Here is a 508305-nt window from a genome sequence, read left to right as displayed (position 1 = left end):
TTTTAAAAGTCGGCTAAGAGTTCCACCTGCAGTTGTCCCACCTCCTTTTGCCCACCACGGAAACCCAGAAGGTTGTCCATAAGGAAACATGGCCCTCTCTGGCTAATAAAGGTTCCCCGCTTCTGCTATAGGGCAATTCTCATGGCAACCACTCAGACGGATTAAACCCATTCCGTAAGCTGCCTTCTTTCGTCGGGTTGCATGTTTACGAAGCAGGATGCCATCACAATGTAGGGAAATTGTATGACCTGGGCAGAATCGCTGCAGTAAAATGTCTGCAGCTTGCCATGAATGGGGAACAGAAGGTGACCGAGTGTGTGTGTTGGGGGTCGGGGTGGGAATGGGTAGCCGAAATAAAACCTAGGATGGGGGCATTGCTCCTGCTCAGGGTCCTTTTCCCACCCTGTGCTGCCAACCACAGTCACATGTTAAATTCATTAAGATATTGTACATCTGTATCGATTTCTGGCTTAGGTTATAAGCATATTTTGGGGGGTGGCAAGTTTGTCACATGAGCGGTGATGTTTTGCTGGGTGGTCCGCGCATCAGCACACATTGACTTCCATTTGCTCCTCACTTGAGCGCAACCTATTTTTGTTCCTGGAAGCCCAAATGACAGGAGTGTGCCTTTTTCCAGTTGCACATCGGAATTTCAACAAACAACAGTTTGGAGGACAAGTCGTTCTCTCGATGTCTCGCGCCATGCAGAGGATTTCTTAATTGCAGTACATATACGGGGACTTTGAAGAGCTTTTGCAAGACCTCTTTTTCAGGATTTTGGTAGAGCTAAATGCTAGTCTTGTGCAACACCACCCTATATGTACTCCCCCCCCCAAGAAACAACAAATGGAGATAGATGTTGCTCCCGTCCGAAAAGCACAAGACTCCCTTTAGCCCACAGTGAACAGAAACAAACGTTATTTCAACAACCTCTTTGCAACATAAAGACCCCATCTGGAACCACCCTTATACAAAACTATAAAGTATTGTGTTCAATGGTACCATCTCCCTGGTAAGCGTGTCCAGAATTGTGGGCACTTCTGACTGTGTGGCTATAGCTTAATATCTGACCCACTTCCCAAACACCTACAAATGATGTGTGCAATCCAATCCAGTGAAGATGGCTTATAAAAACCCACAGTATTAAAGCATGGTTTGCTTGGATTGATCACTTTATGCCACATAATATAAAGAGGCAGGGGGAGAGAATCTCAGGCCTGGGGGTTGAAGGCAGTTCTCTCCAAGCTCTAGAATTTTGGGTGACAACACTCTCTAAAGCTCACACCATCCCCTGGCCCGACTCCACAACCTCCTCAAGCTTCTGGCCTGGCTGAAATGTACCCTTTAACTGCGGCAAAGGCTCTCGCTTGCCTGGATTGAGAATGGAGACGTGAATGGGTGTCTGCAGAATCCTCTGACTTTTGCATGGCTGAAGTGCAGCCACATCCGAAGGGAAGAGTCACCTCCATATTGTCCCACCTGCTTTTGCAACCGGTCCTGCCCATCAATGGAACATGGCCCTCAGAGCCAGTGTGGTGTAGTGGTTAAGAGCGGTACACTCCTAATCTGGGGAACCGGGTTCGCGTCTCCGCTCCTCCACATGCGGCTGCTGGGTGACCTTGGGCTAGTCACACTTCTCTGAAGTCTCTCAGCCTCACTCACCTCACAGAGTGTTTGTTGTGGGGGAGGAAGGGAAAGGAGATTGTTAGCCGCTTTGAGACTCCTTCGGGTAGCGATAAAGCGGGATATCAAACCCAAACTCTTCTTCTTCTTCTTCAGAAGGAAATATGACCCTCTCTGGCTAATAAAGGTTCTCCACTCCTGCTATAGGGCAACTTTGACGGAAGCCACCCAGACGGATAAAACCCATTCCATAAGCTGCCCCCTTTCGTCGGGTTGCACGTTTATGAAGCAGGATGCCATCACAATGTGGGGGAATTGTATGACCTTGGGCAGAATTGCTGCAGTAAAATGCCTGCAGCTTGCCATGAATAGGGAACAGAAGCTGGCTGAGTGTGTCTGGGGTGGGTGGGGAATGGATAGCCAAAACAAGACCTAGGAAGGGATGCATTTATCCTGCTCGAGGTCCTTTTCCCACCCTGCACTGGCAACCACAGTCACATCCCTCAACACTGCCCAACACAGGAAGGTCGTTACTGTGGTTTCTGTGGCTCCTCCTGTCTCTTTCTGCCATATGGACAACTTTAAAAAAAAAGAAAGAAAAAAAGCTCCCCAGGGGCTGGATCTATTTCTGGATATTCCCTGTAGGCGTCTTTGCATGCAACACAGGAATTTGGGCAGAGAGAGAGAGAGAGAGAGATGGATGTCACTGTCACGAGAGCTGTGCGTATTGCAATCCTGTTGCACTTCATAGGGAAATTCCAGAGGTGATATTATTTTGGCTGCCCATTGATTTTGAGGGCAGCAAGAAGTTGGCATTTGAAAGGATATTGTAGGCATGGCTATCAAGTGGATGCCACCTATGTAGGCTTGCTTGCAATCCTTTCCCTGTAAGATTCAATCCAGTGCCTTAAAGCAGCTGAATGAAGGGAGAGACTTGGCTTTCTGGTGTGGACATTCCGGGTACGTTCGCATTAACACTCCCACTGTTAGTTTTTGACGTCATCATCATGTGACGTTAGCCACAATCTCTATTGATCTCTGTCTCTATTGATCCTGCAGCTTCTTTACAAATACTGCTGTTGGATGCACCCCCCTCAAAGCAGCTTCAGCCCAAGCAAACTTAAGCAACATTCACTTTGTTGTAAAAATTTTGCAGAGCTACACGGCCCTAGAATTAAGTGGATCCTTGACCCAGGAAGAGTCCAGGTATCCTGGCAAGCAGACAAAGTTTAAGCGTCTCCTGCCCACCAAATAACAGAGACCAAACCAGGACGTGCGAAGCAAGGCATTTTTATTTTTGCTGTTGCAACAGGGTCCTTCCTCTCACACAGGAGAACAAGGAAGGAACCCCAAACAAAGATGTCTTGCCCTTAAAAAGAGATTTGAAATTGGTTTCAGCCCACCCCCCAGAAGCATCATCCATATGTCACAGAAGGGGTGTAGCCCAAGACCCCCCCTCCCTAGATTCATCATAGGTACATCATGAAAGGGGAGGTCTGGTGGCAGTAATCTGAGCACCCTGGACCCTGCCCCCTGCCCCCAGAACCTAATCAACAAAATTGAGAGATATTTACATTTCCCTGTTTCCCAGCCAAGTTAATCACACCCTTTTGTCTGGCAGTCAGGTATCAGGATGCCAGGGATTATCACTTTAATTCCTGAGACAATGAGAAGGTTCCCCCCACCCCCCTTCTTCCTTGCAGAGGAACACCTGGTCAGAGAGAGTCAAAATGGTGTCAGTCAGGCCTGTTTTCCTGTGCTGCTTCAGACATGTTTCTGTACATTCATGTACATGTTTTATGAACAATTATTATATATATATATATGACCTCAAAATTCTTATAACAATATCCCCCATTTGGGGCTATAATTTTTCTTAAAAATTGTTGCCCCACAAAAGAATAACCAGATGTGTTGTTTTAGTACTTTGGGAGAAGCATTTCTCAAAAATGGTCTACGTATTTCATTTAACAGGATGGTCCACCAATATTGACTGGAAAGTGCAGTTTGCTTGTTTACCCTTTTGTGTGTTCTCAGGTGTCAAAAGCTAGCTCTCCTCTGGTTGCACACCTCCTTCGTGGCACAACAGCAACAATCCCTGGTGAATCCCCTTAGGGCTTTCATATTGACCATGTCGCCTGGCACCCCCCATAGCTGCCACAGGTTTGGACATGTCATGAGAGAGATGCCTTTGCCTTGGGCTTCCTATGGGCCTTTATTATAGGCTCTGGCCTTGCACTGTAGGGAGTTGCCCAGTTGCTCTTAAAGGAAGAAAGCTACTTGCACCTTGGATACACTTGCCCAATTAGAACTGAAGCCAAATTAAAATTTATACAGCCCCATAAAACATGTCCAAATTAGTCAAATTTAACTCTAAAAGGGATCATTCCTGTTAAATCAAGACATAAATACCTTCATTTATCTGGTGTTTCATGGATCTTGGAGCTTATTCTTGGTAAAATGAGTAAAAACAAATTTAAAAAATGTGTAGAGAAGGTTGGCACACTGCAGAGTGCCAGGTGGGACAAGAAAATGTGGTCATAAGTTGATCTAATCTAAATACTGAACTATGCAATATCCTGATCCTTTAAAAGGCATACAATGCATGGCAATAATACAAAAAAAAACATTGGGACACTATACATTTTTTTTTTAAAAAAAAAACCCAACAATTAAACACAAAATTGGTTCACCTCCCCCTCCTTGTGGAAATAACATACTGTCAGACATAGTTCAATGTTTCTGTCGAATATCACGCAACATAAGACCTAATAATTATATATCAGTTGTATGTCTTGAGGCCATCATGATCTTGAGACAATTCCGGCTGCTTTTAAATCCTAGGGCACAGAGTCTTGAGGTCAAGGAGAGAGAATGTCCTTGCAATTCACTTTCCCCCTTTGTCCCAAAGTCATTTGACACATTTCAGTGTTCCTATATAACACATAATGCACAAAACCTTCAAATTATTAATTATACGCCACTTGTATATCTTGAGGCAATCAGGTGAACTTGAGATAATTCTTGCTGCTTTTGCATGTATCTCCAACAAGGGGGTTTTCTTGTCTGCCTTCGAGTCACTGGGAGGAAGTTAACAGTACTTCTATGCCAGCACTTCTAAACCTTGCTGAAACGTTATAGCTTTCTAGGTCCTCCTTCTTAGGTTGTGATCAAAGAGATAAAATGTCAATTTGGTTTCCTGTAAAACATCCTTTTGAAAATAGGCCTGCAGGGGGTTGGGGTCTGAAGATATAATTAGTTAAAAAATAATAATAATAAATAGTATAATAATGATAAAGTCAAGAAAGGGGAGAATATTCTAGAAATTTCTTCTTGGGAAGCTGCAAAGAATATAAGATCATAGTTAAGCATTTTATTCATCTAAATATTATTATTATCATTCATATTTAATTACTGCTGTTATTGTCTGCTCAGTCAGTTTAATTTACTTCACCTAGTTTGGCTGTGGAGGAAACAAAGGACAAAAATTTTGTTAATTAGGACACAATCGATAAGTTATTAACATTTTCCTTATGTGGTTCTGAATTCTCTTTGAGGTTCACGTATCTTGTTTGAAAGGGATTAATATTATTATTATTATTTACAGGAAAGAATGAGTTAGATGCTACATTTGTATGTACAGAAAGAAAAAGTAGAAATACCAAAAAAAAGATACAAAAATAAAACAATAAAATTTAGATTACCACTCACACAACAATTTTTCAAATGAAATTGGACTTGACACAAAGATATCAGATTTTTTTTAAAAAAGAATTATCATTAAATAATACAAAGACATTATAAATTGGAGAGGAACCTTAAAGATCTGAAGGTGAAATATCCAATTAAGATGGAAAAATGGTAAAATAACGGAAAAAGCTTTGAAATTCATCATAATAAGAAATACTCAGGCAAGACTACCTGACAAAATACAGTCACAAAACAATACCTGGTTATTGTTAGAATAATTTCATAGACATAATGGAAAAACTGATTTAATAAATGGAAGCAGATTATTTATAAGCTAAAGAGAAGCGCCAAAGAGAAATGAAATTACTGTTTGTATCTCCTCACTCCTCACTTTTTTTTTTTTTTTTTTTTTTGCTGTGGAAGAAAAGAATTGGCAAAACACTCAATCATTGCTACATTAGAAAAGGGAGGGTTATATTAACATAGGGTAATGCTTCGGGGTGAAATGCAAATGGGAGATAAGTATCCATCCTGAGTACCTGCTAGGAAAGAAATGGAGCCTTTTGTTTGCATAGTCTGTCAACTGGTAGACAGCAATTTTCTATGAATTTCCAAGTGTGGAGGGGCTTGTTTAGGTGGCGTCCCCCCCCCCCATTGGGAGATAATTTTGCATTAAGGTTCTGAAAGAATTTCTCCACACCCTGAATCTCAGTATTCTGCTGGAAAGGGAAAATTATTTCATGTGAAAATCAGTCAGGAAATGTTCCTAAAATGTACAGAGTTTTGCATGTTGAACTGGAATTGGCAGCTTCTAAACAGTTGATGGTTCTCAATGGTTCTTTATCTATTTATTTTTACATAAGGAAATTTAAATTTAAGTTTCATGTGCAAAGCATAACCTTGAACCTCTTAATTAATTTATAAACTACTCAAGAGACAGACTTATAGTAGTACTCTGCTATTTATACCTGTGGAAAGAATCTGGCATGTTAAGATTTTTGGAACTTGGCAACCACTTAACCTTGATGGACCAGTAACACACATGAGGTTGTTGTCCCTCAGTGGTTCAAAGCTTTACATTAAGAAATTTGAATAATATTTCATGAGCAGATTATAACCTTTTCGCCCCTTAGTTAAAACCTCATTTTTCTCCTCTATTTTCCTCTTCAAGCTGACATAGCCTCTGTGCATGTACAGAGTTCATGATTCGGCAGTCTATTGTACCATTTTTTAAAGTGCTGCACCTCTTGACAAAATTACCATCTGAATAAAGGAAGGGAAGGGGAAAGAGTAGATTTTAAAATAGGGTTAGATTTTACACAGAAACTCACTTTTCAGTGCTTACAAACACATTTTCTCTCCCTCCTTTTTGCAAGTTTGGAAAGGGTTGGAAGGGATCTTGAGTAATCTAGTCCACCCCTTCTGAAATATGGGGATCTCAACACTATCACTGCCCTTAGGATACACATACATTTGAGTACAGACGCCTGACTGGGAAGGAAACACAGGCTATGCCCTATCACGGAAGCACATGTGTGTACTAAGGGAAAAATAAGGAAGGGGAAGATTAAAAGTACCAACGTTATATAGAAGCCTTTAGCAAACCTTAAGATTGGATAAACAGTTTAAGAGGGAATTTACTTCCTTACTAAAACCATTCTGTCCATTTGAATCAAGGTTAAAGTGACTCAGATAGACATTTGCTGGCTATGGATCCTCTACTTTTAATAACATTTCCCTAGAAGGAACACCATATTCCATAGTCACATGGTGAAACATTACATACAGAGCACATGGCTCCCTTGTGACACAGACCTTAAATATTGTGAGTTCACAAACAAACATTTTCAAGGTTACAATCTCCCTTTTCCCTTCCCGCTCCCCCTTTCTGTACAGAAAGGGGTAGGTATGCACATACACCCCACTTTTACTCTCTAGAGAAAGATTGGGAAATGTTCAAGACTTTCATATGTGCTTAAACTTTAACCCTTAATAGAGAAAGTGATAAAAACTTATATAATCACTCCACAAAAACAACAATTACACTCTTGTTCCAACTCTGAAAACCAATAATCTTTCCTTGCCAGAAAGCAGAGCTGGGCTGAATTTCAACCCATCACCACATCAGACACATTGCCTTTCACATAGCTCTAAAATGGGGGTTAGAAGGGACCCTGAGGTCATTTAGTCTAACCCTCTAAGATACAGGATTCACAAGATTTGAATGAAAATACCAACTTTATATAGAACCCTTTAGCAGATGAGTTTTTTTCCTTAAGAGGTGATATCAGGAGCCCAACACAATTGAAGTTAAAACTAGACTCAGATAGACAATTCCTGGCTAAGGAAGCTCTACTTTTGACAAACAATTCACCTTTATAGGAATAGCTGTTCAATTTTCCTTTAGTCAATATTCCTCTAGTCACTTGGAGGAAGACTCCCTTTTAGAGCCTCTCTCAATAACAAACATTTGCACACCTCATGAAGTGAACATTTTCAAGTTTCAAAATATTTTCAAAGCATTGAGCAAGCATTTTCAAACTTACTACTCTTATTTTCCTTCATCCTGCCCCCTCTTTTTACTTTTGGAGAGGAAAAAATGGCCTTCTACAGCCTCTTTAAAACAAACCTTTACACACTACCTCCACTCTTTTAAATATTTGCCATTGTTTTTGGGTTGATCAAGCCCTTACATAAGATTATTTAAGCAAGCTTGCCTTATTATTATATTATTTTAAACTATGCATGCTTTAAAAAAGGCAGTCTGTGGGTGTCATGGCCAAATTTTACACAAACCCCTAATTTCCTAAACCTGGATTATATCTCTCATTTACTTTAAGGGGAACAATGAACTATAGCAGACACAAGGATCAGACGCACATACACTTCACAGACAACACAGACAACATGTAACATGCAAACATATATAATTTTATACCATAACATACTTTGCAGGATTCCTCACAAAACTTTTCCCATTCAGAGTTCACCAGGGTTAATTTTAAAGCGGAGATTCACTGTATGTTAAAGGAACCTCCTGGTAGCCATTTCCCCTCATCTGGGTGGTCCATAGTAAAGCGGACCCAGTGTTTTTTTCTTACAAAGTTTTTGCAATTGGTTCCCTTCAAGCTTGTCCGCCCCGGGGATTTCGTGCCAATTTAAGAGAACGAATTGGAGTGGACTTTCATCCTCAAAGTCCTTACCGGAGCCAAGCCTCAGTTGTGCTTTGCCTCGGTTGGGAGTCTGGGAAAGGAATTCCTTAGAGTGGGTTGCACCCATTTTACTTAAGCCTTTTTATACTGCAGTTCGGGTCCCCGACCCTGTTCCTGGACACTCTTAACTTCCCGAGTCTATGACTCACCCCCACGTCCTAGTGGTGTTCCTGCCTGCCGTTCGCGTGCACTAACTACTAGGCGGCCTGGTGCAGCTAAAACCCTATTGGAACCCTCCCACTGGTCATCAATTGCCTGAGGGTTCCACAGCAACTTCCCTGCCTCTTACACACTAGACTCATATCCTACTGAACGCTTGCCTACGCAATGTCAGGTCGGAACTGAGGAATACAGAGATACAGAGTAGTAGGAAAGGAACGGGCGCACTTGCAATCTCTGGTCATGGGTCATACCTAACAAAGGTCGCCATGGCAGGGGGGCGTCTTCACCCGAAGATTAAGAGCAGAGGAATAGGAAACAGAGCTGGGATAGCCAGATTCCCAGATTGGTAGAAAAGCGACAGTTTGCTCAGACTTCTGCTCAGTTTGGCAGAAGGGAGCTGGGACAGTCTTTCTGAGCTCTGCGTTTAACGTAAAGACTGTTGCCCTGGACCTCAGTTCTACCTTGTAACTGTGCCTGGCAGCCTTGCTGCAACTAAGGTCCAAAGAGGAGAGTAGAAAAGGATAGTCCAAGTGGAGAAATAGATTTTTAGTTGCTGTGGTTCTTAGCTCACCCAAGGTGTCCCCTTTTAATACTCACGACCGATCCTTTCAGTCGAATCCCGTTGTCTCCAGCTTCCAACTGGTTCCTGAAAAAAAAACAGCCTTGTCCCTTTAAACGTTGCTTCGTCCTGGGGGTCCCGCTTGGACTCTCAATTACTACCAAGTGCCTCGGGTCCTGAGGTTGGTTTACCCCCCTGCAAAAGAGGCAAGGGCGCGCTGGGCTCCCCTTCCTCAGTGAACCCGGAGCTCAAGGCAAAACTGGGTCCCTTCGTGGTCGCCAAATTGTTGTAAAATTTAAGCTGGTTCCTATGAACCCAGAGAAATGGATCTTGACCCAGGGAGAGCTCAAGGATCCAGGCAAGCAGACGAATTTAAGCGTCTCCTGCCCACCAAATAACAGAGACCAAACCAGGACGTACGAAGCAAGGCACTTTTATTTTTGCTGTTGCAACAGGGTCCTTCCTCTCACACAGGAGAACAAGGAAGGAACCCCAAACAAAGATGTCTTGCCCTTAAAAAGAAATTTGAAATTGGTTTCAGCCCACCCCCCAGAAGCATCATCCATATGTCACAGAAGGGGTGTAGCCCAAGACCCCCCTCCCTAGATTCATCATAGGTACATCATGAAAGGGGAGGTCTGGTGGCAGTAATCTGAGCAGTCTGGACCCTGCCCCCTGCCCCCCAAAACCTAATCAACAAAATTGAGAGATATTTACATTTCCCTGTTTCCCAGCCAAGTTAATCACACCCTTTTGTCTGGCAGTCAGGTATCAGGATGCCAGGGATTATCACTTTAATTCCTGAGACAATGAGAAGGTTCCCCCCACCCCACTTCTTCCTTGCAGAGGAACACCTGGTCAGAGAGAGAGTCAAAATGGTGTCAGAAAGGCCTGTCTTCCTGTGCTGCTTCAGACATGTGCCTGTACATTCATGTACATGTTTTATGAACAATTATTATATATATATAGATATGACCTCAAAATTCTTATAACAACTTCATACTTCAGAATGGAGTGAACATTTGAGACAGCCGTTGCACATGTGCAGATAAGTGCGTATGCGAAGAGAGCTTCGTGAACAGGAGTTCTGGGCGGCTTGTAAGGGGCAGGGGACCCGAAAAGGCCATGTGAGTTGGGTGACGAGATCTCTGCCCCCTCCTCTGGTGTGAACAACGTTGTGCAACAGTGGCTTGAAACACAGTGGGGACTGTATCCCTCAAAATTAGACGCTGCATGTTATGTGTGTTGAGCAGCACACATGTTGAATGTAATGTGCGAACAGCCTTAAGTGAACAGGGCCTTAAGGGGGACACAGAAGTCCAGAATGGCAATTGGAAGGGCCCCCAATCTAACCCTCTCTGAAGCCTCTATCTGCTGAGGCCACTGCCCACAGCCTGTGGGATATTATGAAACCAGGAGGGGAGGAGGGGAGGAGGCAGCAGCTGGCAGGGCCAGGAAGGAGCCTTGTGTTGAGTTATCAGCTCCTCACAAGGCATCCGCCTTCCTAACTTCCTGTGCAACTGGTAGACAGGCTTCTGCGGCAGTTATTCCTAAGCCAGACGCTTCCCCCCACCAACAGTCAGGATCCCCCAGAGACCCAGCTGAATATCCTCACCGCATCATGATGCTCGGGGGGGGGGGAGCAGAGGTGCCAGGAGGTGCTGGGGATAGAGACCCTTACCCATCATCATGTATACATGTCCTTGCAGCAAAAACAGAAAGAAATCCTTAGGGCTACATACTTAACTTGGGAGCAATTCCACAAAACAATGAATAAATGAGACTAACCTCTGAGTAGATATGGTTATGAGTGGCCAGCTCCTAATTCTTTCCTAGGATTGGCAGCTCTGGTCCTGAAATATGGCCATTGTCGCTTTCCGAACCACACGGAAAGGAGGACAGATGGGGTAGCTTCTGCCACCACTGCATTAAGCACGATAGCAGAAGCCATACTAAAACGACAAGAAGAAATCCCTTCTGTTCAACTTGCAAAGTTGTACAAACCCACTTAGGATCTGGAGCTGACAATCCTGCTCCTTGGTTTTTTGCTAAGTGCTAGAATTCATTGGCTTTTTCTGCTACCTTTGGCTCAGAATCCAACAGAGCAGAGTCCATGAGAAAATACGCAAATCCCTCCCCCTGCATTCAGTTCCTCACCCTTGCCCTAAGACCCCAGACACCTACACAATCCTTTAAAGACTTTTCGTCTAGCACCGCCAACTTTGTTGTCGGTCTCTGCCCCTGTGCTTTTAACAGCAGTGGGTTCTGCAGATATATTGGCAGAGGCTGGTGCTTTATTCACACCATGTGGTGCTCTCAAGTGCCCCATCTCAGCAGGGCAACCAGGAGGGAGCCCCTCTAAACACAGCAGAGTTGGCACACCACATTTTGATGCACCGTAATTGAAGCACTGCATCTTGCCAGCCAAAGAATGGCCCCTCTGTAAGACTGTCGTCTCCCTCGTCTAAAATTACCAAACTTTCCTTGTCGTTTAAAAAGTTACTTGGGCTGATTACTGCAGAGAACGCCGTTGTTGAAAGATCAAGAGCACACTAGGCTCTTATATGTTTTTCCTCCTCCTCCCTGGGAGGTTCCCAGGCTGGAATGCTGTGACCTGGCAATCTTATCAGCAAACCCAAAGCAAAATGAGCCAGGATGAGTGGGTGCGCAGAGCTCAGACTGTCCCCCAAGACCTACTAGACATTTACAAGGCTAAAATACTACCTATTCCTTGCTGGTTACACCAGTTACCAGGGTGATTCTGTGCCATATTTAAAGAATTGGTGATCATCTTTAAAGCCTAAACATTAGCAGGTTAGCTGAAGAACAACCTACATCAGGTGTGGAGAAGCTTTGGCACTCCAAATGTTGCTGAACTAGAATTCCCATCATCCCTGGCCAATACGCTTGCTGGGAGTTGTAGTATCTGGAGCAGTGGCAGAGCTTGTGCTCCCCTTAATCTGCCTCTGATCTGGAGAGTCAAAGGTTCTCCACACCTAGTTTAAACCTATACAAAAGTGCCCAGGCTCCGACATTGGCCACAGAAGCCTTGCTTGCAGGCCCATCGATAAGCTCCACCAGACAGGCTAGTCTAAGAAACAGGGTCTTTTCAATGGTGGCCCCATCACTGTGGAACTCTCTCCAACAAGACATGCATCTAGCTCCCTTGCTGGTCCTGTTCCAACAGGTCTTAAAGACTTTGCCACTTCAATTTGCTTTAACTGGATGGAGTTGGTGGTCTGTAATTGGCACTCCTGGTATCTATGGTGTGCGGGTATTTTTGGATGGTTTAATTGCTTTATGTCTTACATTTTATTTTTTATGATTTTAACTGTGAACTAACCTGAGGGGGCCCTGGCCCTGAAAGGAAGTATTATGATACCTAAATAAATATAGAATACTAAGGAACTTGCAACTTAGAACGGGGGGGGGCGGGGGCAGGGAAGGTGCCTCCTGACTGTCACAGTTTTGTAGGATGGTTTCAAATGCATACCAGGAACTTGAGGCTTGCACAGTTAAAGTGGATTAAAGGCTCTCTTGACCTAATGCAACAAATCCATTTTTTTCAAAGATAACTGACTTTTTGCTGTTAGGAAAGTGAAAGGTAAACGCACTAAAAAGTGTGGAATTAGTGGATTATTAATAGAAAGACATTAATAGAAAGAATGAATGCTCATTGTTGTATAATCTCTCTGCAAAGAAAATAAATAAAAAAATAAAAAAATCAGTCCCACTGCTTAACAAAGAAGGGATATAATCTAACCTCCTGTGTAAGCTTTGTTCATGCAAATCAGGATGGATGCTGAATAAACAGGTTGTGTGGAGGAGCCTGAGAGGACATCAATAGCAGCAGGGAGATTTAGGGAAGTGGGCTGGTGGTAGTGCGATAAAAAGATAATACTGATCAATACATGATTTGTGTCTGTATTTTCAAGATACAAAAATATAAACATTGGACAAATTCCACATTTAAAACATTGGCATCTTTGGCTCATTTCAAGTTATCTTTGGTACAAAAAACTTGAATGACATTGGAAAAAAAGGCACAAGAGAAGATACAAATATATCAGTGTTCAAATTCCACATTTTACACATTGGCATCTCGGGCTCGCCTCAAGTCCAAACGGAGTGAATGGGCCATAAAATGGCAAATGCAATTCAGTTTAAACAAGTGTAAAGTGCATCAGATTGCTGGGACAAATAATAATAAAAATAAAAATAATTATTAAAAAAGTGCTTTAAGAAAAAGTTGTGCTGGCACTCACCATGATGTGACACTCACAGGTGTCGGCACTGCGTACTCTTGAGTACCCCCAGAAAAAAAAAAAGTACTGATAATAACAACAATAATTTTACATTAAGGCTCATGGGGTCTGAACAGGCAATGCCTAGCAGAGTCATCAGTCATTTAGATACGATCAGTCCTTCAAACACAATTTCCCTAATGGTGAAGGAAAGAAGAAGAAGAAGAAAACCCGGCATGGAGTTGGCTGTGCAAACTCAAGCAAGGTCTTACTGTGAGCCTCCTGATGTTGTTGGGACTCCAGCTCCCATCAACCCTGACCATTAGCCATGCTGCCTGAGGCTGATGGGACTTGAAGTCCAGGAACACCTGCGAGGCCACTTGTTCCCCAACCCAGTTTTTTTGTATCCTCTCCAAGAGCTAAGGCACATGTTATGGTCAGTCACATCATGCGTTACCACCTGCTGGGGAGGCATGCCTGATCAAAGATACACTGGAGGTCAAGGGTTTAAAGCAGGGGTCCCCAAACTAAGGCCTGGGGGCCGAATGCTGCCCAATCACCTTCTAAATCCGGCCCGTGGATGGCCCAGGAATCAGCATGTTTTTATATGAGTAGAATGTGTCCTTTTATTTAAAATGCATCTCTGGGCTATTAGTGGGGCTGCCTGGTGTTTTCACATGAGAAGAATGTGTCCTTTTATTTAAAATGCATCACTGGGTTATTTGTGGGGCATAGGAATTCGTTCATTTTTTCCCCTCCAAAATATAGTCCGGCCCTCCATAAGGTCTGAGGGACAGTGGACCGGCCCCCTGCTGAAAAAGGTTTGCTGACCCCTGGTTTAAAGACTCCCTCACCCACCCACCCACCGAGCTGCACATTGTAAATAAAGAAAAAACTAGTCTTACTGAGTCATGTACTTTGGACCCCAAGTACAGACTGTCACAGCAGAAGAGATGTAGAGGAGGAGAGAGGCTCTTCTCACATATCCACAGCTACAGGTGTCCTCACTTCCTTGTAGCGAATCAGGAAGTAGGGGTAGCACTGGCAGCTTCTGAAGATAACAAAGATGTGTGGGTCACGGATACAATCTGTGCAGGAATCAAACCTGGGGGGAGTTCGCCTTAACCTTGAGCTGCCTTTCCACCAGCGACCAGTCAGCACTTTGGCCAGGAACATGTGACGCACATTGTTCTTGGCTGCTACGGCGTAGTGGTTTGAGTAGGAGGCATCCCTAGCAAAGTAAACGCCCTGGCCAAAAACTGCGCCGTTAACTGATCCTGCCAGGCCGGGGTTAAAGTTGCCTGTGCAAATAGGCTTTATCCGAGATGCCGCTGTGCCATGAAAGAGGTGTCTTTCCACGGAGGGATGGTCCTCTTCTGAGCGTACCTGGAACATGAGCCTCTTCTGTCTGATGGGAAAGAGAGAGAAGAAGAAAAGTGGATCATTTTATTTTATTTTAATTATTTATTAATAAAAATGATCTATACATCACGGTGTCATAAAAATACATCACAGTGGAATGGATGCCAGGCCAAGACCAGTCAGCCTCCATGGAAGGAAAAAGCCTCGTCCAAAGAAGATAAAGAAGAAGATTTGCAAAAAAAAAAAATTTGAACTATGCAGGACAAATTATTACAAAAAGGGCAACTGTTTAATGCATATTTTTAAAGCTTCGTGTATAGGTTTTTTTTACATTAGTATAACTTTTAAAAGTCACTTGTAATAAGATGAAGGTTTTAAAATTGGATTGTTAAGTATATAAGGTTTCATGGACGTGCATGAATATCGGTAAGTATATTATAATGGAACCAAGAGGGGGAGTGGAGGGAAGTTGACCAAAAAATTATGATTTAAAAAGTTGCTTATGATTTTTTTCTTTTTTTCTTGTTCTGTTATTTTTGGAAAATCAATAAAATGGTATATATCGATCGATATATCTCTCCATATATATATATATATATATATATATATATATATATATATATATATATCACAGTGGTTCAGAACAATATAAAAACATAAATTCATACTATAACATCATAAATAGCTAAAAACAATTTAAAAACAAAAAGAAATGTGCTCTTAATTGCCTGCTTTGGCCTGGCAGAAGAGAACATTTTTCAGCAGGTGTTTAAAAGTTGGTACAGAAGGCACCTGCTGAGCCTCTATTGGCAGGGAGTTCCACAGGACTGGGCCAATGACTTTCTCAACACCAGTCCTAAAGGATCTACACTGGCTCCCAGTACAGTGGACGCTCGGGTTGTGAATGTAATCCGTGGGGGAGGCACGTTCTCAACCTGCAGCGTTCGCAACCCGCAGTGCCGCGTCTGCGCACACGCGGGTCACGATTCGGTGTTTCTGTGCATGTGCAAAGCGCCGAAACCCGAAAGCAACCCATTCCAGTACTTCCGGGTTCGGCGTGGTGTGCAACCTGAAAACGCGCAACCTGAAGCGTCTGTAACCTGAGGTATGACTGTACATGTCTGAGCACAATTCAAAGTGTTGGTGCTGATCTTTGAAGCCCTAAATGGCCTTCGTCCTGTATAAATGAAAGAGCATCTCCACCCTCATTGTTCAGCCCAGACACTGAGGTCCACCTTCAAGGGCCTTCTGGTGATTCCCTCAAGTTACAAGGAACCAGACAGAGGGCCTTCTCAGCAGTGGTGCCCGTTCTGTGGAATACCCTCCCAACAGATGTTAAGGAGATAAAGAACTGCACATCTTTTAGAAGACACCTGAAGGCAGCCCTGTATCGGGAAATCTTTGATGTTTGATTATGTTTTTTTATGTGTTGGAAGCCGCCTAGTTTGGCTGGGGCAACCCAGCCAGATAGGTGGGGTATAAACAAAAAAATTGTAGGGTTGGAAGGGATCCCGAGGGTCATCTAATGCAATCCCCTGCAATGCAGGGACATGCAGGTGGCCCATAAGGGGCTCAAACATGAGACCTTGGTGTTACCAACACCACGTTCTAACCAACTGAGCTGAGAGAAGCTGCAGATGATCTCAGCGACTGAGCTGGAATATAAGGCTTCAGGCGATCCCCGAGATATCTTGGACTCAAGATGTTTAGGGTTTTGCAAATCACAACAAGAGCCTTAAACCTGGCTGGGTAGCAGATGGGCAGCCAATGCAGCTGTTTTGACCATTTCCAGGAGGTCAAGTGGAAGATGGCCTCCTAACTGAATGTGTGAATCACAGTACCCCAACAAATACGTGGCTGAATGGACATGGAAATCTTACACTGCATAGCTGAGGCAGAGCGATGAGAGTGTATAGGGCAGGCATCCCCAAACTGCGGCCCTCCAGATGTTTTGGCCTACAACTCCCATGATCCCTAGCTAACAGGACCAGTGGTCGGGGAAGATGGGAATTGTAGTCCAAAACATCTGGAGGGCCGCAGTTTGGGGATGCCTGGTATAGGGTGTTGGGCTTAAGAGAAGCAGGTCTGAGCTCATAACACTGGGCTTTGTGGATGGATTCAGGATGCATCTCTCAGCATCATACCATCCATATATGGTCAACCTAAGCTTCACGGCGTAACACCTGGGTGTGGAACCTGAGGTCTGGGGGCCAAATGCAGGCCTCTGGGCTTCTCTATCTGGCCCTAGAAATTTTTCTAGGCCCCCTTCCCTTCTTCTTGACCAAGGGGTGAGGGAGGGGGCTCAGAGGCTTTGTGGGTTCTAAGGGAAGACTTCAAGGGGACCATTGTACCATATTAGCAACTCCTGCTATATGAGGCAAACCAAACCCGCTGGCTAGCACTAGGAAAGCGTTACTGTATGTCGTGTGTATACTAGGCTCCTCACCTCATATACTTTTTCCAGAGTTGGTCATTGCGTATGCGGTAGATAGCCAGCACCAGCGCCTCGTCCTCGGGCAACTTGGCATGGAACAGCTTCTTCACCATCTGATAGGCTACTTCCGACAGAGTCACTTCTGCCATTGTGAAAGAAGAGCCTCTTTGAGGTGGCGGGACGCAGGCTGCAGGATAAGGCCCACAGAACAAATCTAGAGGATCTTCTCCTGCGAAAGCCGCAGTGGTCAGGGGTGAAGCAAGTGACCTGGAAGGGAAAAAGGACACAGGAACAGGATCAACTGGCTGTGGTTCTGCCTTGTCTGCAGGCAGACCCCTATATTTTAATGGGGGGGGGGGAGAGAGAGAGAGAGAGAGAGAGAGAGACTGTGCAAACCTATTATTGACCAGCTGATCTCACTCACACAAACACTCTCTCATTCAATGTCATGAATTGCACTAACTCAGTGGTTCCCAATTGGGGGTCCTTGTAACCCACACAAGAGGGCCTGTGGCAGCATTCATGTAACAAAAACTACCATAGAGATATCATGGCTTGGCTTTTGAAAAACAATGGGGTCCATAGTATTTAGCTAACTGGGAACCTCTGCACCGATTAAGTCACCCCAAACATTTGATTGGTTTTTAAGCAATGAACTGGGGAACTTCCTCAAAGGTCAAGAAATCTTGGCCGTGTGCATTTCTCTCATCTCTGCCCATTCTCTCTCCCAGTTTGCCACTCGCTTAGCGTTTTCCTGAACCAACTCCCTGTTCCAACCGCTTACACATCGGCAACATCGTTACACAAAAATATACAGTACAGTGTTCTGCAATTCATGGGTTGAAGGATTAGACATGTGCTCTCTGGTCCAGAAACTCTGAGGAGGAGGATGTGGGTCCAAACTCACCGCAAGCAGCGCATGGTAATGTAAGCTGAGCGCCAGATGGGTCGAATCGTGATCTCACGAGTGAAGCCTGTCTTTACGTTGCGCTGGATAAACTGTTTGAGGTCTACATTGTAAATTCGATCTTGCAGACAGAAGGCATGGTTCCACATGCCCCGCTCGTAAGCAGCAACGAGTTCCTGTGCGATAGGCTATGGAGAGAAAACACCAGAATTCCTCCCATCCTCTAGAACAGGTGTTGTTGTTTTTTCAAACTTTCTACGCTCGGGGCCCACCTGAGGTGGCTGAAAATAACCGAGGCCCACCAGACACAAAATCGTGGCACAGAGGAAAAGCCACAGAGGCAGAGTTTTGCATAATCAGCTGGCACTTACTAACTTCACTTTCTACTGAAGCCCTACACAAATCTGGAGCGCAGTTCCTAAGACCTTGTACGCCTTCTTTCCGGCAACTCCTGCAGTCAAACTGGTGCCAAACGTCTTGCTCAGCTTTCCTTTGGACTGCATCAGCGAGGCCAAGAGAGGGGGCTTGTCATCAAGGCAGCCCAGGACCTCCACACACACACTTTCCAGTCTTGAGCCTTGAGGATGTCTTTTCTGTGCTGCTAACCTAGTGGTTTGACTTCACTCTCCATTGTCTCTTGAGACAGACGGATGAGAACAACAACAACAAAATTGGAAATTGCTAAGTTCTTTTGCCACAGCATTTTCCTTGCAGCAAGGAGTTCCATCGCTTAGTTTTCCCCAGGCCAAGTACAGACATTTGCTCCGGAGGCAAATGTGAATCAGCCTCCCTTTCACAGGTGGAATTTGCTGATCCAGAGCAGCTCTAATTGGAGAAGACTTTTTTCTTTTATATTTCCCTCCTTCCCATGCCTCTTAACGTATTTTCGCCCATCTCCTGTAACGTCTTCTCCCGTTCTCCTCTCACAAACAACTTGTATCCTGTCCACAGACCTTCCCACTGGTTTCTTTCATCCCTCCTCCCTGATCCTTTCAGGCATCTCTTCCTCCTAGACAACATTCCTCTCTTATTCCTTTCTCTTTCCAATTAATGTAATGGTAATAAATATTAACCTTTTATCTCGCTTTGCAATTTCTTTCGATACCTCCTCTGGCTCTTTTCCCCTCAGGAGAGGGAACTCTCCAGAACTGCTCTGTCTCCTGGCCACTTTTACTCAGCATGCAAGGATCTGCCGGTGCTGACGTTGGCCCAACCAAAATGTTATGACACGGCTAGGGGACAAGGCGGGTTGTAGCACTGAGGCTCACCTGAGGTCCTCCTGCTCTGACCCACCATTTGAGAAACACTATCCAGGGACACCAGAGCACATTCAAAGGTTCTTATTAGCATGACTATGCTAGACCCTGAGGTCAACTCTTGGGGTTTTCTCAAAACACATTAATGTAATGCACACGATTCTAAGAAAAATCATAGGAAACCCCTTTATGAAACACACCTGCGCAACTTGTTGACTTTCCTCCCAGCTAGGCACAATACAGTGGAGCTTGCATAGCCCCATTTGAAGCCATCGTTTTGAAAACGATTTTTCTAGGTATGTCATGAAATTGCACAGCATTCCATTACTGGACACAGACACCCTCTAAGTGGCTAAAGGGCCTGCCAGTAAATGGTCGGACATTTGTACGCAATGGATGCAATAATTGAAGTACCCCAAGTCTGACGGATTTCATAAGTGTGCCTGTTTCCCTCCCAGTCAATTTTAGAAGGCGATAGAAGGAAACTGTCAGAGGGTCGTCGTGGCTACACTAGAGTAACTCCGCCTGAGTCCAGTTTGTCTTCAAAGACGTTTATTGTGCCATTTATTTACAGTGTAGAGACAGCTTAAAACATGACCTCTCATCCCGAATCAGAATCCGGCAATGGCGTACGTCTGTTCCTACGCCAGCAAAGTAGTCTGGGCACCCCAAAACGCCGCCCCCTTGACCTGTGTTGCGCCGCTCTCCTTACTTCTTGCGCCGGAAGGAGTGATGCCCTTTCAGCTTCCTCCCTGAGCAGTCGGTGCCCTGGCTCTGCAACATACCTGAGCATCTGCCTGCATCCCTCTGCCCCCCCCCCGAGCTTTCCCATTGTTCGTCCCTCTGATTTCTCTCCTCCTCCGAGTCTCTCCCTCCCCCTCTGGCTGCTTCAGAACCACTGGTGGTCTCTGTACGTAACAAGGTGGACGTCAGGATGATGGGGGCTGGAACCAAACAATGAGATGGCTCCATAATCAATTTTTTTTGGTAGCTCTGTGTCCTCTTACCTCATCATATTCCTTCCAATCACCGCTTTCATTCCAGTAAGCCTTCCACTCTGTAAAGAGGTAGGGACTGCAATCAGGGCTGCTGCTGTTGGACAGTCGCCTTACTTGGTCATACAGCCGCATCGGTGAGAGAACCATGGTGTTAAAGTTTAAGAAATACACGTTGCCCATCCTGCAAGGCAAGGAAGATAACCATCACCAGAGGGCGAGGATCTACGGAATACCTGTGTCCAGTTCTGGGCACCACAGTTCAAGAAGGATACTGACAAGCTGGAACGTGTCCAGAGGAGGGCAACCAAAATGGTCAAAGGCCTGGAAAAGATGCCTTATGAGGAACGGCTTAGGGAGCTGGGTATGTTTAGCCTGGAGAAGAGAAGGTTAAGGGGTGATATGATAGCCATGTTCAAATATATAAAAGGATGTCATATAGAAGAGGGTGAAAGGTTGTTTTCTGCTGCTCCAGACACGGAGCAATGGATTCAAGCTACAAGAAAGAAGATTCCACCTAAACATTAGGAAGAACTTCCTGACAGTAAGAGCTGTTCGACAGTGGAATTTGCTGCCAAGGAGTGTGGTGGAGTCTCCTTCTTTGGAGGTCTTTAAGCAGAGGCTTGACGGCCATCTGTCAGGAATGCTTTGATGGTGTTTCCTGCTTGGCAGGGGGTTGGACTGGATGGCCCTTGCAGTCTCTTCCAACTCTATGATTCTATGAATGCCTGGCTTTGCTTTCTCGCCTTTAACTTGATTTACTGAAAACAGCTGGAGAAGTTTTTCACCGCATGGGTAATGGTATTTTTTTTTATACAAGTATCTTCATCTAGTTTTAAAAAATAACACCTTCATACCAAACTGCTGTAAAAGCTAGAAGAGTTGCTAAAAAGTTATTAACCCTTACCTACAAGCTCAGTCAGAGCACCACTTCTAACTTGGAAAATACTCACCTAAATATACATTCCTGTTGGTGATTCTTAGCAAGAGTGAATTCTGTGGTGTGAGATAATGCCACGGTACTGTGCTCTACGCATTGTCTTCAGTCGCCCTGACGGATGCCCAAAAGTCTGCACTATAGTACATGTGCAACATGTACCTTGCCTTGGCGTAGCTTCACCTCTTTGCTGAAAGCCATTCTGTACCACATACTCAGTGAGAGCAAAGTTGTCTATTAGGATCTTTCCTACCCTGTTTCTCCGAAAATAAGACGTAGCCATAAAATAAGACGTAGCAGGATTTTTAAGCATTCAAGGAATATAAGCCATACCCCGAAAATAAGGCATAGTGATAGGCACAGCAGCAATGCCGCCCGCGGCAGGAGGAGGAGGAAAAAAAATAGGACACCCCCTGAAAATAAGCCATAGTGGGTTTTTTTGAGGAAAAATAAATATAAGACGGTTATTTTTGGAGAAACACGGTATTTCTTCTATGATCTGTCCATGCAAGACTCATACAGTGCAGATGTCCCTACCTTTTCGATGCATATTATAAAGTCAACAGCTTTGGGGGCTATAAATAGTTATCTGGCTCTGACCTCTACCAAAAAAGAAAAGAAAAGAAGTTCCTCTTATCTAGTCCAGTTGTCTATATTTCCACAGGAGATGCATTTCTCACGCCAGTCTGTTTGGAAGCTGTCCCAAACTTAATGCCATGTGCTGCCTCTTGAACCTTTATGACTGATTCACACTGGCACTGCTAACACAGCAGATGAGATTAAACAAGGTTATTAAAACAAAATACAAATTAAAAAGCAGCAGTTAAAGGGAGAATCAAAACACACAAATTCAATTGAGAGCTAACTGTTCTGTAAAGGGCCTGGAGAAACTGTAAATCAGGGGTTCCCAACAAAATTTTCTCGAGGACCCCTCATCGAGCCTCTATTGTGACAAGGACCCTCATTAATTCCTAATCCTAAAATTAAAAAGTGAGAGCCAAATTAAGAGTCTTTTTATATTTTATATTTATACGTTTTTTACAGTTACAACAGAGTACTCCATCAGTATACAGTTAGTTTTAATTTTCAGTTCTTAATGAGATAAACCACTTTTTAACCAACGGTCCATTTTTAACTACGCGAACTGTAGCTTCCGCGAAAAACAACGCTTTGTTTACAAACACTACTGTTTTGCAAAGAGGCAGCACGCGCCAGGGAGGAGGGAGGGGAATGGAGAAGACAGGGTACCTGCGCAGTAGCGCACAAATGAAGCCGACGCGCGCAAAGCATCTTGGGGAGGTGAGCGTTAGTAGAATGTGCGCGCTGCCTCTTTGCAAAACAGTAGTGTTTGTAAAGCGCCACCTAACGGCATACAGCAGAACTACTGCCTCTATCTAATTCTAGTTTTGCGCTAGAATCTGCTCATGCAGGAAGCGGCCAAAACAAAAAATCTGTTATCATACGAAATATATTTAATATATTTTTTAGCATCTTGCGGACCCCTCTGGCATAGGGGTCCGCGGACCACCTGTTGGGAACCACTGCTGTAAATGGTCTTTGGCTTACAGGAAAAAATCTAGAAACTTCAGCATCAGGTGAACCTCCCTAGGGAGAGGATGTCACTATTAGTGTCACTAGGGAAGCGTAGACATTATATCTTTGAAGCACATTCAAAGCTCAATCTTTTCTGCAAGGAATTCTGGGCACTGTAGTTTACCACTCACTGTAGTTTACCACTCAGAGTTACAATTCCCAACAGCCTTTAAAAAACTACAGCACCCAGAGTTCTTTGAGAGGGAAGGTGTGCTTCAAAGGTGTAGGGGCCCCCTCTCTACCTACCATATCTAGGTGCACTCGAAGAACAGACTCTGATGTAATGGCAGGCTGATATGGAGGTAAGCGATCCTTTCAGGGATTCTGGACGGCTAAATTGTCTAAATCAGGCACCCCCAAACTGCGGCCCTCCAGATGTTTTGGCCTACAACTCCCATGATCCCTAGCTAACAGGACCAGTGGCCAGGGAAGATGGGAATTGTAGTCCAAAACATCTGGAGGGCCAAAGTTTGGGGATGCTTGGTCTAAATTGTGTCCAGAAGGCACAATAATGGTAGTGATAGGCAACTTTCCTTTTTCAAGAAACCACTGAAAAGAGTTTGAAGTGCTGGAACACACTTTGAAAACCACCGAGACACCTCAATTTTACAAGTATGGATGTCAGGATTTCAACCATAATCCCTGTCCCATAATGACGGATGTGAAGGAAGCAAAGCTAATTTCTTAGCAAACACTGAAGGACAGGCATTCTCTTTTATCAACTGCTTCACAAGTTCTGGGGCAGAACCCAGGGATCGCAAGTACGTTCCAGAGTTGAACCTGGCTCTGGGGCTCTTTCCTCCCGAAAGCTGAAAGGAGAAAGATGTATGGTCCTTACCTGTCCTTCAGCTGCGCCGTGGGGACTTCCTGTTCACAGTAGAGCTTCTCCAGATGCTGCTGAGCTGAGAAACTGAAACTGAGCCACACTTTGTCTTTCTGGCGGCGCCACTGCCAGTGGTAGGGAAACGGGGTATGATGATAAGGGCACTGCTGCCGAAAGGAACAGCATCCTAGCAGAAAGTTGTCGCAGATCGGCACGCTGCTCTTCTGATGGACGTGGTATAGCGGGACGTCGTCTGTGCCAGGTAGCTTCAGGATTGTAATGCCCAGCAACTCATCCTGCAAGGAGGTGTGGCCCAGCTCAGACACAGAGGACTCTGCATTTTCTGCCATCTGGGTGCAATTGAAATGCAGGATCCAAACTGCACACAGGCTAACGCCAGGCAGGCCCCCAGGAGAAGGGTCTTGCTTCTATCTCTAATATAAAATATAAAATATCTCATCACCGCTCATTGTACATACCAATCCCGTTTTTAAAAACCAGGCAAATCCAGTGACTTAACGAAACATGCCTGCACTCTAGAAGTAAGTTTTACTTTCACTTTCTCATTCAGCTATTTGAAAGCAGCTTGTATCTTTCCAAGCAAGGCACTTAGAGAGGCTACCGGGTTACTCGCTCTGCTGTTCCTGTGCCCGGCGCACAGAAACTTAGCAGGTGAGGCTTAAAAATAGAGAGAAAGAGATGGAGATGATAATAATATAATCACCATTGTCATCAGTTCCCTCATTCACGTCACTGTAAATTGTATGGGGGTGGGAATCCAATGTAGGATTTGGATTTTATGGGTTTGTCCATTTTTGAGCATTATTTAGCTGTTAATCCACTCCCCAACCCTATATTCAAATTAGACCAGAGTAATCCACTCCAACACATATTTGAATTTGGATATGAGGAGCAAGCCAGGTCTTTCCTGTTCCTATCAGTAGGTGTTTCCACTTTTTTGTCTCTGCCTCATTTGTTGATTTTATTATATCAATAAAGTCCTGTATGCAGATAGCTTTGCGGGTATGTTGATTTTTTTTCCTCTGCCCAAGAAGTGTGCCAAAGCACACTTTGGGCAACTGTAAATATGCTTGTACAGTTTTACCTTGCAAGTCGAATGGAATCTGTTCCGGAAGTCCGTTTCAACTTCCAAAACATTTGGAAACCAAAGTACAGCTTCTGATTGGCTGCAGGAAGTTCCAACCGGAAGCTGCGGAAGCCCCATCGGCCGTTTGGGTTCCAAAGAATGTTCGCAAACTAGAACACTCACTTCCAGGTTTGCGGCATTCGGGAGCCAAAACGTCCGAGTACCAAGGCGTTTGGGATTCAAGGTACAATGGTATGTTTTCTTTGGGTGAGTGCAAACCAGAGGGATCAAAAGAAAACATTTTATAAAAGGCTAAGCTCCTGAGTAGCATGTTGGGCGGGGGGGGGGGGGGGATGAAAGCAATCGTAAATTCTCAGTACATATTTGGTGTATGAAGTTTTAGGTGTTTTCCAGGAGGAGCCCGTTGTGTGTTCACTGAGCATCTTCAGTCCTCAATGAGCTCTCTCTCTCTCTCTCTCTGTGTGTGTGTGTGAAGTGCACAGAAGCAAGAGCCCATCCACTCCCCCCATGTGCTATGGAAGAATGACTCCACAGCAGAGAAGGTATGAGATCATCATTCCCCCAATTTCATGCTGGGCCCCTTTAGTACCAAGAGATTAAAGGTAAAGGTAAAGGGGCCCCTGACCATCAGGTCCAGTCGTGTCCGACTCTGGGGTTGCGGCGCTCATCTCGCTCTATAGGCCGAGGGAGCCAGCGTTTGTCCGCAGACAGCTTCCGGGTCATGTGGCCAGCATGACAAAGCTGCTTCTGGCGAACCAGAGCAGCGCACGGAAATGCCGTTTACCTTCCCGCCGGAGCAGTCCCTATTTATCTACTTGCACTTTGATGTGCTTTCGAACTGCTAGGTTGGCAGGAGCTGGGACCGAGCAACGGGAGCTCACCCCATTGCAGGGATTCGAACCGCCGACCTTCTGATCAGCAAGCCCTACCCTGTTTCTCATATTTTAAGACATACCCATAAAATAAGCCATAGCAGGATTTTTAAGCATTCAAGGAATATAAGCCATACCCCGAAAATAAGACATAGTGATAGGCACAGCAGCAATGCCGGCCGCGGCAGGAGGAGGAGGAAAAAAATAAGACATCCCTTGAAAATAAGCCATAGTGTGTTTTTTTGAGGAAAAAATAAATATAAGACGTGTCTTATAATATGAGAAACACGGTAGACTCTGTGGTTTAACCCACAGCGCCACCTGGGTCCCTACCAAGAGATTTGTTGTTTAGTCATTTAGTCGTGTCCGACTCTTCGTGACACCAAGAGGTTAATTCCCCATAATCAGCTGGCATTTTGAGAGTTGCTCCACACGGCAGTATAATACAGTGCTAACTTATTTATTTATTTATTTATTTATTTATTTATTTATTTATTTATTTATTTATTATAGTTATGTACCACCTTTATCTTCCAATGATCTCAAGGCAGTGTGCATGGTTCTCCTCCCCATTTGATCCTCACAACAACCCTGTGAGATAGGTTAGGTTAAGAGATGGTGGCTGGCCCAAGGTCATCCAGTGAGCTTCATGGCTGAGTGGGGAAAAAGAAAGGGAAATCAGTAATAAAACTGGGGAATTTATTCACCATAGTATCAGCTATGCAGACAACTGAGTTATTTTCAATGGGACCACTGTGTAGGTAGGGAAAGGGTTAAGTACATTGCATGATTCCTCCCACCACTGCAATTTAACCAGGGCGGGAGAAACTGATATAATGCTATTTGGAAAGGGAAGATTTAGGAATTATTGCTAGACATGAACCAGAGAGAAGAATATCTAGAACAATCTGTACAGGCCAGAATTAGTGAGAATAGCAACAAGAAAAGCTATCTACACCTGACAAAATTGCACAACTATTCTATTGACCGTAACAGATTAGAGAACTGGGCCAAAGCAAACAAGATGAATTTTAACAGGGAGAAATGTACTACACTTGGGCAAAAAAAAAAAAAAATGAAAGGCACAAATACAGGATGGGTGACACCTGGCTTGAGAGCAGTACACGTGAAAAGGATTTAGGAGTCTTGGTAGGCCACAAACTTGACATGAGTCAACAGAGTGATGTAGCAGCTAAAAAGCCTATGCAATTCTGGGCTGCATCAATAGGAGTATAGCATCTACCCTGTTTCTCATATTTTAAGGCATCCCCATAAAATAAGCCATAGCAGGATTTTTAAGCATTCAAGGAATATAAGCCATACCCCGAAAATAAGACATAGTGATAGGAGCAGCAGCAATGCCGGCCGCGGCAGGAGGAGGAGGAAAAAAATAAGACACCCCTTGAAAATAAGCCATAGTGTGTTTTTTTGAGGAAAAAATAAATATAAGACGTGTCTTATAATATGAGAAACACGGTAGATCAAGGGAAGTAATAGTACCACTGCTCTGGTCAGACCTCACCTGGAGTACTGTGTCCAGTTCTGGGCACCACAGTTCAAGAAGGATACTGACAAGCTGGAACGTGTCCAGAGGAGGGCAACCAAAATGGTCAAAGGCCTGGAAACGATGCCTTATGAGGAACGGCTTAGGGAGCTGGGCATGTTTAGCCTGGAGAAAAGAAGGTTAAGGGGTGATATGATAGCCATGTTCAAATATATTAAAGGATGCCATATAGAGGAGGGAGAAAGGTTGTTTTCTGCTTATCCAGAGATGCGGAAACGGAGCAATGGATTCAAACTACAAGAAAGAAGATTCCACCTAAACATTAGGAAGAACTTCCTGACAGTAAGAGCTGTTCGACAGTGGAATTTGCTGCCAAGGAGTGTGATGGAGTCTCCTTCTTTGGAGGTCTTTAAGCGGAGGCTTGACGGCCATATGTCAGGAATGCTTTGATGGTTTTTCCTGCTTGGCAGGGGGGTGGACTGGATGGCCCTTGAGGTCTCTTCCAACTCTATGATCCTATGATTCTATTCTATTGAGCTTAAAAACAAAAGGTTGGATCTGTTGATATCTTGGGGTGGAGGAGGGGCTGGAAGCTGAAGAAGGAAAACATGAGAAGGGGATGTTTCGTTCGTGGTATCATGCAGATATCCTATAAAAAGTCAGAGAATAAAATGCAGCTATTCCACAGTAAATGACCAGAGTGGAAGCAGCCCTTTCATGGATATTCAAGGAGGAAAAGTCATTCCCGCCCCCCCCCACAATAGATTGCAACCCCCCAGCTTCCCAGCTTTCATTTTTTTAAAAAAGAATAAGGGTTCATTCATACTGTTGTTTCACATAGCTAGTCTTGCATCTCCATTGATTCTCAGTTGACCATATGATGTTCACGTCCAAATCACTGCTTTCCCACACTTTTCCTTTCCTCGGTCTGGATTTTCTTATACCAGAGATACTCTGAAAATGAGAGTTTTTGAGAAAATCAGGATTGAGTGTGGAGAAAGTGAGGGAAGGCAGCGATTTGGAGCAGAATGCCATATGGACAATGGAGAATTAATGCACAGGAAGCTCACTACCCGCAATAAACAAGTATGGATGAGTCCCAAGTTTCTAGGATTTGTAGAACTAAAGATATGTGGCAAAATGTACAGAGACTATTCTCTGTGCGATAAACTAGCCTGCTCCCCACCTTTGTTGTTTTACTTTGCAATTTCCCCTGGAAAAGTTCTTCCAGACATCCATGCTCCCTTTGTTAATGTTTTTTTTTGTATACTTGGAATTACCCTGGGATCTTCCAGTTGAGGTTATGTTTTTTGAGTGTGTGCTAAAATCTAAGCATGGCCAGATGCTAGAGCAACACTTTCCAGAAGCGTGGGTATTTCCTCTCTGTAAAAAGCATGGGAAACACCAGCAGCCACATCATTCTTGGTTGTTAAGTGGGAGCAACAGCCTTATTTTTCTAACTCATTGTGCAATCGACCCCACCGAACTTCTTCCATTTTGCAATCTAGTGGCACTATTGGCAAAGCTGCTTGTCCTGGCTTGCACTTGGCCCAGTGGCTCCTCCCCTCCCCACAACATCCTCTTTCAGTGAAGATGAAACCAATTCCGCAGGTGCCTCGACCATATGCAGTACATTTTTTTGTCAAGTATTATCCTCATTTGCAAACTCAATTATTTCTAAAAAGCTCGACTAAGTTTCTCCCAAACCATAGCACTAGTCCTGTTCTTTTTCAGATGGCTGCACTGTGTGAGGTTTCTAAATGCTGGTTTGTAGAAATCTCGAGAGTTTCCATTGTACACATGCAAGCTAACGTAGTGCTACTGTCTCACCAAACAATATCCTGAAGATTGACTGATTGGGGAAAATCTTCTGAGGAGTAGAGCACAATGAATGACATGGGCTTTCATCCATGGAGGTTTATGCCATAGTAAATCTGCTGACTTTTAAGTTAACATGCAAGTCTGTTATTGCTTTTCCTGCAACTGCTTGGCTAGGTAAAGGTAAAGGGACCCTTGACCATTAGGTCCAATCGTGACCGACTCTGGGGTTGCGGCGCTCATCTCGCATTATTGGCCGAGGGAGCCGGCGTACAGCTTCCAGGTCATGTGGCCAGCATGACTAAGCTGCTTCTGGTGAACCAGAGCAGCACACAGAAATGCTGTTTACCTTCCCGCTGTAGCGGTTCCTATTTATCTACTTGCACTTTGAGGTGCTTTCGAACTGCTAGGTTGGCAGGAGCTGGGACCGAGCAACAGGAGCTCACCCCATCACAGGGATTCGAACCGCCGACCTTCTGATCAGCAAGCCCTAGGCTCAGTGGTTTAACCCACAGCGCCACTTGGGTACACACCATTAATTTAAAGTACATTTCCCACATCTCAAAGAATCCTGAGAATTATAGTTTACTCCTCACAGAGCCACAATTCCTAGCACTCTCAACAAACCACAGTTCCCAATATGCTTTGGGAGAAGTCATATACTTTAAATGTAGAGTGTGTGTGCATCCCGTGTCATGCCTATCTCAATGGAACTCATTGGAAAGCTGCTTTGCATTGAGTCGGACTACCGTTACTTTCAGCCTGGGACTGTCCACAAGGGCTGGCAACAAGTTCCCAGGGTTTCAGGCAGGAGACATTCCAAACACTACCTGCAGATTGACTCTGGGACCTTCTGAATCCAAAGCAGATGCTCTTATGCTCAGTTATGGCCCATCTGCAACTTGAATTAAAGCTTATGATGCTCTTGTTGTTGTTGTTGTTTAGTCGTTTAGTCATGCCTGACTCTTCGTGACCCTGTTGTAAGAATTTTAAGGTTATATATATATATATATAAAATAACTAGTGTCATTCAGCCCTTTAAGTAAACGGGCGCTAGCCGGGCGGGAATGGAGGGGAAGCCCTGGGACCGCGCAGGCGTCACCTCCGTCGCCGCCTCCACCGGCGGGGATGTGCATCGAGGGCCCCAGGCTCCCCCTTGGGTGGTTTGCTGTGGTGGCGGGCGGGCAGTTTGTGTGTGTATGTGTGCGAGAGAGAGAGAGAGGGGGGGGGAAGCAAGCGGGGCTTCTCCGGGACACGCTGCCTGCGCGAGCTAAGGGAAAAAGAAGCAGCCATGAGAGGGGAAAGTTGCGGCTGCGCTTCCCTCCAGTCGAGCGGGGAGTGGCGGCCGCCAGAGCTTGAAGGGCGGGAGGGCGAGGGAGGGAAGGAGGCAGGCAGGAGGTCCGACATGCGGCAACTTCCCCTTCCCCTCAGAGTCGGACTCTCCCCCCCCTCCCCAAACCGTCCCTCACAATTTTGTCTCCTTTCCTCTTCGGACACTACCCCCCCTTCTCATAACTCCACCTTTCTTTACTTTTTCTTGAGGGGGGAATCCCCAATGGTGCCTTCCATTATGTCCTCTCAACACCATTCAGGGGGGTGGGGAGAGCGTGTGTGTGTCCAGTCTCTGCGTCCAATCCCTGTGTCCGTGGGGCACATGTGCAGTAGTGCAAACCCAGGGACACAGGGACTGGACACAGAGACACTTGCACTTTATTATATAGGATTGTTCATAAACATGTACATGAATGTACAGGCACATGTCTGAAGCAGCACAGGAAGACAGGCCTGACTGACACCATTTTGACTCTCTCTGACCAGAATCACACACACACACACACACATTTCCACATGACTATCAACTTGGGAGCCATAATCCTGTAAGCCGGAGGCTCTGCCAACTGGACATTTCCCCATCAATGGTGCCAAACTGCTAGCTATCTCATTCACAATGGAAGACTCCTCCGAACAAAAGATAGTGATCAACTTTTAGGAAACTGTTAATTTCTCTTTGTGTTTAGGAATTCACACCTGGGAGGGGTGAGAGGAGGACTAGGAGAGGTGTCAAAGCTGCTCAGATTTCTACCTTGAACCCTCCCTTTTTGTGAGGTATTGATTATGTAGCTGTGATGTAGGAATGATGTATTCTGGGGGTGTTGCTGGGTGATGGGAAAACTGATAAAAGTGGAGGTTCTCTCTTGTTCTGGGTTCCTTCCTTGTTCTCCTGCGTGAGGGGAAGGACCCTGTTGCAACAGCAAAAATAAAGGCTTTGCTTCTCAAAATTCTCTGGTTGGCCTCTGTTATATTCTCCGACCGATGGAGAACCCAATAAGGGCTCTTGTGTACCCCATAAGGGAATAAGGGCAGATTTTTGCTTATAACAACCCCATGGACCAGAGCACGCCAGGCACTTAGTGCTGGTATATAATCTCACCTCCCTCCATTACCTGGCTGCCACTCTCACCATTAGCTCTTTAAAAAGGGAGCTCCTAGCACAGAAATGGTAGTGAGCTCTTAAGGCTCCAATCCTAACCTCACCCCAGTTACCTGGGACTAAATTTCATTTAATTCAAAAATACTTCTGAGTAGACCTGGTTAGAATTTTGCTGTTAAAATGTAAAGGCAGAAATTAAATCAGAATTTAGTAAAATTGACATGCAATCTCTCATTGCTCCTGACCTTTGGTTTGCCTTCAAACTGTAGCAGGACTTCAGAGGTGAGGGGAAGAAAAGCCATCAATGTAACCAAAATAAGAAATTGGTAAGTATTTCCTTCCCACATCCCTGTAATAGCTTTACAGTTTTTGTGCAAAACTGGGGTAAAATTGCTGAGCCTTTCACAAGTTTTTATTGCCTTCTCTTTCTATGAGCAGTGACAACAATGGGATGCAGGTCTTATAGGAAAAGGGAGAAGTCAGTCAGAATGGCCTCAACACTGGTGTTTTGTTTTGTTTTGTTTTTACAGGGAAAGGGTTGCCCGATTGAAGTGCCCATAAACAGCAGCAGGGGTGAAAGGAGGGGTTGAGTTTCTCCAGCTTATTTCTCTCTTCTGAAGAATTCTGGTGAGTGCATGGAGACTAAAATTAAGCTCTGAATCAGGCTAGCGCTAAAAATCCCTTTTTATTGCTGTTGTTGCAATAGCATTTCCAGGAATCCAGGGATAGCTCACGGGGCTTTCTCTCTGAAGTTAAAGCCGCCTGCCCTCTGGTGGTTGATTTCCAGGTGAACTCTTGCAGTGGCTCCTGTGGAGACATCTGCTAAGCTTTGGAGTTGCGGGGTAAGAAAGGTTTAGCCTGTTTGGTATTTGGACTAAAGTCCTTTAAAAAGTGGCAGGAGGTGGCGGTGGCAGCAGGGAGCAGAATGCCCAGCTCAGGTTTTAGGGTATTTTCACACATGGCAGGAGATGTACAGTACGTCCAAGCCCATCTCTTACTATTTCCATGTGTGAATGAATGCTGTCAGTGCTGTTCAGAAGACAAAATGGATAATGCACATTTTAGCCAATGAACATTTTACAGAAAGCAGAAATGTGACATGCTTTGGTATCGTGTGTACGGTAAGCATTGGTGGTTGGTGCCCACTGGACTGGCAGGGCTGCTGGGAAGTCACAGGATGTGGCTAGTGAGGTCCCAGGGGCATGGCAAGTTCTGATTTTCTCTCCATGCTCTTCCCTTGTGAAGGACCCAACTCAACTGAAATATGTCTTACTTTGGTTTAGAAGGGGTCCCTGCTGTCATAGCTGCTTCTCTGCTGCTTCTCTCCTTATCCTCCTCCTCTGCAAAGAAACAGTGGCTTTATTATTATTATTATTATTAATTATAATAAAAATTAATAATAATAATAATAATAAAATTTTATTTATACCCCGCCCTCCCCAGTCAAAACCGGGCTCAGGGCGGCTCACACCCATAAAATTACAATAAAACATAAAAAGCAATTAATTAAAATACAGATTAAAATACAATATTAAAATTTAAAATGCAGCCTCATTTTAAGTAGTCCATAAATCCAAGGCATGAGGGAGGAAAACACAGGGGTCAGACTAAGTCTAACCCAAAGGCCAGGTGGAACAGCTCTGTCTTGCAGGGCCCTGGTCTCCTGTGAAAGAGCGTTCCACCAAGTTGGGGCCAATACTGAAAAGGCTCTGGCCCTAGCAGAGGCCAATCTAGCCACCTTATGGCTCGGGATCTCCAGAATATTGTTGTTTGTGGACCTTAAGGTCCTCCACAGGGCATACCAGGAGAGGCGGTCCCGTAGGTACGAGGGTCCCAAGCCGCATAGGGCTTTAAAGGTCAAAACCAGCACCTTAAACCTGATCCTGTACTCCACCGGGAGCCAGTGCAGCTGGTAAAGCACTAAATGAATGTGATTTCGCAGCCGGGACCCCGTAAGGAGCCTCGCCGCGGCATTCTGCACCCGCTGGAGTTTCTGGGTCAGCTTCAAGGGCAGCCCCGCGTAGAGCGAGTTACAATAATCAAGCCTGGAGGTGACCCTCGCATGGATCACTGTGGCCAGATCAGGGCGAGAGATGTAAGGGACCAACTGCTTGATACGGCGGAGATGGAAAAATGCCACCTTTGCTGGGGATGCAACCTGCGCCTCCATGGAAAGGGAGGTATCAAAGGTTACACCCAAACTCTTGACAGAAGGCGCTGGCACTAATTGAGCCCCTGCAAGAGATGGGAGTTGGCCCCCCATCTCCATGTCGTCCCGACCCAGCCAGAGGACCTCTGTCTTCGAAGGATTTAGCTTCAACCGGCTCCCACGTAGCCATCCAGCCACAGCTTCCAAGCACTTGGTCAGTGTGTCTGGGGCCGAGGCAGGGCGGCCGCCCATCAACAGATAGATCTGGGTGTCATCAGCATATTGATGACAACCCAGCCCCAAACTCCGGACATTCTGGGCAAGGGGGCACATAAACATATTAAAAAGCATCAGGGAAAGGATTGCGCCTTGCGGGACTCCACACACCAAGGAGTGCCACGGCGACAACTCCCTCCCTAGCGCCACCCTCTGTCCCCGACCTGAGATAAAGGAACACACCCACTGTTGGACTGTGCCCTGAATCCCCACATCGGCATGGCGGTGGTCTAAAAGTTCGTGATTGACCACATTGAAGGCTGCTGACAAATCTAAAAGAATCAGCAGTCCCGACCCACCTCGATCCAGCTGTCTACGGAGATCATCTGTTAAGGCGACCAGAGCCGTCTTGGTCCCATGACCAGGGCGAAAGCCGGACTGAAATGGATCTAGAGCCAATGTTTCATCCAGAAACCTACCAAGCTGTTTGGCAACCGCTCTCTCAATTATCTTACCCAGGTATGGAAGATTCGAAACCGGGCAATAATTGGATAGCGCACCACCGCTTCCTTGAACTCCTCTGGGAAAGTCCCTGTGCCAAGGGACAATTGATGATCCCACAAGTTGATGATTAACACTTTGCAGTTTTATTACTGCTTAACACCCAAGTCAGTTACCTTGGTTCAGAAGGGATTCCTGCTGTCACCATTTCTAGTGTGGATTCATTGCACAATAACTGTTCGTTGCTCACGGGTAAGCCCCTGTTCGCATCAACTTGAGAAGTGTTTCCTAGCAAGAGAACAGTTATGCAACATGGTGGGTGTTTGCGTAGAAGTAAGTCACACTGTGTTAAATGGGGCTTATTCCTATGCGAATGCACACAAAATTGCAGTCTTTACCCCATACCCACTTTTACTAATTTGGACATTCAAACAACAGGGAGGATTCTGCAGCCCTAAAAATCATTTGCTCACTATTAAAAATGTGGGGAAGCGCAACATGTGGATGTATTAATATTGGTGAGAGGTGGTGATTTTGTTCTTGGAGAAAACACAGGGTGCCTAACACATCACTTCATGCACAGCAACAACATTTCTTTCTCTGGGTTCTTTTTGCTTAACTCCCTGCCAGCCAGATCTTCCAAATGTGCCTATTTTCCAGGGACAGTCCCAGATTTACAGAAGCCATCCAAGTTTCTGATTCCTGAATCTCCCACTTTTCCTTAGGGCATCCCTATATTAATGACTGGGAGCAGCTGCTGAGACCATATAACACCGGTCCTGAAAGACCTACATTGGCTCCCAGTACGTTTCCGAGCACAATTCAAAGTGTTGGTGCTGACCTTTAAAGCCCTAAACAGCCTCAGCCCAGTATACCTGAAGGAGCATCTCCACCCCCATCATTCAGCCCGGACACTGAGGTCCAGCTCCGAGGGCCTTCTGGTGGTTCCCTCACTGCAAGGTTACAGGGAACCAGGTACAGGGCCTTCTTGGTAGTGGTTCCTGCCCTGTGGAACGTCCTCCCATCAGATGTCAAGGCAATAAACAACTATCTGACTTTTAGAAGACATCTGAAGGCAGCCCTTTTTAGGGAATGTTTTAATGTTTGATGCTTTCTTGTGTTTTTAATATTCTGTTGGGAGCAGCCCAGAGTGGGCAGGGTATAAATTAACTAATTATTATTTTTATTATCTGAAGGCAGCCCTGTATAGGGAAGTTATTTAATGTTCTATTATGTTTTTATATATACTGGAAGCCATTCAGGGTGGCTGGAACAACCCAGTCAGATGGGTGGGGTATAATAATAAGCCGTCCCTATTTTCATTGGAGAAATGTTGGAGGGTATGCCCTGAAGAAGCCTGATTGCTTGATCACTGTTTTTGACCTCCCCACACCACCCCCAGATAAATATCATGGATGCCACAGTTAGGATGTCAGGGACTCCCACAGCCTGCAGTCACCATGGCAACAAATGTCCCATCAATCACTCACGCTCCGCGTTAGCCAATACCCGGAAAGAACCGTAATCGAATCTAATTTTCAGGAAACAATCGTATTTTATCCGGTCACGTGATGATTGCTGGAAACAACCGTACTTTATCCGGTCACGTGATGATGGCTGCTCAGCAACGGAGCACTCCAGCCGCTTCCTTGTTCACCATGGGAACTGTCCCATTCTTCCGGTCCTCCCCTTCCTCGAAAGCAGGCTTCGGCAAGTGACCGACAGCCCCTTTATCGAATCACGGGAAGAGGGGGGGTTTCAAGGTGAGCCACGCCCTCTCCCTGGAAACTCGCCGACTCGCTGAACATGAAAAAGGTAGGGAGGCGGGACGGGCAGGTTAGCCGAGGAAAGCGAGCACAAGCCAATGAGCAGCCGAGTTGGAGGGAGGGGGCGGGTTCTTGGTAAAAGATTGGCGCGGGGCCAGCCAATGCCGTTGCAGCCGCGGCTGATGCTCCACGTCGGCACCGGGGCGACCAAGATGGAGGCGCTGATCCTGGTAGGAGCCGGAGGGGCGAGGGGGAATTGCTGGGGTGCGCGCCCGTTACCATGGAGACGGGCAGGTGGACGAGACGCAGCTGGCAGGTTTCTGCTGGGGCCTCCTGAGGCTCGGGCTCGATCCTCCGGGCGGGGCCCAGGCCCAGCTACCTGGCGGGGGCCTCTGAGAGCCTAGGACGGCCCATATGGCAGACAGCAGAGTTGCCCCTGCGGGAAGAGGGGCTCTAGGGGCCGCTCGAGAGGTGCCCGGGCGAGCTGCTCCTCGTGGGAAATCCAGGAGAGCCCCCACCCCCGCCCTCTCTAGCCTGCCCAAGCGGGGGCTCTCCGTCTCCTGAAGCGTGTAGGAGGGATGTAAAACAAACGGATTTAACTGCAGGCAAATGAATATTTAGTCCATTTTATTGTCAAATCCTACTTATGGGGATTGATAGGAAAGGCGGGGGTAAAACGCTCATTCCCATTCTGTGCCCTAGTAAAAGAAAAAAGAACTTACTTCCTGTGTGTGTGTGTGTAGGAAACGAAATGATGCAAAGTTTAATTTTGTAAACCATTAGAAGGGAAGGAGGGAAGTCGCTAGGCTCAGTTGAGCCAAAGAGATAAAATAAGAGGATATGATGTTACGTAATGTATGTAATGTGATTATATGTAAAACCAATAAAAAATATTTATAAATGTGTGTGTGCGCGCACACACTGGGCTGCTTTCCTATTCCTGCAGGGGTTCCTCATTGATCTGTAATGGTGGATGCATTTCCCTATAAGACAGGTTGCTGACCACTCCTGAACTTGACATGCAATGTGCAGCTGAAGAGTTCTGTATTTTCCGATGCACTTTTAAGTTTCCGCAGGGCTGCCGTGAGGCCCATCAGGATGGTTGGTGCCCTCTGTGAATCAAGTCCATGATTAACCCTTTTCCAAATGCCTCAGGGAGCAGAGGAAGGAGCCATCTAATGAGTCAGACAGAGTGTTGATCCATCTAACTTATAATGATGATGATGATGGTTATAACTGAGCACTCTATACTGACTGGCAGCAGGTCTTCATGGTTTAAGGCAAGGGAGATGCCAGAGATTGAATCTAGGATTTCTGCAGGAATGCAGATACTCCTCCACAGAGCTGCGGCACGGGCTGCTTGGCAGGGAAGTCAGTTGTGGAGAAGGTAGGTAGAAATTTTGAGAATCCCTGGGGGACGTGGTTGTAGATAGGGTACTGTGCCCTGCAGCTATACAGTCTTTGTGCTATTCTGAAGAAGCACATGTATGTTCTATTATGTTTGTCAATAAAGCAAGCTTTAAATACATGCCAAGCTACCATCATAAATGCCCATTTTTTCTGCAGGATCGGCAAATAATAATAATAATAATAATAATAATACCCTGATACTTTTTGATGCTTTGGTGAATTCAGGGAAGGGTTTCTAATGTCTGCTGCAGGGCTATCCTCAGATGTTTTGGAATCTACGTGATGCATGGTAAAATAAATAACATCACTTATAATTTGCAGCACTTCAATGGTAACCTGGCCACCCCTAGCCTATTGTACTTAGTTTAAACTTTCATTTTAATATTCTAGACAGGGGTGAGGAACCTCAGACCTTGAGGCAAAATGCAGCCCTCCTAACTTTTCTGACTTGCCCTTTGGAGTCTCACTAGGCCACAGCCCCTCTCCTCAAGCCACACCCCTCACCCGCACTGCTTCACATCCTCCTTGAGAGTTTTTGCCTGGCTGGAATGTGCCCTTGAACTCTGATAATGCCTCTTCCTTGCCTGGATGGAAAATAGAGAGGTTGTGTGGTGTGTGTCTCTGTGTGTGTCTGTGTGAACTAGCCTACTGTACCCAGATAAAATTAACATTTATTGCTCTACCTACTTTTGCTTCTGACCCCACTGATCAGTGGCTTGTGGCCCTTGGAAGGGTGCCCACAAGGAAATGCATCCCTCTGGCCATAACATGGTTCTGCACTTCTAACTTACAGGAATGGGGGCCTTAGCAGGTGCTGGCCCTGCTTTTCGGAAAATGTGGCACCCAAATGGGCACATATTGTCAGTAATTTGTAAATGCAGTTTTTTCTCCAGGTTGCCTTATTTACTGACTTGTCTTAGCTCTAAATAGAGGTTGTGTGGTATAGTGAATAGAGTCCTGAATTTGGACTCGGGAAACTTGGGTTCAACTGTTTGCTTAACTGTGAATCCACTATGTGTCTTGATGATTGTTTTATTAGATTTATGTTTTGCCTTTTCAATGAATAGCTGTAGACTGTGAACAAAACAAAATGGTAAGAATTAAGAGTACTGAAGCAATGCAAAATAAGAAGAAAGAAAAATACCTTTATTGTATCGGGTCATAACAGTGATACAAGTAAACAGAGGTCAAATGTGCTACTGGCAGTTGTTGAGTTTCCTTAGCAGGGACCTTGGGTGAGCCACTCACAGCCTAACCTATCTTGCTGGGAGGAAAAAATGGGGAAAACTTCATGTATTGTTAATTAAGCTCCTTGGAGGAAAGGCAAAGCACCTAGTGCAGTCTTCCCCAACTGTACCCTCCAGAGGTTCTTGAACTCCAATTTCCAAAATCCCTAGTCAGTGTGGCCCAATGGTCAGGGGGGATGGGAGTTGTAGTCCTGAATGTTGGATGACTGAGCTGAATTAATGCAACAAACAGAAATGAAGCACAAATAAACAACATTTGCCCCCGTGAGAATCTGTTTCCTACTGCTGTTTAGCTGAGGGCCGCCATCCAAATTTATCATTTTTATTAATTTCTGTTTCTGCTCATCCTTGCCTGCCACAATCCTTAAGAGCATAATTCAAAGTGTTGGTGCTGACCTTTAAAGCCCTAAACGGCCTCGGTCCAGTATACCTGAAGGAGCGTCTCCACCCCCATCGTTCTGCCCGCACACTGAGATCCAGCGCCGAGGGCCTTCTGGCGGTTCCCTCACTACAAGAAGCCAAGTTACAGGGAGAGGGCCTTCTCGGTAGTGGCACCCACCCTGTGGAATGCCCTCTCACCAGAGGTCAAAGAGAACAACAATTACCAGACCTTTAGAAGGCATCTTAAGGCAGCCCTGTTTAGGGAAGCTTTTAATGTTTGATGGATTTCTGTATTTTAATATTTTGTTGGAAGCCGCCCAGAGTGGCTGGGGGAACCCGGCCAGAAGCGTGGGGTATAAATAATAAATAATAATAATAATTATTATTATTCTGGTTCATCCTCACAAAAATCTGTGAAGAGGATTGAGGATCGTTATAGCTGATTCCAGTTTAACAGGGCTGTGGAATCTCAGACATAATGCTGAGACATTGTTGTAGAGTGGTCCGAGAGCTAGTTGTATTTATACTGAAGTTTAGATTGGACCTGCAAAAAGCCTTGGCCTAGTTCTCACTGAGGTAGTTAGTGAGTGGAGTGTTCCACTTCAGACTGCACACAAAAGCTTCCTCATGAAAGAAAGGTCCTTGCCAATAGGAAATTAGTATGGTGGAAAACCAGAACTAGCATTGTTCAGGTGCCACATAGTACTTGTTCTGCAGTGGTGAGAAATTGGCCAATATAGGCAGCACCTACACTTTGGAACTCCCTGCCTATTGACCTCCCCTGCACTTTTTTCAGCACCTAGAACATTTTTCTTTAGAACAAAATAATAAAGTCCTTCCAGTAGCACACGAAAGCTCATACCTATTACAAACTTAGTTGGTCTCTAAGGTGCTACTGGAAGGATTTTTTTTATCTTGTTTTGACTGCGTCAGACCAACATGCCTACCTACCTGTAACTATTTTTCTTTAGGTCAGCCTATCCAGACATGTAGCTGTTGACATGCTTTAAACTTTTGCTGCTATAGATTGTTTTTATTGATCATTTTAATTTTTTTGGTAAATTGCTTCGAGGTTTTATTACAATCAAGTGATATATACATTTTGTTAAATAAAATCATAATAATAATAATAATAATAATAATAATAATAATAATAATAGATGTTGGGGGTAAAGGCTTTGTTATACAACTATTCACCTGGTCATCTCGGCTTTATTAGGAGGAAGGAACTTTTGTGTGGCTGTAGGAATATTTAGTCAGGTGGGGTCTGGACCTTTGGTATGAAACTACAGCACAGACAAAGGTTTGACACTTTAGTGAAAATAGGCCAGAATCTGAAGAACGTGGCCCATTTTAAAAGGACTGCCCATAGAGTTTTGTGTTGCACATGAGGAAACTTGACTAACTTTACATGGGCTTTTAAATTTTTTTAAAGTGCAGTAGAGGAGGCTTTAATAGCAGGCTCATACGGTGTCTCTGTGTTGCTAGTTGGGGCCATTGTGAATCTATGTGATGATAGCTGTCCACTTATAGGAAGCGCTGCATTTTGTAGCATGTGCAATGCACACTTACTGTATTTTGAAGAAAGCCTTTTGAACTCAATGGGGCTGACGTCTGAGTAAATCAGTGTTTCTCAACCTTTTTTGGGCCAAGGCACACTTGTTCCATGAAAAAAATCACGAGGCACACCACCATTAAAAATGTTAAAAAATTAACTGTGCCGCCCTATATTGACTATATAATTATGACTGTAAGAAACACTTGCCAATTGCTGTGTTGGTTGCAATCTCCTGTAATAAGGCTTCACAAGCCGCTGATTTCTCTGCCAGCACAATCCTTTGCTCAGCAAGTTTCAGGTTGAGCTCATCCAGCCAGCTTCTTTAAGTTTGTCTAAAACCACCCTCCCGTGGTGGTGGCTGTTGAGAGCTGCGCTCGCCCCGCGTCGTGACCCGGCCGGCTTCCTTTCCGGCGGGTCAGTGATGTATATTGGCGGCCGCCAGGCACGTGACAATGCAAATCGCCCTTCTCGTCGTCGCACATCGCGGCACACCAGCCAGCGTCTCGCGGCACACTAGTGTGCCACGGAACAGCGGTTGAGAAACGCTGGAGTAAATACATGGGACTGAGCTGCAAGGCACAGTACATCAAATTGCCTTTTGAACATTGGCTTAAATAGTTTTCTTCCCTGCCCAGCCCGCTCTTCCCTTCAGATAAAAACTACACAGAAGACCAGAGTCAATTGGGAGAAAACTCCTCATTCCTGATCGATTAGATCCTGAATGTGACGCAAACTCCATCCTCAGTCTTTTGGGGGACGGGACGGGTGGAGGAGTCATTTATTTGTGATGCTCTTGGAGGAGTGGGAGATATGCTGACGCTGGGTTGAGGAACCTCTGGCCCTATCTTGTTAGACTCCAATTCCCATCAGAGTGTGGTCAGGGGTGATGGGAGTTGGGAGTTCCACAGCTTCTGGAAGGTGAAAAGCAAAACCTTTTCTGACTCCAGTGAACTGCAACTGGGATATCCAGTTTTTAAAAAACTGCCAGTGCCAGCGCCTGCTAAGGAGAGGATTTGGGATTTGTATTTCTTTTTAAGTTCAGCAGCACAACTGCATTGGCAAAGACACCGGATGCCATTTTGCTGCGCAGCACGTGACTATTGCTAGGTTTGGTGTGGTGTGATTTGGGGTAGCAGGACCCTTGCAATATGCTCTCTCTCTTTGGAGGAAATGCCTTGGCTTGGCTTGAGAGCTGTGCATTCCCTAGGCCGCCCGATAGGAATAGCCCTGTCTCCTCCGCGTGGCTCTCCCAATTGCCTCTTGCAGATAAAACCCAGCACGGTCGGACATATTTCTTGCCGTCTCCTCTCCCTCGCCAAATGCTCCCCTTCCGCGAGGTCCTGGCAGCTGTAAAATCTTTATGGCAATGCTGCTGCTATCGTGCTGACCATCTGGGCCGTTGCACACCTAGTTTAATTGATTGAAGTTTAATTTATTGAAACTTCAGAATTAAATGATCAGAATAAACTGTGCCGTAACTCTTAACGTCTTGTTTTAATGGTTGATTGCTCGAGGCAGCCCTTGGCTTGAACTGGAAGCCTCCAGAGAGGAATTTATGCCGCTTCTGGCCTTCCAGTCAGCGCTCATTATAGATTTAAAATGTGTGTTTATTAGCTGCCTCTCCAGTAGAAGCTTGTCTCTCTGGCAGAGAGATGTATAAATTCTCCTCCGATGCTTGTATGGTAAGCATCTATTCTTACTCTTCGGAAGCAAGGCAGGAAGGAGATGTGTGGCTTTTGCCCGTCTCATTCAATCTAGGTCAGGGATGGGGTATTCCTCTGACAGTATTTGTATAGCAAATTGTCTGCTTAGCTTTGGGGCATTGACATGTTGCACTTACAATTTTCACAGGCCTTCATTTGGGGGGGGGAGAGTTTTGACCCCCTATTCTTACTGCAAAGCAAGGATTTGTGCTGTAAAACGCATTGCCCAGGGGACTGGTGAAATATGATAGGAAATTTCCCTCTGCACATCTGCCTGCCTGCAAAGTTTGCCAGGCAAATTTATGTATGTGTGTATGCGGATAAGGACGAAGGCAACAGAAGGAGATTCTAAATTTGTCTACATTATCGTCCACATGATAATGGATGAGTCATTCTCTGTCAGAGACAGAGGAAGACCTGGTCTGTTTTCTTCTCTTCCTTTGTACGGTGTGAAGCATGCAATTTCTGTTGGAACAGTGAGACCCCCTTTGTAAAATGGAGACCTTGAGAGCAGTGGTTTTCATGCTGTGTAGCTTCACAGATCCCTCTTCGAATGGACTCACCTGGTGGGCAACGTGCTTCAGTATTGGTCACCAAAGAGCTCTTGCTTCTTGCAAATGATTCTGGGAAGAGTTTCAAGGTGTGCACTCAATTCCGTGCAGAGTGCTGGCCAGTCCTGTTGGGCCTCACCATTGCATGAACTGAGAGTGCACCCTAGAGCAGGTCTGAATGGCAGGAGATAATTTAGGTAGTGGTGGGTGAGCTGTCATTCAGGGATGCTTGGCTGCCATTGCTGATCTCTGAGGAATTCCTGGATCCTTCAGACCAGGCATCCCCAAACTTCGGCCCTCCAGATGTTTTGGACTACAATTCCGATCTTCCCCGACCACTGGCCCTGCTAGCTAGGGATCATGGGAGTTGTAGGCCAAAACATCTGGAGGGCCGCAGTTTGGGGATGCCTGCTTCAGACTGTTGTATGAAAAGCTCTGCATTAGACCCAGGCTGTTCTCCAGTAGAATGATGGCTGGCTGCTCTTACGATGGGTCCTGTCTATGTGATCCAGAGATAAGAGTACCTTCTGTTCCTATGGCTGTTAAACACACCCGTCTCAAAATTTGAGAAAAGTCATGTGTAGTGCTGTCTCACTGGGTCAGTAGTTTGGAAGGGGGTGGCCAGATGTAGAGTTTCTGTGGAGTGGTGGATCCGCCTGCCAGAGTCTACTCCATAGATGAGCCTGCAGCTCCTGTTGCAGCACTTGAGGTGAAGTTCTGTTATACACTCCGACTGTGGCTATGTGGAAGTCAGTGCATCACAGAACTTTGTCTCGAGAGCTTTCAAGCATCCAGCACAGAGGAGCCGCATATCTTTCTGCTCCTTTCTCTTGCCCCAAGGGGCTATTGAAGCATGCCCTCTATGTAAGCACTAAGCCGCAGAATCTCATTCAGCCTCAGACATGGCAGCGAGGTGGCCCCCATTTTCTCCTGCAGTGTGGCCCTTTTACACACAACACATTCTTAATCACTCCTTTACCTTGGGGTAGGGATGCGACATTTGCTCTGCATTTTGGGCCATCTACCTCCTAGACCTAGACTATGGTCCTAGTTCTGACAAGCTGATACCTGATCTGGAGCTCATTGTGGGCTGCTGTTGGGTGTAGTGGGGTTGCCTTCAGTATTTTCAGACATGGGAACCACTGAGTGTGGCACAAGCTCTGCAGTGTTAGAAATTCCGGTATATAAGCTAGGCGCCAAATGGCACCTTGAATCTAGGTTGCGGACGCCACAATAGAACATCTGTTCACCAAGGGGTTGGACTTAATGGCCCTTGGGATCTCGTCCAACACTACAGTTCTATGATCTCAATTAAATTGCTTGACTGTAGCTTGCTCTTACAACAATTCACTTGTTTCAGTATGCAAGAAGGAAGAACACACACAGTGGAAATGAAAATGGTATTAACTATGGAGCAAAGCAGAAGTTTTTAAGCTGCAGTCGCCAGCTTGGCACACAGAAATCTCCACGTAGTCGCAATTGGACCTGCACCAGTAGCAAAACAAGCCTGGCGCCTGCCTAATTTCAAACACTGCTACCAGCCTGGAGTAATTGGTATGGAGGAGCATAGTATATGCACAGCCCTCCTTCTTGTAACAGCTCTTAGGGCCACCCATCAGAAGCTGTGGCCCTACCCCTGGGTAGGTCAGCAGTCAGGCTGCGGTTGGAGGAAGCAGCACATGGTGTTGTTTAAATGGACCTGTGACGTTGTGCTTTCCTTTGCAGGAGCCATCTCTCTACACTGTGAAAGCCATCCTGATCTTGGACAACGATGGAGACCGTCTGTTTGCCAAGGTAAGTTTTCAGGGGATCTGGAAGGAGCGGGAAGGTACAAGGCTCTAAGAGGCCCAAGCAAAGCAGCCTGGCAGAGTTGTCATTGAGAGCTGGGGAGCTCTAATGGACCGTTAACTGAGCCCCTGCTTTCCGAGCAAGAAGGACATTAGTCCAGTCACCTGTGCTCATTGAGACAGCATGTGATCTATTTTAACTCTTGCTGGTAGATGCCTATCCGGTGAGTTCTGATACCTGGCACTCCTTTACGTGAGAGTGTGGAGAACCTGTGACCCTCCGGAGGTCCAGCTTCATCTCTTCTTGTCCATTGGCCCTGCTGGCTGATGGGAGTAGTCCAACAACATCTGGAGGCCCCATTTATTTGGGCAAAATCTTCCTTGCAGGAAGGCAGCCCTGTTTAGGGAAGGTTTTAATGTTTAATAGACTATTGTATTTTAATATTTTGTTCGAAGCTGCCCAGAGTGGCTGGGGAAACCCAGCCAGGTGGGTGGGGTATAAACAATATATTATTATTATTATTATTATTATTAATTATTATTTCTCTATGCCATCCTTGAAGTAGCTTTGTAAGTGCAGGATCATTTGCTTGCAATATTGCCCTACTTGCAAAATGAGTGTCTACAGAAAAAGTCCGATTGTTAAATATTATTTATTTAATGCCATTTAGATGCCACCTAATTGTTTTTTTAAAAACCAGTTTACAAAAAAGTGTAGAAGTTTTACTTTTTTTCTTCACTATGGTGCCACCTGCTGTCTTGGCAGAGGATGGATTTGTGTTTCCTTTGCCAGCCTGGTGCCCCTCCCCCAGGTGCTTTGGACTACAACTCCCATCAGCTCCAGACAGCACATCTGTGTTACGTTGTGCTGACAGAGGCTGCAGTCTAAAGCAACTGGATGGATCTAGGTTGGCGAAGGCTGTTCTAACCCACAGCCCACACTAAAGTAGTAGTAGTAGTAATAATAATAATAATAATAATAATTTATTCCCGACCCATCTGCCTGGGTTTCCCCAGCCACTGTGGGCGGCTTCCAACAAAATATTAAAATACAGTAGTCCGTCAAACATTAAAAGCTTCCCTAAACAGGGCTGCCTTCAGATGTCTTCTAAAAGTCTGGTAATTGTCGTTCTCCTTGACATCTGGTAGGAGGGCATTCCAGAGGGCAGGCGCCACTACCGAGAAGGCCCTCTGCCTAGTTCCCTGTAGCTTGGCTTCTCGCAGTGAGGGAACTGCCAGAAGGCCCTCAGTGCTGGACCTCAGTGTCCGGGCAGAACGGTGGGGGTGGAGACACTCCTTCAGGTGACATAATTAACTTTTTTTGGAGGGGGAGGCTGTGGGACCTGGGTTACAATCCCCGCTGAGCCACACACACACTTTGCTTCTGCCTCTGCCGCTGTGTATAATAGGAAGGTGTCCTGCATTTTAGCCTTTTCTGTGAGAGTTGTTATGATGGAAAACAAACACTATTACCTGTTCTAAAAGTTGTGTGTGTGTGGCAGACTAGCAGCCTTGTGCTCAGTGCTGCTCAGGAATTCTAAGAAGCGCCCAGAACCCAGTGCAATTTTGAAAGGTTCATTATGCCATTTTTATTCGAAACAGTGTCCAGTTGTATCCAAACATAGACAAAAACCTGCTCCTTGATCTCAAGAACCATCATGCAAAATTTGGTTACTATAAGAGTCGGACACGACTAAACGACTAAACAACAACAACATGTATTTTTTATATTTTATATAGCTAAGACAGAGCCTCTGGTTTGTCACTTATGTAGTCACATTGGATTGCCTCATGATAGCATTTTCCTGTGCTTGAAGAGCTTAAGTTAAGTGGAAGGATAAAGAATTAGATTTTTGAATCCTTTCACAAAAATGAGGTGATAAGAGCAAAAGATCATATTGGTGAAAAAGAATTGTATAGTGCTATCTGGTCATTATTTTATTCCCTCTAAAGGGAGATAAAATTTATATAAATATGGCCCTTTTGTTGCTTATTGCTCTTCTTTCATAGGTTAGTTTTGTCACGAAAAAGATTTCCCAAATTTTCCTTAGCCGTTCTTGTATTGTAGGAGATCTCTTAGGAGTTGTTCAAAGGCACAGACAACTTTACAAAATACAAAGCTTAATAAATAAATGTTTGAGTGTTGTGTGTGTGCAGCTCACATGAGCAGCATTTGACCCTGACAAGTGGTTTGGATCGCGTGCTACTCATGTAACAATCTTATTTTCTTTCCCCCTGCAGTACTATGATGACACCTACCCCACTGTCAAGGAGCAGAAGGCCTTTGAGAAGAATATTTTCAACAAAACTCACCGGACAGATAGTAGGTTCTGCTGGGGAGCGTGATGGAAGAAGGCATCTGGGACTGAAATATATACATGTACTGTATATACAGTATATGGATATTTAAAACAGGGCTCCCCCTGGAATCCTTCACCCAGAAGAGTCAGACACATCTACAGGACTTTCTTTGTCTATCTCATTTTTTAAAAAAACTCCCCACTCTACCCAGAGGTTCAGCATCAGTGGGTGGGTATGGATGCGAGTCCTCCTCCAGGGGTGGTCCAGCAGTTCTCCTCTCTTGCAAAGACAGCAGCAGCAAATGCAGAGCAGGGAGGTGGCAAAAGTTTTACCTGTTCTGCTCAAGTTTTACCTGCTCCTTGAGTGTATCACCATGAGTATAGTGGCTTTGCTTCAATTGGAGGGCAGTATCTACACTAGTATGTGATGAGATGTCAAAATGACAGGTGCAAGAACGATTGATAAAGAAGCAGATCTTTGACATACCCCAATGCATTTTGAATATAAATGTTCTTCATCGGGGGAAAGCTGACTCTATTCTAAATTAAGAAACGACATTCCATTTGAATTCAGTCTCCTCCAGCCTATTCCAGAGTGCATGGAGGACATAAGGAGCAGCGATAACACTTGAAAGAAGGCATTTCATTCAGTTTTCCTTCTCATAAAGAAGCTGTTCTATTTGTGCTTGTGCAGCTGAGCTAGCGCAATTCAGTCAGTGGATTCTGCACTTGGATGTTTGGCAGAGTGCACCTAACTTGTGTAAATGTGTGCTGCATGTGGGCATGATTGCTGGCAGTGTCTGCACTATGTGGCAAGTGGTGCTAGTTCAAGATTGTAGTCCAATTTAAACAGCAACTCCCCCCCCCCCGAATCAGATAGATCTTCCTGCAGCAGTGCAAACTCGCCCAAAGATTTTGTGATGATTCTGGATGTTGCTTTCTTTATTATTTTATTTTATTTTATCCCTTTTCTCTCTCCCTCCACCCAGGTGAGATTGCTCTCCTAGAGGGACTGACAGTTGTTTACAAGAGCAGCATTGACCTGTATTTCTACGTCATCGGCAGTTCCTATGAAAATGAGGTGTGCATATCCTTAGGTGGCAAAGAGGCTTTTCTGCAGAAATGATGCATGCAAGGTTTCGACTACCCTGGCTTCCCGGCTGAAGGTTATGTTGGTCATGATCTTTGTGCTGCAGGAGATCCTTGGCTTTTTCCTCTGGCACAAAGTATGCTTGCAACACTGATTGCCACTGTGGTGCTGAGGTGAGGGAGATTTGTTGAACTCCTCCACCCTCCCTGAAAATAGTTGACCAGTCCCACAGGATTCTTTAAGGCAGAGGTGGTCCGGTGGTCCTTCAGTTGTTGTGTGACTCCACCTAACATCAGCATGGCCAATAGCGAGAGGTTGATGGGAGTTGTAGTCTAAGGGAATCTTGAGGGCATGGAATTTATAGCCCTGCTTTAAGAGGGATGACTTCAACAGAGCAAGAAGAGCCTGGATTTCTATGTCCTTGGGGTGGGTGGGGGTGCTGGCAATCAATGCCATGCTATTGCCCTCTAGGAATTACCCCCCAAATTGCTCCAAAGCCAGCTTTGCCTTGAGCCACTTGTGTATGCGATCGCATGGATTGTGTGCATGTGTGTGTGTGGTTCCTTTGCTCTGAAACTTTTGTCTTCTCCTTTGCAGCTAATGCTAATGGCCGTGCTGAACTGTCTCTTCGACTCGCTCAGTCAGATGCTGCGGTAAGAATCTGCTTTCTGGTCGTGGCTGAGCTGGTTGCACAGGGTGAAATGCAGGAATTGTTTTTGTGCCTCAAATGCATGCATTTTGGGGTTGGGTACACCACTGAGAACAAAAACACTTTTTAATTTTTTAATGTGTTGGAAGTGCAAAAATAAAATAAAAAATGTATGCCATTGTTTGGATTCCACCCCCAACCCCCTGGATGTTTTAAGTCACAATAAAATCAATTGAAAGACTGCTTTCAGCCTCCTATCTCAAAAATGGACCCCTAGTGCTATCCTGTGCATGTTTACCCAGAAATAAAGGCTGGCACCAGCACTTAAAGATCAAGACATTTTCCCTGGGCAATTTAATTTGGGCAACACATTTAACTGCTGCCTCATAGTATCATCTCATCATGTTTTATGATGTAAATATTTTTTTTATAATTGGACTCAGAATAATAAAGACTTGTCTTCAACAGATTAAAAAGGCCCATTGAAGTTCGGTGGGATTTACTCCCACATATAAGTGAGTTTAGGATTGCAACTTCAGTTATAGGGAATTCAGGAAGGTGTGTAAGCCGGGATAAGGAGCAGATAAAAGGGTCCAGCTGGCAGCCACATGTGAGTAGAGAGAGAAGGTGTCCTTGGCAGAGGCAGACGTGCAGGATATGGGTCCTGTCGTGCCTTTTCCCTTTTTCAGCTGTCCGTGTGACTCCTGGACCAATAAAGCATAAATAAAGATGATGTGTTTGGCGTGCCCGTTGTGGCACAGCAAAAGCACAGAATCAAGACTCTCCAAATTGTGGCTTTTGTTCCTTAGAAGGGAAATATTGGGATGGTTAGAAGCTGCTAGAGGCTAACTAAAGCCTTATATACACATCACATCTTCTGGCTTCCTAACCCACGTCTAGCAGAAGCGGAATATATTCTTGGCAACGAATAGATGATTGCGCTGCTTGCCTTAACTATATTATATATTTATTTGTTGAGGTATTTAATTGACGACGTCTCGTAAGTGGTGTACATAAAAATTACTAAAAGCATACGATGGATAAAATCAATTACAATTACAGCAGTGCCTCGACTTACGAATTTAATCCGTTCCGAAGGCACCTTCGTAGGTCGAAAAATTCGTAAGTCGAAAAACGCCATTGGAAACGTGATTTCCCATAGGAATGCATTGGAAACAGAAAAATTCGTAAGTCGAAGCACCCCCATCTAAAAATTTGTAAGTCGAAAAACCCCTATCTAAAACCGCTGTGGTTTCCATTCGGATGTCGAGAAATTAGTAAGCGTGCGGCCATTTGCCCCATTCGTAAGTCGAAAAATTCGGTTGTCGAGTCGTTCGTAAGTCGAGGTACCACTGTAGTCTTAAAAACAGAAAAATTTCTTAAAATGTCTGCTGAAAAGGAAAGGTCTTGGTCAGGTGCCTGAAGCTCAAGAGGGGAGAGGGCCATTCTAATCTGAGCTGGAAGGGAGCTCCAACCCCCATGCTTCTGTATTAAATACATATTTGTCCATATTTATTTAGGTTATGGAATATGGCTTTTATTAATGTAGAATGCCAATTTCTTTGTGTGGGTAGTGGTGCATACTACATGTGTATGCTTATGCCCCATTTAAAGGAAGCCCTTTGTGTATGGTTTTGTGTGTCCCATGGTTCAGGGTACAAGCCCTGGTATCCAGGGCAAAATTAAAGAATCCTGAGATTCTCATCAAGTTGCTAGTCATTAGAGTCCAAAATCCCATCTAGTTCAGCATCCTGTTCTCACAGCCAGGTGTGCAACCAGGGGGAACCTGGGGGGCACCTTCAAGCAACACATGAGTGTAACGGCAATCTCCCCACTTGTGGTTCCTTATCCTCCAGGAATTTGCCCAAATCCCTTTTAAAGCCTCACTGCATCTCACCCAGCCCCTTCATCATCCTTGTGATTGCACAGTAAAGCTTTTAAATGTGGGGCACATCTGAGTACGGTCTGTGCTTAAGGCTCTGACAATGAACTAGGTTGTGAGATGCCCCGGGTGGTAAGATGAGACCTAGATCCTCAGCTTCTCAACTGAGCAGAATCTGGTTTTTCCTTCTGTAGGAAGAATGTGGAGAAGCGAGCACTTATGGAAAACATGGAGGGCCTTTTCCTGGCAGTGGATGAAATTGTGGATGGCGGGTAAGTCCAGCCACTACCCTAAACTTCTAGACTTCTCGCAGCTGTATGCAGCATCTGTTACCGTGTTTCCCACATTTTAAGACACCGTCTTATATTTATTGGTGTCTTGGCTGGATCATAACAGGGAAATGATTTTTGATATGAATTTTACAGATGCTGTACAATTGGCTGTGTTTATTTCTCTATTTAGAAATCACGTTTCTCTCTCTCTGCTGCATTAGCCAGATGCTGCCTGAGATCACAATTGGCTTTACCAAATAGCTGTTAAGTACTTTCCTTTGATGCCCAGATCTCATGGCTACCATAAGGTTTCTACTTTTCAGGACTAAGGCAAGGTGATAATAGGAAGTTGTGTTTATCTATCTCCTTAATCTCCTCTTTCATATGCATAACCTTTGAAGCCTAGGAATGCAAGTGGTCTGCAAACGAGACGGGAGGGGATGTCAGTTTTCTGCGAGAGCTCTGCACTTAGCTCTTTCCTCGCTGCAGTTTTAATTTCAGTTTGCCTGCCTCACTCTCTGTCTTGGCCATCAAGAGGAAATCAACAGGCAACTCATGGCTGGGCACATAGAATGGAAGGGGGAAAAGGTGGGGGGAAGTGAGAGGTGGGCTGTGTGTGTGTGTGTGTGTGTGAGAGAGAGAGAGGCGCACACGGAGGTCTCTCCCTAAAAGGGAAAACAGCCTTTGCATTCACGAGGCAGCGTCTTCAATCGCCCCTCTTTTCTTCCTCGTGCCTTCATCTCCTCCCCACCGGTCCGCAAATGTCACTTTTGTCCTCTTCACCAAGTAGAGCTCACATAGCTTGGCTAAAAAATATATTTTTGAATCCTTTTATTTTTTTAAAAAAAATGCTCTTGGAGCGTAGCCCAGCTGAGTGAGTGATTGCTTCTTCATCTCTTACAGGGTGATTCTTGAGAGTGACCCCCAGCAGGTACTACATAGAGTTGCTGTGCGGGTAAGTGAAAACCATCTCTCTCATTCTTCCTTGAATGCCTCTTCAGTAGGCATGACCTCTCTGCTGACCTCTGTCCCAGCTGAAGGACACAGGAACCTGACAGAAGAAATCAACCAATTGCAGTGTTGGGGAGAGGGGTATAGGGTTTTTTTGTATATGTTGTTTTCTCCCCTCCCCCCTTAACATATTTGAAATCTATTTAAAATATATTTTTAAAGCCAAATTGCATAGGTTGATGGGGGGGGGAGGGAGAGGAGGCTGCTGGTGGTAATCTGATTAGTGGTTAGACTAAATGGCATTGGGTGGTCGTCTGAGCAATCCATAACTCCTGGGTAGGAGCTGGGAACTCAAGAGTAGGGAGGAGTGTGTGTGTGTGTGTGGGGGGGGGTCTTTTAGGAATCAGAAGAAGAGCCTTGCTGTATTAGACTAAAGGTCTAAATAGTCCAGCATCCTGTTCTCGCAGTGGCCAGTCAGGCCTGTTTTCAATTGCTTTATTTTTTCTGAGCACCATTGAATTTGTGGTTCCCCCCCTTTGTATTTCAGGGAGAGGATGTCCCTCTTACAGAGCAGACAGTGTCACAGGTATGTCTTCTGCCTAGATCTAGCTGGGTACCTTTCATTAAATGCTGCTTGGTGCCACTTTTTCTGCATGTCTCCTCCCTCTCCCCTTTCCCCTGAAGCTTCCGGGATATTGCACCAACTTTGTTTAACTTGATGTGCCAGCCAAAAACATTTCTGTTTACCCATGCATTTAGATCTTGATTTGATCATAATGTAGTATGATTCTGGCCTATTTTGGTGTTCATCTTTTTATCCTTGTTGCCAGGTGAACACTAATAATCACCTTGAGGTTTTTATAATCAAACGGTATATAAATTTTATGAAGTAAAATAAATAATAATCGAGGAGGCATGCTAGGAGTATACGTCTGCCTATCGCATCCCACAAATATGTTTTTGGCGTCTGATGTAGAATTTAATATGCTGATATTCTTGACTGCCAAAAAAAAAAAAGAAAGAACAGCAACCCAATCTTCTTAGTCCTTATGGCTATAGAAATAAGTATGGAAACCTGTTGATTAAATCTCATAAGCCAAAGGGAGCCTAAGCAGAATCTTGGTTGGTGAAAGGGCTGAGCTTAAGTGCAGTGCATAGGAAATTCCCCTAGTGCTTTTAGATACCGGGCATTGCATTTTTGGGTAAGTAAGCCACTCAGCCCCTTTCCATTGGTTTCACAGGGGAATATGCATTTTTAGGGATGTACGGCTGTGGCTGGTGGTGGCAATGCCAGGGGAGCACTGCTTGGAGGCCATAGGCTTCAGCTGTTGCCCCAAGTTTGTACAGTGGTACCTCTACTTACGAATAACTCTACTTACGAATGGAGCTCCGTCCGCCATCTTGGATGCGGTTTAGATAGGATTTTTTCTACTTACGAATTCTTTCTCCCAATGCATTCCTATGGGAATTTTTTTTCGACTTATGAATGTGCATTCGGAACGCATTAAATTCGTAAGTAGAGGTACCACTGTATGTGTGCATGCAGTATGAATCCTTTTCCAGATAGCATTTAAGGCGTTTTCCACCAAGGTGTTTCCTGTTATCCACAAAAGGGTTGGGTTCGTGGAGAGTGTGTTTCAACTGAATCCTGCAGGCTGAAAAAAAATCTGAATCCTCCAACTTCCGTCTGCAGGTGCTGCAGTCAGCAAAGGAACAGATCAAGTGGTCACTACTGCGATGAGGAGCCACGTGGGATCTCCCCCATTAACCTACTGTGTCCCCAGCTGTCCCCTCTTCCTGTCTGTTTCGCACTGACCAAAATGCAACATGACCACAGTTTTTGATGTAGCCGGTATCCAGCTCTTACTGAGTCTCGTCACTGTTTCAATGGTGGTGGGGGCTAGTGAGTGGGAAACCAGGGAGCAGGGATATCTTTGGAAGAAAAAAGCCTCTTTTTCCTGGCATCCTCCCTCCACCCTAGACACCCCTTGTTGGCCGGAGATGCAGATGCTTCACCCTGTTCTAAGAGCTTTCTGGTCCTCTTCAGATTCTTTTGTTTTGTCGCTAGGTCAGATCATGGTTGGTGGCTGCTTCCAAAGAGTTGTCGTCTTAATAATAGTCCCTTTAATGGACATGGTGAATGGGAATTCTCCTTCCTGACACCCAGCTGTCTAAACCCATGTTATGGGTGGCATTTCCTACCAAAGTACACAGCCTAAGCCAAGCTTAGTGCTGGTGCATTTTTATTGTCTTATTTTGCATGGCTACTTGCAGCCATACGGGATGCGGGTGGCGCTGTGGTGTAAACCACTGAGCCTTGGGCTTGCCAATCGGAAGGTCGGCGGTTTAAATCCCCATGATGGGGTGAGCTCCCGTTGTCCGGTCCCAGCTCCTGCCCACCTAGCAGTTCAAAAGCATGTCAAAGTGCAAGTAGATAAATAGGTTCCACTCCAGCGGGAAGGTAAACGGCGTTTCCGTGCGCTGCTCTGGTTCGCCAGAAGTGGCTTAGTTATGCTGTCCACATGACCTGGAAAAAACTGTCTGCGGACAAATGTCGGCTCCCGTGGTCAGTAAAGCGAGATGAGCACCGCAACCCCAGAGTCGTTTGTGACTGGACTTAACTGTCAGGGGTCCTTTACCTTTAATTGCAGCCATTATCTCTATCTCTTACTGCACTGTTTTCTGCTACTTGAACAGGAGTGTTCAGGACCCAAAACAGTTGCTAGTGCCCCCCCCCTTTTAAATGATTTATTAACTGCTTTCCTAGCATAGTACCAACAGATCAGCTGCTGCAATAACCGAAGACAAGCGCCAAAGCAAAACTTCTTTTTGGGTGCCTTGATAATGACATCTTAGGCAGGGCTTGGTGTTGGTTGTGATTGAAGTGCCTTTTTTAGCCCAAGGTCACATCCCCTCCTGCATAATTGGCTGGGGGGTGCACACCAGTTTTGGGAAGGCCAGAGGCAAAAGGGGGCAGGAAAATGGGTGTGACTCTCTTAATCTTTCATAGGCTACATTCCGCCCATGCAAAAGTTAGAGATTTACACACACACACACACACACACCATCCAGCAAGCAAGAGGCATTGAGGAGAGTAGGCTGATGAAGAACCCCAAGGGCTATGCAGAGATACCTGGACAGACAACCACATTTCACTTCTTGGGCAGAAGTTCCCTACCCCAGTTCTAGAGGAAAAGTACATAATTGTGTTCAGAATTCAGATTCGGGGGAACAGGGGACGGGACGGGACACAACAGCTGTCCATCCCATGGAGCTGGGAGCTATGTATGAAATACCTGCAGAAATCAGAGAAGAGGTAGAATGACAGTTCCAGGACTTGGGGCATTTGGGTTCTATGCCTTTTGCGCAAGTACCAAAACCAGAAATAGGCTTCCTTACCTACTTAACCTGGGAGTAAAGTCTGTTGAACTTTATGGAACTCACTTCTGAGTACACAGACATAGGCTTGCTGTTATAATTACGCCAAGGGAACCATTCCACTTTGCTTGGTGCAGCAGAATTTGAATTTTGTGGACCCAGAACTGACAGCACAAAAACAGGATTACCAGGAGATGCTAAACTGTTGGTTTCTAACACTGTCACATTTTGTCCAGGTCATTTAAACAAACCACATTCCTAGGTAGGGCTGCAAAAAGTGGAGGGGTTGTTTTTAATGGGTGAGTAAAATAAGAAACTCAGAAGTAGGAATTCTCTGGAACCTTTGACAACCTATTCTGTGTGTGACTTGCAATTTGTTTCTCCCTTCTGGTTCAGAGATGACACAATCAAATAGATCAACTTACCTGTTTAAGGCATCTGCCATTCCGTTAATGGCATCTGCCTGGTCAGGGATCACTCCTCCCATCTGAGTGGCATACACTTTGATTTCCTTCCCGGTTCTGGAAGCCTCCCTTCGGTTTTTCTTGTCTCTCAAGTCCACGTGGTCTTGGAGGAACTGCTGAAATTCTTCCAGATTTCTATTACGGCGTGGGAATACTTTAGAAAGTTGTTTAATTAATCAATACATTCCGACTCTTCCACTGGAACGTGGGGTTCACAGAACTCTTCTCGCTGTAGGAATAAAGAAGACTATATCCCATGTGCGTCATGTTTTAGGGTTAGAACTTGCACAATCCTGTTCAGTTGGATCTGTGGCTGGTTATCTGCCACAGTCACCGGGCACCTCCACACTGCAGTTAGTTGCAAACTCTGGATAATATCTGATCAAACTGCTGCATGCCTATACTATTACTACAGGTGGCAACCCTTTCATGCATGTTCAATTGACACGGGGCCGCTGATGTGCGGGTCATTTTAGACCTTGAAGAGAGAGTAATGGGGGCCAGAGTGGAGTGGGCTTATGCGCGCACATGGGACAAACGCAATCCCAGCGCAAATCGGGGGTTGCCTATACAACAGCACCACAACCAGACATCTTCATTCTGCCCCAGCTGCAACAAAACATGTCTCTCCCATGTCAGTCTCTGCAGCCACCGCAGGCACTGTAACTCTCCAACGGTTTGACTTCACCCGCAAAGGCGCACTCCTCCACGGTCTTCCAAGACAAACAGAGGCCAACAACTAAATACATTTATATCCTACCTTTCCACAAAGGAGCGAGGCTGGGGTGTACATGGATGGGACTACCCTCCTTTATTCTTGCAACAACCCTGTGAGATTGGTTAGGCTGAGAGAGCATGATTGACTCAAATTCGCCAATTGCGCTGTTCTAGAAAAAAACAGCTCCTTTTCCCTCATAGGATACCCAAGAGTCCTAAAGTGGGTTCCCTATCGGTAGGAGAAAACAACAGAGGCCAACCAAAAAATACTGAGAAGCAAAGCAGCTAGTAAGCCTGATCTTTATTAAACTGTTGCAACAGGGTGCTCACTCACCACACGCAGGAGGCAGGAGCACAAGCCCTTATATAGACTTTCGAAGTTGCCCACCCTGTAGCTCAAGACCACTCCTTAAAGCATCATACATACATCACAGAAGGAGGTGGGTCTACAGCAGAAATACATCACAGGAGGCTGTCTACAGCAGAAATCCTGTTTGGCAGGGTATCTGTTAATGGTCACTGATTGCTTTACCTGGCCATTCTTTTGTGATAGTAAATCCTTTAACACAGGCTCACCCTATCCATACACAAATACGTCCTTAAGACAGGTAAGCAAAATACAATGGAGAGGCTTTCGCATTTTCTTCCTCCTTGCAGAGAAATATTTGAGGTCACTGGGGGAGTCAAAATGGTTCCAGGATTGCTCTCCTGTACTACGGTATTTCAGACACGTGGTTTATATACTTATCTATGTGTTTGCCTCGTACATTTATGAACGCTTATTTTCTATTTGGGACCTTAGAATTCTTATAACAGCGCTTTATGGCTGAAGCTGGAATTTGAATCCAGGTAGGTAAACGGGAATTTTTGCTTTTCTTCTTTTTCTTGGTCAAGAAAGGAGCGAGGCTCTCTCTCCAAGAGAGACCACTGCCCTAAACAAGTTCACAATGCTTACCATTCTGCTCAGTCCTGGAGCATTCAAAGATTATTTCTCATCATATGTAAGGTTTCTCATCCTTGAGGAAACAGAGCTTAACACCCAAAAACCTTTGTCTGGGCTGAGGCAAGACTTCTCTATCAGATAACCTGATTTCCAGGATATCTGATTTTCTTTAATTTCTTTTTTATTAAAAACTGGTACTTAAGGCAAAACTAAATAAGCATGTGAAGTCTAAGGCCTAGTTAGTTCTCAGACTGCCTGGGGCCAAGACTGTACCCCTTCAGACTGCAAGAAGTGGCTGACCTGACTGAATTCTGTGTTTTAGGAAAAACCCACGTAAGAAAATGTCAGGTAGGATGGAACTCCAGTGCTCTGTGTTAAGGGCTTTTAACAAATGTTTGTAAGAAGAAACATTCTTTCTTCTTTATGTGAAACCACATTTATGTGGTTATGTGAAACCACACCTGCCTTCTGAATTAATATAGCCCAGTCAAGGGTTGACCACCTCAGTGAACACTAGGCCATATCATTCCCCCCCCCCACTGTTTGCAATCTCTATTTAGCTTGTTCAGTTATTTATCCAAAATATTTATTAGCCACCTTTAAGGGTTGTCATGGATATGGCATGGGAGTTATAGTATGCACAACTCTGAATCCTTGGTCAAGAGCAATGGATGCTGGGAGAGACAGCAAGAGCAGGCTGGGCCTTTAACAAAACTTGCTAAGTCCCTCTCTGCTAGCCCCAATTAGCTGCCTGCAAAGGAATGTGGTAATTGCCTTTGGCTGGAGAAGAAACACCAGTGTTCCCTATTTCCTTATGGTACGGATGGGAGGGGGTTTAATCACTCTATCCTGTCCACCTGGGGTCGGCTTGACCCTGATGAGTTGGGAGGGAATGAGAGAACTGCCTTACTATCTGCTAGTATTAGATCAGAGTGTGAAGTAAGACAGGTGAAGACAAATGGGCAACACCTGAAATCATTGGTAAACTGCTAATTGGAGCCTCATTTCCATTGGTGGGAAAACGGAACCCCACCTGACCCTTTCCCCATAACTTGGGAGTTCTAGCATTAGAACTTTGCATTTTGCCACTTGCAATTTTGCCAGAGCTTCTGCGAGTATGAAGCTGTGAAAGGAGAAGGGGGGCCTGCGGGCTGCGCCTTCTGAAAGCTTTGCAACAAGTTATATCTTCATAACCGTATGTATCCTTTAGTTAGAGCAATTTGAATGCTTATGTTTATTATTTGCGATCTCTGTAACCTCACAAGAAATGTGCACTGCTATTTTTAAGTTGTATGTTTTACACTTTTTAATAAAGCCTTGAAAAGGTATATTTTGGTTTGGACCTTGAGTATTGTTCAGGGTGGGGCAACTAGTCCGGTCCCTTGACCCTTTGGTCGCATACTGAGTATTGGGTTGCACAAGTGAGTGTGCCTGGGTTTGAGTAAAGAAACCAAACCAGTTGAATTTCTGCCTGCTTTATTAAGAGTAGTCAGAGACTTGCAACCTTGAACAAGGCGGAGAAGCTTTCCCTTTTGGGCTCTCTGGCCAGGTGCAAGTGAGAAAGGGTGGTGGCAGCGAACTACCGGGAAATTGTTTTGACTACGGCTCACAAGAGAAGTGCCGAGTTGTGTGTTTCCCACACGTTGCAAAAGCCAGGAGATTGGCTGGGACAGGCAAGTGAGAGCCACCGACCATTACAAGGGTTTTTTTTATAAAAAAAATCCCACCCTCCCATGGCAGCTTCTATATTAAAAGAATGAAACACATTACCAGAAATCATCCAGACGCTGATTAAAAACAGCCCCCAAATTAAAATACAAAAACCATTATTTTTAGTTTATTAAAATGCTGCACGTTACGCTTGGCATTCTCCAAAACAAAAACAAGCAAAACGGCAATCCCTGCCCACGGCTGGCAATCTTAACAATATTTTAAATATGTATATCACACATCCCACCGCACTGCTTGCAAACAAGCTCTCGGCTGCAAGCGGAGCCATGCCTTCCCTATGGGTCTTTAATTTTTCTTCCCCTGACTGAAGTGTATCTGGCATTCTCTCCCTTTGGCAGGGGCTGTTTATTTGTCACACATTGTTAAGGCAGAGCATATTATTTCAGTTGACGAGTGACTCCCTCCAGTCTAGACGGGTTTGTTTCCCCAGGCGTCAAGGCTGTCTGTGGCCAGTTGCCGGAGAAGGACAAACGAACAGACAGACAAGGAACCATTTGCGAAAGCCTCTGGGAGACCGAGGCGCAAATTTTCACCTTGGGATGTTCTCACTAGCCAACATATGAATTCAGTTAGCTCTGTTTCCTGGAGCTCTTGACTGCGTAGTTGTGATGCTATTATTATTATTATTATTATTATTATTATTATTAATTACTATTTATTAAATGTATGCACTGCCCTTCATGCGAAGTTCTCTGGGCAGTTCTTAACACGATAGGTTGGTGGGATGGTGGGGCAAAGAGGTGACGGCTTGGTCATTGATCAATGATGCCACCTGCGCACTGGCCTGCTCCAGTGCACCCCTTTGCCTGAACTGAAATAAACAGGGCAACCAATGGGGATTCCTTTGCATCCTTGCAATGCAGTGCTGGGGCTGTCAAGGCACCCCAATGGATCCTTAGCTACTTCCCTCACTGTGATGTCATTGTCACTGTGATGTCATTGTCATGGTTGCAGGAGGCTGGGGCGATGAAAGGAGAAAGAGATCGTTGCTACTGCATGGGATGGTTGTGCATCTAATGGGGGGACTTAATTTTGTCCAAAGCACACTTAAAATGTGTGTGTGTGTGTGTCTAACTGGAGTTTGAGTATTAGTGGACTAGATGGAGGGGACTTATTTCTGTCCTAAAAACAAACAAACCACCTTCCTACTTTCAGCTCTGAGCTCACCCACCACTAGCAAGCAGCTTCCAGAAGAGTATCCCCATGGAATGTGACGGCGGGTGGGGTGGGGGGAAGGTTCCCTACCCCTCCATAAGGGAAATGCCGCCTGACCCCAGGGAAAATGGGGCACTCAGCTGCAGCTCAGTTCTATCCATGTGGTCAGTAGGGCTCACTCACTAGTAATTGCGTACACACATGCTAAATTCTGTCTGTGGTGCCTACCCGCTTCCCCAATAAAGAGGCAAGAGTCAAGAGTATGGATTAAAATTGGCCACACAACTTTATTGACCTTCAGAAGTGGGAAACTTGGCCCAGGCCTTGGCAGGTAACCCTCTCAGCCCGTCTGGCTGAGGATATGGAGGCTGATAAGGCCAGTGAGAGGGGACTGTAAAGCGCAAACTTGCACAGCATGCCCTTCCACTAACCCCATCTGGGAGTTTGACGTATGAGCCGTCGCTCCGGGGCCAGGGACTCCCAATTTTTGCCCTTTTAAATGGGCCCCTGCAACGCCTCCGCATGGGAAGGGAGCCTGATTGCACCCATCCCAACTTGAAGATAGACAAAAGGAAACCTTGCCAAGGCTGAAGAAAGAAGAGGCTTGTCCACCATGCTCAGCCTCCTTTCTTCAGCCTTACTCCGCCCCCTCCGGCCAGGCATTCTTTGTCCTACCTGGCTGGGTGACGGGTCATAGGCCAACTCACACAGGTGGGTGGCACCGGCCAGGTAAGCCCGGCGCAGTGTCACAAACCCCGCCCACCTGAGGGGAGGGGTGAGGGCGGATATTGCAGTCATAATGTAAAACCAGCAAGCCCTGTGTGTGTGTGTGTGTGTGTGTGTGTGTGTGTGTGTGGTTTGTAATACAAAGTGTGCTGGAACACAAGCTCTTAATGTAGAAACCCCTTGCTCCCAGTTCAGACAGAACATTCCCACCACACACCCCCTTTGTGCAGCTAAAGGAAGGAAAGAGGGATCACACCAGTAAACCTTTGACCCTGACCTCCCCACCCCCCCACAATAGGTTTCCAGAAAATTCTATCCTTCCCTTTGGGGCTGGCAAATAATTTTTTAAAAAATGAAACTCAACTAATTAGAATGGCTGTCATCAATCAAGATAACCCCAACCCTGAGTTGCTTATCCTGTATTAGGGATCAGAGGAGGAGGCAAGTTTCTTAAACTTTCCATTGAAAAATCACCAAGATCCCACATCGTTTCTTCATTAGCTCTTTTCTAATCCTCCCATTTCTCCACCCCCTTGTCTTCTTCTCCAAGTGCCCATCTAGCGCTTTTTAAAGCTCTATTACTCAGCATTTCAACAACTAGTTAAGTGAATAGATTGGATTCTAATGGTTACAAAGAAAAAGACCATTAGATTCAAAGGATTGAAAAAAAGGCAAAGAAATCTGAGAAAGTCTGCATGTTTTGTTAAGCAGCTGCATCGCCTCCTCCTTCAGATCCCTCCTCACATTTCATCTTTTCCATTGAACCTTTGATTTTAGCCCTAATCCTCATCTCCAGCTGCAGCCAAGTTTCAGTGCATCATATGCAGTAATGGCATCTGCTCACTTTCATAAATTGCTTGCCTTATCTTTCCCCTTCGATTCTCACCCACTGCCAACATTTGTATTGTAAGCTCCTTGAGGGCAGGGACTCTTCTTTTTGTACTGAACACATTAAGGCAGGGGGCAACAAACTTTTTCAGCAGAGGGCCGGTTCACTGTCCCTCAGACCTTGTGGGGGGGCTGGACTAAATTTTGAAAATAAAATAAAATGAATGAGTTCCTATGCCCCACAAATAACCCAGAGATGCATTTTAAATAAAAGGACACATTCTACTCATGTAAAAACACACTGATTCCCGGACCGTCCGCGGGTCAGATTTAGAAGGTGATTGGGCCGGATCTGGCTCCCAAGCCTTAGTTTGCCTACCCATGCAATAAGGCATGGTGCCCATTGATTTTGCTGTCTGTACAAATTAGTGAAGCTTTTTGCAGCATGGAGAGGTAATGTGTGTGTGTGGGGGGGAGATGAGCTTTATCTGCTGAATATCTGCCTGTCACACAGCTGTATTTGTCATGTATTTGTACTCAATAAGCTGCATAATGCAGCAAAGCCCACAGAATAGGGTGGACAATCATAAATAACTTTAACACATAAGAGGGTTATTATGGAGTAAAAGACCACCTCAGACTGCAGCTTGCAATGCAGAACTGAAAGCACAGTACCCAAGACCTAACATTCTGATATGGCAAGCCAGAAGGGCCAATACACCACACAATCCAAGCTGCTTGGAATTTCTCCTGTCCTTTATGGCTGAAAAGAGATTTTAATTTGTTTTTGTGGCTGGGAGGCTAAAGTAGAAATTGTTCTGGCTTAATTAATTCCAAAGATAAGGATGCTTTCTGCTCCTATGCTATGCTTCTATACCAGGGGTCCCCAAACTACGGCCCCCGGGCCGGATGCGGCCCAATCGGCCTTCCAATCCGGCCCGCGACGACTCCCGCCGCCCGCTGCCGCCGCCCGCTCTCACGGCGCGCGGCGCAGCGACGATCTAAAAAATCGGCAAAAAATCGCCGAAAATCCTTTGTGCGCATGCGTATGGCTGTTCTGCCAGGGAGTGTTTGGGAGGACTGCTCCCCCTGAAGCCCACTTCCACCTGGGGCTTGGGGCGGGTCCCCCACTCCACCACAGTTTTTGAGGCTCCTGGGAGGCCTGGAACATCACTGCTGCTGTGAGTACTGGAAGGACTGCTCCCCCTGAAGCCCACTTCCACCTTGGGCTTGGGGCGGGTCCCCCACTCCACCACAGCTTTTAAGGCTCCTGGGAGGCCTGGAACATTGCTGCTGCTGCTGCTCTGCCAGGGAGTGTTTGGGAGGACTGCTCCCCCTGAAGCCCACTTCCACCTGGGGCTTGGGGCGGGTCCCCCACTCCACCACAGCTTTTGAGGCTCCTGGGAGGCCTGGAACATTGCTGCTGCTGCTGCTCTGCCAGGGAGTGTTTGGGAGGACTGCTCCCCCTGAAGCCCACTTCCACCTGGGGCTTGGGGCGGGTCCCCCACTCCACCACAGCTTTTAAGGCTCCTGGGAGGCCTGGAACATCAGTGCTGCTGCTCTGCCAGGGAGTGTTTGGGAGGACTGCTCCCCCTGAAGCCCACTTCCACCTTGGGCCCGGGGGCGGGACCCATACTCTACCACAGCTTTAAGGCTCCTAGGAGGCCTGAAACAGTGCCGCTGCTGCTTTTCTTGTAATTCTGATGTGTTTGTAACTTTTATTGTTTTTGGTTTTTGTTTATCGTTTAGTCTGTTTTCTGTATTGGTTTTAAATTCGATTTTAAGGGGAGGGGTTAATTTTAGTTTGTAATTTTCTGTCTTTGTTTGTATTGTTTTATTGCATTAGTTTGTTTTCTGTATTGGTTTTAAATTTGATTTTAAGGGGAGGGGTCAATTTTAGTTTGTAATTTTCTGTCTTTGTATTGTTTTACTGTATTTTGATTTACATAGGTTTTAGGGAGGGATTTTTAGTCGGGTGTGGGAATCTGTTAAATTTTAGTGTATTTGTAATTTTTATTGTTTTTGGTTTTATTGTTTTATTGTGTTTTTTGTGTTTTTCTTTTGTTCTGTTCTTTGCTGTTTTTACAGAGGTTTTATTTTGTTTTTAAGGGGAGGGGTCAGGGCTGCCCGGGAGGGGGTCCCAGCAAGCAAAATGGCTGGGGCAGATTCCACAGGGGGTGATGCACTGGGACAACCGATCTCAGTGGTCACGGGTAGGAGGAGGAGTTACGCTAAGACCAGACCATGTCATTACCGAGGAGGCAGACTTAGTCGTTGTCTGAGGACTATCCCTGCCTCCGGGTCTGGTCCTGACCGGACGGATATTGGAATCAGCAAGGGATACCCACATGACCTGAAGGTGCTGCTGTGCAATGCCAGGTCGATGATGAATAAGACCACTGCCATTCACGACCTGATTGTGGATGGAAGATTTGACCTGGCATGTGTGACAGAGACCTGGTTGGATGAAGCCGATGGGCCCGTTCTTGGCGCTGCTTGTCCACCAGGTTTCTCTTATGCACAGCAACCCAGGCCATCTGGGCGGGGAGGGGGGGTTGCAGTGATTTTTAGGAAGTCATTAGTTTGCACCAGGCGTCCTATTGGTAAGACGGAGTTTTCTGAGTGCATGTTCTGGAAGTTGGGCAATAGGGGCAGTACAGGATTCCTTTTGGTGTACCGACCTCCCCGCTGCACCAAGGATTCCCTGCCCGAGCTGCTTCAGGTCGTGTCGGATGTGCTCCTGGAGACACCTAGCTTGGTTGTCTTAGGGGATTTTAACATCCATGCCGACACGACCTTACAAGGAGCCGCTCGGGACTTCGTGGAAAGCATGGCCACCATGGGGCTGTCCCTGAATAAGTCTGGCCCAACTCATAGCCGCGGACATGCCTTGGACTTGGTGTTCACCTCTATGGATGTTGGTGATCTGACATTAAGTAAAAGCGAAACAAAAGAAGTGCCATGGTCAGATCACTTTCTGGTGCAACTGGACTTCTCCGCAACCCTTCCCCTCTGCAGGGAGGTGGGACCGATTCGGATGGTCCGCCCCCGCTACTTAATGGATCCAATTGGCTTCCAGAGAGTGGTAGGGGATGTTTTATCCCATGTCGATGGCCTTTCAGCTGATTCCCTGGTGGCCCGCTGGAATGCGGAGTTAACCAGCGCTATTGACTGTCTGGCTCCGAAGCGCCCTCTCAGATTGCATGGAGCCCGGACAGCCCCGTGGTTTTCCCCGGCGCTGAGGGCGATGAAACAGTCGTTGAGACGGCTAGAGCGCCGGTGGCGGAAAACTCATTTTGAATCAGACCGGACACGGGCTAGAGCTCAACTTCGAGCCTACCAAGTGGCAATGGCGACGGCGAAGAGGACCTTCTTCACCGTCTCCATCGCATCTGCAGAAAACAGCAGCAGGAGACTCTTCCAGGTGGTTCGCAATTTAGCGGAACCACCTGCTCCATCCGGGCCCAGTACGGGCCACATGATCTCCTGCAATGATTTTGCAAAGTTTTTTGCAGATAAAGTCGCTCAGATTCGGGAAGAGGTAGACTCCACCGTGGGGGCAGGGCCGGGGCAGGGGAGTGCTAGAGTCCTGTCTAGTCAAGTTTTGTGGGATCAATTTCAATCTGTTACCTCCGAGGATGTGGACAGGCTGCTTCGACGAGTGAAACCAACCACCTGTCTCCTTGATCCTTGCCCATCCTGGCTTATAAAAGCTAGCCAGGAAGGGCTGGGCGATGGGCTTCGCGGGTTGGTAAATGCTTCTCTCCATGAAGGAGCCTTCCCAGACCCGCTGAAAGAGGCGGTTATTAAACCGCTTCTTAAAAAACCATCTTTAGATCCGGCCAATATGGCCAACTATCGCCCAGTCTCAAATCTTCCATTCTTGGGCAAGGTGGTTGAGCGAGTGGTTGCTGAACAACTTCAGGCACGCCTGGAAGAAGCGGACCATTTGGATCCCTTCCAGTCAGGATTCAGGCCTCATCATGGGACTGAAACTGCCTTGGTCGCACTGGTCGATGATCTCCGGCGGGCTAGGGACAAAGGTAAGAGCTGTTTCCTTGTTCTGCTGGATCTCTCAGCGGCTTTTGACACCATCGACCATAACATCCTTCTGGATCGTCTAGAGGGTTTGGGAGCTGGGGGCACTGTCATGCAGTGGTTCCGCTCCTTCCTCCTGGGCCGTGTTCAGAAAGTGGTGGTGGGGGATGAGTGTTCAGACCCCTGGGCTCTCACTTGTGGGGTGCCTCAGGGTTCTGTCCTCTCCCCCATGCTTTTTAACATCTACATGCAGCCGCTGGGAGAGATCATCAGGGGGTTTGGGCTGGGTGTCCATCAGTATGCTGATGATACCCAGCTCTACCTCTCTTTTAAATCAGAACCAGTGAAGGCAGTGAAGGTCCTGTGTGAGTGCTTGGAGGCGGTTGGAGGATGGATGGCGGCTAACAGATTGAGATTGAATCCTGACAAGACAGAAGTACTGTTTGTGGGGGACAGGAGGCGGGCGGGTGTGGAGGACTCCCTGGTCCTGAATGGGGTAACTGTGCCCCTGAAAGACCAGGTGCGCAGCCTGGGAGTCATCTTAGACTCACAGCTGTCCATGGAGGCACAGGTCAACTCTGTGTCCAAGACAGCTGTTTATCAGCTCCATCTGGTACGCAGGCTGAGTCCCTACCTGCCCACTGACTGTCTCTCCAGAGTGGTGCATGCTCTAGTTATCTCTCGCTTGGACTACTGCAATGCGCTCTACGTGGGGCTACCTTTGCAGGTGACCCGGAAACTACAACTAATCCAGAATGCGGCAGCTAGACTGGTGACTGGGAGCGGCCGCCGAGACCACATAACACCGGTCCTGAAAGACCTACATTGGCTCCCAGTACGTTTCCGAGCACAATTCAAAGTGTTGGTGTTGACCTTTAAAGCCCTAAACGGCCTCGGTCCGGTATACCTGAAGGAGCGTCTCCACCCCCATCGTTCTGCCCGGACACTGAGGTCCAGCTCCGAGGGCCTTCTGGCGGTTCCCTCACTACGAGAAGCCAAGTTACAGGGAACCAGGCAGAGGGCCTTCTCGGTAGTGGCACCCACCCTGTGGAATGCCCTCCCACTAGAGGTCAAAGAGAACAACAATTACCAGACCTTTAGAAGGCATCTCAAGGCAGCCCTGTTTAGGGAAGCTTTTAATGTTTGATGGATTTCTGAATTTTAATGTTTGATGGATCTCTGTATTTTAGAATTTCTGTTTTGTTGGAAGCCGCCCAGAGTGGCTGGGGGAACCCGGCCAGATGGGCGGGGTATAAATAATAAATTATTATTATTATTATTATTATTATTATTATTATGGGCCTCTCCCGACCCGGAAGAGGTCATTTCTGGTGCACTTCCGGGTCGGGGGAGGCCCATACGCATGCGCACAAGCGATTTTTGGCGATTTTCCCCCCGCCCGTGTGCGTGTGCGCATGCGCACGGGCGCGCACTCCCCCGCCCTCCGGCCCGCTGCGCGCGCACTCCCCTGCCCTCCGGCCCACCGCGCGGTCGGCGCGGCGGGCACCGGCCCGCCGCGCAGAAAGTCTGGGGACCCCTGTTCTATACACATAAAAGCATTCACTCATTTGCATAAAAATAGCATCCTAGTATAGTTGTCACTTAGAATCATTGCCCACCTCTACTCTTGATGATGGGAGGTGGGGAGGTTTGTTCTTTCAAGTAGCTCTTTAGCTACTCTTCCCCAACTTGGTGCTCTTGGATTGTTGTTGTTTAGTCGTGTCTGACTCTTCATGACCCCATGGACCAGAGCACGCCAGGCACTCCTGTCTTCCACTGCCTCCCGCAGTTTGGTCAGACTCATGTTTGTAGCTTCGAGAACACTGTCCAACCATCTCGTCCTCTGTCGTCCTCTTCTCCTTGTGCCCTCAATCCTTCCCAGCATCAGGGTCTTTTCCAGGGAGTCTTCTCTTCTCATGAGGTGGCCAAAGTATTGGAGCCTCAGCTTCACGATCTGTCCTTCCAGTGAGCACTCAGGGCTGATTTCCTTCAGAATGGATAGGTTTGATCTTCTTGCAGTCCATGGGACTCTCAAGAGTCTCCTCCAGCATCAAAAGCATCAATTCTTCAGCAATCAGCCTTCTTTATGGTCCAGCTCTCACTTCCATACATCACTGAGAGCCAGTGTGGTGTAATGGTTAAGAGTGGTAGACTCATAATCTGGTGAACCGGGTTCACGTCTCTGCTCCTCCACATGCAGTTGCTGGTTGACCTTGGGCTAGTCTCACTTCTTTGAAGTCTCTCAGCCCCACTCACCTCACAGAGTGTTTGTTGTGGGAGAGGAAGGGAAAGGAGAATGTTAGCCGCTTTCAGACACCTTCGGGTAGTGATAAAGCAGGATATCAAATCCAAACTCTTCTTCTTCTACTACTACTACTGGGAAAACCATAGCTTTAACTATACGGACCTTTGTCAGCAAGGTGATGTCTCTGCTTTTTAAGATGCTGTCTAGATTTGACATTGCTTTTCTCTCAAGAAGCAGGCGTCTTTTAATTCTGTGGCTGCTGTCACCATCTGCAGTGATGATGGAGCCTAAGAAAGTAAAATCTATCACTGCCTCCATTTCTTCCCCTTCTATTTGCCAGGAGGTGATGGGACCAGTGGGCATGATCTTGGTTTTTTTGATGTTGAGCTTCCGATGTTGGGGTGTTGCTGGACTACAATTCTCATCAGCCCCACAGTCAGGGATGATGACAGCTGTAGTCCAAAACCTCCAGAGGGTGCCAGGTTAGCACAACTATAGTAGAGTTTCCAAACAACCGGGGGGGGGGCAAGCCTGTCTGGCACATGATACTTCTTTTTTGCATCCATGAATATAATATTTAGCCACATGCTAAAGATAACCTTTCATGTTTCCAATAACACAGGCTCTTGTCTGCAAAAGCTTACGCCATAAATAAATTTGTTAATCTTTAAGATACCACATGACCAGCTGTTGTTTAAGCTTGATCTCCAGAAATCAATAGGGCATCGCTTTTTGCAGCATGCAAATAAGCATTGTCATCTACTTATGCCTACACTCAGGAGGCACAGAAGCAGGGTGTTGTTAAAAAAATGAAAGGTTGGCTAATCTGGGGGGGGGGGAGGTTGCTCAATTTCCAGCTCTTCTCTTTAGCTGGACTTTTAACAAGCAGCTTGATCTGTAGGAATTCATGCCATGAAAAGCTTCTCCATCTGCTGATTCCTGCACATTAAGCCACTGTTAAAAGCAGAGCGGCAGAATTCAGTTGAAAAGCTGGCAACCCCATCTTCCAACTCTACAGTTCTATGACTCTGTTTGGTTCTATGACTCTGTTTGGTTCCCAGCTTCTCTATTCTGAACCACTTCCACCATGATGTTAGGTGCTGAGATTCAAGCCTGTTAAGCTTCACCAACTCCCCACCCCCACTGCCCTCCATCGCCTTTATTTTTTTATTTTTTTATTTTAACAAAATGTATATTTAATGTAGAAGATCAGTCTACATCCCAATCCCAAAGAAGGGCAGTGCCAAAGAATGCCCCAACTACCGCACAACTGCACTCATTTCATACACTAGCAAGCATGGGCGTACCCAGGATCAAAACTAGGGGGGGGCAAGGGGAGGGGCCAAGGCACGGAAGGGGAGGGGCCACAAAGTGGGCGGGAACGGCGAACTCGCGCTCCGCCGGGCTGTGCCCCTCCCTAGCAGCAGGGCTGGTAGGCGGAGGCGGAGCCCAGCCCAGCGGAGCGCGAGTTCAGCGTTCCCACCCGCCGCGCTCTCTGGTTCCCCGCCGCGCTTGGCCTTGCCAGAGGGCGCGACGGGGAGCTGGAGGGAGGGCGCAGCGCGGCGGGCGGGAACGGCGAACTCGCGCTCCGCCGGGCTGTGCCCCTCCCTAGCAGCAGGGCTGGTGGGCAGAGGCGGAGCCCAGCCCAGCAGAGCGCGAGTTCGGCGTTCCCGCCCACTGCGCCGCGCTCCCTGGTTCCCCGCCGCGCTTGGCCTTGCCTGAGGGCGTGCCGGGGAGCTGGAGGGAGGGTGCGGCGCGGTGCGGCGGGAATGGCGAACTCGCGCTCCGCCGGGCTGTGCTCCGCCTCTGCCCACCAGCCCTGCTTCTAGAGTAGGGCAGCTGCCCTAACTTGCCGCATGGTGGGTACGCCCTTGCTAGCAAGGTTATGCTTAAAATTCTACAAAGCAGGCTTAGGCAGTATGTGGACCGAGAACTCCCAGAAGTGCAAGCTGGATTTTGAAGGGGCAGAGGAACTAGACTGTGGGGAGCACGGGATAAAGAACACAGCGGGAGACAGAATGTGGATCCGGAAGGTCGCCCAGAATGAAAGCAGGCGCCCCCTTTTATTGAAAATTTTAGGAACTGTCAATGTTTAACCAGAGGTGCATCCTTCATCCAATGGCAATTGGTCAAGCCCCAAAGAGGTGGTGTTCTTGCATAGGTCACATCCTGCCCACACCCCAAAAACCCACCATAAGGGAAGTCCCTGTTTCTCACGTTCACCATGATCATGCCTCTGTCACCTGCCCACTCCTCAAACATCCCCCTCCTCTCTAACTTGTGACTCTTGGGGTTTTTCCACCACTCTGCCATTTTCCCATTGTCTTCCTCCTTACCTGGGTCTGACCCTTCAGGCTTGGACTAGCCTCCCCTGTTCTAACCTGCTCTAACTGGTTCCATCAGGATCCTCCCAACTCTGGCCAGTCCAGTAGTGACCTGCTGCCCTCTAATGTCCCCCTGACCCAACTTGTGGATGCATGTTTGTGCATACTGACGTACAGGAAGGTTTGCCAGCACTGTACGTTGTGTTTGATAGCTGAGGGTTTTGATAGCTAGCTTTTATCTGATGCGGTTTGCCAGCATCAATCTAAAATCACTGCTACAAGAGACCAAATTGCAAACATGCGCTGGATTATGGAGAAAGCTAGAGAGTTCCAGAAAAACATCTACTTCTGCTTCATTGACTACGCAAATCATTTGACTGTGTCGACCACTGCAAACTATGGCAAGTTCTTAAAGAAATGGGAGTCACCTCATCTGTCTCCTGAGAAATCTATGTGGGACAAGAAGCTACAGTTAGAACTGGATATGGAATAACTGACTGGTTCAAAATTGGGAAAGGAGTACGACAAGACTGCATATTGTCTCCCTGCTTATTTAACTTATATGCAGAATTCATCATGTGAAAGGCTGGACTGGATGAATCCCAAGCCGGAATTATAAAAGCCACTTAACAGGTGGGAAGAGTAGCAAGTAGAGCTTTTCCAGTCATCACGCCAAGAAAAGCATCGCCTGATGAATTTCTGCTTTTTAAAAGACACAGGAGCTTTGCCAGAGCTGAGGAGTAGAAGGAGGGGATGGGAATGCTTAGCCCTGTACTCCTTCCATGTCCTTGATGTAAGAGAGAGAACCGGCTAAGCAGTGGGGGTGTGTGTGCACTCTGCATGCTCTCAGCTGCATGCTTTATTGCACTTATTCAAGGGCTCAGTCTTAGTATTCCAAAACCACAAACCTGGCACTTCACAGGGTGCCTCCCCTTGCTCCATCATAGTCAGCATGTAAGGAGCAATCCCAAGGCTTCTGTGACACCCACATCCCTTTTCCCCTCACCCACCCAGAATGCTCTGAAGCATCCCAACCAGAGCATGTTGGTCCACATTGGTGGAGCAGCAGTGCCACCTTCTGTTCACTGGTATAACTGCAGATCATCTTTTGGCATGTTCACCATATAGCACGTTCACTGTGCCTGCCCTTGAGGTTGAAACATGTATTCTTTGTCCATCCTGAAAAGCAGTGCGCTATATCTCTCTCTGTCTCTCTCTGTCTCTCTGTCTCTCTCTCTCCCTCTCAAAATCTGGCATGTTGAACCAGAAGTAAATTGCATTTTGTTCTGTGGGGTTAACTCTCAACTAAACATGCACAGGACTGTAACAATGGGAACAAGTTGGCGGTTGTTTTTTTTTTTTTACAAACTGGAGGGAGAAGATGAGTGAATCTTAGCATCCTAGTGAGTGAGAAAGCATATTTTGCTTTGTTCTACAAATTATAGGACAGATTGAAGGAATAGTCTGTCCCCTGCCTTCTTAAATACCCCCAGACGCCATGCCATGCTCAGCTTATTGGATACCTGTAGTTACCTGGGTTTTCATAATCTTTCTCAACTCCTGGATAACAACAGCTTTTAGGGAGGATTTTTCTTCAATGCACTAACTGGACAGTTGTTGCAGCAGAGGATCTAAATGTATTTCCTCTTGACATCACTTCTGATAAGGAGATACAGTGGTACCTCGCAAGACGAATGCCCTGCAAGACGAATTTTTCGCAAGACGAATGCATCTTGCGATCTGATGGTGACTCGCAAGACAAATTCGTTTTGCGAAAAATTCATCTTGCGAATCGTGGTTTCCCATAGGAATGCATTGAAATTTAATTAATGCGTTCCTATGGGCAAAAAGGGGACCCAGGTGGCGCTGTGGTTAAACCACTGAGCCTAGGGCTTGCTGATCAGAAGGTCGGCGGTTCGAATCCCTGTGACGGGGTGAGCTCCCGTTGCTTGGTCCCAGCTCCTGCCAACCTAGCAGTTCGAAAGCACGTCAAAATGCAAGTAGATAAATAGGAACCGCTACAGCGGGAAGGTAAACGGCGTTTCCATGTGCTGCTCTGGTTTGCCAGAAGCGGCTTTGTCATGCTGGCCACATCACCTGGAAGCTATACACCAGCTCCCTCGGCCAATAATGCGAGATGAGCGTGCAACCCCAGAGTCGGTCACGACTGGACCTAATGGTCAGGGGTCCCTTTACCTTTACCTTTATGGGCAAAAAAAGAAATTTCAATGCATTCCTATGGGAAACCGTGATTCGCAAGATGAATTTTTCACAAAACGAATTGACTTGTGGAACGAATTAAATTCGTCTTGCGAGGCACCACTGTAATGGAATTTCTCCAACACTCAATATGGGCAATATTTTTGGGGTGATGCAGATGGGTAGGTTGGGAAAAGAAATGATCTCCCAGCTAGCATGTTGGTTACTGTGAGCATATGCCAGGATGCATATTTGGAAACTGTTGTGTGTACCAAAAAATACCCATTTCACAGAAGTGTGCAAAGCCCTTGCGCACTCCTCCCAAAATAAAAATAAAACACAGACCCTCCCACCACAAACAGACAAACCTTCCAACCAGAAAAAGTGTTTAAAATATTTTAAAATATGAGGGAACTGAGGGCACCATGGTGCCACACTGGGTCCCCATTATTATATCTGATGTATGTACCCATTCTCTGAGTGCTTGTCCTTTCCTTATGAAATTACAATGGCATCATTTACTCAGAAGAGGAAGGTATCAGCAGACTATTTTGCTGGTGGGACCATCCAGTTGCTTACTGGCAAATTCAGCATGCGTAATTAAAGTGGATTTGATATACTTTTGCAGCAACACCCCAATAGAGAACTTTGTGATAGGGAAAGTGATAAGAAAATGCACTGGAAGTCAAACAATATGCAGCCAGAAAGTTGTAAAATGGGATGGAGAACCTGTTGGCCATCCTGGTATGGTTGAACTCCACCTCCTGACATCTCTAACCACTGGTCATGCTGGCTGAGGCTGATGAGAGTTGGAGTCCAATAACAACTGGAGGTCACATATCCCCCCCCATTCCACCCCTGTTGTTTAATCTTCCTGCAAACTTTGTGCAAACAAATCAAGATGACTGTTCTTTAAAGAGCTTGCCTTGAATCAACTTTTGCAGCTACAACATTGTTAATGTCTCCCCACTCCCCACCCCATAACACATTTGTTTAATATCTAGCCTGAAGAAGAGTTCTGGAGAACTCAAAATATTGCTCACTGTTTTGTAAGGGGGAGGGGAGAAGGAGAGTTGAAACCCCACATATGTGTAAAAATAATACTTTAATGTGCTAACGCTTTTGGAAGACATTCTTCTTTAAGGGCACTTAGCTGGGGAATGTCTTATTACAATGTCTTCTGTTACGAAATGAATCAGAGCATGACACAACCCAAGTTTGCAGTCCAAAGCACAATTACTAGAGAGTAAGCCCCATTGAACTCAGTGGGACTAACATCTGTGAATATACAAGTCTAGTAGGGTTGCACTGTAAGTGCCTAACTTTGCAAGATTATCTGGTCCATTAACGGTGCAATCCTATACCCGCCCATTGAGATTATCTGATATAGGACAGCACTCTGAATGCTTATTTTTATGTACCTTTGAGATTCCATCTCTCCTCTTTCTCTATTCTATGACCTTTGGATTGGTACTAATAAAAGTATTGACTAACTGTCATTTTTTTCTAATGGAGCAATGTAAGTTCTAGCGTTTCTTCTTCTTCTTCTTTTTACAGATGCTCCAACAGTCCTTATTTACTAGGTTTGTTCCCTAATTCTAGGTCTTAAATCTCCAGTAAGCCACTGCACATACCCCATTTCTTTTTGTCCACTGGCTATGTCTTGTTAAAATGTTGTTAGTGTGAACTCCGAAAGTTGTCACTCCTCAACATTTTTCTCCCCAGCGGTCTGTAGAAGTTAACATATGCCTGAATGGATAGCAGATGTCTCTTTCTGGCATGCATAGCCATATAAATGCATGCACATTAACAGTAAGGTGCAATGTGGACACTTACACATGATCAAAGAGCTGTGGCTCAATGACAGAGCATGCTGCACAAGGTCCCTGGCATCTCCAAGGTTTCAGGAAGGTGTTTCTTCCAGCCATATCTGGAAATGCTGTTGATTGAACCTGGAGCCTTCTGCATGCTAAGCTCAAGCACAGATTTATGGCCCTCTCCCTAAACAAGTGGGATCAGGATTGCCACACAGGAGATGAGAAGGAATTAGACAATGGGTGGGGAGCAGGCTGCAAAAGCCAGGAGCTTTCCTGCCTTGTATCCCACCAGTCCAGCAGCAGATTTAAAAAGAAAGCAGGGTAGGGTGGGAGTTTTATTTTATTGCATTTCTATTCCACCTTTCATCCTAGGCAGAGCCGTCTTTCCCATAGGGCTTAGTGGTTCATTGCGCCAGGGCGCCGGCCTATATGGCTGGCGGGTGCGCAGCTTCCCTCCCAAGCCTCTGCGGGGATCGCTCTCCTCCCGAGGAGGTTTGGGAGGGAAGCTGTATGGTTGGTGGGGCGCAGCTTCCCTTCCAAACCTCTGCGGGGATTGCTCTCTCACAGTGGCATGAGAGAGAGTTGCAAAACCCCCCCCCCCACTATCTGTGGTAATTTGGGGGTGCTGGGCAGACATTTGCACCCCGGCGCTGCATCTGCTAAAGACGGCCCTGATCCTAGGAGCTTGAAGCAATTAAAACTGCAGAGTGGATCCCCATTCTCCCACTTGATCCCCTTTCTCCCACCTGATCCTCACAAGGTGAGACCAGGCAGTGCTAATGCATTAGACTTGCTCTCTCATCCATAGGGTCTGGGACCATCATCTGGGACAAGGGTGACAGCTCAGAAACCACACAACTCCTAAGGAGTTCAGTTTTCAGGACTGATCAGTTGCTCAAGATATCATGGATGCTTTAGCCGAGATTCCTGCATTGCAGGGGGTTGGACTACATGACCCTTTGGGTCCCTTCCAACCAGTGTTTGAAACTCCCATTGTTCTAAGTGCATTTTGCTACAGGGGATTTCATGAGCGTGAGCAGTTTCTGAGCTCTGGGAGCAGTAGTGCGCCTAAGATTTGAGATTAAAACTACAGAGTGGAAGGAAAGGAAGACCGTTTTCTGCCTCCCCACTTCCAGCTACTCTCTGAAGACTGGAGAAGAGACCCTCTTAAGAATATTAGGGGGGTGGGCAGGGGAAGGACTAGACCATGTGAATAATGAACATAATATTTTTGCTGCAGTTCATTCATTTTCAGCTTTGTATTATTGTTATAAAAAGGGGCGCCTAGACATTCTGTTGTTGCGCCCATAACCTAGGTTTTAAGGTGACATTTAGCTCCTACGGTAGCTTTCATATCTCAGTTTCTAACCCTGCTTCCAACTTTACAGTTCTACGATTCTAGATCGCAAATGTACGCCATCCAGCTGCCTCCTTTTTCCCAGGTCCATATTTCTGACTTTCTCCTATCCTATCAGTCTAAAGCTTTCAAATTCTCCCTACCTTACCCTGAAGGTCAAGTTTGCTTTTCCTTTAACATCATCCTGACAAGGAGAAATCTGTTAGATGAAGCTTCTGTTGACATTGGGGAACCGTGCTTCCTTTGTGAACATCAGGCTGCTTTTAAAGGCACAGGGGCAGGGGCAGTGACAAAAAAGAAGTTGGCAAGCGTGCTTAAGAAATAGAAATTTGGTTGGTAAGTTTCTCCCCAACTTTACTGCCAATTTCCCTCCACATCTTGTTTTAAAGGCACAGGAACCCTAACAGAGGTCGGGGGGGGGGGGAGAGAGCTCAGGCAGCAACTACAGTCCAGCAGGATATCTCACGACTGCCCCAGGAAATTTAGACCCTGTGCACATTACTGACTTCGTGGATTTTTATTGCTGCTTTTGCTGCTGCATTCCCCCCCCCCCCGGCGAAGTGAATTGGTTTATGTACAAAATGTTTGCATTTTGTAAATATCAATAAATAAAACATCAACAGGGTAATACCTTAATTAGGACCAAAACAAGTTGTCAACAAGCTTTGTGGACCTCTTATTCTGGCTGGATGTTATGGTTTTTTATTTTTGTTTTAAAAAAATATTTTTTATTAAAGATTTCTTGGTTTGCAAAAGTATGTGCAACGGCCTCGGTCCTATATACCTGAAGGATCGTCTCCACCCTCATTGTTCAGCCCGGACACTGAGATCCAGCGCCGAGGGCCTTCTGGCAGTTCCCTCACTGCAGAAGCAAAGCTACAGGGAACCAGGCAGAGGGCCTTCTCGGTAGTGGCGCCCACCCTGTGGCACGCCCTTCGATCGGAGGTCAAGGAGATAAACAAATACCTGACATTTAGAAAACACCTAACGGCAGCCCTGTTTAGGGAACTTTTTAATTGAGATTTTTTTAATTTTGGTATTTGTTGGAAGCCGCCCAGAGTGTGCAGAGATGCAACAGGGAAGACTCTTCTGTAGGTGGCTAGTTTGGGGCACACAAGAGCCTTTCATAATGCAATTAATTTGACTCTGGTGGCCTACCTTTTGGGAATCACTGGGCTAGAGTGCCTTGGTTGTCATGGGTCCAAAGGCTTCCCTCTGCCACTAAATATGTGCAAGGCATTATCTACCCCCCCCCGGGGGGACCAGGACCCAGTGCATAGTTTTAGCTGGACTCAAGAATTGATGCTTCTAAATCATGTGCTGGAGGAGACTCTTGAGAGTCCCATGGACTGCAAGAAGATCAAACCTATCCATTCTGAAGGAAATCAGCCCTGAGTGCTCACTGGAAGGACAGATCCTGAAGCTGAGGCTCCAATACTTTGGCCACCTCATGAGAAGAGAAGAATCCTTGGAAAAGACCTTGATGTTGGGAAAGATGGAGGGCACTAGGAGAAGGGGACGACAGAGGATGAGATGGTTGGACAGTGTTCTCGAAGCCACCAACATGAGTCTGACCAAACTGCGGGAGGCAGTGCAAGACAGGAGTGCCTGGTGTGCTATGGTCCATGGGGTCACGAAGAGTCGGACACGACTAAACGACTTAACAACAACAAAGGGATGGGCCTGTTGCTGCAGCAGCATGACTGCCATAAAATTAGCCTGGAAAGGAGGAGACTGAGAGGAGATACGATAGCCATCTTCAAATATCTCAAGGATCACTGTATGGAAGAGGGAACAAGCTTGTTTTCTTCTGCTCTGGAGGCTAGGGCTCGAACCCATGGCTTCAAGTACAAGAAAGGAGATTCAGACTAAACGTACAGAAAAACTTTCTGACATTAAGAGCTGTTTGGCAGTGGAACAGTCTTCCTTGGGAGGCTGTGGACTCCTCTTCCTTGGATGTATTTAAGCAGAGGTTGGATGGCCATCTGTCCATGGATGCCTTAGCTGAGATTTCTGCATTGCAGGAGGTTGGACTAGATGACCCTTGATGTCCCTTCCAACTCTACAGTTCTGTAATGAAATAGTCATAGGGTGGTCACACAAAAGAAGGAAAAATCTTCTTTGCCCCACAGAACAGGATTAAATCTTGAGTGTTTCTAGATGGGTGTCAGTTGTGGGATAGATATTCCTTATGCTGCTATTATTATTATTGAAAAGAAACAGCACCCACACATTGCTACTGGCATCTAAATGCCAGCCTGTACTCCCCTAATTTAATCTAATCCAATAAATCAAAACATGCACACACCATTGCCAAATTAAGCCCCCATCAGGAAGCACCATCCATGGTCTTTAAGTGATAGGAGGGCAGACTTCAGCTGCACATTAGGAGCAAAAACTTCATGGTATATGCAGTTAAATAAGGGAAGCAGTTACTTTGAGGGACTGTGGGTCAATGCTGAATAGAACGTCATTACATGCCACACCAGGTTACAACAATCCACAGGGGAGATCCTTGACAGGTGCCATAAGAAAAGCTCTATGGAATCAGTCCAAGGGATGCGTGTAGCGCTTGGGTCTAAACCACAGAGCCTCTTGGGCTTGCCGATCAGAAGGTTGGTGGTTTGAATCCCCACGATGGGGTGAGCTCCTGTTGTTCTGTACCGGCTCCTGCCAACCTAGCAGTTTGAAAGCACACCAGTGCAAGTAGATAAATAGGTACCGCCGTGGCAGGAAGATAAACAGTGTTTCTGTGCGCTCTGGCTTCCGTCACAGTTGCCCCATTGCACCAAAAGCGGTTTAGTCATGTTGGCCACATGACCCAGAAAGCTGTCTGTGGACAAATGCCAGCTCCCTCGGCATGAAAGTGAGATGAGTGCCGTAACCCCATAGTCACCTTTGACTGGACTTAACCGTCCAGGGGTCCTTTACCTTTTACCTATGGGGGGGTCCATCTAGTCCAGCATTCTGTTCTCATAGTGGCCAGTCAGATGTTTCTATGGGAAACCCAAAATTAGGACCAGAGCAAAGCAACACTCCCCCCCCCACTTTTGATTCCCAGCAAGTGCTACTCAGAGGTGTACTATTGCTCCCATGTGTTTCTGCCTCTCCAAAGGTGAATCCTTACAGGTATAGAGAAATGTGTCCCGGACCAAAGGTCTGACTCAGTCTGTCTGCCACTGACTGATGGCCGTACTCCAGAGTTTCAAATGGGGACATCCCCAGTCGTACCTGAAGATTCCAGGGACTGAACTTGGGAACTCCTGCAGTAAGGCCAACTTAATTCATGGAGACTCATTTTCCAAGGAGGTTTGCATGGGGCTACAGCACCAGCCATCACTGTGTGGTCCACAGCTGTATAATGTTAACAAACTAAACACGCCGGGGTGCCCTTCTTTTTACAAGCTGGTTGCTACTCTTCCTTTCACCAGGAGATGGCAGCCTAATATGCCAAAACAGGTACAGTACTGGCCAGCCTTAATTTATCATAAGGCAGAGATCCCCCTTTCCTGCTGAAATCCCCAGCCCTTTGATACTATAAATGCTTCCTGGGACTCCCTGTATTGTCCAGTTTCTCTCCTCCTTTCAGACTTAGTCCCAAAAGCACATCAGAGCCATAAGGTATCAACAGGCTACCCAGAGATAAGTGGAGTACGGTCATACCTCTGTTTAAGTACGCTTCGGTTTGAGTACTTTCAGTTTAAGTACTCTGCGGACCCGTCTGGAACGGATTAATCCACTTTCCATTACGTTCAATGGGAAAGTTTGCTTCAGGTTAAGTACGCTTCAGGTTAAGTACAGAGGTCCGGAACCAATTGTGTACTTAAACCGAGGTACCACTGTACTAGTTTCTATTAGCAGAGAGCAAGCAAAAAAATAATGTAGTAGCTTTCTCTACTCCCGAAAACAGGTAGAAAGGAAAGAGGCAGGTCAGTTTTCATGGATTACCAGCTCACTATGGCAGCAGGGCTCCTGTACAACAGGCAGAAATTCAACAGGAACAGCTTCCTGATCACTGCTTCCCCTCGTTGCCTCGTTGGAAAATATTTGCCTGCAAATTTCAGTGGTAGAGCATCTACCCTCTGAACGCCCTTGATTCTGGGTGCAAAAATGGCATTGGGGTGTGGAGTTTGTTTCCCCAAAAAAGCTCAACAACTTTGCGGGTGTCAGAAATACAGTATGGCAACCCTAATCACTCTGTGATAAAGGGGCAAAGGTAGAAGAGAGGGGGGGAGGGAGAGAGAAAGAGAGAGAGAGAGAGAGAGAGAGAGAGAGAGAGAGAGAGAGAGAGAGAGAACCTTTCTCACTTTCTTGTGCATTCCCTAGAAGGATCAAGCAGTGAATGTGATCAGGCAGAAATTCAACAGGAAGCTTCATTGGTGAATTCCTGCCTGGCAGCGTATGAGCACTGCAGGAAAATGAAAGAAAGTGCCTGTTTATAACAAGGCACAATTAACTTGCGGACTTCTCTGCCACGGATTGTGCTGGAGGGTTTTTAAAAGGGATTCAATGCATCCAGTAGCTGGAGGAGAGGTGTGCGCAGCGGAGGGGGTTGCTGCCTCTGTACTATGTTCATTAGTTTTCCAGGAGCATCTGGAAGCTGCTGCTGGAAACAGTCTATATGGGCCCATCTACCCAGCAGGGCTGGTCATTCGTTTGTTCTTCCATGCCAGCCTGCTCATCTTTATCCTTCACCCCCACTTACCACCCGGATTCCGTGGTAACTTGCCCGCACCTCATTGGGTAGAGATGCTGCCAGTGGCATGCTTGCAACCTTTACTGCCTTGCAGCTGTGGCTGCCTGCAGGGCTGTGACAGGTACCAGGTGGGTTCACGGAGAAAGCAGGGATCCAGTGCTTTGTTCCTTGCCGCACGGCAACCATTCAGAGCAGTCGGAAGTGCTTTATTGCGGCTGAGCACAGGAAGATGAGCCAATACCTGGACAGGAAACAGGGAAAGATGCCTGCCTTTGCCATACAGCAGCTGTTTTGCCAGAGGCCAGGGAGGTTATGGGGCCCATCAGATAGCAGCAGGGGCTGTGGAAGGTGGGCAAGAAAGACACGTCCCACTGCCAGGCTCCCACAGCCGGCAGCTCGCTTCCAGAAAAGAGAAGTAGTGTTGATAATGCCAGACTGGAGGTTGGAAGAGGGTCAAAAGGAAGCACTTCTTTGCATAGCAGCAAATAGTTAAAATGATGGTATGCCCCCCAACATTTCTCTGATGAAAATAGGGAAATTCTATAATAATAATAATAATAATAATAATAATAATAATAATAATAATAATACCCCACCCATCTGACTGGGTTGCCACAGCCACTCTGAGCAGCTTCCAACAAATATAAAAACACAATAAAACATTAAAAAGCTTCCCTATACAGGGCTGCCTTCAGATTTCTTTTAAACATGGCAATATTCCTGGCTGCAATATTCCTACAGCCTTACACACTCCAGCTGCAATTTTCTTATAACCCTATGATTTTTTTGATTCGTAAAAGCATTTTCCTCTTCTGCAGGAGCAAACTGAAAATACAACATATACATTTCTCACACTATCTTACCCGGAAGTCTTCCTCCCCAGTCTTGGGTGAATCTGGGTGGGTTGTGATGAGGGGGCACTCTGCACATTCTCAGAAGCAGTACCCTCCCTAAACTAACCACCTTTTCTTTAATGGCACAATGAATCTGCAGTTACAGAACAGGGCAGGAGAGGGTGGAGCTCTGATGACCAGGCAAGGGCTTTTCCCACCTGCCTTGCCTCACCCTCCAGAGCTTGAAGCCCTCAGAGCTTTCAGAAGGAAGTTGCTTCCACGACCATTATGTGAATGATTTCTTTTTTTTTAACAAAAATGAAATGAGTGGAAGACTATGAGTCGTGGGGTCGGGGAGAGTGTGTGTGAATTCAGCAGTTTGCTTTTGGTTGTTAGTTTGTTAGTGTTGTTAAAGCTGTTTTGTGGATTGCTGTAAGGCACGGGTCCTCAAACTAAGGCCCGGGGGCCAGATCTGGCCCAATTGTTTTCTCAATCTGGCCCGTGGATGGTCCGGGAATCAGCATGTTTTTACATGAGTAGAATGTGTCCTTTAATTTAAAATGCATCTCTGGGTTATTTGTGGGGCATAGGAATTCGTTTTTATTTTTTTCCAAAATATAGTCCGGCCCCCCACAAGGTCTGAGGGACAGGGGACCGGCCCCCTGCTGAAAAAGTTTGCTGACCCCTGCTGTAAGGGTTTCTGAATTTTATAAGATGACTTTTCGTGTGGTTGTTGTGCTGTTTAATCTATTTTTAAGTTGTTTTGTTAATAGCGCTTTATAGGAGGTGGTTGTTTTAATGATGATTTATTAATTGTTTGCCGACAAAGGTCCGTATAGTTAAAGCTATGGTTTTCCCAGTAGTGATGTATGGAAGTGAGAGCTGGACCATAAAGAAGGCTGATCGCCGAAGAATTGATGCTTTTGAATTATGGTGCTGGAGGAGACTCTTCAGAGTCCCATGGACTGCAAGAAGATCAAACCTATCCATTCTTAAGGAAATCAGCCCTGAGTGCTCCCTGGAAGGACAGATCGTGAAGCTCAGGCTCCAATACTTTGGCCACCTCATGAGAAGAGAAGAATCCTTGGAAAAGACCCTGATGTTGGGAAAGATTGAGGGCACTAGGAGAAGGGGACGACAGAGGACGAGATGGTTGGACAGTGTTCTCGAAGCTACGAACATGAGTTTGACCAAATTGCGGGAGGCAGTGCAAGACAGGAGTGCCTGGCGTTCTATGGTCCATGGGGTCACGAAGAGTCGGACACGACTAAACGACTAAACAACAACAATTAATTGTTTTATATCATTGATGTCGCAACTGTGATGTTCTAGACAATGGTATCATTTATTGCATGTAAGCCGCTTTGAGTGAAAAGCGGCATAAAAACACAAGACGTTGTGACTGAGCTACTAATGGGCAACCAGCTTCATATTACCTACATGACAGGGGCATTCTTTGCCCCAGCAGCCCAGAAATGGTGTGCGCATTTAAAAGCAACAACGGCAAACAAATTCTGCTATTGATTGAGCTGAATAAGATTCATGCACGCAGCAATTATGACCTGATAACGGACGTTTAATTATGAGGTTCTAACTTTGGTTTTAATCACGGTCGATTTTATGAATATCGTTAACGTACGCTGTAATGCTTGATAGCTTATTTATGTAGCGTATCTACAGAGAGGCTGCTAAGGCCTTTGGCTACGTGCAATAAAGCCATGTCCGTGCTCTTGTAGTAATGATTCATCAAATAAGCCACAGGAAGGTCAGCTAGGAGGAACTTCTGGGTTGCCCAGAACCTGGGTCGGCCCTTGACATGTTGAAGAACAGGCTCCTACGGCACACCTGAGGGCAGGAGGCCATTTTAGGGGTCACATGGCCAGGGCCGTCTTAAGCATGCCCGCGCCCTGGCGCCGGGGTGCGGTGTATCCCTCCGCCCCCCCGCCCCGTTTCCCAGCGTGGCGGGTGGGCGCAGCTGCACTGCGCCACCCAGCCTGTTGTAGGGCCAGCCCTGGGCCAGGGGGCGCTGCCCGCCCCCTGTTGCGACACCCCTGCGTGGCCTGAAGCCGCTGAACAGTGGAGGCGCGCCTGGGGCAGCCTCAGCCGCACCTCTCAGCGGGTGCAGCGACGCCCCTGGCACCCTGGCGCCCTGCGCCACTGGGGGCGGGCCTAGAGCCGGCCCTGCACATGGCACACAACAGCTCCGTCTTCCCACCCCTTAGCATTTGCCACCTAAGGTGCCTGCTTCCTTCTGCCTAATAGTGGGGCCAGCTCTCTCTAGAACAGGCATCCCCAAACTCGGCCCTCCAGATGTTTTGGGACTACAACTCCCATCATCCCTGACCACTGGTCCTGCTAGCTGGGGATCATGGGAGTTGTAGTCCCAAAACATCTGGAGGGCCGAGTTTGGGGATGCCTGATCTCGAACAATAAGCCCTTTGAGCTTCTTCAGTTCATCATTCCCCAAGAGTGGCAAGGCTGTTCCGAAGCTGAGACTCACTATGACTATGAAACCACACAGGAAGCTGCCTTATACTGAGTCAAACCATTGGCGCATCTAGCTCAGTAATGTCTCCTCTGAATGGCAGCAGCCCTGCAGGCATGGGTGCAGCCAAGTGGGGACAGCTGCCCCCCCCCCGGATCAATCACGTCAGTTCTGCCCCCTCCTAACAAAGTCCTGCCCACCTCAACAAAAATCCTGGTTACGCCCATGCCTGCAGGGTTTGAGGCAGAGTATTGTTATAAGAAACAAACTGTTCCTTTCCCCTTATGGGGTATCCAAGACCCCCTATAGATTCCTTAAGTGGGTTCCTTATCAGTAAGAGAAAATAACAGAGAATATTGAGAAGCAAAGCAGCTAGTAAACCTGATCTTTATTACAGTCATACCTCGGGTTGCAAACGCTGCCGGTTATGTGTTTTCGGGTTGCGCTCTGCGCCGAACCCAGAAGTACTGGAACGGCTTACTTCCAGGTTTGGGCGCATGCACAGAAGCGCAAAATGACACCGCATGCATGCGCAGAAGTGCCGAATTGCGTCACGCGCGTGCTCAGATGCGGCACTGCGGGTTGCGAACGTGCCTCCTGCACGGATCACATTTGCGACCCGAGGTATGACTGTAAACTGTTGCAACAGGGTCCTCACTCCCCACATGCAGGAGGGAGGAGGTACCCAGAACAATGGTGCACAAGACCTTATATAGACTTTTGAATTTGCCCACCCTGTAGCTCAAGACCACTCCCTAAAGCATCATACATACATCACAGAAGGAGGTGGGGCTACAGCAGAAATGCATCACAGGAGGCGGTCTACAGCAGAAATCCTGTTTGCCAGGATATCTGTTGATGGTCACTGATTGCTTTACCTGGATAGCCTGGCCATTCTTATGTGATGGTAAATACTTTAATTCCTGAATCCAGGTCACAGGCTCACCCTATTCAGACACAAATACACCCTTAAGACAGGTAAGCAAAATACAATGGAGAGGCCTTCCCATTTTCTTCCTCCTTGCAGAGAATTATTTGAGGTCAATTTGGGAGAGTCAAAATGGTTTGGGAGAGTCAAAATGACTTCCGGCTTGCTCTCCTGTACTATTTCAGACACGTGGTTTACACTATATACTTATGTATGTGTTTGCCTTGTACATTTATGAACGTTCATTTTATATTTGGGACCTTAGAATTCTTATAACAGCATCTTCGCAGCTCTACCTGGAAATGCCAGGAATTGAACCTCCTAGAATTATCATGACTTCCCCCTCTGGTGGCACTGCGGCTCCTTATCATTAGAAGTGCTTGTGCTAGTACACCCTTTCCCAACTTATGCCCTCCAGGTGTACCTGGCTTTCCTTTGATTTTTTTTCTGACTTTTTTTTTTAATAGCCCTTCTTGCCATACATCTGGGTTTTCGCCTGGACGTTATTTTGCTTAGCAATTCCTGGACATGGTTCTGCTCTTTGCCCTTGTTATGGAAATTACAGGGGGGTGGGGGCGGCACATCTTTAAAGTTGTTAAATGTTACAAATATTATGCCTGAATGTATCCTTTCGACTTGACAACCCAGGGAAGATACCTAGCTTTATGAATCATATAAAAATCAACCCCTTTGCCAAGTTCCTCCATTCCAACGCCGTTTTGCCTCCCCAAGCTTGAAGACATGTATACACACCTCCTACCCCAGGAAATGCCCAGAGGTGACAATTGCTGGGCTCGTTGTTCTCCAAGGAAAGCCAAGTCTCTTCACCAGACTTGTCTCAAGCTCCAGACATGCAAAGGCAGTTCTATTTAGGGAAGCTTTTAATGTTTAATAGATTATTTTATTTTAATATTCTGTTGGAAGCCGTCCAGAGTGGCTGGGAAAACCCAGCCAGATGGGCAGGGTATAAATAATATACCCTGTGGTTTGCTTGGAAATTAAACAAAGGGTCTGCTGGTTTCTCTTTAAGGTTTCCAGACTCAAAAGAGAGCAGGGCAATTAAAGGCACAGAAGTCCTGTCCTCTATTGAGTTTGGCAACCCTACGTCCGGGTGTGAAGTCAAACCGCTGTGTTAGCAGTACTGGAGTGACCTCCCTGGGGCACAAGCCTGGGCGGTATCTGTTATAAGAATTTTAAGGTCATATATATATAAAATTAAATGTTCTTAAGTTCATAACTGTATATATAAGACACCCCCATGTATAAGATGCCCCCTATTTTGGGGGACTCAGATTTAAGAAAATGGGGGGCGTGCATCACTATCTGTGTATAAAGGTAAAGGTAAAGGGACCCCTGACCATTAGGTCCAGTCGTGACCGACTCTGGGGTTGCGCGCTCATCTCGCATTATTGGCCAAGGGAGCCGGCGTATAGCTTCCAGGTCATGTGGCCAGCATGACAAAGCCGCTTCTGGCAAACCAGAGCAGCACATGGAAACGCCGTTTACCTTCCCGCTGTAGTGGTTCCTATTTATCTACTTGCATTTTGACGTGCTTTCGAGCTGCTAGGTTGGCAGGAGCTGGGACCGAGCAACGGGAGCTCACCCCATTGCAGGGATTCGAACCACCGACCTTCTGATCAGCAAGCCCTAGGCTCAGTGGTTTAACCACAGCGCCACCTGGGTCCCCTATCTGTGTATAAGAGGCCCCATAATTTTTGACATTATTTTAAGGGGAAAAACCTAGTCTTATACACAGAAAAATACATATTTCGGGGGGTGGGTGAGTGAGAGCGGGGTATTTAAATGGTGGCAAGGAGAACTATGGTTGGTATCTTGAGTTACTTGCAGGTAAGTTGAATTCACCACTCCACTGTTGTATAACTACTGTAAGAAAATGCTTATCTAGATTTTTTTTCTGCTTCTCAGTAGTGAACACTACTATGGACTCTGCCTCTGCCTCCTCCTAATCTTCTTTTGTGAACCTTTGTTCCCCTCCAATGTCAATACTTGGAAGGCTGCGTGCTCCTTCTTTCCTATGTAAGATTGTCAGCTTCAGAACTGGCCACTGTTACGGTAGATGGACGTTTTAACAAAGGCTTGATCTGCAGCAATTAGCCGGTGATAAAGTTTATCTCCCGTGCAGTTAAAAAGCCTCGCCTGTTACTTTCGGCAAATCAAGCTGCTATTCAAGGCACAGCGACAGTGAAAGTTGGCAGCCCCATTCTAGTGCCGGAGCACATATTTAATCAATTCAAGCTTGTGGAGAGGGACAAATCACAGTGCTCGTGTCCCTTGCAGCAAGGCTACCTCTCCACCGCCACTGCCCCGTCCACCAATCTTTACATGGGAATGGGATATTGCCTTATTGTGATTGAAAGAGACTTGTGGGAGTTTCTTGTGCAGAAAAAAAAATGCAGTTGTGGCTTGCTTTGATGGATTTATTATTTATTAAACATTTTACGCTGCCCTTCAACAACCGCACTTAGGACAGTTTACAAATTAAAGCAGTGCAGTAAAACAATCATAAAATCTCTGCAATAAAAACCACAAAGGGGAAAAATGTATACAAAGGAAATGGATTGTGCAAACAGTCCTTATTGTATACAGCTCGCAGTCTGGTGTAGCCCATTGAAGCTGCCAGCTTTCCCCTTCTAGTATGGCTTCTCTGAATAATGAGCAGAAATTCTCCAGGAGAGGTTTTCCCCAGGTGTGATAGAAAAGCTTTTTTGCTGGTTGGCTGTCACTCTGCAGATAAAAGGCAGAGGAGCTCTGACAGGGGGGAAAGTTGGCAGCCTTTTGATGTAGCCAAGTTGAAAGAACCTCATCCAGAACAGCTCACTATTAAATCCTCACTCCAAACATCCTCACCACCACCACATGGGGTTCTTAGGGTGCTTTCAAATGACCTGGTTATTAGCCCTTATACAGGGCTGCTTTCAGGCATCTTCTAAAAGTCAGATAGGTAAAGGGACCCCTGACCATTAGGTCCAGTCATGACCTACTCTGGGGTTGCGGTGCTCATCTCGCGTTATTGGCCGAGGGAGCCGGCGTACAGCTTCCAGGTCATATGACCAGCATGACAAAGCCGCTTCTGCCGAACCAGAGCAGCACACGGAAACACCGTTTATCTTCCCACTGTAGTGGTACCTATTTATCTACTTGCATTTTGACGTGCTTTCGAACTGCTAGGTTGGCAGGAGCTGGGACCGAGCGACGGGAGCTCACCCCGTCGCGGGGATTCGAACCACCGACCTTCTGATCGGCAAGCCCTAGGCTCTGTGGTTTAACCCACAGCGCCACCTGCATCCCATAAAAGTCAGATAGTTGTCTCTTTAAGAGAAGCTTGATTTGCAGAAGTGGCCAAGACCATCCAGCTACATTTGATAATCTGCTAATTGCCAATTACTGCTGGAGGCTGCAATCAGGAGCAGTGGATGATGGGCAGGTGCCAACTTGCTGAAGCTGTCTGGCCAGTGCTTGCATGGGAACCCTGTGTGTGTTGGCCTTGAGTTCCATGATGGGAGAATGGTGGGATATAAAATGCAGATAAGTAAGTAATTGCATGCAACTCCATGTTAATGCCTAGATCCATAAATGACTGCAGACTCACAAGCCGCTGGGTTGTTGCTGGTTTTGTATTTCCAGAGGGATCACATATTGTTCTTTTACTGCTTCGCTCCTTGTAACTGAATGCCTTATCATTGTGGTCTATTTGGTAATCTAATTATCCAGCCTTGCTCATTTATCTTTCTGCTGAAAATCCATAGACCTGACCGGAACGGCAGAAACAACATGACCTGTCTCCTTTTCTTTCTGCCTGTCTTCCTTTCTTAAAAAAATATTATTATTTGTTCGCTGTCCTCTCCCCTCCCAGAACAAAGTCTGCTTGGAATCATGCATAAAGTCAAAGTGAAATTCCAGTTGTGAGGCAAATAGGTCAAGGGCGCTGGAACCCTTTCTGCCCATTGCTTATATGTCTATCTCTGCAACCTACACCGTGAGCTTTTTCTCAGCTGGGCTTATTGGTGTTGTTGCAGCCCTTTTGAGGGGCTTGCTGAGTAAAAGCAAGCCATAGATGAATGTTGGCGTCATCTTTATATCCCACTGTACCTCAAGAAACTCAAGGTTATGTACATGGTTCCCCCTTCTTCATTTTATCCCCACAATACCCCAATGAGGTATGTTAGGCTGAGAGACTGGCCCAAGGTCTCCGACTGAGCTTCATGGCTGAGTCAGAATTCGAACCCAAGTCTCCCAGGCCCGACACTCTTAATCACTAAACACAATACTACCCACATGTTTCTTTTGGTTTTAAAATCAGACCACTCCCCCCCCCCCCATTTCCTTAATGCATGATTTGAGGAAGATTTGGATGAAACATATACCGTAGGACTGACATGGTCACCTGTTTTTTTTTGAGCCAAAATGATCAAGATTGAAAAGCTTGCATCCAACATTTTTGATGTGACTAGGAGGTATATACTTAGAAGGTAAATGTGGCACAGCCACTCTGCAGATTTAAATGGATGATGGTGATGAGTTATTGTATTCCCCAATTGCTTTACTATTATCAATAACAGAACAACAGAACTAATTGGGATGGGGGAAGCATCAAGTGAAGTCAAGGTGCCAACTTATGGGAGCTGCCTTCTTCTCTAATCAGCTTTTTGTGACAACTTGAACAAACATTTATTCTGGGGACTTCCAGACTCTCACTATTTTCAGGTGGGATTCAATCAAATACTGGCAAATTCAGGCTGCACAGTTATAGCAGATTTAGAGCTCTTGCACAACAAACCAGTGTACACCCCCCCCAATCATATTTTTTGTGGCAAGGGAAGTAACAGGAAAATGCACTGGAAAGTATGGGGTAACATTTGCTTAACAAAACATTGTCTAACCTCCCTGCAAACAAATCGGAATAAATGCTTGGTAAATAGCTGACCAATAGCTTTGCAAACTTTGTGCAAACAAATCAGGATGAATGCTCAATAAACAGGTCGTCTGGAAGCGACCTCAATCAATGAGAGGGTTGTGTTGAAGTAATCTGTTATTTTAATAGTTTATTCTTGGGCTGCCTCATTGATTTCTTCCTCCAGCTCACATTTGTCATCAGTGTTTTGATCAGGTGACAAATACCATATTACCTTTTTGGGCTTGGATATTTTCAGCCACAGTGGTTCTTCTTGAACTCCCTCTGATCTCTGGCAGCCAGGGCAATGCCATCTCATTACATCCTTTTGCCTGCAGATTTCATTTCCAGGTATAACTGTACCACATAGATTTTCACTCTTCCTCTGGGCATCTAATACGGCTGCAATATCTAAGCTCTCTTTTAGTAAGAAGCACTTCCAATACCCCCATCTGGCATTCACCTTCTTATTAGCTTCTTGGACCAAATGTCATCTTCATGCCCAGCTTCATTTGTTACTCTCAATAAAACAGCTGCCATCGCTTGCTTCATTCTGCCACTTGCCAAGTTCTACCACCTGATCTGCACTGTGAGGGTCTGAAAGATTGACACCATCTGTCCCTAAGGGATGAGTCTTCCTGAACTGTATGCTCCTCAGCTTTCTACCAGGACTCATCTTAAATGCTGCTCTGTGTGCTTTTGCAAGTTATGTGCCAGCAAATAGTTCAGAAGGAACCCATCTGGTTTTGTACAGGCTCAGGTTGTCCCGAAATACCCTCTAGTGTTTAGCCAAGGTCTGGTCTGTGCATGCAACAGAATGAGGTTGTACAGTGGACTGTGCTATATCAGACTGCAGATGGGGAGGGGGGGTGCCTTTAGGAATGCTCCCCCCTGTTAAAAACCTTCCAGAAACAGAAAACCACAAGCAGATTAGCAGTAAATTTAGACATGGGACTGGTCTTCTGCCTCTGCCCGTAAGGGATGGGGGACCTGTGGCTTCCACAAGTCCCTCTCATTGTCCTGAACCACTGGTCATACTAGCCAGCCAGGGGCTGATGGGATCTGGGGTCCAAGAAGATCTAGAGCAGTGTTGGCCAAACTTGGCCCTCCAGCTGTTTTGGGACAACAATTCTCATCACCCCTGACCACTGGTTCCATTAGCTAGGGATGATGGGAGTTGAAGTCCAAAAACAGCTGGAGGGCCAAGTTTGGCCAGCACTGATCTAGAGCAGGCACCCCCAAACTGCGGCCCTCCAGATGTTTTGGCCTACAACTCCCATGATCCCTAGCTAACAGGACCAGTGGTTGGGGAAGATGGAAATTGTAGTCCAAAACATCTGGAGGGCCAAAGTTTGGGGATGCCTGATCTAGAGGGTCAGAGTCCCTCCCACCCCTTTAGATAGTTTGAACTAAGGCAAACAATGTTCATTACTAAGATGGTCAGATGAGATGCAAAAGTTGAAAGAGCTCCTGTGCCTTTAGCAGCTGAGCAGAAGAGGGCCTTTCATCATCCAATGAGAAGCTTCAGCTGTTGCTGTTTTTGCACCAGACCACCATCCTTCAAAACAGGGTGAGCTATCCCTGTTGTGTTTATTAGTCCTCCTGCTCACTCTGCTGAGTGGGGCCCCTGGAACTACTGCCCCAAAGTCCTGTCCTAAGTGCAGCGCTGCAGAGTAGCAGACAAACTTTCTCTCCATTGTAGGTGCCCATTTATCTTTGCAGGTAATGTGTGTGTGTGGCGGGGGTATTAAGGTATGTGATTTCTCACCCACCCCACACAGCCTGATGTGGCACTGGCTACTTTTAACACCTTTGCATTCTGAACATCTATGCCAGGGGTCAGCAAGCTTTTTCAGCAGGGGGCTGGTCCACTGTCCCTCAGACCTTGTAGGGGGCCGGACTGTATTTTTTTTGGGGGGGGGAATGAACGAATTCCTATGCCCCACAAATAACTCAGAGATGCATTTTAAATAAAAACACACATTCTACTCATGTAAAAAAACGCTGATTCCTGGACCGTTCGCGGGCTGGATTTAGAAGGCGATTGGGCCGGATCCGGCCCCTGAATTTCAGTTTGCCTACCCATGATCTAGAGACCCAGCCTGTTAAATGTGAATCCACTCAGCACACATACAACTGGCCCTTTTCTGCCCAGTCTCTTTCCCTCTTCTTGGAAGCTGGTCAATTGCTGTCAGCATAACCTAGTAGGGGTGGGGAGCACGGAAGGAAAAAGATTGCAGTTAATGCAATGAGTTTCTGCATTGCCCTCTCTCCTTAGGCTCACACTGATGCTGCTGGGTCTGAGTCTGTCCTTTGGATTAGCAGGGATCAGCTGAACAAGCATACCTGACATCCTTCTCCCAACCCCCACATGCCTCTGGAATTAAGTTAAATCTTCCCTTGCCAGACTAGTTTAGCGTTTTGCTTAAGGTAGCCAAACGCCTAAGCCTGCCTTTGTGTGAACCCACAGCCAAGTAGCTTAAAGCCAGGTCATCCAGACTTCAAGCCCTCCCTGCCACTCAATCCCATGACTTCAACTGATTTTTTTATTTAATTTACCTTATGTTTTCCAGATGTCCCTTGTTTCCAAGAGCTCACCACAATAAAGCAGTGAATCTCTGAAGGCCCATCCAGACAGCAGCTTCCTGTGCTGAGTGTAGGATATGGGCAGTTTCCTGTGCTGAGTGTGGGATGCGCCCAACAAAAGCAAGGTATCTTTCTTCACTTTCCTCCTCCCACCCCCACCCGCCCATCCCCACATAGTACAATCTTTGTAGTGCAACCCATAGTGTCCTGTGCTGACAACTTATGAATTGTGCGGACTGAAACCCCTGGACCTGGGGTATTGGGTGTGCTGGTGTGCTAAATCACCCCTGTTTAAGATGATAGTTCTGAAAAATCGAAAGCATTTTGGAAAAAGGATTGCTTCCTATTGTTGGTATATGATGACCACTTGTATGCAGTACGCTGTTTATTGTGTTGTTGCAAAAACTGCTTGATAGACGGCTGCAGCAGGTCACAGAAAATGTGGGTGCTGCATGGAAAACATGCTTCTCTCAAATCACCTTCTGCTCTCTTGGAAAGACTATTGTTTGTCTCTGGTAGTAGCCTTAAAAACCATAACACTTCTTATATTTTTTTCCAGAGATTTTTTTATCTGTGCTTCTTGCATCTATGCAATTTTCTCAGGGCCATCTTAAGCACCTCTGGTGCCCTGGCGCTGTGGTGCGACGGATCCCTCCGGCTCCCCCCGCTGCCCCGTTTTCCAGCGTGGCGGGCGGGCGGGTTCAGCACGCAGCGCGGCTGCCAAGGGTGCTGCTGCGCGGCGGGCGGGCTCAGCTGCGCGGCGCCCCCCCTGGCGGGGCGCCGTCGTAGCACCCTGTGACACCCAGCCTGGCCATAGGGCCAGCCCTGAATTCTTTCTTTCTTTCTTTTTCCCATAATAGGTTAACACTGTAGGGTAGGGAACATAGTGTCCTCTGGACATTGTTGGACTCTTAACTCAGACCCAGCTAGCATAGCCAATGGTTAGGGATGATGGGAGTTGGAGTCCAGCAATGGCTAGAGCACCATTTCCCACCCCTGCTCTAGACCACCATTGAATGAGTTAATCTTTAGGCTGAACACAGATGACCATTTGGCCAAGTGATAACTTAGCCCTGAGGGGTGGGGGATACAGCAGTCCAGAGATCCTAGGGCATGAACTGAAAGCACTTGGTAAAGCTAAGCAGGTCTAGATCTGGTCAGTGCCTGGATGGGAGGCTGCTTGTGTACACTGCCTTCAGTTCAAAGAAAAAAAAAAGGATGGGACATAAATGAAGCAAAATGAACAATATCTACGTTCCACTCACACATTTAGGAGAATTTTATCTTACCACTGGCTGGGTGCAGCTGTGTAGTAAAATGAAATTCTCCACAGCACATACCCTGTTTCTCCGAAAATAAGACATAGCCATAAAATAAGCCGTAGCAGGATTTTTAAGCATTCAAGGAATATAAGCCATACCCCGAAAATAAGACATGGTGATAGGTGCAGCAGCAATGCCTGCCGCGGCAGGAGGAGGAGGAGGGAAAAAATAAGACAACCCCTGAAAATAAGCCATAGTGTGGTTTTTTTGAGGAAAAATAAATATAAGACGGTGTCTTATTTTTGGAGAAACATGGTATTAGCTCCACATGTCGCTGTATGTCCTTCAAGGTATGTTTTCACTTGGTAAATATTTAGTTACAGGTAGGTAGCCACATACACCGGTAGTACTTGTTCTGCAGTGGTGAGAAATTGGCCAATATAGGCAGCACCTAAACTTTGGAACTCCCTGCCCATTGACCTCCCCTGCACTTTTTTCAGCACCTAGAACATTTTTCTTTAGAACAAAATAAAAAAGTCCTTCCAGTAGCACCTTAGAGACCAACTAAGTTTGTCATTGGTATGAGCTTTCGTGTGCATGCACACTTCTTCAGATGGTAAATATTTGTTTTTATTCATTCTTAGCAACCCGTCTATGGAGCTAGGATATTCATTAGTCCAGAATTTTCCTGCACCTTTGAAATGATTGACCTGGTTAAGTCATCAGTTATTTGCCCCTTCTCAACTTCGATCAAAACCAGTCACCCTCTTGCTTGGGGTAGAGGAGGAGGTGATAGATTGTGGTCCAGCACTGGATCACAGGCCAGTTTCTAGTGACCCACGTAGTATGGTCAGGTGAAAAGAGGATGAGGCTCCTGTATCTTAAACACTTGTCTAAAAGTAAGAATTTTAGCAGGTGCCCTTCACAGAGTTGTGAGGGAAAAAAGATGTGCACATTTTATTGGAGGGGAGAAATTGTTTATGTTGCCTTGAGGTCTTTGGAGGAACAGTGGGACACAAACTTGGCAACAATATAATAAAAGACAGAATCATTTTTTAAAAAATTAAGCTTAAAGGCTAGATGGCTATTATCTGCAATGTGCCTATGGCATGCCCATGTTCAGTTTGCTGTCATTTTGGTGGCAACTGTGAAGATGTGCCTGTTTGCTCAGCCTTTTAATGTTTTCAATGTGTGGCCCTGCACTTTTGAGCTGTTGTTCCTTTGCCTGCTGCTGGTGTTTTAAAGAATTGTGGCTACAACCCTGATGGTTGTGCACAACCTGTCGGAGGCAGTTTACTTCTGAATAACAGTTGCTGGAAACCACATGAGAGGAGGGTGCTGTTGCACCCAGGTCCTGTGCTTCCAACAGACCTCTGGTTGGCCAAATTATAATGATGTAAATAACTATGGACTGAGGGGAGAGAAAATAACTACAGATTCAGACCCTGATTTTTGTTTGTGCGTCTGTGTTGCTGATACCAGAGGCACACTTTCAGCAACCACTATTAAGCTAATGAGGGTGCTGCGTCGGGGGACTCTTAAGCTCGCGCTGCATGTGCATGATGATGTAACAGGATTTGCAAGGAGAGCCTAGAGATGACTTAATGGGTGCTGGGTAATTATTAGGTTCATTACTAGGAACGCTATTTCCATTTGCCACTTAATGGGACAGGTGCATAATCTACCTCCTCTTTTGATCCTCCCGGTCAAAACCATTTATTTTCAAATGGTATGAAGGGAACTGCATTATTTTCAGTAACTGCCCACCCCTACCCCCCAGCCACAAAAAAACCTAGGTAGAGCTGGGAAAGGCTCCCCATCTGAAATCCTGGAGTCAATCATAGCCAACTCCTAGGGGCAGAGGTCCCTTGCCCCCCCCCCTCAATAAAATATTTGAGGCGGTCAGCCCCCCCTAAGGTTGATGGGTATTGCCATTCAAATGGTGTGTGTGTGTGTGTGTGTGTGTGTGTGTGTGTGTGTGTGTGTGTGTGTGTGCGCCACGTCATGCAATCGATTATGCAGGGCAGGGCTTATATGACCCCCCCCCAAATATTTTATTCAAGTTGGCACCCCTGCACTCAATATAGACCGGACTTCGCCACATGGGCACTAAGCTGGTACTGCAATTCCCATCAGGCTCACGCAGCATTGGGGCGGTGTGTGCAGGGGAAGCTGTGCCGGCTGGGACTGATGGGAGTTGTAGCGCCAAGCACCTGGAGGCCGCACCCAGCCTGGCGAAGGGTGGCATAGACCACAGAGCATTAAGTAGACCTCTAGGACCGTCGGATGCGGCACATTGCGCAAGGTACAGCGCCGGCCCAAATCATTTTAGCACCGGGATTTGCAGTCCCTGAGCATCTCGCTGCCTGAGGTCCTCTTATCAGGCCAGCCCTGATAAGGTATGCCGTGCACCCCTAGTAGCACCCTCTCCCGGTATATTGGGAGAATGGGGGTGTCCTTTCCCCCACCTCATTCTCATAGCTGCCAAGTTTTCCCTTTTCTCGCGAGGAAGCCTATTCAGCATAAGGGAAAATCCCTGTAAAAAAGGGATAACTTGGCAGCTATGCATTCTTTGCTTAAAGCCCGCTCGCTCGCTCCTTCCTCCTTTTTTCGCACACTTCCCCCCCCCCTCAAAAAAAAATTCCAGAGGTCTTAGCGCAAATCGATTCTTGGCTCTCTCTCTCCCCCCGCCTTCCCCGTCTCTTTCCCTTCTTTTAACAGATTTACGGCTCGGCTGCTCCTATTGGCTGGCTAGGCTGACAGCTCTGATTTAGGGCCCCCGCTCATTGGCTGGCTCTTGACAGGGTTATTGATGGACGCCGCGCTATTGGCCGGTTCCTGCGTTTCGCAGGGAGGACGGGCGGGGGAGGGGGAAAGTAATTTATGGCCCGGGCTGGGCGGAGGGAGCGCCGGGCTGCAGCTGCAGCGTGGAATGTCTCCCCAGGGGCTCAGGCGGTGGCTCCTCCTCGCATCGGCTTTCTCTTTCTTTCACTTTCCCTCGCTGCTGCACTTTTCCTTTCTGTTGCCCCGTTCTGGAGAAAGTGGTGTCATTCTGGGGTGGGGGAGTCTACTTCCCCCCCTGCCCCCCACGTTCCGAAGCCCCCAAACCTGCCCACTGCCCCCAGCAGCGCTGCTTTAACAAAAGAAAAGACCTGCCGCCTCCTCGCTTTCCCTCCCACCCACCCACCCACCCACCCAGAAGGGTTGCTGGCCGCCGAACCGGTGGAGTCAAGCAGTGGATTCCTCCACAGTGGATTCCATTTCAGCACGATGTCAAAATCCGCTGCGTAGTTTAAGGTGTTGGTAATTAGAATCATATAGAGTTGGAAGAGACCACAAGGGCCATCCAGTCCAACCCCCTGCCAAGCAGGAAACACCATCAAAGCATTCTTGACATATGCCTGTCAAGCCTCTGCTTAAAGACCTCCAAAGAAGGAGACTCCACCACACTCCTTGGTAGCAAATTCCACTGCCGAACAGCTCTTACTGTCAGGAAGTTCTTCCTAATGTTTAGGTGGAATCTTCTTTCTTGAAGTTTGAATCCATTGCTCCGTGTCCGCTTCTCTGGAGCAGTAGAAAACAATCTTTCTGCCTCCTCCATATGACATGCTTTCATATATTTGAACATGGCTATCATATCACCCCTTAACCTTCTCTTCTCCAGGCTAAACAATTGTATTGTAGCTCCTCGAGGGGTAAACTACAGTTCCCAGGATTCTGGGCGGAGGCAGTGAGTAAGGTATACTTTTAAATGTCTGGTGTGTGAACAGACGAAGAAGGCACTCGCCTTCTGTGGGTTCTCTTCCTCTCACACATTCGAAGATTTGATCCGTGACATTTTGACATCACTCATTGCCAGCAGGGTGCTAGGCAGCCACCCAGGGCGCAGGCCTCAAGGGGGGGCTGCGTTATTGACCTTTGAGGGGCACGGTTTTATACTGATTAAGTTTTTGTTGTATCCTATACATTTCTGATAATATGTTCATTTTATATTTTGAAGAATTTTAGCATTTCTACAAACCCTTGTTTTTTGAGAATTGAAGTTAGCAATTGGGGGTGGGGGGCTGAAGCAAGTACAGTAGTTACTTCTGCCTAGGGCACTAAATAGCCTGGCACCGGTTCTGGTACAGTGGTGCAGCAATAGCCCAAGCCATGCTGTCTGGTGAAGGCTGCACCCCTGTGTAGCTGTGAATTGCCCAATGAGATACATATGTGTGGGAATCAGTTCTTGATTCTGGGAGTAGTTTTCAGAGCATTTCCTTGTGCTCCTGCTTGAACAAGGAAGCTGGAAATGTTGCAAGCAGCTGGGCCCCTTCATTACCCATCCATATAAAGAACACCATCTATGGGGTGACCCCCCCCCCCATGCGACAGGTCAGGAATGGTCCAGGGTTAAGGCAAACATATGAGCTTTTCTTATGCAATCCATGCAGTGGCAGACCTTGGGGCCTCACATTTTAGCGCTGCCCTGTGTGTGACGCCAAAATCTGGCGCCCCTCATGCCTATTGTTTTCCATTCTGCATCATAGCTGTGTCGCCCTATCGGCTCAGCACCCAGTGCCTCTGATCTGTGGCACAGGTGAATGCCTTAAGAGTGGAATCCTATTCCCTTTGAACACCGTGGGGTGGGAGTTACTTCTAAACAGTTGCTTCTGTGTAGCCCTTATAGGATTGTTTTACTACAGAATATTCCCCATTTAGATTAGTGGATGTTCCTTCTGAGTAAACAAGGCTCAGATTGCACTATTAATGTGAGAGGGGTCCCTTCCAGACGGCCTGTTTACCATGTATTCATTCTGATTTGCTTGCACAAAGCTTTTGCAGAGGTTAGATAAAGTCCAGTCCTTATTGAGCATTTGTTCTTATTTGTTTCTTGAGGGTTATACAACAATCAGCATTCATCCTGATTTGCTTGAAGGGTGTTATTCGGCTTCCTGTTAATCATTTGTTCATTCCATACTTTAAAATGCATTTCCCTGTCACTTTCCTAACCACAACAAGTCAATTTCTTTTTAAAAAGTGGATATATTTTCTACGGCAACAGAATAGTTCAATCCACTTCAGTTAGGCAAACCTAAAGACCATCTGGAGGGGCCTGGACAGCTCATTGGGAATTCATTTATATATGTTCTCCAATGTATTCAATTTGGATTATAAGTTTGGGTAAGCCAAAAACCCTGAGTCTGTTTCCATATTTAAATTAGCTTTAGAGTTTAATACCCATCTTGCCCAGATAATCAGGCTGGGAAAGGTGGTATAATATCTGAAACTGTATAAGGCATGTTGTTGTTTAGTCGTTTAGTTGTGTCCGACTCTTTGTGACCCCATGGACCAGAGCACGCCAGGCACTCCTGTCTTGCACTGCCTCCCGCAGTTTGGTCAAACTCATGTTCGTAGCTTCGAGAACACTGTCCAACCATCTCGTCCTCTGTCGTCCCCTTCTCCTTGTGCCCTCCATCTTTCCCAACAGCAGGGTCTTTTCCAGGGAGTCTTCTCTTCTCATGAGGTGGCCAAAGTATTGGAGCCTCAGCTTCACAATTTGTCCTTCCAGTGAGCACTCAGGGCTGATTTCCTTCAGAATGGATAGGTTTGATCTTCTTGCAGTATAAGGCATAGCCACTATGTATTCATCACCCATCTCTGAAATGGGCATGAAAAATTTGCATTGGCTACAGTGCATGTTCCATTTTGCAACGACTCCTTTCCACTTCTGCTCTGCATCAGCAAAGCTCATGTGATGCAATCCAGACCAATGGTGCACATGGCAATTTTGAAGCACATCCCTCTTTGAGTTCAATATGGCTTACTCCCACCCAGGTAAATATGAAGGAAGCCCCATTGATTTCATTGGACTCAGGTTGTGTTCACAATTCCCACACGTTATCCGAAACCAGCTTCACACCCAGTGGGGTCCTTAAGCCGTTTCTAATTTGTGTCTAGCTGAGGCGTGAACACCTGTTAGGGCAAAGGAATGGGAGCCCTGCTGACGTGAACAGCTTGCTAGCAGATAAAGAGCTGTGCGGCCTCCCTCCCCGCAATCTCCCAACTTCACTGTGCAGCAACGATGTTAACACACCCTTACTTCCATGTGGGTGGGCTTCAGATTGCAGCTTTAAGCTACAACGCTTGACACCCAAGTGGAGAACTTCTCTATGCCTGAGAACTGCATCTGCTTATGAACAGCCTTCTAGGGTGTGGCCAGCAGCAAAAGAGGGTGGAGTTCCAGTGCTGGATTACCCAGCAAGCAGATGAAGCACATGATTAGGGCACCAGCAAAGCAGGGGCACCAAAAAGGGTGAGATTTCTTTTTTAAAAATTGGCCTTTGATTATTCTTTTTCTACAGGCCCTGGTGGAGCAATAGACTGGACTCTTACCTTTGTATGGTAGGCTAGGGGTGTAGCGTGGGTTGCCTGAGCCCGGGACAGGGCAAGTGTTGTGTTTCCCTGGTGGACTGGGCAAGAGTCATTCCCTTTGCCGGCAAGTGTCTAATCAAGGGAGCCTCTCCTTGCAAACTAGCCCCAACCTGAGAGCAGAGAAAAGGCAGAGAAACACAAAGCCAGGGGCACTGCTGTGTTGCCTTTTCCTCCTCTTCTTGCAGCGAGGTGCTCTGGGTAATGCAAGTGGCTCCAGCAGTGCTTTCCTGCCTTTGTCTTCCTCCCTCCTTGGTGGGCAATGCCGCCATTGCTGCAGCCCTGAATGTCCACCCAGGTGTGGATTGCCTCCCCACGGCTCTGCCCTCGATGAGGGTACCTGTCATGGGGGCACCTAGTTGTGCCCTCTCAGAAATTTGCACCCGAGGTCACGGTCCTCTTGTTCCCCCACGCTATGCCACTATGGTAGACTACATTCCAGCCAGTCGTTAAGTTTCTAAACACACACAGGGACACATTCTAGCTGGGCAAAGCAACTCAAGGAGAGCTGGGAGCCAGGTATGGCCTGGGCAGAGACCTGAGGGCCAGAAATAGATGCCCAGAAGGCCACACACAGCTCCAGGGCCTGAGGTTTCCTGGCTCTGCTTTTCACAGCTATTGGTAGAGTTGCAAGCTTCAGTCAACGTAATTGGTAGGTTAAGCAACTAGAGCTTTAGTTGACTAATTGCTGGGGGCTAACATTAATCATGAGTGCAGATTTCTAATCATGATGATGCTGAGAGTTAAGGGCACGGCTGCTTATTCTGAGAGGCCATTTTAGCGCGCTGGTGTATGTATTACTTTAACAGAGAATGACAACTAAAATTATAAATGATGGTTCCGTCTCTGATAATGAGTAGCAACTTCTGTACATTAAATCTTACCCTTCCTTCAGTATTCTCGAAAAAGCACCAGTAGGGAGGTTTCGGTAATATGCAAGTTTATTTAATCAGGTACAAGGCAGATGATTAATCAACAAAAAATTACTTACCAATCAGCTTCCAACCCTAGTTATTTTAGGCAATTACTGCTAACTGATCGTTCTTGGATTTGTAATTCATTAAACATGCTCAGTGTTTATAAATTACATTTCATGTGTTGCAAACGCTTCTCATATGTTACTTGACTGACACTTAACAATAGCTATGTATGGTAGGCCAGTTTTAATATCCCTGTATTGCAGGTGTGGGGTGGAGGCTGGAATAAAGGCTACCTGTAGGGTATCTTTATGTTTCTTCCACAGGGCAAGTAGCAGCTTTGGGGGATGAGTGGGTTTGGATTTTCACTTGGGGGGGGGGGTAGGACTGACACAAGGGCTGAAGTATTACCCCTCTCCCAACTGCTATTGAGCTGTTGCCCTAAACCAGGCATAGGCAAAGTCCGGCCCTCTAGATGTTTGGGGCTACAATTCCCATCATCCCTGACCACTGGTCCTGTTAGCTAGGGATGATGGGAATTGTAGTCCCAAACATCTGGAGGGCCAGAGTTTGCCTATGCCTGCCCTACGCAGCCTTGGCCCTGTATACCTGAAGGAGTGTCTCCACCCCCATCGTTCAGACCAGACATGGAGGTCCAGCTCTGAGGACCTTCTGGTGGTTCCCTCACTGTGAAAAGTGAAGCTACAGGAAACCAGGCAGAGGGTCTTTTTGGTAGTGGCACCCACTGTGGGAATGTTGTGGGTAACAGGAGAGGATATATTGATTAATGTAATCCTTCCTAATCCTTTCTTTATACAGCAGAGTACATTTACACAGCAGAAAGCTGGTTGCAGACTCGTGTGAGTCTCTTAAGATAATAAGCAATGGAATCTGGCTTGCCCAGATTGAGGTGCTCCTGGTAAGACCTCTTGAATCCCTCCTAAAAGAATAAAGACACATCAGTCTTATTCATAAGTAACAAAAATAGTTTTACTCACGATCAGGCAGAGAAGTGTCATTCCTGAAGGCAGACTTTAGGCTTAAAGTTTCAAATATGTACAAAACAGGTTTACGCCATATGGGAGATAATCTGGGGACTGCTAGCTGTGCAGTCCAGGTGAAGCAGGAAGCAGTCAGGACGAAAAAGAAGGGAGGTGGCTACGTGACTTGGTCTTTTACCAGGTCTGGAAAGGTCATACCTGCCTACTAGACACATGCCAAAGAAGGATGCTCCAGCCAGGTGTAACAGGAAGTTCAACTGGCTGGTCCAACATTCCCTGCATGACCACTCTAGCAAAACAGGTAATGTTATACTTGACTGCTCCAGTGGTTTATATCCCACACCCACCCTGTGGAACACCCTCCCATCAGATGTCAAGGAGATGAATAACTATATAACCTTTAGGAGACATCTGCAGGCAGCCCTGTGCAGGGAAGCCTTTTAATGTGTAATGTTTTATTGTGCTTTTATATATGTTGTAAGCCACCCACTGTGGCTGCGGCAACCCAGTCAGAATGATGGGGTGCAAATAATAAAATTATTATTATTAGTAGTAGTATGGGCACTTTTTACACCAGCTCTCTGGGTCAACAGATAGCAGTTGCCATTTCAGATTATGGAATCACGCCAAGGAGTATACAATTGCAAACTGCTATGTATAAAAGAGGGACGCGGGTGGCGCTGTGGGTTAAACCACAGAGCCTAGAGCTTGCCGATCAGAAGGTCGGCGGTTTGAATCCCTGCGATGGGGTGAGCTCCCGTTGCTCGGTCCCTGCTCCTGCCAACCTAGTAGTTCGAAAGCATGTCAAAATGCAAGTAGATAAATAGGTACCGCTCTGGCGGGAAGGTAAACGGCGTTTACGTGTGCTGCTCTGGTTCTCCAGAAGCGGCTTTGTCATGCTGGCCACATGACCTGGAAGCTGTACGCCGGCTCCCTCGGCCAATAATGCGAGATGAGCGCGCAACCCCAGAGTCGGTCATGACTGGACCTAATGGACAGGGGTCCTTTATGTATAAAAGTGCACTGGGTGGGTGGGGGGAAAAACCCCTGTTTGTTTCAAAGGTTGCACATGTACACACCCTTCATGTTTAATTGCACCCCTCGAAAAAGAAAGGATTGCTCCAAAGTTGCCTGGCTGAGATGCGGTTCGAACAGCATTTACATGGCTTGCAGCTCTCACATCCTTCGCTGCTCCCCTATGCCAGCAATTTCAAAATTCATTCAATATTTAGATGAAACTGGACTCCAGAAATCTGGGGCTTTATTTGTTCATTTTTAGTATCCTGTATATACAGGCACAATTTTATTGGCTTTTGAAAAGCCTCATGGTAACGTTTCCAAACCATTCTGTTATGTTCTGATACCAGATTGAATCTTGATGCCTGAATTTCAGTTCTGTCTTGAAGTAAGATACCTGAATGGGTCTTTCACTGGGTGTGTGTGAGTGAATAAAAAACAATATTCTAGCTAGATGGAATCTATCTATCCTGTAGCCTTTTTGCATCCAAGGGGAAGCGTAAGAAGCTTCTGCAGTTAAGCTGATGTGGCCAGATCAATTTCATCTGGGCAATGCCAAGAAGACACACCTCCAGCCATCCTCCAGCTTCAATGCTTATTGAATCCAGCATGGTTTTCTTGCCCTCAACTGGACATTATTTTGTTTTGTGTACCGTGCAGAAGCTGTGATTGTCACGTTGTGAACACATTTTCTCCCCCATCCGTCTCTAGTACTAAGTGAATTTCCACCACACCCCTGCATAGCATGCCCAGATGCCACACATCTGTTTGTAAGGCTTCTGAATCACTAGCTGTTCTCCCCAGATGTGCTTAAGCCACAGTCCTCCTATTACAAAATAACTCACGGCTTAGCCCCGGAGTGCCCTTTTAAGAAGGGCAGAATCCAGCTCCTCAGAGGCACTCCCTATATGTGAATGGATTGGCAATACTTTTTTGGTTGGGGGTGGCGGCATTGTGAGTCCTATAATTCTAAAGGTAAAGGTAAAGGACCCCTGGTCCAGTCGTGAATGACTCTGGGGTTGCGGCGCTCATCTCGCTTTACAGGCCAAGGGAGCCGGCGTACAGCTTCCAGGTCATGTGGCTGCTTCTGGCGAACCAGAGCAGTGCACGGAAACACTGTTTACCTTCCCGCTTTGAGCGGTACCTATTTATCTACTTGCACTTTGACGTGCTTTCAAACTGCTAGGTTGGCAGGAGCTGGGACCGAGCAATGGGAGCTCACCCCGTCGCGGGGATTCAAACCACCAACCTTCCGATTGGCAAGCCCTAGGCTCTGTGGTTTAGACCACAGCACCACCCCCGTCCCTATGATTCTAGTTAGCTGAGATTCCTGAGTTCCAGGGGGCTGGAATAATGACCCTTGGGGTCCTTTCCAGCTCCATGATTCTATGAAAGCATGTGACAAAACGTTGCTTGCCATTTCTAAAGAAAAGCAGCTGCTGAAATGGTTAAAAAATTGTCCTGTAGCACCTTAGAGACCAACTAAGTTTGTTCTGGGCATAAGCTTTTGTGTGCATGCACACTTCTTCAGATACACTGAAACAAAAGAAGTGTGCATGCACATAAAAGCTTATATCCAGAACAAACTTAGTTGGTCTCTGAGGTGCTACTGGACACATTTTTTTAAAAAAATTATTTATTTCATCTGCATCAGACCAACACAGCTACCTACCTAAATCTAAATTCTGAAACGGTGGGACTCTTGCCAGGCTGCATACACTGCATATAGCTAAAGCTTTTCTCACAGTTCTGGGAGCTGTAGCTTAAGGATGCTGGGAATTGTAGCTCTGTGAGAGGCTAAACACTGTTTCCAAGATTGTTGGGCGGGGGGAAGTCATGTGCTTTAAATTTATGACATGTATTGCTGGCCTGGCACTTTTAGTCACACATACCACCTGATCTTTGCTATACAGTACATTGGCAATACTTTGGTGTTTGTGTGTGTGTGGAGGGTCCCATTGTGGTTTGGACTGAATGCAGCTTCTCCACTCTGCATGGGTCGGAGCCCCACCAGAGGCACTGAGTTGCCCCCAACATGGGGGGGGGGGAACCTTTCATACGTGCATGATGTGACTTAGTTGCCCTGGTTGATGACATTTGCTAGGAGCGAGACAGTAGGACTGTGTTTATTCTCCTTGACCTCTTGTTGACTTTCAATACCCCTGGCCATGATATCCTTTGGGAATGGCTCAGGAGGTTGGGGGCACTGTACTTCAGTGCTTTTGCTCCTCCTTCCATGGTAGGGTAGTTATGCGGTAGAGCATGGCTTGGTGCCGTGGTAGTTATCCTGTAGCATCCCATGCTGTTTAACATCTGGTCATCAGGAGAGTGGAGTGCAGTGCCACCAATAAGCAGATGATTCCCTGTTCTTGCATCTCTGTTCCATCTCAATTGGGGAGCAGCGTGTTGAAGGGCTAGATCGGTGCTTGGAGGTTGTGATGTGTTGGATGTGGTCCAATAAATTGAAGCTGAATCTTAAAAAGACAGTTATGTGTTCTGAGCTCTTGAGATGGTCAGATGGCCTACACATTCCTAGAAGGAGCAGGTCTGGATCCAGGGTACTAGGAGAATTGTCACTGCAGGTTCTGGTGGCTAGAAGTATTTCCCCCCGGCTATGGCTGGTTAGCCATAACCCTTTGGGGCAGAGATGACTTGACCACTTTACTCCACACTTCGGTAACTTTCAGGCTGGATTACGGCAATGTGCCTTACATGGGGCTGCCCTTGAAGACTATTTGGAAATGTCAACTGGTCCAAAATGCAGCAGCAAAATTAGTGGCTGGGCTTCCATTCAGAACTCGAAGCAACCCGTTTTAAACAGCTCAGTTGGTTAGAGTGTGGTGCTGATAACACGCCAAGGTTGCAGGTTTGATCCCTGTATTGGCTGGCTGCATATTCCTGCATTGCAGGGGGTTGGACTTAGATGATCCTCAGGACCCCTTCGAACTTCTATGGTTCTGTGATTTCTGGGCCCAATTCAAGGTGCTCTAAATGGCCTGGGAGCCAAATACGTAGAATATTGCCTTCTTCTCCGCAGACCCTCTCAGGTGTTAAGAAGACCTGTAGAGAGGACCCTCTTTCTAGTTCTGTCATCCTTAGCTGTGGGATTCAGATTGTTTCCATCTTCCAGGAAGGAAACGGCGAGCAAATCCATTGTGGTATGCAATGAATGAGTGTGCAGACTACAGGCTCTTCCTTATGCACTGCACCTGTTTCTGCTTCCTCCGCCAGCCATATGAGAGAGCTGAGCCTGGGTTTAGGTGTAGGGAGATGAGTCCTGATCTAATGGGGAGGCTGGTTCCTTGCAGCTGGGCGGAGTGGGTGATTTACGAACAGGATGGCAAGGCTGTTATGATGACGGATTCACCATGTCATTGCCCTCTGGGCTGCGCTGAGCGCCAGCCACTTAGTGAAACACTTCCATTAACATCCATCCCCATCAGGGTGACTCTTTAATCTTCTTACATCAGCACCTCCATACCAGGGGCTGCTCTTAAAGAGACAGGGACCTCGAGGACCTCTGCACTATGCGGAACTGAATTGTCCTGAGCCCAGTTTCCCAATCCCCACTCAAGACAGGCCGAGACAAGCATGGAACGCACTAGATTTTAGAAGGACATTTAGTTGTCCCAGCAATTGGGACACACGTTGTACCACGGATACGATAAGGACAAGATAAGTAAGGGAGATACCAAAGGATGGGGAATGGGGTCGCCCCACCCAGGAGACAGCTCAGAGGCGGTCAGAGGCTGACTTGTCTGTGATTGATCGTGTGGAGCATAGACACAATCCTGCTGAAGCTGAGCACATTAATAAAAACCCATTAATTTCACTGTAAGAATCTTAAGCATTTATTGCAGAACCCAAGGTGCACACACATAGATTATTATTGGTGCTATGCGTGTTTCTTTCCAACAAGCACTGTCACAATTTGCAGGCCTCTTTGACATCAGTCAGCTGAAACACGTGTTAAGAAGGGGATCACAAATGCTGCACTAGTCAAGGCCTCGGAGATAACAAGGTTTTGTTTGCTTAATATATATGCAATGTTTGCTCAACTGCTTTAGAAACTCAAAAATGTATCTTCCCCAAACAGCACTTTTCCTGACATTACTATATATTGTTGACAGGACCATTTCTCCTTGCCTCTCACTGCTCCTTTTGCCCAGTCAGTGCACCACAGAGTAATATGTCTCCAAAAGTATCTTCATCACCTACTAGTTTGTTCCCTGTCAAAACAATGGTTAGAGCTATGCCAAAGTGCAGTTGACATTTTATTCGTAAGAATACACACACACACATCCATCTATCTTTCTATAAATCAAACTAAGGGACAGATTCAACTAAGTTGTTCTGCTAGCCAAAGCCAGTGTAAGGAGTCACGCTAGTGCAGGCATCCCCAAACTTCGGCCCTCCAGATGTTTTGGACTACAATTCCCATCATCCCCGACCACTGGTCCTGTTAGCTAGGGATCATGGGAGTTGTAGGCCAAAACATCTGGAAGGCCGCAGTTTGGGGATGCCTGCCTTAGTGCAACTTGAAATTCCATCCTAACTCCACTTACCTGGGAATAAGCCTCATAGAATTCGACTTAATTCTGAGTAGGCATAGGGGAACTTCTGAACAGTCAATATTTTCGGGATTCAATTCAGTCACACCCTGGCAAATTCAAGTTGGATGGTTAGAGCTGATTGGAAGGTATTGCACAAAAGATTGGATTGTTTTGTGTGTGTGTTAATCGGAAAGTGATAAGTATGGGATGATGCTCACCTTTCCTTCAAGGACTTGAAAGTGGCGTGGGATGGTCATGATTATGCCTCTTAAATGAGTTTCTTAGAATTCATCCAGGACCCTACTGTGCAGTGCAGCACAGTAAGGTCAAGAACAAGCCAAGGGGTAGCATTCAACTAAACAATTGTGCTAGCGCAATGGGACTTCCAACCTCTCATTGCCCTGTGCATGCCCCACACTGTTCCCAAATCTCCAGAGGGTGAGAGGAACCCCCAGAACAGATTTTTTGTGTGGTGGGGGCAGGGGACACAGGGAACCATTTGCTTTAGCACTCAGTTGAATTACAACCCAAGCTGTCGTTTGCCTTACACCAATTAATACCATTGGTACATCTAACTCAGTATCACTGGCGGGCAGTGACTCTCCAGAATTTCAGGAAGGGATTCTTTCGCAGCCCTACCTGGGGATGCCAGGGATTGAACCTGGCACTTTCTGGATGCAAGGCACTCACTCTACCACTAAGCTATGGACCTTCCCTACAGCCCTTCCCCTTCTTATGCATATGTGATGCTTAAAACAAACAATGCACGTATGGAACAGAAAGATAGAAGCAGGGGTCCTCAAACTTTTTAAACGGGGGCGCGGTTCACTGTCCCTCTAACACTGTCGGGGGCCAGACCATAGTTTTTTAAAAATGCGTATTTATGCGGAAGTCGCTCCCCTGTTTTTTTACTCAAGAGTAGATCCGTTGACATGAGTGGCCATGCCTAACCTGGGTCCATTCATTCCAGCAGACCTGCCCTCTGCATAAAAGTTAAGTTGACATCACATCACACCAGAGCACAACAACTCCTGGGTAAGTGTGCACCATGCAACGGTCACAACAATATTGTGGCAAGGCCTCTGTGTGCGTGCGTAATCGCCGGCTCCGTGCAAGCGCCACACAAATCTTGCAACGATCATCCCCTCTGCTTTGTGTGCAAAGGGAGACAGAGAGCAGCCCCCCACCTGAGGCCCAAGCCCGGTTACCTGCAACGGCTGCGGTGCCTCATTCTTCCTCATATCCTGCCTGCCTGGAAAGGGGCCGCGGCTTGTGCAGCGGTGTTGGGGAGGAGGAGAAGCAGCAGTAGCAGCAATGGCAGAGGAGGAGGAAGAGGCGTCGGAGGAGGAGGCCAAGGGGAAACTAGGGTCCCTTGCCAAGCGCACACCGTTGCAGGGGGAAAGCCCCATTCAGGTGCTAGGGGCAGCAGCACCGCCTCCGCTCTGCTCTGCGCTGTTGCCTCCACTGTGTGCAAGTCCAAACGTCGCGGCTTCGGATTGGCTGCAGGAGCTTCCTGCAACCAATCCGAAGCTGCGCCAGCATCGCTGTCTGCCCAGAAGCCATGCCAGCATCGTGGAAGTCAGTCCCCGCATGGCGAGGTATTACTACAGCGTGTGGGGACTGACTGAGCAGGCAGCAGGGTCCGCAGGCTGGATTTGTGAGCCTGGGGGGCCGCATCTGGCCCCCAGGCCATAGTTTGCTGACCCCTGGGTAGAAGGATAACACTAGCTATCCTAGGGTTGCAAAATGCATACATGCCAAAGGCAGGTTACAAAGCTGAGGTTGCAATGTACATGAAGAACCCATTATGATCTGTTAGGAATGTTGAGTTTGTCCATCTGCTCTTTAGTTTTGGCATGTGAATTGGTCTGACCACACATGCCTGCCTTTTTCAGTGTTTGAGATGAAAATGGAGAAATCCATTCCCTCCCTCCTTTAGACAATCTATGAGAATTCTTAACCACCCTCCTCGTTAGAAACGTGAGTTTGTCCAGCTCTGAATCCGAGGTGCCGGGAGGTATGGAGCTGTGTTTGTGCTCCATTATAAAAGACTTTGGCATCTATTGCATTCTCCCCGTAAAGATAAATTACACACTGCAATCATGTCATCCCTTTGACAAGTTGAAAGGATTGCAGTCCTGAGGTCCAATCGCAGCCTGGCTTCTCTAAAGCCTCAAATCATCTTTCCAACACCTCCCTCCATGTACTTCAGTTTCCCCCGACATCCATTTCTGTGGGAATGTTCAGGAATGTGGATGAGGAGATATTGTTTAATATGTCCTATCCCCGCTTGCGCTAGCAAGCACAAAACTTTAGCAGAGTAAAACATTCCCCTTTTGCAAAATACACAGCAGAAGAACGTTTGCGCAGGCTTGATTTAAGCCACTAAAATAAAGTGTATTTTCCTGGTATTTCCCCTTTTTCCCTCTTAAAAGAAAAGACACAACACAATGCTCTTAAAAGTATAAAAGATGTTTACTTACAAGCATCTCGAGGTACAGCACACTCAAGAGGTAGACTTGCTTAGTTAAAAGGTAATATATACATTGTGAAGTTCACTTATAAGAAGTGAGACTCCATCTCATCTCTCTCTCTAGGCTGGAGGCCTTGAGGGAGAGACTCACTAAGATGTGTGTAGTCCAAGAGGTCTGGTCCAAGAGAGGGAAAATGGCTGTTTCCTTCAGGATTTATCTGCCACTTCCTCAACTCATTTGCATGTGAAGGAAGAGGAAACTACGCTTAGTCATATCCTCCTCCTCAGTCCTCCAAGTGGACTATCTAGGGATTGTTGTGACTTGACTGCACTTAACCCTTTGCATCCCACAAACCCCTTCTCAGGCAATTCACAACATACACAAAAACATACATAAATAACTTTAATCAACCACCCAAGAGTCCCAGCTTGCCACGAAGATCCTGGAACTTCTCTCTTGGCAGGGGCTTTGTTAGGACATCTGCAGTCATCTGGTCAGTGTTGCAGTAACACATTTCAACAAGTCCATCCTCGATCACCTGGCGTATGTAGTGGTACCTGACCCCAATGTGTTTGGTGCGTGCAAGGAACTTTTCACTTTGTGTCAGCTTCATACTGCTCTGATTGTCCTCCATCAAGCTGACAGGTCCCGTTCTTGGCACGCCAAAGTCCTTCAGGAGCTGATCCAGCCAGGGGATCTCTCTGCAAGCTTCCGAAGCCGCAATGTACTCAGATTCTGTGGACGATAAAGCTACACATTTCTGTTTATAGCTGCCCCATGCAATAGCTCCGTCCCCATACATAAAAACATAGCCACTTGTGGATTTATAATCCTTATTGTCCCCAGCCCAATCCGCATCAGTGTACCCAAGCAGTTTAGGGTCTCTGACAGCTGGCAGTTTTAATTTACAGTCCATGGTTCCCTTTAGATAACGAACAACCCTCTTAACTCCAGCCCAATCATGCTCAGTGGGACAACTTACTTTCCTACTTAGGATCCCCACTGCACTTGCCAGGTCAGGTCTGCATGTGGTAACCAAATACAAAAGTTTGCCGACCGCTGACCTGTATTGCGTGTTGTTTGGCAGCAACTTCGAACCTTGTTGATTCTTCAAGAAGTCTGTGGCCATCGGTGTCGCAACTGGGTGTGCGTCCTGCATCTGCATGCTTTCAATCAGTTCAGTTATCTTTTGCCTTTGGCTGAGTAAGAACGATCCATCCTCTTCTCTCTCAACTTGAATTCCCAAGTAGTATTTCACTTTTCCAAGTTCCTTGACCTCTACTTCCCTGTTGAGGTGTTTGACTATGTCTTTATAGTCTTTCTCATTTGACGTAGAAATTAAAAGGTCGTCAACAAAGGCTAAAATGTACGAAAACTGTCCATTCCTTTGTTTGGTGTACAAGCACTTATCAGCAGTCCCTTGCTTGTACCCAAGCTGCACCAGCATCTCATGGAGTTTCTGGTTCCAAGCCCTCGCTGCTTGCTTCAAACCATAAAGTCCTTTCTGCAGCTTGCACACTAGATGTGCCTCATTTGGTTTAATGAAACCTTTGGGCTGCTTCATATAAATCTGCTCAGAAATTTCGCCGTGAAGAAAGGCTGTCGCAATGTCAATATGGTAAACTGACATTTGCTTAGATGCTGCAATACTTAAAAGTAGTCTGACACTGCTGTATCGAACTGTCGGTGCAAACACTTGATCGTAATCCTCTCCATACTTCTGGGAAAAACCTTGTGCCACAAGCCTAGCTTTGTAGCGTTGCACCTCCCCTTCTGAACCCTTTTTAACCTTGAACACCCATTTACTTCCAATTGCTTCCTTACCAGGAGGTAGTTCTGTGAGTGTCCAGGTCCTGTTCCGATGAAGTGCATCTATCTCCTCCTGAGCAGCTTTCCTCCAGAGACTGGCTTCATCTGGTGGCATCCTCTCTATCTCTTCCCATTTGGAAGGTTCCTGTGGAGACGCCGACCTTGTAAGGTAGGACAGCCGTAATGGTGGAACACCTCTGTTGGTTCTGGATGAGCGTCTGACCTCTGGTCTTTCGACCGCATCAGCTTCCTCATCCTCCTCCAGCAGTGGCATATCCCCATACAGCTGCTCGTCATCATCTTCGTCTCTGGTGCTGCCAGGGGCCTGGACCTCCACGTCTTCTCGGGTGTCACCTATAGGGGGTGCTACGACACTAGAAGTTGGATTAGTACTTTGTATTGGTTCAAAAGGAAAAATCACAAATTCCTCATCCTGTGGCTCCTTGGAACAATCAATGGCAGTGTCCTTTGTATCAACTTTGCCTTGCTCATCGAAGTAAATTACATGCTGCGAACTTGTCTTGCCAGTTTGCGGATCCAAGACTCTATATCCTTTTCCTCCAGAAGCGTACCCAACTAGGATCCCTGCCTTCGCTCTGGAATCAAGTTTGTGTCTGTGCTCCTTGGGCACATGATAGTAGCACAAACTTCCAAATACACGTATATGTGACAAATTTGGGGCTTTTCCATGCCAAAGTTCAAATGGTGTGCGCTCTGCGCCTTTTGTGGGCAGTCTGTTCTGAAGATAGACTGAGCAACGAGCCGCTTCACCCCACAGCCTGTGTGACAAGTTAGCTTCCTTTAGCATGCACCTTGTCATTTCCAAAATGGATCTAAATTTCCTCTCTGCAATTGAGTTTTGTTGGGGTGTGTAGGCAACTGTGGTCACGTGTGATATGCCTTCTCTAGCCATGACGGCCTGCATCTCATGTGAACAAAATTCCCCACCATTATCGGACATTAAAATGGAAGGGGCTCGCTGGAACTTGTTCTTGACCATGTTAAGATAGTCCCTGAACAATTCCACTGTCTCACTCTTCTCCTTGATAAAGTAGGCTACGCAGAATCTCGAGAAATCGTCCAAAAATATCAAAATATATTTATTACCTCCTAGAGAAGACACATTCATTGGTCCACATAGATCTGTATGGACAATGTCCAATACTTTAGTGCTTCTCTTCTCTGCACAACGTGGGAAAGAAGGTTTAGTTGCTTTCTCACTAACACAAGTTATACATTTTGATGTTGGTGTATTTGTGTTGCTTTGCTTTACCTGCAGACCTCTCACAAGATCACCTTTCTGTAGTTCCAGAATAACGTTGGTGTCTCTGTGTCCAAGTCTCTTGTGCCAGAGTTCCAGACTTCCTTCGTCCTTTTGACTTGGTTGCGCCACCTTTGCAGACTGGTTCTGCTGGTTCTCTGAAACATTAAGCTCATATACACCATCCTTTAGTGTGCCTTGAACATAAACTTCATCATGCTTAGTCACAATACATTGTCCTTTTTCAAATGTAATTTTAAAACCTTTCCTGTCCAAACTGGACACGCTGAGTAAGTTGCAATTAAGCTTTGGTGCAAACTTAACTTCAGTTATCTTAGTATTAATTGTTTCATGATCTACGTTGAATTTCAAATTCACAGTTCCTGAACCAATTGCCTTTACAATGTTGCCATCAGCAATCTCAATTTCAGAGGTTTCATCCCCATTAATCTCATTAAAATACTCCTTTTCATAACAGAAATGAGAACTCGCTCCACTGTCAAGAATCCACTTATTGCGCTTATTTTCACAATCCTGGACAGCTAAACTCCTCTCCTGCATCAACATGGTTTGCTCATGACTCCCCTTCTTAACACCTTGTGGTTTTGAGGGGTGGGATTCAACTTTATCCCCATTTTGACTCTTGCAGTTCCTTGCTATGTGGTTTTTCCCATTGCATTTAAAACAAATTATTTCTCTAGATGTCTGTCTGGACTTTCCAAAATGCTTGGATGCATAGCTGCTATCCTTCCTCCTTGGATTCCTTTCTTGAGAATCAAGACTATCTCTGCATTCCTCTCTTAAATGGTTGATAAGCTCATTAAAAGTTAAATCCTTTGTGTGATCCATTATACTTTTAAATGGAGCAAACGTAGGTCCCAATGATGCAAGCATAAACGTTACTTTAGTCACATCATCAAAGGCTCTGGGAGTAAGGGCAATTCTTTGAACAATCTCAGAAAAATTCTTAAAATGCTCTGTAAACTCTTCTCTAGAATTCATCTTCAACTTGAGTAACTTATCCAACAAGTATCTATAGGAACTCTCTGTAGATTGTGCATAAATGCGTTCAATGTCCTCTAGGATCTTAGATGCATCATCTTCAAAATTTATCATTGATAGATGCTCATTCCTCAAACTGCTCAAAATTATGTGCTTGGCTTCATCATTTTTAATACTCCAAGCTTCTATCTTAGCTAAAGCTTCTGCATCGGTTCCTGTAGGCTTTTCTTCCTTAATGGCCTGCAGAACACGCCTAGCAGCAAGATAAACTAAAACGCGCTGCTTCCACTGCACAAAATTATTGTCATCCAGCAGCATAAAACTTGGTCTTGCCTCACTATCAAAACTGCAGCTTGCCATCTTAAAACTTCAAAAATTTCCAAAATTCAAAAATCTTTCAAAAATCAAATTCAAAATCTCAAAAATATCTTCACTACCTCTGAGCTTTCTCAGTGCTGTAAACTCTGAGGGAGGGGAGGGGTAGTTAATCCCCCAAGCACACTGCAGAACAAAGAGACCATGTGCTCAACCAGGAAATCCTAACTGGAAAAATCCTACAGAGTTCAAAATCACAATCCAAATCAATCCTTCAAAAATACACAAAATACGCAACTCTGGGCCCATAACCCTATGTGGGAATGTTCAGGAATGTGGATGAGGAGATATTGTTTAATATGTCCTATCCCCGCTTGCGCTAGCAAGCACAAAACTTTAGCAGAGTAAAACATTCCCCTTTTGCAAAATACACAGCAGAAGAACGTTTGCGCAGGCTTGATTTAAGCCACTAAAATAAAGTGTATTTTCCTGGTATTTCCCCTTTTTCCCTCTTAAAAGAAAAGACACAACACAATGCTCTTAAAAGTATAAAAGATGTTTACTTACAAGCATCTCGAGGTACAGCACACTCAAGAGGTAGACTTGCTTAGTTAAAAGGTAATATATACATTGTGAAGTTCACTTATAAGAAGTGAGACTCCATCTCATCTCTCTCTCTAGGCTGGAGGCCTTGAGGGAGAGACTCACTAAGATGTGTGTAGTCCAAGAGGTCTGGTCCAAGAGAGGGAAAATGGCTGTTTCCTTCAGGATTTATCTGCCACTTCCTCAACTCATTTGCATGTGAAGGAAGAGGAAACTACGCTTAGTCATATCCTCCTCCTCAGTCCTCCAAGTGGACTATCTAGGGATTGTTGTGACTTGACTGCACTTAACCCTTTGCATCCCACAATTTCAAAGAAAGCATGGGTGCCAGAGTGTTCACACAGTGGCCAACAATGTTTCACCAATGCTATAATATTTCCCTGTGCTTTTCTCACCACCTTCCTGTAAATCCATCCAAGATTCACATATTAAGCACCACAAATGCAGTGGGATCTCTTTAAGTGCTTAAAACTTTAAGCCTGCTATTCTCAGATTGCTTGCTGTTTCCAAACAAATGAGGCGACTTCCCAGTTAAGGGAGAACCTACAGTTTCTTTCTAAATGCTATTTTATACCCACTAGCCCCAAACTGGTGGGTAGTGGGACAGTATCCCCAAGTAATGCATGGAAGCATCAGGGCAAATGGGGCACTGTTCCACCAAGCTTAGTCTGCCTTTGGCCAGCCCCTACCTTAGACTCAGTCTCCTTAGGCTCAATGTTGTAGAAGTCAGCTATGAGCAGAATGAGGACAAAAACAGTAGACTCTGCCTGTAATTGACTCTCTGGCTCTACCTACTGTTGGTCTCCCTGCCTTCTGCTCTATCAGTTCAAACGGGCACTAGCAGCCACCTACTGCATGGAAGTAGGGACCCAGGTGGCGCTGTGGGTTAAACCACAGAGTCTAGGGCTTGCTGATCAGAAGGTCGGCAGTTCGAATCCCTGCAATGGGGTGAGCTCCTGTTGCTCGGTCCCAGCTCCTGCCCACCTAGCAGTTCGAAAGCACATCAAAGTGCAAGTAGATAAATAGGAACCGCTCCGGCGGGAAGGTAAACGGTGTTTCCGTGTGCTGCTCTGGTTCGCCAGAAGCAGCTTTGTCATGCTGGCCACATGAGCCGGAAGCTGTCTGCGGACAAACGCCGGCTCCCTCGGCCTATAGAGCGAGATGAGCGCCGCAACCCCAGAGTCGGACACGACTGGACATGATGGTCAGGGGCCCCTTTACCTTTACTGCATGGAAGGGGAGTTTTCCTGGGTCATGGAGAGGTTTAAAGGAGGAGGAGCTCGTGAGAGTTGTCAACTTTTTACTGGCCCTGCTTTTGTGTCTTTAATAGCAGCTTGACACACAGAAGCTAACAAGGCATCTTTTTCTTGTAATGGGGACAAGCAAGGGCTTAATACTGCAAATAAACACATATCTGGCAACATCCAAAGTGAGAGAGAAAGCTCCCAACTATTTATATTTGGCATCTGGTTGACCCAGCCTCATTTGTGGGGTTAAACCACTGAGCCTAGGGCTTGTTGATCAGAAGGTCGGCAGTTCGAATCCCCGCGACGGGGTGAGCTCCTGTTGCTCGGTCCCTGCTCCTGCCAACCTAGCAGTTCGAAAGCATGTTGAAGTGCAAGTAGATAAATAGGTACCGCTCCGGTGGGAAGGTAAACAGCATTTCTGTGCGCTGCTCTGGTTTGCCAGAAAGCAGCTTAGTCATGCTGGCCAAATGACCCGGAAGCTGTATGCCTGGCTCCCTTGCAGGGCCGACCCTAAGGCAAGGCTGGGTGGCGCAATGCGCCAGGGCGTCGGGCCACCAGGGGGCGCTGCGCTGCTGCGCCCGCCAGACAGCCACACTGGGAAACGGGGGGGCCCCACCGGAGGGATCTTCGCACCACAGCGCCAGGGCGCCAGATATGCTTAAGACGGCCCTGCTCCCTCGGCCAGTAAAGTGAGATGAGTGTCACAACCCCAGAGTCATTCGCAACTGGACCTAACAGTCAGGGGTCCCTTTACCTTTACCTTATATGTATCACATATGGTAGGAGCTGGGCCAGGACAAATGCTGGTGACCCTAACTGTGCAGCAGCACTATATGTGTGTTTGGGGGGGGGGGCATCCCTTCTTCTTTCTCAATAGTATTTTCAAAGGGGTCAAGGGCAACAATGTTCCAAACATTGAGGAACGAGCAATTTCATTGTAGTACAATACTGTACTGTATAATGAAACGACGACACAATAGCAATTTGCAAACAATAACATTCTGACACCATAAATATAAGAAGGTTGTGCTCCACCTCCTAGCAATAGCAAAAACAACAAGGGAGCTTAGCAGTTTCACCTTGGTCCTAGAAACAACAAGATGTTGCTGGCTCCTGCAGCAGTTTTTTGTACGGTTTCCAAATCCAAGGGGTGGGGGTGCTGGAATGGAAAGGCAAGAAGGCCTGTGATGATGATTTCTTTCCAGGGTGTGAAAATTTCCCCTTGCTGACAAAGGAAAGAGACAGGCAAACAGTTAGGACAGAGAACAGCACTCCTGAACCTTTAATACTTATGCAGGTGAACTTTGCATGCCAAGCTCCCATCTGCTGAAATCCTTTCTTCCATACAGCTGTTAAAGGTACAGAAGCCCTGTTCTCTTCTTTTGTTGGTGGTGAGGCATCTAGAGCAGGGGTAGGCAACCTAAGGGCCAGGGGCCGGATGCGGCCCAACTGCCTTCTCAATCCGGCCCGCGGATGGTCCAGGAATCAGCGTGTTTTTACATGAGTGGAATGTGTCCTTTTATTTAAAATGCACCTCTGGGTTATTTGTGGGGCATAGGAATTCGTTCACCCCCCCCTCAAAATATAGCCTGACCCACCACATGGTCTGAGGGATTGTGGAGCGGCCTACAGCTAAAAAAGGTTGCTGACCCCTGATCTAGAGCATGCTGTACACATCCTTCCAAACAGAATAATCCTTTTTTATTTTAATTTTATTGATTAAAAATACAAACAATACATTACATTAACATGTGTGTCATACATTCTCCTTTTATTCCTCCACTAAAACCCACCACCCACCTGACTTCCCTCCGTCACTATTTCGACTTCTGTCATAAGATATTACTTCAATATTGTGTATCTGTTACTCTATATATTTCTAGAAATATCTTTAATCCTTCGCATAATTATCATCTTAAATTCTTTCATATCTCTTAATCAAAATTCCTGAATCCAGGTAACAGGTTCACAGGCTCACACCCTATTCATATCTTAAATGTGCCATTAAGACAGGATTTGTGAAAGAGACACTGGGGAGATTTCCCATTTCCTTGGACCATGCAGAAAAATATTTGAGGTCGTTTTGGTGGAGAGAAAATGGTTTCAGGACTTTTCTGTGGGTTTCAGACATGTGGTTTACGCATTTGTATGTGTTTGCTTGATACATTTATGAACATCTATTTTATATATATGTAAGACCTTAAAATTCTTATAACAGAAGCATCACAGAACAAACCGATAAAGCAGAATGATGTGTGGAAAGTCCAGTATAAACCCACAATTGTTGCATCATTGACAGGCTGCAGAATACGCCAGCAAAAGCCCCCCCCGACACCACCAGTCTCAGGGTGTGGTGGGGGCTAGCCTAAGTTTGAGCGTGAGCCCCGCTTCTCCCAGTCACCCCCTCCCATTAAGCCTGGTTCCAGCTTTCACACATGGGCTCTATGCTTGGGCAGAGCCGAGTTGAGCTGCTGCCGCCGCCCAGGGCTGTGATCTCCGAATTAGTTTTATATATATAGATATTTTCCCTTTCCCCCGACATCCAATGTGCGGCTGGTTTATGGGCACATGGAGGAAAATCAATACTCTATCAAAGTAATCCTGCTTTTATGGTGGGCTTTCTGGCCGCAGCCGCTATTCATTTGAGACTCTAAACACTAACTAAATCTAGTGGGCACCGTTCGCCAGCCCTTTCGGGGGGTCACTTTGCTCCAGCAGAATTGATTGGGCTCTCAAGCATGTTGCTTTTTTTTATTATTGCATTGTATTTTGTTTTATTGCAATTATTTATTTATTTTCCTTTGCGGGCTGCCATTGTGGGGGTGGGGTGGGTTTCGGTGGGGGGTGGGGAGCCAGAAATACACACACAGCTTATTTATCATCCACTTACCATATTCTTTATGTACGGCTGCTGCTGATAGCAGCAGAGTGTCAATACTGGAACTATTGAGGCTATAGTCGTACATAGCACCTAGTAAAGGTAAAGGGTAAAGGAGACCACTGAGCATTAGGTCCAGTCGTGATCGACTCTGGGGTTGCGTGCTCATCTCGCATTATTGGCCGAGGGAGCCGGCGTATAGCTTCCAGGTCATGTGGCCAGCATGACAAAGCCACTTCTGGTGAACCAGAGCAGCACTCGGAAACGCCGTTTACCTTCCCGCTGTAGCGGTTCCTATTTATCTACTTGCATTTTTGACGTGCTTTCGAACTGCTAGATTGGCAGGAGCTGGGACCGAGCAACGGGAGCTCACCCCGTCACAGGGATTCGAACCGCTGACCTTCTGATCAGCAAGCCCTAGGCTCAGTGGTTTAACCCACAGCGCCACCTGGGTCCCTTATAGCACCTAGTAGTATAATAATATTATTACAATATAGAGGGAGATTTTGAAACTGTGTTCCAGGAAGCTTGGGTGTTCCTTGGAAGAAGGTTATCAGGAGTTCCTCAGTGACCAAGGCAGTGGATGCTTCCAGACAGTCACTGTTTTCAAGTGGGATTCAACCACATACCGGCAAAGTCAAGCTCCACAATTACAGCTGGTTGGGAGATCTTGCCTAGGCAGCCCAGTTCCCCCAAACATTGGACCTTTTGTACTATAAAGGAAGTGGCAGGAGAATGTACCAGAAGCCATGGGATAGCCCTGGCTTTCATTCAACATCATCTAACCTCACGGCAAACAAATGGGGGGGGGGGAAATAAATGCTCATTATATATTGCCAATGTTGGACACTTTCAGATGAACTGCTCATTGAGCATTCATCCTGATTTGTTTGCAGAGAGAGAAAACAACCTTGGTTTTTTTTAATAAAAAAACTTATTAATTTTTCACAAAGAAAAATAAACTTTACAAATGTTAACATAAACCATGAGTTACTTTATCCATTGACTTTCTGTCCTCCCCTTCCATGGTTTCCATATTTACCCTTAAAAGCTGCATATTTCGCCTATGCTGTACTATTAAATACCATATTTTTCAGTGTATAGCACGCCCCTGTGTATAAGATGACACCTATTTTGGGGGACTCCAAATTAAGAAAATGGGGGGAGATTGCCCAGAGTTGTTGAGCTTTTTTGGGGGAAGATTGCCCAGAGTAGTTGAGTTTTTATGGGGGGGGGGACTGCACAGAAGATAGCTCACCCGCCTCATCAACGCGACGCCAAAGCCACCAATTGTCAGAGCACTCGCCAACAGCCACTGCCAATTGCCCGCGGCAGCCAATCAAAAACAAGCCTTGCCATAGCCACCAGTCACCCGGCCAATTGCCACAGCAGCAGCCCTTGCCGTAGCCACCAATCGGCACTGTCAATCTCCTGCTCGCGACAGCAACCAATCGCAAGTCACCACTCTGCACTATCCATGTTTTAGACGACCCCCAATTTTTTACATTATTTTATAATAAAAAAGCTTCGGCTTCTACACGAAAAAATACGGTACATTACATTTAACCTATTTATCTTGATAATTAATGCTGTTGCTTATATTTCAAATTCTGCTCGCGATTTCATCTCGCTATAATAGTTCGGTAAATACTCAATAAAAAAGTTTCCAGTCCTCAATGAATTTTTGTTGGTCATTTTGGTCTCTAATCTTTGCTGTTAATCTTGCCAGTTCGGCATACTTCATCATTTGCAAAAGCCAATCTTCCTTTTGTTGGAACCTCTCCTTCTTTCCATCTTTGGGCATACAGTATTCGTGCTGCTGTCTTTGTGTACCTAAATAAGTTAACCAAATAATCAACTATTGTTTTCTCAGCCTGGATTTACTGGGATGTCACCCAACCAAAAAAAGAGGGGCAGTTTTTTTTTGTCTAACCTCTGTGCAAACAAATCAGGATGAATGCTCAATAAACATGTTATCTGGAAGCACGCAGTCATGACAGACAAACTTCTCTGGAAGGCAGCGTGACTGCCAGCATCATGCTTCTTCTGTGAGGCCTGCCCAAAACATTTTTCTATCAGAGACAAGATAGAGCACATCCGCCCACTCGAGCCATTCAACATCCAGAAGTCAACTGTCCTGGCAGCTGAATCTGCCTTCATCACTTGGTGACAGATCAGCAGGCTAGCATAGGGGACCTCTAGACTGCCAGGGATTCGCTAGCTTTCCACAATTAAAGTGGATTAAGGTGCCCTGTCGCCCTGGCACAACAAACCCACTTTTTTTAAAAAAAGGAAACTTGATTTCTTGTGGGTAGGAAAGTGACAGGGAAATGCCCTGGAAAAGTATGGGATGAACAAATGATTAGCGGGAAGGCATGTGTACAACCCACAAGCAAATCAGGATGAATGGAGAATGAATGCTCATTGCCATATATCTGTCCCACAAACAGATCGGAACAAATGCTTGATAAAGACCGGACACAGAGCACTCATTAAATGGTCAGTGTCCTCTCATCTCTTCATGAACAAATCAGGCTGAATGCTCATTAAGCAGGTCATCTGGAAGTGACCACAGCCTAATCTCCTTGTAAAATATGTGTGAACAAATGAGGATGAATGCAGAAGAAACCATTGTCTGGATGAGCCATTAGAGGACAAATATCACTGCCCCCCCCCCCCGCCCCGCAGCTGCTGCCTGAAGCAGCTGCCTCACTCTGCCAGATAGTAGGGCCTGCCCAAGAACCCTGATTATTCTGTAGTTCACTTCCCCCATGCCTGAGCTACAACTCCCAGCACCCTTAACAAAGTACAGTTTCCTGAATTCTTGGGTGTGTGTGATTTAAATGCATGGTGTGTATGTACTGCAGCCACTATGAAGTATGGAAGTGCCTTCCCCATTGTGAAACCCCACGCGGCTGGGGAGTGTTTAGGAATGTGATCCCTCATCAGACTCTTGTTTTGTCTGGGCCAGATACAAGGAGTGAAGCTGGGGACCTAAGGTGTGCACCATGTGCTCAGCCACTCAGCTATGGTTGCTTCCTGTAGCCACATGAGTGGTGCCTATCAGATGAGAAAACCCCACCTGATTGGCCCCACACACAAGCTTGGGCCCCATGCACATCCTTGTCCTAGACATATACATATACATTCCCCAGCAGTTTGGAATTTTACCATGTGGAAGTGGCTTCCAGTCCCATGGACACGTACAAGAGGGAATCTCTGTGGATTCCATGCATCTAGGATTTTACTGCCCTTGTGAAGAACTTACTCAGCATCTTGGAACTCATCCAGGCATTCCATTGAAAGAATCACATTTTACCCTTTGTGGGATAATCCTGCATCCCCCCTAGGTCTCTGTAGATAATATATCCAGCCCACGTACAGTGGATGGAAGGCAGCCAAGCTGCAGGCGAAATAGCCCTGCTAAGTATAGTGTGGGTTGCTGCGATGGCTGCTATACTGTGCCTCCCCTAGTCATCGCTTAAGGAGCGCTCCACTGCGGGAGAGGAGGGGAGAGCTCAGCTTGCAAAGGGGGACATGGACTGGGGGGGCCAAACTGACCAGGCTCAGAGCAGAGTTTGGAGAAGCCTTTTTGTCAGCCTTCCCTTGACAAGGGATCCAGCTAAATTGCTAGTTAGCCAGTCCCACTAGGGTCGCATTCCCACCATATATTCCCCAAAAAGAATAACGACAACTGTAGTTTACACCTCACCGAGCTACAGTTCCCAGCACCCTCAGCAGAGTACAGTTCTCAGGATTCTTAGGGGAAAGCTACATCCTTTTAATGTACACAATGGATGTGACCAAGGGCTGCAATCTTAATATACAACTTTACCTGAAAGTAAGTCCCATTGAAGTCAATGAACTTTATTACCGAGTACACAGCCATAGGATTGTACTGTAATGCATACCTGGGGATGTATACTGAAATGAACAAGACTCATTAGGTCAGTAAGTTTGACTCCTACACTTAAGTCATTCCTTCCCTCTTATAGGCCTAGGTCTCTTTCACTCCCCACCTCCGTAACAATCCGAACAGCAGCAGAAGCTCTGTCAAGAGTTCCCCACTTGTGCGGCTTACCTTCTCCACACTGTTTGCCTGTTGGATCCCACAGGGGAAATACACACCCGAACCCCATTGCTGTTGAGGAGGTTAAGGTGGCATGCTGTTATCTGAGTGATGAGACTGCTTTGTGCATAGTACTGATTGGCTGGCATCTGTGACATCACAATCCCATTTGTTTCCCTCCCTTAGAAAACCCAGAGCAGTTTTATAACTCTTGCTAGATTTTGCCATTTAAAAATTTAATTGATCTAAAAATTTTTTTAAATGAATGTTTAAATTAGTAGATGGATTTTATTAAATGAAACTAAAAGGTAGACAGCCTACCTGAAGCATGGGGGGAAGGGAAAGGCTGATGACTGAACCAGCCTTCTCTGGTATATACATCTGCTGTTTACATTGTGAAGCCGGAAGGAAGCCGAGCTCATGTGATGGAAGAAAAATTGGCTGCAAGTAGTACTTTAATGTCACATCTGTGCACACCCTTAGAGTGCCCTTCGCTTCAGTGTCAAGTGGGAGTACAAGCTGAAGTACATAATGTGGATAGGGGGAATCCTTAGAATTAGGATCTCTGCTGACAACCAGATGTGAAGTTCCAGTTGCCAATTACTAAGCTAAAATCTCCAGGCAGAGGGAATCAAAGCAGACAGAGGTACATCTCTAGACTCCAGTGAAGACATCAAAATGCAAAATGAATTGGTTTGAATTTAATAGTTTCGTAAGTCACATTTAATACTTCCTTAATTCTTTAGTTCATTATGAGCCTGGATTTGGATCCAATTACCAAAGTAAACATTTTCATAATTCAAACCAAGATCAATTAGAAGGCAATTTTCTGTCGCCTTTGCAATCTGCATGGTTTGCAGGACCATGCAGCCAAACTCGTGTCATTTGTTTGTGGGCATAACCCTTTATTTTCCAAAGAAAATGAAGAAGTCATGTTTGCAATGTACAAACATACGGAATCAACACCTAGTCAGAGAAGGAGGCATGAAGTGTTGATGCAAAGTTGCATAAAGGACACCGTATTATGGGTGCCTTTTGCACTGGTGGTGCACAAGTATTTTCCTTTAAAAAAAATCCATTTGGTACCATTGCTTTCATGCTGCTTGCAGTTTTAGGGTTGCCCTTCTGCACCCGCTAGTCCATTGGGTTGCTGTGCCTTTTCTTCCTCCTCGGATTAATCACATGGGTCCCAATCAAGAACCACATGGCGACAGAGGTAGAACTGCAAGCAATGCTATGTAGTCCAAGTCCATACATTTTGTTCTGCCTGACATTGCCAAGAGTTAGGTGGAGTGAGGACAATTTCAAATAAACAAGTGGACATTTTCACAAGAAAAAAAGGGGGATCAGTAGGAAAGGGCAGTGTTATTTTGAACCTCTCAAAATGTTCACCAAAGAAGGGAGAGCGAGAATGAGGGAGGGAGCTGTTTGGAATAAAGTATATAACATTTATATATATTGTTATAGGTTAGAGGGCTAGGTCTCTTTGATACCCTGGGACCCTTACAAACCTGTGATCCTGTGCATGTGGGATCTGTAAGTGGAAGCCAGCTAAACAAGTTCCTTTGTTAATGGGTTTGGCTGGGCTGTTAAGTACTTCCACTTGCATGTCTAAAGTGATTGCCATGGAGACAAATGGGTTTGGCCTCTCCCCACCTCACCTGGTTGGAAGAATAATAGCAGGTCTCGCTAGTGGTGGAAGCTGTGTATATGAGAGTTTTGTGAGTGAGTGGGGCTGATGCTGCAAGCTGGAGACGCAGAAACATGTATGCTGTATGCTGGATTTTGGGACTCCCCTGGAAACCCAACGGGCAAGCAAGAACTGCTGGAGTGTTAATGCTGTGAGCCCTTCCATCCTATCCTATATGTCCTAAAAACATCACAGTCTCCATTGACCTTCATTCCAAGTAAACCGAACCCTGGGTCAGCGCTGGAACTCCTGTCGCTGCTTGGAGATTAGGGTTGTGCAAACAGGTGGCGCTGTGGGTTAAACCACAGAGCCTAGGGCTTGCTGATCAGAAGGTCGGCAGTTTGAATCCCCGCAACGGGGTGAGCTCCCATTGCTCGGTCCCAGCTCCTGCCAACCTAGCAGTTCGAAAGCACATCAAAGTGCAAGTAGATAAATAGCTACCGCTCCAGCGGGAAGGTAAACGGCGTTTCCGTGCGCTGCTCTGGTTTGCCAGAAGTGGCTTTGTCATGCTGGCCACATGACCTGGAAGCTGTACGGCAGCTCCCTCGGCCAATAACGCGAGATGAGCGCCGCAACCCCAGAGTCAGACATGACTGGACCTAATGGTCAGGGGTCCCTTTACCTTTACCTTTTTGCCCAATGAGCAGTGGCAGCAGGAGCAGGTGCCTGTGTGGTAGGGCAATGCAGCAGAGTTGCCCTCCAGACAGTGGCACTCCTCCCATGTTATTGGAGGGGCAGGGCAGGGCAATCGAGATGCTGGGGTAGGTGCCTGGCAGAGCACTTTTTCAGTGTGAGAGTGAGGTGCAGGTCACATGACTCACCCGGGAGCGCATCCCAGAAGATGTGTGTGCTGGTTTTGGGTTGGAAAAAGTTGGATGGAATGCATTTACTAGTCATTTCTCTTTCTTAAGAAATAAACCACAGGCCTTTAACACCAGTCATTTGAAGCAATAGTCTACGATTCCAGTTTTTAGTTTCTCTCTGTGATTTTGTTTTGGATTTGTATGGCAGCTGTTCTAAAAAAAAGAGTTAGTTGGTTTTAAAAATGCTATCAGGTCCGGTATAAGGAAACCAGCCCAGCACACCTCAGAAGAAGAGATTCCTTCCCACAAACCCGTATTTAGACCCAGCCTTGCAAGAATGAACACATTCTTTCCTATGCTCCCAGCAGCTCCTCCCGCAACCTAATCCAAGCAGCCTATAAATTAAGCTGGACAAAGGCACATTCCTGGCCTGCTTGCCCCCCATCCCCGCCACCACCACAGTTGCATGCCCCCCTGGCTCCGCAGAGTCGCCTGCGCCAACCGTAGCAGGAGAGAAGGGATGTTTTTCTCCCTAGCGCTGGCATCCTGAGAGATTCCCCCCCCCCCGCCTCTCGCCCGCCCCCATAAATCTCCCTCGCTTTGTTGTATCCCTCTCACACAAGCTGTTTCCATTCATCTTAACCTGGTAATTTCATCTTCATGCGCAGTGTTGGGAAGAGGGTGAAGTGGGGGGTGGGGAGGGAAGCCCAGGAGAGGGAGAAAAATGAAAAATCTGGAGGAGATAAAGCTGAGTTGGCTTCTTCTTCCCCTCTCCTCTCCTGGCCCCATCTCTCTCTCTCTCTCTCTCTCTCTCTCTCTCTCTCTCTCTCTCTCTCTCTCTCTCTCTCTCTCTCTCTCTCTCTCTCTCTCTGGAGCTGCTTTCAGAATAATAATCAAGAGCCTGGATCACACTGCGGCTTCAAGGACATGCCCTGCCATGCTCTGACTCTCAGCTGAACCTTCTTTTTCATCCTCTACCAAGAACTGCATTCACCATTTCAACCAGGGAAAAGGATGCCAGCTTAGCCTAGTGGTTCCTTGGCGTCCCAGTCAAATGTACAGTTACTTGGCCCTCTTGGTTTGAGTCCCATGGGTGCAGCCTGGCCTTTATTTAAAAAAAGAAAAGAAGGGGGACTGGATAAGATGGAAAAGAGAAGGCAACAGATGAAGACCTGAAGATCTGGAAGCAAACAAAATAAGATCCATACCCTCCAACAGGCACGTCCAACAGGTAGATTGTGATCTACTAGTGGATCACTGGACGTCTGTGGTAGATCACTGGCTCCCTCCAAAGAAGCTCAACAACTTTGGCTCCCCTAAAAATGCTCACCATTTTAGCCCTTCACCCCCCCAAAAAAACAGGGCTTTCTTCCCACCTCAGAAAAGCTCAACAACTCTGACCTGAACCCCTAAAAAATGGGCCTTCCTCCTTCCTAAAAAATCTCAACAACTTTGACCTGAACCCCTACAAAACAGGGCTTTCCTCCTCCCTAAACAACTTTGACCTGAACACCCCAAAAGGGGGTAGATCACTGCCAGTTTTTAACTCTGTGAGTAGATCGCAGTCTCTTCGGAGTTGGCCACCCCTGCGGTGCCTCCAACATTTCTCCAATAAAAACAGGGACATCCTGAGGAAAAGCGGGACATTTGAGGACCAAATCAGAGACCGGCCCTGCTTCTGTCAATCCAGGACTGTCCCTGGAAAATAGAGACACTTGGAAGGGTCAAACTTAATGTTACCATAGGAACAGAGGACACTGCCTCAGGGTGCCTCCAGTCAGAGGCTTAGTATTGCAAACAGGTCATTCAGACGATGCAAATGAGGCATTGGCAACAGGTTAAAAATCAAGAAAGGTTAGGGTATTGGTTTTTTTCTCCCCAGAAAGGGCAAATTGGGATAAAAGGGGAGGGGGAATGCAGGCTGGCATGTTAATGCCAAGAGCATTGTGTGGCTTCTATGGGCTTCACGTTTCAACCTCAGCACAGGACTTGATTTGCTGGTTCGGCCTGCGAAAGAGAGGCTATCTTTGCTTATCGGTTCCTTTGCACAGAGTCACAATTAGGTGTCCCAGAGAGTCCTGCAGTGGCTGCCTGGCTCCATTTAAAAAAGGGGGAGGGGGAAGGAAACTAGACAACATAAAGTAGCCTTGGTGAGCTATGTGATCTGACTCAAGAGGACCAAACTAGCTGAGATGACAAGAGCTTGTTGGTTGGATCCCCCGTTGCTATATTGGCCAACAGCAGTCATGGCGCAAGGTGGGACAGGAGGCGGAGATGCATGGTTTGGATCAGGCCCATAACCACCACATTGCACCCACATCCCATGTAGCTCAGGCTATAGGGGCAGCTATTAACTGTTATTCCTGCCAACCTAGCAGTTTGAAAGCATGTCAAGGTGCAAGCAGATAAATAGGTTCTGCTCCGGCGGGAAGGTAAACAGCGCTTCCGTGCGCTGCTCTGCTTTGCCAGAAGCGGTTTAGTCATGCTGGCCACATGACCCAGAAGCTGTCTGCTGGCTCCCTCGGCCAGTAAAGTGAGATGAGCGCCGCAACCCCAGAGTCGTCCGCGACTGGACTTAATGGTCAGGGGTCCCTTTAGCTTTAGTAACTGTTCTGGCCGATCAATTATTGAAATCCATTGCCGCAGATGTGTTGAGGTAGTTATTAGCCATTGCGTGCCAAGGCCCCATGACCCCACAGTTCCCTAGGGAGATGAATAACCGCATAGGACAACAGCATATTGGGTTGGGGCTTGAATGTGGCCACAACTTTATTGGTTACAGTGGAGAATGGTTTGGCGTAGGCATTGGGTAAAGCTGTTGCTATACCACTCCAGCCCGTCTGCTGGGAGTGCATCTAAGGGTAAACCACAACTTGGTGTGTGTGTGCCCTATGACATACATCAAATTGGGGTACCCCCCCCCACGGGGTCCCTATTGGAGGAGTGGTATGGCCCTAGCCCCTACCTGGGCATTGGACAGAAACCACTTCCCCCAGGTCCTTTTTACAGGATACTCTTTGCCCAGGAGGGGCTAGCGGAGGCTACAACCTCTCCTTAAGACAAGATCTAGGCCAGGGGTCCCCAAACTAAGGCCCGGGGGCCAGATGTGGCCCAATCACCTTCTAAATCTGGCCCGCGGACAGTCTAGGAATCAGCGTGTTTTTACATGAGCAGAATGTGTCATTTTATTTAAAATGCATCTCTGGGTTGTTTGTGGGGCCTGCCTGGTGTTTTTACATGAGTAGAATGTGTCCTTTTCTTTAAAATGCATCTCTAGGTTATTTGTGGGGCATAATAATAATAATAATAATAATAATAATAATAATAATAATAATAATAATTTATTATTTATACCCCGTCCATCTGGCCGGGTTCCCCCAGCCACTCTGGGCGGCTTCCAACAAAACAGAAATTCTAAAATACAGAAATCCATCAAACATTAAAATACAGAAATCCATCACACATTAAAAGCTTCCCCAAAATATAGTCCGCCCCCCCCCCACAAGGTTCAGGGACAGTGGATCGGCCCCCTGCTGAAAAAGTTTGCTGACCCCTGATCTAGGCTTACCCAATGCCTAACCACCTTACAAAGTTATGACGATTGTTACGAGTTAGGCGAAAACTAGATGGCTGGTGCCATTTTGCCAAATGAAAAACGGCAGCTGGGCTTGGTCCATAGCAAGGTCAAAGCACCAGTAAAAGCAATCACATTAAGGAAGGCTAGGTGGGAGATCCGACAAAAGAGCACAGGGACGACTGCTGGGCAGGCTGCAATTTAACAACCCCTGGGAGTGGGCCCGACTGTCTCCATAAGTTGGTTGGACCTGCCACCAGGGGAATGCCCATCCTAGGTCGGCCAACATTGTCCAATAGCCAGCAGCCGGGCAATCCAGCCTGCCATTCGCTGGATCACTTGGATGAGCAGACTTACTGCACTCCTAAGCATCTATGCCATTAACACATTCACAGAGAATAAGGTCTATGGGTGAAAGTTAGAAATACAGCATATTCAGAGCATAATATTCCCGATATCTGGATTCTGAGGACAAATGGAATGGGATTGCTATCACTCTTCATTATTTGTTCATTAGACCATGACTTAGCTGCTCAAGGGCTCAGATTTACATAGCCTGCCAGAGAAGAGAGATAAGTAGTGAATGAAAGATATGCAGCATTTGATTCAGAAGAGAGAGAAAGGCATCTCCCCGTCTCATGGAACCCACTGAGTTTATTGGGGCTTACACCCCAGTAAGTGAGTATAGGATTTCACCCATGGTTTTTCAAAATGTACATGAACATTTACTGAAATCTGCATTACTTGACTCAGAACTGTTTGTTCATCTAAGAAGTGCTCACTTCCTGGGAAGACAAGAAAACCATGATGCAGTGCGACCTACCTAGCGTGGGCTATACATTCGTGAGCATGCCATTGCCAGTGGTGGCTACCACTATCTACAGGATAGAGGGTTGTATTATTGTGAACCTAAGGCACATGTATGTAAAACAAACTGCTGATGTAGCATAAGCAGACCACAAAGCCGGTCATGCAGTGTGCTCAGTATAAAAGGACAAGTACGTTTTAAGAAATGACCAGGGCATGTCATTCAAGCAAGCAGTTGGCAACATGGAACATTTATGGCACCAGCCAAAATTCACAAGAAACACTGGATTTTCCAAAGTGAGGATTAAGGGCTCATCCACACTTACGCTTCTTCTGTGCCTAAAAAGCCTGTGTGCTAGTGGTTTTCTGCTTGACCTCCACTTTCTAGGCACACAGGTCCAAGCCGTTTCCAGGGAAACCCAGTTGCTGTTTGCTCCAATTGAGTGCTAAAGAGCAGTTTTCTCTGGGAAAGGGGCAGGCCAAGGGAGAGTGTGGATAAGCCCTTAGTGAAAAAGGTTCAATCCCCCCCCCAGGTTCTATGTACCGCCACTCAACACTATACAGAATATGATCTCGTACAGAGAGCTTTAAGCCAGTCCTGAAAGCATGGGATTCATAGTCACAGATGGATTGCATTGTAGTGTTGCGACTGATGAAAATTAGGAAGCTTGTACAAATGCAGAGAAGGGGACAGAATCCTGGGTTCATATTACCAGTGAGGCTGCACTAGAGCTCAAGTTAATTTGGAGGAAAGCTTTCTCTAGCAAATCAGGATAGCTCAGTCGGTAGAACATGAGACTCTTAATTTCAGGGTTGTGGGTTTGAGCCCCACATTGGGCAAAATGCATTACAGAGGGTAGACTAGATGACCCTCATGGACCCTCGTGGTTTACAATTCTATGCTTCGCCTAACTTGAATTTCCTTGATGGTAACCAAATTCTCAACCAGCCCCATATATCTCTTTACAGTGGAACCTCGGTTTTCGAACGTAATCCGTTCCAGAAGACCGTTCGATTTCTGAAGATGTTCAAAAACCAAAAACTGAAAGTGGAAGCCTCAGTACAATAGGGCAGGCATAGGCAAACTCAGCCCTCCAGATGTTTTGGGACTACAACTCCCATCATCCCTAGCTAACAGGACCAGTGGTCAGGGATGATGGGAGTTGTAGTCACAAAACATCTGGAGAGCCAAGTTTGCCTATGCCTGCAATAGGGAAACTAAAAACAGAAGCGGCGTAGCATGTTCGGCTTCCAAAAATCTTTTGAAAACCAAAGCAGTTACTTCCGGGTTTTTGGCATCTGGGAGCTGAAACATACGACAACAGAGGCGTTCAGGAACCAAGGTTTGACTGTACTGAGTGCACTTAGTGGGCTGCACTCATGGAAATGGATAAAAATGAGCATCAGAACACATTCTATTCTGGACATGCATAGAGTGCTTCTTTGGTCTGGTCAGCATAAGGTGAAATCCCACATGGTGGCAACAGCTTCGCAGTGACCCACATGGCGTGGTCTCAGGATCCCAATCCACTGGTGGAAGACCTATGCCCAATGTCTCTCACTGCTCAGAGACTGGAGGGGGCATGCAATAATCTAATTTCCATGCAAATACCGTGCAAACAAATCAGGATGAACACTCAATAAACAGGTCACTCTAAGAACCCAGAGATTATAAAGACAGGTCCTACCACGAGGCAGGGTGAAACAGTTTGCGTCAGGTAGGAAATTCTGGGGTCTTATTAAAGGGCCGTAAATAGCAATTTTTCAATGAGAGACACATTTTTCTGGCCAATCACATGCTTGTGCTGTTTTCTTGCCATATTGCAAAGTAGTACAGTAATGCTAAAGTAGCTCCTATGTATATTGCTCTGTGAATTGCCATTTTAGGATTTATGGCATGCATGATCAGCGCTATTAAGTATAAATGAAAAGCAGAAATGTGAAAGTGGGTCCCATGTTGCAGATTGGGAGTCAGAGGTGGGTCTTCTTCGGTCTGGACTGGCTGAAGACCACTGCTCTGTGGTTTCAGTGCTTACCCAGGGTGTGTGTGTGTGTGCCTGTTTGTTGCTTGAGCATCAAATACATTTAACTGCACAGCCTACCCATGGAATAGTGGCAGTTTTGGAAGTAGCCTTTGTGCCTTTTGTTCATTGGTTTGTTTAAAATAATGCTAGTGTGTCCCCAAGAAGGGAAAAGTATAAGCTGGTGGCCCCTTCTCACTTATAGGACTGGGCTGGAGGTTTTCGTTGACCTTCCGGCCCACTGGGGAGTGAAGGATAAACAATGGAATCCATTCTGAGATTCTTTCTTTCCTGTTCCTTTCAACTGAGATGGAGCGAGTCTCGTTCAAGGCAAGCCTGGGTTTGCATCCTAATGTGAATTCTGCAAGGCAGGCTGTGCTCACCTTGATATTGAAAACCGAGAAATTTTGCATCATTCATCCCCCGTTACAGCCGGCCCAAGGTTAACGACAGCAAAGATCGCTGGAAGGAAGCCATCAAGTGCAGCTCCCCGTTCCAAGGCAGGGTTATCCATACATCACCCCCTTTCTCCCACCTCCCAGCCAACAAACACACAATGCAAAGCCACAGAACACTACAAATCAAGGCAGGTGGGAAAACGACACGGTGTGTATGCAAAACTGACCCCAATGGCAAAAACTCATCCATACGAAGTAGGCAAATTCGTTTCAAAATTTAACAGCCAAACTGTCCTGGGGCATGGCTGGCTCAAGCTATTTAGCTGTCCCATCTCCTTTTCATTGTATGTGAGAAGGGCACAAGATGAATTGTAACACAGCCCATTGGGAGGAAGGCAGGGAGACCACTAGTAGGTGGACCCAGAGAACCAATGGCAGAGCCCACAGTTTTTGTCTCTGTCCACCTCCTTACTGAGTTCTACAGGGAGCAACACTGAGACTAAGGAGGAGGAAGATGATAGGCCTTGCTGTCACCTGGGTTGGCTGTAAGTAAGGAGGCAGGCAGGTGGAGGCTAGCTGAGGGCAGAGTGAGGTTGATGGGGAAGTACCCCATTTGTCCTAATGAAGCAGCCTCTGCTGCCATTCCCTTAAAATATATTCAATCCCATTTTGAATTTTGGTGCCCCAAACAGCCTGTTGGTTTGGCTTTGGCGAGGGAAGAACAACCTAATGGTAATCAAAATTTTAAAAAATCCTTCAGTAGCACCTTGAAGACCAACTAAGTTTTTATTTTGGTATGAGCTTTCGTGTGCATGTACACTTCAATGAACAAAGACATAGGATTCTTATATCTCATTATACATGATCAAGCTTTCCTTAGCACCTCAGCCCTTGCTTTCCCCCTCCCCCCCCGCAAGACCAATTGCAGTCATTAACAGTCATTAACAGTCATCAACAGGTTTACCACTCCTATCAGCCCATCACCCATTCCCATCACCCCCACCCCCCACCCTCTGAATATACATAAGGGTCTGGTGGATTCTGTTTCAGTGTATCTGACGAAGTGTGCATGCACACGAAAGCTCATACCAAAAATAAAAACTTAGTTGGTCTTTAAGGTGCTACTGAAGGAATTTTTTTATTTTGTTTCGACTCAGACCAACACGGCTAACTACCTGTAACTAGAATCATGGTAATCAGTTAGGCCAGGCATGGATAACCTAAGTCCCTCCAGATATTGTTGGACAGCAGCTCTTATCATCATAGCTGCCAAGTTCTCCCTTTTTTAAAGGGAAATTCCCTTATGCTGAATAGGCTTCCTCGCGAGAAAAGGGAAGACTTGGCAGCTATGCTTATCATCCCACACTGACCATGGTCCATACTGGCTGGGGCAGATAGGAATTGAAGTCCAGCAGCATCTCAAGGTCACCAGGTCAGCCACCTCTGGGTTAGGCCATAAGGTCATATTGACACAGTCTTCCATATGTGGTTATTGTATGGGGTAAGGATAATGAAAAAAATAATAATAAATTTTATTTATACCCTGCCCTCTCCAGCCAAGACCGGGCTCAGGGCGGTTAACACCAGATATAAAACAATTAATTAAAATAGAGCTTAGAAACAAGATTGAATACATTAAAAGGCAGCCTTATTTCAATAGAAGCTCAAATTAAAAACTGTTTTTAGGGGGGAAATGTCAGATCTTCACCAGGCCAACTATCCAGACTGGTCCTACATGGGCCAGGGAAGTCCCCAAATATAGGTTCCATCACAGAAGGAAAGAGGGGGAGGGGGGTCAAGTTGGTTCCAGGCCAAAGGCCAGGCGGAACATCTCTGTCTTACAGGCCCTGCAGAAAGAAATTAGATCTCGCAGGGCTGTCTCATGAGACAGAGAGTTCCACCAGGTCGGAGCCGGTGTTGAGAGGCCCTGGCTCTGACCGAGGCCAATCTGACTTCCTTGGAGCCCGGGACCACTGGCAGCTATGACTGTGTGTGTGGCTGGACTCCCCCCCCCCACCCAGTAACCACAACCACAGAGTTGGCTGTCACAACCCTGCACAAACAGCCAAGCCAGACTTTTGCCATGTCAACCTGTTTCTCCGAAAATAAGCCGTAGCCATAAAATAAGCCGTAGCAGGATTTTTAAGCATTCAAGCAATATAAGCCATACCCCGAAAATAAGACATAGTGATAGGCGCAGCAGCAATGCCAGCCGCGGCAGGAGGAGGGTAAAAAAATAAGACATCCCCTGAAAAGAAGCCATAGTGTTTTGTTTTGTTTTGTTTTGTTTTGTTTTGGAGAAACATGGTAGCTATATACCTGTACATCCCAGCCCTAATCATAAAGCAAAACATCCCTAATGAATCATCCCACTGAGGTATGTTTCACTCTCATCACCAAGTTCTTGCCCCTCATAAGCAAGAGGGCAACCTCCGAGGTCTTCAATGGGGACCCTCCAAGAGTGCAATGGACTGTTGACTGAGATAGAATCATTGAATTGTAGAGTTGGAAAGGACCATGAGGGTCATCTAGTCAAAATCTTTTGCCCAATGAAGAGTCTCATGCTCTATCAGGACCATTTGCTCCCAAAGTGGTTTCAGGAGGATGATTACAAAACAGCACACTTTTAATCAGGGCCGGCCCTTCTGTTAGGCAAAGTGGGGCAGCCTCCTCAGGCAACAGATGCTGGGGCGGGCAGGCGGGCAGAGTAGGCATGGTGTTGAGGTACTTTGAGAGTAGAGCTGCACGTGGTGGGCCACATGGGATTTCCCTGCACTCCGTAAGCTAGCCTGCCACTCATTTCTTTTGTCCAGCTGCCAGCTCTGCTCGAACAGGTCTCTGAAGCACTCTAAATGCCTGCAAACCTTTTGAACAGAGATGAGAGTGAGATGAATGTCTGTAGCGTGAGCAACACTGTGTCCATCATACCACTTTCAACACTCTGAAAAAAATCCATTGTCTGTCTCCGTCCTGCTTTTGCTCCTGAACTGTAATGAGCGATGCCTTCCTGGATCTCCCCGGTTCTCTAGCAAGCTTGCTTGTGCTTTAATTATTAAGGAATAACTGTTGATCATCTATAGGCAGATTGCTGAGAATCACAAGTTGGGAGAGTGTTGTTATCCTCGTGTCTTACTTGCAGGCTTCCCATAAGCTACTGGGAGAGAATGGATGCAGCACGAGATGGGGAAAGGCTGTAGCTCAGTGGCAGAGCCTCTGCTTTGAATGCAGAAGCTCCCAGGTTCACTTCCCAGCATCTCCAAGTAAGGGCTGAGAGAGAAATCCCATTCTGAAACCTAGGAGGACCACTGCCAGCCACTGTAGGCAGTGCTGAGCTAGGTGGACCACAGGATCTAACTCAGCAGAATACAGCTTCCTATTGTTGCATGCCACCCCAGTCTCTGAGCGATCGAGATTCTAGGGCAGGCATCCCCAAACTTTGGCCCTCCAGGTGTTTTGGACTACAATTCCCATCTTCCCCAACCACTGGTCCTGTTAGCTAGGGATCATGGGAGTTGTAGGCCAGAACATCTGGAGGGCTGCAGTTTGGGGATGCCTGTTCTAGGGGCTTCTGGTGCTTACCTAGGGTTCATGTTTCATTTGGGAATGAGGCACAATGGAGACTGTGGTATCTTTATGATATATGGTTTCAGGGCTGTCTTAAGCATATTCAGCGCCAGAATGCAAAGATCTGCCCGGCGCGCCCCCCCAGGTTGCCCAGTCCCAGGTGCGCAGGAGGGCGGAGCTGGCTCGGTTACTCCCAAACTCGTGGCCCGCAGCAGAAGAGCCTGTCTCGGTGCTCCGACCGACAGGCGGGCTCTTCCCCGGACTCAACTCTTGGGCCCCAGACTCTCGTCCTGGCGCCCCTGAGAGCCTGGCACCCAGGTGCCCCACACTTCTAGCACCAATGGGTAAGACAGCCCTGTATGGTTTATTTACACAGATGTATTGGACTCCTTCTTTCATTTGCCTCAGCCAGGATGGCCAAAGGTCAAGGATAGTCCAGCAACATTTAGACTAGCCACAGGTTCCCTAGTCTTGCTGCAGATGTACTGCTCTGCTGCTTGTCTAACCTATTACAGGGCAGACCTATGAAGGTTTACTCAAGCCCCATTAAATTCAATGGAACTTACTCCCAGGTGTGTATACAATTCAATCAAGCAAAGCAATCAAACCAAGAGAATTGTTCCCTCATAGCAATGTTCCAATCATATTGCCTTTCTCCTTTCAATTTCTCTTTCCTGGGGCCTAAGGGAGCCAGATCATTCATGACAACTTACCATTCCTTCTTGGAAAAAATAAAAGGATGTGCTTACGTGCAAATATGCATGGGAAAATTGCACCGTAATTTAATCTAGCAAACCCTCAGCCTACTTCCTCCTGTTGTTCTCCTCAAAGCAAGCGTAACAGTGAGGGTAAGGTAGGTAAAGGGATACCTGACCATTAGGTCCAGTCGCAGACGACTCTGCAGTTGCGGTGCTCATCTCGCTTTACTGGTCGAGGGAGCTGGCGTACAGTTTCCGGGTCATGTGACCAGCCAGCATGACTAAGCTGCTTTCTGGCGAACCAGAGCAGCGCAAGGAAACGCCATTTACCTTCCTGCCGGAGCGGTGCCTGTTTATCTACTTGCACTGCGTGCTTTTGAACTGCTAGGTTGGCAAGAGCAGGGACTGAGCAACGGGAGTTCACCCCGTCCCAGGGATTCGAACCGCCGACCTTCTGATCGGCAAGTGGTTTAACCCACAGTGGTTTAACCCACAGTGCCACCCGTGTCCCGAGGGTAAGGTAGGAGTGTGAATAACTTTATAAAGAGTAATGTAATGCCAACTCACGAGCTGTTTGGCCATCCGAACTTTAACTAAAAAACTAAAGAAAACCCTGTATGCATTTGGCTGGTAGAATACCAGCCGTTTGTGGGGGGTGGAGAGGGGAGAGATTGATATTGGATCTAACTTTAGTAATACATACTTTGTTTTAGCCAGATGGAGCGCCCCAAACTACAAAGACTGCTCACTTCTCCCCTCTGACCAGTGCAGCTTCTTAAGCCCCCCTCCCACCTTGGCCCCTGAGCTTTATCGGGCCATCCCCCCTCCCGCCCCACTGGCTGTCCAGTCACATCCCAGGGGAGTATGAACTCCAGTCCCTGGCAGCCTGGCCAGACAGAGGCCCATAAACTGGATGGATTTATGGCGGGAATGAAGGACAGAGGGTTGGAAGGGTCATGGCCCTGGCTGGGGAAGCAGCTTGCAGAGGCTTTTGGTTAAATGAGTTGGAAGCTCCCCAGCCCTCCCCCCCACTGGCCTTTTGTAAAGTGCCCTTTCCTTAGTATTGATGGTGAAAGCAGATCCTTCTGCAAGAGGGACTCACTCTGCTTTGAGCGGGCCACAAAGAGGAGCTGAGCGCCCAAGTTTCCTGGTCTAAAGTAAGTCATGGCCACTACAATTTTTTTATTCCCAGAAAAGGTGTGTGTGTGTGTGTGTGTGTGTGTGTGTGTGTGTGTGTGTGTAGTGCACAAACATACACCCTGTCCAGATCTGTAAGACCAAACCTACACACATTAATGCAGAATTTAAGTGAGATGTACAGTGGTACCTTGGGTTCAGTACACCTGAAGGAGCGTCTCCACCTCCATCGCTCTGCCCGGACATTGAGGTCCAGTGCCGAGGGCCTTCTGGTGGTTCCCTCGCTGCAAGAAGCCAAGTTACAGGGAACCAGGCAGAGGGCCTTCTCGGTAGTGGCACCCGCCCTGTGGAACGCCCTCCCACCAGATGTCAAAAAGAAAAATAACTACCAGACTTTTAGAGGACATCTGAAGGCAGCCCTGTTTAGGGAGGCTTTTAATGTTTAATTGACTATTTTATTTTATTTTTCTGTTGGAAGCCGCCCAGAGTGGCTGGGGTATAAATAAATTATCATCATTATTATGATTAAGAACTTTGCTTCAGGATGAGAATAGAAATTGTGCTCCAGCGGCATGGCAGCAGCAGGAGGCCCCATTAGCTAAAGTGGTGCTTCAGGTTAAGAAGAGTTTCAGGTTAAGAATGGACCTCCGGAACGAATTAAGTTCTTTACCAGAGGTACCACCGTACTCCCCAGTTGTTGCTCACCTATCAGGCTACTGCGTGACAGAGTCACTTGAAATCACACAATGCAGTCCAAGGCACTGCAGTGCAGTATCATCAATAACCAGATGGCACATGCAACATAGTGCAGTTCCATTAAATGATGCAACCTGATGCAGTTTTGGCCTATCAAAGAATGTCGTCCTATTAAAATATGCGGTCCTGGTTTCAAAGGCCAGGTAATGCCACCCAAGGAATGGAGTAGAGGAGAAGATGCTAACTTGTGGTGGACCAGTTTATGGGTGGAAAAATCCCACAAGGGTATCATTTCTGAATTGTGAAAAAGAACAGAAGGTATGTTACCGAACCATGTTTTGGGGGCGATGGACTCACTGCTAGGACTGCCATCTGAGCAGGAGACATGAGAGATCGGTCACGACCTAGAACAGCCTTTGCTAGGAAGGTACCCTCCAGATGTTGTTGGACCACAACTCCCATCAGTCCCAGCCAACAACATCTGGATTTGTCATCATGTTGGCTGTGGCTGGCCTACATAGGGAAGAGCAGTTTGCTGAGGACCAAGTGCAACCGCAGCCCCTGGAAATATGGAAGGATTGCCCAATGTTGTTGTTGTTGTTGTTTAGTCGTTTAGTCGTGTCCGACTCTTCGTGACCCCATGGACCATAGCACGCCAGGCACTCCTGTCTTCCACTGCCTCCCGCAGTTTGGTCAAACTCATGTTCGTAGCTTCGAGAACACTGTCCAACCATCTCGTCCTCTGTCGTCCCCTTCTCCTTGTGCCCTCCATCTTTCCCAACATCAAGGTCTTTTCCAAGGATTCTTCTCTTCTCATGAGGTGGCCAAAGTACTGGAGCCTCAGCTTCACGATCTGTCCTTCCAGTGAGCACTCAGGGCTGATTTCCTTAAGAATGGATAGGTTTGATCTTCTTGCAGTCCATGGGACTCTCAAGAGTCTCCTCCAGCACCATAATTCAAAAGCATCAATTCTTCGGCGATCAGCCTTCTTTATGGTCCAGCTCTCACTTCCATACATCACTACTGGGAAAACCATAGCTTTAACTATACGGACCTTTGTAGGCAAGGTGATGTCTCTGCTTTTTAAGATGCTGTCTAGGTTTGTCATTGCTTTTCTCCCAAGAAGCAGGCGTCTTTTAATTTCGTGACTGCTGTCACCATCTGCAGTGATCAAGGAGCCCAAGAAAGTAAAATCTCTCACTGCCTCCATTTCTTCCCCTTCTATTTGCCAGGAGGTGATGGGACCAGTGGCCATGATCTTGGTTTTTTTTATGTTGAGCTTCAGACCATATTTTGCGCTCTCCTCTTTCACCCTTGTTAAAAGGTTCTTTAATTCCTCCTCACTTTCTGCCATCAAGGTTGTGTCATCTGCATATCTGAGGTTGTTGATATTTCTTCCGGCGGATTGCCCAATAGGCAGGCTAATCGTGTGCTTAGAGTGCCAGCAAATCAAGGGCACCAAAAAAGAGTGAGGGGAGAGGATTTTGAAAGAATTTGACCTTTGCTATTTTAAAAAAGCATTGAAGTAGCCCTCATGGGAAAAATCAGAAGTTGGTTACCGGTAGATAGATTTCCTTATGCTCCACCACACACTCTTCCCCCATTTTTCTGTTTTCTTTTTATTATTTATCCCCACCGAAATCAGAGGGCATCCTACTAATGTAGATTAATAATGTTGTTGTTGTTGTTGTTTGTTCCTACAAGGAAATCTAGAAAGAAGCTATTTTAATTTCAGAATACATAAAGATGTTGTGTTGTTTCAAAAATATATATTTTTTTATTTACTGTTGAGTACACACACACACAGTTATTAACACCCGCGTCCCTGTGTGTGTGTGTACTCAACAGTAAATAAAAAAATATATTTTGAAACAACACAACAGAAGTCTTTTTCTTCAGCTGCATTTTCTTCTAGACTACTTTCCATTGGCACCATTTCATGCACCATTGCAGTTGCCGGTCCTTGAAATTACCAAGACACAGTTACCAGGTCCATGTCCTCTGAAGGATTGCAGCTGGTACCTGATAAACAGCATCCCTCACCTAGTGTTGCTCCCTGCACACCTAGGAGCAAAGTCAGGTAGGAATACTTGCAAAATGTTGAGTTCAATAAATACCTAAAAAGGGGGTAGTCAATGAGGTGCCCTCCAGAAGCTGCTGAACTCCAACCCCCATCAGCCCCAGCCAGCATGGCCAATGGTTAAGGATAATGGGAGCTGTAGCCCCATAACACCTGGAGGTTCTCCATCACTGTCTTAATTCTATGGACTTTATTGCTGAGCCACATTCTTGGCTACTTGTGGCTATGCTAGAGAGACAAGTTGTTCAGTGCTACCCACAACAACAAGGCAACCTCCCAATAGTCTAGGACTAGTCTAGAGATGCATTTTAAACAAAAGCACACATTCTACACTGATTCCTGGACCGTCCGCGGGCCGGATTTAGCAGGAGATTGGGCCAGATCCGACCCCCCCCCCGGGCCTTAGTTTGCCTACCCATGTCCTAGACTATTGGGGGGTTGCCTTGTTGTTGCTTAGGGACTAGGTTTGCATTTTTGCATCTCATCTGCTCATAAAAAGAAACTTTTTATGACAAAAGGCATATTGAGTCTAGTAGGAAAATGGACTCTATATAAAATGCTGTCTTCCTGTTTGGGGTGGCTGTGGTGGAAGCATCAGTAAGGCATTTGAATGCCTGCCTCGCTGTGACTAGAAGGGCAACTCAGATTGCTTTGGTCAATTTGCTGCATAGTAAAAAAAAAAAAACCCCAAAAACCTCTCTCTGTTCTCCCACTCCCTTGTGGGCAATGCAAGTCAGAGGCATGTCAGTGTGATATTTAAAAAACAACCTTGCCAAGTCCTCTGGCTGCTCCCATGGCTTAGACCTCCAGCTCTCCAGGCTTGTGATAAGGAGAGTTCTTTGCAGCAGCATTGCCACAGAAGAGAAAAATGATTCAGGAAGAAGAGAGCTTTGAAGTGCACACAGCAAATATGATGTGGTTTTACAATAGACTCTGGGGTGTTTCCTTTACTGCCATTTTTATGTGGTGGCAAGGCCCTGGAGCTTGTATTCCATATTGTACAAATTAATGGTACATTGCTAAAATGCCTGGGGGAGGCTGGTGATGAAGTTTATGCTCTCGCCTGTGGGCAAGTTGGCAGGCTTTGAAGTCAGCTGGCTACCCTGGTTATAAAAATGTACAATTGGCGGGCCTTGCCAAGAAAAGGAGAAAATGGAGAGTCTTACAAAGGCAAAGCCAGGGCTGTGAATACAGTGTACACAGGGACACATCTGTATGCATCTGCATGCACACAGAGCCTGCAGTGTTTTATATTCAGTCGGGGGTCAGCTAATACTATTGTATTCTAATATTCTGTTGGAAGCCTCCCAGAGTGGCTGGGGAAACCCAGCCAGATGGGTGGGGTCTAAATAATAAATTATTATTATTATATTATTATTATAAAGAACTTTTTTTCCATTCCACGACCCACCTCTGGAAACACAAGGTGCAGTAATTTAAAAAGAGAGTGCTCTAAGCATGTGCAGAGACCATTTCCCTCACTCTTGAATATTGCTAATATTCGGAAGCACAATGTGTAGGTCAAGGAAGATATGGTTTACAGGAAATTTTTTGCTGAAAACGTATGTATGTATACACACACACACACACACACACACACACACACACACACTGGGGTAAAGTGTGCATATGATTGCATGAGTTACTGAAAATGCATTACTGTATTTTTCTGTGTATAACACGCCCCCGTGTATAAGACGCCCCCTATTTTGGGGGGGACTCAAAGTTAAGAAAATGGGGGTAGATTACCCAAAGTTGTTTTTTGGGGGGATGCAGAAAACTGCTCACCTGCCAGTCCAAAGCTGACAATCACACGCAACGCAGAAGCCACCAATCGTCTGGTCACAAGCAGCCGCCAAACGCCTGCCCACACGCCACAGCAGCAGCCAATTGGCAGCAGCACTTGCCGCAGCAACCAATCACCATAACTATCACATCTAAACATCTCCTGATCACCCACCCCCCCTCCACACTATCTGTGTATAAGATGAGCCCAATTTTTGAAGATCATGGAAAGCTATGATCTATTGGGGGAAATTGCTTTGCTTTAATGTGCACATAAGGAGAGATCCGCACCACAATGCTGAGGAATTTTCATGAGGAGTTTTTTATTTATTTATTAAAAAATGGCAAACTGATATGGAAAAATGGGAAAAATGAGAAACCAAGAAAAACAGAAAAAGACTGATTCACCCATCTCTGACTATGGACAAAAATTGTCTGAGCTTCCAAAATTAGGAGTCTCTTCGGGTATTATATTTTTATAGGAGCATGAGTGTATACCTAAAAACAAATTAAACATGTTTGCAAAGAATACACACCCATGGGATATGCAAACGCACTTCAGGGCACTGTGCTTGGTTACACTTCTTTTGAGGATATTCTTGGCGGCAGAACTAGGTCTGCCCATGTTCAACCTGCAAAAGAGTTGGCAGACTTTGTTTATGAGAACTGGGATGGGAAATAGAGTGAAGGGATGTGAACTGAGGCAGAGCAGGGAACATAGATTAAGGGCAGTGGTAGTGGAGACTGGTCCATTAGGGCCACTTGCCAGTTTTTCTGCTTACAACCAGCCCAGGCTGTCCTGTTGTTACTAGATCTGTTTGCAGTCCTACCATGATGCTGCAGCTGGCGAAAAGTCTGTTCTGCATTACCTACCCATTCACCTCGCTGCCATTTTCTTCCCCACCCCTCCTCTGGTCTTCGGTGAAAGGTTTAGTAGAGCGTGGGTTGGCAAACTAAGGCCCAGGCGCCAGATCCGGCCCAATTGCCTTTGGATCCGGCCTGCGGACGGTCCGGGAATCGCCACGTGGATCGGCGTAGATCTGATTCTGATCGTTCGGGCTGTGCCATTCCCCCACACACACACACCGCGGCGTGCCCTCCTGGCTTCTCCTTGCCCTGCGGAGGAAGGGGTCTGGGCTTTGATTGGTGCCAGCAGCAGCAGCAGCGTGATTGCTCGAGTGGCCACCATTTAAAGCAGCCCCTCTCCGGAGCCCTTTCGCTCGCTGCTCATCATCCCTCCACCGCCACCGCCCTCCAGCCCCCCACAAGGTCTGAGATAGAGTGGACCGGCCCCCTGCTGAAATTTTTTGCCGACCCCTGGTTTAGAGAATCGCATCACAGGAAGGGGGGGCAGTTCAGCTGTGAAATTGACAAGAATTACCCCCAACCATGTCATTTGTAACCAGAGGCGCCACCTCGCTCCAAAGATTGAGGGGGGCTGACGTCGCACACGTGACGTCATGCTCAGGTGACGTTTCGGGAGATGCCAGGGGAAGGAGCCAAACACGGTGGCCTGGCTGGAAGCTCCTCCTCTCTCGGCCTCCTTCCACAGCAGGAGGGGAAAGAGCAGGCCACCTCCGCCCCCTGATGGCAAGGATGGCAAAAGCTCAGTCCCTTGGAGTTGGCTCCCCTGTTTGTAACATGTAGTGTAGGGTGAGTCTCTAAGACTTTCTCCTAGATGCCAAACAGATTTCAAGTATCAAGGGTTGGTGGGGCATGACAAAACAAAATGCAACAATTGATGATTCCCTGGTTGTTGTTGGTGGGTTGTTGTTTCTTTGGGGGGGGAGAATATATTATTAGCAGTTACTTGGATCCATCTCCAAATGTGGTACATACAGTTCTTTGTAAGCCAGGGAGTAGAAGCAGAATGAAATGTTTAAGTCTTTAAAGCTAGAGATTTGGGGTTGATTTCAATGAAAGAGTTGAACCCATGTTTAACTCTCTTCCATTTGAAGCAATGGGCTTTGAAAGTGCTCCGGCTGGATCATGCCGTAACTTTACCGCGCTGTCCATATTTTTTCTTTAACTGGGTGGGAAGTGTCATTATTGGAGATCAATAAGGATCAAGTAAAAGATCAAGGGTGCCATTTGCGGATTCAAGAGGGCAGGCCAAGAGATTTTGGGAGGGGGGGTAAGATGTATTAAATCATTCAGCCTCAAGAAAGCAGGGTACCCTCAGAGCATTTGTTGTGATTACTTTTTGTACCTCATAAGAAGTCCAAGACATAGGCACTCCTGAGGAATAATCAGATGTGGACTGAATTATGAGGTGGTGAGGAGGGAGGCAGAAGAACGGCTTCCCTTAAAAATGTCTCCTTTTATGTGTTGGTTGGCTGAGAATTATGAAAAAGCAAGGGGTATGCGTTCAGACAACAGCTGACTAAAGGCTAAACCACTTACCAAGATTACTGCAGTGGTTCCAGCTATGGGGTGAGCCTGGCACAGACACAATTTTGCTGCCATTTGAAATCCTCAGAGCAACGAGCTCTGTAAATAAGACTGCATGCACACTATACATTCCAAGGACTTGTTTTCTTCCTCAAAAGAATCCCGGGAACCATAGCATACCTCTCTCTGAACTACAATTCCCGGCACCCTTAACAAAATAGGAGACTCCCGAGATCCTCAGGTGGCGTGTGCTTTAAATGTAGGGTGTGTGTGTGCAGCTGAGTCCACAAAAGTTTTTAGCCTGCACATTTTTAAGTAGCCACTCTGTCTTCTCCGCAGTCAGAATGGAAATGAGGGCTAGGTTTAGTTTCGTTTTTTTAAATTGCCTTTGACCAAATAGGTGGTGCAGGAGGAACTTAAGAGCATATGGAGAACTCTGCTGACTCAGGCCAAAGCTGCTTAGGAAAAGGTTTAACAGCAGCACAGGGCCAGCCTCATGGGAATCACAGCTCAGGAAGGGGTAACTCATGAGGGAAGAAACTGGGACAAAAAGTGTGTGAAGTGTGGGAATGTTAGGGATGTGGATTAGGATATATTATTAGATAGATCCTATCCAAGCTTGTGTTAGCAAGCTTCCAATATCAGCAGAGTGACATTCCCCTTTTGTGCGCAGCAAAGCGAGTGCGTTCAGGTTTGCTAAAACCTGTACAATAATATTATACTTTATACTTCAATATTATACTTCCTGGCAAAGTCCCCTTTGTCCCTCTTAAAAGAAATACACAACACAGTGTTTATAAAATAAGATAGAGTTTACTTACAGTTTCATCCTGAGTTAACAGCATAATCCCCAAACAGGCTTGCTTAGAAAAGTTACAAGTATATATACATCTGGAGACTACTTAGTAAAGTGAGGCTCCATCTGGTCTCCTCTTGGCAGCAGTCCAAGAGGGAGAACCATCCTAACTGGGGTTCCCCAGGTGAGGTCCTGTTAGTGGACACTCTAGGAACTGTTGTGACTTGTCTGCCCCAGTGTTCCATTCCACATGAAGTACCGTACATCTTCTCCTACCTGCTTCTGCCATTTCTGGACCAAGCTGAGGCATTGCCATAGTGATGGTAAAATCACTTTCTGCTCTTAGAATCGTTGTCTGGTCAAGTTCCCTTTCTGCAAACCACGTTTAAAAACTCGGGTCTCACATGCTAATTTTTAAAAGTTTGCTTACCAGCTACAGGCACTTCTTCTCCTTCCCCCCTCCCATTTTTGCACGGAACAGGAGGGTACATGTAGATTGTGCCTAACATTGTGTGCACAATGCTTCCTGAACCAGGGGTGGGGAGACACTGGATGCAGAGCAAATGGGAATATGTACACAACCTTAATATCACACCCAGGAGCAGGTGTGGGGCTGGTAAATGCATGACTGCAACAGAGCAATTGGGAGTCTTGGTGGTTCATCTACAAGTGGAGCTTGCACTTACTATCTTTTAAATTTGGAGGTAGATGCAAGTCCGCTGGGATTAGCTTCATTTGAGAACTCCCAGTTGGAGCTCCCGAGTAGAACAAAGCACTGAGCTTAATTTAAAGTCGGAGCAGAATGCGAGTCTTGGCTCTTTGCAGATGCAGCTCGATTGAAGCCACGGCTGCAAAGGAAAACATCTTCCTGTGCAGGCACAACTCGGAACCATACCACACCTACAAAAGGAAGAAAGGAAAGTACTGGGAATGTACTACCGAGTCTTTAATCTGCAGCTAAGTCATTGCCCACCTGTCAGAGTGGCCTGTGGGGAGCTGGGGAAGTTAGGATCCAGTCTGCTTAGCCAAATCCTGTTATCCAGCCTTGGTGTAGCAATTAGCATGTTGGACTTTGGCTGGGGAGAGTTGGGTTCACATCTCTGATGAGCCATGAAGTTTACTGAGTGACCTTGTGCCAGTCTGAGCTTAGCCAATTTAACAGGCTTGCCTCCAATCCTCCAAGTTTACAAAGCTGGAAAATATCCCTCCACGACATTGGTCTTGCTGGGAAAATAGTAGTGGAACTGTTATTCCTCCTGCCACCCCACGTTACTGCCCCTTTACACCCCTCACTCTTAACAAACTACAATCCCTACATTTCTATCACTTCAACAGTCATGGAGAATCCTAGGGATTGTAGTTTGTTAAGAGTGTTGGGAATTGTAGGTCTGCGTTGCACTCTTAACAAACTATAGTTCCCTGTATTCTTTGGGGCAGAGAACCACAATGGTTTAAAGTGGTATAAGAATGCTTTTATAAAGTGGCAAAGGCCTGTTTGAAGGCATGCTGCATAGGGTGGACCTCATCAGACACTGTACTTTAATTTCCTTTATCTTTTGGGGGACCTTAGAAGGACAGCAAAATTGACTTGCTGTTGAGGGACGCAGGTGGTGCTGTGGGTTAAACCACAGAGCCTAGGGCTTGCCGATCAGAAGGTTGGCTGCTTGAATCCCTGCGACGGGGTGAGCGCCTGTTGCTCGGTCCCAGCTCCTGCCCACCTAGCAGTTCGAAAGCACATCAAAGTGCAAGTAGATAAATAGGTACCGCTCCAGTGGGAAGGTAAACAACGTTTCCGTGTGCTGCTCTGGTTCGCCAGAAGCGGCTTTGTCATGCTGGCCACATGACCTGGAAGCTGTACGCCAGCTCCCTCGGCCAATAACGCGAGATGAGCGCCGCAACCCCAGTCGGTCACGACTGGACCTAATGGTCAAGGATACCTCAGTTTAAGTACGCCTCGGTTTGAGTATTTTCAGTTTAAGTACTTTGCGGACCTGTCTGGAACGGGTTAATCCACTTTCCATTACTTTCAATGGGAAAGTTCGCTTCAGGATAAGTACGCTTCAGGTTAAGTACAGAGTTCCAGAACCAATTGTGTTTGTAAACCGAGGTACCACTGTACCTTTAGGGGACCTGAACTGGAAATTAACCAGCCCTGTCATAAAGTCATAGATCTAGTGGAGTTCCCCTGTTCCTTCCATCAGACGCGACCTTTCTTCTCAAACATGAGCGAGCTTCTCTTGGTTTGCATATTGGAGTAATTTGGAATTCCGAATATTTACATGTTGCACAAAGCAGCAGGAGAGAGAGACTCAGAGATGGGAATTTGCCACACTTGTCCTCCTCTTTGCATTTGGCTCCAGATTATTCTAGCAAATATTTATCCGTTAAGTCCAACTGACTGTTTTTAGGAAGTCTTGGAGTATCAGCGCACACAGGCTATCCCATCACCATAGTGTCTACTCTACCAATAAAGAATCCTGCTTACATTTGTAAGTTGAAGTTGACAAAGGCTTGCTACGGAGGGCAGCTAGGGTCAAGTGTGCTGATTCAGTGGGGCTCCCCTCTCTGTCCTTTTGTACACAAAGGCAGCTGAGGAATTTGCCTCCAGCAAAGGCACGACTTGGGGGGCAAGGGGGGTGTATTTCATGACAGCGATTTGGCTGAGCCTGGGAGCCTTTGCCTGATTCACTAGGCATCTTCTAACCCAGGCCTTGAATATATTGGGCTTTTATTCTTGAGAGAGAGAGATATACCATGGTTTGGTGGTGGCAACGATGGTGGCGGCAGGGTGGGTGTCTGGGCGGGAAGAGGATAGAACAAGAAGCTAGCAACATCACCCCCACCCCAGCCCACCCAGCCTGCCGCCTCCTTCCTCCATTTCTGGAGAAGGGAAAGGTCTGCTCCCAAATGAATCACACTCTTCATTAAAAGACGGCATAGAGCCTCTGGACCCTGCTGGGCTAGAGGAGGGGGCAGCAGGGGGAGAGAAGGCTTGGCTGCTGCATCAGGATTTATGGGGCAGCCTTTAATTAAGCCATAAAATGGGAGAGGGGCTGGTGGGAGCGGGAAATGGTGCATCGCTGGTTCTGTCCTCGGGGCGCACGTTTTCCCCGAGCCCCATAAACCACCTTATTTATATGCCACCCTCTCCCAGCCCCAGGAGTCAACAAGTTCCTCTCTTCCACAGCGGCATTAACAAGTATCCTTTGCTGGGGTGACCAGGACTGATACCCTCTTGAGCGAGCTGGAGCGAATGAAAAATGATGATCAGAAATGTCTTCCCCCCACCTTTAAAACTGGGCTGTAGGTTATATTGGGACCCAGTGGGTTCAGCTGTGAGGTCCAGCGGGTGTTCTATCATTCCATCAACAAATGTGAGACTGGTCCAGCCAGGATAAGGTTGATGGAGAAACCATCTTCCATATCCTCCAAGGAGAAGCGATGACTGACTATATTTGGTCCTGTAGGACACAAATTTAGCAGGTAACTTACTTTTGAAAAAAATGAGAGGCGGGGAGAGGCCAGACTCATACCTGATGAGATGCTGGTGATTTGAAAGTCCTGCCCCTTTGTTTCCATGCCCAGAGGTGTGCTGCTGGGGCGCACTCTGCTCATGCTCAGAGCACACATGTTGTTGCTGTTGTTATCTCACATATTCCAGGATTTGAGCCATGGGAAACTAGCTAAAATTAGAGACCTGGACGCATGGACTGTGAGGACTTGTCTGATGAGGTGCAGGGGCTAATGATAATCTGTTCTCAGCAGGGGTATAAAAGGTAAAAGTAAAGGACCTCTGGATGGCTAAGTCCAGTCAAAGGCAACTAGGGGGTGCGGCGCTCATCTCAGTTTCAGGCTTAGGGAGCTAGCGTTTGTCCGCAGACAGCTTTCCCGGGTCACATGGCCAGCATGATTAAACCGCTTCTGGCGCAACAGAACATTGAGACAGAAGCCAGAGCACATGGAAACACTGTTTACCTTCCCGCCACAGCAGTACCTATTTATCTACTTGCACTGGCATGCTTTTGAACTGCTAGGTTGGAGGAAGCTGGGACAGAGCAATGGGAGCTCGCCCTGTCTAACAGATTCGAACTGCCAACCTTCTGATTGGCAAGCCCAGGAGGCTCAGCGGTTTAGACCACAGAGCCGTGTGTGACATCACTGCAGCCTTTTCATAAGCTGCAATGGGTGGAGTGAGGAGGAGGAGGAGGAGGCTGTGCCAAGGCTCCTGGTAGTCTCACTGCAAAGGGAATGTGAGAAAGGAGAAGTGGCAAAAGGTTTTGTGACTGCACATTCTGTCCACCCCCAGAGGACCAAGACATTTGCCCCCCTGCTCCTCCTCAGGTTCCCCCATCCCCCCACACCCAGCCCCTTAACCAGTCACCTCCTGACCCCGTTGTTCCTCTCCTCTCAGACATAAGGAGAGAGGACCAAATTGGTTTGCGGAGGGGGAAGTGCTCTGAGATGGTAAGTCATTTACTGGACCTCAGTGTAGTCCAATGACTGCTCATAAGGCTGGTCCTGTATGTGTCTGTCACACACTCACAATGGAGGCAACACATGTGGGCCCCTGTGTTTACATTTCTGGCTTTAAATACAGTTCAGTTGGATGTCGGTTTGGGGAAGACACATCATCGTAGCATTTCATAAGAAACTACAGGGTAGATGCAGATTGTGGCGAACGCCATGCATGTACCGCTTCTCAAACCAGTGGTGGGAGCACTCTGGATGCAGAGCAAAGGGGAGTTTGTACACTGGGCTCTGAAATAATTTGGTCTTCATCCGCCTTTCTTGCAGAAGGCAAGCCAGTCTTGTCTCTCCATCTCATGTGCCAGTAAAAATGCATTTGCAAACATGCGCCGGCCAATTGCACACAGGGTGTTTTTAAGGTGCATGGATGCTTTTTGTCTTTTGAAAGGTAAAAGAGAACTTGGATGCATAGAACTGGTATGATCTATGAAAATGAATTAAGAAAGATAAAGCATCAGCTCTCAGTTCCAAAATGTTTACACCCACCCATGTGGGTGCAACTAGTAATTGTGCATTGAGTCTGCTGCCCATTCTCCATTACATTATTTTTAAGACACACCCCAGAGGAGCTGCTTGTGGAGACGCTGGGACAGAAAAATAGTTTATGGGTGAGAAAAGGGTTCAGTGACCAGCCCCTCTCTTCCTCAGCACTTTCCCACTCTAAATTCCCTCCTCCTGAAGTTGCTTTGGGGACACTGTTTCCCATCTGCTTGTGTAGCATATAGATAGCCCCTGAGTTTCACAGACAACCAGGCATTTGAACCCAGGTCTCCATAACTGAAGTTCAACACTCTAACCACTATGTTGACTCTTGAAAGTGTCTTGCTAGTATGCAGGATTCTTTAACCTTGGGTCTCCAGATGTTGCAAATCCCATTATCTCCAGCCATAATAATAATAATAATAATAATAATAGTAATAATAATAATAATAATACACTGCCGTTCATCTAAAAATCCCAGGGCCGTTCACAAGAGAAAAATACAAAATGGAAACACAAAATACATAATAAAACAAAAGCAGAAGCAGAAACAGTCAATGCTTAGGGATGATGGGAGTTGTAGTCCAACAACATCTGGGGGCCCAAGCTTGAAGAGCACTGGTACTACAGAGTGCTTCATGTTTCCTTCCAGGAAAGCATTGTACAGGGGGTGGGTCTCCACCAACCCATACACCTAGCTGGTCCCTTCAGTTCGCACCCCCTTACTTAGTACTACCAACATTGATCCTGAAATATTGTAATAATGTAAAAACATAGCAGGAGAGAAGCCTTAGTGCAGTGGGTTTCATACATTCCAACTACACCTTTTCGCCATCCCTACTTTCTTGTTCTGACTGTCCTTGGAAGACTCAGAGATGGATTTAGGGGAGTGTGACTGGTTTGGTTGCCCCTGGGCACAGAGCTTCAGGGCTGCCCCAAGGGGTGCCACAACTATTATGTAGAATGGAAGGCGAAAGGTGGGGGGGGCACTGAATGTCAACATTGCACAGGGCGTCACTGAAATTTGAGACGCTGCTGTCCCTAATCCCCTCACCACTTTTGGTGATGCCTTATTAAAGTGTTGGTAGTGTGAGTTAGTGGCTAGAGTTGTGTGTCTTCAAGTTTCCAGTCCCCCACCTTCCAGGTGCCCATCGGGGCGGAATCAGGAGGCAGCAGCAGCATTGCTCAGTGGTAGAGCATTGCCTTCGCATTCTGAAGGCATCAGCATCTCCAAGAAGTGCTGGCAAAGACTCCTGTCTAAAAACCTGGAAAGCTGCTCCCCATCAGGATAGACAGCAGGGGGTTTGAAGGGCCAGTGATCAGACTGACTGATTGATTGATTGATGCCTGTGTTCTCTTGTGGAACACAGAAATGCTTCTATTTGGACATTACATATATAAGAACTGATCTATTTGTATTTCCTGTTCAATATGTCGGTTTTTAATTGCTTCTACCTAATTTGGTAATGTGAATAGAGGTATGTTTATATGATGTATAAATAATTAATATAGTTAAACACAGCCAGTTACGTTGTGGGTGTTATTGGTAATTGAATTTACGTAACTGTAGGTTTGATAGTGTTGTGTATGTTCTCTTGTGCGCACGCATTTCAATGCATGAACACAGACACTTGTGTCATGCGCCATTTCATATGTTACAGCTGCTTAAGATGACTTGTTGATAAACCAGCTGAATTGTTGATAAAAGATTTTATGACAACTATGAGAGGTTTCGTTTTGTTTTTGATTTAGTAGTCGCAGCCGTGTACTTTTAAACCAATGAACAAACACCCTCCTGGCCTTTAAAATAAACGGAGGACAGACTACCAAGAAGCTCATGAAAAGTCCAGTTGGAGTAAATCTTTTTGCAGTGTGTAACTGGGGGAGGGAGCACCTTGGGTAGTAATCCTTGGTATAAGAGTACACCAAGTGGCTTGCTGTTTATTTCGAGAGAGAATCTGGAAAGTTGCACAAAAACAACGACAGTGGTTGCCAGCAACCCGTTTCTGATAACTCAGAAACCTATTTGGAGTGTTGAAGCACCCTGAGAATAAGAGGGGTACTAGTGTGTCCCTGTTTTTATCTATGGCAGGGGTGGGGAACATCCTGAGCCCTCCAGATGTTAGAATCATAGAATCGTTGAATTGTAGAGATGCAAGGGACCCCCAAGGGTCATCTAGTCCAACCCCCTGCAATGCAGGAATCTCAGCAAAGCATCCATGTTGTCAGACTACAAGACCCAGTCAGCCCAAGCCAGCATGGCCAGGGTCTGGTAGGATGGGAGAGTTCCACAACATCTGGAGGACCAGAGGTGCCAAAAATTCCTGATCTGGGAAATGTTAGTGGGGAGAGGAGGGGTCTAGTTTTGCCATATGGAAACAGCCTTTTGTCTTTGCATTGTCTTTGCTTCATTATGTTGTTGTTGTTTAGTCATGTCCGACTCTTCGTGACCCCATGGACCATAGCACGCCAGGCACTCCTGTCTTGCACTGCCTCCCGCAGTTTGGTCAAACTCATGTTGGTAGCTTTGAGAACACTGTCCAACCATCTTGTCCTCTGTCGTCCCCTTCTCCTAGTGCCCTCAATCTTTCCCAACATCAGGGTCTTTTGCAGGGAGTCTTCTCTTCTCATGAGGTGGCCAAAGTACTGGAGCCTCAGCTTCACGATCTGTCCTTCCAGTGAGCACTCAGGGCTGATTTCCTTCAGAATGGATAGATTTGATCTTCTTGCAGTCCATGGGACTCTCAAGAGTCTCCTCCAGCACCATAATTCAAAAGCATCAATTCTTCGGCGATCAGCCTTCTTTATGGTCCAGCTCTCACTTCCATACATCACTACTGGGAAAACCATAGCTTTAACTATACGGACCTTTGTAGGCAAGGTGATGTCTCTGCTTTTTTTTTAGTGCTTCATTATACCCTGTCACTAAAACGACTGTATTGCATATGTCATAAACACTATTCCAAGGTTAAGAGTCACACACAATGCACATAAGCAAACACACGCGTACTCACGTAGTACTACTGATTGTGTTTCATGGCGGCGGAGAATACTTTGTGAAGCACTCACAAAACTGGTTTGCCAAAGACAGAAGTGGCACAGGAAAGAAATGATAGCTTGCCTAACAAGGGACTGACAGGAGCTTTTTCTATATGTCTCTTCTGTAAAAATAATAATCCTCAGTTCTGTTCCTTTGGTAAAAACAAACAAACAAACAAACCAGCATCATCGTCCATATTCTTTGAATTTTGCAAACACACTTATAATGTTTTCAGCATCCAAGCTCTTTTTATAGTCTGCTTGATTTTGGTATGAAAGTTTACTGGTACTTGCAGCGTACATAAAACATTTATTAGTGAAATAAGTCATCCTGCAGTAATGGCTTTGCATTTGCAAAATATGTAATGCAGAGATTTCCTATTTGGCTTGAGGACACGACTGGTTGTTAAAACCATGGATAAATTGGGTTTGGACAAAAGCGCTGCTGGTTTATTTACACCACAGCCTTATGTATGCCTGCTCAGAAGTAAGCCCTGGCATCAATTGAACTTACTGCCGGAATAAATGTGTAGAAGACGGCAGACTTAGGTTGTTTACTCCCCATGCTTTCAAAGCACGCAACTTTCCCCAAAGATTCCTGAGAGTTCTAGTGTGTTGAGGGTGCAGAGAGCTGTAGGTCTGTAAACTGTTATTCAATAGGACGTCCCTATTTTCATTGGAGAACTGTTGGAGGCGATGTGCCAAAGATTCCTGGCATTGCATGAGAAGCAGCCAGGCCAGAAGAAAGCAGTGGCCAAGCCGCTCAGGAAAAGTAAGAACTGCTGGTGTTTAGAGGATAGAAAGAAAATCTAGAACTGCTGGTGTTTAGAGGGTAGAAAGGGCACCCCCAGCCCGCATGCATGCATGGATGAAATCAGTTTCCAGAGACAATTAGATGCTGCTTCAGCAAACGGATGGTCCCAGCCTAGTGTTTGCTGACAGAATGGGAATATTAGGAGGGGGAGAGACTCTTGCAGTAGTTGGTTGGTGGGTGGGTGGGAGGGGTGCTTAATCCTAAATAGAGGGGTTGGGGGCCAGATAGAGCAGCTTGGAGGGCCACATTTGGCCTCTGGACCTGAGGTCCCCCCCGATATACAGTGGTACCTCGGGTTACAAACGCTTTGGGTTACAAACTCCGCTAACTCAGAAGCATAGCTGCCAAGTCTCCCGTATTCCCCGGGAAATCCCCGTTTTTCCAGCCGTTCCCAGCTGGAAAAACAGATTTTTTTGTTTTTCCCTGGTTTACTTACCGGCCGGGGGAGGCTCCTTCTGTGCATGTCTGGAGTCTCTGGACATGTGCAGAAGCGATTTCTGGCGCGGCGGCCATTTTGGAACGGGGCGGAGCATGCTCAGAAGCGACTTCCGATGCTGCTCTGCCCAGTTCCAAAATGGCCGCAGCACGACTTCTGGCACGGCGGCCATTTTGGAACTGGGCAGAGCATGCTCAGAAGCGACTTTCGTTGCTGCTCTACCCTTATTTTTCCGGCAGGGACTTGGCAGGTATGCTCAGAAGTAGTACCTCGGGTTGAGAACTTTGCCCCAGGATGAGAATGGAAATTGCGTGGTGGCGGCACGGCAGCATAGCAAAAATGCACCCCAGGTTAAGAAGGGTTTCGGGTTAAGAACGGGCCTCCAGAACGAATTAAGTTCATAACCCGAGGTACCACTGTAGATGTTTAATGTACAGTAGTTGGACTCCAGGAAATTCTTATCATATCCTCCAACATTCTTTAGATGGAAATAGGGAAATTTCTCACTCCCTACCCCCCAAATGACCATCCTCGACCTCTCATTTTTTTGTCATGGTCATCCCCCGAGCATTGCCCCTCAGAACCAGTGGATCACACGGGGTTGGGCCTCCACTGTGGCAGCATCTCCTTCTCTTTGCCTGCTCTCCAGCAGCTGCTACAAGTTGCCCAAGAGAGGAGGCCGGCAGCAGTGGCCATGGAGACATTTTATGGAGAGGCAACAGAATGTTCCCTTGCCACCACCGCTTGGGACAAACGCCGGCTCATCCTTCTCCCTGAGCTTGGTGGCGGCAGCACTGGCAGGGGAAATGGGGACATTTGGTGATCAAATAAAAAGCTGTGGTAAGGTAAAGGTAAAGGGACCCCTGACCATTACGTCCAGTAGTGACCAACTCTGGGGTTGCGCGCTCATCTCGCATTATTGGCCGAGGGAGCCGGCATATAGCTTCCAGGTCATGTGGCCAACATGGCAAAGCCGCTTCTGGCGAACCAGAGCAGCACATGGAAACGCTGTTTACCTTCCCGCTGTAGCGGTTCCTATTTATCTACTTGCATTTTGACGTGCTTTCGAACTGCTAGGTTGGCAGGAGCTGGGACCAAGCAACGGGAGCTCACCCCGTCACAGGGATTTGAACCGCCGACCTTCTGATCAGCAAGCCCTAGGCTCAGTGGTTTAACCACAGCGCCATCTGGGTCCCCATACGGCTTTCATAATTCCGGGACTGTCCCTAGAAAATCAGGACACTTGGAGGGTATGTCTTATAAGATCTTTGTCAATATGGGTCATTTATGATGCCCATCCATGGCTGGCTCCTGGTTTGAGGGGGGTCTGGGCAAAGTGTCCTCTGTAGAGCCACCTCCTCTGCTGGTGGGCCCTGGTGGGCTTACCTGGTAATGGTGGCAGGCAGGTGGCAGCAGCCCTCCAAGCAGCACCAGTTGGCTGGCAGCTGCCATGGTCCTTTCCCACAGTGCCCCAGAGCAATGCTATGCTGGGGGCATTGTGGAAAGCTAAAATAGCAGCTAGGCACAGCCACTCAGAGTACCGGGTCCGGTTTTCTTTCTCTTAATTGTCCGTCCAGAATAGGCATTGGCAGGGCCGGCTCTAGGGGTAGGCTGGGTGGCGCGGGGCTGGTAGGTGGGGCACTGCGTGGCGAAGCCACACGGAAGCCGTGCTGTGCGCCGCGCCCACCAGGGCGGGGGCGCCAGAGTGATCTCCGCACCACGGCGCCAGGGCGCCCGACATGCTTGAGACGGCCCTGGGCATTGGTGGTAGGCCCTGCCAGAGTACTGGGGCTACAGCTCCTGTGTTGAAAAACAGGCTTCGGGCCCAACAACTGGCTCTAGAAAAAGAGGTTGAGGGAGGCACTGAAGGACCAACACCACTTCACCCTTCTCTCTGTGGAAGCACAAATCATGTCAATTATTGACTTTGGGAACTCTGTGATATGATAAGGGCACCCTGCACGTGCTCATATGTCCTCCGTTCCCCAACAATTTCACATGCATGGAGAAAACCCTAGAAAGTATGCAGTGTGAGTGATTCCCAGTGGCTTCTGGAAGAAGAAGAGGAAAGCATCAGCAAACCCTGGTTCAAATTCAGGCTGCGTTTCCCCCGAAGCCCACGTTTAACTTGTGCCGCATGACAAGATCTGATAGATCTTCTTCTTGGCCCCACCCAGTTGTGCTCCGCAGCAGTAACACGCCTGGTAATTGCTCCGCTGGCTGTAAATCAGGCCTCCAATTCAATGTAAATATGACTCATGTGAAAATCCATTTCTGCTCTTAGCGAGTGATTTAATGCAGCACCTGCCTGTCTGCTCACGTCACAGCCCGAGAGCCCGGCAACTTCCAAGGGACAACAGGCAGCTGTGCTGATGCAGCAGAGCAGATAACGGCAAGACGATGGGATGCCGAAACAAAACCCTGCCACTCTGTGGGAGAAGTGGGTAAATTCAATTGCTCCTGCAGGAAAAGAAATCCTCAGTTGAGAGAGGGAGAAGGGAAGGGACAGCGAGACCATCTGGTCAATTTATCAGGGATAATATTCCTAGCTCCATTATGGGCTTGTGTAGGCTGCTGCTTGCAGTTTAAAGTGGGTTCAGTGCACCCTTTGCCTGCATTCTTTTTGCACTGTCCACATGATGCTGTGGACTCCCAACAAAAAATTGCACGTTGCCCAGCTGCAAAAGTATTGAAGTGCATTTTGTGGCTGCTTTTTTAAAAAGTGTGTGGTGATGTTTTGCCTCACTTGGAGGCAGCAATGCTTCTGAATACCAGTTGCTGGAACACGCAGGAGAGGAGAGTGCTATTGTGCTCAAATCCTGCTTGCTGGTTTCCCACAGGCATCTGGGTAGCCACTGTGAGAATGGGATGCTGGACTAGATGGGCCTTTGGTCTGACGCATCAGGCCTCTCCTTACGTTCTTATGGGTGCCATCTGCCAACAGCCCTCCTCTACTTCTGTGGGTGAGGCATTTCTTAGAATCATAGAATCGTAGAGTTGGAAGAGACCAGAAGGGTCATCCAGTCCAACCCCCTGCCAAGCAGGAAACACCATCAAAGCATTCTTGACATATGCCTATCAAGCCTCTGCTTAAAGACCTCCAAAGAAGGAGACTCCACCACACTCCTTGGTAGCAAATTCCACTGCCGAACATCTCTTGCTGTCAGGAAGTTCTTTCTAATGTTTAGGTGGAATCTTCTTTCTTGTAGTTTGAATCCATTGCTCCGTGTCCGCTTCTCTGGAGCAGCAGAAAACAACCTTTCTCCCTCCTCTATATGACATCCTTTTATATATTTGAACATGGTTATCATATCACCCCTTAACCTTCTCTTCTCCAGGCTAAACATACCCAGCTCCCTAAGCCGTTCCTCATAAGGCATCGTTTCCAGGCCTTTGACCATTTTGGTTGCCCTCTTCTGGACACGTTCCAGCTTGTCAGTATCCTTCTGGAACTGTGGTGCCCAGAACTGGACACAGTACTCCAGGTGAGGTCTGACCAGAGTGGAATACAGTGGTACTATTACTTCCCTTGATCTAGATGCTATACTCCTATTGATGCAGCCCAGAATTGCATAGGCTTTTTAGCTGCTGCGTCACACTGCTGACTCATGTCAAGTTTGTGGTCTACCAAGACTCCTAGATCCTTTTCACATGTACTGCTCTCAAGCCATACCCTGCAACATTTCTCCGATGAAAAGAGGGACATCTATCTTGGCAGGCACGTTGTTTTAAAACCTGCTCTTTTGTGCAAAAAAAAGAGTAGCTGTGTAAGTGTCCACGATGGCTCTCTGGTTTCTGGAACTCAGGGTGTTGGCTGAAGGGCTCATTGAGGAGAAGGACAACAACACGGTGCAAATGCATCCCTTCAGTGCAAATGCAACACCCATCAGTGAGGATGGGAAACGATGAGGCGGTTTTTCGTGTGCTGGTGAAATTTCTCATGTGTGGGCGTGGGCACATGTGGAAAATCAGATTTGTGTGGCCCATTAACACTCTGGTGTGTACACAGTCTCCGTCTATTGTCCCGGCTGTGGGGGTTTAGTTAACAAATGGGCTTAATGGTCTTGGAGTGTGCGCTCTTTATTTTTTGTATGGTATCTTACAAACGATTGTAGTTAAGCAGTATATAATTCGTTTGAATCAATGGAAGTAAATGAAACAAATCAGAGTCTGCCCTGTGATGTCTTTAAAGTTAAAAAGTGTGATATATATATATATATATATATATATATATATATATATATACACACACAGTGGTGCCTCGCTAGACGAATTTAATTCGTTCCACGGGTCTTTTCTTATAACGAAAAATTCGTCTAGCGAATCCCATAGGAATGCATTGAATTTTTTGTGAATTTTTTTTTGCCCATAGGAACGCATTAATTGAATTTCAATGCATTCCTATGGGAAACCGCGATTCGCTAGACGAATTTTTCATAAAACACATTCGTCTAGCAAGGCAACCTCCACTTGAAAAATCCTTTCGTTAAGCGCAAATTTCGTTAAGCAGGGCATTCGTTAAGCGAGGCACCACTATATATATGTGAGTGACTTGTTTTTTATATGATTGTGACTGTGAGTGACTTGTTTTTTATATGATGTTTGTCTATAAATATGCTATTTTCCTTGATGGTGCAGAATGAATGAATGAATGAATAAATAGAATTGTAAAATAAAATACAGAATATCCTTGGCAAGTTAGCGGGCCCCTACCAGACACCCTTTTTATTGCACATTCATAATGCTACTGGGGTGATCATATGTGCTTTCAGTACTATTTGCACCTGCAGAGGTTTTGGGGGCAGCTGTACTACTTCACTTCCAATTGGTGCACATCCTGTCACTCCCTGCTGAAATCCCATATCTTCTTATACCGTTACTGTAAACATTCTGGTTTGTTTTTGGTCTGTTTTTGCTGTGCCACGGTCTCTCCGAAGAGCAATAATGTGGTAGTGTTGCAGAGCAGCTAATAAAGCAGAATAAATCCACCCCTAACGCAGTCCTGTTGTGTCAAGAACATGTTGCAGGACACAGCCGCAGTAAAACACCAGTCTGGAGGGGCCCAGAGGGCTCTTGATGCGCCTCTTTTTTTAAAAAAAAAATATTCCAGGTTATATGATTATGTGTGACCAAGAACAGGGACATTATCTTTGGTGGGCGGATTTCACAATTCCGTGGAGAAGCAAAGTGACCTGTGAATGACCCAAGTTGGTGAATTGTGAAACTGAAACGCCCTGGGATTCCTTGGCTGCGTAGGCGACTCACAGGCTTGCCAATGTTTCCTTCCCCTCTTTTTGAGCAAGGCTCCTGTGCGGGCCCAAGTCATTTTTAAACAACCAATTTTATTTTATTTTAGTTTCATCAACAGTGATTTTTCTCTGATAAAAACCTCAACTCAGTCCACACGGATTTTGTTATGCGTATTTGTGGGCTCTGTTTAGTTTCTGGCAATACTTGTGTAGAAGTGAGGATTTAGGTAGGTGCCACTTTTCTTGATGCGGTGAGACAAGTTCCTACATAGTTTTTGAGGCACGGGGGAGCCTTGCGTTCCTTTGTCTTGTGCACTTGTGTACTTCCGCCCCAGCTTTCAGGCAGCTGTGTAAAAAAGCCCATCTGCTTAGGAGATCCTTGAGCACGGATAACTGCTATCAATCCTCCATGGTTCCTTACGGTTGAGATTATGGATGGCTGGGAATCTTTTATGCTGCTCCTGGATTAATATATCTCTTGATTTCAGTTTTGTAGCCTGCACATCACCCCTAGCCCAGTCACAGCGATTTCCCAGTGTAAGCTACCTTGAGCATTTAGAAAATGTGGCATAGAATGTTTTAAATTTTCTTTTAAAAGGCTTTAGGAATAAAAACCAGTACTTCATTTCAGTGCAGAGCCCTGAAACCTCGATTTAAATCACACGAATGTGCTGTTTCTCTCTCTCTCTTCCCGTCCTCCCCACCTGGCAGCCATGCCTTCTGAGCTGTGCAAAGCAGAGACCAATGTTAAACACAAACCACCTGAACAACTCTGTGAGGTAAGAAGGATTACTAGGAAGTAGGGCCCTGTAAGCAGCTTTGAGCTTTAGTATTTTCTTATTTTCCAAATTGTAGCACAGGATAAAAATAGGATTTTTAAAAATAGGCAACTGCACCTCTGTTTTCTGGGGTCTCATGGCTTGGGCTTTCTCTCCAACACAGCCTTCCTCCATTGCTTTCTAACCTTCCACTCATCTCCATTGCAACTTTTTATTTCGACTACTCAAGTCAATACCTGCAATAGTCAGCTGTGTGGACTGCTTTGAATGGACCAGCACACAAGCTCAGCATCTGGTACATCTGGACTTTGGGAGCAGGGAATCCATTAAATGAAAGATGTCCTAATAGTGTTCATCTCCTAAGGCAGATATAGCCAACATGGTGCGCTCTGGATGCGGTTGGACTACAACTCCCACCTCCCATGGCCTTTGGAGCTACTGGCTGGGACTGATGGGAGTTGAAGTCCAGCAACAACTGGAGGGCACCAGGTGGACTAACCCTGTCCTAAATGTATATGTACACTACAGATCCATTTAACAGTTGCCATAAGAACAGGGATTTATTTTTGCAGCCAGAACTCACCGGAACTCAGTTCTGGCACTTCTCAAGTGGGCGCCATTGCCATTATAAGAGAACAAGGGAGGAGTTCATGGTGAATTCTGGCACTTTTTCTAGAAAAATAGCACTGCATAAGAACATAAGAAGAATCCTGTTGGTTCAGGCCAATGACCCATCTAGCTCAGCATCCTGTTCTCACAGTGGCCAACCAGAAGCCTGAAGGCAGGACCCAAGAAAAACAAAACAAAAATCGGGATGGTAGGCTAGAGACAAGTGAATGGACTCTGGCACCCCCCACTCTGGCACAAAAAAGAGGAAGGCCTAATGGTTAATCCAGCCCTGGCAAAGGACACATTCCTGCCATGATGCTCCTCCTCCTGTACATGCATCTAACTCCCTTTACACCTCTTAAAAGGGCTATGCTATACAGTGGTACCTTGGGTTACAAACACCTCGAGTTACAAACACTTCAAGTTACAGACTCCACTAACCTGGAAGTAGTACCTCGGGTTAAGAACTTTGCTTCAGGATGAGAACAGAAATTGCACGGCTGCGTGGCCACGGGAGGCCCCATTAGCTAAAGTAGTACCTCAGGTTAAGAACAGTTTCAGGTTAAGAACGGACCTCCGGAACGAATTAAGTTCATAACCCAAGGTACCACTGTATTGTACATAAAGGGGAGCCAACCAGGTGTCCTTCGGATGTTATTAGACTGCAACTCCACCATCCCTGACCATTGGTCATACTGGCTGGGGCCAATGGGTGTTGGGAGTCCAACATTTGGAGGCCACCGTACGTGGATGCATCCCAAGAGTCTCAGAACCCTGTGAATAGACACTTGAGTTTTCATTTTCGGTGCCAATGTGTGTGAGAGAGACAAAGAGAGAGAATCTCCATACATGTTCAAGCAAAGCTCAAGGGATGATGTGAAGAGTTACTGGGCTAGATCTGGTGCATTGGAGAGGGGCATGGCGCTTAAATATTTTGCTAAGGGACTCCGAGTCCTTGTTCACCTCCAGATCTTGGAGGTCAGGCTGTCTCCTTGGCCTACATCCACGGGAGTGTGTGGAGACCCCCCTTTGTTGGGCCTCAAGAGCTGTGAGCTCATCCCTGGCTGGAAACACGGGTGCTTAGAGGGATGTTTGCCTCCCCCCTTTCAATCGTATTTCTTGCAGCACACACAAAATGAGCAGAGGAACACTCCCAGCAGCAGGCAGGAGGTTAGAGAGAGAGAGAGAGAGAGAGAGAGAGAGAGAGAGAGAGAGAGAGAGAGAGAGAGAGAGAGAGAGAGAGAGAGGTTGTCTCTCAACAGTTTGCCTTTCAGAAAGGAACAGAAAGACGGCCAAACCTGGGAGAGGGCTACTGGCAGAAAGGAGTGATATGAGGCCACAGTAAATTTTAAGAGCTCGGTTGCTTCCAGATTATCTGTTTATTGAGCATTTTGTCTTGATTTGCTTGCGCAAAGCTTGCACAGAAGTTATACAATGTCTGCTCTTTATTGAGCTATACCCGTAGCTCCAATGTCTTTGTGCAGAGGTTATACGACTTCTCATCAATCATTATCCCATACTTTCTAATGCATTTCCCTATCTGTTTTCTTACTGCAAAACCGTTTAAAAAAAAATAGACCCAGGCAGTGCTTTTTTTCTTAAAAAATGTTTAGGGGTACTCTCATTTTGTCTCAAGAAAACCACCATTTTATATAGTTCAAATTGTGGAAAATAAATACAGTAAATGGACAAAAGTATAAAGATTCACAAAAATGTTTAGGGGTATGCATACCTCTGCGTCCCTCCAGAAAAAAAGCACTGGAGCCAGGTTTGTTATTCCAGAGTATCCACTTTAATTGTGCAAACCTGGACTTTCTGGTATGCAGTTGAATCCCTCTTACAAGATAGCGACAGCCTGGAAGTCAGCACATTCAATACAGAAGGCATAGCAAGATCTGCAATTGTCATTTATAGGGGCCAAGAGGACATGATTGGCCAAAGGGAGCCTTCTGGTGGTGTGACCAGCTGAAAAAGAGAATGTGGGTGCCGGACTCTGAGGGTTTTCTTTTTTAAGAAAGTGAGTCTCTAGCCATTCTAGAAATAAGTTTATGAAACAGAATGTGCAGGTGACATCCTAAACAATTTCTGTTAAATGAGCCAGCCCAGCTTCTCCCAGCTGTCAGTGTTTTTAGTCAATGAGTGATGTCAGAGCTGTGAGTTGTTTGGTCCCTAGGCAATAGGACTCCCTGGATTCCCAACAGGGTCAGATTTATAATGCTGCAATTGAAGTAATTGCACCAAGCCCGTGCCAGCAGGGGCGCCAGACTCTTTAAGTTTTTATTTAAGAATAAGAAGGTGTCTAGCCCTTCTAGAAAGAAAGTTGTGAAGTATAATGTGCGGGCAACCTTCTAAGCCAAGGCATCACCAACCTGACCCTAATAGGGGAACGAATATTGTGGTAGGAGAATTGTCATGCCTTTTGGTTTTTGGAAGATGTTGGGGTTGGGGGAAGTGCTGAGGCCATTCCATCTGCTCCACCTTTGGCTACCTATGGAAGGACTTTTTGAAGATGCTGTGCCCATTTGTCTGCTCTTTGCTGCTTGCTGGCCTGGTGGAGCAACTAGCGGGCAGCTGTTGTGACCATGGAGGAGTGTATGCTTGTAGTGGTGGAGGAAGAAGCACAAGGTCCATAATTTTGCTGCTTTGTTGTTGTTGTTGTTGTTGTTGTTGTTTAATGCTTGCCAGCCACATGGAGCAGTAAGCAGGCAGCTACTTTTTTTAAAAAAAAATAGTGTGTTTTAGTGGAGTGCATGGGAATTACTTGTGGCTCATTTTGCCACCTGCGAGCCACGTGTTGAAAAGCGCCGGTATTGGAGGAAGAAAGGTTGGAACCATCTCTTTATTGTTGGGCTTATTTTGCTGCCTGCCAGCATGTGGAGCAGGCAACTACACGAGAGGGATCTCAGTTGAATATGTGTATGAGGGGAGAATTATAGCAACCCTTTCTTATTTCTGTTACATGCCACACAGTGGAGATTTCTCCAAAGCTAGTGGAGGGGCATCATCATCATCATCTCCTTTTCCTGATTGTTTCTAAGGTGGTTTTTTTTGGGGGGGGGGAGCACAGAACTAAGGCCCGGGGGCCGGATGCTGCCCAATCGCCTTCTAAATCCGGCCCGCTGACGGTCCGGGAATCAGCATGTTTTTACATGAGTAGAATGTGTCCTTTTATTTAAAATGTATCTCTGGGTTATTTGTGAGGCCTGCCTGGTGTTTTTACATGAGTAGAATATGTGCTTTAAAATGCATCTCTGGGTTATTTGTGGGGTATAAGAATCCGTTCATATTTTTTTTCAAAATATAGTCCAGCCCCCCACAAGGTCTGAGGGACAGTGGAGCGGCCCCCTGCTGAAAAAGTTTGCTGACCCCTGGTTTACAAGGTGTTTTTTTGGGGGGGGGGTGTAGTGCTGAGGCATCATCATTACCACCACCACATTTTTCCTGGTTTCTCCCCCCCCCGGGGGGGCACCCATTTCAAAGTATCATTCTTATCATCACCTTTTCTTCCTGCCTGATCCACAGCAGGCCCTGTTCCCAAATTGTTTGAGGGCAGGAAGCATTCTTATTACCATCTCTTTATGCACCTCTGATTTTGTCACAGTCACGTTTATTTAGGATCCCCCAAAGGGAGCCCCACGGACCATAAATCTGCCACTAAGGGAATTGCAACAGGTGCAGCTGGAACCATTCGGTTGTTTAAGTGAGAGAGGTATGAAGAACCTCAATCCCTTGCAAGCTGTGGTCAGATGCAAAGGGGGCACTTGCACCTTTAATAGTTGCAGCCTTGGATTCGAACAGAAATCAAACATTGCTCTTAAACATTGCTCTGGCTCCCTCTCCAGCTTGCTGCTTTGCTTCTAGATCACTTCACTGCAAGTTCTCGGCTCCAAACTCTGGCTTTGTCTGTTGAAGGAGAGGGGCCCCACCCATTTGCTGCCTTGCACTGAGCCCCTTAATCCCCCTTAATGGCTCATCACCCAGGCTATCACTTCACCAGGAGGCTATTCTGGCTATTCCAAGAATTAAGGCTGGATTAAATTCTAACACTTGCTGGATGCAGGGATTAGAGAGGTCTGGCACATAGCATAACATCCAAACTCATAACAATATATAGCTGCCATTTGCTTTGCAGCCACGTTCTTCTTGGCTCAGGGTTCCCAGCAGGGCTGATCCTGCTTTGATAGAGCTCATCCTATTCCCCATCCCTTTTGATTGTAAGGCTTTAGTTCCCTCATATTTGGTGAAAATTCCATTCAGGTTTGCCAGGAAAAAAATCCAGCGCCTGTTACACTTTATAGCTTCCAACACGTCCTATGCCTTTTACCGATGTGGCAACTTTGATTTGTGGCTCCACGAGGAATTATGGCCTGGTCTGTAAGAGGTAATCTTGGGTGGGGTGAGGGGGGCCCCCATGTTGTGTGTTTTTAAAAACAGAACAAAATCCACACCTATATAAAAAAAACCCTGCTTCTTAGTGATGGGCCTGATTTAAAAAAGAGAGAGAGAAATGCAGAGTTGGAAAGAACTCTAAGAAATCTAACTGCCCCTTTTTATAAGCCCTGCACCCTTCCTAGCAGCTGATATGAACATTAAATGGGCAAAGATTTCCCCAGCTGCTAGATTTCCACGTGGCAGACTGCAATTAAAGTTTCAGGAGCAAGGCTGGCTCTAAGCATTTGTATAGTGCTTGAGAGTGTTCGCAGAAGCATAAAATTGGAAGGGACCCTGAGGATCATCTAGGCCAGGCATCCCCAAACTTCAGCCCTCCAGATGTTTTGGACTACAATTCCCATCATCCCTGACCACTGGTCCTCTTAGGTAGGGATCATGGGAATTGTAGGTCAAAACATCTGGAGGGCTGCAGTTTGGGGGTGCCTGATCCAGGCCAACCTATGCAGTTGAGTCGGACACGACTAAACGACTAAACAACAACTCTCAGCACCCATAACAAACTACAATTCCCAGGATTCTTGGGGGGGGGAGCAACAACTGTTTAGAACAGGGGTCAGGTCCAGACATACGCAGAAGCGACTTCCGGTGCCGAGTTGCCCGTGTCTGCATCTCTGGGCACCGGAAATCGCTTCCGGCAGCACTCGGCAAGTGAGCGAGCAGCCAGCCGCCGAGCGAGGTGTTTTACCGGGTGGCGGCTGGCTGCTAACTCAAGTGGAACCCCCAGTAAAGACAGGATCCAGGGCTGAAGAAGCCCTCCTTTATGCACCCAAGTGTTGCACCAGCTCACCCTCATGTACTCCCCCCCCCACCGGAAATGCCAGAATTACAATAAGAAAGTAGCATAACCGTGGCTGCAACCCGGAGGCGAGTCCGAGAAGCCACCGTTCCGCCTGCGTCGGGCTCTGCTGTCATCAGCGCGCCGAAAAAGAGACATCTCTCTGCTACCAGACCCACGTAGCCTTTGCCTTTTGAGGACCCCAATGAACGCCCCCCTCCTCTCTCCCCCCCCCCAAGCAAGTCGCATGTCACATGCTGCGCGCAGAAGCGGACAGTGGAGCTTGCCTTGCTGAGGAAGCCGGCGCCAAAGCCCGACATCTTGGTCATGACCCAAGTTTGTAGCCAGGGCTCCTGGGGCTCTGGAGTGTGCGGGGCTCCGCTCTCCCTACCTGTCTCTTTTCCTCTCGCCTGGGTGGCGCTTGCCCTTTGCCCCCGTCGCCCGCTGGCGTCTTGCCCATAGCTGCCAAGTTTTCCCTTTTCTCGCGAGGAAGCCTATTCAGCATAAGGGAAAATCCCTTTAAAAAAGGGATAACTTGGCAGCTATGGTCTCGCCCCAAGCTGCCTGGCCAACAGGGAGGGAGAGGAGCTGCTTCCTTTCATATCCGGGACATTTACGGGGTATTTTACAATCTGGGGGTGCAGCGGGAAACAGATTTAAATTCAGGGGTTTCCCGCCAAAAACTGGAGGGTTGACAGCTATGGGCTGGACTATATTTTGAAAAAAAAAAACATTGAACGAATTCCTATGTCCCACAAATAACCCAGAGATGCATTTTAAATAAAAGCACACATTCTACTCATGTACAAACCCGCTGATTCCCGGACCATCCGCGGGCTGGATTAAGAAGGCAATTGGGCCACATCTGCCCCACCCCCGGCCTTAGATTGCCTACCCCGGTTTAGAGTGCTGTCCAAATGCTATAAATGTATGGTGTGAAAGTGGCTAGTCTTTGTTTCTGGGGCGGTTATATGACGAGCATTCATCCTGATTAGCTTGTGGGATGTTTACATGTCTTCCCATTAGTTGTTTATCCATCCAACACTTTCCAATGAACTTCCCATTACTTTCCAGAAAGTCTGGTTGCGTTTTTCTAAGTTGGGTAAGTTGCGCTAGGGATGACAGAGTGCTGTAATCCGCTTTAATTGTGCAAACCTAAATTTCTGGTGTGCCCTTGAATCCCTCCTGCAAATTACTGACAGTCCGGAGGCATCCAAATCCACTTTTAAAAAGCATCAGGCTTTTTGTGGTTTGGAAAGTGACAGAGAGATGCTTTGAAAAGCGTGGAATGAGCACATGATTAATGGCAAGATGTATAAACACCCTGTAAGAAAATCAGGATGGATGCCGTAAAAATGGTCCTTGTTGGCTCACAAACAAATCAGAATGAATGGTCAATAAAGACCAGGTAAAATCTAAACTCTGTGTAAACTTTACATGGGAAAATTAGGATGAATTTTCCCCTATCCACTCATGGGAGGAGTGTGCTTCTCCAGAGATGGCTGGTGATTCCTGCAAGATGAGAAGGCAGACTTCTTGGCACTCAATGTTTATTTATATTTTTGATGGAGCCTACAAGAGCCATGGTTGAGTCACAACTCATCTCCCTATTTGGAATATTCATGCCTCCCAAAAAATCAACTCTGGGGCTTCAGAGGAGTGCTTTCATTGCCCCCCCCAACCCCCTCTGATAAACTGTCAGACTCAGCATCCCCTCCTCCCTTCTCAAATTACTTTTTGACCCAGAGTAACTGTTTTTATAGAGCTTTTGGCTGTCACGCACAAAGCCTTCCCTTCCTGCCCAGGAAGCTGGGGAGTTATGGAATTTGTCTGCTTTGAAAGCCTCGGTTTCAGCTCGTCTGGTCTTCTTTGGCTGTAAACTGTCTTTCTCAGCCTGAAATGTGTGGAAAGTTTAGCTGCTGCCCTCCCTAGCAAAGTAAGATGAGTCTAATGTGAGTTAGGAATTATAAGGGCCGGCCTCAGATCCTTTGTTGCCTGAGGCAGAATATAAGATAGCACCTCCTTTGCCCCGATGTTCCACGTTCAAAAGCTGACCAGACTGGCAGCTCAAATCTTACTTTGACTCTGGCCATGGGGCAGGGTCCCCCACTGTACCTTAGGGCAGCATAGGGGGCACAGGGCAGGTCGTGTGGCACACACAGTAATGTCTGCTCTCCACGCCTCAGTATTTGCTGCCTGAGGCAACTGCTTCATTCTGCCTCATGGTAGGAGTGGCTCTGGAATGGAGGGAGGATGGACACTTGGAGCAGGCATAGGCAATCTCGGCCCTCCAGATGTTTTGGGACTACAACTCCCATCATCCCTAGCTAACAGGACCAGTGGTCAGGGATGATGGGAATTGTAGTCTCAAAAACATCTGGAGGGCCGAGTTTGCCTATGCCTGACTTGGAGGAAGGGCCGTAGCTCTGCAGTGGAGCATTTGCCTTGCATGTGGAAGATTCCAGGTTCAATCCTCAGCATCTCCAGGTAGGGCTAGTGTAGATAGTACTTGACCTAGACAATTAGTTCCTAAGATGTTCCTAAGATGTTGCAGAAAGTGCTCTTGATAAATAAGAAACCGAGGCGAAGGCATCTGCGTTAAACACCTTCTCAACTTGTAACCCGCTTTTCAATAAAATAATTCTTCCCAAAGTGGTTTTACAAAATAAAAAAATACTGTATGACCAATAAAAATATTCCCTAAATTCCAGCTCCATTACAGTCAAGGCTCCAAACAGGTGTTTTTCCTCTGTGGCTTGCTACGAGAGGAAATCGGATCTAAGGAGCCCAGATCTAAACGAATGCTGCAAAAGATATTCACACGCTTCCATGTGTGCATTCTTTCTGTGGTCTTCTTATCCCATCTCACTTCCTTTCTCTGATCGCTGTGAACATGCTTTTGTGACTGGAGCAGCTGGGGCATATCAGAGAAAATTCCTGGGAAGCGAGTTGCAATCACGGAAGTGTTGTGTCCTATAAATCATTATCCCACCAGAGAAAAGAAAAACTATACCGGCACAGCTAGCAAATCTAGAAGCAGCAGCAAGGTAGCATATGTACCAAATAACTGGCAGCCCATGGGCAAGTGATAAGCAATCGACCAATCATCAAAGAGTTTGTTGATGGCTCTCTGCTTTACAACCATCTGGAAGCCTTTGCAACATGGGCGGATATTCATCTCTATTGCGCATCTGTAACAGTACACTCAGGAACATTCCGTTGCAATTGTTTATAATGATGCACACCCACCTGAAGAGACGTGGGTGGCGCTGTGGTCTAAACCACAGAGCCTAGGGCTTGCCGATCAGAAGGTTGGTGGTTCGAATCCCCGCAGCGGGGTGAGCTCCCATTGCTCGGTCCCTGCTCCTGCCAACCTAGCAGTTCGAAAGCATGTCAAAGTGCAAGTAGATAAATAGGTACCGCTCCGGTGGGAAGGTAAACGGTGTTTCCTTGCGCTGCTCTGATTTCGCCAGAGGCGGCTTAGTCATGCTGGCCACATGACCCGGAAGCTCTCTGCTGACAAATGCCGGCTCCCTTGGCCAGTAAAGCAAGATGAGCGCTGCAACCCCAGAGTCGTTCATGACTGGACTTAACTGTCAGAGGTCCCTTTACCGTTACACCCACCTGAAGGGGGGGGACCCCCAAACTAAGACAGCACCTTCTTGCTGGTGTGATGAACTGCAACTGCAATGCAAAGGGATAGTTGGACCAGAGCAGGGGTCAGCAAACTTTTTCAGCAGGGGGCCGGTCCACTGTCCCTCAGACCTTGTGGGGGGCCAGACTATATTTTGAAAAAAAATATGAATGAATTCCTATGCCCCACAAATAACCCAGAGATGCATTTTAAATAAAAGGACACATTCTACTCATGTAAAAACATGCGGATTCCCAGACCATCCGCGGGCCGGATTTAGAAGGCGATTGGGCCGCATCCGGCCCCCGGGCCTTAGTTTGGGGACCCCTGGACCAGAGGTTTCTCACAAGTAGTGTAATGTGAAGGGTGGATTCCCACAGAACTGTGCAGCAGATTGGCTTCAGAGAGCAAGCAGGCATTCCCTGATTTGGGGAGAACTTTCCTTTAAACTCACCCAAACAAGCATATCAGAGAGGCTGCTCTACCATTAGGCAAAGGGAGACAACTGCTTCAGGCAGCACTTTTGGGTACATTGGAAGGGCAGTTAGTATGATTTTTTTTTTAAAAAAAGATTACTTTTACTTCCAGGGTGGGAGAGAGAGATGCTTGGGAGGTTTTTCTGCCAGATACCAAGAGAGGAGGAGGGAGTATACAGCTCTGGCTCAGGCAGCAAAATGATTTGGGCCAGCTCTCCGTATCAGTCACAGATAATTCCTGAACTGACTCTTCGCCCACCCCAAACGCTCAAAGTGTGCTAAATGCATTTTGAGTTCTCCAACAGAGGAGCAAAATGCCCCCTCTTCCCAAATGCACCACCTCATTCACAGGCACGAAATAGAAGGAATTTGTGTCATTTCCCTGAGGGTGTGCATGCCATAGACTTTATTAGGAGTATATTACCAGGGCAGCAAATTGTGTGTGCTTCTCTCTTTCTTCTTTAATATTTCCCCCCCCTATGTATTGCTTTCTTTTTTTGCTTGTGGACTCTTGCAGAATGATGCTGCGTCCAGAGCCATGGGGTGGGCTTGGGGAGACTTGTGGCCTCCACGCCGTCACCGCCAGGAAGAGATCCTTTGCTACAGCTACTGCTGCAGGGGAAATTAAGACTGCTTTCAGATGAGGAACTTAGGGTGTGATCACCAGACCTCATTCATGCACGTTCTGTTGGGATGATGCTGACATCCAGGTGACATAATAACGCACCCACATTTCCCCAGCGCTGCTTCTGCCCTTTTTTTCTTACTGCGGGAAAACCCTCCTTCGGCTGCCATGGGTGAGATGCTTCTCGTGAGATGCCTTGCTCACAGATAGTCCATTGGACTGTCCAAATGATGTAATCCAGTTGTAACCTCTTCTGTGCAAAAGGAAGCCCTAGCACTTATTTTAAAACAAAAGAAGGCTATTTTAAACTGCTTACAGCAGGATTGCAATGTCTGAGCAGCTCTTGGAGCCTCTTGCCTGAAGCATTGATAGAGATGCGGCAGGGGGTGGGTGGGAGGAACAGAACTATTTCTCCACTATCAATGGCAAGTCCACCTCGGAGGAATGCATGGGAAATGATGTGGCTTCTTCTCTTCCAAGGTTTGAGCTGAAAGCACACACCTGCAGCTGGCTGCTCTATGACTGCTGCCTTATCTTCCTCCTTTTCTTGGGGGGGGGGAAGTGCCCTCCCTGTTTGTTGCTCCACTAGGCTGCAGGGAACATCCTTTCTCAGCAGGTGGAGTGAGCTGCAGAGGTAGCGATGGGACAAGGGGAGCAGGGAGATTGTGGGGAGGGAATGAAAAAGTGTGCGCACACAAAAGTCCCTACCCACAACTTTGTTGTTCCTCTAGTAATGGAAACTGGGAATCTAGCAGTGTCAGTGAATTTCCTGCATGTGGGGTGGAGGGAATGGGGCTGGGGGCTGGGGGCTGGGCAATGCAAGCGGGACGTTTGTTTGTGTGTGTGTGTGTGTGTGTGTGTGTGTGTGTGTGTGTGTGTAGGGCGGTGTCATTTCCACCCAGCTTTGCAATGATGGAGAGCATCGCATCTGCACAATTCATGGCCTGCGGGGTGCTCGGCGCAACCATTCCGACACTGCCGGTGAAATATGTGCTTGCCGTGCATCGCTAATGCGGGCCAAGCAGATGGCACCGCAGCCATTAAAGGAATAAATAACGGGCACCGCAGCCTGCCTGGCATGGGGAGTAGGTGCTCTCTGCCACCTGGACAGAACCCTGCTAGCAGGGAAAGGGAGACACCTAATGGTCACCCCTGGACTACACAGCTAGGCAAGGTGTCCTGAACACAAGTTTATCCAGGGATTCTCCCCCCCCCATCCGCTTTGAAGTGGGTGTAAGAATATAGGAAAATCTCAACAGCTTCTAATAATTCTTTATGTGTCTTTGAATGCATATAGCACCTTGTTTTGCTCCAAGGAATCCCAAGGCAGTTTTACCTTTCAGGAGGCTGTTTCAAGGAGCTTTGGCATGTGTGCGTGTTGCATTTTAATTCAGCGATCATCTCCCCCAAGTTCCCATCAGTGTGCCAGGTGGTGAGTAGACAAGGTAACTTCGGGGTCAGCCAGAGTGGTGTCATGATCAGAGTGTTGGGTAAGACCAGGGCGGAACCTGGATTCAAATCCCCAAGCAGCCACAAAATGTACTGGGCGATCTTGGGCCAGCTAGTTGCCATTGCTTAGCCTCCGCTTCCTCGTGGTGATGTTGTGGGAGCATGAAGTGGCAGGACAGCACACACCATGTACACGGCCCTCAGCTACTTGGAGAAATTGTGGAATAAGCAATATGTAATAATACATATTTTTATGTGCTTTATTGAATATAAAGTACATAATTTACTTCATTGAAAAGTAGCGCACAGAGTAAGAAGAGGCACAAAAAGAAGAAAAAGAAATAGCACCCACGTGGAAAATAAATCAGAACAAACAAAAACTTGTAAAGGTTACAAAAAATGTTATTATGGTTAACCGGACCTAATATGGTTTTTATGAAAATGAATTCCAAATATAATTTAATTTGTCCGTGGCAAGTCTGTGCTGCTCTGGTTCGCCAGAGGCAGCTTAGTCATGCTGCCCACATGACCCGGAAGTTGACAGGGGTACCTTTACCTTTTTAATGGAGTCCAATAAATTTTAAATACTATTTTTTGTACAACAAAAGCAACATGTAATAACATGCCCATGGTGAAAGAGAAAAGTGGCCACAATCAGAAAATCATAGGGTCTAAATCAGAGCTGGGAAACGGTGGCCCCAGAGATATTGCTGGACTCCATCTCTCAGTGTGGTGAGAGTGGTCAAGAGCGGTAGACTTGTAATCTGGGGAACCGGGTTCGCGTCCCCGCTCCTCCACATGCAGCTGCTGGGTGACCTTGGGCTAGTCACACTTCTCTGAAGTCTCTCAGCCCCACCCACCTCACAGGGTGTCTGTTGTGGGGGAGGAGGGGAAAGGAGATTGTTAGCCGCTTTGAGACTCCTTCAGGTACTGATAAAGCGGGATATCAAATCCAGACTCTTCTCTTCTTCTCTTCCTCCCTGACCCTTAGCCATGTTGGCTTGGGCAGATGGGAATTGTAGTCCAGAAACATATGGAGGGTCACAGGTTCCCCATCCCTGGTGTATTGAGTCTCATGTCATAGATAAAAAGCAGTCCCAAGCCTGAAAAATACAGGTGTCCAAGTCTGAACACAGGAGGCTGTCAGGTCATTGGTCCAGGAGGTCAGTACATTGGCCCATCTAGCTCAGAGCTGTCTACTCCGACTGGCAGCATCCCAGGCAGAGAATATTGAGCATCACCTGCTGACTGTTCCTTCTAACCAGAGATGCATGGGATTGAACTAGGGACCTTCTGCATTCAAAGCATTTGTTTGATCATGGAACTCCAGCCACAGCCTGCCTCTCCTAAATTCCCTCCAACCTCTGTCCCTTCTGCTCAGCTTCCTCCTCTTCGGTAGTCAAACTGATCTCTCTCCTCTTCATGCTGTCCTTCCAATTCCATCCCTTCGAAATCTACCCATGGTTTGTTTGTTTGTTGTTTTGTTGCAAAGCCTTTCTGGATCAGTTGTAAGTAAGGCAGGCAGGTGGTGGTTGAGGGCAGATGAAGATTGGTTGGTGGTGGGGCCTAACTGACCAGCCTCCACTGTACTTGTGATACAGAAATTGCAGAAATTAGGCTCTCCACACCGCAAAGCCACAAACTTCCAACAATAGCTGTTGTTGGAAGCTTGTGGCTTTGCGGTGTGGAGAGAATAAAGTTTGAGAAAGAACTTCTTTGAAAAGTCCTTTGAGGTCAGAGCTAAATGGCAAAGAGGGAAACAACCACTCAGAGGTTCTCTGTGGCGAATCAACATACAGACAGTAGCAGCAAATGGTTGCGTGAATCAGTCCAAACTCTCTCCTGATCCTGCTGCTGATCGGCTTAACTGAGTAACTGGTGCTATTGAAGGGAGCGGGGAGAGATTCCTTTTTGTCTCCATCTTCACTTAAAGGTAAAGTTAAAGGGGCCCCTGACCATCAGGTCCAGTCGTGTCCGACTCTGGGGTTGCGGCGCTCATCTCGCTCTATAGGCCGAGGGAGCCGGCATTTGTCTGCAGACTCATGTGGCCAGCATGACAAAGCTGCTTCTGTCGGCGGTTCAAATCCCTGCAACGGGGTGAGCTCCCGTTGCTCGGTCCCAGCTCCTGCCCATCTTCACTTAGTTCAAAATATTATAATTGTCTATCACACTCTCCTTTAGGATGCTTCTAGGGGGGGTGTTTATTGTGGGACTGACGCTCCTCATGCATACATATATTTATATTTTTGCCATGACTGCATGATGTTATCATCATCAAAACACCAGCCTAGATCTCCCCACCCCACCCCATTAATTTAGGGCTACCCTTTTTAAGGATAATTTGATAAATGAGGTGGGATGGGGTGCTCTTGCCAACAACCCATTTGCAGTATCTCAAAGAGCTGTTTAGAATCTGAAGTCCCCTTCTGGAATTTCTTTCCAAGCTATAAAGTCTCCATCCATTTGGCCTTTCCTTGTAGGGCAGGCAACCCAAACCTCTCCAGTATTTTAGCTGTTCTTCCTGGGTCCATATTATACCCTATTTGAGATGGGTTTCCTTTGTCCCCCATGTCAATTACACCCTTTACGGAAAACAACGGCTAGCCTTTGATTTCCCCCCATCCAGCTTGGACTCTTGGCTCCCATCTCTCAAATGAGAGAAGCATCCAAGATTTTGAGAAGAGCTGCTGGTATTTCCTGGGTTATGTCTTCAGCTCCGGTTGGGGCATACAAGCATTGAGTCTGTACTCCCCAAGGAGTCTGGACTTCTGGGTCTAACCTCTCTAATTGGTAGCTCTCCTGGAAAGGTGGAGGGGGGATGGATGTAAGGGCATTTCGTGTCACAGTCAAGCCAAAGAACGCTGCTCTTTCCCATGAGTCTCTCTGCTCGGGACTTAGGTTCATGCTGTTACCACGGCAGCAGCGTTACCTCAGCTGCTGCCTGGGCATAATTAGGTGGGGCATAAATCACAGATGCCTGGCACAGATGCTGGGACTGGCGTTGTCCTGCCGGCTCGACGTCTCTGAGCCCAGCCAGGTCATGGGCTGAGTTCTCAGGGCCCACAGTATGGTGCCTCCCATGAGCTCAGGGCACAAAATATTGTCGCCATTGGCGGCCTTCGCTTCTGACAAGGCCAGAAGGGAGTATTCCCCCTGGGATAGGAGTCATCTTGTGGCATCTATCCAGTGCTGAATTAAAATTCATGTCCTAAGCCTGGTGGATTTCTCTCTCTCTCTCTCTCTCTCTCTCTCTCTCTCTCTCTCTCTCTCTCTCTCTCTCTCTCTCTCTCTCTCTCTCTCTCTCTCCCTCTACAGTTTCCAATTTTTGGCAGATCTTTCTGAAATCTGGGTGCCACCTGCATAGGGAAAAAGTAGCTTTGTGCTAGCAGAACTGGACGCCCCTATGGTGGTGTGACTCTGTGGCCCTCAGGTGTTGTTGGACGTAAGATCCCATCAGCCCCAGCAAGTATGGCCAGTGGCCAGAGGTTATGGGAGCTGTTCGTCCAAAAACATTTGGTGGGTCACAGGTTTCCTATTCCTGTGAATCTAAAGTAAGTAGGAAATCTTTGAACCCTGGTGCTCATTGGCCATGCTGGCTGGGCCTGGTTGGGTGGTGGGTTGGACAAGAACATCTGGGAAGCCACAGATTCCCCACCCTCGATCTAGAACAGAGTTTCCCAAACTTGGGTCTCCAGCTGTTTTTGGACTACAACTCCCATTACCCCTAGCTAGAGGACCAGTGGTCAGGGGTGATGGGAATTGTAGTCCAAAACCTGCTGGAGGCCCATGTTTGGGAAACCCAGATCTAGAAGGCCTAAGAGGCCCAATCCCTCTTCTTAATAGGAAAAGCTGTGGCTTGCTAGAATGCAGGCAATCACAGAGACTGTATCTCCTGTGCTACAAAAAGGGAAAGCTCTGGCTATAGGGGAAATGGCATGTCTGCTGCATCAACAAGGCAAATATGTAGAATCATAGAGTTGGAAGAGACCACAAGGGCCATCCAGTCCATCCAGTGTTAGATTCCCCTTTATTCAGGAATAGGGAACCTGTGGCCCTTGGTTCCTCTTGCATGCAAGGCTGAGTTATACCCCTTCCTGTTGTGTGTCTCTATACAGTGGTACCTCGGGTTACAAATGCTTCAGGTTACAAACTCTGCTAACCCAGAAATAGTACCTCAGGTTAAGAACTTTGCCTCAGGATGAGAACAGAAATTGTGTGTCGGCAGCGCGGCGGCAGCAGGAGGCCCCATTAGCTAAAGTGGTGCTTCAGGTTAAGAACAGTTTCAGGTTAAGAACGGACCTCCAGAACGAATTAAGTTCTTAACCAGAGGTACCACTGTACTGAACCCCGTCGAAACGAAGGGTAGCAACTGAAAGAATGCTCTTCTTGGAGGCAATATTCTTACCAAAGCCAGACGAGTCATCACATATTTTGCACCCTTGTCCCGGGCATTGAAAGTTGATTACAACAGCCAGCTCTCTGCATATGCCCAGAGACACTCTCCTCTCCAAACAGGTTCAGAGATCAGGAGGAGGGAGAGGTAAAATAAAGCACCACTAGTCTGCCTAAGAAGTTGTGGAACATTGCAAGTACAGTCGTACCTTGGAAGTTGAACAGAATTTGTTCCAAAAATTCTCGACTTCCAAAACGGTCAAAAACCAAATTGCGGCTTCTGATTGGCTGCAGCCAATCTGATTGGCCTGCAGCCAATCAGAAGCCGCAGAAGCCCATCAGACGTTCGGGTTCCAAAAGAATGTTCACAAACTGGAACAATCACTTCCAGGTTTGCAGTGTTTGGGAGCCAAAACAGACGAGTTCCAGGGTGTTCAGGATCCAGGTACGACTGTACACTATTAGCAGGAGGGGGATTTTTTTTTCCTGCTTGCTTGCCTCCTTGTATACCTGTTTCTGTGAATGCAGTGAAAGGAGAGAGTGCAATAAAAGGACCAGTGAATTATAGAGCCAAGTATAAAAGTTCCTTATAGAACTTAAATAGACTTTAAGCCACCAGCCCTGGAGCAGGGCACATTCCAACCACTTCACCTTCTCTTAATTTTCAACAACTTCCATCTCCAATCAGTGGAGAGGCTGCCATCTAGTGACACTTTTGAGCAAAGTCATTAAAAAAAAAACCCTAGGGCTGAAGCAGAACCAAACGGAGGAGGCTGCCTTGAACATAGCTCCATCTATCTCAATAATGTCTACACGACTGGCAACAGGGTTTTTCAGACAGGGGCTTTTCTCAGTGTTACCTGGAAATGCAAGGGATTGATCTGGGACTTTCTGCCTGCAACAGCTTGTGTTCTGCCACTGAATTCTGTTCTTGAAAGAATTGTCCTTCTTTGCTTTTAAGGTTCAGCTTTGAGCAATTTATTAAACAAACATAAATAAACAATCTGAGCAAATTAAAGTACATTTTACTGGGTTCAAAGGGTGAGTTCAGCGTGGGCCTCTCCCAGATATCAGGGCTTCAGTTTGGCAGGGCTGCACAATCTTGTTGCTAATGATGAATATTAAGGCAAGTCTGTTAGAACCGACTGTCTCAATACAGTATTGTGAGGGACAAGGGATACAGGGAAGTCCCTCCCATCTTAAGTTCCAGCCCATCCCCAAGCGCTGGAGAGAGTAAGGAGAGCTCTGCCTCCAGCGGAGAGTCAGGAAGTGGTGTCCGAGGCTCAGGCAAGGTTGTGGAGCCCAGGCCGCAGGTGGGACAGGAAGTTGGACGCACGGGGGGGAGGCCAATCCCCCCAACTCCCGAATTGCGACGCAAACGTAGGGGGAAGAGGTTGGGTCTGCCAAAGCTGTGGTGCTGGAAGAAAACGCGCCAATCGCCATTCGGGAGTTCTGACACCTCACCTTAAGGATGCATTTTTACCGCTCTGAACACTGTAAATAATCAGCACTTAATAAAAGCCTTAAAAGACCATCCTGGAGTCGTTACTCTAGAGTAGCCATACCAGGCCCTCTGACAGCAACTCCCGAATCTTTTTTTGGCTACTTTGGAGTGCAGCGATGAGCGCTCAAGAGGCTGAGCATTGGAGGCTGGAGGCCGAAGCAGCGAAGCAGGAGCTGCAGAACCTCACAGCGCACGCACAGCAGCAATTGCATGCCGCTCAGGAGGAAGCGCGAGGGGCGCAGGAGGAGCTGAACAAGCTGGTGGACCAGGTGAGGACAAAAGAGGAGACTGAGAAACAGCTAAGGGTGATGGTATTGGACCTGCAGAAAAAGTTGGAAGAGGAGAAAGCCGCTAGAGGTGGGGGGGCGCCCCAGCCGCAGCTAGTCCAAGTGAGAAGGGGACAGAGCCTAGTCACCAAGTTCAGCGGCGACCCGAGGGAGTACCTAGGATTCGAGACAGAAATAAATTATGCGCTGGAATTGCATGCAGCAGAATTCCCAGATGACGCGCACAGAGTCTCCTTTATCATAGAGCATTTGACGGGGGCCGCCCGGGAATGGGTAAGACCGCTCATCGCGCAAAAAAATCCTTGCATGAAGAACGCAAAATTATTTCTAGAAGCCTTAAAAATAATGTACGCTAGCGACAGTGAAATGGAGGCCACTAAACAGGAGCTTCATAACTTAACACAAGGAAAATCAACAGTTAGGGACTACTGGGCGAGATTCACCATGCTGGTGCACAAACTGGGGTGGGATCTGCAAAGTGAGCCAGTGAAATCAGCCTTCTACCTGGGTTTGCACGCAGACGTTAAGGATGAGCTGGCAAGAGGTCCTAGACCGCAGACTATGGATCAGTTAAGCAAAGCGGCGCTAGCGGTGGGGGTGAGACAGGAATCCAGATGGTATGACAAACAAGCGACGCGCGCAGCAAAACCTTGGTTCCCACGCTCCCAGGACAGACCACATCACCAAACCCCACCCCAGGGACCGCCCCCAGACCCGCCCAGACCAAGCCCAGAGCCGGAACCGATGGAGATCGGGGGAGCGCGCGCGCGGGCTTTTCAAACCCCGGCGGCGCCAAGACGCAAGGAGGGAAGAGGCGGGAATTGCTTTCTCTGCAACTCCCCCCGGCATCGCGTCAGAGACTGCCCTCATCGCAGAGAGTGGCAAGGAAAGGCGGGAACGGTTGTACCTTCCCCCACTGACGCAGCACCACAGCAGGGAAACGAGACAGCCTGGCTGCAGGAGACAAGGGGCAGCAGCCAGGCACAGTCAGCAGACAACAGCCCCAGCCCGCCCACCCGCACAGAGAGGAGCAGAGCCAGCCCACCCCTCCCAGAGCAGGAGTGGTTCTAGAAGTCACGCTAACGCTCCCAAATGGCTATCCCCTGACAGTCCTCGCCTTAATTGACAGTGGTGCCTCAGCCAACTTCTTCTCGAGAAACTTTGCAGAAGAGCACCAGATCCAACTTCTGCAGCTGGATTTTCCCCTGCACGTGGCCACCATTGACGGCAGAGAGTTGCTGGGAGGGGCCATCACTCATCAAACCCCCCCCCATGAGAATGACGGTGGGAAGGCACTCAGAGACACTGGCTTTCAACGTCACAACCATCTCAGACCCCCCCATCGTTTTGGGAATGAGCTGGCTGGCGCGCCACGACCCCTCCATAAGTTGGCACCAGAGATGCATCACGTTTGGGTCGGACTTTTGTCTGGAACATTGCATGCAGCACCAACCAGGGGAGGGGCCTCCGATAGCCACGGTGGCCACCATGCATGTCAAAGGGGGTGAGGCGATACCCAAGCCGTACTGGGACCTGCAGGAGGTCTTCAGCGAAGCGGAGTCCGACCACCTACCCCCACACAGGCCTTTTGACTGCCAGATCAACCTGGTGCCAGGGGCAACGATACCCCCAGCCAAGCTGTACGCCATGTCAGATCAGGAACTGGAGGATCTGCGCGCTTTCATCGACAAGAACCTCAAGCGGGGGTTCATCAGAGAAAGCAAGGCAGCAGGGGGCAGCCCGGTCTTCTGGGTGGACAAGAAAGACACGCAACAGCGCCGTCTTGTGGTGGATTTTAGACGACTGAATTCAGTGACAGAGCCAGTGGCTTTCCCCATGCCCAGAGTGGATGATCTCCTGACAGCGGCACGCAGGGGCAAGATTTTCACCAAGCTAGACCTAAGAGGGGCGTACAACTTGATCAGGATCCGGGAGGGCGATGAATGGAAAACCACGATGTTCACGCCTCTGGGCTCTTTTGAATATCTGGTGATGCCCTTCGGGTTGCAAGGGGGCTCAGCATGCTTCCAGGCCTTCATGCACCACGTCCTGGGGTCCCTCCTCTTCAAGAACTGCTTGGTCTTCCTAGATGACATCCTTATCTATTCCAATGACCCAGTGCAGCATGTGAAGGATGTCAGGGAGGTGTTGCAGCGCCTGAAGGACAACCACCTGTATGTGAAGCTGGAGAAGTGCAAGTTTCACACCAAAGAGGTGGACTTCCTGGGCTACAAGCTGTCAGAAAAGGGGCTGGCGATGGACAAGGACAAGGTGCAGGCCATCCTGGACTGGCACAGCCCCAGGACGCGCAAAGATGCCCAACGCCTACTAGGCTTCGCTAACTTCTACAGGAAGTTCATCAAGAACTTCTCTCGTGTCACGGCTCCTATCACCGACTGCCTGAGAGGCAAGCAGAAGTTCCGGTGGACACCAGAGGCGCAAGCAGCGTTCGAAAGCCTCAAGAGGGTATTCGCTTCAGACCAGCACCTGTTCCACGTGGTGCAGGATGCGCCCCTACGCCTGGAGACAGATGTTTCGGACAAGGCTCTGGGAGCGATTCTGTTGCAACTGGACGCCAACAGAGAGTGGAGACCCTGTGCCTTCTTCTCCAGGAAGCTGACCCAGCCAGAACGCAACTACACAGTGTTTGATAGGGAACTTCTCGCGATCCACGCTGCGTTCCAGCACTGGCGACACTTCCGGGTGGGCGCCAAGCACCCCATCCAGGTGTGCACAGACCACAAGAACCTGGAGTTCTGGAGAACTGCCAGGGTGCTCAACCAGCGGCAGATACGGTGGGCAGAGTTCTTCTCGAACTTCAACTTCTCCATCCACTACATCCCGGGGGAGCAGAATGTCAGGGCGGATGCCCTCTCCCGCAAGCCAGAGTACATGGAGGAGGAGTTGCCACCAGCACCCAGGCACATTTTCCCCCCATCAGCATGGTCATGCGGAGCAGCAGTGGTGAGCGAGGCAGAACTCACAGCACTGACAGCAGCTGATGAATTTGCCACCCGCATCTTCAGAGAACTGAGAGGGGGGAGGGAGCAGGCCAAAGACTTTGAGGAAAGGAGGGGTTTGCTTTTTTACAGGGGAGCCCTGTACCTGCCAACCAAACAGCTGAGAGGTAAGGCCCTCAAGCAGATGCACGACAACCCAACGGCGGGTCATTTCGGAAGGGACAAAACCACTCACCTAGTCATGAGACACTTCTGGTGGCCAGGGGTGCGGGAGGATGTTCGGGATTATGTAAGGGGATGTGACACCTGCCAGCGAGCAAAGGTGGTCAGAGCGCCACCAGCAGGTTTGCTGGAGCCATTAGCCACACCGCACAGGCCGTGGGAAGTAGTGTCCATGGACTTCATCACAGACCTGCCGTCGTCCAGGGGCAAGACCGCAGTGTTGGTGGTGGTGGACCTCATGTCCAAAATGTGCCACTTTATACCGTGTGCCAGGGCGGTCTCGGCAGAAGAGACGGCCAAACTGTTTGTTGACCACGTATTCAGACTGCATGGATTGCCTTTAAGAGTTATTTCGGATCGTGGCCGCCAATTTGTTTCCAGTTTCTGGCGGCGGCTAATGAACCTCCTGCAGGTGGAGGTCAGTTTGTCTACGGCTCGGCACCCGCAGACCAATGGACAGGCGGAGCGGGTCAACGCCATTCTGCAGCAGTACCTGAGATGTTACGTCAGCCAGAGGCAAACGGACTGGGTGGATCGCCTGCCACTGGCAGAATTTGCCTACAACAATGCGGTGCACGTCTCCACAGGGGTGTCGCCCTTTAAGGCCAACTACGGGCGCAACCTCAGATCTTTCCCGGAGAGGGAGGGGGAGGAGGAGGAAGAGGGCCCACAGGCAGAGGATTGGGCAGAGGACCTGGAGACGGTGCACCAGCAGCTCAGAGAACACTTGGAGAGGGCCAAGGAAGCGTACAAGAAGGGGGCAGATCGCCACAGGCAACCGGGAGAGGTCATCAGGGTGGGGGACAAGGTTTGGTTATCCTCGGAAGGTCTTCCCACCAGGGGGCGATGCAAAAAGTTAGCACCCAGGAGGCTGGGCCCCTTCACGGTCACGCAACAGGTCAACCCGGTAGCCTTCAGGCTAGCACTGCCGGAGGACATGAGAGTGCACCCAGTGTTTCATAGATCACTGCTGTCGCCGTACAGGGAAAGTACCAGGTTCACGGACAGCGATCAGCCTCCAGAGGGAGGGGGGGAGACGGGAGACGCCCGACAGCTCAATGAGGCAACTGAGATTTTAGACTCAAGGAGAGGGGTGAGAGGGGTGAGAGGGCTGGAGTACCTGATAGCATGGGAGGACACTCCGCCGTCTCACAATGAGTGGATACCGGCCACGGAAGTACCTGAGGAATTTTTAGTGGAAGAGTTCCACGCCCTGTTCCCCCACAGGCCCAAGCCCTGGCACATGGAAAGGGAGGGAGAGGGGGAGGGGCAGGAGGAAGGGATAGCAGGCAGCAGCTCTCCATGGAGATGGGAAGCGGAATTTGAGGACACGGAAGAAGAGGTGTGGGTTTCACCGAGGTCGACGACGTCAGAGGCAGGAGAGGACTGGCAGAACATTTTTACTCCCACCAGCTCTGACGCCACTGACTTCTTGGGATTCCCGTCTTCTCAGGGGGAAGGAGAAAGATCGCAGGATTGGGGGGAAATTTTTACACCCACAGGCTCGGATGCCACAGACTTCTTGGGGTTTCACTCGTCCCCAGCAAGCAGAGAGCCACTAGGGAGGGGGGGAGAGGAGCCTGGGAGGGGGGTGGATGTGAGGGACAAGGGATACAGGGAAGTCCCTCCCATCTTAAGTTCCAGCCCATCCCCAAGCGCTGGAGAGAGTAAGGAGAGCTCTGCCTCCAGCGGAGAGTCAGGAAGTGGTGTCCGAGGCTCAGGCAAGGTTGTGGAGCCCAGGCCGCAGGTGGGACAGGAAGTTGGACGCACGGGGGGGGGGAGGCCAATCCCCCCAACTCCCGAATTGCGACGCAAACGTAGGGGGAAGAGGTTGGGTCTGCCAAAGCTGTGGTGCTGGAAGAAAACGCGCCAATCGCCATTCGGGAGTTCTGACACCTCACCTTAAGGATGCATTTTTACCGCTCTGAACACTGTAAATAATCAGCACTTAATAAAAGCCTTAAAAGACCATCCTGGAGTCGTTACTCTAGAGTAGCCATACCAGGCCCTCTGACAAGTATGTTTACACTTTGGGTGGGGGTTGTTTTTCCCCTAACACCAGCATTATTTTACAAATGGGAGTGTTGCACAGCGAAAGGATCAAATAGAGAATTTAAAAATTTCCACCCCTTTTTGCAGTTCGGTTATTTTATCACTGCCTCTTTGTTACGTTCCACTCCAGAAGATAGAGGGGGGAAACCCCTTTCATCACCATTTCCAACTCACCCTTTCCTGCCAATATCCAACCAAGGAGATCCACGTGGAGGGAAGGAGGTTTCCGAGACCTTGTCACTTCCTGTATCAGGAACATGAGAAGCTGCCTTATACTGAGTTGGATCACTGATCCACCTAGCTCAGTATTGTCTACACTGACCGGCAGCAGTTCTGCAAGGTTCCAGGCAGGGTCATTTCCACCCCTTCCTGGAGATACTGGGCCTTCAACCCTGGGACCTTTTGAATGCAAAGCAGATGCTCTACCTTGCACAGGTAGGCTTTAAATTGGCTGAGTGTCGAGGTAGATGCTACCTGTGAATACTGCATCGCTGTCAATGAGTATCCTGATGGGAAGACGTGTTTGGATGCACTTCTGAGAGTGTGTGGATTCAAGGCATTCTATTTAACCCTTTGCGCCCACCAACCTTTGGCCCTCCAGATGTTGCTGCACTACAACTCCCATATGCGACGAAATCCTTTTCTTTCGTCTTTTCCACTTCAACCTCTACATTACTTAAAGGGCTACTAGGGAATCCTGAGGTCAAACTAACCTCCCTCTCTCCCTTTCGCCTTGCTGTAAACCCTTCTACCCCGTGGGGCTTGATAGTAATGAGGTTTTTCTTCCAGCACACGCGACCAGGTATCATTTGCACCTTTGGGACTATTTACGAGACTTTCCCTTTTGTCCACAGTAAAGGGGTTCACTCTCCATGAACTTCCCCCACTGCAAAAATTGCCTCTCCACTGAGGCAACACTGCGACACTTTAGGTTTGTCCTCCTATTCAGCCCCCTCAGTGAGACTCCAAAGACACAAACTATCCATTCTTCTCTTGTAGGAAGTTTTGTCCTTTGCGGTGTCTCCACCTAAACAAGTGTTGATACCTTGCTGGAAAATAATAGACGACTCTTTACTTGGCACTTAAATGATGAATATTTATTTGCTTCTAGTCATAACAAATACTTTATGGTTTCATGTGTACAAGCTTGGTTTTTGTTATTTCACCTTTGTCAAACATTCAATGTATATATCTTTTCCAACCTTTATCTAAACCTATCCTAACTATAAAAGGACCCAGATGGCGCTGTGGTTAAACCACTGAGCCTAGGGCTTGCTGATCAGAAGGTCGGCGGTTCGAATCCCTGTGACGGGGTGAGCTCCCGTTGCTTGGTCCCAGCTCCTGCCAACCTAGCAGTTCGAAAGCACGTCAAAATGCAAGTAGATAAATAGGAACCGCTACAGTGGGAAGGTAAACGGCGTTTCCATGTGCTGCTCTGGTTTGCCAGAAGCGGCTTTGTCATGCTGGCCACATGACCTGGAAGCTATACGCCGGCTCCCTCGGCCAATAATGCGAGATGAGCGCGCAACCCCAGAGTCGGTCACGACTGGACCTAATGGTCCCTTTACCTTTACCTTTATCCTAACTATAAGACCTTCTTCTTTTTTTTATTAACCACACACGCTCCCACTCCCCAAAACCCTCTACCAACTCACAAACTGCTGCCTCCTCCCTTTTAAACATGCGCATTCCTCCCCTAATAGAATGTTCCGTCAGCCAGCCTTGAGTGTGGGTTAACCCTTGACAGGTCAGGTAAAACAAAACAAAAAACACCACAAATAGTGTTAACCCATTACACCATAATCCCCGACCACTGGCTATTCTTGCTGGGGCTGATGGGAGTCGCTGTTCAGGTATATATATATACCCAAGACTGTATACATAAGGTTTCTGTGTGTGTTTGTGACAGGCCTGCTTCCTGATGAGGCCTTACCCTCCATGAATTTGTCTAATATTCATTTGCAGCCATCCAAGTTGGTGATCGTCCTTGTCTCCTGCGGCAGTGAGTTCCATAGTTTAACTGTGCACTGTGTGACATCCGTCCCAAATCTTTCAACGTTCAGCTTCAAGATAGTCCTCAGCCTGCCTCTGTGAGTCATGGGGGCTTGAGTCCTGGGTCTTTTGGGCCTCAGATCTCCTGCCCTGCATCACACACACACACACACACACACACACACACACACACACACCCTTGCTTACAGGGTGCTGAACGTGCTTTAACGCACAATTCCTGGGAGGCCTCTAACACACCCCATCTTAATTTGCTCAGAGGCCTAAACTTGCATCACTGCATATGGAAATCATATGCAAATTACAGCCATATTCGGGGGGGGGGCATGCCCTGAAGCACCTAGCAACACCCCTGTGCTGATCAGAAGAAAAAGATTCTTCTGAATTCTGCAGCCCCAGAGGCCTCTCTTGGAAGCGTCTCTGCTAGGGGAGCTGTTCCTGGAGAGCTTGAAGAGGGAAAGGGAGATTTATGGCCCTTAAGTGTGAACTGCCTGGTGATATATCCAATCTGCTGCTGATGGGATGGATCACTCAAGATGCATCACTGGGCAGAACAATGAAGAGGAAATCCAAGGCCCCTGCTGGAGAGAGGCTGTGGTGCTTTGCTGGAGAGTAAACGTAATTGGAAAAAAAGAGACTTTCCTCCCTGTAGACAAGCAAAGAATGGAGCTGTCCCTGTGATGTCTTCTGTTAGAACTGGCATATGTTTGGATCGAGAGAGAAAATGTGACAGGCTCACCTAAAGTGGGTGGTGGGGATGGGCTGTAGCTCAATGGTAGAGCCTCTGTTTTGCATGGAGGAGACCCCAGGTTCAATCCCCAGCATCTTCAGGTAGGGCTGGGAGTGTCCCCTGCCTGCAGGGTCTCTGTCAGTCACTGTGGACAATACAGAGCTAGAACAGCTTCCCATGTTCCTATGCTAAGTGAATAGAGGGAGTTGAAGGGTGGGTTTGAGAGTAGCAACATCAAATGCTTGAGTGGTCAGCGTGGGAGGAGACCAGGGTTCAAATCCTCACTCAGCCATGGGCATCCTTGGACCAGTCACTTTCTCTCAGCCTAACCCACCTCACAGCCATGGTCTGAGGATCAGTTGGCGATCTCCCTGGACTATAAAGTGGCTGCAGGTGAAATAAAAATACTTGGGGTTTTGTGGAATAGTAAAAATATACAGTCGTACCTTGGAAGTCGAACGGAATCTGTTCTGGAAGTCCATTCGACTTCCAAAACATTCAAAAACTAAATTGTGGCTTCTGATTGGAAGCAGGAAGCTCCTGCAGCCAATCGGAAGCCGCGGAAGACCCGTTGAGCGTTCGGGTTCCAAAAGAACGTTCGCAAACTGGAACAATCACTTCCGGGTTCGTGGCATTCGTTTGGGAGCCAAAACAGACAAGTTCCAGGGCGTTCAGGTTCCGAGGTATGACTGTACAGTCATACCTCATGTTGCGTCCACTGCAAGTTGTGTTTTTTCGTGATACAAATACGGTGGACACGGAAGTGTTTACTTCCGGGTTTTGCCGTGCATGCATGCACAGAAGTGTTCTGCGTGAAAGTGCTGCTTGGGTTGTGGACTTTTTTCGGGCTGTGAACAGCACCCCGGAACGGATCAGGTCCGCAACCCGAGGTACCACTGTACTTTAAAAAAAGACCCAGGTATCCACACACAGATGTGGGAAAGCCACAGGGTGTTAAACGCTATCAATTCAGCTGCTGTGAGGGAAAGCAGGAAATTCATTTGGCTGAGGGCAGCTGAGAGGGGAAATTGAGACTGAGGGAAACTCTTGGGTGCTTCCAGACAGACAATTATTATGGGATCACCATGGCACATGCTGGCAAGTTTTTTGATGTCTTCCAGCTGACCTCATTGGCATCAAAATACTAGCCTCCATTTAATCCAGATTTACCCTTTCCACAGAAAACAACAACTGTTGCCTACAACCCATTTGTGATGTCTTAACACCCTTAACACATACAATAACTTTTTTGAAATCGTTTTTATTTGATTTTACAAATACAAAATTATAACAAACCAAAGGCCTACCCCTATATAGGGATTACTTTGAATCACACGACTTCCCCCCACCTCTTCCGTGAGTCTTCTTCTCAACATTTATAACTGCATATTATTCCATTATCTATATTTTATATCAATCCATATTATCCATGGTATATGTTACATTACAAGTGGGATTAAAATCCTTGCTGTTGAAGTCACTTGGGCCTCCAATGACAGAGTTGGATCCAGGAACACCCTGGATTACATACAGTACCAATCTCTTGGGTGTGATTTGTGGAAAGGTGAGCCATTTTCTAATTCTACAGAAAACACTTCTCTCTCAAAGGTAGCTTAAGAGTGAAAGATCTTGCGGATGCTTTTATATGTTGTTTACCCCACACTGATGTGCAAAGCAATCGGTTTATAGAGATTTCAATGGTTTATGATAGGGTCAACATTGTTCCATGGTGTACACAGATTGGCACACATTCATTTATTTTGTAATGCTACAATCTCAGACCAAACACGTTCAGCAGGTTTTGAAGCACCAAAACCTATTTTGCCCAAAATTGTAGTGGGCCAGAACACACACACACACACACACACACACACACACACACACACACACACACCACGAGCTCCCTCTTACTACCTGCAGTTGTTGTTGTTGTTGTTGTTGTTGTTGTTGTTGTTGTTACACACACCCACACACCATGAGCTCCCTCTTACTACCTGCAGTTGTTGTTGTTGTTGCTGCTGCTGTTGTGTATGGATTGCTTATATCTTGCGATAATCTTGTCAAGTGTGAAGTATGGCAATTGTGTTCATTCTGCTATGGATACACAGAATAGGCAGCCAACACAGTTTAAACCAGGCACCCCCAAACTTGGGCCCTCCAGATGTTTTGGACTACAATTCCCATCTTCCCCGACCACTGGTCCTGTTAGCTAGGGACCATGGGAGTTGTAGGCCAAAACATCTGGAGGGCCGCAGTTTGGGGATGCCTGGTTTAAACCTTGCAGAATGCTACACTCTCTGCATAAAAACCTTTTTACGTGAAGATTCATGTAGGGGGCGGGTATCATCTCTGGAGTAACTTTGCTGTAGCTGGAAGATGATGTGCTAGACCAGTGATGGCGAGCCTATGACACGCGTGTCAGACGTGACACACAGAGCCCTTACTGCTGGCACAAGCCCCATCGGCCCATTCACGCTGTTGTTGTTGTCCCCCCCCCCCATTTGTTCTTCCGCTCCTGCTCATGCTACAGCTTGCTGTTAAAACCTGGATCCTTTGTTGTTGTTGTTGTTGTTGTTGTTGTTGCTGCTGCTGGTAGCCAGAGATTAGTTTTTAAACCCTTTCTGTGCTGTTTTTATGGTGCTTTGGCAGACGATGATTGGGTGTAACAGCGTTCATTTTTTAACCCGTTCTGTGCTGGGTTTTTTGGCGCTTTGGCAGACTATGTCGGTGCTGTGTGTTAGTTCCAGTGAATGTATTATTCATCATTTATTTTTGTTCTCTTTCCCCCCCTCAAAAAGCAAAGCAACTTTTGCACCCCCCAAAAAACCTCCAAAACTTTGGTCAGCAGCTCCCCCCCAAAAAGGCTCAACAACTCTGGGCACTTTGTGATAAATAAGGGCTTTTTGGTCTGGTTTGGTTAAATAATTAGTTTTTGCTTTATTAAATACAGCTATATATTACAATTATATATTTTTGTTATTTAAACTATAAATATCACGAAATTATGGTGTTTTTTTCTCGAAGTGACACACCACCCGAGTTATGCTTGGTTTTTTGGTGAATTTTGACACACCGAGCTCAAAAGGTTGCCCATCACTGGGCTAGACTCTGACTTACAGGCAAATGATGCCCTCTAATGTACACTTGTGGTATTCAATCATATCTAGAATTGAAATCTAAAACAAAAACAAGATGTTGTGCTTTCCCACTCAGCGTTGATCCCCACCCCACCCCACCCAGAATATGACCAAAGAGCAAAACGGGAGCCAAGTCTCAGCTCCAAACTCAGTTTTCTAAGCCAGACAGAAGTCTCATTCAATGAGAGTTCCACCACAAACTTGAATCTTTTAAAACAAACATGCCCCCCAACTTCCCCAAGTGGCAAGAACTTCCAGGGTCAGTGTCAGTCCATGTTTCCTTCCCTTTTGGCAAGAGAACACTGACAATGGGTGACATTTATTTGTAATATTTGCTTTTATATGCAAATAAAATGGGACCGTCAACAGACTGTAGGGTGTTGCTGTTTAGGCTTCTAGCCACCCCAGCCTACCCACCACTCACATGATGTGGCCCCTGGAAGGTTGCCCAAATGAGAATGTGGCCCTTGGCTGGATAATGGGTTCACCACCAGAGGAATTCACCACCCTCTTTGTTTCTGTTTGTGACTAACTGCTCTGAGCGTGCCTCTGGAATGGAAAGAGGCAAGACCAAGGAAGTGACTCATGCAAAGATGCCAAAAGGCCGAATTTCACTTATGAATCACATATGTGAATCATACATCTAGAAGCAACTCTCAAGGTTCCCATTTGGGTCAAACCAGGGGCTCTCAAACTTTCTATCTCCTACTTGAGAGGGGTAAACTTTCCTAAGAGTCACAAAACGGCAGGGTGGGAACGGAGACCATCACAAAACAATGACAGGTGGCAGCAGAGTTTGGCATAGTGAATTGCCCATCATTGACTTTGTTGATCAGGTATGGGGTGGAGAAAGAAGGCAGGAAGAAGTTTTCCTCTCTTTCTCCTAATGCTAGAAATCAGGGCCATCCAGTGAAGCTGAACTTTGGATGATTCAGGACAGACAAAAGAAAGTACTTCCTTCACGCACATAGTTAAACTGTGGAACTCACTCCTGCAGGAAGCAGTGATTACCACTAACCTGGGTGGCCTTTAAAAAGGATTAGACAGATCCATGGAGGTAAAGGCTGTCAAGGGCTATGTTACTGCCAGAGGCAGCATTCACCTCAATATCAGTTGTAGGAGTCAAATGTTTGAGAAGTACAAGTCTCTGGGCTGGCTTCTGAGAACAGATGGCCTAGACCAGGCATCCCCAAACTGCGGCCCTCCAGATGTTTTGGCCTACAACTCCCATGATCCCTAGCTAACAGGACCAGTGGTCGGGGAAGATGGGAATTGTAGTCCAAAACATCTGGAGGGCCGAAGTTTGGGGATGCCTGGCCTAGACAGACCTTTGGCCTAATCCAACAGGACTTTTTAAAATTGTCTTACTATTTTCCGTTGATATCTATTTCCCTTTGGAAATACTTCATTCTTTACTGCAGTGACCAACTTCTTTCTTCTCCCCTTTCCTTTCCTTCCTTTCCTCCCCTCCAATTTTGCCTGGGACAGACAGACTCCTGCCTTGCTCTCTAGCCAGCACCTACTTTCATGAACCTATGTGTTGTGCATGCAAAGAAATATTGGTAATGGTGATGGTTCAACTGGAAGGCAATGTCATCTCAGTGAAGCCCACCAGAAAGAGGGCGGACACCCACTAGTGGTCCTCAGCCTCCAGCTTTGAGAAACACTGGGTTAAATAGCTCCATGAGTCCATTCCGATGTTCAGTGTCCCTCTATTGGGAAAGAAACTGCTTTGGATCCACACAGTTCATTGCACTGCAGTGCCTGCCACTGAGTCAGCCAGTGGTATTTATGCCCTACGCTGGAAATAACCCACTTTTGAACAGTGGAAGTCTGTCTTCAGCACCAAGGACAGTACCTACCAATTTATGCCAAGATCAATCTAGACCAGGCATGTCAAACCTGCGGCCCTCCAGATGTTTTGGCCTACAACTCCCATGATCCCTAGCTGGCAGGACCAGTGGTTGGGGAAGATGGGAATTGTAGTCCAAAACATCTGGAGGGCCGCAGGTTTGACATGCCTGATCTAGACAGTGACCCAAAGGATAGCAACATTTCAGTTCTGCACACCTAAAGGACATTTGGACTCTGGTTATGAAAATATCAGGTCCCTGTGATCCATGGCAAACCAATGCTTGAAAAAATGTGAGATGCATTTTGTGCTGTTCAAAAAGGAACCTTTTTTTTTTAAGGCAATCACTGAGCATCTACAAACCCAATGGGTACGCAGTGCATATTACGTAGCTGTTTGGATCCTAGCCCAAATCTTCTGTACAAGGTGGATAATTTTAACTAAGCCAATAAAACTGTCCATAATAGCATCAAGTAAACAGAGAAAGCTAAAGCTAAGGAATATATTTCATATCTATATAAAAGGTAAAGGGACCCCTGACCGTTAGGTCCAGTCGCAAACGACTCTGGGGTTGCAGCGCTCATCTCGCTTTACTGGCCGAGGGAGCTGACGTTTGTCTGCAGTTTTTCGGGTCATGTGGCCAGCATGACTGAGCCACTTCTGCCGAACCAGAGCAGCGCACGGAAACACCGTTTACCTTCCCACCAGAGCGGTATCTATTTATCTACTTGCACTTTTGACGTGCTTTCAAACTGCTTGGTTGGCAGGAGCAGGGACCGAGCAACAGGAGCTCACCCCGTCACAGGGATTCGAACCACCGACTTTCTGATCAGCAAGCCCTAGGCTCTATGGTTTAGACCACAGCGCCACCCGCATCACTCAGTCATATCTAGATATGTGACACCAAAAAATGCTGGAGATTCTCTCTATATATGGATATTTATGAAATCATTCTTATTCAAGTCTATGATTCTTCCAGTATACAATAAAATTCACCAAGGTGGTGGTGGTGTTTTAATGACTGTCTGAGCTTTCTCATATTTGAATAGTAAATTAGAAATAATGGCAAACTTGACGGCTACTCATCCTGGGACCTTATGGTGAAGAATGAGAAATAAATATATTGTCACCATAATTTGTGAAGGTAGGGCAGGAAAACAGGGGCAAGGGACTTGTGGCCCTTCAGATGTTAGACTGTCAACAATTCCCATCAGTCCCACTCAGGATGGCCGATGGTGGTGGGATTTTCACTCCAGAAACTGAAGAGACACAGGTTCCTTATTCGTGAGTCTAAAGTTAAGGGCTTCTGCATACTCAAGGGGCATCTGAAGAATCAGGTGGAGGGGGAAGAGAGACAAAAAATCAAAAGCCCATTCTGATATAGTGCCTTCCTTCTGTGGTCCATTGTGGGGTAATCGGGGAAGGGGGTTTAACTTAAAGCCCTGTCCATCACAGCTTCCTTCTCCCTTGAAAGCTGCCTGAATCTGACCACACAGGTCAAATGTTTCCCAGTGCAGTGTGTCATCATGACTAAGAGCTAGCATGCTCACAGGCTGCGAGTGTCACCAGACATGAAACAGTTAATCTGTCCTGATGTCACAATGCTCCATGACAGGAAGAGGTGTCAAGCCCACCCACCCCTCCTCTGGCTGCCATTGTCTGTGCAAGGCAGCTTGTGGCTTTCTAGGTGGGAGATACTGGGGTTGGGGGGGTTGGGAGAACTCTTCTGCCCAGCTTAACCAACTGTGTAAGCCTCGCCTACAGACTGGAGCTAGTGCGCCGGAATGGTTAAGGGCACAAGCTATGAGCTGGAAGCCTGCTGTTCATATGTCAGAGGTGTGAACTCAAATAGTCTTCTCTCTGTCGCAGTGGGATTAACAATACCAGCCTACCTTCTAGGTTTCTTGTACAGATAGCTGAGATAACGTATGAGTATGATACAAAGTGCTGTTGAGTATGATATAAACATTGGTTTTATTGGTTTGTTTCAGACTGATCTGCTGGAAGACCTTTGGCCACGATTGAGTCAGTCAGTGGAAGCCTCTGATGGTAAGCGATGATTGGCTGTGCCAAAATCAAGAAATCAAGGTCTTTGATGTGCATCTTTGGGATCTGCCCACTCCTCCCCTCACTGTGATTATTTCCTTTGAAGCTTAATAGCTCTGCTATCTTAAAAAAAATAAAAATGGGGGCAAACATAAGAGCATTAAGCCCAGAGTCCAAAATGACCTAATTGTGCCACTGCAGCTTAAAGGATGGGAGGTGTTGAGGCTGAGAAGAATAGCTCTGCAGGGTTATGCATTCTCCAAGTCTAATTAAACACACACACACACACACACACACACACACACACACACGACCCATTCTGAATGGAACTGCTCCAGCGCTTAGGCTTTGAACATGTATTCACTGTGCTAATATAGGGAATAGTTGGATTGTCAGAGTTAGATATATAACAAACCTATATTGTGGAGGCAGTGAGAGATTTTACTTTCTTGGGCTCCATGATCACTGCAGATGGTGACAGCAGTCACAAAATTAAAAGACACCTGCTTCTTGGGAGAAAAGTGATGGCAAACCTAGACAGCATGTTAAAAAGCAGAGACATCACCTTGCCGACAAAAGTCTGTATAGTTAAATCTATGGTTTTCCCAGTAGTAATGTATGGAAGTGAGAGCTGGACCATAAAGAAGGCTGATCGCCGGAGAATGGATGCTTTTGAAGGAGGAGACTTGAGAGTCCCATGGACTGCAAGAAGATCAAACCTATCCATTCTGAAGGAAATCAGCCCTGAGTGCTCACTGGAAGGACAGATCGTGAAGCTGAGGCTCCAATACTTTGGCCACCTCATGAGAAGAGAAGACTCCCTGGAAAAGACCCTGATGTTGGGAAAGATGGGGGGCACTAGGAGAAGGGGACGGCAGAGGACGAGATGGTTGGACAGTGTTCTCGAAGCTACTAACAGGAGTCTGACCAAACTGAGGGAGGCAGAGGAAGACAGGAGTGCCTGGCGTGCTCTGGTCCATGGGGTCACGAAGAGTCGGACACAACTAAACAACAAATACTGTATTGAGTCTGCTCATGCCAATATGCTGCTATTAGGAAAGTGGCCAGCAGGTGGCACCACCTAACTCCCCCCCCCCCGCCCCCTACAACCCACATGGTAGGAAATCATCCCAAATTCTGTGGCAGACTTTTAGAATTCAGAACATAGGAATAATCCTGTTGGATCAGGCCAATGGCCCATTTACTCCAGCATCCTCTTCTTTCAGTGGTCAATCACATGCTCCTATGGGAAGCCAGTAAGCAAGACCGCAAACACACTTGTCTCCTGCAATTGTATTCAGAACCATACTTCAGAGTACAAATTCAGGGTTTATGTCAGAAAACTAGTACAAAACTTTGGCTGGGGAAGTTTTGAGAGGATATCAGACTTTAGGGTTGAAACATGTAAACATACGGAAAAACTTTTTGACAGTAAGAGCTGTGCAGCAGTGGGACAGTCTCCCTCGGGAGGCTGTGGACTCTCCTTCCTTGAAGTTTTTAAAGCAGAGGTTGGATGGCCATCTGTCATGGGTGCTTTAGCTGAGATTCCTGCATTGCAGGGGGTTGGACTAGATGACCCCGGGGGGTACCTCCCAACTCTATTATTCTGTAAACAGCAAATGCTTCTCTATGCCAGTTTAGAAACACCCCCCCCCAACTTTATACTCTCTCTCTCTCTCTTTTTTCATGCTAATATACATTGGTTTGTTTTGATCTGGAGTGCTTCCAATAGATTTATGCCACTTCACATTAAAACCTTTGTCCTTTCAAAGGGTCACAATTTTGGGCCACCCTCTTTGGTGGAATCACATGCATGGTGGTGACCCCTACAATGGGTCACCCTTACAATATAAGACTGAAGCTGTACTGTACCAAGCTGCATATCCCTACTCTGAAGCAAATCCCATTGAGTTCAATGGGGCTGATTCCCAAGGACCTGCTCATGGTGCTAGTCCCTGACCTCTCGCTGCACCTCCAGAGGAGGCCAGGAACAATCTCCTGCTGCTCTTCTCTCCAGCTCCAAATATTCAGTGGAGGGGAGGGGTGGCACACCTGCAGACCACGAACCAGATCAGCTGACCAAGCCACTTGGAAGGGCCCACCCCCTAAAATTGGTGGGTGCTTCCTTTCCCTCTTGCAATGTACCTCTCCTTCCTTTTGCACCCAACACATGTTAGGAGGTTGAGGTGCTCAGGAAACAGGGAGTACCATTCCTTATTATTTTCTGAGCACCCCAACCTGTTATCAGTGGTGGTGGTGAAAGAGGGGTGAGATTGCATTTGCCTGGTAAGCACAGTCAGACTTTAAGCACCTCTGCCACAAGGTGGCGCCATCTGCTCATTAGTCACCAGTTGACGCATATCTCGCTTATCGGAGCTTTTCTTAAAAGCTATTTTAAAGTCCTCAATAGCCTATAAGCATCTAACTGTTTATAATATGGACGTGTAATCATTCTTAATGGAGAATGAATGCAATTTGAATGTGTTAGTTAATGTTGGTTTTGCATCTGCATTGCAGGCATAAGAATATAAGATGAGCGTGCTGGATCAGGCCAAAGTCCAGCATCCTGTTCTCATAGCAGCATGCTCTGGGGACTCTGCATTTGCTCAGAGGCATTCTCTGCTCCAGTAGTGAGCTTTGGCATTCAGATCAGAACAGGTCCTGGGTCTGTGCTCCAAGCAAGTTTGGTTATACATACATTCATTCATATATTCCAGGCATGTCCAACTCCCAAGAGACTGCGATCTACTCCTGCCTTAAAAAAACTGACAGTGACCTACCCATTGGATTGACTAAAGTTGCTGAGCTTCTTTGGGGGAGGAAGTCACAAAGTTGTTGGGCCTTTCTTGGGGAGCATTCAGCAAAGTTGTTGAGCTTTTTTTGAGGAAGAAAACCCAAAGTTGTTGAGGTTTTCTTGGGCATCGATCAGGATCACGTGATCGACCAAGGATGCCCCGCGATCGACCGGCAGATCGTGATGGGCATGCCTGATATATTCCATTTCTCTCTTGTTCCTCATCAGTTTATGATCCCATGGCAGGTTAAAACATTAAATACAACAACAACAAGAAGAAGAACAACAACAAGAACAACAACAACAATTTTATTTTTATTCTTCTCTCTGCCCATCCGGCTGTGTTGCCAAAAAATAAATTAATGAAAATTGAAGACTCCCTTGTCTAACAGAGCAGGCATGCTATCTACTGAACTCTTTCAGATTAGAGCCCTGATATTTAGGAGATTGTGTTGCAGCAGAGCATCACCACAATGGAGTCATGTCAGGGCATCCATAGGCCAAGTCATCCACAGAGCAGAATCTGGTTATTTTGACTCAGGCTGGTCCTGAGACCTCCCCCCTCTCTCACACACACAGTATACTATGCCCAACTTCAGGAAATCCCTTGACCTCTGATAAAGGGGAAAGTCTGACTGACCTCCAGAGCAAACCCTGATGCTAAAATCTGGGGAATTCCCCCCCTCCCTCTGCCCATATCCCCACCCCTGGTGAGGCCCCCTCACGAGAATTGCATAGTCTGCAGTTACCCAAGCCCTGAGCTTCTCCTTCCTGTCGGTTATTTTGGAGAAACTGGCAGTGACTGGTTTGCTTAGAATCACCATTAGACCTTTAGAAGGGAAGGGAAAACTGCGTAACAAGACAGAAATTACAGAAATCTCTGACAGGCAGGAATAGCAAATGCGGGGTTGGGGAGTTTATCAACCAAACTGGAAGGGAGAGCAAAGAGCCATTGTGTGAAAGCAAGGGAGCTGGGTATGTTTAGCCTGGAGAAGAGAAGGTTAAGGGGTGATATGATAGCCATGTTCAAATATATAAAAGGATGTCATATAGAGGAGGGTGAAAGGTTGTTTTCTGCTGCTCCAGAGAAGCGGACACGGAGCAATGGATTCAAACTACAAGAAAGAAGCTTCCACCTAAACATTAGGAAGAACTTCCTGACAGTAAGAGCTGTTCGACAGTGGAATTTGCTGCCAAGAAGTGTGGTGGAGTCTCCTTCTTTGGAGGTCTTTAAGCAGAGGCTTGACATCCATCTGTCAGGAATGCTTTGATGGTGTTTCCTGCTTGGCAGGGGGTTGGACTAGATGGCCCTTGTGGTATCTTCCAACTCTATGATTCTATGATTCTAAGTTTGGTGACTCCAACAGTGTCCCTGTGATTATTTCTCGGAAACACCTATATATCTGGTCAATATCTTGGTTGTGGTAGCAGTCTTGTGTAATATGTAATATGTATGCCGGTTGTACAAGACCCTTTGTGAAGGAAGGAAGGAAGGAAGGAAAGAAGGAAGGAAGGAAGGAAAGATACTTTTCAACCTATGTTGGAAATACAGTGCTACCTTGGTTCTCAAACGTTATCCATTCCGGAAGTCCGCCCAACCTCTGAAATGTTTGAAAAACATGGCGTGGCTTCTGATTAGCTGCACGAGCTTCCTGCACTCAAGCGGAAGCTGCGTCAGACGTTCAGCTTCCGAAAATGTTTGAAAACCAGAACATTTACTTCTGGGTTTTTGGCATTCGGGAGCTGATTTGTTCATCAACTAAGATGTTCAAGAACCAAGGTTCACTGTATTGTAATCATTCTTATGAGACATATTAGAGGCTGCACCCCTGCTGTCTTTGCATGCAAACCCCTCCCTTTGCACCTCACCCAAGCCAGCCATCCCACTCCTTACTCCTTGCCAAAGCCACCCCCTTCCTTCTTGCCCAAACTACTCCTGTTACTTCAAATAAAAGCCCTCCCCGTCCTCCTCACCAAAGCTACCCCCTCAGTTTACAACTCTCCCAAACAACCCTTCCTTTCTCCCCTTAGATCATGGGTAGGCAAACTAAGACCCAGGGGCTGGATCCGGCGCAGTCGCCTCCTAAATCCAGCCCACGGACGGTCCGGGAATCAGCGTGTTTTTACATGAGTAGAATGTGTCCTTTTATTTAAAATGCATCTCTGGGTTATTTGTGGGGCATAGGAATTCGTTCATTTTTTCCCCTAAATATAGTCACCACCCCCAAGGTCTGAGGGACAGTGGACTGGCCCCCTGCTGAAAAAGTTTCCTGACCCCTGCCTTAAATCTTGCCAAACCTGACCCAATTGCCACAGCCTGACCCTCTAACCCAGGCATCCCCAAACTTCGGCCCTCCAGATGTTTTGGACTACAATTCCCATCTTCCCCGACCACTGGTCTTGTTAGCTAGGGATCATGGGAGCTGTAGGCCAAAACATCTGGAGGGCCGCAGTTTGGGGATGCCTGCCCCAGGGGTGGAAATGACCAAGAACTGGAGAGCCTTAGGTTCCCCATCCCTACTGTAATTTCTATTCCACAGTGGCTCTCGCGGCTTTTTTTTTGCACTTTCATTTTGATCACATCTCAGTCAAAATTATGTTTGAACATTGCTGTGAAGCTTTTCCCTCTCATGTCGTGTTTGCTTCCTGCTGATGAAGCCACAGATGACACCCCTGTTTGAGAGGCCGCCTTTGGGGGTGTGATGTGGGGTTACTTCTGCTACAAACGATCTAGTTTTCTCTGCTTTTGTATTTTTGCTATTGGCATTGCATCAAGACTTTCAGAAGCACAAATGAGGCATATGCACAGCTTAACGTTGTAACCTTGCCTCTTAAAGTTTATTTATTTATTGCATGCATATCCCACCCTTTTCTCCAAGGAGCTCAAGGTGGCATAAACGGTTCTCCTCCTCCTTGAATCTTCACAACAACCCTGTAAGGTTGGTTCAGACTGACAGGCAGTCTGGACCAAAGTCGCCCAGTGAGTTTCATGGCCAAGTGGGGTTTATGAGAGCTCATTTATGAGAGCGATTTCTAGGAGCGCTTGACTAGATATACATAGGATATGCGCAGGATCCCCTTCATGGATCAATGCCTTGTCGTGGCGAAGGGGCTTGAATAACTCAGAGAAGCTATGAGCTATGCCATGCAGGGCCACCCAAGATGGACAGGTCATAGTGGAGAGTTTTGACTAAACGTGATCCACCTGGAGAAGGAACTGGCAAGCCACTCCAGTAACCCTGCCAAGAAAACTCCATGGACAAAGACAACAGGCATATAAAAGTTATGACGCTGGAAGATGAGCCCCTCAGGTCAGAAGGCGTCCAACATGCTACTGAGGAAGAGCGGAGGACAAGTACAAGTAGATTCAGAGCTGATGAAGCGGCTGGGCCAAAGCCGAAAGGACGCTCAGTTGCGGATATGCCTGGAAGCGAAAGGAAAGTCCGATGCTGTAAAGAAAAATATTGCATAGGAACCTGGAATGTAAGAACCATGAATGGAGGTAAGCTGGATGTGGTCAAAAATGAGATGACAAGAATAAATATCGACATCCTGGGCATCAGTGAACTAAAATGGAAGGGAATGGGCGAATTCAGTTCGGATGACTATCATATCTACTACTGTGGGCAAGAATCCCGTAGTAGAAATGGAGTGGCCCTCATAGTCAACAAAAGAGTGGCAAAAGCTGTAATGGGATGCAATCTCAAAAATGACAGAATGATCTCGATATGAATCCAAGGGAGACCTTTTAACATCACAGTAATCCAAGTTTATGCACCAACTACCGGTGCTGAAGAAAGTGAAATTGACCAATTCTATGAAGACCTACAACACCTTCTAGAAATGACACCAAAGAAGGATGTTCTTCTCATTACAGGGGATTGGAATGCTAAAGTAGGGAATCAAGAGATAAAAGGAACAACTGGCAAATTTGGCCTTGGAGTTCAAAATGAAGCAGGGCAAAGGCTAATAGAGTTCTGTCAAGAGAACAAGCTGGTCATCACAAACACTCTCTTCCAACAACACAAGAGACGACTCTACACATGGATATCACCAAATGGACAGCATCGAAATCAGATTGATTATATTCTCTGCAGCCAAAGATGGAGAAGCTGTATACAGTCAGCAAAAACAAGACCTGGAGCTGACTGTAACTCAGATCATCAGCTTCTTATAGCAAAATTCCAGCTTAAACTGAAGAAAGTAGGAAAAACCACTGGGCCAGTAAGATACAATCTGAATCAAATCCCTTATGAATACACAGTGGAAGTGAGGAACAGGTTTAAGGATTTAGATTTGGTGGACAGAGTGCCTGAAGAACTATGGATGGAGGCTCGTAACATTATACAGGAGGCAGCAACGAAAACCATCCCAAGGAAAAGGAAATGCAAGAAAGCAAAATGGCTGTCCAACGAGGCCTTACAAATAGCGGAGGAGAGGAGGCAAGCAAAATGCAAGGGAGATAGGGAAAGATACAGGAAACTGAATGCAGATTTCCAAAAAACAGCAAGGAGAGACAAGAGGGTCTTCTTAAATGAGCAATGCAAAGAAATAGAGGAAAACAATAGAATGGGGAAAACCAGAGATCTGTTCAAGAAAATTGGAGATATGAAAGGAACATTTCGTACAAAGATTACCATAATCAAGGACAAAAGTGGTAAGGACCTAACAGAAGCAGAAGACATCAAGAAGAGGTGGCAAGAATACACAGAGGAATTATACCAGAAAGATATGGAGGTCTCGTACACCCCAGGTAGTGTGGTTGCTGACCTTGAGCCAGACATCTTGGAGAGTGAAGTCAAATGGGCCTTAGAAAGCATTGCTAATAACAAGGCCAGTGGAAGTGATGATATTCCAGCTGAACTATTTAAAATTTTAAAAGATGATGCTGTTAAGGTGCTACACCCAATATGCCAGCAAGTTTGGAAAACTCAGCAATGGCCAGAGGATTGGAGAAGATCAGTCTACATCCCAATTCCAAAGAAGGGCAGTGCCAAAGAATGCTCCAACTACCGCACAATTGCGCTCATTTCACACGCTAGCAAGGTTATGCTTAAAATTCTACAAGGCAGGCTTAGGCAGTATGTGGACCGAGAACTCCCAGAAGTGCAAGCTGGATTTCGAAAGGGCAGAGGAACCAGAGACCAAATAGCAAACATGCGCTGGATTATGGAGAAAGCTAGAGAGTTCCAGAAAAACGTCTACTTCTGCTTCATTGACTATGCAAAAGCCTTTGACTGTGTCGACCACAGCAAACTATGGCAAGTTCTTAAAGAAATGGGAGTGCCTGATCACCTCATCTGTCTCCTGAGAAATCTCTATGTGGGACAAGAAGCTACAGTTAGAACTGGATATGGAACAACTGATTGGTTCAAAATTGGGAAAGGAGTACGACAAGGTTGTATATTGTCTCCCTGCTTATTTAACTTATATGCAGAATTCATCATGCGAAAGGCTGGACTAGATGAATCCCAAGCCGGAATTAAGATTGCCGGAAGAAATATCAACAACCTCAGATATGCAGATGACACAACCTTGATGGCAGAAAGCGAGGAGGAATTAAAGAACCTTTTAATGAGGGTGAAAGAGGAGAGCGCAAAATATGGTCTGAAGCTCAACATCAAAAAAACCAAGATCATGGCCACTGGTCCCATCACCTCCTGGCAAATAGAAGGGGAAGAAATGGAGGCAGTGAGAGATTTTACTTTCTTGGGCTCCTTGATCACTGCAGATGGTGACAGCAGTCACGAAATTAAAAGACGCCTGCTTCTTGGGAGAAAAGCAATGAGAAACCTAGACAGCATCTTAAAAAGCAGAGACATCACCTTGCCTACAAAGGTCCGTATAGTTAAAGCTATGGTTTTCCCAGTAGTGATGTATGGAAGTGAGAGCTGGACCATAAAGAAGGCTGATCGCCGAAGAATTGATGCTTTTGAATTATGGTGCTGGAGGAGACTCTTGAGAGTCCCATGGACTGCAAGAAGATCAAACCTATCCATTCTTAAGGAAATCAGCCCTGAGTGCTCCCTGGAAGGACAGATCGTGAAGCTGAGGCTCCAATACTTTGGCCACCTCATGAGAAGAGAAGAATCCTTGGAAAAGACCCTGATGTTGGGAAAGATTGAGGGCACTAGGAGAAGGGGACGACAGAGGACAAGATGGTTGGACAGTGTTCTCGAAGCTACGAACATGAGTTTGACCAAATTGCGGGAGGCAGTGCAAGACAGGAGTGCCTGGCGTGCTATGGTCCATGGGGTCACGAAGAGTCGGACACGACTAAACGACTAAACAACAACAACAACATGCGCAGGATGGTGCTGCAATATTTTTTCTTTTTCTTTTAAAAGACATACTGAGACTGGCAACCCAACCCTATCCATATTTATTGAGGACACCTCCAGACTCTCCCTATTTTGTATACCAGACCTTTAGGCTTCCTCAATTGAAGGGGAATAAAGTGTTGTGCCGCCCTGGTGCAACAAATCAGCATAGTCGTACGTTTCCGAGCACAATTCAAAGTGTTGGTGCTGACCTTTAAAGCCCTAAACGGCCTCGGTCCTAAAGGAGCGTCTCCACCTCCATCGCTCTGCCCGGACACTGAGGTCCAGTGCTAAGGGCCTTCTGGCGGTTCCCTCACTGTGAGAAGCAAAGCTACAGGGAACCAGGCAGAAGGCCTTCTTGGTAGTGGCGCCTGCCCTGTGGAACGCCCTCCCACCAGATGTCAAAAAGAAAAACAACTACCACTTTTAGAGGACATCTGAAGGCAGCCCTGTTTAGGGAAGCTTTTAACCTTTCAGAAATTAGTGTATTTTAATATTTCTGTTGGAAGCCGTCCAGAGTGGCTGGGGAAACCCAGCCAGATGGGCGGGGTATAAATAATAAATTATTGTTATTGTTATTATTATTTTTAAATGGACCTTTTGCATTTAGGAAAGTGATATGAAAATGCACTGAAAAGTGTGGGGTGAAGGAATGATTGATGGAGACAAATATAAACACCACACAAGCAAATCATGATAAATGCTCATTGTTGTACAACTGCCCTCCAAACAAATAAGAACAAATGCATCTACACCATCCATTTAAAGCACATTCAAGGCCCACTCACCCCACCAAGAATCCTGGGAACTGTAGTTTGTTGTGGGTGCTAGGGAGTATAGCTCTGTGAGGGATAAACTACAGTCCCCATGATTCTTTTTTTTGGGGGGGGGAGGCTTTGAATGTGCCTAACATGGATGGTGTGGATAATACACTTTGTACAGCACAATAAAATCAGGATGAATGCTCAATAAACCAGCCATCTGGGGGAAGCCCCACAGATTTCAGTCCTGTAAATCTGACACCATGCAGTCCTGTATGTGGGCTGGTTGGAAAGCCGGCAACCCTGGGTCCCCCCACTGCCATTCGTAGTTAGCTGCCAGCTGCAAACTTTTCCACAAACCCCAGAAAGTCTCTTTCACTTCCTCTCCATGCCCTGCCACTGCCATTCTCTACACACCGCATCCTGTCTTAATCGAGGAAAGTGCAGTAATTGCTGAAGGAGCTTCAGATTGCATCAGAAGACCAGCCTGTTGCCTTTTACTGACAACAGGATATCCCTAAGTTGGGTGCTTTTTTCTTCTTCAGATGAGAACAGGGTGTTCCAGCAGCACAGAACACTGTGTTCAAAGCAGGACCTCAGATTGTCATTGTCATCCCTTATTTTTGTTTTTTTGCTCATAAAGCATAAACGACTGAAGGACATTCAGTAGCACCCATTCCCAGTGAGCCAGAAAAGGACACACTGGTTGTAGGCCTATTTTTGCTAATATGGAACTTTCAATGACACGGCATGAGAGCCTTAAAGAATGTTGTGCACTGGGATGGGCAAATCCATCAAATTCAGTTTCTTATTTTTTCCAGCCTTTCTGTTCTGCTCTCCAGATTTCCACATCAGCTTGCAGTTTTCTATATACTGTATATATATAAAAAGCAGAGTCCATGTGAAAATTCTTCAGCATTTTTAGTGTGAATTTCTCCTAAAATACACATCATTGCATGCCCTTTTGTCTAATGTACACGTTTCGGCAGCCATTGCCCCAAATTCCCCCAAATTTTCAATGTGCTATTTGCACCCACATTGTTGTTGTTTAGTCGTTTAGTCGTGTCCGACTCTTCGTGACCCCATGGACCAGAGCACGCCAGGCACTCATGTCTTCTACTGCCTCCTGCAGTTTGGTCAAACTCATGTTGGTAGCTTCGAGAACACTGTCCAACCATCTCGTCCTCTGTCGTCCCCTTCTCCTAGTGCCCTCAATCTTTCCCAACATCAGGGTCTTTTCCAAGGATTCTTCTCTTCTCATGAGGTGGCCAAAGTATTGGAGCCTCAGCTTCACGATCTGTCCTTCCAGTGAACACACAGGGCTGATTTCCTTCAGAATGGAGAGGTTTGATCTTCTTGCAGTCCATGGGACTCTCAAGAGTCTCCTCCAGCACCATAATTCAAAAGCTTCAATTCTTCGGCACCCACATATGCTTTTATAAAGCACACTTTACTCCAGTATATGTATCTTGTGCACATCACTTGGCTGGAGAAAGGCACTGCAAATTTCTGAGAAGCACGAATTTCAAAGGATAGCTGTGTTTGGGTTCAGATATTGCTTCAGAAAGTCCAGATTCACCTGTAAATGTGAATGGAATGGAATTTCTCCCCCATCCCTACTTTCTCTCCCCCCCCAAAAAAATCTGTTCTAGGGGTTCCCCCAACTCTCTAAAGCACATTTGATTAGGACACAGGGGGAGAAGGGGGGGGATGTTCCATTGTGATGCAATATTTGAATGACATCCTATGTTTAGAACATGCACCCTGCTGCACACATACAAGAAATGGTTGGGTAAGATGAGGAAGTGATGCAGAAAGACCCTCCAGTTATTGCAGCCTCTTGGTAATCCCTATAAGACGCTTCCTCCATTCTGAAGAAATCATACGATACCATATGGAGAAACAGGGGGATGATGATTAATGGCAGCCTTTAATGTAATCAAGACCGGCCCTATCATTAGACAGGGTGAAACGGCCAACCTCAGGTAGCAGACTTTGGGCTACCCATTTCCATGCACCGTATTGGTTTTGAATGCAGTGCTATGGCAGCTTGCTTTCCTGAGTGCAAGCTCCACAGAACCCCAACACTTTGTAACCATGCACAATTAATTTTTTTAAAAAAAGTGTTCCGCCATCTTTCTGGTGCTTTCAAACAGGGCTGTGATTCCTGCATTGCACGGGGTTGGGCTAGATGACCTTTGGGTCCCTTCCAACTCTAGAATTCTGTGATTGTATAGATCATTTGCCTATGCCATTGCTACCATTTTGTGGAATATATTGGATGTCTTTAAGAGCTGTGCGGACGAGTCATTCATTTCTGTATTAGCATGTGGAGGGAAATGGTTTCTTTGTCTGAAGAATGCAGAGTGGTGGATTCTACCCATCCGCTTAACGTCTCCACAACAACCCTCTGAGGTAGGGTTAGGCTGAGAGTGACAGGTCCAAAGTACCCAGTGAACCTCATGACTGAATGGGAACTTGACTTCCAACCCCCTTAAACACTACATTTTTAAAAAATATATCTTTATTGAAAGTTCAAAAAGTACATACAGTAATTATATGGGCACTAAACATTGTGAGATGTAAATATGAGAGAGGGAGAGAGAGAGAGAGAGAGAGAGAGAGAGAGAGAGAGAGAGAGAGAGAGAGAGAGAGAGAGAGAGAGAGAAACAGAACCCATGTAGAAGGGAAAATAAAGGGGGGAGGGGAAACCCCTTAAAACTGTATAGTTTACAAGGTTGTTATTGTACTTCACCTATTACAATATTTGTAACAATGAATTCTAAATACAGTATCATCGAATTTGCCCATGGCAAGTCTGTGTTTATATGCAAGTTGTTAATATGTTGTGAGTTTATATAAGTCTTCAATGCAATCGTAGGAGGGAACCGCATTTTTATTTTTCCAATTCATCAGTATCAGTCTTTTTGCTGCGGTAAGGGCACGGAGAGTCCGCTCGTATTGTCCTTTTGTAAGGTTCCATGTGCTGGGTATATAATTCAAGAGGATACTGTATTTTGCTCTGTAAATGTAAGGTTGTTCTGTACAGTTCTGTTGAAGGTTTCAGTTACCTTCTGCCAAAAATCTTTCAATATAGGACAATGAAAAAACATAAGTTTTAGAGAAGCATTATCATTTGCCTATGCCATTGCCAGCATTTTGTGGAATATGCTGGATGCTTTTAAGAGCTGTGCGGACAAGTCATTCATTTCTGTATTAACATGTGGAAGGAAATTGTTTCCTTGTCTGAAGAACACAGAGTGGTGGATTCTACCCCTCCACTTAACATCTCCACAACAATCCTGTGAGATAGGGTTAGGCTGAGAGTGACAGGTCCAAAGTACCCAGTGAGCCTCGTGATTGAATGGGAATTTGAACTTCCAACCCCCTTAAACACTACATAAATATTTTTTTACATCTGTGCTAGGAAAAACTTCATCAGTCAGTCTCTGGCTGTTATAGAATCATATAATTGTGGAGTTGGAAGGGACCCAATGGTCATCTAGCCCAACCCCCTGCAATGCAGGAATCTCAACACATGGTCTCCCATCCAATTTGAAACCATACTGGACCCTGCTTAGCTTTGCAAATGTGCTAGCAGTTTTATTGCTGCTGTTAAAAGTACAAAACTGCCCCCCCCCAAAGTGACAATCCTTACCCATCTGTTGGGCGGGTAGGAAAAAAAGCCTATCCTTTAATATTATCGCAAGAACTGTGCATTTCTCTCCACTCCCAGACAATAATATGAATTGCTTTGAACTTTGAATCACTGCAGGCTCAATTGCAAATACACCTTGCGGTTTAAAAAGAAGAGGAAGAAATGAGGTTATAATCGCTTTTTATTGGCTTTTAAAATGTAGGAGCTGCTACAGAGCATCAGACTAGATCCACAGTCTAGCCAATGGGACTTCACTTAGCATGACTCATGTGTCACAGTGATTTCAACAAGACCTGATTTTAACTAATTAAATATGGATCCAACTCATACAGCGTGTCTAAGGTTGACGGGTTCAGGGAGAAAGTTCCTGTAGGTTTATGGGCAGTGGAGATAGGACAATTTCACGAGGTGTGAAATTTTCCCCTCTTTATGGCAGCAGGATGGTGGGAAAACACATCACTGGTGAACTGCACACGTTCTCAGGGCAAGTGCACTTCTGTGTAAGCACTCTTCCTTTGGAGCCCAAGTCTTTCCCTCAAAGAATTCTGGGCATTGTAGTTTGCTGTTCACAAAGTTACAGTTCCCAGCAACCCTTAACAAGCTACAGTGCCCATAATTCTTTGGGAGAAAGAGTGGGCTTCAAATAGGCTTCAAATGTACAGTGCAGATTCAAGATTTCTCCAATGAAAATAGGGATGTCCTAAATCATCATCATCATCGGAGCTTCCAACATATATAAAAACATAATTAAACATTAAGAACACTTCCCCATACAGGGCTGCCTTCAGATGTTTTATAAAGGTCTTATAGTTATTTATCTCCTTGGCTTGGGGTTTTTCAGAATCTTCTGAGCCTTTGGCAACACGTAATTTATGTTTTCCAGCTAATGCTAAACTCCACATATTTTTTACAACAAAGCAAAAGTCGCAAGTCCTGTAAGTTTTCCATCTTGGGGCAGTTGAGATTCTGGCAGCCGCTAATGTTCATGTCAAGAGTTCCTGAGAGCTTCTACCTTTCAGTCAATCGTCCCAAAGATTTAATAAACAAACTTCAGTGAAGTTGAAATTGGATGCATGTCATATGTAAGTTGGGCACTGATGATCGGTGTACTGCTTATTTAAAGTATTTCTATATTGTCCTGTACTGCAGGGAATTTAAAGCAGCTCAGGGCAAGAAACAGGATGGGCCCATTGTGCATGTTAGGAAAATTATCATATTGTCGTATTGCTGTTGAGCTAGGATCCTTCCCAGTAAGGTACTCAGCATGATGGTAAACCCTAACCTGTGCTAGTTCAGCACCTCTGAGTTTCTTATAGATATCCACACCAGGAAGGGATCCAAACTGGGTACAAACTGATGGAAAAACTTAGGAACAAGCTGAACAAAATGAAAAAGTACAATTGGAGCAAAAAGGAGGAGGACAATAGCTTTCTGTTCCTTCACCACATCCTGACCCTTGGTCATATGCCCAATTTTGGACTACGATGTTGCACACAGCCATGTCAACATTTATGCAGAGACGTGTGACACATTTCCACATGAACTGACGCCAAGCAAACACCCGGTGATTACCTGCCAAGGGGTTCTGTACCAGCAACACCAAGGAATTGTCGCTGATTGATTTTCACTGAATCCCCCCCCCCTTGTTGGTTTTGTTTTAGTTTACCTTGTAAACTTGCCCCGGGACGAACGTGACGAAATATTATAAACGCCTTAAATAAATAGTAAAGAGCATTGCAATGAAAGTTAATTGTATAGGCTGCTATAGTCAAGAAGGGGAGCTTTAAAAAAGTGGAGGCAATAGATTGGAGGCGCAGTTTTGTGGCACTGAGCTCCTGGTTCATGTACACAAAGAATATGAGGCTTGGTAGCTCTCATGTTTTCTATTATTGTGGACTTCTGTTTTGTCGTCACACACCCCTTTTGGCCTTGCTCCTCTCCCTTTTTGCAGCAAGCAATTATGCAGGGGAAGCTTTTTGTGGCATAGAGAAAAGCAGCATATACAGTAGATCCCATCTAGAACAAACCAAACGAAAGCAAGGTGAAATTGTGGAGATAGGACAGGAAAGTATCATAGCACGTCTTTATGGAGTGGGCTCCAGGAAAGGCACCTGTGCCATTAGCAGCCAGAAAATGAATGAGCAAATGTAATGGCACAGGTGACAAAAAGTAGCACCCTGATCTCCAGAATTCTGTGTGCCAGACTGCTGTCAAGACCATGCGAGTCTTGTTTGGGGGCACGGGAGAGAAGAGAGCATTTTTAAAGCTGTGCTGTTCAGCAGCTCGGATCTGCAACTCCATCCTGTTCAAAGTGCAATGAGAATCTCAAATAAGCGCATGCAAAGGCTTGCACTCTTTGTTAAACCTGATGTGCCGCCACAACTGTGTCACTAAGCAAAGCTCTTGAGCAATCTTAACAGACAGCATTGGCCAGCAAACCAAAGGGAAGGTGGAACTGATCAAAAGAAACACAAGGTCTGTTTCTTACCATTTGTCACATTTTAGCAACTTAGCTCAGGTCTAGAGATCAGGGTCTAAACGACTTGGGTCCCAAATACCTGAAAAAGTGCTGTTTTGCCTAGGTGTTTAGATCTGCAGTTCCACTGCCCTGTAAAATCCATGAAGTGTCTGTGCAGGAGAGGGCCTTCTCTGTGGTGGCCCCCAGGCTCAGGAATGCCCCTCTGAGGTGCTTCTGGACTCATCAATGCTACATGTTGATGCCAGCCAACCCACATTTCCCCCCACAGGCCTCTGGGTATGGAGAATGAGATCAGGACACCCCTACTATTTCCAAGTTAACGTTTACGTGCACTATGACTGATTAGTATCATGCTATACATAACCTGCTCTGGGACAGCGTGCAGATGCATGGTCTATAAATACCAAATAAATAAGCCATTATTATAGATCGTTTTATTTCAGGTTTACAACGACAACAACACATTTATGCAAATGCCATAATCCAACAGTGAAACATTTTCTAAACAGGCCAGCAACCAATATATGATATAGTGCAGGTATTGGGTTTTGAAATGGTCTCAATTATGAGGTCCAAATGTGGGGACTCGGAGCATGAAAGGGGACCAGATGTACAGGAGGGAAATGAAGGGAATCAAGCTTTTATAGAAAAAGGAATCCCAGCAGAACTCAATTTTCTCACCCTTGATGCAAACCACCATGTAAGGTTCTGGTTGTTACATTTTTCTTTCTGCTTTGCATGCAGAATGTCCCAAGTTCAATCCCTGGAATCTCCAGGCACTGCTGGGATTTTCCCGTCAGAAACCCAGAAAGCTGCTGCCAGTCAGTGCCAGTTATGTTGAGACCAAATGATCTGACTGAGCTCAAGCCAGCTTCCTGTGTACATAGCATGTGCAGGTTTTCAGGGAACAGATGGGAGTTTGAAGGAGAGATTTGAAGGAGAGAAAGAGGCGCCATCATGGAGGTGATTGGGGAGGCAGTTCCAGGCACGAGGGGCAGCCAGGGAGAACAGGTAGAGCCATTTGTGGGGCGAGAAGATTATTGGATAGCTGGGAATGGTGGTGCTGGATCACCAAAGGCTACAGACAAAAGGTGGGTCTCTGTGTCCCTCTAGGTGTTGTTGGACAAAAACTCCCATCTCACCTGACCATTGACTGGGCTGGCTCTGGCTGGGTGTACAAGCAGAGAGATAAGGAAAGGAAAGGCCATGGAGGGCTTTGAAGGCAAAGGCAAAGTTATTTTGCAAGACCCGAGAGCCAGTGGGAAGCCAGTGAAAGCATTTATGGAGGGAGCTGCCATGATGTGGTCAGATGCATGAGAAGGTGAATGCTCTTGTCAACAGATTGGTGCTGTGATAAATATAAATACGTATTTACAAAACAGATTGGTTAAAAATATAGAGAGAGGGTTGTATCCAAGGCTAGTCCTACTGAAATCAATGGAGCTACGTTGGGCATTGGATACAACGCATCAGCAGCCTCTTAGCTCCTACTAAAACTGGATGATTGTCCAGGCAAGAGAGACTTTGTGGAGGTACAACATTTGCTTTCGTATCTGAAGCTTGTCAAGTCCAAACAGTTTTTCTGCAATCCAGAAGGGAGACCTCCCCGTCAGCTTCAACAATATGCCAAAGGCAGGGCCCATTGAACCAGTTCAGTCTGATTTCCCTTTTGCCCATGAGGGCCTCAACAGAATATGGAATACAATTTACAATAATATACAGTAGCAAAAGAACAGGGCCCGCATCATGTGAAGGCCTGGATTAAAGAACTGGGAATCTAGTCCAGTGTGGAAAACCCAGTTAGCTTTTTTGCTTTCTGGTGACATTCCAGCCCTGAGGGCAAACCAGGGTCATTGGGAAGAGCGTATCCCTTCTCTGGCGACGGAGAGTGGCCCGGTTTTTAGTTAGCGGCGGCAGCAGAACCTCTTTGCGAAGTTGTAGACCACATCTCTGTAAGCCTCGCGGAACTGGCGGTTCATAGCAGCATAAAGCACTGGGTTGATGCAGCTGTTGAGCCAAGTGAGGTTGGCGGCAATCATGTGCAAGACGGTCGGAGCCCGGTTCTTGGCATCAAATATGTTGATTAGCAGGAAGGGTATGTAGCAGATGACAAAGAAAAGGAAGACCACAAAGCACATGCGGGTCACCCGGCGGAAATCCGAGTTGCTGTCCTTGGCCTGGCACGGGGTAACTTTCTTAGAAGGTGTTTCGCCATTCTGGGAAGCTGGTGGGATACTGGTGCTGGCAGTCGACTCAGAGGACTGAGCCTCACAGGAGTGCTGGGAAGGGCCTGGACTGTCCACCCCACTGTCAAGCTCTTGGTATCGTCCCGGTGTGGCTAAACTGGCACCAGCCACGTGGCCCCTCTTCAAGCTGGCTTTCTTCAACTTGTATTGGTCCATGGCTTGGGCGGCACTCTTGACTTTGCGGTGGATGAGGAAGTAGAAGACCCCGACGCAGCTGAGACCCACCACAAAGTAGAATCCCAAGAGGATGGTGGTGTAGGGCCGCCCGCGGAGGCGGTGGAAGCTGCAGGTGCACACCTTGGGCACTAAGACATAGACGGGCCACAGCGGCGCGAAACTGGCCAGGCCGACAACCCAGGTGGCCAGGATGATGAGCATCGTCCCGAGGCGGGAGAAGATGCGGTCAAAGAGAGCGGTGTTGGCAATGATCAAGTAGCGGCTGACGGCGATTAGGCAGAGCGTCAAGATGGAGACGGAGTTGGAGACGAAGAGCAGCATCCCAAAGACACGGCAGAAGTCAGCCCCCGACCGCCAGTGGAGATGGAGGTAGGAGTCAACCGAGAAGGGCTGGAGGAAGGTGCAGTACAGAATGTCCGCCACCGTCAGGTTGACAATGAGAAGGTTGAAGCGCGTTTGCAGCTTGGCATCTGCCGCATAGGCCAGCAGGGTCAGCACGTTGCCCACTGTGCCCACGATGGCCACCACGATGCCCCAAGTCACTGCCACATAGCGGTATCCAACAATGGACGGGTCGTAGCAGGAGAAGTTGTCAGCAAGATCCGCCATTTTGGGAGGAAGTGTTTTTGGCTATGCTGCCCTCTGGTGGAAAAGCCGGGACCTAGCAGGCCAATACTCCACCTCTACAAGGACATGGGAGAGAAAAAGAATCCAGTTTAGTCGTGTCAAGCTTCCAAGCACACAAATTAGCACTGTCTCCAAGGCTGGCACAGGGAAATATTTCAAACAACACCTAATTAACCTGACAGATGTTTTGGCACAGAATGTTGTCATGGCAACAAACTTTCCCAGCAGCCACTTCTGATCTCCTTGACCCGCCCCCCCCAAAGCCACTACTGAGCTGTCCGAGCTTGGGCTGGGTAGTGGTCGTGGTCACTGCTACATTGCCAAATGCTGAGGAAGCTGTGGCATTTATCCCCATCTCTGCCTCATCTCCCTGCCCCCTTTAAAGGCTTCTTCTTGCCTGTGGGCTTCTGAGGCTGTGTACACACGATACCTTTAAGGCACCTTTGAAGCACATTCATTCCCTCAGAGAATTCTGGGCACTCTAGTTTTCCTCTCACCGAGTTACGCTTCCCAGCAAAAACCCTCAACCAAACCACAGAATACCTTGATGGAAAGGTTGTGCTTCGAATGTGCCTTAGAGTTATAGTGCATATGCAGCTTGAGGCTAAGGGGCATATGCCATTGTGAAAGGACTCCCATCCCAGCCAAGTGGTTGCCACCATCGTGCAGCACATAAGAAAGCTGGAAAGACCTGGAAACCAATGAGAAGTGTATGAAGAACGAGAAAAGATTTCCTTGCCAGCCAGCCGGAAGCCGGAGGCCTCTGCTGCATGCGAGTTTCAACATGCGCAAGACTCTCTCTCTTTCTCTCTCTCATTTGCATCCTGGCTTTCTCCAGGGAAGAGAGTGAGAGAGATCAAAGCGCAACCCCATTCCTTCCTTCTAAAGGCCTAATTGGGACGTTGCCACGGAAACAGACGTCTCCAAATGGTTCCTGACAGGCACCATCCTCTACCTGGATGGCTCCACTTTCAAGTTTGAGACAGAATGCCTGGGAGGTAGAGACAGAAAGGCAGGCGTATATGCCCCCCCACAAAAGAGCCCTAGATAGGTAGTCCTCCTTAGCTGCTGGGAATGCCCAAACAGGTGCAAACAGCCCAAATGGAACTATTATTGTAGGATGTGGACACACACGCATGCCCCACTCTTCATGGTGAAAAGTAGCCACCATTCTGCTTAGCTCTTTAACTTCTTTGGGTTGCCAACTGACCGGGCAGCGGGGGGGGGGGCAGGGGGCACACAAGGGTATGAAACCTCAAGTGATCTTCCAGGCCTCCCTATCTGGCTCCTCCTGGCTCTCCCTGCTAGTGTTAAATAAATGATTTCTGTGCTAGGGATTCTGTTGCTAGGAAGGGAGGTGTCGGTGTCTGAACTTTTATTTTTTTCTCTACTGGCTAGCGTGTAAGAATGCAGTTTACTTTTTTATTACTTTGCTACCAGGGGGCGGGCTGTTTAAAAAAAAATGCTGTACAGAATGGTCATGATTATATGTTTTCTTTTCTCTCATATTCTCATTTATATTTCATTTATTATTTCTGCTTTCTTCAATGTAAGTCACCTGGGTGCATGCTAAGTGGCAAGTGGCTAATAAGTTTGATAAATAACAGGGAGGGCAGACCCCCCCCCCAAGTGTTTATATCAGGGATCAGCAAACTTTTTCAGTCGTAGGCCAGTCCACTGTCCCTCAGACCTTGTGGGGGGCCGGACTATATTTTGAAAAAAAATAATAATGAACGAATTCCTATGCCCCACAAATAACCCAGAGATGCTTTTTAAATAAAAGGACACATTCCACTCATGCAAAAACACCAGGCAGGCCCCACAAATAACCCAGAGATGCATTTTAAATAAAAGGACACAGTCTACTCATGTAAAAACACGCTGATTCCCGAACCATCCGTGGGCTGGATTTAGAAAGCGATTGGGCCGCATCCGGCCCCCGGGCCTTAGTTTGGGGACCCCTGGTTTATATTTTCCAGGGACAGCCCTGGATTTCTGATTTGATCCTGGAATGTCCCACTTTTCCTTAGGACATCCCTATTTTCATTGGAGAAATGTTGGAGGGTATGGAGTTAATGTGACTCCAAATATCCAAGGATATAAGTAACTAGACAACCTTTATAAGACATCTGAAGGCAGCCCTATATAGGAAAGTCATTTAATGTTTTATTATTATTATTATTATTATTATTATTATTATTATTATTATTATTATATGTTGGAAGCTGCCCAGAGTGGCTGGGGCAACCCAGTCAGATGGGCAGGGTATAAATCATGTTATTATTATTATTGAATAGGACACCCCTATTTTCATCAGATAAATGTTGGAGGGAATGCGGAGGAATGTGTGAGCATGTCCAGAAGCTAGCCTAGTGTACAGAGGCGAAGTTTAAATTCACTGCTCAATGTGTTTTCCCTATCACTGGCATGTGGCAAACCGGAAGGCTGCCCAGAGAGCATGTGGCCCTCGAGGTTAAGAAAGAAAATGTTTCCCCACCCCTGGCTTAATATATTGGCTCAGTTTGCAGAAATCAACAGGAAAAGCTTACTTCCTGTGTGGAGGGGCATGTAGGTAATTATTACTACATATTAAGGTCTGCAAATCAACCCCCTGTTAAAGGCACAACTGCAGGTCACAGTTCAGATTCTGATAACCTTAGAGCCTCTAGAACAGGCATCCCCAAACTTCGGCCCTCCAGATGTTTTGGACTACAATTCCCATCTTCCCCAACCACTGGTCCTGTTAGCTAGGGATCATGGGAGTTGCAGGCCAAAACATCTGGAGGGCCGCAGTTTGGGGATGCCTGCTCTAGAATGATCACAGGTAGCTGGCCAACATAGTGCCGTCCATATACTGTGGACTACAACTCCCATCAGTCCTAGCAATCATGGTTAGGGGTGATGGGAGCTGTGGGTCCAACAGCATCTATAGGGCACTATGTTGTTCACCCCTGCTCTAGTTCAAGTGACCTCCCCACAAACTTTGCGCAAACAAATCAGGACGGAGGCTCAAAAAAATGTGCAATAAACAAGCCATCTTGGAACTGACCTTAAATTATTCTGGAGATTAGACAGCGCCAGGTGTTCAACCCATAAATGAGCAACATAATAAGGAAAGCATGCCGTCTGGGCATGTTCAAGCAGTAGTCTCAGGGCTAAGAGATCAGTTCTGTGTTATGCTTCCTCCCCTCGCCCCATCCTCACTGCACCGCTGTGGCTTTTAACACCAGCCTCACACTCAGGAATACAGTCCACAAAGCTTTTACTCTCTTGTTTTAGCTCCGTGCCTGGAAAGGCTCCATTGCGGACAACTTTATAAGCCAGGGGCAGCCAATGTCATGACCTCTGGGTGCTTTGAACTACAATTCCCACCAGTCCTCCTGGCCATGCCGGTCTGTGATCAGCGACGATGTAGTTAAAAACACATGAACAACATCACCACATTGCCTGACCATGTTCTAAGCAGCCATGGCACTAAATCAGACTTGAAAGTGAATACCAACTCTACACACCTCTGAGAGACCTAAAGAAAAATAACAGCAAAGCCACCCAAATATTTCAACTTAAAAACTTTAGATTCTCTTGTATGGACACTTTAAGAATGTTAAGCAACTTACCAGGGAACGATGAGCGTTTGGATCCAGAGGTTATGCCTGATGTCCATAGGGTGCCTCTACTTTTTGGACGGCTATTTATAAAGGTTCCTCATTGCCTCTGCTGAGAGGAGGAAAACTCCCAAGTGTCTAAACTCCCTGAAGCAACTTCCTCTTTCCCCGCAGGCTTGTAAATGTCTGATGCCCAGACCTGTGTGTACTCACAGTGTTTGAAATATGCTTGCATGTACGTGTTTATGCAGGCTCGCCCACAAATGTTTAGAGCAGAGATTTAAACAAATGTAAAAAAAAGAGAAAGGAATAAGAAAAATTAAAGATTAACCCCAACTGGAGTGGGGTGAAAAAGGAGTGGGGCAAAACAAGGTGCTTTTCCCAGACTGCCACCAGGTTAGCAGTACTGTATTTGTTGGAATATATATAATAAGAATAATATTGGAGAAAACTGGGTATTGAAACTTGCTTAACCTAAATCATATATCCCAGTTTTCAGTGGCCCTTTAAAGTACGCTTCACGGAGAGTATACACAGTCAGAAGACGACCTGGCTAAGAAAACACCACCAAGAGCGTAGGGTATTATCTCCCTTATATGAAACCCCTTACTAGCTGCACACTTGTAAAAGTATGCAGATGAAAATACAAACGGTTGGGTTTCTTTAACTGAAAAACAAACTGACTCTAAAAAAATTCCTTCAGTAGCACCTTAAAGAAGTGTGCATGCACACAAAAGCTCATACCAGAATAAAAACTTAGTTGGTCTTTAAGGTGCTACTGAAGGAATTTTTTTATTTTTCTTCGACTCAGACCAACACGGCTACCTACCTGTAACTGACTCTAAAGAGACTTTAAACTAAATATAAATGCTTTCTCCCACATTCCAAACCTCCCACAAAACTTCCATTAAACTACCCAAGAATTAACAGCAAACTAGCATTATAACTAAGCAACTCTCATACTAAGATTCAACTGAGGAATCTCTTAAACTGAGAACAACTGAGAGAGTGATCTACTTAGAGATGAATCAAACTGAAAGATCTAACTAAGAGATACAGAAGGCTTTCTGGCAGAGCCTTATATACAAGAAGCAGAGCCCACGCCTGTGAACAAATAACAGAAACACCGGCACCTGTTTCTCTTAAATAGACAGTATTTACATTAGACCGGCTCTAAAGTAACTTGACTATTCAAAAAATCCAACAGTATTTTACAGGAGTGATTCAAGTACATACTAAAACTTTAGGTGCAATAATTCTACATTTTAAAAAAAACACTTTTTGAGATTTGAAAAGTGATGGGTGTTGGGAGTGAAGCTACAATATTTGCAATTAGTTAGCTGAGCACTAGACATGAGGCGACACTTGACAGAAAGGCAAGCTTCCTTCTCAACTGATCTCTCTTAGTAACTACTTGTTGGTAAACTGGATTACTTCCTTTCAGGCTTTAACTGCGATCCCGTTTCTTCTCCAAGCTTTGTTAGTTCCAGCCATAGCTGCCAAGTTTTCCCTTTTTTTAAGGGATTTCCCCTTATGCTGAATAGGCTTCCTCGCGAGAAAAGGGAAAACTTGGCAGCTATGGTTCCAGCCAGTTGCAGTAGGAGTGAGCATGTGTTAACTTCTTGAATCCATCTTGGCCACATGGAAACCCTATACTTAGAATGGTTTTGTTTCCCATGAGTGACAAACCATAAGTTCACTCTCTATGCAACGATCAATTATGTTAGCAAAGATTCTGAGCAGAAATTAAATAAATGGGAAGCTGAGACTGGTTTACAGCTAGTGGAGATACTTGTCTATTAATTACGACCTTCTAAACACACCTTTATTGAGTAGAGCTCCTCCCCCCCGTTCTCCCCTCCTCTCCATCCTGTGCTATAATTTAAGTGCAGCAAAGATTAAGGTCATTTTTACCAGCCAGTTCCATCTCTTTCAGAACCACAAACAGCTCTCACAATAGCAATTTCCTCAGCTTTGTTCAAGGAGCTTTAGATCAAGTTGAATAGCAGCAAAGTGTGCTGAAATCATTGCTTCGTCATTTAATTCATTGCCAGCAGGTGGTGCTATTGCTTCACCTACCTGTGCTGTAAGTCAGATACTGTGGCTAAAGGGAATTGCAAAGAAAAGCAACGAAAGGCCGTAGTCCTGTGCACACTTAACTTGGAAGTGAGCAGCATTGAACACTGTGGGATTTACTGCTGAGTAGACTGGACTGCAACCTTAGGCTATGTAGAGCCCATAAGTAGCATACAGCTCATCTAGGATTTCCTCCACCCCCAAAATAGCAGATCAGCAAATGAATCCCATGAAGCAAATGACCTTAGCACCTACAATTCAATGAACCACGAACCATTCTCAGACTGATTGATTAATTAATGCATTGAATCTGATTACAGGCATGGTGTTTCTTTTGAAAGCACACACTGCAGTGGACTAATATTCCCAATCATAAAGTTGATCAGGTCTAAATTCCATTTGACAGTGACAGATGATCACTTACATTGTAAGGTTTAAGAGTAAACACTGGTAAGATGAATACAGACTAGCAAGAACGATGCAACCCATTGCATCAAGTAAGGGGAAGTGGGGTCACTCTCAATGTTGATGAATTCTTGACTTCAAGCCTGTTGCACAAGTCTATATTTTTTTAATCTCCAGTGATAAATTACTCAGACAAAGGCTTAGAGCTCAACCCAAATGAGAGAGGCCACCAGAAGAAATGTTAAACACTTTAACAAGAATAAAACCATGCAGTTGTAAACCACAGTTGTGGTATGTGTGTGTTGGGGGGGGGCAATGTAGAAGACAAACTTGAACACCGTTGAATGAATTCTCTATGTCCAAAATAGAAGTATTATTTCAGACAGAGGTGAGGTGGGAAGGGGGAGAAAGAAAGAAAGAAAGAAAGTATGGAAGGTGAAATATACTCAGAGTCGAGAGTGAATTTCATGCTCTTTATTCAGCTCGTAGTCATCAAGGAGAAGAAGAATGCCCTGTCCCCCAAACCATCTGCTTATATACATTATTTACACAATGGGCTGTGCGTGATTGGCTACTTCAGGGCTACACCTGTGGGCCAATCAGTTTGTGGATAGACTTCTGCCAGCAGCCTGATTGGCTGCTCCTGCAGGCCAATCAGGTTGCGGATTCACTTCCTCCTGGAGTTGGATTGGGTGGCTCCTGCGGACCAATCAGACTGCTGATTCTGGATCCCATTGTTCTATGATTCAGCTCAGTACATAACACCAGGAGAGCAGCTGGAGCATTTCCAGATGGTGGAATAGCCAGCCTCATAGAACCAACATGGTTAAGTCTAATTAATGCATGAAGGGGTTAATACCATAGAGTAAGCTGTCCTGCCAAGCTTAGTGAGGTCACTTCCCCTTACCTTGGGAGGAAATGGGTAATCAGGCCTGTTGTTCAGTTTACCTGAGAAGCTCGAGTGTGAGGAGGCTCTCAGAAGCTGCTCTTGAGTTCCTATACCAACGATTTAGGGCCTTTCACCACTAAGCCAAGTTTTACTGCCTGTGCAAATTTCTGGAGGAAAGGAAAGTGACCTTTGAAGAGTTTGTAAGTAAAGCATTTTTAATTTACCAAACGTGGGTTTTCCCCCTCTGCTAGGGGAAGGGGGAAGTTTTGGATCTCATATGGGGCATATTTTAAAGGTCTAACAGCCTAAATTCCTATACTTCACTTGGTTGCATGTTTTGCGATTTAAAATCTCTGCTGGGGTTCTCTCACCAGAGTACATAGCCCGTACAGTCATAATTTGTGTTGCGTCCGCTGCGGGTTGCTGTTTTTTCGTGTTGCGATTGTGGCGGACTTGGAAGTGTTTACTTCCGGGTTCCGCCGCATGCGCAGAAGCGTTCTGCACGCTTCGCGTGTGCACAGAAGCGCTTTCGCGGATGCGCGAACGCTCCGCTCGGGTTGCGCACTTTTCGGGTGCAAATGGCACCCCAGAACAGATTGGGTCCGCAACCCGAGGTACCACTGTACTTGGGTCTTGGCATCCAGGAATTCTCCTTTTATATACCTATTCCCCGCCCCCCTTTGCACCAACATAGATGACAGCAGAAAATGTTACTTCTTGTTCTTTGTAGTTTATCCATTGACTTATTTGGGGTTTTACTAGTGCAACTGCAATTCTACATAATGGAATCCTCATGAACTGACAACCACAAAAGGTTGTTTTTTGTCATTGTTATGTGAATAGAAAGTAATCCCCAGCCCAGGGAGGACACAGTAGTAGTAATAGCGGTAGTAGTAATAGTAGTAATAATAGTAGTAGTAGTAGGTGGGGGGGTGTTAAGGCTTCATCTGTTAGATTTCAGACCGCCATGTCCCCAAGCTACTAACAGGACAGGAGCTTGGCCTGAGCAAAATGGGACACTAAAATAGGCCTGTTACATTGGCCCTAGTGAAGAGGCTCTGTGCCTTTAAATGCTGTGTGACAGGCACCAATTCAACAGGTGTAGCCTTTCCCTTCATTATGCCAGGAGAAGCCTCAGCTGCTAACTTTGTACTTGTGATGAGGCTTGTAAGCTCTACAAGCCCCTGTGGTCTAGATAGAAGCTTCAGAAATCCTTTGGACCTATCCAGTACCTTTTCAGGCAGAAATCCTACGAAAACACTCCTGCGTTCGTCCCCCTCCCCATCTCGTAAAAAAACAAGAGCTGGCCCCAGCTGCTTGTTTGTGGTTTGGTCTGGGATGGGTGGAGGCCTGTTGGCTAGGAGAGCTATTTATCTAGCACATCTTGGGATGTTTCCACGATTATTCTTCCTCTTTTTTTTAGCATGCCAAAGCTGTGGCTGTCAAGTGAGGGAAGAAAAAAAGACTTTTCTTGGTGTAAACAGCATGCCACAGCACACCGCCACAGCCACAAGCTTAGCACGAGAGGAGGAAAAAGCTGGGAGTGGTGGAATTGGCTCTTAGGGTTTCTTTCTCAAAAATATTCTTCAAGGGCTTCATATAACCCGGCCTCACTCACCTCCAGGGCTTCTTATTGAAGGCTTCAGCCCTGGAACATGTGCTGCAACGATAGAGCAGTGATGGACATGGGGAAAGTACTTTTCCATTTAACATTGAGTAGCTGGTAGGTCCACTCATAATTTTCTGGGATTAAAAGGAGAAATTTATGGTTGGCATGTCTGCACACACCACTCCAGGGCCCTGTTCCTGCACCTTTAAGAGCGACCACATAACTGGGACATTAGCAGGTGAAACAGTTTCTAACAAGGAGGCATGAAGCAGATGGGGAAAGCTTCACCTGGTTAACTTTTATTTGGCAGGATGCTGTTGAGAAGCATCAGGAGCCAGGGGAGTAAAAGTGGCAATTCTATAGGAATTCTAGGGTGGAATCTAGACACAAATAAAAAATGCTGTGAAAATGCTTTTTTAAAAATGTGTTTTGAAAAATATACTGTATTGAATTTGCCGTAAGCTCACCACTTAGTCTCCCATTTGTATAAAGCACTTAAAAAGCTATATTTGCAGCTGTATTACTAAGACCCAAGTCACAGGATTTGGGTTCCTTCCAGGTGTTACAAAACGTCTTTGAAAAACAGGCCCCTGCAGTGCATTTTGGTGTAACAAGGAATTGCGTGAGAGAGGATCTCAGACCCTCCAAGTGTCCCTATTTTCCAGGGACAGTCACAGATTTACGGAAGCCATCCTGGTTTCTGATTTGATCCTGGAATGTCCTGTTTTTCCTTAGGATGCCTCTATTTTCATTGGATAAATGCTGGAGGGTATGGACCTCCAGTGACGACCCCTGAGCCAAGGAGAAAAGTAATTATACAACCAGTAGAAGATATCTGAAGGCAGCCCTGTATGGGAAAATTTTTAAATGTTTAATTGCACATATATATATGTTGAAATAGGGACCCAGGTGGCGCTGTGGGCTAAACCACTGAGCCTAGGGCTTGCTGATCAGAAGGTCGGCGGTTCGAATCCCTGTGACGGGGTGAGCTCCCGTTGCTTGGTCCCAGCTCCTGCCAACCTAGCAGTTTGAAAGCACATCAAAATGCAAGTAGATAAATAGGAACCGCTATAGCGGGAAGGTAAACGGCGTTTCCATGTGCTGCTCTGGTTTGCCAGAAGCGGCTTTGTCATGCTGGCCACATGATCTGGAAGCTATATGCCGGCTCCCTCGGCCAATAATGCGAGATGAGCGCGCAACCCCAGAGTCGGTCACGACTGGACCTAATGGTCAGGGGTCCCTTTACCTTTACCTTTATATATGTTGAAAGCCACCCTGAGTGGCTGGGGCAACCCAGTCAGATGGGCAGGACATATATATTTATATATATAATTAATACTATGGAATAGGACGTCCCTATTTTCATTGGAGAAATGTTGGAGGGTATGAGATCTCTGCTAGGTTTCCATGTTTGATAGCAACCTCTTGTAGCTGTCCTTTAAACAGCGGCTTGATATGCAGCAATTAGCAAGTTGCCATCATTGGCATCATCCACAGAAAGAAGCCAAGCCAGGTCCCCCCCCCCCCCTGCTGGGTGGCAACCCTCATCTCCATGCATACCCATTATAATGAGCAAAGTCTCTTGTGACATCATTTTGCATGATGGGGGGAAATGCTTACAGTGTAAGTCAGTCTTGGTAGGCTATGAACACTGATGTCTACGACAGCTCTGCTTCTTCCTCCACGACATCTGTTGGTTCCAGAGCCCTGGTCTAAAGTCTCCATCTTCCTAATCGTCCATGTGGGCATGCATTTGGTATGTAAACCTCTGATCTGCAGCACAATCCTCAGTATGTTTACTCTGAAGGGAGCCTTGTGGATTTTACTCACTAGCTGAAAGTGTTTTGGCCTGCAGCCTTAAGAAGTTGGCTCCTTTTCATAAACTTTGGAGCCTTACAAGGTGGTTAATATTGTGTCTGATGCCCGTCAGGGTGGGATTTTTTGAACCCAGATTCCCTTTGCTCCGCAGCTGCCTCACTCTCAGGGGTGATGTGACGTGTCCTCTTTAGGTTTCAGAGCGGCTGAAGCCTGGGAGGTTACATGTGTTTATTTTCCAAGTGTACATATTTGTATTGAGCTTTTCTGGATGCTGCAGAATAGATACCCTGTGTAAGCAAACATGAGCCTTGGCGTCGTTCTGCCATACTTGCCAAACCGCAGAGATTTCAAGGGCTGAGCGTGACAGATTCCAACATGGACACATCCTTTTCTAACAAGGGACCTGAGCCTGGACAAGCATAATGCCGGTCAATGTGTGTGTGTGTGTGTGTTGCTGATTTGTAACTACAGAAGTATTTGAACCTCCCATAAGTCAATTGCAGAACTCCTCTCTGTGACCTGTTTATTCAGCATTCATCTTGATTGTTTCCACAAATTTTACTTGGAGGCGAGAATCACCTGACTAGGGATGGAGAAGGAATTGGGCATTTAAAGGCAAACCTACCTACTTCTCCCTTTCCAAACAACAACAACAATAGATGAAGCAAAGCACACTCATCCTTTGAAATTTGCACTTCTCCAAATTTAACAAACCAATTCTCCAGGCAAGTACAGTAATGTATACAGTGGTACCTCTACTTACGAATAACTCTACTTACGAATGTTTCTACTTACGAATGGAGCTCCGTCCGCCATATTGGATGCGGTTTAGATAGGATTTTTTCTACTTACGAATTTTTAGATACTTAATATTTTTTTCTCCCAATGCATTCCTATGGGATTCGACTTACAATTTTTTTCGACTTACAAATGTGCGTTAAATTAAATTTGTAAGTAGAGGTACCACTGTATAGTTATGCACATACTCTGGAAAGAATTGGTTGATTTGGCTGTGGGAAGAACGATGCACACATGCCTTCCTCACCAGGTTCATAGTACAAGTAAGCAAAACATAGGATCTCAACAAAGACCAGTCTTGCACCCACACTTGGCCACAGGCCCCATTGATCTTTGCCGGACCCACTTCAGGCTCTCCCATCTCTTTACTTTTGAGCAAATAACCATTAAAGGCAGTGGTGGCCGGGGGGGGGGATCTTTTGAATGGGGACCACACCCAGGGGAGGAGATACTCATTTTTTAAAAGTGAAAATCTCTTCCCACTCCTGCAGCCTTTATTTTATTCTGTTGTTATTCTGTCATGAGTGAATCTGATCAGTAACATGGGGAAAGGGGGCAAGTCGCCCACACACTTGGGGCCATAGTTCTGATCCGAATCACCCTCTATGGCTGCCATTTGCTAAAATTCAAAAGAGACGATCATGGCTCTCTATTGCCTTGGCTAATTAAATCATAAGCATGCAGACATGGGATGTACATGTGTTGCTATGCCCTCTTTGTTAATCACTGCAAGTTGGGTTGATTTTTCATTGCTTCCTAAACCCAACCAAAGCTGCTCTCTCTGCATCCAGGAGAAGGTCACACAGCAGTCCATGAGAACTAGGATTGAAAGGATCCATTCATTAATACGTGGATTCTGAATTGGACGCATCTGCGGCAAGAGAGAGCTCAGTTTCCGGCGCTGCTGCTGCTGTCTCTTGATTCAAGCAAAGTCTGAGTGCAGAGAGAAACTGTTACCTATGTTCAACTTCCTCCAAAACAAAAATATTTGCATGCCAAAATATTACCCACTTTATCTTCTCCTTGTTCTTCTGGTTGGTCTGCAAATGGGTGAATTAAGATGGATAGTTGCTTCACAGAATCTCCACAGCTGTTGACAACAGCCCTATTACAAACCCTTCATATACCAGGGCCCCTTGTTCTCCAGGGGTGCATCTGAGAGGAAATACTGTCTTCAGTTTCCAGTCCTCTGCTTGGCTGCCTGCTTGGGCGCTACAGCTGAGCACAGCTGTGCATCTTCCGGTTGCCAAAGAAGCTTGGATGTTTGTACCTTTGGGGGCTTCCTTAATTCCTGTGCATCAGTTCAACAGAACAGAATTTAGAGGCGCCCTCTTGCTCTTACAGGGAAAGAGAGCTACAAGCTTCTGGATGTAAATGTCGCCTGTGAGCGGGTGTAACAAAAACTCCCAAGTCCGGCTGCTTCTCTGCAAAGCAGCGCAAGGAGGAGGCAGTCTGGAATGAGCGGGAAAAGCTGTGCTTGACCCTTCTCTCACCGAGTGCTTTCCCTCTTCCACCCAAAGCTGCTTTTTCGACCTGTGGGGTTGCAATCATAGAATTGCCCTGACACTTCTGCCACTGCCTGCCTTCCCACCTCTATTTTCTGCCCCAGGCTGCTTTTCTCATCTCTGCAATTCGAGTCACACGGTCACCTTACAAATAGCTAGCTATTACTATCCTAAAAACATGTTTATCCAAAAGATTATGGTTGGATGCTGTAAAGCTACAGTGTGTGTTCCAATAAAGAACAAAAGGCACACACTTGCCTTGAAACAAAAAGATGAATCCATTTCCTCTACATACAGTGTCAGTGAATTTATCGCATCCGGCAACTTTCAAAGCTTGAATCAGTCACGCTTTAATAGCTGTAAAAGGCAATTCTGAGTGTTCCAGTTCCTAGCTAGAGCTATCCTGACTGAGACTAATAAATTCCAGATCGATAATCTAACAGGAAGGAGAGATCTAACTTGTTGAGTAAAGATCACCCTACAATCCAGATCAAGGAATTATCTGGACCGCTGTGGCCAGGTTTGGGGGGGGGGGAGCAGCAGGGAGCACCTCTGCTGCCGCCCTGCTCTAAATCGTTCCTTCCCCTTGCTGCTTGGCAGTGAAAGTGCAACACTGAACATTTCTGTGTAAGATTTAGTTAGACCAGGGTGCCCTCCAGATTTTCCTAGACCTCAGTTCCCATCATCTCTAGCTACTGACCATGCTGGTTAGGGCTAACTGGAATTGAACAGAAATCTGGAAGGCCACAGGTCCCTGGATGGCCAACCTGTCACGGATGCTTTAATTGAGATTCCTGCATTGCAGGGGGTTGGGATAGATGACCCTTGTGGTCCCTTCCAAAATTCAGACCTGGATGTGCCTCTAGATCAGGCTTCCTCAACCTCGGCCCTCCAGATGTTTTGAGACTACAATTCCCATCATCCCTGACCACTAGTCCTGCTAGCTAGGGATCGTGGGAGTTGTAGGCCAAAAACATCTGGAGGGCTGAGGTTGAGGAAGCCTGCTCTATTTGGTCTGCATTTTGTTGGAGGGATCCAAGTGCATGCTGGCACTTTAGTGCTCTTAACACCCATGCAAAACAAATCCACTTAAAACAAAAAGGAAAAACACTCCTCTGTGGTTTGGAAAGCGAAGAGGCAAATGCACTAAGAAGTGTGGAGGAATGAATGACTAATGGGAAGACTTAAGCACCCCACAAGCAATTAAGAAAGAATGCTCTTTGTTGTATAACCAACCAGCAAACAAATCAAAAGGAATGCTCAATAAAGACTAGACAGGGGCCACATTTGCACCATCCATTTAAAGAACTGTTATACCACTTTAACAGTAATGGCTGGGATTTGATAATAAGAGACGACCATTCCCTTCCCAGAGTTTTCTGGGAAGAGAGACTGATTGTAACTCCCAGAATCCTTAAACTACAGTTCCCAGGATTCTTTGTGGAAAGCCATGAAAATTAGAAGTGGCATAACTGTGCTTTAAATGCAAATGGGACCCAAGTCTAAATTTACAGAAGCGGTTCAGGATGAATGCTCAATAAACAGGTCATCTGGAAGAATCCTTAATTTTTCCTTCTTTATTGCTTTGCTGCAGAAAGAGTTGCAGGTGATATTAATGCTTGTTTTGATGATGATGATGATGATGATGATGATGATGGAGCTATACATAGGAGGACAGCTGTACGGGATGCGTTTAAAACGGTTATTACTAGTGAGTGGTTCTTTGTGCCACAAAAGCAGAGAGAGACAGGACATACTGTAGATTTATTGTTAGGGCATTTAGGAAAGAAATTGTATTATCTGGACAGTACTTGACAGCTCTCGTGTGGTTGGAAGAAATCGAATTGAATGGATGCTCTTAAAACTGGGGGAAAAATGGCATTTCTGAGTCGAAAACATTTTGAAAAATGAGCTAAAGCAGGCAAATTGGGAGTGTCGACTAACTGGAAAGCTCAACATGAGAAACTCTCTGGCAAGCTAGTAATTTTAACAAGAATTTTAAAAAGACAGTTGTATAAAACAGAACGTTATCCAGTAGCTTAGATGACTTCTTTTTTAGATAAGTTGCAAATCCCTCAAGTTTTACTTAAATTTAAATGCAGCAGCATTCCTCTTCCAGGAGGTATTATAGCAGATTTCAGTCTCTCTTAAAAAGAGCATGGCTCCCTGTATTGATACTTTCATGTTCCAAAATCTGTAGTAGGGCAATAACTTTAGTAGGCCAACCATAGTATCACAAAGTAGTGTGCAGACTTTCAGCTTTGGCCAAACTCTTCATCTATGTACCTGGTAAGCAGAGCAATGGGATTTGGTGGGGAGGGGAATTTTTTGGACTGATGTTGAAACTGGAGTCTGCATCTGCTGAAAGTTTTAAGATGGAATGGGCAGTGGACATAAACTGCCATTCAAAGGAGTCTGTTTAGGTGCTATGGATATATCAGCTACCTTTATTGTTTGTGTGATTTTTTTATATTACATCTTTGTGTGAAAATACTGGCTCCCATCTTGATCAATTTTTTAAAAACATATTGACAAGAGAGCTGAATGGTGGTGGACTCTCCTTCATTGAAAGTTTTTAAGCAGATGGATCTGTCAGGGATGCTTTCGTTGTGATTCCTGCATTACAACGTTGACCACTGATGGTGCTATCTAAAATAAAAAGAGCATAACAATAATGAATTACCTCCTCTGTTTGGATCACTGCAATTGTGGAATTTTCGTTTTTATTCACGTTTTGTTAGGGAAGAATGGACCCTGAACCCCATTGGATAGGATCACATGTAGGATTTAAAACTTTGATCATGAAGAAATCTAAAAGGCAACCTTGCGTTTCTCCATATTCTGTGATACTATGAAGCTGCAGAGATTTATTTGCTCCGACTATGTACATCACAAGAGTAAATGGGATGCTTTTTAATTAGAACAAACATTAGCCACAACTCATAAGCAATTCCTTTAGATCAGCCTCCCCCAACTTGGTGCCCTCCAGATGTTGTTGGACTCCAACTCCCATCATCACTGACTATCAGACACGCTGGCTGGGACTGATTGGAATCGTAGTTCAATGGATATCTGGGGGGTGCCAGGTTGGGAAGGTTGCTTTAGAGGCATTAGTGCAAGTGCAAAGCTTTTAAAAGGCAAAACTTAATACTGTTGGTGTCATTGAAAGACTGGGAAAAGCAGAAATAAGCTGAGTATGGGTATCACCCCATTAGGATTAGCCATGTGGGATTCCACATTTAATTTAGAAGACACAGTAGGGTGGTTTTCTCAGTGGGAAAAATCATATTTTTTCTAAATTTAAAGACTCGGTGGAACATAACAGCTTCATTACCCACGAGGTGGTTAATTTGAAATCACAGTAGTGGATGCCGCCCTCGGATTGTACTTTCAAGTATGGCATTTTCTCTTATAGGAATTAATGGCTGACAATGAGTTGAAGTTTAACTCAATGTGAATAAATGTTGGGGAAAATTGATAGCGGGGGGAAAAAGAGAGGCTATGACATTTCTGTGAGATAATATCAGATCTAGAAAACATGAGAGACTCGGAGACATATTTGGACCAGAGACATGAGAATGGATATTTTATGGGGGGGGGGAATACATATAATTCAGTTTTCATCTTTTAAGTGAAGTGCAACATAGAATTGTATATTGCTAATGCCCGACTCTTGCAAGGTTAAGCAATATTGTCTAAACAAATGCTTTTAAATGTTAGAGATGTGACATATCGAATATGCAGAATATAATAATGTGTGGCAGAGCTGTCTATATGTTTAAGATACATTGCCCCTGATTGGTGTGTATGTGTGGTGCAATTGATTGATTTATTGAAACAGCAAGAATAAGATTGAAATTGGCTAGCTTTAATTTCGGATGATCTTAGTCATTGGAGGGGCAACTGAATCTTTGCTGCAAAGCATTCTGGTTGCTGCATAAATTTTACTAGTTTGTCACTGGAAAGCTGCACCGCCGGCAACAAGAATGACATTACTCATTGCAGTGCAACAGAGCTTACTCCCTACTCCCTACTATGGACCACATTTCCTCATGGGCAATGTGCTGGGACCCACATTCCTGTGGCAAAAGTGGGTGGGACAATGGACGTGGCACTTTGTACAGGAGGCTACATTCCAGCCATACACAAGTCCCGCTCATCTCCCCATCCTCCAACCAGACAAGCAAGAGATATCATCACAGTGGAAGGATCCATTCCAGGCAGGCAAGGGCATTCCAGAAGGGTAGGAAGCATGGCCAGTGAGAGCATACCCTCCAACATTTCTCCGATGAAAATAGGGACTGAGGTATGACTCTCTCTCCTAATGATTGCACCCTTCAGCCTGTGTAGGAGGAAATGCCTACTGACTTCTTACTAACCAATGACTAGTTTAGTAATAATTGGAAAAAGCATCTCTCAGACTTGGTGGGTGTAAAATTCATATCCTCACATATTCACATCAGTTTGTGATTACTATTTTTTAAGTGCAAGCATTTTAGTCCAAAATTCTCTGTATACTCACATTTTCTTATGCAATCACGTGCAAGTGGGGGATGCCTGAAGTATGCATTTAAACGCACACTTTATCTATTATGTGCGCTTTTGTACCCATTACTTGCTGGGATAGTTTAATTGCAAAATTTGGAAAAGTGAGAATTTCAATGGATGACTGTGTTTTGTTCACATATTGTTTCAGGAAGTGCAAATTGGGTAGATTTGCTTTTAAATTCAAACTGAACTGATTTCCCCTTCCCCATCCCTACTGGCAATTCTAATCAGAAAGCTCCAGGGCCAGCCATTTGTCCACTCAAAACTTACGCACTCCCTGAACTACTATGCCATTTCCCTTGTCCCACTCCGCAGGGGAGAGAGAAGCAGCTTGTGGGACAATTCTAGGGGAAAAAATCCACCAGCAGCAAACAGCAAAACACCCCCCCCCTCATTTGTTTGTGAGTGCAGCCTCCTTTGGCTGTGTTTAATTAAAATACACAGATTTCCATGTCACGTGTAATTTGGACCGAAGTCCATCCACTCTCCCAGCCACAGGTTTGCCTGGGACAACTTTAAATACTATCAGTTGAATACAAAAGTGGCCTTTCATTATGTGCAATGCTTTGAACATCAGTCCAGTGCTCAGATCTAAGGATATGTGATTGAACACCTGTCAGGGAAGTCATTTAGCAAAGCCGCCCTTTGTGATGTGCTAGCAAAACACCTGCAGGTGGGATGTCTACCTCATCATCCCGCTTCTCTTTTTTCACCCACCATTATGACAGGTATGGTGAAGGGGTATGTATCTTTCAAAGACTCCCCTGATGGACACAGATGGGGACATTCATCCTCGTGGAGTCACCATTTGTGCAGACCTTGTTACCAAGTGTGTGTGTGTGAATGTGAGACCTCTTCACCACAAAAGTATCCCCAAAGTGCAATGCTTACATCTCCCATTGGATGGAACCCCAGTCATTGGGAGGGGAAACATCTGTGGCCCTCTAGAGGTTGCTGTGTTCAGCTCAGTACTGGTTGCTGAGACTACAGTTCCCATAATCCCTGAATATTGGCTATGTTGGCTGGGGCTGGTGGAAGTTCAATGACATCTGGAAGGCCAAAGGTTTTCCCATCCCTGACATCTATGACGTAAAGTAAAATGGCACACTTGCAGCGATGGCAATGGCAGCTAAGTTCCTGTCTTGCTTCTGGTTGTCTAGCTAGTAAGACATACCGTAAGCAAGCCCTGGTTTGCACATCCCTTCTGCACCTGGCCCTGATGCAAACGGTCCAAAATGCAACTCACACAGGCCTCTTTTTCCGCATATAAATATTTATGGAAACACCCTGCCAGTTAGAGCATCTGCATGGACACGGTTGAAATGCATACAGATGTGGCTGCGTATTTCCTGTGTGGAAGTTAGGTCAGTAAGAAGCTTTATTGGTGTCTCTGTGTGTAAAAGAAGACAAAATATAGGCGGCTTTGCCCGATGCAAAAACGATGCAGAAATACCCCTCCGTTTGTTTAAGAGTCCCAAGAGAGGAAATAAAGGTGAATAAAGCAGAAGTCCTCCATCCCACTGCACACCAGCCATCCAGAGCATGTGAAAAGAAGCAGACTTGCTTGTTTGGCATGGTCAGAGAGGGGGGAGTTGAGCTGTATTTATTTGTAGCCCCAAGTGCTCCGTTGGTGGAGTTGGGGAGGTCTGCAGCAGGAAGCAGGAAGGCTAGGTTAGAGGCGACTACCCAGAAGATCAGTTAGAATCCATGCGTCACACATCTAATTTAGTTCAGACTAGGCCAGTGTTTCCCAACCTTGTGCCTCCAGCTGTTTTCGGACTACAATTCCCATCATTCCTGACCACTGGTCTTGCTAGCTAGGGATGATGGGAGTTGTAGTCCCAAAACATCTGGAGGCACAAGGTTGGGAAACACTGGACTAGGCGATAGCCAGACACAAGTACTGTAGAGTTAAATTTGATGTCTGGCCCAGCATTTCGGCAGCAGTGGCGGCTGCGGCACAGGAACCAGCACAACAAGCTTCTCAAGTTTTAAAAGCATTTTTGGCCTGTGCTCTCAGGTTGCCGTCAACCTGTCACCCTCCAGATGTCGTTGAAGTCCAACAGCTCTCATCAGCAGGCCCGTCTTAACCACATCGAGCGCCGTGGCGCAAAGGTTCCTCCGCCGCCGCCGCCCCACTCACCGCGGACGCAGAGGAGGGACATGGCATGGGTGGGCCGGGCTCAGGGGCACCGCAGTGGGTGGGCCGGGCTGCCTGGTTGTCCTCCGGGGCGCCGGCACCGCCTCCTCCTGTGTGGAGGCCTCTGCTAGGGGGGGGCAGTGCCGCGCAGCACCTGGCCTCTTGTCCTCCTCATGCCCCCGCCCCGCCCCACCAGGCTGAGGCTGGGACTCGAACCCGCGGCAGGCGGGCGGGAGGTAAGGAGCAGGGAGGGCGGCCGGGCTGTCTGGCGGGGCGGGCGCAGCGTGGCGCCCCCTGGCGGCCTGGCGCATTGCACCACCCAGCCTTGCCTTGCTCATCAGGCCCAGCCAACGTTGCCAATGATCAGGGATGATGGGAGCCATCATCCAACAACCTGCTGGTTTTTGTGCTGGTGTTCCTTTCTCCACGAGGGCATGCCCACAAGCCAGGAGGTGGAACCTGCGGGCCATGTCCTTCTGTAGGTTTTATGCTGGAATTCACCAGCAGATAATTGGTCAACCAGTGTGGTGTGTTAGTCAGAGTGCAAGATGAGGATGTGGGATACCAGGGCTTGAATCCTCACTGGGCCTATCCTACGTCACAGGGTTGTTGTGAGGATGCAGTGGTGAAGAGGAGGAGTGTGTCTGCCACTTTCAGCTCCTTGGAGAAAGGTGGGATATACATGTAGTTCTCTCTCCCTCTCTCCCTCTTGTTCTCTTTCTATGTGTGTGCTAGGAAATAAAATCCAGTGCACATTATTGATAATGGCCAAATTCCTATCAATGGCAGTGATAATAGGGAGGAAATTAACAACCTGAAGCTGAAAGGATTATGTCCTAAATAACCTTAGGTTATTTATTTTTTGTGTAATTGAGTTGCAGTTACAATGTATTTTTGTATTTTGTTATGTATTTAAAATATTGGCATGCCAACCTAGCAGTTCGAAAGCATGTCAAAGTGCAAGTAGATAAATAGGTACCGCTCCTGCGGGAAGATAAATGGTGTTTCCGTGCGCTGCTCTGGTTCACCAGAATCTGCTTACGTCATGCTGGCCACATGACCCAGAAGCTGTAAGCCGGCTCCTTCGGCCACTAAAGCGAGATGAGTGCCACAACTCCATAGTCGTCTGCGACTGGACCGAACGGTCAGGGGTCCCTTTACCTTTATGGAACAACATTTGAAAGGTCCCAGGTCCCCATCCATGCTGTAGGCAGTGCTTAGTGGGGATGGGGCATGGCCTAGGTTCAGGCAGACAAATCAGTACTACTAATAATACAACCTGTCTTAGAAAAAAGTTGTGCCTTTTAGTTAGGTGTGAGGTTCAAACTCCAAGAAGGAGACTCCCCCCCCACCCTCTGGAGGTATGAGGCAACACATACATTACCTCAAATTGTGACTCCACGAGATGAACCATTAATTTTACAATATATTGGCATTGTTTTCTGTTAACCTAAGACAAATAAGTTAAATATTGAGACCCCTCAAGATGATAATTATTAGGTAGGCTGTGCCTAACTTTTAAAGTAAAGAGATAAGTTGGGCCTCTTTCCTTTCCTTTCTGAATTCCACCTGTTTTAATTGCATCAGAGGTCAAAGAGAATAACAATTACCAGACCTTTAGAAGGCATCTTAAGGCAGCCCTGTTTAGGGAAGCTTTTAATGTTTGATTGATTTCTGTATTTTAATATTTTGTTGGAAGCCGCCTAGAGTGGCTGGGGAACCCGGCCAGATGGGTGGGGTATAAATAATAAATTATTATTATTATTATTCTGGGGGAGAAGCCAGGTCACCGTTCCTAATGAGGGAATGGCATGCTGTACACGGGAAGAAGTATTGTATAAAGAATGTAATGCCTTTTTCATTGAAGAGGTACCATGAGCAAAGAGGCAGTGCTAACGGATCTATCCCAAAGAGATCAAAAGCACCTGAAAAGTATAGACTTGGTTGGCATTCAACACACAGCCACAGTTTGTTTTACAAACTGCAAGTTGTCACACAGGTGATTGAACAAACCATGGCTCGTTTCTCCACTGGTTTTATTTCCCAGCTGCTTGTGCCTCGTGCCTTTGTGGTCCGGTGAGCATCTGGGGCAGGGTAATGAAACAAACCATGGCTAAGGGAGGGTGCTGGGTTTGCATGTAATGCCAAACCAAGTTCCGTGAGCCAACAATGAACCATGGCTTTGTACCATGGGTTGTTTGGCAGTAAACAAACCATAGTTAAGCTGCTGGGCAGAGTTCACACGTGACACTAAGCCAAGGTTTAATAAACCACAGTTCAGCAGTATGTGCAAAGCAGGATGCAGTGGATGTCCAAGCAGCCATGACTGCTGCTGCTCATTTACTACCCTGTCCTTTCATTTGCCCCACCACCTGGAGTCCTGCTTGGCACAAACAGGTGAAAGAGTGGACAGAGAAAATGAATGGGTTGCTGTCTCTCTCATTGAAGAAGATTTAAGGCCCACACCCAAGGGAAAGGGTGGCAACACTCCTACAAGGAATGCTAACCATGCCCTCAGGTGCTTTACTCAGTGATGGGGAACCAGATGTTGCTGGGATTTACCTGCTCTCACCTGCTGCTGCTGTACAGTATAAGCCTTGCTGCTCTCAGTGCTTGCTATAGGTCAGGTTTAGACAACCCATGAAACCAGAACACAGACTCATCTATAGAAACCACCCAGATTTATCCTGGGGTGCCTGGGTAGCACTTCCACTGCACGATTGCATACCTTCAGATATTCCTCCAGGCCCCAGCCAGCTCTCTCAGTTGGCCAGAAGTCATTCTAGAATAATGTGCTGCTCTAGCATCTTTTCCCCTGCCAGACTCAGCAGCATTCACCGATGGCAAGGGAAGCAGCTTGCTTGGAATTAAGACATGATGCAATCCAGGAGTTGCCAATATGGCATCGCCTGGTGTTCATGAGGCTCCCAATACACACACACACACACACACACACACACACACACACACACACACACACACACACACTTGGCCATGGTGAAAATTGTTCCCTTTTTCTCACTTGACAAGTGCAGAGAGCTGGAGGAAGTTGGAAGAGGGACACACTTTCCTACTTCCTCCTTTTACCTCTATGTGCTTTTCAAAGCTCAAATTAATTCTGCTGGATCCTAGTGTGTATTTGAGCATTTTTCCTCCATGGAGGCTGATCCACAGGAGGGGGTAGAAAAGAGATCATAGCACACATTCAAAAATCTGTATATGCCCACAGATCTCCAAAGGTTGCTGACCTTGATGTAATAATACGGTATGTGTTTTTGTTTTGTTACACTGTAAACAGCCCTATGATCTTCGGATGAAGGGTGGTAGAGAAATTTAATAAATAATAAGAATAGTAAGAATTAATTTGTGTCTGTATTTATACACACAGCTACAGCTGCCATATCCCAGCCTGAAAAGTCTTTCCGCCTTCATAAAAACGTAAGTACTGCCTTGACAGATCAGCCCAAAGGTATGGTAATTTAGTTATTATGACTAATGTTTAATTAACCAACTAATGTATGAATTTGCATAATCCCTTTTACAAGCTATCTAGGCCAGGGTTGGGCAGATGGTAGCCTGGGATCTACTGGTAGATCTCTGGTTGATTTGCCGTAGATCAGCAATGATTTCTGACACCTGCCGTTTAACAATAGCAACTGTAAAACAACCTTTTCACCCAAATTAGGCTGTAGAAATGACACAAGCTAACCAGGACTGGATTTTTTTGTGTGAAAGGGCTTTTGTGTTCAGTTCAGTACTGGGTGCTGAAAACTATTTTCTAGGCTCAGAGGCACCCTGTTAATTGAATACTAATTGCATGTCTTTGCACCCAATTGGAGTTCTAGAGAAAACACACACAAAGTAATTCTGGCAAGACAGAAACCTCTGATCGAAGCTTGTGCTGTCACATCTTGCGATAGTGAGTTCCACAGGTTGATTATACACTACATGAACCTTTAAATAGCTTAAAGGCAGCAGCAACAATACCTTCTGCACAATTGCTCTAATGGTCCTTTTGCCCATCCTCCTCTCCTGCCTGCTGCCTGTGAGCTGTGCAAGTGAATGCCTGAAATGTTCCATTGGCACAGGGTGGATATATACAACCAAAGGCTAAGCAATAACTTGGCACCATGGGGGGTGGGGGTGGGTCAAACCACTTGCTAAGTCAGATGTCTGTATCATCCAGTCACAGAGTTATTACAGTATTTTTTTAACCGCACATCAAATATTCCCTTTGTATATTGTCTATACAATATACTGTGTCTATACACTATATTTGATGTCTGCAGTACAAAGACTGAACCAACACCAAAATCTGTGTATTTCCACATTCAGGGTTCTTCAGGGCTGTCACATCTTAAGAGCCATGACATTTTGAATGGTTAGGTAGTGCGTTCCCTTTTCCACTAGAGCAGGCATCCCCAAACTGCGGCCCTCCAGATGTTTTGGCCTACAACTCCCATGATCGCTAGCTAACAAGACCAGTGATCAGGGATGATGGGAATTGTAGTCCAAAAACATCTGGAGGGCCGAAGTTTGGGGGTGCCTGCACTAGAGTTTAAGGCACTTTCCCAACAAATGAATTGAAAGGGTGTTGAGTCAAGTGATTGAGATGCTGCAAGCCCAGCAAGAGCCCTGATCAATGGAATGAGGAAATCCTTGTGTGGGATGTGAAGGGGCTGTGGTGCAGAGAACAAATGTGTTCTTCTGCCCCCTGCTGTTGTGAGCCAGCACTCCTCACCGCATGTCTAAGGAAGCGAAAACTTGCCAACAAGGAAAAAGGTTTGTCTGTTTGTTAGGTGCTGAGAGGGTCAAAGGCACCTTCTCTTCCTAGGCCCCTGGGAAGCTTACTGCAGTACATATCAAGAAGCATGAGAAGGCTCCTGGGGAAATGTTTGTGGTACTCCTGCTGTGCATGATGCTGTTGAGATTCCTGCATTGCAGGGGGTTAAACTAGATGATCCTCGGGCTCCCGTCCAACTCTACAATTCTGTGGTTCTATAATATGAATTCTGTCCCCACTCTAAGACCCATCGGCCAGCCCCAGGCTGAAGTCACATGAACTGATAAAATGGAAACTTGGACCCAGCACAATCCTTAATCGACCCTCCCTTGCTTGCGCTTGCTTTGTACTGCTTGAGCAAGCAAGGAAAAAGGAGGATTATAAACCAGGGGAGGTAGCAATCTGCATGATCTCTCCCTGGGAGAGGGCTAGGTCTAAAATAGACATGCACACAAAATCCAGAGCCAATCAGAGTTGTTTGCAGGGCTGCCCTCAAGACATTTCGGTGATTGAGGCAGGAAATCTGAATAACATATTTAAAGTGTTTGCCCCGAGGCAGTGGGAAAATCTCCAGTGCAAGCCACACTGAAATGAACCGAAAACGCTCAGGAGCATCATGTGCTCACGCAGCTCTTCAGTTTGGTGGCGCTTGGAGGACTTCCCAGTGAACCGTGCTCTGCAGGTCACATCTGCTTGACTCCCACTCCCCTTAATAGCACTCAAAATAGGCCGCCCGAAGCAATGGCCTCATTTTGCCTCAGGGTAGAGCCACCTCTGGGTCACATTGGTGTTCAGCGCTGGCTGAGATAGTGTAGGCAGTCAAGATCTCCTCCTCTGAGGGTCACATCACATGTTGCAGTCTTAATGGGTGCACATTGCAGACTTGCAACGTGCATCGGTTGGAAACCGCAATGTTTCAAGTGTGCTTAACACTTTTTACCTATGCCATGGAAACATTCTCAGGAATAAACAGCTGCAGCATGGAGATGCATTGTATACCCATTAATCAGGCATCCCCAAACTTGGCCCTCCAGATGTTTTGGGACTACAACTCCCATCATCCCTAGCTAACTAGACCAGTGGTCAGGGATGATGGGAATTGTAGTCCCAAAACAGCTGGCAGGCCGAGTTTGGAAATGCCTGCTGTTAATGAATGTCGTCATGTATTAAACTGGTCTGAGCAGAACTCTCATTTTTAGAGTTGAGTGGTGGTAGTCAAAATTTGGGGTGGCAATCAACTAAGATTTAGTCAGAGCAGACCCAGTGAAAATAATGGAACTAGTCATGTTCATTAATTCCAATGGGTCTGCTTTGCATAAAACTTAGTTGAATCCATGAACTCCTCGTTTTAGGGCAAAGATAATCAGAACAATCTATATTGAAGTTTCTTATCAAGTGGTAACTGTAACTAAAGCTGTACAAGAAGGCAGATTAAAGTTGCTTGCAACTCAGCAGCTAATAAGTGATGCACAGCCATGGGCATAGCCAGGATTTTTCTTAGTAGGGGAAGGACCTCAAATTTGTATTTATTTTTATTGATTTGGGGGGTGGGCGGGCAGCTGCCCCCCTGCCTCCCCCTTGGCTACACCCATGGATGCAGCTCCCTTATCAAGATCTTCACAAATCTGACCAGTAGGGGGTGGAAGTCAGAATGGAGAGGGAATTTGCTTCCCCTGAAATCCCCACCTCATATCCCAAAGCTCTGGGATTTTGTACAGTGACATTCTCATGACCCGATCCAGGGGGTGGGTTCTCTAGCTAAGTGTCCCAGAGGTCAGTGGAGCAGGAGAAACAGAATGCACTGGTCAGCTGACCTGAAGAAAACAGAAAGCCACCTTCCCCGTGTTTATATACCAGTCCGATCCAAAGCAGTGGTTTCATAAGCCCTGCCAATTGCAAGTTCCATGCCTTCCCTCCCTTCAGCATCTGAAGTGGGCTCTGGGATCGGATCACACGCTTGCCCACAGAGCCTAGGGGCTGATCCCAGTCCGAAACCGTGAAGTTCCCATGTTGAGCCCTGGAGTCCCTGACAGAGGCGAAGAATGCAGGCGAAAATTAGCCTTATCACTTTTATTGTTGTCAAGGGGCAGAGGGATCAAAGGTGCTATATGGGATGAAGCAGAAAGGCATTGGTGTCAGCAAGAAAGGTGGGGGGGGCAGGGCAAGGAGAAAGTCTAGCATGGACAGACGGATGGCAGATGGAAAAGACAGACACTTTGGGGTGAACAGGATGCCTGGGATGGGCAGAGGGAGGGGGACACATTGCCCTGTGGGCTTCGAAGGACTGAGGTAACGCGGGACAGGACTGGCGTCATTCATGCCAGCTAGGGGGAAGGTGGGTCCCGTTTCCCCCCACACGCCAGTGTCTCTATTGCTCTGAACGTCAGTCACAGTTTTGAAAGGGGCAAGGGAGAGGAGTGTGGCCAGTGTAATGGCCATGGCATGGAAGACCTTCCTCCCTGGTCTACGGGGTCATATTCCGGGCCTTGCATTGTTCTGCTTGGGGCAGATGGGAAACTGCAGACCATGGTGCATGCATGCGTGCGTGTGTGTGTGTGAAAGAGCAAACCCAAACCTCCGTTGTTCCATTAATCAGCACACACAAATGTACACACACGCAAAATCCACGGATAGGCGCCAACTAGGATGCGTGCCAGGGAATTTAACAAGCATCTGGAATTTTATGTGCTCCGGGTGGGGTTGGGCTTTAGGAGAAGGGGGCCTGGAGAGGAGGAGGCTGTTTAATCTCCAGGAAAACTAATGACCTGGCCTCCTGGTTAATGTCCCACCCACTCAAGAAAGGGGTGGAGGGATGGGGACCCAACTCTGTAGAAAAAAAGCAGAGGGGGAAGGAGACAGAGAGAGATGTTGTGCTATCATGGCAACAGCTCAGTTAACCCAAAGGCAAGGTCTACAGGCAGAACAAGATGCAAGGAACTCCTTTAGAGAAGAGATCCCTGCTCTTCTTTACTTAGGAGCCAAGAGACCCTACAGACCCAGTCAGATGAGTCAAAGCCCTTGCTCCTACTCAGTGAGATAGCAGTGCGAGTCCCAGATTTTCATCACCACACACACACACCCATCACATTGTTTCCAGGCTAGGTGATGGGATCACACTCACTTTCTCAGTCCAGAGTTCTTCCTGATTCCTCCAGATTTAACAAAACTAACCTTTTTTTTAAAAAAAAAAGAAAAACAACACAGCCCAAATTCCCTTGATTTTCCTTACCTAGGGAGGGTAGGTGGTATAGAGGAGGGAACGGTTGTCTGACTCAGGTGTGTGGATGTCACTTCTGAACAGAAAACGATGCCGAGTTTATGTCTGTCTGCCTCTTAAGAGGAATGGGGGTGAGGGCAATGGGAGCACAGTAATTGCTCTGCCAGTCTCTTGTCGAGGTGCAGCGGTGGTGGGGCCACGGGGCCCCCATTGCATGGAAGCGCAGTGAGGGTGGGGCCAGCACAGGGGAATGTGGGGGAATTGGGCGAGGGATATGTACATGGAGGTGCCGGCCAGCATTATTGCAGTAGGGGCTCAGTCTTCCGGAGGCCCTGTCTTCTGTCCCGTGCACACAAACAAACACACACACACACCCCTTTCAGTGCAAGTGGACAATGGCTTGTATGAGTGGGGGAGGCAAGAGCCCCCCCCCCTTTAGCTCTGGGATGGAAGGAGATTGCTTGCTGATCAGTCCCTGAGGTACCAGAACTGCCTCCCCTTTTGATGCTCCACAGAGTCCTGGGGAGGCACTGTCACTCCCCAACCTTTTTTGTACCTCGGGAGATGTGACTGACACACACCAATGTGCACAGACACACCTTGGCCCAGCCTGTGGGAGAACCTGGCACTTGTGCAGATTTGGCCAGGGACCCCAGATGGGGTTGAGACCAGGTGCATGTATGTGTGTGTGTGTTTGTGTGGGGATTGTCCCTTTTTTCTCTTCTCAGAAAAATATTTCCATCTCTAGTTACAAAGAAAAAAAGAGGAAAAGAAACAAAAAAAAGAAAGGAAAGAAAGTAAAATCGCTCCCGTTGGATGGGGCTGGGCGCCATGTGATGTTGCCGAGACCTGTTGCTAGTTGCCGGGGTGGGCGGTTCCAGTGGTGCCAAGAGTCCCGGGATTGTGGCAGGCAGGTGGGTGGACGAGCGGCATCAGTATGGCGAGAAGAGGATGGGTCCATGTGCAGTTCGGATGGGCCCCGGAGCCGGGCGCAGGAGCGGGTGCGTCAGAGGTGGGCCCTGCAACAGCGGTGGCGTCGGGGCTGGTCGCAGCGTCAGGGGCGAGGAAGCGGCGGCTGCCATGGCTGCTGCCATAGCCAGCGGACTGGGCAGCAATCCGGCCGCCAGCGACTTGGGAAGCTCCTTAGGGAAGGCCAGGGAGCCCTGTGGAAACAAAACAAGAGAGGCAGGGGTCAGAGGCAATGTAGGAAATTGCCTTACGGTAAGTCAGAGCTTTGGTCCATCTAGCTCAGTAGCGTCTGCACTGACTGGCAGCAGCTTTTGCCTGGTCCCAGGAGTGGACATTCCCAGTTGTCGTGGACTGGCTGGATGCAGAGGAGTGGTGGCAGGCACTACCTGGGAAACCCCGAAGGGAAGAAGGCTCAGAGCTAGGGGATGGGTGGTGGGACAACAATGCCTGGTCAGAGGGAGGAGACTGGGAGGAGGAGGAGGTGTCAAAAGCTGAAGAGGTAATAGGGAAAAGGAAGAGGCGGTGGCAGAGAGCAGTCCAGAATCAGAGGCAGTAGCGGAGGGGGGATAAGGAGCAGAAATGAGGCAGGCTGCTGAAGAAGCTATGGAGTAGGGCTGGGCAATGCCAGGTTTTCAACATCGTGATCTGGCACCACGATGTTGAAATGTAGGAAGGAACAAGGTGTGTTGGCTCCAGCACTGTGAGGTGTCAGGGTGAAACCGCCACCACTCTCACAGAGGGGGCTGTGGTGTTTTCACCCCACCTCCTCACTAGGGCTTCCTTGTGCTGCTCAGTTGGGGCGGGGCATGAAGGCTGCTGCCTCCCCATGTCCTTCTGGTTCGAGTGTGAGGCATGGGGGCTCGCTCAGCTGGGGGGGGGGAGCAGTTTAACAGAGCCCACACCCCGCCTCTGGCTTGTGTAAGCCAGAGGTGGGGTGGGGCTTCTTTAAACTGTTCCACTGAGGAGTGAGTCCCTGCCTTAGTGGAGCCGATTAAAGAGGCTGAGAGAGGAATAAGCTGTATTGGCCTGACAATGCAGCTTGCGCCTCCCTCTGTGTTAGGAGGGGCAGTGTGTGATAGCGGCTTCACCCAGCAGTGTACAGTGGTGCCTCGCTAGACGAAATTAATTCGTTCCACGGGTCAATTCGTGTAACGAATTTTTCGTCTAGCGGGTCCCAGTTTCCCATAATCAATGCGTTCCTATAGGCTCTGGGGGACTGGCGGAGGCATACGATGGGGCTTCGGAGAAGGTCTCCGAAGCCCCGTCCGATGTCAGCTGTGTGCAGGGCGGCGGGGGAGAAGCTCTCTTCTCCCAGCCACCGCCTTGCCTGCCTCCCCCGACATGGAGCGTAGCTTCGGAGACCTCTGAAACTGCACTCCATGCCGGCTTTGCGCTGCCAGAGGCGGCGGCGGGGGAAGAGCGTCTTCCGCTCCCGCCTGCCTCCCCCGAGATGGAGCGCAGTTTCGGAGGTCTCCGAAACTGCGCTCCATGCCGGCGCTTCAGCTCGGGGAAGCAGGCAGGGAGATGGCAACAGCCCCAGAGCTTCCCCGGGCTGTTGCCGCCTGCCTTCCCCAAGCAGCGCCCACTGATCCCCCATGTGTCGTCACACAGCAGGGATCGTAGGGGGCTTGAGAAGCCCCGAACGATCCCCGCGGTGTCAGGCGGGATGGGGGGGAGCGCAGGAACGATCCTGCGCTTCCCCCCCATCCCGCCTGTCACACAGCGGGGATCCTAGGGGGCTTGAGAAGCCCTGAACGATCCCCCGCTGTGTCGGGCGGGATGGGGGGGGGAGCGCAGGTGTGGGGGTGTTTTGCAGGCTGCCTTCCCCTTGGCTTGGGGAAGGCAGCCAGCGAAAACGTCCCCGCATCGGCGCGCTTCGGCTCCGGGTGACGTGGCCGAAGCGCGCTGATGCGGGGGTGTTTCACCGCCGCCCCCAAAAGCAGGCTTGCTAGCCGCCGTTCCAACGGCGCCTAGCAAGCCCCTGTCAGGCGGTGGGGGGGGGGAAGCGCAGGATCCTCCACTCCCCCTCCCGACACACTGCCCGGGGATTGGACGAGGCTTCTCCAGCCTCGTCCCATCCCCGCAGTGTCGGACGGTGGGGGGGATCCTCCACTTTCCCCCCCAGGCAGTGGGGGGAAGAATCCACTTCTCCCCCCTTCTTCCCGCGCTACAGCCTTTGTGTTCTGCTGGTTGCCCCTCACCGGCAGAGACCAGCGGAACACAAAGGGGAACGAGCTGCAGCGCAAGAAGGAGGCAAAAGAAGATTTGCTGAGAGGCGGTGACAGCTGTCAGTGCCTCTCAGCTGATCTTCCTGTGCTGCAGCTCGTTTCCCTTTCGCTAGAGGAATGCCCTGTAGGTTATGTGATCGGAGGTTTTTATGGCCATGCTTCGCAAGACGAAGCGGCGGCCATAGAAAACCTCGTCTTGCGAGGCAACCGCCGATCGCAAAACCTATTCGTATAGCAGAAAATTCGTCTAACAGGGCATTCGTCTAGCGAGACACCACTGTATAGTGGGTGAAACCACTGCTGTTTCTGAGTCCCTCTGCTTCCAGCGGTCCTGTTAGCAGAGGGGATTCAGGAGCAGTGGTGGCTACTCCTGCAATATACTGCTGGGTGAAGCCAGCATCACACTCTGCTCTTTGTGGCCAACACATTACCAAGGAGTCTCCCCCTCCTGCTGTGACAAGCTTTTCTCTTTCCTGGTCTTTCAGAATCAAGAGAAGCAGAAACAGGCCCACCGGTAGAGTCTCAGACAGCTTGGGAAGGACTAGGGAGGGAGAGGAGGGCACTTAGCTCTGACCTGGTAGGGAACTTCAGTCCTCACCAGGGGCAAGATCTACCAGTTGTTGTTGTTGTTGTGCTCATTAGGCCTGGTACTATTGAGCAGCCTTGTTTTTCTCCTAATAAAGAGTTAACTTCACTTACTCTGTGTGATTTATTGCTGAACTGCTTCCGACACCAACATTATTTGGAGATGCCAGGGACTAAACCTGGAACCTTCCACATGCAAAGCACATGCTCCAACCAGAAAAGGAAGCTAAGCTGCACCAAACATGCATGATGTCACACGCCTGTCGCAGATCTCCCAAGTGTCTGTGCGCTGTCTTCCATTGCTGCGTGGCCTAGGATAACATCCAGCCAGGCCATGCGGTATCTCCCAAAGCAGTGCAAGACAGCAGACAAAGGGAGGGGGGCAAGGAAGGACTCAGCCTCCTCAATATTGGGGGAGGGGCTTGACCCCCATCCCAACGGACATGGGGAGTGTGCCTATTTTTATAAATAAAAAACACCCTGAAACAAAAAGCTGCCTTCAAACATTTTGTTTTGCTCAGTTTATGTTATCTGGTGAGATGCAGGGGTATGTATGTGCAGAGTGGCAGCTCTCAAACTCTGTCCAATACTGCTCTGAGTGGCGTTACCCCAACCCACTCCAAACAGAGATGCCCCTACCCACCTTGGCTAATGCTGTCACTCACCTGCAGCTCTGCCATGCCTCGCTGCTTCTTGTGCCGACTCAACAAGGGGTTGGGCTTCCCAGCTACTCCATCCCGGTGCCGTCGACTGGAAATGTGCTACAAAGAGGAAGAAGCAGACATAATGCTTAGGAGCAACCAAGGAATCTTCACCCCCTGACTTTGTTTCCCTCAACATCTCCTTCCCTTCCCCAATCCATCAACAAGCATGCACAGAATTCAGTGAGTGAAGTTCTGACATGCCCAGCAGAGCTAATTTCTGTTTCCTTGTGCTAGGGGAGAGTCAGTGGAGTGTGGGAGCGCCCAGGCATTATTTGCACACAGACAGCAAATAATGGGCTAGGCCATGGTTGTCTGGTGCCTGAGGTGGGCAGTGCCAATGTTCTCCCCACTCCAAATTAACAGCACAATCCACCAGAGAGAGCCCCACTGAAATGGACAGGAGCTGTGGCCCGTGGGTTATATCTGTCCAACACACTGCTGCTCTCGACAAAGATCAAAATGGGAGACCACTTCATTTTGCCCCCTTCAGTGAGCTGACTCTGCCTCAGTGACTTGGGCTACAGCCAGTGCTTAAATTTCTGCAATAAGAAGTCCCGATAGGCAGCTTAAAGTACCCTGGAAGCTGTGCTCTTTTGACACAAAAGTGTGCTGTTCTCTAATCCTGGACTGGCTGCCATTACTAAGAGGAGAGGAAAATGTACTCTGTGTATGCTCAGAGGCACATAGCTCTTTCATAGCTGAGCATTATAAAATAAAATAAAAACTTTGATTATACTGTGTCCCTTACACTCTTTCTAGCGGCACAAAGGCCTCCGCCAGCAAAATAGACTGTTGTGGTATTAAAATGCCTCCACACCTGTTTGAGCTGGATCTCAGAGTTGACTTTGACATTGCAGATTTCACAGTGGAAGGTTCTCTCCTGAGCACTGGGGTCTTGGCTGCCTGGCTCCCCTCCAGTGGTGGGGCTCAGGCGTGGATATGCCTTGATAGGCCCCAACCCACTGCGTGCTTCCAGGATAGTCTTGTGCTTTGTACCTAGGAAGACAACAAGAAGCAGTTCTGTAAGTTTAAAGGCTCAAAGCACCCTCTTGAGATACTTCCCTTCATCAAAACTCTTCTTTATACCATTCCGGGCTGGATGCTTGCTTCACACGAGTGCTATGCACAAAATGGATCATTAATCTAAACCAGCCCTCCATAATATAGGTGAAAACTTTAGTTATTTTAATTGTAATTATAGAAATCACAGCCCTACAATTAAAGGAATTTAACCTATAATTTGTTGTGCATCCCATGGTTCCCCGTGGGAAGATCGGTGGGGACACGGACCAGGGTCTTTTCTGCAGTGGCACCTCCTTTACAGAACCAGCTCCCTCAGCAAAACCACCAGGCTCCCTCGAAGCTCCTTCCGCAAGCAAAGGAATGTGTTTTTATTTCAAAGAGATGGTTAGCCAAAGGGTTATGATATGTCATCATCTTATTTAACATCATCTGCCTGTTTTTATGTCACAAGTAAAGTACAATTGGCAACTTCACTGACAAGAGCAAAAAGCAGACCTCTCAAACATTGACCCAACACCTCCCTCCACAGAACCTCCATTTGTTCTCAGGACATTAGAAATCTCCCCCCAGCAAGCTTAACTCTCCCTGCCCTCTCCCCCTACTGGGTTCTTTTACAATTGCCACCTAAAATTTAGGTTATAACCTCATGGAAGGGAGCGTGGTAATGAACAAGTTCTCACTAAGGTGGATAGACCTGTACTGAGTTGCACTACTTCATGCAGGGATTTAAACAGTGGAATCCCCTTATGCACAACATTCCCTGAACATAGAAAACAAGCATGTCAGGACGAAGCTAAGTTAACATTCTTCTCCTTGACACCTGGCTTTCTCTGTTGAGGGCCCAGGTCCCCCACTCATGGCCTCTAGCATTGTCCCCCCCCCTTGCCCATAAGAAAATGGCCATGGAGGGGGAGGGCAGAGGCAAGGACGCCAGGGTCTGCTTTCCAACCTGGCACTGTATGGATACAAGTGCTATGGCAGGCATCAAGGTCACTTTCAAATGGCTATACATTAATTTTATCCCAATTGCACAGGGTTTTGAGGGGAAACCCAGGAAGCCCATAGGTTAAAAGCTGTCGTGTGTGCGCAGCTGACACAAAACACATGACATCATGAGCCCAGGAGCCTCTGGGCAGGCCTATCGGATCAAATCAAGACACTGAGGTAACAAACTTGACAGCCAGCAGACGTCAAGAAACCTAAAAATGGACAGGCCTATAGCCCGAAATTTGGTGGCAGTGACGGGGCCTAGAGTTACACCGAGAGCCCTTTGTAATTCAATGCAAAACAACATAAAACCTCATTTCAAGAGATGTAATGAGTTTATAGGCACTTATTTTCTTAGAAGTTACAATAAAACAAATGTAAAAATTTGTTCAGATTATATTCACAAGTACCAGTGTCCATGTATTAAGTAGGCAAAACCCATTGGCAGGAGCAGGCTTCCATGTTACTGAGCCACTGGATAGTGGGCAGGCATCCCCAAACTTGGCCCTCTAGATGTTTTGGGACTACAACTCCCATCATCCGTAGCTAACAGGACCAGTGGTCAGGGATGGTGGGAACTGTAGTCCCAAAAGATCTGGAGGGCCGAGTTTGGGGGTGCCTGGGATATTGCCTGGGCACTATATCTTCCCTTACACCTTTTAAAGACAGGGATGGGGAAGCCTGTGGCCCTTCAGATGTTTTTGGACTCCCAATTAGCCCCCGACAGCATGACTCAGTGGTCAAAGATTATGAGAGCCATAGCACAACAATATCTAGAGCGCCACCAGTTCCCTATCCCTGCTTTAAGTAAGAGGGCTAGATGTGGTCTTTAAAAAACTGACAATTCAGTGTCCTGGAATATCCTTTCCCATGGGCCAGGCACCCCTCTGGTGTGGGTTTAGCTCAGAAATGATTGGATTAATTCACCTGAGAAGCAATAACCTACTCTAACACAAGGTAAAGGAGTGTGTGCATGTTGCATGTGACAAGAAGAGCTGCATTGCCACACGCTAGGATTGTGCATACTTTGTGCAAACGAAATACAGTAAATCCAAATCCTAAACCAAGATGACGCTAATTATGCCCCCCAAAAGCTGAATTTGTACAAATTAAACAAAGATGCTTATATTTGAAAATTTATTCTGCTCTACTGGTCAAGGATCAAAGCAATAAACAGGGCACTGAAACATTGCTCTCTGTCTGCTAGAAACCCTACTGAAATCTGCCTCTGTAGCCACGAGGGCCAAATACTTGGGTTTTTGCCTGCTTTCTACATTGAGGCCCAATAGATGCTGAATTCTGCACCCAATATTATTAGTTTGTGCATTTGTATAGTATGTCTCCTGCCCACCTAGCAGTTTGAAAGCACGTCAAGTGCAAGTAGATAAAAAGGTACCGCTCCGGTGGGAAGGTAAACAGCGTTTCTGTGCGCTGCTCTGGTTCGCCAGAAGCCGCTTAGTCATGCTGGCCACATGACTGTAAAGGAAGCTGTCTGCGGACAAACGTCGGCTCCCTGGGCCTATAGAGCGGGATGAGCGTCGCAACCCCAGAGTCGTCCGCAACTGGTCAGGGGTACCTATACCTTATAGGTATGTCTGCAGAGTTGGGGAATGCACCCCCACCCCACCCCTTGCTACCCAGCTGCCACTGTTCATGAAGCGGGGACAGAGAAAAACTAAACCAGCCACATATACACAAAACATCTCAAAGTTCAGTTCTCCCCATCCTACACCCCCCCCCCCAAATCATCAGTAGAAGAAGCAGCACAAGCCCACTTTATTAAGGCAAGGTGGCCATAACTCTGGAACAGAAGGTCCCAAATTAAATTCCCAACATCTCTAGTTAAGAGGCAGGGGATGTGAAACACTCTGCCCAGAGGTTCTTAAGAGCTTCTGCCAACCAGAGAAGCAGCACCAGCTTGTTGAGCAGTTAAAAGTGGAAAGAGAGTTGCTCAGATCTACAAGTTCGACAATTGAGAGCTTTGCAGCTGAGGAAAAGCAGATGGAAGTTTGTGAAGTCTGCGGAGCATTTTTAATCGTAGGAGATGCACAATCCAGGGTAGATGATCACTTGATGGGAAAACGGCATATGGGTTATGCAAAAATTAAAGCTACAGTGGAAGAACTAAAAGAAAAATTAAGAAAGAGAACTGAAGAGCCTGAGCGTGATGATTGGTTAAAAAAAGAGAAACTAGAACGTGAAGATAGTTTCACGTGGGGGTGGGTCAGAGTAGCAGTGGCATGTTCCTGGGGTCACTGCTCCTGCTTGCAGGCCAGGGGTGGGGTGGGGTAAGGAAGCGGCAAGGTCAGGAGAGCTCAAAGTTAGTGCCGGGGCCCCCACAGGTATGTGCACACCTGTGCCGCTGCTGCTGCCAACCTGAAGCTCCCCACATTTCACCCCATCCCGCCACTGCCTTGATTCCACCGCTACCACCACGGCATGGGCCGCTGCTGCAGAACCGCCAACACAGAGCTAGAGCCTGACTTGATACAAGGCAGCTTCCAACGTTCCTAACAGCTGTTTCTGGAAACGATGGCAAAAGTACGGTAATCCCCTACTGTAGCATATCAGTTAAGAGTATGAGCTATGAAGTCAGGAAAAGCCTGGTTCAAATCCCAGCTCGGGGAGCAAAAAAAGAAGAGGCAAAGCCTCGAAGATGCGCTGAGAAATGAGTCTTGTTCAAATAACACACAGTCCTTGGGCGGCAATAAAATGCCAAATGCTTTTCCGCTGATGACAGCCTTCCTTCCTCAGGGGCTCAATATTAAGGCTCTCCACTCATGTGAAGGTTAGCATCAACCGAAACACATTGGGCAGTTTATTGTTCCATAAGGATTATGATTACTTGATAAAAGATTCAATTTTGCAGTACTGTTGTGAGGCCTCCTTTAGTTTCTGGTGCTGCCCAAATCTTGCTTCAGCCACCAACTAACTCCTGAGGTGGCCTAAGTGAGACCCCCAGGTATAGGGAGGTATACAAATTTAATAAATAATAATAAAAGCCACTCTTCTTCCACCTCAGTCCTATCACCAGTCCCTACAGTGTGGGAGAGAATTACAAGACTTACTTATAGAGCAGGTGGGAGGTTTACTTTGGGGCAAACTACAGGTTGTATTAAAAGTGTTTTTCACCAGCGTGCTGAGAACTGCCCACATCTCTTTCTTTTTTTGTAAATCAGCCATGGGTGGGTGGGGGGTCCCTGATCCGGATTGGGATTGGGATAGGCAAAGGAACTACCATCCTTTCTCTGTGCTGTTTTTTTCCCTGTCAACACCACCTCCTCTCCCACCAAACTACTATTTGCTCCCAAAGGTGTGCAGGACCTTTGTTGAAAAACAGCACAGGTGGGAAGGGGTTAAGCTCCCCTCTCACCTGCTTCCTGGTCCTCATCCAAACTGGGGGAGGGGGGGTCCAGCAGCTTCCCACCACCCAGCCCTGAGACACAGCTGGTTCTAAGCACGTTACTTTAAAAGGCTTTCGCCACAATGTGTGGTTTGGACCTTAGATAATGCCTGTGAGGGTTTTGAATAATTGAAATGTGCTATATAAAGTGCTAAGCATTATCATCATTATCATTAAAGCAAAGCAAAACAAAACAGCCCCTTCATACTGTCACAGTTCTGAGGAACTGTCTATAACAGAGAGAGGCACTAGGGCTGAGCCTCCCAATCTTGGGTCTCTGGCTGTTTTTTGGACTAAAACTCCCATCATCCCTGACCACTGGGTCCTGCTAGCTAGGAATGATGGGAGTTGTTGTCCAAAAACAGCCAGAGACCCAAGTTTGGGAATCACTGGACTAGGGGGATAAGCCTCAGAATACGATGCCACGGACAAGGTGCCAACCAGACCACAGCCTTGTTCTTTAGTGAAGCTGGCACAATGGTTAAGCCCAGCACTGTTCTAACAAACTCAGCAAAGTATAAGTTTTTCCAGGTAATGACTCAGTACCACAGAACACTCTGCTATTATATTTTTTACCAAAATGGAAGGCAAAGCTCTTCTCTTTGCCTTGCCTTTCCCCCTGCCAGGGCTGGGTAGGGCAGAGTAAGCCTATAAGCAGCAAATGCTGGCTGCCAGCAAAGGTTGGGAAATGATCCATTGCTAGGAGGACAGAGAAGGGGAGAGAAGCACCATTTGGATTTCCTTCCTCAGGCATTAGCATGTCTTGGGTCACCCTGCTTGCTACGATGGCCTTGGCTTTGCTGCTGAGGCATTGCAGTTCTGACCCTCGGGACCCTTCCGACGTCTCCAGTTTCCTTTGAAGCTCCTCAGCGGCCTCTCGGTTATAGTGCCGTGGCTCTTGACTAGATGCTAATGCATGTGGAAGGGAGATAGAGGCCGAGGCGAAGCATGCAAAGGGACGAGAAAGGATACAGCTTGCTGAAAGGCACAGCCTTGCTCAAGAGCGGCTGCACTGCTCTCAACTTGAATCTCCAGACCTGGAAAGTCGGTTGGGAGAAAGGAGCATGGGTTTCCACAGGAAACTTAAGCTCCTGGGCCTGTGAGCTCATTTTTGTGGGGAATGCCTGACAGGCTGCCAACAGGGGCTCTGCAGCCGCACCCAAGGCTCCAGCTATTGTTTCCATGGTGACAAAGCCAAAGCTGCAAAGCAATATGGGGAAAGGAGACAAAAGAGCTGAGTTTGGGGCAGGGGGAAGAGAGGAGCATAGCTGCCAAGTCTCCCGTTTTTCGCGGGAAACCCCCAGATTTTAATCCGTTTCCCGCTGTTATCCCGAATAGAAAAAAATCCCGTAAATCCCCCAATTTCCTACCTGCCAGGGAGGCTCCTTCTGTGCATGTCTGGACATGTGCAGAACCGATTTTGGGTGCCGCTCTGCCCATGTCTGGGCACCAGAAACCGGGCAGCACCAGCACCGGAAGTTGCTTCTACGTAGAAGCAACTTCCGGTGCCGTGCCGCTGCTGATCCCGGATTTTTCAACGGGAGACTTGGCAGCTATGGAGAGGAGGAAGGAGTGGCAGCAAGGTTGCCACTTTTTTTCTGGCAGGGCTCCTGTGCCTTTATCAGCTGCTGAACGGTGGGCTAGGAGGAAAAATGGCGCAATTTTTACTGGCATAGTAGGGCAATGGCTATTAAGATCAAGCAGGGTGTAGAAGAGGTGCATGAGACTACTTAAGATCAGCAACGACTAGTACAGGGATGTAAGACTCCTTATGTTTCATAATTGCCATAACCCCTAATCATTGGCCATGCTGGCTGGAGGTGATGGGAGCTGGAGTTCAACAGTGTCTAGAGGGGCAAAAGTTACACCCCCCCCCAGCTTACTAGGACAGTGGCAGAACAGGTATCGCCTTCCTGTTCTATTCCGATCTGGGGCTCATCCGCACAAGGTTAATGTGGAATTGCAGCTGTGTTTGCATATCGTCTTCAAGTGGCAGTCTACACCTTCCCCCTGCTAAATTCTGATTTTATGGATGCACAGATAATCTGATAAAGGAAAAAAATCAAATATAAAACCATGTTACCCAACTGTGGATGGGACCCAGGTGGCGCTGTGGTTAAACCACTGAGCCTAGGGCTTGCTGATCAGAAGGTCAGCGGTTCGAATCCCTGTGACGGGGTGAGCTCCTGTTGCTTGGTCCCAGCTCCTGCCAACCTAGCAGTTCGAAAGCACATCAAAATGCAAGTAGATAAATAGGAACCGCTACAGCGGGAAGGTAAACGGCGTTTCCATGTGCTGCTCTGGTTTGCCAGAAGCGGCTTTGTCATGCTGGCCACATGACCTGGAAGCTATACGCCGGCTCCCTCGGCCAATAGTGCGAGATGAGCGCGCAACCCCAGAGTCGGTCACGACTGGACCTAATGGTCAGGGGTCCCTTTACCTTTACCTTTACCCAACTGTGGATGCACTGAAGCACATTGTGCGGGTGGTTAGGCTTGGTTTTTGGTTGTTTTTACACATGTGGTGTCATTTCACTGGGGGGGATCTAGTGCTACCTCCGCTACTTTTATTTTGTTTCCATCAGCCCAAAGGAAGGGATGCAGACTGCCCTTTCCTGCTGGTTGCTGCTGAAGGCGCATTCACTATTATTTTTTAAACAGCCATTTTGCGCAGAACTGCTCTTGCACGGAGTAGCTGTACAGTCATACCTCAGGTTGCGAACGTGATCCGTGTGGGAGGCACGTTCGCAACCCGGAGCGTTCGCAGCCTGAAGCGCTGCGTCTGCACACAGGTGTGACGTGATCCAGTGCTTCTGCACATGCGTGTGACGTCATTTTGTGCTTCTGCGCATGCACCGAAACCCGGAAGTAACCCGTTCCAGTACTTCCGGGTTCAGTTCGCAACCTGGAAATGTGCAACCCACAGTATTTGTAACCCAAGGTATGACTGTATTCAGAATTAAAACAAAATGTGGCCTTGCAGGTACAGGAGGTAAGAAAGGAAAAGGAGAGCAAAGGAAACATTTGGCAGCCTTTCATGCAGGTGAATTCAAATACTTGCCATGCTTGGAGCAACACACACACACACACACACACACACACACAGAGAGAGAGAGAGAGAGAGAGAGAGAGAGAGAGAGAGAGAGAGAGAGAGAGAGAGAGAGACTATTCTTTTAGACATATCTTAAAATTACATTTGACTGCTCTTTTGGGTATATCAGAAAACTTGCATATTGTTCTAAAGGTGCATGCAGAGCTAAAGAAATACCTGTACACACAGGCACAATGGGCCTCAGGTTTCTGGAACTTATAGGGAAATACTACTTGAGAGGAGGGGACAATGCACAGCATGAATGCATCTAAAATCAAGCACTGACTACGAGTGTGGACAGGAAACACCGATAAAGATTTCAGAGGTATAAAATTGAAAGCACAAATGCACACATGGGAACAGCAACCCATGAACGGGCGCATGAATCCCCGAGCATGGATCAGCTATCCTGCACATTCAAAGATCTGCTTGTCCTCTCACAATCTCTCTGCCAGTCCAGGGCCTTCCCATGGAACACTTTTCTTTCATCTCCACCGTTTCTTACCGTAGAAAGAAAGAAAACAAAAGCTTCCATCTTCAGGCGCTAAAGGAAATATTTACACATTGCACTTTGGTGCTGTTCAATTGGTGCTAAGAGATTTTGAGTGGCTCTGAAGTTCTGCTGGAAAGCAAGTGGGGATTGACACCTCGGGAGAAGCCAAAGGGGAGGTTGAATGCAAATTCTAGTACTGATGAGCACAGCTCCTTGCTCCTACCCGTGTCTCCAAAACTAGAACTAATTACGCAGAAGAGGAGGAAAAAACTATGCAAATCTGTATATGGGCTTCAGAATCCCTTTTTTCTTGATACAGGATTTGGAATGCCTGGGTGCACAACATGAGGGGTGGGGACGGGGACATTGTTTTCTAAAATGCAGACTATACAAGCTCTGGTTATCACAAGCTGGAACACACAACTCATAAAACTGTTTTTCCAAACTACTATGTTATCACACTGATGCATGTAATGATTGATGCCCAACCTCCTTCCTTTGCAAAGCACTTTAAAGCAGGGAAGAGGGAAAGGAGGAGGAGGAGGAGCCCTTGCCCCTTGATTTTCACCTGATTCATACAACCAGTACCAAGTTGCTTTTATCCTTGCTGAGATTTTGGGCTGGTGGGTCTGCAATCCTGCAGCAGAAAAAGCAGCTTAGGTATGTCTAATTTCAAGTGGAAATTAGTGTGCCCCTAATTGACTGGGTTTAGTACTACCCACTTCCCAAAACCTGTGCTGCAAACCACCTCCCCACAAGGGCACTTTGCAAAGGAGAAGAGAGCAATGAACAAGACCATGAAGTGATAATGAGAAATCCGATCTCCCCCCCCCCCAATTTCTTTACCTTTGTTGTGGGCCTCGAGTTGAGACAGTGAATTGACAGCCACTTTGCAAAGTGCGCAGTACAACAGCTTCTTGGCCTTCTCTTCGTCAGGCTTGGGGTTGCCGTTGCTACTGGGTGCCGCCCCTAAAGTGGCTGGGGCTGCAGACGCCGTAGAGATCTCTCCCACCTTCGTCCCCCAGGTTTGCCCGCTCTTGGAACTCTGGCTAGGTTCTGGGCAAGGGACTGAGTGGGGCGGTGGGGGTGCTGCTGCTGCTGGAGACACCAGGCAGGGCTGCTTATCTGGAGAGGTGGGAGCAGGGACGGGGGGCACCGTCACCAAACCCCCGATGCCGTTTAGTTGCTCGGCTGTGTGAGAAAAAGAGAAGGCAGTTAAGTAGGGATGGAGCAGGAACCGGCCAGATATAGATACAGAGATACACACACACACACACACACAGAGAGAGAGAGAGAGAGAGAGAGAGAGAGAGAGAGAGAGGAGAGAGACCTATGGCCAGTGCTTACCGTAATTTATGAAATGCCAAGCAATGATTAATTTCAGCTCAAGCTCACCAGGGCTCTGCCCCAAAATATTTTCAATTCCAGAGCTTAACCAGAGAGCAAACGCCAAGCATATAGCTAATAGTAAACACAGAACACTTGGCTCACCGGATAGCTCAGTTGGTTAAGAGTGTGGAGTTGATAATGCCAAGGTTGCAGGTTTGGTCCCCATATGGGACAGTCCTGCATTGCAGGGAGTTGGGCTAACTAATCCTCAGGGCCCCTTCCAACTCTACAATTCTGATTCCTGCCCCTCACCACAGTGTGCCAAAGCTAGGTGCCATTATGTATTTATTTTATATACCACTTGATTACAACAGTCTGTTTAATCGCTGTATAGAATGCTCATCAGCTACAATAGAAGCAGAATCAGTTAGCAGCTATCTCAGCGAATGCCTGCCCCAAGCCTCTCCCTGTTACAGCAGGGATGGGGGAACTTTGTGCTGCCGAAAGCCCCATTTGTTTGAGGGTTAAGTGTTGGGGGCTGCATGCTGGCAACATATAGGGGCTGGAGCTCCTGGTAGATGGAGCCCATGCCAAAACTTTGGGTATCCTTTTCTCTCTCTCGGTGCCAACCCCCTTTCCCTCATTCTCTCTCTCTCCCTGCCACGTACAATCAAAGAGTTGGAAGGGACCACAAGGGTCATTCAGTCCAACCCCCTGAAATGCAGGAATCTTTTTGACTAATATGGGGCTTGAACCCACAATCTGAGATTAAGAGTCTCAAGCTCTACTGACAGAGCTATATGTGTCCCTCTCTCTCTCTCTCTCTCTCTCCCTCCCTCTCTCTCTCTCTCTTTCTCTCCATGCCAGCCCCATTCCCCTTATTTTCTCTCTCCTTACCACCTGCACAAAGATAGGCTGTAGGTTCCCCACCCTTGCCTTATACCCTGCTTAGACACACATACCATGGACAGGTCTGTGTTGCAGGCATGGTAGACGTCGCCTTCCCTGCATCAGGACTAGCTCTGCCACCCTGTACGTAAATTGGGTCAGATCAAAGGGCCAATTTGCTCAATTCGAGGGTCAATTTGAGGACTGAGCATGCCCAGTGGTCGTGGAACGCAGGCTGACGGAGGGGGTGGGAATGGAAAACTGGGGGGGGGGAGAGAAAGAAAGAAGGAATGGTGTATTGTGGAAGAGGGCAGAGGTCCAGCTAGCCAACCACAGTTCACCATTTTGTTTGAAGTCCCACTTGTATATTTCTCTATTTCATTCCATCTTAGACAGAGCTAGGAAACTCTTGCTCCTAACCAGGGGGTGCCAGTACCAATGCATTCATATTTGGCATGCCTCAGATCTGAGCTCTGGCATTCAAAACAGGTTCCAGAGCTGAGCCCTGGCTTATTAAACCTTGCCTCTGGGGCTGGATTATGGAGACCTCTTTACGAGAGCAAGAGGAGGGAGGCTGTAATACCGCCTGCTAAATATTTTAGTTTATTATTATTTAAAATGCAAATACCATGCCCAGGAGTCCTCAGTTTTATCCTCAGAACACAAATATATATATATTGCACATGCATTTGCTTGGCATAATCTATTCTGCTGCCAAGATTGAAAATTAAAATATGTTTTATCATACAAATGTAGATTCAAAGATCAAAGAAGCTAACGAAGAAAGAACAGAAATAAATAAAAGCTACTATTCTCTGCCAGAAAAGCAATCTTTAACATGATCATTCTCTTTTCCCTCTTATTTCCTATTAATATAATACAGCAGAGCTCATATATTTTATATATCACACACACACACACAGTTATTCCTCCTGCAATGAGGATTGTTACAATGGTCCTTTGGGGTCAAAGCTTCTCAGGACAACAGATCCTGCGCCAAATACCCCAGATTCTCAAACTTCCAGAGTGAATTGCATAATATGTCCAAACACAGATGCAGAATCTTGTTCACTCAGGAGCTAGGGAGATGGCTTTATAGCAGTCAGTCCCCACAGGGCACAACAATGGACTCATCTGATCACGCTGGGAGTGAAATCAATTATGAACAGTCAGGAGGTGTCTTGGAATTGTCTAATAATAATGCACCAATTCTCAAGTGTGGTGTGCCTCCCTAGGGAGACGTGGACAGTTGCTAAATCTCTCTGATCCCTGCCGGAATGCACATCCAAGATCACTTAACTCAGATTAGTCCCCTTTTAACATAGATTATCCACCTTGCCACCTTCACCAACAGGGACTTCCTCAAGCTTTTCGACTGACCATGGAGAGAGGATCCACTGTGCCTGGCAGGTTGTCCAGATTGATTTAATGGGGAGTATGACTTTGTGCTTGAGGTATGGCTCTGTCCTCTGACTGACCCAGCAGAAGTGCCCATTGAGCCCCTCTTCTCTTTCTAAGTCAGTATCACTGACTCTTCAGATGAAAGAAGCAAAGCTGGGCTCCGAACCTCTGGGAAACGCTAGAGCTGCAGCAAAGAAAGCAACCCAAAGCAAAGAAACTCAGAGAAGGGTACAGCGGGCAGGAGAAAATAAGGAGTTTCAAGGTGTATACCCGGCAGCAGAAAACAAACGATGCATTATTCATTGCAAGCAGCTCTGAGCTGCTGTGAGAGAAAAATGGGCCAAGGCAGGAGCTGGAGCTGCCTGCCTGGGGGGGGGGGGGGTTGCAGCAAGAGCCTCCGGGCAGAAGTGTTGCTGCAGCTTAAAGGGAGGAAGAGGGCCAAGGCTGTCGTGAGGTTGGGGCCGGCACCGGTGGGAATGCCTGATCAGCTCCATCATTAGGGAAGCTTTTAATGTTTGATGGATTTCTGTATTTTAGAATTTCTGTTTTGTTGGAAGCCGCCCAGAGTGGCTGGGGGAACCCGGCCAGATGGGTGGGGTATAAATAATAAATTATTATTATAAAATTATTATATATCATTGCCCTGACCCTGCTACCACCTTACTCCTCCCCAGTAAGTGACAGTGTTGCTTCTGAAAGGAGGCTGTTGCTGTGGCTCTGTTCCGCCAGGTGATCTACTCCTGGGGCAAGTGTTTTCTAAGGAAATATGTATTTGAGCTTATATGCCTCTTGCCTCTGAACTTTGTTCGTCAGTCATGGTAGATTATTATTACTGTTTATTCAAATTTCATCCAGGGATCACAGGGCAGTTTACAATATAAAAACACAACAATATGTACCATAGCAACAAGCAAAAACAATAAACTCCCCTATAAATGCTCCAAAGGCCTGGGAATGTTTTTGCTGGGCACCTAAAGATATGCACCTAAAGACGCAGGTGGCGCTGTGGGTTAAACCACAGAGCCGAGGGCTTGCTGATCAGAAGGTTGGCGGTTCGAATCCCTGCGATGGGGTGAGCTCCCGTTGCTCGGTCCCATCTCCTGCCAACCTAGCAGTTCCAAAGCACGTCAAAGTGCAATTAGATAAATAGGTACCGCTACAGCAGGAATTTAAACGGCGTTTCCGTGTGCTGCTCTGGTTCGCCAGAAGTGGCTTTGTCATGCTGGCCACATGACCTGGAAGCTGTACGCCGGCTCCCTCGGCCAATAATGCGAGATGAGCGCTGCAACCCCAGAGTCAGTCACGACTGGACCTAATGGTCAGGGGTCCCTTTACCTTTAAAGATATGTAATGAAGGTGCCAGGCGAGCATCCCTGGGGAGAGCATTCCTCAACTGGGGAGTCATCGCAGAAAAGGCCCGTTCTCATTTGCTGCCCTCCAGACCTCTCGCAGAGGAAGCCCACGTAGAAGGGCAACAGATGATGGATGGGGACGAAAGGAGGGGCTGTCAAAGAAGCAGCTAAATAACTGCTAGCAAATAAATCTGACAGCTGCGGTTTGCAGTTTAAAGTTGGGGGGGGGGAATAAGACTTTTGGGAGATCTGAATTGTTCCCAACCCTCTTCTCCATCTTTGAGGACGTTTGCCTTTTTAAATCCCTGTTCTCAGCAACCATTCTCCCCATGCAGCTTCACAGCACTCCCTGTGGTTCCATTCCCGCCTGTTCCAGAAAACAGAAGGTTTTGCTTCAATCAGTTGCTGCAGGGTGAACATAGAGCAAACCAATCAGACAGGGGGGGGGGCTAAACAATGTGACTTAGGAGATCAATGAGAATTTCCAGCCCTCTGAAAAGAAAACAAAAAATATTGAGAGAAAACGGTGGTGGTCACATCCAGGAGCTGACTATTTTGTAAAATACATTTATTTGGAGCAATCACTGGTTTGCTTGCTAATACAGCCCTGATTCGTAGGGTGAATGGGTGAATTTTCAGCTGCTCTCAAATAGATTACCTACTGGTAAAAAAATAATAATCAACTGAAAGCAAGGAGCAACGGCAGGCCTACGAAGCTGTATCCTATGGAACATATCGCAAAGCATGCAAAAACTCTAGGGCAAGTAAGGTGGAGAGAAAAACTATACTATTGCATGAGTTTTTGATGAGTCACTTAAATGTCCTTAAGCACTGAGTCCGCAAAGTTCTAGCACAAAGAGAGGATTCAGGCTACGGAAATTAAGTGTGACCTTGCATCTATTAATAGGACCTTTTTTTCTTGTTAGTTCTCGGTAATTAAAAAGCAACATGGCTATGAAGATTGGCTCCCTGTTTTCACGCCTGAGAGCATATGACTCGCCTCCTCGGATCATGCCCAAGGCCTATCTGGTCCAACAGCAGCCACTGCCACGTGCTCCTGGAAAGCTCAAAACCAGAGCATGACAAAGGAGGTCCTTTGCCACCAGAGAAACCCAGAAGGGATTCTTCCTCTCTCCTCCTAGTAACAGAAACTTGGGGGTCGATGAAACCAATTGGCAGTAGATTCAGGAAAGACAAAAGAAAGGACTTCTTCACAATGCATTACAGACCACAAGATGAGGCGATGGTCACTGTCTTAGATGACTTTAAAATAGTTGTGGGGAACACCTGCCCCCCCCTACTCAATCTTGCTAAAATACAATTCCCATCAGCCCCTGGAAGCACGGCCAATAGGCAGGGATAATGGGAGCTGTAGTTCAGCAATATCTGGAGGGCGCAATGTTCCTCACACCTACTTTAAAGGGAGATTAGGGTGGCATTAACAGCCTCTTGCTTGCCCAAAAGAGTTCAGATAATGTGTGTGTTCTCCAAGCAAAGTCCCTCTCTGTGTCCCCCTCCCTCAAGGACCCACTATGCTCACCTGGGCTACAGGAAGAAGGTAGCAGTGACAGTGGTCCCCCTCTTCAGCAGAGTGGCATTTCTCACTCAGGAAGGGCACCACTGATTGGCAAAAACTGATGCCAACAGCGTATTTATTATCTTTTTAATGAAATAAATAACAAATTCCTGCCAAAGGGAGTTGCAACTCCATCACCTCCCCCTTCCTGTGCACCTGATAACTTAAATGTGGTTGCCTTATACGGGGCCAGGTCATTTGTCCATCCAGCTTGGTATTGCCTGCACTGACTGGCAGCAGCTCTCCAGAGCTTCAGGCAGAGGTCTTACCCAGGGACTGAACCTGAGACCTTAATCATGCAAAACATCCTCTGCTGCTGAGCAATGGCCCTTCTCCAAGGAGGCATGGGTAAGTGCATGAGATACAGACTGCATGGGCCTTGCTTGCAGCAGGCACTTCTTACCCACCCCTGAAGTAAACATGCTCACCAATAAATAAAAGCTCTCAAACAGGCAGAGTGAAAGCAAGCACCTACCTCTGCTCAGTCCACAATTCCTAAAATAAAATTTGCCTTTTTTTTGCTTTTTTAGCGCAGTGAGCTACCACTTGTTTTCAGCAAGCTTTCTCTCACCTCCTTGTGCCAATGTTGTATATGGAATACACACACACTTATAAAAACACCTCTCCAGGGATAAAGCTCTTTATCTGCAGTGTGCAAGAAGTGGACAATTTACTTCTCCACTTATTTGTATGGTCCTTTTAAAATTCAATCAGGGAAGAGCTAGTTGAGCTAATTTTTAAAAAGACACTTCACCATCCTACCATATTCCAAAGTGATGCATTTATTACTGGATGGTAAGTATATGGCAAGGGACCCAGGTGGCGCTGTGGGTTAAACCACTGAGCCTAGGGCTTGCTGATCAAAAGGTAAGCAGTTCAAATCCCTGTGACGGGGTGAGCTCCCGTTGCTCGGTCCCAGCTCCTGCCAACCTAGCAGTTCGAAAGCACGTCAAAATGCAAGTAGATAAATAGGAACCGCTACAGCGGGAAGGTAAACGGCGTTTCCATGTGCTGCTCTGGTTTGCCAGAAGTGGCTTTGTCATGCTGGCCACATGACCTGGAAGCTATACGCCGGCTCCCTCGGCCAATAATGCGAGATGAGCGTGCAACCCCAGAGTCGGTCACGACTGGACCTAATGGTCAGGGGTCCCTTTACCTTTACCTTTAAGTATATGGCAGAATATTTTGCAGGGGAAGCTGCTGGTACTTCTGGAAGTTTCTTGCAGTTGACGTGCAATTTGTGGGGGTGATTTGGATGCAAGAAATGTCTCTTATTTTAACTACTATGCCTCATTTGAATTACCCCAATGTTTGATGAAGTACAATATAAAAATGATGTTTAAACTGTCCTTATTTGTTGTAACTGACTAAAATGAAGAATAAACCATAGATGCCAGATATGTGCATATCCACACTGCACAGATTCTACATCAGGGGTCCCCAAACTAGGGCCCGGGGGCCAGATGCGGCCCAATTGGCCTGCCAATCCGGCCCGCGACGATCCCCGCCGCCCGCCGCCGCCCGCACTTACGGCGCGCAGCGCGGCAGCGCTCTTCCGGGTCGGGAAAAAAGCGCCGAAAATCCTTTGTGCGCATGCGTATGGGCCTCTCCCGACCCGGAAGAGGTCATTTCTGGTGCACTTCCGGGTCGGGGGAGGCCCATACGCATGCGCACAATGGATTTTCGGCGCTTTTTCCACCCTGGAAGCGCGCCGCCGTGCCAGTAAGCGCCCGTGTGCATGCGCACGAGCACGCACTCCCCCGCCCGCCAGCCCGCACAGGCGCGCGCTCGACCGTCCTCCGGTCCGCCGCGCGATCGGCGCGGTGGGAACCGGCCCAAACGCCGGTAAGTCTGGGGACCCCTGTTCTACATCCATTCAGATCTGCGAAGCCACCCAGTGTGGTGGTGTCCCTAGAACAGAGATGGGGAAACTGTGGCCCTCTGGGTTGTTGTCAGACTACGAGTCCCACCAGCCCCAGACAGTCAGCATTGCTAATGGTCAGGGATGATGGGACTTGTAGCCCCAACAACATCTGGTGCTCCACAAGTTCCACCAAACCCTGAACTAGAAGGATGAAGCTTGATGCAGAAGTGGGAAATTCCTGCTCAGCCTTTGGTCACGGCACAATTGCTGAAGCTTATTTCACAGTATTGCTACAAAGGCAATTGTTCCCTGGAGGCACAGAAACATAACAAATATATATATCCTGATAAGTGGTATCAGTCAGGCTCATTGTTAAGCCAATGTCTATCTTCAAAAGTGTAACTGAAGTTGCAATGCAATGCACACATTCCTGAGGAGTACATCCCATCGAACAAAATTGAAACTTATATGTCAGTAAACATGCAGTGAGAGATTTTACTTTCTTGGGCTCCTTGATCACTGCAGATGGTGACAGCAGTCACAAAATTAAAAGACGCCTGCTTCTTGGGAGAAAAGCAATGACAAACCTAGACAGCATCTTAAAAAGCAGAGACATCACCTTGCCTACAAAGGTCCGTATAGTTAAAGCTATGGTTTTCCCAGTAGTGATGTATGGAAGTGAGAGCTGGACCATAAAGAAGGCTGATCGCCGAAGAATTGATGCTTTTGAATTATGGTGCTGGAGGAGACTCTTGAGAGTCCCATGGACTGCAAGAAGATCAAACCTATCCATTCTTAAGGAAATCAGCCCTGAGTGCTCCCTGGAAGGACAGATCGTGAAGCTGAGGCTCCAATACTTTGGCCACCTCATGAGAAGAGAAGAATCCTTGGAGAAGACCCTGATGTTGGGAAAGATTGAGGGCACTAGGAGAAGGGGACGACAGAGGACGAGATGGTTGGACAGTGTTCTCGAAGCTACGAACATGAGTTTGACCAAACTGCGGGAGGCAGTGGAAGACAGGAGTGCCTGGCGTGCTATGGTCCATGGGGTCACGAAGAGTCGGACACGACTAAACGACTAAACAACAACAACAAACATGCATAGAACAACATTGGAAGGCTACAATCCTAAATGGGGATAAGCTCCACTGAACAGAATGAGGCTTACTTCTGAACACATTGGATTGTGTTGTGAAATTCTTGTGATTAGTTTTTTATTATTAAAAAAACAACCCAAAACTTTCACCCTTGACTCATGAGGCCATTAGCCAAGCCTTCTGAAACATAGAGCTTCTGTCTCTAAAATGGGCAGTATGGTTTGTCCGTATGACAATGTACTTGGGTAACACCTCTTCAGATCCCAATATTGAAAGTACAGCATGAGACCTCCAGTGAGGCAGAGCGCACACACACACCCAACCTGACCAAGAAACAGCTTCCATTCTCAAAGTGTTCCTACCATCAAAATGTTTCTCTAAATGCTCAGCCAGAGAGCATGAACATGCTCCTTGTTGAGCAGACAAGAAGAGGCCCATCAAGTCTTGCATCCTGTTGGCCACAGTAGGCAGCCAGATGTTTACGAGAAGCCCCCTAAACAGTCGAAGGCAACAGTCAAAAAATAACCAGGATCTGGCAGCTGTCATAGGCGACAGCTATTCATGGGCCTGGCACGTTTATGAATAGCCCGAGGAAAACTTTCTGACACCCTTCTAAAAGCCTGCACCCTGTGGCATCAAAGTCCATCAAAGTTCATTACTTATTGTGGGAAGAAGGGTTTCATTTTGTCTTTTCCAAAGGGCTGTCACATAGATAATGGAACAACCCCACTACAATTGCTTCAGATGGTAGAGCCAGGACCAATGGGTTCAAATTACGTAGAACATTTAGACTAATCCTTAGGAAGAGCGAGACCCCTTTTCTTTTTAAGCAGAGGCTAAATGGCCACCTAGCAGGGGTGCTGTTCCAGTGGATTTCTTGCAATGGCTGAGTGTGTGGACCAGATGGCTGTTGTGGTCCCTTCCATCTCCAATTTCCTACCAATCAATTCCACTAAAGGGCCCTGTGTTCTACCATTGTGGGAGAGAGCAAAACCTCTCTCCATCCACTTCCTAAACACCGTGCATATTTTAAAAACATATCTCAGGTGTGGTTCCGCCCCATCATCTCTCCCCGCCCCACTAAAAATCGCAAGGAAAGCTCTCCAATCCCCTGATCATTTGGATCCCGCCCCCTTTCAGCACTATGCCCTCCCTTCTGAGAAGGAGCAAGCAGACATTTGCACAGCATTCCAGATGCAGCCACACCATCAGTTTACATAAAGGCATTAGGAGAGCAGCTGTTTTATTTTCAATCCCTTTCCTAATAATCCCTTGCATGGGATTCACAGCGGCTGCACACTGGTCTCACTGAGCTACTTGGCATAAGCTCACAATCTCTTCCCAGTCACTGAATATGCAAAGTTAGGATTTTTATTTTTTTTAGTTTTGTCGCAATGTGCAACATTTCCCACTTGCACTTAGCTCCATTTGCCATTTTGCTTTCTGGGTCTTCATGGTGCACCTTTCCCTGCCCTTCCCTGAGCTCGAGTTCCAACAACCTCTTGGTTCCCCATCCCTGTGCTAAAGCAATAGCCTATATATACAGGTGAAACTCGGAAAATTAGAATATCGTCGAAAAGTGCATTTATTGATCTGAAGAAGTGTGCATGGACACGAAAGCTCATACCTATGACAAAGTTAGTTGGTCTCTAAGGTGCTACTGGAATGATTTTTTTATTTTGTTTTGCATTTATTTCAGTAATGCAACTTTATATATTTTTTATTTTTATTTTAATGTTTACAAATGCTTTCTTTTGGAAATTCCACAGTAATAAAACAAATAGTTACAATAATACAAAAATAAACATCGCTATTACTTTTCATTAATTACATTCCATTTATAATTGATCCACCTAACGACAAATAATTACAATTACAACAAATAAAGGCTTGACATATCTTGCTTTGCATGTCATGCATCTATCTCCTAGATTGGTTTCACCTTTTAAGTTGCATTCCTGAAATAAATGCACTTTTCGACGATATTCTAATTTTCCGAGTTTCACCTGAAGGGGGTGCACACCTGTATATGATGGCTAGGGCTGTTGCAGACATCCGAATAAAATTGTCCTGACAGCCCAATATAGGCAAGACTGTTAGCTTTGACACCCTTGTACACAGAAAAAGTAAACAGCCCACAGCAGATGTCCAATGTGCCTGGATTTTCCAATGTGACCTAAAGCATTCCTGACACCTTCCTTCCCCACACAGAATGACCTGGATCTGGGAACAGGCCTAGCAGCAGACTCTCCCTCTGCAAAATGTTTTCTTCGGCACTTGCCATGATGTCGCCCCTATGCTTCACTACCTCAGTACTGCCAGCTGAACACAACCAGTTTTACAAATAAGTACACAAGGGTTCCTAGCCTCCATGCCCCCGCCCTCCAAAATTACTAGCCTTCTAGTAGGTTGTGTTTCTATGCTAGTTCTATGCCATAGAAGGAAGCTCCATTTTCTGTGGCTCATGCTGAAACACAGGTTATTCATCCCTTAGCAGGCAAGTGTTGCCCCCCCCCAAAAAAAGCCTTCTACCAAGTGGATTGGTGAAGTTCTAGAGTTACCCAGCCCTCCACCTCTGCTAACACTCTGCATTTCTATACTGGGAATTTTTTTTTTAAAAAAAGGTTTTCCTTCCTCCATGGCTAGCACAGAAACCAAGTGACCTCTCCCACCTATGCTCCTGCTCACCTGCACAGAATTCCTGGTCACCTATGGTGACCAAGCAAAACTTGGGTCTCCAGTTGTTTTTGGACTACAACTCCCATCACCCCTGGCTAGCAGGACCAGTGGTCAGGGATTATGGGAACTGCAATCCAAAAACAGCTAGAGACCCAAGTTTGGGAAATACTGCCCTAAATGCTCTCAAGGCTTTGTGCTGGGGGCCTTCGTTTCACCCTGTCTTCCTTTCCGCCAGCTGGGTTTCAGCAGCAAAAAGAAGAGAATGAGCCCAGGCTTCTAGTCCTTTCAGCTGGGATTTGAACCTTCTTTGCTGTGGTTTAGAAGACTTAGGGAAGACATCGAGCATGTGACTCAACTCCCTCAAGACAAGAACCTTTTTAAGGCAAGCTAGCACTTTCCCGGGGCATTTGAAAAGGAAGGTGTTGCTCCCTTCGCCATGTAGCAACCCACCACAGCCTTGAGCCAGAAGGGACAAAGGGTCAGATCTAGAAATAAGGACATTTCTGCAGATTTCAGAGTTGGCGGCGAAACAGGTAGCTCCCAGCTCCAAATACAGGGCACCAATCCCCTCCTGACTCTCCTTCCTTGGTTTCATCTACCCAGCATGCTCTTCTGCCCTGCGGAAGCTGGAGACAAGAGGACTCATCCACGCTTCTGCTTGTCCCATACTTGCTGGGTGGGGAGGAGCCACTACGTTACCTTCCTGGCAGGGAAAGGAGGTTGGTGCAGGGCAAATACACCCTCGGGAGTGCCAGACTGACTCTGCCCATGTGTCTGCACCACGCCCGTCTCCGTGCCATCTCTCTCTCTCTCTCCCAGCAAGCAACGGCAATCCACCTGCTGGGAAACAAGTGTGGCAGCTCCGCTGTACCGGCAAGCCAAGCCTGCCACACACCTCGATTTGTGAGGGTGGGTGGGTGCCATGAGCTGTTCTGCAGAATGTCTCAGGCCGGCCTTGTCTATATGCTCCATCACCACAGGATCACAGTTGTTGCTCTCATTTGCCTCGAAGCAGACAGCTATTATTAGATCCAATTTTGAAGAATTGCAATCAGACTGAGTCGTGGATGGTTTCTCGGCTCAGGCAGAAGCCTGCTTGGCCCAGCTCAGTTGAAACCAAAGCAGCCCGGCCCAGATCCGTGTGTCAACAGAATAAACAGCGGCCCTGGCTCGGGAGCCAGGCATGTGCTCCGAATTATGCCGTCCCCCCAACAGCAATTATTTCATTAACACAGCTGCAGAAACAAGAGAAACAAAAAGGCTCCCTAGCTCAGCATGCAGCGTGGACAGCAAGAATGGGGCTAAGGCATTACAGTGGGCTCCTTTTCTGCAGAGAAGGGGGGTGGGCTTAAGTGCCACTGCCTAGTGACAGTCTCAAGTTCCTATAGATAAGGAACCTATGTCTCTATAGATGTTGACAGACTCCAACTCCCACCATGCCTGACCATTGGCCATGCTGGCTGGGGATGGAAGGAGCTGGAAGGCAGCAGGCACTCTGCTCCTCTGTTTAAAGGATCAACTTCTTCCATTAAAACACAGCTCTGGTTTCAACCTGGGAACTCCAGGGCCAAGAACGATGGATGCCACTGATCTAGGGAGCAGAGAGAGTGGGGATCTCTTTCTAAATGTCCAAATGGACAGAGGTCAAGCTAGCACAATCCGATGCCGGAGAAGACATGTGACAGCTGTGAAGAAGAGGAAATTCTGGCGTGTGCCCCTCTACCACCCTGTGGCACTGTGTTACTGGCCAAAACCCACTCTCATACAGAAGAGTACCCCCCCTCCCCTCCCCCTGGCTTAAGCCTGTCTGCAATTCCTGGCTTTTTATTTCAGATGTGTAGAGACAGGATGTTCTGGGGTTGAGCAAAGGTCCTTTCTTTCAAAACTAGTTCTGGTCCTGTATATTTAACAGCAACCTGACACAACTGAAGTCCTCCCTGGCCTGGAAATAAATGACGGAAGAAACTTCACCACCTCAATCTACATGGTTCAAACTGTTGTCAAAGGTGCAGGAACAGACCCTTAAAAGATAAGAAAAGCTGGCAGTCTTATCTCTCACTTGCATTAAGCCTAGACTCCCTATGCCATGCCTCTTTCCCCAAAAACCTTCACTTTATTTACTTCAAGGCTGTGATCGTGCCATAAAACAAAGGGTTTGGCTTGGTGCAGACGTGAGATTCCTGAAATTCCAAGCTTTCAATTGTTTTCATTTGCAAATTCCCAACTTTCAATTGTTTTCATTTGCATCTTACCCTGTCTGCCTTTCAGGATTTTAAAAAGGCGTGTGCGTGTGATACTGCACAGGCACCACACCCCACGAGACAGAACTTGTGAGCTTGCCAGCCCAGCATGTGGTTCCTATTCATACATAAGCATCGATGAACCCTAGCCTACCAGGCTTTGGTTGTCTGCTTTCTCCCGGAAAGGAAGAAATGTGGAAGAAATGAGCAGAATTGGGAAGGCGGACTTCCTGTCCCAACTGCATCCCTCTTCCCCCTCTCAAGAGTAATCTCACTTAATGCGCAAGCTGGTTCAGGGCTGGGACAGAAGCAGCGTTGGCAGGATGTAAGGAGCAATGAATGGGTGCTCTGCACCAAATGTGTGTGATGTCTGGTACCCATTTCAACCCGCAATCCCCCCCCCCCAGGATCCCAACTTCCCTTCTTTCTTTTTAAATGAGTTTGTAATCTTTGTGGCTGTGCAGATAAGCTTGCAAATACAAAGGGAGTTCAGTTGTCAGTATTCTGCCCAAGTCGTCGTTCCTCCTTGGACTTGACCGCGCAGAATTAAGCAGAACCCCAGTATGCACACTTACTCAGATGATACAATCTGGTGTTTTGGAGCAGAGAATCTGGGACCTTTTGGCTGAAGAGACTATTCAGCCCTGAGTACCGTGAATGCTTACAATCAACGATTTCCATACCCATTTTAGTACACAAAGTTACTCCACATATCTAATCTTTTTACATCTGCATAATAGTACTGGCGAAGCTGTTCAGTGCTGCTCCTCTGTGACAGATAGAAACCAAGATAACATGGAGCACCAAAGGTTGCCAGTTTTGTTCAGTGCCTCTAACTTTCGTCTGTAAAATTCAGTGTTACTTTTCAACTTTCTGCCAGTTCTGAGCTTGAGTTTAAACATCTGAGCAACAGGCCAAAGCTTCATTTCCTACAGAGTGAAGGTGTCAAGTCTTTCAGGGAAAAATGGCTGGAATCAATCAAAAATGGCAACAAAATCAATAAGTGTGTTGCCTCTGGGACCCTCCGTAGTCTCCCAAACAAAGAAGGGTTTGCCAATACCTAGCAGAGAGGTACCAAGTCTATGAATGTTATCTATACAGCAGCACCATCCACAAATAGTGTGGTTCACAGAGGAGGGGGCTCCTCCCTAAAGGGGCTTGCAATCCAGAAACAAAACAAGAGGAAGGAAATTGAAGCTGGGGTAAACAGTAGAAAATGCAAGTATTGCAATGATTTGTAAGAACAGAAGAAGAGCGCTGCAGGATCAGGCCAGTAGCCCATCTAGTCCAGCAGCCTTTTCTCACAGTTGCCCACCAGAGGGCTATGGGAAAAACATGAGCAGGACTAACAGCACTCTCCCAATTTGTGATTCCCTCCGAACACAGTCATTGTGGCTACCGGTAGCAGCAGCAATTGATAGACGTAGCCCCCCATCGATTTGCCTAATCCTCTTTTGAAGTCATCTAAGTTAGGTCACTGCCTCTTGTGTGTGTGTTGGGGGGGGGTAGTCCCATAGTTCAACCATGCACTGCATGAAAGAGGACTTCCTTTGCTCTGCCCCAACTCCTCCCTCATTCAGCTTCATGCATTTAGGCTTCGACGCAGGGCATAGGGAGTAAGGGGGGATGTGCTTGCTTTATAGAAAATTTGGCTTTTAATTTTGTTCATAGCCAGGCTCAGTCTAAAGCACACACCAGCCTGAGCCAGTTTGGGAGAATAAGACCTTCACGTGCTATGTGGACTTGCACAACTTGAGTGCAGCACCTGGGCTCCCCTGGGATGGAGCCTGAAGGAAAGGTCTTGAACAAGAGCCCCCGGTGAGAACATGGCTTTGGAATCCTGCCTGGGATTGTTATGACAACATCACCAGCCAGAAGACACACATGGTGAGCATGCAGGGAGCACTGAGTGCTCTGTGTTGTTGTAAGTTACACCCTTCTCTGGTGAGTCACCTAGATGCACTTCTCATAATCCCTACCCCTTTCTCTCAGCCCCAATCCTGAGCAAAAAGCAACAGGGTCTTGCTCAGGAGAGGGGAGGGAAGCCCAAATATATACCATAGTTCTGAGGTCATTGGTGGCAAGATACCAGCAGCTTTGAGTAATTATTCCTATAATTTCTATGTCTCAAGGCAACAGCATCTGTGTCAAGCATTTGCTAGACCTTGAGAATATGTCCGGCAATAGGCTGATGGAGCCCTACAGAGTTCAGAGACAACTTATAAGATGGGAAAACAACAGAGAAAACTCGAGCTCCAAGCCGGCGGCGGGCTGTGCTTTTGCTGGTTCCCGCTAAGTCGGGGCTCAGCAAAGCGTGTGCTGCTGCCTTTGCTGAACCCCGACAGAGCAGGACTGAGCGGGAACCAGCAAAGGCAGCAGCCCGCCGCCGGCTTGGAGCTCGAGCCGGCAAAGGCAGCAGCGCGCGCTTTGCCGAGCTCCAAGCCGGCGGCGGGCTGCTGCCTTCGCTGGTTCCCGCTCCGTTGGAGCTCGGCAAAGCGCGCGGGAGCCGACTTCCGGTTTCCTCGCGCTCGCATCGGACGCGCTCTGCGGGAGCTCTGAGAAAAGCTCCGTGCATGAAGCTGCTGCCTAAGGGGTCTAGGGGCAACGCGAGGCTAAGCGACCCCCTAAAAGCCCTGGGGTGAACCAGGGCGAAACAATAGCCTGCAGCGCGGCTGGAGGAGAAGCCCCTGAAGCCTAGATCTCCGACGCAAAGCGGAGGAGAGGAGGAGAAAGAGAGACTGACGTGAGTGAGTGATAGCGACGCCAAGAGGTAAAAGAACAGACTCACAAGGAAGGCAAACCCCAGCCCAGCGGGCTGCTGCCTTTGCTGGTTCATGCCGGGTCCAGCATGTCTTATTTTTGGGGGATGCCTTATATTTTTTAGGCTTCAGAAAATCGTGCCATGCCTTATTTTGTAGGGATGCCTTAAAATATGAGAAACACGGTATTTTAATCTTGGCATCAGAAACAAAGGAACCTGCTTTATATCAGAGCAAGCTATTTGTCCACCTAGCTCAGGCACCCCCAAACTTCGGCTCTCCAGATGTTTTGGACTACAATTCCCATCTTCCCCGACCACTGGTCCTGTTAGCTAGGGATCATGGGAGTTGTAGGCCAAAACATTTGGAGGGCCGCAGCTTGGGGATGCCTGACCTAGCTTCATAGACTTATAGAATTGCAGAGTTGGAAGAAACCCATGGGCAAAATGGATTTCCTACACCAGTTGTGGAGCCGCACCGTCACCACAAACAACTGAGATTAGGAAGCAGAACATATTTTCTCTTATTCTGACGCAGCAGCAGCTTCCCAGGGTGTTGGGCAGAGAGAGGTCTTTCCCATCACCTATGGCCTGATCCATTTTAGCTGGGGATGCCAAGGATACAGCCTGGGGCCTTCTACATGCAAACCTCAGCTAGGATCCCTCCCCATATAATCTAGGGGTGATCCCTGCAACTTCTGGCTGTGTGCTGTATATAGGCAAAAGCCACCTGCAGCAGAAGCGAAATAGAATTGCATACACACAATGTCAAAAATCAATATTTTTAAAAAGTTTCCCCCCCCATTTTTTGCTTTTAAAATATATTTTAAAATAATTTAAAAGCATTGAGATTTATTTTATTTTTTTGAAGCGTCCAGAGACAATAAATTATTTGAGGAATCTGCTTCCCAAGGTAGCTTTACTGAGCTCACCCGCAGGTGGCGTTCAGGAGCAGGGCCGTCTTAAGCATATCTGGTGCTGTAACGCGAAGATCCCTCTGGCGCCCCCCCCCCCGTTTCCCAGTGCGGCTGTCTGGCGGGCGCAGCGCAGCGCCCCCTGGCGAATTGCGCCACCCAGCCTTGCCTTAGGGCCGGCCCTGTTCAGGAGTTCGGCAAAACAACAACAACAATCTTGTTTACACATGCATTTCTGGCCCCCAGCTGATTCCAGTTGGTTGTTTCATACGGTGCTAATACGCTTGTTTTCCCCTAGTTTTTGTTTTGTGTGTTTTCATCATTTTTTGGTCTGAGGCATTGGGGAAGGTAGATGAGGGGAGGGAAGAATGTGGAGCAACATGAGGTAATGCATGCAAATCAAACCATATAGTGACTAAATTTCTAAAAGGGGCTTTAATCCTCTAATCTGCCAACCTATGCCATTTTGTCCAAAATATTCTGGCAGTGCCAGCTCTATCATTAGGTAAACAGAGGTAGCTGCTTCAGGCAACAGAATACCCAGGGCTGGGGAAGGGACAGCAACTTGCCCTGAGCCCCCTAAACTAGCCTGTTTCCATCAGGGGTCGTGGAGGGTGCTGTTACTTCAGACGGCAAAATTTGGGGGCTCATTGCATGGCAATCAGAGATGCTTTTTCTGTGCATGCTCAAAGGCATGGCTCAGCATATTCTAGGCCTAACTCCTGCCATTCAGAACTTATTATGGGCTAATCCTTGGCCTGTTTCTAGGCTAAAAGGCAGAATATGAGCATTCATACCACACATTTAAAGCACTCTTAAACCACTTTAGCAGGCCTGGCTCACCCCCAAGAATCCTGGGAACTGCAGTTTGTTAAGGGTGAGCTAGAATTTCCAGCCCTGAGTGCTCACTGGAAGGACAGATAGTGAAGCTGAGGCTCCAATACTTTGGCCACCTCATGAGAAGAGAAGAATCCTTGGAAAAGACCCTGATGTTGGGAAAGATGGAGGGCACTAGGAGAAGGGGACGACAGAGGACGAGATGGTTGGACAGTGTTCTCAAAGCTATGAACATGAGTTTGACCAAACTGCGGGAGGCAGTGGAAGACAGGAGTGCCTGGCGTGCTATAGTCCATGGGGTCACAAAGAGTCGGACACGACTAAATGACTAAACAACAACAACAGAATTCCCTGCACCCTAAACAAACTACAGTTCCCAGGATTCTCAATGACGGTTAATCATGCTTTAAATGTATGGTGTGGATGTGACCTAAAGTTTAAAATACATTTTCTTTAAAAGAAGCCAGCTTGGCAATTTTTACGTACTGTACTGCTTCCTTCTCTGCTCAAGATCAACAGAGTGCCAGCCTGCTGAACTGGAGTCCACTGATAGGAAGCTTTATTTTATTAAATGTGTACATTTATTTTCCACCTTTCTTCTATTGTAAAAATCAAAAGTTGCCTACAGGGAGCTTCCAGATGGTCTCCCATCCAGGCACCAATGAGGAGGCCCGTGCTTGCTTAGCATTAGCAAGGCGTTTGCCTCTTGTGTCCTCAGACCATGCCCTTATCTGACACTATTTCATTATATACCGTGTTTCTCATATTATAAGACACGTCTTATATTTATTTTTTCCTCAAAAAAACACACTATGGCTTATTTTCAAGGGATGTCTTATTTTTTTCCTCCTCCTCCTGCCATGGCCGGTATTGCTGCTGCGCCTATCACTATGTCTTATTTTCGGGGTATGGCTTATATTCCTTGAATGCTTAAGAATCCTGCTATGGCTTATTTTATGGGTATGTCTTAAAATATGAGAAACAGGGTAGACTGGGAAATAGAACCCAGAAACCGACAGTTCTTTCTCCTAGGGTGGGAGCCAATGTAGGAAGATACCGGGGGTAGGGGCCAACACTCCCCAGGGACAACAGAGGGCTCAGACAAAAGTGCATGCTGGGAAATAGAACCCAGAACCTAACAGTTCCTTCTCCAAGGGTGGGGGCCAAGGTATGGAGATACATGGGGGAGGGGCCAACACTCCCCAGGGACAACAGAGGGAAGGGTATCCTACCGAAACACAGGGATGAGCCGGGGTGCAGGGAGGAGGGGCAGGATACGTCATGGACCGGGACGGGGGGGCCACAGGAAAGAACCACAGCAACGCGTGGCTGGGTCAGCTAGTTTCATTATATAGACATCATTTCTTTGGGTTTGAATGGCGACATGGCTGGTTAAGTGGTTACAAACAGTAATTACCCTCACATGTAATGCAGATTGAACATCACCCTGAAAGGGTTGGTTATGTCTGGGGGTCTATCTACATTTATGGGCTTGTCAAATTCTAAATGAATGTTAATTTCGCTTGGTTGAGTCATGCATTGTGCTTGTTTGCAGGACGTGTTCCTTCGTCGCCTTTTAAAATCACCTTGCAAAATATAGACTCTGCACACTCCCAGATGCAGGCATGCATGTGTTTACAGATACCTAGCAGAGAGGTGCTGAGTCTATGAATTTTATTTATACAGCACGTACAATACAGATCCAGAAGAACATCTTCACAGATTCTTCTTACCTGTTAAGCTCCTGGCTTAAGGTACTGCAGGGCATTTGGTGTTTTCTCAAAGGATCAAAAGGGGGGAACCTTTGACACTCTTGATGTTGCTGGACTCCCAGCTCCCGTCATCCTTGTCCACTGGGCCAAGCTGCCTGGGGCTGGTGGGACTTGGAGTCCAACAACATATGGGGAGTCTATTGGTTCCCCATCCCTAGGATAAAGTGTAGTGATGCGACAGAGAAAGCTCTCATTTCAGCTCTGGGTTAGATCCTGCCATAAAAACAAAATCCTCTTCTTGTCTTTAGCCTTCCTGCTACTGGCAAGGTGGCTTCTGTTTTTTATCTGTGCTCCCTCCCAGTTTACCAGAGTCCCCAAGGCATCTACTAGCCCCCCGCTCTTTGTTCTTCCTCCTTCTTTAAAGCACACAAAAGTTCTCAGATTAGCTATTGTACTTGGCAGCAGCATAGCAGGGAGGAGGGCGTCAACCCATCTCATCTGAGGTTGTGTGTGGGGAGTGCCGTGAGGCTGGGGGGAATGGGTTTAGTAGTTACTTGGCACCCTTCTCTACAGCTGGGAGGCAGAGTTCCCCAGGCGAGTCACTTGGCTACAGCCCCAGCTCCATTTCCACCGGCCATCAGAGCCGTGATCAATGTTTAATTAGATGCGATTTAATTACCCGCTTGCTCCTCCGTCACCAGTGCTGACAAGTCAGCTCAAGTTCCCAGCACCAAGAGGACAGGCGAGATGTCAAAGGCGGGATGCAAGAGCCAGGCCTTCCCTCCCCCTCCCCCTTCCGAGCAAAGGTTTCACCCTTGACCCTATAATTGATGCAGAATATGGCTAATGTCAACCCTGTAATTGAGGCGGGATATAGGCAATGCCCAGGGCCCTGTATTTCTTCCTTAGCCAGCATTGTCAATATTCGCCACACCTGCCCCAGAGCTGGCTGCACTGTGGGAAGGAAAGGGCTACAAAATCCTGCAGGGCATGTGGGGAGAGCAACACACTCTCCTCTTGGGAATGAAGGGCAAGTTTTCCCCATAGAATCCTAGTTGGAAGAGACCCCCGAGGATCATTCAACACCCTGCAATGCCAGAAATATGCAGTTGGCCCATACGGGGATCGAACCTGCAACCTTGCGGTTATCAACACCATGCTCTAACCAACTGAGCTATTTGACCACTCATTTGTTAATGTGACTGGGCTGTATTTAGTGGTGAGGGAAATGCTCTCTGTGAATGATCTGGGCCACACCTCTTCAGTTTTACTTCCTGTGTTTCAGGGCAGAGTTCTTGTATGGAAACGGGTCCTAGACTTGGGGTGACAAGTTCTCGAGCTCAGCTCTCTGGTGCAAATTGAGCCACAGGGAGCTCACAAAGCCCACTCACCTTCTGGGAATACATAGCACTTCAAACACTGCACAAACACACACTCTAGGGCAAGGCTCTAGGGCAAGACCAGAACGGGAAACTCAGTACCTGTGCGGTCAGAGTCACTCTCCCCGGTGCTGGAGGACGGACTGCCCACAGGCCCCGGTTTGTCTCCCTCGCGGGCTCCCGATTCCTTCTGCCGTGTCCTGGCTGCCTCAATTCCCTTTACTCGCCGGGCATGGCGGTTCCCCTTGTAGTGTGCTTCGGCTTGGCTCTGTGGAAAGGAGAAAGCACGTAAGCAATCAAGCAAACAAACCACAGGCCTAGCCTCTTAGGAATACTGTTCAGCTAAAACTGAAGCCAGATCACGTCGTGCTGTAAATCTGGAGCCCAGGGGTAGCCAAGCTCGTGCCTTCAGATGTTGCACTATGTCTCTCCTCATCCTCAAGTGTAAGAACATTATCGGGCCAACCAGATGCTTGTGAGAAGCCCACAAGCAAGACCCAAGATCTCTTTCCTCTCCTGTGGTGTCAAACAAGTCACATGCAGAGGCATATTGCCTTGGACAGTGGAGGTAGCCATTGATAACCTTATTCCTCCATGAAGGTGTCTAATCCTCATTTGACGCCATCACTACTTTTTGTGGGAGCAAAATCCAGAGAGAAAGAAGTACTTTCTTTTGTCTGGCTTGAATTCTGTCCTAAACCTTCAGTTTCATTGGATGTCCCGGAGTTCTATGAAAGAGGGAGAAAAACCTTTCTCTATCCATTTGCTCCTCATCGTCCAAATTTTTATTTTAACCGTTGGCCACATGGGCTGATGGGAACTGCAAGCCAGCTACATCTGAAGGCTGCCATGTCGCCTACCACTGCCATAACCTTTCCTGAGCATGTTAAATGCTCACACCTGACTGATTCAGGGTGACTAAGAACACCAGGAAGCCATATGCATAAATATATGTGAATTCCACGTACCAGCCTCTTCTCTTTGGAATGGCCAGCCTTTGTTTACTTGGGTTGTCTGCTGATGTTAAGCCACATTGTTTCCTGTGCAATCCTCCCCTGAGCTTCGCACACCCAATTTGTGGGTGATTCTGTGGACACAAATGCTGCAGCACCAGCCCTGTCCCATGTAGACAAGCAAAGCACCTTTAAGGCTTTCCAGGTTTAATGAATGTTTGCAGGGCCTGTCCGTTTTTTTATTGCCTGCTTGTGATTGCAGCTGGGGGATTAGCAATAAATAGCCTCTTAATTGCTCCTTGAATAGCCTCTCTTAATTGCGCTCTCTCCCCCCCCCTTTTCTTGGGGGAAGGGGGAGTGCTGAAGACGCTTTAATTACCTATTTCCTCTCATTATTCTTTCTAATTTCTTTCTTTCCATTGTTTTTATAGCCAAGCAACACTTCTGCTATCCTAGACGGCGTATTTCTTGAGTAACTTTTTAAAAAGAGTGTGTAATAGTAGATTAACGTTCTTTTTGCTTTTCGTATTTCCATGAAAAACTGAGAAGAAATTTTTAAAAAGTCTTTCGCCACTCCCCCATGAAATATAAACAACGGAGAGCTTATCCACATCTCAATTTGCCCACCCCCCCAATCCACCCCAGGAAACCCAATCTTAAGCACTAAATCGGAACAAATGGCAATCGGGTTTTCTGCAGACTGCTGTTGGTTCTGATTTAGCACTAAAGACTGTGTTTTCTGGGGGAAAGCGGCTGGGGGGGGGGCAGGGCAAAGGCAATACCACTCGTGGCCATGCCCATAAAGTGTGGGACAAGCAGAAAACTGCTCATACCTGTGCTTTCTAGGAAGTGTGGATGAGCCCTGAGAGAGGCTATTTTGTCACTGATCTCCCAAACCTGATTGACCATGCCATGAGCTTTTTGTCTCATCCTGTGCAGCTGGGATGGAACAAGACAATTACAATAAGGTTACCAGATTTTTTTTTCAATGAATCCGGGGACACTTTTCAACTTCAGTAGGAATGATAGGATTTCGTCAGGGGACTGATTTGTAAATCCAAGGACTGTCCCCGGGAAACGGAGATGTCTGGTAACCTTACATTACAAGTAACAGAGTTACTGCAACTGTCTGTCTTCCTAGTCTTCATCCCCTTGTGCGTTTCCACACTGCCTGTCTCACATAATTGGCTATTGGCACAAGGGAAATGACATCACACTGCAGGTCGTATCTAGTTTCATCCTTACAGTGTGAACCTAAGCAGGTTTCTTCAGAAGCAGGCCTCACTGATGTCAATGGCCCTTGCTTCCAAGACCGCAGTCATCCTTGGATCTTGAAGTTACATGACCTGACCTTGAATTAAATGGTTTCTCAGGTCAAACTGGATAACTATTTGTATTTTCCTTTAGAAAGCACCTTGGCTGACCTGCTCACATCACCTGTGGAGGGGCCATGCACTACATGTAGAACTGCCTGGGCACATTCCCAGGCATCTCCAGTAATAGGCATGGAAAAGATCTTTGCTTGAGACCTTGAAGATTGACTGCCAGTTAGGACAGCAATGGATTAGATGGGCCAAATCGGAATGAAGCAACTCCTTATGTTCATACACGTCAACCTGTGGGTTCATGAAGTGATGTACTTTGTTGCCTTCTTCATTTCATACCTGCCAAGTTGCTGACAGAGAAATAAGGGACCGGGCCGGAAATAGCAGACCGGAAGAAGCGCTGCCGCCATTTTGGAACTGGGCGGAGCAGCATCAAAAGTTGCTTCTGAGCATGCTCCGCCCAGTTCAAAAATGGCCACAGCGCCAGAATAAACCAGGAAAAAACAAAAAAAATCCGTTTTTTTAGCTAGGAACAGCTGGAAAAACAGGGATTTCCCGGGGAAAACGGGAGACTTGGCAGCTATGCTTCATTTTACGGTTGAAAATCTTGCCTTGGGACAAGAGGCTGGGCAGTAACCAACTTGGCCTTTGCGTCTTACAATTCAGATATGGAGCATAAGGCTTACCATTTCATAGAGGCTAAAGCAATCAATAGGATGACTATGTTCCGCCTCCACTGTCACAGGCAGTACGCCTCTGAATATCAGTTGCTGGTAATATCAGGAGGGGAGAGGGTTGTTGCGCTCAGGTCCGCCTTGCAGGTTTCCCACAGGGACATCTGGTTGGCCATTGTGAGATCAGGATGCTGGCCTAAATTGACCTTTGGCCTGATCCAACAAGGTTCTTCTTATGACATCATCATCATCATCTCTGAAACCAGCCCTACAGAGACCCCCCACATTCCAGATTTCTCAAACCACATGCCATTTCCCTGAGCCTCGTTGAGTCCCTGGCTTGCGTGAGTGGGATGTGTCCTGAGCAATGTCTCTCAAGGGATCTTCAATGGAATTTGCACTTCTTCTGCCCCTCAACGGCTCACTGCCGCTCTCTGAGACCCACCACCACGGACCACACAGCATGAAAAAGCTATTAAGGAGAAGGGCTGGGACCTGGTGTCGCCAGATCCTCCAAGACTCACCTCAGAATTGAAGCGGATCTGGCAGACGTTGCAAGAGATGATTGGGCGCTTGGCCTTGGTTATGGGTACCCCAAAGGTGTGGTTGATCACTGCTTTCTGCACTGGGTCCATCTGCCAGAGGAAAACGAGGAGGAAGAAACGGTGGTCAGCGAATATAGCCTGCTATGCCTACAAGGCCAACTTCCTACCAACTAATCTAACTGAAGGTAAAACCACGTAACCCTGTCAAGCTATGGCAGCTACTTTTGAGGCTTCTGAGCCAGACACCCAATGATGGTGTCATGCGCTGTCTGTAAATCAACAAATTCCAGCAGGGTGGGAATAGCCCTACCTTGGGCTGGGAGAGGTGGCCAAGATTTCAGAATTAACACTGAAAGGTTACATTTGACTATGATTAGCTTTCCCTCCCCCATCACTGCTGCGGGCAGAGAATTTGGATTTTCTGCATTAGGCAATGAAATGTCTTGGGCTGCCACAGAGCTGAGAGAATTGAGCAAATTGCTCCCCACCCCCATTCGCACCATTTACACAGAGGTTCTATGTATGTGATAATCCCAGGAACTCTCAGGGGGAAACGGAACACTAAGCACTGGACAGTCTTCAAGAACAGAGAGATAAGGCAAGGGTAAGTAAGGAACCTCTGGCCTGGGGGGGGGGCATGCATTTGGCCCCAGGGCTCTATCCGGCCCTCGGGACTCTCCCCAGCCACTTCCCTCACTGGGCCTGAGTCAAACTTTCCTCGGGTGTTTTTGCCTGGCTAGGATCTATCCCTGCTTGCATGGATGGAGGCTACAGAGAGGTGTGTGCAGAACAAAGGAAAAATGGAAATTCGTTGCTTGCCCGCTTTTGCCTCTGGAGGCATGTGGCCCCCAGAAGGCTCCCCAAAACAGAATGAGGCCCTCAGGGTGAAAATAAGTTCCTCACATCTGGGATCAGTGCCGGATTTAGGGTGTTGTGGGCAGTTCCCCCAGAAAATGGCACTGAGCACAACAACAGCAATCTATATTTATATGAGTACCTACTCAAAGTTAGAAATATTGGGGGGGGGGGCAAATTTTGTCGTTGCTCAGGGCGCCATAATACAAAAATCCGCCCCTACTGGGACAGAAGCCCAGATAAATAATGGTTTGGCATAGTTGTGGAGGAGAGGACCAAGATCAGGGAGGAGGGAGAACCCCACCAGTTCGTGGAAATCTCACTAGGGACACCTATGACTTATTTCTATGATGACCTGGATTTACATATTATACCAGTCATCCATATGCTGTGGAAATCTCTATTATATTGCCCTTTTATTGAGAATCCCCAACTGGACAACACCCTCCCCCACTTGTATTTGATAATTTTCACTTCTTCCTCTTAATCACCGCCACCCTGTAACTTAAGACACCTCGATTTCTCTCATTTCCTATTGCTGATTATAGGACAAAAGCAACCCAGAGATCCAAATGAAAAGTGAAAACAAAGCATAATACATTTTGTTTTAAGTTTCATCTTCATGCAAATGGATGGGTGATGTTTGTGTGTACTACTGATCACACTAGGTGGTTAACTGCACTCTGTCACAGATACCGGTACTTTAAATAGCAATGTGTGTACTGCAGGGTTACCGGCACTTAAGCAGAACTGCACAAAATTTTAAGGGTTCCTGTGACTTTAAAAAGAGGGCTGCTGCTGGAGTCCATAGCCTGGGAAGTTCCTGAGTCAAATCTTGCCTTAGCTATGAACTTGCTAGGTGGCCGGAGGCAAATCGCCCTTCTCTGCTCAACTTGGGAGTGAGAGAATAATATTTATTGTATTTAGCACATTTTTATCCCGCCCTTTCCTCCAAAGAGTACAGGGTGATAAAGATGTGGCCAATCCCATGATATCCTCAAAACAATCTTGCACGGTAGATCAGCCAAGAGATAGTGATTTGCTGGGGGGGGGCAGTAATCAGAGATCTGATACCCGCCCCCCGCCCCCAAACTCCACCACACTGGCTTCCGTAACAGTTGCTTATCTTCGTGTAAGGATAGCATATGCAGTGCTTTCTTTTCTTGTAAAATAGGTGCTGGTACTCACCATGAAGTTGTTACAGTAAGCACCACACTTTTTAACAACTAAAAAGAAAAGTGATTTTAAAAAAGCACTGAACATATGCAATGTGCTCTGTACGCTCGTAAGTGTTCCATGAATGTTAAGCAGTCATGCTACCCTCCACTCCACTGCAAAGGAATTATGAAATATTTGCAACTTAACAAAATAAAACAATCACTTGATCAACATGATACACTCATTTGGGGTGGGGAGGGAGAGGTTCAGGGAAGGCAGGGGAGGGGGTTGTTAATTCTCAACAGAACCGCACCTGTCAACACCACAGAGATCAAGTTGCTTAGCCCCCCAGTGTCTGTCCCCCCCCCAAGCTTGTCCTAACCACAGAAAACCTATCTACTGCCCCCTGGACTGTGAAACTCCAACCGGACAAACCAACAGCAGCAAGCGCCCGTGATTCTGCACATAAGGAAAAATGTTCGGACAGTAAGAGCTGTTCAACAGTGGAATGGTCCCCCTTAGGAGGTCGTGGACTCTCCTTCGTTGGAGGTTTTTAAGCAGAGGTTGGATGGCTAACTGTCATGGGTGCTTTAGCTGAGATTTCTGCATTGCAGGGGGTTGGACTAGATGACCTTGGGGTCCCTCCCAACTTTACGACTCTGTGATTCTAACTCCCTTTGGGACCTGGCAGCAACGTGACTGAATTTGAAACCGTGCTCGGTCCATTAGCCAGCAGGCCAAAGATTCTGGGAGTTCCCTGGGCTACTGCTCTGGCCCATCCATTTCTCACGCCTCTGTCTTGGGTCTCACTCCAGTCGTCTTTCGCTATCCCTGGCTGACACTTCTTGGACTGCATATATTGCACCCTTATCATCGCACGTTCCGTTGGAGGGCTCCATGCTGACACTCCCATACGGAACCACATGGGCTTGCAATGCTGCTGGAGACTTCGAGACCCAAGGGCTCCGCTCCTCCAAGTCTAACCTCCTGGAGAACCCAGCCATAGACAGCACCGGCAAAGGTTTGATTGGCTTGCTGGCTGCATCACAAAGAAGTATGACTAGGCTTTGAAATGCTGCAAAGGAGCCACTTCATTGGGCAGTCACGCCCCCAGAAGGATCTCAACAGTGCAGAACATAATTAATAATTTCTTGGCATAAAGCTGGAGCAGGGCCCAGCCTTGGTTGGCTGTTTGGCCCCGGTTTCTGTGATTACAATATAAATTGTCAACAGGCAGCTGCTGAAAAGGCAGGAGCCAACTCCAGCGCCAATTGCCTCATCACAGAGAGATTTAGTATTCAGGGGAAAGGCAGGAATCGAGGACACAGCGCCATATGGGGACCCTCAAGAAATGATAGCTGAGTCTAGTGTTTGCCCACAAGGTCCACAGTGGGGAAATGGCATCATCTCACTTGCGAATGTCCATCCAAATTGGCAGCCGGTCAGGGCATTTTCATACAGAAGGCTTATATTTCAGAGCTCTTTGCTTCAGCTGGGTTGCTAATGTAAATTTAAAACATCACATTAGGCAAAATCCTCATCTGCATTACAAATCCCCCTTTCCCACATCCTCTCCCATTTGAAGAGTGACCATTTAGGTTAGCAGAAGTGTCTCAGAGGCTATTTAAGCCCCATGTAGAAAAATGGCTGGTGGCTTACCCAAGGAGAATATATATACAGTACATAGCTCCTTCTGAGACCTACTATTTCATTCCTGTTCCCAGGAAGGTATTTTTTTTGGGGGGGGGCACAGGTTCGTAACAAAAAAGCTTTTCTTTTATTAAGGTATTACACACTTTTGCAGGATTGGTCTAGTTTATCTTGTTCACATGTTACACTGAACACATGTTCACTGTACACATGTACAATTGTTTGTGTGAAAGAGTATATGCTTGATTTGGACAACTCAATTATTGTGCAGAGGCACAAAGACTGTAAACTCATTGAAAAACTGTATGAGTGTACAACTAAACTATTTGTACACGCAGGTACATGGATCGTACACTCGTGGAATGCAACTTGTGTCCCCTGCCCTTTCGATTTTTTTTTTGGTCCTGCCTTTCCTCCATTAACCATTTATTATTGTTGTTTTTCCCATGGCAAATTAATGTCAGGTTTCATTGTGAATAGAATCCGCTAACTTCTCCTAGCAGAAGCTAAACCTGGCTAATTACAAATCCAGAGCCAAAATAATTCGCCCTCCTGCCTCAACTGTCTCCCTCCCCACTTCCCCACGTTTTTCTAGTAATTTGGATCAAATTTATGGGGTGCTGTTATGTTGTGTATGACCCAATTGCACAAATTCCATTTCTTATTAGGGAGAAGGCGGCACAATAACCTAAGGTGTGCTAATCCAGGAAAAGGAAGCATGTATGTATTGAAAGCGTGCAAAGATTTGTCCTGGGACTACGAGTAGCAAAAATTAAAATTAAATGAAAATGCAATAGAAATACTGATCTAGAATAAATCCTTGCTCATGGTTTGTGGATAAATGTTTGGATGCACTATGGTAACAGCAATGAAGAGCTGGAAACAAGAGGCTTATTCAGACATTACTTGACGTCAGGGATTCGGGGGAAATTATTCTATTCCGGATCAGGTCTCAGGTTTGGAGCTTCCTCCCCCTGCCTCTCTGCCTGATCTTGAGCAGAAGGTAACTAATGAACAGGGGAAACGCAGTGGTGATTTAAAAGTTAAATGCAGGATCTCGCTGACCCAATGAGATGGATCTTGCTTTCCTTGTGGGTTTCAAAAGTTCATTTTCTGTCTAAAATGAGGGGGGATGAAGGAGAGAGCATGCAAGTCCCAGGTCCATACCCAAGCCAAGTAATATATGAATAGCTGCAAAGAAACAGCTTTCATTAGTTTGTTCAGCTTTAGACTTTCTGCAGTTGACACACCAAGACGGATATAGCCATTTTCTATTTGTGTGAAACTATTTAAAAAGAGGATTCTAGTAATGAGTAATTGCAACAAGCCCAGCCCTGACATGACCCAAGTTCAGGATGCTTACATGCAAAAGAAATTCGTTGAGACCTAGCAGTTGTTTGAACTCGTTGAACTCTGTTATATACTGCTGTGGAATTATTTTAGCATTTCATTGCTTATAAATATCTCAATAATAATAATAATAATAATAATAATAATAATAATAATAATTTTATTATTTATACCCCATACATCTGGCTGGGTTTCCCCAGCCACTCTGAGGAATACAAATAAACAAACATACAGACTTCTATTTCTATTTAGGATCTCAGTGTGGAAAAAGATTCCACACTGACCAAAAAGGATTTGGGAGGAAAGATGACAATTTAGTGCTTTAAAGCTGGGTTTTGCCAGTCTGTTACAGAAAAAAATCTTTGACTTAATCTTTGGTTGACTGAAAATATTGTTGGTTAAGGATACCCCAGTTCACCATTTGCCAGCCTGGTGCCCTTCATGTGCTTTGGACTACAACTCCCATCAGACCCTCGGGGGGGGGGGCAGCTGAATTTTGGCCTTGCAGAGAGCACCACTGAAATTTGAAGGCCCAAAGTCTGCCCCTGACTGCATGCCCTGTTGACTTTTTCCATCACCCCTGAATTTGTTTAGCCCTCTTCCAATGCCAGTTCCACGATTCTTTTCAGTCCAAGTGGCAGAGAGTTCCACCGGCCAGTTCTACGTGTACAAAATTACTGCTTTACATGCATACACACCCTGTATTGTTTTTATGGTACACATGTATCAATTTAAATCTGCAGCATGTTTGTGTCAATTCACTTTCTACTAGGATTGTGTGAAAGGTTACAACATTGCTTAACACCATCTTCACTAGGTAGATCTCAGGGATATTATTCAGGAGGCACACTGGACCAGTGCGAATGACCCAAGCTCTCTCCTTCTCAAGTAGCTTGGTCTTATGTAGCATCTTGCCAAGAAATGAAATAAAATTTAACAACATAGATGTGTGATGAAATGGCCAGCCACACTCTTCTGAAGAGAACCAAGTACAGGCAATTCTCGTGTTACCCGGGGGTTCTGTTCCAAACTTGCACATGTGTTGGCTGAGCACATGTAAGCCCACCCCTTTTCATAAAGTCTTTACAACATTTGGGGCTACTTCTAGGTTTTGCACTGTGCAATTCGGATGCACCAAAATCCAAAATCCAAAATCGGATGCACCAAAAGGGGCGGGGGGCATCCATGGTAAGACTGGAGATGACCTCTAAACCCCATCCAGTGCTATTTTCTAGAAAAAGAGGTGCCAGAACTTACCACGAACACCTCCCTTGTTCTTTTATCATGGCAATGGTGTCCACCTGAGCAGTGCCAGAACTAAGTTCCAGTGAGTCCCGGCTGAAAAAAAGCCCTGCCAATAACCCTCCATTTAACTAACAATTAAATCAGGTACTGGGTTTATTTCTGGTGGCTACACATTTTTTTGTGTTACAAAAATTCAATATAAAGTTGGGGCGGGCGGGCAGGTAGGAAACTAAGCACTGAAAAATAGAATAATTTTTTTTTAAAGAAAGGTTCTATTGCTTTTGTCTCCTCCTTCACTCTAATTTAGTTTCAATAAATCTGTGAGCCCTCCAAATGTTGCTGGTCGACATTTCCACCCTACCTGACCATTGGCCGTGCTAATCGGGGCTGATGGGAGTTGGATTCAGGAGGGCCACCCCTTCCTAGTCCCTGCTGCAACTGCTTTCTCATAGGAAACAGAACATGAGCTAAAGCGCACCCAACCATTTGTGAAATCAAAGCAACGTACGTCAGTGCATGTGGAAGGTGACTCTGGTCACGGTGGAGAACGGCCAAACCAGGCTGTCTCATGGGGTGCCGGAAAATTCCTACCCTTCCCAAAAGCTGTCAAGTGACAGAAAAGCCACCAGATGGGATGAGCAGAATGGGTGCATGGCCAAGCCTTGTGGGCCTTTCCAGGCATTTGGGTAGGGAGGCAAGAATTTCCCAGCCTCTTAGGAGAGGAGCCGCCCTGCTCTGAAGACACATGTCAGAAAGAACAAGACAGAGAGAGTGCACTGTTCCCAGCCCAGCCAGTAACAGAGCCTGGGGCTTTGCATAAACTGGAATCCCTTCACACGCCTCCACAGGAACAGGGAAGATAGAGAAAGGGCGAGGCAGCTGTTTAAACAGCTCCCACTTCATTGCACACTTGGCCAGGACTTTTTGAGATTCACAGGGGGATGTGGAGTGGGGGAGACGCTTACAAGCGGCTGGAAATGGTTTGCAGCCTCTGTTTTCTCTCTTGGACAAACGCAGCATCTTCCCAGATGCTTAACAACTGAGATGCAAGGCACTCACCAAACTGGAGCATTTTAGACTGCAGGGGCATATCCCTGTCCCTACCCAAGCATTGAAAACTGGCCTGTTAGAGGAAAGGATTGAACCTGCGATGCTCTGTGCATTGCTAGTTTTCTGTGTTCGGCGAGTTTCCTCCCCTCCCTGCACCCCATAAGAATAAGCATTCAAACATGTTCATTCACACCTCCCACCTGCTGTCTGAAATGGTACAATTCAGCAAGAGCTGTGCCGTGCAATTATCCTGGCCGTGTAACTAACCTCTTACAGACCCAGGACAAGCATGGTCTTTTTGTGGGGCTCTAAACCTGAATTCCAATATAGTCAGGAATTTGTGGGTGCTTTACTCTGCTTGCACCTTGCAAACAGAGCTAGACAAGCTTCAGGCGGCTACTATTTTCTACTCTGACAATGAATGGTTCTTCTGAATCGGAGGGCTCTCTCACCCATGCCATCCCAGACTGTTTAAACAATACCCACCTAAGCCTTTAAAGCATTTAATGTGAAATGCTCTGTGTGACATGCTTTTCAATGCACACACACTCTTGCCTGCAACTAAGCCGATGCTCTTCCAAACTGGTACTCCACCTGCACAGTCCCACCTGACCGAAATACCACTCTCTCAACATCTATGTTGCACAGAACACAAGAGAAGAAGAAAGAAAGAGGGAGGAAGCACCTGAGGCCACAGAGTATTTCCAGTCTGAAATGAACCTAACCGGCAGCAATTCTTCAGGATCTCAGACAGAATTCTTTCCCAACTCTACTTGCTTGCGAGCTATTAACTGGAGTCACCAAGGACTAAAACAGGGTAGGGAAACTGGATTTCACTAATGGGATTTGCACCTGCCTAGTCATCTGCCATCATTATGATATCAGTTGTTGACTTCAAAGAGGCCCCCTTCTCAGTGCTGATCAGCTGATGGACGAGAGAGGGATGAGAGAGGGATGAGGAGCTGAGCAGCCCATCGTTGCCATGTTTTTACTGTTCCACACTTGACATCACATATATATCAGGTGTTGGACAGGTGGGTGTGATTAGGTGAAACAGCCTGGAGATACCCATCACTGGAATAAACCAATATTCTTTGCACATGCAAAGCATGCACTATGCCACAGAGCTATGGGACTTGTTGCTTGTTATATGGAGAAAAAAACCCTTTCTACAATAACTCTGTAAATTGAGCATCCTTATTTGGCTGTCATTTTAGATACTGGGCATGGTGCTTCCGATATCCATAGTCAGAAGGGCACCAAACAAGGAACACAACAAGCTGTTGCTTGAACATACCCTAAGGAGTTGAAGCAGTTTAGAAGAAAAGTTTAATTGAGGACGGAGTCACACACACACACAACTTGATTCGTCACTCAATTACTCATTGCTAAACGTGTAAACTGCTTCCACTTCGAAGATGGTACATATGAAAAGTTATGTTTGTGGTATTTGAACTTGGGTGACCCACCTTAACATATATGGTTGCAGACTCATTGTGCAACCATCATCATATATGTGCGAATTCGCCCAAAGGGGGAACTTGAAAGAGGTTTTAAGAACAAACACACACATGCGGTAACAGAGTCACTGCCCCTCAACACACTGACTTAGCTCGGACAATCAGTTCTTGAAAAACACACCCTTTGCAGTCATTGCACTCCTCCCTCTGAACAAACTAGGAAACCAAAGCTGACCATAGCTTCCCATTGTCTGAACCAAGAATTGATGGGTTTGCAGCTTTCAGAGCTTGGCTTGCAGATCTTGAGTTGTCTGGATGCCATTAACCATAGTTTCCCAGTTCAGATGTAAGAGGAAGCTATGGTTCACTGACTTCCTGGTTTGCTTAGGATGGCTGCTCACATGAAGGGAGGAGAGGTGGCTGTACGGGAGCCGTGTGTAGCTACACAGAGCTCATGATTATCCTGACTCTGTAAGACAGAAATTGATGGTTCAAATGCAGCCTTATAGGATCGTAGAATTCAAAGTGTTGGTGCTGACCTTTAAAGCCCTAAACGGCCTCGGTCCTGTATACCTGAAGGAGCGTCTCCACCCCCATTGTTCAGCCCGGACACTGAGATCCAGCGCCGAGGGCCTTCTGGTGGTTCCCTCACTGCGAGAAGCAAAGCTACAGGGAACCAGGCAGAGGGCCTTCTCGGTAGTGGCGCCCGCCCTGTGGAACGCCCTCCCAACAGAGGTCAAGGAGATAAACAACTACCTGGCATTTAGAAAACACCTAAAGGCAGCCCTGTTTAGGGAAGTTTTTAATCTGTGATATTTTAATGTATTTTGTTGTTTGTTGGAAGCCGCCCAGAGTGGCCGGGGAAACCCAGCCAGATGGGCGGGGTATAAATAAATAAATAAATAAATAAATAATTGTAGAGTTGGAAGAGACCCTGAGGATCAACTAGTCTAACCCCATGCAATGCAGGGATATGCAATTGTCCCATACAGGGATCGAACCTGAAACCTTGGCATAAACAGCACCACACTGCTGAAACCAACTTGACTGGCATGCAATTCAGGACAAGAAGCACAACCCACATTTAACTTATGCTATCTAAGCAGTTCTGTGAGTTTTAAGCAGTTTAATTTAGAGATCAACTTAAAGTTATCAGTGGGGCTGCACAGAGAGAGTACATGTGCAGTTTCTGAAGATTATTATTATTATTATTTTGCCAAGCTGTCTCTACATTGGTACCTCGGTTTATGAACACAATTGGTTCCGGAAGTCTGTTCATAAACTGAAGCGTTCATAAACTGAAGCGAACTTTCCCATTGAAAGTAATGGAAGGTGGATTAATCTGTTCCAGATGGGTCCGCGGCGTTCGTAAACCAAAAATTCGTAAACCAAGGTGTTCATAAACCGAGGTTCCACTGTATTGTAATAAGAGAGTGAAAAGCAGGAAACTTTTAAAGATGGAAAACTTTCTCAATGATGGGCAGCTGTGTTTGCTCACGCTGAATTTTCTTAAAAGAGGGCAATTTTTTTTTTAATCTAATGTGCAAGTTATCTTGAACTTCCTTTTAACGATTCGAAAGGTGAAGAGAATATTTCTGAGTTTACCCAGTTTTCATTAATTAATCAGCAGAGTGACAGATGGTTTATCAACTAAACCTTTCCTAACTGCTACAGGGTGCTAAGAAGGCCACTGGCATAGATGGATTCTAAAATGAATTAAGCCAAATCCTCCACTGAGTTATCTGCTGCAAGCTATTAACCACAATTGTTCAGAGGCTGGGAGACAAAACAACCCCTATATAAAAACACCCCCAATGAACATGCTTTTGCAAAGAAGACACTGAGATGATACAAAATGCAATCCATCATTGCTATCAAGGGAGGAGAGGGTGTTTGTGCGTGAGAGAAAATGCAAGGTCAGCTCACGGAGGAGAGAGAGAGGGGGCTCATAGGACCGAACTGCCACTGCAGTCAGCGCCACGCTGCAAAGGTGTTATTGATCCCTTTGCAGTGAAGCCACTGAAGAAGTGGGACGTTGCAAGGATTAATTATGGGGTAGCAGTTGCCTGGCTACTACTGTTTAGCACTGTAGTCAACTTCAGCAGCATGATAGGTGCTGTTCCGAACAAGAAAGCGGCCAGACCCAGAGACCCTACAATTTACATTGCAAAGGTTGAGGTGGAGGGGAGCTGGGGTCCATAACACGTGGAGGGCTACTCTAAGAAGATAAACGCATGCACACGCGCACACACACACACACGCACACACGTTCTCAGGTGAAGATATATATACCATTTTAATGAGTGGTAAGTGTGGTTTGATTGCATTTTCTCCTGCAAGAGGAGAAGGAAGGAAGGGAGGGAGGGAGGGAGGGAGGGACAGTTTGAAAAAGAATAGAGAGAACCATATTTGGAACTGTTCTTCTGGGTTTTTTGTAAGGTGAAGGATGTAAGTACATATACATCAACGAGCTTGTTCCTCTTTAAAAAAATCATTTTAAATAAGTGAGACATCCCTCCTGATGCATAAGGAGAGGGCTGACTCCTTCACCGATCCAGTGATTGCTGTGCTGATGTGCAGGCTTGTATTGCCAATATTACAGGCAGGCTCACCGCTATGAACACTCCAGAAAATACACCTGTCTTCACCCAAAAGAATCTACCCAGACAAATGTTCACACCATAGGACATAAACCCAAACAAACAGCAAATCATAGTCCCGCGTGTATCTTGGTGGCTCCCCTCTTTTTGGTGCAGAGAACACATGCCTTTTGAGGGTGAAAACAGACACGGATCACAGACACAGGAATCTGTGATCAATTCTCCTGGCTTTTTAAAGCAGGGCCTTGTTTTGATTGGAGCAGTGGCATTTGGGAGGAGGCATTCAATTAACTAACCCTCCCTCTTGAACTGGGGAGGGTATATTTAATTCTTTCCTTCCGCTGCCATGTTTCCCAACTGAAATTGTTGGTGGAAAAAGACAGGCACCTGTGTTTCCCCCTCCAGCAGGGAGCTTTGGAAAGAGGGTGGGGAGATGATTTAGACAGAGAAAATTGTGGAAGAAATCCTGAATTCAGCACCCTAAAACTCTTTATGCATGGGAAAAACATGAAGTTTCTAGCCTTTAGACTGACTCTCTCTCACACACAACAACAACAACAACAAAACAACAACAACCACTATGGGGCTGCCCTGATCAAAATCAGATTCCTGGTGGTTGGCCTATTAATAAAAAAGCTGGGAGATTGGATTGCAGATCTCCCACATCACGCCTGTTTTGGCCCTGAGCCAGATGGATTGTGACCTGGAAGTCATGGGATAGCAAACCAAGGTAGCTGGTTCTCCAAGGTCACCCAGGGTGACGGCTACAGTCATGGCAAGGGCCGAGGATTCTCGTACGTCTGCCACAGATCTACTTCTAGAAAGAACCCAGGAGTGCATAGTTTGAGACAAGCTGGCCCCTGCCTCTGCCAGCCGAGGCATGCTGGCAACTTCCCAGGCCCTGTCACTCTACCTGTTAACATTTCCACTGCCTTTGCCCAGCGTGTAATAGACACCAGTGCTCCTCAAGGCTGCCGAGAGTGTCATCATGCCCTCTCTCTCTCTCTTTCTCTCACCAAGAGAGATGGGGAAAGGGTTCTTGTTTTAGACACTGACCTCCACTGGTTATATGCAAGTTGTAGATGCTTCTCCACAACAGGCAGCCGGCCCAAAATGATGGAGAGGGAACTAGAACCAGGAAATCGCAATATCTCGCATGTTCGCAGGAGGCATGCGTATGCACAGAATTAGGGAGCCAGCAATTCAGTATCCAGAAACTTAAATTTTCATGAATTGAAAATGTCTAGCCCTTAGGGGATGAGTCGAAGAGCTCAAATGCCTTCAGTCGATGTGTGATATACAGTGTAGAAGGGGACAGAAGGTAACTGAGAATGGAGGATGTTTTAAACAAAAGTTGGGAGGAAGATAGAACTTGCCTTTTCACAGTAGGCTAGCTGAGACTTTCTAGAGGGCCAAAATAGAGCGGCAGTTGGAAGTTAAGCACTGCTCACTTCCATTTATTCCAAAGGGACTGTTTAAGCACCTGTGAAATCTCTGTGACTTAAAAGGGTTTTATTTTCCATGGTTACTGATCTAAAGGTTTAAATTCATATTCTTTGGCCCATTTCATGTGATGTTTTAAAAACTGCATTATGCGGCCCAAAGTTCCCACCCAGCCTTGCTTGATAAACCATAGGATTAAAGCTGGTCATTTGACTGGTCAAATTAAGCACCCAAACATTCCAAGTATTAATTTGTTAAAACTATTCTATTAATTTGTTAAAACTCCTGTTCAATCACAGACACACAAATTAGTCAACCATTGTACTGAAGCAGTGAAATCAGATTCCCAACAACTGTAATTATTACTTTTCATAACACTGTTATACAAAGTTAAATGAATGCAAATGACCAAGGAATTTCAACAATTCCTCCTGGCTTTTATCCCAGAACCCCAGAGACTGCATAAACAGTTACAGGGGAAAAAAATTAAAAATTAAATCAAACCCTGTACACATAACAACTGCGAAGAGACCAGGATCCAACTGTAAGGTGTGTGTGTACAATCATTGTAGTAGTGCAGGCCGTGTGTCTAAATAAATGTGCACCCTGATTCTTGCACCACTGGGAAACTTCACTGGGTAAGCGCATTGCCCAGCTTTTCGCCATCAGATGACATCACAATGCAATTGCAAATTAGGATACCAGCAGCTCCAAAACAACCCAGAAATGGAACTCAAAGAAGGTCTATGCAGTTCAGAGCAGGCTTGCATCTCGATGACTGTGAGGGACTCCAAGGCCAGAAAACACCCCATTCACTTTATCCCATTTAACTGAACAGCTCTTATTGGGTGCAGGAATGAAATGTGGCACTAGGGGACAGTGAGCCACAAAATATACCTTCTGCCTCTAAAATCAGCCCCTCTATATGCCCCCCCTATACTCCATATACCCTTCATTATGACATCCTTTCTTCTACCTCTTTCGCACAGCAATGCCTCACTCTGCACACATTAGGGTGTTTCAGATTGGTGTTTATTGTGGGATCTGCTCGTGCGTCCAATTTTTTTGCAGCATCCATACGGTACAAAGTCATCAGCATCAAAACGACAGCCTGTATTTCCACCCCATTTAATCTGGATTTACTCTCTCTGCAGAAAACCTGATGTTTTTTTTAAAAAAAAACCACACACCCCAAAACGGAACGAAAACCTTTTGCAATGACCCGATTGTGATATTAAGCACCCATCTGGAATCATTCGGTCACTGGGAGTGAGTGGCTTGCTCCTTCCTTCTGGCTTCCCATATTTCCCAAGGGGGGGGGTATGGGTGGAGTGAAGTGGGGGCCAGAAAACCCTATTACAAGGTATGTCCCACAGAGGACCTTACAGTCTGCAAACTGTACTGCAAAAAATAACACTCTGAAGATCCTGGGCCCTAGGCAAATTAGACTGGCCTCGACCAGAGTCAGGGCCTTTTCGGCCATGGCCCCGGCCTGGTGGAACGCTGTCCCACAAAAGACCAGGGCCCTGTGGGATTTGACAACTTTCCACAGGGCCTGCAAGACAGAGCTGTTCTTCCAGGCCTCTGTCCAGGGTGTGGGCCTGACCTATTTTCCTTTCTTTAAGAACAAGTACAGTGGTGCGATCCATTCCGCGGCGCTCTTCGTAAGTCGAAGTCTTCGGTTGTCGAAGCGCCCGTTTTGCACATGCGCGAAGCGCGATTTTGCGCTTTGGTGCATGCACAGAACGCGCACACAGCGAAAAGACTTCCGCGGTTGTCGACTTCGTAAGTCGAGTCATTCGGATGTTGAGGTACCACTGTACGAAGGAAGCCTCCCAGCCTGTTCACAGGTCCTTATATGATCAGTGAAAACAGTTGGTCCTGGCAAAGTACTAACCACTCTCAATCTTAACCTGATAACTGCCATTTGTCCAGATTTTAATTTGTCTGAATTAATTTTAAGATGTATTTTAATTAATTGATGCCCTTTTTGTATGTATACTGTGTTATTTATATGATGTTAGCCACTCTGAGCCTGGCTCCAGCTGGGGAGGGCGGGGTACAAATAAATTATTATTATTATTATTATTATTATTATTATTATTATTATTATTATTACCAAGTGACCATGCTGATCTTCCTCCCCAAACTCATTGTGGCAACCCCAACTGCCCTGACACCTCTCCTCATAAGCTCATATTGTATATTCATGAATATGTTTTGCACATTACGGTGAACATATGTGCTAAGGGTGGTAGGGAGGGTTGCACATGTCACCCCCTCCCAGGTTTCATGTACTCAACTTAGCTGATGTATACCGGTATAAGATCTACACAGGGGGCGGGGGGGTTGGAGCAAAAGTTACACCTGCATCTACTAGCACATTTCCAGCTAATTTGTATTAGATCAGCTAGGATTTCGAACTCCTAATGGCTTAACAAAAGCATCAAGAAAAAGCCTCCCCCAGGCCGGCTCCTAAATTAAGCTGCTGAAATCTAGGAAGGTTGGATTCCCAGGCTGAGCATGTGCTCAGAGCAACATGTCCTGCAATTCCGTGCCCATCTTTCCTAAGCCACTATTTTGCCCTTGGCTCCAGCCAGTGGACCTCAGCGATCTAAAGGTAAAAGGGCCCCTGACCATCAGGTCCAGTCGTGTCCGACTCTGGGGTTGCGGCGCTCATCTCGCTCTATAGGCCGAGGGAGCCGGCGTTTGTCCGCAGACAGCTTCCGGGTCATGTGGCCAGCATGACAAAGCTGCTTCTGGCGAACCAGAGCAGCGCACGGAAACGCCGTTTACCTTCCCGCCGGAGCGGTCCCTATTTATCTACTTGCACTTTGATGTGCTTTCGAACTGCTCGGTGGGCAGGAGCTGGGACCGAGCAACGGGAGCTCACCCCGTTGCAGGGATTCGAACCGCCGACCTTCTGATCAGCAAGCCCTAGACTCTGTGGTTTAACCCACAGCGCCACCTGGCCACTATTTTGCCGTTGGCTCCAGCAATCTATCTAGCCAATAAAAACAAAGCTATTCCACCAAGCACAAGGCTGTCTACCTCTGATCTACGAACATGGAGTGTATTATTTCTGAGCAATGGAGAAGCCTGGTTTTCCTGAACCCCTGGCTGCACAGCAGGGTTGTACATACACATGTGTGGAGGCCAGGACTGGAAACAGCACATGTGATCATGTGCATTCACGCATTCTATGTAAGATGTGAGAAAAGCTGTACAGAACTCACCACCCCACCCCACACCACCCCCACGTTTTACTCCAACATGTCCTTCCTCCACACAGCAACCAGGCCAAGGACCATATTCCTGCTCAGTGTCTTTCTGGAACTTGCAAGATGCAGACTCAATTCCCATTACGGAACATGGAAATTGCGCGGCGTGACAAGTTTGCTGCTGGTTCCCTGGCTGATTGTGTCAAGGGTGCTCAGCCAATGTTGCAATTCATAGCAAATCTCGGGGAAAGGGACATCTGAACTTTGTATATCTATTATGCATATTTGCATTATTTTCTATCCTCCCCTAATAATCTGTTTTTTCTTTTGCATATATCCCAGTTTGGGCAAAACTAATGGAAAAGCAATTCTCCAGAATCCTGTGAGATGAAGGGGAGATTAAAAGTGTAATGCATACATGGGTAAAAAAAGAGTAAAGGACCCCTGACAGTTAAATCCAGTTGCGAACAACTCTGGGGTTGCTCATACTTGCGTACATATACATATATTTTAAAGCACATGAGCACAGCCATAAGGATTAGAAATCTACTAAAAAAACCAGTTTGAAGTTTTCATGAAACTGATTTCTGCAAACACCACCACTTTCTGTGCATTTTCTTCATGTCCTTGGAATGCCAAGTGGTGATCAGCCTATATTGGCCAGAAGATTGCTAAGATTGGCTAGTTTGACATTATTGGTTTCCATATGTATGCAATGGGACGCAGGTGGCGCTGTGGGTTAAACCACAGAGTCTAGAGCTTGCCGATCAGAAGGTCGGCAGTTTGAATCCCTGCGACGGGGTGAGCTCCCGTTGCTCGGTTCCAGCTCCTGCTAACCTAGCAGTTCGAAAGCACCTCAAAGTGCAAGTAGATAAATAGGTACCGCTACAGCGGGAAGGTAAACGGCGTTTCCATGTGCTGCTCTGGTTCGCCAGAAGTGGCTTTGTCATGCTGGCCACATGACCTGGAAGCTGTACGCCGGCTCCCTTGGCCAATAATGCGAGATGAGCGCCGCAACCCCAGAGTCGGTCACGACTGGACCTAATGGTCAAGGGTCCCTTTACCTTTATGTATGCAATAGCGTAAGAACAGTCTGTTGGGTCAGGCCAGTGGCCCATCAACTCCAGCATCTTGTCCTCACAGCTGTCAAGCAGATGCCCCTATGGGAAGCGCACAAGCAAAACTTGGGCACAACAACACTATCCCCTCCTGTGGTTTCCAGTATTTTCTTCTGTCTGTTCTGAATCCTCCACATTCAGGTTCACTGGATGTTCCTTAGATCTCATGGTATAAGAGATAAATTTCCCTATCCACTTTCTCTACACTGTGCATAATTTATACATCGCTTGCCTTTTCTCTAAACTAAAACGCCCCAAAGGTTGCAACCTTCCCTCATAAGGAAAGGCTCCATTCCCTTGATGATTTTGGTTGCCCATTTATCTTCTTCTATTCTTTTCTTTTTTGGGGGTTCTGGCTTGAATATGACCCCAACTTTATTGGTTACAGTATTGGTTATCAACCTTTTCCCAACAGCCTTTCAAGGTGAGGAGACTAGATATGCTGTAAGCCGCCCAGAGTGGCTGCGGAAACCCAGCCAGATGGGCGGGGTATAACTAATAAAATTATTATTATTATTACACAGGATTCCACATGTGGCTACGCCATAATTTGCATAAGGACGTTATATCAGTCTGAGAATGGCAAGACGGTATCACCGGTAATCAATCTATCAGGGATTGAGGGACTATTGCATTCCTTGTCGGCACTCCACCTCAGACTTGGAAGCTGTTAAATATTGACGGCACACTCCAGAAAGCATGCAGACAAGTTCCCTTCTAAGGGGGCTTCTTTTATCTAATTCACTGGGAACAAGGTGTGAACAGACCAAATCTTTGAAGTAGAGAAGAAGCTAAGGTGCTCTCTGGTGAGGAAGCAGTTTTCAGCAGACTGTGTGTTTATAAAGAGATATGATGATGAGTTGAATGCTTTTGGTCACCCCGTGCCAAAGCAATGATATGGGGCCACAGGTCAGATTTCTAGGGCAGTTTTCAATGAAAAATGGGCAAATGCAAAACTGTAGCAGGAGGGAGTCCTGGCCTATTCTAACAGTTACGACTCCAGATGTTGTTGAACTCCAAGACCCATCAGCCCTAGTGATGATGCAAGTGGCAGGGATGTTGGGTCACAATCCAGCAACATTTGGAGGGCTACAAATTTCCCATATCTGAGCTACATAAATTATTTTGGACTGGATTTAAAACTCTCATGGATTACTTGTTCTGTGAAGATGTTATAGTATACAGCAAGAAACCCCTAGAGCAGTGATGGCCAAACAATTCCCGTCATCCCTGACCACTGGTCCTGTTAGCTAGGGATGATGGGAGGTGTAGTCCCAAAACAGCTGGAGGGCCAAGTTTGGCCATATGACTGCCCTACAGGATGTGACAAAAGCATCTTCAATTGCCTTCAGAGCAATTTGGGGTGAGTAAGAGTATTCATCTAAACTTTAAGTGACACAATGAAAGTCTTGTGGCATCTTAAATACAGTGGTACCTCGGTTTATGAACACAATTGGTTCCGGAAGTCTGTTCATAAACTGAAGCGTTCATAAACTGAAGCAAACTTTCCTATTGAAAGTAATGGAAAGTGAATTAATCCGTTTCAGATGGGTCCGCGGCGTTCGTAAACCGAAAATTCATAAACCAAGGTTCCACTGTACTAGCAATACTTATTTTGCCAACAGCTTCCACGGACTGGAGTCCACACTTCATCATTCAGCATTTGCTGAAGTCCACAAAAGCTGGTGTCATTGTAAATTAGTTTGTCTTTAAGGTGCCACAATTCCCCTTGGTTTGTGCTGCAACGGATTCAAGGTTGACCCTCTGGAAGCCGTTTGAAGGGTTGGCAGTTAAAAGGGGCTTACAGTCTGCTTTTACAGCCCAAGCCAGCATGGCCAATGGTCAGGGATGATGGAACTTGTAGTCCAGCAATATCTGGAAGGTGTTAGGTTAGGGAAGGCTGTTTTAGCAAGAAGATATCACAACTTCGGGGCAAAAGGTTGGATGGGATGAGCCAGCAGTTCTCATTGCTATGTTCTAACTGCAAAAAATGGAACAAGCTGCTTCACATAGTTCTGGTCTGGAACCTCCTTTGGGGGACGTTTTTAAGAGAAGGATGAGCAAGCTACTGCTGCTCTCAGAGACAGCTTTAAAAACTAAACAACCTTAGCTGTTGCACAGAGTTGGACTTTGTGGTTAACATCTAAAAACAGGAGAGTTACGTTGCTTGGCAGCCATGACTTCTGACCTGAAAGGCTGACTTCTGGAGTGTCAGGTACAATGCAGCCCAAGTGGCGCTTTAGTGCCATGATAAGCAAGGGTATCTGGGTGGCACTGGCAACCAGTGCTAAACAAATTAAGAGTTTCCACTATATGTAAGGGGGGGCACTCTAATGTACCTTTCCCACTTGGTGTTGAAGGATTTTCTTTTTTAGTTCCGGCGGACTTCACCGAGTTGCTCTATTGTGGAGAAAAGGCACCCTTCACATGCTCAGAAGCACTGTTGTTACTTTGCATGTTCCAAAGCTAAATGCTGATTGCAACATAAAGGCAATCAGGTTAAATTTAGATTTAGGTTGGACTAGAATAGGGGTGGGGAGGCTTTTGGCTCCTGCCTCCCATTGGCCCCCAGCCAGCATGGCCAATGGTCAGGGATGATGCAAGTTGTGAGTCTGAAGGGCCACACATTCCTGGTCCCTTAGAAACGTTCTTTCTAAATCTTAAAATGCTCAAGCTGTAACAAATTATTATATCTACTGAAAAGGATCCAGCCACAGAAAACAAAAGCAAACGATCCCCCTATCCCAGTCCTTCCAACAATGTCCCCATATAGTGCAGGGCCTTGGAATAGTTGCAAGTCAGCAAGACAAGACTGCAATTGCAGGGTACAATGGTGATTTTTTCCCCCCAACTGGATTGAGCTGGCAGGCTGCCTATCACAGCAGCACACTGAGCCAGGAAGGTCAGAGAGCTGAAACTCTGCACAACCCCCTTTCCTCCAAAAGCAAGTTTGCAAACCTGCAATTGGCTTGGCCTGGCTGAGCTCTTCTTCCAGGATCTGCCTTGCTCCAAGGACACTTCAAGCCTTATTATGTCCCCCACTGGCGCAACTGCACAGAGCACTTCGAGTGGGGAAACCAAGGCACAGCAGCTGCTCCTGGTTCCCCTGTGGCAGAGAAAGGTTGGGATACTGGAGTCACTGCCCGCTGCACACTTCTTTAACCCAACATGCCTCCATCCCTGCATTGGCTCTGGTAGTTAATCCCCTGACTCAAATAGAAGCCAACATGCAAGCACAGCATACTCTCAAAGTCAGGAGGAACTGATTTCTCTGAAGCCCCATTTTGAGAAGAGAGGCAGAGAAAGAGAGAGAGAGCACACTAAAAGCCCTAACTTTCACCCCCAACAACAGAGGCCACCTTTAAAGCCCATCACTGTGTAGGCTACTTTCTCCCTCCTCGCCTACAGATTGCAAACAGGGGAGGATGGGGAGGCAAGGAATGTGAATTAATGGGAATTAACCAAAGGGAGCCCCTTACAGACTTTGTAACAGAGTTTACTTTTCTGTTTCATGCAGTTTGTTCTCAGATTGCAGCCTGTGAAGGACGGATAGGACATCGTATAATAATATGCTACCACCACTATCACCAAGGAGCAATTGCTGGGGAGAAAACACAGGAATTTTGACACCTAGACTAGAATCTCCCTACCCCCAAAAAGCCAACCTCTGAATATCAGTTACGAGGAATCACTAGTGGGGCACTGCTGTTGGCTTGCTTACCATCTTCCCAAAGGCATCTAGCCGGCCACTGCGAGAACAGAACCCAGAACTCCTTGTATGCTACTGGAGTAACAGCCCACTCCCAGGAATGCAGAATGGATCTGGAGTTCTCAAAAAATGCCCACCACCCTGCATGAACTCCACTTCCAAATAGCCTTTTAAACTGCCTGACACCCTTCCAGGCAGCGGAAACTGACCACACCACCCACCCTCCCTGTCCAACCATTCAGAAGACGCTTCGGTGCCCTACCTTCCATTCATCCATCTTCCTGCCTGCCCCCAAAATGTTTGCTTTTCAAGCCAGCTTTGCAGTGCTGTACAAAGGACAGGCAGCGGCAGCAGTTCTCTGCAAACCTGACGCTCCCCACTCCGGGGTCCATAAACCCGGGGGCATGAGCACAGGCGTCGGCTTCATTCAAACACTGCTTTAGCAGGAGCCAGGCAAAGCGAGAGGCTTCTGTGAACTCTGGGATTTGGAATGGCCAGCACAATCAATTTGGCAGGGAGCAAAGCTAGCCTGGGGGACAGTTCCCAGGGACTCCCGCCTGCTTCTCTTTGATACTCTGCTGTGAAAGCAAGTAGCATGTTCTCTTACTAAACGTACACGTGTACACACACACACACACAGCCTGGAGAGCTCCTCGCCAGAAGCAGCTGCATGCCCAACAGCTCCTTGTTGTGAAAGAAGATTTTCCAGGCAGGGAAGCATGTCTCATTATTAGATGCCTCTGGGCTCCCCAAACTTTGCAAGATGACCCTAGGAGAGCTGGCAGCCAGCAATCTCCCGCCTCACTCCTTCCCAAATCTTATCCCCTGTCGTGACAAGAGAGCAAGCAAGGATGGCGATTGTCTCAGTCTGCCTGCGCTTGGGTGCAGGCAGCCTGCGGTATCTATTCTGGAGCACGGAGCTGGCACCCGCTGGGTGGGGATGTAACTACATCTTGTCATGACATCCAACAAGCAGAAACCCCGCGTTCAGCAGATAACAGCTCAAAATAATACCCAAGCCATAAATAGCCCCTGTGGTCTTAGCATCTGACCCTGTGGGCAGCCCGGGACAAGAGGTACAGACTTTTTCTTTCTTTCTTTCACTTTTTCTTTTTTAAACCTTCCTGGACTTGAGAAAGGAACAGGTCCCTGGGGTGGTGAACCTGTGACTGAGCTGTGACACTTCAAAACGCAGGTGACAGAATGTCTCTTGCATTGGAAAAAAATTTAGTCCCAGCACATAGTAAAGTAGCATGTCAGGGAAAAGGGGTGGCTAGAGCCCTGCTCCGCAGTATGCTAGCTTTCTATCGTGCAGGAAAAGATTGATGGCACAATCTTTCCCTGCACGATAGAAACAATCCCTGCACAATCTGATGTTGGGAAAGATTGAGGGTACAAGGAGAAGGGGACGACAGAGGACAAGATGGTTGGACAGTGTTCTCGAAGCTACGAACATGAGTTTGACCAAACTGCGGGAGGCAGTGGAAGACTGGTGTGCTTTGGTCCATGGGGTCACAAAGAGTCGGACACGACTAAATGACTAAACAACAAATCATGCAGGGGTGTGTGTGTGTGTGTGTGTAGAGGAAATCAGTCATGTGAGCCTTTTCCTGTAGCTTGAAGTGGTACAGCCCATATACACATAGTTTTTACTAAGGTTATCAGCCAAATCACAGGTGCACACCTCACTCCAGTCAACCCCAGGAATTATGCCTCCATTTTCAGGGAGAAGGGGGAATTTCCACCACAAAGGTATGATATTCATATATATATATATATATATATATATATATATATATATATATATATATGGGCACCCAAGCTCCTCCGTGTTCCCAAACCGCCACGATCTGCTTTTCCAACATCATCCTTTGAGCATTCTCACACCAGTTTCACAACATGTCCCGCCTGAATACTCAGTGTACCTTCTAGAACTAAAAGACTTGATGCACAAGGAAAACAGTGTAAGGGAGGCTTTTAAAAAGACAGGGTGGAGATGACAAAATAGTGGCATTCTGCAGCCTGGGAACTTGAATTCCCAGCTTCGACAAGGAGCAAAACCTCGTAGGGAGCATCTATCACAGAAATAGGTTAATAGATTGGGAATTGAGAGTCTATTACTAGGTGAAGACCAGGGTTTGTGTTCTAAAGGCTTCTGAGTATTTACTGTGTATACCTAAGAGAAAGCAAGGGGGAGACAGGTTTAAAGCTGGTTGTCTCATTTTCAGTTTTGGGAGAGGTGTAGTACCCAGTGGGAAATAAGCTTCTGCAAACTTCTGAATGCCAAAGCGCACTTCTACAATGCCAAGCTTTACTTGGAATATATGTAGGAGCAGGAACTACCCATTCTCAAAGGAGCTCACCCTCTTGTGTTCTCGTCCAAGTCACTGTTGTGAGCTTGCCTTCTGGATGAAAAGTGGAGTGCCCAGAGCAGTGACTCATACAGAGAGCTGCAACATATACTTTACTCCGAAGGCGAAAAGCTGCTGTAGTTCTAGCACAAGAGATCTGATCACTCCCTAAGCAGAGAAGCAACAGCATCCCTGCCCCTCTCAACAGAGTCTGACTCGGAGGAATAAGGTCAGAGCAATAGATCGTGCTGAGATGCAGCAGCCTCCTCAACTCAGAAATAATTCTCAAATAAATTTATCACTGGGCACAATTTAGGAATTACTAGATGTGGGTGGGTGTCTAGAGAGCCAGGGCTCCTGGGAAGTATTGGGTGGGGCAAACCAGGATTCCTTGGTTCTGCCTTTAAATATGGAAAATATTTTGACATTTGACATCCTTCCGCAGGGCCTGCAAGATGGAGCTGTTCCACCAGGCCTTTGGTCAGGGTTCAATATGACTCATTTTCTCTTTGTATAAGAACAAGCATGAAGGAGGTTTCCCAGCCCGCTCACAGGTCCTTATAGGAGGACAGTTGGTCCTGGCAAGTATTAATGGCTTTCAGTTTTAACCTGAGGATTGTCATTTGTCCAGTTTTAACTTTAACTTTAATTTATTTGAATTAATTTTGGGATGCATTTTAATCAATCAATTGCTTGTTTTTATGCATATTGTATTATTTATATGATGTTAGCCGCTCTGAGCCCGACTCCGGCCAGGGAGGGCGGAGTACGAATAAATTTATATTTATTGTTGTTATTATTATTATTATTATTATTGGAATCTACTCCTGGGATGTATGGCCTAGCCTGGGAGCCAGACTCCCCTTGCCTTGAGAAATAACAAATCTCTATCAGTGACTCTAGCACTACAAGAGTGAGATAAGGAAGGGAAGTCAAGACTCTTTGGCTCGATTATGCAAACCTTTCCAGGAGAAAATGAAACAGGCTCCATACAGGTTGTAAAGGTTAGAAGTCAAGTTCCCTAAGTTTTTACCCCTGCCTCTAGACCAGGCACCCCCAAACTGCGGCCCTCCAGATGTTTTGGCCTACAACTCCCATGATCCCTAGCTAACAGGACCAGTGGCCGGGGAAGATGGGAATTGTAGTCCAAAACATCTGGAGGGCCGAAGTTTGGGGGTGCCTGCTCTAGACAGTGCCATTTTCTTTCTCTCTCTCCTCTCTCTCTGCTGCCTGGCCAGAGCATCATTTAAAATGCCAGGAATGAAAATGAACCAGAATTGGCAGGCCGGGGGGGGGGGGAGGAATCAAGCATCAATGAAGAATAGTGGCAGGAAAGCCAGCTGCCACCTGAAAGGCTCAGAAGAGGGGCAGGGAATGTGCGACAGTTCCTGGGAAAGGGGATGAAAGGATGACAAAAGGCCTTCAGGACAGGAGATCCAGGGCCCAGAGCAAAAGCTGCCAAGGCCATCCCTGCTAACCATGCCTCTGCTTCAGCACCCTGTGTGCAAAACCACAATTGGAAGACGACCGGGGGCGGGGGTTGTTCTTAGTAAGCAGGGCTGTTGGGGTCTCACAGCTCATCAGCCACTAAGGCTGTGTACACGTTAACATCTTAAAATGCAGCTAGGTTATCCTTTTTCTAAATTTGGATCCCAAATTAGGTTGCAGGGGGCTGCAGTGCATCAAATCACACTACTTCATAAAAACCAATGGGATAGAAAAGGATTGTGGCTAATGTCCTGCAGAGACTGCGTCCCAAACAAGCTGTGGGAGAGCTCGGGTTGGAGAGGGAACAGGAGAGCGTAAACAGCCTAAGTTGGATCATGGAGGTTGTAACCTAGGATCTGCATGTGTTCTGTGCACAACATTTTGATTATTGGCTGTTTGGCACAGCTCCAGCCAGTGAAACAGAAGGGGAAGAGGAGTCAGGCCATCACTGGGATTGAGCATAAATAAAGACACCTGTTTTGCTTTGGAAGCCAGGCCCAAAATACTGCAGCTGAGGGATGGGGAGAGATAATTCACAAGAGCACCCACAGCCCAAATGCTTTGACTGGAGTCAGAGTCAAACTCAAGAGACGTGCGGCTCTTACTATCCTCCCTGTTTCAAAAGATCTGCTGCCGCCACCCTGCAAATATATTATCCAGGATGTAGTAGGGCTTTTTGCAGGTGTATGCCACAACTCGTCACTGGTGCAATATTAGCGGTGGTTTTATACTGGACCACCTACAAATTATTCTGCTTTATTGGTTGTTCCCTGATGCTTTCCTAATGTTTTTGCATGTTTGCCACCCGGAGCGGCAGTTGCACTGCAGTGCTACAGGGGGGGGGGGTGCAAAAGAAACCCGGATCATTAGTAGTATAGAAAGTTACAGGGTTTCTGCTGGATGTTACACGAGGTGCAGTGATTGGAAAGAGAGCAGCATGTCCACCCTGGAACCTTTGCAGGCTCAAACAGTTTGGAAACAGAGATGGGACGCGTTACTGCCCCATACCATCAGGAGCACAGATCACCATGAACACACAATAAAAATGACATGTGGAGGGGCCCTCGAATGCTGAAACTCCAGACTGCCGCCAGTTATCTCCGGAGGGAGGCAATAGTGTATTATGTGGCAGAGGACCAAGAGGCTCTTGGGCTGTAACCCCAAACCCTGGGAAGGTACGGGCAGGGAACGTGGCTAGCTCAGCTGGTTAAAGATGGTGCTGATAATGGCAAGGTTGCAGGTTTGATCCCCATGTGGAATATTCCATGGGGATCATATTCCTGCATTGCAGGGGGTTGGACTAGATGATCCTCAGGCTCCCTTCCAACTCTACAATTCTATGATCCTAAGTAGGCTCTCCAAATATTGCTGGACTGCAAAACCCACCAACCCTGGCCACCGGTTCACATCTGGAGGGCGACAAGTGCTTCAACCCAGGCTGAGACTAGATTAAAAAAAAACCCGGGGTGGCAAAACTGGGTCAAATGGATTTCAACAGATAACTAGCTACCCAGGAGACCCTTCCCTGCTCAGAATGAAGCAATGCTACCTAGTGGGTAGAGCACCCCCTGGTTCTCTCCCCCCCCCCCCGCAAGGCAGTGATCTGAGGGTCCTTTTACCTGACTGTGGAGGGAGGAAAAATCCCAAGAGAAAATGGAGACCTTCCTCTGTAGAGGGATGGTGATTAGATGTTGGGGGGGGGGGTTACAATACGGCTTCCCCCTGTCGAGGAAAGCAACGGAGGGAGGCAAGAGGTGGGGGGAACGGAGTCAACGCAAGCTGCTAGAACAGACTCCGGAGTGAAGAGGCGCCGAGAGGCTGGCGGTGTTTTTGTATTTCCAGGGAAGCGGTGCAGCTGAATGGACCAGAATGCGCGCAGTGGGGGGGAGTAACTTATACCGTAGCCCCCGCCGCCACCACCTACCTACCTCTAGAAGCCCCTCTCCCCCGCACTTCGGATCTCTCGCGCCGCACACACACACACCGCCGCTTAATCCGCATCAGAGCAGGCGCCTCTCTTACCCCGTGCAGCTTCAGTGCGCGCTGCCCGCAGCGGCCGAATCCCCCGGCGCATCCCGGCAGCCAGCGGAGAGAGTGTGAGCCGGGCGCCCGCCTCCTTTCCCCGGCTGGGGAGGAGCGACCGAAGGGGACACCCTCCTTCCCTCCCCCGGGCCGGACAAGCCCTGCCGCCTCGAGAGCCGGCCGGCGACGGCTGCAAAAAAGACGGAAGGGGAGAATGAATGGGACCCCCGTCGCCCCGGCTAATCCTGCAGGCGCTAGAAGGGGGCGCCCTTGGTAATTCTCCCCTTCTCAATCTCCTTCCCTCGGAATCGCCAGGTGATCTATTAGTGATCTCCTCTTCCAACTCCACTAGGCAGGAACTGCTTTGAACCAAGCTATCAGCCCCTAGACCCTATCTGCAGCGCTATGGAAGACAGGAGTGTTTCTAGGAGAGTGCAGAGCGCACTTCCGACCGCCCTGCCCCGGACAAGGGGCAGCTCTGATCAAATGGGGTTAATTCAACTTCTGAGCAGGCATGCATAGCAGGCAAGTGACTGGAAACAAAGCAGTGTGCCCTCCCCAAAACCTTTGCAGGTGCAAATGATATCGAATGCAGGATTGTGTGTAACTGCCCCCCCCCCATCACAAGCACAAATCATAATGAATGCTTTCAGTTTCAACTTGTAGGGTGCTGGGGGGCGGGGGGCATGTGCCTCAGACAAGCAGTAATACTTTGGGGATTTGGAATTCCTAAAAGGACTGGCCCTGCACAGATACATTGCTTCCCTTCTCCTTGTGACTAGCTTGAGACCGTGGAGGTAAGAAAGCGTTTTTGGTTACCGATTCCCCAACTGCAATCTGAAGAAGTATACGAACCATTAGCAGGTCTACTACCTCTACTGCTGTCTGAATATAAAAGTCCACTCTGGGCGGCTTCCAACAAAACACCAAAATACAGAAATCCATCAAACATTAAAAGCTTCCCTAAACAGGGCTGCCTTAAGATGCCTTCTAAAGGTCTGGTAATTGTTGTTCTCTTTGACTTCTGGTGGGAGGGCATTCCACAGGGTGGGTGCCACTACCGAGAAGGCCCTCTGCCTGGTTCCCTGTAACTTATATATATTTGCAGCCCGTTTTCACTGTGGGGTTATTAGAGGCATGCCAATTTCATTCTCAGGCAGGAATTTAGGACAAACAGGAAGCCCGGCAGGGTGGGCGCCTTCAGCCTAATTTCATGTGACACTGAACCCGACGGCACGTGGACAGCTAGCAGGAGAGAAAACAGTACAAAAGGGGGTGGAGAGAGAAGCAAAGGGGGGCACCCAACTCACGTTTGTCTCTCTCTCTACTCACCACAGGCTCTGGCAGCCCTCAAAGGATTACCTTGGAGGGAATGTGGGCCTCAAGAGGGGGAAAAAAGTAAAGTTTTTCCACCCCTGAGTTAAATTCTGACCTCTCGCAGTGAAGAGTCAAGCTCTTAATAATTGAGGTCTTAAGTGGCCTACTTAACACACTAAAGGAAACAGCAGGCAGGTGTGGTTTTCTGCATCAGGTGCACACATGGCATCCCCTATAAAACCTGTGAAAGTCTTAGTCATCTTTAGGAGGACTGTACGGATATGCCATGGGGACCCCCAAGTGTATGTGTGGTTTAAATACAAAGGGGGGAGGAGGCTCCCCTCCTTTAACAGCACAGCATGGGCCAAATGGGTGATGGGTTGTATTTCTGGATTTCATGCAGGATACGGCATTTGTGCCTTTAAGGATAGAGGTATCCGGAGTGTAAAGTTACCAGTGCTGCTACTTTTCCAGTTTCAGTCCCGGTGCTGCAGTGACAAGGGAAGCGGCCCTTGCAAGAATCCTCTCTTGCAAGCATTTCTTTAAAACCAGAGGTATAGGAAATCTGGATATCACAACCCGATTCTTCAGAAGGAGGAGGAAAATGTAAGCCTTTGGAAGCTCAGGGGTGGGGGAAGAATGTCAGAACAGGCCAAAGCTCAAGAAGAATAGAATGGCCAGAGATACTTGGTATTGTTCTTGATGGCTTATCTGATTTTAAAGACATGGCAATTGTATATCATGCAAGCTTTGGATCTGCTCTGGATTCAGTTTAGCCCTTAGCCTGAATTCCTTTAAAACCAAGTGCTTTAGGGGACAGCTAGATGGGCTGGGCTGGGCAGAGACAGGCTAGCTTTCTGCAGATTTTCTATGGCATCATCAACCTGGTGTAGGGGAAGGCGATGGGGATGAGCAATGTTTGAAAGGGGAAGCAAGATTGTAAGTAGGAATGTTATCCCACACATTTAAAGCCAGGCCAAATGGTCGAATCTGGATTTCAAAAGGTGGGTTCCCACATTCCGGTTTGTAATTTTAGGCCGCCCACCCACCCAAAAGCCCATCATGCCAGCTCAATTACAGTAAAACATGGCTGGAAATAATGCGGAAAAATTCCATGTAGCACTAAGGAGATTGTTCTATCAGCACAAGCTTTTCTGCTTGCCTGATGCAAGCTTACTCTCCAGGTGGCACAAGGTAGGTCAGTGCATCTGACTGTTAACCAGAAGGTCAGTGGTTCGGGCCCAGGCCTGGGGCAGGATTCCTGTATTGAAGGGGGTTGAACTAGAGGTCCTCCAGGACTCGTCCAACTCTAGAAAGATTCTTTTGTGAGATATTTGATGGGAAGCAGTTCACAAACAAAAGTAAATAAAGTCGAAAAATAAACCATCAACAATCCATCTTAGCAAAGTGACAAGAGTAACAATGTGGAGGTGTTTTGTTGGATTGTTTCCTTGACGTGGGTGGGGGAGCTCAGTTTGCAATTGGGAGATCCTGGGTTCAAATCCGTGCAGAACACAAAGCAGCAGCCTCAACCTGACATACCTCTCAAGGTTATTGTGAAGGTAAAGACAATCAGGGGAGTCCTCCAGGACTACCGCTCTCATCATCCCTGGCCACTGGCCATACTGGCCGAGGCTGATGGGAACTGGAGTCCGACTACATGCAGAGGGCACTCCCTGAGTGGCAGGTGTGGAAGAGAATTCATTAAAAAGTTTACCTTCTCCATGTTGCAGAGCTAAGCAACTCTACTATTTGCTGATACTGCTGCAAGAGAATTTGCTGCCCTGCACAGCGGGGTCCTGACTCTCTAAACCTTAAGGGGGACTCAGCCTGGGACAGATAGCCCTCCTGTTGCTTCTTATTTCCCAAGTATAAAGTCATCGCTGCCTGGACATCCGCCATTCCAGACAGATATGTCTGGAGAGCACCCACCATGCCAGCAGGGACATACAAGGGCTGTGGCTCCTCCTGCAGGCAGCTGCCTGGCAACACAGGAAGGAAACCCACTTTCCCCTTATTCTTGTACTTTTAATACTGGGCCCCCAGCACCTAAACCAGGTTGCTGAAAAGCTGCAGAACAGTGAGCGCAATCTGCAGTGGGAGAAGTAGCAGGCGTGGCAGTTTAACCCTTTACCCAATTCAAAACACTTTCCCTTGCAATGTGGCAAATGTGCATTCTAGGAGTTTTTTGGGGGGGCAGGCGGAGAGAAGGGGGAAATGTTAACCAAGAAAAGGGTTAATGGCCCACCTGCTGTTTCTCTGCTGCAAACCTTGCCCCCTCTGCCAGCACTTCTTGGATTTAAAGCTTTAGGTCAGGGGTAGGCAACCTAAGGCCCATGAGCCACAAGCGGCCCACAGGGGTCGTTTAACCGGCCCATGAGTCACCCCCAAACTGAGCCGCCCGCTCAGCGAGCCCGCACACTGCGCTAAACCAATACAGCACAGCATGGGGACTTGCTTCCTCGGTGCCGGAAATCACGTCTGTGCAGACACAGATGCCGGAAATTGCGGGTGCACGCACTCACACATACCCATGATCCATTCCACGGAGGGGGCTCCGCGACAGTGAACTGGCCCAGGCAAGGTAAACCTTGCCGACCCCTGCTTTAGGTATGGTCTAGCAGGGTTTCAGCCTATTGATTACAGGCTGCAGACTTAATCTCTCTCTCTCAATCTATCTCTGTCTCTATTTCTAACTATACAGTATCCAGATGTGATTTTTGGAAGGAAGGTAGATGGGATCAAAATAAACCCCCAAGTCACTCTAAAGGGTCTCTTGCCTTCCCTGCAATCATGCAATACAGCTTTCAGAGGGGTAGCAGTGCCAGGTTCTTGCAGCAAAAACCACCTAAAAGCTTGTGGGACCTTCAAAGACTAATAAATTTAGGGTAATTCTAAAATGCAGGTACGTGTATGACCCAGATCGAACACCGCTCCCATGTCTTCTCTACCAGCGCTATTATAGGACTCAGCAATGTCCTCTACAACAGTGGTCCTCAACCTTGGGCCTCCAGATGTTTTTGGCCTACAACTCCCATGATCCCTAGCTAGCAGGACCAGTGGTCAGGGATGATGGGAATTGTAGTCTCAAAACATCTGGAGGCCCAAGGTTGAGGACCACTGCTCTACAACACCAGGAGTTCATCTGTCTGCACATCTTTCAACAAGATATATATCCTCATCTGCCAACAACGTCCTTCTACAGGCCCATTCCTACGCAAAAGTTGAAATGGCAATATTGAGAAACCAGCGGAGGAATATTTCAACTTCCCAGGCCACTCTGTATCTGACCATAAGGGGGCCATACTGGAACAAAGGACCTTCAAAGGAAGACTGCAGCATGAAACTGCTGAATTGTAATTCCTCAAGAGGTTCCGAGAGAGAGAGAGAGAGAGAGAGAGAGAGAGAGAGAGAGAGAGAGAGAGAGAGAGAGAGAGAGAGAGAGAGAGCAAATCACTTTAAAAAAAGTGGAAACGAAATTGATCATCAATTCAAACCCTAAAAGGGGGGAGAGGGAGAGAGAGAACCCTTTCAGTGTAAACATTGTCACCTGAATGTGATTGGCAGGTGGGCTTCAAAGGGCCATTGCATGAGCACCAATCATTTCACTGGAACCAGCTGTTGGAGCATTACTGAAAAGAGGAGCAGGCAACTCAGATGCATAGCTGGGCAAGCCATGTGTGCTCTGCAACAGGTGAGGTGCAACCATAGCTGCTAAGTTTTCCCTTTTTTAAAGGGAAATTCCCTTATGCTGAATAGGCTTCCTCGCGAGAAAAGGGAAAACTTGGCAGCTATGGGTGCAACCAGAACAGGGTGACTGGAAGAAACCCAGTTCCTTACTGAATATACACCCCAAAAAGTGTGGCAGGGAGGAGGAGGAGGAGGAGAGGGCAGCCGCAATCTTTGGTGTAAGAAGACGGCACAATGCGCACCAGAGAGAGGAAGAAAAAGAGGGGGAGAGATCCCCACCCCACCCCACCCCGCTTTCCATCTGTGAAATGTTGGGGGGATGTTTGCAGTCCTTGGGACAAGATACGTTTGTGACATGTGGCACTGTAGCAACAATCTCGTGAGGCATCTTCCATGCACCTAGGAGAGACACTTAATACGCATGGAACAGCTAATCCACACCACATCGGATCTGCATAAGCACAGCAGGCTCCTCCCCCTTTGCTGATATCTCATTACCGGGGATTTCACAAACATCCAAAGCTCCCAAAGGATTTCTTATCCCAAGTGAAGGTTGGGTGAGAGGGGGCCATAGAGCCACACTCTTCCAAACTGAGTGACTTCCCCGCTCCCTGCTGCCAAAACCTTTTAGCAGCATAAGCATTCTGTGTGTAGAAATTAAACAGGCGAAACTCATCCTGTCCCTTCTGATAGATGCCAGGAAGAGATTAACCTGGAGCACTTCTACCTTTTAGACAGCTGTTAAAGGCGTTGAAGCCCTGCCAGGAATAAAAATAATAATGAAGGTAATTTCACTCCACAGGTGACCGGTGTGCAAGATAGACAGTGGGCGCAGATGGACAGCTCCATCCTCTCTGTTGGTACCTTGGAGTGTCTAAAACAGTGTTTCTTAAACTTGGGTCCCCAGTTGTTGTTGGACTACAGCTCCCATCATCCCCAGTTTGAAAAACACGGGTCTAAAACATGCACAGGCAACCTGTTGGACTCCAACTCCCATCAGCCCCAGCCAGCGCCCAGGGGTGATGGGAGCTGTAACTCAACAAACATCTGTAGGGCCACTGGTTACCCATCCATGAGCTTACTTGCATGAATATTTTTTATTTTAGGCATGTAGATTACCCAATTAGGGACGTGGGTGGCATTGTGGGTTAAACCACAGAGCCTAGGGCTTGCCGATCGGAAGGTTGGCGGTTCAAATCCCCGCGACGGGGTGAGCTCCTGTTGCTTGGACCCTGCTCCTGCCAACCTAGCAGTTCGAAAGCATGACGTCATAGAATCATAGAGTTGGAAGAGACCACAAGGGCCATCCAGTTCAACCCCCTGCCAAGCAGGAATCACCATCAAAGCATTCCTGACAGATGGCTGTCAAACCTCTGCTTAAAGACCTCCAAAGAAGGAGAAGTGCGAGTAGATAAATAGGTACCGCTCCGGCGGGAAGGTAAACGGCGTTTCTGTGCGCTGCTTTGGTTCGCCAGAAGTGGCTTAGTCATGCTGGCCACATGACCCAGAAGCTCCCTTGGCCAGTAAAGCGAGATGAGCACTGCAACCCCAGAGTCGTCCGCGACTGGACCTAATGGTCACGAGTCCCTTTACCTTTTAGATTACCCAATTACCAGTTGCATGTAGATATCTATTGCCAGTTGCCCTGGGAGTAGAGAACAGGGGGAAAGCATCCTCTGACGTCTGCCAAGAGCCAAAGGAACAAGGACTGCGGTGGCAGTTAAGGAGCTATATCTGAGGACCTAGCAGTTCGAAAGTACATCAAAATGCAAGTAGATAAATAGCTACCGCTCCAGCGGGAAGGTAAACGGCGTTTCCATGTGCTGCTCTGGTTTGCCAGAAGCGGCTTTGTCATGCTGGCCACATGACCTGGAAGCTATACGCCGGCTCCCTCGGCCAATAATGCGAGATGAGCGTGCAACCCCAGAGTCGGTCACGACTGGACCTAATGGTCAGGGGTCCCTTTACCTTTACCTTTTTATCTGAGGAGAAAGACCACAGCTTAGTGGTAGAGCATCTGTTTTGCATTCTGAAGGTCTCAGGTTCATTCCCCAGCATGTCCAGATAAGGACTCCATCCCAAAGCCCCAGAAAACTGCTGCCAGTCAATGTAGAAAATACTGAGCAAGAGGGACCAATGGTCTTCTTAACTCTGCAGAAAGCATCTTCCTCTATTCCTACCCAAGCAAGAAGACCAACAAGGAAAGACCAGAAGAGCTGCAAATGGGTATAAAGGCAAGTTTGTTCTAGTCTTGCCATTTTTTACTTTGTAAGCTTGAAGGCTGTCTGTCTGTCTCTCTGTGCGCTATTTTGGGAGAGAGTATCTGGTATGAAAAGCAGGATAAAAATATAATTAAATCTCAGGATTGGGCACTTGATCAGCCAGGAAAGACATAGCCCAGGCATAGGCAAACTCCGGCCCTCCAGATGTTTGAGACTACAATTCCCATCGTCCCTGACCACTGGTCCTGTTAGCTAGGGATGATGGGAATTGTAGCCCCAAACATCTGGAGGGCCGGAGTTTGCCTATGCCTGATATAGCCAATCAACTGGTCCAATAATGGTCAAGAATTTAAACATTAACATTTATTAGAACAAGAACAATAATCACCAACAGACACTTGTAATAACTTGCAATGATTTGTTGGATTTTTTAAAACTTAAACAGCGCAAAGGTAAGGGTTTGTTTTTTAAAAAATAAAAATAAAAATGTGAGCAATGTGATTGACCTTCTCTTTGTCTTTCATCCCGGAACACTAGTTTCACATTTTATAAAATAATAAAACATAGCAAAAGAAAAGAAATTATCATTTCAACACAGCCTTAAAGATGTTACGCAACGTAACAGCAGGCCAATTTTGCAAACATCATGTATTCATAGAATATTGATAATACTGGGCTAGTCAATTGAACAGCGTGCCAACCCTAATATATCAGGCCTTGCTCATGCCAGCATCTGTTTCATCTTAAAAGTCAGGAGTTGAATCCAGGAAATGTGCTTCCCAAGAAGACTGAATTATCCACAGAACATATCCACTGCTCTATTAACTCAAGGGTGGTGGTATTGATGTTGTTGTAAGATAAGGTACTTGCTGCCCTGCGGATAATGATTCTGGGTGAGGCCGCTTCCAGACTCTGAAGCAGAGGCAGAGAAACTGTGGATCTAATTGGACCCCAACTCCTTCCAACCCCAACCAGCATGGTCAAGGATTATGTGAGTCGTGGTCCAATGACAACAAAATCCTTCTTCACCACTGCTCTTAAGGGCTGAAGCAGTGTGAAAGCTTGTTTTCAGGGAGGGATGCAAGCAATGAAGGCAGGAGGGCGAACAGAAGAGTTTTGACAGCTTGGAAGAGAGATTGGACAGGCCAGAAGGTTAATTCATCTTGGAAAAACTTTTCATCTTTGGGGAGAGCCAAGAGCAATTTTGAGAAAGTCTGTTTTTCTGTGCAAAGAGTACCAAAGTCTGTGTGCTCTGGTACTCTCTGGAATAAAGCAACTATATTCCCTGGAGGGGGAAGGGAATAGAAGACGCGGGGGGGGGGGGAGTCACTAGAACAGAGCACCAAAGATTCTTTGGCTAGTCATGCCCCAGGACATCCTGATCCCCACCCACCTTCAGTGTAGCGTTATTTGGGGCCAAACTTCATGTAACTGAAAAGATCCATCGTTAGATTTTCTGTCATGTTTATTTTTACTTAATGCAGCTGTGCAGAGTGGAGGCACTTGAAATTTTATCTTTGCTTAAATCAGCCCCCTCTCCCCAAATCTTAGCCCAAAGCTGCCATTAGATTATATCTGATTCCCCCTCCCCCCTTTTGCAGGGACTAATTATCATTTTGCTAGGGAAGAGGTGATTTAGATGGAGGAAATTGGCAGGAAGAAACAGTGCTGCCCCCTCCCCCAGCTCCAAAAAAAATATCACAACCCCCATCTCTCCATGGTTGCATTTAAATAACAATCACAATAAAAACACCACTCTGGGAGATCTCGATTGTGGATTATTTGCTTCATGTGCAGCCTGGCCCACAGGATTCCACCTGGGAGTATTTTGACCTGGGGAAGCAAGTGATGAGAGAGAAAATGAAGGAGGGCTCCTTGGCTTTCGCCAACATGGGTGTTACACAGTGTTGGAAACTCAAATATATAATCTAATCACCAAATGGCACCTTTAACCTAGGTTGCGGTCACCACAATGGAATATCTAGGCGCCGGCCCCCCCAAAGCGGTGGTGGTTGTTGTGGTGGTGGTGGTGATGGTGGTTGTTGTGTTGTTTCCTTTTCTATTACCACTGTATATTTTAAAGAACAAATTTCAAAGCGGTATGCAACACATTAAAACATCAAATAAAACAATCCAGAATAAAACTAATTCAAGCTTCAAGGAAAATATTTCAGATCCTTCTCTAAGTGACATTTTGTTCTCCCAAGTTGCCAGCCTGGAATCCAGAGACCTCCACATGGTCACAATTGGACCCACATCAGTCGCAAAATGCACATGCGCCTGGCTAATTTCAAACACTGGTCTTACAAGCAATATCTTGAAAATCAAGCCAATATAAATTATATATATAATTTATTATTTATACCCCGCCCATCTGGCCGGGTTCCCCCAGCCACTCTGGGCGGCTTCCAACAAAACACCAAAATACAGAAATCCATCAAACATTAAAAGCTTCCCTAAACAGGGCTGCCTTAAGATGCCTTCTAAAGGTCTGGTAATTGTTGTTCTCTTTGACTTCTGGTGGGAGGGCATTCCACAGGGTGGGTGCCACTACCGAGAAGGCCCTCTGCCTGGTTCCCTGTAACTTATATATATTTGCAGCCCGTTTTCACTGTGGGGTTATTAGAGGCATGCCAATTTCATTCTCAGGCAGGAATTTAGGACAAACAGGAAGCCCGGCAGGGTGGGCGCCTTCAGCCTAATTTCATGTGACACTGAACCCGACGGCACGTGGACAGCTAGCAGGAGAGAAAACAGTACAAAAGGGGGTGGAGAGAGAAGCAAAGGGGGGCACCCAACTCACGTTTGTCTCTCTCTCTACTCACCACAGGCTCTGGCAGCCCTCAAAGGATTACCTTGGAGGGAATGTGGGCCTCAAGAGGGGGAAAAAAGTAAAGTTTTTCCACCCCTGAGTTAAATTCTGACCTCTCGCAGTGAAGAGTCAAGCTCTTAATAATTGAGGTCTTAAGTGGCCTACTTAACACACTAAAGGAAACAGCAGGCAGGTGTGGTTTTCTGCATCAGGTGCACACATGGCATCCCCTATAAAACCTGTGAAAGTCTTAGTCATCTTTAGGAGGACTGTACGGATATGCCATGGGGACCCCCAAGTGTATGTGTGGTTTAAATACAAAGGGGGGAGGAGGCTCCCCTCCTTTAACAGCACAGCATGGGCCAAATGGGTGATGGGTTGTATTTCTGGATTTCATGCAGGATACGGCATTTGTGCCTTTAAGGATAGAGGTATCCGGAGTGTAAAGTTACCAGTGCTGCTACTTTTCCAGTTTCAGTCCCGGTGCTGCAGTGACAAGGGAAGCGGCCCTTGCAAGAATCCTCTCTTGCAAGCATTTCTTTAAAACCAGAGGTATAGGAAATCTGGATATCACAACCCGATTCTTCAGAAGGAGGAGGAAAATGTAAGCCTTTGGAAGCTCAGGGGTGGGGGAAGAATGTCAGAACAGGCCAAAGCTCAAGAAGAATAGAATGGCCAGAGATACTTGGTATTGTTCTTGATGGCTTATCTGATTTTAAAGACATGGCAATTGTATATCATGCAAGCTTTGGATCTGCTCTGGATTCAGTTTAGCCCTTAGCCTGAATTCCTTTAAAACCAAGTGCTTTAGGGGACAGCTAGATGGGCTGGGCTGGGCAGAGACAGGCTAGCTTTCTGCAGATTTTCTATGGCATCATCAACCTGGTGTAGGGGAAGGCGATGGGGATGAGCAATGTTTGAAAGGGGAAGCAAGATTGTAAGTAGGAATGTTATCCCACACATTTAAAGCCAGGCCAAATGGTCGAATCTGGATTTCAAAAGGTGGGTTCCCACATTCCGGTTTGTAATTTTAGGCCGCCCACCCACCCAAAAGCCCATCATGCCAGCTCAATTACAGTAAAACATGGCTGGAAATAATGCGGAAAAATTCCATGTAGCACTAAGGAGATTGTTCTATCAGCACAAGCTTTTCTGCTTGCCTGATGCAAGCTTACTCTCCAGGTGGCACAAGGTAGGTCAGTGCATCTGACTGTTAACCAGAAGGTCAGTGGTTCGGGCCCAGGCCTGGGGCAGGATTCCTGTATTGAAGGGGGTTGAACTAGAGGTCCTCCAGGACTCGTCCAACTCTAGAAAGATTCTTTTGTGAGATATTTGATGGGAAGCAGTTCACAAACAAAAGTAAATAAAGTCGAAAAATAAACCATCAACAATCCATCTTAGCAAAGTGACAAGAGTAACAATGTGGAGGTGTTTTGTTGGATTGTTTCCTTGACGTGGGTGGGGGAGCTCAGTTTGCAATTGGGAGATCCTGGGTTCAAATCCGTGCAGAACACAAAGCAGCAGCCTCAACCTGACATACCTCTCAAGGTTATTGTGAAGGTAAAGACAATCAGGGGAGTCCTCCAGGACTACCGCTCTCATCATCCCTGGCCACTGGCCATACTGGCCGAGGCTGATGGGAACTGGAGTCCGACTACATGCAGAGGGCACTCCCTGAGTGGCAGGTGTGGAAGAGAATTCATTAAAAAGTTTACCTTCTCCATGTTGCAGAGCTAAGCAACTCTACTATTTGCTGATACTGCTGCAAGAGAATTTGCTGCCCTGCACAGCGGGGTCCTGACTCTCTAAACCTTAAGGGGGACTCAGCCTGGGACAGATAGCCCTCCTGTTGCTTCTTATTTCCCAAGTATAAAGTCATCGCTGCCTGGACATCCGCCATTCCAGACAGATATGTCTGGAGAGCACCCACCATGCCAGCAGGGACATACAAGGGCTGTGGCTCCTCCTGCAGGCAGCTGCCTGGCAACACAGGAAGGAAACCCACTTTCCCCTTATTCTTGTACTTTTAATACTGGGCCCCCAGCACCTAAACCAGGTTGCTGAAAAGCTGCAGAACAGTGAGCGCAATCTGCAGTGGGAGAAGTAGCAGGCGTGGCAGTTTAACCCTTTACCCAATTCAAAACACTTTCCCTTGCAATGTGGCAAATGTGCATTCTAGGAGTTTTTTGGGGGGGCAGGCGGAGAGAAGGGGGAAATGTTAACCAAGAAAAGGGTTAATGGCCCACCTGCTGTTTCTCTGCTGCAAACCTTGCCCCCTCTGCCAGCACTTCTTGGATTTAAAGCTTTAGGTCAGGGGTAGGCAACCTAAGGCCCATGAGCCACAAGCGGCCCACAGGGGTCGTTTAACCGGCCCATGAGTCACCCCCAAACTGAGCCGCCCGCTCAGCGAGCCCGCACACTGCGCTAAACCAATACAGCACAGCATGGGGACTTGCTTCCTCGGTGCCGGAAATCACGTCTGTGCAGACACAGATGCCGGAAATTGCGGGTGCACGCACTCACACATACCCATGATCCATTCCACGGAGGGGGCTCCGCGACAGTGAACTGGCCCAGGCAAGGTAAACCTTGCCGACCCCTGCTTTAGGTATGGTCTAGCAGGGTTTCAGCCTATTGATTACAGGCTGCAGACTTAATCTCTCTCTCTCAATCTATCTCTGTCTCTATTTCTAACTATACAGTATCCAGATGTGATTTTTGGAAGGAAGGTAGATGGGATCAAAATAAACCCCCAAGTCACTCTAAAGGGTCTCTTGCCTTCCCTGCAATCATGCAATACAGCTTTCAGAGGGGTAGCAGTGCCAGGTTCTTGCAGCAAAAACCACCTAAAAGCTTGTGGGACCTTCAAAGACTAATAAATTTAGGGTAATTCTAAAATGCAGGTACGTGTATGACCCAGATCGAACACCGCTCCCATGTCTTCTCTACCAGCGCTATTATAGGACTCAGCAATGTCCTCTACAACAGTGGTCCTCAACCTTGGGCCTCCAGATGTTTTTGGCCTACAACTCCCATGATCCCTAGCTAGCAGGACCAGTGGTCAGGGATGATGGGAATTGTAGTCTCAAAACATCTGGAGGCCCAAGGTTGAGGACCACTGCTCTACAACACCAGGAGTTCATCTGTCTGCACATCTTTCAACAAGATATATATCCTCATCTGCCAACAACGTCCTTCTACAGGCCCATTCCTACGCAAAAGTTGAAATGGCAATATTGAGAAACCAGCGGAGGAATATTTCAACTTCCCAGGCCACTCTGTATCTGACCATAAGGGGGCCATACTGGAACAAAGGACCTTCAAAGGAAGACTGCAGCATGAAACTGCTGAATTGTAATTCCTCAAGAGGTTCCGTGCTATCGCTAGCGGATTGAATCAGCACAATCACACTGCTTACGTTAATTGGCATACCAATGCCAGGATGTCTGTGCTATCGTCACATCTGCCTGCCTGTTTATTTTGTGAATGGCCACTATTAAGGATATAATCATCACCATCTGTACCCTCTACTGCATTTCATTTCCTTCTGACCGCACTGATTACAATTATACACACCCATATTCCTGCAGCTCGGAATAACACTTCATGCATCTGATTAAGTGGATTGTAGTCCAAGAAAGCTTATTCCATTAAAAAAGAAAAATAGCCTTTAGGGAGCCAGTACAGTTTCTCATCTCTCTCTCTCTCTCTCTCTCTCTCTCTCTCTCTCTCTCTCTCTCTCTCTCTCTCTCTCTCTCTCTCTCTCTCTCTCTGTCTTACCAGCAGAGGTCACTCCAACATCGGCAAAGAGACCAAATGTCTAAACACACCATCACCAGCTGAGAATACCTGCCTCCCTCCGTGCAGGAATAGGAATGGAGTCACTGCAAAAGAGCCCGATTACTGCTCTTTAACACATACACGTCTTGGTTCCTAACCAATGACCCAAACACAATCACTGATCTCCAGCTGCCCCGAGATGCTGACAAGAATTCTTCACAAGGCGGCAAATCATTACTAGGCCTGCTCACATGGTACTTCGTATCTTAAAGGCCAGTGAAGAGGAGGCTGCCCTCAAAGGTGTACAGCAGGGACGAGGAACCGGTGGCCTTCCATCAGCCCCAGCCAGTGTGGCCAATGGTCAGGGATGATGGGAGCTGTAGTCCAGCAACATCTGGCGGGGGAAGGGGGACAGCTTCCCCATTCCTGGCATACAAGTTGAGGTGGTCCAATGGGCAAAAGAATCCCTCAGGGTCCCTTCCAGCTCTACAATTCTATGATGCACCATTCATGCAGTGGATATGATCTCCTCAACCCACATACATTAAAGGCTACATTCCTTCACGAGAGCCAGTGCGGTGTAGTGGTTAAGAGCGGTGGACTCATAATCTGGTGAACCGGGTTCGCTTTCCCGCTCCTCCACATGCAGCTGCTGGGTGACCTTGGGCTAAGTCACACTTCTCTGAAGTCTCTCAGCCTCACTCACCTCACAGAGTGTTTGTTGTGGGGGAGGAAGGGGAAAGGAGGTTGTTAGCCGTTTTGAGACTCCTTAGGGTAGTGATAAAGCGGGATATCAAATCCAAACTCTAGATCAGTAGTCCCCATACTAAGGACCGCGGGCCGGATATGGCTCGAAGGCCTCTTTTATCTGGCCCACGACGCCCCACGACGCCCCCGCCTGCTCTTAGCGGCGCGGCTGCCCACTTCCGGGTCGGATGTGTGCCGGAAGTAGCTTGCACGCATTTCTGGCGCACTTCCAGGTTGGAGGAGGCCTGTGCGCATGTGCACAAGCCATTCCTGGCGCTCCTCCCACCCAGAAGTGCACCGGATATAGCGCACTCCCCTGCCCTCCGGCCCACTGCGCGATCTGTGCAGCAGGCACCGGCCCGAAGCTGGGTAAGTTTGGGGACCCCCGCTCTACATCTTCTTCCTCCTCTTCTTCTTCTTCTCCTTCTCCTTCTTCTTCTTCATCATCTGTTTGTATTAGAACCTTCACCTCTTTGTGGTACCAACCTGCCATTACAGTGGTACCTCAGTTTAAGAACAGAAATAGTGTCCCGGTTTGAGAACTTTACCTTGGTCTAAGAACGGAATCCAAATGGTGGAAGGGCACCGGTGGCGGGAGGCCTCATTAGGGAAAGTACACCTCAGTTTAAGAATGGTTTTGGTTTAAGAACGGACTTCCAGAATGGATTAAGTTCATAAACCGAGGTACCACTGTCTTATTATTTTTTACTAGCCTGACAAGACAGACTGAAAAACTAGCAAACTTCCAAAGCCAGCAAAACTCCCAAACAAGGCTAGTGAGTCCCAATTTCCCTACAGAACCTGACTCCCAACAACTGGCTGAAGTCTACCTGCAGCTTATCCATTTTTCTGCTGCAGCAGTGAGTGGGCAGAGGCAGGAGACCATTGACCAAGTGGCAAGATGCTATGGAGTGCATGTAAACCTTTGATGAGCCAGTTGTTGTCCTCCCCTCCCCCCACACACACACCGACAGAAGCATGATACTTAATCTCAGGGTCATGGGTGTGAGCCCCACGTTGGGCAAAATATTCCTGCACTGGCACAGTTTGGACTAGATGACCCTTGTGGTCCCTTCCAACTCTGCAATTCTATGATTTGGGATTTCTTGTGATTTAAGGAGATGTGGTGCTGCAGCCTCCTTAAGTGAGCCATTTGAAGTGTGTGCTTAAAGCAGGCATAGCTAGCTTCCCTGGCTGGGATCTGCGTTCAGATCTCCCCTGGTTGCTGATCCATTTGGCTCGCCCACCAACCCCAGCATGGCCCCCAGCCAGCCCCCACCTGACTGCCTTCAGAACACGGTGCTGATAAAGCTAAGGTTGCAGCTTCGATCCCCGTATGGGACAGCTGCATATTCCTGCATTGCAGGGTTTGGAGTAGATGACCCTCAGGGTCCCTTCAACTCTATGATACAACCTGCCGTGGGCTCTCTGGCGCCACCTGCTGCTGATCTCCCTGCCTTCCACCCTACCAGTCCCAAATGGGCACCAGCTTCCACATATCTCCAGAGCTAACATAATCCCTCCCGCACCCTCATCTGTGAACCCTGGGTGCCTCACCTGGCATTCCCAGGGGCCAGGTGTCCAGGTCAAAGCCCCTTTCTCTGGTGGGGGCAGAGGAAGAGAAGAAGGAAAGTAGGAGGAGTTATACAAACAGTCCTACCCGAGCCTGTACCTCCTGGGCCGGAAGCAGCCACGGCCTTACCGTGTTGAAACCTGCGAAGAGGCCCACGGCCGGCTGCGCCTCCATAGGGAACGACAGGAAGGGCTTGAGATCGAGGGGTTGCTGCATCATGGCAGGTGGTGGGCGCAGGATGGCCGGGATTGGGCCCGCCCGGCTCAGGCTGCCTAGGCAAGGAGAGACAAGGGGGAAGCATCAACAGTTTGCCCTGTGATGTGGGTGATGCAGAGGGTCAGGGTAAAGGGCAAAGGAAAAGAGGCTAGGACCAAATTGTTTTAAACTTGCACAAATTTTACAAACGAAAAAGACTTTCTCAAAGAGACTTGTGAAGTTAAAAAAAATGCAGTAACAACAATCCATGAAAGTAGCAGCAACGAATGCAAATGAAAGCTTAGGCTGAACAAGAGCAAAAATGAATGGTTGAAGATTTAAATCCAGCTATTTTCAGCAACGCTGGACATTTCCAAAGAGCACAATAACTGGTCGTTGCACATATCAATATCTCAAACTTAAAAACATCCAAATTCCCAGACAGCCTCACATTTCAAATCTGCAGAAAACTCATCTCAGACTATGCGTTTCAGATCTGAGCTTGAATCCAACAGTATTTTTTTTAATTTGGGGAGTGGGATTGGACTAGAGAAATATTTTCAAGTTAAACACAGATTTTGAAGGGTTTTGGTGGGAAGCATTTTATGTTCCTTTGCAGCATAGATGAGATTGGCCCATTTTATTCTCACGCACCACAATCTTGCAAAGTAGGTTATGTCAGTTACTGTGGACTCAGTGCTGCTCCTATTCAGCGCATAAACACACAAATCTGGTATAAACAGCAACTCCAGATTAAACGGGTAAAATATAGGGTGGCATTTTGACGAGGACGAGGTTGTGTGTGGACACTGTGCAGAACTTGCGTGCCCAGTCAGCACCAAGTCCACAATAAATTGCTGTAGGGAAGCACTCAGAGAGACATACCCAAGCAGGCTTCATGCTATTTGAACCCTGGGTCTACTCAATGCTGTCCAACATAATGTTCACTACATTACAGCATGCTGAATTGAGCACACACGTGCTAGCTATGTGTTTCATGCACATATCCGCCGAAGAAAACCAACAGCATAAATGAGAGTTGAGTTTGAATAATAATAATAATAATAATAATAATAATAATAATAAATTTTTATTTATACCCCGCCCTCCCCAGTCAAAAACCAGGCTCAGGGCGGCTCACACCAACAAAACCACAATAAAACCTAAAAACAATTAATTAAAATACAGATTAAAATACAGTATTAAAATTTAAAATGCAGCCTCATTTCAAGTAGTCCATAAATCCAGGCCATGAGGGAGGAAAACACAGGAGTCAGGCTAAGTCCAACCCAAAGGCCAGGCGGAACAGCTCTGTCTTGCAGGCCCTGCAGAAAGATGACAAATCGCGCAGGGCCCTGGTCTCCTGTGAAAGAGCGTTCCACCAAGTTGGGGCCAATACTGAAAAGGCCCTGGCTCTAGTAGAGGTTTGCAGGTTTGCACACCTAATAAATTAGGCCTAGGTGCCGATGTCCTGTGGCATGCTAGCTGGTTGTACCTGTCAACCGTTACTGTCACAACCAAAAGCAGGATCCAGAAATAAAAGCGGGGTACTCTTGTGGGTGGCAAGTGGATCCCAGGAATCAAATCCTGCATTTCCCTGGCACAGTCAAGATGCTCATTGTCACCTTGCTGGCCGGGGCTTATAGAAACATGAAAGACACTGTATCATAGAACAGCCAAAATAAGAGAACCTAATGACTGTTCTGTGGAAGAATGGAAGCCCTTTTTCGGATTACTTAAAGAAATACTCTAGCATGATGAACTTGTGAGTGGGATTTGAACTATGAGCAACAGAAGGAATTAGAGATTATTGTATGGTTGTTATGGTATAAGAGATAGAAGATAGGGTGCAGCAAAGGGGGAGAAATAAAAACACAATGGAAAACAGGGTGGGAAGTCAACAAAACAAAACAAAAAATTATTATGTATTGGAGTGTATGTGTGAAACTTTTGAAAGTTGCAAAAATAATTAAAAGGGAAACCATGGCCCTCTAGTAGTTGTTGGGCTTCCAGTTCCCATCAGACCCGAGAAGCATGGGAAATGTAGTCAGAGAAAATGGGAAATGTAGTCCAGCAACATCAGGGACCTGAAAGGTTTGCTATCTCTGTTCTAGGGATTCTTTTAGCAAGCACACTCAGCCGTGCTCCCCAGCACAGTGAGTCTTGGGGCTATGACTGATAAGTCCTTGCGCATGGCAAACAGGTTGGCTTGGGCGCCATAAACTTACCTTGCAGCTTTACACGACAGGGTGCAAATCTGCAGCACACACTCGGTGCGCAGCAGCAAACTATACAGTTAGGGATGTGTTGAACTGGTCCAGCTCACCTAGTGCAAGATAGCCAACGGAAACCCTGCAAAGTGTCTGACATCTGTGGAGTCCTGCCCCCCAGAAAGGCTTCTGCATGGGCATGCATATTTCTCCCTCCGCCACCACCACATCGCCGCCGCCCCCCCCAAAAAAGCTGTTTCTCTCTCTCCCTCCTCAATTGCTTACATAACCATTTGTGCAGCCAGCCGTCAGTCCTGGAAAGTTCAGTGGTAATTGCACATCATCTATTTGCCACTGCAAAGGCGGCAAAGAGCAACAGTGAAACAGTGAAACTCCCATTCTTTCGCTCCCCGCTCTGCACTAAGCTGGGAGATGCCTTTTCATTGTGGAGGTGAAATTGAAAAGGGGTCTTGAGGTGAGCAGAAGAGGAGTTGGGCAGTTTTGCCAGCGCTCTTTGCAGCCTCTGTAGGCAAATCCCCAAACCTTTACAAGGTGTTGCACATCCACTGCATCTTGCTGAGCGCCCTCTGCAATTTATTTATACTAAGGACCCCTACAAAGTCAGAAGGGAAGATTTTCTATTTCCCCAAAGCCCACGCTGGGCTTGGATGTGTCCTCCTAGAGCTTCATTCAGTGATGAGGCAAAGCAGCAGAATGCATTAAGTAAAACACAAATGTGCCACCGCAAGGAGAGAGAGAAATCAGACCCAGACACTCACTGGTCCGTGCCTTTTGGGCCGTTTCCAACAGCAAGGTCATGAACAATCTCACAATGGAGGAGGAAGTGGATCATTACAGTATTGTGCAAGGGGATTGCAAGAGGGCTAAGATTCTTAGAGCTTATTTGATCCAGAGAAATGGGAAGGTGCTGGGGTGGGGTGCTAAAGCCTGCATCAGCTGCAAAATTCAAGCTTTGTTGGAATTTAAGGTTTCGTTTTTTTAAAGCAAGTTTCTAGTCCTTATGACTGCAAATATATATATGCATATTTAAATTATATGTATGTATATATGGCAAGAAGCTTGCTAACAGTGTGATCTGGTATATGCCTACTTAGAAGTAAGCACTGCTGAGTTCAGTGGGGCTTACACAGCCTAAATCTCAGAAGTAAAAGAGGTAGCTGAGTAAGTTTTAATAACAGGATATCATCGCCCTTCATAGTTCCCACCTCCACATACCCTGCCCCATAACTAACAAACCAGAATACAGTGGTGCCTCGCTTAACGAATGCCCTGCTTAACGAAATTTTCGCTTAACGAAAGGTTTTTTCGAGCGGAGGTTGCCTCGCTAGACGAATTCGTTTTACGAAAAATTCATCTAGCGAATCGCGGTTTCCCATAGGAATGCATTGAAATTCAATTGCGTTCCTATGGGCAAAAAAAAATTCAATGCATTCCTATGGGATTCACTAGACGAATTTTTCGTTATAAGAAAAGACCCGTGGAACGAATTAAATTCGTCCAGCGAGGCACCACTGTACTGTACGTAATGAAGGGTGGTGAATAAAATAAAATGCAGAATAAGTAAGACAGTCTGCAAAAGTTTGCATAATATATACAGGTTGCAAAATTCAGCTTCTCTGGATGCAGAACTTGGATTTGCCTGGGTGCAAAACTGGATTATGTCTGTACCCATTCCTGGGTATGCACTTGTACAGATGTTATAATATATACCAATGCAGCACATTTATGCAAATAAAGTGAAGCTGCAGCACAGCTGCAAGTATTAAATGATTAATTGCTGTGTTTATATCAACTACAAGCTTAACACGCAGGTGAAAAGTCACCAACCGTCAACACACCGCCAGATCAGTGGGGCTGACAATAAGGAAACTCTGGCATTGTGCACTTTTGTAGGGGCTCATCTCTATCCAGAAGGGCCAACACCATCCTTCCTGTTCCATATTTAATGTTAAACCAGTCCTCACACCCAGCTTTGCCTTCTGGCCTCTGTAAAGAGTGGCAGATAGCTGAACACAGCAAAACAATAACATAAAATTATGATGCTCCCATCAAAAGCCTCAAAAAGGCTTCCGAGTATACAAACGAACTTAAATGCAAGTGATTGATTGACTGATTGCTTAAAAGCCAGACAGTTAATCGATTTTAAACAAAAAAACCTTTGCTTCGGATGAGAGGCCTAACTTGCATATGATATATATCAATGTGCATAACATATTCACCACACAGAATGTAGGCTTCTCTTGCTCTGAGCACAAACAGGACTGACATTTGTTAGGCCTAAATCCATAGAGAATCTCCCTCGTTCCCACTACTGGACTTTCACAGCTGTGGCTTTGACTACAAAGCTGCTCCCCTCACCTTTGGGGCTCACAGCACCTGCTGCACTGATGTGCGACACAGCCTGGGAATGACAGTGTGACAGCAAGCGGGCTGCTAAACTGGTTTGCTCCCCGTCCTGGGTCATTCGGAGACAGAGCAAACGAGAACAAGGCAAACTGTCAGGTGTGGACTGCCCAGGCACACCACAACTGATCAGTAGACCCTGCAATGTCCCTATTTCCCAGGGACAGCTCTGGATTTACAGATGCCATCCCGGTTTCTGATTTGATCCCGGAATGTCCTGCTTTTCTTTAGGACGTCCCTATTATCATCAGAAAAATGTTGGAGGGTAGGGAGTTATGCGACCCCTGAGCCAAGGAGGTAAGTAACTCCACAACATTTAGAAGACATCTAAAGGGGCAGCTAAGATGCAGGTGGCGCTGTGGGTTAAAACACTGAAGGTTGGCGGTTCAAATCCCCGCGATGGGGTGAGCTCCCGTTGCTCGGTCCCAGCTCCTGCCAACCTAGCAGTTCGAAAGCACGTCAAAATGCAAGTAGATAAATAGGTACCACTACAGCGGGAAGGTAAACGGCATTTCCGTGTGCTGCTCTGGTTCGGCAGAAGTGGCTTTGTCATGCTGGCCACATGACCTGGAAGCTGTATGCCGGCACCCACGGCCAATAACACGAGATGAGCGTCACAAACCCAGAGTCAGTCACAACTGGACCTAATGGTTAGGGGTCCCTTTACCTTTACCTAAAGGGGCAGCACTATATACAGTAGGGAAGTTTTTTTAAAAAATGTTTTTAATGCCATGGCTTTGTACAATGCATTCTTTCTGGGACAGCTGGTGACTTTGTGTGCTGCGGGCAGGGGGTCCTTTTTTGGAGTAGGGCTGATTTGGCATGTGGCATCCCCTAAAGGTCTGGCACACTGGCCAGATGATGATGATGATGATAATAATAATAATAATAATAATAATAATAATAATAATAATAATAATTTATTTATTTATTTATTTATACCCCACCCATCTGGCTGGGTTTTCCCAGCCACTCTGGGCGGCTTCTGACTGAATATTAAAAATACAATACAGCATTAAACATTAAAAACTTCCCTAAACAGGGCTGCCTTCAGATGTCTTTTAAAGTAAGATAGTTGCTTATTGCCTTGACATCTGCTGGGGGGGGGGCATTCCACAGGGCAGGCACCACTACCGAGAAGGGCCTCTGCCTGGTTCCCTGTAACCTCACTTCTCGCAGTGAGGGAACTGCCAGAAGGCCCTTGGCGTTGGACCTCAGTTCTTTGGTCCAAAGGCAGCCTGGAACTTAAGTGGTCCCCAATGTTCTCTTTCCTGTCACATGGTGCTGGCCTAGGAATGGGTAAGTCTGACAATTTTTAGTTTCTCTATTTAATAGGACGTCCCTATTTTCATCGGAGAAATGTTGTAGGGTATGAACAGATCAAGTACAGTAGCTGGTGTCAGGTGCAGACATCCCTTGAGGGTGCACAGAGAAGATCACACCCGTGTGGAAGAATAACCAAAAGAAGAATAACCTTTACAGCTTTCACACAGAGGGTGCCCCCCAAAAGCCCATTTGCAAGTGGCGACGGCTCCATGAGAAATCTGTAACTTTTGCAAGTTGCAAACCCTGTGGATTGGCACATCGATGGCAAGAACACTCCCCACAAAAGGGTCGCCGAAATAGAGCAATCAATATGATCCGGGGGCTGGAACAACTCTCTTAAGAGGGAGGTTCACAACATTAGGGCCTTTTTTAGCTTGGGGCCTTTTAGTTTTTAGATCTGAGGTGTGGTTTGAACAAATCATTTAGATTATTTGCCTTTTACTTTATATAAGGATATCTCCTCCCTTCTTTCTGATTTATACTCTGGCAGGATCGCTGCAGGTGAACTCATTGATACGGGGTTATGATTATAAAGGTCGCTCACAGCTCCTCAGACTCCTAGCTGACAACTTTGCTGTTCTTTCAGATCCCCAAATGCCTCTTCTGCAATAGAAATTGGCAAATTTAGCTCTGTGACAGGGCTGGGCATTAATTTTGATAAATTGGAGACAATGTTTTGGAAGCTGGGGCCAAGGACACGGCTGCTTGTTAGCTGGCGCTTTTGGTATCAAGGTGTGTCTGGCGTCCCTGAAATACCTGGTGGTTAGTATTTCACAGAATCTATCTGGACTTAGCTTGAATTATGTACCTGTTTTGCAATGTATTACATATGACTTATGATCCTGGCATTCTGGCATTCCCTCAATTTATTCTTATTAGGCAGGATTGCTGCTATTAAAATAATAGCCCTCCCACAACTTCTTTTTTTGTTCCAAGCCCTCTCAACTTTGATCTCAGACAGGATTATGAAACAACGGGAATAAATTTTAAACAGTTTTATTTTGTAAAACAAGAGGGCAAGATAATCGTCCAAACTTCCTTATGCTGAATCGTCCAAACTTCCTTATGTGTGGGGGTGTGAGAGAGAGACTGACTGTATTTTGATGCCTTTCAATTAGGGCAAATTCTTTTTACAGTCTCTCGGGGTCAAGACTAAAACTTGGGTAGGGTTGGAGGCAATGAATCAATCAACGGCTCCTTGATGGGCACTTCCTTTCCTACCAGCCACCCAGGTAACGTGGAAGAAAGTGGCAAATCCTTTCTTTCATTGTTCAGTTTGGCACAAATGGCACAAGAAATGAGAACCCTTTCTTCCTACACTCTCCCATTTCATCTGCCATATCAAGCAAGTGTGCTCTGAGTGCCACAATGCACAAAGTGGGGCTGCCACATTAGTTGTGGGACGTCTTTGATCGATCTATCCCTTTGTTGGCACAACAACCCTGTTTCCCCAAAAAATAAGACATACCCATAAAATAAGCCGTAGCAGGATTTCTAAGCATTTGCGCAATATAATCCATACCCCGAAAATAAGACATAGTGATAGGCGCAGTTCTGGAGGGCACCAAGGAAGAGGTGAGGCTGGATGCATAATAAAAATAAGACACCCCCTTAAAATAAGCCATAGTGTGTCTTCTTGAGGAAAAATAAATATAAGACAATGTCTTATTTTCGGGGAAACACGGAAGTTACAGATAAGTTTAGGGGCACTTCTACTAACTGACTGAGGATTCACTAAATTAGCTCGTTTTTGTAGAAGCCTTCTGTTGAGAGAACAGCAACTAAGCCCCCCCCCCCAAAAGCTTACAAACTTCTCATTGCTACCTCTCCAGAGCACAGAAGAGGCCACTTTTTCTTCTTTTTCTAGCCTTAAGGTCCTTTGGGAGAGACGTACTGGACAGGAAGTGGGTCCTGGTCTTTGGAATAATGTTGGGACCCCTAAGCCCCTGTCCTCTGTTTCAGCCACCATTCGTGAGAACTCATTGAAGACTGCTTACCACTGGTGTCGCACTCCATTCTTGCTTGCCAGAGTTCAAGCGTTGGGCAATGCCGTTTATGTTGGCAGAACTGCAATGAGAAGGATACCTGACGGCACCTCTGGTGGGCTTGTCCAGGGGTGGGCGTCTTTGGGGAACACGTGGTGAAACAAACTGGGGTTATTATTGGGGAAAGTGTGATGCTGGAGCCCAAATTGTGTTTGCTATCGGTGTTTGAGGGGAGTAATGTAGCTATTGTGGGAAAATAACAGGGCCAGAAAGATTCTTCATGCACTGTGTTGAATAGATGACATTCAAAGGCATTGTTTATTACTGTTTGAGAGAAGCTAACCCATCATTTAAAGACTTTTAGTGTCCAGGCAGAGCCAGAGAATTTTGCTCCAGTTTGGTGGGAGTTTTATCTCATACACGAGCATGAACAACCATTTCAGACTTTCATTCCATCTGAGTTTATAAACTTTTGCTCATTGTCCTTTTGATCCTTACCTCTGTTAGCTCAGTGGGTGCCCTGGGTATTATTAGATGTAATGTAAGAATATGTTACATCTACTGTTTTAGGTCACTCTCTTGAAGGTACGTCGTATCATCCTGCCTGCCTGCTATTTATGATTTTCTTGTCTTTTTTTAAAAAAAGGTGAGGCAAGTAAAGGTGGGGGTGGGGGCGAAGGATTGTTGGAGGTATATAAAATTGTGGATGGTAGAGAGAAAGTAGATAGAGAGCAGTTTTCCCCCTTTCTCACAAATCTAAAGAACAGGGTTCATCCAAGGAAGCTGAATGTTGAAAGATTTGGGACAGACAAAAGGAATAACTTTTTCATGCTTTTTAACTGTGGAACTCACTGCCACAAGATGTAGCAACAGCCACCAACCTGGATGGCTTTAAAAGAGGATTAGAATTTTTTTAAAATGGATGATAAGGCTATCAATGAGTACTACTCACAATGGCTATATTACCGCCAGTATCAAAAGCAATGCTACTAACTCTTAATACCAGTTGCTTGGGAATCACAAGCAGGAGACTGCTATTGTTCTCACGTTCTCTTTGCTCGTGGGCTTCCCATAAGCATCTGGCTGGCCACTGCAAAAAAAGAACACTGGACAAGATGAGTCTTTAGCTGGATCTAGCTGGGCTCTTACATTCAGTGTTCAAAAACATCAGATATACAGTGGTGCCTCGCAAGACGAATTTAATTCGTTCTGTGAGTCAAATCGTCTTGCGAAAAATTCGTCTTGCGAATCCCATAGGAATGCATTGAAAATTCCCCCCCATAGGAATGCATTAATTGAATTTCAATGCATTCCTATGGGAAACCGTGATTCGCTAGATGAATTTTTCACAAAACGAATTCGTCTTGCAAGGCAACCTCCGATCGCTAAACCCATTCATCTAGCAAAAAATTCATCTAGCAGGGCAGTCGTCTAGCGAGGTACCACTGTACATGAAAACCAGCTTGCAAACACTACGACGTCACAGATACAGAACTTGACAGCGCCCACATGTGCGCAAGGGGGACGGGACACGTACATCTGAAACCAGTCCTACTTCTAAATCAAGTTTGCCATAGATTAACCTGAACACCCATGGAGGTTTCAGCTCCTGCTGCACTCACACAGTCCTCGCCAAGGGGATATGCAATCACAGTGCAGTCCTTATCCGCATATTAACAAAAGTGGACTGGATAATTAATTCCCCATGTAAGGCATATAGGGCTGAGCCAAATGTCTGCTCCCCCCCCCCCGAACCTTTCCAGCAAAAAATCCAAAGGGGTGGTGGGGTGGGCGTTAAAAGAATAATAATCACAAAATTTCTTTTGGTTCACCTTTTCCACTGTGCATTTCTTAGCCCTGGTGGTGGCAGCTGCGGCAGCGGCACTCCCAAATGTTCTGATGGCAAGTGCCATTCCTCCACCACTTGCAGGTCCTTCACAGCAAAGGCAAGAAGCAGAGCCTTCACTCTGACTGGCTATACTGGGGTAGCCAACATAGTGTCCTCTACAACTGCTGGACAGCTCAAGCCCCATGTTGGGGAAAAGATTCCTTGCATTGAAGGGGGTTGGACCAGATTACCCTTGCAGGCCCTTCCAGCTCTATGATTCTACGTTGCTGGAATCCAATTCCCACCATCTCTGACAGTTGGCTATCCTGGCTGAGGCTGATGGGAGCTGGAGTCAAGCGACATTGGCCACCCTTGGGCTACATGCGACACAGTGTCACCACTTTGTGTCATCATAAAGCCTACCAGTTAGAGAGCAAAGCTTCCTGTCCACCTTATAAGCATAGCTGCCAAGTTTTCCCTTTTCTCACGAGGAAGCCTAGTCAGCATAAGGGAATTTCCCTTTAAAAAAGGGAGATCTTGGCAGCTATGCTTATAAGGGCTTGCTGGGAGGGGAAGCCAGCTACCAGGATTCATGGGAGGTTCCTTTGCTTCCATATGCTCCCTTTTGCACTCCCAAAAGCCACCCAAAATGCCACACCAACTTCCCAACGTGGATGGTGAAGTTGGAGGAAGCATTCCAGCTCAGCCCCAGCTTTCACCCCAGAGATGCAGGGATAGGACAACGCCGCTCTCTGCATTCACAAAGAATCATAGGCAGTTTTCAACATCATTCCCAAGGTGCAGAGTAACTTTGATTCTAGCCTCCCCCACCTACCTCTGTAGGTGGTCTTCGCCCCGGCAGAGGAGAGCAAGGGTGCAACAGGAAGTGAGGAACCAGTAACAGAGATAGAGCTGTCCTTGTAGGGACTGCCTTCTCAGTTCCTGTTACAGGCACAAGAGAGAAGCACATCCCCACCAGCCCTGCCCCATGGCAGAAGACCTCCTTATGGGGTTCCCCCAAGGCTAAAACACGGCCTTAGCCCTCCAGAAGGGAAACTTGCCCTGCTGAATCCCGCCCTAATATCCCTTTGTTCCTCCAGCCCAGGAACAAGCAGAAGTGCAGAGTCAAAATCAACCTGCTGCTTTAATGGCCGCCTGTGTCCTTGCTGTGCCCGGCCTGTCCCTGGCACAGTTGCTTGGGAGGACTAGGATGGCGCGAGGGCTTAAAGGGGATTAGAGTCCACTTTTACCCGGCAGGCACAGTGGCAAGGTTCCAGAACAGGAGCTAGAGGATCCCTCCAGAAGACCAGGGAGATAATAAGGGCCTTCTGGGTTTCAAATCATACAGACACAGAGAGAGTCAGAGAGAGACAGAGAGAAAATAAAGCCAAATGCACTTACCTAATACACCCACAGCTATTACCTATAAACTAAGGGCTAATCCACATTTACCTTTTGCCTTGCTCTTTCCAGACACAGGTCCACACTTAAAAGCTCCATATCCGCACATTTTCTTTTTCTGCTCTGGAGCTTTCCCCATGAAAACCCACTCTTTAGCGTTATTTATTGTTTGTGTGTTTGTTTTACATACTGCCCTTTGTCAAAAGATCTCAGGGCAGTTTGGCAATCCAAACTAAGCGATACGATTTCCAGGTAGACTTGAACTCTAGCACACCTCAGATTTAGAAATCAATGCCCTAATCTTCTGCATGTTTACTTGGGAGTAAGTCCCACTGTGTTCCTTGGGGCTTACACCCTAATTCCTGGTTGCAGGCATTTGTGGAGAACTGCACAAAGGACTTTGGCAGGTTGTCCCACTCACCTGTCAAAATTGGGCTGCAGGGATGGGGGAAGATGAGGATCTGGCCAAGCCAAAAACAGTCCCCCACTCTTGCCCTAACAAGTTAGGAATTGCATCCTAAGCTTGCTTTGAAGGGAGCACTGTGGGGTTGAAGAAAACCCAGCTGCTCTCTACAGATATCTAACCCCCCCCCCCACTTCCCTCACAGTAAAACAGCTCCTTTCTTGCCCATTACATGCAATGTTGCAGTTTTGCATTGGTACTTTTGGTTTTTCAATGGCTACAACATGGAGCAAAACAGTCAACTGACCCTCTGAGCAAGTCCTAAATGTCAGGAGACCAACTATGGTGCTCAGGAGTTAGATGTCTGCAATCCTCTGCAGCAATGCCAGAAAGGAACAGCTATGAAAATGAAGTCTGGAGGTGGGGGACAGGGGAACGGGGGACGAGACAGGATGACTTGCCCATCACCAGCGCCACAAATCGCTTGACTGACAGCTTTTCAAAGATCTAAATACAGAGAAAGGGGATTTCCCTGAATTCAGCAGTTGAGCAATTTGAGTTTCTACCCATCATGCCCACCAGCAGCAGCAAAATTTATTTTGAGGGAGGAAAACCATCCGAAACCATCTGCCTGCGTTAATGCAAGCATGTTTTCCTCCCTAACGAGGCCACACAGAACATCAATAAAAGATGGCACTGCAATTTGTGTGGGTGGTGACAGAAGGGTGTGTGTGTGTGTGTGTGTGTTTCGGCTTGTGTATAGTAAGGAAGAGAAGGCCTGACACTTTGCAATAATGATCTGGGGCTGGGAAAATGCCATGCACCTGGTGCTGCTGCTGCTGCTGTTTTTGTGAAAAAGAAATATGATGCTAGAAGTGGACACACACACACACACACACTCCCCACAAGCCTGAACAAGGCTGGCACCTAAGAAACTGATACTGCTGGCTCCCTGGTATTTGAGGGGACCAGAACTGAGCCGGAACCTTTTGGTACCTGGAACGTGAAAAGGCCAGGTGGCACTTCCCCCCTCCCCCCTCACACACAGTTGTGCCCTTGCCTGCTCCAATCACCAACCCCCCCATCTCCTTAGACCTTGCCAACCCCCTCCCCTTGCATCTCACCAAGATACAAACCTCTCCCCTTAGACCTCCTCCCCACCACCAAACATACCATATTTTTCGCTCCATAAGACTAACTTTTTTCCTCCTAAAGAGTGAGAGGAAATGTCTGTGCGTCTTATGGAGCGAATACGTGTCCCTGGAGCCGAATTGCCCAGGGACAAAAGGCAGATCGTGCTTTTTTTTTTAAGAAAGAGCTAAAGGCTAACAAGAGGGAAAGAGAGAGTTGAAAGGAACCCGCTCAGAAGCAGATTGCAAGAGATCGGGGAGGGAGATAAGGGAGCTAGCTCCCTTCGTACCCTGCCCCGGCCCCTTGCCCAGGCCTCAACTGTTGTCTGCAGAGGGAGGCTGTTTGTTTCCCCAGCGACATGTGACTGGCTGATTAGATTATCTGTCTGGAAACTGTAAAAATGGGTCCCTTTCCTTTCCTAGAGAAGCTGCAGAACTGTGAGTTGAATCCCATAAAAACAGGATTTTTTCCCTTTGCAAGGTAAGCACAACAACTTTGAGCTGATCCTAAAAATGGAGCTTTCCCCCTTTGCAAAAAAAGATGCACAACTGTGAGCTGACCCGCCCCCCCCAAAAAGAGGGGCTTTTCCCATTTGCAAAAAAAAGCTGCACAACTTTGAGCTGACCCTCAAAAAAATGGAGCTTTCCCCTCTTGCGAAAGAAGCTTCCTCAAATATTTAATGGGGGGGGGGCAAAGGCCTATAGGAGTTGGCTGCTATGCCTAGGACAATTCAAGAAAGCAAAATATTTTTTTTCTTGTTTTCCTCCTCTAAAAGTGCATCCTATGGAGCGAAAAATACAGTACTTTCCCACCCTGCACTGATGAAACCGCAAAGAGGAGGAAGCAAACGATGCTAGAATTAGCCATGAGAGGAGAAGCTCCCATTGGCATCAATGGGAGCTCCCCCCCCCCCCGCCACTACTAAGGCTATTTTCAGCACCAAGGAACGAAGAAGGGAGGGGGCACTGCGGAAGAGATTTGCACCAAGATTGTGCTCCCTGCTTGCTGCAGTACCAATGAAACTTGAGAGGGTTTAGAAAAACAAACACCAAGATGTGGTTACTAGCCATAAAAATTACTTTTAACATTTGGTTTGTGCCTAAGCTTCACTAAAATCAATGTTGGTCATCAGTGGGGTTTGCACGGAATTCCCCCACCTCCCACTCTTCCAAACTCGAAGGAAGGCTAATTTGGCTGAGGGCATTCCCCAGCCACCGCTGTCACCTGTTAACACCCAGAACAGTTGTCACCCATACAAACTGCAGTGCCATGTTTTACTTGATGTGGTGTTTGGCCTTGTTATTTGGACTGCCATGGTTCCTTGCACAGTGACAGAGCAGGAAGTGACAAAGCGCCCAGAATGAGTAACAGATTTTCCTCAGCACTGCTCCAGGAAACCATTTCTGGATTTAGAAAGCTCATTCAAGATAACCCACAGGAATATTCACCTACCTTATAATTAAGATTATTTAACAGATTTATAACTAGGGCCGGGTGATATCTGGTTTTCGACATCACAATATATCACCAGCTAAACATTGTGATATACCGATACATCACGATGTCTGAAATAAGGATGAAACTATGTACAGGTGAACGCTAACTTGCCTTTTAAGAAACATTATTCATTAAGCAGTTTACAAAACACACCATCAGCACATAAACAATAAAATATTATTTAAAACTTCTCTTTCATAATACTACTAAAAGCCAACACAACAAATAGCCCAGCATTATTTAAACATATAAAACTCAAACACACAACACCATTTCTCCACCTCCATCGCTCTGCCCGGACACTGAGGTCCAGTGCCAAGGGCCTTCTGGCGGTTCCCTCGCTGCGAGAAGCCAAGTTACAGGGAACCAGGCAGAGGGCCTTCTCGGTAGTAGCACCCGCCCTGTGGAACGCCCTCCCACCAGATGTCAAAAAGAAAAACAACTACCAAACTTTTAGAGGACATCTGAAGGCAGCCCTGTTTAGGGAAGCTTTTAATCTTTAAGAAATTAGTGTATTTTAATATTTCTGTTGGAAGCCGCCCAGAATGGCTGGGGAAACCCAGCCAGATGGGCGGGGTATAAATAATAATTCTCTAGCTGTTTGCAATTACCCACCGAAGGTCATCACAAAAAGGTCCTTCAAGGCCCATGCATAAACACAGTGAGGGATGGGACTTGATCACACAATGAGGGAGCTTCATTTCACAACTGTGGGGCCACCATTGAGAGGGCCCTGTTCTGTATGCCCACCACAGGGGTTGTCTTTGTAGGTTGGAACCTAAGCAGGGCCTCTGAAGTACACCTAATGCATGTGCAACTTGATCTTTTAGGTAAACCCAGACTATTGAGGGCTTTAAAGGTCAATATCAGCACTGTGAATCGGGCCTCAGCACACAGTGAAACTGGTACAATATAGGTTATAGAACAGCTACTAAGACAGCAGAAATGTTACATGTTCTAGACTGGGCCAGTTCTATGCCTTAAAGCCCCTATACGAATCCTCGTCTTCTCACATTCTTCTCTGAAACCCACACAAAGCAGAACGTGTGCCAGCATGCAGTTGAGGCCTGAATATTTAAAGTGTGTGCCCAAGACATTTCGCTCTCTAATGAAGCATCTTCCCCACCCTTAGGCTGGGACCAGCACTCATAGGGATTCTTGCTGCAGTATTAAGACAAGGCATTCTGGTCTTCATCTAACCTTTCCCCTGGTGCAGCCTGAAGCCGGCTACTCCGCTCTGCTGCATGGCCTTAGACGCTTAAAAACTAACATACACATCAAGTGAAACGCGCAAGTCCTGAGCTCTGGACCACATAATGTGATAAACCAGAAACTGCATCTGAGCTTGTGAAGAGTAGCTTTTGTTCACCATCGAACAACAGCATCTGTCACATCTGGGATTAGGGGCAAGATCAAAGGGTGTAGTCTTTTAATTAAGTTTGACATTCAGCTCCTCTATTTTTAGCAATTAAGTTACGAAATTTATACCCTCTTTCCCTTCTCTCCCTCCCAACCGTTGTGCAGTGATGTAAGGCGCAAAACTAGCCACAGAAATTTGCTACATTTTTCCATTGCGGGAGGGGAATCAATGTCTTAAAATGCCATTGTTTTGTAAAATTAATTAGCAATATAACAAATGTTATGTGCCGAAATTGGTATGTTACCAGTTTCCTTCATCCCCCACGCTCTGCCCAGAAGTGGGGAGCCTCTCTAGTGCATGGTCCAAGTTTGGTCCACCAGTTCATTTGCCCTAAACCACACCTACCAGCTCCACATCTGATGTAATATGTGACATCAGATGTAGGGAAGATAGAGCCCTTGCACGATTGGCTTATTTGCACAGCTGATCCCTGCAGAAAGCAGGGCTGAGCTTCCCCCACATCTGCTGATGTACAAGGAGTTCAGTTCCACGTGGTTGCTATCTCCCTCCACCCCCGTGAACCAACTTTGACAGAGGGAAGAGAGAGATCCGGCCCACTGGGCCAGAAAGGTTCCCTACCCTTGCCCTAGTCGTTGGAAGAATGTCCAGGAGGCCCTGGAATTTTGCAGGTCTGCAAGGGAGGCTGCCCTCAGATCCCTCCTTCCAAGCAGCATGAAAAGACCCCTGCTGTTGCCCCTCTCATGGCAGAGAGGGCAAAAAGGGGAAACTGGATCTGCTAGATCCGAAGCCCTCACATTCCCTTACAAGCCCACAGAACGGAAAGAGGGGGGGGAGAGCAGTACGCACTCAGAGGGATTCACTCTCCCTTCCCCAATCTATTTCTCTCCAGCATTCCCAAGATACCGCATGCTGCTGAACTGTCATATCTTAAAATATTTACAAGTATTTCATTAAAAATGATTTTCATGTAATACTATGAGTAGAACTTTTAAAACCACAATAGCTGTGCTTTATTGAATTCCTTCCCTAATCAAATATTTCCAGTTCAAATACTTTAGATGATGAGAGAAGGGAGGGGGAATATTTTGAGGCATTTATGCAGCAGGTAATATTAACCAGGGGGTGCTTTTTATTAGATTAAGAATTTATAAGCTGCTTCGCAACCAAGTGTTCCAAAGCAGTGCTCAGTAAAGGTATCAGCAAACCTAATGTATACTAGAAATACATGCACAGCAATTTAAAAGCAAATCTCAGTAACATCAGATTCAGTATGCATTATAAAACGGCTTTGACAAGCTTTAGGGAAGGCCCTCTTAAAAAGGTACGTTTTCAGTAGCCTCTGCTATGCATTTGTCTAATTTCAATCCAGAGGCTTGGAACTGCAATTCTCAATGCCTGGTTTTTAGCAGATGTCAGGTGTGCAGTCCTCTTAACAAGGCTCCACCAGAGTAACACAGTTCCAGCCAGGTGTGTATGGGGCAAGGTGACCTCTCAGGTCACCTGGGCACTAGTTGCATACAGCTTTCAGTGTTAGAAGCAACTGAGACTGGTACCCTATTGGCAGCCAGTGCAGTTCCCTTAGCGATGGTGATGAGAGGATGCCCCAGGCAATAGCCTAGCTGCCATGTTTTGCACTAGCTCCAGCTTACAGACCATGGCCAAGGGAAGCCCCACATAGGGGTGTGTCACAGTAATCCAGTCTTGCAGTTACCAGTGCCTAGACCACAGTGGTCTAGCTCCCATGCTCCAAGAATGGTCGTAGCTGCCTTACCAGCAAAAGTTGATAAGAGGCACTCTGAGCTACTGATGTTCCAGTGGCACAGATGCATTGAAGGGCACTCCCAGACTGTGCACCTGCCCTTCAGAGCAGGTGCAACCCCATTCAGAGCAGGGGCTTGGCCTATTTCTCAGACACAGGGACCACTCACTCTCAGATCCTCCATCTTGCAAGGATGGAAATTCGGTTCACTGGCCCTCATCCAGCCCATCACTGCTTGCAGACACCTCCTGATTCAGATCATAGAATCATAGAATCATAGAGTTGGAAGAGACCACAAGGGCCATCCAGTCCAACCCCCTGCCAAGCAGGAAACACCATCAAAGCATTCTTGACATATGCCTGTCAAGCCTCTGCTTAAAGACCTCCAAAGAAGGAGACTCCACCACACTCCTTGGTAGCAAATTCCACTGCCGAACAGCTCTTACTGTCAGATGTTAAAGAGAACTGGAGCTCTGTGTCAGCAGCATACAGATGACTGCCCCCCATTGATTTCATATAGGTATTAAATAGCACTGGGCACAGAATACTGCCCTGCATAGCACCATAGCACAAGGCGGCCAGGGATTACTCCCCCAACGCTGCTCTCTGTATTCAACCCTGCAGAGCGGAACAGAACCACCTTAAACAGTGACCCTGTTCCCAGGTATCACTCCCATTGCCCCTCACTCAATAAATATTGTTCGTCAGGGCAACCAAGACCAGTTTGGCCCCCAAACCAGGTCCGAACCTAGAATGGAATGGGCCTAGATCAGGGGTCCCCAAACTAAGGCCCGGGGGCCGGATGCGGCCCAATTGCCTTCTAAATCCGACACGTGGACGGTTCGGGAATCAGCATGTTTTTACATGAGTAGAGTGTCCTTTTATTTAAAATGCATCTCTGGGTTATTTGTGGGGCATAGGAATTCATTTTTCCCCAAAATATAGTCTGGCCCCCCACAAGGTCTGAGGAACAGTGGACCGGCCCCCTGCTGAAAAAGTTTGCTGACCCCTGGCCTAGATTATCAGTTCAATCCAAGAACACCTGCAGCTACTGCCAATATCCTTTCAACCTCCTTCCCAATAAATGGTGAATTTCCTTAGCTTTGTCTACTAAAGCTAAGTCCAGCAAACATGCCAAATTAGGTCCCAATTAATTTAGGCAATGCAACTCAAAATTTTCTGGCAAACACACACACCTTTTCTTACAGACCCTACAACCCACCTGTCAGTCATGGCCTGTTTTTCTTTAAGGAGAAAAATGTATGCAAAACTCTTTTCCCCAACCATGAAGAGAGAGCATTAACATTAGCAGCAAGAGAGTCACCAGGGGTATATGCCCCACTCTGGCCTTTGCAGTTCCAGGACACAGAGCAAATACGCCACCTGCCCAACCAACAAGGTGGCCCAGGCTTTAGCGTGAAGTGGATAGAGCTGGCTTAGCCAATCATCATGTCTATCCCCCTGGGTCTGCTCCTGCCTCTCCAAAGGAGCACAGAACAAGCAGGAGGCATCAGGGAACAGCCTCTTTTCAACACTCTTCGACTTCTTAGCAATTCCTAGTAGGCAGTCATGCTGTTTCGTTTCCCCCAAGCACACACAGGAGATTCCCCAACTGGATTGCCCGACATTTTTATCTCTAGTTTTTAAAGAAGCTGAGGTGAGGACCTTCTGAATCGGACAAGAGCAGTAGCACTGGGGAGGTGGAGGAGGCACTTAACCCTTCCCCTCCCATCTTTGTTTTCCCTATCGCAAACACCCTTCCAAAAGGTATTGTTGGCCCCTCAGAGGGAAGTGGGGCACAGGTGAAGCCATGATGCCCTTGCTCCTCACCCCCATGGCCGTTTCAATGTCAAGGGCCACCAAAGAACTACCAAGTCACTGCAGAGGCTTAAATAACACCAGAGGTGCCAGAGGTGAGCTGCTGTCCCCAGGTCAAGACCAGCTGCAAGCTACTTTTGCAATCCATGTCTCTCTGCTCATACGCAGGTAGTGGAAGCTTTTCACAAGCTCGGGGGCAGCGGGAGGAGATGCAACAGAGCAAAATCATTGAGGCCACTGAGCTGCAGCGGCAGCAAATCCCAGAAGGGCACGGAACTAAGTGGACCAGACAGGCGCGACAGCACCACCGATTCTCCCAGCTAATGTCTCCCTTGGGATTTCTTTTGGAGAGGGGAAGGTGGGGGGTGCAGCATGCCATTTACCTGACCAAAGCCCCCCCCCCCTAGTGGCCTCCCCAAACCCCAGTAGCTTTGCTCACTCGCACATGCAGGAAAGCGCAGGGCGATTATGTAAAAAGGACAAAGCTGGAAATAGCCCAGATGCAGTGATTTCCCAGCTCCCCATTCCTTTCCTTCCCCCATCAAGAACCCAAGCCACCCTTCCCCCACCACCATGGAGCTGCCCTCCCTCCCCACCCCAACCGCCCATAAGGGGGCTATGGAAAGCACAGCCAATTAAAGACGCTCAAAAGTGGGGCAAGCATGCAGCAGAGGGAGGTGCTGGAAAAACTGCAGATCGGGGGGGGGCGCTTGTGGGAGAGGGGATAGCGATATGACCATCCCCACCACCCTAGAATCAATTTGCCGCCTTCCAGGTTCCAAAAGGGACTGCAGGTGACGAGCCAATGGAAAGGAGGGAGGCGCAGCATGACATACACATCCACCCCACGTAATAATAATTGTGTGATACACAATTCTCTCTGCAGATCCAAATATTATCCAATGAAGCGAAACAGACAGCACAAGTGGCAGCTGGGAGGCAGGACTCCTGGGTTCTTTCACCACTGCAAGGCTGTGCTGAGCAGGACTTATGGGGCACGTTGCTGTCTGGCCTTATATCAGGGTCAACTTTTGGGGAGCCCCACACCTCAAGACGGTTATGTTTGAGGGGCAGAAGACCAGACCCTACTTAGGGTGCTTGGATCAAAATAAAGAAAATTCCAGGGATTTGAATGCCAGGAATAAGAAACATCCCCCTACAAGCCATGAGTTGGAGTAATGGATGGTTCTTTTACCTTAAATAGTGGCCCCACAGGAAGATTCCTTGCAAGAGAAGAGGAAATAGCTCCTAACAGCTAGTCCAAACACTGGACATTTGTCCATGGGTGTCATTGCCTCCTCCAGGTTGCTGTTTTGCATCATAAGGGAATGTGATACAGTTACTAGGCAACTAAGGATATGATCCTCAACTACTGTTAGGTCATTTGTCAGGATCAAAGAGGCGGCAAGCCTAAGGGACCAAAGCACTGTGTTCCCAGATGCTGTCCATCTCAGCCTTCTCTTGCCCATCTCTGAACAGTTCCTGCAGAATCTCTGCAGACCTCTCTGGCAGAGTTAAATCTCATCGCCGCCAAAATGGGGGAAGGGACAAAGATAAACAAGGACATCTCTGTCAAAGTCAGATAGAGTGTCCTGTGGGCCAATTCCTCCCAACCGTTGTTGGCAGAAGATTTAGGGCTGTTGGTGGCATAACCCATGTGTTTCACTTAACAGAGAGCAGTCCTCTGAAGTGCTGTCTGGTCCTAGTCTAGTTTAAAGAGCAGGAACCATAAGAAGAGAAGGAGGAGAGGGTCTTGAAGTTGCCTATCCAACAGTTAGCAGTACCTGGACGGCAGGCTGTGGAAGCACACAGGTCACCAAATCCCCGTCTTCTGCCCTGCCCTCCACCATGATGAGTTGCGTTGTCCTTCTGTACACATCAATTAGCACATGCAATTTCTGTGCAAATCTGGGTCATTTGCGTGTGCGTGAGAGAGAGATATATTTCTTCTTTTTTGGTGATGTATATGTGGCCACATGGGTACCAGACCAGATGTCCATGTTAGCAGTAGTACTCATTGAGTAATGGGATAGTTCCCAGAGTAGCACTGCCCATCCACTCTCCAGGACAAGGAAGTGGAATGCTTGGCCCTGACCCATCACCCCTGACTCTTGGCCATGCTGAGTGGGGCTGATGGGAGTAAGAGTCTCACAACCAATGGCGGGCCGCAGTCTTCCCTCTCCATTCTTGTTTCGGACCATCTGGTGCTGAGCACCACAACACCACCAAAGCAGGCCTGGTCTGCCCACTCAGAGCAGGACGGATTGGGACACTTCAAACTGCAAGCAAATGTTTGCTCTTGTAATTACTCATCTAAAGACATCCCTACAAGTAAAAACAAAACCCACAAAGGTATTGAGCAAGGGAGAAAAGCCTAACACAGTCCTATCTGATTTGTGCATGTGTGCATGCATGTGGTTTATGGAAGGGAGCATTAAAAAAAAAACAGTGACATCACACGCACACAGCCCTTCAGTCTGAAATAGTTCAGTCTGTTCAACCCCCCCCCCCCTTGGGGCTCCACTGGCTCATTTACACTGCATTCTGCAGACTCCCATGTAGGCCAGGGCCTCTCCTAGAGAGAAGCTTCCCAATTCCCTGCCCACAAGCCCACCAGTCTCCCAGCATGCCTGTGGAGCTTCTCCCACCCCCTTCTGTTACCAGGAGTTGGCTCCCCTCATCCTGCCACCTCTGAGAACTGTTTTCCTCCCTAGGCAGGTCTCAGCATGAAAAAGATACAGCTGAAATGAAATTCAAGTGTAATTGAGTTTGTCCCTGGGCCTGGGGGTGGGGGAAGCAGCAGGGAGTGCTCAGCTAGTCCTGGTTTTGTGAGGCTTAGCAAAAAAACAAACAAACCAGGGGCAGGGGTGAGGCCTAAAGTCTACATACCCCACATTGATGCGCGCGCGCACACACACACACACACACATGTTCCCACATCTGTGTGTGTGTGTTCCTGAACAGGGAATACTGAAGCACCCAAACATTCTTAACCTGTGTGTGCATGCACTTTGCAGGCCACACGATACATGAGTTGTTCTCTCACACACTCACATGCCTGACACACACATGCACTTACATGTATCACAGGCAAAAACGTCACAAATATGCCTTTGCCACATATCTTCAGCAGTCTGCTCTTTCTCCCCCACCCAGTTCGCCCTGTTTCTCCGACGCACATCCACAATTCACAGACTTACAGACATCGCTCCTCTGTATGCACATGCAGGCAGAACTGTGTGTCCTACACACACTGGCAAGAAGCACATCATCTCTGCACCTCCTGCAAAACACTGGAGACAGGAGTGCCGGCAGTATTGAATAATCAGTGGCCGGGGGGGGGGGGGGGCTCAGGCCTGGCTCTCTAGTTCCTGTCCGCTCTGCAAAACAGAGCCACCAACAGCCACAGAATCCCATCTCTTTCCTTCATCCACCCACCCTGCTTCAGCCCAACTCTACTGCCCAGGATCGGGACCAGATGCAAACCTCAAAGGAGCTCTGTTCCTTGCTGCCATTGGCCAGGTCATAGTCCGGTCAAGAGGGAGGAGGGAAGCAGGTGAGACAAAAGCCCTTTGTTTGGGGGAAGGCAGGTGCTGGGAGTGTTATGGCCCATGCCACTCCTCTTTGAGTGAGGGACTGCACAGAAGCCGACTGTACAAGATTTCTTTGCAATCCCCCCTCCTACACACACACACACACTCACCGGTTCTGAGAGACACTCAGAATGGGAGAAGATTTTGTTCCCTGGAAGATGCAGGTGCACACAGAGACTTAGGCACCAGAAGCCTTGAAGCATGGAGGAATTCAGCGCCGAACTGTGTGTATGATGGGGTGTGTGGAGGGGGCTGGAGAGCAAAATGTGAGATAAGCCAACTAACCAATTAGGACCCAGGAGTCCCAAAGCAGCCCTCTGCCTTGCAATGCACTAAGTCCTCTCTGCAGAAATTCAGGAGCTTGAGCTTCAGTGCCACAATCCCAGAGGTGACGACCTAAGCCCGCACCCTCCCTTGCTTGCGACACCCTTCAAGTCACTTCCAAGATCAGTAGTTTTGTGTAGAGGCAAAGCAGGAGGCTGCAGGCAGAGCAAGTAGCAAAGGCTGCCCATTGCTTACTTGCTCTCTCTCTCTCTAGCCAGCAGAGGAAACAGCTAGGACCAAAGAGATGCTCAAATTACTAAACCGCAACTAAAACAAAGATGTGAAGGTCACAGGGAATGAGGCACCAAGCAAGGCTTCTACAGAGTCCTGGCTGCAACCACAAGGGTGGCAAAAACTGGGGCAGGGACCCTTCATAGGTTACCCAAATCTTTCCTCCCTGCTCATGCCTATAAAGGGGGAAGTGCAATCTTAGCACACGCCCACCCACAACACCATTGGGCAATGGGGGGATACCTTCCACTGCTAGGACCGCCTACATTGGCTTTGATCCGATTTCAAATGGGCACACTGTGGGGTAATTCAGATTAATCTCTAGAAATGTGTTTCAGAGGCATTGTTTGTTTGGCTTAAGCAGGGAAAAACCCACCAACTCTTCAGTCTCCATTAATTCTGGAATAAAATGTGTGTATGCAGCCGAAGCTTGCTTGGGTCTCCTCCAAGGCTTCCCAAAGTTTATCATATATTGGTTGCACACTCACACACTTACCTCACAGCCTCAGTAGCTAGAAACATAGGTCTACCCACAGTAAATGAGATTGTTAGGCTATAACATGAACGTCTCTGGGCAGCTTAATTAAGAAGTACAGTATAAAATACATACACAGCAACATATGCTTAAAATACTGTTCCTATGCTTACCCAATGCAATAATTTAATATAAGCAACCTTGCGATTATGCGGAGCTCGCAGACATTTTGGTGCTCGAGATAAAAAAATGCAAATAGCAGCATCTCTCCTCCACTAATTAACACGAGGCACAATCAAACAATCCACTACAAAATTCTTTTGCCTGGGACTCTTTCTACACTTTCCAGCCTGGGAGGAGTGCCAGACCAGACCAATGCTATTCACCCTCATTAAGATTTGGGCAGAAAAATTACTCAGTTCTTGGCTGCTTCTAAAAGGCACCCAAAGTCTGTTGCCCAAGATGGTTGCCTCATCTTGCCTCGGGGCAGGACCACCCCACAGTGCGTGCATGCGTGTGTGCGTGCGCACACACACACACACACCCCAAGTCAGGCTTTTGTCCCATCTAGCTTAATACTGTCTACAAAGACTGGTACAGTAGTGACTCTGCAAGGTTTCAGGCAGGAGTTTCCCTACCTGGAGATGCTGGGAATTGAACCTGGGACTTTCTGTATGCAAAGCATCTGCTCTGCCCACTGGACCACAGCCCTTCCCCACATATTCCTCCTCTTAGCTGAACGCCACTTTTAAATGATGCTCCAGGACCTGGTTCATTGTAGCCTCCACACAGGACCAGCAGCGTCTCATGGGCCAAGTCAGCCTTGCCTGAAGGAGGAGAAGGCGGAGTGACTCCACCTGCAGCTCATCACCCTTCACAGAGGAGAAGGCCCTGATGAGAACCAGCTGGCTCTGGCCTTCTTGAACAGAGCTCTCAGCAGTAGTCAGGTGCTAGAAACAATGCCTGTAGTTTCTGGCCCTACCTTGCTGCTTCCTGCTCACCATCTGGGTTCCCTGTCCTCTGGACTAGACCCCTGGCTCTGTGACCATCTGGCTTCCCTGACTTCTGGACTGTCTGTATGTGGATTTTGCTCTTGGAGTTCCTCAGAGACTGCTAGCCCCCCAGTCCTGGATTAAACCCTGTGGAGACCCCTAGGCCAGGCATAGGCAAACTCGGCCCTCCAGATGTTTTGGGACTGCAACTCCCATCATCCCTAGCTAACAGGACCAGTGGTCAGGGATGATGGGAACTGTAGTCCCAAAACAGCTGGAGGGCCCTAGGCAGTCAGAATATTGGGGGGGGGGGCTTGCAAATTATCTCCTAATAGGTTTTTGTACTTTTCTTTCAAGATCAAATCAATATTATTTCGATCCGTTGTTGTGGGACCCCTAAAAGGCATGGGGCCCATAGGCCAGTGCCTACTCTGCTTATTTGGTAATCCGACACTGTAGCCCCTGCTTAATCAGCAATGGGACTTGGAAGGGGCTAAAACACAGTGATGAATGGGAAGTCATGGCAGCTGCAGCATGTTGGTGGGGGCTGTTTGGAAGCAGCGTAACGGCTGTTGTTGTTTAGTTGTTTAGTCATGTCCAACTCTTCGTGATTCCATGGACCATAGCACACCAGGCATGCCTGTCTTCCACTGCCTCCCACAGTTTGGTCAGACTCATGTTAACTGCAGGGGTGGGTGGACTAGATGGTTCTATGGTTCTATGAATTACAAGCGCCCTGATTCAGAGAACTCCTGTGATAAGCTCAATACGGATCAAAGTATCCGCCCCATATTTTCTTATTTCTTAGACAGGGAGGAGGGGAATGGGGACCCTCTAACTAGAGGATGTCAGAGAATTCTAATGGAAGCAGAAGCGTGGTTGCTTACTCGCCCCATGTCCAGAACAAAAATCAATCCAGGGAATATGATCAGTATTCACTGCTGCTGTTGCCTTCAGTCCACAAGTGATAGGTAATGGATGGCTTCCCTTCCACCCCTCATTTGCAGTGTTCTTCCTTTGCACTGAAATGAATGGCCTTTGCACTGAAATGAATGTGGTGGGATAATGTAATGGCAATGTCATTACGTAGCTATGGAATTAATTGAAGAAAATTTCAGCAAAGTGGACAGTGAGACGAATAGCCCAGTTTTGGGTGGACTACAAACTGCAGAAGAATGGAAACAGCTCTACATGGAACAAATATAGGGTAAAACAGGTAATGCCTGTTATCCCTGCCTGTGAACACTTCAGATGATGCTAGATTCCCAACCTTCAGCAGCTCCAGCCAACATAGCCAATGGACAGGGATCATAGAATCATAGAACTGTAGAGTTGGAAGGTACCATGAGGGTCATCTAGTCCAACCCCGTGCAATGCAGGAATCTTTTGCCTAATGTGGGGTTCAAACCCACAACCCTGAGATTAAGAGTCTCCTGCTCTACTAACTGAGCAATCCGAAAAGCAAATACAGTGGTACCTTGGTTGTCGAACGGCTTGGCTTCCGAACAAATTGGCTCCTGAATGCCACAAATCCGTTCCATTTGTGAACGTTTTTTGGAAGCCGAACGTCCGATGCACCTTACGCCGCTTCCAATCAAATGCAGGAAGCTCCTGCAGCCAATTGGAAGCCGTGCCTTGGTTTTTGAATGGTTCCGGGAGTCAAACGGACTCCCGGAACAGATTAAGTTCGACAACCAAGGTACCACTGTAATGGGACCTGCAGTCCAGTAAACACCTGGATCACCGCAGGTCCCTCATCCCAGCTATATAAGTAAGCAACCACAGCATTTTTGACTCTATGCAGGCACTTGGTGTTTAAAGAGGTGGAGGAAGCAAGCTCAGCTTAGAGGCCCTTATACCTTCCTTCCCATATGTGAGGAAAGGGTAGAGTTAGCCCAGGCATTCCCAAACTTTGGCCCTCCAAATGATTCGGACTACAATTCCCATCATCCCTGACCACTGGTCCTGTTAGCTAGGGATCATGGGAGTTGTAGGCCAAAACATCTGGAGGGCCGCAGTTTGGGGGTGCCTGAGTTAGCCCATTGAAAATATTGCCAAAATGGCCTACAAAAAGATGGAGTCACACTTGTCCCAAGATGTACAAAGCCACACACAAGAGTGGCTTTCAAAGAGAGCTCTGATAACATCGAAAGCTGAATGGGGGCTTCTCCGAGAGTTGTGGCAGTCAAGACAACAGGAATTTTCTGGCACTAGTGACCTTCCCCTCTAATGCACCACTGCAGTGGAGTGTTGGGTTCGTTCTAGGCTAAAGACTCTTCACCCAAAGTTCCTTTGGGGTCTCAACATTCCTCTGGGTGAAGACTCAGTCAGGCTAGTAGTGCATCTAGCTTAGTGTATTGATGGCCGTTCTTTGCTTTTTCCTGGGCCCCTAAAGAATCTAGGGTCCTAGCAGGTTCTCCGGCAGACACGTTAGCATGGAAATGACTCCTTGAATGTAGAAAGACTGGAAACCATTGGCATGCTAGAGCAATCTGTGGCACATTCATCCCACCTCCCTCCCCTCAGCCCTTTAAGTCAGTGTGCAACAACTTCACCACATAGCCACAACTTTAAAGAAAAATGAGGATGTGGGAGATCAGGGTGGTCTGAAATTATAGAGTAAAAGATACAGAAGACGCAGGGTGACCTCAACCACTGCAGTGACCGACATATTTGTCTCTCTTTCGCACATCAGCAGCGATGACATTACAGTGTGCGCCTTGGCAGTAACATCTTATTCTACAGAATCGGTGTAACTCTGCTCCTGCCCTTGACAGCAAACTGCCCTGGCCTGGACGAGAGATGGCTCCCTGCCCATAATCACTGCTGCCAGCAGGCACCACCTCAGCTCTTTTCAAGGGGTCTCTGTCATAGCAGGAGACGGGCAAGGCAGCTCTGCTGAAGAGTCTCTCTCTCTCTCTCTCTCTCCTCTCCCTCCCTCCCTCCCTCCCTCCCCCACTTCACTCACACAAAATGACCATCCAAGCTTTGTGAGCGAAGATAAATGGTTTTTTTCAAGCTTTGCCATAACAAGCCTCCCAGGCCAAGACGAAGAAGAAAAATAATAATCACCAACTGTAATTACGACAGAACAAAGATAGATCACTTGGCTACTGGTGCACTTTTTTGTCATGGAGCCAGGTAGAGAAGCAGCTCAAAAGGGAGGAAGGTCTGGATGGAGCAACAAGCTCCCCGTAGAAGCTCATCTTTTGCCCCCTGGGCAAATGGCTCCCTTGGTTTCTCTTTAACCTACCCTATGGGAGCAAGAGGGCATTTATCCGACTGCAATCAGCATCGCTTAACTAAGCCGACATCAGCACCATACATTTTAAAGCATCCTTGTGCCACTTTAAACAGTCATGGCTTCCCTCAAGAATGCCGAGTGTTAAAGGTGCTGGAAGTTATCGGGAGACCCCTGTTGTTCCCCTCACAGAGCTACAACCCTCTTCACAGGGAACTCTGGGAATTGCGAGGGAAATTAATAAAACATTTGGGCATGGTGAGTTGGATTTCCATCTCCGTCATAATGTCTACATCAGGGGTCAGCAAACTTTTTCAGAAGGGGGCCGGTCCACTGTCCCTCAGACCTTGTGGGGGGCTGGACTATTTGGGGGGTGAATGAATTCCTGTGCTCCACAAATAACCCAGAGATGCATTTTAAATAAAAGGACACATTCTACTCATGTAAAAACACGCTGATTCCCGGACCGTCTGCGGGTCGGATATAGAAGGGGATTGGGCCGGATCCAGCCCCAGGCCTTAGTTTGCCTACCCATGGTCTACATCACACAATAAGCAACTGAGAAGCTACATCCCCACCCAGTAAGTAATTCTGAACCACCAGGGCCATACTTTAAATTGAGAATTGACTCTGCCAGCTGACTACTGGGAAGGTAGGTGAGAGGCATTCTTTATCCTCTCCTCCTTCCCAATGTTCCATGCAGCCCAGTATTTCATCTGTGTACAACACAGAATTAGCCCACTGAACTCAGGCTCCAAACCAGGCCATAGGTTCCTAAATGCTGCATGGGTAGAGAACAGTGCACCAGTTAAGAGGCCTTTTAATTAGAGAGCAGGCCAAGGGTAGGAACCTTTTCTAAGCACATTTGCCACCATCCAGGCAATTAAAAAATAATAATGGTTGCAAGCTTTAGTATGCAATGCAAGCTTCATCAAAGTTCATAAGAAGGTCATTTGACAAAAACTAGGCAACATGAGCACTATTCAGTCAAAAAATAGAATCCCAGAGTAAGAAGGTTATCTCAGAGGTCACCTGGTCCTTCCCCTTAAGAACATAAGAAAGAGACCTGCTGGATGAGCCCATCTAGTCTAGCATCCTGTTCTTGCAGTGGTCAGACAGACGCCTGGCAAAGCCCACAAGGAAGACATGCGCACGGCAGCAGCAGTATTCAGAAGCAAACTGTCTCTGACAAACATTCGTGCCTGCGCAAATCCTAAGAGCAGCCCTGCCAGATGAATCCAGGAGTCCATCAAGTCTGGTACACAACAGTGGCCAGATAGATTCCTCTAGGAAGCCCAGAAGCAGAGCATGGAGGCAAACAGCCCTCAGCAGTTGGTTGGCTTCCTCCCAATAGTGCCTTGAGATAGTTCCTTGGAGCTTTAATGGCTAAGAGGTAGATGGATCTATTCCCCCATAAATTTGGCTTCAAAAGAAGATGAAACATCTAAGCCTGTGGTCAACCCCATATCTCGTGACAGCAAATCCCATGTTAGTTATGTTTATGAAGACTGGCTTGCTTGCTTGCTTGCTTGCTTTCACCAACCCTGAATGCACAGCTGGATCAATTTCACTAGGTGATCCCAGTGAATTGGGGGGGGGGGGAAGAGACAGAGGAGGAGGAGGAGGAGAAGCCCGGCTATGGACTATTTACAGAATTACTACAATCATTGTGCTTTTGCCTCATTTGGGACCAGGGCTGAATTAACCCTTTACATTAAATGCATCATGGCACCACAGGGTTTAATTTCTAAATCATCGTACATGGACCCAAGCCTTCACGGAGATAAACAGTGTGTAACCTGGAGACGAAGATGTCCATCCCGCAATTCAGCAATGTTACAAGGCTGGGGCACAGAGTAGTCATCTTTTTGAACAGCTAGGACAGACCCTGCAAGTGCCCCTATTTTCCAGGGACTGTCCTGGATTTCCAGAAGCTGTCCCAGTTTCTGATTTGATCCCAGAATGTCCCGCTTTTCCTTAGGATGTCCCTATTTTCCTTGGAGACATGTTGGATGGTATGGTTACATGACCCCCAAGCCAAGAAGATAAGGACAACCTTTAGAAGACATTTGAAGGCAGCCCTGTATAGGGACGTTTTTTTTAATGTTTAATGTTTCATTATGTTTTTATATACGTTGGAAACCGCCCAGAGTGGCTGGGGCAACCCAGTCAGATGGGCAGGGTATAAATAGTAGAATTAGTAGTAGTAGTAGTAGTAGTAGTAGTAGTAGAAGTATGGAACAGGACACCCCTATTTTCATCAGAGAAATGTCGGAGGGTATGCTAGTATCACTGTGCCTTTTAACAGCAGTTTGATGTGCAAACATTAACAGCTTGAGAACCTACCACCTCCAGCTGTGAAAAGCTTCAACCAATGTGGCTTCTGCACATCCAACTGCTGCTAAAGGCACAAGAGGAAACCAGGCCGGTTATTTTCTATTCAGCTGGCAACCCTAGGGAGCAATAAGAGCACCTCTTCTTGGAACAGCTGAAATGGAAATGCAAAAACAAAACAGAGCCACACATTGAAAATACTGACAGCTAGGGATGTGTTCTTTCAGTGTAGAATAATTAAGCCTGTTTCCACAAAGCTGCATGAAAAGCCAAACATCAGCTTGGTCAGAGGCCTGGTGAGGGCAGCAGGTCTGACCCTGTAGCAGTGGAGGCAGCATCTCATTATCTCTGCATCTGCAGCCTAACACAGTACATAATCCTAGTTGGAAAAAAGGAAAATGGGAGTTATGAGGTCAGGCAGCAAATGATCAGGTCAGCAGGGGTTTGGGGTTTTTATTGCAGACCAGGTTCCAAGCAATGAGAATTTGGAATTTTGCTACAATACTTTTATGGGGTAACTTTTATGTACCGGTAACTATTGTTCCTCCCCCTCCACCCCCTCTCTCATGCACGCTATATTACTATAATTGGAAGCCTACCTCAGGCATACAAGTGGAGGCAGGTAGGTAAAGAGATACCGGTTAATAATTGGCAATGGGGGAAAGGCGCATTGCACAAGTTCAGAAGCGCACATTTGTCATCGTTGCAATGGGTTGAGCCAGGCTGGCATTAAAAACTGGTTGCAGGGCTAATCCTTGGCTCAAATTAAGCCTTGAGAGAATGGATGATTTAAGAGAAAAATTCAGAATGCACAACTTTTGTCCCGAGGCATTTTTGTTTACACAGCACTGCAAAAGAAAAGACGCACTTGCCAAAGTTCTCCCTTCTAAAGAGCTATCCAGGCGACCTCAATCCCATTTTGCAAGCGTGGCACAATACTTTGCACTTCAAAAACCTCAACTCTCCCCACCTTCCCACCTCGTACTCTCTTCTCTTTTTAAAAGGAAGTTTCTAGTCCTCATAACTGAGTGAAAATCTCAAAAGCATGCAGAAACTGAGGACTTCCACTGGTTGAGAGATTATGCTTTTAGGAACTTGTACAGCTCTCTCCTCCTGGTCAAGTTTATCAGAAAAAATTAATTACACAAAATAAAAAAAACACGCCAAGATACGTAATTTGCATAATTTATTCCGGTCTTAAAATTTAGTTCATTTTGGAGCAGAGAATTTGGATCCCTTGGTGCAAAGCATGCATTTAAAAGGGGGGGGACCCACAGAATATGCTTATCGCCATCTCCAGTCTCATTCTCCTCCCAGGCGTCTGTATGTGGACGAAGCTGATTAAACTGATAAATCTATTGGATCTGATGATTCAAGAGATTTGTGGGATGCTGAGCTGGTGACCTTTTCTCCTCCACCCCACTTTTTTTCTTTTTTCTTTAATCTTACGGATCTAAATGGAAGCGGGGGGAGGGGGAGATGCTGCTGATATATGGGAGTGTCCCTTAAAATTGTGAGTGCCTTCTAAGCACGGCCGTGGCAAAGTGGACCCATATTCATGAGCCACACAGCCTTGAAACAAGTCAGGATCAGGCCCCCTCTCCCCATCATGCATCACTTGGCCACCCACACAGAGCTCTCCTATGCCTTGCGGCTCTTCTATGTCTGAGCAATGAGAGGTTCCTCTCCCCGCCCCCATGTTCTGGCTGCCCAGCATGCCATGCACCCCCTTCCTCTTCTCACCCCCACCCCGATCCAACCATTGCTGCGTGCAGAGCAAGGAAGCGCTGAGGCAGAAGAGACTCTGATCTGTCCTGACAATCTGGCCCAGTTTCCTGCTGCCGCTGCAGCAGCCAGGGGTGTGGAGGAGGCAGCTAAGGGGGAGCCCAAGGTTAGTGGCAAGGCAGGAGTTGTGGGGAGGGGGATACAGGGGGCAGGCGGCTGGTTGTGACATGAGAGACTGCATGAAAGGGAGCAAGCAGTAGGGAGCTGCGTCTATAACTGAATAGCCAAAGCAGAGAGGTTGCGTGTACAGTTGAGTGGCTAGACAAGGAGGCCACATCACCTGTGTTCTAGAGCCGGATTTTAGAAATGAAATCTAGGGGCTTACAGGGAACCTCAAAGAGTGTGGAAGTCTTGTATTATTTACTTGCCTGTGCCTAAAGAAGTCGGCAGGAAAACAAAAGTAGGATCAGGAGGGGACCATGGCTAGCCAAACCACCTGGTCTGTCTAGACTGAACAGTTCCACTCCACTGCTGCAACAATGGAACAGGATCCCCTTGTTTACAGTCACAGATGTGCCACAAAGCCGTCATCCACTGTGTATTTCATTTACCTGGGAGACAAGACCCATTACGGGCACAGGCTGGGAGAGTCATAGGTGTAGAAAATCCAGGAATAGTTCCCCCAAGGCACCTGTGTTAGCAAAGGACTTTCAGGATGGAACCGGATTTATGGCAATGCAAGAAGTTTCCCAGCACAGGGTGCTGAGCCAACAGGGTGCAAAATAATAATTATTAAAACCCTATATTTATATTGGTAGCTACTCAAAGTTTTGTGGGTTTTTTTGCACATTTTGTCCTCACTCAGGTCACGATATTGCCAAAGTCTGTCCCTGCTGGAGATAATGTTTTCGGGGGGGGGGGGCTTCAGTTGTAGACAGAAAAGGGTTTTGATTTTCCTTCCTACATAAATGAATGAATTGGATCTTTAGCTTACATACCGTGTTTCCCCTTTTTTAAGACACCGTCTTATAACTTTTTTTTCTCAAAAAAACACAAGGTGTCTTATTTTCAGGGGATGCCTTAATTTTTTACGATTTTTATTATGGACCCACCCTGGGGAGCAACTTCTTTTAAAAAGAGACACGGAAAAAAGAGCAAAGGTAGCGGTGAGGGAGGCACTTTGTGCATGTTTAGAGACCACCCCATCCCCAGCTATAAACCCACCCCGGCTTTCCAAGACCCCTTTTCCCCGGCACTGGACTGGCGGGGGGGATGTGAAGGGGGTGTCTCTCTGTGCATGCTCAGAGGCAGCCTTGTCCCGGGGGCCGCTATGGGAGGGGAGGGAACTCACCCAACCATGACCCAGATCCTGGCCACGATGAGGCGGCGTGCGCCGGCAACGGACTGAGCCAGAGCCCCTGGCGCAGGCCGGCGCAGGCCGGCGCAGGCCAGTGTTGAGCTCACTACTCGCCCCGCCGAGCGCAGCCACGGGCCCATCGCCCAGCCCGCCTGCCTGCCTCCCGCTTCCTGCCCACAAAATTCCGGCGGCGGGCCATGCAGCCCACGCCGCTCCGGCGGGGCGGAAGGGGCCAGCAGCGCTTCCGCTGCCGTTCGTGCCCTGGCGCCGCGGAAGGACCCGCGGGCCTCCCGCCGCTGCTCTGCCTTGGGCCATGCGGCCCACAACGTTCCGGCAGCGCGGAAGGGGCCAGCAGGGCTCTCGCCGCCGCCCGTCACCCTAGCAGGGCCAGCGGGGCTCCCGCCGCCGCTCTGCCTTGGGCCATGCGGCCCACAACGTTCCGGCGACGCGGAAGGGGCCAGCAGGGCTCCCGCCGCCGCCCGTCACCCTGGCAGGGCCAGCGGGGCTCCCGCCGCCGCTCTGCCTTGGGATATGCGCTCTGCCTCGCCGCTCTGGCTCGGCACTCCGCCTGGTGCTGCTGGACGTTCCGAGCGCTCGGCGCTGCGGAACGCTCCACTCTGCAGCCGCCTGTTCCGGCGGCGGGGCGGCAGGCCTCCTTGGCCGGGCCAGGAAGAGGCCAGGCCGCTGGCTGGGCGCTCCGCCCGGCACTGCTGTGAGCTCTGAGCGCTCGCCGCTGCGGAGCGCTCCACTCTGCAGCCACCTGTTCTGGCGGCGGGGCGGCAGGCCTCCTCGGCTGGGCCAGGAAGAGGCCAGGCGGGTGGCTGGGCGCTCCGCTCGGCACTGCTGTGCGCTCTGAGTGCTCGGCGCTGCGGAGCGCTCCACTCTGCAGCCGCCTGTTCCGGCAGGTGGCTTGCCGCTGCAGCAGCTGGTTCCAGGCCCCGCTGGCGGGCTGGGTTCCGCTGGCTGGCTGGGGCGCTCGGCGGTCTCGCTGTACACGGTATGAGAGGTATGTCTTATTTTCGGGGGGTGTCTTAGATATAGCAACTCCTAAAAAATGCTGCCATGGCTTACTTTATGGCTACGTATTAAAAAGGGGGAAACACGGGTAGGAATAGAGGAAGCTGCTTTATACCGAGTCAAACCTTGGGGTCCATCTAGCTTAGTGTTATCTATACTGACTGGCAGTGGTCAGAACCTCCCCCTCTTCTAGGGAATCAGGTAGTGCCCCAGCTAGATATGGGCATGGAGAGTAGGAAATATACGATCCAATAAAAATATCCTTTCAGGAAATCAGGTAGAGCCCTTAGTGGGATTATAAATTATATAATAATAAGTTGTTATCTGTCACGGCTGCAGTGATAAGCATGAAAACGCTCGAGCAATACATGGTCAAATTCCAGGAACCAAACCAGGGAGAAGTAACATTTCTAGCATGCAAGAATTTCCAGAGGGTGTGTGTGTGTGTGTGTGTGTGTGTGTGTGTGTGTGTGTGTTACGGCAAAACAGTAACAACAATGGAATCCCTAAATACAAACACATTTGTATTTAGCATAAGGTTTTGTGGCATAAGGTTTTGTGGGCTAAAGCCACTGACTTATGTATCCTGCAGAACCCTTTGCCGATCAACGTGTTTAAAAGACGATGTTATGCAAAATAAAGCTGTTTTAGGGAGGCTTTCCTAATTTGCATAATCTATATAGGTCACAGCATTTGTCTTGTTATTTGGTGCAGAATCTGGGCGCAGAAGAAGGTCTGGGGTATAGTGCATACAGCATGGCAGGGATGCCAGCCATCATTTGTTCCTGTGCTGAGGCCCAGTTCCTGAGGGTAGGGTAGCCAGGTTCAAATTCCTGCTCAGCCACAAAGCATCTTTTCTTAGCCTAATCTATGGTCATCATGATGATAAGATAGGATGCCCCAAGCATGCTATCCTAAGCATCTTAGTGGGAGGGTAGCGTACAAATGGGAGAGGAAAACCAGGAAGTTGCCTTATCCCTGATCAGACTATTTTTGTCCATCCAGCTCAGTATTGTTCAGCTCTCCAGGCAAAGGAGGCCTTTCATATCACTTGCTACCAGATTCTCTTTTAACAGGAGATGCCAGGGATCAAACCAAGGACCTTCTGCATGCATCGTATGAGCTCTGCTGCTCAACTACAGCCTTTCAAATTATAATCAGAGGTGTGGATAGATCTTGGACTGGAGAGTGGGGCCTGTGTGTGGGGGTGTGTGGACAGACTTGAAAGCATTGCAGTCCCTTCCTGGAAGATAACCTGGCACAAGTGATGGTGAACTGCAAAATACTTTTGGTGTTTTAGGTGACTTGCACAGTCCAGGACTTAATCCCAGGGACACTGATTTACCGCAAGCCGCAATCTTAGGATTCTTGCATTGCAAGGGCTTGGATGAGATGACTCTTGGGGTCCCTTCCAACTACAGTGGTACCTCGCAAGACGAATGCCCTGCAAGACGAATTTTTCTCAAGACGAATGCGTCTTGGGATCTGATGGTGACTCGCAAGACGAATTCATTTTGTGAAAAATTTGTCTTGCGAATCGCAGTTTCCCATAGGAATGCATTGAAATTTAATTAATGCGTTCCTATGGAAAAAAAAAAGAAATTTCAATGCATTCCTATGGGAAACCGCGGTTCACAAGATGAATTTTTCGCAAAACGAATTGACTTGCGGAACGAATTAAATTCGTCTTGCGAGGTACCCCTGTATACAATTCTATGATTCTATGACCAGTTGAACCAAGCCCTCTAATCAGTGTGCATGGTGGCATTCAACAAAGTTTTACTCAGAACAGTAAATCAACCTGACTTAGCCATGCTTATTCATTTCATTGATTCTACTCTTGAGTAAACTTGGTTGCATGGCATTCGTATTGTGCAACAATAGTAAAAATAATGAGAACAGCATCTCACAGTGGCCAGCCAGCTGCCCCTATGGGAAGCTCACGAGCAGCGCATGGAGGTAGAACATGAGAAAGGAGCTCTATGCTAAATCAAATCATGAAAGGCTTTAATAAATCAGACTCAGGCGTGGGCAGAATTCCACTCTATATCAACAGAACTGGCAACAGGTATTTGTTTCCCGCCTTTAGTTATTTCCCATCCTTCACCCTGAGGCCAGAGGACGGGTTGCAGCATAAAATTTGGAAGAAAGAAAAAAACCCACCTAATTAAAACTACTTACAGTCAACAATATAAGATGCGTCCTCAAAAGCCTTTGTCAGGCAGCTTGCCATGGCATCATCCTTGATTTAAATTAAAGCAAAAAGCCGGTGAGATAGATTGGGTCCTGATGTAGGAGGAGACAAGTTTCAACCATTTGCCCCACTGTGGTTTTGATTAGAATCGTGCCCCCGCTCCTTCCCAGTGCCTACTCTTTGCAATGAGAAGAAACTGGCATTCATCGTGAAACTGGTGCAAATGGGAGCTTTCCACCAACTGCTAGTAGCAGAATTGAGGGGTTACCTGGAGGGCAAAGGGTTAATTCCTCTCCCCTCTACACCATAGTCCCAATCAGACTCATGGGCTCCTCTTCCACCTATTTATTTACTAGGGGTGGGGGGTGGGGAGATCAAACACACTAGGTATCCTACCTACTTTGACCTTTCCTTGAACAGAGGGACGGGGAAAGCTGGGGAAGGGATGTGGCTCAGTGGGTAGAGCACATGCCTTGCATGTAGAAGGTCCCAGGTTCAATCACTGGCATCTCCAGGTAGGACAGGGAGAGAGCTCAGTCTGAAACCCTGGACAGCTGCTGCCTGTCAGTATATAGAGAAAGCTGAGCTAGATGGAAGAACAAGCTTGTGTACAAGGCAGCTTCATCTTCTACAGAGTCAGAAGTCTTTTCTACAATGGCTGGCAGTGGCTCTCCAAGATATCAGACTGGGTTCTCTCCAAGTCCTACCTGATTTAAACTTAAATCGGATTTTTTAAATTTTAAATTGGATTTTTAAAATAAAATGCTTTTGGAGGGAAACTCTTTCTACAGATAATTTTTCTATTTAAGTTACATTATAGTCCAAAGGCTATTCATCAGGAAATAAGGATTTGTTTTATGTTTTTCATGTGTGCTAAAACTCAGTCTAAGTTTTTTTAAATGTTTAACAACATCAGTTAACAAACATTGTTACATATGCTATAATGTTATTGTTTTAGTTAAATAAATTGTTTAAATTGTTGTTAAGGGAGTGATTATTTTTCTCCTTCCAATAAAGTACAGCAGAAAAGTTGTCAAAATATAAACAGTAAACTTAAAAAAACCTCACCATAATTTCATAATTATCTGTCTATGTATTTCTAATAGTATAACCAAATCAGTCATTTTTATATAACAGTAAAAACTACTCTGAAAACTTATAATTCCATAAATGAAACCTTCATCTGGTTGTAAATATTAAGATTATACTAGCAAGAATTAGTCTTTCTGTAAAAAATGATTTAAATCAAGTCTTACCGACTAGGGATTTAAATCGATTTGATTTAAATCAAATCCACCCTGATACAAAGTAGAATGTTTGCCACAGAGCTACAGTCCTTCAAACAGTCCCTTTCATGCCAATTTGGGTGCTCCAGTTCTAACTGCAGAAGACATGGAAAAGGTAGTCTACAAGGACAAGGTTAGGTCTGCATTACATGCAGAGAGCTGAAAAGAGTTGTCCTGCAAGCCTGAAATCTGCCAAGCCTCAGAGCTTTGAGTAGATGCTGCCTTACTTTTTCCCCTTTACTGCCCAGAGACCAGAACCTTATTCTTTTATCCTCATTGGAACCTGAAATGATAAATAGTGCATGTGGATAGTGATTGTTGAGTTATAGTACACCCTTGGTTCCTTACATTTGCTGATGCTCAGCTGACACTCAAGCAGGTTCTCAACACTAAGGTACAGGTGCTCAGGTCGGCAGTGTGTGCCATATTTTGGGGTATGGCACAATTCATTTAACAAGTATTCTGGATTTGGAATCTTTTTTTATATAACAAATTTTTATTAGTTTTTTGCAACATAAACACAGATGATACATAAACTTAAACAACCACCCTCTTCCACCACCCCACACAGGCCCCCCCTCTGCCACAAAAGAGCTCCATGTGGGGCGGACAGTCAAAGGCGGACCATTTTATAGCTGGGTTTCTCTCCCCCTCCCTTCCCCCCCCCAGATCCCACTCCTGCCACCAGCGGGCCCGAGTCACAGGGGAAGACAGGGCTGGGTATCCCCCAAGCTAATTTCCAAACACTTCTTACCAAAAAGGAAAAAAAATAGATAAAAGATTAAGGGAAAAAGAAAAGAAAGAAAGCAAAAAAAAAGAAAAGGAGGGGGGGGAAAGGGAAAAGGAAGGGGAAAAAAACTATTCATAAATTCAACCTTAATCACTTGACATTGTTTTGGTGACTTCCCCGAATCTCTTCCTCTTGATTTTCATAATTTTTCATCACTATTAACTGCGGTTTCATTGTTAAAATTTCAAATCATACTTTTTACACATCAATTCCAACAGCTAATCATTATTTTGCACTTTAACTCTTATTTTAATTCACATATCATACATCTTCTCCCTCCCCCCTATCCCACAGAAGGGAATCTATACCTCCATCAAGAAATCAATATCTGCCCCCGCCCAAAGAACTTGCCCTGTAGGCCCTCAAAAACAATCTTCTTCTACATTTCTGTAAATGATACAAGGACCCAGCCCTGCAGAACAGATCCAGAGAATCTAAATGCAACTTCCAGAATGTAGTATGCTTTGTGCTCTATTTCATTCATCCAGCAGCCCTTCCAAGCATTAACATACAGCAGAACTGGAGGTCATCTGACCCTGAATTGCCCAAGAGCATTCCGTGACCTCACAGCAGAATAACAAGTGGAATGCATGTATCCCAGTTTCACACATCTAATGGGGTGGCCTGGGAATTGGTTGTGCAGATGAAGCACCAAGTAGACCCCTGACAACAAGCACACCCTGGGGGTTTCCCTGCCAATAGCTTAAAGCAAAGACAGGCTCCATACACAAAACACAAGGCAATTCCTCCTCCTTGGCAGCTGAAATCTGTCTCAGCCAAATTCCCCCCCAGGAGCAGGTGCCTGGCAAGGGACCAGACTCCCCTCCCCAATGCATCCTTCTCTACTCCCACCATCCCAAGAGCATCCCGGGTGTGTTGGAGTCAGCCGACAACCGCAAAGGGCAGCCAAAGCACCAGATGATGCCACCTGCCTGGTACAGTGTGGAAGGTGACCCCCAGCTCTGTCCATCACATCCACCGCCAACACGCATGAGCAGCCATCTATAACATGGCAAGGGGCCAGACCCAAACACTGTGACACCAAGTGGTGGCACCCAATGTGGTCCTTAAGATAAGCCGGCATTAAGAGGCTTGGCACTCCGCTGGTTAGATGGCTTGTTCAAAACTTTCCCTATCCTGCCCAATTTTAAAAAGAAACTCAAAGGGGCAAGCAAAGCAGTAGCAAGGCTCCCCAAATGAAGCCAAATCATAGAATCGAATACAGTCGTATCTTGGTTTTCTAACAGCTTAGTTCTCAAACCTTTTGGCTCCTGAACGCCGCAAACCTGGAAGTGATTGTTTTGGTTTGCGAACTATTCTTGGAAGCCGAACATCCAAAGGGACTTCCACGGCTTCTGATTGGCTGCAGAAGCTTCCTGCAGCCAATCAGGAGCCGCACTTTGGTTTCCGAACATTTTGGAAGTCGAATGGACTTCCGGAACAGATTCTCTTCAACTTCCAAGGTATGGCTGTATTGGTGCAAACTGAAAATGAATCAAACAGTTCCAAAATAGTCGTCATATTAACCCCCCCCACACACACACAGAAGCTAAACCAGAGAAAACAGCATAACTAGTAAAACAGTGGACTATTTAACACACACATACATACACACACACACACACACACACACACACACACACTACCTATAGCCTAAAGCAGTGTAATGATGGGGCCTCACTCATCCAGCTCCACTTAATACAAAGCTCTCTCTCCTCCAGTTCTTGCAAAACCAGCTTGATTCGTATCAGAACTTGATAGTCCTAGGAGTTTTTCCAAAAGCTCAAAAACGGGAATATCTTTATATTACACATTTGCTATGGGAACATCGTGGCAAGTTCCCTTCCCTCACCAAGAGGGTACCCACAGGCCTGCTTGCTCACACCAGATATGAGAGGCCACTGCTCGGAGATGAAAGGGCTCTTTTTGTAATATAAGGATAGCCAAGCAACACAGAACATTAAGCAATGATGGAATTGTAAGGTGAAATGTTTTTTAAGGTAAGCCTATCCAGACATGCAGAATGTTGAACAGGAGTTGCAAGAAGGTTTTTAGCTTATCCTTAACTTTAATTATATATTTACAAATATTTTAAGCAGCCTGTTCTTAGTAACTGTGATATTGTTTTGTTCTTTTTTTTGTACACCTCTTTGAAGTTTTATTACAATCAATAGGCATTTAAAGCTTGCAAAACAAATTAATAAATAAAATTTACGAATTAAGCAATGCAGGAGTAATTTCCAGATAGACTGCACATGTTCCAAAATGTCCCAAGGTCCTGAACTCAGGCCCTGGTCAGTCAGAAAGCCTTTGCAATTGTGAACCAAACCATACCTACAAAAGCACCAATCCATGTGGGTGCCCCCCTCAGATCTCTCAGACAAGTGAGTCACCAAGATCGTACCTGCTTCAGCATTCTGTTTCCCTTAACTGTTTATAAAATTGACATGCAAGTAAAATGTTGCAGTGCAGAGTGCTCCTCTTCCAGGAAAACTCACACCATTCCCTCAACCTCCACCCTCAACCTCCACCATTTTTGTCCATCCCCCCAACAAGAAACTGCAAGCATTCCGTGGTCACTGCACATGCTCAGTCCTCCTCAGGCTATTTTGGGGGCTTTGCTACCTCTTTAAGATCCCCCCCACACACACAGACACACTTTTGCATACCTTGAGTTTCACATCACATGCTAATACACACACACACACACACACACACACACACACACCGTTTCTCAGCATCCACCTTTGGGTGCCAATCCTGTCGGCAGTCAGCAATTGCAAGGAGTTGGGCTAGATGACCCCTTGGGTCCCCTTCAGCTTTACAATTCTATGATTAAAGAGAGTTATTAACTTTTATCCCACCCATCCTTCAAGGAGCTCAGAACAGTCTGCGCAGCATCCCACCAGCACCTCCATTTTATCCTTAAAACAACCTGATGAGGTAAGTTAGGCTGGGAGGACAGTGTGCAGCTGAAAGTCTCCCCTAAAAATTTCAAAGGCTTAAGAGTACAGTGGTACCTCTGGTTAAGAACTTAATTCATTCCGGAGGTCCGTTCTTAACCTAATGGGGCCTCCAGCTGCCGCCGCGCCGCAACTTAGCAGTTTCTGTTCTCATCCTGAAGCAAAGTTCTTAACCCGAGGTACTATTTCTGGGTTAGCAGAGTCTGTAGCCTGAAGCGTTTGTAACCCGAGGTACCACTGTATGTGGCTAATCTAAGGAGCTCCAGGTTCAGAACTCCATTAACCACTACGCCATCCTGGCTGTAGATCAGGAGAAGTGATAGAAACTCAGATATACAAGCTAGGCACCAAATGGCTCCTCGAACCAAGGTTTCAGTCACTAAAAAGGAATGTCTGGTTGCCATTTGGGGGCAAGATGGCAAGTTATTTTTTTCAAATGATGGACTGACTGTGCTTGATTCTCAGTCAACGTTTGGCTAGTTCAGAGCTAGGTTAAGAACTTTGAGAACTTAAAAGAAAAGTCACTTGATCCAGGGACAGTCCACATAGATATTGTCCTATTCCTATCTCTCTTTTTTAACGGTGACACAGACCATTCAACGTAGGGAAGTTCTTCACAACTGTGAGCAGGGCTGTGGGGTGGGGTAAGTGAAGACAAGCTGCAACTATTAACTATAACATTGTCCACTGCTCCTGCTCAGGCTGCACAGAAAAAGCATTATGGGTCCTGCAATTCATTCTGATTGTGCAGATAAAATATAATGGATAGAATTCCAGAGGATGTGGTAACAGTGTGTGAAAACAGTCAAGATCCAATGATCCTCAGCAATGCACCTCCAGATTGTGGAGGTGTCAGGTGCCATCCTGGCATCTTCACTTGGTCACAAGAGGTTGAAAGCCCGGTGCCTGGCTAATTTTGAATACAGATCAGGAGTGGGGGGGATCTCTGGCCCTCCAGATGTTGCTGAGCTGCAGCTCTCATCATTTCTGGCAAATGGCAGTGCTAACTGGGGCTGATCAGAATTCCAGTTCAGCAAACACCTGGAGGACCAAACTTTCCCCACACCATAACTAGATGCTCTCCATCTATCTGGGCTGGTTTCAAGGAACCTGGAGGGTACACTTGAGAGGCATTTCTCCCCTCAGGGGAAGCAAGACCTGTGTTGGAAATAGGAGAGACACTGAATAACTACAAATAATCCATGGGTGTAATGAGCCCCCCCAAGCCCCCCCCCAAAACCAAAAGGATTCAAAACCCCGCTCCATGCTCTGCCTACCTGCCCCATGCCCTCTCTACCTCTTCATGTCCCTCCCACCGCCCCTATTCCTAGCCCCACATATTCCAGTTGTGGTAAAAGCCTTCAATTAGTCAGAGCTACAAATGACCGAAGAATTCCACAGGATGTGGTAAGAATTGATGCTTTTGAATTATGGTGCTGGGGGAGACTCTTGAGAGTCCCATGGACTGCAAGAAGATCAAACCTATCCATTCTTAAGGAAATCAGCCCTGAGTGCTCACTGGAAGGACAGATCGTGAAGCTGAGGCTCCAATACTTTGGCCACCTCATGAGAAGAGAAGAATCCTTGGGAAAGACCTTGATGTTGGGAAAGATTGAGGGCACTAGGAGAAGGGGACGATAGAGGACGAGGTGGTTGGACAGTGTTCTCGAAGCTACTACGAACATGAGTTTGACCTAACTGCGGGAGGCAGTGGAAGACAGGAGTGCCTGGCGTGCTATGGTCCATGGGGTCACGAAGAGTCAGACACGACTAAACGACTAAACAACAACAACAAATGACTCTTGTTTCTACTGCAGCACAAATTCAACACGTAGGTCAGAAAAGATGTGGGAAAGGTCCTGTCCATCACTTGGAGCAACCTCTCCCCACTCTTTCCAAACCTTTACACAGAATAAGCACTTACTAAAGCTGCACAAATCCCAACACCACAGCCACATGTGTTTTCTGATCTACTGCTCAGACACGCACCCGGCTTTCACAAAGGCCCCTGGGGAGCAAGCAGCGCTTTTGGCAGCAAGCAAGAAGCTTACTTGGATTGAGAGGAAACATGGCTGTGTGAGATCACCCACGAGGGGCACATTTTGGGTCTGAAGTTTGTGCATGCCTCAGCCTGACCTTGCAAGCATACGGTAACTGTTGCTAAGCCCCAAGGGTAGGATGCGTTCCACTGAAGTAGGACATTCATAAAAGTCATGATCAAAAGAAAAAACGAGCTACCTTCATTGTGAGATCACTTCCTCTTTCAAAATTGAAAATCCCCGACAGCTATTTGTGCTGATCTATGACAGGCAGGTTTGCTGGGCTTTGCCATACATGACTGTCTCTGGGGACTGATGGGAGTTGGGGGTCCAAGGACATCAAAAGGGCTGCAGGTCCCCTATTCTTGGCGTACAATGATACGCAATGCAAGTGAAAAAGCAGAAAAGAAAATACCATGGGCTGAGTAGCTGATAAATTTGAGACAGAGAATTGATAAATAAAGGCATTATAAATAGGCCACCTTATGCCACCTTATGACAAGTGCTTCTTCCCACCTCACCCCACCCCCAATACAGTTCCTCCTGTCAAGAAAAGGAAAGCAAAAGGAGTGGTCCTGACCTGCCTTGTGTACTGGGAATTGGCATTGTTCCTTTAAAAATAGCACTGGTTAGAAAAGGGGCCTTCAGGGCCATCTTAAGCATATCTGGCGCCCTGGTGTGAAGATCCCTCCGGCGCCCCCCCTCTTTCCCAGCGCACACCGCGCAGCGCCCCCCTGGCGGCCCTGCGCCCCCCCCAGCCTTGCCGTGGGGGCCTTTGCCCTTTTGGGACTTGTCATGTGACACTGATGCACAAAGAGTACCTTGGACATCTTCTTATTTGGCGATCACTCGTAGCCGAGTAAGATTGTCTTCCATAACCTTGTACATAAAGGTAAAGGGACCCCTGACCATTAGGTCCAGTCGTGACCGACTCTGGGGTTGTGCGCTCATCTTGCATTATTGGCCGAGGGAGCCGGCGTATAGCTTCCAGGTCATGTGGCCAGCATGACAAAGCCGCTTCTGGCAAACCAGAGCAGCACATGGAAACGCCGTTTACCTTCCCGCTGTAGCGGTTCCTATTTATCTACTTGCATTCGAACTGCTAGGTTGGCAGGAGGTGGGACCGAGCAACGGGAGCTCACCCCGTCACAGGGATTCGAACCGCCGACCTTCTGATCAGCAAGCCCTAGGCTCAGTGGTTTAGCCCACAGCGCCACCTGGGTCCCAACCTTGTACATAATCACCACTAAAAAGATGTCTGGGCACAACCCTCGCTCAGGTTCTCCCACCCCAGTCTCTTGCACACTGGTGCAACTGTGAACGTTTTCGGGTACTAAAAGCCAATATGGGGAGGGGGGAGCTGCAAAAACACAGCGGGTTGGGGGGGGGGCTTCCTGTGCTGCTTGCTAAGGTATTCTTAAGGCACCCATATTGACTGGTGCTTTTGTAGGTGTGGTTTGGTTTGCAGTTGTCCTGGGACTCCTCCATGCATTCCTGGGAGGAGGAGAAAAAGGAGGAGACAAATCAGCTCCAGCTGCACAGCAACATCATATGGCTGGTGGGAAACTGGGTAGTATGCTGAGAGTAAATTCCCATATCCCGACAAGCCCTGCACAGAAGTGGCCAGACAAGGCCTCCTGAGAATCCTGAACTCACCTTGCCAGGCTACGCCCGCACCTGCGTACAATTTCTATCATGTGCCACTAAATGCCAGTTTCGAAAACCTGCATTTATTATTCAAGTGTGTGCATACACTTACACAGACTGGATAATTTATATGAAATTATATGCAGAGCCCTGCAGTCATTTTCCCTAGCTGTTGAAAGCCCTAGATAGTCTTCCCTCCCACATCATCATCTGAAATTACATGTCATTGCCCACACCCTTTCAAGCTTGCCCTCAGAGCTTTTCATTTTTAAAGAAAGCAAAAGCTCGGAGTCTGAGAATATGGAATTCTGTGCCCAGTACCAGAGTACTGGGGAAGCACATAATGGCCTGATTCAGTTGCTATGATCTCAGTTTGGTGAACCATGGTTTATCAAACTAAAAGCAAGCATCATGCCCTAGCACTTCCTCTCCATCTTAATGCTGGATTTCCAGGATTTGTTAGTTTGCCATTCTATCCAAACCAGGAAACCATGGTTTAAGACCCGTCCTGGCTTGCTAACTAGGAGAAAAACATTATTTCTTGGTTTGGTTGTTAAGAGGACTCTGCTGTTTAACAAACCCTGGAAGTCTCACAAGAGAGAATAGAAGAAGGCAGACATAGGCACAATGGCTTATCAGACTGAGGTCATTATGTCTGAACCTGACCAATATATAGCTTTCTACTTGAGGGTGAAGCCCAATGCATGCAGAAATAAACCTGCGTACATGAACTGGCTGTGCATCAAATGATAATGTTATAACACACATGATCCAAACTGTCCCTGTTTACAGATAGTCTCTGTTTGTTCCTGTTAGATCAATGTCCTTCTAGGAGTGCCTTGTTAGCATTTAGTTAGTTTAAATTGCCAGAGATGTCCATGATTCAAGCTCCTGCCCCAGGAGATCAATATATCTTAACTGAGATGTAAACACCTTGCATCTAATGCACACACATGCAGCTGTGCACACAGGCCTGGTTTGCACGTAGTGCTAAGCCATGATTTAGCCTGCCAAACTATGGTTCGTTTACTGCAAATGAATCATGAACGGAAACTGCAGTTCTTTTGTTTGCTTACAAACCTAGGTTTGTTTCAATTATGACTTAGATTTATGTGCAACTCCGGCACCTTTCCATAACCATGGTTTGCTTGGCCACCCCATACTAGACAGTTACCAAGTTATAAAAGACCCAAGGCAAGAGCAAGTGGAAAATAAAACAAACTCTGGAGATGCCAACCATGGTTTGCTTCCTCCTTTGTAGGATATCTCCCACTAGCATTATGTACAAACCAAGTCATATACACCAAGATGCCATGTGGTACACAGCCTGCCATTTCTTGTGGCAATGGGGCATATTTCGAACTGTCAGTAAGAGCTTCTGTGGCTCTGAAGGCAAGGCAGACAAGCTATCGCAAAGCCAACAAATACAGAAGAATGAAAAAACTTTGTTAACGTGTGCTGGCAGAGAGTGAGGCTTGTGAAACATCCTTGGCATAAGAACAGAGCTGTTATGAGCCCCATAAAAAACAGGGGTGTTACATATTCCTATCTTCACCAGTTGGACATTAGCCTGGCCCTACCATTAGGCAGAATGAGGAAGGCATCTCAGGTGGCATATGCTGGGGAAGGAGCAAAGAAGTCGCAGCCCAACAGCCATTCCTCCCAACCCCTTGGTCATTCCCTTCTGTTTGATATCAGGGCTAGATGTCCTGTAGATTGATCATACCCGCCTCCTGCCCACAAAATGCTACCCTGAGATGCACTGGGGTATGCTATCCCACTGCCAGTGTTGAAGATTCAGTTGCCAGTCCACTCAGCTTCTCCGCCATGAGTGGGAGAGGGAGAGTGGGAATATCTTGCACTTTTCCTCAAGGCCAGGTTGAGGGCATATAATGACAGCATGGCCCTGCACCCTCTTGGCAGAGGTGGCTCCTGGGCTTTTGTCAAAAGTCCAACACAAACACATGGCAGGTGAAGGTCTTCCTGGCATGGGATAAAGTGATGGGGAAGGGAAGAGAAGAGAGGGGGGCGAAACTTCACCAGTTCAGGGACGATTCCAAAAGGAATCGCACAGCCACTTCACAAATCACAGCAAATTGACTTTCCAATAAACAAGCAATCACAGCAGACTAACATCTGAGCTTTGGAAACAGAAGGTTTGGTTTGGGGCTGGAGTTGTTTTTTTAATAATAACATAAAACTTTATGGTTGGTATTCAATAGAAAGTTCCCTCCCTCCAACAAGTGGTAGCCAGTGAAGCTATCTAAGGAGCGTAACAGTTTGCTGCCACCAGGCCTGGATCTGGTTCCCCCCACCCTCAATAGATGCCTGGCCAGGAACAGAAGCAAGAGATAGTGGTGTTAGCCACCCCTGTGCTCCTATCAATCAGGGTTTCCCAAACTTGGTTCTCCAACTGTTTTTAGACTACAGTTCTCATCATCCCTGACTGCTGGTCCTATTAGCTAGGGAGGATGGGAGTTATAGTGCAACAACAGCTGAAGTCCCAAGTTTGGGAAACCCTGCTATAAATGAATGATTTTTAGAGCAAGAACAGGGGAACTTGAGACCCACTAGAGGTTATTGGGCTACAACTCCCGCCAGCATGGCCAATGACCTGAGGTGATGGGGGTTGGAGCCAAGCGCTCCCCATCTCTGTTCTAAAGTCTGCCCAAGCCAGGCTGCCATTAGAGGGGCAAAAAGCAAGGCAAGAACTAGCAAACAGTTCATAAGTATGGCAGGCTTTACATATTCTGCACCCCAGAAGTCCCTGACAAGCATTGATTGCTGTAGGAGAAATTGAATGCACCTATGACTCTAGGGCAGGCATCCCCAAACTGTGGCCCTCCAGATGTTTTGGCCTACAACTCCCATGATCCCTAGCTAAGAGGACCAGTGGTCAGGGATGATGGGAATTGTAGTCCAAAACATCTGGAGGGCCGAAGTTTGGGGATGCCTGCTCTAGGGCCCCACTGACCAGGAGTTATTTAGCCTATGCAAGATCATAAAGTAGGCATGACACACACACACACACACACACACACACACACACACACACACAGCCCTATGAGTGGCAACCACCACTGGCACTTAGTGGGCCTCCTAAGCTAGTGTGCTGCTCTCAGGTGGAGTGGGTGACGTTGTCCTGTTGCCAATACAGTATTGAAACAAAATTAAATTGCCAGTCAAGTCACCTTCTGCCCAAAGGGGCACCATGTTGCTCTTCACTTCAGGCAACAAAATGTCTTGGACTACTACTAGCCCTGCCTAAGACTTACTGAGATAGCATATGTGAAGCAATATTTGAAGGCCAAGAATTATGCTGTCCATGTTATTTAGTGTGCATGCACGTGCATGATAGAGCTACTTTCCTTTCCTTATTGTGGATCCTATGGTCACTCCTCCCAGGACTTCCTTTGAGGCATCATTTACCAGGACCAAATAACGAATCATAGAATTAAAGAGTCAGAAGGGACCTCAATGGTCATGTAGTTCAACCTCCTGCAATGCAGGAAAGATGTGAGGATGTTTTGGCCATGGGCAAAATGGACTTTCCATACCAGTTGAGGAGCCGCAGCGTCACCACAAACAACTGAGATTATGAAACAGAGCATCACTCCAGCCAACAGGAGTCCCAACACTTCTTTAAATAGACCATTATTCTCATTTTACAAGCAAAACCACAACAGTGAAAAACTGGAAATTGCCCATGGTCAACTAGAAAGCCCATGACCAACCTGTGATACAAATACAATTTTTTGTAGGTCCATGGCTATTGTTCTGGGTAAGTGCTTCCCAAACCAGGAAATTCCTGCGCTTTTTAGAAAACAATTTTGAGAAACTAGTGTACATGTATTTGTGTGCACACAGTATAAAAGCCCCGTGTACCTCAGCTACAGAAAAAGCAGGGCTTTTCCTATGGATACACAGAGATTTCTCAGGATACTCAGGTCCAGCTTGCTACTGCAGCCCTGACTAACTGTCCAAAATAGCATCACTATATCACAGGCCCCCAAAAAACTCAAGGTTGCAGCAAATACAAGGGCAGGACAGGTTGGCGACGCCTGAAATGGTCCCCCTCCCTTTCTGGGACAGAGCAGAGCCAAGCGCTGTGGCTTGCTATCTCTAGATTTACTGCAGCTGAAAATCTGGGCAATTGTTACAAACCAGCCCTCAAATGAGATCCTGCTCAGGCGATAAAAATAGCCACTAAAGCTGTGGTTACCTGGTTATGTAAAGGCTGTCTGGGCACCCGGCTCAGCCTCCAATAGCATGGCGGGGGGGGGGGGAGTCTGACCCAGCTGGGAGCCTCCATTCAGATGGGCTGGTCTTGAGCATCTTGTGGGATTACTAAAGCCCAGCAGCAGCAGCAGCAGCAGCAGACTAAAACCTTGAGGAAATATCCGACTCATGTTTGAACCTGGCAAGATCAAGCAGCTCCTTGCTTTAAGGCCCAAGAAGGAAGCAGACTGAAATAATCAATGCCTGCATATTAATGTCGCACACTTTAACCACTCTGAATCGTACACATGCTGGGTGGTAAAAGTCACACGCACACCCCATTGCCACGGTCCATAATCAATAAGAATCTGTGTTTAAACAGCATAAGTCAGGTCATTTCTTCACAAGTCGCTCCCCCTCCCCTTTTTTTTTGCTTTCACACTTTTATTTATAGGAACCGTCTCCTTTCCATATAATTTGATAGTACACAGGCCCCCGTCATGGCAAGAATAACCTTTTTACAGCACATCGTTCTGCCCCCAACTCCATTTTGACCTTGGGCACACAGGGTTGGCTTGTAGGGACCTAATTTGTGTCTTCCTAGAACCACGAGATGCAGCAGAGTCCAGCGCAAGGCATTCATACACTGGGTGCCTCAAAGCAACTGATGAGCAGAGGCATTTCTGAGTACCAGAGCTGAGCTACCCCACAGCCCTCCTCATTTCAGCAGTCCAATTTGGGAGACGGGGAGAGTAATTTTGCAATCTAGTGCAATCACCCAGAGACCTGCTGTTAGACTCCCTTCTACCTTCTGCTCACTCCTGGTGCAGAAGGAGGAATTTCAGAAGGTAGAGCTTGTCCGAAGATTCCTTCTCCGCAACTATTAAAGATGAAGGATATCGGTCTTCTTAGGCATTTAGCATACTGAGGCTGTGAACACACTACCCGCTTACAACACAGTAGGCTAAGGTGGCTTTTCCCTCAATTTGCAGAGGAAACACATCAAAACACAGTATTTCCTAAGAAACAGCAGGACAGATACAGGATAGATACGGATGGTGGGGTGGCTAACTGCTTCCCAAACCTGCAGTGGGAGGGCCGGCTGCAGAGTAAGCGGGGGGGGGGGAGTTACACATCACTATTCCTACACTAGGGAAGCCCAAATCCAGCACCATTGCAGATACAGTAATTAAAGAGGGACAGAGTATCACTTCAAATACCTTCCCTTTAAAATAAAATTTTAATATCTGCACTACAGATATGTTTCACATTTATATCACTCCAAAGAAAACGGGGAATTGGAGTAACAGTGCTGAGAATTTTATTAAGAGAACCACATTTTGCAAGGTTTCCTGGGGAAAGGGAATAACTCCTCGACCCATTTCATCTGCAGTATAGACATGATCAGGAGAGCTCAACTTCTGAAGCATTATTTTTTTTAAAAAAAACAGTATCAACAACAGAGGGAATGGAGGGGTGGTGGTATGTATTTCCCTGGTTCAAAATATAGTGGTGCCTCGCAAGACTAATTTAATTCGTTCCATGAGTCAATTCATTTTGCGAAAAATTCGTCTTGCGAATCGCGGTTTCCCATAGGAATGCATTGAAATTTCTTTTTTCTTTTTGCCTATGGGAACGCATTAATTAAATTTCAATGCATTCCTATGGGAAACTGCGATTTGCAAGACAAATTTTTCGCAAAACGAATTCGTCTCGCGAGTCACCATCAGATCGCAGGATGCGAGGTACCACTGTACTTAAATTTTGGTGCTGGGGGGAAATGGAATATTCCCCCCAACAGAAATCCAAACTCAGAAACAATATGCTAACAAATATTTATGTGGTTGTTCACAACTGCAACAAATGAGTAACTTTTTTGGGGGGGGTGTACATTATCATACAAAACTTTTAAGTAAATCTCAAAGTGTCACATGAATGAGAGGCAGCAAAAAGAGAAGACAGATTTTCTAGGTGTCAGAAGCAATGTTTAAAGTGCCTGGGTGAGCAGACACTTAGATTTATTTGTTTTTTCAGCCCTGCAAAAGTGTAGCATTCATCTGGAGACATCCAGATATTGCTCACGGCTTAGGTCAAAGCAGTGGAAAAGACGGTTACACGAGAGGACTGTTTTCTGGGACCCCTTTACCATCCCAAGGTCAAATGATGCAGACAATATTTTGAGTGGCGCTGAAAATAAAAGAGGGCTCCTCTGATTTCCGAGTTAAATTCAAGAAGCTGCTTTCGCTGGAGATCTAGTGAACTGAAAGAACTTCATGCCACCATTTCTGTTGAATTGCAGATCACATGCTGAAGCAGACAACTTGCTTCCCTGCTCTTACCTTTTATGATATTCTTTTGCAGCACCTCACAATCCCTTCTGATTTGTACCATCCTAAACAATTTTGTGCCCACTGCAAATGTGACCACCTCTCTATTCACCTCTAACCCCAGGTCATTTATGAACAAGTTAAAAGGGGGGGGGGGGGACACCCACCACTCCCAATACAAAAGAGCCTCTATTTCTTCATATTGGAATTCACATTCCAACAAAGGAATTTTTGTTCCTGGGAAGAGCACAGTCGTCTATTTTGATCTAATCACTACAAACCACCTACAATTCTATACCAGAACAGAGGGGCATCAGTGATCAGTAGGCCATTAAAGGAACAGCCACAAGTGTTTTCTTGAAAACCATGGTTATTAACCAGAGTTTAATTTTCACTGGATAAGAACATCCAGTGAAATAGCACATGCGAGATTGCAAGAGACGATTATGAATAGCAAAAATGCTAGTTTAAAACAGACAACTAACATGCTGGTCCCCATTGCACTCTTTAGATATAGATCAGGGGTCAGAAACCTTTTTCAGCCATGGGCCGGTCCACCGTCCCTCAGACCATGTCGTGGGCCGGACTATATTTTGAAGGAAAAAAATGAACGAATTCCTATGCCCCACAAATAACCCAGAGATGCATTTTAAATAAAAGCACACATTCTACTTATGTAAAAACACTCTGATTCCAGGACTCTCTGCGGGCCGGATTGAGAAGGCGATTGGGCCGCATCCGGCCCACGGGCCTTAGGTTGCCTACCTCTGGTATAGATACTTGACTGGAGATTGGCTGATAATCATAGTGAGATCCTCAAACCGGTATAAAATGCTTATGCGTACATGTGGCCCACTCACTGCGCGGGTGTCACCCACCTGGGCCAAGGTACAAACCAGGAAAGCAAGTCTTACCTCCACTGGGGAGCCAGGCTAGTGAATGCCCACCACAACATCATGCACAATGGGGTTGTATAACATCATTTAAGTGAAATAGGACTGGAATGTTGGGGATCAAGATTCCCAGGATCAATTCCCAGCACCAGCAGCTGCTAGTGGGTGGCCAATTACAGAAAGCATCATTTGAATGCAACACCCTGCTTGAGTCAAGCCAATACGCATGAAAGAGAAGAATGGGAGAGCCTACCACCCAGTCTCCTTCATCCAAGTAGCAGCTGTCTCAAAACAGCCAATTCCTTCCATTAAAAAAGGCATATTGCCAAATGGAAGAGTTTCAGGGACACCTTTGGGATTCTCTCACACTGCAATTCTTTTTCCCCTTTCCTTTTCTTGTTTACAATGAAAATAAAATAAAGTCAGGGTTCAAAATGCTCAAAGAAGGCCCCTGGTGTCTTGATCCAGCTGTGTTGGTATGATAAGTAAAGCATGCTTTCAAGCTGCACAGAAATCTTCTTCACATAAAATAATTCTGTGAAATCCAGAAGCTTGCCATCCTGCCAACATGGTCTAATGCCGAGCTAGGCAACATGATTATCTTGGATGCTGTTGAGCTACAGCTCCCATCATTCCCAATCACAGATCATGCTGGTTTATGTAACAAATAAGGTCTTATTTGCCTTCACTACATGCTTAGGAAGCAGGGGAGGGGAGAGAAGTCACAGGGCAGTAAGATTTCAGTTCTGCAGATAAGAAACTGTGGTGGCCGTGGCACAGTCAGGATCCTCCACTGGGATTCCCCCACTGAACCACATTGGCTCCCTCTCTGTACCACTAGTTAGGAATGGGGACAAGGGAAGACAACAGCCTCTGCAAGTCAAATCAGGGGTCAGGGCCTGTTGCTATTGCTGCCTGCCGATCCCATCTGCATCCTCATTTAACCCCGCTTCCCAGCTGGACTTAGCAGCTGAGGGATTATTCAAGCCCCCACAGAGCTGGTGTAGCAAAGCCCAGGGACGGCCAAGCCTTTGCTGCCACTCTGCTCACATCACAACCCTGTGCAGTCCACAATGAAATAATCCTCCCCCATATAATCTGCGTGCAGGAAACCCAAATTCAGTTATCAAAACAATTTGCATGCATTGGCCTACTCTTATGTAATTTATTCTGCTTTCAGTGTTCAGTTTTTTCAAGGAACTTGCTGGCAGAGGGGAAGCTGCAGACCCAAGAGAAGCTGTTTTCAGACTGTGTTTGGGTGATCCCTGGAGTCCTGCAGAAACGTTTCAGGGGGTACTGATTGAGAGGGCAAGAAATGGCAGACAAGAGCACCTGAAATGAGAGCTGGTCCACCAATCATGCAATTAACAGCCACATGGGAGCCATCTAAACCAGAGATGGAGATATGCCTCTATTTGGATATTTTTGGACTACAGCTCCCATCATCCTTGGCCATTGGCTATGCTGGATTGAGCTCATGGAAGTTGTGGGTCCAAGACAACATCTGATTCCCTTCCTCTGTTCTAACTAGTGTGCCTTAAGTTCACATGGGACAACACACAGTGAAGGCCAGGCGTCTGGACCAATGCCCTACATGTACCAAACGTATACTATGGAACAGGTTCCAGAATCCTTGGCAGCATGGACACAGTTCCTTGGCAGCCAAGCCAATAAGAAAAGGGTTTGCCAAAGGTTTAAAGCTTGACAAACCACTGGCATAAAATAAGAAAGAATGGCATAGAACAGGGATAGCCAACCTGGCGTCTTCTAGTAGTTGTTGGGACTCCAACTTCCATCATCTCTGAGCATTGGCCACAATGGCTGGGAGTTGGAGTTCAGCAACACCTGGAGGGCAACACGCTGCCTATCCCACCACAGATGCTGGGGAAAAGAGAGTCCCCAAGTTCAGTAGAGTCATCAAGAGAATAACAATACCCATGAGAGAAGGACTTCTTTCAACGCACAGAAAGTTCAGCTCCTGATCATAGGCAGCTTGGCCCAGAGTCTTGTTGCTGTAGCAGCCTAACAGAAGGCTTAGACATTTTATTTGTTTTATAATAAGCTAAGGTTGAGTCTAGTTACAACATCCTGGCCGAAAGGCAGCCACCTAAATCAGGAGGATGCTGGAAAACTCTGGCATCAAAGAAGAAGTGCAACATCAGTACCAGTCCTAACTGTGGCATTGAAGCCTTAAGCTAACTAATTTAGGCACACAACATGGAAGAGTTTGCACAGAGCCACAGGGAAGAAGGGCCTGTGGTTCATTTCCAACACGGTGTATTTTCATTTGCTTTCCATTAAGAACGATAGAAAATCTGGTCAGTGTCCTGCTCTGTGTTGTGGCGAGGGAAAAGGGAACTCTGAAGTTGCTCCAGCACCAAACAAACAAACACTGAGCCCTTCTATACCAATAGCAGCAGGGGCAGCCTGACCCTTGAGCGATACGTGTGCTGCAAGATGCCACTGACTTAAAGGGGGCCAACCTTCTCCAGTCCCAGTCCTGCTTAGAGTAGACTCATTGAAAGTAATGAAATTTAAGTTATATGTGTCCATTAATTCCAATGGGTCCACTCTGTGTGGTATAGGACTAGAACTGAATACAGGCCACAGATCCCACTTCTCATTTCCAACCTAGACCTACAAGTTCCTAAGACACCTAAGAGAAGCTTTGGAGCCACCTGGACAAGACTCTCTCTCTCTCTATCTCTGATACACACACACACACACACACACACACAATTCCCCTTTAGATTCTGCTGATGTTCCTTTCCGTTTCCCTTCAGGACAAAAAGCTGAACTTTTGATCTTAATGTGGACTGATACAAATTGACACAGAATGAGCTATATTTATTTCACATAACTTCGTCAGCCAAAGGCCATTGTCAAAGAACGCAACCGTTTTGAGTCCTACTCTTCCATCTTCTCCCTGAACACCAGTGTCTGGGATGTTCGCTGTTTTTTGACTCTGTTTCTAGATGTTTCCAAACTCCTTTCCTCTCCCCCCAACCCCCTTTCTTCCCACATTCTTAAAACAGATGAGATAAGAGAGGTGTCGGGCAGTTCAGGAGAGGACTGCAGTGCCGTGGTAGTGCTTGGCTTGCAGAAGATCTCAGATTCAATTCCTGGCATCTCCAGGTAGAGCTGGGAATGTCCCCTGCCTGAATCACTGAAGAGCTACTGCCAGTCAGTGTGGACAATACTAAGCTAGTCAGGCCAATAGTCTGATTTCTTAGAAAGAAAGAAAAAGACAGTCCCCTATTCCAAGCAAAAGACGAGCGAGACCCGTCTTTTAACAGCGCATCCTGGACAAATTCAGCCTCTGGCATAATTGACAACAACCAGTCAGCTATGCCAAAGGCAGCACAAAGCAAATTTGGCTGAGAAACTGGGCAAGGGAGCTGAAATGCAAACAGCACCAGGGCCAGTTTCCCCAGCCAGCCTGAGCAAGGAGGGCCAAATTCAGTTTGGACTCCCAGGGATTATAGCAAACTGCACACTGGGACACACTGGACAGTTTACATTATGTGTGCAAGGCTAAATCTAATGGTCTGGGAAGATAATAAACCTGCAAAGTCTCGTGCCGGTAGTAGTAGTAGTAGTAGTAGTAGTAGTAGTAGTAATGCAATAAGTCTTTGGAAGAAAAGGGGCTGAATTTCAGGCCCAGCTGCTGCCCCAAGAGCACACTTGATAAACTGGGATCCCACGGTCCATCTTGATGTTGTAGAGTGGGTAGCTCTCCTGCCCCGCAATGGCCCTGCCAGGCACCAACACTACTCACAGGACTTCCATTGCTGCTTTTCACAGCACATTTTTATGATCAGCCCCTCGGCACTGCATGGCATTCCCCCACCCCAGTTAGTGGCTGGCATTGCTCTTTACACTATTATCCCCTTTCCTAGACACACTCACTGCTGTTCTGTTGCCCTGTACTCACCAGCTGCTCATCCCATTCCCCAAGACCAACTCACTCATCTTACTAGCATAGTTCATCACCTATATTACAGGCACCCTTGCCATTCTCTAAACTCTCCATTACATACACCGCCTCTGAACAGTGTTGTTGGAGACACTCCACGGCCCGTGATCACCGCAGCAAGGGTGTTCGCCATGGAGCCTGTGCGTTTTGTCCTGTGCCACCATCTTTCCCAGAAATCTTCACTGGAATGACCATACAGCTCAGAGCACAGCCACCTGACCACTATTATCCACTATTTCTGTCGCAAAGTAGCTTGCCACCTGCATCTGCAAATCCTCTCAATGGCTGATCAGGACTGAAGCTGGCTGTTGTGCAACTGTGCCCAATGAAGCCCAAGACTGTGTTGGAATTTGACGCAGAGGAATTCCAAGCCATATGCAATGACTGAACCTGGGAATCCTCTGGATTTGGGATGAGGAGCATCTTTGCTGCAATGTCTCTGCCAGAGCATGGCAAGATTCCCCAGTGGAAAAGGAGGAAGTGGGAGGAAGAACAATAAGTTGGGGACAGGGAACCTGTCGTCCTCCAGGTGTTTGTAGGAGACCACAACTCCTACCTCCCCTGGCCATACTAGCAGGGGGATGGGAGGTGGTGCCCAACAACATCTTAAAGGGCCATGGGTTCTCCAGCCCAGGTCAGTAAGTGGAACTGCATTAGCCGGAGCTGAAACAAAACCAAGCCACAGGCCACAGGGCCGCGCCATGGAATCTTTGTGCAGCATTTCCCACCCAGGAGGCAAGTCTGGCACCTACCTGGGAAATACCTGGGACTCTGGCCCAATTCCATGTCTCTCTCACACAAGCTACCCAGCAGCATGAAACCCAGAGCTGGAGCAGAGAGTCAGATGGATACAGAAAAGAGAAAGTGAGGGAAGGGGATGGAAGTTTAGGACAGAGTGGAGAATTAGAATGAGGCAAGGGAGCGTAAGGGGAAAGGCAACAAGAGAGAAGGAGGGTTGTGAGCACAGACCAGAGGGAGCAAGAGCTTCCCCAGCAAACTCCAAGCCTTGCCTGGAGGCCCAAGAATGAGATAAAGTCAGTCCTTCCCCTCTCCCACTAATCCTTTCAATCCCCAAGGCAGATTCTTACATGGGAAGCTGATTTATTCCGAGTCAGACCATTGGTCCATCTAAATCAGTATTGTCAGCAGTGGCTGGCAGCAGCTCTCCAGAGTTTCAGGAAGGGATTCTTCCCCAGTCCTACATAGAGAAGTACCTGCATGCACAGCCCTTCTCCCAAATCAGTTAAAAGGAAATAGCGGAGCCGAAGGATGCAAGTGCGAGGACTGTGAATGGAAGGAAGGCAAAGTTACTGAGCCCCTTTATCAATGAGTCAAGTGAGACAGGTAGGCAAGTGGCTGCCAGGTCTGAACAACATGGGTAACAGATCAGCAGACACCCAAAAGCTAGACCTTTGCTCCTCCTCAGGACCCTTCCGAGATGCAAGACATCCAGAAAAGGGGAAGTTATTGTGATCCATAGTGATGGGGGGGGGGTTTGTTGGGAAGAGACAGGCCACACCACTGCCACAGGCCAGAGGCCAGGGGCCAATTCATAGCTGCCAAGTTTTCCCTTTTCTCGCGAGGAAGCCTATTCAGCATAAGGGAAAATCCCTTTAAAAAAGGGATAACTTGGCAGCTATGGGCCAATTATGCTGGAGTGCAGGGCCAGGGTGGAGTGCAGAGAATGCCTGCATTTGTCAAGGCAAAGCAGGCAGGCAGCTAGTAAAGAGAGATTTGCCAAGAGGCAATCCAAAGCGCATTCATTTTTGCAAGGTCAAGATGGGCACCTACAGAGCTGGATAGGAGGTTGTCATTGGGAGGAAGAGCAACCGGGAGAAGGATGGGGTTCTGAAGGACATCACTCAGGCATGCTGGACGTTATCTTTTTTAGTTGCATTTTGCCCAAGGTCTTCCTTGTGTGGTACGATGACTACGACTAGATCATAGCCCAACAGGCCTGGCTCAAGATTTCTTGCTTGCTTGCTTAGGGAAATTAAAACATTGCTCCCCACCCCTCTCCTGTGCTCAGCAGCATAACAAGAGCACATTAGACGACCCAAGAGATAACCAAGACAATATCTCTCCCCCCACCCAGTTTCATTTGTAAGGTCTGTCACTTCTTTGCTAGCCTCTCCTTTACAATTTAATCTATGCCCCCAGGCAGTGGGGATCAAGAAGGCTCTCAATTATGTCTACTGGAATGCGGGTGGGGTGGGGGGTATCACTCAACAGAGGACAAGCTTCCTCTGTGCACCTCCTTCAAAGTGAAGTCTTTCCCTCCCTCCCTCCCACCCTCTCTTTTCAATACACTTTAGCATAGCTGAGAGATACACCTGAGGCATTGGCCCAGCTTGTCCTTGCAGCCTAGATCTGCTCCAGCTTGGAATTCCAGGGGCAGATCCATCCCTGGATATATTTTATGCACCGTAGCTGTACCTCCAGATTGGCCAAGATGGGGAGTGCTGTTCTTTCACTGCATTCACAACAACATGTCCCTCGGCCCAGATTAATTAACCCAGAACCGTGGGTCATGTACTCACAGCCATTTGACACAGATCAAAACTACTCCCCGCTTTTGCTTGGGAAGGAAGGAAGACCACCTTTTGCAGGACCTTAACATCCTCATTTAGGTACGCAAGGGTACCTAAAGGGGGAAACTAACCTGCGTTAGGGGATTGCAACCCCGCTCTCAGCTCCATACCCACTTCCTGTTCCTTGTTCCCAATGGCTCAGCAACCAAGCCACTATTCAGCTCAATGACAGTGCTGTTGGGGGGGGGGGGCTGGAAAGAGAAAGGAAAAGACCTGTTTGCTAAGCAGCCCCACCTAAGATGGGGAGCCGGTTCAAACAGCAGACCTGTCTTTCTCCCACATGGAACAGGAAAGGAAAGCATCTGTGAAGGAGGGAAGAGAGAGGAGGAGGAGCCTCTGCCCCCCCTCACACACAGAGATCTAGGTCAACACTGATGCTTCAAGCTTTGGACAGTTTGTCAGAATAAGGGATTCATCTCATCTCTTTCCTCTCCCTCTCTCTCTCAATCCCCCCCCCCATGTCTCCTGCCTGGCAACTAGCTTCTCTCTCCCCCCCCCACCCCTCCTCTTCAGCTTCTGGGCAAACAACCCAGTGTTGGGGTCAGCTCACCAGAGAGACCCTCCATAAGCCACGCAAAGGTCGGGGGGGGGGTTCGTGTTTCTCAACTTGCTGGAGATCTGGGTGCCCTGGCTGCTCTGTCTCTGTCCCCTGGGTGGTTTGCCCCCCACATTTGCCCCAATGCACCCCTCCTCTGCCGTGCCCCCCCACGCTCCCGACACCGCATTGCCAGCCCCCGTGCCTCCTTCTCTCTCCCCACCCCCTGCCCCAAGAAGCGCTGTTCAGAACAGTTCAATAACTTCCACCTTGTGACGCAGACCTGAGCTGTGTTTGGGGAGGGGGAGAGGGGGCAATGCAATGCTAGATGGGAGGAAGGTGCCGGGTTCCCTCGTAATACCACAAACCCCTTTCTAATAGGGTGTGTGTGTGTGTGTGAGAGAGAGAGAGAGAGAGAGAGCGCAAAACGATCTTCCAAGCATTGCCCTTCACTCGTCACCCGAGAAGCACTGCAACCCGGCATTCACACGGTCGTCCTTTCCCGATCCGGATCTTGGGGAGAGGAGTCTAGATTCTGCCCTATGCAGCATCACTGGGACGGCGCAGCGGCTGAGAGATTAAGGAATAGGAAATATTGCCCCCTTCCCCCCCCCCTCTGTATTTCGTTTCGCGAATATCCCAGGCAGCCAAAGATCTCATTTGGGGAGGATCTTCTCCATAGAGGTTGATCGGAGAGGGATCAGAGCCTTGGAAATAAGTAAGGGATTTTCCCCAGGACGGGTGTCGGGGTGGGGTGGGGGATTCCCAGGGGAAAAAAAGTGAATGAGACCCAGGCGGGAAGGCAGGAGGGATGTGCAGAAGCCGGAGGAGGCAGCAGCGTCACTCACCTAGGATCATCCCCGCTGAGCTCACGCTGCCGGAGCAGCACCTGACGTCTGGCAGCGGCGCAGCAGGATGGCAGGCAGCCGCCGAGGCAGAGGATCAGCTGCCGCCGCCTCCTCTTCTTCCTCCTCCGCCTCCGCCTCCCCCGTGTCCGCTGCGGTGCTGCTGGTGGTGGTGGTGGTGGCGGAGGCAGCAGTAGCGCTAGGAGCGAGCTGGGCAAGAAGACGACAGCAGCGGTGGCGGCGGCCGGAGTAGCAGCGCCGGCGCAGGAGCAGCGCCGGCTGCAGCAGGGCTGGCGAGCGGCAGAGCCGGAGTAACAGGAGGCATCGCCAAAAAAATGTCAGCGCAGCGAAGCACACGCTTCCCCCCCTCCCTCTACACCCCCCGGCAGGCGGCTCTCGCGCGCCCTCTCCGGCTCGCCATTGGCCGCGGCGCAAAGGCGGGCGCCCAATGAGAGCGGGCCGAAGCCAACTCGCCGAAAACACTCACACACACTCAGCGCCAAGCCCTCGAGCGGGAGGGGTCCCCCCCCTCTTCAACCCGCTCCTTCTGCCTCGCCTGCCCCTCAAAGTCTGCGTAGCCGGCCCACGACGCTCTCCCCGCAGTGGTAGCTGCAGGTAGAAACGCACCACCTTCGGGCGCCTCTCGGGCGCCGCGCGCGCTGGGCCACGCCGCGCGCCCCGGCCGCCGAAACCTTGCTGAGGGTCGTCAGAACGAGCGCGCGCGCACGAACGCACACGCGCACACACCTGGCGTGGCAGGACAGCAGCCCGCGCGCCACGACGAGGCGGAGACGCTTTCTGCAGGCCGGTCCTTTCTTTGCGCGCCTTCACTTCTGGAGAAAAAGTGCCGCCGGAGGGTGGGGGAGAGAAAGGGGTCCAAGAATATTTCTGCCTGAGCAGCAGGGTTCGTTGGAGGGCTCCTGGTGGAGAATGCTAAAATATGACTACTATCATTATCAGCAGCGGCATGATTTCTAAATTCCATGCCAAGGAAAGCTGGATTTTGCAATCTCCCGCAGTTTCTGAAAATCACACCTTTTACATATAAAACTTGCATTTTTACTATCCTGCAAATGAGGGCGGGCTATGCATCTTGAAGCCCCGTAGCACTGCAGGCTTCAAAATGAGTTTGTATGCAGCTTAGGATGTGTCCAAAGATGACCAAACTATTTATGTATGTGACAATAGCAGCTAGAATATTATATGCACAGAATAAACACAATGTTCTACAAATTACATAAGCAAACATTTAAATTACTTCACACCTTTGCACATTCACCTGTGGAATTCGTTGCCACAAGATGGGATGATGGCCAGTGTCTTCGCCAAATCTTGTGACTGCTTAAGAACATACAGTATTCTTAGTCAACCGAGTGGGTGGAGGATAAACAGATTCTGGCTCTGATATCAAAATGAAGCCATGCCAAACAACCATAGAGCTTTGATAATGAGTAGAGACAACCTCCTCTGTCATAACTTTGCTTATGAACTTCTCAGGTGCCTATGGCTGGCTGGCCACTGTTGGAGACAGAATGCCTATCTGCTCAAGGGTCCTTTCTACCACAATGAGTGAGGCTGTTCTTCCTGTCTGAGGCACAAAGCACCTGTTGCATTTGCCATGGGGATGCCCCAGAGAATGGTGCTCCCCACTGTAAGACTTGGAAGCACCTACAAAAACAAATATGGATGATTCGACTGTTCTGGGGAGGAGGGAGCTTTCCAAAATTGGTAGCCATGTTGGTGCAACACATACAAGGAGTTGGGACCTGTGGCCTTCCCAATGTTGCTGGACTACAGCTCCCATCATGCTGCGGCTGATGGAGTTGGGAGTCCAACAACATCTGGGGCGCCCATAGGGGCTAGAGACAGGCCGTGCCGCACAGTGCCCATAGAGATGGGCAGAAGCAGAGCTAGCAGCAGCATGCCCACAGCGATGTCACCCCCCCAGGATGACATCTGGGGCAGACCACCCCCACCTTGCTCTGCCTCTGGGAGGGCCACAGGTTCTTCATACCCACAAAATGGGTATTAGGGTGCTAATATGCTAATGCTAATATGCTAAGGGACCCAGGTGGCGCTGTGGGCTAAACCACTGAGCCTAGGGCTTGCTGATCAGAAGGTCGGCGGTTCAAATCCCTGTGACGGGGTGAGCTCCCATTGCTTGGTCCCAGCTCCTGCCAACCTAGCAGTTCAAAAGCACATCAAAATGCAAGTAGATAAATAGGTACCGCTATAGCGGGAAGGTAAACAGCGTTTCCATGTGCTGCTCTGGTTTGCCAGAAGTGGCTTTGTCATGCTGGCCACATGACCTGGAAGCTATACACCGGCTCCCTCGGCCAATAATGCAAGATGAGTGCGCAACCCCAGAGTCGGTCACGACTGGACCTAATGGTCAGGGGTCCCTTTACCTTTACCTTATGGTAATGCTAAGCCAAGAGAAGCTGCCGCCCACATACACCAGGTAGATGTTACTGTGGAGCATGGGAAAACCCTTTGTAGACAGCAGAGCATGTCTAATCCTCAAGGGCAGGGAAGTATAGGGCACAGACAAGTCAAAGATCTTTTCTCCTGCTTGCTGCATTGCCTTTGACAGGCTTGTGAGGGGGGGGGGAACCCTGAGCCTCTTGTCCAAGGTCTCTGTCTAATCCAATTAACATAGTCTGCCCCAACCTCCTTAAGAGCTACATAGCCAGTCAGGTTCCTATTGGCTGTGAGGACTGAGAGAGACAAGACCAGTATGGGATGAAACACTGTCAAGTACAGGAAACACTGAAACTCCTCACCGAACCCCCACATATACAGCTCATCGTTGCCATCCTGTATTTGCATGCCACTTACAGTATCTAGGCATGCCCTGAATAGTCAGGGATATGTATGATTCTTAGGGTTAATTTGCCCAAAAATATCCATCGCCGCTCAACAATAGGACTGCCAGCTTCTTTTCCTGGCAAGGCTCTCCTGATTTTTAACAGCTGCCTGAAAAGCAGAAATACAGCAGCCGGAGCTTTTCAACAGAGTGCAGGTGCGGTGATGGAGAAAGCTTCCCCTGCGAAGTTTCTCTTTTGCTATCGAGTTGTTAAAGGCATTGGAGGAAGGCCAAGAAAAAAAGTTGACCACCCTACTTGATGAATACAGAAATATCCAGAGATATCCTGCACGTGCGGAAGAGTCGTTACACAAGTGGTTTTCATTTTCCTTTCTTCTTTAATTTTCCAAGTGGTGCTAGTAGCAAAACGATGCCGCGTGGAGCCAGCCAGCCATGCCCCTTTGCAGAATAATCCATTCCAGTCCTGCCCCGGCTGCCTCTGCTCCCCTCCCTCTTTCTAACAATCCATCTACATTGCTATGTTCACTTAGTGTGCTCAATTATCATCAGACTGGCTTTTCTTTATTATTATTTCCCTCTCTTAGAAGTTCCGTTCCCCTAAAGATTTTTTTGAACTTCTGCAAACCCTGGGATTTCCTAAAGACTGCTGATACCTCCCTCTAGGAGGTGGGTGGTGCCTTTGCAGACTGCAGAAGGAGCCACACTTGGATAATGAATTTGCTATTAGTGTCTGAGATGCTGCCTTTCTTCCAAGGACTTCACACATCGGGTTATTTTACTAGTTCTAATCAAAGAAGACCCACACGGTTCTCAAATACTTTCCAAGGGAGAGCATTCACAATTTCAGATGTAAAGACACAAAGTGATGAAACACTGGGACACATACACAAGCGGTTCAGCCCTTAAGAGGCGTGTGGATAAATACCCATTCCATGAAAGTACCCACCTCCTGAAAGCCCCACAATTATCTTGCCTATGCCTGCTGAAGTCCTGTAACACAGCACCAATCAAGTATGAAGCTTGCTTTTTTATAGCAAAGGAAGGTGAGAGAAGCCTTTCGCTTACACAGAACTCTGCTTCAGATGGGAGGTTAGAAGCAAGTGGCGCCTCCGACTTTCCTGAACAGGAGTTGGATCTAACACAAAAATCTCAACTCACCTGTGTCGTAGGAGAGCTGCATTAGCTCCTTCCACATCTTTCCCCCGTCTCGTGAGGAGGTGCTGGCTTGGGATGGGCTTGGGCAGAAGTGGGAAAGGGCTCCAGCGTGGGACAGGCTCGGGGGAAAGGTGTGGAAACCGCTCTGACGTGGAGCAGCAGGCTTGGGCAGGAATATGGCGGGGGTGTGGGGGCAGGGCGTGGAGCAGCTCTCTCAAAGGCTGCGACTAAACAAATAGGGCTCTGTGGGGGGGTATCAGGGCATGCATCGCAGTGGTGGTTTTCTATCTTTACTCTCCAAAAAAGGAGGAGCAAGGCAGCAAACAAATAGGCTATAATTTTTTTTAAAAAAAAGGCAGCCTAAACCACGATGAAACAACATTGGTAACTGACTGATTGACTAATAAAATCCTGCTGAAACAAGCAAGCAATCGCCATCCTAACATGACATACAGCAGATGATATTATTATTATTATTATTATTATTATTATTATTATTTATAGCTTGCCCATTGACTGGGTTTGCCCAGCCACTCTGGGCGGCTTCCAACAAAATATTAAAAATACATGGATGGCCTGTGGTCCTCCAGATGTTGTTGGACTCCCAAGTCCCATCAGCCTCAGCCACTTTAGCCAGTGGGCAGGGATGATGGGATTTAGAGTCCAGCAGCATCAGGAATGTTTCCAGCCCTTGCTTGTAGGACTTCTTGGGAAGAGAATTCCACAGCTGGGGTGCCACAGCAAAAAAGGCCATGTGATATAATAGATTTCATTTCACAGGCAGAAAGCACTTAAGTAAGGCCTTCATGAAAATCTTTATTTGCTTATGTGGGTTCATATGAAAGAAGACACTTCCTTAGGTATGGAGCTCGTGTAAACTTTCACAGCAAATAAGCAGCACCTTGCCTCATGAGCAGAAGCAAACAGAAAGCCAGTGAAACTAATGCAACACAATTCTTACCTGCTTTCAGCAACCTACACAAGTTAACTGGAGGGCCACAACATTCTGCATTAGCTCTGCTTTCTTAACAGCAGTCAAGGGCAGCCCCACATAAGTTGCACTGCAGTAGTCAATCCCCTATTTTACCAAAGCATGGAAGGGATGCAGTTGGTGTATCCATGCAGTTGATAAAAGTTTTCTTCACATCCACCTTCACTTGTGCTTCAGAATTAGATCTAGGAACACTTACTCATACTTCCCGTGTAAATTGCCGTACTTTTCAGTGTATAAGACTAGGGTTTTTTTTATTCAAAAATCATGTTAAAAATTAGGGCTATCCTCCCCCCAAGAAAGCTCAATAATTCTGGGCAACCCCCCCCCTTTCTTAATTTTGAGCCTCCCAAAATAGGGTGTGTCTTATACATGGGGGGGCGGGTATACACGGAAAAATACAATAAGTATTCAGCTGCCACCCCCAGCAGCTGAATGCTCAGCAAAGCCATGCAAACGAATCCCAAAGTCCCTCTACTTGGAGACAAAACAATGCTTCCTGATGGCAAGATGGGAAGAAGTGGAGACTATCCTGTCTTGTAAGGTTCACATACACAAAAACCTTTTGATTATTATAAAGGGATGCTTCCAACTGCACTCTCTTCCGTCAGGTAGGATTCCCACCAGATTGTGCCACTAACAGCTATTTGACAGGGTGCCAGTGATGCAGTGATGAGAAAAATGTCATTAAGACAACAATATGTTCAGATCGGAAATTTAACCAATTTCTTCCCTGTCACAACCCTGACAAAAGTCAGCCCTGCATTGCTCTTAGCCTCAGAAGAAGAAAAATCTGTTGACATCAATGGAGGCTCCACCACCCCACCCCTGGGCTAACCGTTTGTGGAAGAGGGGAAAGATGAGATCACCTGTGAGCACAGACACCTATTTTACAAGTGCTCTGAAACATGTGCTTTTACTATGTGGGAGACTGTTCTCTCCCCACCCCATTTTATCATGTGTGTACTGAGGTAGAAAGTTGCCATGTGGTTATTCATCTGCCTCCAATGTGGTCCTGTGAATCAGCCCACTATGAGAACAGAAGAATGAGAACACAAGAAAAGGTATAAATGGTTTGTTGTGCATTTGAGTGGCATAACCTCTTGTTTGAAGAACACAGCCTAAGAAGTTTGCCAGCTCAGTGTGGGGTCCCAGCAAAGATTTTGATCATTTGAGTCATTTTCTTTTCGGCAATTTCTCGGTTTGCTGTTGTTGTTGTTGTTTTCAAATCAACAGCCAAACGCGTCCGTCATCTCAATAAGCTGAGTAGCTGAGTGCCATTCAAAACTACCAGCTTGTATGTCAACTCATGCACAAAGACAGGTGCCGACATGCTTACAAAAGCCATACTTAATTGAAACACTCACAGTCGCCTCCTGAGATAAGTACAGACTTAATACCCATGTTATCTCTCCCCACCCCACCCCCTTCTGCAAATGTAGCTAGCTATACATAATGATTCTTAAGTCATTATGTCAGCAAAAGTCAGTGCATGTACTGCATAATGACACTGTTTCCCCTTTGGCACATGACAGATCCACTGTTATAGTACCTGGGGAAGAGCTGAATAATCAAGAACATCACAGCATGTCCAAACTGAGGTGTGCTTGCCACACACTTAAGAACATGGGAAGTGCTTTGCTAGTTCAGAGCAATGGCTCCATCCAGCCCATCTCCCTATCCACTGGCCTGGCCTGGCCGAAACTACAGTCCAGCAACACCCAGGCACCCTCAGCACCTTGCTTTAGATCAGGCATCCCCAAACTGCGGCCCTCCAGATGTTTTGGCCTACAACTCCCATGATCCCTAGCTAACAGGACCAGTGGTTGGGGAAGATGGGAACTGTAGTCCAAAACATCTGGAGGGCCGAAGTTTGGGGGTGCCTGCTTTAGATACTTGCAAGCAGCATGTGGCGAGGAAGAGTGTTTATCCCCTGCAATGTACATGGACTCTGAAGCTCCTGTTCCAATCCTGGCTATTCACAGCTTTCCCAGTCCCCATAAATTTGCCCAATCTGTGCTGAATCTGCCTAACAGCAGAACTCCATCTTCGACAGCTCTATCTCTGCATTCAATGGAATCAGGAGAGGATATTAAGGTGTTGGGCAGGTTCTAGAAACATTGGTGGATAGGGGCCAATAAAACGGTGTTTCCTGCGAGTGGAAATTAGGTCTATGACAGGCATCCCCAAACTCGGCCCTCCAGATGTTTTGGGACTACAACTCCCACCATCCCTAGCTAACAGGACCAGTGGTCAGGGATGATAGTCCCAAAACATCTGGAGGGCCGAGTTTGGGGATGCCTGGTCTATGACCTGCTCTGGAAGGGATTGCACTCCCCCAGAAGCAAGAAGTTCATAATCTGGGAGTATTCCAACTTGTCACTGGAGTGTCAGGTGGCTTTGCGGCTAGAAGTTATTAATGTGTTGTTGTTGTTGTTGTTGTTGTTGTTGTTGTTGTTGTTGTTGTCATCGTCATCATCATCAACAACAACTTTATTACTTGTATCCTGCTCATCTGACTGGGTTGCTTAAGCTGTTCCCCAGCTACAAATACAGTGACCTCCTGCTTGGACTACCGTAATGTGTGGGCTACTGTAATGTGGGGCTGCCCTTGAAGACAGTCCAGAGGCTGCTGCCAGTGCAGAATGAGACTACAGTTGTAACTTGGATTTCAAACGTCTTGGCTTCCGAACAAATCGGCTCCCAAACGATCGAAACCCGGAAGTGAGTGTTTTGGTTTTTTAATGTTCTTTTGGAAGTCAAACATCCGACGGGGCTTCTGCGGGTTCCAATTGGCTGTAGGAGCTTCCTGCAGCCAATCAGAAGCCGCACTTTGGTTTCCGAACATTTTGGAAGTCGAACGGATTCCGTTTGACTTCCAGGATACAACTGTACTAGGTTGGTAAGTGGAGTAGCCTGATGAGATCATATGTCACAGGCTGCCAGTAAACTACTGCACCCAATTAAATACCCAATTAAAGTAGCATATAAAGCCCTAATTGGCTTGAGACACAAGTACCTAAAAGACCACCTTCCCCAGTATCAACCATCTCAGACCCTAAGGTTGGCAAGTGAAGCTTTTTTTGTGGTGCTGCCCAGCTGGTGTTTACCCATGACAGGGACTTTTCAGTGGTAGTTCCCTGCTTGTGGAATTCCTTCCCTAATGGTATGTTTTTGTCTTCAACATTATTAACTTTCCAGATGAATCTGGAAACTATTCCTGTTTACTCAGGCATTTGGTGGCTGAAGAACTCCAATCCTGGCACCCCTGAGATCACTGGATGAAATTATCTTAACTGTTTTCGGAATGTTTAAAACTGTTTATAGATGTTCTTAACTGTTTTAGAACGTTTTAGGTTCATTTAAAAAAATATTGTGGATGTGTTTGGTGCCTCGGGTTCCTTTGGGAGGAATGTCAGGACAGAAAGACAAAAAAAAACCCTGTACATTTAAAGTGTATGACTTCCCTCAAAGAATCCTGGGAACCGTAGCTTACCCTTCACAGCGCTACAATTCCCAGCACCCTTAACAAACAATCATTCCCAGAATTCCTTGTGGGAAGCCATGTGCTTTAAATGTATGGTATGCAAGCAGCCAGGTACGTATGCAACAAAATCTAGATAAATAAATAAAATTCCTTCAGTAGCACCTTAAAGACCAACTAAGTTGCTGAATTGGAACTCATTACCAAGCTTAAAACCATGGAGCCACCTGGGATGAATAAAGACATTGGCTTCTTATCTCATTATGCATGATCAAGCTTTCTTTAGCGCCTCAGCCCTTGTTTTTTTTTCACCAGGACCAATTGCAGCCATCAGCAGTTGTTAACAGCCATCTACAGGTTTACCACCCATTCCCATCACCCCCACCCCCCACCCTCTAAATATACATAAGGGTTTGGTGGATTCTGTTTCAGTGTATCTGACGAAGTGTGTATGCACACGAAAGCTCATACCAAAATAAAAACTTAGTTGGTCTTTAAGGTGCTACTGAAGGAATTTTTTAATTTTGCTTCAACTCAGACCAACACGGCTACCTACCTGTAACAAAATCTAGATAGTTGCTCTTCGGGTAAGGTAACAGCTTCTTCAGAAAAGGGAACTGGAAATGGGAAGTGATGAAGGGAAATGGTGTCCACTGCTTCTCAATCCCAAATTCTCCCCGCCTCCCCACACCCCAGACCAGTGGTCTTCCAAATGCATGTCCTAAACACATGCCTTCTGACATATACACATAGGGCTGCCTCTGAAGACGGTTCGGAAACATTGCCTGGTGCAGAGTTCGGTAGCCAGGTTGCTCACCAGTGCAAGACAGTTTGAACATATTACACCGATCCTGGTCTGACTGCACTGAGCCCAATTCAAAGTGCTGGTTTTGACCTATAAAGCTTTAAACAGCTCAGGATCACAATACCTCAAGGACCACCTTTCTCCATATGGACCAATCTGGACCCTGTGATCCTCATCTGAGGCCCTACTTTGTGTGCTCCACAAGAGGTCCAGAGCTTGGCAACACAAGAACAGGCCTTTTCTGTGGTGGCTCCCCGATTGTGGAATGCTCTCCTCAAGGAAGCCCACCTGGCACTTTCATTACATAACTTTAGGCACCAGGTGAAAACATTTCTCTATAAACAGGGCTTTGGCTGATTAACATTCTATGGCCTTTTAAATGTGTTTGTGAGAGAGGAGTTATTGGTTTGCCTTTGATTTATTACCGTATGTATTTTGTGTTCTCGTTTTGTATTTTTATGCTGTGAAACACCCTGTGATTTTGGGATGAAGGGCAGTATACAAATTTAATAAATAATAATAAGAACTGCATAGCATGTAGCTAGGAGTTTGGACAACTCTAGAAAATAGGTTTGTAAGTGCTTCTCAGTTATCCCAGGACTTGTGGGTCAAAATCAGTTCGAGTCTCCTCTTTTGTGACTCATCAGGCTGCCTCCATTGCGTCTCTCCATAAGGTCTAATTCTTCAGCAAAGACAGTCCTGCATCTCCATGCAGTCAAACTGCATGCAAGCTTACTTTACCGTAAGCCACACTGAGAAATAGATCCTGCCTCATGTGTTAAGATTCTGCATTGAGACCCTGCTGTGATACGAACCAAAAAGTGGCTTATACTTTGAAATTTGCAGTCTGAATTTTGCACTGCGGTCCTCCAGCCAAGTAAGGTGCAACCAACACTACATATGCTGCTAGTATAAAGTGCACTCATAAGTGCATGCATTAGTGAAAACGACATACGAACATGCATTATATCAGAGGAAACTGCTTTGCAAAAACATGCATACAACACTGTATACAAGAAGATGTGGAGAAGGATTGAGGAACTGAAACTGACAAGCATCCCTAAGTGCCCTGCAGCCTTGTCCTCAGAGAAAACTCAGCAGTGGTCAAAATTTCTCCAATGGAAATAGGGACGGAAACACGTCAAAGTGCAAGTAGATAAAGAGGTACTGCTCTGGCGGGAAGGTAAACGGCGTTTCTGTGCGCTGCTCTGGTTCGCCAAAAGCGGCTTAGTCATGCTGGCCACATGACCCGGAAGCTGTCTGCGGACAAATGCCGGCTCCCTTGGCTAGTAAAGCGAGATGAGCGCCACAACCCCAGAGTCATTTGTGCCTGGACCTAACGGCCAGCAGGGGTCCCTTAACCTTTATGGAAAAGTGGGACATTGGGGGATCAAATCAGAAACTGGGATGGGCTCTGTAAATCCAGGACTGTCCCTGGAAAATAGGGACACTTGGAGGGTCTGGAAGTCCAGAACAAGAGTGGCATGTAGGTGCATCTCCTCCTCCATCACTTGTGTGAATATGAGTACTGCATCCTGCTGGTCTGCTGAGTTCTAGCAGTCAGTGCCTCCTTTTGCTAACCAAGATGAGAGCCCTTCCCATCAGCTCTTCACGGCTCTGTCAGCAGATGCTTCAAGGCAGCAGCCTCTGCATAAGTGAGTCAATAAACCTACCATGACTCAGCATGACTGGATCTCTTGCTCTGGTAAAAGAGTGTGTGGGAATCCATCACACCTCTCTAGAACACCCACACTTAAAAACAAATTGGTCTCAGTGCAGGGGAGAGAGGGAGATGTGTGCTAAGAGCCAGTGGCAAGGTTTGCAGCAGTTTCAAGGTACTTTGAACACCTATGAATCCAGCCAGGCCACATTGGCACCTGGCAGAGAGCAAAGCCAGGAAATTTGACCCAAAGGTGCAGATGGTGATAATGTACCCTTTGTTGGTTTGTTGGCAAGTTTTCAGGCTACAAAGCACTCTTTTTTCAATGGAAGAATTCTGTGCAGCTTCAAAACTAGCTTCATCAGTGTTATCAAAATACAAATAGAGGCCTCTTAACAAAAATGCAGTGATCAGAAGAACGATGTTTACACCGCCTCCAGCTGACAGTCCAGATATGAAAGGGGAATCGGCAGGAAAGGGAGTGTCACCTAGTCCTATAGCATCAGGACCTACCAGCAGATCATATGTGGGAACCTCAAATCAGAAGTTTTTGCTCACTACTTCCCATTCATATTCAGCCTATGAATATGACTGATTCTGCTGATTCCGGCAAATGATGAATGCAAGGCTAATCGCACAATGAGCCGAGGGAGCAAGTTTACTCAGCGCATCGTGTACAGAATAGGAAGCAGGGCACATGGCAAAGCAAGCAGGCAGACACAACTTCGCTACAGGGCAAAGCTGATCCGTAGCTCAACGGAGACAGAGAGCTGCGTACATTTCCGCATAGGAGAGAGTAAGGCACAGTAAGCAGAGAGGGGTGTTTGTCCTTCTCCAGCCTTTGTCTCCCACTCCATTGTTTTCCCTATTACTGTATCTGCTTTAGACTGTAAGCTCCTTGGGAGCTGAGACTAGTCTGCCTGTGAAACTCTAAGAGGTGTCATGTGTGATGACATTGTAGAAGTAATACAATGAATGAAAGGGAAAGAGTAGACCTCACCAAAGCACCATCATCAGTTCTGAGAAAAACAGTTCAAGAAAGTTCTACTAGGAGATGGGTGTCATAGCCTTATAACCATGGCTTTAATTTGGTTAAAGGGACCGCCTCTCCTGGTATGCCCCGCGGAGGACCTTAAGGTCCACAAATAATAATATTCTGGAGATCCCAAGTCATAAGATGGCTAGATTGGCCTCTACTAGAGCCAGGGCCTTTTCAGTACTGGCCCCAACCTGGTGGAACGCTCTTTCCCAGGAGACCAGGGCCCTGCGGGATTTGTCATCTTTCCGCAGGGCCTGCAAGACAGAGCTGTTCCACCTGGCCTTTGGGTTAGCCTCAGCCTGACCCGTGTTTTTCTCCCTCATGGCTTGGATTTATGGCCTACTTGAAATGAGGCTGCACTTTAAATTTTAATACTGTATTTTAATCTGTATTTTAACTAATTGTATTTATGTTTTATTGTGGTTCTGTTGGTGTCAGCCACTTATGGCCTACTTGAAATGAGGCTGCACTTTAAATTTTAATACTGTATTTTAATCTGTATTTTAATTAATTGTTTTTATGTTTTATTGTGGTTCTGTTGGTGTCAGCCGCCCTGAGCCCGGTTTTTGACTGGGGAGGGCGGGGTATAAATAAAAATTTATTATTATTATTATTATTATTATTTGTGTCTATGCCGTGAAAAGTTTAACTTGCTTAATTTCTTTGTATGTCATGCATCTGGTAAAAGCTGCATGGAAGCAGGGCAGATAGGGGGGGAAGTGGCAATCCTTGCTTTTCTTCATCAAGCCTTCCGGAATCTCTGGTTCTTTGGCTAAAACAAGCCCCAGCTTGTTGGTCAAGATGCAAACTGAAGGACCTCGAGGCTCCCCTAGACCACTTTTTTGTAGGGCTCGGAAGTGATCCAATCACATAGCAGAACTTTAAGTCTGCACTTTTAAAGTGCATTGAGGTCCTCAGAGTCCCTAGCAACAAATCTATTTTTTTAAAAAACAAAACAGTATGGTGCTTTTTGCAGTATGGAAAGTGACAGGTAGGTGCATTGAAAAGTGGAATGAACAAGTAGTTAGTGGGAAGATGTGTTAACACCCTGAAAGCAAAACGGAAGGACCGTCCATTGTCATATTTCCACCCTGCAAACAAACCAGGACAAGTGCAGAATAAAGACACAGTCTAACTTCTGCTTATGTTTTGTGCAAGCAAATCAGGGTGTACATGCAACAAGGAGGGCATCTGGAGGGGTCCCTCTGTCTAATGATGGAGCTGCTGTGACATCTGTCTTGGCTCCCATACAATCCCCACAGAACCATGCACACCAATATGCCTCATTCTACCTCTCTTTCCCCCTCTGTTCATTTATATATATAAAAATGTAGGCATTGCACACGCGGATGAAACAGCCTTTCTCCGTAACTGCTGAACTGTAATGTAACAAATTTGGCCACAACGTTCCATGCCCATCAGGCATAATTTCCCCCAAAAAACCCACACCTTTCACACCTAAAATAATGATTAAGCACAAAAAGTGGCGCCCAAATTAGACGTCACCACCAGAAGCTCTGAAGACTCCAGCAGCTGCGCTGCCAGATGACATCACAAAATACCACAGCAACCAACTGAAAACAGTCCTTTTGCAGCAACAAGGCCCAGCTTTTTCAATAGGCCGCAGCATTGCCAAGCAGGGAAAACCAAACAGAATAGGGCCTTTTACAACGAGGTGGGGGGCACAGGGATGAGGCACAACAAAGGAACATAGCTATGGGGGGGGGAGGACCCTGAGTCAGCCAAAGCAGTGGGGGTGGATTGGGACAGGGAAAACCGACTAGGCCGACCGCCAAAACGGCCATTCCACCTCCAAAGCCCAAGCCCAAAGCCTCTCCCGGCGGCTGCATTAATAAACGTCTGGCAGCATTAGGCAGTCATTCATCATTTCCCCTAACACGCACTTGGGGGCATGGTGAAGGGTTTTTGCTTTTTAATTTTGTTGGCGTTGTGTCACATGCAAGGCTACGACGGCCATTTTAAGTAAGGGCAGTCGTGCCCCTTTTAACCTAGGCTTTATACTATGACTGATTGCCAGCCTCTGCATCTTTAAAAAAGACAAAAACCCATGCACTTTCTCTCCCCAGTTTAAGTCCCCAAACCAACACCACATCCTACATTCAAAACACCTACTCCAAAATTAGAAAATCCAAATAACCAAAAAAAAACACACCACAAAACACACAACAACGCCCATATCATACAATACCCACCAAAATAAATGACAACCCCAAAAATAAAATTAAACAATAGTAACTTCTGCTTCTCATGTTCTTATTTTTTTAAAAAATTATATATATAAATGTTCATGATGCGTGTGCAGTAGCCAATGTATGGAGATACAGGGGGGAGGGGACAACATTCCCGGGGGACAACAGAGGGCTCCGATAAAAGTAAATACTGGGAAATAGAACCCAGAAACTGACAGTTCCTTCTCCAAGGGTGGGGGCCAATGTAGGAAGATACCGGGGGGAGGGGACAACACTCCCCAGGGACAACAGAGGTCTCAGACAAAAGTGCATGCTGGGAAATAGAACCCAAAAGCTGGCAGTTCCTTCTCTATGGGTGAGGGCCCAAGTATGGAAATACAGGGGGGAGGGAGCAACACTCCCCAGAGACAACAGAGGACTCAGACAGGGGGGGTGGGGGAGGAGGGGACTCGATAGCTCATGTGTCCAGACAGAGTGGGTGGGGAGAATCACAGGAAAGCACCACAGCAACGCGTGGCCGGGCCAGCTAGTAGAATCATAAAATTGTAGAGTTGGAAGTGACCCAAAGGGTCATCTACTCCAACCCTTTGCAATGCAGGAATTTCAGCTAAAGAATCACAGACACACAGAGACCCTGCCCTTCAGGGCAATAGCATTTCCAGGCTTACAGAACCAGAGTAAAAGCAAGAATAAAACCGGCAGATAAACCATCAAATAATAAGCATCTGCTATCACAATTCCAGCAGAGGTGGTGTGGTGTGAAGAATTAGCAGAAGCATACGTGCAATTAACCATTTTTTTTAATGCTCAGTACAACCCTGGGAGGTAGGCTAAATAGAGAGGGACTTGGTTGCTCAAGGCCATCCTGCACACCTCATGGACGAGCAGGACATGAATTTAGGTCTCTCTGGTCCAGGTCCCAACACTCGTGATATGCTTAGGATGCACTGCTCTAAACCTCTAAAGTCAGAGTCATGGACAATAGAGCCCCATAAATAAAGCCTAGGGACCCAGGTGGCGCTGTGGGTTAAACCACAGAGTCTAGGGCTTGCTGATCAGAAGGTCAGTGGTTCGAATCCCTGCAACGGAGTGAGCTCCTGTTGCTCGGTCCCAGCTCCTGCCCACCTAGCAGTTCGAAAGCACATCAAAAAGTGCAAGTAGATAAATAGGGACCGCTCCGGCGGGATGGTAAACGGTGTTTCCGTGCGCTGCTCTGGTTTGCCAGAAGCAGCTTTGTCATGCTGGCCACATGGCCCGGAAGCTATCTGCGGACAAACGCTGGCTCCCTCGGCCTATAGAGCGAGATGAGCGCCGCAACCCCAGAGTCGGACACGACTGGACCTGATGGTCAGGGGCCCCTTTACCTTTACCTTTAAGTAAAGCCTAGTTGGTGGGTATATTCTTGTCCCACAAGCTACACTTTTTCTTCTACAAGTACCTCCCCGCAAACTCACCTCTGAATTGTGCTTATTCCAGCAAGTTTGATGCCGTTGAGCCACTAAAACGGACCACACTACTCATATGTTCATTTCTCACGCAAACTAAGGCCACTGGACCAAACCAGCAAATTCTGCCGCCCTGCAGCTGGAAACTTTGTAACTGTTTTAAAGAAGGGGTTGGATGTCACCTATCGCACAGGTAAATCTGGACGTCATTCAACCCCGTTTTGCTCTTGCCCTCTTCCACAGCATTGACCTCTTGACCCAAACATTTTTAGATCTGCTCCTGTTTTTCGTTTGGGTCCAGGGGCTTCCAGGAAGGGTCTTCTTTTTGTCCCCTCCCACTGTACACTGAGGCAGCTAGAATCTGAGTAGGCATCAGGTACAGGATGAGGGAATCTGCTCATTTCCCTCCCTGAGGGCAGGGAAGGGGGACTTGTGGTCCTTCTGAAGTCATTAGGCTCCAGCTCCAGCTTCCATTGGGCCCTGTCAGGGTGGCTAATGGTCAGGTAGTCAAAACAACATACAGTAGAGTCCTAGAATTGTAGAGTTGGGAGGGACCTTGAGGATAATCTAGTCCAACTCCCTGTAATGCAGGAATATGCAGCTATCCCATACAGGGCTCACACTTGCAACGTTGGTGTTACCAGCACCATGCTCTAACCAACTGAGCTAGTCAGTCCTGTCTAGAGAGCCACAGCTTCCTTGTCCCTATTCTGGGACAAGAGATTTACCTGCACCTCCCCGCTGAGACTGCTGACAGCGTTTGCAGCCTCCTTCCCCTGTGCTGAAATAATCTGACATGCCAGAAGAGCTGCTCTCCTACCTTGCCAGATCCAACAGCCCTGTTACCCAAGTCTCTTTTTCCTACAGACCATGTGCTGTCAGCCAGTGTTGCCATCTGCATTTCACACCCTTATCTCCTCCTGTGGCTGCAAACTGCTGATAGAGATCTCCAATCTAAAGCGACATTGGTCTGTAGCTTTAGACCCAGTCGGTAGAGCATGAACCTCTTAATCTCAGTTTTGGGGTTTGAGCCCCATATTGGGCAAAAGATTCCTGCATTGCAGGGGGTTGGATGAGAAGTCCCCCATGGTCCTTTCCAACTCTATACGATTCTATGATTCTATGACCCTGGAACTGCAGTGCAGAAGGAGGCATTTAGATGGAAGGGGAAAGTGGTGTGCAGTAGTCCCGTGGAGTCTGGCTAGGCAGACTGATGTGGGCCACACTGAGTACAGCAAAATACCTGATAAGTAAATGGCAGACGAGTCCCTCACTTCAAACATCTGATTCGGGTATGCATGCAAAACATTGTAGATGCTCCTGTCACATTGAGGACTGAATGTGAGGATGTGGCAAATGTGCACTTCTCGAGATATTTGTCATGTAGGTAGGCGGAAGTGGCTACAGCTATGCTCCCGCGCATGTTTGTATGAACAGCAACACTGCAATGCTGGATCAAAGTGAATATTCACCTAACTGGGCATTCTCTTCCCACAATAGCAACTGGCAAGATGCTTCAAGATATGCAAGGCAGGAAGGCAACAGACCTTCTCTGTTGTCTGTCCTCAGCACTTGATACTCATAGGAGTAACAGAATTTTAGAGTTGGAAAGGATCTTAAAAGATCACCCAGTCCAACCCCCAGCTCAGTATGGAAATCATGCAACTACAATGTCCCTAAGAGATAAGCATGCAGCCTCTACTCAAATGCCTCCCCAGTGAAGAAGAGCCTATTTGTTCTGCTGTCGAAAAAGCTCATACCACTGGGAAATGTCCCCTTGTGTTTTACTAAAAGCTGTTCCCCTGTGATTTCTCACTGGTTCTAATCTGCTCCATCTTCTGCATGACAGCCTTTCAGATATTTGAAGGCAGCTATCGTGTCTCCCATTAATCTCCGCCAGCCTAGGGTGCCTCTGATCGCATGGAGCCACTTTAGCGTGTAGCTAATAGGACAAGTGTGTTTGCCACAGCATATTGTGTGACGCCACCCTGTCACACTGAGTGGCATCACAACAAGCGTAATCCTCTAATCCCCACAACCTTTGTGCATCCAGATCACACACAATATTACAATGGGTGATAATCCAATTGCGGTTGCTCCCAAACTACCCATTTAGCATTCATTCTGATTTGTTTGCAGGAAGGCTATACAATGTCACCTCAGGCAACTGTTATCCCACAGTTTCCGGTGCATCTTCCCATCACTTCCCTTACTGCAAAAAGTCTGGTTGTTTTGCAGCTCCTATAATTCCTTGGCCACCTTGCTGATGTTTGAAGGGAGTTGCAGTTCCACAACATCTGCAGTGCCAAAGGTTCCCCACACCTGCCACATCAAATTATCCAATGGATCAGGAAAATTCAAATTTAGCAGGAGGGCAGTGTGGGCTGTGGTGTGAACACCAAACTTGAAAAGAGAGCCATGAGCAATTTTTAATCCACACTAAACTCCAATGTGGGACGAGGCCCTAGTGACTGGAGAAGTGAGGATCACATTTTTCCAGCAACAGACTACCATCCAGAAGAGCTCTCTTGGCCCCTCCTGTCCCCTCCCTTAACAACAATTGAGCAAACCAGTTCAACCTTGTGAGTAATTTGGGAACATTTGATGGTGAAGCACTGCTGAAGCTAAGCAAGTGTGGAACGGATTGGTGCCTTGAGTAGGAAGATACCTAAAGCAAGTTGGATCGATCAATTCATCTGTCTGTTTGTCTGTCCCTCCATCCATCTATTCCAGGGGTGGACAACTCCCGAGAGACTGCGGTCTACTCACAGAGTTAAAAAACTGGCAGTGCTCTACCCCCTTTTGGGGGGTTCAGGTCAAAGTTGTTGAGTTTTTTCAGGGATGCAGTAAAATTTGAGCTTTTTTTTTTTAGGGGAGTCACAGTTGTTCAGCTTCTTTGGAGGGAGCCAATGATCTACCAATGATCTACCGCAGACGTCCAGTGATCTACCAGTAGAGCACGATCAACCTGTTGGACATGCCTGATCTATTCTAATCCATCCAGTGCTATTTTTCTAGAAAAAGAGTTGCTGGAACTTACCATGAGCAACTCCTTCGTTCTCTTAGAACGGCGATGGCGCCCACCTGAGAGGTGCCAGAACTGATTTCCAGCTGAATAAAATCCCTGAATTTATCTACACACATTGAGGAATAGCCCTTGGACAAGTTGGTTCCCATACTTTGCCCCAGCAAGGCGCTCTCTGCTGGGGCGGAGTCATTTCTTCAAGCATGACAAAAGCAAAACAAAGGCATGCAACTTGGCTACTGATGCTCACTTTTGTCACGGGTCCAAAAAAGGCAGGCAGATCAAAGGGGAAAGGAAGGAGCCAGGCCACGTGGGTCAGAGGCGTCTGGTAAGACATTCTAAGGAAATGAAAATCTCAGGGAATGAGGGTGTGGTGCCCCAATCAACTGGGGAGCAACCCAATACACACACACAAACACACAATCCTGGTAACCCACTGGCTGGCTGGATTCAAGCCAGGAATGCACGGAGGAGGAGGAGGAGGAGAATGAGACAGGGATCATTTCGTCTAATGTATAGCTTTTTAAGTTTTCCAATATGGTTTGTTTACCTCTTTCATTTTTTAATGAGAAAGTGTTCCGATGAAAATGTTTAAAGGCGGGGAAATGTATTGAATGGGAGATGGCAGGAAGGTAAACTGACCTTAGCATAGCATGGTTTATTAAAAGCAACATCACGGAAGCACTGAGTGGACAATTGGGCATCATTGTGCAGGAGAGAGAGGATGAGATGGGCTCTCAAGCAGTCTGGCATAGATCCTAAGGGATCTATGCTTATGCCTCTATTGGGTGGCTCTTTGGGCATCCCGGGTAAAGGTCATTCCTTTTATTATTTCATCCACATGATCACTCTTTCTGCATTCCTGAGTTGGCATGGAAAAGGTGTGGGATAACCGGTTTGCATGCCCACTGTACTCCTCTCCAGCACAACGGGTCCACTGCTTAGGGCTCCTACCATTAGGACAGTATGGGTAATATTCAGCCAAGTTTTGCACAGAGTAGACTCATTCAGATGAATTAACATGACAAAGTTAGCTCCATGGATTTCAATAGACGTACCAAGAATAAAACTTAGCTGAATACCACCCAATAAGGTATGTACATTTCCCACCCTGCTGTGACCCACTGTTGCATTATGCATACAAATTTAGTATCAGACATCAAAAAACATAATCTAAGCTCCCCAACTGTTTGATTTTAAGTTTCTAGTCTTCAAGTCTGCAGACAGCAATTTGAAAACAGTTGTGAGTAGGTGTTATCTTGTGGATTCTCAGAAACCAGAGGGAGAAACTGCTGATCGTTTTCGGCATAGCATTTTGCCCATGGCTAGCAGAAGAATTACTCATTACATACATTGCCTTTTGGGGGTATAATTTATTTCTATCAGTAAATCCTGCTCAATGGGAAGTATATGGGAAATATTTAATGTGTGTAACAACCTGAAGTTGGATCTAAGTTCCAGTTTTAGGTGTGGCTTGGTGCAGAATTCTTACATTGTCTTGGCTCAATATAAACACAGCTTGCTGTTTCCATGAACCCCTATATATATATATATATATATATATATATATATATATATAAACTCCAATGCTCTTTCTCATAACTGGGGCCCACAGGTTACGAGGACTCACGAAGGTGATGTTGGATGCTATCTTCCCGAGCCTCCACCTCTATTTCTGCTCCAGCCCTTGACTTAAATATCTTACACCGAGATGCTACTTTATTTTCCCTGTTCCCAATGTAGCTTGTGACTTTGAGGCGTCCTCCGAGCCTCACGTCCCATTGGCAGCGGGAGGTTGGGTTACAGTCGCCTGGGTGGGGATTCAGTTTCTGACTCCTAGGCCTGAGACGGGAAACGCTTCCCACGATGAAAGGCACCAATTGCCTCCCCCGCCCTCCCCCAAAGCCTTGGCCATGGTTTCTGCCATCTCTCTTCTGGGGTTGATCTCTATGTGTCTCCCACCTGAGCAGACACCTCAGTCTGGATGTTGAGATTGCATAGAAAGGAAGAGGTCCTCTCTAGGTACCACTCCCTCTTGGGTATTTTGGGGCTGTTCACTAATTTGCTCTTATCAGTAGGGATGGCACAGGAATTCAGTTCACATTTAAACAAACCAAATGTCCCAAAACAATACACAAACTAAAACCCAGCTTTCAAAATCTGCACTTTTTCCTGCACCATGTGACAGGAAAGAGAACATTGGGGTCCACTCAGGTCCAGGCTGCCTTTGGACCAAAGAATTATCTGGCTGGTGTGACAGTCCTTTATGGGATGCCACAGGGGCACCTTACCCATAGAGGCTAGTGGTGCAGGGCGGCAGGGCGCCAAGTTATAGAGGGCGACAGGGAAGAGGTGGAGGCTGGACGCGGCACCTCCCGGCATCAGCTCACCACCCTCGTCCGCTTCTGCCATGCTGTGCCAAAGCAGCGCCACGCCCGGAGCCTCTGTCTGCCGTGCCCACCGCGGCACAAAGCGGCCAACTGAGCCGGGAGGCGCCATGTCCAGCCTCCGCCTCTTCCCTGCCGGAGGAGCCGTCCTCCAGCCGCTGCCCACCTCCTCCAGCCCCGTCCTCCCTTAAAAACTCTGGGAGAGGGGGGGCATCAGAGGGAGCTTTGCACCACAGCGCCGGATATGATTAAGTTGGCCCTGGGATGCCATATGCCCAATCAGTCCTAATTGAAGAAAGGACGCCCCCCTCCTCACAACACACTAATTCATCAACTGTCCCAGAAAGAAAGCAATGTACAAAACATAGGCAATAAAGTGCACTGAGGAGCATAGCCTCGATGCCATAGGAAATTCGGAGGCATGGTCAAGGCACACTCTGGGGCTGCCCTTGAAGACTATCTAGAACTTCCACCTAGTGCAAAAAGCAGTATCCCATCTCCTGATGAGAGAAGATAAGGGTGAACATGCAACTGCAATTCTCCTGCATTTGCACCAGCTTCTTCCAGACACAATTCAAGGTTTTAGGCTAGTGTTACCTATAATACCGTGTTTCTCATATTATAAGACATGTCTTATATTTATTTTTTCCTCAAAAAAACACACTATGGCTTATTTTCAAGGGATGTCTTATTTTTTCCCTCCTCCTCCTGCCGCGGCCGGCATTGCTGCTGCACCTATCACTATGTCTTATTTTCGGGGTATGGCTTATATTCCTTGAATGCTTAAAAATCCTGCTATGGCTTATTTTATGGGTATGTCTTATAATATGAGAAACAGGGTATATAGGTATATTATACCACCTATAAGGGACCCAGGTGGCGCTGTGGGTTAAACCACAGAGTCTAGGGCTTGCTGATCAGAAGGTTGGCTGTTCGAATCCCTGCAACGAGGTGAGCTCCCTTTGCTCGGTCCCAGCTCCTGCCCACCTAGCAGTTCGAAAGCACATCAAAGTGCAAGTAGATAAATACGGACCGCTCCAGCGGGAAGGTAAACGGCGTTTCCGTGCGCTGCTCTGGTTCGCCAGAGCAAAAGCTTTGTCATGCTGGCCACATGACCCGGAAGCTGTCTGCGGACAAACGCCGGCTCCCTCGGCCTATAGAGGGAGATGAGCGCCGCAACCCCAGAGTCGGACACGACTGGACCTGATGGTCAAGGGCCCCTTTACCTTTTTACCTATAATGCAGCCTGTGATCTTTGGGGATGGACAGCTCCACCTAGACAAACACTCTCGCACACCCCCTTCCAGTTTCCTTAGGGGGGTAGGAGGGGGCTAAGCCTTCCGCCCCATCCTCTCTGGATGTTAGATCAAGGGGGATTTGCTTCCCTGCCCTCTGGAATTCTCTTTCAGCAGGGCCTGCCTCAGCCTGTCTTTCCTGCAACTTCAGAAGGCAGGTGGGGGGTAGGGGGAGCTTCCTCTTGGAGCAAGCTTTTGGGCTGTGAGCCGGCTTGCTTCTGAGCTCTCCTTTCTTAAATAGATTTTCGTTTGGTTTAATGTGTTATTTTATTGTATTGGCTTATGTATTTTAGCACGTATCGCCTTGGGCTATATAAAGAGCTAATAAACGCAAACACACTCCCTAAAACAAAATCCTCAGCAAAAAATAAAAATCATAGTAACTGCTGAGCCAAATGGTTGGAACAGGCACAAAAAAGAAAAGAAAAGAAGCGAGGAGTCCAGTGCTTTGCTATGTCTGGATGATATATAGTCCCCAAGCCAGGAAAGATTTGGTCTCTTGATTTGCTCCACTGCAGAAAGTGCGGGTATGTTTTGCTTGGGGAAGAGAGATTAGCCCCATTCAGATATCTGAAGGGCTGTCACACAGAAAATGGGGCGAATTTGTTTTCTGTCACTTCAGTGGGTTCGATGGGTTTGAATGACAAGAAAGGGGATTTTGACAAAAGATTAGGGGAAACTTCCTGAAGGTATGAGCAGTTCAGTATTCAGCAGAAGCCGGACAGCTGTCTAGCAAGGATGCTATAGCAGAAGATTTCCAGCAACACTGGGGGGGGGAGAGAGACTGGACTAGGTCATCTGCAATACCCTTACCAGCTCCAATACTGTATGCTGTTCTGTGTGATACATAAAAAAAGAAATCAGGTTTTATACTGATGAAAATCGTTCCACTTGGCAGGCAGGGCAATTTGATGTGGAGCTGAGGGTACAGCTTATGCCAAGCAGATGCCAATGGTACGCCACTAACTAGCCTGCACTACAGATCATACGGTTTAGTTGACTCTTGGCCACAGTCAGCGCTTTTTTTCTGGGGAGACGCAAGGGTACACATACCCCTAAACATTTTGTGAATCTTTGTACTTTTGTCCATTTACTGTATTTATTTCCCCCGATTTGAACTATAAAATGGTAATTTCCTTGAGTCAAAATGAGAGTACCCCTAAACATTTCTTTTAGGGGGGGGGGGGGAAGCACTGGCCACAGTGCTCAACCCACCCTGTATAAGATTGATGGTAACACATCTGTGCAAGTCTGTAGTAAAGCGCCTGCAGTTGTGCACGTGTTTGTTCATTGTTGGACAATGTTGGAGACATGTGGAAGGGAGGAGATAAGCAAGAGCCCCTTCCTCGTCCCGTTCCCAGAAAGAAACAGGGGCTGCAGAAGTAGGGAGGACTCTGTCAAAGGATGCAGCAAAGACCCCAGGGCATGCGTTGATGGGTCCTGTGGCTCATAGAATTGTAGAATTGGAAGGGACCACAAGGGTCATCTATTCCAACCCCCTGCAATGCAGGAATCTTTTCGCCCAATGTGAGGCTTGAACCCACGAACCTGAGATTAAGAGTCTCATGCTCTACTGACTGAGCCATCCCGGCAGTAATCTTTTAAAGAACAGGTGCAAGGGCTCATATCAGCTTAGAAGACATGCCCTCTGCACATACTCAGAAACACTCTCTCCTTCTCATGAGACAGGCTGAAAGCTGACGTGAAGAGCAGGGCTTAAATGAAACAATGACCGGGTAAAAAAGGGATCTCTCCTAAAACAGGGAAATCCAAGACTGGCTTGGAGGAGCAGATCCCCCCTTTCCTCCCAAGGGCGTCACTGCATCTTGCCCTGACCCCTCTGCCTGCCGCAGTGCACATGGGGGTTACTCAGAGGCACCCAAGAGTCAACTCCTTTTGCAGGGTAGCTTTCCACCAACTTGCCCTGAAGGGCTGGTAGCGGGGGAAGTCACCCACACGACCACCCCCCAAGCAGGCTTCGCTGCCGACCTTGTGGGGCGGCTCACGTTTCCCATTCTCCCGTTACATTAATAATGCAGGCTGGGCCGTGTCGTGCTCAATAGCTTGCTGCTAATTTGCTGTTCTATCCTTTTGTGCACCGGCCGAACGGGACTTTAATGGATGTAATGATGAGAGGCGGAAACCCGAGAGCCGGATCCCAACCCAGCCGTGCCGCCAGCTGCATGGCTCAGGAGCAGGGCACGCCACCCCCCCCCCGCATTGCCAATAGGGCGAGCCTTAGGTTTCCACGGGATCAGGGAAATTTGATGACGCTTCACCTCCTGGCCGACCCTCCCTTCCACCCCCCTCGCACCTTCTGGTGTTGCTTGTCCCAAGGGCGCCTTCTGCTCCACCCATGTGGCCTTGCATCCACATCCCATAGGGTTCCTGCTCCAGGCATATGTAGCAGGGCAAGGGAAGCCAATGGTTAAACATGGGAGGCAGGGAGGGCTATCCTGGGTGGTACTCTGAGATGCTGCTGGACCACAATTCTCGTCCTCCCCGACCATTGGCCATGCTGGATGGAGGCGGCGTCAGCTGGAGGGCCCAATGGTACCTGGGAGGCCAAAGGTTCCCCACCCTTCCCTTGCTGTGGCTAAGCTGTGTGGTCCTCCAGAGGTTAATGGACTACAGTCGTACCTCGGGTTACGACCACCTTGCTTTGCGAACAGTTCGGGTTACGAACTGCACAAACCCGGAAGTGTTTGCGGCGTGCGCGCGATCGCGCAATCTGCGCATGCGCAAAGCGCGAAAATCGTGCTTTGCGCATGCGCAAAATGGCGGCGCCCATCGCGTTCGGGTTGCAAACTATTCGGGTTACGAACTGCGATCCGGAACGGATCGCGTTCGTAACCCGAGGTATTACTGTACAACTCCCATCAGGGGTGACAACGCTTTATTAGATTTCTTACCTACCCTTCACCACGAAGTCCCGGGACGGTTTACAGCAATTTAAAACTGTAGTATTAGAAAGAGTTAGAGCAAATCCTAGTAAAGAGAATAGGGCGAGTCCTGAAATATTATATCACATATTATATCACAAGTGTCAAAGATGGAGGAGAAGGGGAGGTGGATCTTTAGTCTCAACAAGGCTGCTACCCCCAACCTGACTTTCTGAGGGCAGTGGAACAACCTCTGCCGATCTTCACAGGTATTTGGTGGCCTAAGTTGTTTACGGCTTTAAACATTAATGTGCGCGCCTTGAATTGGCTCCAAAAATGAATCAGCAACTAATGATAGGAGTTATAGTTCAGCAAAAACTGGAGATCCACAGGATCCCCCACCCTTGTTATAAGCAAATCTCCATCTCTCAGCCTCTTCTTCGCTCAGATGACAGGCAGGCTGGAAGTGGTTTGGTCCATTTAGGCTACAGGAAAGAACCATGATTTGATTAAATTTGTGGGGTGGGGGGTGGGGCTTTAGGATTTCATTAAGGCAGAGCTGTACCTAGGGGTTGGTGAAACCGGTCCCCACCACGGGCGTAGGCCTGGGGCGCAAACACAAAAATCAGACAACAGCAGCCAGAATTCTCTATGCACAAAAATGGAAGACGTTCCCACCAAAGAAGAACGTGTAAGGTGATGGGACTATGCAGAAATGGCAGCCAACAGCCAAAATAAGAGAATCTAATGATGATTGCTTTGTGGAAGAATGGAAGCCCTTTTCATACCATCTAATATAATAGTTTGATGTACTCACGAGCCAGATTTGAAATATGAGCAACAGAAGGAATTAGAAAATACAGTATTGATGTGTTGGTATAATAAATAAAAGGGATTCTGCAGTCGGGAGAGGGGGAGAATTAAACCACCATGGGAAATGGGGCAGGAAGTCGATAAAAGATAAATTTATTATGTACTGAAGTATATATGTCAAACTTTTGAAAATTCAATTTAAAATAATTACAAAAAAACACCCGGACATATGTGTGGGGTGATGCAATGCACGACACAAAACATGCAAATCTTTAGCCCTTCCTCCCTGCCTCACTCTCACTACAGATGCATTGAGTACTTGGGTCATGTAAAATGTAGTCATTTCTAATGTGGCTATTGTGATTTGGGGGGGGGGTGTACAAGGGACCCTAGGTACGTCTCTGCTTATGGGGTTGTTGTTGGGAGTACAAAGGTGGTTTTTTAAAACACAAATTCTCAATATTGATAATCACGAGATTGAAAACCTACAGTGTGATTGATTTCCCTTGCAACTCACTAACCACAACACATTCTCTCCTAGCACCTGGGCCTCCGAACCAGAGGGTGTAGCTTCCATGCAGAATTAGTTCCAGACAGCACCTCTGTTTAAGAGGCAATTGTAGCACAGCGGCTAGCATGTTTGTTTTGGACACAGGAAACCTAGATCTCTGTTTGGATATTAAGTTCCCTCGGTCTCCAAGCAGAAGAATAAGTGGGCACAGAGCTGACATCAAAAATGGCATCACAAACCAGTACAGGAACATTTTAGCCTAGCCGGAGACTCCGCTATTGGTCGTTATGGAGGATCTCCTTGAGCAAAGGAACGTAACAGGGAAACCCGCAGGCTTTTCTGTTCAGCAGACATCTTCAATGAGCTGTGCATTACTGAGCAAGATAGATGCTATCATTGGAAAGAACTGAGATCCCACCCATATTGTTGCCTATGCAAGGGGCGTATTGCTCTAATAATATCTAAAACATGTGGTGCTCTGGATGTTGCTAGACTACAAGCCCCATTCTTCTCAACCATTGACCATGCTGGCTGGAGCTGATGGGATTTGGAGACCAACAACATCTGGAGGGCTACATGTTCCCCCCCCACCTCGGCCTAAAATTACATTGGAGTAGATTGGGACCCAGGTGGCGCTGTAGGTTAAACCATAGACCCTAGGGCTTGCTGATCAGAAGGTCAGCGGTTCGAATCCCTGTGACGGGGTGAGCTCCCGTTGCTTGGTCCCAGCTCCTGCCAACCTAGCAGTTCGAAAGCACGTCAAAATGCAAGTAGATAAATAGGAACCGCTACAGCGGGAAGGTAAACGGCGTTTCCATGTGCTGCTCTGGTTTGCCAGAAGCGGCTTTGTCATGCTGGCCACATGACCTGGAAGCTATACGCCGGCTCCCTCGGCCAATAATGCGAGATGAGCGCACAACCCCAGAGTCGGTCACGACTGGACCTAATGGTCAGGGGTCTCTTTACCTTTAGATTGCTAAGACAGCGTGAGGAGGCACTGGAGCTCCAGGGGTCCCCATAAGCCACTAGACCAGGCACCCCCAACCTTCGGCCCTCCAGATGGTTTAGACTACAATTCCCATCATCCCTGACCACTGGTCCTGTTAGCTAGAAATCATGGGAGTTGTAGGCCAAAACATCTCGAGGGTGCAGGTTGGGGATGCCTGCACTAGACACCATTGCAGCTCAATTATTTCTGGTGTGTGGCGTCAAATCCTGATAACACCAAGGTTGAAGGTTTGAGCCCGGTATCGGACAGCTGGATATGCCTGCATTGCCGGGGGTTGGACTAGATGGTCCTTAGGGTCCCTTCCAACTCTACAATTCTATGATTCCTTCTTTTCCTCGGCTGCAGCATCGGATGGTGCAGCAGAAGGTCGCCCTGTTTGTCTCAGTCCTATGTTAGTAAGGTTCTTGCAAAAGTTGTAGTGCCCTCTAGTGTCCGGAAATGGAAAGCTGGTTTCTCCCTGCCTCTCCTGCAAACCTCCTTTCCCTGCTCCAAACTGAAATAAATGACAGATATGCCCTGTGTGTTTATACTTAGCAACATCAGCTTTCCATACACAAACACAGAAAGAAGCTCCTGCAGCCAATCAGAAGCCACGGAAACTGTGCCGGACGTTTGGCTTCCGAAAATCAGAAACTGTTAACACTCACTTCCGGGTTTCAATCATTCGGGAACTGATTTGTTCGGGAGCCAAGGCATTTAAGATCCAAGGTACGACTGTATATATACTCAGGGTACAAGGTGGAAAGGCAGGTGATCTTTCCCATACCCTCCAACATTTCTCTCATGATTTTATTATTTATAAAAACATGAAAACATGTTTTAATAAAGCATTAAACATTTAAAAGAAACTTTCCAAACACGGCTGCCTTCAGATGTCTTCTAAAAGTTGTTACTTAGCTCCTTGCCTCGTATAACTCCACACCCTCCGACATTTCTCCAATGAAAATAGGGACGTCCTAAGGAGAAGGTAGGACATTCTGGGATCAACTCAGAACCTGGGATGGCTTCTGTAAATCTGAGACTGTCCCTGGAAAATAGGGACACTTGAGAGGGTCTGCTTTTCTGAGGGTGCACGACACTAGCTGTGGAAAGCAAGCCAGGGTTGAGAGCGCAAAAATCACTCCTGAATTGCACCATTTAGTCCCAGGAACAACAGTGAAGAGGAGATTTCTTCTGAGGACGTGGAAAGTTAATTTCCCTCACCACAGAGGGATCACAGCCCACATGTAGAATTATAGGATTACATGGCAGGACTTCTGCATGTGGCTCGAAGAGATACCCGAGTCTAGCCATCATGCCGTACCAGAATTATTCTGCTTAAGGATATTTAAGAGGACCATGGATCCATCTAGCTCAGGGATGGGGAATCTGTGGCCCTATGGATTTGTTGGACTATTTCTCCCATCAGCCCCACTCAGCATCAACAGTGGTCAGGGATGATGGGACCTGTAGTCCAGCAACATTTGGAAGGCCACAGGTTCCCCATCCCTGAGCTACATACCTACATCAATTTTATTTGTATGCTGCCTTTTCCACAGTTCAAAACATGCTCAAAGTGGCTTACAACATGGAGGGGGAAAAATAAACATAACCAAAGTAGTCCTAAATGACATTTAAAAATACACAACCAAACTGAATAATTTCCACATAAATGACAAAATCTAAAATAAAGGTACAAAAAAACCCAGCAGCAACAATTCCCCTAAATGAAACCCCCTACCATTTCCCCCCAGAGTTGCACACATTTAAGAATCACACACACACATGAAAGAAGATTTTAAAGTTGATGGACTATGCAGAGATGGCGAAGTGGACAGAAAAACAAACAAACCAAGCGCTCAAAAAGATGACAACTTTGTTGAAGAGTGGAAGTTCTTGTCGGTCTATTTGAGAAAAAATTATAGTCATATGAAATCACAAGCAGGATTTGAATAATAGGCAAGGGAAGGAGAATGTAAATGGCAGTTATGGCAGCAGATAAAGGAAGACAACCAGAACATCACGGACATAAAGATGGGAAGCCAAAATGTAAGAAAGTGAATTGAATAATGTCAAATTTTGTGTAAAAAACTAATTAAAAATTATTATTTTAAAAAGGGGGGGGGAGAGAATACACTTCAAAAGTGGTAAACATCCCTTTGATCACAATTCACCTGAGTGGCACAGTTTGCTCAATTTTTCCTCTTTCTCCATAATAGTGAAGTCTACCCGGGACAATTCCTTCACCCTGCCTCTCTAGTGGATGGCCAATACAACAAGGTCCCTTATGCAGACAGACTGTGTATCTTGTGGTCAACCTCAGCTGGAAGACATAATTCATTATCTGTTAACCTGCCCATTATATAGAAACCCAAGAGGTCAGTTTCTGAAACCTTTGTGCACATAAGCAAGCAGGTACACTCCATTAGGAATGGTTCAGTTTCTTTTGAGTGATAATAATAGCTTCAAAAGACACCGAGTGGCCCTCTCTGCACAGGCTGCAAAAAAATAAAATCAGGAAAAGGAGTTAGATCAGTGTTTCCCGAACTTGGGTCTCAAGCGGTTCTTGGACTACAGTTCCCATCATCCCTCACCACTGGTCCTGCTAGCTAGGGATGATGGGAGTTGCAGTCCAGTCCAAAAACAGATGGAGACTCAAGTTTGAGAAACCTTGGGTTAGATGAAATTGCTATAAACTGCTGTGGCGATTCGGAGGTTTAATCTGAAATCAAGCTAGTTTTAAGCTCGTTCGTGTCTCTCCTCTCTCACACACACATTATGGATATATATTCTGTATTATTAATATCATTGCTACAAGTTTGTCATGGCCTTTGGCTAGAATAATAAACTTATTTTTTTAAAAAACAAATCCTGAAAATTTGTTTTGTCATCCTTACCCTAGGTATCTTCCCCTTGTGCCATGATTATTACTTTTAGATGTCAAGATAGATTTTAGACTTCCTAAACAAATTTCCCATGATGCCTAAAAGCTTTTAAAAAAGCACACCCAAAAAGTGCCATGAGCAGAAAGTAGCCAGAGGAGGCACCATTGGCAGAATCTGTCCCATGGCCTGGAAGGTCCTCACTCCTGCTTTGGGAGATCAGTATTCGAATCATACCAAACTTCAGTTTACTGTGATTTTGTCTTCACTGTTCCCCAAATAAACAAACTTGTCTTTTGTTAATGCTGAGTAATCGTCAGTGAAACCCCTGCTTAAAGGGGATTGAACGATTAGCCCCAGTACCTACACCTACGCCCATGCTGTTAAGCACTGCAAGACTGCGACAAATTATAATGGATCTGATTTTTTAAACACTCGTTTAGCCTGGTTACTTCACCTGCTCTCACACTATTCATGATTGGCATATTGTTTTAAGGCTTTTTAAACTGAACGCGCAAGGCGTCTTCGGGGTATTTGCAGTGGAAAAGGCAGAATCAAAAAGCTTTTCAATCAAACAAACAAGCAAAGCAAGAGGCACCTATTTTTACCGCAAAGATTTCCGAGCGCTGGAACGGGAAGCCTGCTCAGAGCCCAAAGCCATTGTGACAGGCCCCTTAACAAGGGAGAATCCATCAAACTGCACGTACCAGGCAGGGGAGAAAAATGCTCGTCACATTGCAGAGTCCACTTTTATTGGGGCAGGAAGCGCCGGGGTGGGGGGCGGACTTCAGCTGGGGTATAAACATGATTTACATGTTCCAGGTGCATGTGTCCAGGCCAAGTTCCAGGTTGCAGCTCCAACGCCCTCATTAAAGAGCTGAGAATACCTCCCTTGCTAAGCTATCTATATTTAGCTTCCCTTGTGGATGCCGGACACATTCTCAGCCTCTCTCAGCCCTAGCTAATCTTCCTCCTGGGAGCCTGCAGTCAAAGCAGCTCTTTTGTTTACTGTCCTACATTGACTCGTCATCTTCAATCCCAATGACATTGCAGGCAGACGCATCACAGCAGCCAGGTTATGATGTCACTGGCAGAGGATTATGTCCTCACCAGGAGTGGGAGCCAGTGGAAAACGAGAAGAGAAGATTCCATTGCCCGTGCACATAAAAGCTTGGCAGCATTGCCAAGGGACTGCATAACTCTCCTGATGGGACACTGGAAATGCTTGGAGGTGCAAATTGTGGGACATTGGGGAGCCATAGGGCCCTTCAGACATCTTGTTTATTCAGCAACTATCCTCATTTGCTGGCACAAATTTTAAGAGGTGGTTAGATTATATCCAGTCTTTGTTGAGCATTCATTCTGATTTGTTTATGACGCAGTGATATGACAACAAGAAATTATCCGGCATTCACCCGGATATGCTTGTGGGGTGTTTATGAGCATTCCCATTAATCATTCATCCATACATCCCGTTCTTTTTGGTGCATTTTGCCATCACTTTCCAAACTATAAAAGTCTATACATACAGAGCTCATTAATGCATTTTAACTGAGAAAACCTATAGTACTGGTATGGGTTTATGTCCCTCTCTTGCAAAATAGTGACAAGTCTGGAGGCATCCTGTAGCTGCTTCTGCTTCCAGAGCCACCCTCTCTTGGAAATTTACTGTCTCTCCCTCTTGCCAGCCCCACTTTGGTCAAAACTCTGCTCCCAATCAATAGCTGTGCTTGCGCAGGGCCTGCAGGGACTGATAAGGTTTAAATCTGAATTGGCTACCACTGTCAGCAATGGGAACGATGTTTTGTGTTTGATGTACAACATGCTGCTGCAAAAGATGTTTCTGTGCTTTTAATAGCAACCTAGAACAAGAGGGAATTTCAGGAAGTAAAAAATTCTCACCTGTGAGGCAGTGTGATATGAAAAGCTGCTAAATGCCAGCATTCCTCTGTTCTACGCAACTCATGAAGGTACCCCAGGACGAGAGTAATCAGACCTCAGGCTTGTCATATCTACTTCACTTTTACTACAACCCCAAGATCTACCAGTGTTATAAAGGTAAAGGGACCCCTGACCATTAGGTCCAGTCATGACCGACTCTGGGGTTGCGCGCTCATCTCGCATTATTGGCCGAAGGAGCCGGCGTACAGCTTCCAGGTCATGTGGCCAGCATGACAAAGCCGCTTCTGGCAAACCAGAGCAGCACACGGAAACGCCGTTTACCTTCCCACTGTAGCGGTTCCTATTTATCTACTTGCATTTTGGCGTGCTTTCAAACTGCTAGGTTGGCAGGAGCTGGGACCAAGCAACGAGAGCTCACCCAGTCACAGGGATTCGAACCGCCGACCTTCTGATCAGCAAGCCCTAGGCTCAGTGGTTTAACCCACAGCGGCACCTGGGTCCCTTTACCAGTGGTATAATCAAGTGCAAAACAAAAACAAACAAAAAAAACAGTAAGAATTAAAGAACAGGTCTGCCTTTGGGCTTAGGAATTTGTTTCCAGTCCCAGACTTGACCTGGGCTCAAAGTCCTTTGACACCAAATCCACTGCAGGTTAGTGGCAGAAGCAGCTGGCATTGTAGGACAATGCCACAGAGCCAACCTTCTATCCTAATGCTTACCAGGGTGGGGCAGTGGCAAGGTGGGGGGCATTGTACTGACACAAGTTCTGGGTTGGCTTTACCACTACTGTATACTCATGCAGCTCTGAACTTGCTGGTGCCCTGCCTCACCCCTGCATCATCCTGGTATGTGGCAGCAATGCTGGGGTCCAGAAGGCAGCTCTAGGGCCCCAGTGTACCAGTTGCACCTGCTTAACTGCTTTCTTTTCAGCAGCCTGATGTAGGTGGGGGAAGTCATTTGGTTGTTGCTCCTGCGAAACAAATGGGAGTCAAGCCCCCTTTTGTTGATCTTTTTCAAATCTCCCAGAAACCTGCAGAAGATCTAGGACAGGCATCCCCAAAACTGCGGCCCTCCAGATGTTTTGGCCTACAACTCCCATGATCACTAGCTAACAGGACCAGTGGTTGGGGAAGGTGGGAACTGTAGTCCAAAACATCTGGAGGGCCGATGTTTGGGGGTGCCTGATCTAGGAGACCTACCCTCTGGACTAAATGTATACCACGGACTACTGGCCAAATTCCAGTAGACAAGCTCTAGCACTTCCTTGTTGCTGGGGTTATCGTAAGTAGGGAAAGCCCAAGGTGGTGCCCTCCAGATGTTACTGGACTCCAACTCCCATCAGCCCCAGGCAGCACGGGCATCGGTCAGGGATGATGGGAGCTGTAGTCCAGCAACATCAGAAGGGCACCACTCCTGTTGTAAAGAATGTCAGTCAGTCTAGGTGGCTCTTCCTCTTCCTCTGATCTTTCAAGGCATTTCCTATTTTCCTAAGCCAAAGTGCTCAAGATCACTTTACAGAGAGTGGTTCCCGAGTGCACATCCTTCTTTTGTCAATGCAAAATACATTAGTGGGCTGAGTGGTGGGATTCTATTTAAAACTAAAGCGGGTCATGCACGACCGGGAGTCAGTCCTCCCATCCCTGTTTTATTGCCTCTGGTCATCCCCGAGCCGGGGAAGAGACAAGCTCCCTGGAGCTGGCCCAGGGCTGGCTCCTTTCTCAATGAGATGCTTTCAGAAAGACCCGAGCCTTGGCTTCCCTCGCTGCTTAGGATGAGGTAGAGCCAGGGCTCTCTGGCCCACGTCCCAACCTCCCAGTGCTATTTACAGGCTGCAAAGTTTGAGATTCTTCAGCTGCTCTGGCCCAGCCCGTGGATTGGCTGTGGTCCCCTCCCACATGCTGTGGGCGAACTGAAACAAGTTGGATGGACGGCAGGTGGGCTGGCGCTGGAGGCAGAATTTCCGGGTTCCTTCAAAAACCGCTTCGATAAGGACTAGAGAGCTGCATTTAGTCTCCTGAAATGGCAATCTCTCATGTGAAGCAGGAGGCAATGTTTGCCTGTTTCCCCTCCCATTTATAAATTGCTAAAACAAAAGGTAGTGGGATTCCAGGGTACTTGGAAGTAGCCCCTATGGATGGGCCAATTGGTCAATTTGGGTCTCTCGGTTTCTCATTTTTCTAAGCTTAAACTCAGATCTCCACATTTCAGCAGCAACTTGCGATTATTACAGTGGTACCCTGGTTTTCAAGTGTAATCCATTCCGGAAGACCGTTCGAGTTCTGAAATGTTCAAAAACTGAAAACTCAATACGGAAAACTCAATACAGAAGCCGCGTGGCATGTTCGACTTCCGAGGGATGTTCGAAAACCGAAGCAACCGAGACGGTCGAAAACCGAGATCACTGTATTTTTAACTTTTCATGAAACTTCATCAGTATCTTAATGTGAATTTCTCATACAACCCACATTCCCCATACCCTATTTTTAAAAGGCTACATGATCACTCCGATGACTGCTTTTAAATGTTATCAGAACACAAGCGTGGTTGTGACGCGAGAGCCAGTGATGACACAGGCACTAGCCAATAGGGGCCTTTTCTATGCTGTAATGTGTAATACAATGTAACCCAGCAACCAGGAGCCAACAGGACAAACCAGGAGGCAAGGTCAGAAATTAGGTCAAAACCAGAGAACAAGCCAGGGTTGAGCATGCTAGAGCTCAAGAAGCCCTTGTTGCTCAAGCAAAACTCAACTGGCACAGGAAGCCTCTCTCGTTACAGTAGAACTCGTGGACATCCAATGAAGCTGAACGCTGGGAGATTCAGGAGGACAGATAAAAGGAAGTACAAGCAGTGAACATTTTGCACCAGTTCAATTGGCAGGTTGGCAAAGTGAACGAAGCCAGTGAGAGACACATCTGTCAGGAGCTTTATTCAGGCGTAAGGAGCGATAAAACACCCAGAGTCAGTTAACTCTTTATTGAAAGAAACCAAAACAGCACAGGCCTAGTGATCCCAGCAACTCTTCCCAGCAGGTCTTGCCCCAGTGAGGCACTGAAGGTCCCTGCCTTCCCACGTTTGCCTGTCCCCTCCTCTCCAGGGTTTCCCCAATCACCCACAAACTGTACCTGCCCTGCACACAACCAATCTCTGCTCTGCTCTGTGTGTTCTAGGAGACCAGGGAGAGGTGAGCTAGTCGTAGCAGGAGTGGGAGACTTCTTCAGCAGCCTGCCTGGTCTCTGCCTGTTGGCCCTCCTCCTCTCCAGTCTCTGCTTCTGCCTCTGATTTTGGACTGCTCTCTGCTCCAGAGTCTTCCCTCTCACTTAACCCTGTTACCTCTTCAGTTGCTGACACCTCCCCTCCTCCCAGTCTGCTCCCTCTTCTCCCTCTGACCACTCATTGGCATCCCCCCGCTGCTCCCTGAGCTCTGAGCCTTCTTCTCTGGGGGGTTCCCCAACTACTGCCTCCCACCACTCCTCTGCATCCAGCCAGACCCTGACAAGACAGAAGACAAGAATCAGCTTTTGGAAGAGAGGCTGCTTGTGCCAGGACATGCTGTTTCCTTCATGGGGAACTGACACTGTTTTAGAGACTAGCATTGTCTGCCAGGGTGGCTCCCTGCTGCTGAGCTTGCATGCTTGTAAATGAAAAGATAGCACCCAAAATGTGAAGAAGAAAGAAGAAGAAGAAGAAGAAGAAGAAGAAGAAGAAGAAGAAGAAGAAGAAGAAGAAGAAGAAGAAGAAGAAGAAGAAGAGGAGGAGGAGGAGGAGGAGGAGGAGGAGGGGAGGGGGAGGAGGAGTTTGGATTTGATATCCCGCTTTATCGCTACCCTAAGGAGTCCCAAAGAGGATAACATTCTCAATATATGTCTCAATATACCCTCCTCATCAGGGTGGGGAACCCACTGCAAAAGGCTTTTCCTGGAATGGCCTTTGAATGCACTCTGTGCATGGTCAGAGGCATTCTCCTCTTCATCTCAATCTGTTCCAGGCCAGCCTGAGCCCCGGAGAAGCCTTGCTTAGCACGGTGGCTGGGCATCGCACCCGCCTTCAACAGGCAAACAGACTGTAAACATTTCTTTCCCTGTCATTGCCACCAACAAAGAGAACGTCTCCTGCTGTCAGGCAAACAGCGAGCGCAAGACTTTCTCTCATTCTGACTTCAAAGGCTGCGTTTCAAGCACGGAGGAATTCCAGCCATGCTGAGCAGGAGACTCACACAGTCCTTATGGAAGAGTGTGCGAGAACTCAAGAGTGCAGTTCACAGTTCCAAGTCACCTTTCTGAAACGGCAATCGTTCCCTCTCACATTAGTGCCAGCAGTCAAACTCTCTCCACCTCGGGACCCTCTGTACTAGGACTGGGCGATATATGGTTTACAACAACATGATATAACACCAGCTAAACATTGTGTTATACAGTGCAACCTCAGTTTTCAAACGTAATCCGTTCCAGAAGACCATTCGACTTCCAAAATGTTCGAAAAACAAAAACTGAAAGCGGAAGCCTCAATACAATAGGAAACTCAAAAAAGAAGCCTCGTAGCACGCTTAGCTTCCAAAAATCATTTGAAAACCAAAGCAGTTACTTTCGGGTTTTCGGCATTCGGGAGGCGAAACATACGACAATGGAGGCGTTCAACAACTGAGGTTCCACTGTACCAATATATCATGATGTCTGAAATAAGGATGGAACTATGTGGAGGCAAACAGTAGGGCTTGATGATATCTGGTTTTCAACATTGCGATCTATCAACACCTAAACATCGCAATACACTGATATATCATGATGCCTGAAATAAGGATAGAGCTATGTAGAGGCATTGGCTGGCTTCATAGTTTTTCCCACATTGTGATTTTTGCCCAGCACACACACACACACCCACACACACCCACACACACCATGACTTGCAGTATATTGCCAGGTCAAAAATTACGAAACCAATATCACAATATGGACTTCAAACTGGTTTTGGACGATATATTCATATATATCCCAGCCCTGCTCTGTACTTCAGTGGAGATCAAACCATCACACGTTTTTCTCTCTTTCTACACTCATTGGCGCCAAGTTCAGGGAAAAGTAGCCTCAGCTAGGAGGACTTAAAGTAGGACATAGAGGATTAGGGATGCCTTGGTGTGTGTCCCGTACTCTAACCACTACACTGCACTGACTCTCTTGTGATCTGGAAACCAACTGCAACAATCTGAAAAGCACTAACAGCTAGGACAACTCCTCCTGGGATAAGAGAGGCCCAAATACTCCTGCCTGGAACTCCCAGGGAACCGTGTTTAGGAGGATACCCAGATGCCAATTAACAATTGAGGGGCACATGAGGAGCGAAGCAATTAATGTCACATGCTGTTAGGCCTGCAGTATCACTTGCAGCTATAAATACCAATATAAAAGGGACAGGCTTTTGCTCGGTGGCAGAGCATCTGCTTTACATGCAAATGCTCCCAGATATATAATCCCCAGCGTCTCCTGATACGGCTACAAAAACCCTGGTGTCTAAATGCCTGGATAGCCATTACCAGTCAGCACAGATCGTTCTTCCCCAACTTGGGCCCTTCAAGATGCTTTAGACTACAACCCCCATCAGCCCCAGCCAGCAAAGGGCCATAGTTAGGTACCAGATGAACCAATGCAGGGATGGGGCCAAGGGTCAGCACAGTCGCCTGGGCTTGCTGCAGGGAGGAAGAAGATTCAGGGAAGGAAGAGACTCCATAGAGACTCCATCTGCAGGGTCTGGCAGCTTCCCATAATGTTTAGAACCAACCCCCCTGTGTTCCTAGACATCACTGTGGAAGACGGACCCGTGGTTCAACTCTGTATAAGGCAGTTTCATACAGTCCTCTGTAAACCTGCCAACCAAACCTGTACTTAAAATAAGACTTAAAAGTTGGCTTGCAGAGTATGCTCAATACTTTCCGGCAAGGACAGCTCACCTCTGGCTCTCCAGATGTGGCTGGACTTTAGACCCCATCATTGTCCCTGACCACTGGGCCATGCTGGTTGGAGATGGAATCCAAAAAGATCTGGAGGGCCACAGGTTGTCTGCTCCTGCCTTAGGAGATTTCCTAAGTGATCCATCAACCATAAAAACACCAGCAGGAGGAATGCTATTGTATCCCTTACCTGAGCCCAACATGTGGATGAAATCCAGAGAATGGGGGTGTAAGGACCGGTCACATGAAGATGCAGATCCGGGAAAGGTCAGAGGTCGCCAGCGGAGGAAAGCTCAAGCAGATCCAGATGCCACAAGATAGGCCGAAGCAAAAAAAAAACCCCAGTGGAGGCCAAAAGTCCTGCAGGGTCTGCCACCATCAGAGCTGGTCAGGAGGAGCCACTAGGAGGAGATCCATCATGCAAAGCGACCTCACATGGCAACCCACCGTGGGAGATGTCTCGGGAGGCAGGTTACAAGGAGAAGGAGCAGCGGGGGGGGAGGCTGATCCCACCGGGGTGCGTCCCAGTTTGCTTGCCAAAGCCACCACGGCATGACACAATGGGGCCGCTCTGTCTCACTGCATCTCTCATCAAAGGCAGAGCGAGAAGGCAAAGACGACAGCAAAGAGAGGACTTGAAAGGCGGCGTGTGGACGCCAGGGCTTCACCAGTCCCTTTTGCAGAGGGAGGCAGAGGCAGGTGGAAGGCAGATCCCCGGAGCCCAAAGGAGGCCTGGACGGGGTGTGGGGACCGGTGTCTCCCTTGCTCAGCTTAGCCACAAGCTCTCCCTTTGGCTGTGCAAGCAGCTGATGCGGGTGCTGGGAATTCCTCTCCTTGCTGAGCCAACAAGTTCTGGGAGCTGGTCCCGAGAGGAGGCAGGACAGTTTGCACAGCTGGGAAGTGGTGTTGGCTTTCACCCTCCGGGAGAGGTGGAAGTAAGCCGTGGGGGCCCTTCTAAAAACCAGCAGAGGGGCAGCAGGTCTTACCCAGTGCAGAACCAACACTGGGAAGCCTTGAACGTACGCACACACCAATCACAGTCCCCCCCCCAAAAGGACCGCAATCTCTTGGGGTTGCCACCTTCTCTGCCTGCCCTCGCTCCTATGACCTGAGTAGTGGGCTTCCCTCCCCAATTATCTTCCTGTCGAGGGAAGCTTTATCAGATCAAGTATCTCTCTTCTTTCACTGTCCGGGTGTCACGCTGAAATGGAAGGAAGCCTGCCACAGTTGGAGGCAGCGATGCTTCTGAACACCAGTTGCTAGAAACCGCAAGAGGAGAGAGTGCTCTTGAGCTGTAGACTTTGACCGGCCATTGGCCTGATCCAGCAGGCTCTTCTTATGTTCTTAAGGCACAAAAAGGCAGATCCACTTGAAGGAAACAAGTCTCTTGTTCTCTCCCATAACCTCTGCATCTTCCAGTTAAGTTGACTGGCCAGTCTGCTGAGGACAGAGGAAAGGGAGGGTGTTTTCATAAAATGCATAGTTGGCATATGTAATTCATTGCTAAGATAGGATGATGCTCACTAACTAGAAGATAAGTAGCTTATACATGCACTTCTTACATGAAAAAGAGAGAGAGAAAACCATGTTTATTTCACTCCATTAAATTAAGCCATAAACCTGTACACACTAACTTGCAAGCAAGTCCCACTGACCTTGGTATATCTCTGATATACCACTGACCTTGGTATATCACCTGTTGGTTAGAGTGTGGTGCTGATCATGCCAAGGTCAATCCCCATACAAGACAGCTGTCTATTCCTGCATTGCAAGGGGGTTGGACTAGATGATCCTCAGGGTCCCTTCCAACTCTACATTTCTACTATTCTTTGGCAAGCAATAAGGAGGGGCTGCTATCTTCATGACCTGCTTGCGGACTTCCCAGAAGCAGCTGTCTAACCACTACAGAATACAGAAAGATGGATGGATTGGATGACCCTGCGGTGCCCCTTCTTATACTGCAATAACCTTTAGAGGAAACATCATGTGCATGTATACAGCTTTAATGGTTGATGGCACGAAGTTAAAATACAACACTGGGGTTTCTCACCCCTCAAAACCTTGCAGGCCCCCTCCTGTAAGAAAATGCTGTGGCCCATAAAGAGCAGGCAAAGGAGATCACTAGCACTTAGTTAACACAACAACATCAGCTTATAGGGGTTGTGGAGTTCAATGTGTATTTTTAATGAGACACTGCCCTCTCGTGGTTGTCCTCTGTTATTGCACTGAGGCTATTTACGTAGCTTATGCTCACACAGGAAACGTTTGCCAAGTTTGTTCTTTATAGAAAAGAGGTGCTCACATATGACCACCTTAGAGTGCAGTGAAGTCTCCCCACCCCACCCCAGGTGCGTTTCACAGCTCCCAGCCCCCTCTCAAGTTGTTCACATCAGCAAAGCTTCATTAATGTCAGATTTGTTTCTGTTTGTGTACACACCAGGGGAGCGTTGATAGGACGGGAATGACTTTACCCTACACAAAGATGTCCACACCTTGGCTGGAGTAGAAAGCCGATCTAAGAAGCATGAATCAAACAGCAGTATTTTATCACATATGCATTTTGGATAGAGCATCATGGGTTCGTGGATTAAAAGCCCTGCCAGTGACTGCGCAGTAAACAAGAGTCTCCTTTCTTGTAGATTGAAGCCATTGGTTTGAGCCCTACCCTGCAGAGCAGGAGAAAACAAACTTGTTCCACCTTCGATGTGACAGCCCTTGAGATTATAACAAGCATTCAGTCCCCAAATGCATGTTTGGGTTAAAGGTGGGTCCCTGGTCCGTAATGCTGATTGGTCGCGTGGGAGGCAGAAGGACCAACAGCCAGTGGAGCCAATGACAGCCAAAGCCAAGTAAGTCTCATTTTTGTCCCCATCCTCCTTCCATGCTGAGTTCTACAAGGGCAACACTGAGACTTGCAGCTATGCATACCCTCCAACATTTCTCTAATGAAAATAAGGATATCCAGTACTGCTATTCTAGAAAAAGAGGTGCCAGAATTCACCATGAACACCTCCCTTGCTCTCTTAGAAGCGCAATGGCACCCACCTGAGAGGTGCCAGAACTGAGATCTGGTGAGTTCCAGCTGAAAAAGAAAAAAAAAGCCCTGGGGATGTCCAATTGAATTCCATACCCTCCAGCATTTCTTCAATGAAAATAGGGACGTCCTAAGGAAAAGTGGGACATTCTAGATCAAATCAGATACCAGGACAGCTTCTGTAAATCTGGGACTCTCCCTGGAAAATAGAGACACTTGGAGGGTCTCTGCGTACGCACTATATCTTTAAAGCACATTCGAATTGCATTTCCCCCTCAAAGAATTCTGGGCACTGCAGTTTAAGGGTTACTGGGAATTGCAACATTGCAAGGGGCAAACTACAGTGCCCAGAATTCTTTGAGGAGGAAATGTGCTTTTAAAGGTATAGTATGTGTGTAGCCTGTGGGGGAGTAAGAAGACAGGTACCGGTAGGTAGGGGACCGGGGGGGGGGGGAGTGCCCTATTTTACCCCAATGGACTCATCTCCACTGCTTAGTCTGAAAACATTGTGGTCTAACAACCTAGATCAGCTTAGTCCTTTCCAGCTTCCCACACTGATGGCTATACCCACTAGACTGGAAGCCAGACCAGGAATCAATATTTGGGAGCTAAAGCTGGATGGATTCCTTTCTTTTTCTTTCTTTCTGTTTTTTAAAACAAGGCACCAATGGTATTTTAGCATAAAAGCCTGGGCAGGCTGCCTAGGGAGAAAGATGGATTTCCCTTCACTTACAATACCCCAATTAAGATTTGATAACCCGTCTAAGAGAGACACTTTAGCCAAGCACAGGAAAACGAGCTTAATGTAAAAATGATAAGTGGAGGGAATTAAGTCCCTTGCCAGCTCTGGAGTGCAGCAAGTGCCTTGATGTCTGCCATAGATCTGAGACACCGGTCCCATTTGACACAGCAGGCTTTACGCGTTTTGACATGGAAGATCAAACTATATGGACAGAGCCACCTTTGCCGCCTTTCCCTCCATCCTGCCAGATCCTAGAAGTTTTGGCTTGCTAGCCCTTCTTCATGCACCCCATTTTCTGAGACATGTGGGAGGAGGCAAAGCTTGGGGGGCCAGGGGGCGGTGGCCCCGGGCACAAATTTCTGAGAGGGGCACAGCCAGGTGCCTCCATCTCCTTGCATGCCCTGCTCTTGGGCTGGCTGAGAGGCGAGGGCCTGCCCAGCCTGTGAGGCAGAGATGGATGGAGGTGGCAAGGCCTAGAGAGCTCTGGGCACTGGTGGGAGTAGTGGCCAAGGCCCAGGCCAGGGAGGAAGAGTCTGTTTCTGTGGCGGAGGGGAAGAGGAGGCTGTGGCAGAGGCCGAGCCAAGGTTGCTGCAGTCAAAACGGTGGCAGCTCCACGCAACGCCCCTGGCACTGGCCCCACCAGTATGCCCCCAAGCCCGTGCCTCACCACCGCCACCCGCATGCTGAGAAGGAGAGAGGGCGCCAGGAGGGAGGAGGGAGGCAAGAAAACGCCCAAGGGGGAAGCCCCCCGGAATGCGCCTTCTGCCCAGTCCACCAGGGGGTGCAACACTTGTCCCGCCCCAGGCATTGGCAACCCACACTATGCCACTGCTTGTGAAGCAGGGTATATGGGGCTGCCAGCTGTTAAGAGACTAAACTGTTACACTTAGGCAAGGCCCACAGATGTACCACAGCAGTAACGGTACAGTGGTACCTTAGTTATCAAACGCCTTGGTTCCCAAAAACCCGTAAGTGTTCTAGTTTTCAAAAGTTTTTTGGAAGCCAAACGTCCGACGCAGCTGTCACCTATTGTTTCCGGGGTGCTGGCACCAATGAGAAGCTGCGCCTTGGTTTTCAAACATTTCGGAAGTCAAACGGACTTCTGGAATGGAATAAGTTCGAGAACCAAGGTTTGGTGCTTTTGCTATTTATTTTGCATTTTTGTTTTTGAGGCTCTTTTGGTTAATTTGTTTTTGTGACTGTGTGGAACCCAGTTCAGCTACTGATTGATTGTGTGACTGAGGAAATGGATAAAAGCCCCCCATCCAAACAATGATCAGTGCAGGCAAGGAAAAAAAATTAATTTTAATTTTTATCATCTACAATACAGTGGTAACTCGGGTTACAAATGCTTCAGCTTACAGACACTTCAGGTTACAGACTCCGCTAACCCAGAAATAGTACCTCAGGTTAAGAACTTTGCTTCAGGATGAGAATAGAAATCGTGCAGCAGTGGCACAGCGGCAGCGGGAGGTCCCATTAGCTAAAGTGGTACCTCAGGTTAAGAACAGTTTCAGGTTAAGAACGGACCTCCAGAATGAATTAAGTTCTTAACCCGAGGTACCACTGTATTGTCTTATTTATTTTTATAGTACTGTACATTGGTTATTGCTTTCATTTTATGGATCAATGGTCTCGTTAGATAGTAAAATTCATGTTAAATTGCTGTTTTAGGGGTTGTTTTTAAAAGTCTGGAACGGATTAATCCATTTTGGAAAGTGTGCCTTAGTTTTGGAACGGGCTTCCGGAACAGATTAAGTTTGAGAACCAAGGTACCACTGTATAGAGATATGAACAGCCAGAAAAATGGGAAAATTCAGAAGAGGGGCAATGGAGCTTGGAGATGCATCATTGGGGGGAAATGGATGTGGGAGCAGGGATGGAGGGGTACCTTTTATGTAATATTTCTTGTTAGACCATTGCTGTTTTCAGTCACGTGCTGGTAAATTCAGGCTGTGCATTGACAGTTGATTTGGTGCTCTTGAGAAACAGAACCACTTCCTCAAGAAAAGGCCCTGGGAAGCATGAGAGAAAGACAACTTTGTCTGACCTCCCCACAAAAAAACCAGAATGAATGCTGAATAAACAGGTTGTGCGGACGTGATGTGGTGCATTGCTTGCTGAAGAGACATTTTGTGTCTTAAAATTCAAGTCCTTTCCTCTAAAGAGTTTTGCCTTTTATTTAATCCTTTCCGGATTATCCACTTAAGTTTCTAAATTATTAACCTTTTCACCTAAATTCCCAAACAGTTCCGTCAATAAGTTAGTAGATTTTTCCAAGTCTGAGTGCACTTGTTGCGCCAGACTTTTCATCTCCTTCCAACAAATTGCTGTGTGACAAAGTCAGTGTTTTTGCCTTCTATTCTGCCAAATGTCAATCTGTCAAATTGTATCTCCACCAGCTGTCAACTTACAATACAGTATATCCCTCTGAGAAGCAACCTGACATTACTGTAATCAATATGTATCCAAAAGAAAGAGTCTCTCTTAAAACTTCCAGTTGCTAAAAAGTCCCCATTAGATGCTACAGTATTATACTCCTCTCCCATTCACAAAAAGCTCCTAGTCCGGTTAATATACACACTGACCTGGGCAAAATTGCAACAAAAGCGCTATGAATGGCATTTTGATGAGAATTGGGTGTAGAATAACGTATAAAAAATTTAGACAAAATTAGCTGACAGGAAGACTGAGAAATCGTGATTTCAAAATGGCCGACCTGCTGTATCTATTTTATTCTATTTCGATTAGTTTTCTAAACCTGATTGTGCATATCCTATGTTTTTTAATTGTTACCAAATGTCAGGGGAAATAATACAAAGTTGTCATTGATCTAGTTATTCGGCTAAATAATTTCTGTATTTAAATGTTTGCTAAAAAAAACAACAAAGTGAAAGCAATGTTACATTGAAACAAGATCACAATAAGGCGCTTGAACCAGAACTTTCAATATGTATCACAAATAACAAAAGCAGACATCAGTCATCCATATCATCTTCTATACCAGAACAATGTTCAATCAACAACACCAGTGCTAGCAACGCCTTAATTAATTTCCCTCCTTGAATCAAGTTATCTTCAATCCCAGCATTTAAATCAATTATTTAATGGGAGGATTTCATTATGTCATTTACTTGGCATGTATGAGGCAGTTTATGTGTGTATGAAAACCGCATGTGAACGCAACTCCACCATATTGCAAATACTTTTTAAAAACGTTGAGGTTGCATGGTGCTCTGAAGTGAAGGGGGTTGTTGAGGCTTTCTGTTGAGGGTGTATGCCCGCTGGTGCTGGCGGGGCAGGCTAAGCTTGTTTGGCAGAGTCCTATTTACCCTTATGGACCAACCTTAATGCCTGGGAGCTGTCTTTTAAAATGCAGCAAGAGGTTTGGGGCAAAGGAGAGGAATTTTCCTCCCCCCCCCCCTCTTCTCAGACTTGCTTGGATCTCAGGAAGCAGATGGAGATTGTGTTGCTCAGAAGGAAAAATCTCACTTTTCCTGAAAAGCAGCATGCCATCTCATTCCACAGCCTGCTAATACAGATTACCATCTCAAAGAGTCATAGAATCACAGAACTGTAGTAGGCCATCCAACCTCTGCTTGAAAACCACCAAGAAAGGGGAGTCCACAACCTCCCTAGGGAAACCGTTCAGCTGCCAAACATCTCTTACTGTCAGGTTTTTCTTGATGTTTAGTCAGAATCTCCTTTCTTGTAACTTGAAGTCATAGGTTCGAGTCCTACCCTCCCAAGCAAGAGAAAGGAAGCTTGTTCCTCCTTCCATGTGACAGCCCTTGAGATACTTGAAGATGGCTAACGTATCTCCACTCAGTCTCCTCTTTTCCAGACTAAACATATCCAGCTCTTTCAAGCTTTCCTGATAAGGCCTGGTTTCCAGACCCTAAATCATCTTGATTGCCCTCTTTTGCACAATTTCCAGCTTGTCACCAAGCTAGATCTCACCAAATTCAGGTCAATGTGTAGCAGGCTTGCCACCTGGTAGAGCCTCCAACCTCACACCATGAAAAGAGGAGGGTATTTTACCACTTTTGTCGGTACAGACAACTGAGCAAATTTGTGGCAGATAATATTCCAACTGGATGAGCTGGGTGCCTGCACTGGGCCTTACATTCATGATATCTATTGTTATTATTATTATTTTTTATTATTATTATTATTATTATTATTATTATTATTATTATTATTATTCGGCTTCTCATCCTAGTCTGAAGCCAATACTTGAACTGAGGTGTCCAGCACAATGCAGTTGTTGCAGCCTGATGACAGGGCAAGGTTCTTGTCGCAATGCACCCTACCACATGTTCCCTCAATCCTTGCCCATCTTGGCTCACTAAAACTTCCCAAGGGGGTATGGCTGGGTGGATCCAGGGTGTGGTCAAGACATCCTTGCAGGAGGGAGTGGTCCTGGCTCTCTTAAAAGAGGTGGTGATTTGACAGTTGCTGAAAACCACCATTGGATCCATTGACTGGTGACAACTATTGCCTTGCCACAAATAACCTCTTTCAGAGAGGACTGAGGTAGGATAGCTGTAAGTACTCTTGGATGAAACCAATTACATTGACCCATTTCAACAGGGGCTCTGGCCTATTTATAGGGCTTGATCGGCCTTGGTTGTCCTGGTGGATGACCTTTATCTGGAGAAGGGCACAGGGAGTGTGACTCTGTTTTTCCTTACTTGCATATCCGGCACCGTGTTACACAGATCCCTCCGGTGCCCCCCCCCTCCCCAGAGTTGTCAACCTTTTCCCAAGCCTCTGCAGGGATCACTCTCCTTCCGCAGAGGCTTGGTAGGCAAGCTGCATGCCCACCAGCCATATGGTTGATGGGGCACAGCTGGCAGGCATCCAGGAGGGAAAGGGGAGGCACCGGCAAAGCCACACAGCTCCCCCACTCGCTGGGGCGTCCCTGAGAGGCCAGCGCCCTGACGCAATGCGCCAGTAAGCCCAATGGGAAAGACGGCCCTGCTCGATCTCTCAGCAGCTTTTGATAGCCCTAATTCTCTGATATGACACTGGGAGCCCTTTTTTACAGTGATTATGGTCCAGACTTCCTATTTCCGGCAGTGGGAAATGGCTGACTCCAATATGATCAGACCCCAGCCGTGCCAGTAATTCAGGGCTGATATGGGGGTAATTAGCCATGGCAGACTCCCCAGGGTGGGGGAGGACTATCTCAAAGACCCGCAGATTGTCCGAGATTGCCAGCTTGCATTGTGCAAGAGGCAGGACACTGGGTCACAGAGCACGACACAGCTGGCACTCTCGGATGCCACTCCCATAGCCAGGAATATGTGTTTTGATGAAATAATTAGATTTGGACAATAAACAGACATAGTCTGGACCGAAGAAGATTGAGGGGAAAACCTGCCGAATTGTACAGTCCCTGGCATTTAAGCTCAGACTTCAAAGAGATTCTCAGTCATGGAGTTTGGATTACGGAGGATAGTATGTTTTTTTCTCTCTTCTCAACATTTACAATTGGTTTTCTACGCCAAGCCTCAGGGGCGTAGCCAGGATGAAAATCAGGGGGGGCAAGGGGCGGGGAGCAAGGGGCGGGGCCAAGGGCGGGGCCAAGGGGCGGGGGCGGGGCCACATCGGAGCAGCCCGAAATCGGGCTGCTCCGACTCCCTCCTCCCCCTCCGCGATAGGAAGGGACGAGGGGGAGCCAGGATCAGCCCGAAATCGGGCTGCTCCGACTCCCTCTTCCCCCTCCACGATCGGAAGGGACGAGGGGGAGCCAGGATCAGCCCGAAATCGGGCTGCTCCGACTCCCTCCTCCCCCTCCGCGATAGGAAGGGACGAGGGGGAGCCAGGATCAGCCCGAAATCGGGCTGCTCCGACTCCCTCCTCCCCCTCCACGATCGGAAGGGGCGAGGGGGAGCCAGGATCAGCCCGAAATCGGGCTGCTCCGACTCCCTCCTCCCCCTCCGCGATAGGAAGGGACGAGGGGGAGCCAGGATCAGCCCGAAATCGGGCTGCTCCGACTCCCTCCTCCCCCTCCACGATCGGAAGGGACGAGGGGGAGCCAGGATCAGCCCGAAATCGGGCTGCTCCGACTCCCTCCTCCCCCTCCACGATCGGAAGGGACGAGGGGGAGCCAGGATCAGCCCGAAATCGGGCTGCTCCGATCCCCTCCTCCCCCTCTGCAATCGCTGGGGCAGGTGGAGGGAAAGCCCCAGAGCCGCGCAAAGCGGTTGCCTGGCTTTCCCTCCGCCCGCCCCACAGCCAGCCGGCTAGAAGGGACGTCTCCCTTCTCCCTTGCTGGCTGTGGGGCGGAGGGAGGGAAAGCCAGCCAAACGCTTTGCGCGGCTCTGGTGCTTTCCCGCCGCCCGCCCCACAGCCAGCCAGGGAGAAGGGAGACGGCACCGGGCGGGCAGTGGGGCAGGCTGGCCAGTGGCCCTGCTTCTAGGGGGGGCAATTGCCCCCTCCTGCCCCCCCTGCCTACGCCCATGCCAAGCCTCATTAAGAAACCTAATTTATTTTGAGGTGTACAGAGGGACTTCTATTTATAATTAAATACTCAACTGTACAACTTTGTTTGGTTTGAAAGACTTGATAAAGAAAAGAAGAATTGAGATGGTGCCTGTCACACAGCAAAAATAGAAAAATGAAAGTTTCTCCCTGTTTTGAGGGAAGTGGGAGATGCTTGTTGGCTGACTTTGCAGTTATTCGAGACAATAATTTGAGATAAAATACAGAGCATTTGTTTGCAGGACTTTCATTAAGTGTGAGAGAGAAGGCTAAATGGATGTCTAGCAGCCCCCCTCCTAGGGCCCAGGAGGGGGGATTGTGTGGTCTCTACAAGCCGATCGATCATCAAATGATTTACATCTGTGGAATACAGTTCATTTACACTGCAATATGCAAACATATGCCTAACATTATAGCCTTATTAGCTGATAAGGGTCCTTAAGTTGCGCCCAGGCAGGGACAGAGACAGTCCATAAGGACACCGGGGGTTGAGTTCCATTCAGAGAAAGAGTTTAATCTCTAATTAGAGAGACTCTTGGTGATCAGCTTCACGACAAGAGTAAAGAAAGAAAAATTAATAATTAACAATGTTGGTTACCATTTGTATTTTTGTTTTTTTTTAGTTTATTGTTTTTAATTGGAATATTGTATTTGGAATATTATAATTGGCTGGTTGTATTGGAAAACTAATAAAAATGTTTAATGTTTAATAGATTACTGTGTTTTATTTTTCTGTTGGAAGCCGCCCAGAGTGGCTGGGGAAACCCAGCCAGATGGGCGGGGTATAAATAAATTATTATTATTATTATTATTATTATTATTATTATTATTATTAAATGATTCCCCCCCAAAAAAATACAGTGATTATGCTCCTATCTCCAGGGTCGGTTTAATTGGGTGAGATTATCTCTCACTCGCCCCCCTCCTTTCCCATTGTCCACAATGCTATTTGATATCTGCATGGCTCCTAGGCAGAACGTGTACTCTTTGTTCATTGCCCTTCATGTTCTGTCTTTGATCACAGACTCTTGTGAAATGGTGCCACCTCAAGGACCAGTCCAGGGCATTTTGCAACCTGACCTGAACCAAAGCTGAAAATGGCATCAACCATGTCTTGCTGCTACAAAAACAAACACGGTTTTATGACAACACACAATCTGTGCAAAGAGCACCATAAGCCCTTCAAAATTCAGGACAACACTCTGAAGAATCCCTCTGTCCCAGTCAACCCAAACTTGGCACTATGCCTACATTACAAAGTCCACACATAAGTAACGTAATAGATGTGTTTAAAACTTGCTCTCTTTTTCTTGCTAAGCCAACCAAAGAAACAAAGATAGCTGCTTTACACTACTTTAAAACTGAATGGTTATACAGTAGTTACATATATATCTCAGAATCCCTAATGCAGCCATGTCTCTGAGTGGCCTAATAGTTGAATTCCATTTATTGGCTGTCCTCAGAAGAGCCCAGGAGAAAAATCCTGGGCCAAATAGGTTCACGCTATGGCAAGTGCGACTAATGGAAGAAAATACAGTTCACAAAAGCTTTGGTCCAAAAGGAACTTCCAATCCTAATAATAATAATAATGATTTTAAAAAAACCACTCCAAAATATAAGATCCTGCCATCATCAGCCCTGCTTTTCGACATGAATCAACTGACAAAATTTCTTTTCGCAATACTGCTTTAGAAAAATTTGCCTCTCAAAACTGTTGACCATGCACAACTTTATCATAGTCATAAACAACCACAGTGATACTGTAGCAGCATCTGCTGAGCCTCCACTCTGCCCATCCGGCTTCCACTGGCAATGGCATGAGCCACTAAGTGCCACCCAGAGCAAGGCACACACGCCACCACCTTGGGTCACCTGGTAACACTGTGCAAGCACAGGGCACGGGGGGGGGGGGGGAGAGAAAAGCCAGCGGTGACCTATTGCACATGTGCTTACTCACCAAAACTTTTCCTAGTGATCCATATTCCATTGCCTTTTATATTCCAGATTATTTCTGGGTCCTAGCATTCGCCCCGTTATGTTTTATATGCACAAATTCTACAAAGCACACTGTAGCACAGGGGTGTCAAACTCAAATTCATCGGGGGCCGCATCAGCAGTTTGGTCACCCTCAAAGGGCCGGTTGTATCTGTAGGACTATGTGTCCACTCTTTATTATCATAAATTATTGTCACTGCATTCAATTATTACTGTTTTTTGTAATAATGTAAGTAATAACTAGCTCTGAAAGCAGAAACATAGTCAGAATAATGGCAAGTAGATATTCAAATGTACAATTATTGTACAATTTATTGAAAAATGATTTGTGGTAACTGCACTGGGTAGTGGAGGCTCGCTAGGGTTTCATGCAGGACCTTTGCAGAGCTACTAGTACCTGGAGATGCTGGGGTCCTTCTGCATGCAGGACAGATGTTCTGCCAGTGAGCCACCACCCTTCACCAAAGGGACTGGCTGAGGTTGACTCACTGAAGCTGCTCTCCTGGTTCCAGGGTTTAAGGGCCAGAAGTATAAAGCAGCATCCTATGTTTCTGAGGAGAGGGAGAGGGAGAGGGAGAGGGAGAGGGAGGGGGAGGGGAGGGGAGGGGAGGGGAGGGGAGGAAGGAAGGAAGGAAGGAAGGAAGGAAGGAAGAAAAGAGGGAGTGGGAGGGAGAGAGGAAGGAAGGAAGGAAAGAGGGGAGAGAAAAAAGAGTAGGAAATAAGGAAGAGAATAAAGAAGGAAAGAAAAAGAAAGAGGGAGAGAAGACGGAAAGGGAGAAAGAAGGAAGGAAGTAGAGGGAAAGAAAGAATAAGAATGAGGGAGAGGAAGAAAGTTGGGAAGGACGGAAGGAAGAAAGGAAGGAAGTAAGGAAGGAAGAAAGAAAGAAAAGAGGGAGCAGGAGGGAGAGAGGAAGGAAAGAGGTGAGAGAAAGAAGAGTAGGAAAGAAGGAATAAAGAAGGAAAGAAGAAGAAAGAGGGAGAGAAGACAGAGATAAAGAAGGAAGGAGAGGGAAAGAAAGAATAAGAACGAGAGAGAGGAAGAAAGGAAGGGAAGGGGGGGTTGCCGCCTTGATTCAGCGCCAGAAAAGAGCGCAAAGGGACCCAGGGGCAAAAAGCATTTCCCCGGCCCCAGCTGTTTGTCGGCGCTTTGTTGGCGCAGCGCTTCAGCAGCAAGGTCCCACTGCTGGGTCCCGCTGGCTGGGGCGCTTGGCGGGCCACATGACGAGGTCTGGCGGGCCGGATTTGGCCCCCGGGCCTTGTGTTTGACACCCGTGCTGTAGCATCTTGAAAAGGCTTTATGTTGGCAGTTGTTGTTTTCATGAATGGTGAGCTAGGACTCTGATCTAAATCAGCCACTCCTCCCATTCTGCCTCTGAAAGCAACTGCCTCAGTTCTTTGCTTCCATCTAGACCAGAGCTCTAGGTTTTGTTGGCTTCTGCATGGCCTTGTGTGCTGGTGGAACTTTTAAGAATTCCTAGGACTTCTATGGGGAGTTGCCTTCCTTAAAGTGTTTGCATTCTCTGCTCTGTTGCTTCAGCTGTTTTGCAAATTCTGAATGCCTTTCAAATGTGAGCTCATGATCTTGCAGCAGTTGCCCAACAGTGTAAGCATCAAAATGCAGGAGCGCCAGGCTATAAATATGGATCGTAGCTCACATCGTGTGCACCATCGTTTTCCACACCAGCAGTGGGAACACGGTGGCACGATGACTCAAATGAAACGGAACCCACTGCAACCAGACTTACTCCACCGCCAAACTTACAAAACCCTTTCCCACTCCCCTCCCTTTGCTGTTTTTCGTTCCGGGCTAGAAATGGGCGGGCCTTGGCTGCGCTTGCCTCCCCATGAAGCCGTCTTGGCTGGAAAGAGTTCCGGATTTCTCTACAAGTGCTAAGCGGAGAAACAGCGGGTAAGTGCTGCGAGCTGCCTCGAGCTGTTTCACCTGCTTATAGGGAAGCGCTCCAAGGTACTTGTTTGCGCTGTCGCGGTTGGGTTTGCAAAAGGGTTATAGGGGCAGGGAGGAGGCAGAGGCAGTGGACCCCAAAGTCTCGAGAGAGCAGGCATGAAGTGCAAGTGCAAGAAGGGCAGGCGAATCGGCGAGGCCGTCAATTCGCTGGGAAGGTGCTCAGACCGACCTCGAAACGGTTGCTGCCGCGATTGGCACCTACTCGCCCCTTGACTGAGTTCACACTGGGCTCGCTTGCAAGGTTCGCGAGCACGTATAGGATCGCAGCCGAAGGGTTGCCGCTTTGCTGTTCGGGCTGTGTACACATTAGACCTTTAAAGCGCATGCTTCCCCCCCCCCCCAAAGAGTTACTGCAGTTTTGCTAAGGTAAGGGTTCTTGGCAGTGCTTTCCAAACTTGGGTCTCTTTTTCTTGGACTACAACTCCCATCATCCCTAGCTAGCATGACCAGTAGTCAGAGTTGCCTGGGAATGGCAACTCTGTGCTGGGTTCAGATTTTTTTTGGGGGGTGTGTGCTTAATAATAATAATAATAATTTATTTATACCCCGCCCATCTGGCCGGGTTTCCCCAGCCACTCTGGGCGGCTTCCAACAGAAACATTAAAATACACTAATTTGTTAAACATGAAAAGCCTCCCTAAACAGGGCTGCCTTCAGATGTCTTCTAAAAATCTGGTAGCTGTTTTCCTTTTTGACATCTGATGGGAGGGTGTTCCACAGGGCAGGCGCCACCACCGAGAAGGCCCTCTGCCTGGTTCCCTGCAACTTGGCTTCTCGCAATGAGGGAACCGCCAGAAGGCCCTCGGAGCTGGACCTCAGTGTCCGGGCAGAACGATGGGGGTGGAGACGCTCCTTCAAGTATACAGGACCAAGGCCGTTTAGGGCTTTAAAGGTCAGCACCAACACTTTGAACTGTGCTCGGAAACGTACTGGAAGCCAATGTAGATCTTTCAAGACCGGTGTTATGTGGTCTCAGTGGCCGCTCCCAGTCACCACTCTAGCTGACGCATTCTGGATTAGTTGTAGTTTCCGGGTCACCTTCAAAGGTAGCCCCACGTAGAGCGCATTGCAGTAGTCCAAGCGGGAGATAACCAGAGCATGCACCACTCTGGCGAGACAATCTGCAGGCAGGTAGGGTCTCAGCCTGCGTACCAGGTGGAGCTGATAGACAGCTGCCCTGGACACAGAATTGACCTGTGCCTCCATGGACAGCTGTGAGTCCAGAATGACTCCCAGGCTGCGCACCTGGTCCTTCAGGGGCACAGTTACCCCATTCAGGACCAGGGAGTCCTCCACACCTGCCCGCCTCCTGTCCCCCACAAACAGTACTTCTGTCTTGTCAGGATTCAACCTCAATCTGTTAGCCGCCATCCATCCTCCAACCGCCTCCAGGCACTCACACAAGACCTTCACTGCCTTCACTGGTTCTGATTTGAAAGAGAGGTAGAGCTGGGTATCGTCCGCATACTGATGAACACCCAGCCCAAACCCCCTGATGAGCTCTCCCAGCGGCTGCATGTAGATGTTAAAAAGCATGGGGGGGGGAGGACAGAACCCTGAGGCACCCCACAAGTGAGAGCCCAGGGGTCCGAACACTCATCCCCCACCACCACTTTCTGAACACGGCCCAGTAGGAAGGAGCGGAACCACTGTATGACAGTGCCCCCAGCTCCCAACCCCTCTAGGCGGTCCAGAAGGATGTTATGGTCGATGGTGTCGAAAGCCGCTGAGAGATCCAGCAGAACTAGGAAACAGCTGTCACCTTTGTCCCTAGCCCGCCGGAGATCATCAACCAGTGCGACCAAGGCAGTTTCAGTCCCATGAAAAGTAAACTGTACAGTACACACATCCTAAAGTGACTTTCATGTGTTTTTATAGTTGCAGAAGCCCTGTGCTTGTGGCTGAACTATGGACCTTCTGAAATCTAATCTGCTAGTTAGTCATATAGGTCAAGGGTGTGTTTACAAAGATGAATAAAAAAATTCCTTCAGTAGCACCTTAAAGACCAACTAAGTTTTTATTTTGGTATGAGCTTTCGTGTGCATGCACACTTCTTCAGATACACTGGAAACAGAAGTGTCAGACCCTATGAGATGTTTATACTTGCTGGGTTTGCTGGGTTTTTCACCCGTTTAATTTAACACATTTATCCTAAATGCATATGTATCCAGTATTTTATTACAAACGACCACTGTCTGAGGCATTGCTTCTGGAACCAGCTTCATGCAGATTGGAGTCCAAAGGCACACCCAGTTTTTTTCTCTAGCCAAGAAACATCTCTGGGGGACGGAGGGAGCTGGGAAAACAGTTTAACTTCACTCCACCCCCAAGAGACCTCCTTTCAGAATAATTGTATTTGTTTTACCTTCACAACAACCTACGTAATGAGAGAAATTAAGACTGAAGGTGTGTACACTTTACCAGCTGAAACTTTGTGTGTGTGTGTGTGCTTCTCATCTGTCCATGCCAGTGGTCAGAGAGGACATGGAGATCTCTGATTCAGATTGCGTGACTGGTTTTCCTGGCCCTCCACGCGCCTCCAAACCCTTTCCCTGAAGTGTTCTTCCCTCCAACCATGCCACCCTAGAAATGACCTTTGAGTGACTTATCTTCCAAGTAGTTGTGAAAGTGCAAGGTACCCATTTGACAGTGGAGCCCTAGTTCAATAGGGCTTGTTCTCAAGGAATAGGACTTACGCCTGAGTAGATATGGATAGGATTGTATTGCAAGGTGCCAAAAAACTCTCTGTTCTCTGCAGTACAGGGTAGTCTTAGAATGCTGTTGAGAAAAGCATGTTTTACACAAGCACAGAGAGGGAGCTGGACAGGGCGAGAATATATAGTAAAAGGCCCAAAATAAGATGAAATGAAATGGGGAGGCTAGGGTTCAAGGAAAGAGGATTTGCTAGGAGGAGGAGACTCGAATAGGTTGAGATTGCCAGGTACAGCTTCAGCCAGCAGGAGCTGGGACTGGCTCCCAGTGAAGGGCAGTGGGACTGCGCCACTAGCCAGCATGGCAATCAGTTGGGTCCCTCTTCCTGGCTACATCAGAGAAGCAAGCAAGGAGGGTGCAAAGTAAAAAGAGGGTGTACCCACTGCCGATGTGAGACATGTAGGACCTTCTCAATCTGAATGAGCTCTCAAGAAACAGCTGGTGTCACTTCACCTCCCTGCAAACAAATGAGGACAAATGCTCAATAAACAGGTTGTCCCGGAAGCAATCCAGTCACAAAAGAGCTACAATCTGGAAGCATCCTGAGAGACAGTAAGCTTAATGAGACTTGCCTCTCAGTAGAGATATACTGTATGGGATAACATGGTATAGAGAACAGAAATTTCAAGGAGCAAAGAGTGGTGGTTACTGCGCAAAACAGTGTTTCATTATGAGATGGAAAGACATGCTATTGGGTTGCCATTGGTAAATATTTGAACTACAGGTAGCTTTCTTGAACTAGCTCACAGCACTGTCCCTGACCTAATTGGGGGAAAGTGCTTTGGCTGAGCTGTTGTCTTGCATTTCAAGTGGAGAACTGTGTCTTTGAAATAGCAGCCCTTGCTCTGCTTTGCCAGTAACAGACAAACAAAGCTTTTGAGCCAGGTGGCGCTGTGGGTTAAACCACAGAGTCTAGGGCTTGCTGATCAGAAGGTCGGCGGTTCGAATCCCTGCAACGGGGTGAGCTCCCATTGCTCGGTCCCAGCTCCTGCCCACCTAGCAGTTCGAAAGCACATCAAAGTGCAAGTAGATAAATACCTTCCCGCTCCGGCAGGAAGGTAAACGGTGTTTCCGTGTGCTGCTCGGTTCGCCAGAAGCAGCTTTGTCATGCTGGCCACATGACCCGGAAGCTGTCTGCGGACAAATGCCGGCTCCCTCGGGCTATAGAGCTAGATGAGCGCCGCAACCCCAGAGTCAGACACAACTGGACCTGATGGTCAGGGGCCCCTTTACCTTTAATGTAGAGGTCAGACTTGTCAGAGTAGGGTTGAGGGGAACCCGGGTTCAATTACTGACTTTGCCACATAGCTTAGTTTAAAGTGGCCTTGGGCCAATCGACTGTCCCTCAACCACTTAAGGTCATTGTGAGATTAAAATTATGCAGTGGTGCTATCTTGATCTCCTTGCAAGAAAGGTGGGAAATCAATGTAGCAGTAGTTAACATTTTGAAATTCTTACAAAAAAACCTGTAAGTAGTACGTATTAGCATATAAGATGATGAAAGTGGCTGACCAAATTTTACCTAGCAACTTCGAGGGCTAGGCAATAGCTGATAGCTGGTTTTCAACATTGGCATATCTCACCAGTTAAATATTGCGATCGGGGCTTTTTTTTAGCCAGAACTCACCGGAACTGAGTTCCAACACCTCTTTGGTGAGTTCCAGCACCTCTGAAGCGTTGTGGTGCCGTTCCCTAGCACGGCACTGTTGCTGCGTGGCACGGTGATTGGGGCAACGAGACAGAGGCGGAGGTTGGCGGCATAAGGCAGCAGATTGTATTTTTGCTGTAGCGGTGGGACAAATGGGTGCAGAAGAGAAGCTTTTTTCAAAAAAAGGTCCTCCCCTAAAAAACAACTTTGGGTGTGTGCTCCCCCTTTTCTAGAAAATTAAAAGCCCTGATTGCGTACTATTAAGTGCAATACAGTACTATAGTCATACCTTGGAACTTGTACATTTCGGCTCCCGAATGATCAAAAACCAGAAGTGAGTGTTCTGGTTTTCGAACGATTTTTGGAAGCCAAACGTCCGGTGCGACTTCCAATTGGCTGCAGGGTGCTCCTGCAGCCTATCAGAAACTGTGTTTTGGTTTTCAAACAGTTCCGGAATTCAAATGGACTCCCGGAATGGATTCTGTTTGAAAACCAAGGTACGACTGTATGCTGATACCTCACAGCGTCTGAAATAAGGGTGGAGCTACGTAGAGGCATTGGCAGGCTTCACGGTTTTTCCTGCATTTGATTTTTCCATATCACACACATCATGATTCACGATATATTGCCAGGTCAAAAATTATGAAACCGATACCATGATAGCTTCAAACCAGTTTTGGATAATATATTGATATATCACCCAGACCTAGCGAGTTCAGGGCAGGGGGAAGATTCAGCCTGAGGGTTTTGCACCTGTAGCTCAGTCTCCTAAGCCAGCTCTTTGAGAAATGAAGAAGAGCCACAGGGCAGTGGTAAACCATCCATTTTGCATCCAGAAGGTCCCAGGCTGGAACCCCAGTATCTCCATGTAGGGCTGGGAATTGAAGCCTGTCCAAAATCCTGGAAAGCCTCTGCCAGTCAGTGCAGACAATACTGAGTTAGATCAGGCATAGGCAACCTTGGCTCTCCAGGTGTTTTGGAACTACAACTCCCATGATACCTAGCTAACAGGGCCAGTGGTCATGGATCATGGGAGTTGTAGTTCCAAAACATCTGGAGAGCCAAGGTTGCCTATGCCTGAGCTAGATGGACCCAGTGGTCTGACTCAGTATAAGGTGGCTTCCTATGTTTCCCCTACTACCACCACTGCCTACAATAAGCCAATATTCCATAAACCACCTTCTTTCTTTCCAACTGCAGCAGTCTTTGGCCATGTGGCTCTATGTGGCGGCTCTTCTGGGTCTCTATTTCCTTTTCCGATGGTACCGTGAGCAGCAAATCTTGGGTAACCTGACGGAGAAGTATGTTTTCATCACTGGCTGCGATTCCGGGTTTGGAAACTTGTTGGCCAGGAAACTGGATGCTCGGGGAATCCGTGTCCTGGCAGCTTGCCTCACGCAGCAGGGGGCAGAAAAGCTGAAAGAAGCCACATCGGAACGGCTGCAGACCACCCTCTTGGACGTGACCCAAACAGAAAGCGTGGCCAGAGCAGCAAAATGGACAAAAGGCATCGTGGGGGACAAAGGTTAGGGCAAGGCGCCCTGAATCTGCAGCAGCATAATTTGTTATTTTTAGAAAGCCTATCATCCTTGCAGGGTGAATTAGACTGGGAGATGGTGACTTGCCTGTCTGACAAGGGTCTCTGTTGTTGTTTTTTAAACTCGCTCTCCCAGGTCCAAGCCCATATCTCTTATCTATAATGCCACATACCTGGCAGTCTGCACTTGTTGAGCAATGTGATAGATGCATAGCTGCCAAGTTATCCCTTTTTTTAAAGGGATTTTCCCTTATGCTGAATAGGCTTCCTCGTGAGAAAAGGGAAAACTTGGCAGCTATGGATAGATGTGCCCCCTCTCTCTTGGAGGAGATAAGACTATGAACAATAACAACAAATGTCCCAGGCAGAAATTTGATTCCTGCCCTCCTGTTCCTTACTGTGCCTTTTCAGGCTGGCTCAGACTCTATGACCCAATCACTAGTGCTGCCAGAAAACAGATCTAAATGAGGGGGTGGGGGATCTTGGGCCTGGGGGCCAAAGTTGGCCTTCTAGCCTTCTCTAACTATCCCTTGGGATGCTCCCCAAGCTGGGTGTGCTGGGCCCTCACCTCAAAAGGAAATAAACTTGTTGGAAATTAATCTCAGGTGTGTTGGTCAGAGGCAATCTTAACTATGATTTGTTTGAAATTAGTCTAGTTCAAACCATTGGGGGGGGAGTTGGCTTGTTTCAATGGCCAATTGTTAAAATTAACCATTGTTTAGGGCAAGGGCCGCTGCTCAGGAGGTGTGTCTGTACTGGATGGGGCTCTGTTCTATTCCTGATCTCCTGTTTTTTTTATTCTCCCTCAGGCCTTTGGGGATTGGTGAACAATGCTGGCATTTCAGTCCCAACTGCCCCCAATGAGTGGCTGACCAAGGAGGACTTCAAGAAGATCATAGACATAAACTTGCTTGGTGTGGTTGATGTAACCATACACATGTTACCTTTGATGAGAAGAGCCAAGGGGAGGATTGTCAATGTTGCCAGCATAATGGGGAGGATATCCTTGTTCGGTGGTGGCTACTGTCCATCAAAATACGGGGTGGAGGCTTTCTCTGACAGCCTCAGGTAACTGCTGCAGGTTGATTTTTCTCGTAGCATTGGCTGCAAATCCTTGTCAGTCCAAGGAGACATTTTCTGCTTAAAGGGTGGGGTGACACTGTGCAAACCAGCCTGTGCCAGAAAATGTTTTTTGAAAAACAAAAACCAGAACTGACATACGACATTTGCAGAATTTTCAGCTTCCGTCACTCAGTGTTTGCGGAACTCAACAGATCTGGTACTTGCAGAGGAGGAAGCTAGCCTGTTTTCGCAATGGTTGCCTTCAGATATCAAATCTTGGCTTAACAAGACAACATACAAACGAGCCTCGGTCTGGGGCAGAAACAGCGCCTACAGTTATGGTCTTGGCTTACTGGCCAGTCTGCAGTTTTTGCTCGATTCCTGGTCTCCACGACTTTTTAAGGCCCTCCCTGGTCTGATGAGAGCGTCAGGTGAGGACAACTCAGGGAGGATTTAAAGAACCCCTCCAATCTTTTTTGACCTGTAGGCACACACAACTACTGTTGTGAACCAGGCATGCATGATGTGAGCACTCCTTACCCTTGGCATGCTGCTGCCAGTCAGCACAGACAATATTATGTTAAATGGAGCAATAATCTCATTCAGAATAAGGCCACTTCTCCCATGAGCTTCAATAAAGTTGTTGTTTTCTTAATCGTCCTATGTATAACAAAAGTGAATTCCGTTCTTCCAGCGTGATCTCTGTGTAGCCAAAGGAGCTGTCAAAAGGGGTTGTCATCAGCTTATCTGCCAAACTAGCGACAGGAGTTGCTGTGTGCCATCCTCAGATGAAATTCACTGGCCACTGTTGGGAAAACAGGATGCAGGACCAGACGGACCATTTGTCTGATCTAAAAGGGCTTTCCTATATATCATGTTCTTATCCTCTTCACATCTCTAGCCTATCCCATGGGCTACCGGTACAGAAGTCACCTATTCCTTCCCTTTTCCCTTCTCCAGGCTCGAGCTTGACGCCTTTGGAGTGAAGGTCTGTATAATAGAACCAGGCTACTTTCAAACGGCTATCACAAATGAGAAGATATTGACAGGCAACTTCAATAGCCTCTGGAAGCGGCTCCCAGAGGAGACCCAGAAAGCATATGGGGAGCCTTACTTAAATCATAGTGAGTACTACCTTCCTGTTGTCTTGAATTTGATTCTGCTTAACAAATTAGCTCAAAGGCTTCTAGAGGTGCTAATCTGTATCTGATAGCTTAGCTGTGGGTGTATGGTGTGAACAGGGACCAGGCAATTTGTATTCCGGAGGGGTGTGTGTGTAAGCCATGGGGTTGTGGTGGAATTAGTCCACACTAACGGTATTCAAAGGTGACTGACCAGCTTCTGGCCTCTTTCTCTTGTTCCTATAGTGCTTGATTCAACCATTAAGATGCAAAAAGACTGCAATCCCAACCTCTCTCTGGTTACCGACTGCATGGAGCATGCTCTGACATCTGTGTACCCCCACACTCGCTATTCAGCCGGCTGGGATGCCAAGCTGTTTTATATCCCTATGAGCTACATGCCAACATGGCTGCCACACTGGATAATAACCCGCTCTTACCCCAAACCAGCACAGAGCTTTTAGAGTGATTGTTAAGTGTGCGAGGGGCTGGAAAGTAGAACCCTTTTTTCAGTAAAAAAATAAAAAAATGTTTAAAGGAGCCCTTTTATTATTGTTTGTGAGATGCCTCCTTCTCTTGCTGCAATGAAGCCTTGTTTCTGAACTATATCCAAAGCCAGGTTACACCTAGTTTCCTTTTCCAGTTAGCAGTAGGGGGATACTGTACCATCCCTCCTAGAGCTTCCTTAGCCATTGTCTGTTTCCTCTCCCCATCTCTTCTATCAGGTACAGGTGTGGTGGTAGTATCCTGGGCTCTGTCTCTCAAGAAAATCCACCCTTGGGCCAAGTCAAACAATTTCTTTATCTAGCTTTAAGGCCCCTGGCAAATGTCCCCTTCTAAGTCTTTGTAGCTTGAGAGAGAGAGAGAGGGTTGAAAAGCGATAGCGAAATCCACTGAAAAGTGTGGGATGACAAATGACTAGATCCCTCCTCTTCAGAGAGGGGGGAATTTGCGGGCGGGACCCACTCTACGCTGCGAGCAGGGGGCAGGTCCGGCCCCCTGCTCCACCTTTACCTGCCGCGCTCAGGGCTGGCCAATAGGGCCAGCTGGGGGGCGGGGCTAACAGGACTTTAAAAAAGCGCGGCAGGCTCCAGATCGCCCCTTTTCGCCCCTGCACCTCATCGGATCTCCCACCCACCCGCCCTTTAGGTCTTCCCTTAGTTAGGATGTTCGCTTGACCTTGCTATGGACTTCGGTTGGTCGCCTTTGGTTGCCCAAAGGAGTTTTTAATCCAATTGGCTAATTGGCACCGGCCTCTTGGTTTTTTCGCCTACCTCGTAGCAATTCGTCACAACTTCTTCGGTATTTGGCGGTAGGCATTGGAATATGGAGTTGTCTGGTGTGTTCGAGGACTGGTTGTGGCCATCATCCAACCCTCCTCTTATAGGGGTATCCCCTTAAAGGGATCCGGCGGTCGTGGATCCCATCCTACGCCCTGCTGGTGGCTAGGGCCATGGCACGACCCCGGTGGCACCAGGGGGAGCTTTGAGTTGTATTTGCATCAACAGGCTCCTCCCTTGGGGTGTTAACCTGATATGACTCCCCCCCCCCCGCTGAGCGGGGTGGAGTCACGCTTGCTAGCGAGTCCAATGCCTAAGCCAATACCTCTCACTTGCTTTAACCAATAAAGTTGTGGCCTTATTCTACCCATTAACCCTAATACCATGTGTCACTGTGTCTTTATTTATCGCAGGGGGCGGGTCCTCGAACCGCAAATAAGATGATGTGTAAATACCCCACAAACAAGCAGAACAGGATGAATGGTGAATCAATGGGTTGTCTGGAGGAGCTCCCAACCTGCTGTTCTATCAAAAATCCTTTGGTGCAAGATTCCTATTGAAACCATTTCTACGTTTGGAGCTTATTGACTGGTTCTTTAAAGGCAAGGAATTTAACCATGCTTAAATGGTGGTCACGCTGGGTCTGTCCTCCACAGTGTGATTCCAGCTTCACATCATGCATTCACATACACTTGTGAGTGGTTAAGGTGCATTACAACTGGTCATTGTGCACATTCACCAGGCCTCATGGACAATTCTGGATATAGATATATAACTCCAACAGGCTGTGGGGAAATCTGCAAAGGTTGACTGCATTGTGTACATTCTTTGAGCAATAGGAACATTATCTAGTCAGTATGCATAGCCTGTAATTAGCATGCCTTTCCTTGCCTAATTCTGCAATTTACAGTCCTTGGGCTAATTGTTGCCCACTGCTTAACCTTATGTGGCCTACAACATACTGGTCCATGGATCGGTCAAACAGCAGAAAAGGGAACTACAGATAAATATCAACCTTTTATGCAATTCAGTTCCCTTTTCATCTCTCTCAGCTGTTCCCCTGTCAGCTGAACTGCAGAAGGCGGCTTGCAAGCAGAGTTTTAAACCATGGGTAGGCAAACTAAGGCCCGGGGGCCAGATCCGGTCCAATCACCTTCTAAATCTGGCCCGTGGACGGTCCGGGAATCAGCGTGTTTTTACATGAGTAGAATGTGTCCTTTTATTTAAAATGCATCTCTGGGGTATTTGCGGGGCATATGAATGTGTTCATTTCCCCAAAAAAATATAGTCCGGCCCCCCACAAGGTCTGAGGGACAGTGGACCGGTCCCCTGCTGAAAAAGTTTGCTGACCCGTTTTAAACTTTCCCTTCCCTCTCTCTCCCACAAGAGCACATATTTTGCAATTCAGAGTGCAACCCACTAAGGCTTTTTCTTAAGCAATCACAGTCACAAATGAAACACCCAGTTGGAATGAGTATCAAGTATGTATCTTCTAAAACATGGCTTGGTTAGGAACCAGGGAGTGAGGCCGCTTATCATGTTCTTGGCCGAACACACATTCAGAGTCTTATTGCAGTTACTACCCAGAAGCTAAGAGGATCATTATACGCCTTTATTATACACTTTTAGGCGCCAGGAAAAAACGTTCCTCTGGTTAGGCATTTGGTTGATTTACATCCTATGCCCTTTTGATTTTTTTTTTTTTTTGTGGAGGGGTATGGGGGTACTGATTGTATTTTTATTAGGTACTAGCTGACCCGGCCACACGTTGCTGTGGTTCTTTCCTGTGATTCCCCCCACTCTTTCCGGACACATGACTTATCCTGCCGCCTCCCCACCCCACCCCCGGCTCATCCCTGTGACTACCCCATCCTGTCCCAACCCATGTGCTATCGAGCCCCCTTTTCCCCCCACCCCCGTGGCACATCTATGTGACTTGCCCTACTCTGTCCTGACCCATGAGGTATCAAGTCCCCTTGTGTTGTTTGTAACTTTTTTTCTTTTTATGGTTTTTATTGTGGATATAATTGAGGAGTATTTGCTGTTGAGGAAGGTTGGGGAGAGGTCTGTTTGAGCAAAGCCCAAAGCCAGGGGAGAGAGGTCCATTTGGGCAAAGAGAAGCATTGGGGGTGATGATGCATCCTGGGACCCAGAGAACTACTTTAAAAAACCTGACCAGAGGGGACAACAAATAGCGAAACCCCACAGCCCCGTAGCAGCAGAAGGCATATTCCGAAGCGCCCAAGATGTTTGGTTCCATAAAAAACCCAGGAAGTGGCAAGGGGAAGGTAGGGGGTTGTAAATCGAGGGGGGGATTGAAGCCTAAGTTAAAAGCTGCACGACTGTCCTTACTTAAAATGGCTGCTGGAGCCTCGCATGTGACACAACACCCACTAAATTAAAAAGCAGAAACCCCTCGGCATGCCCCCAAGTGCGTGTTAGGGAAAATGATGAATGACTGACCCATTACTTATCCCTGCCCCCTATTTGCCCCCCCCCAAGGCAGGCCCCTACCTCCACTTGGCCTGGTGTGGAAAGCTGCCTGGTCTGTTGCGGCCTATTCATTCTGCTGGGAAATGTTGCGCCTTGTTGCTGCAAAAGGCCTGAAAACTCCCCAGGCAGGCCCCTACCTCCACTTGGCCTAGTCTGGAAAGCTGCCTAGTCTGCTGTGGCCTATTCATTCTGCTGGGAAATGTTGGGCCTTGTTGGTGCAAAAGGCCTGAAACACCCCCCCCCCAAGGCAGGCCCCTACCTCCACTTGGCATAGTCTGGAAAGCTGCCTAGTCGGGCCTTGTTATTGCAAAAGGCCTGTTTTCAGTTGGTTGCTGTGGAATTGGACGTATTAGGATGATTGAGAGAGTTTGAGAGGGAAAGGTATAGTTATAGAAGATTTCTGGAGGCTGGTAGGAGGTAAAGATGCTGGTGTCATTTGTCTCCATTGAGGTCTTCGACACCTCTGCCGGATGGATATATGTGAGTGGTGGATCTCGTGGTGGAGTGTGGTGTAGATTTCAGAGGAAGGGAGGGGGTGTACTGTGGGAGGAATTCCACTTGAGGACGCTGTTTTACTTTGTGGAAAAACAGGTTTTTACCTACAGAGGTGTGAGATGTGAGGGATTTTTTTCCCCTAACAACACTGGGGGAGTGGCCTGGATCGTTGTGTCAAAATTTCAGGATGATCGGTCAAGCGGTTACGGAGAAAAGTGGAGCCCGCACTTCCACAATTTTTACATTTATACATATATATGTCGTTTTATATCTTGATTTTATTGTGTGAACCGCCCTGAGACCTCTGGGTATAGGGCGGTATATAAATTATAATTATAATTATAATTATAAATTAATAATAATAAAAATTAGGATCCAGGAGCAGTGAGCTACCCACTGGCACCTGACAGAAGAAGACTCACGTTTCATGTAGCCAGGAAGACATGCAGCCAGGGCCGGCTCTAGGTAGACTCCCGGTGATGCGGGGTGCCAGGGCGCCGGGCCGGTAGGCGGGGCGCTGCGCTGCACACTGCGAGGGCGGGGGCACCGGAGCGATCTCCGCGCCTCAGCGCCAGGGCGACCGACCTTCTCAAGTCTGCCCTGCATGCAGCAAACTGAAACGTTTGGGGCCTGCTCTTCTATCACTAGAAGACAGGCAAGGAAAGGCTGGAGAGGTCAAAATATGGTTCAGCTGAAGGATTTTGAGACCTACTCCTGCAGCAGTCTCTTTGCAGGCCAGGAAGACATTTGTCTCCAAGTCTTTCTTTCCTCCTGTCTGGGTAACCTTCCTCAGCTATTAAATCTGCAAGTCCCATGGTGCTTGACCACTTAACTGCTATTAAGCTTTTTCCTGTGCTGATATAGGAGCATATAGGAGGCAGGTTTCCATCAGACTCATGAGATGGGGAGGAAAGATTCAAAACTTTCCCTGCCCTTGTACTGTTCAGCAGACCTGGCAACAGCTGAGAATGGTGAAAAGGAGGCTGAACTACTGCACGAAAAAAGTTTGTCTTTTGTCATTAATTGCTCAGATTATCTTCTCTTACATATATAGTTCCAGTCCCCATCCAGTTTCATCCAGTCAAGGCAAAAGCAAATTTCTCCCCCTGTGTGAATCAAGCAGCACAAGGACACAATCAATGGGAAACTGCACTGAGGCATATCATTCCCAGGCTGGTGGAAGGATTCAAACAGCAGTTCACTTTGGATCCAATCAAAATGATGGTGTTGATGATGACGATTGGAAAAGGAAAGTCCAAAATGTTGCAGCTGCTTTAAATCAATGTTACAATTGAAATGCTGCAGAATAAATAATAGAACACAATGTAAACTCAGCTGTTTGGAGTTAGAAGATTTAAAATGCATAACTTTATTTAATGGGGAAATATTGCAGCTACCTGCACATGCTCTGGCAGCTTCTATGTAAGGTTTGGTGAGAACCTACAAATGCTTGGGGCTGAGCTATTGGACACATTTAACCCTGAAGGCTTGTTTAATGTTCTTCTGGGTCTTTACTGTCTAGATCAGGGGTAGGCAAACTAAGGCCCGGGGGCTGGATGTGACCCAATCACCACCTCAATCCGGCCCACGGACGGTCCGGGAATCAGCATGTTTTTACATGAGTAGAATGTGTCCTTTTATTTAAAATGCATCTCTGGGTTGTTTGTGGGGCCTGCCTGGTGTTTTTACATGAGTAGAATGTGTGCTTTTATTAAAATGCATCTCTGGGTTATTTGTGGGGCATAGGAATTAGTTCATTATTTTTTTCCCAAAACATTGTCTGGCCCACCACATGGTCTGAGGGACAGTGGACCAGCCCACAGCTGAAAAACGTTGCTGACCCCTGGTCTCTAGATACTTGAAGCTGATCTTCAGGGTCTATTAGCGTAACAAAAGCCCTTCTAGTATCCTTCCAGGTTGGGGGTTCAAAAAACTGCTCACTTTGGATGAATTCAAGATTGTGGTAGAGATTTTTTTAAAAAAGCTATGTACTTCATTGGTTGTGATTACTTTCTGTTTCTAATAATTAATCAGAAGTGCATAGGTATTATTGAAGGATGACATTTGGTCTGATGAAACACAGTGTGTAGAAAGGAGTTTCAGAGAGCTCACTCCAAGAGAAGCTCCTGTCCACACCTTTAAGAAAACAGATTTGAGGTGGTGGTTTTTAAAAGCATTCCAAGATTCTGTAGGTCACATGCTGGGAACCTGATGCTCCCCAGGTGTTGCCGGACTGCAGCTCCCTGTTAACAACATCTGAAAGGCCACAGGTAGGCCCTCTAGCCCAGGGCCTAAGTAAAGAGACTTTAAATTAGGCAAAAACAGCATTTCATTTCACTGGTGTGTTTTCCTGGTGCTCACCCTATGTTCTCCAGTTAAATAAGAGGTAAGGCTTCTAAAGAAGAGTAAGAGAAGTGGCCATTTCTGAAGAGGTCAGTTGTAGCACAGGGACCATTTGTCATTGGCACCTATGCCAAATGGGGAAACTGGCATGTGTTAATTGATTATTGAAAGCTATCAGATAGCTGCCCCTGAGGTGGGATGTGAGACACCAAGAATATTGAAGCTGCCAGTGAGCCAAATCTTCAGTCACAAATTCCCACTTCCAAAGGCCCCCAGGACGGAGTCCATTGTAGTTCCCTCTGGACAGGCAGTATCCTCCTGTCCAGATTCTCCTCAGTGGACTAGCACCTCCATTCGATGGCTGCCTTTCTTTCTGCAGATGGGCGCTGCCCCCTGCTTCTCAGCTGTCTCTACCACCTTAACAGTGATGCTGCTTTGCTTGAACTTCACCAGGAACCTGTAGATGACCAAAGAAATCTCATGTTAAAAGATACACCTCCTCACTCCAACTTAGCAGTAGCACTTGAGCTTGTTTACTAGGCTTTCAGACACCAAACCAATGGAAACAGAAATGGCTAAGAAAGGAGGAAATTCGAAAACATTGCAGCAAGGTTAAACCAGTTTGAAAACAGAAGTGTTGCAGAAAAATCACAGTGGAACCTTAGCCACTGTATTTGGAGTTACGTGGTTTTAAACAAATTTATGAATACATTTATGTAAAAAAAATTCACGGGGGAAAACATTGCAGCAACTTGCATGAACAAGTCCTTGAGGTTTGTACCACAACTCCCATCAGCCACAGCCATCAGATGATACACTAAAGCATGTGACTCCCTGAAAAGGATATTGGGAACTGTAGTTTGCCCCTCACAGATTTGGCGCTGTGGTCTAAGCCACTGAGCCTAGGGCTTGCCGATCGGAAGGTCGGCAGTTCGAATCCCCACGACGGGGTGAGCTCCTGTTGCTCAGTCCCAGCTCCTGCCAACCCAGCAGTTCAAAAGCACGTCAAAGTGCAAGTAGATAAATAGGTACCACTCCAGCGGGAAGGTAAAGGGTGTTTCCGTGCGCTGCTCTGGTTCGCCAGAAGCGGCTCAGTCATGCTGGCCACATGACCCAGAAAAACTGTTTGTGAACAAACGCCGGCTCCCTCAGCCAGTAAAGCGAGATGAGCGCTGCAACCCCAGAGTCGTTGGCGACTGGGGTCCTTTACCTTTACCCTTAACAAACTACAATTCCCAGGATTCTCTGGTAGAAGTAGGATTCTTTGGTAGAAACAAGGCTGGATTATTAGGGGTACAATTGGAGCACTCACTTCAGAGCTGATGCTTGTAAGTGAAGAAGGCCAAAAGAAGATGGATTTCAAATAAATCTTCACAAGGTTTTATTGATGTGATGCGGAGTTTAAATGGGAATCAAACCCAATGTTGAAGGCAAATAAAGGTAAATTCCAGTAAAAATCAGGACAAGGCCCTGTTTCGACTATTCTTTGTCAGCAAAGATTCACAGGTCAAAGTGTACCAAATATGTTTGCCTTGCTAGCTCAAATTGTTTTCAGCTCAATTTGCTAGCTCAAATTGTTTGAAATGCTGAAAACAATTTGAGCTAGCAAGGCAAACATATTTGGTACACTTTGACCTGTGAATCTTTGCTGACGAAGAATAGTCGAAACAGGGCCTTGTCCTGCTTTTTACTGGAATTTACTTTTATTTGCCTTCAACATTGGGTTTGATTCCCATTTAAACTCCGCATCACATCAATAAAACCTTGTGAAGATTTATTTGAAATCCATCTTCTTTTGGCCTGAGTTCTTGCAATTTATCATTTATTTCTGGACTTTCCCAAGAACTCCAATTTCTACTGTAAGTGAAGAAGGAGCAGGCTCTGAGCTATCATTAAAAAATATAGTCTCTAACCTTCCTGGAAAGAAAGTTATAAATGAAGATGGCGATGGTTTCACCACTACCAAATAGATATATCTTTTCTCTCCTCTTCCTACCTTACTGGTTATGTTTTTTTCTTGCTTTGTTTACTATGTAGTCTGACACAGAGTTCTAAAGAACTCAGACGCTTACACACAATTTTGTGTTTTGTTTGGGAGGGGGGCTGAGTTGGCCAAAGAAAGGCAATGGAGGCCAATGTGGCTGCCTTTGGTTTTGGTATATCACCAGCACAGATGCCAGTTAAACTCATTGGTAGATTTGTGTTTCTGTGGATAGACACAGTCTTTCAGCCTTCTTCCCATTTCCCCCCTGCAGAAAAAAGAATAATCCCTCACAGCCTGTCAAATAACATGGTGGTTCTCTCTGGAAAAGGAAGATGAATTTGCAGAAGGGCCATAGCTCAGAGGCAGAGCATCTGCTTTGCATGCAGAAGGTCCGAGGTTCAGTTCCCAGTTTGGGAATGTCCCCTGCATGGAACCCTGGAAAACTGCTATCAGTCAATGTAGACAGTACTGAACTAGATAGACTAATGGTCTGATTCGGGATAAGGCAGCTTCCTATGTCCTTTTGATGCTTTGGACAAACTCCCAAACAAGAGCACCAGTGTTTGGTCCAAATCTCCCCCTCCCCTTTCCGCCTACTGCTAATTCTCTAGTCTTACTCATCAGCCACTTGGAGCTTCAGTTTTTGCTTTGTAGTTTCCAGCACGGTCTGGTGGAGCCGGGTGACTAGTTCAATCAAGTGGTCACTTATAAGCAGGAAGTCCCCTTTGGTACCCGCTGTGGAGGTCTGCAAAAGGAAGAGACATTGAAACCTGATGGAGGCACCATCCTAGTCCTTACTCTAGCGTACAAGCTTTAGCACTTGCTTCCATTATGTTACCTAACCACTGGCCACCTTATAAAACAACCTAGCATTTCTAAAATAGCTCTGCAGAACCCTAGGGTTCTGTGAAATAGTCCATGAGGTACGGGTGGTGTGTGTGAAGAGAGTTGCAATAGTGGACAAGTTCCACTGAGCTGCAGCCATGGCAATTAAGTGCACCATTCAAGCAACTGCAGTCCTTCCTTCCCTCATTGCACTTTCCAAGGGTTAAATCAGTAGCAGCTAGCAGGTGGTGCAGGCAGGGCAGTGTTGTGCTGGTTATCAAGAGTTAGAAGAGCAAGGCAGCAGTGAGACTGGTGGGGTGTGGGCACAACACTCCCCATTGTCTTGCCCCTCCCCTTCGCAGTGACTGGCAGTGACATGTGGCGTTGGGAAGCCAGGTCAACAATGCTGCCTTGCCCTGCTACTGGGTTTTGCCACTGCAAAAAAATTCAGAACCATTGAACTAGCCCATCATATGCCTTTGCCTCCATAATAGCTACTTACTGTCAATGGAATGGAAAACAAGCCCATCTGAAGGACATTGGCCAAGGAAGTCTGCTTACACTCAACTTTCATTTCCTTTGGTCATCTGTGGTGCTTGATATCTGGGACTTTTGGTTCTTTCTGTATACAGGGAGTGGCTTATTCCTCCAAGTGGTCTTGGAAAACCCAGCAATCTTAGCTAAAAGGGAAGGTGGGCTAGGGGCTAGGGATTTTTATGGAGTGAACTAGTCTCCAATCCTGATCCTTGCAAGTTAGGCCAGTGTGAAGGGAAGAAGGGTTAGATGGTTGCAGAAGGCCTGTGTCTTCTAATGGCAGGTGGCTGTAAAGCTGGTGCTATGATTTCAGGACAGGTAGTGATGGGTGGGAGTAGGGTGCTAAATCCTTCTGCTACTGATTGCAGCAGCCACTGGCGGAGGAAGAGGAGGGTGGGGGAAGCGCACTGACCCCGGCAGCACGATCCCGGTGGGGTGACATCACGGCTGCCCCGCCCCCTGCCCGCGCTGGGCGCCACGGCTGCCCCCCGCCTGCTCTCCGCCCCCCCCCCCGGTGCCGTAGCATGAAGCTCCGCCACTGGCAGCAGCATTTTCTTTCATTAAAGTGTTCTTCAATGGATTTGAAAAATCTACATTTGAAAGCTACACATTCAGATCTCATATTTCCAGACTTGTGTGAGATTTCAATTCAGCTTTGGCAGGATGGTGTTAACACCTTAAAAAAAAAATCTTGCATTTTCATATTCCCTAACCCTGCCACAGGGGTTTCAGAGGGAGTCACGAAGTAGCAAATTGGCTGCTAGGATCTTCCTGGCCATTCAATTGTGTCGGTAGCTGTCAGGCCACCGCCACCACCTTCCCAGTACCTCTCTAATGTGCAGAACAAAGAAGCCATCTGCATAGCGGCTGACGGAGACACTGTTGATGTCACTCAGGGTGATCACTGTTTTTGGCTGGGCAGCCTTTGGGTCTGCCAGGATGATGTGGCTCTTGGTGAGAAGGAAGATTCGAGGAGAGGTCTGGAAGAGAGAGAGGAGGAAGGGAAATTGCCACCTTGAATCCCTCATGACATGCTCTTAAGGACAGAAGAAAAACATAGAATCATAGAATCATAGAATCATAGAGTTGGAAGAGACCACAAGGGCCATCCAGTCCAACCCCCTGCCAAGCAGGAAACGCCATCAAAGCATTCTTGACATATGCCTGTCAAGCCTCTGCTTAAAGACCTCCAAAGAAGGAGACTCCACCACACTCCTTGGTAGCAAATTCCACTGCCGAACAGCTCTCACTGTCAGGAAGTTCTTCCTAATGTTTAGGTGGAATCATCTTTCTTGACGTTTGAATCCTTTGCTCCATGTCCGCTTCTCTGGAGCAGCAGAAAACAATATTTCTCCCTCCTCCATATGACATCCTTTCATATATTTGAACATGGCTATCATATTCCTATCGTAACACTGCTGATTCATGCCAAACCTTCACCTACTACGGCAACCCCAAACTTCGGCCCTCCAGATGTTTTGGACTACAATTCCCATCTTCCCCGAACACTGGTCCTGTTAGCTAGGGATCATGGGAGTTGTAGGCCAAAACATCTGGAGGGCCGCAGTTTGGGGATGCCTGACCTAGTACCACATCCTGCACCAACACTGGTCAGCTCATTGTGTGCAGGCAGGCCATGAAAGCACCAGCATTCCCCCTGTTGTTCATCCCAAGCCCCTGTCAACAGAGGATCTCACTCACGTATCTGACATATTGAGGGGTGAGTGGGTGAGTTTAAGTCAGGGGTTGCCAATGAGTCACTGGTGGGCGCATTGGCACCCTTGAGGTCTTCTCTGGCACCCACAAAGCCTCTGAGCCTCCCCCCCCCCCCAGACTCAGTGCCCTTGGTCTTGAGGTGGTGAGAGTGCTTACCTTGGGAAGTACACAGAGCTGAAGGAGGAAGTTGGAAGAGGGGTGCTCTGTTCCTCAACCTATTTCAGCTTTGTGTGCTTTTCAAGGCTCATACTCTAGCAGATCTGATTTTCATGGCAATTCCTTGGAAAACTGAATTGCCTCTGTGTGTGTGTGTGTGATCTGTCTTTTTTCTGGGCAAGGAGAGGCCAATCTCAGGGAGGCAAGTGCTTTCGGTTACTAAAAAAATCCAGATGTGCCCATGGGCCTAAAAAAGGTTGGTGACCCTCTGTTTTGAGGTGCAAGAGACTAGATAGAGGTGCTTTCAGACAGGGGCTTAATCCTACAAACAGGCTGTGCAGGTATTGCAAATGGGTCACTGGCAACGGGGTTTTGTTTCATTCTTTTAATGTACAGTGTTTTTTCCTGGAAAGAGTAAATTTGAATTGAAAGTGGGAGGCATGTGGAAGAAATATTTAAATATGGCAACCCTAGAATAGTGAGAAACCACACACAGATCCTTGCTCTTCCCTTTGTTCTTGTTCCTTTAGGTGCCAGAGAGGGCAGGATGTTTCTTACCTTTCCATCACCTCGGTTGACCTTCCTCACACTGTCGGCCATGACCATCTTGCCATCAGCTGCGGCTTGGAGCTTACGATATCTGGAGTTCTCCTTTAGACCCAGGTGATCCCCTCTGAAAGGTTGTGGGAGGCTAAAACACACAAACCACAGATTGTAATTAGGAAGGGAAGGAGGGAGGTAAGTTCAGTTTGCATGTAAAGGTAAACCTATTTAATGCACGGATTCCCAGAAAATATGCAAACAGAAACGCAGCCATCCATTTGCAATCTGCATTTCTCTGAATTTTGCAGTGTTGTTCTCCAACCAAGTAATGTGTGCAAAAATGTATTGTTGTTGGGTAAAGTGTGCATAGAAATATATATATTCGTGAAAATAGCATACAAAGATGTCTTTAAAATGTATAAAAATGCCTTCTACTGTATATAAAAATGCAAATTAGGAACAATTCACACAAAAAATGCTGATGAATTTTCATTAGTACCCTTTAAAAAAAGAAACCTCAAACTGATGTGGAAAAGTGGAGAACTAAAGGGAACTAATAGTTCTGTTCTATTCTGCCTTGGTCAGACCCCACCTGCACTGGCAGAGGAACGGGAGTGTGGAAGGAGCACCACTATTCCGGTAGGGTGCCATCACAGCGACCCCCCTGGACATGCGCCATGCACCCACTCATGCGCCGGGCACCACGCCCCCACAGAATGCGTCACACCCCTGGAACGTGTGCCATGCCCTCATGGGTAGTGTACCACGCCCCCGGGGTGCATGTCATGCCCCCAGGGGGCGCCAGCCACATCCCCGCCTGCCCTCCGCCCCCCAGTAGCATGCAGCTTCGCCACTGCCCACCTATGTCCATTTCTGGGCACCACAATTTAAGGATATTGACAAGTTGGAAGATGTGGAGAGGAAGGCAACCATGATGATAAAAAGGTCTGGAAACAGAGCTTTACAAGGAACAGTTGAGGGAGTTTGGTGTTTTGCCTAGGAAAGAGAAGACCGAGAGGTGATACAATAGCCTTCTTCAAAGGGCTGTCACATAGAAGATGGAGCAAGTGTGTTTTCTGCTGCTCCAGTGGGTAGGACGTGAGCCAATGGATCCAAATTACAAGAAAGGAGAGTCAGATTAAACATTAGGAAGAACTTTCTAATGGTAAGAGCTGTTCAACAGCCAAACAGATTTTATCAGAAGGTGGTAGACTCTCCTTCACTGAAGGTTTAAAAACAGAGGTTGGGTAGGATGGTGAATTTTATCATATGTGGTGGACATGCGAAAAAAGTAAAAGATTTTGGGAAATGATATATAATGAACTGAAAAAGATTTTTAAATATACCTTTCCCCAAAAACCGGAGGCTTTTTTATTGGGTCATATAGGACAAGAGATTGTAAAAGAATATCAAGTTTTATTTATGTATGCGACAACCACGGCAAGGATTTGCTAGCCCAAAAATGGAAAACTCAGGAGTTACCGACGATCGAAGAGTGGCAGACAAAAATGATGCAGAATTAGCAAGACTGACTAGCAGGATTCGAAACCAGGGAGAGGCAAGGTTCCAAAAAGACTGGAGTAAATTCGTGGACTATATGGAGAGGAACTGTAGAAGTTTAAAGACACTTGCAGGACTGAAATAAATCCTACGAAATGACTTTAAGTAGAAGGAGCAAAGGAACTGTGAGATGAGGGGAGGGAGGGAAGTCAAAGCTTGGCAGAGCACTGGGAATATGAGATAGATGAATAGATGTTAAAAAGAGAAAAATTGTGTGTTGTGTGGTGTGTGTTGTGGAATGTTTTGTTTTGTTTAATGTGTTTAATGTGTTTATTTGAAAACCTAATAAATTGCTTTTAAAAAACAAAAAACAGAGGTTGGGTGGCCATCTGCCAGGGATTCTTTAGCTCTGACGTCTGCATTACAGGAGTTTGGACCAGATGATCCCTGGGATCCCTTCCAACTCTACAGTTCTATGATTCTATAAACTTAAGGTTGGAAAGATGAGAAACACAGAGAGGTAGAAGATACACTCGTCCCTAATAGTAATCCATAGCAATCCTATTGGGTCAATTCCAGCTTGACTGGGGTAGTGCTAGCTCCTGTCTTTGCACTCACCTTTTAGGGTACAAACTCTTCTTGCCCCGGAAAAGTTCACTGGCACACAACTTGTCCTGGAGGGCTACTTTTCTCTGAGGTGGCAGCTGATCTCGGTATTTCTTGCACTGCACCAGGAAAGCAGAGAGCAAAGGTGAGTGCAGGTAAGAAGCAAAAGGAGAGTGAACATTGCAAACTCCAAAACATACCCTATTTACTTACTGCACACACAAATTTACTTCAGTCACATTTGCTTCCAAAAAAAGAAAGTTTCAAATTCATATTCTTCTGCTTTGATTGCTTTTGTTTCTTTAAAAGCACTCCCAAATATGAATGCTCTTGCATTGAGGAGTACTTCCCCACCCCTCTTTTTTTTATTTTGTTGAGGCCATGATTCTGCTTTCTGCTGTCTTGTACTCGAAGGGCAGGAAGAGCAGCCAGGCTCCATGTCCATCGGTGGCTGCATCTTTCTACCTAACAGTAGGGCCGGCTCTGATTTTGTGGCTTGTGCTTGGCAGAACGAAAACACTTCTAGGTCTCCCCAAGCTTCAAGTGACATGGGGCCAGAAAAGCCTGTGATGACTGAGTGAAAGTGATCAACACCAAGTTGACTGCTGGGGCCACTTCAATCATCTCTAAAGCACCATGTGGTGACAGTGCCCTATATTGAGATTGTTGAGCTGTAAATATGTAACCACACTGTACACTGTAATGATGGGAGAGGAGGTAGACACTGGATGCATGTCTGGAAGGCATGGGATCCTTTGCTATGTTGTGATTAGCCCTGCAAGCTGTGCCTTGAAAAGGCAAGGATTTGGTAGCTGTAGCAGCAACGGTTCTACTTATGTGCAGTACCCACCTGCCCTGTGGTGGGATGGGTTGAAATAAAACCTAGCATTGTTTGCCTGGAAATTTATCCACAAAATAAAACATTAACTTAAAAAGAAAACTCAATTCAACTTGCCCAAGTAAGCAAAAGCTCACTCCACACCCACACTTGTAGTGCCACTTTGAACCTTGTTTGGTCTTGCAGAGACAACTCTGTTGCCTCAGCAAAGTGTGTTGGATGTGGAAGCAGCTGTTGTTCTATGATTCCTGTCAACAACGTGGGCAGCTCACATACCGGTAGTATCAGAGGCACAATGAGAGGACAAATGAGGAAGAAATTTGTTTCAGTTTGCATTTAAAGGATGCGCTGTCAAATTTGCACTTTCTGAAACACTACGAGGACTGAAACAGCCATCCTTCAAAATTTGTGCCCATTCAAATTTTGCAAGGCAGCTTTCCATCCAATCAGTGTTTACTATAATGCATATATTAGCGGAAAATATGCATAAAAATGAACAGACTTCTTAAAAATAACATACAAAAGTGCCTTCTGTTAAGGAAAACTGCTTGCAAAAACATGCACATTAGTTAAAACTGCATATTAAAATGGTGTTTAATTAGGAGAATTTTGCACTAAAATGCTGATGAACTTCTGCAGAAATGAGTGTAATGGAATTAAAGATTGGGAAAATGAGAAATTGAGAACCAGGATTGACAGATTCTTCCATTCGTAACTGAAAAGGAGGGAAACAAAGAGGCAAATTGGGGTGGGTGGGAAGTTTGCCCCCTTTCCTCTTTTCCACTCTTCCATACTATCACAGTTTATTGGAGCCCCTCTCCCACTCAAATATATTATAATTTGCAAAATCTCTCCAGGGCCACCGTATTTGTTGGCCCAGTAATTATATACAGTACACAGAATACCTGCTACCAGTAGTCTCAAAATTGAGGGCACTTCCAGACATCCTGTTTATTGCACATTCATCCTGATGCATTTGAGAGGTTAGATGCTGTTGCATCAGACCCAGGGTCTGCATTTCCCCCAACAATTTCCTTATCACAAAGCATTTAATCATTTGCGGAAGCAGGTTTGCTGTGCAAGGCTTCCATATCAACTATAATTGTGCAACCTGAATTTGTCAGAATGTGGTTGAATCCCAGACGAGAACAGTGACAGTCTGGAAGCGCCCTCATTTTCTCTCTGAAAGAATTACGGATAGAAACGAGCCATAATCCCTCTCTAACCCTCCAATGGTGGAAGATCTTCTTCAGTTCTTCATTGGGGCCTGTGAGAAACTTGTATGGAGCTGGCGGCCAAGCATGGTCAGTCACTGTCATGGAAGGCAGGTTGTTTTTCAAGCCCAGGAGGAATTTTTGCACCTATAAGAAGGGAGATAGAGAGCACATAAACCCTCAAGGCAGTGTTTTCCAAAGTGGGCAAAGTGGGGAGTCCTGGAACAATCCAGGGGTTGGTGGTAGCTTTGGGTTCATTGAATAAAAATAAGGGGGCAGTGGAAGCATGAAGAAAGAAGAGATTTTGGAGGGAAAACATGCATGTTTCATCTGTTGTGTAACGACGCTTACTGCCAGGTCAGCCGCCATTGCAGGACAGTGACCTTCTTTGGAGGTCTTTAAGCAGAGGCTTGACAGGCATATGTCAAGAATGCTTTGATGGTGTTTCCTGCTTGGCAGGGGGTTGGACTGGATGGCCCTTGTGGTCTCTTCCAACTCTATGATTCTATGATTCTATGACAACGCCTCACCTGGATTTGGCGGTCATGCTGCAGGTGGAGAACAGCCTTTACCAAAGGTGTCATGGGCTTTGAAGACACTCGAACTCAAGACGCAAGGGAGAAACGTGCTAAGAGGAAGGCACGCTTGGCAAATCCACACCGTGATCAACTCCCGCCCGGAAACCAATGTCCGCACTGTGGAAGGACGTGTGGATCCAGAATTGGCCTCCACAGTCACTTACGGACTCACTGTTAAAACTGTGTTTATGGAAGACAATCTTACTCGGCTACAAGTGATCACCAAAGAAGAGGGGTTTTTCTGCTGTTACGGAAATGACCGGGGGGGGGGGACATCTTTAAAGTTATTAAATGTTACAAATATTGTGCCTGAATGTATCCTTTCAACCTGACAGCTCAGGGAAGATACCTAGCTTTTAAAATCATATAAAATCAACTCCTTTGCCGGTTTCCTCCATTCCAAAGCTATTTTGCCCTTGGAAAAAGGACTCTTTCCCCTGCCACCTCCCCAAGCGTGAAGACATGTATACATATCTCCTACCCCAGGAAATGACCAGAGGTGACATTTGCTGGGCTCCCAAGGGAAGCCAAATCTCATCACCGGACTTGCCTCAGACTCCAGACATGCAAAGTAAGTTCTATTGTACTTTTGGGTGGTGGGTACTTAAGATATGTTTGCCTCTGCTAATCTTATACTTGGGTGTTGCGCTGACATATCTGTCTATGCTAATCTTGTGTAACCCTCCCCTTTTGTGACATGATAGTGATGTAGCAATGATGTATTGATGATGCTGTGTGAACTGTATTCTGGGATACATAGCTGCCAAGTTATCCCTTTTTTAAAGGGATTTTCCCTTATGCTGAATAGGCTTCCTCGCGAGAAAAGGGAAAACTTGGCAGCTATGCTGGGATATGGTGGGAAGTTTTAAAAGTCAATGTCGCCCCATGCTCTGGGTTCTTACTGCTGTTTGAACCTGTTGAGCAACGATAAAGGACTACTACTGACTGCTGTTTTGCTCCAAATTGCTTGGGTGGAATTTCCTTCTTTTACTGACCGCATGGACCCGCAGGGGACTTGTACCCCGATGAGCTGGGCTGTTGAGTGGTCTCTCAACCCAGAATTTTCTTTAACACTGGGCTTGGGTGAACCCTTTTCAGCTTCACCCAGGCCTGGGAAATGCATTGCAGTTTGCCTGCCTATTCAGCCAATGGCAAATTTACTATGTTGTAGGACAGGGGTCAGCAACCTTTTTCAGCCGTGAGTCGGTCCACCGTCCCTCAGACCATGTGGTGGGCCAGACTATATTTTGAAAAAAAAATGAACGAATTCATATGCCCCACAAATAACCCAGAGACGCATTTTAAATAAAAGGACACATTCTACTCATGTAAAAACACGCTGATTCCCAGACTGTCCGTGGACTGGATTGGGAAGGCAATTGGGCTGTATCCGGCCCCCGGGCCTTAGGTTGCCTACCCCTGTTGTAGGACATAGGTAGAAATATAGCTACTGTACACAAAAGAACACCAATTTGTCGCTGCATCTTTCTGATTGTTCATTTAAAGAAGGTAGATTTCCAGGAGGGCTCTGAGTTTTGTTTTGTTTTGTTTTCTGAAAAAGGGGTGGTAGGCCTAATAAGTTTGGGAACCTCTGCCTCAAGGCATCTAATAGGGTCATGTGCACATTATAGTGCGAAGGAGCATTGCTTTTATGACAAACAACTCCTGCTACCACCTCCTCTAGACTGAAAGATGGAAAGGCCAAGGATTGAAGCTGAGACCTTTTTGCATGTAAAGCCATGTGATTTACCACTGAGCTGAGACCCTTGCCCTCAGTAAACCCTGTGGTTAACTCTTCCTTACATAGCACATCCATTGCCTGCCTGCATTGATGCTAACATAGAATCATAGAATCATAGAATTGTAGAGTTGGAAGAGACCACAAGGGCCATCCAGTCCAACCCCCTGCCGAGCAAGAAACACCATCAAAGCATTCTTGACATATGCCTGTCAAGCCTTTGCTTAAAGACCTCCAAAGAAGGAGACTCCACCACACTCCTTGGTAGCAAATTCCACTGCCGAACAGCTCTTACTGTCAGGAAGTTCTCCCTAATGTTTAGGTGGAATCTTCTTTCTTGTAGTTTGAATCCATTGCTCCGTGTCCGCTTCTCTGGAGCAGCAGAAAAACTTAACAACTTAACATTAAAATTTATTGAGTTCTGCTACTCCTCCTCCTCTTCTTCTTCTTCTTTGGCGAACACTCGTAGCTGAGTAAGATTGTCTTCCATAAACATGGTTAGCTCAGTGGGCTAGTACCAATGTCACAGTAAAGGGAGGGGGGGAACTCCTGACAATCAGCACTTTCATTCAAAGGTTTAAAAGCCGTTTCCCTTTTCTTGCTATGTTATTTCTTGCATATAATTTTAGAACTGGGCCAGGAGGAACATACTCACCAGACTCGTGTAGATAAACTTAGTGATACGCTGAGAGGCCCCAGAGCGGAAATACTTCTTGTATTCCTTCCGTGTCTGCAAACAGACAAAAGCCCTGCTTGGTGAGCATGATGAAGTCTAAACAACATCTGAAGAAAAGAAGCTGCTGTGTACCAAATAAAGCCATCCCACTTTGCCTGTTATTGTCTACTCTGACTGGCAGCGCTCTCCCAAGCATCAAGAAGAGACATTTCCCTACCTGGTTCACAAGGCCTCTTTTTAACTGGAGATGCCAGGGGTTGAACCCAATACCTCATGCATGAATAAAAAAAAGTGTGTTCTACTGAGCTATGGCCCTTTCCCACTTTGGAAGCAAAGAGGAAAGAGGAAAAGGCTGAAGAAGTACGAACAAGAAGGCAAGGCACACCCAAGAGGTTTTTGCACAGTGGCAAAAAATAAATAAAAAAATCTCTCACCCACAAAGTTTCCTTTCTGGGACAACCACAACCACAGCTGACAAAAGCAAGGGGTGGGGGTGTCAGCTTTTCTTTCTTTACAATCTCTCAGTAATCCTGAGGTTTGCTCAATAACATTGTAACATTTTTAACAAAGTTATGAGGGGAGACAGTTGGTCTGTGGAAAATCATGTCCTCCCTCAAAGAGGGCACGTGTTGCGGTGCAACCTGGCAACCGAACCCTGTGTTGTGGGTGGGTACAATTGGATAGCCACAACACCCTATTGGTAGGTCCCTTGATGCTGGGTTGAATCAGACCAATGGGACGCCAGCTAAATGGATCAAGGGACCTATATATGCCCATGAACGTGACTCAGAGCCTCCTCTTTTGGTCAGTGCATTGGAACACCCGTCCACCTCTCCCTACTTTTAGGGCTTGTGCGCTTGACCATGGGACGGGCATGGCAGGAATTTCCCCCGCTTGACTGATTGGCTGGTGCCATTTGAGTTTCGCCTGCCGCGTAGCAAATTGTCACAACTTGTAAGGTTGTGGATAGGCTCTGGTTGAGGTGATAGGGATGAGGGAACGCTCTCGCCATCCCTATGTGAAGGGTATTCCGTTAAAGGAATCCAGGGACTCAATGGTTTGGTCAACCCTGCAAGGCGTTGTGCCCGTGCCTGAGTCCAAGGGGACATCTGGGTGGTGGAAATAGCATGTCCCCGGCTTTCCGCCATTCCAGGTGTTCACCCTAGGCTGACCTATGCTGGTGCCCTGGGCCAGTGCTACCTGCAACGGTGCAGGGAGCTAGTCAAACCAGAGCCTATGCAACTACTCACCTGATGTGATCAATAAAGTTGTGGCCTAAATTCTGCCGAAAACCAAACCAAAATTTGAGTCTTGTCTGAATTTATTTATAGGGGGAGGTTTAAAGGTCTGAACACGCAACAAGGTATGCTGCTTTCCGGTTACACCGTTCTTGCTCTGCTCCTTAGCAGAGAGCAGTCATAGTTGAGCAAGGGAGATGAAAATCCAGATTCAGTGGCTGAAGCCACTGCAAGACCCTGTTCTACCTCAACTCAGGTAAGGTTAACCCCAAAGAAACAGAAAATTATGAAGACAGCTTGTGTGTGTGTAAACTCACATACACACACGTGGTTGCAATGTCTGTCAATTCGTATTGTATTGACAAACAGCAAGTCTCTCAAGATGAGAGACAGCATCTTAAATACTTACAAAACTGCAAACTGTAAATTCATAGGATCGTAAAATTGTAGAGTTGGAAGAGACCCCAGGGGTCATCTAGTCCAACCCCCTGCCATGCAGGAATACTAAAAGAGGTACTCTCTCCTACATGTGAGTAAAGTGGGCAGAAATGTCTTTTTTATGAGGCTGCCCTGCTGACGGATGTTTGTGCCTCCTAAAAAACCAAAATGTTTTATCTGTATAGAATGCTCATTTCCTCCCCTTATATGCTGGTTTTTGTAGAATTAAACAAACCGAACAATTAATCAACTTTGTGTAACTTAATGGCTGGCAACCCAGGTAGGAAGGCCTATTCAGAAAAAACTAAGGACAGAAAAACGAAGGGCCCACGAAATAATTCTTTTAGAATTACACCCTGGGAAATGTCATACCATGTGGGTAGATATCCTAGCTATGGACTGCAAATGGATGAGAAAAGTGGTGAAGGGTAATTGACGTGTTCACCAGTGGCATATTTGTTACCTGATAACCTCTCCAGTAAGCAGTAATGATGGTGGCAGCATGATTGCAGCTCTTTTGTTGCTTCAGCTGCCGGAGGAGTTTACGAGACTGTGGAGGAAGGGAGCGGATAGATAAGAACCCCAAAGGAGCCCAGAAAAAAGGGGGAGGGGGGATAGAGAGGCAGGGAAAATCAAATACAGTGTGTTTTTATCCTAGCTGACACAGTAGATCAATCAACAAAAGCTTTAAGTTGATTAATCATTCAGTAGGGAGCATTTTCAACCAATAATGACAATTTTTCATCTATGAGGCTGATATGCTATTTTGTTTCTGGTGAGTGATAGGGAATTCAGCAAAAAGTAAATAAAGTTCTTCCTTCCAACAATGGTTAGTAGTGTGTTTATTTATGTTTTTACAAGAATGTGGAAGAAGGTTATGGATACAAAAGAACCCCATGGCAGTGGAGGTTGATGGGGAAAGAGGCAGGGAGAACCCAAATAAGGTGGGTTTTTTCCTTATAGTGACAAACTTTAAAGCAGCAGATCAATCAACTAAAGCTTTAAGTTGATTAATCAGCAAGCAGTGGTCACTTTCAATCAGGAAGAGCAGTTTTTTCCATCTCTGAGGCTGAAAACGGCACACACCTTTATTGGTTTTTGGGGTACTTAGGTTCTTGCTTATTACTTTTTAACAGGGAATTTAAAGTCAAATGATAAAATGTGGTCTTTCTTTCCAACAATAAGGAGTAGTGTTTGTTTATTAAATTGTGTTACTGTATACATCCAATATGTCATAAAGATACCTAGGTGGAATATGTTTTGTAACATGCATCCATATATAAATCTAATCTAGTAACCAGTTAAAATGATGATCAATTAACTTTTTATTTTATTTTATTAAGAAAAACATTAATTAGTTGACAGCTCAAGCTTATAACATATGGACTGCAACTATGGCATTCCACTTTGCACAGATAAGAGTTTTTTTTACAAAAAATCTCATACAGCAAGCTGCATCTTTCAACAGGAGGGAAAATTCTACACGCAATGTCTTGAAATGTGATACCTATTGCAATAGGGCACTCCAGACATCTTTTTATTGTACATTCATGATGATTTGTGCTCATGATGCTCTCAGGGCAATCACACACCATCTTCAATACTGTCTGCAAAAGTTTTGAGCTAGTCACACTACTTCAGGCTTCCTCAACCTCGGCCCTCCAGATGTTTTGAGACTACAAATCCCATTATCCCTGACCACTGGTCCTGCTAGCTAGGGGCCATGGGAGTTGTAGGCCAAAAACATCTGGAGGGCCGAGGTTGAGGTTTGTGCATATCCCGTAACTTCCTGCTGAAATCCCATTAACTTTTTTGACCACAAATGTTGCGTTTCATTCTGTCCTGGTTTTGTTTTACTGTAGCCCCTTTGGACAGCAATAGAATGGTAGCATTCCGGGGACATCACAGAGCAAACTAAAGCAGAATAAATACACCACTATTTCACTGTTACTGTGTCAATAATATGTTGCAGAGGTAAAGGTAAAGATAAAGGGGCCCCTGACCATCAGGTCCAGTCGTGTCCGACTCTGGGGTTGCGGCGCTCATCTCGCTCTATAGGCCAAGGGAGCCGGCGTTTGTCCGCAGACAGCTTCCGGGTCATGTGGCCAGCATGACAAAGTGCTTCTGGAGAACCAGAGCAGTGCATGGAAACGCCATTTACCTTCCTGCCATTTACCTTCCCGCCAGAAGGTATTTATCTACTTGCACTTTGATGTGCTTTCAAACTGCTAGATTGGCAGGAGCTGGGACCGAACAACGGGAGCTCACCCCGTTGCAGGGATTCGAACTGCCGACCTTCTGATCAGCAAGCCCTAGACTCTGTAGTTTAACCCACAGCACCACCTGGGTCCCTTATATTGCAGAAGACACCCACAATAAAACAGCAGTCTGGAGGGGGCACCAGAGAACCTGTTTATTGAGCAATCATCCTGTTTGCAGAGACATTAGGTGACGCTGCCTCTTTAATTGAGCATTCATTCTAATTTGTTTGCGATGGAGTTAGAACAAGTATTGATCCCACATTTTGCAGTCACGTTCCTTACCGTAAAAAAAATATGATCTTTTGGGGAAGTAGGTTTGTTATGTGAAAGCTCCCAATCAATTATAATTGTGTAACCTCAGTTTGCCACTATGTAATTGAATCCTACCCCAAAATAATAACAGCCTGGAAGTGTGCATAATCATCCGAATTCACCCAAAGAAGCATGCATACAGGAACAAACAGGCAGAGAGTAGGTCCCAGGGTGGGGGGTAGGGGATTTCCCCAAGATCCTTTCTCACAGAAGTGGGCAGTGAAGTTCTATGGGCCCATTGCATGGGCAGTTAATTAAAATCAGTTTAGCTTTATTGGAATCTTATGCTGTTTCACAGCAGTGTAGGCAGAATGAGAGGAGCAGTATTTTCTCAGTCTCCATTGAGCTCAGTTGGAGTGTTTTAACTTGTTTTGCTAGTGTAATGCTACTGTATTGTCACAGGTTGAGCTAAAGTCCGAGACAGCTCAGGATGCCAACTAAGCCCTGTTCCTCCCTACACCCTGCCGCACACAGTCAAGTTTCGGCTCCTGTACATCACCAATACTCCACCAGCATTGAGGTTATGCCACTACGTACAGCATCATTGGTGCAGGAAAAGTCAAAGTCCCCCAACACCACATTTAGTAAAATCCCCATTAAGCTCAATCCAGCACTAGTAATGGAAGATAGAGCTGCCTCGCTAAGACCTACAATTTTCTTGGTCATTACTAATAACATCTCAGACAACATTGGACATCATATATAGTTCTGCCCTGAAAGATTTCCAGTTTGGCATGCACACATGTGCAGTATGTGCATGCATGCTCAATGATTTGAAATGGCAATATAACAAAATCTGGGCAACAGTGTACAAACTTATCATTTCAGCCTCATCTGGCTTACTGTACTTAGCATCTGAGCCCCTGTTAGCAGCTCCTAAGTTGTCTGCAACTGACAAAAAAATTCCAGGCTACTGAAGAATATGTGAGATTTTGTTGCATAAAATGATGATTGAATATATCATGTCAGAACATTAATTTTTTAAAAAAAATCTTGCATATTATTTAATTACTTTGACTATATAACTAACTGATCCCTAGAACCTTTAAAGGCCTGGCCGCAACCATCTTCTGGATGTCACCTGCCTCACCTTCCATCCTCTGACATAAGCCTGGATGAGAAGAGCTGACATTTTCATCTTCCCGTATTTCTTCTTTTGCTGCAAAATAAAATGATCACTTTAGTAGACAGACAGGTCATGAACAAACAGGGTGTCATCAGTGGTGATTCCTGCCCCTTGAGACTGGTAGGGTAGAAGTCCAGGAGGCCAACAGTAGATGGCACCAGAGCAAATGACAGGCAGAGCAAATGACAGGCACGGCTCTTCATAGCCCCCTGGTGGCGCAGTGCACCATGGCGCGGGGGCTGGTAAGCTGGGTGCCGGCCCGGAAAGGAGGGCGCCGCGCGGCAAAGCCGCGCAGAAACCAATTGCACCCTGCGAGGGCGGGGCAGGCGGCGGAGCGATCTCTGCCCCTCAGCACCAGGGCGCGCGATCTGCTCAAGACGGCCCTGAGGCAGGGCCAACTAATTCTAGTTTCATACACACACACACACACACCATCTTCTGACCTCTGCTAAGGCAACAGTCTCAAAGGAGGAGGAAACTGGCAGCCAGATCCACCCGCTTGACTGGTTGTAAGTAAGAAGGCAGCCTTGTGAGGGCTGCCCCTGCCCCCCCCCCTCGTACACTCTGCTGCCATATCAAGGCAGGTTGGAACTTGTCTTGGTGTGATTTTCACCTCTTGCTTTCAATAACTAGAACAAATATGGAATGCAAATATTTCTTCAAACTGCATTGCAAATGCCCTTGTTAAACTGGAGCCAAGTATCACTCTATCTAACAGCCTTCCCCAATTCTCATGGATGCAAGCAAGATAATGATTTAATACTGCCCCATTACTGTCGATCTTGCAAAACACAGAGGACAGTGGGGTCTGCAAGTTAAAAAGCACCCAAGTCTGTAAAATCGTACGCGTATCACTCTCTGCATCTTACCGCATGGCCCCGGTACCAGGCAGAGATAACGATTTGGCTCTTGCGCATCTGTAGAAAGTTCTTGCGGCATTTCCAGGCCCGGAAGGTTGCTTGGATCAGTGCAACCAGCTCCTGTATCCGCTGCTGGCGTCTCTCCTCCAAATAAAAAAGCTGCGAGGGGAAAGGTTGAAAAGCACCAATATAGGGTTCAGACCATGCAAGAAATTACAGCCTGATCTGCATTAACTTTGATCTAAGCTTTGATGTTCCTTCATGCTCCTACCAGACAAATCCTCAGGGCCTAAGAGGTTAAGATTACTTCTTCTGCTCCTTGTATATTTCCTATCCTCAGGTGCCCACATCAACCAAGGGCATTTTGCACGCATGGCAAATAGGTTTGTGTTTTTAAATGGGTTTTGTAAATGCAACTACAGTGAAGGCTACAGTGGCCAGGCCACACATTCAATTGATCTTCTGCAGCCTATCCTACTTTCCCAGTAGACACGTGTGCCACAATCTGTGAATGAGAGGAAGATCACTTCCAGAAAGAGTTGGGGTAGAAATTAAACTCGGTTCACAATGAAAAGCAAATCAAATTTGCACTTTCTGAAACAATATGAGGGCCAAAACACAGCCATCCTTTGAAATTCACACTGATCCAAATTTTGTGGTGTGGTTCACGAAAGTGCGTGATAATAAATATATTCATGAAAATAACATAGACAAAAGGATTATATTAGGGAAAACTGGTTACAAAAATGTGTTGATTTATTGAGCATTCATCCTGATTTGTTTTTATACGTTTTCCCATTAATCGTTTGTTTATCCCACACTTTTCATTGTGTTTTCCATGTCAGTTTCCCAACTGCAAAAAGTCCACTTTTGTTGTCCCCCCCCCCAAGTGGATTTGTTGTGCTAGGGTGATGGATAACTTTGAGCGCACCTAAATTTCCGGTATGCACTTGAATCCCTTTCCACAAAATATTGAAAGTCTGGAAGCATCTATAGACGAATATGGTTGGCTATGCAGTGTGATGACATATATTTTGTCATATCTTTCAGTTTGTAATCACGGGGCGGAAGGAAGAAGCATCAGTAAGAGAGGGGAATGGCACTACAGAAGCAGGAGCCTGGGGAATAAAAGGCAACTAACACGCACAGATAGAGAGAAAGGGTGAATATCTGTACAGTCTTAGGGTTTGGGGAAAGAAGCTTGCACTCCACTGAAATCTCTTTTTGCAACCTTAAGTGAAAAATATTTGGTGCAACCCTAGGAGCAACATTCATTCCTCCCACTAACTCTAGAAGAGCTGGTAACCATTGACCTCCCCTCTTGGTCCTCACATCAGTCGCTCACCGTGCGTGGCGTGCGGATGAAGATCTTGGTGTGTCCATATGCCAGTTCTTTGGAGTCAATGGGCAGACTGCTCAAAAGGGCTTGAACACCATCCCTGCACCAGAAAGGGGAGCATAAGAGATCAGAGATTGCCTAGCCACCACCTGGGCTCACTCTTAATTGGTTGGGAAGGCCACTCTGTGTGTGGGGTGTGTGTGTGTGTTATTGTCCATGTGCCTAATGCCAAGCAGCACTGCAGGTCTCCACCACAGACCAGGTCACCCAGCTGGTACAAGCCTGTAACATCCAAAATGCTTATGCCTAGGAGAGCCTGTGTATGTACACACAGTGGGAAGCTGCAAAGTGGGGTGTCAGGAGCCAGAGTCAAGTGTGTAGGTCAGCAATGAAAACAGAGTGTGAATGAAGTTAACTCTTTACTCAAAGTTACAGGTAGGTAGCCGTGTTGGTCTGCTGTAGTCGAAACAAAATTAAAAAAATTCCTTCCAGTAGCACCTTAGAGACCAACTAAGTTTGTTATTGGTATGAGCTTTTGTGTGCATGCACACTTCTTCAGATTCACACGAAATTTACACACATGTGTATCTGAAGAAGTATGCATGCACACGAAAGCTCATACCAATAACAAACTTAGTTGGTCTCTAAGGTGCTACTGGAAGGAATTTTTTTTCTTTATTCAAAGAAACTAAAACAGTGCAGGACAGTAATCCCAACTCCAAAAAGACAGTTGCAAGGACCAAAGATCCTCACCTTCCACTGCTTCCTAAGTCCCCTCCTCAGCAGGGTTTTTGCCAAGCAATCGTAGACTGTCCATGCACAATCAACCTCTGCTCTGCTCTTTTCATTTCTCTGCATGTTCCAAGAGACCGGGGTGGTGAGGGGAGCTGGTTGCAGCAGGAGGGGGAGACTCTGGATTCTTCAGCAGCCTACCCCATACCTGCCTCTTGGCCCCCCTCCTCTCCAGCCTCTGATCCTGGACACTCTCCCCCAACCTCCCCCTGCCCACTAAACCCTGCTTCTAACACCTCCTCCTCCCAGTCTTCTCCCTCTAACCATTCATCGTTGTCCCACCACCAATCCCCTGCCTTTGCGCTTTCTTGCCTTGGGAGTTCCCCAGCTGCTGCCTCCCACCACTCCACTGCAGCCAGTCAGTCCATGATGTGAGATGACCCTCCAAAACCACCTGCATCTGTCCCCATCACCACACAAATGTGCTACATGTTTCCTTTCCAAGCAAAGCCTAGCCCAGCGGCTGGGGATCTCGCCCCCAGGAGCCAAATGCAGCCCTCCAAGTTTCTCTCTCTAGCCCCATATCAGCATTTTTAAACCCTCAGATGAGTCCACTATATGGATGGCAACCACTCCAGCACATCACAGTTTCTGTGCCCTACCTGGCGCTGCCTTTCCACTTTGGCCAAGTTTCCTTGGAGAGCATCTTGTAGCGCTCCAAACATGGGTCATAGAGCTGCCGATAGGCATAACCAGCCCGCCGAACACGCACGTTCTCCAACAGGCCAAGGTAGCGCACCTGTGTCCGAACCAGATCATCTGTGAACACAGCAGCCTTTTTGGTGTCATTGGGCTTGATGCACCTGCAGCAAAGAGGACATCCTTATTGAGTGAGATTACTCTCTCATCTCTGTCAGGAAACTGGCTGGATCCAAAGATACCGGTAAGTCTACTAATAGCCTCATACCTAGCAATGCTTGGGAATTCTGAGACGTAAAAAAAATCAGTGCAACCTTTAAAGGTTCAGTTCATCATCTTTAGAAAAAATGGTGCTGAATTGTATCTAAACAAAGATGAAAGCCTGCTCCTTGATACTAGGAACCATCACACAAAATTTTGTTATGAGATCTTAAGAAATGTCCGAATGCACATAGAACAATCAACTTTCCAAAATAAATAGATGTATATCCAGTTTCTCTCTCTCTCTCTCTCTCTCTCTCTCTCTCTCTCTCTCTCTCTCTCTCTCTCTCTCTCTCTCTCACACACACACACACACACACACACAAATTACCTGATGTAATTAGGGTTCTTAGAATAGAGATTCTTCATGAGGGTGGCCACAGAGGCTTTGAACTGTGAACCAGCAGTGGGTGGACGCTTGAGTGAGGCTTTTTGGGGGTCCCCTTCAGGGAAGAGGCTGCGCAGGAGCACGTGTTTGGCCTTCCACATGGCTTGTGACAGGTCTCTAAAGAGCAGGTCATTGTTCTTCTCTATGAATCCAACCACATTGTAGGTCACCTGAGGTGGAGAAGACTCAGTGCCTAAGTAGTTCTCAGATACATTCTTAGTGAACACAGTGCATCACCCATTGATAGAGGCACATAGAAGGGAAGACTTCAAGTTGAAGATGAGAGAACAGACACATTCAGAGGAAACAAAGTGCTTTGGCCCACAACCCAACTCCCACGCCGTTGTGGTTCCCAAGGGCCTCCCAACCTTTCTGTCTGTGCTAAAGTCCTTCTTAGAAAGTCAAGTTTCTCCTAGGACTGTCCAATTCTCCTTTTACTCAAGGGAAATCCACCACTACACCTTGCAGTATATTTTGCCCACCTGGGACTAAGGTAGTAAGCCTGGTCTGCACCACCTCAGACTACAAAATAGAATAAAAATAAAAATGACATATTTATCCACGTAATAAACTAGCATGCATAGCTGCCAAGTTCCGGCCTGAGAAATATGGGACTGGACCGGAAGTAGCAGACAGGAAGTAGCACTGCCGCCATTTTGGAACTGGGCGGAGCATGCTCAGAAGCTACTTTTGATGCTGCTCTGCCCTGTTCCAAAATGGCCGCCACACCAGAAGTCGCGCTGCAGCCATTTTGGAACTGGGCATAGCAGCATCAAAAGTCGCTTCTGAGCATGCTCCGCCCAGTTCCAAAATGGCCACTGCGCCAGAATAAACCGGGGGGAAACAAAAAAAATCCATTTTTTCAGCTGGGAACAGCTGGAAAAACGGGGGTTTCCCGGGGAATACGGGAGACTTGGCAGCTATGCTAGCGTGTTCAAGAGAAGGTTAGGCTGAAAGCCTTCTCCCTAATTATATCTTGTCTTAATCCCAAGGTTGTGGGTTCGAGCCCCACATTGGGCAAAAGATTCCTGCATTGCAGTCCAACTCTGCAATTCTATGTTTCTATGATTCTATAAGACCTGGTGGGTCTTCGCGAGGGATTTCACATGGAGGGAGCTCCACAGTTCAGAAATACTTCTCTGCGTGCTGTCATGCAGCAGTAGCTTCCTTCACCTCACATGCTCCCCATCACATTTCCCAAACCATTCCAAGGGATTCAGGCACTTCAGCTTTAGGAAACCATATTTTAACCAAGGGGTGGTAGCTAACCTTTTCCAGCTGAAGGTTCTCCACCTTTCCAAGGGCTACATGCCAGCACAGCAGGGGAGCTACTCCTGCTCTAACCCCCGCACTCCCCAAACAGACCCCTCCTTCATTTCACATTTTTGAGAAAGACTCCTAGCACCAATTACCTTGCCAGCATAGTGGTGAATACGGAAGCAGTTCGCATGCAAGCTGTTGTCCATGATATGCTTGTTATTCTGCGTGACCCTGCTCTCGTAGCGTTGGTGTCCCTTGTAGACTTGGTTGAGTTTGTTCAGGAATGTGGCTTCGTTCACCTCGCCCGGGCGAAGGCACTCCTCATCCAGCATGGCCAGGATCCCACCTTTGCCCTGCGGAAAGAAGGAACACTTAGAACACTGCGGCGGAGGCTGGTCCACTAGGGCAAATGGGGCACTACCCCGCCAACCTCAGTCAGCCAACGCAATTTCTCATACAAAGTTTGCTACGCGTTTAACCGAAATGTTTCTTCGATGTGTCTAGATCCAGTCTAGATCATGGTATTCTTCTCCACTGTGGTGAGAAGTGTAACTGCATTTCCACTTTAATTTTAGTTAGTATTTTCCAGATTGGCATCTATACACATTAATAAGCAAATCCACGTTTTATGCAAATCTGTCTCTTCCTTTGCCCTCTGTTTATCATAAGCGGTTATGATAACACTTCACAGGGAGTAAGGCCCACTGAACTCAGTGGAGCTTACTTCTGAGCAAGCAGGCATGGGATGTCTTCAACTCTTTCAAATGCCTGCTCTTCTCTTTGCCTTCTCCTTGCAGATGCAGTTTTTTTTTTAAAAAAAACCAACAGATCATGGTTGCTGGCCTTTCCAATTCCTCCTCCACAGCCCTTCTTTCTGCTGTGTTAGCCTGTCTCCTCTGGGGCTTGTTTTTCTTTTCTTTTCTTAAAAAAAAAAAGCCATCTGTTTGTGAAGCGCTCAGCCCACTGAAGAGAAGGGCAGGAACCTAAAGCAGTTTTCTTTTTGTGAAAGGCAAGGCTGTGTTATTTGGCCTCCTTCTCCACCACTCCACTTACACACACACACACACACATGGCTGAAGATAGATTCATGCAGGGCTGAGTCTTGACCCTTGCTGGCACTCATAAAGCACTGGACAGAAATGAGTGCAGAGAAGCCAGATTATCTACACCGAAAATGCTAGAGTGCACCGGAGTAGTGAAAGAAAAAGGAGGCACTGGGTGAAGGGAGGCGGTGGTGGGAAAGGAAGGGTGGAATTTGCTGAGCAAAAGACTGGGCGGTGGTTGTTTTGGTCACAGTAACCCAGCAAAAGACAGCTATTGAAAACCAAGAGGTGTGAGGACTTCACCCTGCATGGAAACATTGCCAACCACTCTGTTAAGTTTTTATTGTGTGTGCTGGGCAAAGTGAGAAGGCACTCTGCGCATACTCAGAAGCACTTTTCCCACTTGAGACAATGCTTTAGACCAGTGTTTCCCAACCTTGTGCCTCCAGCTGTTTTTGGACTACAACTCCCATCATCCCTAGCTAGCAAGACCAGTGGTCAGGAATGATTGGAATTGTAGTCCAAAAACATCTGGAGGCACAAGGTTGGGAAACACTGGTTTAGACTACTGAAACCTGCCACAAGCTGGGAAGCCACTCCTCAACCTCCTCAGCACTGCTCACCCCCCCCCCCATGGGAACGTCTCTGATTACATCTATCCTGGGCAGTCTCCCCTCCAGGGCCTGAGCACACCCACACCTGCTAAGATTCAGCAAAGGGTTTGCATCACATGCAGCTGAGGCCATGGGGTTATTCAGCCTCCTTGTCCACCTTGTTCTACCTGTCTTGTGCCTAGTTTTTCATTTGTTCTGCCACTTTCCCTGGGGAAACCTGCTGTTTACCTCTGAATCGGAACAAACATCAATCCGCAGAAAAACTTATTGATGTTTGTTCTGATTCAGTGGTGGCAGCAGGACAAGCGGAAGTGTGGATGAGCCCTTAGGGACACAACATAAGCACTGGAAGCAAAGAAAGGCTCTGCAAGGGATGAGGTCTTGGATTTATGGGATTACAAATCTTCTTTCTCTCCCCACTTTATTCACCATTGCTCCCAAAACAACTTACATCCTCTATCAAGTTGCAGATTATGCTGTTATCGAAAAAGTCCACAGGAGTCCAAGCGATGCCCTGGGGGTGGGGAGAAAGCATGTTATTAGCAGGGAAAGGGAGGCCCACAATGTGGCTTTCATCACTACTGCTTACCAAAGTGCTACAGGAGCGTGGCAGGGTGGAGAAGAAGAGGAAGAGGAAGAGGAAGAGGAAGAGGAAGAGGAAGAGGAAGAGGAAGAGGAAGAAGAAGAAGAAGAAGAAGAAGAAGAAGAAGAAGAAGAAGAAGAAGAAGAAGAAGAAGTAGTTTGGACTTGATATCCTGCCTTTCACTCGCCTTAAGGAGTCTCAAAGCAGCTAACAATCTCCTTTCCCTTCCTCCCCCACAACAAACACTCTGTGAGGTGAGTGAGGCTGAGAGACTTCAGAGAAGTGTGGCTAGCCCAAGGTCACCCAGCAGCTGCATGTGGAGAAGCGGGGAAGCGAACCTGGTTCACCAGATTACGAATCCACCACTCTTAACCACCCTGCCACGCTCCACACTCGCTGGGTGGTTGCAAAGCTCCACGACCACCCTGGCAGGAGTGCCAGATTGACTCCACCACTGCAGCTCCAAACTCACTGCCCAATCCCATCAAGCGGCAGGGATGTGGCACCACCTCACTGCTCCTGATATGAGTTGTAGTAGTCTAACAGCATCCGGGCGGGGTCCAGAACACAGGTTCTCAGCTCACCCTGTCCAGTTAGGCATCCTGGCTCTCACTCTGCCCAACCAGATGCTTGAGAAGCCCACAGGTAGGACATTAGCACAAAAACTCTCTCCCCTTTGGTTGTTCCCTAGTAAATGGTATTCAGAGGCATGCAGCCTCTGCTCCTGGAAGTAGAATATGGTCGTCATGAATGATGACTAGTAGCCACTGACACCTCCTCTTGCAGACAGGAAAAGGGCTTTCACATAACAAAGGTTAGTTTTGGACAGGAAACCCATTCTGTTCTAACACATGAACAGGACTATCTCAACTAGCCCCCCCCCAACCAATATTATGCACCCCCCTTTACATACTACTGTGTGCCATATTTATATTTTACTATAAAATACAATTGCTTCCCTGATCTTATGGTGAATCCTAGAGGCTATTGGCACCTGTACATTTAAAGCTATTTGTACCTGCACTGTTTGTTTCTTTGTACAAACTATTATATTAATATCCCTGCCTATGAACCAGGCTTGGCTCTGGCAAAATTGTCTACCTCCCGAATGTACTCCTCTTGCTCCTCCTTCAGGGTCAGCAGGATGAAGATTTGCTGCAGCTTCTCGTTGCAGTAATTGATAATGAACTGCTCAAAGCTGTTGTCCTACAGAGAGGAGATGCGGGGGGGAAATAGAAACTTTGAAAGCAAAAGAGCCCCGGGTAAAGGATGGGTGCATCCTAGATCGACTCCCACCTATAAAACCCTGACCATATCCCCTAAGCCTGACTCTCAGCCCTGACGTCTCCTTGCAACATACTGTAAATCCAGTTCATGTTTGTGCTCCTCCGTTTAATACACATAAACAAGACATGGAAAGGTAGAGAGGTTGCACACATAACACATGAACATGCACCTTCTCATATCTGAAGGCACCAGCCTGCCCCAGAATCAAACCCACTTGCCAAGATCCTGACCAAATCTCTGCCTTTAGAAGCAAGGACCAGGAATAGCCACTACTCACCTGAAAAATCTCAAAGCCATAAATATCCAGGACACCCATGACTTTCTTGTGCTCAGTCGTTGTCACCTAGAAGAAGAAGAAGAAGAAGAAGAAGAAGAAGAAGAAGAAGAAGAAGAAGAAGAAGAAGAAGAAGAAGTCCTAAAAGCACTCACACTTTCCAGTCTTCATTGGGGATAGTTACAATCTCGTTTCTGTCTTCCTAATCATGAATACATATATTTTCCATTTTTTTTTTGCCAGTGCCTACATGAATACCGTGTTTCCCCTTTTTTAAGACACCGTCTTATAACTTTTTTTCCTCAAAAAAACACACGGTGGCTTATTTTCAGGGGGTGTCTTTTTTTTTAAGTGCTGGTACAACTGGGTCCCACTGGCTCAGGACACTCGGTGCTCTCTTCCGCGCACATTATAAACACCACACTCTAGCCTACTGTGCTATCCAGGTTTTGCTGTCAACCAGGCTGGCAGCAGCTCTCCAGAATTTCAAACTTGGGGGTACCTGGGGGTTAAACCTGGGATCCTTCTGCTCCCCGGGCTCTCTCACGCCGGCCGAGGAATGAGGAGGGAGGCCGTGACCCGTCCCGCTCTGAGATGCTTGTGAGGGAAGCGCGAGGGGGACGAGGCTTGGGCCCATGCCCCTGGCGTGCGCGCGCGGCTGAATGACGAGCCGAAGCGGAACCTTTTCTCTGTGGGGGGGGGGAGACGCGCGCAAACACACACACACACACACACACACACACACACACTGAGAGAGAGACACGCACAGGGAGAGAAAGAAAGAGACGCGCGCACACACACACACACACACACACACAGAGACGCACGGGGGAGAGAGAGAAAGAGACGCGCGCACACACACACAGAGAGAGACGGACGCACGGGGGAGAGAAAGAAAGAGACGCGCACAAACACACACACAGAGAGAGACGGATGCACGGGGAGAGAAAGAAAGAGACGCGCACAAACACACACACAGAGAGAGACGGATGCACGGGGAGAGAAAGAAAGAGACGCGCACAAACACACACACAGAGAGAGACGGACGCACGGGGGAGAGAAAGAAAGAGACGCGCACAAACACACACACAGAGAGAGACGGATGCACGGGGAGAGAAAGAAAGAGACGCGCACAAACACACACACAGAGAGAGACGGATGCACGGGGAGAGAAAGAAAGAGACGCGCACAAACACACACACAGAGAGAGACGGATGCACGGGGAGAGAAAGAAAGAGACGCGCACAAACACACACACAGAGAGACGCACGGGGGGGGAGAGAGAGAGACGCGCGCGCGCGCGCACACACACACACACACAGAGACGGACGCACAGGGAGAGAAAGAAAGAGACACGCGCACACACAGAGAGCGTGCGGCTGCAGCACACACAGAGAGCGTGCGGCTGCAGCGCTCACGAAGCAGCGCTGCACTTAGGGGAAGATGGCCAGGGAGGGGGGCTGCGGGGTCAAGGCAATGCGTGAAAGGGAGGGATGGCGAGGAAGAAGTGGGGAGTGAAGTGATCGGGGCTTTAACATGCCCGCACGCGCAAAAGGGAGGCTCGGAATATGGAGATCGGTTCTGGCTGCTTCTCTTAAAGTGCCGCAAGTAACGAGCCTCTCTCTCTTTCCTCCTGCCGCTCGTGCCCTTGGTGCTTCGTGCGGCGCTGCTTCACGCTTTGTCAGCGCTGCAGCCGCCACCGCTTCTGGGCACCCACCCGACCCCGCAGGCTTCCTCCTCCTGCCGCGGCCGGCATTGCAGGAGCTGGGTCCTGCTGGCTGGTGCTCCGTGCGGCACTGCTGCACGCTTTATTGGCACTAAAGCAGCCACCGCCGCTTCCGGGCACTGACCCGACCCGGCAGGCTTCCTCCTCCTGTCGCGGCCGGCATGCTGGGTCCTGCTAGCTGGTGCGGAAGTATGGCTTATTTTCGGGGTATGTCTTATAGCTCTCAAATGGTTAAAAACCCTGCCATGGCTTACTTTCTGACTACGTATTAAAAAAGGGGAAACACGGTATGTATCAATTAGCTCAATCCCACCCTTACTCCAAAGCAGCATAATATGGCAGGGGTGGTTCTCCAGATGTTGGTGCTACTCTTTGATTCCAGTTGACATCAACCTTTGCCAGAATGCCTAATGGGATGATGGGGATATGGTCTAGCAACACCTAGAAGGCCACAAGTACTCCACCCCCCACCCCCCATGTATAGGTTCTCTCACTAAGCCAGGTAAGAAAAGAAGGGAATGCTTGTGAATGATAATACCCACATTAATTCTCAAACCAAGGGTCGTCGCTGAGTCCTAAACCACTGCAATAATACATTGGATGTTAAACTCATTTTCACGGTTTTAAGTCAGATGGATCATATCCACTGCACACACTCACTTTGATGCTCTCATTGATCCTGTTAACAAGCCAGTTAAATAGCCGGTTATAAACGTTCTTTGCCAGGGCATCCCGCACATAGTAACCCTAGGAAGCAAGACAGAGACTGTTAGACCATGAAACACACAGCCCGTTCAGGAAGCTGACAGCCCTGGGCCAGAGTGACAGCCACTGCCTTGGGAAGAACTCAGCCCTAAAGCTCCCAGATCAGAACTATCCTGGATTATAGCTATCTGATTGGGGCATGCTTTACACATCCTAAGTATACTGGTCCGAAACCTGACTTAGAATCATCACTGTAACTTGTAAAATCATGATAATTAATGGCTGCTGTACAGAACTGCCGTTCCTAGAATTGTTTGAAAGGAGAAGGTATGACGACCGGGGGGGGGGGGTAGGGATGTCAGAGAGTTCCATCAGAAATGGAAAATTGAGCAGAAATGGTCACAATTTGCATGTTCAACCACAGTCAAGAATTGAAATCATGCAAGTGAATATGTGTGTTATCCACTATGATCGGTTTTTCAGTCAGCGAATGTTACAGCAATAATTATACCATATTGGCCTGAATATAAGCCTCACTTTTTTTTCCAAATTCCGACTGTGAAAAGCTAAAGTGTGGCTTAAATTCACAACCTTACAAAAATTGGCTTTTACAATATCGCTGCTGAAACAGACATACGGTAAAACAGAACGGGTGTGAGTGCCTGCAGAATTTTAAGGGAGCAGCTTATATTTGGGTATTGTCTTTCTTTTTCTCTCTCCACCCCCCCCCCCCGAATTTTAAAGGTGCGGCTTATATTCAGGCCAATAAGGTATTATTTTCTGCCTTGTTTTTGATGTTTCCCTTCTGTCACAATGCACTGAAGTTAATTGCAAAATTAACTACATAATTAATTATGTTAGTTTTGAGCATAACTGCTAGCAACATAAAAAATGTAGGATTGGCCGGAAGCTGAACTGCAGTGAAACAGAAACAGTGCTGATTGCAACAATCACAGGATGGGACAGAAATCACTGCATCCTTACACCCCTAATTTCAACATCTGCTGAAAGACTCAATATTGTCTACACTGATAGGCAACAACCCTCCAGGATTTAATGCAGAGGCCTCTCCCAGCCCTACCTGGGAGTTTGGGATATGAACCTGGACCCAGAAAATAGTCTAACACTGAGCTGTGGCTCTGCTCTCTTCCATAAAGAGAGTGCCACCTGCAAGAGGGCCCTGCTCCCTGTAGCTATAAGGCTAACTTCAGACTCCTGCACCTTGGCATTTTTCTACTGGAGAAAATGAGTTAGCACACCAGTGCTGATATGTCTGCAGTGGGATGCAAAACACAGATTCTAGCATGCAGCAGAATATGTACATAAATGACCTGCCACAGTATGGAGTGGCTGGTAAGAAAAACATGAGCAAGACGGTTATTGAGACCTCCACCCATTGAACTGGTTCAGAGGACAGGCTTGAGCCTCTATGAAACAGGTTGTGTTTTTTTTAAAAAAAATGGAATGGAAATGCAGCAGAACCAACATTTTTGCACGGGAACTAGTGACCTACCGAAAATCTGCATGCACCTCAGCTCCACACTCACCTGTGAGACCGTCAGTGTTGTCACCACCTTCTCCTGATGGGCCTCCACTGTGCGAGAGCACAAAGCCTGCTCCAGGGCAGTTTCACTCAATTGGATCAGCTGACAGATCTCCCGCACTACTGCAAAAGCAAAGCGGGAGGTGAGTTCCTCTCCCTGGTACTGGAGACACATTGCAATGCAAAGAAATCAAAGCAGGGAGGCTCAGTGGGGATCGGCAGGAGTTACCCAAGCTCAGGCTGCCTTATACCAATTACTGTTCCATTCATTCTAGTGGGCAGGGATGGACAACTTGCCCATTTCAGCTGTTCTCAGTCTTGTTCTCCACATTTCTACATCAGTCTGGATTACTCCCCTCCCCCTACAGTCCTTGTAAAAATTTGCCAGCATTTTAGTGCATAAAAATTATGGAAGGTTGTAGACAAAATATATGGTAGGCATTTGATCTACAACCTTCCATAATTTTTATGGTGAGCAATTTCCCCAAAAACAACAGATTCTTGAAAACTGTTTTTACAAATATGTGCCTTCTTATGCACACCTTCCCCCAATTTGTGCATTTGTTAGCAGCACCGAAGTGACCTCCCTGGAGCACAAGCCTGGGCAATGTGTATGGAAGCCCTGAGCTGCCCAGATGATGAGACCTTGCACTTGGCCTCGCTGATGTGGTCCAAAGGAAGGCAGCGCAACTGGTTTGGCACCAGCTTGGATGCAGGAGTTGCCAGAAGGAGGCATACAAGGCACCACCCACCTATCTCAGGGACTTCACTTTGGATTTGTGTAGAGCAGGCTTCCTCAAACTCAGCCCTCCAGATGCTTTTGGCCTACAATTCCCATGATCCCTAGCTAGCAGGACCAGTGGTCAGGGATGATGGGAACTATAGTCTCAAAACACCTGGAGGGCCGAGTTTGAGGAAGCCTGGTGTAGAGTTTACTCCTTAGCCTTTTCTTCTCCCAAAGATACCCCACAAGGCAGCAGAGGTTTAGGATCAGAGTCTTCCTTCACCTCAGTTAGAAGATCAGTAACAGCAGACAGCTTTTCCCTGAAATGTTGTTTGCCTGCTATTATTTTTATTCCTGCCACATGCAGCAGTTTGTGGAGGGAACTTGCAAAGTGATGATGTCCCATTGGATTACTAAATGTTGCTAAATGGTACAGGGCAGCTGATGTTCCAACTGTATTTAGCAAAAACCCTTTTAATTCTAAACCCATTGTGGCACCCTGGCCACCGTGTGTATCATACCATGGAAATGAGACTATTAAGCCAATGGTATGTGGCTGCATCCCCTTCATGGATCACTGCCTTGTCGTGGCGAAGGGGCTTGAATAACTCCAAGAAGCTATGAGCTATGCCGTGCAGGGCCACCCAAGATGGACAGGTCATAGCCAAGAGTTTAGACTAAGTGTGATCCACCTGGAGAAGGAATTGGCAATCCACTCCAGTATTTTGCCAAGAAAACTCCATGGACATAAAAAAGGAGAAGCTTCGAGAAGAAAGTGAGTATCCAAGGCATGCTCTGGTTCATGGGGTCATGGGCATACCCAGGATCAAAACTAGGGGGGGGGCAGGCAAGCCACGGGGCCCGGCCACGCCCGCCAGCCACCCGATTGGCTGGCTGGCAATGACGTGGCCGGGATTCCCCAGGAGGAGGCGTCAACGTCCACGCCCCCCGGAGGGGAGGGGGTAGTCACCCCAAGAGAGAGACCGAGAGGAGCCTGGCGAAGGTGGCAGGGAGGAGGAAATGCGCGTTCGCTCTCTCTCTCTCTCGCACACAACACAACTCAAGTGCTTTCTCTCCCGCCGCTCCTCAGACTCGCTCCGCTCCACTCCTGCTGTGAATGCCAAGTTGCAACCACCGATTGCCGCCGAACTTGCCCACAAGTACAAGGGCGAAGAGGGCGAAAGGAGCCGCTGCAGCAGGCTCCTCTAGCTAACCTCTTCCTCCTCAGTGAGGAACGGTCGCTCCGGAGCCCGATCCTGTGGCAGAGGCGGCCGTGGCGAAGCGCGCGCGTGCACACACACCTCCCCGCCGAAGCAGCTCAGGAGCCGAGTGAGAGGGGAAAGAGGTGGGAATGCGCGCTGCCTCCTCGCGCGATTGGCTGGCTATGATATCCACACCCGCCACCCCCCCCCCAGGGGAGGCAGCGGTCACGCAGTTCTCCACAACCACTTTTCCCCGCCAGCCACTTTTTGCACTGAAAAAAAAAACAGTGCAATGCTACAGCTCGCTGCATGAGCTGTAATTTATACATTTTCCCCCTTCCTTTTTAGCTTCTGGGGGGCAGCTGCCCGCCTGGGTACGCCCATGCATGGGGTCATGGAGAATCGAACATGACTAAGATGACTAAACAACAAATGTGGCTGCATGCACCTGGGGAAAGATCTGGTTCTCAAAATCATGAGCTACCATGGGGCAATCAGCCCTGCACCACACTTTGCATGATAATCATGGAGATGACCCATCCTGCCCTGCTGACCTTTGTCATCCTCGATTCCACAAGCTTCTGCTCCACTGGCCTGAAATTGCTGCCCCAGCTTTATGTTGCCAAGTTTGAGGACGACAGCTGCCACCTCCAGCACCGCTGTGATCTCTGATGGGGAGAAGCCAATGGCTCGCATAGCATCCTTCAAGAAAAGCAGCATTAGGGAACAGGGTTAAACACAGGAAAGCCCTCAGGTGAGCTCCCTATGGACCAGAGCAAAGCCTTCTGCACATGAGCATGTTGAGATCCGAGGCAAAACCCAATTATACTTTCAGGGCCAAAAATGGATGTGAAAGGGAAAACAATCTGGCGGTGCTCTCAGGCAGATGTTTAATATGATATCAGTGCTCCTTATCTGTCCACAAGAGATTCCTCCATACTCCCTCCCCCCATTTAATCTGGGTTTCCTCTTTCTGGGGGAAATTCAACAAAACTGCTGCCAGCTTCCTATTTGCAATATCTCAATGACCCATTTGCAACATTAAGCCCCTGTCTCTGAAAGCACTCTGGTTTACTAGAGAGAAGGATTTGGGTTGCAAAGGTTCTAATATGCCACAGGGCAGGTCTGTGGATTCACAGAAATATACAAGTGGGACTTGCAACAGAATGCTGTTATGTGGTGTGCTTCTGTTCAGGGTTCCAGTCACCCATGCATCTTTCCAGGATAGTCGCCCCCCCCCACATTTCCCCCCCCCCAGTTTTACACACATACACCAACCTTCAGTGAGAATTTCATAGCCGCTGAGCATGCTCATACCCAAGAGGCAAGGTGAGGCAACTGCCTCAGGCAGCAGGATCCCCAAGGGGCATCAGATCCCAATGTCAATCTTTATCCCCCCCCCATTCCTGATTTAGATCGTCACTCACCCCTACTTCCCTGGTGGGGGCAGCACCATTTTGTTGTTTGCCTCAGGTGTCAAAATGTCCGGTGCTGGCCCTGCTCATACTTCATGTTGTGGTGTTCTCTATGTCTCTCATTTGTACTTCTATAAACCTTGGGTTCCACTAAGAGCTAGTCCACACTTCTGCTTGTTCCCATGCCAAGAAAGCATGGGTCCAGCGGTTGTCCTATGTTTTCTAGGCATGGGTCTGAGCAGTTCTGCTTCTGCCCTATTGCTTTACCCCAGAAAACCTGCTCTTTAGCGCTAAATTGGAACAAATGGCAATATGTGGAAACCCCAATTGCCATTTGTTCCGATTCAGTGCTAAAACGCAAATTTTCCTGGGGGAATAGTGATGGAGCGAATGGAAGTGTGAATGAGCCCTAAGTCCAGACCTTCCAAGTGTCCCTATTTTCCCAAGACAGTCCCAGATATACAGAAGCCGTCCTGGTTTCTGATTTGATCCCAGAATGTCCCACTTTTCCATAGGACGACCCTATTTTCATCAGAGAAATGTTGGAGGGTATGGAGTTATGCAACCCCCTGAGCCATGGAGATAAGTAACTATAGAACCTTTAGAAGGCACCTAAAGGCAGCCCTGTGTAGAGGGTTTTTTTAAAATGTTTTATTATGTTTTTATATATGTTTGAAGCCGCCCAGAGTGGCTGGGGCAACCCAGTCACATGCGAACAGGACATCCCTATTTTCTTCCAAGAAATGTTGGAGGGTAAGTCTTCAGAAAACACCCTCCTGTGCATGGCTGCATACATATAGGTTAAAGGTAAATGGACCCCTGACCATTAGGTCCAGTCGTGACCGACTCTGGGGTTGTGCGCTCATCTCGCATTATTGGCCGGGGGAGCTGGCGTATAGCTTCCAGGTCATGTGGCCAGCATGAAAAAGCCGCTTCTGGCAAACCAGAGCAGCACATGGAAACGCTGTTTACCTTCCCGCTGTAGCGGTTCCTATTTATCTACTTGCATTTTGACGTGCTTTTGAACTGCTAGGTTGGCAGGAGCTGGGACCAAGCAACGGGAGCTCACCCCGTCACAGGGATTCGAACCGCCGACCTTCTGATCAGCAAGCCCTAGGCTCAGTGGTTTAACCACAGCACCACCTGGGTCCCTAGCAACATATAGGTTACATGAGGACAAAAATCACCACCATTGCTACCACTACTATATATTCTGCCACTCACAGACCAGTGCAATTTATACCCCAGACTCACTGTGGAACAAAGCACAGCTCATACCTGAACAGCTCTGAAATTGGTGGCGTCATCCATACCATGCAGGCTTGAGGCCTCCCTGTTGAGGTAACCATAAAGGCGGCAGTCTCGTTGCAGCTTTAGCTGTCCTGTTGAAGAGGAGGAATCATTGTTGTGGCCTCTGTGGTTCTCACCCCTCCTTTATTCACAGAGCCCTCCACCCCTGTGTTAAGGGAGGCCATATTCTGATGCTATGATCTGATGCTCGCAAGACTCAACCACCCCCACTCAGAAGTAAATGGCCAGAGCTCTCTTCCCTAGTGGGGCCACACACACTTGGCCTAGAATGCAGCCCTCTAACTCTGCCATTGTGTGCTTTAGGTCCCATGCATGAAATGAAAGACATACTGAGCAGCTCATCAGAGCCTCCAGACAGCAGCTGGTAGAAGATGTGGAAATTCCTCTCGCCCTTGACATGATGAACCACCCGGGATTTCTCTAGCAGGTCTGAGAATAAATGGAAGGAGGAAATGAAAGAGATAAGAGTTGGACAGGCACCATCAAGGCCAAGCTATACTATCTGAAGTGGATATTCCTAGGCTCCTGAAAAATCTTGTAGGCTGGCAGTGTGCCTCTGAGGATAAACAGAACCTGCTGCCTTGAAGATGTTGCTGGACAGGCTAGCCAATGTGATGTCCAACTCTCCTCAGCCCCATCTAGCATGGCCAATTGCCAGAGATGGTGGGACTTGTAGTCCAAAACTTCTGGAGAGCACACATTCTAGGGTTGCCATGTGTCCTCTTTTTCCAGGACACGTCCTCTTTTCCATGGGTAGAGTCGTCGCAGTGATCCTTAGTTAAAAGTAGAAGTTGGCAAATGTGTCCTCTTTTTTGCTCTTCAAAATATGGCAACTCTAACGTTGACTAGACACTAGAATGTAGGTGTCTTAAGGTTGGGGAACCTATGGCTCTTCAATGTTGTTGGACTCTACTACCCTTCAGCCCCAGACAGCATGGCCAATTGTCAGGTGTGGTGGGAGTTACAGCCTCCGGTTCCAGCAACTGGCTAATAATAATAATAATAATAATAATAATAATAATAATAATAATTTATTATTTATACCCCGCCCATCTGGCTGGGTTTCCCCAGGCACTCTGGGCGGTTTCCAACAGAAAAATAAAACACAGTGATCTATTAAACATTAAAAGCCTCCCTAAACAGGGCTGCCTTCAGATGTCTTCTAAAAGTCCGGTACAGTGGTGCCTCGCTAGACGAATTTAATTCGTTCCACGGGTCTTTTCTTATAACGAAAAATTCGTCTAGCGAATCCCATAGGAATGCATTGAATTTTTTTAAATTGTTTTTTGCCCATAGGAACGCATTAATTGAATTTCAATGCATTCCTATGGGAAACCGCGATTCGCTAGACGAATTTTTCGTAAAACGAATTCGTCTAGCGAGGCAACCTCCACTAGAAAAATCCTTTCGTTAAGCGGAAATTTCGTTAAGCAGGGCATTCGTTAAGCGAGGCACCACTGTAGTTGTTTTTCTCTTTGACATCCCATTTGTACCTTATAAATTCTGACAAACTTTATCAGGGTCTGGTATCTCATACTCACAATTGCTGATGACACCACCCAAAGGATCGCCCTTGAAGTCAAACTCAATATCCATGTATTTGCCCTAAGGAGAAGAGGGAATGTGGAAAGCAGCTGAAGCAAAATGAGCTGCCTGTAACCCCTGAAAGATGTGATCCTGAGTCTACCCACCTTTGGGAATTGAGTTCCTATTTTTTATTTCATTTTTGCTTCAGAGTAGCTCAATTTACAGTGCAGGTATAGGGACTTGGTGATTTAAAATTGACAGATAGCAATGGTCAAACTACACGAGACATGTTTACTTTCCCCAGTGGAGCAAGTAGCAGTTTCAGTGGGGATCTAGATCAGGAAAATGGCATTCAGGGGTGGGTGCTTCCCCCCCCCCCCCACAGTGAAAATGTCTCAAGCAAAACTATGGCCTCTCCTCCAAAACAGTAGCATTTCCCTTTAAAAAAAAAAAGTCTTCCTGCCCTGACATTTGTATGCACCCAACCAACCACATAAAGCAAGATTTCTTCAAGTCCAAGGCTCCATAACATTTTCTCATTTCCATAAAGAATAGAATAACAATAAATGACATGAAACAGGCGAATACAGTATTACCTGGACATTTGATTAACACCATTTATGCAGGTCACGTCAATCATCTTTTCTTGGCATACTATTTGAGTTGTGGAATTCTGATGTAGGCACAAATCTGAGTCCAGAATTATTGCTCTCTCTTCCCACCCCACCCTCTCAATAATTCTTGCTTTGACACAAACCCTCCCAAAACATGCATTCCTCACCAAATACTTACAAATCGTGAGGAGTTGTCATTGCGAATGGTTTTGGCATTTCCAAAGGCTGCAATAAGGGATGAAGAGGGTCATTAAAAGAGTTGCACGTTTACCCAGGAAAGCCTTGCCCACCCCTCCATGACGTTAAGATGTCTTCTGGACTAGATTGTAGAGGCAACATATCATGGCAAGAGTGGACCAAGCAGGTATAGAATAGTATAGAATTCAAGGACTTGCTAGACTACAGATTATGAAAACTCAAAGGTTCTCAAAAGCTCAAGGCCAAGACAAGTTTGTGTCACTAATTCCACGGGCGCTGTTCAATATGTGGCTGTAACATTTGCACAACTACAGCAAATGCAAATGAATACAACAGAAGCTTTGGCTTCAGTGGGGACATCTGGATCCCTCACAAGTAATGAGCGACAACTGCATACAATTAGTGTCCTTATCAAAAGTGCAAAAGAGCCTTGATAGTTTGCTGTCCCAGAACACAGCCCTCTCTATCCCATTCACAGAGAAGAAATCAGCATGTACATACCTTCCAGTACTGGGTTCGACTGCAGTAATTGTTCCTTGACACGATTCACCTGTTCCCCTTTCCCACATACAGCTGCCACGTATGACATCATCAGCTTGCTGGCCTCTGAGGGTACAGGAAAAGTGGGAGGAGCAATGACTGGGGCATGTGTGAGAAGTACTGAGGTGGGGAGCTTAATGAGATTAGAGGTAAGAGATCCATTCTTTAAGAGTCAAAAGCAGTATTTCCACCAACTTCAGTGCTGATCTTAGTGCTGTAGTGGTTAGATTAGAGATCCCATAGACTTTAAGTGTCCTGCCGCAGGTATCATTCAATGTGGCATTGTGGGCCCAATGGAGAGGATTGGCAGACCTAATTAAGCCTTATGGCCAGAGGTTCCCACTTCTGGATTATACTTTTGTTGGGAGATGTGTGCATAACTGTTTGCATAAGCACTTAGTGGGATTTCATGCAAGGCAGGGGGGCATTTTCAGCTGTAAACAGCCTATTTCTATCTGTCTATGTTCATTGTTTCCCAAACTTGGGTCTCCAGTTGTTTTTGGACTACAACTCCCACCATCTCTAACTAGCAAGACCAGTGGTCAGTGATGATGGGAATTGTAGTCCAAAAACAGCAGGAGACCCAAGTTGGGGAAACACTGGTCTATGTGAACAAGGAGATTGGGGGTGAAGGAACTGGGTGGAACACAGGCTGTGGTAATTTTTGGATAGTGTCAAGGGCACTTCCCAACCAAAGAATGCACATGGCAGAGAGTTAACTGTTGTCAAAGATATCACAGTTGCTTCTACAGCTCTCGAGACCTATGCACACCCCTTAGTGTCTAGGCAGCTATTCCAATGTCCACACCCTATGGAGCAGTTTCAGCAACTGGGAACCTCTCTCCCACCACCAGTTTATGTACCTTCCCCAATAGGCTGCTGCACACAGCTGGAGACTGTACCTGCATGGAAATTTCCTCTGCTCATCCCTCTTCAATCCCCTCCTGGTTCTGGGAGACAGTGGTTCAGCAGAGGGTGGAGAGCACCCAGACCTTCACTTGCCTGGCCTGCCTCTTCCTCCAGCTCTGTAGCTTCCCCTGCCTCCTGCTTCATGACTGGTACAGGTCCCCACAGACCACTGCCCCCCTCTCCCGAGTCAGACTCCAGCCCCCACTTCCCCCGGTGCTCACTCTTCAGCATCCTGCCATCTCCTGGCAGATAGCATGTTACTTGATATGAAGCCATATCAGTCTCTTTAGTGCAAACTTCCTCTGCTGCCCTCCAGATGTTGTTGGACTCCAACCTCCATCAGCCCCAGGCAGCATAACTAGTGGTCAAGGATTGTGGGAGTCGGAGTCCACAACATCAGTTGAACGTCTGTTTGGGGAAGGCTGGTCACCTTGACAAACTAGCCATAGGACTCAGCTACATTAGAAAAGAAGTTATAAATGTCTATTAACACTGTGACACCAGATGGCACTATAGAGCTGAAATCGGAACTTACGAAATTTTCCATTGTGAGCTTTAAGACAGGTTTTTCCCCAGGATGTTTTTTAAAGCTGCATAGGTACAGCCATATGGAAACATGCCAACATTGCTATATAAACCCACCACTCTGCTAAGGCCTGCCATGTGTTGCTAGACTACAACTCCCATCATCCCTAACCATTGGCCATGCTTGCTGGGGGCTGATGGGAATTGTAGTTCAGCAACATCCAGAAGCTCGCACATGTCTCCCACCCCTGTTTTATGACGCTCTCCCCCTCTCCTTTGAATAACCCTTTCTCACTCACCTGTTTTGCCGGCCCCGCTCTCTCCAGTGATAAGAATGCATTGGTCTTTGTCCTGATCTCTCAGTGAGCGATAGGCGTCATCCGCGATGGCGTAACTATGCAGGCACAGTGAAGAAGCATTAGAAGGGCTGGCTGGCTTGCCGCCAGCATCTCATTCCTCAAAGCCATCACACACACACACACACACACACACACACACACACACACACACACACACACAACCGACTCCCTTGGGGGTCTCACTTACATGTGGGGTTTTACCGCAAAAAAGTTACAGTTCTTATACTGCTCCACTATCTCTTCCGTGTAAATGGGCAGCTGCTCATACGGGTTCACTGAGATCACCACGTTCCCGATGTATGTCTGTCGAGGCAGGAATGTTGCTATTACAAACAGCAAGATGCTGGCGAAATGCTGGCAACGCTCAAAATTGGGAGGAAAGGGTAGGGTGCCCTTAAGAACACCCACAAGTCCACCTCCTGAGTCCTCTCCCAGCTTCAGACACATCATGCTCCCTTGTCACTTCTGAAAAAAAGTAGCTAAGCTGGCCAGCACAAAAGGTAAGGAGGTCAGGGCCTTTTCTGCCTCACCATAATTCAGGTATTGAATTAACCAGAGACAGTGTTAGCATAATAGACTAGGACTTGAGAGACCAGGGTTCAAATCCTCAATGGGCTGAAGCTGAGTAAATGAATGAGAGTCAGTTCCTGCTGTCCCCTCAGCTGACTTTCCTCTAGCTTGTTTTCCCTCGGTCCCTGCTTCTGTTACCACAACGCCACCTCTCTCTTTCTCCATCCCCTGGGTTGAGGATTGCCAAATGATCAGGTGAGGAAACGCTGCTTTGGTCTTCATTGTTGCTGTGCCTTTAAACCCCAGCTTCATCTGCAGGAATCTACAGGAGAAGCTTTTTATGGCACAAACTTGGTAATGTATGTGCATCAAGTCACTCACTGTGAAAGGCACAGCTACAGAAGCTTGTTGGAAGGTTGGCATTCTTCATCCTGCACAGTCAATCAGCTGTGTTTCTGGACAGGAGCTGCAATGGTTGTTGCCTGTTTCCTCTATACAAAAATACACTTAGGCTGCAAAGCTATGTATGTTCTCTAGGGAGTAAGCCACATTGAAGCTGGCGGGAGAGAACATGCATAGGATTGGACTGTGCATGTCATACTGTACAGCACCTCGTGTTTCCCATTCTGAAGTTAGAAATAGGGATGGAGGACAAAATTATATGTTTATAATGCCTAATATGTCAAATTTTCATTTTCCAAAGCAATACAAGAATTGAAATACAGCCATCCTTTGAAATTCACACGTATCCAAATTTTGCAATGCAATTCTCTATTGAAACCATGTTTACAAAAAATGCATATATTAGGGGAATTTGCTTGCAGAAATGTGTATGTTAGTCGAAACTGCATATAAAAATGAGCTAGGAGAAATTCACACTAGAGCAGGCATCCCTCCAGATGTTTTGGAACTATAATTCCCATCATCCCTGACCACTGGTTCTGTTAGCTAGGGATGGTGGGAGTTGTAGTCCCAAAACATCTGGAAGGCCAAGTTTGGGGGTGCCTGCACTAGAGAGTACAAATGAATTTTCATGAGGTTTAAAGGGGGGGAGGGACCAAAGTGCATAGAAATGTAATTAAGATTTGAAAAACGAGAAACTGAGAGAACCAAAATTGGCAGATCTGTCCACCCCAAGTTATAAAGCCTGCCACTCAGCTCAGTTACCACCACCACCACCCCAATCCCTGGTGCTCTTACATAGATTTCCTTGTGTTGGAAGCGTTTCTCCAGGTTCTGCATTAACGTATCTTCCGTCAGTGGGTCCAGAAGCACCAGGTCTCCTACCCTACTGGTGTCAATTGCAGTCTCGGCCTCCATGGCTGTGGGAGGGACAGGAATTCCAGACACGAATGCCTACCTGCAAAGCAGTGGAACAGCTGGGTGAGGTCCGGATAATCCTGCCACAGAACCAGAAAGACATGTGAAAAGCTGCCGCAGACTCTTGGCTCATACAAAGTCAGTGACAATGCAGCAGGGTCAGTGAGTCTGCAAACCTACAGATGTTATTGCACTACAGCGTAGCTCATCATCCTTGGCCTTGCTGACTGGGGCTGATGGAATCTGGAATCCAACAACATCTGGAGGACCCTGGATTCCTTGCCCTTGCTGTAGGTGGGTACAGCGGTACCTCGGGTTACGTTACCTTCGGGTAACGTAATTTCGAGTTACGAACGAGGCAAACCCGGAAGTGTATACAGCTTTCCAGATGTTGTCGGACTCCCAACTCCCATCAACCCCCATCGATCACAGATCATAGTGTATACTATCATAGTGTATACTTCCGGGTTTTGCCACACACGCATGCGCAGAAGCGCTCTATTGCGCCACACGCTTGCACAGAAGTGGCGCCTCCAGATATGGACTTTTTGGGGTAAGTACAGACCCCCAGGATGAATTAAGTTCATATCCAGAGTGTCCACTGTATTCTGCAAGAGACACAAGGGGTGGGTGGGTGGGTGTGTTTGTGTTGTTTCAAGGGCAAGTGTGTAAATAAGACCATCTGCATTGCAGGGAGTTGGACTTCATGATCCTTGGGGTCCCTTCCAACTATGATTCTATGATCTATGATCGATGGGGGTTGATGGGAGTTGGAGTCCGACAACATCTGGAAAGCTGCAGGTCAGTCACAGTTGCTCTTAGATACTTTTGGTCAGGGGGGGAATCTAATTATTGAGAAATGCTCCCATAAACAGAGGTGAAATCCCCAATGTGTGCTACAGTTTAAGGGCCAGATTTGATGAAGTGAACATGTGTGAAGGCCGAGCAATCTTGTTTCACATGAACTGAAAGCACCCTCCCTATTATGATGTAGTGAGATTACTGCCTGATTAGTGTGAGTGGGTCTATTACAACGGTTTTACGAGAAGTGGCTCCAGAAAGGATTTGACACAAGAGAACAGATAAAATGTTCTTTAATGGCTATGTATGTTCATTTCCAGAATGGGCCACTCACTCGGAGTTGAGATTCAAGACCAGTGTCTGTTTGGCAGATTGTATTTGAGAAACAGCAGTTTTGGGCAGCTGGAATAAACAGGGAAATAGAGTGCTATTGGTTGAGTGAAGATGAGGAATGGAAAGGCCTGAACAGAGTCTCTCTCTCTTTCTCTGACTGCTTCCAGGCAGCTTGCTTATTGAGCATTCAACCTAGAATAATAGAATCTTAGAGTTGGAAGGGACCCAAGGGTCACCTAGTCCAACCCCGTGATCTGTTTGCAGGGAGATTAGGCAACACTGGGTTGTTTACATGGAGGTTAGATAGCATTGCTTTGAAGAAAGTGCTGCCCCACACTTTCCATTGCATTTCTCCATCACTTTCCTCAGTGTGAAAGGTTCAGGTTTCCTTCCTGGGCAGCAGGGAGAGGAAAGTGGTGTGTTGCACTAGAGCTCCAAACCAAATGTAATTGCACGATCTGAATTTTCCAATATGTGGTTGAATCCCACCCAAAAACAGTGACAGTCTGAAAGCACCCTCTCTCTTTTTTGTAGGTCTGATATAGGACTCAGCTACATTAATAAAGGCACAGCAATTTGAATGTGCTATAAACATGCAACACCAGATGGCACCAGAGAGCAAGAAATTTTAAAACACAATTTTCTATATATATTTTTTCTTTCGTTATAACTATCACATTTCTGACTTATTTATAGCTTTCCCCCCCCCCCTTGGTCCACCCATAGACTAAAAGACCAGCTGTTTTACATGAATGCCCCTTTACCTCTACTTAAGCTCTGCTTCTCCATTTGCAACAAAGCAATAAATTTTCAGGGGTCCAGGCTCTCGATTTTCCTTATTCGGTGAATGCACACATGGCAAGGTGCAGCACCACAGTGCTACAATTCCCAGAGTTCCATGAGAAGAGGCATTGGCTGTTAAACTACTCAGGGAATTGCAGCTCTGGGAGAGGAACACAGCTCCCTTTTGGGGGGAGGGGGTAGCCATGATTGCTTAAAGTGGTATCATCATGGGGTTCAAAATGAATGCTGTGAATGTAGCCTCTATGTTGCTTCAATTAAACACCAAAACAAAGCATGACTCTGAATATCCAGTCTGTGCTGCTCCGTAATGAAGGGAAGTAGCAACAATAAGGGAAGCACATGCAGGGAAGGCTAAAAGGTTGCCAGCTCATAAGTGCTTTGTGAGGAGATGCTGAGTGCCTTTCCTACCACCCCCACCCCCACCCTTCCATCCTGCCCGGTGCCATTGATTCCTAAGCCAGCTGACAGCTGTTGGCGGCCCAACTTCCTGCTCTGAGTCACTGGTGTCCTTGCAAGCCTGGGGTGGTTCTTCCCAGTGGTATTAACCTCTTCACGGCTAGTTCCAAAGTCTAACCTAGAAGAGAGCACTCTGGAGCACTTTCCTCCCTGCAAGCCAAACTCACTGCTGCAGTTAAGTTGGCAATCCTATGCTCCATTTACTTGAAAGTAAGTCCCATTAAAAACCAGTGGGACTTCCAAGTAAACATGGCTAAGAGCAAGCTGCACAAATGCAACTGGTGCAAATGTCCATGGGTTTGTCTAATCTTTTTTAAAAAAAAAAGTCATGCAAGCTAGTGGCAAAGGGCAGGCCATGTTAAGGAATTGTAGCTTTGTGGGGAGTAAACCACAGTTCACAATAATCTTTAGGGGAAATAATGGGCTTTAAAATTTTAAAGGGACTTTAAATCCAAGCATGTCTTTGTATCCTATGGGGCTCTGAGGTGCAGATTTACCTTTGAGATAAGTTCACCTGAGAGGCAGTGACTTACAAGAGATGGCGTAGCATGGGAGCTATGATTCTGAGCTATGAATAAAGAAACCCCTGATTCAAAACTTGCTTCTTTCTTTCTTTCTTTCTTTCCTTCTCCCTCCACACCCTCCCCCCTTTCCAACTCAACTTTAATTGCACAACCTGAATTTGCTGTTATGGGATTGTATCCCACCTGAAGATTGCAAAAGTCTGGAAATGGTGCGTGTATGTGTGTGCATGAGAAGGAGAAAAAGAAGGGGGAGATGTTCAGTGTGAAAATGGTGCCTGGGAATAGGGTTAAAGAGCCTCTCTCTTCCTGCTCCAGTCTTCCACTTAAACCTGCAATCTCAGTGGTTGCATTGTATTAAGAAAAGACCAACCACCCAAAAATGGATTACATACCCTCCAACATTTCTCCGATGAAAATAGGGACATCTCATTCCATACAAATAATTTTACTATTTAGACACCACCCATCTGACTGGGTTGCCCCTGCCATTCTGGGTGGCTTCCAACATATATAAAAACATAATAAAACATTAAACATTCAAAAAAATTCCATATACTGGGTTGCCTTCAGGCAGCCTGTGAGTCAGGTAACTCCACACCCTGCAACATTTATTAAATGAAAATTGGGACATCCTAAGGAAAAGCAGGACATTTTTGGATTGAATCAAAAACTGGGACGCCTTCTGTAAATATGGGACTGTCCCTGGAAAATAAGGACACTTCGAAGGGTCTAGGATTGCTGAGCCACACATAAAGGCTTAGTAGTGCTTCTAAGCACTACTAAGAAGGGGATGACAGAGATGGTTGGACAGTGTTCTCGAAGCTACGAACATGAGTTTGACCAAACTGCAGGAGGCAGTGCAAGACAGGAGTGCCTGGCGTGCTCTGGTCCATGGGGTCATGAAGAGTCAGACACAACTAAACGACTAAACAACAACAGTGCTTCTGCTAGTCATGCTTCTGGCTGAGGGTGAAGCTGGGAATCCAGCGAAGACTCTTTCCTGGCACTTCCCAACAATCCCTTAGCAAAGCATTCTGTTGCTGTCTGAGTTACTAAATTGCTGTTTGCCCCCAGAGTAGACTCAGCAAGAAAACTCAATGGAGCTGCATCAGCAGCACTAATCGAGGAGTTCCTGTGAGCGGCACGATCGTTAGCCTGACTATAAAAGAACTTTATGGCCGGAAAGGAGTTGAACAGCCCTGGATGCTGTACTTTCTCCTTTGTATCTCACAGGTGAGAGCAGAAGGCCCAACTGCGATAGCATCTCATCCTAACATAGGTGGGTAAATAAACAGAGGCATATGCCCAGTGGTTAGTATTCAGTCCATTTATGGGGAGCCAAACTCAGAACAGAAGCTGGGATAGATGCATTGAGAGCCAGAACTCTTGGGTTGTCTGGGTGTACAGTACTTGATTCTCGCCTTAACAGTTATTGTGGTGCAATGGTTAGGCTACTTTGTTGTCTTGAGGGCCTCTCTTCTGCTTTTCTTGTTTCTTGACGGCTGCCATGGTTTCTTATGGCTGCCACATGGGAGGACATCAATGTTAACTGTTCCCTTTGGCTATGTGTCTACTGACCAGAGAAACTGTAAGCTTCTCTGGGAGAAGCTGGGGTTTATCTGAAGTCCTAATAAGATAAGACCTGCTGGAGCAGGCCAAAAGTCCATCTAGTCCAGCATCCTATTCTTAGAGTGACCAACCACATGGCCTTCAGAAGCTCGAAGGCCAGACCCAAGTGCAACAACATCAGATTTAGCTATTAGCTATGAATCAAGAGCGGTCGGATGAAGGGGTTTATACTTCCAATAAGATTTGTTTTGTTTACCAGATTTATATCCCATTTTCCCATGAGAACTTCCCCAAGACAAACAAGTAATAATATGGGATGATAGCCAACACTGGCCATTCTCACATATTCCATTGATTTCAATGTGTACATTCTGAGTATGACAAATGTTGGCTATTATCCATTGTTTCTTGTAAAACCACAGGGATTCAATCCCAAGCCTCCCTTGTCTAAGTAAAATACACCAACCCAAGGCTAGGGAACCTTTGGCCCTTCAGATGTTGTTGGACTACAGTTCCCATCATGTCTGACCATTGTCTGACCTGAAGGAGCGTCTCCACCTCCATCGTTCTGCCCGGACACTGAGGTCCAGCACCGAGGGCCTTCTGGCGGTTCCCTCATTACGAGAAGCTAAGTTGCAGGAAACTAGGCAGAGGGCCTTCTCGGTGGTGGCGCCTGCCCTGTGGAACGCCCTCCCAACAGATGTCAAAGAGGAAAATAACTACCAGACTTTTAGAAGACATCTGAAGGCAGCCCTGTTTAGGGAGGCTTTTAATGTTTAATAGATTACTGTGTTTTATTTTTCTGTTGGAAGCCGCCCAGAGTGGCTGGGGAAACCCAGCAAGATGGGTGGGGTATAAATAATATATTATTTATTATTATTATTATTATTATTATTATTATTATTGGCCGTGCTGGCTGGGGCTAATGGGAGTCTATTAACATCTGGAGGGACAGAGGTTCCCCACCCCTGCTTTGTTTGAAGGAAAATAATATACATAACAACGATGCAGGAGCCCTCCAGCTGCAGATGTTGTTGGGGGTGGGGGTTTCCAATTCTGATTGAAGCTGGTTTGGAAGAAAACACATCAGAACGTAGAACTTCATAAAAAGTGACAGAGCAGATGTGGATTGTGGTTTATGATGAGCATGCACACCATTTCTCAAACCAGTAGTGGGAACACACCAGATGCAGAGCCAATGGGAGTGTGTGCACAACCCAAATGTGCTCATTGGTCACAAATTGCTAACTGTTTCAGGAGCGGGGAAGAGGGACACTGGGTGATGGAACAGAGTATCCTGGAGAAGATGGAACACTAAACAGTGCCGCAACATTTTGTTGCAGATCCCACTTGTTAACAAGTATTAATTTTTAAACTTTTCTTTTGATAATGAGGGATTCAAATACACTGAAACAATGTCGCATTTGTAGGAAGTTCCAAAAAAATCTATCTTGACATTTGTATTTCCACTTCAGAAAGGCTACTTTGGATAAGAAGAGAACTACTTTCCTCCCAAATGGTCACAGCTTCAGGAGGGCACACTTCTGAGCAATGGGGGAGGAGTAGGGGTTGTTTGTGTCAGTGTGTGCTGCTCATGCTGTTTGCCCCGAAGTATTCCTATTAGCTGTTTTATTCAGCCTATTTATAACATTTCATCTAAGGACGAAAACCAGAACTTCCTCCGGCAACTTGTCCCAATTCCCAGGTATTCTTATGGGTAGGAAATATTGTCTTCCTTTAAGTTAAGCCCATCTTTGCTTTGCCTTCAGTGTTGACAAAAAGCAATTAGTGGTTGTGCTTCAGCCTATACAGTACTATTGAAAAAGTCAACTCCTTTCCCAGATGGTGGAATATCTGTCCCTTCTTAATTTTCCAGCGGGTTTTGCATTCCAAACAATTACTGCGCTTGGTTGTCGTCCTCTGAACCCACCTGATATATCTTGAATGGTAGTATCAAAAAGTACTACATGCAGGATTATTCTGTTTTTCTTTTCTTTTTTTTACTCACAGAGCTTAATTCATGATATGAGAGGTGGCATGGGAGAACGCCTATTGAGAAGGAGTGGTTTATTACGGTAATTTATTTTGCTGTACAAAGTACTGTGGGTATGTTTGTTCTGGCCTAAAGAGCAGGTTTTCCCTGGGGAAAGAGTGGGCCAAGGGGGAAATGGCTCAAACCTGTGCCTAGAAAGTGTGGGTCAAGCAGAAAACTGCTTGGACCCATGCTTTCTAAGCATGAGACAAGTGCAAGTGTGTACAAGCCCTGTATCAGACCATTGATCTCCCATGAAGCCCAGTTTACACCAACTAACAGGTGCTCTGGAAGATCTCAGGCAGGGATCTTTCCCAGCCTGAGATCCATTTAGCTGGAGATATCAGGGACTGAACCTGGGACTTTCAACATGAAAAGCCCGCGCTCAGCTGCTGATCTATGCCCCCTTCCATCAACCTCAGCAGAATGAAGCAAGCGCATAATGGAAAATGCATGAGTGCACTGAGAGACAAACTATGTGTAAATGGCACAGGAAGGATACCACAGGATAAAACCCCTAGGTGGAAAGCAGTTCCGTGCAAGATGTAGCAAGCAACCCACCTGCTGATCATCACACATGAAAACTGCATAGGTGTGTTCATGCTATGTACATTCAATGTGAAATCACAGGCAATCATGGCAGCAAACTTTGCACATGCATGATACATGAACCTCTACTCTAGTAACTTCTACACTACAGTGCTTTCCCTCTGAGAATGGGGCATAGTATTTAAATGTGCCTAATAAATAAGTAATTGCTCTGAAGCACCATTACAGTATATTGGTTACACTAACTCTATTTGGATTTGCACCAAATATAAATTGTTCCCTATTCTTAAGGTCCCCCGTCATTAAGATCAGGAGATCCATAGAACATCAGCTTCTTTAAATAAAAAATAAAAAATTAAACACCACCAACATTTATTGCACTTTATAAAACAGCCAACCTTCACCTTTGATTTATAAGGCTGCCCATGGACTCTGCACCACCACCATAAAATCTCAATATCCTTATCAGTCCCGCTTGAATAAAGTTCATATCTGAAGCGAGCAATTTTATGTTCACTCTGTCGGTATATTAAGGTTGGTTCAAAAGAGGATACGAATGACAACTTAGGTGATCTGTACCCAATTTGCAACCAAAACACTTGCACCTTTGCAAGTTATGCTATGGTTTATCTGGCCCAAAGGACCCCCAAAGCAGGATACAACATACGAACACAACAGAAAGGCAAGATAAAAATGCAACAAATACATGGGAAGTTAAACAATGTAAAACAGCAAAATCACAAAATACACTGCTTTTGTGTTGATGGGCTGCTTCTATGCTCTCATCACCATCACAGACAGAGCTCCCCAGCATTGCACTTGGAAGGCAGGTTAACTCACATCCCCACCAATCTCTCACCTACGGTAGCAGCAAGCCCATTCGCAATAGTTCTCAACCTGTGGGTCCCCAGATGTTGTTGGACTACAACTCCCATCATCCCTAGTGGGAATGTCCAGCAGTCAGGGATTGTGGGAATTGTAGTCCAACAACATTTGGGGACCCACATATTGAGAACCACTGCCCTAGAGGATACCCCTTGCTTTTGTCACACCCTCGGTCACTCCTTTGGGGTTGCCCCACCAAAGCTGGCCTGCCAGCAGCAACCAACCACCAATAGCACTTAGCAGCACCCAAATAAATAGGCTTTTCTCCTTGGAAACCAGGTACAGCTGTGGCAACATTCTTTCCTCTTCACAGGAAGCTCTAGGTTGGTCACCCTTTCCTGCTCCCACTGGCTGCTGTTCTCCAGATGCAGCAAGAAATAGCCATGCTACTATTATCTGCCTCCTCTCACACCTGAATTGCACCAAGCCTTTAAAAGCTGAGGATACTTATGAACCAACCCGGACCCTGTGACCACAACCTGAGGCCCTTCTTTGGGTGCCTCCCCCACAATAGGTCCGGAGGGTGGCAACATGGGCCTTTTCTGTGGTGGCTCCTCATTTGCAGAATGCACTCACTCTCACCCCAAGCAGGTTCGCTTGGCACCTTCATCACATATCTTTAGGTGCCAGGCGAAAACAGTTCTCTTCAACCAGGCATTTGACGGATTAACATCCTATGGCCTTTTAAATGTGTCTGTGGGAGGGGATGTTATTGTTTTGTTTTTGTTTTATTATGTATATTGTGGTTTCATTTTGTGTTTTTATGTTGTGAGTCACCCTGTGATCTTCAGATGAAGGGTGGTACACAAATTAAAACAATAGTAGCAATAGTAATAGTAATAGTACCGTAATACAAGGCATGAACTTGTGCAATTTTACAGGCATGCCACAATATACATGCAGAGGTAAAGGTAAAAAAGGTAAATGACCCCTGAACCGTTAAGTCCAGTCAAAGGTGACTATGAGGTGTGGCGCTCATCTTGCTTCAGGCCAAGGGAGCCGACATTTCTCCACAGACAGCTTTTCAGGTCATGTGGCCAGCATGACTAAACCGCTTCTGGGGCAACGGGGCAACGGGACTCCGTGATGGAAGCCAGAGCGCACGGAAACACCATTTCCCTTCCTGCCATAGCGGTACCTATTTATCTACTTGCACTGGTGTGTTTTCAAACTGCTAGGTTGGCAGAAGTTGGGACAGAGCAATGGAACACATGCAGAACCCTCACCTTCCTCCATGAAACCCAGGAAGCAGGCAGCCATGACATACTGCTGAATCAGGCAGGATTACATATGAAGTTGCATTATACCAAGTCAGATCATTGCCTCCATCTAGTTCAGTGCGTTCTACGTGAGAGGTGGAAGACTTGCAGCCCTCCAGATGTTGCTGAACTCCCAACTCCCACCATCCCTGACCTTTGGCCACTCTGGCTGAGGGCTGATGGGACCTGGAGCCCAACAACAGCTGGAAGACCACAGGTTCCTCATCCCTGGTTTACTCTGACTCATGACTGTACTCTAGGTTTCCTAGGTGGTAACCTTTCCCTGCCCCTTGCACTTCGTACCGTGTGCTATGGTGCCTCCCACACCTTTCCCAGTCCTACTATATGAGATCCCTTAATGGGGGATGTCATGAGGACCTTGTGCATGCACAGCACATGCTCTACCACTGAACTATGATCTCTTCAGCTCCTAGCCACGTTTGTGTCAAATGTCTGCTACCTGGGCCCAGGGCCAATCCTACCATTAGGCAGAATGATGAGAGTGGCATATTCTGGGAGGCGGTGGCTCTTCCTCCTGTGCTCATTTTCCTGTCTCCAAGGGTGAGATTTTGAGTGGTCTGGAACGGGGAGGTGGCAAAAGCCTTTCATCTAACCCCAGGTTAGGCCAGAGCCAAGGGAAAGGTGTGGGTTTGTTTAGGCATCTAGAGCGAGGATGGAGAACCAGATATTGCTAGACTTCATCTCCTCTCAACCCCTAGCCAGCATGGGCAGGAGTGATGGGAATTGGAAACCAGGAAGGCGCACTGACAATCTACGCCAGGCCAAGGTGCTCACACTCTTAGCAACCCACAGTCTCAGTGATCTCCAAGAGTCACAGAAGCCAAGTGCATGTTTAGCAGGTTGCAGACAATGGGTGCCAGGGGCATCTAAATATTTGACAAGGGACTGGGATGGGGGCGGGGAGAAGGCTTTCCTGCTCGAAGAAAAGGAGTGACTGATGGGAAGTCAACAAAGATAAACATCCATTGGTGGGTGGAATTACCCCTGCTACTATTTTAACAAGTCATTTGCCTCAAGACGGTTGGTATCACCTTTCCCATGTGATTGTTTGCGTTCACAAATACAGTATCACCACTGTGCCAAATTGGCAGGGATGGGGAAAGAAATTTAATTGAGTTTGCATCTATAGGTGAACCTACCTAATTTGCATTTACTGAAATAATATGTGAACTCAAACACAGCCACACTTCAAAATTTGCACTTCTCCAAATTTTCTCCAGCCAAGAAATGCACACAGCAGGGTAAACAGGAATATACAACAATGAGTTACATTGGGGGAATGGTTTTGCAAAAATGTGTATATTGTACAAAGTTGCATTAAAATCACACTAGAAGAAACTCATCTGATGAATTTTCATAAGGACTTTAAAAAGGATTCAAACTGATGTGGAAATGTGGAGAACGGAACCTAAGATTGGAAAAGTGAGAAATCAAGAAAAACTGGATTTGACATCTTTGCCCGTTCCTACAAATTGGAGATAGAATTGCTGTTATTGTGCCCCTAATTTGTGGGATGCTTTGCTTCATCTTTTTAAGGCTGCATGAGGAGGCACTTTTGTTCCCACTGGCATTCAGTGGAACCTAATGGTGAAAATTAGTTACCGTACTTGCAAAAAATCTCCCCTCTGCAACTGAGTTAGCTTCCAGACAACCTGTTTATTGAGCATTCACCCTGATTTGTTTACAGGGAGATTAGAGGACCATGGCTATTTACTGAGCATTTATTCTGATCTGTTTGCAGGGAGGTTAGGCAACATTGTGTCAAGCAATGTTTTTCTGGGTGTTTTACTGTCACTTTCCTTATTGCAAAAAGCCCAACCTTCTAGGGCAGTAGGTTTGTTGCACAATAGCTCCAAATCAGCTTTAATTGTACAACCTGATTTTCCTAGTTTATGAGTGAATCTCACCCAAATCAAGGGCCTTGAAGCACCCTGAGTTCATGGCAAAGGGCTCCTAAAACAATTCAGATTTCTTCTTTACTTTCACTGGGCCACACCTGATCTTCCAACAGCAGAGGTGGGAAAGCACTCTTTTTTGTGTTCAGCTGGCAGCATCTAGGGCTGGAGTATAAAGTTTGCCAGTGCTCAGCCCCAGAATCCTTTTTCAGTGCCAAAGCTGATTCCAGAAATATGTGAATAAGTCTTGCACATTCTCCAATAGGCAAAGTTCCAGGGATATTGCTGCTTCAGTTTAAGGTTGGGGGGGGGGGTGTTATGAGAGAGCGCTGGAGACTTCTGGCATTTTTGTAATATTTGCCTAATGTACAAATATACAAGCAGAACACATGCGGAGACAAACATTATGAGTAGGTATGTCTTGAAGGCGGAAGATCCACTACCCACATTGGATTCCAAGAGAGACTCTGCAACTCAACATGCCTTCAGCCAAATCACAGAATGCTCTCTCTTGTTCTCTCTCTTTCTAATCTGCAAACATGCATATTTGTCCCCTCTCCTCAGGTGGAGGGGTAGGGTATCACCGTCTCCAGCTACCAGGGGATCCTGTCCAGTCCCCTGAACATCCTGGACTCTTAGTCATCTCCCTAAGAAATTAATCTTCATCCAGCAGCCATAAAAATAATAAAAAGTGTCTCTGGGAATGTGCAGAGTGTTTTTACCACCCCCACCCCCATGCAACTGGGGCCTGTAGCTATGCAATAAAAATTAAAGAGCAGAGTTTCAGGAGACATAATATGGCATTCAGGCAAGCTTGAACTTCAAACCCCCCTCTTTGGGGTAAATGAAACACAGTCCAGTTCTAAGAGCTGGCCTGTGTGTCCCCACCCCCAACATATACCTTTCCTCTTTCTCCTCTTCCTTTCTTTCTCTGCCAACTCTTATTTTGTTTTTCTTTGAAACTTCCGCGTCCGCAAACAAAGAAGAAAATGTCTTTGTCTTGGCAATGCCTCCCAAGAAGCATTGGAGATTGGGTAAAGGGTGGGGATTAGAATATGTTTTTCAGCACATTTCCTCTCAAAATCAGAAACAAGACAGACTTTACATGGGGGTTTCCTACAGACAGACGCTGTCTCCCTGAAGGGGAGGGGGCTGCTTTTTGTAATAACACAGAGAGGATGCCTGCCCAGAAAACAAACAATGTTTCAAGGATGTAGATTTCCTATTTAATCAGCCAGTGGGGGAGGGGGGGCAGAGGTATCAGGCAAAGCCCTGAGAAAGCTGCAGAGTCTCCTACTTTGCAAGCAAGAGTGAAGTTGGCTGGGAGGGAGCCATGCACTGTGAAGAAAATGTCAAGGTGGGTTCCTACTCACCCCCTAAACAGGGAGACGTCCCACAGCTCTGCAGTTGCACACCCAAGCCTTTTTTCCAACGTAGCCCAGGTTAGCTCCAAAACAGCAACAGGCAACCCAGCTCAGCAGGAGCTGTCCATGGTTTGTCTCTTCTGCACCGTCCTGCTTGCCTCTCAGCAGTTTCTGACTGCCACACCTACTTCCTCTCCGCACTGCCTCCCACCAAAGGATCTCCTCCTCCTCTTCTCAGATCAAAGGGCTGCAAAGTCAACAGGGTTAATCATTACGTTGCTAGCAAAGTGCCCATCAATTTGATGGATGGAAGGAGTGCCTGTGTGTTTATGTGTGCATGTAAGGAGAGATTTGCAAGGATCTCCTGCATATTTCAAAAGCCTGTGCACTCTGTGCCCAAAGAGCAGTGCTTCCCAAACTTTGGTTCTCCAGCTGTTTTTGAACTACAATTCCCATCATCTCTGACCACTGGTCCTGCTAGCTAGGGATGATGAGAGTTGTAGTCCAAAGACAGCTGGAGACCCAAATTTGGAAAATGCTGCTATAGAGACACAGTGGACACTCATCCCACCAAGGCCTCTGTCACGCTACCAATTGTGAGTGACTGAGAGCAGGTTTGAGCCTCAACACGGTTCTGAGTGCTTTACTTCTCCCTCCATTGGAGAATGGCAGTCACTCACTTATATGAAAAGAATGAAAAGGTGCAGTTGGAGATGCCCTATAGTGGGGCTATGGCCCTCCACAGGCTCTCCATCCTTGATCTAGAGGACAGATGACCAACTGGTGACCCTTGAGCTAAGTCATAATGCTGTCCATCTTTTACTAGTTCCACCACATTGTAAAAAAAAAAACTTATTTTTTTTTTTAATGTGCAGTTTCACTTGAGAGGAAAATAACTAATGGATTGCACATATTCAATATATGTTTTGTAGTATTCCCAGTTTTACATACAGAGGGAAGGACCTGCTTGAGTTGGTCTTTTAGAAATTTCAGCATCCTCCATAACAAATGTTCTCCATAGTAGTGAATCCAGGCCCGGGCCTCCTCATGAGGCAGAGGCACCCACCTTGCTTCTGGCGAGAATTCTCCGGAAGCTGCCGCTGCCACCACCTCTTTGTAGGTGCTGCTATGCAATGCAGGCACTAGCAGTGGGGTGGCAACGAGGAGGAGGAGACATGTTCCTGCATCACCTCAAGCGGCGCAATGGAGCGCACCACCCGAGTGAATCAGCTACTGCTAGTTCAGGGTGGTCCAGCATGCAGCAAGCTCCACAGCAGGCAGCAATCAGGGGCTTCAGGACCACATGGCAGCACACAGGGCCCCCATAGGAAGAGCCACCACATGCCATCGGCACAGACTGGCATGCAAGAGAAGGGGTGGGGGAGACAAGGGAGGGAACCTGTGCTTCGGGTATAGAGAATATAAGCTTGTTTTTTGCTAAAACTTGGTGCCCCTACTTTGGACACTTGCTTTTGCAAGAATGTATTGTATTCAATAAACTCTTTGCTACTTCACCGATTTTGTTCAGACTGTATTTGGTTATGGGTTTTGGGACCTACGTTTTATATCTCACATGGGGGTGGAGGGTGGTGAGTCTGAGGTAAAAAGTGAAGGAGAAAGAGAGCATGACCTATAAATATAACTGCGTATAAATAGGGATGAAGGCTGAGGTAAGAAAGAAAAAGGGAATAAGTGACCCAAGAGATGTGGAGGCAAAAACAAGTGAAGCTAAAAAGCCAAAGGGAGGAATGGGCTAAAAACAAGGGGGGGTGCAGCTGAGGGGAAATAGTGTGAGGGGACAGGCTGAGGTGAAGAAAAGTGTTTGAAAGAAGCGCAAGAGTGTAAAAATGGGAGATACTGTGAGCTGCGCCCCTCACTGATGCTGTATCACATCCTCCTTTAGCCACTTAAGGGCAAATCTATGAAATTTCTGAAACAATATGAAAACCGAAACACATCCGTCCTTTTAAATTCACACTCATCCAAACTTTGCGGTGCAGTTCTGAAATGCATATATTAGGGGGAAATGTAATCTCAAATGCATATATCAATGAAGATAACGTATAGAAGTGCAATATAAGCGGACGAATTGCTTGCAAATATGTGTACGTTAGTCAAAACTGCATACAAAAATGTGTTCATTAGGGAAAATCATGCCGGTGAATTTTCATGAGGTTCCCCCCCCCAAAAAAAAAAAGAAAGAAAGAAAAGAAAAGAAAACAAGACGTCAGATTGCTGCAGAAATGAGGAAAGCTGGATTTAAGACTGGAAAAATGAGAAACGGAGAGATAAAGGAGATGGTGTTGGACTTCCAGAGGAAGAGAGGAGGACTAGCCCCGCTGTACATCAGGGAGGGCTGTGTGGAGAGAGTCTCTTCCTTTAAATTCCTGGGAGTTTATCTCCGTGAAGAACTTACTTGGAAAATCAATACAACCCAACAGAGACTCCATTTCCTTAGAGTATTGCAAAAGAACGATGTCAATCAACATATGATGATCTCCTTCTACCGGTCCACAATAGAAAATGTC

The 508305-nt window shown here is 47.0% G+C and overlaps 6 protein-coding genes and 1 long non-coding RNA gene across 29 annotated transcripts; 3 read left to right on the top strand and 4 right to left on the bottom strand.

Annotated features, from left to right (window-relative positions):
• Positions 1–13154: 13154 nt before the first annotated feature.
• On the bottom strand, positions 13155–36105 carry LOC118077474 (protein mono-ADP-ribosyltransferase TIPARP). 8 transcript variants are annotated; one of them, XM_060272075.2, is made up of 11 exons: positions 35887–36014; positions 34573–34684; positions 32804–32870; positions 29930–30074; positions 28108–28235; positions 26302–26430; positions 23813–24231; positions 20457–20628; positions 18194–18381; positions 17299–17553; positions 13155–14898 (listed from the first exon to the last, which is right to left on the bottom strand). In XM_060272075.2, the coding sequence occupies exons 7-11, from the start codon at positions 24145–24147 to the stop codon at positions 14469–14471; spliced, it is 1380 nt and encodes a 459-aa protein (XP_060128058.1). In that variant the 5' UTR covers positions 24148–24231; positions 26302–26430; positions 28108–28235; positions 29930–30074; positions 32804–32870; positions 34573–34684; positions 35887–36014; the 3' UTR covers positions 13155–14468. The 8 variants fall into 8 exon arrangements, with proteins under 8 accessions (XP_060128058.1, XP_088517414.1, XP_088517416.1 ...); XM_088661288.1 differs by lacking the exon at positions 28108–28235; XM_088661290.1 differs by lacking the exon at positions 29930–30074.
• COPZ1 (coat protein complex I subunit zeta 1) lies at positions 36076–53791 on the top strand. Of its 3 annotated transcripts, none has more exons than XM_088661295.1 (9): positions 36076–36211; positions 44738–44806; positions 47041–47122; positions 48089–48180; positions 48787–48842; positions 50915–50992; positions 51896–51947; positions 52491–52529; positions 53637–53791. In XM_088661295.1, exons 1-9 carry the CDS (start codon positions 36203–36205, stop codon positions 53682–53684), a joined length of 525 nt encoding a protein of 174 aa, XP_088517421.1. In that variant the 5' UTR covers positions 36076–36202; the 3' UTR covers positions 53685–53791. The 3 variants fall into 3 exon arrangements, with proteins under 3 accessions (XP_088517421.1, XP_034955895.1, XP_088517420.1); XM_035100004.3 differs by lacking the exon at positions 36076–36211 and adding an exon at positions 36308–36392; XM_088661294.1 differs by lacking the exon at positions 36076–36211 and adding an exon at positions 43785–44652.
• Positions 53792–210524: 156733 nt separating this feature from the next.
• Positions 210525–216911, bottom strand: GPR84 (G protein-coupled receptor 84). The gene is made up of 2 exons (XM_035099926.3): positions 216780–216911; positions 210525–213218 (listed from the first exon to the last, which is right to left on the bottom strand). Exon 2 carries the CDS (start codon positions 213142–213144, stop codon positions 212017–212019), a length of 1128 nt encoding a protein of 375 aa, XP_034955817.2. The 5' UTR covers positions 213145–213218; positions 216780–216911; the 3' UTR covers positions 210525–212016.
• Positions 216912–220200: 3289 nt separating this feature from the next.
• Positions 220201–261979, top strand: LOC118076854 (uncharacterized). The gene is made up of 3 exons (XR_004691571.3): positions 220201–220337; positions 235944–235993; positions 259934–261979. It is a non-coding gene; the product is annotated as an uncharacterized LOC118076854 (long non-coding RNA).
• Positions 239394–421862, bottom strand: ZNF385A (zinc finger protein 385A). Of its 9 annotated transcripts, none has more exons than XM_088661283.1 (8): positions 421808–421862; positions 322509–322693; positions 279540–279650; positions 276166–276331; positions 254884–255228; positions 245859–246037; positions 245003–245098; positions 239394–241718 (listed from the first exon to the last, which is right to left on the bottom strand). In XM_088661283.1, the coding sequence occupies exons 1-8, from the start codon at positions 421818–421820 to the stop codon at positions 241488–241490; spliced, it is 1326 nt and encodes a 441-aa protein (XP_088517409.1). In that variant the 5' UTR covers positions 421821–421862; the 3' UTR covers positions 239394–241487. The 9 variants fall into 9 exon arrangements, with proteins under 9 accessions (XP_088517409.1, XP_034955830.3, XP_034955840.3 ...); XM_035099939.3 differs by lacking the exon at positions 421808–421862 and adding an exon at positions 387358–387451; XM_035099949.3 differs by lacking the exon at positions 421808–421862 and adding an exon at positions 387358–387451 and having other exon boundaries at positions 322521–322693.
• Positions 421863–435539: 13677 nt separating this feature from the next.
• On the top strand, positions 435540–444463 carry LOC118076808 (retinol dehydrogenase 16). Of its 2 annotated transcripts, none has more exons than XM_035099902.3 (5): positions 435540–435786; positions 441404–441728; positions 442550–442808; positions 443763–443926; positions 444170–444463. In XM_035099902.3, the coding sequence occupies exons 2-5, from the start codon at positions 441416–441418 to the stop codon at positions 444385–444387; spliced, it is 954 nt and encodes a 317-aa protein (XP_034955793.1). In that variant the 5' UTR covers positions 435540–435786; positions 441404–441415; the 3' UTR covers positions 444388–444463. The 2 variants fall into 2 exon arrangements, with proteins under 2 accessions (XP_034955793.1, XP_034955784.1); XM_035099893.3 differs by having other exon boundaries at positions 435563–435843.
• A 5066-nt stretch (positions 444464–449529) lies between these two features.
• On the bottom strand, positions 449530–505957 carry LOC118076802 (unconventional myosin-Ia). Of its 5 annotated transcripts, none has more exons than XM_060272083.2 (29): positions 505787–505927; positions 493166–493365; positions 491643–491758; positions 491396–491490; positions 489624–489728; positions 489103–489149; positions 488325–488388; positions 487114–487212; positions 486751–486854; positions 484612–484759; positions 482136–482254; positions 480544–480630; positions 478161–478226; positions 477698–477802; positions 476465–476527; positions 474509–474709; positions 473040–473266; positions 472411–472611; positions 471023–471116; positions 469687–469836; positions 468782–468850; positions 465582–465668; positions 463422–463496; positions 460463–460597; positions 458411–458517; positions 456308–456440; positions 454705–454857; positions 453136–453263; positions 449530–450991 (listed from the first exon to the last, which is right to left on the bottom strand). In XM_060272083.2, exons 2-29 carry the CDS (start codon positions 493283–493285, stop codon positions 450868–450870), a joined length of 3222 nt encoding a protein of 1073 aa, XP_060128066.2. In that variant the 5' UTR covers positions 493286–493365; positions 505787–505927; the 3' UTR covers positions 449530–450867. The 5 variants fall into 5 exon arrangements, with proteins under 5 accessions (XP_060128066.2, XP_060128065.2, XP_060128067.2 ...); XM_060272082.2 differs by having other exon boundaries at positions 493166–493325; positions 505787–505923; XM_060272084.2 differs by lacking the exon at positions 465582–465668 and having other exon boundaries at positions 493166–493325; positions 505787–505957.
• Between the last annotated feature and the right edge of the window lie 2348 nt (positions 505958–508305).

The sequence above is a fragment of the Zootoca vivipara genome, chromosome 2 (assembly GCF_965207765.1).
Source record: "Zootoca vivipara chromosome 2, rZooViv2.hap1.1, whole genome shotgun sequence".
Taxonomy (NCBI): Eukaryota; Metazoa; Chordata; class Lepidosauria; order Squamata; family Lacertidae; genus Zootoca; species Zootoca vivipara.
This window is presented reverse-complemented; position numbering and strand designations above follow the sequence as displayed.

Bases quoted from the DNA above. Each gene is read 5' to 3' on its own strand.
- LOC118077474 (XM_088661291.1), bottom strand. From the start codon at position 24,147: ATGGCAGAAAATGCAGAGTCCTCTGTGTCTGAGCTGGGCCACACCTCC. The intron at 20,629-23,812 runs GTAAGGACCATA...CTTGCCTTGCAG, and splicing joins ACGGCGCAGCTGAAGGACAG to GATGGGCAACGTGTATTTCT. The intron at 14,899-17,298 runs GTGAGGAGCCTA...CTTTCCCATCAG, and splicing joins CTCTGGAAAAAGTATATGAG to ACAGAAGAGGCTCATGTTCC.
- ZNF385A (XM_035099939.3), bottom strand. From the start codon at position 387,394: ATGTGGAAGGAGCTAATGCAGCTCTCCTACGACACAG. The intron at 322,694-387,357 runs GTGAGTTGAGAT...CTCCTTGCCTAG, and splicing joins GCAGCTCTCCTACGACACAG to GCAGCCTGAGCCGGGCGGGC. The intron at 241,719-245,002 runs GTGAGTGACAGC...TTGTTTCCACAG, and splicing joins GAGGCATGGCAGAGCTGCAG to GGCTCCCTGGCCTTCCCTAA.
- GPR84 (XM_035099926.3), bottom strand. From the start codon at position 213,144: ATGGCGGATCTTGCTGACAACTTCTCCTGCTACGACCCGTCCATTGTT.
- LOC118076808 (XM_035099902.3), top strand. From the start codon at position 441,416: ATGTGGCTCTATGTGGCGGCTCTTCTGGGTCTCTATTTCCTTTTCCGA. The intron at 442,809-443,762 runs GTAACTGCTGCA...TCCCTTCTCCAG, and splicing joins GCTTTCTCTGACAGCCTCAG to GCTCGAGCTTGACGCCTTTG. The intron at 443,927-444,169 runs GTGAGTACTACC...TTGTTCCTATAG, and splicing joins GGAGCCTTACTTAAATCATA to TGCTTGATTCAACCATTAAG.
- COPZ1 (XM_088661294.1), top strand. From the start codon at position 44,569: ATGGAGGAGCATAGTATATGCACAGCCCTCCTTCTTGTAACAGCTCTT. The intron at 44,807-47,040 runs GTAAGTTTTCAG...TTCCCCCTGCAG, and splicing joins GAGACCGTCTGTTTGCCAAG to TACTATGATGACACCTACCC. The intron at 51,948-52,490 runs GTAAGTGAAAAC...TTTGTATTTCAG, and splicing joins TACATAGAGTTGCTGTGCGG to GGAGAGGATGTCCCTCTTAC.
- LOC118076802 (XM_060272083.2), bottom strand. From the start codon at position 493,285: ATGGAGGCCGAGACTGCAATTGACACCAGTAGGGTAGGAGACCTGGTG. The intron at 491,491-491,642 runs GTAAGTGAGACC...GTGCCTGCATAG, and splicing joins TTTGCGGTAAAACCCCACAT to TTACGCCATCGCGGATGACG. The intron at 469,837-471,022 runs GTGAGCGACTGA...TTCCCCTCGCAG, and splicing joins TCATCCGCACGCCACGCACG to CTTTTTTATTTGGAGGAGAG.